The sequence below is a fragment of the Stegostoma tigrinum genome, chromosome 30 (assembly GCF_030684315.1).
Source record: "Stegostoma tigrinum isolate sSteTig4 chromosome 30, sSteTig4.hap1, whole genome shotgun sequence".
NCBI lineage: Eukaryota > Metazoa > Chordata > Chondrichthyes > Orectolobiformes > Stegostomatidae > Stegostoma > Stegostoma tigrinum.
The window spans coordinates 14,466,756-15,043,471 of record NC_081383.1 but is presented as its reverse complement, the minus strand read 5'-3'; the positions used below and the strand labels follow the sequence as shown (position 1 = coordinate 15,043,471).

Below are 576,716 nucleotides of genomic sequence, written 5' to 3'. Positions count from 1 at the left end.
CAACATTTTCCCAAAATCCATCGTAATGGCTGAAATTTTCATTGCATTGTATTCACATGTTGTGGCTTGGAATCTTCTCATTTATTCCTTTCTGGTTTTATTTTGTTCTGTTCTTTCCCTGTGTTGTTATTTGGAAGATTTTGTATTTTAAAGCTGCATTCTAAATGAAAACTCCAGTAATATCTTCTCCTAAGAATAATAATTATTAAGAGACAAAGTTTCAGTTTCCTACCCCAAGATGATGTTGGGTGTTTAATCTGTTCTTCACTTCCCCAAGTAGACTACATAACACCTCAGTGAAAGTTCTTGGTATGATCTAGATAAGACATTAAAACCTATGGCACAGACTAGATTAATGTAGTCCACATGTATGTGTGTATATCAATATACTGTAATGTCTTGCACTACAAATGATTACATGTGGATGTGTGCATACATGCGTGTGTGTGGTCAGAGAGAGGATAAAGCTGTTAAAGCTTTGTTGAAGTTCCACAGCAGCTTTTGTAACTCAAAATTTCAGCATGTGACTCCACTTTGAAACATTAGAATTCCTCCTTAAATCTCTTTGTCCATCTCAGCCTTTAAGGCATTCCTTACAACTCATCTCTTTGACCAAGCTTTTGGCCAGCTGTCCAACATTTCAATTTTTATTCGATAATGCTTCTATGAAGAACGTTGGTTATTTTACTCTGTTAAAGGCCCTTTATGAATTCAGTTTGCTTTTGTTGCTGTGAATTCATGTGCGTACGTATGTGTTTACATGTATTAACATGATCTGAGATACCAAAAAACCACCAACAAACTGTGATGGCTGAATGGTTCTCCTGTTCTGCAGAAATGCTGTCTCACAATACAGTGTTTTCAAATTAAAGAAAATCTTGTAGTAAATGTTCAAAGTGAATTTAATGGTTCTGAAATGTTTACGCCTAAAATTTAAAATCTCATGTTGTTCCTGGGAGAACAAATGCATTATGCTACTCAGATTCAATTTCTCCTCTGTACTAATGCAATATGAGGCCTTCCTAACACCACATGGACTGCAGCAGTTCTCAATGGACCGACAACAAATGCTGGCCTTGACATTGATGTCCATAGCCCATAAAAGGGTTTGTTTTTCTCTAAAATAGGTTCCAATTGCCTTTGTTCTTTGTTTATTTAACACCAATGAGAGTTTATGCCCTTAAAGGGCAAAGATTTGCTTTAGCAACAGAATGAATATTATGTATTTCATGGCATAGAGAAGGCAGATAAAGCAGCATAATATGAAACTTTTATTAAGAATATAGCCATGACTTCTGTAGTACTTTAATTGCAATACAGAAATGCTTAGATTTCAGAAAGCAAACTTTAGCCTGTCCAGAAACTCACCTTGAACAACATCATAAATAATCTGGTGATAATATGCTTAAAATATACATTTTCTCTTGTGTTGCAATTTAGTTTTACCCTTCATAGTTGACAACACCTTGATATCACGCCTTTTAGTTCATAAAAAAATTGATATTTGCAAAACAACAACAAATCTGAATCCAGTAGCAAATGAATATAAATACCAAAAGGCAGCAGTGTGTAGAAAATGAACCGCAACCAAGGTCCACTGATAAAACAAACATTTTTGTTCAGGAATTTGAATTTCAGTGTTCCAAGTGAGACTTATAAAATTCAGCAATATAAATAAATTGTTATTCTTAGATATCTTGCTGGGGCCTATTTATGAAATCATCCCTTGCACTTTTGAAGACTTTCATGAGCAGTTTTATTTTCAAGCTAAAGGCTTCAAATTCTTGCTAACACTTTTTGAGCCCACTAATCATATATTTCTTTTCTTGACATTACGTGGCAAAATACACAATGCATTAGTGTGACTTTTTCCATTTAATTTTTTTCATTTAATTTCTTCTCAATTGTTAGCTACCTTTTGTTTCTAAATGATTTCAGAATCATTAATTGCTACTTGGATAAGCTATTAAAAATAAACCATTTCCAGTTCAAATTTCATATCAACACTCTAAAATTAGTGGGCCTCTGCCTTAATAAGTTTGCCTGCCAAAATGCTGACCCCACCAGATTATGTAGAATCCATGAGAAGGCATTCCATTTATGGAGGGACACAAAGTACCTCTGTACATATATTTCTATGCTAATCCTTTGATGCTGTATACACAGGTGCACAAATGATGTCGAGTGGTTTTTTTCAATTGCTTTAACGTTAAACATCTTCTTTGTCAAACATTGCCTCCTTCCTGAGGAGACTCGTTATAATCCTTTTTCCAAAAATATTTTCCTCTTCCTTAGGGCATTACATTTTTTAGACATTCTCTGGCTAGGTCCTCTGAAAATGTCTGGAGAGCACTATGTCTCAATCTTAGTATGTATGTATGTCATCCAATACGCAGAAACAATCATCACATACACAAAGCCTGTGGGCTGCCTCTGGACATCTGTTTCTAATGGGCTTTTAATGAGATGGCTCAGGCATCCCACTGACTTCCCACTTGAAAGTTTAAGTTCTTCCTAGTGCCTCATAGTGTTATGGAAATAATGAGGACAGACGCAAATGGTGCACAAACATATGAAATTCTATAACCGTATTTTGTAGCCATAGAGGCTGATGTTTCATGCATTACCACACTCAGTATTTCAAAACATCTGCAAATTGTTTCTCCTAAAATTCACTTGCAAGCTAGTTTCTTCATAATATCCAACAGCTTATATGAAACATTCATTCCATTCGACATTAGTGGCATAATAGTACGTAAAGTTCATTTTTAACAAGCCAATATTTGGTTTATAACAATTGCGTAATTCCTTTACCCTCAGTAATATCCTTTACTGAGGCCAAAATCTGACCACTGCCTTCTAAATGTAACTGATTTATAACTTACAAGTTCATTCATTATATAATCCTGTTATGCATTAGATACTTCTGTCTGCTCCTTCATTAACAAGGGTAATATTGTTTCTTCATTTCCAAGAAGAATTTTGGCCACTATTAAACAGAGCTTCATTTTTAAGTCATATATTGATTATAAGACATTGAGAGAAGAAGGGTCAAATCTTACAGAGCCTCAACAACATGGGCTAGAGTGAGAAATTTGGGAGAATCACATGAGAAGTCTAACGAAATCTATCTTGATGTCAGGAGCAACAGACTGGAGAAACTCAGCAGGTCTGGAACATCTGAGGGGAGAGACGAGCAGAACCATTTCCTGTTACCACAGAGCAATGGTGTTGAAGAAATGTAGTGTGGTCATCTGTGACGAAGGCTGCAGATAGCTTGAGAAGGACGGGGAGGGATAATTTTCCACAGTCACAATCTCAAAAAGTGCCAGAGCACCTCTGATAATGACTGTTGAAGTGCTGTGGAAAGGGAAAAACCTGATTGGATGGATTAGGCCATGGAATTGAAGGAAAGATGGGCGCAAATTTGAAAGGTGGAATCACATTTACCAAAGGATGTTGGACAATTCTAATGTATAATCCAATGTGACATTGTGGACTGTACAGTTCTGGCTTGTATGTAAAGAATGAGTTTTAGTCTGGAGGCAACTCTCGGTGTGATTCACTGCTGGATGACAATCTTGATCTCAGTGTCAGCAGTGGTGAAGGAGGAAAATGAGACTTGGCATCTCCGTGTTCTGATTCCTGTGCCCCTTTCATGTTGAGCCTAACATAGCAGTTAATTCAGTATTCAAAAGATTTATGTTTTGTGTTAATTAATAAAATCTCTTTGCAAAACTCAGAGTATTTTCAAGATCTATTAAGAACATATTGAACTTCTTTCTTTTGAAGAGCAGTGCTAATCAACAGTCAAATAGTACTTGGCTTTCTGTAAAAACATAACCTCAGTTAAAACCAGATGCTAGTTATATACATTATTCAGAAACAGAAAAGCACATGCAAAATCATTTTAAACTAAAGAATGAGCTTCAGGATTCTTGCTAAGTCTTATCATTCAGATATTATAGACAAATGGATACACAACTGATGTTTTGAAATTTCCACTCCACTGCATCTATTAAAAAATAATTATAATTTCAAGCATACCTCTTCAGTTAAATAGAATAAAAATATTAGATCATAATTATTATTTATGCGTAAGAACTAAGAGCTCAAGAAAACTCAGCCATTCAATATGATAATGAATGGCTTTGTATTCAGCTCTACTTCCTGGCTTGCTACACTGACCCTTATTCCCTTAGAGACCAAATATTTGTCAATGTCAGTCTTAAATTTATTAAATAATCACATTTAAAAACTGTAGGGGCAGAGAATTCTGAAGATTCATAATTGTTTGAGTGAAGACATTTTTCATTGTTGTCAGTCTTCAACCATCAGTCCCTTATCCTGAAACTGTTCTATCTTGTTTCAGATTCTGCATCTAAAGGGAACACTGGGTAGAATCCTTCTAGCCTTTGAAAGATATGTCACTGTCAAGGCCATTGAGAAAATTGCTTAACATCAGCAGTGACGAGCTTCCTGCTGTTGAGAACAAAAATTCTAACCAAATATTGAATGGCGAGATGAAAGTCGTGTTGGTGAGCAATGAGAGGTCTGTTTGCATGTTTTGTCATCCTCATAACCATATCATCTGTCCTCAGAGGTATGCAGTTTCCAATTATCCCACTCACTGGAGAGATTTTATGCAGCAACAATTCTTGACATGAAAGTCAGAGCGATAATCAAGCAATTCCATTTCACTGCTTGTTCCTCCAGGCCTCCTTTAGTTCCCAACATCTCACAGTATGCTTCGCAGGCAGTTACCACATACAACTACCCATCTAGCAGGACCTCCAGGTCCTCATCAGTAAAGTGGAGTCTAACGTTTCTGAGGAAAGTCAAATTAACCATACAGGGCATCTTCAGACTTCCAGCTGGACGGGGCGCATGGCAGGGCTTAGAGATGGCACTGGTACTGGGACGTCCTGGCTTTAGGCAGTTCTTCCACCTGCGTCAAGTAGGAAAGTACAATGCACCACAACCCTATAGTGTCCTGTTCATTGTGAATGACATGAGTTTTCTAACATAGCACAAAAAGACTCTCTAACATCCACTAAATGAAACTCTCCATGAAGCTTACCCAAATTGACACTTAGAAAATTCAGCTCACTGGCACAGTGCTCATTCTGTCAAGTCCCATTGTAATCTTGACTGTTTCGTTAAATTTTCTGCTCATTCTTCAAAGCTTCAGAGGATATAGACGCAATTTAATCAGTGTCTCATAAATATCTCATCCCAGGAATGATTTTGTTTACTTTTACTGTGCTGCCTTTGATGGAAGTACGTCATATTTTAAATGTGGAGACCAAAATTGCACATGATTTTCCTGGTTTCATCCCACCAAAACTCAGGATAATTAAAACAAAACATCATTAATCTTGCACACCAATTGACTTGCAATAAAAGCTGAAATTTTTTTTTTCAAAATTGCTTTCTAAATTGCTTGCTGTACCTGCTTGCTCATGTGTTGTTAACTCCTTGCAGCCTCCTTGAGTCCTAGTATCTTGATTCCCACCAAATTTATACAGTATTGCTAACTTACAACAAACTATTTTTCTCAATGGGAATTATATTTGTTCCTCCATCTGACAATGTGTTAATGCAGAAGTTTTATGACTCAGGCCAGACGTAGTCTGTCTTTGCCAATCCACCAGGGACATCAGAAAATTGCCTGACCTCACATGCCCTGCTGAGAGAGTGGAATGTTAGCTTTTTAAAAATTAAGAACGAAGAGGCTTGGGTGATCTGTTGCACCACAAATAACTTTCGGATGGGGCAGTTTTATGAATTCATGCCTTGGGAATTTGGTCACCTTGTCCCACGGGATTTTGCTCTCATTAGCTTTACTGGATGGAATGCCTTTCGGGGCATGCTAGGTTTGTTGTCAGATGCTCAGTGTCTGACTTCATAAATATGCCTTTTCAAAAGCTTAAATGTGATTATATGTGTATTTGTATGCATGTGAGACAGTGTGCAGTGTCCATTTGTGTTATTCTGTGGTCACTCCTCTAGATAAAGATGATAGCAGCTATCATAACTTTGCAGATCTAAATGCACAGCATTTGGAGACTGGTATTGATATGACATTGTTAAGGTTTCATCCTGCAATTTTTACACTTTGAAAACTCAGCACAACTCACATCTGACTTTGCTTTGTTTATTAATCCTGTCTTCTCTGCATTGTTTTTAATCTTGCGCTATTAATTTTAGTCCTTTCTCTTTGCTTCCTGATTTTTCAATTATACCAGATGAAAAGCATCTGACATCAAAATACAAAATTAAATTGTTGCACATGTGCTGAAGGGTGAATCAAGTACACTTAAAATGAAGTATTTTGACAAGTAGCCTTTTAAGCTTTAAAGTGCGAATCCACAGACATTTGAAGCACAGTATTGTGTTAGTCTTCCCCCTTTCCACTAATTTTATCCACGCAAAACCAAAACCACTGCAGATTTAAATTAAGAACATCCATAAAACTTTTATCAGAGTATGTTGAATCTGCCATGTTGGCAATTATTTGGGATACAAAATAGAAAAACGGTCGATAATGAAAGGTTGGCTTTGCTAAATGGATGGAATGGTTCAGCTGCTATCTTCTGATGAAAACATTTTTTTTATTTGAGAGTGTTTCCATTTAATATTTGGAATGACTAAATAGGCACAGACTACGATGCAAAAGATACAAATAGCTAAAGAAGTTGGGGAAAATCTTTAAAGATATTTATCATTTGAATCATATAATTGTTAAGATGCTTTTCATCCTAGCAATCATAAGAAAATTGATATTTGACAACTGTAGGAAAGCTAAATTACATTCTTTCCTTAAAAATTGGATGCATTACTCAAAAAGGAGACGTTTGCCGACAAGTAAAATCTGCAAAATTGGAATTTTGTCACTTATCAAGCATTAATTCTAGATGTGTCTTAGACCTTCAGAAGTCAATAACTGTTTAATTTTAATAGTGCCATTATATCAGAATAAAACTGAGGTGTATTAACTATGGAATAATAACTTCATTTGTACACTTATACTATTATTGCTCCTCTTTAATATGTTTATTTTTCTAAATAATATTATTGGGCGGAGTCAATATATAATTATGAAAATAAAATCATGTTTGACAAATTTGTTAATGTTTCTGAGTTTCATGACATATGGAATAGACAGAATAACAGACTTTACTTCCTTTTGAACCTGCTGTACTTTATCTGGGGCAAAAATGGCAGTGTTGAAAATGTGGAATTTAAGTGCAAAACTTTTGCATAACAATTATATTTACATGATGGATTCCTTACCCATAACCCAGGGATGCCTGTAAGGGTTCAGTTTTAGACACAAAAACTGGAAATGAACCCACCTCCCAACTTGCAACTTTTCAGTGAAAATCCAACACAAAACTTTGCTTGTCATCTCTGCCATGGCCTAATTCCCTACGATAATTACTCTTTCCTGTGGCTCTAAGAGTCAATTTCCTTCACCTCCATTCTTCCTTTATAAAAACTTAAAAAGATCTTAAAATCTGTTTTGACACTTCTGGCTAGTTAACACTTATTCTGTTTTACTGAACGTCAGGATGGAATACAGTGTGGAAAACTATGAAGCTATTCGTTGAAAAAAAGCAATTGGTAATCAGAGGGACTTATTATGCAAAGAAAGTTTACTAGATGCTTCCTAGGTTGAGGTGATTGCCCTATGAGGAGAGATGAAACAGATTTTGTTTTATTTATCCTGTTATGGCCAGGCCATAGGTTAGGTCTCCCAAGTTATTACGATTCCAAATGGAGTTCTAATTCATGAACGTTCCAGGTAGGGAGCAATTTGCTGGCCCTTGTTCATTGTTTATCTGCCCTCTCAGGTCACAACAAGGTTAATTTAGAAATGATCCATTCCTTGCAGATGTATAGCTTGGAAGGAGCCAATTTAACCAGGCTTTCTTCAGAGTATTACTTGCTAAGCCCAAAAATAATGAATAATATGATGCATAGAGGCCTTGGTGAGATCACACCATGGAGTATTTAGTGCAGATTTGGTCTCCCCACCTAAGAAAGGACATACCTGTCACAGAAAGAGTGTAACAGAGATTCACTAAACGTATACCAGGGATAGCAGGACTGTTCTATGAGGAGAGATTGGTATGACTGGGCCTCTATTCACTGGACTTTAGAAGAATGAGAAAGGAAGCACTTGAAATGTATAAAATTCGAAAAGGGCTGGACATACTACATTCAAGGAGGATGCTTTCCATGGTTAGAAATCTGAAACCAAACAGGACAGTGTCAGGACACCTCTTTTTCACCATGGATGTCCAGTCCCTATACACCTGTATTCCGCATGCAGATGGCCTCAAGGCCCTCCGCTTCTTCCTGTCCCGCAGGCCCGACCTGTCCCCCTCCACCGACACCCTCATCCGCCTAGCCGAATTCGTCCTCACCCTCAACAACCTCTCTTTCGATTCCTCCCACTTCCTACAGACAAAGGGGGTGGCCATGGGCACCCGCATGGGCCCCAGCTATGCCTGCCTCTTTGTAGGTTATGTGGAACAGTCCCTCTTCCGCACCTACACAGACCCCAAACCCCACCTCTTCCTCTGTTACATTGATGACTGTATCGGCACCGCCTCTTGCTCCCCAGAGGAGCTCAAACAGTTCATCCACTTCACCAATACCTTCCACCCCAATCTTCAGTTCACCTGGGCCATCTCCAGTACATCCCTCACCTTCCTGGGCCTCTCAGTTTCCATCTCAGGCAACCAGCTTGTAACTGATGTCCATTTCAAGCCCACCGACTCCCACAGCTATCTAGAATACACCTCCTCCCACCCACCCTCCTACAAAAATTCCATCCCCCATTCCTAATTCCTCCGCCTCCGCCGCATCTGCTCCCAGGATGAGGCATTCCACTCCTGCACATCCCAGATGTCCAAGTTCTTCAAGAACCACAACTTTCCCCCCACAGTGGACGAGAACGCACTTGACCGCGTCTCCCGCATTTCCCGCAACACATCGCTCACACCCCGCCCCCGTCACAACCGCCCCCAGAGGATCCCCCTCGTTTTCACACACCACCCCACCAACCTCCGGATACAACGCATCATCCTCCGACACATTCGCCATCTACAATCCGACCCCACCATCCAAGACATTTTTCCATCCCCACTCTTGTCTGCTTTCCGGAGAGACCACTCTCTCCATGGATCCCTTGTTCGCTCCACACTGCCCTCCAACCCCACCACACCCGGCACCTTCCCCTGCAACCGCAGGAAATGCTACACTTGTCCCCACACCTCCTCCCTGACCCCTATCCCAGGCCCCAAGATGACTTTCCGTATTAAGCAGAGGTTCACCTGCACATCTGCCAATGTGGCATATTGCATCCACTGTACCCGGTGTGGCTTCCTCTACATTGGGGAAACCAAGCGGAGGCTCTGGGACCGCTTTGCAGAACACCTCCGCTCGGTTCGCAATAAACAACTGCACCTCCCAGTCGCAAACCATTTCAACTCCCCCTCCCATTCTTTAGATGACATGTCCATCATGCGCCTCCTGCAGTGCCACAATGATGCCACCCGAAGGTTGCAGGAACAGCAACTCATATTCCGCTTGGGAACCCTGCAGCCCAATGTTATCAATGTGGACTTCACCAGCTTCAAAATCTCCCCTTCCCCCACTGCATCCCAAAACCAGCCCAGTTCGTCCCCTCCCCCCACTGCACCACACAACCAGCCCAGCTCTTCCCCTCCACCCACTGCATCCCAAAACCAGTCCAACCTGTCTCTGCCTCCCTAACCTGTTCTTCCTCTCACCCATCCCTTCCTCCCACCCCAAGCCGCACCTCCATCTCCTACCTACTAACCTCATCCCACCTCCTTGACCTGTCCGTCTTCTCTGGACTGACCTATCCCCTCCCTACCTCCCCACCTATACTCTCCTCTCCACCTATCTTCTTTTCTCTCCATCTTCGGTCCACCTCCCCCTCTCTCCCTATTTATTCCAGTTCCCTCTCCCCATCCCCCTCTCTGATGAAGGGTCTGGGCCTGAAACGTCAGCTTTTGTGCTCCTGAAATGCTGCTTGGCCTGCTGTGTTCATCCAGCCTCACATTTTATTATCTAGGACAGTGTCAGGATCTGGGATAGACTATGAGGAAATGTTTCTTCACTGAAGGAATAAGGAATCTATGTTGTTCTCTACCTCAGAAGGTTGTGAAGGCCAAATCACTGCCTGTATTCAAGAAAGAGACTGATAAGTAGTCTAGGAAGAAAATGGGAGTATGGCATTAAGATAGAGGATCAGCCATGACCATGTTGAATGGTGAAGCAAGCTCAAAGGGTTGACTGACCTATTCCTGGCTCTAGTTTCTATGTTTCTTTGTTTTTTCTAACACAGAGACATAGATAAGGAATAGGAAGTGAGTGCATTAAATGACAAATATTAAGAAATATATAGACCGGATTGTCTGTGTGGCTCTTGTATATAAACAGTGGAATGTTTAGTTGAGTCATTGATTTTGTGATTCTTGGCTTTGCTAGTGAAAAATATAAGAAATAGGAGCAGGAGTACGCCATATGGCCCCTCTAACCTGCCTCACTATTCAATAAAATCATGACTGATTTGCTCCAGGCCTCATGTCCTCTTTCGTGCCAGATCATCATAGCCCTTTTACTTCTAAATCTCAAGTTCTCTGTAGTAATAGTGAGTGCTAAATAGAGGCTCAGGCTAATGTTGTCAGGGCAGTATAACTAATTATTAACCCTACATATATAGCATTCCTGTATTTAACTTAGTACTAGATGCAAATGTATAAACCAGGATGTTCCCTGTAAGGATTCAGCTCCACATTTCTTAAGCCCTCACTATGCGAAGAACCGTCACTCACCAACATCAAATTGACTGACTAATGATGAGGGGAGAGGGCAATAGCAGGACCTCTAGCTTGGGAGCAGTTACAGAATCTCTAATTTGCTATGTAAGTGAGGGAAGGATACACCAAAATGTGAGAAAGTCCCTCTCCAACTTATCTAAAGACCCTTATTCTGGAGATGTACTTCAGACCCTCTAAAGGATGGCCTGCAGCTACAGCTGAAGCCAGACAGGCAGGGGAGACTTCTCAGTTTGCTAGCACTAACCCTGCAGTCTGTTGATGGGAGACCATCTTGGCTTCAGGATCGTGGAGGTCAACTGGAATTTTCTGAGTGATCTCCAATGATCGGTTCTAAAAGGCCTTTACTTAATTGACCCAGCTATTTGATATTTGTGGGTGGGTGGAATGGCCACCCCTCACCTCATGTTTGTTAAAAGAATCCTGGGGTGTGGGATGAAGTCAGGGAAATAGCGTGCTGGCCAATGACATGAATTTACACATTTGTCCACCTCCGAGTTCTGCTACTAGGGACAAAAGTCTTCCACCAAAGTCCTGAAATGCGAAGAATTCCCTTCCTCACCACTACCTTTATTAGATTAGATCACAGTGTGGAAACAGGCCCTTCTGCCCAACAAGTCCACACCGCCCCTTGGAGCATCCCACCCAGACCCATCCCCCTATAACCCACACACCCCTGAACACTACGGGCACTTTAAAATAGCCGATTCATCCAGCCGGCAGCATCTTTGGACTGTGGGAGGAAACCAGAGCACCCAGAGGAAACCCATGCAGACACGGGGAGAATGTGCAAACTCTGCACAGACAGTTGCCCCAGGATCCCCTCTCAGCTTTATGAATGCACAAAAAAATGGAGAGGACAAAGGAATTTTGTACCCATTTCTTCAACTAATGTGGTCAGATTAGAGTTTCTAATCAAAGCCTATGAGAAAAATGGAATAGGCTTCTCAACTCTTGACCTATTCAGTGCAGCATATTTCAGAAATTATTCAATCTCTCTTTGAATAGTGGACTGTATAATTGAGTGTAGATATACGTTTCAGTTTTGTTATGGTTTCTATGCTGTCAGAATTCTTAGTTTTTTGCTTGCTTGAAATCTTAAAGTAATTTCTAGTCGCTGCTGGTTGACTGGTGTTTTATGACATTCCTGTTTCTTGTTAATTCGTGAAACATTCCAGTATAGAAAGGACATCTGCCTTCATTTATAGGTGTGACAGTCATGTTGGGATAGGAGCTAAGGGCTGTTATATTATCTCTGTACATTGGACACCTTAATGGCCTGAGGGGAAAAAAAAATCAGTACTCCCTAAATACCAAGAAAGAAAGTTCTAATGATTGCTGTGGCATGTGTGGCAGCTGGATTATCTATGGTCAGCTCGAGGTACACCTATGAACGTTGTAAATGAGCTACAGATGGAGCAGGTTAACCCCGTTAAATTCACTAGATTATGTGGTTTTAGATTATATGGTTTTAGCTTGAACAAAGTTGATTAAAAATATCTATGTAGATTTCAGCTCTGGAGTAAATGATGGATTTTCAATGCAGTCTGTTTCATATTTCATTAATCTGCTGGCAGTTTTCACTGGTCATTTTTTTCCATCTCCTTGTCCTGTGATAGAATTTACAAATTGGCCTGCCAGAAAGGAAATTTGTTTTCTTTTTGGGCAAAATATTCTGCAAAACAAAGTTTGCCCAGACTCTAAATATGCATACTTGGTACTCAGATATTTGCAAAAAGCAACATAAGACAAATGCTGGAAATCCAAACACACAGTAAACCAGCCAGTATCCAGGCAAAATGGATTCCAATCCAATACCATTGATGTTAAACATTAACCTACCTTTATCCCTCTACTTGAGTATTTCCAGGTGATTTGATATGTTAATTGTTTGGTCGTGTCTTTAACATTTCCAAGATATTCGTGGTATCAATACCCAAAAAAATCTTTGACAAGTTGTCCTAAAATTTCACTGAAAAAGTAGATTCTTATAAAATACCGTAATGGATGTGGAAAGACTGAGACACCTCGGAACGTCTGACTTATAGGTTCCATAAATCTTGGTTGGTGATGGTGGGGTCATAAAAGTGGAAGGGATCTTGGAGGAGAACTGTGATCTTGGAGATGCTCTATTGGAGATTCGTTAACTACATCTGGACAGATAGAAATGGGAATTGTTAAAGGCCAGTCCAAGAATAGAAGAAAATATGGATATTCTGGTCAACTGGGTCAAAAATTAGTAAGGCCAAGATGGATGAGGGAGGTTAGTAAGCATTAATTTTATTAGTTCATACCTAATTCTGTGAGAAAGGCTGATATGCGTTGTAGCATAAAGAATATAATCCCCATAACAATGACAAAAATTAACCCACCTCCCTTTACAAACTAAATGTTGTGCATTTTCATGTCAATTTTATAGGGATGAACATGGAAAATGTAAATTTCCTTTGTTATTTAGGAAATAAAGCTTGGAATTTAACAGTGAAAATTGGCAATAACTGGTTTCAAAGATTCCCTATCTGTGCAGAATCATCGTAAATTTCTGAAAAAGATGAAATGATAAATTAAACAAATCTGGAAAATAAAACAAAATGTGGTAAATAAAAGTAATTGGTAATTTATGGTAAAGATAACTGTTATAGGAAGGATACTATTAAACTGAAGAGAGTTCAGTAAATATTTATGGGGACATTGCTGGGAATGGAGGGTTTGAGATGTAAAAGTAGATTGGAAAGGCTGGGACTTTTTTCATTGGAGTGGAAGAGGTGGAGGGTGGCCTTATTGAAGTTTATAAAATCATAAGGGACATAGATAAGGTGAATGACAAAGGTCATTTCACTTGGGTGGGGAAATTCAAAACTAGGGGACATATTTTTAAGGCCAGAAGAGAAAGATTTATAAAGGGCATGAGGGGCAACATTTTTGACACAGAGTGATTCAGGTGTGGAATGAGCTGCCAGAGGAAGTGGTGGAAGCAGGTACAGTTACAACTTTTAAAAGACATTTGGATAAGTTCCCAAATAGCAAAGCACAGGGAGGTGGACCAGTTTAATTTGGGAACAGAACCAGCGTGGATTGTTGGACTGAAGAGTCTATTTCCATATTGTTTGACTCTGACTCTATAAACCAGCAGTGTGTCACAATTCAAACACATATTTCAAATTAATGAGTTTTGTCACGCGTGGCTAAGGAAACGTTGTGACACAATTGTAGCACACCTGTCTCTCAGCCAGAGGTTCTAGGTTCAAGTCCTAGTTTAGGATTTGCTGCCTGTGGAAGAAGCATTTGTGGCAAGGCTCAATGAATTGACCAGCAGCCTCCTAATTCTCCCAACTGTTCCTCAAATGAAATAAGTATGTGCAAATTTATGAAGGAAGTGAAAGTTTTCTCATCGAGCTCGCATGCCAAAAGATCAGAGAGTAGGAACTGCAGATGCTGGACAATCTAAGATAACAAGGTGTAGAGCTGGATGAGCAGCATCAGAAGAGCAGGGAAGCTGACGTTTCAGGTCTAGACCCTTCTTCAGAAATGGGGGAGGGGAAGGGGGTTCTGAAATAAATAGGGAAAGGGGGAGGCGGATAGGAGATGGATAGAGGAAAAGATAGGTGGAGAGGAGACAGACAGGTCAAAGAGGCAGGGATGAAAGCCAGTAAAGTTGAGTGGAGGTAGGGAGTTAGGGAGAAGATAGGTCAGTCCGGGGAGGACGGACACGTCAAGGGGGTGGGATGAGGTTAATAGGTAGGAGATGGGGGTGGGGCTTGAGGTGGGAGGAGTGGATAGGTGGGAGGAAGGACAGGTTAGGGAGTTGGGGACAAGTGGGCTAGTTTTAGAATGCGGTAAGGGGAGGGGAGATTTTGAAGCTTGTGAAGTCCACATTGATACCACTGGGCTGCAGGGTTCTCATGCAAAAGATGAGTTGCTGTTCCTGCAACCTTCAGGTGGCATCGTTGTGGCACTGCAGGAGGCCCAGGATGGACATGTCGCCGGATGAATGGGAGGAGTAAATGCTACACCTGCCCTTACACCTCCTCCCTTACTCTCATCCCAGGCCCCAAGAAGACTTTCCACATCAAGCAGGTGTTCACCTGTACATCTGCTAATGTGGTATACTGCATCTGCTGTTCCCATTGTGGCCTCCTCCATATCACGGAAACCAAGCAGAGGCTTGGGGATTGCTTTGCAGAACACCTGCGCTTGATTCGCACTAAACAACTGCACCTCCCAGTCGCGAACCATTTTAACTACTCCTCCCATTCTGCAGAAGACATGTCCATTCTGGGCCTCCTGCAGTGCCACAACGCTGCCACCCAAAGGTTGCAGGAACAGGAACTCAGATTTCGCTTGGGAACTCTGCAGCCCAATGGTATCAATGTGGGCTTCACAAGCTTCAAAAGCTCCCCTCCCCCAACCGCATTCCAAAACCAGCCCAGCTCGTCCCCTCTCCATCTATCTTCTCTTCTATCCATCTTCTATTTGTCTCCCCCTCTGTCCCTACTTATTTCAGAACCTGCTTCCCCTCCTCCATTTCTGAAGAAGGGTCTAGGCATGAAACGTCAGACTTCCTGCTTCTCTGATGCTGCTTGGCCTGCCGTGTTCATCCGGCTCTACACCTTGTTATCTCAGAAACATTGTCAAAACCTGTTTGTAGCAAGAACAACCTTCCAACATATGATGAGATAATGGTGTACTGTATTGTTATTAGAGTAGAAGTAATACACTACTAATCCTCTGGAGACAGGCGTTCAAATTTGAGGTCTTGTAAGACAAAGGTTATAACCCTGCATCTGAGCAAACAGCTCTGGGTTTGTCATCCAGATCAGGTATCCATAAAAGATACATTTGTAATATGGTCAAACAGGTCAGCCAACCTGTAGAGGGCAATAGCAGACCACTTCACGCACTTGCCCATAAGTGTAGACTATACAATGGGAGCCTTTGACCCAACCCTTGGAAATGAGGACAGAAGAAAAGAAAGATGGTTGTGGATTTGTTTTTTTTATTGAAACCACAAACTCTTATCATTTGTTCTTTACTGTTCCTGGGGCCACTAAAAGACTTAAAACCCAAATAGAGCAGTATCGTTTTGAACATTTCACTCCATAATACCTGTATCATATTGATGCAATATTATGATTTACCTGCTGTAATCTGTAAAAAAATCCATCACAATATTTACATGGTCCAGCAACAGGTTGCTTTAGTTTTGAATCTGTCCTACAATATCTGTACAGTGCCCTATGCTGTGTAATCGATTCAGCCCCAACTACAAAGCATTTTCAATTTTGTTTTGTTTAAGCAGAAAGTAACATTGAAAGATCAACTACAGTTTTAGAATTCTCCTGTTAAATACTTGGTATGCTTTGGATGTTGTGGGTCAGAAATTAATCTCAGGTGATGGCAGAAGATCAGCGGCATTTCATTGACTGTCCAATGTACACGGTTATGTATGATCAATGGTTGGTCTAGAACCATTGCTTCCTGCTACTGTCTAAGGCAAATTTCTAATTCTGTTTAACTAGCGTTTACATTTTTCAGCTTGTTATTTCCCTGTTTCGTTTACTGCGGGCTTTAATTTTAAAGTAATCTGTGTACTAACATTACCCATCCCTGCTTTTTATTTCATAGAAGTGTAACTTCAATGAATTTATGAATAATTATTGCAGAACCAGGAAAAATAAATGATTTATAACAGCGAAAAATTATTGCGTGTTTAATGAATCCAACAGAATGGAAGTCCAGATTAAAGCCCTCTGGGATAGGCTTTCTATTCAGCAAAGTATATGATACAAGTAGCAATATGTATACAAACAGCAAAGTTTTAACGCAATGAAAGTGAATGAGTTTTGAATGAGTTAAAATCCTGCAAAATCTCTTTGCACATGAGCGCAAAATATTATCTATAGACAGGGAGTGTCAAACTACTGAGGACTGTGCATACAGCCCAGTCCATCGTGCAAACCAGCCTTCCATCCATTGAATCTACCTATACTTCCTGCTGCCTCAAGAAAGCAACCAACGAGATCAAATACCCCTTCTACCCTGCTAATTTATTCTCTTCCACCCTCTTCTGTTTGGCAGAAGATACAAAAGTTTGTAAGCACATACAAATAGATTCAAGGCTTCTTCGCAGCTGTTATTAGACTTCTGAATGGACATCATGTATTTTAAATTTAATGCTGATTTTGCTCTCTGTGCACCTTCTCTGCAGCCGTAACATTGGATCCCTCGCTCTGTTCTATTACACTAATGAATTTGTACAGTATGTCATGCCTGTAGTGCATGCAAAACAAAACTTTTCATTGTACCTGAGTTCATGTGGCAATAATAACCCAAATCAAAATATATCCCCCAACAAAAGCAGAGACTATTTATAATGCTGAAAGCTTAAAAGATTTCAGCCTTTTATTTAAGGAAGCTGAACTCCATTTTTCTAAAACGAAATTAGTGTTGGTTGCAATTACAATTTATGGCAAAAACAAAAAATTACTTCTGATGACCCTGTGCCATGATGGAATACCCCAGGCTCTCCTCTGCAATTCTAACCATGTTGTTTATATGGCTTTCCCTGTGAATTTTCTGGTTAATAGTAACCCTCAAGGTGATGACACTGGGAGACGTGGTGCTGACAGTAACATTGGGGATCAAAGGGAAATGGTTCAATTTTCTAATGTTGAAGGGAGTCATTACATGTAGAATGGTTGCTTTTACTTATCAGCCCAAGCCTGGTTGGTACACAGATCCATCTGTAGGCTGGCATGGATTGTTCCATTATCAGATGAATTATGATAGAGTTTTGCGCTGTAATTCTTAATGAATAGCCTGACTTGCTAATGAAAAGAAGGTCATGGATGAAGATGGCTGAGATGAATTAGCTACGTTGGGGAATTCCCGCAATAAAGTCTTCAGGGTGGACTACCATCCTCCAGCATCTAGAACTATCCAATCTGTGAGCTGTTTGTCAGTTTCCTTTTGACCTTAGTGTTGATGTCAAGATTATCTACTTTGGCCTTTCTCTTTTGGTTGATTGATTTATTTATTCTTACGTATACCAAAATACAGTGAAAAGCTTTGTTTGTGAGCAGTACAGGCAGATCATAGTTACCAAAGGATGCATAGATTAAAAAAAAGGCTTAGACAGAGGCATACAGGTTACATTGCACAGGGCATGCATTAGGTGAGATCAACGTAGGCAAGGTCAATGTTATTTGAGGGTAGAAAGTCCATTCATCGGTCTGATAACAGCCAGAAAGAAGCTGTTCCTGAACCTGCTCGTGCATGTGTTCAGGCTTCTGTATCTTCTGCCTGACAGAAGAGGCTGTAGGAGATCATTACCAGGTCTTTGTGATGGGTCTTTGAGATGTTGGCAGTCTTTCCACTGTAACGAACCATGTAAATGGAGTCCATCACTGGAAGGTTGGCTTCCGTGATGGTCCATGAATCCCACCTTTTGTAGTTTCTTACAGTCCTGGACAGAGCAGTTGCCATGACAGGCTATTATGCGCCCGGACAGTATTTTCAATGCATCTGAGATTCAACTCTTGCATCCATGCCTTGATCAGGGCTCATCTGCAGTATTCTAATTTAAACCAAAATGAACATCAGTGAGCATCTCATTTCATCAGTTAATAGTTCCTTCCATCATGTTGCTGTGTTTGAGAAATGACATACTGAGTGACAATTTCTCAGATGTGTATTTATCCTCCAGTTTCTTCCAAATAGGATATACCTGGGATATCTTCCACAACGCAGGGGTAATGCCAGTATCACCAGAATACCTTGGTTAGTGTTGCAGTTCACTCTCTCACACATGAATCACCATTACTACAAAGCCTTTTCCATGGCCAGTGCACAATAATTTTATGAGGAATGAATAGAAGTAGCTGGATAGTGATGGGAAACTTCCCCCTAAACAATGGAGGCCATTAAGAAAGCAACATTTTTTGATTGTGGGAATGGTTTCATGTTATAGAAATGTATTTGGAAATCTTTTTAAAAGTTCATATCTTACAGTCGGTAGGGTGACCCAGAGTTTCGAAAGTTTCAAAGACAATTGCATACAGATAGTATTTATTTGTGATGACCAAAAGTATACAAAGTAAAACAACATCCGTTCTCCTCATACTGTTTCATAAACATAGATCTTTTCCATATGATGACACTTTACATTCATTGTGATGTACAATGTTGTTTTATTTTTGAAAAAATATTTTTAAGCATAAATCTTCATTAGTTGGGAAAAGAGGTAAAAAGGTACAATTGAAAATCTAAATTATACTCTTGCTTTTGGCAAACTTTACATTCTAACACATGTATGTGACAATTTTCATACAAAAAAATCATCTATTGAAAAGTTCTGTATTTGAACCTTAGTGTGTAAGATACGGGGACAACTCTCCAATTATATTATTAGTATGTTTACATTTTTGCATAAAAAATTCTCTCCAATAGTTTAGTGGAAGCATTAAGGTGTTACTTTGAACAAATTGTTAATACTGAACAAATTAGTGATCAAAGCAACTTCAGGTAAGCCCACAGCATCGTTTCATTCCAATGATATTTGACATAAAATTTCAGACAATAATTCTTACAAAGCAGAACCTGTTCTTTCACAAAATAAAAATAACATTGGCATATTAAAAAACAAAATTCATTGTTATGACAAAATATTTAAGTTGGTTTGGAGATTACTACAATGAAGTGTGTTAAAATTCACTGTGATATGAGCTGCAACACCATTTATTTAAATCTGCCCACAATTTCATGATCATATCGATCAATTTATAAAAGAATTTTGTCAAACATTTGCCACACAATGCAATTTCAACTTCAAAGTGTTCATTAGTATGTACACCTTTCACCTTACATGACTGATAATATATTCCAAACGTAGATAGTTTAAGGTTTGAAATGGCTTAACAATACTGTGGTGTAATATGAAACACATCGATTTTTACAGTTGGAAATGTGTTTGAAAAGTAGCAAACTTTGAGAAAAATAATTATAATTACATCAGATGGATATGGCAAACAATAATAGGGTATAAATAAAATGGAGTATTTTCTTCATTGTTTCTCTTACAATAAATATATGGTATGAGTATGTACAATATAAACATAGCATGGTTGAAATTCCTCAGTGCACTAAGAATGTGATAAATCTTCTATTTGTTATCCTGGATTCATGGGAAAGTACAGTCTTAGTCGAAAAAGGTAACGAAGGAATGAACCACTGGTAATGCACAGTCGAAAGTCTATCAGAAAACCAAACTTGCAATTATGATCCTGAGGCAATTGAGAATGATCTAAATTGGCATATAAGGAGAATAAATGGCACAAAGTGACAATCCAAACGTGATGCAAGTAGCATTTTTCATCTAGGTAGGGAGTTGAGATCTTAAAGTCCTATTGATGAGATTATAACAGATTGTTAATGGACACAGTAGACTGCAATTTCCTAGCCAGGTCCACAATTTACAAAAGTAAAATGGCACACCAGGCATGGAAGGCTGGATTTTTGCAAAGCCGAGCTGACACCAGAGACCATTACAAATGAAAAGTAGGACCTTGATGTGGAAGCTCACCCTCATTTCCAGCTGATCTCATTTTGTTTTCAGGGAGAAAAGGTCAAGGAATGGTGTCACTCACACAGTCAAAATGCTACCAGGGTCACTTGAAATTAGTGTTGAGTTCAAATAGACTTCATTTTCACTGTTCCATAGGTCTGAACCCACAGTGTCAAAGTCACAAATTTGTGGAGTGGAATCAACTCATCTCTAGAATGTCCAATAAGGGCTGTTATCATCTTAAGTTATTTACATGATTGCCTCTTTAAAGGTAAAAGAAAAACAAGGTGAAGCTGTCAGAGTTTAAAAATCAACAACAGCTCTGGATTGCTTTGATTAACAGGCTATCTGGTGTAGATTTGTAATAAGGAAACATTACCATCTGTTTCTGATGTTTCAATTGAGTTCAACTTTGCATTTTCCAAGGGGTGTTTTTTTTTGCAATAATCATTAAGAATACTTGGCTCTGTTTCAAAAGCTTCAGAAGCATTTCAAAGCCTAAATGTGATCATAGTTTTGGAGGGTTGAGAGGTTGAATAGATTAGGATTATTTTCATTAGTAAGACGGATATTGAGGGGGGACCTGATTGAGGTTTACAAAATCATGAGGGGTATAGACAGGGTGGATAGCAAAAAGCTTTTTTCCCCAGAGTGGGGGACTCAATTACTACGGGTCATGAGTTCAAAGTGAGAGGAGGAAAGTTTAAGGGAGATATGCATGGAAAGTTCTTTACACAGAGGGTGGTGGGTGCTTGGAACACGTTGCCAGCGGAGGTGGTAGACGCAGACACGTTAGCGTCTTTTAAGATATATTTGGACAGGTACATGGATGGGCAGGGAGCAAATGGACACAGACCGTTAGAAAATAGATGACAGGTTAGACAGAGGATCTTGATCGGCGCAGGCTTGGAGGGCCGAAGGGCCTGTTCCTGTGCTGTAGGTTTCTTTGTTTCGGGTGTGGGGGAGGTTGGGGACAGAGTTCACATTTTGACTTACAGTTCAAAAAGGCAATTTTAGAAATTGCTGTCTTTGCTGTGGTTACTGTTGAGAAGAAAAAACTTTTTATAACAAATTGAATGCGAGGATTTAGAATTTTTGAATAGCTTTCATGAATGAGAGTTATTTTTCTGTATCATACATATGATTGAGCAGTCTACATTGTTAGCTGTTTTTTTCCTCTTGTGATATGGTTTCCAAAGCCTATCTCTTATAGATACTGGGTGAATGCCTGTCATCATGGTAGTGTAACATGGCATGGGGATGCACTGATAAAGAAAAGGCCTGGGGAATAAGTGAGGGGCTGTGAGGTATGAGGGGTCAGATGGCTAACAGTTTCTAAAACAACTGAAGTACCGGAAAATTAATGTTTGCTTCTAACCAACCCACCTCAGCACTCTCTTACCCTGTGGCCATCTATAATTGACATCTCAGTTTGGCTGCATAAAAATCTTTCCACTGCACCTCCTTGGAGCAAAAATTGGACATTATGGGGGCCTTTAAAATCGAGGAGATCTGCCAAGCTGGGAAATTTCCTGTTTGGAGCTACCTGCATCAGTAATAAAATTACAACCCACTATGTCTATAGTTCCTCCAACCCATCACATGGGCTAATGCAAGAAATGCAACAATAATGTATGTGAGATGCCCAAATCTGAATACATGAAGCTGTATGTTGAATTAGTTTTATAAATACTACTTCAAATCCTCACAACAATTAAGGCATTGTGAAACTGGAACACACAGAAAATTAGTCAACAACATTGAAAATCAGCAACATTGATAGTAAAGCAGGAACAGTGGCATGGTGGTTAGCACTGCTGCCTGACAGTGCCAGGGACCTGGGTTCGATTCCAGCCTTGGGTGGCTGCCTGTCTGGCGTTTTCACATTCTGGGTGGTCTGGTTTCCTCCCACAGTCCAAAGATGTGCAGGTTAGGTGGATCAGCGGTGCTGAATTGCCCGTAGTGGTCAGGAAGGTAGAGGGTGTATATTAGGTGGGTCATAGGGGGATGGGTCTGGGTAGGATGCTCTGAGGTTTAGTGTGGACTTGTTGGGACGAAGGGCCTGCTTCCATCCTGTAGGGATTCTATGAATATTCAGGAATTGTATAAAAGTGAATGTAGGGAAAATAATGACCAGGGAAAATCTGTTGCTATGATATTAATTAAGAGATAAAGACAGGCCAACAACACAGGGAAGAATTAACTTGCCCTTCTTCAAAACAGTGCACCATGGGAACTTCCACTTCCACTAAGTGGGTGCACGTCAGTTTTACAATACATTGGAAGGATGGCAGATTTAACAATGCAGCAATATCCAAGAATTGCACTGGACTGTCAGCTTGGATAATATGCTCATGTTTCTGGAGTAGAACTTGAACCCACAGCTTCTAATTCTGCGGCACAAAACACTATCCACTGAGGAACAACACAACAATGATTAATGCATTAAGAACTGACAGAATTAATACTATAAGCCACATCATTGCAGTGCAGTCATTTAGTTAACGATTGCATAATGTTACATGTTATTGACTCTGGTGTATTGTATCTTCCAACTACACAAGGTCCATGCATTCAATGCGCATAGTGGTCCTATTTGCAAACAAAAGTAGCCTACAATGGTTAGCAGTATCTGTAGATTGGTTATGCTCGGTAACTAACTCTATTTTAAGGAAATCATCATAGGGATCACAGGATAGACGACCGAGGATCTAGTCAGTACCTAAATTGAAAAAGGTAAGCAAGTTCCATTATGTTTGATTATTTAAAATCCAGCTAAATATCTGATTTACAGACATGCTGAATTCTTCAGCATTTGCTGTTTCTATTTCAGCACGGAATATGAGTAAAGTAGGTGTATTTAATTCTCCCAAAAGTGGTTGATGGTTACTAGATGGATGTCCAACAGATAGATAGCAAATAATACAATTATGTTCCTCTGTGATTCTAATCTCACCAAGCTGGCTATAAAATATAAAGTGTTACAAAAGCAAGAAATCTGTACATTCTTGTCTCTTGCCTCCTTGCAAAACACTGTGGATGCTGAGTAGGCTATAGTTGATAAGTTTACCATTCTATTCCACACTGGAAATAAACTGCTAAGGATAGAAAGCAACTTTCCTAACAGCTGCGTGGAAATCCCCAAGTACAGTGGGATCATCTCTCATAAATGTTGTTGCTGCAATTTGTGTCCACAAGATTATCTTCAGCACATGAACCGCTACAATTCACACAACCATGCTGAAGGGATTAATTTTATGTAAATTTATTAACTTTAATTTTATATAAATTTGATGGTCTATTCTTTCAATAGTCAATGGATACCTGGGGAATTTGGAGTCCAAATGGCAAAGGCCATCTATCTGCGCATGTTTAGATGGGTAATTTGAGTTATGTTTGGTACTTTAGCATCATGGGCCTGTACAGCCCAGAAGTATATATTTGAGTTAGTTTCAGAGGTATCCAAAACCATGAGGAATGTGGAAAGCATGAGTAACCAAGGTCTCTTCCCAAGGGTAGAGGAGTCCAAAACTAGAGGGCAAAGGTTTAGGGTAAGAGGGAAAAGATTTAAAAGGGACCTAAGGGGCAACATTTTCACGCAGAGAATGTCACGCCTATGGAATGAGCCACCCGAGGAAGTGTGTGGGCTTGTACAATTATAACATTTAAAAGGCATCTGGATGGGTATATGAATAGGAAGGGTTTAGAGGGTTAAGGGCCAAGTTGCTGGCATATGGGATTAGATTAATTTAGGATATCTGGTCAGCACGGACAAGTTGGACCAAAGAATCTGTTTCTGTTCTGTACACCTCCATTCCCAACATCTACATGGAAATCCCCAAGTACTGAGGGATCATCTCTCATGAAAGTTGTTACTGCAAATTGGGCCCATAAGATTACCTTTAGTACACTAGCAGCTACAATTCACATAACCATGTTGAAGGGATTAATTTTACATAAATTTTGTAGCATTAGTTTTATGTAAATTTGATGGTCTGTTCTTAAATCAATTAATGGATACCTGGGAGACCTGGGCGGTGACATAGCAATACAAAGTTATGGTACCCTTGAACCTCCCAAGACATTTGCTCCTGCACTTCCTCCATTGTTATCTGTGTCACACTTTATGCAAACCCCATGTCATTGTGTGCACAGAAACATGCTTTATGACAACTCCTGCTGAATCATATCCAATACTCAGCTACTTTAGCACCAGTTCTTATAATTAAAAGGTTAAACATGAAATCTAACATGAATATTTTTGCACAAGCCACTTTAGTTGTGCCTCAGTGAGCCCTTGGTAGTGAAAAGTCTTCAGCCTTAATCTGTGCATTAACACATGATGACAAACCAGTCACATTAGTGAAAGGAAGAAATCAGTGGATATTTTGATAGCACTAACACGTCAAATAACTTATGCATTAATGCTGACACAGTAAAGGCACTACTCTAATGCCCAGAGGAATTTCTGCCCCAATGTCTTTTCCTTCTCTGATTATAACAACTTCTTGATTCACTATAAACTACCATCCAAGGAGAAGTTTCGAAAACACCGTATTTTCTTGATTGTCTCCTTTTTGCTTGACCCCTTCTGCGGAAGCTGTAAACAAAAACATTAAATTAGCACAAAGCTGAATTGCTTCGACAAAAACTTATTAACTCAAAGATATCAAAGCTCCTTCAACACCTTTCTATATAACATACAGGATTACAGCAATGAGCTAACGCAGGTCACAATTCACAGTAGATATGCAGACTGAAGTATACCAAAGAAGGTAACAAAGTGTTGAGCTGGATGAACACAGCAGGCCAAGCAGCATCTTAGGAGCACAAAAGCTGACATTTCGGGCCTAGGCCCTTCATCAGGTCTAGGCCCAAAACATCAGCTTTTGTGCTCCTAAGATGCTGCTTGGTCTGCTGTGTTCATCCAGCTCCACACTTGGTTATCTCAGATTCTCCAGCATCTGCAGTTCCCATTACCTCTATATCAAAGGAGGGATTATTTTAACTCTGTGCAATAGCATAAAATCAGCCAATATTGATCAGCTGTCCCTTACACATTTCTCTTGTTTTCCATTTCCAACTTCAATTCATTATAAGAGGTGTATAATTGGAAGGTTCCCCACTCTATAGTATTTGCATGTTTAATATTATCATTTATAGCAACTAGAGCAATAGTTTTCCTTGAGCACAAGAGCTGTCAGAACAGACAAAAATGGATCATCCTGAATTATGAATTCTGTTTCTCTCAGACTATGCTGGATTTACTGGGTATTTCCACTATTTTCTGCTTTCATTCTCATCTATTAATGATTGCTGTGCCAGAATAGCTTAAAATGCTATACATAGAAGCTTAAGATGCCCAGATTAAATTTTCTTGTTTCCCACTGATATCTGCAAGAGATAATTTTCTAACACTTTCTAATATTCATGACAGAGGAGAATAAAATAAATGTGAAAATAAAACATTCCAATAAAGAATTCCATAAGGTTAGAAATTAGCTGAGCTTCTTTCTCGTCATCTATCATGAAATGACCACTCATCTGAGAGTGTGGGATGGAAGTGAGTGTGATGAATTTGACAATTGCTGAAATAAATTAGGTACAGGATGAGCTTATGCTAAAGAATGTGCTTTCTAATCATTTTATACCTGACAAACAGGAACAACGTATACTGATTGCTATGTCATAATATCACCCAAAACGTGTAAAAAGTCAATACTGTAGTTAATTTTTAATGTACAAAACTGAAATACAATTTTCAAACACTGCTTTTGAGGTGGGTTAGTTTATAGCACATGTAACTTACCGTTGCATCTCCCATAGTGAGCAACACCAATGGATTTTCCCAGTAAGCAAGTGGCACGTCTCAGGTGGCACACACTATGATAGGTAATACCATTGTTCCCACAGAGAGCTTGCTCAAATGATAATGGTTCTGGACAAGGCATCACTCTGCACATCACGCAGTGTGCACTGTGAGTTTGGTCTACCACACACATGGAGGTACCCGGGCATGAAACCTGTGTGCACGACTCTGGAAGACATAAGGAATATGCAATGGTAAGTACCGCAAGCAGAAGACCAATGAGTTTGCTGAATTGCTTCAATAAATTGGAGAATACAATGGACACCGCTCAGTAAATATTAATGTTACCACAAAATGCTGACAATATTTTAAAGCATTTTTTCAATTAAACAGTAACATCATATATTATGTTCTTAATAAACATATTTGGTATCATGTTACTGTTTATTCGACACGGAACTGATCATTTTATTTCTATGAATTTCTAAATGTTTATTAGGACATTTTACAGCAATAGATTTTCATAATATTAGCAACAGGGAAAGATATAAAAATGACAGCAACATCAATTTATGAACATTTTTCATTGGCTTGGATTACATTTATTTTTAATGCAGTTGTATTAAACTAAATTTACCAAAAATATACTTCTAGTGTGCAATGCTGCAGAGAAACCAATCCAAATATGTTACACATCAACAAAGATTTCATCATTCAATTACACTATGTTTGCAAATGTTTCGCATTAAAATGACATTCATTTGGTTTTGAAAGCAAACACAAAATTTGCTGAACCTATTTTGACTAGCTACGCTCCTCATTTGCCACAAATCTGTCATAAATTGATCATTCAAAGTCATTTTCTCATGACAAATGAAAATTATCAGCCACACAAACTAAGAACTGAAATAACATAGGAAAATCATAAATTTGTGCAAACATTTGAGATATAAGATCTTATTAACATTGTCCATTATTCCATTTATTAATGAATATAATTCTATACTGATCTGTATAAGGCAGCAACAAGGTGGTAACGAAGACGGTGCAAAAATCACATTGGACAGCAATAGTACATATCTAATAGTTTCAAATTATTCTGCTCAACTATTAATTCAGAAACCCGTGCTTATGAGCACACTGTTTTTGCTACAATGAACCATAAATAAAAGTTCATAAAACACTGTAACCTCTCCAGTTGGTAATACTTAGGAGCAAGCCTGGCAATTTTCAGGATTATACAATGATGCTCTTTTGTCGAACCACAAATGTGTGAGACACAAATTGCTGGATCTCATCTAAGAGTTTTGGACAATTGGTGTTTCTAAACAGAATATCGCTGGACTAAATAAGGTTACAGTGTACTATATATTTTTACCATGCTGTAATTTAGAATTTTTGTTTGCCAGATCATTGGATGCCATCAATATAAACTGCATGGTTTATTCAGATTAATAATCAGGCTTTAATTATTTTGTCGCATCAACAAACAATATCTAGGGCCTTAAGTTAACAGGTCACTAAAAAACAAAAACCCAAATTTTAGATTGACTTTTAACACAGAAGAATATCTTTTCTGCAGATATATGCCTACATATGAATGATTTAAACATCAAATATTTCTGATCTGTTGACAAAAAGCAGAGTTAATGCATTGGGTCCAGTCACCCTCCTTCAAAAAAGAGGATTCAGAAGAAGGATCACTAGAACTGAAATATTAAATCTGCTTTCGCTCTAGCAGTATCTGTGGAGAGCAGTTTCTCCAGCAATTTCTGTTTTTGTTCCAAGCATTCACAGCTCTTTGTTTGGCCTGTTTGACCGCTTATGTTGCATATTAAGTGCTGACTACACAGTGAGAATGCCCCACATGAGGAGACAATCTAGGAACGCCTTGGTAAAAGTTCACTTTCTTCTCCTGGTAGCAAGGGTGTTGAGGTGGCTGCATCTGTCATGTCCATCTCTGATTCAGAGGACTTGTCAACACATTTTGGAGGGCATGAACCCATAGGTTCTGGCAGCTTTCTGACTGTTCTGAGGGGCAAGGCATGTTTTGCTCCTGTACCGTTTCCAAGTACATTACTTTCATATGGTCCACATGCTTGTTCAGCACTGTCACACCTACCTGAACTTTATATGCCACTGATCCTGACCTCACGTTGGCCATGCCTCTTATCCATGCAGGCCCATTTCCATGGTTCTTACACCAAACTTTGTTCCCTATATCAAACCGTCTCTCTCGCTTGGTGAAGTCTTATGTTTGGCATTGCCATTTCTGATGCCATTTCAATCTCCACATCCCCCAAGGTCTATGGCGATTAGACTTACCCTAGTGTGGAGTACTTTACCCTTTAGCAACACTGACCTGCTATTCCTGTAGTCACATGAAGGGTGGTCCTATAATCAAACAGATCCCATGACAATTTGATATCTAACGAAACTGTAGGCTGTTTCTCGAAGACTGCCTTCAAAGTTTGAACTACACTTTCTGCCAAGCCATTGAATGATGGATGGTATGGAGCTGTCCTTATATGTCAAATCCAATTCAAATTTAGGGAATACCCAAATTCCCTGCTGGTGAACAATGGCCCATTGTTTGTGACCAATATCTCTGGGACACCGTGTATTGAAAAAGACGCATGCAGTGTTTCTATCATAATCCCCATGATTGACAAATGGATTCCATGCACGTCCAACCAGTTTGAATGGACATCTACAATGACTATGAACATTGACCCCATGAAAAGGACCTGCACAGACAACATGCAACTGACATCAACCAAGGTTTACCCAGCCATTCCCGCTGCAGGAGGTGCAGCTGGCAATAATTTTTGTTCTTGTTGGCACTCTGGGCACTTCCCTAGCAACACAGCGATGTCTGCATCCAAGCCAGGCCACCAGACAAGCTTCTTACCAATACCTTCATTTTGGAGAGGCCTGGATGGCCCTTGTGGAGTTCAGCCAGTGTTTGGTGACAACTTTTTCTTGAGATAATCACTCTTGCTCCCCATAACAATATGCTGTCCTCTACAGTGAGCTGCTCTCCCCAGGTCCCAAAACATTTCAATTTTAGTTGTGACGACTCTTTGGTTTGTCTCCTCAACACCAGCTGTTTCAGTTTTGAAAGGACTGGATATTTCTGTGACCAAATTCTGATATTTTCAGCTGAGACTAGGAGTGTGTCCAAAAAATGTAATACAATTACAGAATCTTCCACTGGGGATACCATCAGTGGTGTATTGCTTATGGGAGGCAGCTCAACGCATCCCTGTTTGGTATTCGACTTCCCGGATGGTGTTTGTATTTATAATTATAAGCACTTAGTATTACAGTCCATCACTGAAAGCAGCCTGAAACTATGGGTGGCACTGCCTGTCCTCTTTAAGCTGACCAATCAGGGTTTGTGGTCTGTTATTGTCACAATTTTCATCCGTAAATGTTTTGGTGGAACTTCCTGATTTCAAATAGGACTGCCACCTTTCTTTCTCTATCTAGGCGTATTAATGCTCAGCATTAGAATCCTAGCATTAGAATATCTAGCTTCGTGAAAGACAGCACCTGTGCTAGCTTTGCAATATAAATCCTCTATCTAGGGAAGTTGCCATTTATCCACCTGCAAAGTGGTTTACTGTTTGTTTTATAAGCCCCATAAAGGTGAAACGATCTGTCGGGCTTCACAATCCGCGCAAGCAGTGCTGATCATTCTGCTAACTGGGCTGCTTTGATGATTCCAGCTTTCTGATTTCTGCCTCAACATTTGCCTATAAGGCAAAAGACACTGGGTGGGGCTTGCAGAGTCATTGAAATGTTCAATATGTACGGTGGCCTTAGCTTTTCTGATAGCCCCTAGACCTCCCTGTAAAACTTCCAGGTATTTAATTCGGAATTTAAAAATAATCATGAGGGGCATGGATAGAGTAAATAGCTAACGTCTTTTTACTAGGGTGGGGGGGGGGGGGGGGGTGGAGGAATCCAAAACTATAGGGCATAGGTTTAAGGTCAGAGGGGAAAGATTTGAAAAGGGCCTGAGGGGTAACTTTTTGTCACAGAGGGTGGTGTGTGTATGGAGTGAGCTGCCAGAGGAAGTGGTGGAGGGTGATACAATTACACCATTTAAAAGGCATCTGGATGGGTATATGAATGGGAAGAGTTCAGAGAGATATGGGTCAAATGCTGGAAAATGGGACTTGGTCAGGTTGAGATATCTGGGCAGTGTGAACAAATTGGACCAAAAGGTCTGTTTCCATGTAGTATGACTCTAACTCAAAAATGATTGTTGCAAGCGAGTTCCTTTAGGAACATACTTTACTCTTATCGCCAGTGAAATAACTTCCCATAGAGACCTGTCACCAAGTCACCCTTTATTTACGCATAGAAGTTCTTGACTCTAGCACTGCCTCATCAGTGTCAGTCCTCAGATTACCAGATACACCACATTTTATCTGTCAGCCAAGATTCCCTGATGGGGCCAGATTAAGAGCCCCAGGGAACTCATTCTATGAGGTCCAACTGGCTGATCCTGTTGCAATCACTACAGGTTGTCTGTGACCAGTGTGGATCCACTGCGATCAATGTTGGGACTGCAACTGTTTAGCATAGATATTAATGACTTTGAGGAAGGAAGTCAATGTTCTGCAACCAAATTTGCAGACAACACAAAAATAAATGGAAAGGCATGTTGTGTGAGGATACAAACAGCTTACAGAAAGACATGGAGTGGTTAAGAAAGTTGGCAAAAAATTAGAAAATTGACTATAATGTTGGAAAGTGTGAGAGCATTCATTTTAGATGGGAGAACAAAAGAACAGAATATTATTTAAGTAGAGAATAAATGCGGTTAGCTGCACCCATAAAGGGTCTTTGGGGCAACTATGTATCAAACACAGAAATCTAGCACGGAGGTTCAGCAGTAATCAGGAAGACCCATGGACTATTTGCCCTTATTTCAAGTGAATTGGAGTATGAAAATATGAAAGTCTTACTGCAACTGTGCAAGGTGCTGTTGAGGCCACATCTGGAGTACTGCAAGCAATTTTGGTCCCCTTCTTTAAGAAAGAGAAGCTTCACCGGGATTCTCCCTGGTATGGAGGGTTTGGCTTATGAGCAAAGCCTAAACAGGCTGGACGCTACACACTGGAGCTTAGAATCAGAGGTGATCTCACTGAAACATACAGGATTCTTAAGGGGCTTGACAGGATAAATGCTGACATGATGTCTCCCCTCTTGGGAGAGTACAGGACCAGAGGGCATATTTCAGAATAAAGGGGAGCCAGTTTAAGACTGAGGTGAGGAGGAATTTCTTCAGTGACTTTGGAACTCCTTGCCACAGAGAGCTGTTGGGTCCGAGCGCTTGACTACATGTAAGGCTGAGATAGATTGTTGATGGTCACGGAATTAAGGGTTACAAGAAAATGGCAGGAAAGTGGATGGGAGGAATGTCGGATCAGCCAAGGTACGATTGAATGGCAGAGTGTGCTAGAGAAGCTGAATGGTCTTTTCCTGTTCATATTTCATATGGTTTTATTACCCCAGAGTGTGGTGGATGTTGAATAAATTTAAGGAGGAGACAGACAGATTTTCAAATAGCAATAGGTTGAAGGGTTATAGAGCGTGGACAGGAAAGTGGAGTTGAGGTCAAGATGAGATCAGTCATGATCATATTAAATGGTAGAACAGGTCTGAGGGGCTAAATTGCCAATCCTGCACCTTGTTCCTGTGCTCTTATATTCTTTCTTATGTCTCTCGAGAACCCAGATCACAAAATACCATCATGAATGCTAAATTATTCCTCTTGCTATTTACACATTTCTTTTCTAAAATAGCATAGAATGAAGTTTTCCTGTGCACTAAATGTGAAGAAACTGTACAGATATTCTTTGCAAACATGTTTACTGTTTGTTACACTGAGAATTTTTTCCCCTTCATTTATTTCATCTTGTACATGGATGAAAAATAGTCCATGATACAAAATCAGTAAATCCTAATACATATTTGTATGTTTTTGTATGGTATACTGTAGGTAATTCATTTCAAGACACATTATTTATCTTATAAATAATATAGATTAAACCCAACCTTTCTCAGTCAATACAGAGGAAGCACAATGGCTATTGACTTCCCTGATCCTTCCATGCTGGCCGTGTGATAGGGGAATCGCATTAACAGAACATTACAGGGTCCAAGGAAATTACCTGAAGTAGTGGGAGAAAAATATCTAAAACCTGCAGGAGAATTAAATAAAAACTTACTTTTGCATTCTCCTTGATATTGCACTTCTAGCTCTGGCAGTCCTCTGCACTTTGCCAAAAGGAGAGCACATTCATCCTTGTAGACTTTACCATCAGTTCCACACACAGGGACTTTCTTTGTAACATTGGAACAGTCAGGTGCACAGATACACGTTGGCTTGTTATGCTTATTCATTTTGCAAATCTTCCCAGGTCCACAATCCACACCCTCACAAGATTCTAAAGAAACAAATGAAAATTAGACCATAATAAAGTAATAATACTGATCTACCAACTTGGCAATGGTGTAAAATTTCATTGGTAAAACATTCAAACTGAACAGCAACACTGTGCCCATTTTAAACTATTTGTAATTTCATGAACAAAAATAATTCAATTGTGTTTCTACTTCCTGAGATCCAATTTTGATAAATATAGATTATATCTTTCATTTGTTTCTTTCTTGCATAGAACAGGACAATCAGGATGATATTCTAAGACTTCCTAAAACATCCATCTAACAGTTAGACAGGTAGATCTGCATGCATGATATGTTCAAAACAGTGCTAGTTTTATCAGGTGATAACATCTGTGCGTGAATGGCTGGCTGATTACCTGCACATTTGTACATTAGTTGGGAACTTGAGAGCAGTATGATACTATTGGTATAGTAAGGCCAACCTTTTCACGGAACGGTTTTCAACGAGATATCTCACAGGATATAATATTGCTGCTGCTGCTGCCAAAGTTCTCTGTTCAAATTTCAGAAAAACACAAAAGGAATAAAGGACCTATTGTGTTCTGTTATGTAATTATGCTCATAATGATATCTTTACTTAACAAAAGGTGACTGCTTTCCTAATCAAAATGATGCATTTAATTCTAATACCATAAATCTTCATCACTCATAAATGCTCCCAAACTGTGACTATTTCTCAAATTGACATCATAAATAATTAAAATAATTCAACATTCCTTTATAAGGACGTAGCCCTTGCTTCATCACAAATCCATACTGTTGTTCAGAGTAACCTGTATTGACGTTGGCAGCACTTTTGAAAGCAGTCATTAGTCAGATTGAAATAAACGTGCCAGTGCTACAGCTAAACTTTGAAGCAATTCTGAAAGAAAACTGTACCTTGAAGTTACTGCCAATACTGGCAGCCTGAATATAGTGACATAATTTTGTTTCCAGTATAGCTCATTTTCCTGTACAGTTTGTTCTGGCAACTGAGAGCACTACAAGTGTCACTCATTTTCTGTACTGTAATATAGCACTCGCTGAAAGGACTTGATGTTTATTCCAATGCTTTACTGGCTGGCCTCCCAATATTCCACCCATTGTAAATTTGAGCATATCAAAATCTCAGCTGCCTGTACACTCACGCATATAAGCACCCAATCATCCATTATCCAGAATATCTAGGTTAGATGGATTAGCCATGGAAAATGAGGGGTTATGGGGATAATGTAGTGGTGTGGGTTTATTATGTTTATGGGATGCTCTTTGGAGGGTCAGTGCAGACCTCAATGGGCCGAATCGCCTGCTTCCAAGACTATAGGGCTTCTATGATTTTAACTACTAGGGTCCTAAGCTCTAGAATTCCGTCCCAAAACCTTCGTCTCCTTTAAGTTACTCCTGAAAACGTACCTGTTTGTCTAAGTGTTTCCTAGTAGTTCCTAGTCCAATTTTGCTGTTAATGCATCTGTGAAGAAATTCAAGTTGCTTGTCCCACACTAATGGTGCCATATAAATGTGAGTTTCTGTTGTTGAAAATAAATAATACAGAACCAAAGCTAAAATATATCTTGATTAAATATAAATGTGCCACTGTACACAGCAATAAGAGAAATACGTGGGAGTCATTACAGGTCAAAGTGGCAGGGTGGTAATGCCACTGGACCAGTAGCCCTGCAGAACAGAATTAGTGTTCAAATCCCAGTAGAATGGCAAGCTAATTTCAATAATGGTGACCACTGTAAAGATAAAATCTCCATAGTCCTTTTGGACCTTACAGTTGCTCTCTCGTTAGAGAGAGATGATTGCTGACGGTTGTAACCAGAGGGTGATCGCACTTTAGGTGAGGAGGGAGGTTGAGAAGGACAGTTGTCAGGGTAACCTCAACTGTGTGGGAATTAAACCCACACAGTTGGCATTGTGCTATATTTAAAACCAGCTGCCCAGCCAAGTGAGCTAACCAATGCCCCCCAAGCTATTGTCAAATGTCATAAAAACCAATCTTGCTCACAAATGGTCCATTTTTACATGGGTTGGCCTACTTGTGACTTCAGACCAAAAACAACATGTTTGATGCTTACTTGCTCTCTGCAAAGGTGTGGGAGGTCACTAAGTTTGAGGGCAGTAAAGAATGAGCAACAAAAGTGGTTTTGCCAGAGATGCCAACATCTCATTCTTAAGGGTTTTTAAAAGAAATCAACAAAATTGGGAGCAATTCAGTTAAGTTTTCAGTATGACCTGTTTGTACTGTTTAATATAATCAATAATAAATCATATTAATCCATGTCTTAAATAAAAATGGGTTCATCATCATACCCTAGGTAAACAGGTGAATATAGTTGTAAGAGAAGGCTTTGAAAGCAAACCAATTGTAATCTATATTCAGAGAGGAGGTAAGAAATAAATCAACGGTTTTTACTCCATCAAAAATCGCTTATTGATGGGTAGGGAGGTGGTGGAGAGGTACAATGGGTTGTGGGGTGTGTGTTCGGGAATGAGGTAGCATAGATTGGCATGGATGGGCATGGGGAGTGATGAGGGAATGAAGGGGAAGGAAGAGGTTAGAGCTGGAGGGCAGTTTTAGATTTTACATATTTAAAAACATCAATACAGTGCCAGAGCTTCCACCTAGCCAGCACTGTGCCTTGGTATCCTCTGTTGCCATCTTGGTGTTGTTTGGCCTGATTCCCAGGAAACCCCAGAATGAAGCTCTAATATGTTTGCAGACATTTTTATATGTCGTGAAATTTGGCACTGTGTACATCTGATGCACGGATAAAAATCCATGCCATAGATTTCTAACTACTGCAATTATTATTGATATTTATCTCTAATCATAGTCAAAGCATCAATGCTTTTTTTTGAAATTTGCAGAGCTAAAATTGCAAGGTTTCTTTGCTATCTTAATCTTCAGTGGCTACAAGCTCAAACCAGAGAATCAGGGTAATGACAGTCCTCTATCCCCGCTGTGCTCAAGTCTAATGAGAATTTAATGTGTGGAAATAAGTCATGTCTCTTGGCAACCCAATTTTAAATGGTTCTTAAGGTAACAAGGTTAAAATAATACGCAATAATTTGCAGCTCAATGCCTTTAGACTACACACCAGAGTGATTAATTGCTATTAATTTAACCACATAGATCAGTCTTCACCAAATTTATCTGGAAATTTATCTGCTGCTGACTTTTTTTTGTAGGTAACCATCTGCAAAATGCATGAGAAATGCACGAGAAGCATCCCATATCCCACAGCAAGTGCTGTGTTTGGCAGCAGGACTTCCTATTTTCAAACACTTTTACCGTAATGGAAAAAGTCAGAAGCCGCGTGAACCAGGGTATAGTCCAACAGGTTTATTTGAAATCACAAGCTCTCAGAGCACCTGATGAAGGAGCAGTGCTCCAAAAGCTTGTGATTTCAAATAAATCTGTTGGAATATAACTTGGCATTGTGTGACTTCTGACTTTATCCACCCCAATCTAATACCAGCATCTCCACATCAGGGAAAGTCTCTCTGTCATAGTGAAAATGTTTTGAGGAAACACTTTCAAGAGTGTTCCATTTGTTTCAATGGAGAAAAGTTTGTGGAGGGGAGCATCTTACTCATGACTCAGCATTTTTAAGCATGGCTTAATGCAACAGTAAGGAAGTTTTAAATGAGGCCTATCAGATATGGATGAAAATATGGGAGCACAAAATCAGCTTGCCACAAATAATATTCATCATGGAAGTTACCTTTTTCCCTAGAATACAAGCTGTGTAAAATAGTCACTGAGCGTAGTGAGCTGGTACTACACAGATCTGATATCTTTCACCTAGACAGATGTACAGTAAGCTTTTTAAGGACAATGAAATTTTTAGAAGAAAATAAGTAGTCATGAAATACTTTATGAATATGATTCCTCAGCACCTGTCACTGCAGAGGTATCATACGGTGGAGAATAAATCAGTGAAAGATGAATCCAGTGGCCCATAAAAGGCAGGTAGTGGTGCTGTGGTAACATCATTGAAAAAATCCAGAACTCAGGTTAATGTTCTGAGGTCATGGACTTGAATCCCACCAGGATGGATGGTCAAGTATGAATTCAATAAAACGTTGGTCTAATGACCACCATGTAACCTGTCAGTTGTTACTAAAAACCAATTTCCTCTCTGATGAAGGGTCTAGGCCCGAAACGTCAGCTTTTGTGCTCCTGAGATGCTGCTTGGCCTGCTGTGTTCATCCAGCCTCACATTTTATTATCTTGGTTCACCAAGTGTCCTTCAGAGAAGGAAATCTGTCACCTTTACCCTGGTCTGGCTTACGTGTGACTCCAGATCCTCAGCAAAGTCACTGACACTTGACTACACTCTGAATGTGGTCAGGTCAAGGGTCAATTAGGGATGGACAATAAATATTGGCCTACCAGTGATGTCCACATTCCAATGAATAAATAATAAAATCAGAAAGTAAGTGACCCTGGAAATCAGGATAAAGACAAAAACTTGGGAGAAATTTCCTTCCAGAGACCATACACATTTATGGTAAGGAAAACTGTACATAGAATTTTCAAGAAAAGGGCTTGAGGTGGGGTCAAGAATTATTTTTTGTTACTTATCTTGATTTGTTACTAGATATCTGGAATTTATCCAAGGATAAACAAGTTTTATTCTGTTTCCAATAGTATTAAGATACAAAGGATCTAATTTCTCAACTTTAAAATGCAAAGTAACCCTTAAATATTAATTTTCTCTGAAAATTTTGAAGTGTCACTTTGTCAAGACTTCTATAGTCAATCTGAGTGTACAGTATTAGAATTTTTTTGAGAAACATTCAGTTGCAAGTGTATAAATCAGGTTGTAATGTCTTACATTAAGGCAGTGGTTAGCGCTGTTTGAAACAGCAGTAAATTGTGAAAATTCATTTGTTAATTTCCTATTCTTCTTTTTGTTGGTGAAGGCAGCTCACCTTTTCCATTGCTTTCTAAATCCAGCAGAGCATGTTCTGAGTTACTTATGCAACTTTACATGTAGCTAGCTCATTAGTCTTAACAGTGGCGACCAGCTTGATCCATTGTGACTAGAGATATTACTGGAGAGCAGGAGGGTCACAACTCCACTCCCAATAGATCTAAATACTTTGTTGGTTGTCAGGCCAGTATTCAGTGATCAGACACTAGTATCATGCTCACTGGGGGTAGGTAAGGCTGTTTCATGTTACCATAATAACTTACATCATAATATAATGTATTTGCCTGCTCCTTTGAGCCCTTTGAAACTGTATTCAACTTTGCCTTTGAAATTAATTGTGTGGGCAAGTTCTCTGGTGGTCCACTGCCTTGGTGCTGATACTGCTACTCCTCAGGTTTACTTCTCAGGCAAGGATGAAATCTTCTCAATAAAATCTCTATTACTATATTTTACAAGAACCATATGACACCAGCAGCGTGCTATTACAGAACTTAACTCACTGCAGATGCAGACTCTGAGCAGTCCTTACATCAAACAACTTGCCCAATAGTCCTGATCAAGCAGCGCTTGATTCTAATATTTATTCAACTTTACTGTGCCTTAAGAAAAAACAACTTCAATAGAGTAAAAATATTGTAACAGCACTCCTAATGGCATATGCATCGAGGCAAATAAACCATTCATACACTTCACTGTAAAAACAAACTATAGCCCCATCTTGTCAGCAGGCAGTTCTTGAAGTGATAGAAATGGTAAATGGTTAATAATGTTCCAAGCTAAGCAATGTGCTGATGAGGTTATTGCAAAGAATTTTGTAAAGGATGGGATATGCCCTCAGAACTCCACACCAAATCTACGGACAACTATAGAAATGAGAAAGCAATCACAATTTCATTATGGGTCTGGGCTGGCCCCTGCAACAAAATACAAAGTTGTAGCAATTTCAGCCTTGGAACCTGTGGACTGGCTCCAAGAACAGTGTCTTATAACTAATGTTCCACTCAAAAATGATGCCAAAATGACAAACAAATTGAAACAATAACAGAAGACTAGAGCGAAGGATAGATGAAAGGAGATGATCTACTATCACAATATGTCATGTGTACACTGCTTTAAAAGTTTTGGCAAAAATACGTCTTACTCTTGCCACTTTATCTAAATGTTTGTGTACTCTTTTCTACTTGAAATACAAATAGGAGTGAAAAGCAGCTCTATAACATACAGAATGTCGAGAAAAATTGCAAATGTTTCTTATGGCTAAGCCACTACTCCATGCTACTAACCCAGAGAAGATGTTCCTATGTATACATTTTATTCATTAGACAGTGACTCAGGTCCAAAGGAGCATTTGGAACTAGATTGTTTGCTTTTCTGAGATAATTTTCTACACGTGTTGTCAGTTAGAGGGAAGACATTTTCAAAATTAATTTAGTTACCAGTACAATTTGGATTTTTTGTCAATAATGTTTATCAGACTTTTGTCTCTCAAGGCAAGGAGAGAAAGGCCAAAATTTACAGCTCACTGTCGACTACACTTTTAGTGAGTCATTGTGGTTCCCTTTTCAAATTTTTGATGGTTGGTGAAAACTAAACCTGTTATTACCTCAGCTATAACACAAATATTTGAAGCAAAATGTGAAAATAAATTTTCCACCTTTTGTAACCTTTAACATCTGTTCAGCCCGGCCACCCAGCCATCTCTAAATGTTTGTAAAATGTACCCTAATTTTTTCCTATGGCAATTGGAATAAATATAAACACTCAGTTTTTAATAGACTGAAAAGAAAGGAACATATAAATAAAGTAAAAATTCTAACCAAAAGCTGCCTGTAATACCAAGCTGTGGCTCTCGTGCGATGTTTGCTTGATTTAAATTTCAGCTCCCAGGCATGGGTCCTTTCTGTAACTGAGCTCAAGGTGGGAAGGTTAGCCAGGAAGAGATATACTTTTGAGGTTCCCTCTGAGCCACTTTGAAGGTACAGTATGAGCTATTCACAAATTGTTTCATGAGAGGTAACATAAGTGCATAGCTATACAAAAAAAAAGACGGTCAGGCTATCTGCAACAAAATCAAATTATAGGGAAAGCTATTGTCATTGCAATTAGACAAAGCTCAATTAACATAGGCATAGGTATGGAGACATTATGAATTGAAGCAGGCATATTATAGGTTCATATTGATCCATTTCTGAACATTGTTACTGCAACATGCTATTTCAGTGTACCTGATTTATCATGGTTGTTACACATCTTCATCCTTGCTTTAAAATTTCTCCATGGCCTCATCCCTCCCAATCTTTGTAATTTCTACCAGCCATAAACCTTCCATGGTATCTGTGTTTCTCCAATTCTAACCTTCGATGGAACCCTGTTTTAATTGCTCCATCATTGATGGCTATACCTTCAGTTGTCTCAATCCTAAGTGTGTGAATGTTCTTACTATGCCTCTTTGTTTCTCCTTCTCACTTTATTCATTTAAAGATACGCCGTAAAACTTAATCTTCAGAAGAAAAAAATCAGTAAAAAAAAACATGATATTTGGAAATGAACATACAGGTTGTACTGGAGCACTATTCTGAGAATACAAAACAAGTCAGGCCAATGTGTTATTTGCAGGTTTTACTTTTTTTTGTTCTGGTCATTCTTCTTGGCATCATACTCTGTTTTATTTGGTTTATGTGATTTTTCCTTGTCTAAAGTATGATGCATAAATATCAGTTATTATTATTGCTGTATACTTACTGTGGCATGGGAAACAATTAATTCCACCGAGAATTATAAGTTTTAAAATATCATTCTCTGGGATATCATGGCTTGTCCAAGCAGTTTGAGCACTTCCACTGCTGCAACACTCCTCTCGATCAATCCGTGTCATGGATAAAGCCTGGCATTTTCCATTTCTTCCTTGTTGGAGCCAACATACCCCAGCTGAAGGAACCATAACAAATAAAACATGAATGAGCAATTTCAAAGACATTTGTTTTCGCTGATTTTTTCAACATATAATTACATTCTTAAAATTCTAAAATTATAATACCTTCTTGAGCCCACCAAAATTCTCCCTTCTTTAATTAACAAATCTAAAAATCAAGAACAGCAGTTATGAATCTGAGTCACAACATCCCTTTACATTGTATACCAGAGCACCATTGTGCTGTGTCTTTGCACTGGCTGTTTAAAGCATGATTTTACTAATGTTCTTTATCATTCTCTAATAATCCAGCTCAGGTAGCATTTTATAAATACATCATAAATCGTGACAAAAAATTGAGATTATTTATTATTTAAAGTTTTATAATTTGAAAACAAAAGGATTTCAGACTTGTTAATTATGGCACAGTTAATTTATGTCGTCGTTTGATAATTGTGTCTTTCTGTTTCTTTGTGCTGTTACAACTTTCAATAAATGCGACAAAGTCATTTCAGTCTGTATGCACTTGTCTAGAAATAGATTTCCCCATTCATCTTTGGGAAGAAAGAAGAATGTGATAATACCATGTATCCCTTAATGATACACAATATCATTGAGAAAGTTATTATCCTAATGGTATGTAACTGCATTGTTAATCCACATAGCCAGGTAAGGTTTCAGGGACCCCATGTGAAATCACACCACAGCGGCTGGTAGAATTTAAATTCAATCTGGAATTCGGAGTCTAATGGTGATTGTGGGGAATAAATCATCCAGTTCACTAATGCCCTTTAGGGAATGACTCCAGACGCACAGCAGTGTGGCTTAATTGTATCTGAAACTACATAACACAACATTCAGTTGTAGTAATTGCTACAAAGTTAACTGTCTTCTGGGCTAACAAAGTGTGGGGCTGGATGAACACAGCAGGCCAAGCAGCATCTTAGCAGCACAAAAGCTGACGTTTCGGGCCTAGACCCTTCAGCACTTAGCGATAGGCAACAAAACTACTGGCCTAGCCAGCGATGCCTATAATCTGTGAATGAATAAAAAAAAGTCTCAAAGAAGAAGAAATGAAACCAGATGGACCATCTGCAACCTAGGCATCGGAAACAACAATGGCATAAACAAGCCTGCTGACTCTGCAAAGTCCTCCTCAATAATGTTTGGGGACTAGTGCTAAAATTTGGAGAACATTCTCACAGAATCTCTGACATAGTCATACTCATGGAATCGTATCATTTTAGAGACAGCATCCCAGACGTCACTATCAACAGTTCTGCATATTCCTGTCCCACCAGCAGAACAGGCTCAGCAGAGATGGTGACACTGTGGTAAACAATCAGGAAGGAATTTCCCAAGGAGTTTTGAACACTGACTCTGGGCATCAGGTGTCTCATGGTGTCAAGTCAAACCTGAGGATAGAAACTTCCTACTGCTCACCTCCTGCTGTCCTCCTTTGGCTGATGAATCAGTGTTCCTCTGTGTTGAGCAACGCTTGAAGAGGGTGGCATGGGCAGAGATTGTGCTCTTGGTGGGGGGATTTCAATGTCCACGATCAAGAGTGGCTTTACGCAACACTGCTGATTGATCTGGTGGGGCCCTAAAGGACATAGCTGCTAGACTGCGTCAGAGGCTGGTGGTGAGGTAACCAAGAAGAGGGAAAAAACATGATGCCCTCTGGGCTATCAGCAGCAGCAGAACCATAATCCAATATAACCTGCAACTTCAGGGCCCGACACTTCCCACACTTTACCAATATCTTCGAGCTACGGGATCAACTCTGATTCAATGAAGAGTGCAGGAGGGCATACCAGGAGTGCCCAACATGCCTAAAAATTAGCTGTCAACCTGGTGAAACTACGAAGTAGGTCTACTTGCATGCAAAACAACATAGTGTCGAGCGATGGGCAGATTTAAGTTCTGTAGTCCTGCCTAATCCAGTTGTGATTGTTGGTGACAATTTAACAACTCACTCGAGGAGAAGGGTCCCCAGATATTCCCATCTTCAATGATAGGGGGGCCTAGCACATCAATGCAAAAGATAATGCTGAAACATTCATAGCAATCTTCAGCCAGACGTGCTAAGTAGTTGATCCATCTCACGCCTCCTTCAGAGGTCCCCGCATCAAAGATGCTAGTGTTTAGTCAATTTGATTGACCCTTCATGATTAACAGAAATAGTTGAACACATTGGATTCTACAAAGGCTATGGGGCCTGACAACAGTCCAGCAATAGTACTGAAGACTTATGCTACATAGCTTGCTAATCACTAGCCAAATGATTCCACTAAAGCTACAACACTGGCATTAACCCAACAAGGTTAAAAATTGTCTCCAATGAAAGATAATCTAACTAGCACCCCTTGATGTTCAATAGCATTACTATCACTGTCAACCTTCTGGGAATACCATATACCAGAAACTGCTCTTTAACTAGTCATGTAAATACAATGGCTGCAAGGGCAGGTCAGAGGCTAGGCTAGAGTCTAACTCACCTCCTGACTCCCTAAAGCCTGTCCAATGTCTACAAAGCACAGATCAGAGTGATGAAGTGCTCCCCAATTGCACGAGTGCAGTTCCAACAACACTCATGAAGCTTGACATCATCCAGGACAAAGCAGCCTGATTGATTGGCATCACATCCACAAACTTCCACTCACTTCACCACCAATGCTCAATAGCGGCAATGTGTACCATCTACAAGATGAATTACAGAAATTCACCAAAGAACCTGGACAGCACCTTTCAAACCCACATCTACTACTGCCTAGAAGGACAACACTAGCAGGCATACAGGGACATCAGCACCTTCAATTTCTCCTTCAAGCCATTCACTATCCTGATTTAAGTATATTGCCATTGCCACACAGTTTCACTGGGTTAAAATCCTGGAATTCATTCCCTAATGGCACTGTGGATCCACCTACAACACAAGGACTGCAGTAGCTCAAGAAGGCAGCTCACTATCACCTTCAAGGGCAAATAGGGACAGACAATAAATGCTAATCCAACCAGCTCTGCTCACATCCCATGAGTGAATTAGAAAAAAGTATGGCTTAATACTGAACAAAGTAACTCATATGAACTTAAATTAAGAAAGTTGGGGAATTGACGTATATGAGAATTAGTCTGCTCATGAAAAGTGCATCTGTCTATGAAAGAAGGCTAAAATGACAGAAAATAAGTAAACAGTGCAATAGGCTTCGCTGACTGCATGCACAAGGATTTTGGTGAAGGTGACAAATGTGGATAAAGATCAAACTACATGACTGAAAGAATTTTGTCCAGGCCAATACTTCCACATAGGAAAGCCATACTGCTCATTCCATCTCAAACACTGATTTCCACAACTGGAAGGATAATTAATCACCTTTGATAATAATGATCTACTGTGCCACCTTACTGTGTACAATGCCTTGACTTAAATATAAACTTAGAACCTATGACATGTAAGCGATGACAGATTACCTGCAAAGAATAGCCTTACATTGATACACAATATTTACTTGGGTTCTGCATGAATTCATTATTTGATTGAACAGATAGGTTTTACTGTAAGGCCTGAAAATTCATTGCAATCTCTTAATTCCATACAACATTCAAAAACCCACTAGTCATTTTATCGAGCTGAGGCTGAGTTCTAATTCCAAGGCAGGTACACAACCAGAAAAGAAGCTAATGTTATAGCCAATGATTTAGCACATAATAAATAAAAGAAATATGAAAACACATTGAATCTCCTTCTCTGAAAGAGTACAAAGTTTGTTTTAAAGTTTGTATATAAAACAGCAGCGACAGCATTGTAATATAATCAACACTGTATTTTCCTCAATTGTTACTCATTCGAAGGATAATAGGGTTGGCTGAAATCAACTGCATTTTAATTGGTGGGTAGCTTATTTGTGGCTCTTCTAGTGGCTGTGTTGAGATAGCAAACCTTTAAACTGTACACTTGATTTAGAAACTTTTATTTTAGAAACATGTGAAAATCACACAGGATATTTAATTTTTTAATTTGTTTTCTGTAAAAGGCTAGGAATGCATTTCACAGTCTGTGTGAAAGAAGTCCAATAACTTTACTTAATTATCATTTCATCCAAATTTCGTCAAGTACTTCTTTGTAAGTATTGCTCATTAATGAGGTTAAACTGCAGCCTATATATTATTACTTTCAAGTGATATAGAGATTCAGAACTTTCCTTTCAAGGTGAATGTATTTGAATTAATCACGGGGACGCTCACCTTCACCAAAGGTCACTTCAACAAAGAAAACTCTCTCAGTATTTCTGAGGTATCAGCTGTATTTCTCAAACAAATGCCGACAACTTCTAATATATTGCTGATCCTTAGGATGTTGAATGTGGAACTGACACTCAGTTTGTAACACAGATATTTACAATTTGAACAATGTGGAGACCGGTGACTACTTATACTGTCCCAGTAACACTGCTCTCTGGCTAAGTGACCTGATCTCTGGGCAGAAGCAATTAACTTCATGCATCAAATTGGCAGGGCTTTTTCCATAGAATTTTCCAAGCTCACAGTCTCTATCGCCTTACAAGAACAAGGGACTTTGATCAGATGGGCTAATAGGTTCAGGACATCCAAGTTTAGGTTAGTGTAGGTGAGATGGGCTTCAGATCAGTATGACAGGTCGGCACAACATCGAGGGCCGAAGGGCCTGTACTGTGCTGTAATGTTCTATCTTCTATAAGTTTCCCTCCAAGGCATAACTTGACCTCACAGTAGTGTAGGATTACCTTCATCACATGGGTTATAACAGTTCAAGATGGTGGCTGCTACAAACTTCTCAAGTGTATCAATGACACCCAGATCCCATGAATGAATAAAATTAAAACAATACCACAATTAAACATATTCTATTTCTTCCTTTTAAACCTATTCATTTGAACGCTACCAAAAACACTGCTGTCAGTGCAACAGAAAGGGAAAAGTAAAACATAATTACTGACCAGATTCGGCAGCACTTGTGGAGGGAAAGCTGTTAACATTTTGAGTCAGGTGACCCTTCTTCAGAAGGGCATTCTAGTCATTGGACTCCATTAACTCTGATGCTGCCAAACATGCTGAGTTTCTTTTAGTAATTTCTGCTTTTGTTTCAGATCTTCAATGTCAGCAGTTTTTTTTTGTTTTATTTTAGTTAAGTTCTGATAAATTGATGGTGAGGACATAAACTTGAACCAGTGCCCTCTCTATGATCCAGGGACATTTTAGAAAGGGTGTTCCAAGATTTTGACATAGGCACAGTAAGGAATGAATGATATATTTCCAATATTATACAATGAAGGGACTTTTTCTTGAGGGGGTTGGAAACGTTAACTCTTATTCCTCTCCACAGATGTTGCTTGAACCTGTTGAGTTTCTGCAGCAATTTCTGATATATTTCCAAGTCAGTTTGATGAGAACTTGGAGGGAGGGGTCTTGCAAGCCGCAGCCCTCTCATGCTTCCCTGCCTTACTCCTCTGGGCACTCTAGTGAATAAATTTGTAAAGTGACAATTTAGTTGCGCAAAAATGTTTATACATGTATTCCTTTCATTGTAATCATTCACACTATTGGCATTAGGAGCTAATGTTTCTTAATGTACAATCCCATAAGGAATGGCATTATAGAGCACAAATGACGTAATTATATTTATATGTTCCATATGTGGGATCAACAAAATGTTTTATATCGGAGGCTGATGGTAAGTCAAAGAATGCTATTGTGCGTTTGCGGGAAATGCTCACTTTGCATGTGACGCTGCCAACTTGCATTTCAAAATGATTTTATTGCGGCGGAGATTCACGTTGCGAGAGAAGAGGTTCCACTGCCTGCTATCCATCTCGCTCTTTGCCCCTCATTCACCAAAAAAAAGCGCCCCACATTCTAGCAATGTTCCAGTCAATTTGTTCGGAGATATTATTACACATCTCTGGAGCAAGTGGGACTGACGCCCACATCTGCCGGTTTCAGAAGCAGGGATACCCATCACTGCGCCACAACAGTCCCCTAAAACTTCACTTTCTAATCCAAACAGGAATGCCCGTGAACGCTACATCTTGACCCCGTCTTACACTTTAGAGTGAAACAGTAAATCCAAACCTGCAGTCAAAACAGTATCATCTACAGCTTAATAAAATGTGAGGCTGGATGAACACAGCAGGCCAAGCAGCATCTCAGGAGCACAAAAGCCGACGTTTCGGGCCTAGACCCTTCATCAGAGAGGGGGATGGGGAGAGGGAGCTGGAATAAATAGGGAGAGAGGGGGAGGCGGACCGAAGACGGAGAAAAGAAGATAGGTGGAGAGGGTGTAGGTGGGGAGGTAGGGAGGGGATAGGTCAGTCCAGGGAAGACGGACAGGTCAAGGAGGTGGGATGAGGTTAGTAGGTAGCTCATCCCACCTCCTTGACCTGTCCGTCTTCCCTGGACTGACCTATCCCCTCCCTACCTCCCCACCTACACCCTCTCCACCTATCTTCTTTTCTCCGTCTTCGGTCCGCCTCCCCCTCTCTCCCTATTTATTCCAGCTCCCTCTCCCCATCCCCCTCTCTGATGAAGGGTCTAGGCCCGAAACGTCGGCTTTTGTGCTCCTGAGATGCTGCTTGGCCTGCTGTGTTCATCCAGCCTCACATTTTATTATCTTGGAATTCTCCAGCATCTGCAGTTCCCATCATCTACAGCTTATTGTGTACCGTTGCCTCTGTAGCCAGTTGATGGAGAAAGTGTTCGACTCTCACTACTTCCTCTCGGTGTAAACTTTATTAAAAGGGAAAAAAAATTCTGACGATTGAAATTTTTGGAAAACTTCAGTTATTCCGCTCGAGTGAAACAAGTTTTCCCTTCTGAGAGAGGGATAACCCGAGTGTCTCATTCATGTTTTTTGCTTCAGCCAAGACACAGCTCCGGGCAGTTTATTGAGGATGGTGACCCAGACAGTGACCGGGGAAATTCACTCTGACGCGCCGTGTTTGCTCGCCACCTTTACTAATCGCTTCACATTGTTACCTGAAATTGGAGGGTGCCCAGAGCTCATACAGATTGTCACCCACTCTGAAATGGTCCCAACCCTGGCAGACACAAGCTTTTATTATTTGCCCCCGTGTAACTTCCCAAGACAAACGGGATCCTGCTGGGTCCCTTTCGAACTCACAAGGAATGTGCTGTTAGAAAAATGAACGGGTGAGACGCTTTTAGCATTTCTCATTCGCTTCAGTCTCAGAGCCTAACCCTGAGCCTTCACTACCTTCTGCAAGCCCCCATTGATAGTATTTGATGTAAGATTCGGCAACCTTGCGAAATCTCCGCCAGTTTTCCAGAAGATTCCTTTCTCTTCTACATGCCGGACTCCATCCGCGCATCTATCCAACCTTACCAAACACCAGACAACCGACTGTCCCACCTGGTTCCATTCAACCAACAGCCTTCAACCTCAATACACATCAGCAGCGTCAGGACTTCATTCGGACACGTGCGCTTCCCTCCAAGTGCACAGTAATGGACTGGGTTTTGATTAAAAGTTACACGAGACTCCAAAAGTTGACTCTGTTTCTCTCTCCACAGCCAGAACTGCTGATCTTCTCCAGCATTTTTGTTTCAATTTACAGCATCCGAAGTATTTTGCTTTTATTTATGTTTTCACAAATATTTCTTTAAACCCTGCTATAGTCTCCGAGTGTTAATAATACCAAGTATAAATAATAAAAGAAAATGCCACTATGTGTTTTCATATAGAAAATAAAATCAGATTATGCCGAAAACGCACAGCAAGTCAGTCAGCATCTGAAACGAGGGACAGTATCCCGGAACGGGCTATCCTTAATAGGAATGGAGGGAGACTTTCATTGAAATAACGCCGGTAAGATGTCGCGCATTCGGATGCGCATTTTTGCTGTTTCTAATGCAACACTTTAGGGCCCATTTCACTGAAGAATATTTTTACAATTTCAACCCACGTGTTGCAAACGGAGCTGCTGTTTGACTGTGGTATCAAACTGACCGTAACACTAGTTGTCGCTGCACTCAGAGATGCATTGTGAACTTCTTTTAACCCGCCCAGTCCTAACGACTTTACACATTGCATTTTGTTGTTACAGCTGACTTTTCCAACTGCCCATTGGAGTTACACTGTTTCCAAATCAACCTTTTTACTGATTTCAGAGGTGAAAGTGAACTCCTCGTGATCGTTTTAGAGTTGTAACATATGTTTATGATCAGCCTGCTGTCGAAAGTGCTCTAAAAGGGAAAAATAAAATACCATTATTTACTTCTTACCGTAGGAGGGGTTGCCGCCGATGAAATGACACAGGATGGCTAACATGAAGGGGGTGGTGAACAGATTCTTCATTAACAGGCGCATGGTGACAGGGCACTTAGGGAAAACGAACACGCAAAACAACGAGGGGGGGGGGAAATGGTCAAAATTTTCTTCTGTAAGGTCAGACCTCACTTTTCACAATGAATGTGGGTTTCCGAACTGGTCCTTAAATATATCGATTGGATGGGCGGATAGAGCAGACGTGTTCCCGGGTGGGCGGGAAACAACAGCCAGTGAGGTGAGAGGCAAAACAATTTTTTTCTCTCCCTCTCTTGCCAACTTTTATCTTGTCTCAAACCACGCCCAGCGTCTTGGGTCTCAACCAGAACAAACGTAGCCTCCCGCCAGCATCCAACCCAGCAAGGTCACCTTTACTATGCTCTGAGTCTGAGTCAATATTTCCTACAAACTAAACTCCGAGGGTGTGATGTTCACTGTATGCCTACCCAAGGCGTACAAATGATTTCCCGATTTTCTCTCTGCTTGTATCTGAGGATTTTTTAAGGGTAGTTTAGCTCTCCGCTTTTAATTGTAAACGGAAAGGACGCCTTTCCAACGTCTTTGTTGAAATTTCAATCAGCAAAGCCCCAAGTAATAAGCTGCCGATCGTAAACATGCAATGTCGACAGGAATCTCTGCTTGCCTTTACCTCGGTGTTGAGTTGGTTGTGACAAGGATTTACTCTTAGAATTGGTTCCACATGGTTCCCGGTTTCGCAGCTCTGATGAAATACTATCCAAATAAGTGACTGGGATTCTGAGAATGGTGTTAACGCTGTTATTCTACATGGGCCATGCACTCTGTGTCCTCAGTATTCTCAGCAGCCCGTATGGCACAACGGTAACAATGAAATCCAAAACAGGATTTCATGAAAAATAAGCCTGACGATTTGTATTGTTTCACTTTCGTCCAAATCTGTGATCATAAAGCAAACAGTGCACGCCACTTTCTCTTAGCGCCTAAACGAATTGATTTAGCTTTCTCCTGGAACAACCGTGCTGACAGCAACAAAAGTTTATGAGCCAGTTGTACTGTATTAAGCACAGAGGAAATTGTTCAAATAGCGCAGAAATGAGCATTTCTGTTGTGCCAAACGCGTCCTCAGTTACATTGTTCAGTTATTCGAAGTCTGGAATGTCAGGACAAAGTTTTAAAATAGCAACCGGTCAAGTTAAAATGTGAGCGTTCTTCGTTATGGTCTTAGGGATAGCCCTGTCGCTATTACAGACACTTCAATTAGAAGAGTTTTCATGTAATTTTTGTAAATTACCAGGATTAAACATAAAATAGACTCGGAAGAACATATCTGCAAAGATTCATTGCCCTAAGTGTTCAATTTTATCAACTCTAAAACGGACTCAAACACATTAGCGTATATCGACTTAAAATCAATATATTGCGCCCGGTTGTCTGGAAATTAATGGTACTTCAACTGTGTGAAATTGAGGCATCAGTATATTTTTCCATAATTCTTATAATTAGTGCCTTTCACGGCGTTGTTTTATATGAAGGTAGTTGATTTGGCGTAACTCATCACCCCGAAGCAGTGTGCTAACCCCGACACCACCCAAACCCCTAGACTACTATATATCTGGTGAACACCTTACCTAATTCATATTAGACGAACTTACTGCCTCCCTCATCGACTTAACAAGATGGATCCCATGCTAACTGTCTCAACCAAGTAAAATTCTGTTAACGCCTTCCACAAATTTGGGTTTTCGGTTCCTCCCCTTCCCCATTAACTTGATACTTTATGAGCAGTGTCAGAAAAGAAGCAATAGTCCCAAAGTTATTTAAAACTTTCATGTAACATTACACAAATAAAATACAAGGAATGTATCAGAAGTAATCATTCAACACTGGCATTCATTTCACTGTTTTGAAGAGTTCGCAACTTGTCTTGCATCCTTCCATTAAGTTTCTGTGCTGTAACTCATTCGATTTTCTTTGCAAATTCTATACTAATGCAATGCATGCACAACTGCTACAGTTTTGCAGGGTCAGTAAACGGACGCAATTACAATGTAACAGACAGCGTATGTTGGCACCCAGACACTTTTCTCATTATGTAATTTGTGTCAATAAAGGTATTAAATAAATTTGTTGGAACAGATACTGTTTTTAAAGAACACTGAGCAAAACAAAGTGCATTCTTAGAATTAATAAGGTATGCACTTCTCCCAGAAACACCAGCAGCCTCACACTGTATGCAACTGTGTGCACCAGAGACAGTCTGCTATTCAACCTGTTATTTTAGGTTAAGGTCAGGTTTTTGCAGTTTGTTCTGAAACAAATTACCACATATGCAAGCAATTACAGCAGAAGGAAAATGAATTGGCGAGTATTCTGTTTCCAATGGTAGTGTTATGTTTTTAATACCAAACTTCTAAAGGACTGCCATCGACTCACCCTGGGGCCCATGTTTCCAAAGCTGGCCTTTCTTAATTGAGACCATCTTTAGGATGTCTGCAAAGTTATGGTGAGAAGCGCTGGGTGGGATAAAACAAAAGAGAGAAAGGGTTATAGTTACAGCTCTTTACCAGTCTACCTCTGCACTATGATGCTGCTTTAAATCAGGCTGAATTCACTTAGAAGGAGCCTTTTGAATGAAATATAACTTGATAAAAGGGAGAAAATAATTCCTGCAAATGTTGTTCATAATTCACAAGATGAGTCACAATTTTGACAAAAAAAGAGGTGAAAAAGAAAACTGAAGTGAAATTAAGGATAAATCCAGCAGCTCCAGGTGAGGCAACTCAGTGGTGGAAGAGCTTTTAGAAATAATAGATGAGAACAAAATGAACTTGGATAAGTGTTGGTTAATTAAAGTAAACTTCCTTATGGTGCATGTGTTAAAGGAAAATTGTGTTAAACTAACTTGATTTTCTTTATATGTTGTTCATGCAGTGGATTTCCAAATCAGAATTCATAAATTGCTACGTAATTGACTTGCCAGAAAGGTTGATGCTCTTGGAATAAGTGAAGTGGCAGCAAGGATACCAGCTGACTCACTGACAGGAAACAGAGATAGCGGTGAACAGTTATTTTTACAGCATTAAAGTAGATAGAGAATGGAGTTATTTGTTTCATTTCAAGTATATTACTGACACAAATGAGGATGTAAAGAGCACAATCACAACATTTCAAAAATTAGAAATATTGTGAACTGTTTTGGGGAGGATAATGATAGACCTCAAGAAGTCACAGGTGGGCTGGTGGAATGAGAGGACAAAAAACTATTAAAATTGATGTGTAAAATCTTTCATTTTGTTAGGAAGAACAAGGTGAGACAATATTCCATCAAGGATACAATTCTAAAGGAAATACAGAAACAGAGTAAACTATGGGTAAATGTGAACACATATTGATAGTGGTAAATATCACAGCCCACTGGAAAAGTGCACTGATACATGAGCTCTACTAATCCTAGAGTTGTCAGAAGAGTTGACTTTTTTGATCAAAATACTTAAATTCTGCAATTTATGTGTCTTACAGACTAAGAGCAGTAAACCAACCAGGGTTGTTATGTATAAAAAGAAGCCATTGTTTATAACAAAGAAATCAGTTCTAACCACAAGCAAACAAAAGAAAATCAAGAGTGTAACACTTAAACGCTACCCACCTTAAACTGTCACACCCATGTAGAGACAGACACAGATAAAAAAAATGTTCTGGGCGAAGAGACAGGAAAAGCTCGGTTCAGTAGCATCAGTCCATAGTATTCAATGAGATGGATGTTTGCTTCTTTTGAGTCCTTCTTAATCCTGATTTTCCTTTTACTAACTCACTTCAGTGCTTTATTGAGGACACAGGATGGTTTGCACCAATGTGCCTGCGCAACTGCTTCAGAAGCTCACTGACACTCTTGCTGATGCATTCAGTTCTGGTTTTCCCAGCTGCTGCCATGCATGAAGCTTGGAGATTCACACAGTGGCTGGAAAGATTAGGCAACATGCAGGTTGGCACAATAATTATTCAGTCTCCTAATCCTGGTTAGAAACAGTTTACTTATGGCAAATGGTGAGACAGATTGCTAACTGTCTGCCAATTCCTTGTTATTTTTCAGCAAGGAGAGAGACGATGCAGTCTTTTTAGAGTCTGGAAGCTTTCAGTTCTTGTGTTGTTCACACATAGGGTGACCGCTAGATTAGGAGCCTGTCAGAGAGTTTTTGTCATGCTGAACTCACTGGAACCATGTATCTAGTCTTGAGTGAAAAACCAATCAATAAGCCTACCACTGGAAATGCTGCCCTGAACACAGGCCCATTATGTGGATGAGTGCAGCAATCCTGCCCCACCACCAATCGGTGTGAGTGGACCTCTGAAGAAGTTGTGCAGGCACATTGGTGCAAACCGTTCTGTGTTTGCAGTCAATAACATTGTAAATACAACTCACAATGTGTTCCAGTAACTTGCTTTAAAACAGAAACATCTCCTTTCAGAGTTTCCTTGGTTTAAAGCAGTATCCTTTGCCAATTTTCATCCATAATCCAAAAATAAAGAAAAATAAAAAAAAACCTGTGGCCTTTATACAGGACTGGTTGAGAAAATGGTTCGAAATGCGTTGTTTAAATCTGTTTGATGCAATTCACCAACTTGAAACAACAATTCTATTCCTCTCTCCACAGATGCCTTACCTGAGCACTTACTCATCCTCTGTATTTAAGTTTTCCAGCATCCGCTGTATTTTATTTAACAACTTAATAAAAAGGCAAATGGAATTCAGAGCTTTTAAAATAGAGTACAAAACAAGGAAGTTATGTTGAACCTTCATAAACTACTCAACCTCAATTAGAGATTGTGTCCAATTCTGAGCAATAGTCTCAAGAATGGTCATGAAAGCTTTAGAGGTCCAGACGTCCGAAAAGTGTCCAATCCAGTATACTTCCATGCCATTCCTTTAGCCCTGCATGGGGTTTTTAACCATGGCTATCCCACTTAACCTCCACATCATTGCTCACTATGGGTTTTTTTTTAAAGCAGCATGGGCAATCCACCTAACTTTCACATCATTCAACTGTGGGAGGAAACTAGACCACCTGGCAGAAACCCACACTGACCTTGGGTGAAAGTGCAAACTCCACACAGACAGTCACCAAGGCTGGAATTGAAACCTTTTTCCTGGTGCTGTGAGGCAGCAGTGCTAACCACTGATATGCCATGCCTCCCTAATCAACACATCCTTAACAATCACACTGGATGTAATGCTCTCACACATTGTAGCACGCAGTTTTCCCAAGGAGGTCATTATCATGACTTAAGGCAGAACTTTAATTTATGTAACCCTACCAAATGAACAGTCAAAGCATCTACACTTCTTTTGGACTAAACTTCTGCCAATAAGCCACAATGAAGTGTATAATACATACTTATTCTTCTGTGTGAGGATCAAGTTTCCTTCCAAGAGATAGTAACAACTGCCGATGCTGGAGTCAGAGATAACACAGTGTAGATCTGAAGGAACACAGCAGGCCAGGTAGCATCAGACAAGCAGGAAAGTTGAGGTTGTGGGTCAGGACCTCTCACCTGACCCAAAACGACAACTTTTCTGCTCCCTGATGCTGTCCGGGCTGCTGTGTCCCTCCAGCTCCCCAACATTCCTTCTATGCTGTCTGTGCAGCCACTGAGAGGTTCTGCGCATGCTGTTTGGTGTGCTGCCACAGGAAGCTACTGCTCTGTGTGGACCTTGGAGATCTACACATTGAAATAAACTATTACAGGGAATCTTGACCAGGCTATGTCAGTTTCTGCGCATTGCCTATCGGTTCTTGCCATACAGGAATATCAGCTCAGTGTTTAATTTCCTTAATACAATAAAACTTTTGGAGCTTACTAATAAGGAGGCAATCAGTGGGATACGATAATAATGCTCGTGATTGCTCGAACACATAATTTGTTATCTACATTCTCTGGCAATTACTGCCTTCCAGAATAAGTGAAAATTGAAGACAGATGGGTAGCACTGTTTAATTAGTAAAGATATGATTATTGCAATTTCCTTGGCCTCAAAGTGAATGTTGCAAACTGTTCATGCAGAATAAAATAAGTACCTTACTCTTCCAATTTTGTATGCGGTTCCAGCTATTTTGGCTGGACTAATTGGCTTATTGAAAGTTGACTTTCAATTCGATATGGTGATGTTGTGACTTTGCGTTCGCATGTATGACTTTCAGGCTCCACCTATTACCCATTGATGTTTCCACCATTCTTCATGTTTCCGTTTCTGTTACTGCCCCTATGGCCCTGATGACCTTACAGCCTCCACCTGTTTCAGTGAGCCCCTTCACATCAAATTAATTTGTCTACATTACCCCGAGAGCCCATGATTCTAGAAGTTTCTACTTCCTTGCTGGCTTTACTTGTCCTCCATAAAGGCCAGCCCAACTGAAATCTGCTTGAAACCCACTTTGAGAGCTCCTAGTCCACACACATGAACAGCAAGAGCCCTCCCTACTATTTTGAATTGACCTTTAGCTCTACGACCATTCCATCAGCAACCCAGTACATTGAGATTAACACAGGCTTGATTTTACTGCTTCCCCCAGGGCAAGAAAAACTGCTTCCTGATAAGCACCAGACTATCAGCAACCAAACCTGCATAGTTAACTGTTGCCCATCCCTCTCAGATTGAGCTAACAAGACCACCCTGACTGATCAGCACATAATCCATGAACTGCTTGCACTAGACCTTGAGGACTCACTGTGGTCCAATCCCTGGACTGCAAGAGTACGGACCTCTGAATATGCTACCCAATCATTTGGGTGTTTTGCTCATGAGATTTATACATAATTTGGTAGGTCATAATTTATTACCCATCCCTAATTCCCTTTGAGACGGGGATGAATTGCTTTCTTGGACATATGAGTTTATGAGGTGTATACCCATAGAGCCATTGGAAAGGGAATTTCAGATGTTTGACCCAGTGACACTGAAGGGCAGTGATGTAATTTGATACATGCCATGTGATGTAAAGAAATAGCTGAAGATTTTGAATACAGCAAATCCTATGGGCACTAATAACGTCTTGGTTGCTGGCCTGAAGATTTGTGCTCCAGAACTAGCTGTGACCATAACCAAGCTGTTATATACTGCTTCAAGAATGACATTTGCCCAGCAATGCAATCAGCTTTTCTGATGAAGGGCCTAGTTCCGAAACGTCAGCTTTTGTGCTCCTAAGGTGCTGCTTGGCCTGCTGTGTTCATCCAGCTCCACACTTTGTTATCTTGGATCCTCCAGCATCTGCAGTTCCCACTATCTCTAGTTCACTAATGCTCATGTCCCACGTTACAACCTTAGTGTAAACATGGACAAAAGACCTGGATTTCAAAGATGAGGTGAGAGTGACTGCTCATTACATCAAGGCAGCATTTGACCAAAAGGAATACTAACAAAATCAAGATCATTGAAAATCAGGAGAGTTCAGCTCTGTACTCTCTACTTGTTGATATCTCTTACCTAGCACAAAGATGGGTTGAGTGTTGGAAGCCAATCTCAAGCCCCAGAACATTGCTGCAGGAGTTCCTTACAGTAGTGTCCTATATCTAGTTTGGTGAATCAGGTGGATTTTACAACAATCTAGTAATTTCATGGCCATACTTAGTGAATGTAAATTCCACATCTACTGCATTTGTTGGGGGGAGGGGTGGGGTTGGGATTGAAATATAGCACATAATCATTAGTCCAGGGCTATGGTTATTAGCTTTGTAATACAATCAACTTGTTACCATACACTTTATGTTTTCAAAACAGTGAATGTTTTAGGACAAGTTCCTATTTTCTGTCTGAATAGCATCCACCAACTGAAACAGTACAATGAAAAAATACAAGTACCATTTAAAGAACTACTCAGTATTGACGGATGTCTGTACCACAGTTTTGGTTGTGGGAAAAGACTTGATAATTTATGCTTCTTTCCTTACTGCCTGATTTCTCCTCTCCCACAAAGTGCACTGCAATCTGCTATGCTGACCACATTGTGGTATTAGGAACATTCTCAACTGCCTTCAGAAATGCTGATGATTCAAACAGTATTGGCAAAGAAACTTTCAACAATTATTACACAACTTTAATTTGCTCTGATACATAAGTGGGCATAAAAATACAAATCAGTATATAAGGTAGTGCAGCATATTGATGAACCTACACCGCGCAATAAAGTGTGCATCATCACAGTCTGAGTTCCATACCATGTTCTATTGATAAGGGAAGGCTTGGAAAAGAAACAAAACGTTAACTGCATACGTTCTCGTGTACATTCTCAGCAGGATGCTTGACCGGGAAATTAGGTATTCCTTGGCGAAACCTAAGGGAAAGTCACAAAAGTATTATGAAACAACTTTCTAGAAAGTATGTCTGGAAAAAGATGAGCAAGCAGGCATTATAGGTTTGGCTGCTGTTGTCAGAAATTCCTATCAGCCTAGTACCCCACTAATAACAGCCTGCCATCCTGAAAAATTATCTGTTTATTTCTACTCTCTGCTTTCTGCCTGTTCAACAATTCTCAGTCCATACTAACATATTCCCAACAAACCCATGTGCTCCAAATTTATTTGTGTATGGGACATTATCAAAAGTCTTCTGAAAATATTAATACACCACATCCACTTTATCAACACTACAAATAATATCCTCAAAAGGCTCCAACAAGTTTGTCAAACGTGGTATTCTTTCATAAATCCTTGATGGTTTTGCCATTCTTTTCTAAATCAAACCATCTTGTATCGTTGAGAATGGAACCTTCCTTTAATACCCCAGGATGAAGCTCATCTGGTCCAATGAATTAATCAATCTTCAACCCACTTTACAGAGCTCTCTTGTTACCGATACCAAATTCTTTTACTTTCTTAACATTTCCAGAACTGTTCTGTGTCTTCTTCTGTGGAAATAGACACAAACAACCTTTAGTTTCTCCACAATAAATTCTTCAGTCCCTATCATTTTGTCCCAGCCATTTTGTCTCCATTTTTTTTTCCTTTTCATATGTCTTTATTGATTCTCCTTTTGTACTTTTAATTCTGAAGCTCACAACTTTTTCTGGCATTCTTAAAAATCATTTGTTTTAATGCATTCTTTAACTTCTTTTGTCAACCATGTTTGATTTATTTTTAGCTGGGGCATTCGTGCTTTTGTGGAATTGACATATATTGTAAATCATGTCATATCTCATTAATAACTAGCACTGTTCCATACAGTATCTAAATGTGGTAATCAATACTCTTATATCCAGGCTATAAAGAAAGGCTGATTGTTTGTAAAATTCAGCCACCAGCCCATATTTTTGCATCCTGCAAGCAAAAACCTCCTATTGTCAAAACAGTGAAGTAGAAGTCACACTTCAGAAAAAATGACCTCAGAAGATTTTCAAAGACATTTTTAAAGAGAAGAAACTGCCTACTATTCCTTGATTGCTGGCTAGCCTATCAATCTATTTGCACACATGAATTTCAGATGGCAAACTCCAATTTTGGGCTTTTTGATTACATTTCTAAAGCAATAACAGTTATAAACTGGAATTCCTCGATTGTTGTCATACATAGTTCTTGTTGTTTGTTCATCATTATTTTACTTAGTTCTTAGAGCTAAAGTTTCAGAGGGTTTACGGGGCAAAGCAGGATTAGAGTACGGAGAAGGATCATCGCTGTGATCATATTGAATGGCAGAGCAGGCTCAAAGGGCAAATGGACAATTCCTATTCTTATTTTCGACATTTCTACTCAAGTTATAATTAATTCCATAATCTCTTTATTGTTCCAACTGCCTGTGTTGCAAGATTTCTCCATGCCTAGAATTCTAAATAAACCCTACCTCTAGTTTAACTTTACCATAGTGCGGCTTTGTTTAACTTTACCATAGTGTGGCTTTGTCCAAGCCTATAAGTAGACAGAATGGGAAAAACAGGCCTCAAATGTTTTTTCAAAAAAGAAATAATTAAATAACAATCTGCTTATGGACAGGTGGTGAGAATAGGGAGAGAGTGTTTTATTTTAAATCTTACTATCTGTCTGTTACAAATAATATCAAACTAGGAGGTGTTGTGGGTTTTGACAAAATGTCGAGATGAATTCAAAAAAACAAGATGCTTGCTGACGAACTTCAAATTATTGACAAAATGGCAATCTAACTGGACAATAAGAATCCTATGACACAGTACGCCCAAACTTCCAAAGGCTTTTGATAAAGTTGTGCAAGAGAAACTTGTTTTAGTTTCCAAAGATGCTGCCAAACCTGCTGAGTATTTCCACATGTCTTTAGTGAACTCAAATTTGGGAGTAGTGGGGGAATTCAGGTTAAATATGGGAATGGATAAGAAGTTAAATTCTGCCTGAGAGGCAGAAAACAACAGGTATTTATAGACTAACTGTGCCAGCTATGGGGAATGTATGGCTTCATTGCTGGAGCTAATACAGTTTCAGATTTACATTCATTAATTGCAGTTGGAAACAAATTGGTCGACCTAACCAAAATATGATACAAACAGTGGTCATAAAAGTGGAAGATGTTTACAGAATAAGTTGGAAAAAGTACACTCAATGTTGGAAAACCTAGAAAAATGAAATAAATGTAAATTTTTGAAAATAGAAGAAAGTAGTCAATGAGTTAAGCAATTCATAAATGGTGCTGAAGTAGCTCAGGATTAAGTTTAAAAAGTTGTGAGCTTGAGAATTAAAAGAATTAAAATTGTAGATCAGTGGTCTAAATGTCCAACCAATGGAGCGGAGCAGTCAATTAAGCCAATAGGCCAATAAACCCCCCAGCTTCAGAAATTAGAGGAAGTTACAATGAAAACCCATAGACTGAATCGTGTATGGACCTGAATGGTGAGAGAAATCTGGTGGAATTGTGCAGGAATTCCAACAAGGCCTTTCACAACATCGAATGCAGCTCATTGCATTTTGTATAGAGAGAGAGATAATGGGAATTGAAGATGCTGGAGAATCCAAGATAACAAAGTGTGAAGCTGGATGAACACAGCAGGCCAAGCAGCATCTCAGGAGCACAAAAGCTGATGTTTTGGGCCTAGACCCTTCATCAGAGAGCCATTGCATTTTGTAATTAAGTTCTGGACATGGAGGTGAGATTCTCACTAAACAGCGGTGAGTTGCCTATGAAGGGAGTTTATTGTTTCTAGTTCACCTTATTAACTGTTAATCTCACCTCATTGATATGCAGCTTTCTATCCTACTATCTGCAACAAGCAAACTTGACATCAACAATTGTTGACATGGACGTCAGAGCGGGTATCTAGCAACTTCAACTTTCCATTACTCCAAAGGACCTCTATGGTGGAAACTGTGCATCAACGTCTCATGCAACTGTCCACGGGAACTGGCAAAGTTTACTACATATCCATGGACACTGGTATCTAACTCTAAGAACTCCACTGGCACATCTCCAAACCTCTTATGGTATGTTTCTGCACCTCAGTGCTGCATTTTGGGGCACAACAGCAACTATCATTATCAAGTTACAGCAAGGACACATTATGTAAGCTACACACGCCCAGCTCATGGACTGGACCAGGTGCATCTCCAGCCTGCTCACTTGATCTATCAGCACTCACTGACTTTGAGCCTACCTAGATGCCCACAGCTTCCCTGTTTTGCCTTTTTGCAACTTGACCCATAGCCAGACACACCAAGCTCACAGTACAGCTGTATTGCCATGCTACTTAGCACAGGCACAAAGCCAGGAAGCTTGTTATGGTTATCAGCAGTCTTCAGTCAAGCCAAAAGAAAGAACCTTCAATCAGACAATCCCGAACAGTAAGCAAAGGTGGGCTCCAATACCTGTTCATTGTCTTTGATATGGCCAGTCAGCTGCTCAGAGTGGGCAGAGTCTGGATCCTCTCCTCCTAAGGGGTGAAGAATTGAATGTCAGACTGGTCTTGAGACTTTCTGCCTTACTGTGGCCTGTTTTCCTCCTGGAATTAGAGGGTGATGTAGTTCTTACTTCTGCTGCAAGTGGAGCGCATGTTTAATAGCTTTTAAGTCAATTAAACCCCTCTTAAAAGTTGGAGAGTCAAAAAGTGCTTGCTGTATACAAAGTTTGAAACATCTGAATCTTCCAGACCACCCATCTACAGTAAGCATAATTTTTATATAATCAGATATCAAATTTGCTCACAGAGGAAGAAAAAATGAAAATGAAATACATTAAAAGGCAATAAATGATTTTTCTAGTATTATAAACAATAAAAGTTACATTGAATTAAATAGATTGGCACATAATATGTACTACTGTATATGAATAATCTCTTATGAAAGAGTAAAAAAGTTATAAGCTACTGCTTCTCTTGAACATTCAGCCAATGATCCAGTCTTGCAAATTAGGCAATGTAAATGACGTGTCTAGTGGAATTTAGCTGTTGAACAAACTGAAATGTCAGAATTTACGTTAAGTAAATTTGCACTAAGTGCTCGTGCTTTTAAACAAAGTCAACCTTTGTGAAGCCAAACAGCATTTTCACATATTACAACACTCAATGCACAGACATGTGTAAACAAGGCTATTAAATGTTGACTCACAACAGGAAAGTGCTGGAAACAATCAGCAGATCTGGCAGCATCTGTGGAGGGAGAAAAGTGTTAACGTTTTCAGTTATATTTGACTCTTCCACAGAACTATAATTTTGAAGTTCTTTGGCTCTGAAGAAGCTGTATCAAACATGAATATATGTTAACATTGTTTCTCACTCCACAGATGCTGCAACACATGTGGAGTATTTCCATCACAGTCTAGTTTTACTTCAGAGTTCCAGCATCTGCAGTACTTTAGTTTGTTTATGTTGTTAAATTTTGGTCTGCTTCAATAATTTGCATGTTTCAGTTTGGTTGAAAGACAATACATAAAAGGAACTAATTGCTAAAGTTCTAAAGTTCAGCCAAACTTTGTAAAAAGAATGTTACTTTTATCAAGCCTGCAGGCCAAAACAAAAACAAATTGTTAACAGAACACTGACTTCCTTGAGGTTGCACACAACAGTGCATAATAACGTATTCTCGCTGCAATGTACCTTGATGTCCTTTCTACTCTGAGACCAGCAAATGGTTTGTTTCTTCCAATTCTTCAAAACTACAGCTTTGTCTACTTAATCAGATCATATCGCCCCCTAAATATAACGTATATAATGATTCTATTCTTAACTCTCTTCATTTATTAGCTTGGGAAATTTTGGCTAAGTGCCAATTTTGGGGAATTCCATGGAAGATTCCTCTCTGGGCTCACGTCATTAAGCATGTAGCATACCTCCACTGGAACCACTCTTAATGCTATCTTGTGCTCAGCCACAGAAGAAATGCTTGCCTGTGCCATACTTCAAGTTTAGCTGCACATCAGTTCAAATGTTTCAAACCAGGAATAAAAGAATTATACTCCACACACGCTTCTCTCACACCAACCTCCCACCCCACCCCAATATTGATTTCTCCTTTATGAAGCCTTCCCCCCAACTTAAATCTGTCAAGAAATCAACAACTCTGTGTTGATAGTAAATTCCACAGTGGAGAAACTTCTCTGAAAATCTTTATAGGTTTGAGTAGCAGTTGCTATGTTCCTATTCCCTTCTTCTGGGAATCATATATTATTTTTAATATTTTTTTTTAAAGAGTAGGCTAAGATCTTGGCAACAAAACCACTTTTAAAATACACACTGCAAATCAAAATTGTTGTTTATTAGCCGTCAAAATCCCATGAATTACAAAATGCTAATATTTAGTATTGAAGTGGAAAAATGCATCATTTGTTAGCATGTACATTGAAAACTTGTATGAACAGAAAACAAAAACCAGTAATGAGTAAGCTGCATGGTTAGGGTGAGGAAGATTTCATCTGAATGAGACTGAGACACAGCGAGGAACTGGGAATTTGGGTCAACATGTGAATTCTTGGCAAAAGGTTAAAAAAAAGTGTTTTAAATAAAGTTTATTCCAAGATGTAGACTATCCAGGAGAAGAGGTGAGTAGGAGAGGAAATAAGGTGCAGATCAAGATTCCTACCTGTACTGAGACCAACGATGATATGAATACAGTGAAAACAGTTGATTGGCAAGTGGTTTTAGTCAGGCTTTCCATACTGTAAAGTGGATGTTTGGTATTTTAGTTTGTGTTCAAGGCTGTACACTTTTTTCTTTCTTTCTTTCAGAAATAGTTTGTTAAGTTCTCATAGTACCTACTCTAAAGGTAACAAATAGTTTTTAGTGTTACGGAATGAGAGGTCAGAAGGGACAAGAACGTACATCCTGTGGTGTGAGTGAAGTCATGGAGGTACCATATTTCAGAAAAACACATCTGTAGGATGTGCTGCACAAGCTTGAGCTCGGGATTTTGGAACTTGAACAGCAGCTGGAGCCAGAGTTTTAATCCACAAGGCAGAGCACTATGTGGATGGCACATAAAGGGATGGTGACATACCACAAAGTGGGAGTATACGGGTATAGAGAGAATGAATGACTACCAGACAGTCTAAGAAAACCAAGAAAATAGTGTATGAGTCTCCTGAGTTTATTGTGATTTCTTATCAGTATTTTGTAAAATGGTGAGGACACTGATTGCTTAGAAAAGTGCAGCCACAGTCAAGCCCATCTTACCAGGAGCCATTTAGCTGTGTAGGGGAAGAGGAAGAAGAATATAAGACAAACATTAGAGAGAACTCCATATTCAGGGGATTCCATAGTCAGGAAATCAGACGGCCATTTCTGTGCTAGTGAACACATGACTCCAGAACTGTGTGCTGCCTGATCAGGGATATCATTGAGTGGTTGCATGACATTCTTCTGGAGTACAGGGTTCAGCCAGAAGTCATGGTTCACATAGGCATCAGTGTCATAGGTAGGAAGAGTAATAAGTTCCTGAAGATGAATTTCAGGGAATTAGGAAGAAAATCAAAAAGCGGGACCACAAGACCAGTTATCTCACATTCACTCCTAGTGTCATATGCTGGTGAGCATAAGAACAGGGCTACTGATCAATTGAATAAATGACTGGGGAAATCGTGTAGATGAGTGGGCACCAGATTTCTGAGGAATTGAAACTGGTTCCGGACAGTTAGAACCTGTACTAGCCTTACACCTTAACAGCACTGTGACTAATCACATCACAGGGAGACTTGCTAATGCTGTTGGGATGGGTTTAAACTAGTTCGTCACAGGGATAGAAATATGAGGAATACTTAAATTAAGAGAAAGTAAGGTTACTAGCAGAAAGTCCAAAATATGCTAGAGACACTAGGAGAGAAGAAACAAAAAGTTGAGCATTGCGTATGCTTCAAAAGCAGAATTATGTCAAAATTACAAAGTTAAAACTCGCATGCAGCTGCAACAAACTGTTAGGAAGGCTGATGGAATGTTGGCCTTTTTTGCAAGAGAATTTGTGTACAGGAGTAGTGAAGTCTTATTCAATTATGTAGGAGCTTGGTTAGATCATAACTGGAGCAGAGTGCAGTTTTGGGCTCCTTGCCTCAGGAAAGATAGTATTGCCATTGAGGGGGTGCAATTAAGGCTTACCAGGCTTGTACCGAGAATGGCAGGAACGGCCAAAGAACAGAGATTAGGAAAGTTTGCCTGTATTCTCCAGTTTCAAAGAATGAGAGGTGATCTAATTGAGACTTACAAAATAATTAAAGGGACATGTAAATGCAGGTAAGATGTTTCCCTGGTTGGGAAAAGTCTAGAATCAAGGAGCACAATTTAAAAGTAAGGAGGTTGCCAATAAAGTCTGAGATGAGATTTTTTTTTAAGACAGTTGTGAACCTTCGGAATTCTTTACTGCTGAGGATTTGTTGAAGCTCAGTATTTGAATATGTTATGATAGAAATCAATAGATTTCTGATTCTCAGTGGTGTACAGGGGATGGAGTGAGTGAAAGCCATTGAGATCTTTGATCAGTCAAAGACATATTTAATGTAGGACATGCTTGAAAGGCAGAACAGCCTACTTCTATTCCTATGTTCCTAAACTAAAGCTCAAAGCTCAACATGATCCATCTAACTTAAGATTTAAAAACTTATTTGAACCATCAAATATTTCAACCCAACAAAATTGAGGCATTTGGTAGTGCAGAACCCAGGTCTTGCTGAAAAAAAAGCCCAATTTGTTGACTCTTTTCATCTTACAAATCAATAAAAGGGAAAACACATACTGTTCGAGAACAGAGTGCTGATTGGTTGGCAAATGGATGTTGATTGGTACAGGCATTGTCATGGAGATTGCACCTGTTAATGATGACTGACAATTAACAGTCAAATTTTGGACAAATTTTAAACAAGGCAAGTTGACTTTAATTGTTCAAGGCATTGCCCTAAGAAATGAACAAGAGAATTATTATGATGTTTGCAAGATGAAAGCTTCGACAAAATGTGTATAAAATCAAACCTGTATTACAACAGCACAATAGAAGTCGAAAATCTGAAGTGGCAGAAAATTCTAGAAGTACTCAGCAAGTAGCATATGTGGACAAATATACAGTTAACATTTCAGTTTCAGAACCTACATTAGAATCGAAAAAGTTTTAGAGATATACAAGTTTCAAGCAAGCCCAGAGTTATGCGAAGGAGGGATGGGATGAGAGAACAAAATCTGTGATGGTTTGGAAGGCAGATGGGCAACAAATAGGGTACTGCTGCAAAATGAAACAGAGTATTAACAGAATATGCAGATAAACAAACAAACACAGACAAAGTGTAAACAGGTATAGAAAAATAATCATCCACTGCTACAGTCCTAAAACATGGGAGTATTGGTTATGATCTGAAATTGCTCAACTAAATGTTGAGCCCGCAAGGCTGTAAGGAAATTAATATAAAAATCAGGCATTGTTTCTTTAGCTTCCATTAGACTTTATTAAAACAGTGTGATTAGCCAAAGTAGGAGAAAAGTGAAGGACTAAACTGACAAGTGACTGGATGATTAGGGTTTCACTTGAAAACTGATTGACATTGAACATCAATTCTACATCTGAGCTCGCCAATATAGAGAAGACCACATCAATATGCTGCAGCTCTTGATAACGTAGACCATTCATCAGCCCAAGTTATGTTTCTCTTTAGTTCATTGCAAGATTTTCAAAATTATTCCTACCCCATTCCAACATCTGTCATCATGGATTGTCTTAAATATGCCATATACCTTTATCAATGAGGAAGTGTAGTAACAGTCATTGACTAGACACAAGCCAGATGTCATGAGCTCTCTGTATCTTAGATATCCTTGTTTGAATAAAGTTTTAGGTCTGAATCATTAACACTACATTTTTTCTTACACCTGACCTAATGTGGTGCAATACTCCCCATTTGCCTGGATGGATGCAGCTCCAACAATACTCCAAAAGCTTGTCATCATCCAGCATAAAGCATCCACTCTCTCCGCCACTGATGTTGAATTGTAATAGTGGGTACTACCTGCAAGATGCACTGCAGAAATTCACCAAAGATCCTTAGACAATACATTCCAAACCCACAACTACTTTCATCTAGAAGGACAAGGCCAGCAGATATAAGGAACTCTACCACTTGTACATTCTCCTCCAAGCCACTCAACATTCTCATTTGTAAATATATGGTCATTCCTTCTCTGTTACTGAGTCAAAATCCTTGCATTCTCTCTATAAGGTCATTGTGGGTTAACCTACAACATGTGAACTGCATTGGTTCAAGAAGGCAGCTCATCACCACCTTCTCAAGGGCAACCAGGGGCAGGCAATAATTGCTGGCCCAGCCAGCGATGTCCATGTCCCACGAGAAAAAAAACGCTCCTGAGTTTTTCCAATATTTCTGGTTATTAATGCAGATTAATCACCATTTTACTTAAAAAGAAACATTTTTAAAAAAATTTATCTGTATATGGTGCAGAGAACAAAACATCTATTTACAGACTTTCTTAATAGTTAAAACAAAGTCAACTTTGTTTTGTGCACACCACATATGAACCTCTATTTGAATATCCCCAGTTTCAGATTCAATCAGCATTGAAAACAGATTATGCATCTGTTTGATTGAAACAAAAGCTGAGAGGAATGCTTTATTATTTGAAGCACCTGATAGCAAAGTAATAATTGGCCTACTGTTCAACTCAATCGCTATAAGTTATCAGTATTAAATTCACATTACAATTTAGTACATCCAATCATTACAAGTATGATCGTAAATCTGAAAGTTCACATTTATTGTGAGGGTTTACCTTGGTCTTGAAATGAGGAAAAACCCATGGCTTCAGAGTGCTGCGAAACAGAACATTGCAAAATTCTGATGAACAATTAAAATAATAATCAGTTAGAGGAAGTCTTGGGCAGCACTGACATGATAAACATCTATCTCCCCAGGAGACACTGGACATATAAGTGCACAAGAATGAAAGCCAGTGATGAACTCTTGTGGTGCAGTGACAGAATCCCTACCAGTTAGGTTCAAGTCTCACCTGCTCCAGAGATGTGTCATTACACATCTGAAGGGGTTGATTGTAAAAAGCCAGTGAAGTATATTATGTTCAACCCAATGGATTGCAATACTCCTTAGAAAAAAAAGACATGCATTTATACAACCCCGTTCATGGTCACAATTTATTGGAAAGCCTTACAATCAAAGCAATACATTTAGAAGAGTCATCACTGTTGTGATACAGGAAGCATAAGTTGAATACTCCAAGTTTGCACAATCCACTGGCAAATGCCCCATTTCTCTTCACTTTGAGAAGGCACATTGAATTATGTGAATACCAAGCATTTTAAGGAGACGGAAGCATTGGGCCTTCCCTGGGATCAAGACCTGAGAGAGAAAATGCCACACCTGAAATCTGCCAGCCAATCAGATACTGGCAGGTGGGCACTATCATGAGGGCCATGTTGATAACTATCAGAGGCTGAGGGACTCAGGCAAATGCTAGTAATTGCTGGAATGGGTCAAATAATACAATTTTCACTTGAGCTTGGTTGTTGATAGCAAGGACACTGAGCACCTGATTGGAGATCCAACATTGAGAATAAGGGTGATGAAAACAGAAATTGCTCGAAAATCTCAGCAGGTCTGACAGCATCTGTGGAGAGAAGTCAGAGTTAATGTTTTAGGTCCATTGACCCTTCTTCAGAACCTAATGGGGTAATTAAGTGGGACAGTAGCAGTGTCATCACCTGCCCATTCAATTACACTTACCCACTCCAGGACAAGAGCATTTTACTAGCAGAATCATGATGACATGCTGCACTGAAAATAGTTGGACTTTTTTGATTCAAAGATGAATCTGGATGACCATTTTTTTCTTTTAGTATTGTAAGTGCTGTGTAGTCACTTTGCTACTTTGATAAGCCTGCGCAAATATATTAAATTCAATTCATAATCTTGCTCAGAGATTTTATTCCCCATGCTTAAAGCGCCCTCTGCAGGTAAGCTAAGAAATGCATGACAAACATTTTGCGCAAAATAAAAGGTGTTTCAGCATAATACATTTCAGCAACAATTTAAATGTTGCATTTAAGAGAATTATTAATCGCTTATCTAATTATCAGATGGAAATTTTCACTGCCTCATTTCTTTTTTAAAGCCTACTATATTCTAAATGTTTAATGAGTGATAAATTTTATCTGTATATTTCAAACGCGAAACAAAGCTTTTCAACAAAATGACATCTACATTAATATAAAGTCAACATCAGTAAAAACAATCTCCTTTGTTGTATAAAATAATTATTTTATTGGCGTGTTGAGAGATAGCCATAATAATACACAACTAGTTAAAATATAAATGTTAAATCTAATCTTCTTTGGAAGAAGCTATGGCTAGTATTATGAAGGTTGATTTGTGCGTTTTATGAGTTTTGGTTAATCACTGTTCTTCCTTTCCCAAAAAAAACACCTTCTCCAGGAAATTAAAGCTAACTTCTAAGACAACATTGTTGGATAGTCGCATTTGAACATTTTGATACATATTTGTTGGTCAGTGGTGAGGCAAGGGTGCTTGCTGTTGAACTTGAAGAAATACCCATAAAGTTCTAGCATCCATGAGGTATGGTTTGTGCTCTTTCCCATTAGCAGGTTAAATATGGCAGGTATGCCAAGGGGATGTCTTGAATGATGCCAGCTAGTGAGCAATTAGCTAATTACAATGAAGTATATGAAATCAAGACAGTAAAAGCATTGAACATGCTTCATTTTTCACTTAATTTTTCAGAAGGGGAATACATTTATTATAATAAAAGCTAAAATATTGTTTAAATCTGGAATTAAAAATATTTAGGGACAATTAGAGATGGGCAATAACGGCTGGCGTTGCTGTAACAGACTGAACTTGCTTCCAAACCTGCAACCTTCACCATCCAAAAGGATGTGTTGGAAAGATGGTCACCTCTTCTAACATGCTCCACTTCATTAAGTTACTGACCAATCTGATTGGGAACTATAATTAAAGCAAAATGCTTCGAACACTGGAAATCTGGAATGAAACCAAAGTGCTAGAGAAATTCAGCAGGACTGGGAACATCTGTGGAGAGAATGACCTGTTTCCACACTGCAGGGGTTCTATTCTATTCTACAAATATTATGTACAGGCCAGGCTTATACAATCCCGATGCAGAGTCTAGCCTTAATATTGTCCAGATCAAAGTGCCTTGCCTTGGCTGCAATCAGAAATAGTACAGTTCAAGAATTCATGATATCGGAAACCAACTGTAGCCAAGGAACTGGGAGCATGTATGAAATGAGCAAGATAATAAAATGTGAGGCTGGATGAACACAGCAGGCCAAGCAGCATCTCAGGAGCACAAAAGCTGATGTTTTGGGCCTAGACCCTTCATCAGAGAGGGGGATGGGGAGAGGGAACTGGAATAAATAGGGAGCGAGGGGGAGGCGGACCGAAGATAGAGAGTAAAGAAGATAGGTGGAGAGAGTATAGGTGGGGAGGTAGGGAGGGGATAGGTCAGTCCAGGGAAGACGGACAGGTCAAGGAGGTGGGATGAGGTTAGTAGGTAGATGGGGGTGCGGCTTGGGGTGGGAGGAAGGGATGGGTGAGAGGAAGAACCGGTTAGGGAGGCAGAGACAGGTTGGACTGGTTTTGGGATGCAGTGGGTGGGGGGGAAGAGCTGGGCTGGTTGTGTGGTGCAGTGGGGGGAGGGGACGAACTGGGCTGGTTTAGGGATGCAGTAGGGGAAGGGGAGATTTTGAAACTGGTGAAGTCCACATTGATACCATTAGGCTGCAGGGTTCCCAGGCGGAATATGAGTTGCTGTTCCTGCAACCTTCGGGTGGCATCATTGTGGCAGTGCAGGAGGCCCATGATGGACATGTCATCTAGAGAATGGGAGGAGGAGTGGAAATGGTTTGCGACTGGGAGGTGCAGATGTTTGTTGCGAACTGAGCGGAGGTGTTCTGCAAAGCGGTCTCCAAGCCTCCGCTTGGTTTCCCCAATGTAGAGGAAGCCGCACCGGGTACAATGGATGCAGTATACCACATTGGCAGATGTGCAGGTGAACCTCTGCTTAATGTGGAATGTCATCTTGGGGCCTGGGATAGGGGTGAGGGAGGAGGTGTGGGGGCAAGTGTAGCATTTCCTGCGGTTGCAGGGGAAGGTGCCGGGTGTGGTGGGGTTGGAGGGCAGTGTGGAGCGAACAAGGGAGTCACGGAGAGAGTGGTCTCTCCGGAAAGCAGACAGGGGTGGGGATGGAAAAATGTCTTGGGTGGTGGGGTCGGATTGTAGATGGCGGAAGTGTCGGAGGATGATGCGTTGTATCCGGAGGTTGGTAGGGTGGTGTGTGAGAACGAGGGGGATCCTCTTAGGGCGGTTGTGGTGGGGGCGGGGTGTGAGGGATGTGTTGCGGGAAATACGGAAGACGCGGTCAAGGGCGTTCTCGATCACTGTGTGTGGGAAATACGGGAGACGCGGTCTGCGGGAAATTCTCTAGATGACATGTCCATCATGGGCCTCCTGCACTGCCACAATGATGCCATCCGAAGGTTGCAGGAACAGCAACTCATATTCCGCCTGGGAACCCTGCAGCCTAATGGTATCAATGTGGACTTCACCAGTTTCAAAATCTCCCCTTCCCCCATTGCATCCCTAAACCAGCCCAGTTCGTCCCCTCCCCCCACTGCACCACACAACCAGTCCAGCTCTTCCCCCCCACCCACTGCATCCCAAAACCAGTCCAGCCTGTCTCTGCCTCCCTAACCGGTTCTTCCTCTCACCCATCCCTTCCTCCCACCCCAAGCCGCACCCCCATCTACCTACTAACCTCATCCCACCTCCTTGACCTGTCCGTCTTCCCTGGACTGACCTATCCCCTCCCTACCTCCCCACCTATACTCTCTCCACCTATCTTCTTTACTCTCCATCTTCGGTCCGCCTCCCCCTCTCTCCCTATTTATTCCAGTTCCCTCTCCCCATCCCCCTCTCTGATGAAGGGTCTAGGCCCGAAACGTCAGCTTTTGTGCTCCTGAGATGCTGCTTGGCCTGCTGTGTTCATCCAGCCTCACATTTTATTATCTTGGAATTCTCCAGCATCTGCAGTTCCCATTATCTATTATCTATGAAATGAGCAATGCTGTTTATTACAACTTCTTGTATTCTCAGAATCAGAGAGTCATTGAGTTGTGGTTGGCTGTCTTGCCAAGCTGGTTCATTGTTCTGCAGACACATAGATTAGCCAAGGAGTTACAAAGGAAACTAAAGTACCTCATCAGCAAATCAACCCACTCAATCCACTCAGTCCAAGAGTTCCTCAATTCTATCAAGAACATAAGAATAGACACTGATGAGACCATGGTATCATTTGACGTTACTGCCCTATTCACAATGATAGACATACCACTAGCAAGAGAAACACTGGCAACATTACTCAAACAAGAACAAGACCCAAGTGACACCATCTCCACAGGCAATATGCTGAAGCTGTTAGACCTAAGCCTCACTATTCACTTTACCTTTAACGCCCAATAATATATGAACAGATCAATGGGACACCCATGGCATCATCTATTTTCGGACTAATAGCTGAAGCGGTGATGCAGACAACAGCATGGCCCTTCTGCTAATCCTACCAAAACTATGGATATGATATGTGGATGACACTTTCGTAATTATTAAACGGACCTAAATAGAGACACACAAACTAATAAACAATACTCTCACCAGGATCAGATTCACCACAGTTGAGGAATAGAACAAACAGCTCCCATCCCTTGGCGTCATGGTATAACACAGGACCAACAGGGACCAAAAGCTTTTCTGATGAAGTGTCTAGGCCTGAAGCATCAGCTTTTGGGCTCCTAAGATGTTGCTTGGCCTGCTGTGTTGATCCAGCCCCACACTTTGTTATCTTGGATTCTCCAGCATCTGCAGTTCCAATTATCTCTGATCACAACCAATACTCACGCATCTTCATCCACATGGAAAAGGAAAACCACCTTTGTTTGATTGAGACAACACCAGGATCCTGGGACAGGCCAAGCAGGCACAAGCACGGGAATTCCTAGAAGCCTCGTTCTCCATGAAGAAGGCCATCAACAAACACATAGAGCTAGAACCCATATACACTCCACTGTGAAGGAAAACTGGAAGTGAGGTAACCCAACTCAACAGATACCAAAGCTTAAATAACAGACAGGAAAACACAACAATGCTTCAATGGAGGCTGCACTAATGATGTTACCCAGCAGGATAATGAAACGCCTGCGGAACAACAAACTTGGTCAGCAAGCCAACCAATCACAACATCTACAACCTGAGTTACAAATCTACTCAAATACCTTGGAGTCATAGAGTTGTACAGTATGGAAACAGACCCTTTGGTCCAACTCGTCCATGCCAACCAGGTATCCTAAAATTAAACTCATCCCATTTGCCGGCATTTGACCCATATACCTCTACACCCTTCCTATTCATATACCCATACAGATGCCTTTTAAATGTTGTTATTGCACCAGCCTTCACCACTTTGTCTGGAAGCTCATTCTATACGTGCACCGCTCTCTGTGTGAAACCATTAGGTCCCTTTTAAATCTTTCCCCTCTCACCTTAAACCTATGGCCCCTAGTTTTGGACTCCCCCACCCTGGGGAAAAGGCCTTGGCTATTCACCCTATCTCTACCCCCCATGATTTTATAAACCTCTATAAGGTCACCCCTCAGCCTCCGACACTCCAGGGAAAACAGCCCCAGCCTATTCAGCCTTTCCCTACAGCACAAACCCTCCAAACCTGGCAATATCCTCAAAAATATTTTCTGTATCCTTTCAAGTTTCACAACATCTGTCTTACAGCAGGGAGACCAGAATTGTACACAGTTTTCCAAAAGTGGTCAAACCAATGTCCAGTACAGCCGCAAGATGATCTCTCAACTCCTATACTCAACACACTAACAAATAGAGGCAAGCATACCAAACGCCTTCTTCACTATCCTAACTGCAACTCCGCTTTCAACGAACGATGAACTTGTACTCCAAGGTCTCTTTGTTCATCTCCCCAAGACCTTGCCATTAAGTGTATAAGTCCTGCTCTGATTTGCCTTTGCAAAATACAGCACGTTACATTTATCTGAATTAGACTCCATCTGCCACTCTTTGGCCCATCTGATTAAGATCCTGTGGTCCTCTGAGGTAACCTTCTTCTCTTTCCACAACATCTCCAATTTTGGTGTTATCTGAACACTTACTAACCATACCTCCTATATTCACATCCAAATCATTTATATTAGTGGCAAAAAGCAGTGGACCCAGCACTGACCCTTCTGGCACATCACGGTCACAGGCCTCCAGTCTGAAAAGCAACCCTCCACCAACACCCTGCCTTCTATCTTCGAGCCAATTCTATATCCAACTGGCTAGTTCTCCCTGTATTCCATGTGATCCAACTTTGCTAACTAGTGTACCATGAGGAACCTTGTTGAAAGCCTCACTGAAGTCCATTTAGATCATGTCCACACTCCGCATTCATCAATACTCTTCGTTACCTTTTCAAAAAACTCAGTCAAGTTAGGTGACATGATTCCACACATGCAAAGCCATATTGACTATCCCTAATCAGTCCTTGTTTTCCAAATACATGTGAATCCCGTCCATCAGGATTCCCTCCAACTTGCTCACAACCAATGTCAGGCTCACCAGTCTATAGTTCCCTGGCTTTTCCTTACCACCTTTCTTAAATAGTGACACCACTTTAGCCAACCTCCAGTTTTCTGGCTCCTCGCCTGTGGATATTGATGATACAAATATCTCAGCAAGGGTCCCAGCTATCACTTCCTGAGCTTCCCACAGAGTTCTAGGGTACACCTGATTAGGTCCCAGGGATTTATCCCGAAAAAGATGCTCATCATATCATCTAAACCTGAATGCAAAAATGATATTTTAAGAGCAGATTATTTGCAATGAAGTGTCATTATTTCACTAATGTGACCTCTGTACTTTTTTTCTTCCTCTCCAGCCACAATGTCTAAGTGCAGTCCTGACCTCTTGCAGTTGGGATTGAGGGATCCTCAACTGTAGCTGAGCTTGTGACGTAGAATTCTTTTGCAGTTGTCCTCAGGGCTACCTGCTGAGAGTCCCCAGCCCAAATGCAGGCTTGCCCTCCATAGCTTGGACCAAAGTGGAAATGGAGGGACCAGGCGCCTCTGCAGTGTCCTGAGAATAAATTTCAGCCTAAATGTGAGATAACAAAGTGTGGAACTGGATGACCCTTCATGAAGGGTCTAGGCCCGAGACGTCAGCTTTTGTGCTCCTAAGATGCTGCTTGGCCTGCTGTGTTCATCCAGCTCCACACTTTGTTATCTTGGATTCTCCAGCATCTGCAGTTCCCATTATCTCTGATCACAATTTCAGCCTAAATGTGGTTCCTTTGTCTTTGGGTGCCTGTAGCCTGTCTTCCTGGGAGAAAGGGGCAAATTAAATGAGGTCAGGGCTCACTCTTGCTGTGCCACTGATGTTGAGTACCTATGGCTAGAGTGTAGCTGCAGACCTGTCTGCACGTTCAGCAGACACTGCGAGTGCCATTCTTGGATGACCATGGTGATCACTAACCTCTCCATTCAGGCAGCCAGATGCATACATGCCAAAGCCAACATCGCAGTGATAATGTTGGTGCTCTCAATCCAGCTTATTAACTGCCTAAGATAAACCTGCCTGTTGCTCCTGTGCCTGTTTGTGCATTTTGACAAAGTATCAATGGCTGAGACCATTGGATCATCTCTTAGCTGGGACTGAGCAGGTTCCTGGTCTCTTGTAGTCCTCTGAATGCCACTGAGATGTGCCAATTCTTCCTTGACCAGGAGCAGAGATATTTCAGTGGTATGACTATAGAACTGTGCAACAAATCTAATCAAGTAAAAGTGTCCACTGACATCCACGTTTCTGAGCTGATGGAGGGTACAGCTGAGAGGCTTACCAATTCATCCCCTATGGTCCCTGTAAGAATGAGGTAGCAAAGAGATGGTGGCACTTATCCATGGTGCTTAGAAGATCACTAACCTTCTTCCTCCACTACTGTGCATTTAATTTACCTTGAAAGACACCATTGACCAGCACTGCAATGTGTATCCAGTCTGGTTGTGTCTTACCATGTTGCCTCCTTTGGTTGTCTGCAAGGAAAAAGGATGGCTCACCTCTCCACCTCACAGTCCATTAGTACCTCTAGGTTCCTGTCCGTTGAGAGGGATTAATGTGTATTTCGCGGCCATTTTATGATGATAATAGTGCAGCAGCATATTCACCTTTTTTTTGTCCTTCTTCACCAACCTAAGGTTCATGCATGGCAGCAACTTTTTAAAAGCATTAGTCAATGCTGGAAACGTCACTGACATGCTGAGCTTTGCGTGCAGACCCTTGGAGTGGCAGAGCCCTCATGAAGCTAAAAGGGATCACTGGTGAATGCCAGTTCCTGGCTTATAACACTTGAACGGGCGTGCAGCTTGGCTTTAAATAAACCACCTTCTTTCTGTCCTGCCATATGATTCCCAGACAAGGATGCCAAGGAGCCAGGTTGCATAATTAACGAGGTGAAGAGTGGAAGAATACAAGTGGAAAGTATCTGTGTGTCATGGCACACAGGACTCCAGTGAATCTCATTCGACAAAACACTTTTGACTAAACATTGAAAATTCCTGCCTGAAGTTGGCAATCCACACAGACAATGCAGCAACATAACAAATGAATTGAATAGTTTATTGAATTGAATCATTTATTGTCACATGTATTCAATGCAAAAATACAGTGAAAAGTGCGTAGCGTCACTATACATACATGGTGCCATTCACATTAAGTTAGAATAAGATTTTTAAAAAAAAGATAACAAGAGAGTTTAACAGTCCTTGCCAAAGCCCGTTCTGGGCTTTCCAACCGTCGCCATGCTTCTGCCAGCGTCCCGCTCCCAGTTGTCCGACTGGCCCGATCTTGCCACTGTTGCCTTATCACCCTGCTCTGGGCTGCCTCACCAGCCCACTCTTGATCCACTGCCTTCGCTCCAGTCTAGACTTGATCCACTGTTGCTGCAGGACACAACCTGCGCGTTCAGCTCCTGCCATGTGGTTCCCAGTCACAAGCCAGCTCCTTACAGACTCCTTCGGCAGGTAGTTAAAAGGGGTGGGGAAGAATTACTGCAGATGTAGAGAGAAAGGACAGGAAAAAAAAGGGCACAAAAAAAAGTCAACTGACAAACAGAGTGGAGGTCCAAATGGAGTGTCTTACCTAGTCACTATCTTGCCAGAAAGGAGAGGGAAGGGTATGGCTGATCAGAGAGTGTAGGATAAAGTCACAACCCACTTCACCTTCAATGACAACACATACGAACAAATCAACGGAACACCAATGGGATCCCCAATATCAGGACTGACTGCAGAAACAGTAGTGCAAAGGTTAGAGCGGACAGTGGTCCCCTCTATACAGCCCAAACTTTGGGTCCGATATGTAGATGATACCTTTGTGTTTATTAAACACGCTAACCTATAACAGACCCACCGGCACAAACAACATTCTAACCAGGATGAAATTCATGAAAAAAGAGAACATCAATCAACTACTCTTCCTGGACGTAACGGTGGAACGCAAAAAAAAAATGGGGAACTCCAGACTAGCATATAGAAAGACCACACATATGGACCAAATGCTCAATTACACTAGCAACCACCCCAACAGCCACAAATGGAGCTGCATCAAGATGCTAGTTAAATGAGCCACAACACATTGCAGCAACCTGGAGCCACACAAAATAGAACAGGAACACTTATACGGAGTCTTCAAAGGCAATGGATATCTGAAAAGCACAATCCGCCAAGACAGACCACAGAGGAAGTCACAACACAACCAGAATCACTTATCACCCTAACACACATTAAGGTCATTTCAGAGATGACCACAAGACTACTCAGATTCTTAGGTATCAGAGTAGCCCACAAACCGACAATCACCCTATGACAGCTACTGATGAACGTAAAGGATTCCATACCCAACACCAGCAAAACTCAGGTAATATACAAAATACCATGCAAGCACTGTGAGAAACTCTACATAGGCCAAACCGGAAGAAAACCGACTAAATGGATACATGAACACCAACTAGCCACCAAGAAACACGACCAATTCTCACTTATCTCACTATCCACGGACAAGGAGGGACATGAATTTGACTAGGACAACACATCGATAATCAACAAGCCAAACAGAGACACGACAGGAAATTCCTGGAGGCCTGGTGTTGCAACTGGAACTCCATCAACAAACACACTGGGGTAAAAATCTCTGAGAATCAAAATGGAAGTAATACCAATCACACTAGCAAACTGAAGCATATAAATAACAAGCGGGACAGAACACTGACGTTTCACCAAAGGCGCGGTAATGACGTTACCTAGCATGGTGACAAAATGTTTGCAGCCAAACCCACCAGCTCGGTGAGCGTGTCTACAACTCCTACTGTAAGTATAGCAAAAAAATCTTTTAATATAACAGGAGGCAGGCAAAGATGAGTTAAGTATGGGACCCAAACAGACTTTAAGCTACTGATGAGCATAAAATGCAAATATTCTGAATAAATACTTCTTACCAGTATTTACAAGGGAAGACAGGAGTAACGTTTCATCTCCAAACAAAATTTGATACCACAAGTACAATCAACTTTGTTACAAATGAGCTGGAAGCTTTAGCAGATTAACTGAACTCTATACAAAAAAATCCCCAAGTGTTGGAAGGTATTTAGCCTAGAGCACTGAAAATGAAGAAGGAGCATTTATGTGAAACAAGGTGTGGAGCTGGATGAACACAGCAGGCCAAGCAGCATCAGAGGAGCAGGAAAGCTGACGTTTCTAGTCTAAACCCTTCTTCAGTTATGTGAGACATTGTCTATCTTTATAGAGGTAATAATGGCACGTGGGGAAGTTTTAGTCAGTTGGAAAAAGACTAATGTGCTGCCCATATCGAAAAAGGATTGCAACCCAGAAAAGAACACCTATTTGGTTAGAAGCAAGAGTAAAACTCCTTTTTTTTATTATTAATTAATTATATACATTGCAAGAATGTACTGCTCAGTTTCGTAACTGAGTGGCTTACTACATCATTTAAAAAAGCAGTTAAGAATCAAACAGATTGAGCTTTTTGTCATAAATAGACTAGACTGTATTAGAACAGCATATTTTCTTCATTAAAGAACTTTAATAAATAGGATGGGCTTTTACAAAAATTCAGTTAGTTCAGTGTTCACCATTATAGAGACTAAATTTAGAGTCATTGAGTCCCTACAGTGTGGAAACAGACCATTCAGCTCAACAGGTCCACATTGCTCTGTTGAAGAGTATCCCACCCAGACCCATTCCCTTACCTTGGCATTTTCCACGTCTAACCCACCTAAATAACCCTGGACACTATGGGGCAATTTAGCACGGCCAATCTATCTAACCTGCACATCTTTGGAATATGGAGGGAAACCCACGCAGACACAGGGAGAATGTACAAACCCCACACAGACAGTCACCCAAGGGTGGAATTGAAACTGGGTCCCTGGTGTTGCAAGGCAGGAATGCCAACCACTGAGCTACCGTTCCAACCCAGTAGAATCACTGAATCCCTACAATGTGGAAACAGACCACTTGGCCCAACAAGTCCACACTGGTTCTCTGAACAGCAGCCCACCCAGCCTCACCCTCCTACCCCACCCTTGTAACCATTCTCATGGCTAATCGAGCTAACCTAAAAATCCTGTGTATTATGGGCAATTTAGCTTGGCCAATCCACCTAACATGCACATCTTTGGACTCTGGGAGGAACTCCACACAGACAGTAGCCCTAGGCTGAGATTGAACCCGGGTCGCTGGCACCATGAGGCAGCAGAGCTAACCACTGAGCTATTGAGTCTCCCCTTTTTAAAGGCAAGCACACCAAACACCATCACGACCCTTTCTATCTGTGACACCACTTTCAAGGAAGTATGCACCTGCATCCCAAGGTCATGTTGCTCGGCAACACTTCCCAGGGCCCTACCATTGACTGTATAAGTCCTGCCCTGCTTTGCGTAATGATTTCATGAGCCATTCGCAGTTTCACTGTACCAGCCGTTTGCACTCAGACATGCATGGCTTAATCTTTGAGACAAGCATAAGCTACTGGCAGGATCAATCAGGTAGCCGAACCGACACAAAGGCGAGTTCTATTAAACCGAGACGATACCCAGCAACACTTTCCTTGAGCAATGAGATTATAGATTAGTTACCTATATATAAGATAACAAGGTGTAGAACAGGATGAATACTGCAGGCCAAGCAGCATCAGAGGAGCAGCAAAGCTGATGTTTCGGATCTAGACTCTGCTTCAGAAAAGTTCTATGCCTTGTTATCTCAGATTCTCTAGCATCTGCAGTTCCTACTATGCCTATCCATATGCCTGTTTGTCAGCATTCCCCACATCCTGAGAATGATCAATTGGAGAACTCCTCAAGGAAAATGAAGTATGAAGAACATGAGGCCCTGATGACTTCTTCAAGAATGATAAATATGCAAAATGACCGTCAAGGTGGGCTAATTAGAGGCAAATATTTTACATGACATTCCTTCAGAATACATAACGTAGTGGAGGGATGATGAGCGCTGATTTGTTTTGCAATTAAAATATGTGCTATTTCAAGTCAGTGTTTTAAATGGCTCTTGAGTTGGAATGCAATGTTCTCTATTTCACTGCAATTTGATAACAAAAGCACCATATTAAATATCACAACAAGTTTAAATAAGTCACCATAGTCTTACCAGGCCATAGGGCTTTTCTCTCATTACAGAGAGACAACCGTTGGTGATCACTACACCTCAGGCAAGGGGAGAGATTAAGGACAAAATATGCTGGAGATCACAATGGGTCAGACAGCATCTATGGAGAGAGAGCAAGCTAAAGTTTCCAGTCTAGATGACTCTTCATCAGAGAGAGAGAGAGAGAGAGAGAGAGAGAGTGAACAGTTTGACTTTAAAATGACCCTTCTTCAGAATTATATTCATTCACAGTGGTCAGGTCAAAATCTCTCCCTAACAGCACTCCTGTAAAAAGACACAAGAGCAAATACTATAGTTGATAGAAATCTGAAACAAACACAGAAACTTCCAGAAAAACCCAGCAGGTCTGACAGCATCTGTGGAGAGAAAAACAGAGTTAATATGTCTCTCCTTTAGAAATAAAAGGGGTTGAGACTGATGGTTTTTCTACATTGGACTAAAGTGATGGATGAGCAAAGGGAGCAACAGATAGTTGCAGAGGGCCAGCAGAAAAGATAATGGGGTTGCTAATTGTCATTGAAAAGAAATGGAGACGTAAAAATTGATATGAATTGAGAACTGAAAGGGAGAAAAAGGGTCCTCCCTGCCGACAGTTAAGTGAATAAAACACAAACGAGACTTGACTGTGTTACTGGGGAGAAGGGGGAAGAATGTAAGGGAAACGGACAGCAGACAGCATGAGGTCGGGCGTCTGAAGTCGTGGAATTCAATAATGAGTCCTCGCAGTTGTAAACTGCCGAAGTGGAAAGTGAAGTGTGGTTCCTGGGATTGTACTTCATTGGAACACTGTACCAAGCCCAGGCCTGAAAGGCTAGCAGGAGTGCAAGGAGGGTTATTGAAACGGCAACTAGGAAGGTCGGGATCATTGCTAAATGAACAGTTTGATGTTGCCAATGTAAAACCACCTGCTGTTGGGAGCGTTCGAATACCACTGGTTAGACCGAATGAAGAGGGTGAAAGACCGCTGGGGATGCGCAGGAGGTTGAAATATAGCCAGCCTCCGATCTTATTGAATGGCAGGACCGGCTCGATGGTGTGGGGGGTGGAACGAGGGGCCTACAATGGTTCACACTTGGAGCCTGGGCCCAGCGAGGTTGAACAGGCCCCGGCGGCGGCCCGTGGAGGAAGACAAGCAGAAGGCGCCAAGCCGGTTGTCCCTGTCAGAGTCGGTAGTGGCGGCTCCTCACTGTCGCCATGACCAACGGGAGGGGAAGAAGGCGAATCGGGTAAGAAAGCCCAGGTCAGCGGTCATTATATAAAAACACACCCAGAGTTAAGACACACGAGTGGGTCGCGAATAACAACAGACCCTCCGCTCTCCGGTGATTGACAGATCCAAGTGCGTCACAATTGGCGTGTGAGGTCATATGTTGGATACGCCGGGGCACCCGTATTGTACGTCACTGTGGCGGCTTTACGTGAATATGGCGGAGGCTTCCTCACTCTCTCGCTATTTCTGTCACCGCTGCTCGGCCGAGATTCTCCCCAGGCTGCCCGTGAGTCCACAACTCTCGACCCTCACCCCACTCTCCTCTCCTCCCTGCGAATTACCGGTCGGTTTTGTTCCGTGGGTTAATTTTGTGTTTTTTTTAAAGAAAAATGCATTTTGTCGTTTGGACTCTGACGGTGAGGGTGACGGGCCCGGTCCGAGCTGACACGGCGAGTGATGTTGGTTGGGGGTTCGGGGGGGGTAGGGAGCCAGCAGCGGTTTCAGAGCCAATACAAGTTGGAGCCTTGGGCCTCTCTTTCAGTCTCTCCCACGAGCCGGGCTCCGGCTCTGCTTTGCGAAATATTGCCCCCCGCCACACTGGGCAACCCTTAGTGCGCAGGCGCGGAACCCCCATCAAAACCTCCAAGCCCGGCAACTTCAGATTCCTTCTTTTGGAATTTCAGGAACTTTTTTGGTGCTCCCTCTGACAACCAGCCCGCTCCACCCGATTTCAGCTCAGTCGAATTCCTTCCCCATCCTTTCTGCCTTACAGAAGCCACGTTAGCTTCTTTCACTTCCTCTGGTTTGTAGCTAGCTAATTTGCCACATTCCACAGTTGGCTATGACTAACTCTGGACACGTTTGGTGTTATGGAATGTTGCATGTGGCTATGCTATTCTATGCTTAACTGTGTCCATATCTGTCATGGTATGCCAAATTTGGTTGTGCTGTTCCATGACTAACTATGGACTGTGATATCTATGTGTAAGAGAGCACAAGTGAGAGGTACCCAGGCTCTTTACTGCTGTCTGGTAACTTGCCGTGAGTGCCATGACTGTGCTGTGTGTATGTCCACATGTATTCAACTGTGTTGTGACCCATTTGTCGTCCTGGTGTGTTCAGATCTGCCTGTTACGCTATACCTGTTCATTGTCAGTCTTTGTGCACCTTGAAGGAGTGGCATTCTTGCATCACGCCAGCTGTAGCTGATGGGTCCCTTTGCTTCGTTCTGCACAGTTGCCAAGTCGAGATTCCTGAAATGTAGCTGCTGGTGTGCATAGCTAGTGGTTGAAGTCAGAAGTGAGATGACAACTTGTTGGGCACTGGGTTCCTCTACCCCCACACCTTTTTAATGTGGATTTGTGGCTTGGCAGGGGTCAAGAATACAAGACCTCTCTAACATCTGTAATATGCTTCCATGGTGTCACTTATTTGATATAAATATCTTATAGACTTTTATTTCATTTAATTTCTTTCTCCTTAAGAGTTCTTCACCTATTTCTAGGCTAGCTTCTAAATGAATTAGTATGAAAGTTCATCTTGTACAATTTGAACTACCTGTTTAGGTGCTTGATGATTATCTTCAATTGCTGTAATTTAGTTCAGATTCTATGGTTCAATTGTGTAATACTGTTGATAGTGGAAATCTGATATGATAGCAGGAAATGCTGGAAACATTCAGCAGGTAAGGCAGACCTATGGGGGTGCGAGAGGATAGGTGACCCAACAAGCTTCTATTTTGTTTTGGTTTTTAATTATGAATATAGTTCAGTTTAAACCAGACTGCAGGGCAGTCTTGCATGACTATATCTGCTCACTTGCAACTGGGCAGAATTAAAGCATTAGATGATTTCATCTTACTTCACAATATTCGCTTATTTCACTACAAGTATGTAGTATTTTATTTGCTTACTGCTACAATGAACTGGGAAAATTGTAACTGAAACAAAAAGAAACAGTGTGACTTTTGAATTCAGTGGAAAGTCTCCAGTGTCATGACCCTCATGAGCTGCCTTTCTTTTGGTAATGCTATAGGCTTAATATGGAAAGATCTACAGCTTTCTCCATTCTTGGACATGGGTGACACCATGTGTCACTATGTAGTATGAGCAGAATCTGGGAAGCCTTTCACAATGCGCCACCTATAGATCACTGGAAATAAATCGAGGAAGTAAGAAAATGCTTATTTGCAGAAAAAAAGATTTTCTATATTATATTTTTGTTTTCTTCCAAGAGGATAAGTCCAATGTTGTCAATCATGTCTGATTTTAGGTGCTGATTATGTATTGGCTGACAATATATTGGTGTGTGTCAGTGGCAATGGGATGGTGGTTAGATCTTGATGATCTAAAACCACCTTGAGAATCAGTTTGTAATTCCTTTTCAAAAACTCAAAAGTACAATTTGCAAAATATAACTCAGACTACTTCTGAGATTTACTGTGAATGATCTGATTCCTGTTGTTGAATTTTATACCTGTAAAAATTGTAACTGCTCACCAAGTGGGTGATGAGTCATTTCCCTAGTTAGTTTTCTGTTTCGCCTTGCAGTTGTGTTTTTACTTTGTGCTCTAGAACATTCTGTCTTGGTGTTTCTCAAGCTTGAAATGATTAAATGAGAGTAGGTGCGGGTTAGCCATGTTCCACTGCCTCTGAGCCACAAGATTGTGGGATGAGTACCAGTTTGAGAGACCTGGTTGCTGAACCTAGGCTGACAGTCCAATGCAGCAGTGGACTATATGACGTGGTGACTCTGAAATGCAAAACCAAGCCATGCCCTTCTGCCCTATTAAAATGGGAGCAATTTAAAAAAGGATGGCAGTAGAGATTCTTATGTTGTGTTGACATTATATCTCTAAACTAATATCACTGAAACAAATCTGACCCTTTGTAGTAATTTAGCTGTATGTTTATGACAGAAAGTACCAGTTAGTTGCTTCAGTGCCTTTCTCTTTCTATTGTAAGGTGTACATGCAGTCTCAGGAGAGGTTGAATGCTAGTCCCTAGAAAGTACCAGATCAAAACATGTGACCACTTTCCCTGTTTTGCTTTTAGTTAATTATGCTTTGTTCCTGCAACTTGCACTACATTGCATTGAGTGTTCACTTGGCTTCCATTTTGTCCTTTTGAGTATGGATAACCACTCATACAACTTCTAATTCAGTTTATTTCAAGAGTATTAAAGCCTGAGGCCGTTCTTTTCCGCTGTAATAAATAGTGATCGTTTTAAGGTGAATCTGCATAAGCACATGGTGAGGTGCAGGTACAAATGTGGATATATGAAGTAGAGTAGGAGGCAGTTCCTTGAAACAAAAACTGGTACAGATCATTTGGATCAAATGACCTTAACATTCTGTGCTGTAAATTTTTAGGCAATGCCACGATGACTTGTGACAATTTTATTGTGCAAATACCTAGTCATGGAGCTGTATGGTGTGGAGAAACACACTTTTTGGTCCAACTTGTCCATGCCAACCAAATGTCCTAAATTAATCTAGTCCCATTTTCCAGCATTTGGTACATTTCCCTCTAAGCTCTTCCTATTCATGTACCCATCCAGATGCCTTTTAAATGTTGTAATTGTACCAGCCTCTCTTCTCCCCTCCCCCCCCCCCCCCCCCCCAACCCCTGACCACTCATTCCACATGAGCATCATTCTGCATGAAAATATTGCTTCGCGGGCCCCTTTAAATCTTTTCCCCTTTCTCCTTAAACCAATGCTTTTTAATTTTGGATGCCCCCACCCTGGGGAAAAGACCTTGGCTATTTACCCTATTCATGCCCGTCATTTTGTAAATCTGTATAAAGTCACCCCTCAGCCTCTAGTGCTCCAGGGATAAAAGGTCTTAGGCTGTTCAGCCTCTCCTGAAAACTAAAATCCTTTAACTCTGGCCTCATCCTTGTAAATCTTTGCTGAGCCCTTTCAAATTTCACAACATTCTTCTTATGGCACGGAGAACAGAACTGCATGCTGTATTCACATATCCTGTACAGCTGCAATATAGCCTTGCAGTGCCTCTGCTCAATGTACTGATCAATAAAGGCAAGCATACCAAACATCACTTTCACTATCCTATCTACCCGTGACTCCACGTACAAAGAACTGTGAACCTGCACACCAAGATCTTTGTTCGGCAACGCTCCCCAGGATCTTGCTGTTAAGTGTATAAGTCATGCCCTGTTTTGTATTTCCAAAATGCAACATCTTACATTTATCTAAGTTAAACTCCATCTGCCACTCCTCAGCCCATTGGCCCATCTGATCAAGGCCCCATTGTATTGAGTAGAAGCCTGTTCACTCTACCTCTGATTTTGGTGTCATCTGCAAAATTACTAATCATACCTCCTATGTTCACATCCAAATCACTTGCATAAATGATGAAAAGCAGTGGACCCAGTGCTGATTCTTTTGGTACAACATTGGTCACATGCCTCCAGTCTGGAAAGCAAACCTCCACCACACTTGTTTTCTACCTTCAATCTATTTCTGTATTCAAATGGCAAGTTCTCCCTGTACCATGAAGAACCTTGTCAGACACCTTACTGAAGCCCACGTAGATCGCACCCACTGCTCTGCCGCTATCAATCCTCTCCTTTACTTCAAAAAACTCGATTGAGTTAGTGAGATATGATTTCCCACACACACAGCCATGTTGACTGTCCCTAATCAGCCCTTGCTTTTTTAAATGCATTAAATCCTGTTCCTCAGGGTTCCCTCCAGTAACTTGCCCACCACTGATGTCAAACTCACCAGACTCTAGTTCCCTGGCTTTTCCTTACCACCTTTCTTAAATAGTGGCACCAAATTAGCCAATGTACAGTCTTCCAGTGCCCCTCATGTGGTTATCGATGATACAATATCTCAGCAAGGGGCGCAGCAATCAGTTTCCTAGCTTCCCATAGAGTTCTAGGGTACACCTGATCAGGTCCCTGTGATTTATCAACCGTTGTGTTTTAAGATAACCAGTACCACCACCTCTATAATATGGGCATTTTTCAAGATGACATTATTTATTTCCACATGTTGTCTATCCTCCATATCATTCTCCACAGTAAACACAGATGCAAAATACTCATTTAGTGTCTTCCCTCATCTCCTGCAGTTCCACACATAGGCAACCTTCCTTTTAATCTATTTGTGGAATTCCTGTGGATTCTCCTTAACCCTATTTGCCAAAGCTATCTACATATTGTCACTTCACTCAAAACCAGTGTTTTCGTGCATTTTTTTTCCCCTTTTCTAGACGACTAACTTCTGACCAGAGAATCAGCCTGTATAAATTTATAGACAATTATTTCTATAAGTTCCTAACTATATGTATAAACATCTGTGGGGAGTATCGCAGTGATGGTAGTATGAAGGAAAGAAAGATCTATAATTGGCAAACGCGGCAGATGTGACCTTCCCCTGGGTGAAATTAATCAGATAACACACTTGAACTAGTCAGATGTATGAATATTTTAAGTTTGGTGGAAAAAGGTTTGAAAATTTTTGTTTAAGTTGTAAATGTAGCTGTTTTTTCCTGTTCATTTATCTTATATACTAGTTTCCATGGTGGTCGGACTTTAGTATCCATTATGTTGTTGGTACTCCTTTTGTTCCAGTGATGTCTGTTTTGTGGATGGTTACTTTATTTTCTGATTTGAATAGTCACCCTGCTTTTACCATTACAGCTCGTGACTAGAACAGACATCATTGTTTTCTCTTTCAGTATAATGTTCACAGGTTATGAAAATAGCATTGTGTATAATAGAAAATAGCATTGTGTATAATAGTGACAGCACAAAATGTGACTACATATGTGTATGCTGTGGTTGTAAGCTATATCAGTTTGAAGATTGTATTTGTATTTGAATTGCTTTTTGATTCAAATAAACTATACATTTTGAGTTTGTGTATTTATTTCTACTGCTTGGGGCTGTGGGGGATTAGAATCTTTCTTTCCTTTTGGAACCTTGATTCAAATTAATTTCAAATGGAATTGTCTCCCTTCTGCTCCCTGGTAGCTATCACTATTTCACATGAGAAGTGTTTGGGCAGAATGCTGCCCCAAGAGACCCTGTGTATTTTTATTTGCTATAGTCATGAAATGTGACCATCACTGGCTAGACCAGCCATTTACTGTTCATCCGAAATTCCCCCTGAGAAGGTGACAGTGAGCTGCCGCCTTGAACTGCTGCAGTCCATATGAAGTAGCTGCACAAATTATTAAATCAAGGAGCTGGATCGCTCCTCCTAACAATGAAGGAACAATGAAATATTGCCAAATCAGGATGCTTTGTGCCTTGGGAGTAGAAGCTTGCAAATAGAGGCGTTCCCTTGTGCCTGCTGCCTTTTTTAAGAAGTGGAAATTGGGGATTTGTAAAGTTTTGAAGTAATGCTGCAGTTGTTGCAATGCACCTTGTAGGTGGTACGTACTGTGGTAGATAAGGTAGTGGAAAGAATGAATATTGGTTGGTGGTGTCCAATGTTGAGCTTGAGAGACCTAAACTCAGCATTAATAAGCAAATTAATGTCAATTAAATGCCACTTCTAGAACTATTGACGACCTCTTCCATCACTTTGAGGATGGATTGGAGCAGCAGTTGGGTTGGATTTGCCCTGCTTCTAGCGGACAGTGCATGCCTGGACAAATTGTTGCATTGTCTAATAGATGCTCGAGTTGTAGCTGTACTAGAACTAGACTACTGCCCAGTCTTGAGAACCAGTTAGAATGGTGGAGGGAGCAGTAATACAGCATGGGTACTTTTTTGAGCTGAGAGTTATCAGTCATTGCTATGACACATTGTAAAGAGTTTCATTACAAATTCATCCAACTCAGAAAATCTGCGTTAAAATTAGTCTGTTCAGGCTACTGTGTGTCAAATGTGTGTTGAAAATGTATTCTTCACATTGAGCATAATTTGCATTTATGTAACCACTTAACATAGTAGAGCAGCCTAAGTTGCTTAGCGAGTGCATTATTAAGAAAACCTTCTGACACCAAGCCATTATGGAAGATAATAGGATCTATAACCAGAAATCTTATAAAAGGGAAAAAAAAATTGAACAGCATCTTTAAAAGAGGAGAGATTGTGTATGATAGATTTGAGGATGGAATTCTCTAACTTAGGGCCAAGGCAGATTAAATTGGCAATGGTGTCAGTTGTGGCTTAGTTGATAGCGCTCTTGTACCTCTGAGTCTGAAGTTTGTGGATTAAAATCTTACCCCAGGTCTTGAGATGACAACTTTGGCTGATACACTGTGCAGTACTCTCTGACCACTACATGGTCAGCAGGGCTGCCTTTTCCCTTCATTCCTGTCAAGTAAATTTAAAAGATGGATGTTGATCATTTTGGAGGCAGTACCAACTATACTGTGTTTATTTGCATTAGCACCATTGACAAATATTCATATTCCACCAAGATTTCTATGCGTATCACTGGTCATCCTAGTAGATCTAATGATGATATTACTAGTTCCTCCTGTTTTGTGAGTCAGAGTGATACAGTCTGGAAACAAAGCCTTCAGTCCAACTAGTCCATGCTGACCTTGTTCCCAAACTAAATTATTCTCACTAGCCTGCATTATGGCCCATATCCCTCCACAGCTTTCCTACTCAAAAACTGTCTAAATGTCTTTTAAATATTCTAACTATACCTGCATTCACTTATTTCTCTGGCAGTTCATTCCACACATAAACCACTGTTTTTCAAAAAAAATTGCCCCTCCTGTCCTTTTAAATCTTTTTCCACTCGCCTCAAAAATATGTCCCCTAGTTTTGAACTACCCTACCCTTGGGAAATGACTCTTGCTATTAATCTTATCCATGCCCCTTGTGATTTTTATAAACCTGTATAAGGTAACCCCTCAACCTCCTACGCTCAAAGAAGTCCCAGCCTAGAGTAGTGTTTGGCCGATTATTTATTCATCAGTTGCCATTACTTAGCAACACAATAATGGCATTATTTGTTTTCTATTTGTGAAAGTTTTATTTTATTTACTACAGCCAGTTAGTACACTTTAAAAGTATTTTATTGGATACAAAGCATTGAGATGCTCAATGGTCATTATGGGCAAAATAGACAATTATTTCGTTCTTGTTTTAAATCTTCATTTGATTTTAGTCAGAATGATAATGCCTTCAGTGATGTTTAGCACTTTTTAAAAGTTTATGTATTAATTAGATAAATCTTTTTAGACTGATCTGATTTAAAGTTATCATTTACTTAATTTGAAGCTTCGGTCTGAAATCCAAGATTGCTGGTGCTAATAAAAACCAAAAACAGCAGTTTCTGTACAAGTTATGCAGAAGGATCACTGGACTCAAAATGTTAACTCTGATTTCTCTTTACAGATACTGCCAGATCTGCTGAGCAACTTCTGTTTTTGCTTACACTAGCGATGAGCTTACTGCAATGTTTTACTATTTTGGCTTATTAGGTGACTGTTGTATGTTTCTCTATTTTATGCAAAGCGTGATGTCAATATATTCAAACAATTTTGTTTATTTGATCATTGAATGTGGATATTACTGATTAAATCAGTATTTCTAAATGCCGTTGAGAAGCCAGTGGTGGGAATGGTAAGTGGCATCCTGAATTGTCACAGTCCTTGGGTGTTGGTGGTCTCTGTCCTGGTGAGAAGGGAGATCAAGGATTTTGGCCCAGCAACATTGAAGGATTGGCCAAGTTTGTCCTTTTAAGCACTTTACTAGCCTGCATGGCTTCCTCCATTTTTGTTTAAACTGGGGATGAAATCCAGTGCTAACAGGACCATTGAGTGTTATTGTCTGGTCTGATCTTTCAAAACTAGCTATATAGTTCCAAGCAAGGATGTGTGGGCTTGAAGGAAAACTTGCAGTGATGATGTCTCATCATATGCTGCCCCTGTCCTTCTAAGTAAGAGTTTACAGGTTTGGATAAGTTAACAATCTAGTTCGTGACTTTTCTGATGCAAATATGCTACACTTACCTTATTGGCCAGTACAGGCAACTTCTGCATAAAACTGATGTAAAGCACCACTGCCAAAAACATTTTTCCCTGCCCACCCTTATCTGCCTTCTGGAGCGACGACTCTGTCCATGACTCCCTTGTCCGTTACACACTCCCCACCAGCCCCAACACCCCCACCGGCACTTTTCTCTACAATCGCAGAAAGTGCTACGCCTGCCCCTACACCTTCCCACTCACACTTGTCCCAGGCCCCAAGAAAACTTTCCACATCAAACAGATGTTCACCTGCACATCTGCTAATGTGGTATACCGTATCCGCTGTTCCCAATGTGGCCGCCTCCTACATTGGGGAAACCAAGAAGAGGCTTGGAGACTGCTTTGAGGAACACTTATGCTCAGTTTGCGACTAATAACTCCATCTTCCAGTTGTGCACCACTTCCACCCCACCCTTTGAACGACATGTCCATCCTGGCCACAATGATGCCACTCGAAGATTGCAGGAACAGCACCTCATATTTCACTTGGGATCCCTGCAGCCCAATGGTATCAATGTCGTCTTCACAAGCTTAAATCCCCCTACCCTACCCTAACAACCCCCACCCCCCCCACCCCCCGACCGCATCCCAAAACCAGCCCAGCTCGTCCTCACCGATCCATCCTTTTTTTTTCCAACCTATTCGTCCTTTTTTTCTCCCCCCACCTCCTACCTACCAGCCTCATCCCCACCTCCTTGACCTGTCCATCTTCCCTGGACTGACCAACACCCATCTTTTTTACTGGCTCCATCCCAGCCTCCTTGACCTGTCAGCCTCCTTTCCACCGACCAACTCCTTTATCCATCTTCCTTCTGCTCTCCCCTCTCTCTCTTTTCCCCCCCCCCCCCTCCTCTTCCCCCCCCCCTCCTCTCTTCCCCCCCCCCCTCCTCTCTCCCCCCCCTCCTCTCTTCCCCCCCCCTCCACTCTCCCCCCCCCCTCCACTCTTCCCCCCCCCCCTCCTCTCTTCCCCCCCCCCTCCTCTCTTCCCCCCCCCTCCACTCTTCCCCCCCCCTCCTCTCAACCCCCCCCTCCTCTCTTCCCCCCCCTCCTCTCTTCCCCCCCCTCCTCTCTTCCCCCCCCTCCTCTCTTCCCCCCCCTCCACTCTTCCCCCCCCTCCTCTCTTCCCCCCCCCTCCTCTCTTCCCCCCCCCCTCCTCTCATCCCCCCCCCCCTCCTCTCTTCCCCCCCCCCCTCCTCTCTTCCCCCCCCCTCCTCTCTTCCCCCCCCCTCCTCTCTTCCCCCCCCCCTCCTCTCTTCCCCCCCCTCCTCTCTTCCCCCCCCTCCTCTCTTCCCCCCCCCTCCTCTCTTCCCCCCCCCTCCTCTCTTCCCCCCCCCTCCTCTCTTCCCCCCCCCTCCTCTCTTCCCCCCCCCTCCTCTCTTCCCCCCCCCTCCTCTCTTCCCCCCCCCTCCTCTCTTCCCCCCCCTCCTCTCTTCCCCCCCCCTCCTCTCTTCCCCCCCCCTCCTCTCTTCCCCCCCCCTCCTCTCTTCCCCCCCCCTCCTCTCTTCCCCCCCCCTCCTCTCTTCCCCCCCCCTCCTCTCTTCCCCCCCCCTCCTCTTCCCCCCCCACCTCTCTTCCCCCCCCACCACTCTTCCCCCCCCTCCTCTCTTCCCCCCCCCTCCTCTCTTCCCCCCCCCTCCTCTCTTCCCCCCCCTCCTCTCTTCCCCCCCCCACCTCTCTTCCCCCCCCCACCTCTCTCCCCCCCCCTCCTCTCTTCCCCCCCCCTCCTCTCTTCCCCCCCCCACCTCTCTTCCCCCCCCTCCTCACTTCCCCCCCCCCACCTCTCATCTCCCCCCCCCTCCTCTCTTCTCCCCCCCCCTCCTCTCTTCTCCCCCCCCCTCCTCTCTTCTCCCCCCCCCTCCTCTCTTCTCCCCCCCCCTCCTCTCTTCTCCCCCCCCTCCTCTCTTCTCCCCCCCCTCCTCTCTTCTCCCCCCCCTCCTCTCTTCTCCCCCCCCCTCCTCTCTTCTCCCCCCCCCTCCTCTCTTCTCCCCCCCCCTCCTCTCTTCTCCCCCCCCCTCCTCTCTTCTCCCCCCCCCTCCTCTCTTCTCCCCCCCCCTCCTCTCTTCTCCCCCCCCCTCCTCTCTTCTCCCCCCCCCTCCTCTCTTCTCCCCCCCCCTCCTCTCTTCTCCCCCCCCCTCCTCTCTTCTCCCCCCCCCTCCTCTCTTCTCCCCCCCCCTCCTCTCTTCTCCCCCCCCCTCCTCTCTTCTCCCCCCCCCTCCTCTCTTCTCCCCCCCCCTCCTCTCTTCTCCCCCCCCCTCCTCTCTTCTCCCCCCCCTCCTCTCTTCTCCCCCCCCCTCCTCTCTTCTCCCCCCCCCTCCTCTCTTCTCCCCCCCCCTCCTCTCTTCTCCCCCCCCCTCCTCTCTTCTCCCCCCCCCCTCCTCTCTTCTCCCCCCCCCTCCTCTCTTCTCCCCCCCCCTCCTCTCTTCTCCCCCCCCTCCTCTCTTCTCCCCCCCCCTCCTCTCTTCTCCCCCCCCCTCCTCTCTTCTCCCCCCCCCTCCTCTCTTCTCCCCCCCCCTCCTCTCTTCTCCCCCCCCTCCTCTCTTCTCCCCCCCCCTCCTCTCTTCTCCCCCCCCCTCCTCTCTTCTCCCCCCCCCTCCTCTCTTCTCCCCCCCCCTCCTCTCTTCTCCCCCCCCCTCCTCTCTTCTCCCCCCCCCTCCTCTCTTCTCCCCCCCCCTCCTCTCTTCTCCCCCCCCCTCCTCTCTTCTCCCCCCCCTCCTCTCTTCTCCCCCCCCCTCCTCTCTTCTCCCCCCCCCTCCTCTCTTCTCCCCCCCCCCTCCTCTCTTCTCCCCCCCCCTCCTCTCTTCTCCCCCCCCTCCTCTCTTCTCCCCCCCCTCCTCTCTTCTCCCCCCCCTCCTCTCTCTTCTCCCCCCCCTCCTCTCTCTTCTCCCCCCCCTCCTCTCTCTTCTCCCCCCCCTCCTCTCTCTTCTCCCCCCCCTCCTCTCTCTTCTTCCCCCCCCTCCTCTCTCTTCTTCCCCCCCCTCCTCTCTCTTCTTCCCCCCCCTCCTCTCTCTTCTTCCCCCCCCTCCTCTCTCTTCTTCCCCCCCCTCCTCTCTCTTCTTCCCCCCCCTCCTCTCTCTTCTTCCCCCCCCTCCTCTCTCTTCTTCCCCCCCCTCCTCTCTCTTCTTCCCCCCCCTCCTCTCTCTTCTTCCCCCCCCTCCTCTCTCTTCTTCCCCCCCCTCCTCTCTCTTCTTCCCCCCCCTCCTCTCTCTTCTTCCCCCCCCTCCTCTCTCTTCTTCCCCCCCCTCCTCTCTCTTCTTCCCCCCCCTCCTCTCTCTTCTTCCCCCCCCTCCTCTCTCTTCTTCCCCCCCCTCCTCTCTCTTCTTCCCCCCCCTCCTCTCTCTTCTTCCCCCCCCTCCTCTCTCTTCTTCCCCCCCCTCCTCTCTCTTCTTCCCCCCCCTCCTCTCTCTTCTTCCCCCCCCTCCTCTCTCTTCTTCCCCCCCCTCCTCTCTCTTCTTCCCCCCCCTCCTCTCTCTTCTTCCCCCCCCTCCTCTCTCTTCTTCCCCCCCCTCCTCTCTCTTCTTCCCCCCCCTCCTCTCTCTTCTTCCCCCCCCTCCTCTCTCTTCTTCCCCCCCCTCCTCTCTCTTCTTCCCCCCCCCCTCCTCTCTCTTCTTCCCCCCCCCCTCCTCTCTCTTCTTCCCCCCCCCCTCCTCTCTCTTCTTCCCCCCCCCCTCCTCTCTCTCCTTCCCCCCCCTCCTCTCTCTCCTTCCCCCCCCCCTCCTCTCTCTCCTTCCCCCCCCCTCCTCCCTGTTTATTTCAGAATCCCCTTCCCCTCCCCCATTTCTGAAGAAAGGTTCACACCTGAAACATCAGCTTTCCTGCTCCTCTGCTGCTTGGCCTGCTGTGTTCATCCAGCTCTACACTTTTGTTATCTCCAATTCTCTAGCATCGGCAATGCCTACTATCTCTGACATAATGGGCCATCACTTTGAATGACACAATGATTTAATTAAAACTTCACAGACAAAATCAAAGTTTCCTTTTTGGGTGAAATGAATTGGAGGTAGTTGCAACCTAATTTTAATAGGTGTTGTCCAAAATGCAGTATTGATGATAGTTTGGCAATCTTCCAACCATGCCAGATGTAGCAGTGGATACTTTTAGATGAAGACGCGATGACCAAGTTTCTCCATTTAAGCACTTTACTAGCCTGTGTTCATTCCTCCATTTGTTTTATTGGGAATGAAATCCAGCACTAGCAGGACTGTAAGCTTTATTGCGTTTGGTCTGACCTTTTGAATGTAGTGAATTTATAATCATGTAAATTCATCCTGCGGTAAGATGCAACTGCTACTGCATGGCAGTTCACTTTTGAATGAAATGAACAAAAAATCATTGTGTGTAAATAATTCATTCCAATTTTAGAAGTTAAATCTTTGAAATGTGTTTTTCCTCTTGATGTTTTAATTGTTCTTGTCTATACATATTCAAGTTCATAAAGATAAACTACAATGAGAAGTTGTTACCAAGTTTATTAGGTATAACTAAGCATCATCAAAAGATACTGAGAAACAGCTGTTTCTCATAGTACTTTCCTGAAAGCCTAATCATTAAAATGTTGTCATTTTCACTTCAGTGGAGAATCAAAAGCAAAGATTTTGTCCTTCGGTTTGAATTGCCAAGATGGTATTTTCTGTTGTGTAATACAACAGAATCCTGGTTACTTAAAATGACAGCAGCTTGATAGGTCAAAAGTAGAACAAATTTAGCTTAGTGATGGTTTTTCAGAGCAGTCACTGTTTATCCAGTTATACAATGTGGAAACAGGCCATTTGGCCCAACTCATCCATGGTTTCCTAAATTGAGCTAGTCCCATTTGCCTGCTTTTAAATCTTTCTCTTCTCGCCTTAAACCTACGCTCGCTAGTTTTGGACTCTCTGGCTCTGGGCTATTTACATTATCTATACCCTTCATGATTTTATAAATCTCTATAAAACAACCCCTTAGCCTTGGGTTCTGTTCAGCATCTCCTTTCTCGCTCAAACCTCCAGTCTCATAACATTGTTGTAAATCTTACACAGAATCCCCACCGCATAGAAACAGGCCATTTGGCTTGACAAGCCCACACATCGTCGGAAGAGCATCCCACCCATACCCAGCCCCCCTCTGTACAGCCCTGCATTTCCCATAGCTAATCACCTTCAGCAACATGTCCTTAGGCACAATGGGCAATTTAGCATGGCCAATCCATCTAACTTGCACCTCTTTGGACAGTGAGAAAACCGGAGCATTTGGAAGAAACCCATGCTGACATGAGGCAAATGTGCAAACTCCACACATAGTCCTGCAAGGCTGGAAGTGAACCCAGGTGCCTGGACTGTGCAACAGCCCTTTTGCTAACTTTCCCTGGATCCCAAGTGATTAAACTTTACTAACCAGTCTACCATGCAGAAGACTTTGCTACAACCTTGTAAACAACATCTACCACTCTGCCTTCAACTATCTTGGTCACTTCTACGATTTGTCAATACAAATGGCTTTGTTGATTTATTAGCACATTAGTTAGTGAATTTATTGTCATTGCCCAAAACAGTTGGTGCTTGTTAAGCGGTTTTGAATAGTCCTAATAAATAACCATACACTGCATGCTGGAGACAGCTACCCTGGAGTAAGCAAGGATGGCATGTGCTCTGTCTTGGGGGGAGCAAAAGCTGTTGTATAACTTTTTTTTAAAATAATGAATCAGAGACCATGCTAGTAAGGCTGGTAATAGCAATTCTTGGTTGCTGTTGAGAAGGGTGTCTTTTAGAATTGCTGCAGTTCATGCAGGAGAAGCAGCTCTGCTGATGGCAGAATTTTAAGCCAGCAACAGTGAAAGATTTTTATTCATTTATAGGGTGAGGTCAGTATCTATTGCCCATCCCTAATTGCCCAGAGGACTGTTAAGAGTCACCTGCATTATTGTGGGTCACAGGTAGACCAGACCAGGTAAGGATGGCAGTTCCTTCCATAAAGTACGTTAATGAACCAGGCAAATTTTTACAATAACTGATAATGGATTGATGGCCATTACTAGACTTTTTATTTCAGATTTTTTTAATTGTGTCGGGATTTGAACCTAGGTCTCCAGAACATTGCCTGGATCTCTGGATTAACAATCCAACGCTAATACCACCTTCCCATGCTTAACACATATACTGGAGGTTTTTAAGGATGTACCTAGTAGAATAAGTAAGGGGAAACCAGTGGTCATGGTGGTTTTCAAAAAGGTTTTTAAGAAGGTCTTCCATAAGTGGTTAATGGGCAAATTAACCTGGGCTAGGGAGTAATATATTGGCACGAATCAATAATTACTGACCCGCTGTAAACAAAGTGGGAGTAAATGGGTAAGAATCAGTGTTCGGACGCTAGCTATTCACACTTTCATTATAAATGACTTGGATGAGGGACCCAAATGCAGCATTCTCAGGTTTGCTGAGAACACAAAACTGGGTGGGGTTCTGAGGAGGATACAGGGGGGTTTTCAAGGTGATTTAGACAAGTTTTTAGTGAACGGGCAAACACATGGGCGATGCAGTATAATGTGACTAAATGTGAAGTTATATAATTCAGTATCAAAAAAAACAGGAAGGAAGTTATTTTTTAGCTAGTGGTATATTTAGAAGATTTGGATGTACAAAGGGATCTTTGTGATCTTGCACATCAGTCAATGAAAGTAGATGGGCATGTGTATTTTATATTCTCGGGTTGTATTTTATATTATAATGGTCATTTTAAGATGACAAATGGCTTATTGACCTTAATTGCAAGAGGATTTAAGTTCAGAAGTAGAGATGTCTTAGTGGAGTTATACAGGACTTTGGTAAGACGATACCTTAGGATATTGTACACAGTTTTGGTTTCCCTACCTAAGAAAAGAAAGAGCATACTTGCCACAGGGTGTGCAGTGAAGATACTAGGGGATGGCAGGGCATTCATTGGTTTGACTGGGCTGTATTCACTAGAGTTCAGAGGGTGGAGAGGGCAACATCGAAATGTATACAATTCTAATTTTGGATCAACACCAGCAAAATCAGTTGAGGAAAGTCAAACAGCTCAACTTGCACTTCATATGCAACACACTCCCACATGGATTTTCCACGTATGAAGTTTGCCCCCTTGCAACAGATGCTGTATTATGGTAAGATGACAGTGAAGTAGGATACTCCATCTGTTCTTTTTCTTCTTTTTTCTCCCTCTTCTCCTCCCTTCCTACAGCCCTGGACATCTGACTCCGGCCTCCAAAGCAGAGTCGCTGGTGACCAGTGGCCCAATGTGGAATGGGACATCAGCCAACTGTCAGACCATGCAGAAGCCCCCTGCACTGGTCTGCTGTTGACAGCCCTTGGAGAGAGACTGTGATGTTTATCTTCTTAACTTGTTTTCCTGACCTATAGTTATACTGTGTAAAGCTATGCTATAACTTTTCTTCATTTCTCTATTCTGTAATTTAAGGATTGTACCTAAGGTGGTGCTGTAAGTGGCAACTTAGAAACTTTCCACTATATTCATTTGAGTGCCTATGACATTTAAGCTTCTAAAAAAAAACAAAATTCTAACATTGTGCCCACACAAATTTAGTTTTGCTCCTTGGTATTGGCTGTCTAGACAAGGACTAACTTGGCAAAGAGCAAATTATGAGGGAATGAGTGGAGCTAAAGGTTAACTGAGAGAAAATTTGAAAAATAAAGATCAGAGAACAGTGACATATCTTTTAAAATATTAACTCAATTTTTAAAAATTTAATTCAAGAGAAATGTGCTTTTATTTAGCTGTTTACTGACTCACAATTGAATCAAAATGGATGTAGAAGTAGTAGTTTTCCAAAGGAAATCAGATAAACAAGGATATAAAAGTCTTACAGGCTAGAAGATGAGCTTGAAATGAATATTTAAGACAAGGTAATGGTGATGAAATAATTGACAAAGTAGTCAAAATAAAAGACACAATTTTAGGTCTGAGCTATGTATGTGTATCTGCCCACTAATGCCTTCCCCATATACGATAAAGGTGTGTTAGATAAAGTTGAAATAAAAAAATCAAGATGGATTCTGGCAGAAACCTGGAAAAACTGGTTGAAAGAGTAAATGGGCGTGTAGTCATTGAACATTAAAAGGCCATCGATAAAGGATAGTATGTTGGGCTCAGAACAAAGTCATATTAAGTTATGGGACAAATAACTGGATAACAAACTAGCTGAAGAGGTAGAAAGCAGAATATGAGGGGAAAGTGTAGTTATTTGTGTTTTTGAAGAGAGTTAGAAATCAATGATCCACAAAGATTAATGCAGGGACCACTGCTAAGTTGTAGCTTACTTGCATATTTTGGACTTGGCAGCAAGTAACATTTGTGTAATATTCTAAATTGGGGATTATAGCAAATGAATGCACCAAAATAAATTAAACCATCTGAAAACACTGGGCAGTGAAATGGCAAGCTAAGTTCAGCATCGATAAATAGGTACAGTATTAACGCACTTTAATAGGACAGATAGAAATGTCATTAGCATCTGACAAAAGAAACTGAAGTGCGTCAAAAAGTAAGGAGATCTTGGAAAGAAATGAACAAAACATTTCTGAACAGATTGTTTTTGTTTCTTTGAAGAGAAATGGTGTTAAGTTGATCTGAGAAAGGTTTTAAAACCTATGAAATGGACCAAAGAGGGTGAATGTGGAGAACATACTGCTACGCATGGGTAAATTGAAAACAGGATGTCCTCAATGAAGATATTTATGCATAAATCCAATTGGTAAATTAAGTGGATGGAATGTGGAATTCACCACCGGAAGTGGCAGGGCCAACCTATAAGAAAATTTTGAATAGAAAGAAATGCGGAAAGGCCAGGATGAGACAGAGAATGGAGTGGAAGGAGACTGGTGTGCTGTATAAACATCAGAGCAGTTGGGATGACTGAAACTGTTTCTATGCTGTGTATTTTAACTTGTAGTACTGCGAAGAAGCTTTAAGTAACTAGCATTTTAAATTTTGTTGTAATCATAACTGGCATTACTAATGATTTAAATTTATTTTGTCTTGGTTTTCTTGTGATACAATGAAGTGTATCCTCCTGCATGGTGTTTCAGGGAAAGAAAAGACTTTTAGATGAGTGAATGGGAGGAGAAAGCATAAACTTTATTGTTCGTATTTAAACAAAAACCCAATTTGAAAGGAATAACATGCAGTGTTTGTAAACTGCCTCTTATTCTTTGAACAAACATGTGCTCCCATCTCGTACTTCAATATGATTCATTGTAATCCAGAAAATGAACATGCTGCACTATTCACAAGTTTGAAAAAATGCAGAACAGATTCCCGGTGCAGGAATAGAATCTGTGTGTCTGTTGCAAAATAATGCAAGAATTATTTAGAATAAATTAATTCACTCCTTAGATTGCTGGAAACAACTGCAGAAAGTAAATTAACCAACATAATGAATCCACAGGGAAGCTAAGGACTGTCTATTTGTTTTGACACATCCCATGGGGAAGAGGGTGTAGTTGCTATTCCACCTATTTGCTGCATGAGTTTAGAGGCTTTGTCTGTCATTAGTAAAAAAGAAGGATATTATCAGAAATGCACGTAGGAAAGATGTTAGCAGGGGCTGCAGATGCTGGAGAATCTGAGATAACAAGGTATAGAGCTGGATGAACACAGCAGGTCGAGCAGGAAGGCTGATGTTTCGGACCTAGACCGGGAGTCTAAGCCCGAAACGTCAGCCTTCCTGTTCCTCTGCTGCTGGGCCTGCTGTGTTCATCCAGCTCTATACCTTGTTATCATCGGAAAGATGTTTTCTGTTCTGAGTCTTAGTTTTGAAATGTTTTCTTATTGTCAGAAATGTAATGTATTAATTGTAAACATCTGTACAGATTCAATTTTTAGAATTAATTAACCATCAACAAAATGTATTGCTGTTTAATTTTTTACCAGTTCTCCCTGTGAATATAGAGCACAGAAAAGTGATTCTAGGACTTTCTGGAAAAACTATCAAAACCAATTGCACGCAATCATTTGTTAGTTAAATATATGACTTGCATGATGTGTTTTCCAATTTATTCTGCTTTTTTGTAGAAGTAGTTTATTGAAATGTCTTCAGAGTGAAATGTGACTTAATTTGTGAAGACCTTGTGTGCATAGCGCACAAATATATATTACTTTTTAAATGAATTGGCAATTCTTATTTCATGGAACTAGACACTATTAGTACTTTGTACCATGACTGACGTGTTATATAAATTGCACTTACTACAGCTTGACTAATTAATGAAGGATGTGAAGATATTCCAGCTAATAAATCAGCAGTGTAATAATCAGGATTAGCGAAGCATCTGATTTTTATGCAAGTGCTGGTCATTCCTATTGCTGAGCTCTCTAATGGTATGTATTTTGAGTTGAAAGTGATGCAGGGTCAGTAAGTGAAATGAGGATGATTTGAGCACTGTTAATTTTTACTAACATTACCAATAGTTAATATTTTTGGTGCTTTTTGAGCTAGAATTTGTTCAAATTTCTATGTATCTAAATTAACAAGAACTCTCAAGCTGAAATAACATGTTGCAACTCATAGCATATAGGCTTCTTCACTTGCTGTTGCCCCAATCTTGACTAGAATAAAGCCATAACTGAGGCTTATGTCAAAACTTTTAGCTAGTGTTGGGAAATGTCAAACTTCAGCTGTAACTCTATATTTTGTTGTAATCTGACAGTCTGAATGGAACACCAACGACTGAACTTGTCCAGATTGACCCTCTACACCAGATAACTAGTTGGTGCACATTTTGCAATACAAGATACAGTAAAACAATTAGCTGATTAGTTCAGAAGTAGGGTTTTTACTTTGTTGAATAGGTGTTGCATCTGCCTTTCCTATTCGTCTTTCTAAAGTTATTTTTTAAATAACAAGTAATGAAGAAGGGTACTTAAATTTTATGAAGTACCATGTGGCTTTTTTAGCTGCAGTTTCTTTGCTATTACTTACAAGATAAATTACAAGTTAACTTTAAAACCTGAAGCTTTGGAACTGAAATCATGCTAGATTTTGGATTTTGCGGAATTTGGGGCTGGCATCTTATTTACTGAGCCACATGAGGTTAAGTGGTATTGAAGGAGGTTTTATGCACGTGGGTAATTGTATTGCTGCATAAAGAATGAAAACATAATTGTGGTACCATGTAGTACCACTTATCTGAATTGTTGAGTGTTGGTTACCTCAGCTGGTTTGTAAAACAGAACAATGTCACAGCACAGCTTCTGTTCCCATATTGATTGATGTTAGCATGAAGATCGCCTCTCCTTGCGTATGACACTTGGAGTAAACTACCACCAGTTGTCTGTCTAATGAGAGTGCAGGTCTGTGGTCCTCTGGACTTCATCTGAATTGTCTCGGTAGGTTGATGATGTTAAAAATATGCTGTGTTGGACATTCTAACAATGTTTCAAACAATTCCAGTTTTTGGACTGCAGTATTTGAGTGTGTTCCTGTATTTGACGTGAAGACTAAGTGACTGCTGGAAAAGTTCAATGAAAGTCCAAACATCTACCCATCTTCTAGCAGTTGGTTACATTGCATTTTTAGATAACTGTCTGCCAATCTCTAACTGGACATGATGAGCTTATGTGTCAACTTAAATAATAATTATCAAGTAGTTTGCGAAAGAAGTAGTTTATAGTGCATTTTTACCCTTGTCTGTTCCTGTTATTTTACTTCTGAGTGATGTCACCAGGGACAAATCTACATACTATTTAAAACAAAATTGTTAATTTTTTTGTTTGGTTCTGTGGCCGAATTTCAGATTTTTACCTTTTACTGTCTTCTGATGTTACGTTATTTTATCTTCAGGAATACACATGTCCAAGATGTGACTCTGGTTTCATAGAAGAACTACTCGATCAAGTACCAAGGTAAAACTATATCTTTGTACAGCAATGTCATCACCAGGATTTAATTATTTTAAAATGTAAGAATTTCAACAAACATCTGTAATATAATGTCCCATCTGCAATGATATTACAAGTGGATTGGCTGAAAGATGGTAATCTAATAGTAGAACTGTCATTGCGCCTCTGGGTGTCAGAATCAAATCTAGCCGTGTAATTGTGAATGACTGGCTGCAATTTGTTTGGCACCAAGCAAAGTTAAAGATTAAGCTATCTATTGCATGCAATAATGATATGTTATTAAGTGCTGAACTTTATTGAGAGTACTTGTTAAGAATGAGCACTATGTAGGTCTTTGAATCTGTTTTGACTTGGCATACTGCTATACTAGTTACAAACATGATCAATGTCCTTTTTAAAGTTTATGAATGCAACTCCTGACTCCTTTGCCATTTGTTTTCTACCTTCTGACCATTTTCTCAATTGTGCAGTTTTTACCTTGCTGCCTTGTGACTTTGAGCTTGCCTAGTAGACTTTTTATATGAAATTTTGATGTAGTTTTTGAAACTACAGCTACTTGTGGGGTTAATCACAGTACCTAGGACACTTGATAAGGTGGGTTGATTATGTTTCTGTCCACAGCGCTTCTAAATTCATGAACTGCATGTTTCCTCTTTCCACTCAGCTTCAACAAAAGTGCATAATGCCTCCATATTGTGCAGGGAAACTTCAAACCTTCCCAGCATCCTCAGCTCTTTCTTCATTGTAGCACCCTACACCAATAAATCTGTCTCCATTAATATGACTTAGTATAGTATCCTTGGTCTGGAAAATAAGTCTGACAGACTGAGTGACATCATGGGTCATTAATTAATACTTGTTTTGTGTATGGTTCTTCAAAGTACATTTTAAGTTTTGTTAACACTGTTTGACCCTTCAGCATATCCTCTGACCTTCCAATGAAATCTTTGAGATCATAATTATAGCATATGTATGGTTGCAGTATATAGTTTCAAAAATAAGTGACGTTCAATTGTGGAACATTTGCTGTTAGTGAGGGATATTTTTAAATTGAGCTGGAAATTTAAAGGCATCGTCCATGCACTCTACTCTCAAGCAATTAAGCCGTTCTAGGACCAGAGGGGACAGTCTCAGAACTAAGGACTGCCAATTTAAGACTGAAGTAAGGAGGAATTTCTTCTCCCTGAGCAACTTTGAAAGCCCTTGCTCCAGAAAGCTATGGGCAGAGTCTTTCTGTGTGATTAAGGATCTGATAGTACGAGGTAGGTAGGTAGATTGATTCTCTATTAATAGTGAAATCAAGGGCGATGGAAAAATACTAGGAAAATGTACGTGAAGAATCAGCTACAGTCCTATTAAATGACGGAACAAGTTCTGAGGGGCTGAATGACTTACTCCTATTCCTATTTCATGGTCTTATTGACGGATCTCTGGTTTGTGCTTATTTAAACACGTTGGTAAGTTTTGGAAGGATAAGCTGGATAATTTGTAGTTTTGATGTCTTACTAAATAACCCAACGTTGTTGTTCTAACATTTTAAAGCACATTGTTCACAGTAAGTTGGAACGATATTGGGGAGGTTGCTATTCTGGAAAAGATTTAGCCACTGTACCGGAACACATTTGCTAACTGCTTGAGAGAATACATTCACATTAATGTTTCTAGCTTATAATTAATTTTCAGCACATTTTCTGATGGAGCAAATTGAAGTATTTTTACTGAATTTTCATGTACCCATTGCAAATGATGCTTAACACCAGTGGGCTGGAAAGTTATTGCAAAACGTTTTCATCATACTGAATTTATCATAAGATTGTAAAACAGTTTCATTTCAAATGAATGACTTAGTTTTTTGAGAGGCCTTCTTTATTCTACAAGAAAAAGTCTTTGTGCTAATCTGGTCATTGGCTGCTGTTTTCAATCTTGCTATACTTTTGAATACCATAGAATATCCTAATGCAAGAATTCTCCAAGAAGGTACAGCATAATTTGATCACTTATTTTCTAGTAATTGTGATTGCATTTCATAAGTGACACGTTTCTGTTGTCTTTGCACAGGTACGTTGTAGCCAAGAAAGTAGTTAGATACTTTCAAAGCTGCTTCATAATTTCTGTTCAATCTGAGTCTAAGTTTTGTGTCTTAGTAAAGTTACGTTGTTTGTGGTATTACTGCATAATGGGCTAGATGCTATTGTGCTGAGAGTTGACAGAGAAAGCAACTTCTACATATATTGAAGGCTTTGCAGCCTTGTTCAGTGTTGTTCATGTCCTACTTGATTTTCTGCTTATCTTGCCTTTTCCACTCTCCAAAGATAAAAGTTCTTTCAAACCATGTCAAAAAATAGTCACTTGGGGTGAGATGCTGGAAGGCAGATATCACATCAAACTGTTCCTACCTTCAGGCTGGCAAGAGTACAGAAATTGGAGGATAGGTAACTGCTTTGTCATTGCATTGGCCCAGCAGTTGGATTAAAGCTGTCAGTATTTATGTATTAACTCAAATTATGTGGCTTAAGATCTAATAAGGCTCAAAAAGATTAGTCATTAATGCATTTTTCATTTTGCCTGTTGAATATTCAACTCCAGTGTTCATAGCTAGTAGAATGTGAAGATAAGAATGCCTAATGTGATGCAGCTCATCACCTTGAACTGACAAGATTGTCATTGCTGATTGTTCACGTAGTGGACTTTTGTCCTCCAACTGATTCCTCCGAGTCACCATTGAATGGTGGATCACAGCTGATTTGCATTGTTTACAATGCGCCGACTTAAAGTTTGTAACAGGTGTCAATTGATCAGCTTTCTGGTGAGTTGGGGAACCCCAAAAAAGCAGGTTTCTAAGTGTGTCTGTTATGACTGAAGGTCTTGGTCCCTGTTTTCCTGCTTTAAACAACACCTCAGGAACTGATAAAAATTAGCTAGATCATTTTGTCAGTTCCTCTTTGCAGAGTATGCTGATTGCATTGCATTCGAAATAAAATGAGCCATAAAACATTTTTGTTTTAGTGAATTGGTGACCACATTGAAGGATCCTGGAAGCAGCTGATCAGTCTTCCAATGATAGGTGAACATTGAATTTAGAGGTTTTTCATGAATCTTAAGGTTTTTGCACAATATATTTAGTTCTTCTTGGGAACTGTTGGGATTTTGAAATGAAAAAATGCACAATAATTTTTAACTAAAACTGATATTGCTAATTAGTTTTAGCCTGGGCTCTGACTTTAACCTTGAGCTGGTATGCATGAAATAGCCTGCTTTTCTTGCCTATTAATCTGTAATAACTAGTTGCAAATTCTCATGAGAATTATATATTATGACATTGTTCATTGTGCACTGTTTGGAATTCTTGTAGGAATACTGAAAATGGCTCCAGTTCAACAGCTTCCACAAGTGACCAGACTCGACAGTTATTTGAGGTTGGTAGCATGGTTTTCCAGGTTTTCAAGTTTAATCACGCTGCAGCACATAATTATCAGCTTATGAATGTGACATTTCAATTCCTGACTTTGGTTTTTTGATTTTTAAAAAAATCATTGAAGTGTTATTCTATTATAACCTTTTGATTAATACATAAAATCTTGCATCATCTTTTAGTTTTAGTCAATGCAATAATATTAGAAGTATCCTTTAAAATCACCTAGCTTAAATTATTACAGTCTCATTTTGGAAGGATTTTGATGTAGTTCTCTGAAATAAGCTTGTGGCAGCGTACCACCACTCTTGCATATATCTTTATTTCATTCACATCTTACCAATCATTCTGTAATGCAGCTATAGTTTTAACTCATTAATTGTAATAACTTGTTAATAGTTACCACCTACTTTTAAAAGCTTTTAATTTTGCCACAGCAAATCTGAGCAAGATTGTGAATAACAGCTTTTCTGACTAGGGCTATGGTACGTTATTTTTTCCCTTTCCTTATCAAATTTTCTCTTATCTTTTGACATGGCCAAATGTGCATCCGCCTCCAATATTCCTACTCCATTTCCCAGCCTGATTTAACTCCTCCTTATTCAGCTGTAGCTAAATACTTCCTAACAATAGCCTCTTGACCTGTCTGAGCATTGTTACCTTTGGAATCCTCTGAAGATCCTTCTATATCCTCCAACTTCAAGCTGATCCTTGATGATATCATCTGATTGGTGTCAGGATCTGCATTGTATACTGGCGCCTTCAACTCCATATCTTGTCACGTTTTATTCTAATCTCTCTGCTTCTGTTACCTGTTGTTTGACATTCATCTTGTTTTGAAGGTCAGTCGCATCATGCTCATCCCTTGCTGCAATTTCATTACATTGTCTCCAGGTTTCAAAGCATCAAATTTAAAATACACAGACATTTTCATTTTCATATTCATCTCCTTTCGTGTCCTTGTCCTTTTGTTAACTCGTAACAGTCTGCAATCATTCAACTTTCCATGAGCTCCATTCCATCAAGTCTGGTTCCATTTGCATGTATAATTGCAAAATGAAGAAACAGTTAATGTTTCAGGTCTGGTGACCCTTCCTCCGTTGAGGAAGGTTCACCGGTCCCGAAACGTTAACTGTGTTTTTTCCTTCACAGATGCTGCCAGGCCTGCTGAGCTTTTCTAGCAATTTCTGTTTTGCTAACCAGAATGGTATTAGGTCAACATCCTTTTCAATAATTTTAATTTCTGATTCAATTTTTTGATCTTTAACTAATGAAGGGTGTTTTAATTTTGATGTTGCCAAAGCTTGGCAACTAGTGCTTTGTAGATCTTCAAACTGAACCGTCATTTTACTGAATAAGTATGCATAAAGACTACATACCTTGATAAAACAAAAGTATTTTCCTTCATGAAATCTGGCTCCTTTGATTCACATGATGGAATGTGAAAAGTAGAACTACATTGACAAACTTACTTTTTATCTTAGGTATGTTTATTTTTAATTTTACTTTATATGCAAAAGTTACATTTGACTTTATAATTCAAGATATTTAACAAGTAATTTTGTTGTTTTTTAAACTTTAATGTTTTATATCTTTGATTTCTCTTTGCAGTCCAGTTACAAAGTTTCTGGCTCTTTTGTATGTTGTTTATTCACGTTGCAAGGTGCTGCTGTAGCAAGTTGAAATATTTGGTTATATGCTGTTAGCTGATGTGGATTTGCTCTCTTTGTATTACATGGATGATGTCTAACTTGAGCCATTTATTTTCTTTGTGTAGCTGTTACATTCTTCTATGTTTTAAAACTTAAGATTCCAAACCACTGCAAAATCTCATTATGCACGTTAGTGTTTGACCATAGGAGGTCGAAGCAGAAGTTGGCCTTTCAGCTCAGAGTCGGCACTGCCATTCAATGAAACCGTTACTGATCTGATAACCCTAAAGTTAAATTTTCTGCCTTTCTACATAACCCTTGATTTCCTTACTGATTTTTAAATGTCAGTCTCTCTCAGCCCTGTGTACCCTTTTACAGCTCAACCTGTATAGTCCTTGGTGTGGTCAAGAATTCTACAGGATCACTACCTTCTGACAAAAGAAATTTCTCTTCATTTCTATCTTAAATGTTTACCTTTATCTCAAATGTAAATCTCTATCTTGTTCTTCGACTATGTCCTCTGACCCTGGGCTACCTCACAAGGAAAACAATCTTTCTGTATCTGCCTTGTCAATTCACCTAAGGATCCTCTGTTTCAATAAGGTTACCTCTCATTGCTCTAAAATCCAGCAAATACAGACTTAACCTCTGCTCAAGACAGTCTGTCCATATCTGGGATCAGTGTAGTGAGCCTTCTCTGGATTTGATTCCAATACCAGTATATCTTCCCTTAGTAAGGTTTATAAAACTGTTAGTGTTATTGAGAACCAACAGTCCCAGTGTGGTCTGACTGGTCTCTTGTATAGCTTTAGCAAACCCTCCCTATTTTTATACTTCGTTTTCTTTGAAATAAAGGCCGGTATTCCAATTGTCTTCCCTATTCTCTGTTGAACTGGATGCTAGCTGCTTGTGATTCATGGATGAGAACTCTCAAATCTCACTGTTCTGCAGCTTTCTGCAGTCTTTTTCTCCACTTAAATCATATTCAGTTCCTCTATTCTCCCTGCCAAAGTGCATAACTTCACATCTTACCACATTATATTGGATCTGCCAAGTTTTTACCAATTCGCTTAACCTGTCTATATCCTTATACAGACACTGTTGTCAACAAACCTGGCTATAGTACATTCATTTCCCTCATCCAAATCATTGATGTATTTTATAAATAATTGTGGCCCCAGGGAATGATCCCTGTGACGCACCATCAATTACAGGTTGCAGTACTGAAAATACCTCTCTTCTCTCAACTCGGTCTTCTGTTAGTTAACCTGTCCTCTATCCACACTAACTTCCTCCTTCCAACACCATGGACCCTTATCTTATTAAGTAGACTAATATGTGATATGTTATCAAACACGTTCTGAAAATCCAAATATTCACAATTCCTTTTGTCCTATTTGTTGTCTCCTTAAAGAATTCTAGTAAACATTTTGTGCATGATTTTCCTTTATGAATCTGCTGACACTGCTTGATTGTGTGTTTCTAAAGCTCTGCTATTACAACCTTTATAATAGATGCTAACATTTTCCCAATAAACAGACATTAAGTTAACCATTCTATCATTACCTATTTCTCTCCTTCCTTTTTTAAATTTAAAAATGTGTATTTTTAGCAGTTTTCTAATCCTTTCAATTGTCTATAAAATTGAACCTAAAACAAGGCCAAATATTTTTGCTATTTGTAGACGTTAACCCAAGACAACTTGTATGTAATACTATTTGTTCAGAGTTTAAGTAAGTTGATTTGAATCAGAGTTGGTTATAAGAGTGCTTAAGTTAGTCTTGGTTGTTCTTTATTTGTTACTTAACCTTTGCTTGAAAGTATACCTGAGAGACCATCTGGTAAGGACAGTGAAGGACACTAACACAGACTTTTACTTCTGAGTAGCTTGCTGCCATATATTAAGATTCACAATTGAATTTTTGCTATTTGGGTAAAATGGAAAAAGGGGGCAAACATAGTGGTAATATCTGTAAAAGGTTTGTAAATTTACCATGTTTCACCTTGAGAATGCTAATAAAATTTGTAGAAAAGTTGTTTTCAAATAGTACTTTTTCTGAGTCTATTTAGAGCTGAAGATTGCTACCATACTAAACTTTGTCAAGACTAATCCCAGAAGAAAATTTTTTGCAGCTGTAAATGTAAGGAGGTGATTGTTTGTTGGCAGTGTTTTCAGCTAATTTTTCTAAATGTTACTAGTGGAAAGCATAGTCCTATGTGCTTTTCTCATACTGATGTTTGCATCATTTTTTAAAAAAGACTAATTAACCAAAGAATGAATGAAATTTAGGACTTTAAAGCTCAGACTATTTTGCATCCATTTTTATGTCTATAATGCATTATAACAGGTCATAGTTTGGTTATCACCCAGCTTTTCTTTGTCTTTACAGATTTATACCTTTCTCCTAAAGTAAATCAGATCAAGTCTCCTTTGATTTAAAATCTGCACCCATCTTCTGTACTCTAAGGATTAGTGTGCTCAGAATTGACAATTTAGCACTGACACTTCCATAATTTGCTAAAAGACATCCAGTTTTCCCGACATGCTTATGTCATTTTTCTGAGTTTAAGCACCAAAGATGACACAACACTGTATTAATATATATTTACGTACAATTGCTTGATCAAGAGTATTCAACAATAAATTAACCCAGAACCGACATAACAATATATTGAATCAAGTCCATAATTTAAAGAAAATAGAATTAGTGTGTAATAGGTGGAAATGCCTTGTTTTAGAATTTTGTTAATTTGGAGTTTCTAGTAAGCACAATTTTCTTTATCTAAAGATTCTCCTCTTTGCCACATATGATATTCTATATCGAGAACATAAATTTTACCATGTATTGTTGTGTTCAGATTTACTGGCAGAATGTGAATGATCGAAATTTGCTCTTGCACTTTCTCATCTTTTTGGGACTGCACGTTATCTGTAATCTGAGTGGGTGATTAATATATGCTGTTTTCTGGTTTGAGTGCTTACTCTTCTCCAAAACACATACAATTTAATTTCAGCTAGAACCAATTCTCCTATATTTTGACACACACTTTTGCACCAACAACCCAAGTGTTATGCCATAGGTATTAATCTCCTGGTCTTTAATTTGCAGTTGTGAGCAAAAGTCATGATTCATTGTTTGTAATGTGTGTTAGGGTAGGCAGAAACCAGCAACTTTTGGCAATAATCTAAAGTTCTATAGGAGTCTAGGAGTAAATTCCATAATTATATTTGGGAAATGTATCAGTGAGGACCAAATGAAAATTTGAAAATGTTTTGATGACCAGAAAATGTTTGTTCCTAATCTTCCTTTCAACAATTTCATTCATTCCAGGGTTTGGACCAGCACCTGCTTTCCTTACCGCAAGGTAGTTATGGACAGTTTACGTTTGGCATTCTGGATGACACCTTTGATCCTTTTTCGTTTGGAACTAACCAGACTTCAGAAGAGAATAGAGATTCTGAAAATAGGAGGGATCGCGAACACCAGTCACGGCCACGATATAGTTCTAGGCAACCCAGAGCACCCAGGTTCCCATCACGGCGTCCTACAACGCGAAATGAAGGAGTGCCAACTCTAGAAGGGTAGGTTTTTCTCTTGGAATTTTAGAATTAAACCAGTGGGGGGAAACCTTGAGAGATTGAATTTGATACCTGTATTACACCATAGCTTTCTTGTAATAAAGCTTGCTGCTGTGGAAACCAGGTAAAGTGGGTATGAGTTGTTGCATGGGTTTTACCCCAGCAGGTAGATATTGAATTAATTTAAAAACATACTCCAAATGCCGCAACTGCATTTTAGAATGTTTCTACTTTATAATAGAGGTGTGTTTTGATGCATGTGGTATTTATGAAGCGGCCATGGTATAATATGTTGAATTATGCTGGATTGGAGCCTACAGATGTATGTTTCCCTTGTTGTACTTTGAAACAAATCTCCATTCAGACTTTTCTGTTGTTTATTACAGAATTATTCAACAATTGGTTAATGGAATCATTGCACCTACAGCAGTGCCAAACTTGGGATTAGGTCCATGGTAAGCTGTATTGCAAAGAAACTGGAAAGGTTTATAATGAAGTATGAATGTCTAATTAGTCAGCATTGTGACCATCTGTTTGCATTATCTGAAATGAGAAATCAAACTGATTTGGAATTTATTGCTCATTTTGTGTCTTATGGCTAAGATTTCCTGGAAATTGCAAAGGTGCATCTATATTGGCTATTATTGGAACACATTATACAGAAAATTATAATCTCTCAATTTTCAGGAAGATTTGAAATTTGGACCTGGACGTTAACTGAGTTCTGAGAACCTAATAAATAATCATTCTTCCAGTTAATAGAAAGCTATTACTATTTTTTTGGGGAATACAGAATGTGTCTCCACAGAGTGGTTGAGCTCAGTCATTAAGCAATATAGTTAACTGACAGTTTTTGTCAGTTTCATCACTATTTATTTTCTGGTTTGTTGTTTCATTGAGTTTATATTTTAATGGCAATTGTCCCATTCACCTCAGTCCATTTTGAAGATCAGATGTGAGAAATTCTGATTTTGCATTTTAAAACTGCAGTGATGAAACCCATCATTGAATTCCAAAAGTCATTAGCTATTCTATTTCTAATTTTTCTCCCATGCTTGCTGCAGCATATTGTAATCAAAGTTATAAGAAAATGAGCAGGAAGATATCCTCAACAAAGCTGGAATGCTTGAAATTTGATGTATATTGTGATCGCCTCATGAGAAGATTCAAGTCAAGTATTTTCTTGACACATCTTTATCAAATACCTATTGGATATGAGATTCAGTTTATGTTGGCTGTTGTCTTTGTCAACATCTACAATCATCTTAACTGTTCTGGTCTTGACTGCATATGGACTATGCTGTAGACTTTTTCAGTCCGTTGTATCAGTTAACATCTACTGGGTTGGCTCAGTAGTGGGACCTCCTTGACTCTGTCCTTCAGGATGACTGTTGCTTTGATCCAGGTAGTTAACCTTTGACATGAATTGTTTTAAATGTACCCTTTAAAGTACTTCCTTTTAAAGAAGTAGCTTTTAAATCATGAATTGTCCAGTGTTTTGCTCAGTATATCTGGAAAGACATGCTGTGAACTGTGCAGGCCGGAGTTTCTCTGATTCAGTTAGTTGACCTAGCAGACCCTATATAAATTAGGGTGAAAGATTAGTGTTGAAAAATTCAGCTGTCCCTTGGCAAGATTCACGTTCTAAAGTATTTGTCAAACAACGGTACTGTCTTATCTAGATTGACTGATTGGGAATAAACACCTTTTGCTGAGTTGCAAATTCCATTATTGTAGCATTTGGGTGAGGAAATGGAGTGAAAGTTGTTTTCTATTTTAACTTGAAAGCTGACAAGACAGCCTTCATTATAATTGAAATTTAATTACTTTTTGCTTGTGTAATTCCTTAATGTAAACTTCTGTGTTTTATAGGGGTGTATTGCACTCAAATCCAATGGATTATGCATGGGGAGCCAATGGCTTGGACACAATCATTACACAGGTAGTTAATCTGGTTAGTGCAACTTGTTCATGTTGAAATTATAGTAAGATGATAGATATAAGCAAAGATGTGATTGTAGTTACTAGCAGAGAAATAAAAGTATTAAAGCTTTGTAAATGTAAGTTTCAATATTCAGCAAAGTCTCTACAGTTCAGTAACACAAGTTGTTGAGAAATAATTCAAACAGATCCAGCAACTTATGGCTATATTTTAAATGAAAATATGGAATGTCTTGTATGATGTATAAGACCATTTTATCTAACTGCTTTTATGATGTTTTTTCATTGTTTTGTACTTCAGATACATTATTCATAGCTTTAGTATTTTCTAGTTTATAAATTTATGGTTAGGCATTCTAATGTAATTCCATAATCTAGAAGTAACTTGATCCCAAGATAGTATGGTTGTGATTCATGAAAAAGGATACCCAGATCCCTTTGTACTGCACATCCCACAGTCTTTCTCCATTATAAATAATGTTCTGCATTTTTTTTGTTGGCAATGTGGACAAGCTCATATTTGTACTCCATCTGCCAATTTTTGTTTTTGTTTTGTTAATCCACTTAACCTATCTAGATCATTTTGTAGACTCTTTGTTTTCTCTTCACAATGAGCTTTCATACCTTTCTTCATATTGCCAGCAAATTTTGGCTTTGATACAATCAGTTCCTTCTTCTTGGTCATTCATTGTAAGTAGTTGGGACTTCAGCAAGGTCCCTACTCTAATAAAAAGTGTAGAGCTGGTGGTCTGATTCTGCCTGGCCTGCTGTGTTCCTCCAGCTGCACATTTTATCTCTGACTCTAGTATCTGCAATTCTTGCTACTTCCCTATTCGATGAGTTCATTTACTAAGCTAAAAATGACCAGTTGGCCATTCTGCAATCCACACTAATATATTTCCTTAAAGGTTCTACCTTGCGATATAGCATATACTTCAAAGGAATCTTATCAAATGCGTTCAGGAAAACTAAATACACCACATCTGCTGTTACCCCTTATTCAATCTGCTGATGCATCCTGAAAGAACTCTGATAAATTTGTCAAACACATTTGTCCTTTCATAGAATCATGTTAACTCTGCCTATTTCTATTTTAACTTTCTACTTGTCCTATTTACACCTCATTAATAATGGCTTCTAGCATCTTGCAAAGAAGACAGACTAACTGGCCTATAGTTTCTGCTTTCTATCTGCATGTGTATTGAGTAATTACATTTGTGATTTTTCCAGTTCAGTTGGATTTTTTTCAGAGAATGGGAATTTTGAGAGATTACAGTCAATGCATTTGATATCTCTGCAAACATGTCCTTTAATACCTTAGAATGCAGGCCTTTGGTCCAAGAGACTTGGGAGCCTTTAGTTTTCTCAGTACATTTTCTCTGTTTGATTTAACTTCCTCCCATCTCTCAACAGTTTGTTTTTCCACTAGCTTTGAGATGTTTTCTGGGTCTCCAAAGATAGATTAAAACCAGCTTGTTCAAAGCCTGTACCATTTCCTTGTTTCTCATAATTCCCACAAAACTCCCATCTTTAAGGGATAAGTACTCCTATTTTAGTTAATCTCTTCTGTTTTTATATGCATGATAAGGCTTTTACTTTTTAATTTTTTTGGGGGGTTTTGTCCCCTCATCAAATGTCTTTTTTTTTGTTTTAATCCTCTTTTACTGGTGTCTAAGTTTTCACAATCATCTTGAGTCAAATATTCCAAAAATATCACTTTAAAGATTGGGTTGATTAATCTTTTTCATTATATTGCCAAAACTGGCCTCAACTTGAGGGCTGCTTTAAGTAGTAAAACAAAAATCTCTACTGTTTTGAAAAAAGTATTGAGTCAACATCCATTCCAAATATTTCTTTTAGCTTTTTTGAGGTTTTATTCATGTGTTGGTGTGTAAGACACACTGTTAACCTGCCTTTGATTTGAAGATCTGCTGGTTTTACTGCTGAACAAATGCAGTGATAAATGTATGTTCTAAAGAAAATCACTTCTCTCAATTTGAGTGATCAGCTGAACAGATCATTGCAGTACCCACAGAACATTATTAGTTTTCACAATCGGTTTGGCAATTTTCTTTATTCTTGGAATATGGTTGTCACTCATTTAATGCGAGTCCCGGAGTATCTTGGAGGTGGTGTTAGCCTGCCACCTTAAATCTCTGCAGTCTGTGCTAGAGGTTGGCACTGTGTGGAGAACTCCAGGATTTTAACTCAACAATAAGTAGAGAATATTTGGTTTTGGGTTTGTGACTTTGGTAGGATCCCCGAAAATAGTGCCCTTTTTTCTTTCCATTTGTTGAAGGTTGCAACTTTGAAAGGTGCTCCCAAGAACCCTGAGGGTGTACTGCTGCAATTTGCTGTGCATGAGCGCCTAGTGCAGCTGTGGTACACAATGTTCCATTTGATCACTTTAAACTTGAAAAACTTTGGCACTTACTTTCTAATAAACTGCTTTCTTCCTCTAGCTTCTGAACCAGTTTGAAAATACTGGCCCACCTCCGGCAGACAAAGAGAAAATCAAGACACTTCCTACGGTAGAAATAACAGATGAACATGTAGGTAGGTGTACTTTGGACCAGTAACCAAACACTCAGTTAATTTTTCTTCCCCATCAAATACATCAACAAATCTGCTGCAGTTTCAATTTATGAAGCTTATATCATTGTGTGATCGAATGATATAACTTGGTCACATTACGATCTCGAGGTGGTTTTGTTCTTTCTGGGCTGATGCAAAATGTTATTTAAATTATGTTCTCTACAGTAAGTATGGACATCATATTTGAATAAAGTAGTTGAACACATGAAATATTTATCCTTTGGTAGAAATTGGTTTGAAATTTGAGTTTCTCCATTTTTAAAAATTTTGTATGACTTCTGCGTTCTGCTGGTTACCTTTCAGTAATGTTGAGGGTGGATGCAAAAGCAGCCTAATGTCTGCTATAGATACAAAACCATGCAGCCTTTACTCAACTGCACTTTTTCCAGCCCCCTAGCAGTGGGTTCGGTTTACAAACAACGTACTTAGCACAGAGAATTATCCATGATATGAAAATTTTTGATGCTGCAGCATAGTGTAGACTGAATTAATTTATATTGGCACTATGATCTCCTGTTTAAGCTTCCAGAACTGAATAGTTTCCAGTGAAGGCAAATCTGAGTCCAAATGACCTTAATCTAATTTCCACAAAAGAGTGTGTAACTTGGTGAAGATGAAGTGTTGAGAAAAATTAAAGTGCCATATACACATGCTTTAATTTGATACTGTAAGTGTATTTGCTTTTCTTGTCTGCTGTAAGTGTTGAGAAAGTGTTGTAATGCAAGTCATATTGATGAGCAGTCAATTAAGTAGAAAACAATACTAAAACAGGAAAGCCTTTCATTAATGCATACGATACAGTATTAAGTAACAGCGCAGAAAGTAGATTTGTGGTAGCTACTTTAGTTTTTATTGCAGTGACAATGAAAAAAGGTTAGTCAATAAATGTAATTTAAAAATGAAAGCTTGGGGCTAGCTTCCTGAGGTCCATGCATACTCCGTCTATCAATAAGTCAGCAGCATGCTTGTTTTTGAACACCATTCATTGTAATGAACTTCAGAAAGATTATGCAGCCTGAAATCTCTCTCCAGATTTTCAGTTGACTAGCAGTGGGAACATAGCATTGGCAACAAAGCATTCAACCAATTTTTCAGCCTGATAATCTGATAAATGAAGGAACTACTCCACGTGTGTGACAGAGAGACTTCATACTGGTAAAGAAATTTGAGGTTTTTGTTTTCTATCCCATTGGGCCCGTTGATGCAAGTGCATAAGTGATTGTTTTGAGTAAGAGATGGTGTCTATCTCCCTAATTGTAATGTTCTCTGCAGCCACAGCTAGAACTTTAAGTTGTATTGCTTGTGCAGTGTTGTGGATATGGATATCTGGCAGCTTGAAAGTAAAATGGATAGGAGGGAAATAATCTAGTTGCTATGTTCCACCCGCAAACCCAGTAAAATAGGTAGAACAAGAATGATGTTCAAGCAAGCGGTTTGAAGAGTTAGAGTTCAAGTTAGAATGTAAACTTAAAGGTTATTTTGTTTTGATTGTGAACAGAAATGGTAAAAGGACTGTTTTACACCAAAAGACTGAGGGAGAAATTGTTGTATTTCAAAAAACAAGTCACTGAAACTCATTGTAAGTCATATTACCACTCTACATTTTTTTTCAAGCAGTAGGGGAAACTGTTTCTAGACGAGTTGGCACCAGGCTGCTGATTAGTTTGTGGTGTACTGACTATTTGGGGATACTAGAGGCCACCAACTGGACAACAACTGTCTTGTTCCCGGGTAGCTGGAGTCATTGTGGGTGAGAACAAAACGACCAGCAGCAGCCTTCAAGCTGCTGGAATGTCTTTCACTCCAGTAAAGTACCTATGCCCTGAAGAAAGCCAGTCTATTTTCCTTCACCAATTGCTGAAAGTTGGTGCCTTTGATCATTAACTAAGGCCCTTTACAATAAATGTATTAATCTCCTCATGTGCCACTTGGCAAAGAGACTGAAGAACAGAAAATCTGGCAAGCAAAAAGTCATCTCAACAAACCTGATCAACTGGGGCCATTAAACTGCTTCCTAGTTTTTTCTCTCCCTGTGAGGAACATCAATGTTTTCCTGTGTGTATGAACAATTCATGGTTATTTACTTATGCTTAGAATCTATTTATAATAAATGATGAAGTATAGATGATGTGTGCTGTCACTCCAGTGAAATAACCTGGCTTTCTTCAAGCTTTAGTTATTTTTTTCCCCACCAGTTGCTGTAAACTGTTGATCTTCTCTAGTAAGTTAGAGACTTTATTATTCATGAACCAATCACTGTGTGCCTCTTGTGAAGAAGTGAGAGAAGGGAATGTGTGCTTAGAGTTTTAATTAATAGTTATATGTTAACTGTTCATACTTGTTTATCTGTATTTAGGATCTATTAGTACAATAAACAGTAACCCTTGTTGAGTATCGAAACTTCCATCCCTGTTTGCTGTTAATCTGAGTCTACCTGACATGTAATTTGAGCACTTTGGGTGCTTTTGATTTTTTTTAAACTGATTGACAAGTTGAGTGAGTGGGCAAATTTAAGATTGTCCACTTTCCTAGCAAATGTAGGAAGGCAGATTATTATCTGATTGGCAATAGATTGACAGATGGTGTGGTGCAGCAAAGCTGGATGTCCTCTTACACCAATCGCTAAAAGTAAGTAGGCAGGGAGAATGCAAGAGGTACATTTCTTTTCATAACAAACTCAAGTACAGGAGAAGGGATGTCTTCCTGCAGTTATACAGGACCTTGGTGAGACACATCTGGAGTATTGTGTGCATTTCCAACCTCCTAATCTGATGGAAGGTGTCCTGGCTATTGGAGGGAATGCATTGAATGTTTATCAGACTGACTTCTGTGATGACAGGACTAACACATAGAGAGACTGGATTGGTTTGGATTATATTCACTGGAGTTCAGAAGAATGAGGATGGTCCTCTTTATAAACCTATAAAAGTCAAACAAGACTAAACCGGGTAAACACGAGAGGGATAATCTGGACTCCCCCAGTCTGAAGTCACAGCCTATAGATAATGCGTTTGGCCATTTAGGACTGTAATGAGGAGACGTTTCTTCATCTAGACAGTAGTGAGCTTTTTGGATTCTTCTGCCACAGAAAGAGGTGTTGGTGAAAATGTTGAATGTTTTAAAGGAGTTTGGCGTAGTTGTTGGATCAAAAGGGTTCAAGTAGTATTGGGAGAAAGCAGTCAGAGTGTTGAAATGGATGGTCACTGATGATGATATTGAGAAGTGGAGCAGGTTCAAAGGGCTGACTGACCTGCTTTTGCTTCTAACATCTATGTTTCTTCGTAATTCTGGGGATAGTGGGGCTTGATTTCCAGTGTGTTTGACAATAAGCCGCCAAAAGCTAACATGCAGGTACATAGAATTCCTAAATTGTGGAAAGAAGCCACGTGGCCCATTTTGAGTCTGCACCGAATCTCCAAAGAGCATCTGACCCAGATTCATCCCCACCCTCTCCCCCAGACCTCAATTTTACCATGGCTAATCCACCTAACCTGCACATCCCTGGACACATTGGTCAATTTAGCATGGCTAATCCACCTAACTTAACACATCTTTGAACTGGAAAGCACCCATTGGAAACCCACACAAACATGAGAACGTGCAAACTCCACACAGTCATCCGAGGCTGGAATTGAACCTGGATCCCTAATGCTGAGGTATTGGTGGTCACCACTGAGCTACTGTGCTATGTCCTGCAAGCAACTGAAAAGGCAAATGGTATTTTGGCCTCTATGACACGAAGACTTGCATCTAGGAGCAAAGATATTTGCTGCAATTGTGTAATTTTAGTGAGAGCACAGCTGGAGTATTGTGTGCGGTTTTGTCTCCTCACTCACACAAGCATTTTTGTCCCAGGTAGAATGCAACGAAAGTTCACCAATTGAACTCCTGGAATGGTAGAATTTTCCTATGTAAACTGGGCTTGTATTTTCTGCATTTTAGCGTGCGATGTGATTTTATTCAAATGTACAAAATTTTGACAGGGTAATGCAGAATATATGTATGAATGTTCCCCCTTGCTGGAAGCCAGGGAACATTAGACTTTGCACAAGGGATTCGCAGTTTAAGACTAGGATGAGGAGGAACTTTTCTCAGTAGAGGGTGGAGAATTTTTGAGGTTCTTTGCCTTAGACAGTTGTGAAGGCTCAGTTGTTGAGTATTTTCAAGACCGAGACGAATGGAATTCTGCACATTAGAAGTATCAAGTATCAAGGAGTAAAGGGATAGTGCAGGAAGAAGGTATTGAATTAGAAGATCAGACATAATCTCATTGAATAGCAGAGCAAGCACAAAGGGTTGAATGGCTTATGCCACTTGTTTCTGACATTATTATATAATGCATTATCATTGCAATTGTAATTGCACCTTGACCAGAAGTAATTTGCTGCTTGAATGGTTGCCCAGACAAAATAGTTGGACTGCTTAATAATCATTTGATTTTTTTTATCATTTATGTCAAAGGGAAATGGCAAATCTTAATTAGACAGAGTGTAATGACACAATATCTGAGCAATACAGTCCTCATCACTTCTGTTAGCATCGGGCACTCTGACACCAACTATAGCCAATTCAGATATGGAAGATGGCTCTGTATTGTAGATTAACCCAACAATAACACCCCTGTGTTGTCACAGCGACCTTTTCCTCCCCTCCGCTGGCCATTTTACACACTAGCCCTTGTATGTCAGTCACCTAAGCTAAGCAACTTTCCTGCTCTTCTGATGCTGTTTGGCCTGCTGTGCTTCTCCAACTCCGTACTGTGTTATCTCAGTTATAATTAGGATCCTTACTTGTAGACTTTCTTTCACATACTTTGGTTCCAAGGGGCAAATGGTGATTGATTAAACAACTGTTTGCAGTATCACAGGCAGTAATTCAGTTGAAGAAACTGGTCCTTATCATTGCAGATAATTTAAAATATTTAAGTCCTCATCTGTTAGAACATGGAGTAAGAAGGTCAAATGATCCTTGAGCTTGTTTTGCCATAAGATTATGGCTAATTTGATCTTGGCCTTGACTGCTCTTTTCCTGCCTGTCCCTAATAACTGTTTATTCATCTATTGAAAAGAACATTTCATGTGTATGTTTTGTCATGGACTGTAAGCTGAGACAATCGAAAGTTGAGAGTGGTATAAAATGACAAAATAAAATTTCTGAACTAGGAATCATTCTAGTGATCAACCAATAATATGCACCCAGTGAAAAGATTTTAATTGGACGTTAAATGCAGCATTCAGATCACTGTCTGAAACTTATTTCTCAATGTTTGAAGAACTTTAGATCAAAATTAAGATGCTCCCACATAAATCACGTAATCCACTTAATATTTAACAGGTGTTGTGGAATTCTGCAACCACCGAGTTCATAGTATGTCCCTGGAATTAGAGAGTACACCATATCTGATTCCATTCCTGAAAACTTTCAGCACTCTGTGGTTCTACTCATAGATGAGTCCAGAGACGCATTTGATATCCCATTGGCAAGCTAAACCTCTGATGACTGTTTCGGTAATATCCCAGATGTTAATGCAGAACACTTAGAATGGTGCTTTGCCAATTTTGTACCTCCTTTTATCTCTGCAAGATATGATGGTTATTCATCTAAATTGTAATCATCTACACCTTTTGTAGATGTTGCAGCACGTCTTCATGGGTATGGATAATGGCCACAGGCTGTTTTAGTTTGAATTAGTCTGCATTGATTATGGTATATTTAATTTTGTATCAGGACTTTATATAGAGCATTTTATCAGTAACAATCTTGCCATGAGTACCAAAGTTAGTTGAAAGGGGGGTTGGTGTTGGGGTTGATATTAAGGCACCAAGCACACCTCTTAATAAAAAGCAAAATGTAGTGATTGTAATTTGCTGACAACTGATCTGTCAGAATAATCTTGAACTTGCAGATAAATTCCTACCCCTTCCTGTACAGTACTCCCACCACGACTGCCTGTGTTTTCCAGTTTAAACAAATAAATTTGAGAAGTTCACTGAAAGACTTTATTTTTGTGGCACGGTCTCATTTCTATTTTAGCTAAATGTGCATCATAAAGAGCTTTTGCAATGGACTTGTGGACTGTGACAAAGAATTTGTTTAAACAAAAAAAAAATCAATTGGTCAACTGATTTTTGATTCAGCTTGGTTGCTCTTCCTTCCAGGGCAATATTTCATGGAACAGATTAAAGAAATTGATTGTTTAACTTGTTAATTCTTGACAGGTTCTGGTGTAGAATGCCCTGTGTGTAAAGAAGATTACAGCATCGGAGAATCTGTTAGGCAGCTTCCATGCAACCATTTATTCCATAATGATTGTATAATACCTTGGCTAGAAATGGTAAGTAAACAATACTGCATTCAGCCCTATTCACCTGTTTCAATGCACAAATTTATAGAACTGCAGAGAATCGGAGCAGTTTTCTGGTAGAATCAAAATTTGTGTACCTGCTTTTATGATCCTGGTTGATACTTGAGTCAAAACCCGACTGAAATCAGGCTTGACAGATCGTATTTTGTACTTTTTTAAAAAAAAAATAAATACTGCAGTTTTTCATTGAAACATAAATACACCATGCTGTAGATAAAACTTTAACAATGCAACAGAGGATTACTGCAGAAAAGAAATGACCATTAAAAAGAACACATCAGGCTATTTGCATGTAACACAATTCAAAGGTTATTGTAACACTGTGCAGAATGAAATCCCATCTATCCAAAAACTTCCATTTTATGTGATGTGGAGGTTCAGTGTTGGACTAGGGTGGACAAGGACTAGGGTGTCACATGACACCTGGTAAGCCTGTTGGACTGAACTTTGTGTCATGTCACTTGTGAGTTTGTCCACTGTCGTCCGACACAGGCACCTCCACATCGTGGCTACCATAGACACCACAAACTGCTACCTCAAAGTGGAAAAGATCTCCAAGAAGATCGAGCATGGCTGCAGAGATCTAAGAAAGCTGAGACAATCCAAACTTTGAGCTGTAACCTGGCGTCATGTGACTTCTGACTTTCAGTTCACAGTACTCAAATGCCAGAGAGTTCCCTTTTCTGTCACATCAATAGGTTTGACTTAACTTTGTTTCTTTCAGTTTCCAGCCTTGAGAGCTTGTTAGCCTTTTCCTTGATTATTCAAAATTTCTTAGCTTCAAATAACCACTTCAGATTTCTTATGAAATGCTTCTGGTTTGGAATTTTCAAATGAAAACCTTTACACTGACGTAATCTACTCCTTAACAGTTCTGAACCCTCTCCTTTCGCTGGAAGAGACTAATCTTGCATCTAACCCCAGCCAGATCGTCCATGAACTGCCCAAAAGCTTTCCAATCTGTGTTTTCCTAAGCTAAAATCAATCCTTGATTATTTTCAACTGAAAGCAAGCTAATATGTTTGAACCATTGCTGTCTGATCATAAAGCTCTCCAAATAAAGCAAGTTCGCTCCAAGAGGGCCCCAGTCAGCAGCCCTTTGACACACGTTGGCTTGATGTCATTGCTCACTAAATCATCAAACCTATTCATATGCAGACCATAAGTTAAAAATCCAATCTATAAAATACATGCTTATATGCACCTCTTGCAACAGACCTCCTTTGTAGGCTACAATACCTTTTTGAAATTTCTTTTTTGTCTGTCAGTTGCTTTGTTTAAATTTTTAATTTACTATGATGTTGAAATTTTTTTAAAAAGGCAGTGGAGTTGGGCTTAGTCCTTGATTTTCCTGTAGAACTTGTTCAAAAACATGCTCATGTAGATTAAAAAATTTGATACATATTTCTTGTGTTTATAATGTACTAATTTACATAGAGTTTGAGTTCTTGCCCCCTCTTTATAGTAATTTGCTTCCTTTTTTTCTCTTGGTCTTTGGTTCCTTACCAGAAATCCACAAGAGGGGCTTTCTTCAGTACCTTGCTCATGTAAATAATCATGTTCAATAAAAGCTGTGTACATTTTCTTCCACTCTGTTCATTTCTCTTGAATTTGCCATCAAATGGTAACATAAGTAGTAGTGCTGTGACTTTTTAGGCAGAATCACATCTCTAGAGACATTGGAATTCAGGCAATCAAGTGATTGATAAAAAGGTTTGAATATTTTCATTAATACTAAGCTAAGCAAAATGCAATGGTAGTTTTCAGTATTTCAACATGATTCGAACCTTGCCTGTGATGGCCTGGCACTTTCCACACTCTCCAAGTGAAATACTGATGTACACTACCTTAGAAAATTACGGAGTATCTCTTCTAATCTGCACAGGTATGATTTATTGCAACAGTTTTCTCATTTTGTTAGGGTGTTGAAGTGCATAAATGCAGTTGCAGTTCTTAGTTTCAAAAGCAAATGGCCGTCTTTCAGAGACAATTGTACAGGTTTCTGTCAGCTTTTTAAAGAACTTGCCTATTCTAGTACTCTCAATGACTCAGATGGTGAAAGGGTTGTGAAACTCAAGCACAAGTTAGAAGGTCCCAACCTTGACTATGGTGTTTTTTGCATTATTTGTACCAAGAGTGGTACAGTTGCTGTATTGTTATTATCAAGAGGTAAACAACAGGATTTTTGTACTTTGGCCATATTAGCTTGTTAGCGAGTTTTGAGAAGATTTGTAGCTCAGGTTGAGGTTCTGGATGTAAGTTTGCTCCCTGAGCTTGAAGGTTAGCTTGTATCTGTGATGTGCCAAATTAAAGTAGGGGCAAATAGTCTGGTGTTTTGGCAGCTGAATTTCTGAACCTTAGATGAAATTTCGGTTCTATTTTAGTTCTATTTTAGTTCATTTTGAAATAGTAAACGTGTTTCCATTGTCTGGGAATATGGGTTTTGAGTAATACCTCTTCCACTATTTTCCACACCCCTGTTCCAAAAGGAGAAAAAGTCCTGGTTTTAATGTTTCAAATTTATACAGATACAATGATTGTCATGCCCTCTAAGCTCAACAAATCTGCAACTGCACAATTATCTGCTACATACCACTTGGGTTGTGCACTGCTGATGTTCCTGTTAACTTGCAAAAATGTAGCCATGCACCAAACTGAAATGTCTGAAATACAACTCACAAGCTATGTAACAAAGTAAAATTAGAGAATATTGAGGACAGCAGTTTTAGAGGAGTCAGCAGTGAGTGTGTTCAAAGTTTGGGGTAGAAAGAGACTTGGGATAAAGGCATGTTTCAAAAATATTTTTTCTGTTTTGCTCCTAGCATGATACCTGTCCAGTATGTCGGAAAAGCCTAAGTGGGCAAAACACAGCAACAAATCCTCCTGATTTATCAAGAATGAACTTCTCCTCCTCTTCCTCCTCCTCTGCCTCAAGTTCACCAAGTAATGAGAATTCAACAAACAATTCCTGAATATGAGCAAAGCATCTAAGGTTTACTGTTTTCATATGCAACAGTGTTTGATGACTACCATGAAACATTTTATAATTTAAATTATTGTATTATGCATGGCACAAAGAAAGCCAGAGTAAATGGAGTTTTTTAACAAAGAACTCTTTTCTAAATCTCAACTCGAACATGAATACCCACTTTTCTTTTCAAGATTTGTTTTATAGATTTAACTTCTGGGACCGATTTAAAACTTTACTTATCGACAAGCTGCTATGTTCAATTTATTTCATCTCACTTGGGTAGAAAAAGCCCTGTGTGCACATTGCTGTAATCATTCTGCTGTGAATTAGCTTAGGCAGTGGAAGATGTCTGCTGTTCATTATTTCACAAATATGTATAAATCTTTAACCATTGTAATGTGTTTTAAGATTAATGCAGCTGTTGAATTTTGGGTATTGTTCACTTTTATAGACCTGAATTTTTGTTCTCATACTAAAAGGGACTTTTTTCAAAATCTTTTTTTGATTGGCTGTTTTATAGATACTGTGGAAAGCTTAATGACAGTCAACATCCTCCCATTTTTGTTTAATAGTAAATGGGAGGCTGTTTGCTTCAAATCAAGGGACAGTAGATGGGACTGTGTTTGGATTGGGGTGGGAAAGAAAATATATCTAAAGATTTATATTAAAGCATTGAAGTGGTAATTGATTACATGCTGACTAAGAATTCTTTTTAACAACTATTCTTTGTGTTAAATCTGAAAACTTGTCAATCATGGAAGAAGTGCAATGCCTCTACTGACATATAAGGAGCAGTTTACGACAGTACAGTTGCCTTACTTTAGCAGCACCTGGACTGTCAGTCATCTGTCACTTCCTATTTTAAAAAAGCCAGATTGGCTCACTGTAAAGCATTTTGTATTAGTGGGTTTTCTGGCGAGTTGTCAAACCTCAGGGTATGCCCGAAGGTATGCTTGTCAGTAGGTAACATACGATGTATAGAAATGTGTTCCAGGTAAATAAGTAAATTTGTGGTATTTACTAAGTCTGTTAATACTGTAACAACCATCAATTGTATACAAGTTGGTGAATAATCATTTTTTTAAAAAAAGTGTTGTCGTCTTTGATTTTTGTTTGCATACAACCAGCAAATCTTCTCTAAAAGGCAAACCTAAATGATTAATGATGTGAAACGTGATTTCAACTTCAATAGTCATCATGATGGCAGTTTCTTATCCTGTAAACACCTAGATATTCCCCCCCCACCATTGACTTTTTAAGAAAATCTGTCTAACTATATTTTGGTAGTCCATAACCTGCAGGTGAGATGTCTGAATGTACCACGGTTATATGATGTGAATTGTCTTGTGCTTTTAACAGAAGCCAAGGGTATACTGTCAGTGTACAGTAAGGAATGAGTAAGAGGAAAATATGTTTATAGTTTACAATTCCATGTCTGTCTCTTACACTTGTCTTAAGCTTGCTGCTTTGTTTAGATCAATGAGAGTTTTCCTTTAATTTTACCATTCTGCCTGGAGAGTTGGAATCTAGCACTTGAAAGCATACAACAGGATCACCTTAGTTCATGTGGGTTATCAGTAAATGGCCTTCAACTAGCCCACACAGATCAGTTGACTGTGGGGTAACATTTTAAATCTGAAAGCCAGATGAGCTGAGTGACACATGGGAACTGAAGTGATGAGACTCAAATGAAGCTGCAGAATTTACATGAAGTTGCTTCTTAAAGAAGAGGCTCTTTTTTTAAAAAAAATCTTAGAGCAGTAATCTATGTATAACATTTTGTCATGAACTCCTTTTTCATTTTTATTAGAAGTGCAACATATGTACATACACAGCATTTGGTAATGCATATCTGTGAATATATCTGCATATTATTTTTGATTTTATGGTATATGTAAGAACTTGATTCCATATTTGAATTTTAAAAACTATCTGAGACTTAAATAAAAATACTACTTTGGTTTTGACTGTGGTAATTTGGAACTGGAGATAAATCTGCATTAGGACAATTTTGAGGATTTAGTTCTTGGTAACTGATGCAAGTATGAAGAGAAGATTCCATATTAATTTAACAGTTGGTTGTGATTTAGTATGTACTCACCTAAAGTAAACTCTCAAAAGTAGATTTTGCAGACAAATGACTGCAGTCATACAAGTATGTGAACACTGCCATTCAAACTTAGATAATTACTTTGTAATTTGATTTCTGGATTTTGTTGATCTCAGCTGTTGTAATACTCACTGACAAGTATATCAGTTATATTATTTCTGTTCTAGCTCATAATTGGTGCCCTGAATGGTGCAAGGCATCTGAAAACCTTTCTGACACCAATAAATCTTCAGAATTTAAATATATATAATATATTCTGTATTCAACACTCTTTATTTGAGCAATTTAGTAGATTAAAAACCAATTTTTCCCCCTTCATCTACTAGCCATGATTTTGAGGTCATTTTGAAGATGCATTGCACCATGTTAATAGGCTGGTTTGTTTTAGGTAATTATTAGTTTTTTTAAAAATAAAGATTTACTTACCACCTGTTGTGTTTTTAATTAGAAGATGGTCTTCTGTTTTCTTAAGACTAATGTTCAGTGAAACGTGGGGGTGATTGATTTATTTAATGTTAATTTACAAATCTTCCATCATTTTTCTTGTTTCACTTGTACTTTTCCTCTAAACTTCACTGCTGCTCAAGCAGTAGAATCTTGTCAAATGTGAGGCAACCTGTTCTGCTTAACACAACCTTATGTATGATCACCAGTGGAAATCAGAGGTTGTACCACATTACATAAAGAAACATGCTGGTTTTAACACTTCAAGATAGAGCCCTGCTTGCTCATTGGTTTTGATATGTATTTTAGATTAAGGTCTATTTAGAGGCAGTGGATTTTTTTAAAATAAAGACTGATGTGGATTTCTTTTGCATCAGTCATATCAGCCAGGGACATTATGTAACAACTGAACATTTGAGTAAAGGAGTTGGGATGTCACGTTGCAGCTGTACAAGACTTTGAAGAGGCCACTTGTACAATTCTGATTTCCCGTCACTGGCAAGGGTGTTATTAAACTTGAGAGGGTGCAGAAAAGGTTCGCAAGTCTATTGCCAGGACTGAAGGGTTTGAGTTGCAGGGGAAGGTTGAATAGGGTAGGAGCTTTCTTCCTTAGAGCCTAAGAGGCTGAGGGGTGACCTTGCATTATAAAATCATGAGGCATGAATAGGATTTAATAGCCAAGGGCTTTTTCTGAGGGTGGGGGAGACCAAAACTAGAAGGCATAGTTTTAAGATGAAAGTCGAAGATTCAAAAAGGACCTGTGAGGTAACTTTTTCACACAGAAGGTGGAGGCAGATGCAGTATCACCATTTAAAATACGTCTGGATGGGTGTGTGAAAAGGAGGTATTTGGAGAGCTATGAACCAAATGCTGGCAAATAGGACAAGATCAGGTTGACCAGGGTAGGTGAGTTGGAAAGATAGTCTGATTCTGTGTTGTATGTCTATAACTGAATCACTCCTGTTACCCGCTGTACCTTTTTTTTTAAAACAACACCTCGTGTGTTTAAATATAGTAGAAGCAAAATCCTGGATGTCAGAAATCTGAAATTAAAGTGCTGACAAATCTCAAGTTCTGGCAGCTTCTGTGGGAAGAGAACCTGATTAATACTTCAAACTAAATTCAATATCGGAATCAACCTTCTCTCTCTCTCGCGCGCGCTCTTTCTCTCTCTCTCTCTCAACACTGCATACATGACTGTGCTTCTTCATTCTTGACAGCTTGAACTTGCAACCCAAATCTTCGGAGATCTCCAATCGTTTTGCAAGACTGAAATGATCAATTGAAGGAACTTCTTTTAACTGTTCAGTGTTCATCAACAATTGCAACATTTGAAACGAGATTAAAACAAATAACAGGAATTTGATTGATCTGGATCTCTATTTATATTAACATCAGTGCATTTTCAGTTTTTAAATCTTCCCATTAAACCATGAAGTGTTCCTGTGGAAACGTTGCATTGCATTCTCCCTGATGCATGTCCAAATACAGTTTAATACAGCAATAGCTCTTCATTGGGAAACTAGAAGACACAGTTACTCTTGCACTTCTGTAATCTGCTAAATTGAATTTCCTTGCTAAAATGATTTTATTGTGTTTGAAGGCATTTATTTGGCTATATAAAGAACACAGCCGTGCACAAAAATGAATACCCAACTGGCAGCAAGTCCAGGTTTGATGCTCCTAGTGTGGAGAAGGTAATTTCATAACTTGTTCTATAAATGTAGCAATTTCAATAAATAAAATGGTTAAACATTGCAATTTATGGGACATGATTTTGCGTAAATCCATGTTGTGTTCTAACATGATTTAATATGTGCGATGCCACAGTAAACAGCATGATGTTTCATTCTGATCCAAACTATAGTCAAATGCTGTGCAACCTTCAACTCTCACCAACATTCCGATGCAGTTCCAGCAGTTGTCTCTGCGTAAAATGAAGCTTGTTTCCTCCTTTATTCATTTAACCCCCCGCACACACGCACACTAACACACTTTTCGGAATACTTTTGGCTAAGGTGGCCTTGTCTGAAATTGTTAAAGTTAGCAAATTAGGGAGCATTTGGGAGTTTTCACATGTTTGTCCTTAACAGTATTTACTCAGTGAGCCATGAAGGTACTAATTTTTTTCGGTCCCTTCTTTCTGTTCCATCACAAGGTATTGGAAATGCACCTTCCTGCAGGGTTTCTCCAATGCAGCAGTGTCACCTTGTGGAATCATGAGGTATATCATTCTAAACAATAATGGACTTTATTCCAGACCATTGTGTGATTTTATTTCAATGACCTGTAAATAAAAATACAGAGATCTTAGTTGGCTAGGTGGCCAGTTTGTGATGCAGAGTGATGGCAGAGTGATTGTACTAGGATAACAAGGTGTGAAGCTGGATGAACACCAGGCCAAGCAGCATCTTAGGAGCACGAAAGCTGATGTTTCAGGCCAAAATGACAGCTTTTGTGCTTCTGAGATGCTGCTTGGCCTGCTGTGTTCATCCACCCCTACACTTTGTTATCTTGGATTCTCCAGCATCTGCAGTTCCCATTATCTCTGATCGCAATTCTTGTACCCCAGTTGAGCTCACCATAAACATCCTGCCTCCTCTCCACTTGCTTGTCGTGTGATCACCCTCGGATTATACTTGCAATCCTTCTCTGATGAAAGACTATCCTGTGAACTCTGGGATATTGGCCAGTTTCACTTTTCACAATTAAATTCCGTTTCAGGATGTCCAAACATGCCAGCACCTAACATTCTAATTTCCAATTTCCCTCGCTCAATGCATTTATGATTGCACTGATTTCACATTTGGATAGCAAACATTTTTAAAATATTTACTTTAAGATTTGTGAGAAGTTAAACTTTGGCTTGAATTCATTTATTGGAAAACCCAAATTAACTTTAGGGAGGAAAAAAATCTTGCAGCATAGCTGTATTGTTAATTTGTTTATGTAGAGCAGGAAGTTCCTTGACCATATCTGCAGGAATGTAATAAAAGTACTCACTCAGGAAAAAAAAATCTTAGCCATTGTTTTGATACCGAAAGAAGTAGCAGCTCTTAGTCTAGAAAACTAGTCTCACTTGATAGGTTGCCAATCTTAACATACATTTTGAAAATGTTCTCAGTGTAAGCTATTTTCCACCATCATCTGGAGTCATATTCCTGCAAAGGATTAAGTGCGGCAACAAAAGCTTTACTCTATTGTTAAAAGACATTAATATTCTGACCTTAGTGATCACAGGTGAAGGCTGTCAGTTTAGCTTTGCAATGTCACGTGATAGAAATAAGGCATGCCCTATGAAGGAACTGATGGACTAAATGCACGGCATGAGACCTGCAAAAGTAATGATTGAGTGAATCAAGCAAATCTCTAGTGTTATGAACATTTGCAATTTATTATTGTTTGAGAACTTGAATTCTAATGTGGATGAAGAATGGATTTTAGTTGTTCATTGAGGAAGTAGCCTTTGTATTTCAAAGCTCAAAGCCATTTGAAACAGTGAGTTCAAAACTGAATTTACAACAAGTAATGTGATTTAAAGTAAATGACCAGCAAGACATGCAGAATGCTAAATGCTATGGCATTTGCTGGCTTGGTTTCATGACCACCAGAGAGAATACTGGAGCCAGGTTCATGCAGTAAGAAAGGCCCACAACAGTGTCCAAGGAGTCAGGGTTGTGGAGAAGTTCTGAGGTACTTAGAAATGAATGAGAAGGAAGCTCCAGAAGCAGAATGCTATGGTGGTGTCAGAGAGAAAGATATCCATCATGTCTTTTGACATCATGAGTTTGGAGAGCCCATGTTAAATAATAGTGATCTCAAATAACTGTTTATTTTAAGGGTCTTGGTGAGAGATATTAGCTGAAGAAAATAGCATTTCATGGGCACACAGACATTTGCCAAAAGCAAGCATAGTACTATTGTACTGTTAGAGTAAGAATCTTTTGTATGGAGATGACAGTAGGTTTTCAGTGGTTTGTGTCGGTAACTGTATTGTTTAGACAAAAGGGATGAATCTTTTTTACTGAGTTTTGTAATTGTATCATTCTAATAGTTGTTTAGTGTAACTTGGTTTGTGTTTTTCTCTTGTGCAATAAACTTTCATTTTTCTCCTCGTTCAAATACATTGCCAGCTCTTTGTGAATACATTCAATGATTGACTGCCATGATAATTTTTACTTTTGTTTTTGTTTATGGTCTATCAAACCGAGTTTTACTTTGGGATCTGACCTGTTCAATGTTGCCATGAGCTGGGGTTGCAGTATTTAATACAGTTATGAAAGTAAAATTTTACACTAGTTTGGACTTCTGTCAGCTCCCTAACTCTGTCTATTTGGTTATTGGAGGTTGTAAAATATTTTGATTTTCAAAGAAGTGATTTTGAATTGAGTAGTTGCAGCAAATTATATTTTGTTAATGTTCAGTTAAAGATTATAAATAGCAAAAGGAAGGATTTATTAGCAAGGATTTAGAGATGGTTGATCACTTGTCATTGCTGGAAGATGTGATGAAAACAGTGCATATTAAATAAAAATGATGTAATAAAAGATTATGTTGAAATTCAGTTATGTTCATTTGTAAATGGATATGTGGAAAAATTTTCTTGTATTGAGTAAAACACGTGGAAAATCGTTTGGGTGTTTTTTTTTGTGTGTAGCTAGTAATATCTGGCACTGAGCTATACTCATCTGAAAGAGCTCTACTTTTGCTCCAGTCAAAGGAGAGATAGTTGATTTCAACCTGTTGTGCTTGAGATTGGTACAGCTGTCTTTCTGGTTAGGGAAGGAGAGAAAAGTAACAATATTTGCACTTCCATCTGCTGTCCAGACTTAATTGCTTGAAATTGCATGGGTATTGATCAGTCACTTTCACTTGTGATGTTTTCCATTATGACATTGTCTCAAGACACTTGTTATCCTGGCAGATTCTGAAGAATGATCACTAGAGCGTACAGTTTGTAGTAATTACTCCCAGTGTGAGTCATTTACCTCAGAGAGAGAAAAAAATTCAAATGGTGTAGGGTAAAGAGATATACAGATTTTAAAATGTGCCCTCTTCAATGTTTGTGCAATTTCTTATTTATAAATAATTTCTTTTCTTTCTTCCTTCAAGAGATGGAACTACCACAGGCAAAGCCAGTATTTATTGCTCATCACTAATTGTCCTGTGAAGATGAAAGTCAATTACCTTCTTGAACGACTGCAATCCACAAGGTGAAGTTGCTATACAGTCATCTGGTTGAAATTTTGAGCCAGTGCCAATGAAGAACATGTCAAGATTGTAGGTGACTGAAAGAGGAGCTTGCAAATGATGATGCTTTTATACATCAACTGCCCATGCCAGCAGTGATAGAGATGTTAACTAAGAAGTATTGAGAAGTACTCCTTATAGAACTAGAAGTTAACTTTAAGTCAGGCCACTGTAGATTAATGGTTTGCTTTTGTGACCATGATAGGTGTTGTTTGGTTGTCTGCTGTCTCTCCAGAAATTTAAAAAAAAGGTCTAGTCTAAATATTTATATTCTACAATTGCACTTTTAAAAAAAATTCCTCAAGCGTCCAAGAATGTTCTTCAAATATTGCTCAAAGAAATTTGAAATGTAGTTAAATTGCTGTATTAATGCAAGATTTTTCTTGAGAAAAGAAGGGGTGGCACAGTGGCTCAGTGGTTAGCACTGCAGCCTCGCAGCACGAGGGACCCAGGTTCGATTCCCGCCTCGGGCGACTGTCTGTGTGGAGTTTGCACATTCTCCCCGTGTCTGCGTGGGTTTCCTCCTACAGTCCAAAGATGTGCAGGTTATGTGGATTGGCCATGCTAAATTGCCTGTAATGTTCAGGGGTGTGTGGGTTATAGGGGAATGGGTCTGGGTGAGATGCTGCAAGTGGCGGTGTAGACTTGTTGGGTCAAAGGGCCTGTTTCCACACTGTGGGGAATCTAATCTAATCTTTTGTTACAGCAGCTCTCTTGGCCTGCTTGTGACAATGCGATATTGTCAATTTTAATTTTGTATTTGCTGTAGCAGTGAGTATAATATTTGTTAGGCCTTCATGGAGTTTAATACAATAAAACTTGTTTTATTTTACTGTGATTAGAACAGCAAAAATTGGTTTCAGCACAAAGTTTAGACAATATTCACATTTGTCAGAAACCTAATTGTGATGATAAAAGTGAATGAGTAATTGGGCTGACTTTTGGTGGTGGTGCACAGACTTTGTGGGAATTTCAAGTCTGCTGAATTGAGATCAACAGACTTAACAGGGTCACATTGTGGGTATGTGAAAATGAAAGCATGCTTTGCAATTGCTACTGATCCTGCTACAGTCAGAGTGGAACCATTGTCACTTTTAGGTTGACCTACTTCAGGAATTGATTCAATTCAAAACCTGCTACTTACCACACAGTAGTTTCCTTCACATGACACTGATTGTATCTGTTCTGACAGATGGCCCTGACTGTATCATTGATGAAAGCACTTCTATGTGTGATGAGAGTCTGGTTTACTGCAATCTAAAATTGATCCAACAGATGGTGCTCAGGTTGCTGTTCATCTGACATCCACCTAGCATACAAAATAGGCCCTCAGGATTGCACTTTTTAGGCCCCTGTGATAGAGGGAATTGAACTAGAGATCATCATGATTGTGCCTGAATTAGTACCAGTAATATTTACCAAATGGCATGAACTGAAGTTTTCTGATGTCTTTGTATCGCTAAAAGTGTGAAAAGAATGTTAATGTATAACATTATATTCTCATCACTAACAATGCTACTAGATATTCTTAGTTTCTCATGAACCAGCATGGAACAAGAGTTCTCGATGTTGCTAGGTGACAATCAAGAATAAATAAAAATATTAATATGCATGAAGAAACCAATCAATGTTTTAGACGTAAGACCATTCTGCAACTCTATGAACAAAAACCTTTTGTGCTTAATTTCAGTTCTACCTGTACTCTGTATCCATGTGTACATTTGTAGGATAAGGATATGGACTCATTAGCAGTCCCACCCGCAAGCCTAGGACTCCTCATTCTCACACTCAGCATACATCATGTATATTTTGCATCTCATTTAAAATACTCTATTGGGAAAGTAAATGCATGGCTGTGGAACAAAGACAAGGGAGTGGCACTAATTGAAAATGACAAGTTCACTGGCCTCCTATATGAAACCATTTAATGAATATAGCTAAATTAAAATTACTAGGGTCCTTGTGGCACAGTGGTAGTTTTCCTCCCTCTGAACCCAGAAGGCCTGGGTTCCAACCCTACCTGCTCCAGAGGTGTGTAATAACATCTTAACAGGATTATTGGAAAATATTTAAGTTAAAAGTTGTGTGTTTATACTTACATGTGTATACTTATATTCAGTGCTAGTGCCCTGTCTTCCTAGTAAATGGGGTAAAAGTGGATCTTGGAAACAATATTAATTCTGGAGTACCTTTGCAAAAACATACTTTAAGAAACACATGTCAGCAATTGTGACTAAGTTAGTTTACTGTCAGAACCAGCTGAAGCGTGCAACTTTACGTTGCTAATTGTAAAATTGGTTGTCACGTGAATGAATAAAAAAGTCCTCTGTGTGAGCCACACACAGTTGATATTCAGTAGATTTAAATGTAGGTGACAAGTTTGGTTAATATCTGACATTACATCTTGGATCACCTGATTAGGGTCATACTATGGAGGAGAGATGTTAAGAAGCACTTCTACACAAATGGTGGTAGATTTTTGGAGTTTTCTTTGACAAATGGCAGTGGATGCTGGATCAGTTATTAATTTTAAATCTGAGAAAGCTTTGCTTACCAAAAACAAAATCTATTAAGGGATTTAGTCCAAAGGTAGGAAACTCGATTTAGGCCACAGATCAACCATTATTTCAATGAAAGGTGGAACAGGCTCAAGGTGTTGAATGGCCTTCTCCATTCCCATTTACCAGTTACCTGTCATGGATCATGCTGTCCAAATTAGAGTTGAAGTATTTGAATGAACAGACTGTTGGATATTGAGTGGTTTCCAAGATACAGTGACAAACTGATCATTTCCTCCTTTAATATGTGCCTTAATCATCTTCCATGTTGTAATACCTGTGACTAGTTTCAAACTCTTACTCAGCTGCTGTGCTTCTTAAAACAAAGTTGCCTGCTTTCTTAACGCGAAGAAAATTACTTTCTGTTGTCAATCCCACATGCATTTTCCCACAACGTTTTGATAAAAGCATGACTATACAATGTAATGGTGTGTTAGAATTCACTCGTGGTTTGTCACCATGATTCAATGGGCTTTTTAATATAAAAACAGAAATTGCTTGAAAACTCAGCAGGTCTGGCAGAATTTATGGAGAGAAAAAAACAATCTAAGGAAGGGTCACTGGACTCAAAATATTTAACTTTCTCTCTGCTGAGTTTTTCCAGCAATTTCTGTTTTTGTTTCAGATCTTCAGCATCCGCCTTTCTTTGTTTTATTTTAATGATGCACTTCTGACGTGTGTGTTGTCCTTGGGAGCTATAGATTGTGATGACAGAAGATCAAACGTTCTTTTCTTGGTATTGGTTTGTTTCTGTATTTTAGATTAAGGTCTAATTGGAGGCTGTGGGACCTGGCAGAGTTCAAATAAATGATTCCCCAAAAGGATAGACATAAGTTTCAAAAATAAGACAGAGATGTGGAGATAAATTCAAAACAAGGAGTTTCTTTTGCTTCAGAAATGTCACCGGCTGATATGAAAGTAACAACTGAACATGTGTGTATAGGATTTGAGATGTCATGTTGCAGCTGTAAAGGACATTGGTGAGATCACTTTTGGAATACTGCGTAAAATTTTGGTCACTCTTCTGAAGAAAAGATATTATGAAAGGATGCAGAAAAGATTCATAATTGCCAGGACCGAAAGGTTTGAGATGTAGGAAAAGGCTGAATAGGCTGGGGCATTTTTTAACCTCTGGACCATCGGAGGCCAAGGGGTGACATTATAAAGGCTTATAAAATCAAAGGGGCCTTGGACAGGGTGAATAGTTAAGGTTCTTTCCCATGCAAGGGGAGACCAAAACTAGAAAGCATAATTTTAAGGCAAGAAGGGAAAGATTTAAAAGTGACCTAAGGGGCAACTTTTTCATGCAGAGGGTGGTGCATGTATGGAACTAATGGGTGCAATTACAACATTTAAAAGACGCCTGGATGGATATATGAATAGGAAGGGTTTACAGGGATATGGTCCAAATGCTGGAAAATGGGATTTGGTCAGATTGGATTGTTTGGTGTGGATGAGTTGGAACGAAGGGTCTGTTTCCATGCTGTATAACTGACTATATGACAACCAGGAATCTCAGCTGCTCTGTTGCTTGCCATTGGCTTGTGTTGGAAGGATTTGCAGGTAGGCTGATAGTCAACCAGTTTGACTGAGTTAGGGATGCACTTTCTGTGACTGTCAAGTCCTAGAGTGGGACTTGAGACTAGAGCTTCTGACTAAGACACAGGAACACTACTCACTGCACCTCAAACCACATAATACAATGAAGGAGAGGAAAAAAAAAACCTCACCATAAAGTGCTTCACAATCAATGAAGTACATCTGACGTGTTGTCACTGTTGTGATGTAGGGAACACAGCAACGAATTTGCAAATAGCAAGGTCTTATAACAGCAGTAGGATAACCCGTTTGTATGATGTTCATCATCAAATGTTAGCCAGGATTCCATAGAGAATTCCTTTGCTCTTCAGATAGTTTAGTGGTATCTTTTTAGGCCTTGGTTTAATATTTCATAGCGACAATTGTGGTGCAGCATTCCCTCAACATTGCATTAGCAGCATTAGTGGGTCACTCAGGTCTCTGGACTGGGACTCAAATCAACAACCTTTTGACTTCTCAAACCAATCATTTAGAACTGAGATGAACAGAAATTACTTCACTCAATGGGTTTTGAATCGTTAGAATATTTTACCCTAGATGGTTGTAGATGCTTCTTTGTTGAATATTGAAGGCTGAAGTAGATAATTTTTTTACAGATTTTCAGGCGATCAACAAATGTGAGGAGAGAGTAGGTGGAGTTGAAGCCAAAGTTTAGCCAAATTGAATTGAATGACAGAGCATGCTCCATGGGTATTATGGTCCATTCACATTTTCAAGCAAAGGGGTAATGGCCTCATGTATGATCACTAAACTATTAATTCTGAAACTCAGCTAATACTCAGCATGGCAGATGGTGGAATTTGAATCAGATTTTTTTAAAATGTGGAATAGGAATCTACTAAAACCATTGTCAATTGTAAGAAAAGTCCATCTGGCTCACTAATGCCTTTTCAGGGAAGGAAGCTTGCGATCCTTACCTATTCTGGCCTCCACGTGACTCCAGACCCACAGCAAAATGGTTGACTCTTAACGCTCAATTTAAGGGCAGCCAGGGATGGGCAATAAATGCTGGCCAGCCAGCAATGCCCTTCTCAAACAAGTGAATAAAAAAAGGAAACCTACCTCTAAGTTAATAGTATTGATACTTTATTAATAAGAGGAGCAATGAAAAATGATGACTTGAAATAAATTTCTCAAATTAATCTTCACTTTGCTTAATAGGAACATTGGAATAGGAGTAGGCCATTCAGTCCTTTGAGTCTGGTCTGCTATTCAGTTAGATTGATTACTAACTTAATTCCATTTACTTGCTTTCATTCTGTAATGTGTTAGTACCTTTGCCTAATCACTTACTATGGTCAAAGAGTTGTGCACGAGTCTTTGGAATTCTGTACCTCTAGAGAGCTGTGAATACTCAGTCAATAAGTGTACTCAAAATTGAGATCTATGTGGTATGAAAGAATCCGGAGCGACAGTGACAGGGAAGGAAGTTAGGTTAGAAGTTCAGACTTTGTTTTAATGAATAGTGGAACAGTTTCTAATTTTACATGGCCTACTTGCATTTCTTGCACTCTAGGAAAAATCTTACCAAACACTGTTTTGAAATAATGAGTTGACCTCATCCCAAGCTTTTCTGGGAGATTGAATCTCTAAACAGAAGGAGCAATAGTACAGTTCTCACCATTTTTATGAATCTATATTTGACATTCATAAGGAAGTTTGGATATTTAAAATTCAAAATACTGCTCTTTATTGACTGTTGTGGGAAGCAAAGGGACACTGCAACTTTAAAATTGTATAAGCATAGTTATACCTGAACGGGATAAACTTTGTGGATTTGAAAGAATGTTCAGCATCTCGTTTTTTTGTCAGTGCCATGCACATTAATGGAGTGGGCACTGTCTCATTGACAGCTCCACACAGATATCTTAACAGAGTTGCTTGATGACACAGTCGAGCTTTTTGTAATAAACTTTTTTACTGGAATCAAAACCAGAAGAAAAAAAGAGAAAACAATTGATTCACTGATATGAAACTGATGGGATTTTGTGGCACGCATTGCTGGATTATTTGCCCTTTGACAGCTTTGGAAAGGAATATTCGCTTGATCTGAGCGTGGATCTCAGGAGTTGAAGTGTCCTTGTTGTTCGGGCCCAGCTGATCTTTCAGCAGTAATTAAGTCTGCATCTTGATTTTCAAGGCAGGAATCTCTTGAACAAGGATGTCTTTCCATCTGCCTTTGCAGTCAACATCACCACCCACAAGTGGGTGAACAAACTGTCCTTTCAGGCAGACGAAGGCCTCAGCATGAAGATGACTCTGAGAGATGCATGGTGAGAATCTTCAGATTAAATGATCCCCATGCTTAAACCTTGACACTCCCATAGGCCTGTTAGCTCACAGTAAGCTTTTATGTCCTTCTCATTTTCTCTTAAACTCTGAAGCTCCAGAATTCTTTGTTTTTTTACCCCTTATCTCTCTGAAGCTTAGATTTAAAAACTGAGACCAAAATAAAAGCACTAGTCGTGCTGAGGCAAGAAAAAAATCATATGGTATCTGAAATTGAAATGAAAAGACTGAACATTCACTTCCGATACAATGCAACCATGAAAGGAACAGAAGTGCACACATCAGGTGTTGCCCTTTATGAAAGGTCGAAACTGATATGCTAACCAATATTTCTCATTCGAATCCTGAGTCACACGCACACTTAAAATTTATGTTTCAGTCCATCATTTCCCTGTAAATTGGGGAATCTCAGTTCTCTGATCTCAGTTCTCAACTATTCTTGTCAAATAGAAGGTGTTGTGATTTATCTCAAAACTAGTATGTTGTATATCTTTAAAAGACATGCCCATCATAACACCATAACGTAGTGTATGCCCTCGTGATATGAAGCTTTCAGACTTCACCTTAGCTGATGGAAGTGAGTTACTGTTTGTAATGGAATATTTTAATTAAGCCAGACGGAAGCTCCTGTGACAGTAATATGTGTTAGGGGCTATAATAATTGTCTGTTAATGCTGATGTTGCAGGAGCTAATATGGTTTATCAGGTGCAAGTACCCTCTAGAGGCTAAAACTCACATCACAAAGTGGATCAGAAAAGATATAAAGGGAACAAAGAAGGCATAGCCCCTTTCATAAGAAGGCAGAGAGACTGGATGGCAAGACACTGCTTGTGTATATATATATTGGGGGCTAGTGACAGACCATCAGCAGAAATTAGTAAATATGTACTTGCTCCTTAGCTATCAAGGTACAGTGCAATGTCTGCTGATGTTCAAATTTGTTTATCTAATGATATGAAATAAAATATAACTTGTAAACTGAAGTGTGCCGTAGAATGTGATTGAAGCAAGCTGTACTGCTGAGTGCCATTTTAAATTCAGAACAGACAGTACTTGTGATGGATATCTCAAAGCTTAATTTGTCTGCCTCCATGTGTACTGTCGCAGGACACATGTAGACACTTCAATCTACTATAGAGCTGCAACCACAGATACAGGGCTAGCCCATTAGGTACCCTAAGCAAAACTTCATTTTTGTTCATGTCTCTGTCCAACCCAATGTTGAAAATTGACATTTTGCATTAATATGAACAAAAGTTCTGTACTTATAGTAAGATTTATTTCACACAAAAATGGAGAAGTTCCTGGTTGGACATTCTCGTTCTGCACTACATAGGATATATACATTACAATGGTTGAAGTAGTTACTAGGCTAAATTTTTTGATATGTTGCACAGTCAATGATCATTACAGTAGTAGAATGGGCATGATTAAATTCCATTCTTTTGATAGTATTTACTGATTCATAACTGTGGAGTAGTCTTGGAGGTAAGCAGATTTGTTAAACTGTTGCATAAACATAATGAAGAACATAATGTGAAATTTGCGAAAACTACGAATGTATTAGCATAAAGTTTTTTCATTCGCATTTTCACCATTTGCAAATTTCCCTGGGCAAATTATTATACAAAAGTCCAGCACAGGAGCAAACCCTTCAGCTCACCATTTCTGTGCCAACTGTGATGCTATTCTAAATGAGTTCCATTTGTTTGTATATGATCCGTAGCCTCGTCTTCCTGCCTGTTCATGTGTCTGTACAAATGCCTTTTAAATGTTGAAATCTTATCTATTTCTAGCAGTTTTTCACCCAGCAATATGTTCCAGACACTTACCACTTGTGTGTAAAAAAAAACGTGCATCGCACAGCTTTAAACTTTCTCCTGGACTCTTTAAACCTATGTCCCCTTGTGAAACACCAGTAGTTACAGATCTTCAGTCAGAAAAACACCCCTTCACAGCTATTCTGTCTTCTATGACCAAGACAATTTTGTTTCCAACTTGCCAACTCACCATGGATCAGCCTGCTGTGATGGATCTTGTCAAATACTTTAGTAAAGTCCATGTAGATAACATGCACTTGCTCTATCTTCACCATTTATCTTTGTCACATCCTCAAAAACCTCAATCAAATTTGTGAAAATAAAAGACCTTCCTCCCATAAAGCCATGCTGACTATCCTTAATAAGTCGATTCATTTCCAAATGTAAGTAAATCCTGTCCCCAAGAATCTTGTGCAATAATTTCCCTACTACTGCTATAAGGCTCACTGGTCTACAATTACACAGTGGCTCAGTGGTTAGCACCATTGCCTCACAACGCCAGGGACTGGAGTTTGATTCTACCCTCGAGACTGTGCAACTCCACACAGACATTCTCCCCATGTCTGCATGGGTTTCCTCTCGCAGTCCAAAGATGTGCAGGCTAGGTGGATTGGCCACGCTAAATTGCCCCTAGTGCTCAGGAATGTGTAGATTAGGTAGGCTATGGGGGGATGGGTCTGGGTGGGATGCTCAGAGGTGTGGACTTGTTGGGCTGAAAGACCAGTTTCCACACTGTAGGGATTCTATGATCTACCTGGATTATCCCTGTTACTTTTCTTAAATAAAGGAAAATCGTTGGCTATTCTCCAGTCTTCTGGGATTTTGTTGCTGAAGAAGATACAACAATCTCTGTCAGAGCCCTAGCAATCTCCTCCCTTGTCTCTCTCTGTATCCTGGGACAGATTCCAACAGGCCCTGGGGACTTATCTATCTTAATGTTTTTCAAGGCACACAACGTGTTCTTCTTAATATCAACATGCCCTAGAATATCAACATACCTGACTCTAATCTTATCATCATCCATATCCTTCACCTTGGTGAATACTGATGAGAAGTCCTTAGTAAGGACCTCACCCACTTCCTCTGGCTCCACATATAAATTCTGCTCAGTCTATTACCTATTGTGGTGTTAATGGTCAGTTATCAGTGGTCATCATGGGATATAACTTTACACAGTAGGAAGTTTCACCCAGCTACATCATTAATAGAAATCCCTAGCTCTGTTATTGTTTTAACTTTATGCATAATACCAATTGATCGTTGTCCTCCAGATTTGTCACACCTTACCCACCATTACATTACCATCACCTTGCAAATGACATGAGCTTGATGCTTGTCTCTGCCTAATCTTGATCTTGTTGTTCCAATCCACATCCTGCATTCAGCTATTACTTTCTGACTAAAATTAACATTTTCTGCCAAGATTCACCATTACTTTTTCACCAAAAAGGACCAGTTCATGTAAGAACAGGGTTTCTGAAACTGAACAATTCTGTGTTCCCACCGAATAGGTTTCAATCTCAAAGGAGAACTAGGAAAATAAACATTTGCTGTTAATTTTTACGATAAATGTTTCTGTTCAAACTGGCCCTATCCTGTCAGTCTGTTGATTAGCAGCAATTTTTGCATTCAGCCTATGGATCAGATTGTCTTTTTTTTGGAAGTTGGCAGTGTAATTCATTATATCATTTTTATTTACTGAAACAACTGTTGTCGATATTAAAATTTTGGATTGTAGGAATCCATCCAATTGATTCCAATTAGAAGACCTATTTGCTGTTCAGTTTTGCTGAGATTTATTCCCATGAACAGCAAGACCTTACTGAATGTGGATGTATAGCAGTAGACCCTTCATTCCATTTTGAAACCTGTTTTGTTTACTTGGCCTGCTGTGTTCATCCAGCCTCACATTTTATTATCTTGGAATTCTCCAGCATCTGCAGTTCCCATTATCTCTGATACTATTTTAACCTCACTGCGAAGCCTCTTCCAGGGATGCCTAACCTGAAGAAGTTACCCTCCTCCCTCCGGACCAACCTCAGGGAATCTCTCTCCCATTGCAACCCTCTTGTAATCTCTTCGGCCTTGAAACTGCTCGCCTCTCCACCTATCTTCTTTACTCTCCATCTTTGGTCCGCCTCCCCCTCTCTCCCTATTTATTCCAGAACCCTCACCCCATCCCCCTCTCTGATGAAGGGTCTAGGCCCGAAACGTCAGCTTTTGTGCTCCTGAGATGCTGCTTGGCCTGCTGTGTTCATCCAGCCTCACATTTTATTATCTTGGAATTCTCCAGCATCTGCAGTTCCCATTATCTCTTGTTTACTTAAGTAGTGTCATGAGTAATTCATACAGTATTTTGTTGCCCTCACCACCCTCCCCTCCTCCACAACTTGTAGGTCTATGCCAACATTGGGTTTGCATGGACCCTGCACATATGGTAAGTGACAAACTTCTCAATGTCTTATTTCAACATGTGGTGAATTGAGTCAGATCTCTGAGGTGTCAGCAGACCCCTTAAAACCCGAAAATGCCAGAATTGAATTCAGGAAATTAAGAACTCCATTTATAAAAGCTATAATGTAGAACACACAAAGTGGGAATATTATCGTGCTCCTGAGATGCTGCTGGGCCTGCTGTGTTCATCCAGCCTCACATTTTATTATCTTGGATTCTCCAGCATCTGCAATTCCCATTATCACTGGGAATATTATCGTTGGATTTATCGTTCAGCTCTGAAACTGCAATTAGGCCATTTCCACCCTGAGGTGCTATCGGAAGGCTGAAGTTCAACTCAGTATTCCCAAAGAGAGAAATGTAATTTTTAAGGTTTTAACTCATGAATCCCACTTCAAGTGCCAGGAGGCATTGTCTGATGAAGACAGGATTGTGCTCAGTTAAGATTCTTCCCATTTTGTTCAAATTGAATCTTGGTGTCCAAGGTCTCAAAATTGTGCTATGTTTGAGGTACAGGAGGATATCTGACACTCCTAGTGGTTCCTAATTGTCCATCCACAAGGAGCCAGGATATTGAGGGGGAATAAAGATAAGTGAATGAGCAGTGTTTGTGGTGAAAATTTCTTCCTTTCTCAAACTGGCTTGGTTTTTCCTGAAAGACTATCATTGTTTGATTGAGCTATCCCATCAATAATAATTCCATAACCTTGCACAAGAAGAATCAAAGATTAGGAGCAGATCATGTAACATGAAAGTCTAATACTATTATTAAATTTTGTTTTGTTTTGTGTGTGTTTTATTTGAAGCTTGAGATTCAAATCCAGAAAGGTTACATTGGACAATGTTGCAAGGAATTGCTTCTCCTATTAAGGGCCCTTTCTGTTCAGTGTTTGCTGCTTACTGGTGAATCTATCAGCAGAAATACAGGAGAGATTCTGTGATGATTCAGTGATAATGAAAACCAGGCTGTGATTGGAGGAGCCCTGAACAGCCCGTGGCCTGGGGCTTGGAGCTTTGAACAGCCCAGCACCCAGGACCATGAGCCTAAAACAGCCCAGGACCTGAAGCTACCTGGGTCCTGGAGCAGCGAGTCTCAAATAGTCCAGGTCTTTATCAGTGTAATAAAGTTATAGAGTCATACAGCACAAAAACAGACCCTTTAGTCCAAATAGTCCCCATCAACCATATTCCCAAATTAAATTAGTCACACCTGCCTGCGCTTGGCCCATATCCCTCCAAAACTTCCCTATTTGTGAACTTATCTGAATGTCATTTAAATATTGGTAACTGTAACTGCATCCACTACTTTCTCTGGTGGTTCATTTCACACACAAGCCACTCTCTGTATAAAAAGGTTGCTCCTCAGGACAATTTTAATTTTTCTCCTCTCACCTTCAAAATATGCCTCCTGAACTCCCTCATCCTAGGGGAAGGACCCTTATCGTTCATTTTATCTATGTTCTAAATGATTTTATAAACCTCAATATGGTCACCCCTCAACCTCCTATGCTCCAATGAAATAAGTCCCAGTCATCCCAGTCTAACGAATACAGCTTTTCCTAAGCTTGCAAGAGGTATAGTTCTATCGTAAATTCAGTGGGAATATTCACTTGATGCAATGCTACAGAAAGGCAGGGCAGATTTGATCGGTTAGTTAAGAAGGCACACTGGAGACTTGCCTTGATTGATCACAGCATAGATGGTAAGTGCAGGAAGGTTATGTTGGAGCTGTACAGAACGTTGGTTAGACCACAGCTGGAATACTGTATTACAGGTCTGATCATCATACTATAGGAAGAATTGCACTGGTGGGGGTGCAGACAAGATTCACCAGGACGTTGCCTGGGATGGAACATTTTGGCTATGAAGGGAGGCTGGATAGGCTCAGATTATTTTCTTTTGAACAAAGAAGGCTGTATGTGGCTATGGGTACCTGATTGAGATACATTAGATGATAAGGGGCAGTGTAGGTTGGGAGCAGCTGTTCCCCTTAGTTGAAGGGTCAATAATGAGGGTGCATAATTTTAAGGTGAAAGGGTGGAGGCTTAGAGAGAGGGGATTTGCGGAAGTATTTTTTCACTCAGAGGGTGGCTGCCTGGAGTGCACTGCCTGGGAGGGTAGTAGAGGCAGGAAACCTGACACCTTTTCAAAAAATACTTGGAGAGGTGCTTAAAGTATAACTATAATTGGCATCAGTTTTGGAACTGGAGCAATCTGTACCGTTGGGACGGTCTTCACCTGAACCGCTCTGGAGCCAGTGTTCTAGTGAAAAGGATAAATAGGGTGGTCAGTAGGACTTTAAACTTCTGAGTCGGGGGGAAGGGAAAGTGAAAGAGACAGGGAGTATGGAGTTAAATGGAAAGATAAACAACAGGATAGCATGTGTACAGGTGGATTTAAGCTCGAGGCAGACTAGGAATACAGCAAAAAGGAAGGATAGCTTAAGACATCTTGAGACTTCCAACCTCTCTAATAATGATAAGAAAGTTAGCATTAAGGCACTTTATCTAAAAGCTCGTAGTATTCACAACAAAGTAGATGAATTAACAGCAGAAATCCTCTTGAATGATTATGATGTGATAGGCATCACAGAGACATGGTTGCAGGGAGCTCAGGACCGGCAGTTAAACATCCAAGGATTCACAACATATCGAAAAGACAGGGAGGTGGGCAGAGGGGGTGGGGTTGCCTTGTTAGTTAAGAATGGAATTAAATCTACGGCACAGAATAACATAGGGTCATAAGATGTGGAGTCTGTGTGTTTGGAATTGAGGAACCACAAAGGCAAAAACACTATAATAGGAGTTATGTACAGACCTCCTAACAGTGATCAGGACCGGGGCGAAAGATGCACCAAGAAATAGATAGGGCATGTCAGAAAGGCAAGGTCATGGTGATCATGGGGGACTTCACTATGCAGGTGGACTGGGTGAATAATGTTGCCAGTGGATCCAAAGAAAGGGAATTCATGGAATATTTGCAGGATGGCTTTTTGGAAAAGCTTGGCATCAGTTTTGGAACCGGAGCGATCTGTACCACAAGGGAGCAGGCTATTCTGGACTTAGTGCTATGTAATGAGCCAGACTTTATAAAAGACCTTAAAGTAAGGGAGCACTTAGGAGGCAGCGATCATAATATGGTAGAGTTCAGTCTGCAGTTTGAAAGAGAGAAGGCAAAATCGGATGGAATGGTGTTACAGTTAAATAAAGGTAATTACAGGGGCATGAGAGAGGAATTGACGAAAATCAACTGGAAGCAGAGCCTAGCAGGGAAGACAGTAGACTAACAATGGCAGGAGTTTCTGGGTGTAATTGAGGACACAGTACAGAGGTTCATCCCAAAGAAAAGAAAGATTATCTGGGGTGGGATTAGACAGCCATGACTGACAAAGGAAATCAGGAAATATTTCAAAGAAAAAGCGACAGCCTATAAAGTAGCCAAGAGCACTGGGAAATCAGAAGATTGGGAATGCTACAAAAACAAACAGAGGATAACAAAGAGAGCAATAAGGAAGGAGAGGATCAAATATGAAGGTAGGCTAGCTAGTAATATTAGAAATGATAGTAAAAGCTTTCAATACATAAGAAACAAACGAGAAGCAAAAGTAGATATTGGGCCACTCCAAATTGATGCTGGAAGGCTAGTGATGGGAGTGAGCCGGGGGCAGAGTTGAGTATGGTAGGCATTACAAAAGAGAAAGTGCTAGAAAAGCTAAAGGGTCTAAAAATTGATAAATCTCCTGGCCCAGATGGGCTACATCGTAGAGTTCTGAGGGAGGTGGCTGAGGAATTAGCGAAGGCTTTGGTCTTGATCTTTCAAAAGTCACTGGAGTCAGGGAAAGTCCCAGATGATTGGAAAATTGTTGTTGTAACCCCCTTGTTTAAGAAAGGATCAAGACAAAAGATGGAAAATTATAGGCCAATTAGCCTAACCTCAGTAGTTGGTAAAATTCTAGAATCCGTTGTCAAGGATAAGATTTCTAAATCCCTGGAAGTGCAGGGTCGGATTAGAACAAATCAGCATGGATTTAGTAAGGGGATGTTAGAATTCTTTGAAGAGGTAACAAGTATGTTAGACCAGGGAAACCCAGTAGATGTTATCTATCTAGACTTCCAAAAGGCCTTTGATACGGTCCTCACGGGAGGCTGCTGAGCAAGGTGAGGGCCCATAGTGTTCGAGGTGAGCTACTGGCTTGGATTGAGGATTGGCTGTCTGACAGAAGGCAGAGAGTTGGGATAAAAGGCTCTTTTTCGGAATGGCAACCGGTGATGAGTGGTGTCCCGCAGGGTTCAGTGTTGGGGCCACAGCTGTTCACCTTATATATTAATGATCTGGATGAAGGGACTGGGGGCATTCTGGTGAAGTTTGCTGATGATACGAAGATAGCTGGACAGGCAGGTAGTACTGAGGAGGTGGGGAAGCTGCAGAAAGATTTAGATGGTTTAGGAGAGTGGTCCAGGAAATGGCTGATGAAATTCAATGTGAGTAAATGTGAGGTTTTGCACTTTGGAAAAAAGAATACAGGCATGGACTATTTTCTAAATGGTGAGAAAATTCGCAAAGCAGAAGTACAAAGGGATCTGGGAGTGTTGGTCTAGGATTCTCTAAAGGTTAACTTGCAGGTAGAGTCCGTAATTAAGAAAGCGAATGTAATGTTGTCGTTTATCTCAAGACGGTTGGGATATAAAAGCAGCGATGTGCTTCTGAGGCTTTATGAAGCTCTAGTTAGGCCCCATTTAGAATACTGTGTCCAATTTTGGGCCTCACACCTCAGGAAGGACATACTAGCCCTGGAGCGTGTCCAGCGGAGATTCACACGGATGATCCCTGTAATGGTAGGTTTAACGTATGATGAACGGCTAAGGATCCTGAGATTGTACTCATTAGAGTTTAGAAGGTTGGAGGGAGATCTAATAGAAACTTACAAGATAATGTATGGTTTAGAAGGGGTGGATGCTGGGAAGTTGTTTCCGTTAGGCGGGGAGACTAGGACCCGTGGGCACAGCCTTAAAATTAGAGGGGGTAAATTTAAAACTGAAATGAGATGACATTTCTTCAGCCAGAGAGTGGTGGGCTTGTGGAATTCATTGCCACAGAGTGTAATGGAAATTCTTGATCTCAGAAGGAATCAAGGGCTACGGGGAGAGTGCAGGGAAGTGGAGTTGAAATGCCCATCAGCCATGATTTAAATGGTGGAGTGGACTTGATGGGCCGAATGGCCTTACTTCCACTCCTGTGTCTTATGGTCTTATAATTCAAGGCTGTGGGCCAGGTGATGGAAAATGGGATTAGTCTAGATAGATAGGTGCAATTATGATAGGCCGAAGGGTCTCTTCTGTGCTGTGTGACACTATCACATTGAGGTGTCAAGTGAAGATAATAAAGTGTGGAGCTGGATGAACACAGCAGGCCAAACAGCATCTCAGGAGCACAAAAGCTGACGTTTTGGGCCTAGACCCTTCATCAGAGAGGGGGATGGGGAGGGGGTTCTGGAATAAATAGGGAGAGAGGGGGAGGCAGACAGAAGATGGAGAAAAGAAGATAAGTGGAGAGGAGAGTACAGGTGGGGAGGTAGGGAGGGGATAGGTCAGTCTGGGGAAGACAGACAAGTCAAGGAGGCGGGATGAGGTAGTAGGTAGGAAATGCAGGTGCGGCTTGAGGCGGGAGGAAGAGCAGGTTAGGGAAGCGGAGACAGGGTGGGCTGGTGACAAGTGAATTCAGTGAACCTGTTACAGCTGCTGTGACTTGTTGCCAGCAGGTGGCAGTATACCTCAAGCTGTGACTTATGCCTCCACTAGGCAGTCTCTTTAACATTGTTTCAGAAAAGTTTGTGATCTCAGTGTGAATCCATGCTGCTAAAAAAAATACAGTTTAGCTCACATTGTTTTCTAATAAGGAGCTATCCACTGCTGACTTTTTAAGTAGTATGTCTTTTGGAATAGAAGTTACTTTAGTATGAAATAGCTGGGGCTATTTTCCCTGAAGTGTTTGAGGCTGAGGGGTGACCTTATTGAACTTTATAAAATCATACAGACATGGAAAGGGGGAATAGCCAATGTCTTTTCCTCAGGATATGAAAGTCCAAAACTAGAGGGAATAGGTTTAAGGTGAGAGGGCCAACATTTAAAAGGGACCTAAGGGGTAACTTTTGCAGGTAGAGGGTGGTGTGTGTATGAAATGAGCTGCCAGAGGAAGTGCTGGAGGCTGGTACAATTCCAACATTTAAAAGGCATCTGGATGGGTGTATGAAAAGGAAGGATTGAGGGGGATATGGGCCAAGTGCTGGCAAATGGGAATAGATTAATTCAGGATACCTCGTCTGCATGAACGTGTTGGACTGAGGGGTCCGTCCCAATGCTGTACACCTCTATGACCCCATAAGTATCTTGAATGATTAGATTTGACCTTTCGAATCAAATCAACCAATATGCTTTTAAGGCGATTCCCTTTAATAGTGGAGTTTTTACTTCAAAATGTTCCTGGCGTAAAAGTATCGCTTCAAATCTTTGCATTTGGTCAAAGACCAGTTTTATCTCTACTCAGATTTTGTGAGCCCTGGCACACCAGGTTTGGTGATGAATTTGAGATAATGGGAACTGCAGAATCCAAGATAATAAAGTGTGAAGCTGGATGAACACAGCAGGCCAAGCAGCATCTCAGGAGCACAAAAGCTGACGTTTCAGATGATGAAGGGTCTAGGCCCGAAATGTCAGCTTTTGTGCTCCTGAGATGCTGCTTGGCCTGCTGTGTTTGTCCAGCTTCACACTTTATTATCTTGGTGATGAATTTGTTTTCGAGAGTGGTTTGAAGGGTCATTGTCATCAGGAATTTTCAATAAAGAGAAAAAAAATGCCACTTACATGCAAAAACATGTTCACACATTAACACCGTTGGAGTTAAATAGGTAAGTCATATGAACCAATACGTCTCTTCGATCAGTGAAGTGCTATTATTTTGAAGTCAACACTCTAGATACAGTAAATGAAAGTAAATAATGACCATTACAATGTTTTTCTTTTTGTTAAATGACACTACTGTATCATCCAATAAGTTGTTGGTTACGCGTTTAATAAAAAAAATGTGCATCTACAGTACTAGTGAGCGAGGGGAGTATAAGGGTGAAGAGCCTGAATTTTGCGTCCTGAAAAATAAAATGGGACCAGAAATTCCTACTCCTTTAACCTCTTCAGGTATATAATAGTGCAGTCGATTTCTCTCCATTAGCAGCATAAGTGTCTGCAGACATGTGCTGCCAGGTTAAAAGGCTGGAGCTAGTGGTTTCAGTTCTGAAAGGAGTTTCCAAACAGAGAGAGAGATTCATGTTTGAATGAACTAAATGGCCTGGGTCAAAAGAGCTCAGACCGTCTGACACAGCGGGTAATTATGCGTGAAAAAGGGGGAAGAAAAATAAGGTGAAATTTGTTGAGTGGGAACTGTTCAGAGGACTTTGAAAGGGAGTGGGGGGGAGGGACAAGAGGAAATGCCACGAGGTTTATGTTTAAAATGATTACGAATCTCTTTGAAGACTCGTTGTGAAATCTAATTCGGAAATCAAATCCTTAAGAAAAAACAGTGACTCACAGAGGGGTGGAATTAGGGAGTGTTTGGACGTTAGTGACAGGATAAATGGCTGCACACAATCATACACCAATGACACGTTATAACATCATAAAAATAATCTTTAACAGGGTCTCCTTGTTATTTTTGTTTCAACCGTTGAGTTTGGATGTGTTGCTGCTGGCTTACATTAGGTCAAAACGTTGCAAGTCACTCCTCCCCAGTGCTTGAGTCATACTGAGTGGTGTCCCTGAGGTTAATGATATCTGGGAGCTGGAATACCATGAGTTAGCAAAGTTCAATCAGAGCAGTAACACTCATAACTATAACTGTAAGGAGGAAGTGACAGTTTGATGGTGAGCATTCTACTATCACCATTCTGTCACTGAAAAGTGATGAGTGGGGTTTTTGGTGAGAAGACCATCTGGGTCGGCTCTGACTAGTGTCAATGGTATTAAGAATTGCTTAGACTACTCCCAGAATACTGAATGCGGCAAAGATATTATTGCAGTAGCGGTTTCACTGGATTTGTTCCTGGGAGGGTGGGATAGTCCCACCAACAGAGATTGGGCAAACTGGGCCTGTTTTCTCTAGAGTTCCCAACAATAAGGTGGTCCCATTGAAACTGACAAAACACTTCCCTGCCTGTCCCTTTAAGATGTTTCCCCTGGTTGGAGAGTTCAGAACTGGGGGTAACAATTTAAAACTAAGGGGGTGTCAATGAGGTCCAAGATGAGAAGAAATATTTTTACTCAGAGAATGGTGAATCTTTGGAATTCACTGCCACAGAGATCTGTTGAAGTTTAGACTTTGAGTATGTCTAAGGTAGAGATTGATAGATGAGATGAGTAAAAGGTAGTGAAGTGTTTGATCAGCCGTAAGGTGTACAAAATGATCAGAGGTATGGATAGAGTGGACAGCCAAAGCCTTTTTCCTAGGGTGGAGGTAGCTACTACGAGGGGGTATAGTTTTAAAGTGAGTAGAGGTAGGTATAGGGGAGATGTCAGAGGTAGGTTCTTTACTCAGAGAATGGTAGGGGTGTGGAATGCATTGCCAGAGAGGGTAGTGGAGTCATCCTCATTAGGGGCATTTAAGCGGCTATTAGATAGGCATATGGATAATAGTATAAGGTAGGGGTGGAGGTTAAATAGACCTTAGGATTAGGGTAAAAGTTCAGCACAGCATCATGGGCTGCCACCTTACCCCAAAGACTTTGAGGTGACATGCCAAATGACAAAGACCCTTTGGTCTGTCTTTATTTCACTCACGAAGCAAACTGTTTTCCATATCACTGTAACAATTTCTTAAATGATTTTGACATGTATATTTTCTCTGGGAATCATTCCAAGTATTGTTCATACTTTGTGTGAAGTTTAATTATGCGTAGTATTCCTCAAGTAACCTTTCACTAGCCTGAACTTAGTCCTTGCCTGTAATCTCATGAATGAAGGTAATATTCTGCATTTGCCTTCTGCATTTTCCCAGCTGTCTGCGTGTCTCTCCAAGATCATCTGTCAGATGCCTCTCTTCCACCTGAAAAGCCGAAGTATCTCCAATATTTGCTTATAATTCACTTAAGCGGAAACTACTGGATCAGATTAAGACCTTCCCCAATAGATTGTACTGCTGGTATTGAAAGCATGACAGCATATTATATTGTACAATATGAACAAAGTGATAACAGAATATTTTGAAGTACAGCCAAAGGACTTGCGTGTGATGCTAAACACAGATGTTTTGTGAACCTCATTTTTTTTTTATCTAGTGAAAACTGACTTGCAAAATTTAAGAGGTGGATCAAACAGGAGTGATGCACGATGGGGGCATACTGTGTAACTAAATGCTTTTATCATAAATGAATAGAAAATGATTTGCTACAATGAAAATATGCACTTGATTGGTGGGGATGGGGAGAAATACTGCTATCTGGAGGATTCATGTCATCTAGTAAATCAGTCATAGGTCACAGAAGGCCACTGATAGCTCTCTCCTCATTAGATAGAGACAATTAGTTAACTATAACTTGATGGGCATCACTGAACAAGAATGGGCAAAGTAATGAGGCTGTCAAGCATTAGGGACTATGTTGGTGTAGTGGTGGTATCACTGTGCTGTAATCCAGACTCCCCACCTAATATTCTGAAAGTGTGGGTTCAAATCCCTATGATGACAGATTCATTTAAAGGAAAAAATCTGGAATTAAAAATGTAATGGTGACACTGTACATAATAACCTAAGAGCCAGGAGCTGGAATAGGTCATTCAGTGTAATCACTGGTAATCCCATCTTGGTCTCAATTCCACTTCCCTGCGTACTCCCATGACCCTTCAACCCATTGCTAATTAAAAATCTGTCTAAGACTCTTAAATTTATATGGTGTCCCGGCATCCACTGCAGATTTGTGACCATTATGGTTAAAAACCCTTCTGGTTCAGTTTTATCATGTCAGGAAGGAAATCTACCACCCTTACATGATCCAGGCTACATGTGACTCCAGACCCACAAAATAGCCTAGTGGGTTATTCAGTTCAAGGGAATTTGGGGAAGGACAGCAAATGCTGGCTTTGCCAGTGACTATCACCTCCCAGGCAAGACTAAAACAAAACTACCACAGATTGTACAGGGATTAAACCCACACTCTTAGTGCTTTATCAGGTATCCCTGGCATCTGTTGTTACCATGGCACATACGTTGGAAGGTCTATTACTGGATGAATTTTTCAATGAATCAGTTTATGATGCAGTTTCCATTTATGGGCATTTATATCTGGACATACATATTATGCAGTCTTAGGGCCTGCTTTTGTGAAATTTGTAACAGAAAAACCAGAAAGAGATACAATAGGTTAGAATCTGTTCCAAAGTAAACTTCAATTCAGATATGACTGAATTGCATGAGAAAAATTGTCAAGCCCAGGTTAGAAACTGAACCACTGTCTCTTAAATGTGGAAAATATTTTGTTGCATGGTTTTATTCCCACATCCATGAGTTTGGGCTCAAAACAGACGGCTCTGGAGAAGGCAATGTTAAAAACTGTGACCAGGATTAGACATCTTTAAAACAGTGTTTATTAAATACTAAATGCTACCATACACATTGGGTTAAGAAGGCAGATCACCATCACCTTTTAAAGGGCAACAAGAGATGGGCAATAAATGCCCTGCCAGTGATGCCCATGTTCCATGGATAGGTTCAACAGGTCTGGCAGCATGTCTGGAGAGAGATTAGAGGTAACGTTTCAGGTTGATTGACCCTTCCTCAGTCACCCAACCCAAAACATTATCTCTGATTTCTCTCCACTGATTCTGTCAGACCTGCTGAGCCTATCCAGCAATTTCTGTTTTTATTTAAGATTTACAGCATCTAGAGTTCTTCCAGTTTTTATTCAATGAGCTGTACAACCTAATTCATGTTGGTCTATCCCATATACTTCTCTTCACCTGTTTCTCATTTTGTTTCCTCTCTCTAAACTCTGGCCACATTGTGCTATTTATGCACAGTAAAAAGTAAATTTCTCCAGTGTCCTAAAACCCTCGTACAACCAGAAAGAATGACAAAACATTTCTTAAAGTACAACAGTTCTCTCCCACTAGATTGTAAATTGGAATAGACATTATTTTCTTTTATTGGGGATCTAGAGACGACACTGACACGAGTCAGTTGTGTAGGAAGTACAGGAATTATGATTGCTTTTAGATTTAACACTGAATTAGGTCAGGGACTTTTTTCAGCCTTAGATTACATGCTTGACAGATTGAACATTTAGTTCAAGTGAGGTCTTGTGCAGTAATGAGAACTATCCAGACCCATCAGTCAGGAGTGCCACTCCAGAACTTGATGGCTACACAAGTTGAGCTTCAAGTTGTAAATCCTCCAAAGGTGGTAAGAGTGGGAGAGAGTTATGTTTCACCATGTGATGGAAAACACTTTGGAGTCTTTACTGCTGCTAACATGGTGTTATGATCCTAGTTATGAGAATGCTGGATTTGTATTATTATCTGGTTTGGTAGATCACAATTATTGAAAGAATGCATTGTATGAAAGGACCAAAATTAGGGCCTAGGATTAAATTGGAACATCAAAAGAATCTTTACAAACTTGACAAAACAACAAACCAGCAATAATGACCAAATAACTGAATAAACAAGACAATGGACTGAATCCCCTCTTGTTTTCGCAAGATGTCAGCAGCACCAAGTTTTTTGGAGGGCTTTTGCCATAAGATTACTCACTGTACCCTATCAAACTCACCTCATTAAGTATCCACCCCACTCTTCCTGGTGCCTATCTGCTTCTAACACCGTCTGACTACACGTTGTTCCCAGAGCAACTTGTCAGATATCCCCCCAAACCAGCCTCTCTGGCATGCGTGCCATATTTAAAAAGTGACAGAGCACCCAGGCAAACACTGGCATTCTGAAGCTTGGTGATGGGCAGTCATTATAATAATGGCGGAGTAGGAGAGGTGGCTCCATGATTCTTCAATGGGGACCTGGAGGTCCTGAAGCAGGGGGTGGTGTAGAGGAAGAGTGTCTTCGTCCTGGGGGAGCCATGACACAAGACCCTGTCTGAAGTGCCTCTTGGGTCAGTGTGGTCAGGGCAGTACAAAGGAATGACTAGCATCAACAATACCTGCTGGAATAGCCACTATAGAACGATAGGACTGACTGTGACCCACGCCCCAGCTGCAGTGAACTGGGTACATTCTGGTCAGAGGCCTGATCATGGCGAAACCCCTGGTCTGTTATTGGAAGCTGCCCATGGCCTGCTATGCCAGGGCCCCCTGGTTATTGGGTACGTCCATTAACTTTGGGAAGGACTACTCTAAAGACCACATCATTTTATCTTCTGTTTTTAATTGTAGATTAAATTTAAAACTAGAATTTTGTGAAAACAAAGGACTGTGAAATGAATTGGTGCAGTTTTATAAGCAAGTTACTCAAACACATTATGGTGTGGTGTTTACAGTGCTACTTAGTTTAAGCAGTGATGGGAGATGTCTAATCAGGGCCTGATACTGGATGTGTATGCAACAGAGTGCAGTTTAGCTGATAATGCAACTGATTGGTTTGATGCAATTATGACTAATTGTGGAGGGAGTGGTGTGTGGGTGTGGGAGTGTGTGTTTGAAGCCTGATAAAAGCCAGCTAATTTCTCCCACCAGTTACACACAGCTGATGCCTTTCACCAGTAAGTAAGAGACCTTGTAGTCTCTTGTGTTGAAGTGAAAGACCCTCGAGAAATGAGGTCACAGAACAAATAGTCTCATCAAGCAAAACAAGCATCTCAACAGATTCTTTAGACAGGTGCTATTGAACTGTGTCTCCCAGATTTTTTTTTTCCCTCCACTAATGAACTGTCTACATGTGGATGAAGAGCTTTTAAAAAATGGTGGTTAGACTGTAACTACTAAAGCCATAAGATGATAGTTAATAGCTGATTACTTGTTTGTTAGAAGTTACTTATCTGTAATAATCAGTAATCCTTGTTAAATACAGGAATCCGGTCAGTACTTTCCTGTTAACTTGATTCAAACAGATTGGGCATTTTGTATGCTTTAATTAAATCATTAGCTTATGTTGTAACCCTGAGAATAGTGGGGCTTGAGAATCAATGCACTTTTCCAAAGGGATTGTCACAAGAGGCTGATCTTTTTAAAACAGAAACAAGGAGGATTTGGGCAACACCAGGTTCTATACTGAAAATAAGGAATAACATTGAAAAATATGAAGGATTTCCTGCAGGTGGCAGATTTATTCCTTATAGTCTAAAGAGATCTTCTGAAAACTAGGTTCTCTGATTTGCCAAGTAATTTGCCTGCTCAATATAAGAAGGTGAAGATTTCTGAAATATTAGCACATTATTTGAGTTTAGCATGTAGACAAGGAAGACCAGTATTCTAGGTAGTGAAACATTGGAATCAGGTGATGTTGTTACAATTAAAGCAACATGAGCACGCAGGACAGATGGAAAAAAAGCTGAAGACAGAGTTCAAAAACAAGAAGAAAGGCAAAGAAAGGAAATAGAAATAGAAGTTAAAATAATGGGAATGAGATGACAATGATTGGAATTGTAGAGGAACAAGGAAGAGAGTGATAAGGAATGTAAGTTTAAAATGCTACAGTTGAGAGAAGAGATGTTAGATGCTGGTTTTGATGAGGAAAAGCCAAGTCATAGTCTAAAACCTTCTAAAGTAATATTTAATTTTGTACAGGCTCTGCTAAAAAATAAAGGAAGTAGAATGAAAGCATTCTTTCCTTCCTTTTAGAAAATAGTGAGATAAATGAATTGGCCTAAAGGAACTTGGATGTTGCCCATGCAGAGTAAGTTGACAGGCAAAGTACAGGAAATTTATGCTTCATTTTCAGAAGAGGTTTCTAAGGATAATGATGCCATGAAATCAGTTATTTTGCCTGTATAGAAGTTAATGCTTGAGATATATATTCCAAAACCTTTGCCTATAAGATCATGGCCCTAGCAAATGTACATAGGTTTGTGAAAACAATTCAATGTCAAAGAGTTAAGCAAAGTAATTTTGACAGTTGGATACAAGCAGCAGAAACTGAAACTATGTATAATGTCTTCAAAGACAGTATTAAATTTTTTTTCAAGTCACTGTGATCCATGCTGAGGACCAAATGTTTGCAACTGCATGACACAGTGATTAGCACCATTGACGTACAGTGCCAACATCCTGGGTTCAATTCCAGTCTCAGGTGACTGTCTATGTGGAATTTAGATGTTCTTCTTCTGGGTTTCTGCCAGATGCTGTGGTTTCCTCCCAAAGTCCAAAGATGTGTGGGGTAGGTGGATTGATTTTTTTTTTTTTTAAATTAAATTACCCTGTAGTGTCCAGGGATATATAGGGTAGGTGGGATAGCCATGGTAAATGTGGAGTTATGGAGAAAGGGCAGGATGCTCTTTGGACGTTGATGGAAACCTAATGGGCCTCTTGGCCTTTTTCAGCTCTATTGGGATTCTATGATAAACTGCTAGACAGGCAGCAATAATATTTACTGATCCATAAAACTAAACCTTTTTTCTGTTACCCTCAAGTTTTAAGTGGGCAGGAAATGGGAGACTGAAAGGAAGGCCAATATCCAGAGTAAAGAAAGGGTGCTTGGGAATGCCTCAAGGTGTCCTCAATAGAAAGGAAAGTATTGAGTATAGAAATGAAAATTGAAGACTGAACTATTTCAATTGTTACAAAGAGAGAGGCATATTTATTCAGAAAATTGGAAGTTGCGAGGGAAAGCCCATCATATTTATTGGAGTATATAGCGACAAGTCTGAAAATTGAATTTAACAGGAAAACGCCACAGACCAAGTTTTAGTTGTAAGCTATTGGAGGGGAAAAACACAACTGTGAAATGATTTTGGGATGAGTAACAGAGATAAAACATTTTGCCTAAATGAAGATGACCCCTTTAACTTTAAATGATGGAACAAAGCCCACACAATACTTTTGACTGAAGGCAAAGTTACCATATTCTCACCAGACCATCTGGATATTTCTCAGAAGAGAGAAACAATCGGTGATGGTTTAATCTGAGGTTCACAATGCCTCATGCAAAGGAAGAGGTTGAGAAGGAGAGTCCTTCATGGTAACTTTAGCTGGTGAAGGAATTGAACCCACACAGTTATCATCACTCGGAATCACAAGCCAGCTATCCAGCCAACTGAACTAACAATATACAAGACTACTCAAACACTATTGCTGGAGAAGGATTTAGTTTTTTTTCTCTCTCGGGAGTTCAATGAAATCCAAAGTGTTCATAGATTGAATATGTGGAGAGCATAGCCCAGTTCCATTGTACAAAAGCCAGTTGGTGTGTAATTTGTTATCTTGACTAGTGGTAGATAGGAAATTGGCCATGTCCACAATTTTATTCTTGGGGAATGATTTGGTTGGGATGAAGCATATAGCTTTGCCAAAGTTCGTAGAACATCAATAGGAGGCTAAAGAAATGGAACAGTTGCAAGAATAGATTTTGGGTATTTTCCCATTGTGTGTAGTGACCAGAGTAAAGAATAAACAAAGTCCATCACCAGAGGGCACAGTACTATTGCAAGCAAATGTTAGGGTAGCTGAAGATCTGTTTGAGAACAAAGATAATTAAAAAGATGTGTTTCCATGCAGTTGTTAATTAAAGCTCAGGAAGCAGAGTCTGAGTTAAATAATTTAGCACAGACAGCTCAAACTGAAGCTGAGGCTGAAGGAGTTCCAGAGTGCAATTATATTAAAAACAGAGTTCTGACGAGGAAGTGGAGACACACTCACTGACCTGCAGATGAAGAATGAACAGTTGTTCATCAAATAGTGTTACCACTTCAATATTGTAAGGAGATATTGTGAGTAGCAGATGAAATTCGCATGGTAGGACATAGAGAAATACGAAAAATGCAGGCATCAGAAAGCTGGTATTTTACATGACCAAGACTCCAGAAACGCACAATGCTGTGCTGTTAAATGTGTCATATACTTCATGTAGGTGGACAACATCAACATGTAATTAAACCAGCACCAAGTTTTGAGAAAGCATTTTTGTCAAAGTCATTTGGCAGATTGCATAGCAACACCACTGAAAATGGAAGCAGGATATTGTTGCATCCTTACTATCATGGATATGACCATCTGATTTCCAGATGTGATTCCTTTAAGAATCATTACAACACAGGAGTAGCGGAAAGGTTAACTCCAGTTTTTTTTCTCAGTTCGGACTATCGATTAAGATACAAGCTGATCAAGGTTCTAAGTATATGTCTAAACTTTTCCAGGAAATCGTCAGCATCTTTCATTTGAAGTTAACTGTGTATCATCCAAAAACACAGGGACTTTTGGAGAGATACCATCAGACTTTCAAAATCATGATTAAGGCATACTGTCATGAATACTCACAAAGATAGGACAGAGGATTAGATTTATTATTATTTGCTACCAGAAATTCTCCAAATGAATCTACATGCTTGAGTCCATCTGAATTGATTTATGATCATGAGATTAAAGGTCCATTAAAGGGGCACTTGTGGTACTGTCTGTATCCCTAGTCTGAGAGATCTGGATTCAAGCCCCACCTGTTCCAGAGGTGTGTAATAACATCTCTGAACAGGTTGATTAGTAAAATAGATTAAATTTAAAAGAAAAAGTTCATTAAAATTGATTAGGGAAGAATGCTTGAATCAAAAAGATGAATTCTCAACGTTGGCTTTTTGGTGTCCAAGTTTCTAGAAAGTCTCATAGGAACATGTAAGGATGTGGAAGCAGATTCCGGAAGCAGATTCCAGAAGCAGATGTACCAAATCAAGATTGTAGGTCTGGCCGAGCAAAATCTATTTCCACTGTAATTAATTCATCTACACATGTTTCTTGCTCTCATACTACACTGACAACTTCACTCATATCCCATTACATCCCAAAATATACACCTGCATATGGCAATATATTGTGGTGAAGAAAAATACATAAGAAATGATGACTCTAAATTTTAGGAATGTCTGAACTCTATTTAATAGAGCTTAATTTAATAACATCATTGCTAATTTGATTCTAACTGTGAACCCATGTTCCTACCGATCTCGGATAATCTTTCAGACCCTTGACTTTGTTGCTATAGGCAAAACATCCCTAGCAAAGGAGACCCAGCTAACAGAGCTAATAGTAGGCTATGCATGCTTTGATTAAGCAAGACAAAAATGATCAGGAAGCATGGCAGGAATGGAAGTTAATTGTAAACCTAAGAATGCACAAGCAGGTAAAGCTAGAAGTTATAAACATAGTAAAAAAAACAGAACTGAACTCATGCATGTAGCATTCATAACAAGAACTGATAGCACAAAAAATTTATGTATGATTTGGTAGCCATGACAGGGACATGTGCACAAGATGGCAAAACTAGGGTTCTGAACATTCAGGGCATCATGACATTTATTTAAATTGGGAAGGCAATAAATGGTGGAGGTTTAGCTCTGTTAATTAAGGATGGCAGTGGTACTATTGAGAGAAATGACCTTAGTTTTGGACGTCAGGATGTAGAAAAGGTTTGGGTGGATAAGATAAATAGTGGAGGTAAAAATTGTTTGTGGGAGTATTATGTAGCCTACCCACTCCACAACAGTAATTACACTACAGGATGTGGCATACAGGAAGAAACAATGAGGGCTTGAGAGCAAGGTAAGATAATAACATTGGGCAATGTTAATCTACATATAGTTTAGATGAATCAGATTGACAAAGGTAGTCTGGATGATGAGTTATGGAAGGTAAATATAAAGCTCAGGTGTAAGAGATACATGTAATAGAACATAGAACATTACAGCACAGTACAGGCCCTTCGGCCCTCGATGTTGTGCCGACCTGTCATACCGATGTGAAGCCCATCTAAACTACTTTATTCCATGTACGTCCATATGCTTATCCAATGACGACTTAAATGTACCTAAAGTTGGCGAATCTACTACCGTTGCAGGCAAAGCGTTCCATTCCCTTACTACTCTCTGAGTAAAGAAACTACCTCTGACATCTGTCCTATATATTTCACCCCTCAATTTAAAGCTATGCCCCCTCGTGCTCGCCGTTCACCATCGTAGGAAAAAGGCTCTCCCTATCTATCCTATCTAACCCTCTGATTATTTTATATGTTCCAATTAAGTCACCTCGCAACCTTCTTCTCTCTAACAAAAACAGCCTCAAGTCCCTCAGCCTTTCCTCGTAAGATCTTCCCTCCATACCAGGCAATATCCTAGTAAATCTCCTCGGCACCCTCTCCAAAGCTTCCACATCCTCCTTATAATGCAGTGACCAGAGCTATACGCAATACTTCAAGTGCGGCCGCACCAGAATTTTGTACAGCTTCACCATAACCTCTTGGTTCCGGAACTCGATCCCTGTATTAATAAAAGCTAAAACACTGTATGCCTTCTTAACAGCCCTGTCAACCTGGGTAGCAACTTTCAAGGACCTGTGTACATGGACACCGAGATCTCTCTGCTCATCTACACTACCAAGAATCTTACCATTAGCCCAGTACTTTGCATTCCGGTTACTCCTACCAAAGTGCATCACCTCACACTTGTCTGCATTAAACTCCATTTGCCACCTCTCAGCCCAGCTCTGCAGCTTATCTATGTCTCTCTGCAACCTACAGCATCCTTCATCACTATCCACAACTCCACCAACTTTAGTGTCGTCTGCAAATTTACTAACCCATCCTTCTATGCCCTCATCCAGGTCATTTATAAAAATGACAAACAGCAGTGGACCCAACACTGACCCTTGCGGTACACCACTAGTAACTGGTCTCCAGGATGGACATTTCCAACAACTACCACCCTCTGTCTTCTTTCAGCAAGCCAATTTCTGATCCAAACTGCTATATCTCCCACAATTCCATTCCTCCACATTTTGTACAATAACCTACTGTGGGGAACCTTATCAAATGCCTTGCTGAAATCCATATAGACCACATCAACCAGTTTACTCTCATCTACCTGTTTGGTCACCTTCTCAAAGAACTCAATTAGGTTTGTGAGGCACGACATTCCCTTCACAAAACCATTCTGACTATCCCTAATCAATTTATTCTTTTCTAGATGATTATAAATCCTATCCCTTATAACCTTTTCCAACACTTTACCAACAACTGAAGTAAGGCTCACTGGTCTATGATTCCCAGGGTTGTCTCTACTCCCCTTCTTGAACAGGGGAACCACATTTGCTATCCTCCAGTCCTCTGGCACGGATAGCATGGATACAGAATTTTTTAGATAGCAGGAAACAGTTCTTAGGAATAAATGTATAATTTTCTGGTTGGCAAGTTGTGATGAGTAGAGTGTCACAGGGATTAATGCTGGTGCCACAAATATTTACAATTTAAATTAATGACTTGGATGAGGGGACCAAAGGTATGGTTGCAAAATTTGCTGATAACACCAAGGTAGGTAGGAATTTATGTTGTGAAGTGAGCTTAAGGAGTCTGAAAATGGATATATGTAGGTTAAGTGAGTGTTCAAAAAAGCATATGGAGTGTACTATTGGTACACAGTATACCATGTGACCTTGTCCACTTGCATAGAAAGAACAGAACAGTAGCATTTTAATGACATGGAAAGAGGTTGGTGAATCTTGAGATACAGAAGGATCTGAGCTTCCTAGTAAGTGAATCAAGATAAGTCAATATGCAGGTTTAGCAAGAAATTAGAAAGAAAGATGGAATGTTGTTGTTTATTACAAGGAGAATAGAACGTTCAAGTGGGAATGCTAAAGAAGAGTCATTGGACTCAAAATGGCAACTCTGTTTCTCTCTCCACAGATACTCCCAGATCTGCTGAGATTCTCCATCACTTTCTGTTTTGCTACAGTTGTACAGAGCATTGATGTGGGCAAGTCTAGAGTATTGTGATCAGTTTTCTGACCTAAGTTAGGAAAAAGTAGAAATGTATCAGAAGCAGTGCGTGAAAGATTCACTCAGCTGACACCTAAAATGGATGTGGCGGGTGTGCAGTGGAGGTCAGAGGGTGTTAACTTATGGAGGAGGGTTGGGCGGGTCAGTCCTTCAATTTAGAGTAATGAGGGTTGAACTTATGGAGTCATACGAGACTCTGAGTGAGGGGACACTGAAAGGATGTTTCCCTTTGTGGGACAGACTAGAATTGGGAGATAGAGTTTAAATATAAGGGGTTTTCTATTCAAGAAAGATTAGACTTTTTTTTCCTCAGATAGTTCTGAGTCTATAATTCTCTTCACAAAGAGCAGTGGAGTCAAAATCAGAGAATACCTTTTAAGGCAGGTATATTCTTGACTAACAAGGCAGTCAAAGGTTACAGGAAGGAGGTAGCAATGTGGAGATGAGTCCACAATCTTATTGTCAATGATCTTATTGACTGGCAGCATAGGTTTGAGGGGCTAAATTGTCTGCTCCTGCTTCTAGATTGTGTGTATTTTTGAAATAAATTGGAGTACACTGTAAACAGCAGAGGTATTTCAGTTAATACATTGTCATCATCCTCTGAGATTGTATACAACAAACATACTTTGCAGGAAATTGGACTCCAAAACTCTTGATTGCTAATGGTTTAGGCCATATACCTATTATCATGGCACATATTTTAACTCATGCTGCTGACAGCTGATCACCACAAAAACTGTCAAGCATCAAACGTCTCTTGGATCCCTGTATAAGATCATGCAAAGGAAAAATCAGGCAAAATCTAAGTCACAACTGGTGACATCAAACAAAAAGAGAACACCCATTGACTGTAGTATTGAAAATATTGTGACATCCTCTCTCAGCCTTTTGTATCCCATGTTCATACGTGAAGAATGACAGCTTGAGGTTTAACAAAAGCAACCAAGACAGACATATCAACCTGAACATGACAAAAGATCTTAGGGCCCCTCACAAGTAAATTAAAAGGTCAAAATCTGCCGTTGAGTCACAAAAAGAGACACAGATCCAATGTCCAAACGCAACACCCAAGCGAGCATGCTATGCTGTACTTGAGATTTTTCTGGATTTTAGATTACCCATTACACGATAACTTGAAAAATTATGTGAACACACAACAAATTTTTGGTTTTCCCACCAGTCTGTGTGTGGTTCCCAAGTTTTTACAGTTGCAGAGGGGATCGGTAAGCTTTGCAGAGGAATGAACTGGCTCCTCTATATCAATCAAGCACCTTCTCAACTGGTTGCAGAAAACCTTCTTTTCCAGACCACATGAAGTTATGTTTAAAAAAGAACCACTTTAAGCAGGCTTTCGAGACTAAACAAAAGAGTGAGTTTTTTAGTTACTAAGCATGAGCGGAAATAATAACACAGCATGCACACAGGTTAGGATTAAGAAGTGAGTATATTAAAAAAATTAAGAAAATATTTACAGATCAGTCACTGGGTTGTTTGTGAAGAATAGAGAGCACAGTATTGCAGCCATTACAGTGGATGTCACCAGCAGAATTGACGTAGTTGAGCAGTCAGTTCTGAGGTTTTTGCCTTTGTATGTTCTTTTTGTCAAGGATGGTTGGCAATACACAGAGTGAGAAAGTGTTTTTTTTCCTTTCTTTTACCAGCAGTGCAGGGCTGTTTAATAGCTGTTCTCAAAATGTGCCTTTCACAGCACATACTAGGACATAAGGAGCTCCAGTATTTAAAAACTGACCAAACAAGGTCCCCCAGTTTATTATGGTTCCAGGCAGGATACACAAACTGTGAAGCTCCCAAATGATGTGGGATGAATGGCTCACTTTATTTATGGCTGATCTTTCAGTTAGTTGAAATAGGTTTTTATTTAAAGAAATCATCCCTTCCCATGTGGATACTGTTCTCTCAGAGGGAAAAGAACATGTTTTAAAGGAACAAATTTAACTTGGCTTTTCTTGAATTAACAAAACAGAGTTTGTTTATTAATTACTACACTTAAGAAGAAGTGAATGTTACTTACAGATTAGATATAAGAGGTGAATAGTAAAGATAAATTTAAGAACTTGCAGATCAATTTCTGAATTGTTCATGAAAGAGGATAGTTGAATTATGAGGCATTTGCAGTAGATCCTGCTAATAATGTTAATGTTAGTAATTGACCAGTCGACATTCACAATCCTTAGCTTTGCATGTTGGTTGAGATTCTGCAGTTTTGATTCTTTTTGACCATGATTGAATTTTAACATTCAAAGTTGGAGAAAGTTACTTTGTTCTAGCTGCACCCCCACCCCTTGCACCCATAAGTATGACTTTCCATTGATCTGTCTCTCCCAGAAAGCTACTTAATTTACTGCCACAACCATTTTTGGCTATATCTCCCGTCTTTTGCTCTGTCAGACACTCAGCTGCACCAAAATAAATTGTGTTGCTCCAGAACTCAATTTTCATCCCGGGGATCTTCAGAACTTGTTTCCCCTCACACTGCTCAGGGCTTATTCTCCTCACTGCTCTGGGACACACTTCCCCTCACTGCTCTGGGACACAGTTCCCCACGCTGCCCTGGGACACACTTCCCCTCGCTGCTCTGAGACACAGTTCCCCTCGCTGCTCTGGGACACACTTCCCCTCGCTGCCCAGGGACACACTTCTCCTCGCTGCTCTGGGACACAGTTCCCCTCGCTGCCCTGGGACACAGTTCCCCTCGCTGCCCTGGGACACACTTCCCCTTGCTGCCCAGGGACACAGTTTCCCTCGCTGCCCTGGGACACACTTCCCCTCGCTGCCCAGGGACACAGTTCCCCTTGCTGCTCTGGGACACACTTTCCCTCGCTGCCCTGGGACACAGTTCCCCTCTCTGCTCTGGTACACACTTCCCCTCGCTGCCCAGGGACACACTTTCCCTCGCTGCCCTGGGACACAGTTCCCCTCGCTGCCCAGGGACACACTTCCCCTTGCTGCCCTGGGACACACCTCCCCTCGCTGCCCAGGGACACAGTTCCCCTCGCTGCCCAGGGACACACTTCCCCTCGCTGCCCTGGGACACACTTCCCCTCGCTGCCCAGGGACACACTTCCCCTCGCTGCCCTGGGACACACTTCCCCTCGCTGCCCTGGGACACACTTCCCCTCGCTGCCCTGGGACACACTTCCCCTCGCTGCCCTGGGACACACTTCCCCTCACTGCCCAGGGACACACTTCCCCTCACTGCCCAGGGACACACTTCCCCTCGCTTCCCTGGGACACAGTTCCCCTTGCTGCTCTGGGACACAGTTCCCCTCGCTGCCCTGGGACACAGTTCCCCTCGCTGCTCTGGGACACAGTTCCCCTCGCTGCTCTGGGACACAGTTCCCCTCGCTGCCCTGGGACACAATTCCCCTTGCTGCTCTGGTACACACTTCTCCTCGCTGCTCTGGGACACACTTCTCGTCACTGCTCTGGGACACACTTCCCCTCGCTGCCCTGGGACACACTTCCCCTCGCTGCTCTGGGACACAGTTCCCCTCGCTGCTCTGGGACACAGTTCCCCTCGCTGCTCTGGGACACAGTTCCCCTCGCTGCTCTGGGACACAGTTCCCCTCGCTGCTCTAGTACACACTTCTCCTCGCTGCTCTGGGACACACTTCTCGTCGCTGCTCTGGGACACACTTCCCCTCGCTGCTCTGGGACACAGTTCCCCTCGCTGCTCTGGGACACAGTTCCCCTCGCTGCTCTGGGACACAGTTCCCCTCGCTGCTCTGGGACACAGTTCCCCTCGCTGCTCTGGGACACAGTTCCCCTCGCTGCTCTGGGACACAGTTCCCCTCGCTGCTCTGGGACACAGTTCCCCTCGCTGCTCTGGGACACAGTTCCCCTCGCTGCTCTGGGACACAGTTCCCCTCGCTGCTCTGGGACACACTTCCCTCACTGCTCTGGGACACAGTTCCCCTCGGTGCCCTGGGACACAGTTCCCCTTGCTGCTCTGGTACACACTTCCCCTCGCTGCCCTGGGACACACTTCTCCTCGCTGCTCTGGTACACACTTCCCCTCGCTGCCCTGGTACACAGTTCCCCTCGCTGCCCTGGGACACAGTTCCCCTCGCTGCCCTGGGACACAGTTCCCCTCTCTGCCCTGGGACACACTTCCCCTCTCTGCTCTGGGACACAGTTCCCCTCTCTGCTCTGGTACACAGTTCTTCTCGCTGCCCTGGGACACACTTCCCCTCTCTGCTCTGGTACACACTTCCCCTCGCTGCCCAGGGACACAGTTCCCCTCGCTGCCCAGGGACACAGTTCCCCTCTCTGCTCTGGGACACACTTCCCCTCCAAGCTCTGGGACACACTTCTCCTCACTGCTCTGGGACACACTTCTCCTCACTGCTCTGGGACACACTTCCCCTCGCTGCCCAGGGACACACTTCCCCTCGCTGCCCTGGGACACAGTTCTCCTCACTGCTCTGGGACACACTTCCCCTCTCTGCTCTGGTACACACTTCCCCTCGCTGCCCTGGGACACACTTCCCCTCGCTGCCCAGGGACACACTTCTCCTCACTGCTCCAGGACATCCTTCCCCTCACTGCTCCAGGACATCCTTCCCCTTGCTGCTGGAATGCTTTCCCTTGTGCTGCTCTGGCACAGGCGTCGTCTTGCGCTGCTTCAAGACATGCTTCTTTCGCCAAATTCCACCAAATTTACAATTGCAGTGACCTTGGTTGTATTGTTGCAAAGTTGAGTAGGGTACTTGTGGATTGGAAGGCAGGACATTAGAAGTTACTTGTAAAATGGTAGGAGGAAGAGTATGTGGTCCCTTTAAAAGATGATGTGCTTTTTCTAGGTTCGAAGATTTAAAAAATTGCCTACCTGAAATTGAAACATTTGTGTCAAAGGTTGTGTGGTTGGCAACCCAGGCAGCAGGGTTTTTTTGTGAGCAAGGCACCAGTTTGAATATCAGCTAATTAATTTAAACAAGGCAAATCAAGACTAAAAACCAATTAAATTTAAATCTGATGGTTTGACCACCTAGGACCAATCCTATTGTAAGAAATTGATAGGTCATCAAGGGTATAAAGGAAGACGGTATTTGAAAACCGGCGTGAGAGCAACTGACATCTGTTAGAATCAACAACCAGCAGCCCTCAAGAGAAAATCACTGGTTCTCACAGAATTCTCGAAGCTCTCAGAAAACCATCATCTGACTAAAAGTACAGCGGCACTCTTAGTTAATATTCCTGATACAAGAATTTGATGGAGAAGGGCATTTGTGACTGAAGAGCAGCAAAGAAGGCACAGAACATTCTGGAAGATGTTTCCTGGCTGCAATTTCGAGAGACTAAATTTAAGCCTTTTTTTGATTAATTTGGTTTATATAAGTGGGATTTATGTTTATTGGAACAGCATACCACTAGAATTTTGTTTCTTTTGGATATAGTCATAAGTTACATCATAGAATCCCTATAGTGTGGAAACAGGTCCTTCAGCCCAACCAGTCCACACTGACTCTGAAAGAATCCTATCCAGACCCACCCCCCTATAACCCACCCAATCTATACATTCCTGAACACTACAGATAATTTAGCACAGCCAATCCACCCAGCCTGCACATCTTTGGACTATGGGGGGAAACTGCAGCACTCAAAGGAAACTCAGACAGACATGGGGAGAATGTGGAAACTCCACACAGATAGTCGCTTGTGGATAGAATTGAACCTGAGTTCCTGGTGCTGTGAATCAACAGTGCTAACCACTGAGCAACCATGCTCAGTTGTTTGGTTTGTAGTAATTTAGTTAATTTGTTCACTGTTAAGAGTTATATAAAAAAACTTGCTACTTGTTGATTATCGTGTGACTATCAGGAGTTCATTTCCCCTTTATAACATAGTGCAGGGTGAGAGGCACGTTATATCACTTTTCACACTTCCTTTAACAGATTATGAGGCAAGGCGAGCTTCTATGAGTATTTCGGTTTTAGTTATCAGAGGGAGTCATTCTTCACTTCATAACAATATCAATCCTCTTTTAAAAATCTCATGTTGACTTAAAAGTTCAAAATGTCCATAGATGACCTGGGGTTATGATCTGTAGTCATGATACCGATGTTGTGTTTAAATCAACAGGCTGGATCATGAAAAGTGAAGTACAGGACACCTGCTAAACACAAGCACTTGAGGCACTTTACTTGATGTCACAACATGTAAATGAACAGGGCAAATAATATAATGTTTGGATATGTTGAGTGGCACCCAGAGAGAACAATGTCTAGTTTTTAGACAATTCTAATGTTTGGACAGCCAGGTTTGAGGTACTGTACCTGTATAGGTGACGAAAAATTTGCTCAAAATAATAGGTATGGAGGCAAATCCTAAAAGGGTAAGCATGATAGAGAGGCAGAGAGTTTTGTCGACAAGGAGTTCCATAGTTTAGAGTTTAGACACACTAAAGTGCAGCCACCAACTAAAGTCACAAATTTTTCAGTAGTCAGAATTAGATGCATGCAGCTACAACACTGGCATCTACCTAGGAACAGAGTAAGTTGCCTGGGTAGGTCCTGGACACATAAGAAGTATAAATCCAACTTGGTCAATTACTACCTCATCCGTCTACACTTGATCTATGCTACCAATCAGCTTTTGTTTAGCAATTAACAGGTTACTGATGCTTAGTTTGGAAGAAGACTCTCCATTGAATGGAATCCTTCCTGGCTTAGAGTTCATTCATTTCAACTCCAGGACATCCCTGCAGGAGCTCCTAAGAGCAGTGTCCTAAGCCCAACCACCTTCAGCTGTTCCACCATAACCCATCCATTATAAGGTCAGAAGAGAGGATGTTCACTGATGATTATACAATGTTCAGAGCCATTTTCAACTGTTCAGCTCACAAAACAGTTAATGCCAAAATGCAGCAAGCTTGGACAATATCCAATCATGGACCGACATATGGCAAGTACCAATCTTGCTACACAAGTGGCAGACAATGATCATCTCCAACTAGAGAGAATCTAACCATCAGCCTTGATTTTAAATGACATTATCACCACTGATTCCCCCACCATCAACATCTTAGAAGTTGTCATTAACCAGAAGCTCAGCATGATTGGCCATATAAATACCGTGGCTATAAGAGCAGATCAGAAATCAGAAGTCCTGCAATAAATACTTCATTGCTAGAGTCCACAAACCTGCCCACCATCTATAAGGCATGAGCCAGGAATGTGAGGGGAAACTCCTTACTTGCCTGGATGGGTACAGCTCCAACACTCAAGAAGCCTGACACTTTGCGGGATAAAGCAGCCTGTTTTACTGGCACCATACCCTAAAAGATTTGTTCCCTCTATCACCGATGCTCAATAGCAGCAGTGTACACTTGAATTCTGAAGAAGAGTTGTGCTGGGCTTGAAATATTAATTCTGTTTCTGTCTCTCCACAACTACTGCCACACCATCTGACATTCTCCAGCATCCTCCATGTTTGTTTCAGTATTTGGAACATCCTGGGCCTTCATGTTTTCCTTTCAGCAATAACATTTTTTGTGACAATGAATCAAAGCCTCAAAGTACTATAGACATTTTTAAACGTAGCTCGTTGCCAGGAGGACTGCAGTGGGTCAAGAAGGCAGCTCACCACCACCTTATCACGGGAAACTATGAATGGGCAACAATTACTGGCCCAGTCAATGTCGCCCACATCCCTCAAAGTGAATAGAAAACAAACCTTATAATTCCTTTTGTAAGTATTCAATCACTCTTAGTGCTGTATTGGCTCATAAATTAGAGTGGTGATGATTCTGTTTGCTCCTTCATTCCACAGTTTGTGGTGGCAAAGGTAGAAGGCTTCTTTATCTCTTTCAAACAGGTAACTCAGCAGTTAAAGTGATCATCTAGTTTTGGTCCTTATTACTGCAGAGTAAGCCATTGTGGAAAGTGCATAATGTTTACTTCCTCTTGCCTGAAGGAAGTGTCATTGATCACAAGGCAGTAAAATTGATTATCATAGGTGCATACCAGTTAGTGCGGGAGACATGCCATCAGAAATCCTGTACTGTCAGGAAATAGCCTGACCAGACATACCTGGAATTTGAAAGACTTCAGTACTTTGCTTTTGAGCTCAAAGTCACAAGTTTGCCCATGTTACATACATCAAAGATAAACACTTTCTGTTGAGTCAGACAATTTGAAGTTTATTTACAATGCTACTTACAAGGCTATGATTATCCCAGATTTACACACTTAGTCTGGGTTTTATACTTACTGATGCCCCTGCACATCACATACACTTAACCAACTGACTTCACTGGCTCTGTCACACAATCAGAGTGACTACCGGTGAACCTTTGTACTAGAACATCGCTTCTCATTATGTCATGTAACTGTCTTATCTAGGCCCGAAACGTCAGCTTTTGTGCTCCTGAGATGCAGCTTGGCCTGCTGTGTCTATCCAGCTCCACACTTTGTTATCTTGGTTTCTCCAGCATCTGCAGTTCCCATTATCACTGTCTTATGGACCTGTCTGGTTTGGAATCCAAGACATAGTTCAACATACTATAAGTATGATCTCTGTTGACCTGCGACTGAAAAAGCCATTGCTTCTGAGTTGCAGTTACTGTTATTTTTGAAGAAAAATATGCCAAGACTACGCATGCCATTTATTGATTATCTTTTGGAATCTTGACCAATATGTGTTGATTATCAGTTCTCTCCCTTTCGTTTTTACATCAAAAATTTGATAGTGTAAATGAGAACAATATTACTGTTGCTCAAACTGACAACTAAAATAAATATAGGTCCTGTATTTCTGGAAACATATTCCTGGTGAACCTTTAAAATGACTTTTGGTGTGATCTCGCCTGTAGCGTGTCACAAGCAATCTGATTTTGAAATGCAAAGAATAAAACCAATGGACTTTTTAATAATATAGGAATTCCACCACTCCAACATAACCCATGACCAATTATAGTAGAATTTTCTCATCTTTATAGAGCAAGAATCAGCTCAATTTAAGCTACGTTGAACACATTTGTACTGACACTCTTCCTTGTCAGCTTAAGCAAAATAGAACTATACCCTGCATCTGATAATTGCTGGGTTGAGGCTCTGAATTTGCAGGAAGTTGGAGATTATATACTGGATGTTTCTACTAACAGTATAGAACATTTACGCAAAAACAGTAGCAATTTGAAAACCACCTCCAGGCCTCCTACCCTCCCTCGACCTCTTCATCTCCAACGGCTGTCGGGACATCAACCGCCTCAACTTCTCCACCCCCCCTCACCCACTCCAACCTCTCCCCCGCAGAACGGGCAGCCCTCCGCTGATTCCGCTCCACCCCCAACCTCACCATCAAACCCGCAGACGAGGGAGGCGCAGTTGTAGTATGGAGCGCTGACGCCGACATTGCCGAGGCCAAACACCAACTCTCCGATATCTCCTCCTACCGCCCCCTGGATCACGACCCCACCCCTGAGCACCAAACCATCATCTCCCAAACCATTCACAACCTCATCACCTCAGGTGACCTCCTACCCACAGCCTCCAACTTTATTGTTCCCCAACCCCTCACTGCCCACTTATATCTCCTTCCCAAAATCCACAAACCCACCTGCCCTGGTCGATCCATTGTCTCCGCCTGGTCCTGCCCCACCGAACTCATCTCCACCTATCTGGACTCCGTTTTCTCCTCTTTGGTCCAGGAGCTCCCCACCTACGTCCGTGACACCACCCACACCCTCCACCTCCTCCAGAACTTCCAATTCCCCAATCCCCAACACCTCCTTTTCACCATGGACGTCCAGTCCCTAAACACCTGCGTTCCTCATGCAGATGGCCTCAAGTCTCTCCACTTCTTCCTGTCCTGCAGGCCCGACCAGTCCCCCTCCACCGACACCCTCATCCGCCTAGCTGAACTTGTCTTCACCCTCAACAACCTCTCTTTCGATTCCTCCCACTTCCTACAGACAAAGGGGGTGGCCATGGGTACCCGCATGGACCCAAGCTATGCCTGCCTCTTTGTAAGTTACATGGAACAGTCCCTCTTCTGCACCGACACTGGCCCCAAACCCCACCTCTTCCTCCGCTACATTGATGACTGTATCGGCACCGCCTCTTGCTCCCAAGAGGAATTCGAACAGTTCATCCACTTCACCAACACCTTCCACCTCAACCTCAAGTTCACCTGGGCCATCTCCAACATATTCCTCACCTTCCTGGACCTCTCTATCTCCATCTCAGGCAACCAGCTAGAAAATGATGTCCATTTCAAGCCCACCGACTCCCACAGCTACCTAGACTACATCTCCTCCCACCCACCCTCCTGCAAAAATTCCATCCCCTATTCCCAATTCCTTTGTCTCCGCCGTATCTGCTCCCAGGGTGAGGCATTCCACTCCCACACATTCCAGATGTCCGCGTGTTTCAAGGGCCGCAACTTCCCTATCGCAGTGGTCAAGAATGCCCTCGACCATGGCTCCCGCATTTCCCACAACACATCCTTCATGCCCCACCCCCACAATAACCGCCAAAACAGAATCCCCCTCGTCCTCACATACCACCCCACCAACCACTGGATACAACACATCATCCTCCGACACTTCCGCCGTCTACAATCCGACCCTACCACCCAAGATGTTTTTCCAACCCCACCCTTGTCTGCCTTCCGGAGAGACCACTCTCTCCGGGACTTCCATGTCTGCTCCACACCCCTCCAACCCCACCACACCCGGCACCTTCCCCTGCAACTGCAGGAAGCGATACACTTGCTCCCACACGTTCTCCCTTACCCCCATCCCAGGCCCCAAGATGACTTTCCATATTAAGCAGATGTTCACCTGCACATCTGCCAATGTGGTATACCGTATCCACTGTACCCGTAGTGGGTTCCTCTACATTGGGGAAACCAAGCGGAGGCTTGGGGACCACTTTGCAGAACACCTCTGCTCGGTTTGCAATAAACAACTGCACCTCCCAGTTGTGAACATTTTAACTCCCCCTCCCATTCCTTAGACGACATGTCCATCCTGGGCCTCCTGCAGTGCCATAATGATGCCACCTAAAGGTTGCAGGAACAGCAACTCATATTCCGCTTGGGAACCCTGCAGCCCAATGGTACCAATGTGGACCTCACAAGCTTCAAAATCTCCCCTCCCCCCACTGCATCACAAAACCAGCCCAGCTTGTCCCTGCCTTCCTAACCTGTTCTTCCTCTCACCTATCCCCTTCTCTCACCTCAAGCCGCACCTCCATTTCCCACCTACTAACCTCATCCTGCCTCCTTGACCTGTCCGTCCTCCCTGGACTGACCTATCTCCTCCCTACCTCCCCACCTATACCCTCCTCTCCACCTATCTTCCCCTCTATCCATCTTCGGTCCGCTTCCCCCTCTCTCCCTATTTATTTTAGAACCCTCTCCCCATCCCCCTCTCTGATGAAGGGTCTAGGCCCGAAACATCAGCTTTTGTGCTCCTAAGATGCTGCTTGGCCTGCTGTGTTCATCCAGCTTCACACTTTGTTATCTCGGATTCTCCAGCATCAGTTCCCATTATCTTTGATAGCAATTTGAACATTGCTGGGGAAGCTATTGTTTTCGAAATATTCTGCGAAGGTTCAGTTTGAATATGTGCAAAGTTTTCTAATTTCTCCCACTGGAGAAAGGCTTTGCTTTTCTTCTTCATCGCTCTATGATAGCCTCCGAAGACCAAGTGCTCATTTTGATCTGATTTTATGTATGTTCGCAGTCAGTCAGCTGTAAGGCTGCCTGCACCAGCAGCTGTAGTATTGTGCAGTCTACATTCATGTTATAATTGAAGTATAAGGCAAAAGGTACAGCTCAGCGCTACTTTTCCTTAGACAATATTATCTTATGATTACAGGTAATTGATAACTGCAATTAAATACTGTGCTCTGAATTACATCCACTTTCATACTTACATTGAATAACAGAGGAGGAAAACAACACTTCGACTTAATGTTTAATGTCTTCCAATACTTCCATTGCAGAAAGTTTAACATGCAATCTTTTACTCATTTAAAAAAGAAAGTATTTGAAAATAACTGGAACAAAATCTTTGGGCTCTGTCTTCAACATGCTGTGCCTGCCCAGGTTCAGGTTCACCTGAAACACATGTCCTTGTCCTGGGAAACTTAACCTGATAAGGCTTCTTCCCACGCCAGAGGGTAAAAAAACAGCAAATGTAAAGTAACACGTAGACATAAATGTATTGATCATACTGGAGCATTGTTCTGAGGGATACAAAACAAGACAGACTTGTACACATTATTCACAAGTTTTCCTGATCTTTTCTTCTGGGGCTATAAACCTGGAAATGAAACAGCATGCAGGCCTATTTTTAACACTATGTAAGTGACTGGTGTTGAGTGGATTAAAATTAAGCCTATAGCAACCTTGGGAGGTTCCAGATAATGCTGGAAAGAAGATCGTGGTATCGTAATGGGATCAATACAAAGAGGGCAGACTCCATGTAAATAGGGCTCTGACTCAGCTGTTATAAACCGGAAATGTAAGGCCACAGATTTAGAAATTAACAACATTAATCAGTTGGGAATAAATGAGAGTGGGATCTCACTCCTGTTAAAATAGTATGCAGAAGAATGACTGATGTTAAACAGTTTCTGACATTACTTTTCAGTAGTAATTTCTTTACATTTCATTCGTAATAGTTCACATCAGAGCAGAGGAACAAGAAGAGGCAAGACCCTCAAGCTGGTAGCTCCATCTGGGATCAACTCCATTACTCATCTTTGATCCAAGTCTATTGCTATTCTTCACAAATGAACATCTCACAGTGTCAAAGTTGCAAATTTCAATTGACCCAGCATATTTCAGCTTCTTTCTTTTCCCCATCTTATGGCAAGTTACATGGTTTCACTTCCTGCTTTTCTGCAATTAGTCTCTGTGAGGATAGGTGATATGAATTACCCAATAGTTGAATGAGTCTCTCTGACCTACATGAATATGATTTTCTTTTCTCACGAAGTATTTCCAAAAATATTTTTTGCCTCATTTGTTTAAAAAAAGGCTCAGGTTAAATATTGATAAGTGAAAACCAAGTTTATTTTGGAGGGAGGAGGAGATGTTTAAATATCTGTATGCAATGGTTAGTCGGAAAAAAAGTCCAAATAATTTGACTGTGAAGATAATCTTTAAGGGATGTACAAGTGTATTTGGACACATGTTCCACACAAGGAAAAATCCTGCCTGATATCAAATTTTGGTTACCCAGTAATCATAAATGTGTAAAGCGTTCAGTTGGAAAATATACCTTTAGTTTGAAATATGACATCCCAGTTCCTTCCACAAAGTGACAGCACTGGCTACAGAACAGTGATTTGTACATTTTATAGGAAAAAGAACACTGCGGGTAAGAAGTGTTTTATACTCATGAGCCCAAAGGTTCATTCACAAAGTACCATAGAACTTTTTTAAACAAAACAAGCCTAATCCCAAGTTCTTGTGCTTTGAAAAGCAGGAACAACTGCAGACCATAGAAGAGGGATTTAAAATGTTATTGTGCTTGTGATGGCTGGGGAATTAAATTTGTGGCACTCTGTCACTCTTGTGGACTCTGTGGGTATAGAGTGATTCAACCCTTCAGTTCTCCTTGAAAAAGAATTTGACATTTAGGGGATTGTCCAATTTATTCATTCAATCAAGTCGTGAAAATAAACATCTGATTTAGGAAACAAAACAGAAGAAACATTACAGTTTGCTAAATGTCTGAGTTGCAATTCCAACACAGGCACATCTTAGTCATAAACACATTTCATCAAGAGTAATAATGATCACTTAATTCACAGAAGACAGAACATCCTATTATAATGGTCTTGTGTTTATGCCTATGTAAAATTGCAAAAAAGCACCTGCACTTGTTTTGTGTCTGTTAAGTTGTGTGTGTTTGGTTGAGCATAGCATCTGAATGTTCCTTTTGATTAAGAATGGCGTGTCTACTGAAGGTTTTTTTTCAACTGAGATCAAAAGAATCACTTTGATCTTGCTCTAAGTCTTACCACAGATTCTGTTTGTGTGCTGCTGATTGAATCACAAAATCATTAAAAACAAAATAATTACACCTTATCAACGGCTGTGTGGCTTTATCAAAACTTGCCCACTGAGGTGGTTACATTTTCAGAAATATGATAAATGTTGTGGCCAGGTCAGTAGGTGCTCTGTGAGGATAATGAACCTCAGGACTTCAAAACGAAAAGCAGAGCATGATAACACTTATTACCGGTCTATTTCTTTTTTGGGGTTTTGTAATATGTTTTGAAGGGGTGTACGGTGAACTGCTTTGATAATTGCATGAACAATGTATCCTTGAAGATTTCCTTTAGTTGATGCTTCAAACATGATCAAAAGAGGATACAGAGAACTTGGGACCATATGAAGCTTTATTGGATCCCAAGCATTTCACATTCTGTTGTTCTCTACACACATGGCCACAGACCCAAAATGATAAATGATCATTTTTCTTAAGTGATGTTGATTGAAGGAGGAACAGCTCCTCTTTTTTTCCAATACACCAGGGAATTTTTTTAATATTCATCTGAACTATTGGGACAGGTAGTTTGCACTTATCTGAAAGGTAACATCTCTAAAATAGTCACCTCAACATTGCTCTGATGTGCTAGTCTAAATTATGCTCTCAGGTCTTGGACAGAGACTCAGCCCCATGTCCTTTTGACTTGGAAGTGGACATGTTACTAACTGCAGCAAGCAGCTACTTTTACTAAAAGAATGAAATTGCAATTATCCTCCTGCTATGTGTGGAATCTTGTAGGAGCCTGATGATGTGGGCTAAGGGGACATTTGTGGCAGAGTTGAACAAGTGGTCGAATAAGGCTGATATTGACAATAGGAGCACCACACTGCTTCTTTTATGTTTCTCACAAACATCCTGTTGAACTTTCCGCTAGACAGCAGCAAGTTGTAAATTAAGGGGGATTGTTGCTTGTTGATGGCACAATTCATTTTGTTCATGGCACAATTCATTTTGTTAATATTCAAATTTCTATCTCACAAAACTCAACAAGCAAGTTAGACATGGAGAAAACTCAAAATGGAAACCAGAGAAGGTGCAAGACAAATTCAGCTCGCACCTTGTTCCATACAGCCTCCATGTTGGACAGTAGGTACCGACATTTCAAAGCACACTTCATGGGCAACAGCAATTCATGCCCCAAATTCATGGATGTTTTCATCTGGTATGTACCAACCTCTAAGAGCCCTATGGCTCATTTACGATACTGGATACTTCTGGACTTCATGCTTCACGTTGGGCCAAACTGGCAACTATCATTGCAATGCTGCTGAAAGGACACTATATATTTATGGACGCACATCCAGCTAATGAATTGACTTATCTCTGCACTCTTTGACTGCTATCATATTACACAATCATTCTGAGCTCATGTGTATGCTGACAGCACCCCTGCCTTGCATTGGCTTGTCATGTCTTTTTGCATTTGATCTCTCAGTCAGTGATGCCAGGCTCATATTTCTCTTTTCATGCCTATCTGTTTAGCACAGACACAAAGGAAAGTAACTTGTCAGCTGGCCTCAATTAAGTCAAGGGGAGATAGCATTTGGTCAAGCGGTTCCAGGTACAGTCAGTCAAGGGCAGTCTCCAATACTAGTTTAGGGACTCAAAAATGTTCAGTTAGACACTCAGGGTGGTCAGAATCAGGAAGATCTCCACCTATGGGATGAGGAGCTGAATGTTGGGTAGCCCACCAGCCAAATAAAATCCAAATGAGCTGGAGATGCTGTAAATCAGCAAAAAAAAACACAGAAGTTGCAGGAATAGCTCAGCAGGTCTGGCAACATCTGTGAAGAAAAAATCAGAGTTAATGTTTCATGTCTGGTGACCCTTCATCAGAATCCCAGCCAATCTTGACTCTTTCTGCCCTATTAGGGTCTGTTTTCCTCCTGGGATGAGAGAGAGTGGCAGCTATTAAGAAAATGAATATGCCTGATGCAGCTGCTATTTTCGATGAGGAGGTGTCCCCAGCAGTTGAAGAGGTAGTGCTGAGGGTGAGCAGGTTTAGTGGTGTTGGGATTGGGATGGATGATGGCGAGCAAGGGAACGTGTTGCAGGATTTGTAATATGAGCTATGAGGGAGAAAATGATGGCAGAAAGGAGAACATCATTGACCTTCTTCCAACATGGCTGTGCATTCCTCCACATAGATGAGACTGCTTTAATCAGGGTGGCAACTTCAGGCCAAACTGGCATGGTCAAGTGTCATGGCCTCCACTGCTGATTCTGAGGGAACTGTGTCATGACTACCATGACCTTCCTGTAAATGGTGTGTGATGGTTCAGGTGTAGATGTCCCCCTGTCTGCCATGTTCTGGGCAAGTATCAGGAAACATGCAGGACAACTCCAGACTGTCAGTAACAAAAACAGAAGCTGCTAGAAAAGCTCAGCAAGTCTGGCAGCATCTGTGAGGAAAAAAATTGGAGTTAATGTTTCGGGGCCGGTAACCCTTCCACAGAACTGATGGTAACTGAAAAAACGCAGACAATAGGAAGGGTAGTGGGGTAGGGAGGAAATGATGGGATAGAGCCCAAAGAGAGAGACAGAAAAGCAGTTGGATAGACAAATGAATTGAGAATGATTGGGCTAGGAGGGTGAATAGTTGTTAATGGGGACTGTCAGTGATTAACAAGAGGTAGTGTGTAATGGCAGGCTATGCGGTAACAAGGCCTGGTGTGTGGGGTGGGGGCGATGGGACAGGGGAGAGTTCAGGGCTTAAAATTATTGAACTCGATATTGAGTCTGGAGGGCTGCAGGGTCCCCAGGTGGAAAATGAGGTGTTGTTCTTCTAGCTTGCATTGAGCTTCGCTAGAACACTGCAGCAAGCCAGAGACAGAGATGTTGGTCAGGGAACTAGGTGGTGCATTAAAGTGGTAAGCAACAGGTAGCTCAGGGTCTTTTTTGCGAGTAGAACGTAGATGTCTGTGAATTGGTTGCCAAGTCTATGCTTTGTTTCCCCAATGTAGAGAAGACCACATTGTGAGCAGCGAATGCAATAGACTAGATTTTAGGAATTGCAGGTGAAGTGTTGCATCACCTGGAAGGTATGTTTGGGCCCTTGGATTCTGGGGATGGAGGAGGTAAGTGGGCAGGTATTGCACCTTTGCTGGTTGCAGGGGAATGAGTCTTAGGGCTGTGAGGCGGTGTTGGATGTGAAGGAAGTGTGTACCATGGTGCCCTGGAGGAAATGGTTCCTGCAGAAGGTGGACAGGGGAGAGGAGGGAAATATGTGTCTGGTGGCGGCATCTTGCTGGAGGTGGTGGAACTGGTATCTGTTGATCCTCTGGATGTGGACGCTGGTGGTATGGTAGGTAAGGACAAGGGGAATTCTATTGGGCATGTGGGAGGGAAGAGAAGGTGTGAGGGCGGAAGTACGGGAGATGGGTTGGATCTGGTTGAGGGCCCTGTCAACAACGATGCTGGGGAATCCTCAGTTGATGAAGAGGTGGACATTTTGGAGGCTCCCTTGTCGAACTTGGCCTCATCTGAACATACATGATGGAGACAGAGGAACTGAATGAATGAGATGGAGTCTTTACAGGAAGTGAGGATGTATAGCCCAGGTTGCTGTGGGAGCTAGTGGGTTTTTAGTGGATTTATAGTGGATATAGTGGAAATCCCCAAAAATGGAAACAGATGTCAAGGAAGGGAAGGGAGGAGTCAGAGAAAGACCAGGCGAAACTGAGGGCAGGTTGAAAATTGGAAGTGAAATTGGTGAACTTTTCCAATTCCCAATGACAGAGGAAAGCAGCACTAATGATATCATCAATATATCCGAGAAAGAGTTGTGGGTGGGGGTGGTAGTAGGACTGGAACGAGAAATGTTCCACATATCACACAAAGAGACTGTGGCCCATGCGAGTACCCATGGCCACCCTCTAACTTGAGGGAGCTAGGAAAAAGTTTTGGAGTGGGCAAATTAAGGGAGCAAGAAAAATTTTGGAAGTACAATTTGTACAGTAAGGCAGAGTGCCAAATATGCCATCTGTTGAACAATCCAATACAGTCTGCTATTTATTACTAAAACTGGGGAGAGCACGAATGCAGTCCAGACTTTCAGCACCTACCCTGGCACATGATGGGCTTTTAAAGATGGAGCAAGTACAAGGACTGCCAGGGAATTCAAGGATATCCAGCAGAATGGCAAGTGGTGCTCAAAATGATGGGTTGTATATTGGGGCTAGAAGTGAGCGAATTTAGTACGTTAGTACTAAAACTAACTAGGCCTTCATAGCAGAAACAGCTCGACACACTTCAGACTTAGCCCACCTATGTAAAACTCAGCCCACTGTTAGAGAAGGTCTTTAATGATGGTAATAAATTCAGTGTAGGTCCTCTCCTTAAACAGGGATGATAGACAATCAGTGTTGCATGAAAGGTTATGAAATGGTAGCATGTTGCAATCTGAAAACAAATCCTATTTTTCACAATATGCCTGACATACCTTTAAAACGTATACTTTTACACATACTAAATAAATGCCATAATATAGTAGTAATAAATTCAAGAATGTGTTTCCCATAAAGCATAGCTATAAACTAGGCAAAGTGATTTTCCCTTAAATATGCTTATCCCAATTGGCAAATGAAACACCATTCACCTGTTCTAAAATTGATAAAATTAAAGCATGCAATATTTTCACAGAGAAAGGAAATATCAAGGGTTTCTGCAACCCCTCCCAAATGGTCTAACATGCTTTATTTTGTTTGGATTTGTATGTGAAGATTTCCTATCGTTTTAATTATAATTGATAAATAACACAGATATTGTGGGATTAAAGAATGGAGAAGTGTTGAAAGAGGATTTCAAATGATAACCTTGAATGTCATAAGTTAAGGTTATTTGTTATCTTTGTAATAAAATATCATAATATTCAAAGTGTTGTTTGTTTGTTTCATGTAAGAATTACCATGGTTAACCTTTAATTAAGTTGGTTCAGATAAAAATTATTGAATATAATTTAAATTGCTTCCAGACTGAATCTTCTAATCTTTCTAAGGCTAAGAATAGAATTAGTGATATGAATAACATTTGGAAACTTGTTAAAAAAATTCAAATATACATGTTGAAATACCATTGATGTCAATACCATTGATGTCAGGTGTAAGTTCACCTTTAAGCCCTCAAAATCCCTCCAAAAACAAGGTTTGACTTATAACCAAGTACAAATGTGAACCACTGATTTGGGTGGAAGTTGTCACCATTTTAAAATATTGTCAGTAAGCAACGCAAAGAGGGGACATGTCTTTCTTAATTCATTCACGGAATGAGAGGCATAACTGGCCAGGCAGCATTTATTGCCCATTCCTAATTGCCCAGAGAGCAGTTAAGAGTCAACCACATTGCTGTGGGTCTGGAGTCACATGTAGGTCAGACCAGGTGAGGATGGCAGTTTCCTTCCCCAAAGGCCGTTAGTGAACCAGATGGATTTTTCCAACAATCGACAATAGGTTCATGGTTATCATCAGACTCTTAATTCCAGATATTGAATTCAAATTCCACCATCTGCTGTGGCGGGATTTGAACCCAGGTCCCCAGAACATTATCTGGGTCTCTGGGTTAACAGGTCCAGTGACAATACCACTAGGCCATTGCCTTCCCATTTCTTAAATTCTCAGACATCTTTACACTACCAGTATCTCCTGTTTGATCTTTTGCATCTATTTAAAAGGTATTGATAAGTGAGTCATATATACATATGCATATGTGGTGAAAAGTTAGGAAAATGCATGTATATCATGCTGTATTTGAAAAGGAATTACTGGTATAGTTCCAAGTCAGGATAATATGTGACTTGAAAGGGACGTTATAGGTGGCAGTATTCTCATGTATTTGCTGACCTTGTCCTTCTAGATGTTAGAGGTTGTGGTTTTGGAAGGTGCTGTCGAAGGACCCTTAGTGAGACACTGCTGTGCATCTTGTAGATGGTACACACCGTTGCCAGCATGCATAGCTGAACATTGAAGGTGGTGATGGCTTGCCAATCAAGCAGGCTGCTTTGTCCTGGATACTGTGACCTTGTTGAGTGTTGTTGGAACTGCATCCAGTCAACCAGTTTAAAGTCTCACCTGAAATATTATACATGCAACTGTGCAGCGTTCCCTCAGAACTGTATTGGAGTGACATTCTAGACTTAATGCTCAATGCTCTCATGGGACTGACCCCACAACACGAGAGAGTTACCTAATGAGCCATGTCTGTTATGGCCAAGATGATTAATGTTGCTATACAAATTACAGTCTTCTTTTATCTTTCTTTACTGTCAACAGGTATTCAACTATTTTGTTCAAAGCTATACTTAAATTTAGATTTATCTGGTTGGCAGTATCAGAGCTGTGGGTATCATTGTATAATTAACCCCACATTTCCTTTGGCATTAATCAGACAAGTTATAAGTAGAGCTCTGATACTTGAAAATATGTTGCTTGAAGTTAAACGGTTAGTGAAGATTAATAATTGATTAACCTAACCACACTAGGAGACTGTGCTGAATATTTGCTTGCAACTGCCTTTGATTTTAGACAATATTTATTGCATTAATTCACCAATATGTTGAATACACAATGAAGGGGTTCAGATAATGTCATAAACTGCGAGATTAATTAGTAATTAGTAAGATACCACTTTATTCACTATATTGTAAAAGAGTTTTAACACTTGAAGAAACACATCAAAAGCTTTAGAAATTCATCTCTTGACTGGGCTTTCTAAGAAAGAAAGAGATTTATTGAGTTGTTACATTACATGAAAGCCAGCTTCCCCTGTTCTGATGTGATATTGGTAGTTTGGCAAATCCATTCCATTCCAATGAAATGTCTGATTGTATTAACCTACAAATAACACCATGATTTATATTTGCATAAATACGACCATTTCCTACAGCATCATCAACCTGTCCAACATTTGCTGTGCAGCACAACTGAGCTGTAACAAAAACAGTCACAAATCCATCTTTTCAGTGCTCACAATAAATCAGTTTGGACATCCCATGTGTGGATCTTCCGTGGTGTATACAAAATTGTCATGCAGTCAGGAACTTACGGAAGATGCCTATTAATGGTTTGCTTGTACATTGTCTCCCTAAACCAGGTGCAAATTACAAATGCAGTCTTTCTTGGACTAGAGCATAGTCTTCTGTGCATTACAACAATTTCGAACTTTGGTATTGATGCTCAATAGTTATTCTGTCCTTTCTATCCTTGCCCCTCGGCCAAACCCAGACACACATATAGCATTGTCAGTGTTATTGTTCATGCTCTAAGCCAAAAAAAAGCTTCTTTCAGGTTTCCTTATTTCAAAAAGAAACAAATTGTTATATTAAATGCTACTGCTTTTTTTCTCTTCTGTCTATTGTGGCTGAAGGTTTTCTTATTCTCTACAGAAGTCCTACAGTTATATTGATGAAGAGGTGCTGCAAATGGTCCCAAGAAAACATATATTTACAACAGTAAATGCTCTGTTGCTTGCGCAAGCTTTATGCAGAGAAAATAGCTCTGTATGTGAGATCCATGATTAATAAAAAAAGGAAATGTGCACTTTTTTCTTTGCAGCGTCAAATGGCAAGACTTGGTAATGATGCACAATTCAGGGCATGTGGGCACAAGCTGGTGTCTAGGGCACCATCATGGGTAGAAAGTGGGCTGAGAGATGTTTTCTCCTTGTTTTATGTCCCCGGCGAGGGGATCCTTTCCCATTTAATGAGATGAACATTTGCCGCCCTTTATGCTTCCACTTCAGAGAGGCGTAAGTATTGTAACCATTCTCTTCTATCCTTTCTTTAAACTTACAATTGTTGTTGTACTCTTCCTAGAAAAGGAACAAAAAGACAATCAATAGTTGGAGGATGTTATCAAACAGTGATTTTTATCTCTTTTTTTCACTTTTCCTAATTTATGATTTTTTAAATTTACCACTATTTCCTGAATGTGCATCTGCACTACCCAGAGGGAGAGGCTTTCCAACCTCTTCCCAGCATGGTACCAATGGAGCTCAAAGGTGACCACTAGAAATTGCAATGCAGTAGCCCAATGTGACTGTAATGAGGAAAATCTTTCCAGTAATTAGCCAGCAGGAATTTAATAGTGGGGCTCAAATAACAGGGCTGCCTTAGAGATAATTCATTTACACAGAAAGTGCTTGATTGTGGAATTCTTTGCCATAAACAAACTTCAGGGCAGAATCTATAACTTCTTTAAAAAAGGAATTTAGACATGCAGCTTAGAAATGCAAATGTGTGTATGCATGGGCAAGGGAGTGAGAAAAGACTCAGTGTTTTATGAACATTCATGGAGAAAAACACCAGATAAATCTGATGTGTTTTAACTGCCTACAATTTGAAAAGCATTCACATTTTCCCCTGTGTGAGTAGATTGATAAATATGCCATTTTAACAGCGGGTGGATAAAGAGGTAGGGGTATGTATGAGAAGTTGTTTTTCCGCACTCATTCTTCTATACCTCCAGTCAGACTATGATTCTATGCATTCAAGTATTCAATGAAAGAATAGGCCCTTTAGGCCTGATATGCCATTCAATATGACCATGGTTTATCATCCAACTCAGTACTCTGTTCCAGCTTCCTCCCCATAGTCTTCTATCCCCTTAGCTCTAAGAACTGTATCTAACCTCTTCTTGAAAATGCTTATTATTCTGGCCTCAACCATTTTCTGTGGCAGAGAATTCCACAATGTCACCACTTTTTGGTGAAGAATTTCTCCTCACCTCAGTCCTAAGTGACCTGTCCCTATAGTTTGTAAGCAAAATTATTTCAATCCCAGCTAAGTTCCAAAGATAAATCACTAGACTCTACTTCTCTCTCCACAGTTGTTGCCAGACCTGCTGAGTTTTTCCAGCATTTCCTGTTCTTATCTCAGCACCTGCAGTATTTTGCTGTTATCTCAATCCCAACCAGAGACAGCATACATATAATAGAAAGGATTGCTGGAAGTTTCTTTCCTTATGTGTAAAAGAAACACTTTGTTATTTAAATGCAGCATGTTATTGTGAATTACTATAAGAAATTTCTGGCCTTCGTCTCTACTGCCAACATTTCTTTTCCCACTAATTTCCACAAAAGGAGTTTCCAACCACCTTGGAAGGGAAGCTTAACACAGATTTTTAGAAAATAACAAGCAAGTCAATCGAATATGGATTGTACCATCTCACCCTCTCATTTACATGATGAGATTCACTCTATCTATCCATCCTACTTCAAGTCCCTTCTCCCACTAGCAAAACAGAAAAATAAAAATTGGAATGCCTGCCCAGTTCTCCAGGTCTGTGGTGTAGCCTTTGGCAAAACTTTTAGTCTATAAATCATTAGTAACGACTGATTCATTTCAGTGTAGCTCATTGACAGAATTTTCCATTCCTAACATTTAAGCGATGTCGATGTGCCTGCTCCATCATTTTTCATTGTATTTCAGCCAAGAGGCACTGAACTTCAGTCGACCTGGCTGATAAAAGGTCAATGACCTGAAGATTTCAGCCAATTATGATACAGTTGACATCATTGTCTGGAGCAAAGTGCAAGATAGTGATGCAAGAAAAGATGCAACTTCGTAATTTGAGGATTACAGGGATTGAAATTCAAAGTGTTGAGTTATCGAACTCATCTTTGCAGGTTCCGTAAGGTCAGCTCACAGTGGTGCAGATTGTAAGGAGCTCAGAATGGCAAGTAGTTTACATCAAAATTACAATTGCTACATTCCATTGGTCTGGCTGGGACAGCACTGCAAGGCAGTGAGGAGGCCATGTTCTTTACCACATTATAACTCCCTAATTCACTGTCTAAGACAGTAAAACATTTAATTGATGATGCCAGCAATCAGCAAGAATATCTATGCCCAGGGTGTCTATTTATAACTGTGGCTGAAATGTTTTCCCTTCAAATTCATGATATTCCATTCTGAGTCATGATATAACATTTGAATAACATATTGTTTGTTTATATACTTAAAAACCTCAAATGTTTAATAATCCTGCAAAGTATAATTTAAGTTAAAGAATTGACCAACTCAGAGTGTGAGGAACTTTTGAGTTATTTCACTTAGGAAATTAATACTAACTTCTAGTGTGCTGATACTGCAATCAAATATTTGTGTTACAGACAATTGCTCGTAAAATCTTCCGAAAAGGTTTAAGACTGTTGTGCCTAAAGGTATTCAATCAGGAAGGTACACAGATGTTTACAATGCAAAAAGAGAAACTCCGCACAACACTCAAAAGAGATGTTGTCTGGAGGATGGCGTTCAATCATTTTGTTGAAAGACAGTGAAAGAAGCATTTCAAAAGAAGGTGGCAGCCCTGCTGGCGATATATTTAACTTTGATGGGACTGTAATTTGTTCAGAGCAGTCCCTTGTAACTGGGAATAGTTCACTTTGTAGCTGGCTAAGTAATCGCTGGTTTGGCCACTGAAGTTGGTCACCTGAGATGGGAAGCATTCTATTTTGTCAGTGACGAGCACAGAAAATGTTGACATCCTGCTGGCTCTGCATTACCCGCGCCCCCCCAGCAGCCCCCTCCCACCCCATCCATCCACCTATTCCCAGCCCAAAATAAAGATAAACCAATTCACTGGGTAATTAGTGTGGTAAAACAAGTGCTTGTAAAATGTTTCTAGGATGTCTCCAGGATAGTCTGGTGTATTGTGCTCCAGACCAAAAGCCGTAACCATGATATGGAAGCATGTGGTGAAATAGGAATTTACTGTGTGTCAGGTTATGAAAGATGATCCAGTTGATGCATTTCCTTTGTGTTTTGTTCTTTTGTTGCCCTTATCAAGGATGCAATTCATGACACTTAACATTGTATCAGTGGCAGGTATCAGAATCCACTCAAATGCAGCTTCGAGTGCGAGGTTCAGCAGAATGCATTATTTTAACAGCTGCTATGTACTTAGTAAATAAATAATGTGGGCTAGGATTGGCTGATATCCCTGTCCTTTTCAGTTAATAAGTCCACAAAACTTGGGGCACACCATTTAAGCAAAGTTACCAGCCCAAAAATGACAGAATCATGATCATATTTCCAATTTCAAAGCAAAAGTTGAACATATTTCAGAGAAAGGTAACACTTTAGCAATAACTGGCCTATGAAAAGTGAGAACGTAAGGCAGGGTTTGTGCCTTTATGCTGGGGGAGAGCGAGTTTCCATCTGCCAATTCAGGTGAATGTACAATGTTCAGGTGCCTGAGCCAATATTCATCTCTCAGCAGAAACAACAAATATTGACTTTGTTTGTGGGATTGTTTTAGTTACACTTCATAAACAATTCAGTGCCTGTGAAGACTTTGTGATGTTCTTTGAATATGGATAGTGCAGAGAAATGCAATGTATTTCTTTCCAATCACTAGTCAATGAAACATAATGGAAATTGATGCATTTTTACTAATTTATGGAAGGTGGGCATTGCTGTTACTGCCCATTTGTACGTGCCCTGGTGAAGATGGCAATGAGTTGCCTTCCTGAACTGCTGCACCCCATGATTGTATAGGTTCACTCACAATACTGTTAGGAAGGGAGTTTTGGGATTTTCAGCCAGCACCAGTAAAGAAATGGTGATATAGTTATAGTCAGGACGATGTGTCGTTTGCAGGGGAAACTGCAGCTCATGGTGTTCCCATGAGGTGCCCTTGTCTGTCTTGGTGGTATAGATTGAGAGTTTGGAAGGTGCTATCAGAGGAGCCTTAGTGAGATGTTGCAGTGCATCTTGTAGATGGTACACACTGCTGCCATGGAGCATTGGTGGTGAAGTGACTGAACATTGAAGGTGGTGGATGGGATGTCAATCAAGCAAGTTGTATTGCCCTGGATAGTTTTGACCTTGTGAAGTGTTGTTGGAGTGGTACCATTCACTCATTGGAGTGTGTATTCCAAAGCATTCTGATTTGTGTCTTGTAGAGAGGCATTGGAGGGATAGTCACCACAGAATTCTTAGCCACTGATCAACTGCTATAGACAAAATATTTATATCACTGGCCCAATTCAATCTCGGGTCTGTAGTAATCCAGGATATTGATAGTGGGGAATTCAGCAATAGAAATCTAGTTGCTTATAAGGGTGAATGGTTAGAATCAGTACCTGAGAACTCACAGATATTGCTGAACCTTGTTCGATCAAGAGTGAGCATCCTCTCGACCTTATATTGAAAAGAAGTTCATTAATGAATCAGCAAACGATGGGTTAGCCAAGGATATTACCCTGAGGAATTCCTGCAATAATGTCTTGGAGCTGAGATGTTGGATGCTCAACAAGTCCAACTACCTTCATTTGTTCCAGGTAATATTCCAATCAATGGAGAGTTATTGCCCCGATTCTCATTGGCTCCAGTAATGCTAGAACTCCTTGATGTCAGGCTCATCAAAAAGCTGCCTCGATGTCGAGGGCAATTATTCTCCTCTCATCTCAGGAGATCAAATATTTTGTCCATGTTTGGATGAAGGCTATGATAGGAGTCCACAGCTGAGGGGGTCCTGGTGAAACCCAACTGAAAGCAAGCACGTTATTGCTAAACAAGTAACACTTGAGAGCACTACCGATGACCACTTCTACCACTTTGCTGATGATTAATAGAAGTCTGCAGAAGCAACAATTGTCTTAGCAATTTCAATATTTGCCCTATTCTTTGTGCACAAGGCATACCTGGGGAATTTTATACACTATTGCTAGTGCAGTAACTACACTGGAACTTCCTGGATAAAAATGGGGTTAATGCTGGAGCACAGCCTTCGTTACTGCGGCTGAAGTGTTGTGTTCAGCTGCTCTTGATAGCCCATGGAGTGAACCAAATTAGCTGAGAAATGGCAGCTGTAGACAGATGATACAATCAGTACATGTGTCTGAAGATGGAGAAAAATATCTTACACTGATGTACTATGCTCCTCATTGTTGAGTGATCCCATATTGGGAGTATTGGAGGAGGTGTCCTCTTAATTATTTAATTATTGACTCATAGAATCATACAGCACAGAAACAGACCCTTCAGTCCAACCAGTCCATGCCGAACATAATTCTAAACTAAACCACCAGCTTGCTCCTGGCCCATATCCCTCCAAACATTTGCTATTCCTACACTTCTTCAAATGTTTTTGTTGTAATTGTACCCACATCCACCACTTCATCAGGAAGCTCATTCCACACGTGAACCATTCTCTGTGTAAAACATTTACCTCTTATATCTTTTTTCAGTCTCTCTCCTCTCACCTTAAAAATGTGACCCCTAGTCTTGAAATCCGTCATCTTAGGGAAAAGACAACTATCATTATCTCGATCTATACCTTTCATTATTTTATAAATTTCTATCATTTTGCCTCTTAACCTCCTACGCTCCAGTGAAAAAAGTCCCAGCCTATTCAGCTTTTCTTTATAACTCAAACATTCTGTACCCAGCGACATCCTGGTAAATCTCTTCTGAACCCCCTCCACCTTGATAATATCCTTCCTAGAACTGGGAGACCAGAACTGGACACAGTTTTCCAGAAGAGGCCTCACCAATGGCCTGTACAACCTCAACATGACTTCCAAACACCTGTACGCAAAGGACTGAGCAATGAAGGCAAGGGTGTCGAACATCTTTTTAACTATGCTGTTGATTTGTGTTGCAAACACCAAAGAATTATGTACATACACCCCAAGGTCCCTCTGTTCTCCAACACTGCCCATGACCCTACTATTAATTGTGTAAATCCTACCCTTGTTTGTTGCACCAAAACGCAATATCTCCCATTTATCCAGATTGAATTCCATCTGCCATTTTTCAGTATGGCAGGATCGCAGAGCTGCAGTCTGTTGGTTATGGGATCACTTAGTCCTCTATATTACATGTTAATTATGTAGTTTGGTATGCAAGATGCCAGGTGCTGTAGCTTCACCAGGTTGATACACCTCAATTTTAGGTACAGCCTGCTGCTGTTCCGGGAATGCCTTTCTGGAACCAAGATTTACCCGCCGGTCCCAAAGAAATGTCACTAGATCCCAAGTGTTAACTCTGCTTCCTCTCCAGAGATGCTGGACCTGCTGAGCTTTTCTAGCAATTTCTGTTTTTATTTTTGATCTCCTGGCTTGATGTTAATTGATTAGTAGGGGGTTATGCCAGGCCATGAATTTATAGATTGTGCTTGAGTACAATTCTGATGCTGCTGAAAATCTACAGTGCCTTATTGATGTCCCGTTTTGATTTGGTTGCTAGGTTTGTTTGAGATCCATCCTATTTAGCTTGATGGTAGTGCCATGCAACACAGTGGAGGATATTCTCAGTGTTTCCACATTGACTGTGCAGTGGTCATTCCTACTGATGCTATCTTGAACGGGTGAATCTGTGACAGATTGGTGAGGCTGTATTTGGGTAGGGTTTATGTTTCTTGGTGGTTGTTTCACCACCTGCTAAACACCTAGGTTTCTAAATATGTCCGTGAAGACTTGGCCAATTCTGACAGTGGGGGTTCTGCCAAACACTAACTAGTGTTCAATATGGAGGAGTGCTGATTGGGTGGGAGTTTCCAGGAGGTTTCCTCATACAAGCTTGAAATGATGCCATGAAATTTCAAGGTGTTTGGAAACAATGCAGTGGACTTCCAAGCCAATTCTCTCCCAACTGCATACCACAATGCCACCATTGAACATTGGATGGCCAGTCTGACCCTGAACAAAAGTCCTTCATTTATTCAAGCTCAATGATGTTCCTCCACCTGGAGTATACTGCAGTATCAACAGTGTCCTCTGTTCCTGGTGGTGCTGCAGGTTCTGAAGAGCTGCTGATCTCTGATTGACCGGAAGTTCTTAGAGATGGGATTATTTTCTTGAAAACTTTGTGAACCCCAACACCAGGCAACAGATTGCCAAATTACAATTTAAATCACATCAGATGAGAAATGCCTTTGGCAGGATCACCACTAGCACACTACTCAGTGGTTGGGCCTAAGTAGCTGTTATGTTAAATCTGATGTTTCTAAAGAGAAATTATAGGATTTAGTCTTTTAAATAAGATGTGAAATTGTGTTAAATGTATAATCTTACCGTGCCGTATAGCTTTCCCTTCTTGTTCATGGCTAAATAAAAGCCAGTGTTGACTGCTTTGATTGCGACTACTCCAACATTGACTGACCTGATTTCCATTATACCTGCAAATGCAAAAGAAAATGTCTTGTAGTATTTTTTTTTCTCCCCACATCCAATAATCTCAAATTGTTGCATGGTGATGATTCTATGTACTTTTACATTCATGATCGAAACAATTTTGCAACAGTATGTGTTGCATTTTCTTAATTTCTTGTATAACGTACAGAGTTTCCTAATTCCATACTTTACACAGTGAAGTAACAATGTGGGCTTTGCCAGTTGCTCTTAAACATGCCACACTGCACTGAGATTGTCCTTTCTTAAATTTTGCATACGTTGTTCTGTCAGTTTTCAGGGTCCAATTAATCCAAACATTGCCTGTTCAGAAAAATCTGTAAATTTAAACCTTAATTCTCTGACTAAAAGGGAATATAGAAACCTTGCTTTCATACTTTTTGACTGGCATCCCAAGCATGACTATGAAAATCAATGGAAATAATTTATGTGGCAAAGAGTAGAGTAAGATGTGGCATTTTTCTATAGATCGCCTGCATGTTTGGTAACACAGATTCTGAGTGTTTTCAGATGTGCATTGTTAGCTACAGAAACACTAAATGCTCCATCTTGATTTGATTAACCCAGGCTCTGTATTGAAAGATTGTTTTTCATTTTAACAAAGGTTTAAGGCCAATTGAAAATGCACGAAGGAAAACTAGCTCGGAAGTGCGTGTACTGGTCCAAACTGGAGCTCCCTTTATGGGTATACAAGTCAAGTAAGATCAGGTTGATTATTTAAAAGTTTTACTGTTTTTTTACCTCCTAGAAATTCAGTAGGAACGCTCAAACAAAATTTTAACCAAAGTGATATCTGGGCAAAGTATTGAGAGCCTGTAAGAACGGATGGAAATGGTCTCTGCACATTCATTGTTGATGCTGCAAAGGGCATTTGGCAGTTAACTTTAACATGGAGTAGAGACAAGATGGGCTGAAAAGTTCATAGGCTCATTGTGAAGCTCTGGGAAGCACCCCTGCTCTTCCTAGCTTGGAATAATTCTGAAAATTACTTTTTTAAACATACCTTGACCTCTACTGGCCACTCCATGACTTTGCCACGGTTTAGCCACTGGTGTGCCCCAGAACTTCAGCCATTACAGGACTATCATTTCCATGTAAAGTAAAACCAAATTGCAGGGAATACAAGAGATAACAAGGTGTGGAGCTAGATGAGCACAACAGGACAAACAGCATCGGAGGAACAGGAAAGCTGATGTTTCAGGCCTAGATCCTTCTTCATTAGAAGGGTCTAGACACGAAATGTCAGCTTTCTGACCCCTCTGATGCTGCTTGGCTTGTTGTGCTCATCCAGCTCCACACCTTGTTATCTCAGATTCTCCAGCATCAGCAGTTCCTACTATCTCTGCAGAGTATACAGTTCTCTTAGACAAATTAAAATGTTGTCGCTGGAACACTGTAGGAATGGTGCAAGATTCCCCACTCACTCTCAACTCACTCTCACCCTTAAATCCCTCCTCAGTCTCAACTGCACCATTCCCACCTTGCACAGGAGCGTATGGTGGGGGGGGGGGGGGGTAAATCTCATTGAGTGGAACTCAATTTGTTTCTACAATAACCTCTCAGGCAATTATTTCAAAAAAGATAAATTTGCCTCTTCAATCAAATTGTTTCAAATTCAATGACTGAAAGATGGCAGATGTGAGATCCACACACCAGTTTTCATGTAGTATGGAAAACATTCTTGGCCATTTGTAGATGGATGTGTCAGTGAAGCTTTCAGCATAAGTTTAACCTATGATATTGTTCTGGTTGATGCTGAATCAGACAGTAGTTACAATTTAATTTGATAATACAACAATCCTCAGCTTTAAAGTATCCAAGTAGTTGATATCCTTAAGTATCACCAACAGTGACACAGCGTTCCATGAAAAAAAGGAAAAAAAAATTGGGTGAAAAATATATTATTAACAACAAATCCTGTTATCCATTATAAAGTCTGCAGGGATAAAGATGTGGCTATCCAGTCCTCTGAGAACTGTGATCAAAATCACAGAACACATTTTCTAAAACAACCAGCATCTTGCTTCAGCATTAACAGTGGCTCCAAAGCAAACATTGCAAACTTAACAAATTGTTTCTATTCTATAAAATCACTCCAAATTGTAGTTTGAGGGGTTCAATCTGATTGTGTTATAAAAGGAGACATGGTATACATCACCTTAAGAAGCAATGCAATATGATATGATTTTACTCTCTCTTGCATCCCTGTGGCAAGACAAATCCACAGTAAGATATTTCTGAAATAAAGTTAATGTTTCCCTCATTCCTCAGCAGACTCTGTAAGTATTCTTTGGCAATACAACCAGAACAAGAATATTACACAATACAGTGGAAAATGCCAGTAAAAAAGACATTAATATTTGGGAAGGAACATATTAGATGAACCGTACCTCCTCTTGAAATATACAAGATGAGTCAGACTAATATGTGCCATTTTCTAATTTTATTGTTTTTTTGTTCCGGGCAAACATTCAAGTAAAAGGTCACTGACACTGTTTGACCTGCTGAGTCTTTTTTTTATTGTTCTTATTTCAGATTTCCAGCACCTATTTTTGTATTAGTTATTCCTTTCAATTCATTTCCAGGTTAGAGTGTACCCAGGGAAAGTAATTCTACATTAGCCTTGTAGCTATTTTTTGCATGTGCGCATATGTGGGAGCTTTAAAAAAACAACTTATTCTTTTGGAGAAGCCACTACAATGTAGAAATTACAGAACTGATTTGAAGTTATCTTGCATCTTTTAATGTGGATCTTTAGTTTCAACCAATACCGTTATTTCCAAGTTTCACTTTTGTTTTCTGGCATTGCTGGCATGGCCAACATTGATTGTTCATCTCTAATTGCCCTTAAATTGAATGGCTTCCCAGGCAATTTCAGAGACCAATGAAGAGGAAACAACATTGCTTTGGATTTGAAGGTATCTATGTCAGCCACATTGGTAAAAGCAATAGATTTCTTTTTCTAAAAAGGCATTAGTGAAACACATAGGTTATTACATTAATCAATGACAGTTTAATGGTCACCATTACTGAGACAAGCTTTTAATCTAAGATAACAAAGTGTGGAGCTGGATGAACACAGCAGGCCAAGCAGCATCTCAAGAGCACAAAAGTTGACGTTTCGGGCCTAGACCCTTCATCAGAGAGGGGGATGGGGAGAGGGAACTGGAATAAATAGGGAGAGAGGGGGAGGCGGACCGAAGATGGAGAGAAAAGAAGATAGGTAGAGAGGACAGCATAGGTGAGGAGGTAGGGAGGGGATAGGTCAATCCAGGGAAGGCGGACAGGTCAAGGAGGCGGGATGAGTTGGTAGGTAGGAAATGGAGGTGTGGCTTGAGGTGGGAGGAAGGGATGGGTGAGAGGAAGAACAGGTTAGGGAAGCGGAGACAGGCTGGGCTGGTTTTGGGATGCAGTGGGGGGAGGGGTCGAGCTGGGCTGGTTTTGTGATACAGTGGGGGGAGGGGAAGAACTGGGCTGGTTTTGGGATGCAGTGGGGGAAGGGGAGATTTTCAAGTTTGTGAAGTCCACATTGATACACTTTTAATTTCAGGTTTCATTTATTCAATTTAAATGGTAGAGCTGGGCTTTAGTCCATGTCCACAGAACGTTAGTCTGAATTTCCCAATTGCTAGTCCTGAGGTTTACCGCTATGCTCCCATCTCCCTCTAGTTGATGGGCAAGGATGTGATTTGTATTTGATATTTCAACCTCCATCACTGGCCACCCTAGTGGCAGTTAACAATGACTCCTTGATAAAGCACAGCTCGCTGTTGTTTCAATGGATATCAGCCAGCCACTGCTGCCTGGACTGAATGGCCATTAGTCATGTGGAAACACTGATCATGAATGCTAACAGCCTATTTGAAGACAGGAGCAGCCCACACAAATCCGACCTCACCAGGCATCCATATACTGCACTCCTAGCAGAGGCCTCTAGATTAGAAATACAACCTTAGCTGATCTTGTCCTGTGTAATCCAGCAATGAGGAGGACAGTTGTAGCTACCTTACAGCTACCTGTTGAGATGGAGGAGCTCAATACAGACCCAGGGTTAACACCAGAAAATTTCTGCTCCATAAAGCTGCCACACATGCTCTGTCTGATATTTCTGAGCTACTGAGAGAATCTACAGTTTTTACGTGTGAAATATCATTGGATTACACAGCAGAGCAACAGAAACATATCATTTGATCCAAACACCATGACAGTAGCAACGAGGGTATGCAAAAGTGCCCATGGAAGCTCCCCAGAATGAAGGATTGAATGGATAAAGCTCTGACATTTGCATTTATGCAGCTCATTCATGGAGGAAGGAAATGGTTGGTGTCCGATATTTTGGACTACCACGATAGGCAGCCTGTAGTTGCAGTGTACATGGCTCCTTGATGATGTACAGATCTTAATTGTTGTGATGGATGTCAACCACTTACTGGTACCCTGGCAGAATAGCTATTGGTCATGAAAATCTAGGCAACCTCCTTACCTGTCCCCAAATGGCCTGCCTAGCACCATTGGGCAGGAAACCATCCTCACTGAGAATTGACCTGCAGAAACATCCTGCTGAGGTAACATGTCAGGCAACACTCCTGCAAGAATTTTCCCAGCTGCCCATCTTCTAACCAAAGCAAACCTCCAGTCCAGTGGTTCAATAGCCACCTTGGATTCAAAGTCAGAATTCACATGATTAAAGTTTTTTTTTGGATTTAAACAATGCAATGCACAACCATAGCAAAATTGATCAGAGACATCAGTTGCTACGGGTGCACCAGTCAGGATGGTGTCAGGCTCAATGTGAAATGTTAAAATCAGATAATCACTTTTACAAAGAGTGCAATCGATTTGCAAAAAGATGTGTTTGTTAATTTCAATGTATCATTAAGTCAAAAAATCATCAGAACATTTTATCTTAGCTGTAAAGGACAATTATCTACCAGCTGATATCTTACTATTGAAAACATGAGGGCTACAGGAGCTTAAGTTGCTACGCCCATGGAAGTAACTCTAGGGGAAGTTACATGTATTTATATACAAAATAACTGACAGTTTGTCATATAATAGAACCAGCATCAAAACAAACTTGGTTTCCAAAACGAACTGGGGGTGAAGACATGCCACTTGCATAATCTGATGACCTATCATCACCTTGTTATGCATTTTTAAGTTGTATCTCCCTGCAACTGTCAATGTGTTGAGTCTTTTGGTATCTACAATCTTGTTGCCACAGGTTAGATGATGCTATTTTATATGGCACTTTCCTAAAGCAATCAAATCTGAAAAGGTTCGCGTGTCAGGCTGGGACATTATTCATCACTCATCATCTCCAATAAATTCCAATAATATAACTTGAATCAAGATCTTTAAAGTGTAAAATCAGATACTCTGTAACCGAGATTGGGGTTCATGGTACTTCTCAGACAGGTGTGGAAGAATTCTATTCTGAATATAACTCATACTAAATTTAACCATTTTGTAGCAATGTGACATTGTCTCAGAGCATTCAATTATGGGTTTACGGGTGCTCATAGTTTATAACTTGAAACAAAGTTTTCAGGAAAGTTTTGAGAAGCTAGGTGCTCCCATCTATATAACCAGGAGAAAGATTGTTCACTCTCTTTGCATTGGGAGTATAAATTTACAGCAATAGGGCTAGCGCCAGGGTTAACATCTCACGTTAAGGAGAAGCCAGCAATCTTAGGGTGGCAATATATTTATAAAAGCTGCCTTCACACATTGAATAGATCCAACATGAGAAGATTTGAAATTTTCAGGTTTTGATCAGTTCACAAATGAGGCAAAAGACCATTGATTTTAAGCAGATGTAACACAGTGTGGAGCTGGGGGGACACGGCAGCCCAGGCAGCATCAGAGGAGCAGGAAAGTTGACATTTCGGGTTGGGACCTGAAACGTTAACTTTCTTGCCCCTCTGATGCTGCCTGGGCTGCTGTGTTCCTTCAGCTCCACACCGTGATATTTCTGACTCCAGCACTTTCAGTTCCTACTATCTCTGATTGATTCCAAGCATTTTTTTGCACCTTTGCAAGAGTCTACAGCACTACTTTGTGGATTGGTGTTGTGCATCAGTACAATAAAGGGAAAATGGAGACAATATGAAGTCAAACACTGCTGTCTGGAGCTCACTTTGCAGCCCTTGGAGTCACAGAGACAAAAACAGGTGAAATAATATGATTATTTTTATAAGTATCATATTGAAAAAAAGAACCATGAAAAAGCTTCCACTTGACAGTGGCAAGATAGGGAACTGAGTGAAATAGTCCGAATTTTTAATAATTTGTAAATCAATGTGAAGGATACCATTTTATTGGCCTTCACCTTATTTCAAAGGCTGCCTGTTGACATGAGCTGCTTGCAGCAGTTCTTACAATCGGGTAACTAAAATTAAGCACATGAACTATGTTAGCAATTGGCAAAAATAAATACTGAGGGACATTGTTTAAATGATTTGAATTGAGTAAGAGTTTTTATTGTGAGCATAGCAGAGCAAGAAGTTTTGTACGATCCCAAGGCCAAGCCTTCAGCTTTGAATGCTGCCTTTCAGCCCTCTGAAAAATTGAGATGAGCTCCATGTATTCGGACGGGGAGAGAGAACAGAACACTGCAGTGATAGAACTGTTCTTGCCACACTGATACAGTAATAATTTTGTAAATGGATGTAAAAAAAAATTGTGACTGATGAAAGCAGGACTCTAGGTAATTTTAATATTCCTCTCCAGTTTCTGTTACTGTTTCTCAGAAGAATCATTGAAAAAATTAATCATTGATTTACATTACTCATTACTGGAAAGATAGAATTTCAATTCATGAAATTATATATTTTGTCTCAGCAATTTAAGTAAAGGCCTGGGTTCAATGAGTGTAGTTGAAGTAATAGTGATGATACACCAGCTTTTAACTATTTTTATCATTTTTTTCTCCTTTCTCTTTGCCATCTGGAAGCATTGCTTGTTCCTGGAGAACTATTAGAAGTTGGTATCAACTGATATCATGGCCAAGTAGTTATTCTTCTTAGATGACAATTGTTAGAGGCTATTCAGATGCTGCAGATTTGTTAAGGATGTTCCAACCATGTTTAATTTGCCCTCCTGTAATGTACATACACAGCCACACATGTATACTTTCCAGCAAGCATTGTTACTTAGCAATCAGCAATAGGGAAATTAGTTTACTTTCCACGTTATTATCCAGTGGGATCTGCAAATGGAATCCAGACTAGGAGCCTAGAGTCTTGAGTTATCCAGTCTGGCTGGCTTATTTATGTCTTACCAACACTTTTTATGCTGGAGTAAAGACAGTGTGCTAACAGAATTGCTCTTGAGCTTCCAGTTTTGTTCACAGTCTAAGAATAATTACCAGGCACCAACTGCCCACAGAGAGGAGTAGAACAAAAGTTGTTCAGTGAATGTTAGTTAGTGCAGATTGCCCAGTTGGTGGAGTTTCGATGCTCAGCAGTGTCCACTGGAGGCTTTGTTTGGATAATTATAAGTCTTCAGTGACTGATTCTCAAACTATTTTAGTGAATAGTTGCCAAAAGGGGTACTGTAAGCCCATGACTTCCCCACAAACGTCACTGCTGGTTGGAAATCAGTTCAATATTTCATCTGCAACTGCGTGACTGCAATGAAATTTAACATGTCTTGTGCAAACACAGGGGACATAGAGTTAAGGTGAAGGCCCATGCTCTTACCTTGTTCCTTCATTAATTGTTTTTGTCAATCCTATTCTAACGTATACCTCACGAGAACCCTAGAACTCTTTGTTGCATAGCAACAATGCATTGTAAATTAATGATTTTGGCTACAAAGTAAGATGACCTTGATAAAGTTATTGCACACAATTCAAAACATATTTTCCTAAATTATATTAGGATAACAACCTGATATATTCATAACAGTTTAGCATTTGCATTCTGTTTATTGTCTTTCTTTTGCCTATAAGCACTGCTTCCACCAAACTCCATAGCTCTATCACCTAATATAAATAAAAGAAAAAAGGATTTCCTCTTGTCACTCTATTTTAGTACCATAAACATAGTGGGTAAATTTCCTCTGCACCTCATTTCCACCCAAACTCATGATAGCAATCTGAAAGAACATGTTTACAATCCCATTAGAAATAATGATTAGAGCAATTACACTTGCTGTTTTTTTTGATATTGATAACACAAAGGAACTGGAGGAAATCCTTCTGCAATAAAGAAGTCTGTACAGTAACTTAATTGCTGCCAGCCATCTGTCTCTGGTGCATGTTACACTTCCATTATTGCCAGGGCCACTCTCTGACCGCAAATGAATAGGTTTAATTCCATTTTATTGCCTGGGATTCCAGGATTTCATCTTGTGGTTTCAGGAATCACATTTTGTGATTCTGTCCGTCTGTAATTACGCTCAATCATTTACAGCAGCTGAAAATAAGTCAAATTCTGTTTGTGTTATGATAGACCATGGATATTGTGTAGTTTTTTCCTGATATCCTTGCAATTGTACACCATGATCCTTTTCTGATAGATCAGTGATGGTAATAATGTAATTAAGTAGAGCTATCAGCCACATTTTGTTCAAAGATTTTCCAAATTTCAAAGCTTTATTCAGAAATAGCTATCTCACTCCTGTATAATTTAATTTAAATTCTAAGCTGTATTTAGCCTCAAAATAAAATGTTTAAAATATTTGAAACCTTGTCTTCTAGTTACTGTATATGTGGAATATTTAAGTCTTTCAACTCCATTTCTCTCTGATGCTCTTCAGCTGTTTAATGATGGAATACAAAGACACTTCAGGACACTTTGTCAGGATGCATTTAGGCTTGTGTGTGCTGAGAAGAAACTAGTTAAATGTTCTGGGCTTTGAAATAAAAGCTGTAACATGTTCGAAACATAAGAGTGACTCCGCTTCAACCAAAAGGAAACAGGCCTTGTTGAAAAAAAAGACTGGGTATAAGATCAATCAACCATCCCTGACCTGATGGCCTGACAGAGCCTTTTGTCAGCTTTAAAATACTGTGTGGTCTATAGAATAAAGCTCTGACAAGGCTCCTTTTTGACCCCAAAGTGCTCACCTGAGAGTGGCTTCAACAATAGCTCCCAGTTATATTCAATGAGTGTACAAAAAAGAGTAAAAGGCTTATTAATTGTACAGATTAAAGGGTAGACCCAAAGTCTTCTAAGGCTTTAGTAAGCTTTTCCTGTGCCGGCCCCATCACCACAGCCCGGCTAGTACAATACTGCATGGGAACTCATCAAATCCCACCATGGCCTTCCTCTGATTGACATACCTTTTCAATTATTTCACAGTTTGCTCAGTTATAAATGGAGAGGGCCTGCTTCTAAGACATCTTTTCATGTTGACTCTGCATTTGCAGCTAATGACCGTGACTAGCACCTTTGATCTGAGACTCTGTGCCCCATGCTGGCTGCACTTGTGTAGGCTTAAGGTCTACCTTCCCATTTCAACACGCCTTTCTCATTCTAGCCCTGTAGTGGTGATCTGTCACAGTTAAATGTGAACAAAAGCTTCTCTTCACCCCTTGGATTTTTCTTTGGGTTGGGTTGGGGGGTTGGGGAGGTGAGCAGCATGGGGAGAAGAAGCTGTCTGCTACAGCAAACCTAACTTTGTAACCCTTTCTGCACTAGCCCGCCCTTTGGAAGATAAAGTAAGCAATTGCAGCAGAAAAATATTCCTAACTACTTTACACTAGTGATCATCAAACGGAACTCTCGTTTCACATTTTGGCACACAAAAATGACGTTAATCTTTATTTCACTAAACCTTCACAGTAGAGCAAAGTGGATAATGCCACTGCAGTCTTTTAAAATGTGTTTGAACATAATGTGGGAAACAACAGCACTTCAAAATTGTACCAATTTACTTACATAACACAAAGTTGAATAAGAATTTGCAGCTGCTTTTATTACCAGTTCTGAAGCTATTTTGAGGTGCAATATCAGAGCAAAGAACAAATGGATACTGCCCCCTTCCCGTGATCTCTTCCGCAGATGTCGCTTTTATCATTTAGGTTTCAGTCCTTAGTGTCAGCACGAAGCTCTCAGTGCTTGGAAAAGCTTTGCCTTTAATTCTAAGACATGTTGTGATGTATCACTCTGACTGCCTCACCAAGTCCATGGTATTACATAGTGATTTGCGTTTTTTTTAGAAAATCAGGCACCAAAGAACAATTAGTTACATATCTACAAGGGTTACTTTGAATAAGTACTTCATTGTGCCTGCTCCTGGCATATGCCAAAGATATATCATTGCAAAATGCATAATCCTAGTCTATAAACTTCCATGTGAGAAACCAGGAGCTGAATTTCACAATTTTATACCTCTGGCATGTGCCAAGGGGTGGTGCTGTGGAAGTGGTGCACCTTTGCTTCAAATTGCCTACCTGGGAGGTCACTATTGTGAACTAACTAGTGAAAGAATTATCTTGGTTATTAAGTGTATTGATATTATAAATGCCTATATGCAGATTTCCTCCAATTCTTAGTCTCAGGAAGATCGTAAATTTTGAGTAACTCTTTTTCACAGCATTGGAATTTAGGCTATTGTAAATTTAATGCAGCTATACTACTGGAGAAGATTGGAACCTGACCAAATTTCATCTCATAGTTAGTAATGAAATCTAGTCACAAAACTGCTGTAACAGTTCATCCAGCACTCAGTTTGAGGAAGGAACCTGAAGAAGATTGCGGGGATAGATTTGTTACAGATGGTATCGATAGCTGAGAAATTAAACTGAAGTCACTTACCAGAATCAGCTGAACCAGACATGTGGTTACAGATCTAACCTCATTTCTATGTACTTGTTTTTTTTAATATGTTAATATGGCTTTATGCCAGATGCTTATCATTGTGGATATTCTGGAAAATACAGGACACTTTAAACTCTGTTGTAAAGGCAAAAAGAGCACTGGAAGCTTTTCTTGAAAATGCAATTATTTTCACGCTTAGGGAATGATGAATGATGTAGTGAAAATGGCATTTAATGTACATTTATTTTTGGAATATCCAAGCATTTATCATCACGATTAAACTACGTGGGAACCATCTGTAAAATTGTTATTTACCCAATATTGGAACATATTTCAGACTACAGACAAGAAGAGATTTTCATGTTTTAATTTAGAATTCATCTGCCAATGAAAAAACAGCACTGAAAAATACCTTTCCTAAACTTTATAAACATGAAATTTAAACAGCATGAAACTTAAAGGCAAACAGAATTGAATTTACATGGGCCTCATGAGCTAGAATGTCTAGATTCATAAGTTACATTTGATCTAAAAGGCAATGATTTAAATAGCATTGATCAATGTATTTGTACTGAGGTCCTATTTTCTCCAACGCTGTGCAGCTAATGAGCATGATTAGTGCCCACAGTGATTTAGAGGAATTTTTATTGAACACACTATCACTTTTAACTCCTCCCCTCTCCGAACTGCTGCCCACTGTGCTTTAAAGCCTTTAGTCCACCTTTCTTCTCCAAGCATTTTTGTTGTTGCCCCTCAAATCTGTGTCTATCATTGCAGCAGCTCCCTGTTTGACACTCACAAACAGATTTGCAGCCGCTGCCACTGTTCTGAAACAACCCAAACTGAGCTCACAGATGAAAGCCAGTGATTCTGACCAAATTTTACTATCCTGTTCATCCCCTTCAAACTTTCTAGAGTCTTAAATACTTTTTATATCATTGTTTTACAACAAAATCTCTCGTCCTGTGACCAGTTTGATGGTAACCTGACTTACATGCATTCTTTCCTATCCGATCGTGCATGCAGTTTAAAAACACATTATTTTCATTCAGTATTTACATATTATTTCTTTAGCAATGGTTGCTCTTTCCAAGAATTCATTTGGGAATCTATCCTTGGCTTATCGTACCCAGCTCAATGCAGTCCTGATCCGGCATCTTCTGCAGAAATCTGATGAACTGACAACACTCAGCTCCATGTCTTCACCAATTTCTGACTCCGTTATAGTCTCTGTGATTTCTATTTTTATTTATTCTTTCATCCAATGACATTTTCTTCTTTGTAAGCAGTCCCACAGGATTGAGGGTGATTTTGGTGCTCAGGTAGAGTCATAGAGTTGCACAACATGCAAAGAAACCCTATGGCCCAACTTTTTCATGCTGACCAGATATTCTAAATAAATCTAGTCCCATTTGTCAGCCTTTGGCCCATATCTCTGTAAACCCTTCCTATACATGTACACATTCAAATGCCTTTAAATGTTGTAATTGTACCAATCTCCACCACTTTGGAAGCTCATTTCATACATACACCATCCTCTGCATGAAAAAGTTACCCCTTGGGTCTTTCCCCTCTCACCTTAAACCAACACCCTATAGTTCTGGACTCCCCTACCCTGGGAAAAAGACCTTGGCTATTCATTCTGTTCATGTTCCTCATGATTTCTAACTAAATTTGTCGACCCACAGAACTCTGGGGTGGAGTGAATGCCAAGGTTTAAACCCAGCAACACAGAAGGGATGGAAATAGGGTTTCAAGTCAGGATGATGTGTGGTTTAGAGGGGAACCAGCAAATGGCTATGTTTCCATATATATGCGGTCCTTGCCCTTCTTTTAATAACTAATTTATAGATGTTGCTGAACAGTTACTTTTATTCCAAAGATCCCCAGTGCCAGAATGTCTCACATAAATATCAACAGAATAAAACTCAGCTCCACTTTTCCTTATAATTAAGGCGTTTGTATACTGATGTCTCATTATATTATTAAGATCATTTTCTGCAGCGTGATTTGTATTTCACTGATGATTTCCTTGGGCATCCTTCTGCTTCATTTTAGAAACTGGCATTACATTTGACTTTCTCCAGGTTCTTTTTACAATTCCTATATTAAATACTTATCTGGGCATCGTCAATTTTCTTTGCCACTACCTTTAATACTTTTTGATTAAATCATTAACAGTTACATGGCAGTTTCCCAATAATTCTCAAAGGAATTTTTTTTTGCTTGGACATCTTATGGTGAAGGATGAAAAGTTTCAATGTATTTCATTGCATTGACTGGCTTTGCAACAATATTTTTCGATTTGTTTGGTAAGGACTTCAGATATTTATTTGGAAATATATACTCAGCTTTTGAATTAGTAGCTTCTTTTTTACAACTTAAAGAAAAATGGAACTGTGTGGAGAATACATTTGCTGTAAGTAGACCCATGATGCTGTTAGAGAGTGAGTTCCAAGATTTTGACTCAGTCAGGATTGTATGAGCTTGGAGGGGAACTTGCAAATGCTGATATTCTGATACATCTCCAATCCTGGTCCTTCTAGGTGGTCGAGCTTATGGCTTTGTAAGATGTTGTCAAAGGATTCTAGGTGAGTTACTGAAGTGCATCTTGTAGATGGTGCATATTGCTGTAACGGAGTATCTAGTGTTTAAAAGAGTGACTGTTTGTAGATGTATTAACAACCAGATTGTTTTGTGCTGAATGTTGTTGAAGCTGCACTCATCCAGGCAAGTGTAGTTTATTTCAATAAACTCCTGACTTGTACCTAGTGAATGCTGAAAAGGCACTGGGGATACAGGTGAGATAACTGTTGCAGAATTCCTAGCCTCTGACAGCTGATCCAGTTCATGTTCTGATCAATTATCACCCCAGGATGTTAACATTGGGGGATTCAGTGATGGTATTGCCATTCAATGTCAATAGTCAATGGTTAGATTCTCTTGCTTGGCTCTTATGTGTGGCACATATGTTATTTGCCACTTGTCAGCCCAAGCCTAGATATTGCCCAGGTCTTTCTGCTTATGGACATGGACTGCTTCAGTATCTGAGGAGTTGCAAATAGTGCCAAATATTGTGCAATCATCAGCAACTCTCTGAATTGATGACAGAGGGAAGGTCATTGATGAAGCAGCTAAAGACAGTTGCACCTCAGAGATGACTCGAACAATTCCTGTCCTGATGTCCTGGAGCTAGTATAATTGCTTTCCAACAACTGCTATAATCTTTCTTCATGCAAAGTATGACTCTAACCAATGAATACTTTGCCCAATAATTCTCATTGATGCCAAATTTGCTCAGGTTTCTTGCTGCCATAAGCACTCAAATATTGTCTTGATGTCAAGGACGGCTTTAGCTCACTTTAGCTCACTTCTGCACTTCACCTCCTTTATCCATGTTTAACCAAAGCTGAATTGTGGTCAAGAAATGTGCCAATTCTGTTGGAAACCAAACCGAGTATCAGTGATCTGGTTACTTGTTTTGCAAATGCTGCAAGGCTGATGATTCTCTCCATTACTTTGGTGATGTAATGACAAGGGGTTATAAAAACCAAAAGGAAATGCGGAGATGATGTATGGTATGGGAAAATATCACGAGGCTCATGCACTGATTCAAAGCAAGGCATGGAGAAATACTTAAAGTGAAGCTTGTTGATGGAAGGGAGCAGTGAGTAATGGACTTCAAGGTTCATCTAGGCAACAAACTACTCACAAGATCTAAAAGTGTGGGAGAAAGTCCATAGCAGAGTATGTGGAAAATGCAGCTACTGTAAGTAAGACATTTCAGAAACAAAAAGTACTTTCAGAGATAGAGCAGACATGAGGAATTCAGAAAATCCATCAATGGCAAGCATGTGAAGAAAGAGGCATGGACCACATCAAGAAAGAATATTTGGGATTACAAAGAGAGCATCCAGGGCACAGCTAAAGTGGGAACACAGAGCAATAAATCCACCACAGAAGGTCTGTGCTAGCCCTGGAAGTAAGGGAAGTAACGGGGCAGGATGAACTCTTCCTCAGGGATGTTACAGACACACAGCAAGATTTTCACTCCTCTGTAGAATAATTTCAGGTAGGAAGAGATTATATTAAGTGGCAGAATAACTAGTATTAAATTGGATGCTGGGGAGGATTTTTTGGTCTTTTGAGATGCTATGCCATAGTTGAGGTCAAGAATCCTCAGACTATCTTGCATTCAGCTTTAGGGCTTTGGAAGTACTAAACTCGGTGTCAAAAGCTAAATGGATGCTACATTTCACTACAATGGAAGGGTGATTACACATACATCATACCTAATCTATATGGTTCTTTATAAAACGTAGAGATTTATTGAGCTTAAGATTTTCTTGCAAAGCACTGATGTCTATGAATTTGACTTAGTTCACCAAGGTCACTGTTTAGTGTGAACACCCCAACACGAGTATTATAAGAAGGGAATGCAGACCTCTTATTTTTCTCAAAACTGGAACTGAAACCGAAACTGAAAACGGCAGGAAAAGGATGAAACCAAAGAAGAAGGGTAACAACAAATAGAGGCATTCTGGCCCACATTTTATTCCTTCAGCATATAGTCACAAAGAAGGAAACCATCCCTTAAGTTATTCATTTATTGGAATCTGAGACTTAGAGCTCCCTACACCTTTGATTTCAGATGCACCGTTTCTGAGAACGCTGTTAACTCTTTTGAGGTGCGTCAGTCATTTCAGGATAATCAGTTTTGATGAAGGGAAAGAAAAAAATAAAGCTGTCTCCTTATTTTACAGCCCTGCTAAGGAGATGCAGCAGCACTCACATATACATAAAGAATTTCCTCCCAGAGTAAAAGATTGGATGATTGCTTGGAAGGAAGATCAAAATCTTGCACTAGTTCACTTGCAAATGCAGTTTCAAAATTTCTACAGCTAGTAAAGTAATCACAGAATCTGAGATTTCTGGGATTATGCGGTTAGAACAAAGATACAGGAAATTGATCTCAGAATTTCAAAACAGATTCAGGATCATTAAAGCTTCAGGCAGAGTAGATGATTGACCACCTTGAGATCATGCACAGTTTGATGCCAACTTGATGTGTTTAGAGAATAATTCCGATCCTTGTAAAAAGCCTATTAAGAACAGGTACAACTCCTCTAAATGGCTGTTTAAATACTATCGAGAGAAGAAAAGTGATCCCTCAGTTCAAATTGAATCATGCCAATATTCAATGTGCAGAAGTTGTCAATCAACAGAGATGGTGTTGAAGGCTGGGAAACCCATGAACAAAACATAATAACTCCTGGGCAAAGCCTACAAGATCAAACTATTGAGCTTACAGAGAACTGGGATACCTTGGCAAAACTTAAAGTTGAGCACATACAAATTAAAACTCCACAAGAATTAGTACATACTACGATCTGAGTGAAATCACAAAACTAAAAGTGCAGCTGTTACTCATCAAACAACACAATCAAGCCTTGCAGACTGAAAATGAAAAGTGTATAGAATATTCAAAAAAATCTTACACAAAGACTAATAGTGCTGTCACACTGGTCACACAACTGAAATATATATTATTTGAGAAAAACACCTCTCTGTTACAGAAATATTCAGAGCTTCATGATCACAATGAATGATTAGCTGAAGATAACAGTCAATGATTGATGACCTTGATTTTCAAAAAGGAAAGAGGCCAAGAATCATCTTTCCCCAGTTAATGAAAGAGATCACCTGCAGGATGGAGTTGATCTTTCAAGTAGTTTGCAACTCAGAGTACAACACAGGAATTTCTGATAAAGCCAACCCAACATTTGTTCTCTGATGAAGGGTCTAGGCCCGAAACGTCAGCTCTTGTGCTCCTGAAATGCTGCTTGGCCTGCTGTGTTCATCCAGCTTTACACTTTATTATCTTGGATTCTCCAGCATCTGCAGTTCCCATTATCTCTCCCCAACATTTGTTCTGATGTCCATCACATCTGATTTCTCATGGAGTCTCCAAGATATTATCATCTACACTTTTCCAACAACACCATTGTGGGGGAAAGATTATAAATAGTTGCCAATGAGTCAACTAAGTGCAGGATAGCACAAGAGGTCAGCCAACATTTGTAGATCAAAGAAACAAAATATGATTGATTGCATGAAACAAGTTGAATTTATTTCCCCCGAATGCTTTCATGCCCATTTTGTCAATTTTGAGGAACGAGAAAGTAGGACAGTTAAGTCATAGAGATTAGAATAATCTGCTGTAGCAGGTAAATTGGAAATTCCTGTTTTGTACTTTGAGTAACAGACTTACTTGGAAGGTCAACTCCCCCTGCAGATGATCTTTGTCTTTTAATCAGGGAAATATGATTCTTCCTGTGGGGTCCCTTCTTCATTCCTGCTCCTCTGATGCTGCTTGGCCTGCTGTGTTCCTTCAGCTCCACGCGGTGTTATCTCTGGCTCCAATTTCTGCAGTTCTTGCTATGCCCAAATATGATTCTTGGCCTTTTTCTTTTATGAAAGTCTAGATCATCAGTCTTTAACTGTTTACTTTAGCTAATTGGGCACAGTGACCTTTATGTGCCAAAAGATTCTGCAATAGAGAGACTTTTTTCTTCAATCAATATACACATCAGTAGTGTGAAGAATATGAGAACATTATTAGTCATTGAGCAATACTTTTTTAAGTCTTATGCAAATGTTTGTGCAATTTGAACAAAAATATTTAATTTAACTAAAAGTCATCATAATCCGACCAGGCCATAACGCTGCTCTCACATTAGAGAGAGATGGTTGTGGTTTTAACTTGACGGTCAGATGAGGGGATCGGTTGAGAATGAAATTCTTCATGGAAACCTCAGCTGGTTAAAGAATTCACCTCCACCGTTGGTGTTACTCTGCAGAGCAATCTAGCCATCAACTACTAACTGTTTCAAATAACCAGTGTAAGCAACTTGTTAATAATTCAACTGGCCAAGAATAAATTTCATTTTCATTTTAAAGTTTGAGAATGATACTCATGTAGGCAGATCACTGATGACTGATCGCTTGTTGTTTCATCTCTCCAAAATGGAAGGCAGCAAGGAGTAGTGCTGCCAAATGACATCAATGTATACACAGTACATTGAGGACAGAATTAGTAGAAAATAAGCCAAAGAGGACATTGGTTCAGCCACTTTTGGAGTATTGCATGAAATTCTGGCCTCTCTCCTATAGGAAGGATGCTGTGAAATTAGAAAGGGTTCAGAAAAGATTTACAATGATGTTGCCAGTGTTTGAGGGTTATAGCGAGAGGCTGAATAGGCAGGGGCTATTTTGCCATGAATGCCGGAGACTGAGGGATACAGAGGTTAGTAGAATCATAAGGAGCATGGGTAGGGTAAATAGGCAAGGTCTTTTCCCCAGGGCTGGGGGAGTCCACAACCAGAGGGCATAGGTTTAAGGTGAGTGGGGATAGATATAAAAGGGACAACTTTTTCACACAGGCAGTGGTGCATGTAGGGAATGAGCTGTTAGAGAAAGTGGTGGAGGCTGGTACAGCTGCAACATCTAAAATGCATCTGTATGGATATAAGAATAGGAAGGGTTTAGAGGGATATGGGCTAAATGCTGGCAAATGGGACTAGATTTATGTATGATATCTGGTCAGTATGGATGAGTTGGACTGAAGGGTCTGTTTTTGTGCTGTATATCTCTGTGACTCTATGACTCCATGAGTGACTATAACTACATAATACAAAGTCTTAACTATAACCAAGTTACAATATCAGGATCAATTTGAACAGCCACATGCACTTAAAATGCTAATGCAAAAGTGATGCCATTTAATGGTCTATAGTTATGCCACTGAAACATTTCTGAAGTGAAAACAAAATTGTCTGAAAGCAATCCAATGGTTAAATCAGGGAGTGCTTAATTTACCTATCTTGAGGAGACGTCCAAAGGAATGGAGTTAAAAGCAGTCAGGCAATCCATCCTGGAATTCCAACACAAACCATAACAGGCCCCCATGGACAGACTAAACACAATGTGAGACTTTTTTTCATTGTCATAGCCAGAGTATCCAACCACTGATTAAATTTACAAAAAACATCTGAGTGTAAAGTAGAATAGCAGCTCAGAGTAATTGTTGACAATAATACACATACTTAGTGAGCTGGTAGATCTGATAAGTACTTTCATCTGGCATCTTTGACTGATAAGGGATATCTCCAATTGGGTAGAATCAATTTTACTGCTGGCCCATTATCAATGGCTCAGTAATAATTAAAGTTATCACGCAATGGGAACACAAAATGTTTTACCCTGGGGTAATAAGAAAACAGTTAGAATGCCTAATCAGGCAAATCAGCCCACAGAGATATCCTCAGAGACTTCAGTGATGTGGGAACAGCATATGAAGGTCAAAGATTAGAAAGGAGTTATAACACTGGAGGATCTCTTTGGTGAAATGCAGTGAAAATCAATGGTATGTCGTAAGATGAATCTGGATTTGAACTGATAGCTTCTTTATTACTTTTCGGTTTCCATGTGTGAGGTTTAATGCATCAGGTAATAAAAATATTCTCAATTAACAGTCACACATCACTTTTAGTCAATTTTAGTTCTTAATTGTTTGCCCTTCTTGCATTATAACATCTTATTGATGAAGCCCTGTATCTGATTTATTTACTGATATATTAAGCAAAGAATTTCCTGATTTGAAGAAAATCCATAGCAGGATATGGGCACCACTGACATTTATCCCCTATCCCTAAATGTGCTGAATGGATTGGTGGGCCTGCAGGTGCAGTTTGTTACAAGTGCGTCGCTTACAAGCCTTCTTTAAAGGGCAGTTGATGTTGATTGGAGGCATGAAGAGATTGGATTAAGAGCTCTGAGTGCCAACAGCATCATGGTCACAAATATTAATTCTAGATTTTAATTTTCCAGATTCTTTAAACTGAATTCAAATTTTTATACTTATTAGACCAGATTATTGAATCTTGGCTATTAATATACCCATTTGTTCTACTGCATCTTATAATCGCAATTTACTCTGAAGCACTATTTGAATTGTGCACTACTCATATTTTAACTTGCCAATGCTTTCCTGGAGAGTTCTATCAAATGTTGCTGTCTCAAAACTGAGACCAGAACTCACCTTTCCATTATCTCACATAGTTACAAAACAATTATGGGCGTTATTTGTAAAATACATGCAAAAATGATGGGTGTGAAAAGATAGATGGTCCATCAAAACTGCCCTATCCGGGAGCAGTGTGATTAGTTCCTGTCCTTGCTCCATTCATCTTCACTCCCACGCCAGTTTACATTTAGCTGTCAAGTCTACAATTAGACTCAAACCTTCTGACACAAAGGCATGAGTACAATCAACCGAGCCAATTCACACAGAATGTTTCCTTGAATGGTTTGCTGCTCTGATTCAGATCCTCTAAGATACAATAATGTAGAGTCAAGGTCTGTTACATTCTCCTGAAGAACATTGCAAAATAATTTGGATGTGTGGTCTGGCATGGCCCACACATTACCAGATGTGTTGAGTTTGATTACCATAGTGTGTTTTGAATTCATAACCTCTTGTTTTCTGGTACAGATGGAGGCCAAGTCATGAAGTGAATTTAAGACAGAGAGATAGGCTCTTGATTAGACAAGGGACAAAGGCTACAGGAAGAAGGCAGGAAAATGGGGTTGAGAAATATATCAGCCATGATCAAATGCAGACCAGGTTCAATGGGTTGAATAGTGGAGTTCTGCTCCTATATTTTACGGTCAACACGGTCAGAGGTTCTGACTTTTATGTGAAGTGGTAAATCAAAGGCCCAGCCATTTGCTGGTTCAAAATCTTGGAATTGTCTCCCTAAGGGCATTGTGGGTTTAACAACTGCACGCGGACTGCAGCCGTTCAAGAAAGCAACTCATTGCCACCTTCTCCAAGGCAACTAGGGATAGGCAAGAAATACTGGCTAGCTAACGATGCCTACATCCCATGAATTAAAGAATAAAAGGTGTACTGAGGACCATTTATCTTGAAGAAGTAATTGTTTTGGTGTATTAGTCAATGCATCAACTGACATTCAGTTTAACCAGCTATTTCCTCTGGTCTCTCTTTAGAGAATCTAGAAACATATGTATAGCCTGTTGTATTTGTCTGCATTACAGGATGGACTACATTGCAAAAGTAATTCATTTGTTGTAAAAGGCACGGGGACACCTTGAGGATTGGATGGATGCTTCATATATTGAACTAATTTCTTTCTGGACCAGCAACCTGGAGTTCACTCAACAGCAATACTGAAATGTAGCCAGATTAACAGCATTCACTACTTCTATACTAGTCTGCTTGTTTTCGTTTCCTACTGCATTTCTCACGAGCTCATCCTCCTGCAGATATTGGAAGCTAAAGTCAATAATTGTGGAGCTGGAAAAGCACAGCCGGTCAGGCAGCATCCAAGGAGCAGGAAAGTCAACATTTCGAGCTGAAAACCTTCACCTTGGGCTTTTTGCCTGACAAGGAATATATGAACTTCAGGAGTTTTGAAATTTGATTGAAACACTTCAAACAGAGCAAGATGCACAGAAAAAAACATCTATTACACTTCCTGTAATTTACAGTTTGAAATGTTTTGGCCCTGGGCTGCATGCCTGACAAAGAATGAATATTATAAGTACTGCAATCATATTGAGATACACAACACTGGAACATGCTATGCGGGGACAAGTTGAATTTTCTTGCACCTTCTGTAATTTTCAAGCTGAAATGTTTTGCAACATACTTTTTACAAATTGTTAGAAAAAAAGACTTTTTTAAACTGTCTTATTCAGCCTTAAGCTGTACGTGACTGCTTTTCACAATACTGCATTTTTGGGCGTTGAATTGTCTGTTTACAAGTAAAATCCTGGCTTGACTTTCAGATGTTTAAAATCCCAATTCAAAGCTTGCAGTTTCTTAATGCATTTGCACCCTTTTCCCCCTCTCCATCACCATCTTCCACCATTAGAACTCAGCCTCAAGCATAATCATTTGCACAGCACAGAAACATCCTTCGGTGGAATATTTCATACACAAAAGCAGGTAACATTACTATATTGTAAATATAATGCAAAACACCTGTGTTCTGCACATTGTGTTTCACCAAAGGACCTGTCATTATTGTAGAAAGATTCAATTTAAATTTTGCATGAAACACTCAAGAAGATTAAATCAGTTCAAAAACAATTCCTTTTCACATGGTATTGTATAATTTGCCTGAAATCCAATAATTGTTTGATGGTGACCGTTAAAGCATGCAGATTGATTGAACACTTGATTGAAATTGTTCTTTGACTTAATAAAATGATTTGTCATGAAATATCAGAAAAGGGTTTCTAACTTATCATTCCAATTTTCTCCTCTTTCCAGATTGACATTTCCCAATTATGATGCTACAGGTATCAGCATTCTCTTGTATTTCAGCTAAGTACAGATTTTGCTTTCTCAGGGTCCAAGATCAATAGTATATTCGATCCTGTAATCTACAGATGTCCACACATCAGCACTTTTCTGCAGGGAAGAGAAATGTTAGAAACATTGGCTGATATTCATTCGCCTGGTTGAATTCTGCTGAAGCCAACTGTAGTACATCAATTGTCACCCTAGGTATGATGTGCAAACTCAGTACAAAGACCACAAATTGAACTGAGAATTTGCTCTGTCTTGGTGAATGAAAATCAAAGTAATAATAATTCAACTGAAGTTTTGCTACTATGAGAGTAAAATTTAAACTATTCTGAACCTTGAAACTGGAGTACCAATGAAATGTACTGAGATACTGAGTGTTATTCATAATACAGCATGCACATTAATTTCTGCCACAGCTGGCCATGGGAGGTATATACATTTTTCAGGGATCTGAATGTCATCGATTGGACACATGACATCTGGCTTCAAGAGTGATGGAGCTTGTGACCTATGACATACGGTATTGCCAGGTTTTGGATGAAAATAAAATCACTATTGTTTACTGCCTTTCTTTATTCAACAAATAGATGTTGAAATATGGAGGTGAGTGCTTTGTATTCCAGAGCAGTGGCATCATTTCACTGTGGAGGTTGTTCAATCTAAAACATTTTCCACATGTTTGGTTTCGCTATCAGAAAAATGCTTCTGATTTTCACTCACTAATAAATACAAAAATGCCAGTGAGTCCAGTAACATGCATAATCTGAAACAAAAACAGAAATTGCTGGAAAGGCTCAGCAGGTTTGGCAGCATCAGTGGAGAGAAATCAGAGTTAACGTTTTGGGTTCAATCACCCTTCCTCAGAGATATGAAGAAGGGTCCCTGGACCTGAGAAGTTAACTCTGATTTCTCTCCACAGATGTTGCCAGACCTGCTGAGCCTTTCCAGTAATTTCAATGCTTTTTTTGTTTCTGATTTACAGCATCCACAGTTCTTTGAGTTTTTATGTATGAACTGAAATTTGTCCTTCTTTACTTTAACAAAGCAACCTATTTAATCTAGTTTAAACTATTTAATTCAGCGCCTTCACCTACTCAGTGGAGGCAGAAATTTTAGTCAAATGTTGTAGCATCATAAGTTATCATTTCACAACACAATAATTTCAAGTTTCTTTGTGATTATTCCCACAGATCATGAGATGTTTATTTTCTCCTTCACTCACAAGAGTGATCACTATTTGCAAAGCTGCTTATTTCAGGTAAAATATGTATTTGATACAAGTAGATATTTAAGGGTTCTGAATTGTGTGGAGAAATGAGTGCACTTATTTTCAGTGCTGGGACATCAGCTTTAACTTGTTTTTTGGAGCCTTTTTAAAAGTATATAGCACCTTTAATCTTATTTAGATGTGCCAACCTGTCTCTGTGCACAGACTGCTTTGGAACTTGTAGGTCATTGTATGCACAGCTTAGTGAAACATTGGTAAAAAAGCCTAATTTTAGGTGACATAGTGGGAAACTACCAGTATGACAAGGCTAGTGCAACCATGAGGAAACTAAATAGTCAGCAAGAGTGGCCAGAGTTTGGTGGGGGCAGCGACAGTCAAAAAAAAACAGAATAAATTATTTGTGAAACTGTGTAAATAATCAAAAAAGCTGCGGCAGTGGGGATGGAAGGTCTCAGTATACAGATAGGCTTCTAAATGTGCTGACATATGTATGGATTTTCACGTATCAAGATTGCAGCCTTTCCCAAAATTAACTGTTACATTCCTCATTCTAATTATGCAAGTGTTTTACAAGTTTATACACCTACATGATTATTCCAAAACACCGCGCCAATAAATAGTATCAAATGACAAATTTAATCCAGCCCAATCTATCATAGTGATTACCGATTGTGTAATTTGTGCATAAAATCTTTGAGTAACTTCTTCAGCTCCAATAATAATATTTGAACAGTTGCCTCCAGATCATTAGTCTATACCTTATTGGTCCAGTAATATAACCTCTTTCAATAATACTCTTAATTGTTGTGAGTAATGGTGTGGAGTCAGGTCTCTAGCAATTAGCATCTTGCTATAGCACACCAGAAACTTTTAGATCATGAATAGTTAGCGGTTCACTTCCTTCATACTATAAATCTTGGTAAAACATGAAGATGTCATCAGCACTATCCAACAGTGAATACTGATGTTTTGAGTTGTTTCAGAGGGATATGATGAGATGCTATATCAATGTGTGTCTTCCTGTTGTCTCCATCACAACCTTCTCCTCCTGAGCCATGCTAGCTATTGCTTGCTCAGTAGATTAAGCATTAGTATGTTGCTTGGAGGTGCCATCATGTCAGCTTGAACAATGATTGGTGTCATGCTTGAGACTTTCGATAGCCATGTTGGTCTTATTCTTGTCTGGGGCAGAATTTAATGCCCTTGGCAGCAGAGACATTTAATCAGACAGGAGGGTGTTGGAACATGATCCTATTGCCTTTTCACCTCTGCTCGAAACAAGTCTATGAGTGGAAGGCTCTTGGATGGTCTGCTTCATCCACCATCAATTGAGGACATTAAATGGGCAACAATGGCCTCCTCTCACCCCCGCCTCCACTGCTATTCATTCAGTTGTGGACAGAGAGCTTGCTTTCCCGGAAGGCCAAAGAGTAAAATTGTCGAGTTCTTCTCAGGCTTCCTGGAGGGTTTCTGCAGTCAAGGGTCAGATTGATCATCCACTGAGAGGTGACCCCCTGTCATTATCTCTGATGCCTCCCCAACCTCCAACACCACAGTTCCTCCTCAACCTCTCTAACTCTTAATTCCACTTGTTCCATCACTCACCCCTGCCCTGGGTGTCTTGGTGATCCTGAGCCTCAGGTTGGTGCATTACCAACAGGAGACATCACCACAGTAGCACTGACTTTCAATGCCCAGCTACTGGCCTCTCATTGCCTGGCAGTTCTTGGCAGATGGGACTTTCAGTCCTAGCATCCTTGATCCTGGGGTAGGCCTGCCTCTGCCTAATTGGTAATTAACGTAGCATCTCTTCCCCACAATGATGCACCCTAGAAGCCTGGGAACATCCTAAGCTCTCATTGTCTACTTAAACTCTGCCCATAGTGTGACCACGAGAAAAAGCTCCTTGTTCTAACTTTGTTACCTCCTGCCTTACAATGGAACAATAAGTTGTAGAGAACATCTACTGTTGCCCCATTTGAGATAATTTATACAGACAGTTCTATTCTACATCTAAATAAAAATTATTTGCACTCACTTTCAAAATTGTGCATTATTTTATAGATTTAGAGAAATACTCAGAGAAATGCTAGAGACCTGACTCCACACCATTACTCACAACAATTAAGAGTATTATTGAAAGAGGTTATATTACTGGACCAATAAGGTATAGACTAATGATCTGGAGGCAACTGTTCAAATATTATTATTGGAGCTGAAGAAGTTACTCAAAGATTTTATGCACAAATTACACAATCGGTAATCACTATGATAGATTGGGCTGGATTAAAGTGTATGTATGCATAATTGGGCTGGATTGAGTGTATGTATGCATAATTGGGCTGGATTGAGTGTATGTATGCATAAATCTATCATAATCATGAAAAGAGATTACCAATTTTGAAATACCTTCCTATACTGCATTTCAGACTACAAATTTTCTACATATTATATCCTGGATGAAAGAAAAAGGTAATCAATACAATATATAATTGAAATAATTTTTTCACATGTGAATCATTTTTGTGTTCTTTGTAGTTGATGTTGCAAAGTTGCAAAAACAGACCCTGGAACGCTAGCTGGTCCTCTTTCAACCAATTCCGTTGCTGATTGGACCTATATCAATGAGTTTTCTTTGTAATTCAAGCCCTTTAAAGTGCTGAGCTGAAGCAGGAGAAAGGGAGAAATAGACTGCATAAAAATCTCTCAATTTAACAGACCACGAATACAGTATTCTTACGTGGAAGGAATTTAGGCCTTGAACAACAGTCAGCAGTGTAGAGAAAGGAGCCTGAGAAACCTTATGAAAGGGAAAATGCCCAGCCAGCTTGAAATAGCCCTCCAGAATGAGTGAATCTTTACATCAGGGCAATAAAGTAGTGAAGCTCAGAATTGCATCATCCGTGTGCCTACACTTGGGATAAATTTCCTGTGTAAAGGTTTCTTCAATAAGTTTCTAATGGCAAGGTCATTACACCTTCAGAGAAAAATTATATGAAGCTTTAAGTGGCCGCCATGTGTCATTACCACTTTTGGAAGAAAAGCCTGGTAAGCAGAGCAGACTCAGTAGTGACAATTTTCCAACAGCTGCTTTTGTTTTAGTTTAAATTGTGCTTGGTCTAAGTGGGAAGTTCAAAAGAAATTTGTATTCTTAATTTTTTTCCCTCACTGCAAATGACTAGATAAAAATCACTTGCTTCTGAAATGTAGCTATTCAGTGTGTACTTAAGGGAATTAGCTAGGATGTTCTCCGGCTATTAAGTGAATTAGAAGTATCCGATTTCCTCAATAGCGTGACTCGTTCTGTTCAAGAGTAGTGTGAGAAGGTTATTTAGGCAATCATGCAGTGGAAAGGGTCAAAGCTACTAGACCAGTGAGCAGTCTAAACCACTGGAGGTGTGGGATAAATTCTGAGATAGATGAAAATGATCAGCTTAGTAGTGGTTGCCATGTGCCCTTGGTCACACCATCCTTGCTTAAACATATGCAATGCATTATCAAAGGAATAATTAGCAGGCAATTCACTCTAGTGTGACTGACAGTTTATGTGTCTAGATGTCATGCTGGTCTGATCTTGTTCTTGTCAGTTTTCGGCAACACTGTCTGACAGACCCTGCTCTGCGTCAGGCCACTGGGGTGAGTGATACGATCAAAGGAGAAGTAACACATCTGATTTCCTCAAGCCGACTTTCTGCTTGGACACTTTCCCCCCCTCCTCTAACCAATAGTCCATCTCCCAACCCCCAACAGATTCCTATCGCTGCCACCCACTGCCAAGCTTCCTCTTCAGTCAGGAGGATAGTCCGCCAGAGACCATGGTCATTGTCAATGCCACTCTCTGATCAGCCGACGAGACGTGCATGTCTCTGTAGTGGTGTTGAGCCTCCTTGCTAGTCTTTATCCTCGACATGCAGTGCTTGCTACTATCATCAAGCATTATTCACTGACACAGTCTTTCGAGAGCTTTCTATACCCATACACTGTAGGATAGTGTTCAATTAGAGGACACGTTAAGGAACCTAAAATGAAGCCCAATTGAGAGTCCCTGCTATTGTAAAAACTAAGCTGCCTTTCAGAAGCAATTTTACTACCAGATGTTGACTCTTAGAGTTTTGAAATTAAGTTTTATTATTAAATATTCGGAGATTTTTACTGTCCTTTGCTGATAATAATTGTGATTTGTCTGTTTACTTCAAGGATGTTGCTATTACTAAATTGTCAGACAGCACATAGCTTTATTTGCATTAGGCTATTAGATTTAGAGCATATTCTTGCAAGTATCAAAGAGTAGAAAATAGAAGTTGTTATTAATGAAGTAAATAGTTTAACTCCACTCAAACTTTCTTGGAAGCATGTCTGAACAACAGATATCTAGCTGTTTGGCATTCAACTTAAATGATTTTCCAAACTAAGTCAGTGAACTTTGCTCAATTGTAACTCTCATTTTGTTAGGTGCTAAACAGAAGCTTAACGCAGCCCTTCGCATTGTATTGCTTCATATGCCATAAGGTTATGTCCTCATTACCAACAATGACTCTTGTCCACTCTTTAAACAAAAGAATGCCCACAAGAAGTACAAATTCATGAGAAAGAAAGGATACATGTTTTGCTAAAGTACCTGCCTGCAGTTTTTTCAAAAGAAGAAAAGCTTACCAATAGACATTTAAAATAAAAGGAGACCATAATCCATTACCCAGGACAAAGCAGCTCGATTGTTTTATCAGCATCCTGCCTGTACTTAAAACAATTATTCTTTTCACTGCAGGCGCATTGGATTAGCAGTATATACCATCTACAAGGTCCACTGCAGCAAATCATTAAATCTCCTTTGACGGCATCTTTGCGACCCTGTGACTTCTAACACATAGAAGGACAAGCATAGCAGATAAACAGGGACACCAACAAGTCAGACACTACCCTCATGTGAAACACTTTCATCATTTCTTCACTAAAACTGCATGAACTTCTATCAGCACTATGGGTGTACCGACACCATATGGAGTACAGTGACCAAGGCAGCTGACCAAATATTCTAAAGGGCAATTAGGGATGGGTATCAAATGTTGGACTTGACAGAGGCAGCCACATCCCATGAGAACATAAAGGGAAAAGAAAACTCCTACATTATTGTTTTGAACTTTTTATGTGGTCTAGGATAACTCATTTGTTGTTAATTATATTATTCTCTTAACCAACCGGGCAGAAATAATTTATTAATAATTCAATTTATAGCCATTTGTCAGCTAGTATGATTCCAGCTTTTGTCTACACAGCAGGTACTGCATTTAAAGTCATCTGAAGCTCTCGGGATGCCAATGAGGAAATGACAAGCTGCTGTATGTTTAAAAGAGAGCCAACGAAGGAACAGAAATAAGTCAATATGAGAGTCACAAAGGAGTACATACAGTAATCAGGAGAGTGGATGTTGATGGCAAAGACATTGGATGCAATAAAAAAAAGTATTGCAAATAAGTGAAGAAGCCAGTGCAATTGACAGGAAAGAGCAGTTGCGCTGATACAATTGTCATTCTATGAACAAGCTGCAAGGGGATTGAGCCCCTTACCATTCCAAAGATCTGAAGCTTTCACACATGCTTTTCAGGACGGGGTCCTGTTAATGTAAATAAGAACATAATAAGTAAAACACACACAATTGAAGCATCACTCAGTACCTGCTATTTCTCTCGATCACAATAATTGTTTATCAATTTTTGTAGTTGATGTTTAATTAGAGTTTGGCTTCGTACATACATGTTTATACCTTGAATTGTATCTGTCCTAACTGATTGAGATGAAACATTAAATTTAGTAAACTGTTTTCACACCTGATGGCAGTAACCTACACTTGAACATTTCAATGGCATCTGGATTTTTTACTTTGCAGCTTCAGTTATTTAAGCTGACATATTTTAGCGTATTAACATTCAATCAAAGTTCAGGATTTAATTCATCACTTTTCCATTCTCTTTCTGGTTTGGTGCTGGGGACCAGTAGCAAACCCATTTCTAGGATTAGATGGACAGATAAAAATGCTTTGGAAGACAACTGTGTTGGAAGGAGCCCTTTTTGTTTTTGAGATAACGAACAAGAAGTATGATGATTAGGTGAATGAGAGTGGAGCACACATCAAATTACTGGATGATGCATTTGACGCCAAAACTTGCAGTCTGCCAGCACATTGCGAAAATGTAAATTTATCTCTCTTGACCAGGCCTTTTTCAGGCGTTTGGCGAAGCCTGCCTAAGATTTCAGATTTCTGAAAGTTTTAAGCAGTTCATTCAAATCAGGTATTCATGTGTCAGCTAATTATCAAAGTTGATAACAAGAGCTCGTGTGGTTCTGTGGTAGAGTCCTTATCTCTGTGCCAGGAGGCCCAAGTTCAAGTCCCACCTGCTCCAGATGCATGTGATAACATCTCTAAGCGATATGTAAGGGATGATATCTCCATAGTTAGGAACGACCAATAGAAGAGTTCCTACTATCTCATACTGTGATGTTTGTTTTGTTTCCCAATACATTTGTATTAACAGGACCTTGTTTGCCATAGTGTCCTGAAAAAAAGCAACAAATTTCAAGCATTGAAAGGCAAGTGGATGAATCCCTTGTGCCTTCTCCATATATCAATGACACTGGCCTTTTCTATCAACTGTGTTGGCTTCTTGCATTATTCTGTGTCTCTTTTTTTCTTATGCATTGCATCAATTATTTTTTTCATCTACTCTGCTGCCTGCTGTGTGAGCTCTTTGAAACCTTTATTGACTCCTTTCTGGTTCATAGCTCTAGCTTTCTCACTTTCCCTCCTGTACCCATCAATCTCTCTACGTTCATCTCATCAGATGTACTCACATACTGCTGCTCTAGGTTTGATTGACAATAAAATAACTTCTTAAAAGTTTTCTTTTAAATTATTCTATATTACATTCTTAATTCAACTTACAGATTTACACGAATTTTCAAAGCAAATTTACCTACATTCTGTTTTAACTCTTCAAATAGTCGACAAAGCAATTCATTCAAATGTATAATTTGTTTTTGTCTAATTTTCCTAAGTTTTAATTTGAAGCTCGTGGTTAGTTGGGTAAAATCAGAGGGATGGGCTTGAGCCATTCAATAGTTTTCTCAGTTTCCAATGTTCACACAACGCCTTGAAAGAATCAGGAACATCACTCTTTGAGCAGCCTCATGAAATTGTTGCAATATGAGCCACCAGTGTAAAAAGCCCTGTTCTACCTTATCCAACACTGTAGGCTTCACGGACTGATTTTAAGATAAGGTGCCAGGACTAGATATAAATTCATAAGATTATGTGAAACAGCGGATCTCTTCAAGACCAACCTTGATCTGTAAGAGTTTGTACTACAACTGGATATAAACCAAAGGGACATGTTATGGAATTTAAAGAAAAAGTTCAGTTTGAATAAGAAGGTTAATAAAGTTGATGATTTTATCCAATATATATTAATACTATCAATACTGTTTCCTGTACCCTGCACATATTTAGATCTGCACCATTTTGCCACAATTTTTGCCACATTTTTGGAATGATCATACATGCAGTCAGTTAAAAAAGTTACACTGGAATGGGGGCTTGGTTAGCTCAGTTGACTGGTTGGCTATAGTGGAGCTCAGAGCAAAACCCATAGCACAGTTTTCAATCTCGGTTCCAGTGGATTCATTGCCCGTCTCATTTTTCTAACTCTAATAAAAAATATTTGTCATGTGTTTTCCAAAAAATCTCCAAATCCCTGCCTTCAATTAGAAATATGAAGGTGAAAGATAGTGAAGCTTCAAGCTATACAGCAACAATGCCAACCACACTTCAAACAGTCCATTGGGATTGTTTCAAATTAGGGGTTAAATTTCCATCTTCTGAACTTTCAATTTAGAGTTTCACACCCAGAAATGTACTTCAAACTTCACTGATAAATTCCTCTCCACTATATTCAGTCAATGAACCTTTTTGGATATGACGTGAATTCGTAATATGTGTTTTGTGTCACAAAGATAAAAACCTAACATTTCATTTCACTTCTTTAACACAAGCAGACAGATAACAGTCTTTTCGGATCATTGTTAACTGTAGAAACTTGCATTTTGATGTAATTCCAGGGCAAAGAGCAATTTAGTGTGATTCGAGTCTGATTTTATTGCATTTACATATACTGAGCTTGAGCCATACGATAGCTATATATACTTATACCTTAAATGTCAGAACATAATGTTGAAAAGTGATCCCTGATTTGCAAAGCAACTAGAGATGCTTACATTTTGACACAAAAACTGGGGTGGTCAATGTACTAAACAGTTCATAAATATGACAACATTACTGAGCCCTAACAATGTAAAGTGAACACATTTCCCATGACTCTTGTGCACTATTCAACAGTATCTTCCTGCTAACTGTAATTGTTTGATAACATGTTTTCAGAGCTACAGAATCAAGAAAAGTTCATGTTCTACAAAATCAAATAGCTTTGCAAAATAATTATTGTAATACATTTGCAGCATCGACTATTGGTTCAAGTACAATGGTTGCATTGGCGCGTCTCTGCTAGATGAATGATTAAAGCAATTTTTTACTTACAAAGGGAGAATGGGGGCATGGACCGCAAGACTAAACACTTGAAAGAACACATTGCCATGGTGACCATCAGGGAAACATTCTGGTTTAAAAACAAGTGACACTTACAAAGGTTGTATACTTGAGTGCATAAAGTAGCATAGCAGACTGCTACAGTAGACTAAACGTCAGAATTGTCAAATCTCACAAATGTTTTAGAATTTAATTTGATGGAATTTGTAAATATCCTGTCTCTGTAGAACAGGTAAATACTCTTAGCACGGCATTTTTTAATACTGATGTTGCAACCCTTCGAAACAGATTGTGCTCAGCATGCTCTTGGCCATTATTATGGGTATTGTTGACCATGAGCTGTCTGCCAAGTAAGGAAAAATGTTAATCTATACAACTAGCAAAATTACTTATCCCCTTGCCCTAGAAAGATAGGAACAGAAGAAGTCATGTTGCCCCTTGTGCTTGTTCTGAAATCATTGAGATCATATCTGATCGTGACAACTATCTATCAATCTTAGTTGTAAAACTAAAAAATGAACTAGCATCAGTCACCATTTCTGGAAGACAGTTCCAAATGCTACCACTCTGTGCATGTAGAAGTGTTTCATTTATGTGTAGAAATATTTTCTAATTTCACTGCTGGAAGTGCTAGTTTAATCTTAGATTGTGCCCTCCTTGTCCTCGACATTCTAACAAGTACAGAAAGTTCACTTCTACATATTCCATTTGTTATCCTCTTTATCTTGAAAACTTGGATCAAATCACACGCTGAACTTCTAATTTCTGGTGAGTACAACTATCATTTGTACAACTGCTCCTTGTAATTTAACCTTTAGAGTTCAGGTATCACTCAATGCCTTATTTGCTCCAAGGCTAATATGTACTCCTTTAGTGTGGCACCCAGAGTTGTTCATAATACTCCTGCTGTGCTCTAAGTAGGGTTTTGTACTGGTGAAGCATGAAATCTGTCCCCTAGCATTCCAGTCTTTTATTTAAAAAACACCAGTTTCTTATTAGCCTTTTTGATTATTTTGTGACTGTTTAATCATCCACATAACTGGTATCTTTAAAAAAAAACTCACTATTTGTAGATAACAAAGTGTGAAGCTCGATGAACACAGCAGGCCAAGCAGCATCTCAGGAGGACAAAAGCTGACGATTGTAGCTTTCCACCATTTAGAAATTTCCGTGTTCTATCCTTCTTAGGTCCAAAGTGGATGACCTCATATTTGCCTACGCTGAAATCCACTTATCACTGTTTTGCCATGTCAACTAAACGACCAATGTCTTTTTATTACATTGCCTTCATTTACATTGTCTTATAAGGCATCCATAATTCATCATTGGTGTATTTGATTATGCAGCTTTCTATCCCATCATCCAGGTTGGTATGGTTAATAGTTGAGGTTCTGACACAGACATGTCTGGGAGACCACTACTTATATTATAGTGCTGAGAATTCCTGTCCATCATCCCTAGATTTTGTTTTCTACATTCAGCCAGTTTTCTAACTAGGTCACTAATTGTTTTTCAGACTAACTTTACTTGACGTGTGCATGGTTGACTTAATACGTAGGATGAAGCTTATTTAGAGCTAAGCTAAACCATTCAGAGCTCCCATTTGGTATCTGGTATTCACCAGAAAGAAATTCAACACATAGTCGAGCCTTAATAATCAATTTGTGTGCCTGGAATTTGCCCTTTGTTTAACCAAAACATTCTCTTTTGCAAACTAGCCTACATGTAAATTCATAAACATAACTATTCAATAAGCATGAGGATGTTTGTCCACAGAAACATTGGCTTTAGACATAATTACATTAGTATTATTATGTGCTGTATGAGAAATAGGAAATAATAGAGGTGCTCTTTGAGATTGATCACTCTGTGACTTGTCTCATTCAATATTCCAACCTCCTGGTTTAATAATGCAAAAGATTTCACTGAAGCTTAAACTTGAGATACTTGTAATCAGATTAAGTGTATAGAATTACAACCACTTCCTATTACATCCACTTTAAGCAGCATTATTGTTGCTATGTACTTAGTTCAGCTATATTGTTATTTGAAGATAATAAAAATGAGCATTTGAATGATGTAACCTCGGTATCGTTCTTTCCAAACTAATCCACAGAAATTAATTGTTATAGATTTAAATTGCTTGCAGAACATAAACAAAATACAAAAACATCACTATCTCTGAACAATTAGTCCTTGAACAATTACCAAATTACTATTTACCACATTGACTTATGATATTCGTGCTTTTGTTCAAAATCCTTCTGTCATTTTCACAAAGATTTTCTTTCTAAATAGATAAATTTCTGTGATTAGAGAAACAGCATATAGTGAAGTGTCCACACACTATTACTGCAAATATTAATAGCCTTGCTTTTATGTTATTTTGATGTGTTAACTTCTATTATCTGTAGAACATGTAGGTAGTAGAACACACAATTTTATATTACTTTCTTTTTCAGACTAGTTTAGGTTAAAAAATTGTAACTGCACTTATCAAAAGAGGAGAAAGGAACTCAATCTTTACCAAGATGAAAATTTAGTTGCTTTAAAACTTCCAATCATTTAGTACTGGTTGGCAGAATGATTAGTACACTGTTGTGAGGTTAGCTACTTTATGTACAGACTTAATGCGTGTCTCTGTTCTTCTATGGGTTGACTGAGTCTTGGACTCAACAAACTGAGAAATGTTAATATTAAGAAAGACAATAACTGAACAAATCAGGCAATTCTAAGCAATATTAGACGTAACAATGAGCTGTGCAATTGATAAACCCTAGAAAATCATCCACAGTAGCGGAATGCACCCCTTTCCTGCACCATTCACCCTCATGGTTTATCAGTGACATTTTCTGGCTAAAACCAATTCCTGCTTGGATTATGTTCAACTTTACATGTGAACTTAAATCCACGGGGTCCCCAATTGACACTTGCTGTGAGACCCAGAACTATTATCAAAAATTAATGTTGATGACATTTGGAAAATGCTTACTTAACAGTTAATAAAATGGATCTGAACATTTTTTCGCTCTTTCTTTCAAAAAAATTGCAAAGGGACTACAGCAAAGGTCAGAGGAAAACTGGGTTGGAGGAGTTGACAACTTCTATTCAAGGTCCCCGAAATTCAAGGGTCATGATTCTGCTAATATGGTTGCTTCCAGCATTGACGCCAAAGAGATTTGCTGACTAAGGAAGAAAAGCATCTAATGTGCTTGGGGGCTGTGATGAAGTTTCTTGTTATGTTATTATGATATTATTATTGATATTAGTATTATCAGGAAATTTGGGTTCTACATGTTTAAGTTTGATTTGCATTTCTTCATTATGTGGGTTAAGAAGTGATGGACTTAATTACATTTCTGAGTTCTGTGAATTGTACCAGACTGTATGGAAATGTGTTTACATGCATTTAAAGGAGCTTTCTTTATTTCAAAAAATGGGGTAGTCAATGATTCAATTAAAACAAATGTAGAAGAGGTAAAATAAAAGCTCCTGTCAGTATCAATGTGTTCTGTCACAGACGGAGGCAGAGTCAGAACCACTTTCATATTTGAAAAGAGAGAATCATCCTGAAGGTTATTGAGTGAGCAATGTGTAGGTTTCAGTCAGTTTATGGGAGCAAAAGTGCTTTTGGCTTAGCAGTCTCCAAAGCAGCTCAGCTGAATGGAAATCCTGAGTGGTTTAATGTCAGTAGGCAAAAGTTCCAAAATCAGATAGCCAAGGAAGAATCTAAGGAATCTAAAAATTAAATATTAGCAATTTGTTTAAGGCTTCAGGGAGAAACATTAATGAAAGGAGAATGTATCATCAAGTGAATGCAGACACTCACCAGAACGAAACCAGGTACAGTTATAGCAATTGAACAAGGAACATTAAAGTGGAAACTGAGTGATTCTTCACTGAGCTTTAAATATCTATAAGGAGGTTGATGAAGTTAAAAGGGTTGAATTGTTGTTTCTGATGCTTGTAATAAAAATTGTTTCAATTAATTGTTGTATCGGGTGAAATAATTTGTGTTTTTCTGCTTTAATATAACAAGCATTGATGTTCTCTTCTAACAAGTAAATTGACAATCTCTTGTGATGTGTTCTGTGTTTGAATACTACAGAAGCCAAACTGCAAAAAGGGAAAAGAAAACTGACCCATCAAACAAGATTTGGCATGTGACTTGTCCTGTATTGCTGTCAGCTGAAAACATAACATGGGCGTACACATTGTTTCTAATATGTATCCCTCCAACTGCAAACATGACCCAGTGCTTGGTGAGATTTGGAAGCTTACCCACAGCTACCCTGTATGTCAGTTGAATTAAATGATGCCGCGTCCAGAAATCTAGGTTAATTCCTCTCCTTGTTTTTCCTGATTGGGTCCAGTTCCATTATCTGAAGAGAAGTATGTCTCATTTTGTTCTGCATTTTATTGTCCAGTCCTATTCCACGACATGACTGAGCAAATGAATCAGGTACTTTCAGATTAAGTGCCTGCCCTGCTAGCACTTCCTATTGTCAGTACTTGCATCCTAAAAGTGCAGACAGAGAATGATACCTTATAATGCAGTCTGTATAACCTGAACAATGGCAAGATTTCACTTCCTCTTTCTATTATGCCCGGTCTCTGAGGTTTTCCAGTGGACCCTGGCACATCCATGCTTTGCCAATGCTTCTTCCTTTCTCCCCATGAAATCTGGCCCCAAGTCTAGAAACTACTTTTGAGGAATATCATCATATCAATTTGAAAATTTAAATTCTGTTTTAAAAACATTTTCAAAACAAATTAATAAAAGCTGAAGGCAGTAAAAGTGACCTTGGAGCTATTTAATTGTCACAAAAATCTATTTGTCACAAAGGTCATTTTGGTAAGGAATCATATGACATAGTCGGTGACAATGGTTGGCGGTAGCGTGCTATTGCCTTTTGAGTTGACCTAAGGTGTTACAGGGACTGGCCTTAGAAGAGGCATATGTAACCCATAAAGCAGAGCCCAGAAGTCAGTACTATATTGGCAGTGTGGACCAAATCCTGATTGTTTAGTTCAACATAAGCTGTTGATTAAATTGTAAATTGTTGGGGCTCGAGGGTCAAACCCCGTGTCACCCCACAAGTTGCAACTTGCCAATCAGTAAAAGATGCATTTAACTCAACTCTCTGCTTTCTGGTTGTTAGCCAATCCTCTATGTAAGCTAATAAATTACCAATAGACCCAACTATTCTTACCTTGTGTCTTAACATTTTGTGCAGCACTTTCTCAAGTGCCTCAGTTGTGTTAATTTAAACGATGAGTGAATATTCAAAATAAGGCAGAAAACAACCATATTTCAAGTTGGACAGAAATTGAAATAAACAAACAAGCAGTGATTATGTGACAATATAGTACAGTAAAGCAAGAGTTAAGGTTAAAACAGAGAAAGAATGGTTGGAAGTCAAGTGGTACGTGAATAGTTACTTAGTAGACAACATTTTTTGGCTCCATCTAAAACTGTGTGAGAGTGGAGGAAATGTTGACATGGAAGAGTATAATAAGCTTCTTCACGGCATTATTGGCACAGGATAAGAACTGTAAAATATATTTTCTGTAAAGACATCGGAGCCAATTTTCAGATTGCACTCAACCAGCTGAAAAGTTAGAAAGCTGGCCTATAAAAATTCTTGTGATTAATTTTTCGAAATGCAATTTCTGAGTAGATGCATGTAACCATTACTAGTTCAGCTGCTGTATCATCATTCATATACAGACAAAACAACAAATTTGGAGTATGGACAATGAGACTTTAAGAGCACCTTGAACTTTGCTCACACACAGTAGCTGCAAACAACCATTGCTCAGTTTCATTAAGGGATGCAAACGGGGATCAATTGTCACGGAGATTTTGTTTTCTAATTCCTGAAAACAATTTTCTCAGTTTCCTCTTTCATTATTATCCCGCAGTCTATATAAAAACACGCCAAAATAACTGGCTTGAGAGATTTTCTGTACAACTGATGCTAATGGTGATACATTAACTGATCACAAGTCCATCCCAAATCAGGCATGAGTTCTTTAAGTGCTTCACATTCAAGTAATGCACAGTGAACAGTGATGACTTGCTGAAATGATTTTTTTGAAGTGATGTTAGATGAAAGATGTATACTAAGTGAGACACAGGGCATTCTGCTGCCTTTCTTCGTAAGTAAGTTGATGAGTTTTTTTAGTGAACTTTAGAAGACAGACATGACCTCAGGTTTAACATATCAGTTGAAAAAAAGCACTTCCAACAGTGCAGCACTCTCTCAGCATTGCTAGATATTGTGCTCAAGTCACTGGAATAGGACTTAAACCCAGGACTTAAACTGTGCCATGGCTGTTTCATACTTACAGACAACAGTATGAGGAAGAATATAGAGAATTACCAATTCTGAACACAATTTCCATAATTTTAAATTTAAAGACAAGACATTTTACTTTTATTTTTTCCTAAAGTGTGTTCCAGCTGATGTGCTCTCACTGAAGCAGAACTCTGGTTCTGCAGTTTCACAAGATGTCCATTTAAACTTGAAGAATATCTTATCAGAAATAATAACCCTTCTCATTCTGAAGGGAAAAGCAACTGATCACACTCATTTCGCTCAGTTCGCAACAAACAACTGCACCTCCCAGTCGCAAACCATTTCCACTCCCCCTCCCATTCTCTAGATGACATGTCCGTCATGGGCCTCCTGCACTGCCACAATGATGCCACCCGAAGGTTGCAGGAACAGCAACTCATATTCCGCCTGGGAACCCTGCAGCCTAATGGTATCAATGTGGACTTCACCAGTTTCAAAATCTCCCCTTCCCCTACTGCATCCCTAAACCAGCCCAGTTCGTCCCCTCCCCCCACTGCACCACACAACCAGTTCTTCCCCCCCACCCACTGCATCCCAATACCAGTCCAACCTGTCTCTGCCTCCCTAACCGGTTCTTCCTCTCACCCATCCCTTCCTCCCACCCCAAGCCGCACCCCCATCTACCTACTAACCTCATCCCACCTCCTTGACCTGTCCATCTTCCCTGGACTGACCTATCCCCTCCCTACCTCCCCACCTATACTCTCTCCACCTATCTTCTTTACTCTCCATCTTCGGTCCGCCTCCCCCTCTCTCCCTATTTATTCCAGTTCCCTCTCCCCATCCCCCTCTCTGATGAAGGGTCCAGGCCCGAAACGTCAACTTTTGTGCTCCTGGGATGCTGCTTGGCCTGCTGTGTTCATCCAGCCTCACATTTTATTATCTTGGAATTCTCCAGCATCTGCAGTTCCCATTATCTCTGATCACACTCATTGGTGAGTTTGTAACTGGAGAGAATAAATGTGAAATTAAGAAAGAGGAGAGATGTTAGGAGAATTTTCTTCGTACAGATTTTGTTTTACATATGGTGGTGGAACTATCACCCAAATAGCTTTCAAAGGTGAAGTGAATGTATCATTGGAAAGTAAAAACAAAATTATAGGCAAGTAGGGAAAGATGATAAAAATTCAACCAGTTGAATAGGCCATACATAATGCTTGATGTTTACTTCTGTGTGTAAAATTCAGATTTGTTGGTATCATTAGAACTATACCTTGTTGAGATCATAACATATCAAAATACAGGCAGCATTATATTTTCAATATGATATTTCTTACTGCCAACAAAGCAAAAACATCTATGGTGGAAAACTAAATGATTTAGCACTAGACCATAGTCACCACTGAATTCTCTATCAACAACCCAAGTTTTTGTTATCAACTGGTAATATTTCTCAGCAAATGAACACATATGATTATATAGACCAATTCTAATTGTGATGGTAATCTATTTAAAGCAGTGTGTCTGCCTAAAAAAGGCAGACAGAGGAATCTAATATGAACACAATAATTATTTTGCCTCAGTGCTTTTATTTATATATCTGCATGAAACAGTCTCAATTTGTTAATGTCTCTATGGCTGTATAAATCAAGTTGACCTCTGCAATGTTATTCTTCAAATAAAGTCAAGAATGCGATCTGGCATGTATCTTATGATTAAATGAAGAAACACAGAAGATAGCATTCCAATTCCTTGTACATTTCTTACACAGTATCGCAAAACAAAACTGGAAATTCTGTAATAATCTCTGAACAACTGAGCGTAAAGCACTTCTTCCCTTGTATTATATAAAGACAATAAAATCCTCCATTTATTTTCACTTGAGCATATCTCTAATTTTCATTTGACATACCTGTTATTAAATATGACTACAACATAAAACAGATCTGTTCACAAGAAGGAAACATTTAATTAGGCAATTACTGATATAAAGCAGATAAAAGGAGTGTGTCCATAGAAAAGAGTCAAAGGTCTCCAATTATACTATTTGCACAAATTACAGGGCAGTCTCATTATTGAGAGACTGAAGCTGAAAGAAAATGGACCAGAACTTGGGTCTGTGAAGTGAGGCATGTGCTTTGTTGTTAAACAGAATGGGGGCTTCTCTACTGAGATGCATTGTGCTCTCTGATGTGGCAGAAATCTGGGATTATGTGTAATATCCTGTGCCCAACACACCCTATAGTCATGTGCTAACACCAATTTCCAAAGGTTTTAATATAGTTCTAAAACAGATCACGAAACATTTTCTTTTTTATAATTTCTTTAAGCGTAGATAGTATTTTCTAATTGCTTCTGCTGCCTAGGTTTGTCATAGTTATAAAAATATTAAAAAAAGAAGCCATTATGCAGCCTGATTACAAATATATTGCAATTCTGCTGCAACATCCTGCTTGTAGTTGGTCCTGTATTTTTATTTAGTAGAACTTTCTACAATATTTTGTTGTGATGTGTTTGTTTTCCATTTGTTTGCCTGCACAATTGTTGCTAAATGCAGATCCACGATGTAAAAACATCAGACTTTCCTCACAGATTTAAGTAAAGAGAGGAGCTGGAAGAAACAACACGGAAATCTGTATCAGAGAAAAGATAGACTAATGCTTCAGGTGGAGCCCTTTCACCAGAGCATCTTCTGAAGAAGTGTCTAAAAGATTAACTGATGTTCTTCAATTCAAAGATAGAATACTTCCAACTGGTGCAACTCTTTTTGTAGATTTCTCTATTGTTTTCACCAAGAGAAGCTGCTTTCAGTTCCAGATGTTAAAGTGCAATGGGAACAGACTTCTCTATTCACAGGCATACTACGCATGTGTAAGTTTTGTTTCACCTATCCATGCTACATTGTATCCTTAATAGCTGCTAGGAAAGCTTCTTGCAGCAGCATTGGGTCACAATGTAACTGATTCAATCTGATCAGGATTTTTGACCTTCTAACTGCAATGTTCACCACACCCCTAAACCTTAACAATTCAAGTATAGAACTGAGATTGACAGCGACATTAGCTGAGTTCAGCAAAAAACGAACACTGCATTTTGCCACCACGTCCTGTTTTTCTTGCTGTACCTTCTCTATGAGCATAAGTATGATCCCAACAAAAAACATCAGAACTAAAAATAATACTTAATCTGATGTCCACTCCTACTGCTTTCAAGTGCATGATTTCAAGCAAGAACCTCGAAGGTAGTTGTCAGATGATACTAAGATGACTGTCTTGTAAGGGTTAGGGTGGTTAAGGCAGAGTGCAGTCACCAATCCTCCTTTCAATGTTAAATCAGGATGGTCTAATTATCAATACCAGACAATAGATATCTGGTGAGTCTTATCAAGAAGAGGCGCTTGCATTCGATTAGATTAGATTCCCCACAGTGTAGAAACAGGCCCTTTGGCCCAACAAGTCCACACCACCCCTTGAAGCATCCCACATTGTTGATTGCAGAATATCGGTAAGGACAAGTTACATTGACTAACTAGACATAATTACCTAAGACTTCTGGAGCCAGGAACATCAATTCTGACCTCCTCAGGATTTGTACAAAAGTAAACTAAAACAAAGAATTGCAGATGCTAGAGATCTTAAGTAGTTCTGAAGGAGGGTCACTAGACTTGAAACATTAACAGTGTTTTCTCTCCACACACGAGGCCAGGCTTGCTGAGTTTCTCCAGAAACTTTTGGTTTTGTCGGTTGCTTGTGCAAAATCACCTGATTCTCCATCCAAAAACTGAATGAAGTGTCATGCAACTTCAACATGTCTTTCAGAACTATTCACTTATATAGTAAAGGTTATACGTAATTCTTCAAACATGTTAAGAACTAAAGACTCCAGATTTGTAACTGTAGTCAGAATACTGTTACAATGTAATTACAGGCAAGAAAAATATCAGAACATTAGAAACAGAAATAGAGCAATCTGAACCATGGCCCTACATCACCATTTAATTAGGTCACAGCTGACCTGCATTAAAGGTTCTGTATGTAGCATTTCAGCTATCTCATACAGTTCTACCAATATAACATCTAAATTTTCCTTAAATGCATTCAGGTTTTTCACTGTGACCATTTTCCCCAGAAGTCCAGCCCAAGTGTCAATTGTTTTGGATGAGGGAAAACCTTCTGACATCACTTATTAGTTTGAATTTGCCTCCCTTTCTCCTGTAAAAACAAGATATTGTGGATGCTGCAAATCTGAAGCAAACTAAGAGGATGCTGGAGGAACTCTGCAGGTCTGACGGCATCTGTAGAGAAACAAACAGTTAACATTTCGAGCCCATATGATGGACAAAGAGTCACACTGGATTCAAAATGTTAACTCTGTTTCTCTCTCCACAGATGCTTCTATGACTGCTGAACTTCTCAAGCATTCTCTATGTTGTTCCCTTGTCCTGTTCTCAGAATCTAAATTAAAACAATATTCAATTAGTAACTTTGAGGTAAGAAGGAGTCTTTGATTTTTCTCACCTCTCTTCAATGATAACCACATTAAATGCATGAGGCATGAGTCTAAACCATTCTGCTTTATCAGTCAAAATTCCCAAGCATGAAATTGAAGAAACAGTTCATTTGTGTGAATCAGGAGAAATTATAAGTCAAAATTGTGGTAGCGACAGACAATGACAGGCTGGGTTAACATTGATGCCTGGGGTGTTGTGCAGAAAGATAACAATAGCATGGGTTCAATACCAGCTGTGGTAGCTCATGGATGCTTGCCTTCTTGCCTTGCTCCATGCTTAATATGGATTGGCATCTTTCAAACAAGTTGACCCCAGTCTTCTCCAATGAAGAAAGATGCTTAGGGCTCTTAATGGACCGTGGCCAGTCAGGTAGCAATGAGGCTTTAACCTATATCAGTTTTGTTAAACAATTTGGAGGCAGATTCAGCTTCATAGTGGGCTAATTCCTAGCAGAAATGTCTCATGGAGGAACATTGATTAAGTGAACATGACGTATCTCAGTGGTATTGGAGACAAAAAAAAATCATCATGTTTGGCTTTTTATACCTGCTGTGGGCAGGACTTTTCACTGTGGAAATGCTTGAGGAAAATCTGTGACTTCAGAATGGAAGTAAATCTCTGCGATGGTATTTGTTAACCTTGCACCTGAATGAGGAAGATCTACATCAATCCAGACTGTTGCAATGCTGTGGCTCAATGAATTCTTTAGACAACCACCAAACGTTCAATAAAGTTAGCCTGACTCTTGGTCACCCTAAGGTAAATTTGCTGCATCATCTCCTTTCTCAGTTAAAATCTACAGGGCCTGCTTAGTCTAGCTTGATAGAGGAAAGCCATAAAGTGGCCTAATGAGAAGAAGCTCTTGCCTTAAACAAACAGTAGTTAATTGCATGATAGCAATGAAATGCAAGTTACATTGGTAAACATTATTACAAAGATCATGAGGAGACCTGAACAGTAAGTCTGACTGCTATGTGATCCAGAGCTATTCTGTATTTTGTCAACTAAATCCTTACAACATCATCAAATTAGGTGAAGTTTAATGCAGTCTTCTGCATTAACCCCTTTAGTACCCTTACCTTATACAACATAGCCCATCCTGATACTGCAGCATATAGCTCAAAAAATTAATGAGATTCAAGTGGGTAGATTTTAACAAGGAGGAGACTGGAATTCATTACACTTCGCTCCATATAACCCTGCAGCCCAAAGCCCAAAGTGGCTCTGATGGCCCTGGCTCAATGAGCAGGAACAAACCCACCAGTACAGTACTTAATGCTGAATTTGATCGCAAGCTGGTCAATAACATGCTAGAATACAAAACTAGTCGGTGCAGGAGCATCATTTGTAAGTTTTAATGATTTCCTTCTGGAGTGATAGTTCATCTTACTTCATCACTGAACAATAAGAAATTCTGAAAATGTTAACAGAGAAGATGATGAAATTGATTCCACCAATGTCAAAACTATCAGTTAAATTTATCCTATGTAAAACAGAAGCTGTTTTCTTAGTCACATGGACATTTGGTTGCAGAAATGGTGAGGATGGTGGCAAAAGATATATTCAGTTTGTAATGACGTATTGCTCTCTGTTAACATGTTAAAAATCAAACAACTCTTACCACACAAATATCCAAGAATTTTAGAATCACTGATAAATAATTTCTATTTTCTAACATTGTTAGCACTGTGATGTAAGTCCAGAGTAGGATCTTAACCTATATCCAGAAAGGCAGGTTATTAAACGTTTGAAAGAAATAGTTTCATGCAGCTTGAATTTGACACCACTTCAAATGTAGTTCCAGTTTGCTATCACATCTTATTTAAAAATGCATTTTGTGAGTTCCTTGAACTACCTTTACATTCTTAAAGTTAATTTAAACATTGCTTGCTGACACAAGGTGTATTAGCAACAATATCACTCACAAATATTGCGACAAAATGATATAACAAACAACTAATGGTGTATTTGTTCATTAAAATTGTATCAGGTCATCAAGTAAACTGTTAAGTAAAGTTGAACATATATTAATTTTTGTTTAAAATTGTTGGTTTAAGATTGTATGCATTGCAGTCGGTAATAATCAGCAGTGCACATGCTGACTCAACAAATATCATTGATGCATTGGTGTAAGCAAACAGACCCTTTTTTAAGAGCTGAGAAAGTGCAGCTATTCTTACCTGGGTGCTTCAAATTTTAACTAGAGGAGGAGACCCATACATGTTTGTAAGCAAGCATTTGCACAACTTATTCAATGGGTGAAATCCGATTGGAGCCCGACAATATTGACTAGCTATTGGCAGTCTGGAGCACTTGGTACTATTATCTGCACTATAAGTACACCCTTCTTCCATTCAGATTGCTCACCCAGAGTTTTCCTGATTGTGTGTATATAAAGTGGATTTCTTAAAGTATATTTAAGTCTAAACATAAATTATGACAGCTGTCTGGGAGTCTTAGAAAATGCACCTTCTTGATTTGAGTTTTATTAGATAATTCATTTTACTGTGAAAAGCCCCTTTTAAGACATTTTTCCTTCTTTATTAATGACTGTTGACATGAAAACCACTAGTGCTGGGGAATGGAGTACTATTTTCATCCAATTTTACCACAAAATTGTTAAAGAATACTATGCTACCTGTAGGTTGTCCATTGCTTTGATTATGTGCTTCATTCTCAAATTTAGAAGCATGCCTCTGACAGAAATATCAAAATTAATAATACTCTTTCTTTTGTTCTGAAATGCAGCAATGTTGCATTGATTTCAAATCTCTAGTTATCCTGAGCAAGTCAGCTTTTCATTTTAAATAGTAAGCTTGTTTTGGTGATGTTAGTTCCATAATAATACTAAATAGTAAATGCCAGGATAGTGACCCAGTGATATTGAAGAGTGGTTTTATATGTCCAAGTCAGGATCATCTGTGATCATCAGGCAATGATGTTTTCATGACATTACTAATTTTGTCCTTTTGAGTGAAAGACCTCCCAGGAGACGGAGGTGCAGTTGAAGTAACATGAGTTGCTCTGGTGAATTCTGTAGGTTGCACATACAGCAACTATGGTATACTGGTGCTGGACTGGGTGGGGTATTAATCAATGTAACATGTTTTGTCCTGCGTGGTATTGAGCCACTTGATGGAAACAGCTGCAATAACCATCAGGGAACCAATAAATTTTTTTCATGACTCAGGGAGAAGACAGAGGAGAGGCTTTGTAGGTTTGGGAAGTGACATTCATTGCGACCTCTGTTCTATTCTGATAAGCAACTGTTTATATGGCAACTGTGTGGCAATTAAATGACAGTCTTTATAGCAGACTCGAATATAAGGAGTTAGATGTCATAATACATCCCTACAAAGTCTGGCTGGATTGGAGAGCAGTTTTGGTGTCTCACATGATGGAAAATATATTGACTTTGGCAGGGATGCAACATAGATTTTCTAGAAAGGTGCTTGTGCTCTGTAGGTTAGATTATAAGAAGGGACAACATGAATTAAGACTGTGCTTCCAGGAAGTTTGAATCAGTGGTGACAGGTGATTTAATCAACGTTTCCAAGATTTTACTTGGAATTAACAAGGTAGATGTAAACCATTTTTATTGTTTTGGAAATCTGAAAATCATCAACATAGCCTTTCAGAAGTGAAGTCAGGGAACTCTTCTGGATGTAAATAATGATAGAAGTTTGGAATTCTCTTAAGCCAAAGTTGATGCCGGGTCGATTGTTAGTTTAAAATCTGAGATTGCTAATATTCTGCCATTTAAAGATGTTAAAGGATTATGGGACAAACATGAGTATATGGAAATACATCATGCTATCAATGCATGGCTAAATGACCGACTCACATTCCTATGACTCAGTAAATAGAATAGTGTGGCATTATTGTCACCAACTCAAAGTTAATCATCCCAAAATCTTACAAGTTAATCATTAAACTCCTTCATAGACTCGAACCAAAGCCACATGCCACAAGTTCAAAATCCAAACAAAAAAATAAATTATATATGTATAAATCACACACCTTAAATTGCAACTGTATAGGCCCATCAGGCTACGGGTATACCATATGCTTTGCTTTATGTAAATGTCCGTTTGCAAGCTCCAGCATACACATTGCATCACAGGGAACAACTCTCTTTGGTGGCTGCCTTTATTTTGAACTTATTTGAAATTTCAGCCTAAAACTGGATGTTATCTAGAGGTTGCTGTTGGTTTACTGGAGTTGCAACATTACTAGGAGAGTTGTGAATGAAGCTGGACATTGAGGTCTACAGATCATTGTATCACTGACCTTATCGTGGAGGAAAGAACACAGTTGTGGCAGTGTAACAATTGTTGGATAAATGAAGTTTCAATGAGCAATAGCTACATTGCTACCTTTTGAGTAGATTTGCCTTCTTGAATATCTTTTCTATGAAAGTTTGCATTGATACAGAGTCTATTTGATATTCAATTTACATGCAATAGATTATTATAAATGTAGTTAATAGACTGTTGCTTTACATCTCACTAGTTACTTTGGTCTTACACAGAGCTATGGCAAACTTGAACAAATCCAACAATACAGCACATTTCACATCCGCAAGCTTTCCTTACACGATGGCAATCCATGATAAGGGTTTTCTTTTTGCACATATGTGTAATATTTTGAAAGTTCTCCATCTTCAATGTTGTAGCCCATACTAATTTTTACTGGAAAATGTGACAGTCCACAGGTAATTTATGTTTAATTTTCTGATTGCCTTTATCACAGTCTTAACAGTGGTAGCAATGACCCTCCAATAAAGAACTAGACAATAAAATGGGCAGTTTTTGTGTAGCAAATTACGCTAATTTAGAACTGGTAGCAAAATATTTCATGTTCAAAACCACTTCAGTTGATCCCATAATGGTGGTTTGAGCACAAAACCATAAATTAGATTTGCTACAGGATTTTAAGTTCTCCCATTTATAAGGGAATCTTAGAAATTTATGACATTTGGACATGCCAATGAGATGACAGGTTTGTTGAATTTGCAATCTTACTGAAGATTAAATTGATCTCATTAAAATTAGTGACTAATGCAATAATTTCAAAATAAAGGCAGCTATGGAAGAAAGCTGAATGCTCCCCAAGATGCATTGTACATGTTGGAGCATGCAAATGGGCAATTAAGTAAAACATAGCATATAGTAGACTCACAGCATGCTGGGCCTAATACTGTTGTGATTTGATGTGTGTGATATGTGTATTTATGGTATGGATTTTAAACTCATGGCATATGGGTTTGGTCTGTGTCTATGAAGGAGTTTAATGATGTGTTTGTGTAGTTGTAGTGATCTATTTCAACAGTATGAGGGAGAAACTTCCTGGACAGTAACAGGATTTTGTTTAATTGAATGTGTTTTACAAGTGAACAAAATAAACAGTTATGAATTAACTTCATAATGGAAATTATTGATTTTTGGCTTGGGGAAAACACTCACGTTTCTTGTGCTCGGGTATTACTGGATTCTTTTACTATTGTTTGTCTCCAGGGAATAAAGTTGACAAGCTCATTCAGTGACAGTACCACTGCAAAGAATAAAAAGTTGCCTGAATGCGATAGGAAGCTCTTTTATGAGATTGATGCCAAGGTACATTTTTGCTCCAGAGTAATTATCCCAGAAACCCTAACAGTCAAGTCCCACTGCACCTACAGAAAGTGAGAAAGAGCTTTCTTCATCCTCTGTATGTCTGACGGCTGTGAATCAGACAATACAGCATTATAATGGGATCTGGAGTCATACATGAGTCACAAGATATTAGCAACATAGCTATAGTAATTAACAAGGAAGACTAATTAAATGTTGACTCAATTGCAAGTAGGGTGAAGTATTAAAGGAGGGCAGTTGTGCCACAATTATACAGGGTATTAGTGAGATCATATGTGGAATATATTACCATTCTAGTTTCCCTACTTAAGGTGTGATACATTTGCACTAGAGCAGGTTAAAGAATGTACACTGTGCTAAATCTTGGGATAAAGGGCTGTTTATGATGAAAAGTAGAACTGTTTTGGTCTACATTTTACAAGAATAAGAGATGATATTACTGAAAGGTGTAAGATTCTGAAGGGGCTTGTCAGGATAAATGCAGCAAGGATGTTGGGGGCTGCAATTTCAAAGTAATTGGTCTTCTATTTAAGATATAGGTGAGGAGGAATTTCTTCTCTAAGAGGGTTGTTAAATTTCAGCATTCTCTATCTCACAGAGCAGCGAATGCATTCAAGGTTGATTGAGGCAAAAATTTGAACCACAAAAGAGTCAAGGGTAATTGAAAGAAGGTAGAAAAATGTTATGAAGTCCAAAATCAGAACAGCCATGATCTTATTGATTGGCAGAGCAAAGTCAAGGGACCAAATGTCCAACTCTTAGTTTTGTTTCTTCTGTTCTTCTCCAAGAAATTCTAAGTCTTAAAAGTAGATTTTGTTAAATTACGTTTGTGTATTCCTTGAATAAACAGTAATATCTGGCACCAGTTATTTGTAAATAGGAAGAAAATTAGATACACAGCAACTTTTTAATTGGCGCGACAGTTAAGCACGCTATGAAGAGCTGTCCTTTAAAACTTTTATTGCCCTTGGAGCCAATTGAACAGCAATGTTCAGCTAAATTGTCTGAAACTCTTTTTGTGCAATTGTTTAAAATATTTTGAAAGTAACTTTAAATATATATTAGTGGGAGGCCCAGACAGTCGATGGCAGCTGACTGGGAGGCCCTTGTGGATTTATAAGGAACGAATTGACATTCTTCTTTGTATTGTCGACGTTTACATGATTTAGCTACTGGTACAGCTCTTCAGACTTACAATACAGCCTCAGTGGTATGAAAGGTCCTGATAGAATCACAATGACTTGCTATGTTAGGAATAGGGTGAACAGGACAGAGAAACAGAAGAATATGAATGGACAGTTGTTGCTCAAGCCCATTACAGGTGTCCAATGAAACCCACAGAAATTCATGTGTCATCCTATGCAGATGGCCTGAAAAAGGCCCTGCTAATGCATGGTTAGCTCTGGGACATTCCTAATTATTCAATCATGGGAAGTAGACAGTACGGGCTAAGGCAACTTTATTGCAAATTACTGTTATCCTTGAGAAGATGATAATAAATTCTCTTCTTGAACCATTGCCATTTTTATTGTGTAGGTACACCTCAATTGTTCTCAGAAAGTGAGTTCTGGATTTTTGACCCAGCAAAAATGAAGGAAGAATGATTAGATCTGTATTAGGATGCTATAACACCTGAAGGGGAACTTGCAAATGATATTCTGACACATCCTTTACCTTGTCATAGAGTTATCAAGTTCTACAGCATGGAAACAGACCCTTCAATTCAACTTGCCCATTGCCAACCAGATATTCTACTAGGAAGTAGAGGTTAAAGGTTGGAAGGTGTTGTCAAAGGAGTCTAGGTTAGTTGCTGCAGTGAATCTTGCACTCTATAGCTACCGTGTGTCAGTGGAGAAGGGAGTAGAGTCTTGAATATGTTAGGTAGGGTGTCAATCAAGCAGCTTGCTTTGTTCTGGATGGTGTTGAGCTCTTGGGTGTTCTTGGAGCTACATTTAAAATAAAATTTCTAACTTATAGCCTGCTTAAGTAGCTATTGCCCTTAAGTGGCTAGGCAGTGGTAAACGCACAGGATGTTGATAATGCTGGACTCAGCAATGGTAATGCCATTGAACATCAATGTGAGATGGTTAGATTCTGTCTCATGTGACATAATAATTTCCTGGCACTTGTGTGACACAAATGGTACTTGCCACATGTCAGCCAAAGCCTTGATGATTAAGTAAATTCAACCTTGTTACAGGAAGACATACTGTTTTGAAGGGATGTCTATGTGGGAGCAAGTTGTTTGAAGTATTTGAGGATGGGATGATAATGTTTATATTTTTGTGTAATTAAATGTATTTACATGTTTTGCTCTATATTTAATCTTTAGAGATTTATTATTTCATACTTGGTTGAAGCATGACTACTGATGAGTATTATGAATATTCTGGTATTTATTTTGGATGTAAGTAGCTATTTTATTGTGAATGCAATTTTTTTGAGAGAAAGAGACACGTATGTAAATATTTTTGCCTAATTTTATCTCCACTACAGATAAAGTCAAGTAACCAGCCAAATGCCAACTTTTAAGTGTATCATTCATATTGATAGTTTGAGAGCCCGACAACATGCTCAAGTTTCTTAAATCTATGCAGGAACCTGTCTACATGGTTTCCATTTAGCTGTTAGTAGAGTGTACATTCCCTTCACCTATGTACAAGGACAACAAATATCTATGAAAACACTTACTAGCAATCTCCACAACAGTGAGCTGTGCATTGTTTCTAAAGATGCTTTCAATAACTAGCATATCATAAGCATAAATAAAACTTAAATAAAATCTCTGTTGGAGGGTTGGTGGAGGATAGTGGTTAGATGGTAAAATTTCTATATGGATTGAGTTCTGACTGCTTTGACAAGACTTTGCTCTGTCTTACTTACTATTGATGTGATCAATATGCTTACACAATATTGGTGAGCATAACTTAAGATATTTTAAATAGAAGAGTTACATTTGCTGTTTTACCTTTCTAGAATCCAGAAAAATACAGAAAATTGGAACTGTTGCAGCCACTTTTCCAGCAGCTACTTTTAGGACTCAAGGTTCAAGTCCATCAGAACTTGGGAAATTGTTATCTTTTAGTCCTAATAATTTTCCCAGAACTCTTTGCACAGTGATTGTGGTTATTTCATCTCTTGATTTGCAATTAATTCTGGAATGTTTGTTTTTACTTAATAAATTTACCATTCTTCTACACTGGCAGGAAAAAGTGTGCAAACCTTCTAGAAGCAAAGCCTTTCTGGATGTTTTGCAAAGAAATTAGCTTTAGTAATTGTTTTATATTGTAGCCTATGAGCCATAAACTATTTGCACTTCTTAAAAATAGAAGTTTCATTAATCTGCTTAAAAATCCACAAAAAATGCAATTTTCAAGGTAACTTTCACTTTCTGCAGTACTGAGCTGCACATTTCAATACTTTAGATACATGCACATAAAGACACACACACTTCAATGAAGGTATTATGAGGCTATGCAGCACTTAGTCATCTTAGCTAATATAAATTAAGTCTACCAGTGTTAAGATTATTGTTCACGACATTCACAGATGATGTTGTACTCACAAACCATGTAGATCTGGTTGCGTGTTAATTGTGTCTCCCACATCCTGTGTTCGTTTCTTGGGTTTATAGGTTGGCACGACAGGGGACATTATTGAAAAACAACTTTGCATTTCATAGTTTACATTGCTCACCACAAAATTAACCAGAGGCATAGCATAACACGCCATTAGGACAAGGCAGCCCTTTGGATCCAAGTCAAATACAGCTACCGCCACCCCCAAGGTCTTCTGACCAGACTTGAACCCTAATTGTAAATATATTCCAACAAGCCCTGCAATTAATTGTTCATGAGAAGGTTTCAGTATGAGTTTCAGCAAGTCTCATTGTTATGTATGAACTCCTCAAGGATTATAAACAAATAAAGAAGTGAATTAATCTTCAAAATAGTTCAACTTAGGTTTTTTTTAAATTTCAAGCATCAACAACAAAATAAAGAACTTAGTTATATGATAACTTTCATGGATTTACAATTCCTTAAAGCACTTTAAAATCTGAGAAGAGCTAACACAATGTAGTCATTGCTGTGCTAGAGGAACATCAATAGTCAATTTTTGCACAGCAAAGCTCTACAGACAGCAATGGGATGAATGACCAGATAATCTGTATTAGCGATGTTAGGTGAGGGATGAGTATTGGCTAGGACATCATAGAGAACTTCTCTGCTCTACTTGGAATAAAGCCACGGGATCTTTTACATCCAACTGACAGAGCAGACAGGGCTGCAGGTAAGTGTCAGCTAAAAGACAGCACCAACAGTACAGCACTTTTTCAGCCTAAATTATGTGCTGATTTGTGTGGAGGACGGCTCAAACCAACAACATTCCAACTCCAAGGCAAGAATGCTATTATTGATCAACAGCTGACACATAAAATGGACTAAGGTACCAAAAGAAACACTAGCAGGATGATTTGATAAATTACATACTAATTGTAATCTAACCTGTCTGCTTTTGTATGGATCGGATTCAATCTTCCAAATATTTTACACCTTTTCTAATTTCAGCTTTCATTGATATCAAAGTCAGGAAGGCTTACACCTGATCTGATCTCAAAAGTTTTCTGCTAGGGGTTTAGGTTAATATAATTCTTTTTGCTTACAAAATATTCACTGCGATTTGTTTTATAGGCTTTGGAATATTTTCATTAGTCCAACTATCCCTAGGCCAGGAATTGCTGCCCATTAAGCTTTGCTGAAAGTGCATACCCAAGGATACTGGAAGAGGACAAATTTAACCTCCAATGTGTTATGCTCCATAGTGGCTGATCAGGTCCGTTCAGCTCCCAGTGTCAAAATGGAGCATGACTTGACACTGTAGAACCATATTTTGCCAATAGATAGGATGGACAGGAAGAAACTTTACCCCTTGATTGAAGGATCAATGACCAGGGAGGTATGGATTTAAATGAAGGCTGTAGAAAGTTTACAGGATTTGTGAGAAAAAAAACATTTCACCCAGAGTGTGGTGGGAATCTGGAACTCACTGCCTGTAAGGGTTGTAGAGGCAGAAATCCTTATAATATTTAAAAAGTATTTTGTTGGGCACTTGTGATGCCAATGTAGTATGGGGGTCTAGGCCAAGTAGTGGAAAATAGAATTAGAATAGTTCGGAGGTTGAATTTGAGCAACGTGGGCATATTAAACAGAAGGGCCTTTTTTTTACTGTACATCTCTATGACTATGAACCCATAATTGTCCATGGAGTGTGGCTTTTCCTTCTGTTGGTTTCCATCTGCCTCCCCTATACCAATCCCCTATACCCTTAACGTCCCTGTTGACCAAGAATAGAAGTCTACTGCATATGTGTTTGGAGATTGAAGTTCCTTACATACTCCAGTTATCACACATGGTCACCTGCTGAATCCCTGTGGCATTTTTTTATAGGTAGATCATTTAAATACATACCATCATCTATATAAAGATGCAATGCATGTATAATTTGTTAAGTGCTCACTAAGAAAGAAAAATATATTTATAGATTATGCAGGTGGTACAGTGGTTCAGGTATTGGCATTTTGCAATATCCTGAACAGTGAACTGTTTGCATTCAACACCATAACCTCTCTGAATCTGACTGCAGATTCATGACTTAGTGCAAGTGCGGATTAATGTGTGAATCCTGAAGTTGGGGCTCTGTCATTAATTGCTGTGCCACAGGTTTCACTCAACAGCCAACAGATCCAGCAATCCAGGAGGTTAGATACGGTGGACAGTAAGAGTCTTTTTCCGAGGATGATGATGTCAGCTTGTACAAGGGGACATAGCTACAAAGTGAGGATTTAAGACAGATGTCAGAGGCAGGCTCTTTACTCAGAGAGTGGTAAGGGTGTGAAACGACCTGCCTGCCAATGTAGTTAACTCAGCCACATTAGGAACATTTAAACAGTCCTTGGATAAGCATATGGATGATGATGGGATAGTGTAGGGGGAGGGGCTTAGATTAGTTCACAGGTCGGCGCAACATCGATGGCTGAAGGGCCTGTTCTGCGCTTTATTGTTCTATGTTCTATGTCCAGTCAGTAAAGTCAATTGAGAAGATGTCATTTTCCATTCTCATCGCTGTTTGTACTTGCATAAAAAGATAAGTCTTTCTCAACAAGGTACAAATAGATTTTTAACAGTGATCTAGATAATAATTACTACTGAATAACTGTTCTGGCCCTGCAACGTAATTTCATCAAAAATTTTATTAAATATCGCCATTCAGGTTATTTATGAGATGTTTTAAACTTAATGGTGTCAATTTTTAAAAAGTTGGACTTAATTGTGTCATATATTCCAATATTCAGTCTGCACTTTTAACAAATGATATGATTATCACTGCATTTCATTTCTTGCTTTGTTGCACAAAATCTTTGGTGTAACTAGTTACAAAGACAGCTCGATGGCATCACTGCAGTTTGACACTGGGAATTCCTCTTAAACTTCATTGCAATCAATGGCATATCAAATGAAGTATATTGTTTGCCAATAGATTGCTAGATGACATTGCTTTCTTCAAGGTCAATAGGGAATGCATGGCTTCACTGCTGATCCTAAAATTCCAACTTTTTAAATCAAACATCGACATTCTAAGATAAAAATTTCTTTCCTCTTGTTCTTGTAAATCACAAATGCTGGAAGCCTCAACCCTGCTTCTTGTGGACAAATGGCAAGTAGTAAATTTGCAATCTCACTATGGATTGGAATGAAGGAGGAAACATTGAATCCTGGTGAAACAGAAGGCAATATTTTGAGGTTGGGACTAAAAACCATGATTAACTCCAAGGAAAAACTGGTTTGCTCCACATTTGGGTATGTTGTACATGAGCTATAAATGTTTCATACAGAAGCTGAGGAGCAGACCCATCAAAAAGCCTTCAAAGCCTTCACAAAATGTCACCTTCACCTTGATAGATACAAAATTCCTTGTAATAGTAAATAGTAGATTACACACCATTCCCCAAGATCCATGGCCTACGGAACCATTCCTTTTTCAGAAATTGCATGTTTGAATGTAGTATGTTGCTCTGATTTTGTTGTTATGCTTGTGTTTTTTGGTTAAAACAAAGTTTTAATCCCTGATTAAGAAAAAGGAAAATAACAACAGTTGCATTTCAAATTCATCATTCATGTCTTCACAGTATCCTATGTCAGCAAATTGATTTTTATTTGTGAGCAAATATAGCAGCCAATTTCTTCGCAGCAAGACCTCAAAAAATGCAATGGAAGTAATAACCAATTAATTTATCTTGAAGATTTGGGTTAGGGATGAAGATTAAACAGGATGCTTAGTCTGCCCTCTAGTCTTCTTTGAAAACATATTTCAGAATCTTTTTTGTTGCCCTGAAAGGCAGCTGTTACCTAGCTCTAAAGTAGCAGTGAATAAGCAGTACCTCTGACAATGAGGCACTCCCCCTGTAAAATTAAAGTATTGTCCGATATTACATTTTTGAAGTCCTCAAACAGCGCCTTCTAGGTTGTAAGTAGAAACACTGCCATTGACCAAAACTGACAAAATACCATTATAAAAGCTTGTACATATGACAGCCTTCCGATGTTATATTGTACAAGTCATTGAAGATCATTTTATCTAACCTGTCATGAAAGAAACCTATGTCTCTGGCTTCATTGCAAAACTGGAGTTTCACTCAAATCTGTGAATTCTGAAAACGCAATTTAGTTTAAAGGTGATTGCTTACATCTGTTGCAGCAGAGCTTGGAGGAAATTCTCTCCAGAACATGATACTGTCCAACAGTGAGATATTGATCCTTTAATTGCTAGTAGTCGATTAAAACTTTCTTTTAAATCAATCTCTTTGGATGTGTACAAAACATTTCTGTAGCTATCACATCTTGAGAAGGGACTGTAACTCCTCTGTTGGCCCAGAAGATACTGCCACTGCAGATTTTCTTTTCTTGGTGAATCTCAGGTGAAAGATGAAGGCCCACAGATTATGATATACCAAGAATGAAAGACAGAGCAGGTATAAGCATCGCTGGCAAGGACAGCATTTGTTGCCTCTTCGTAATTGTTACAACTAACTAGCTAACTAGGCCATTTCTGAACGTAGTTTAGAGTCAATTACATTGACCTGGGTCTGGAGTCACCTGCAGGCCAAACAAGGTAAGACTGGAAGATTTCTTCATCTGAAGGACAGTAATGAATTCATTGGCTTTTTATAATACCAGTTAGTGAGACTGGACTTCAATTCTATAAATATTAATTATTTATTATTAAGATTTTGAATTCAAGTTACACCAGCTGCCAGGGTGAGATTTGAAGCTACATCTGCAGAACATTAACCTGAGCCTCTGCTTTGCTGATTTACTTGACATTATCACTATGTAACATCAAAGAGTTAAATCAAATTAGGTGGCAATTGTTGCACTTAAATACCAGCACAGTGTAGAACGGATGAAGTTTTGACGGAGTTCCAAAGTGCTGGGAAAGAATAACTGTGAAATGATAAATGGGTCAAACATTTTCTCCACAACTTAATGAGCAAAGAGTGAAAATAGCACCCTTCTAAGTTCTATCTAATTCATAGGGACCGCTCAATTTAAAGTATTATTTTCAGTTATTGTGCTCTTGCCATTTCTATTGCATATAGAGAGGATTCAGCAGCCATAAAGCACACCTTCCCTGGGGTGATACATTTTGCATTTTCTAATATTTCTGTCCTTCAGGGATGTTTTAATGTAAATGTATAGAGGGGAGGCGATGGACTAGTGGTATATTGCTGGACTGTTAACCCAGAGACCCAGATAATGTTCAGGGCAATGCTCTTATCCTATGAATAAATAAAGGATCTGATTCAAAATTCCTTTTACATGCCTAATTAAATGATGCAAGACTGCACATTGTGGAAGTGGACATTGCTTGGCAAATCATTAAATGTCAATCTCCCCTTCGGTAGATGACAGTAAAAGGTTGACCCCTCCTTCTCCAGATTGAATCACTTACTTAGTCAGTTTAAACCTGACATTAAACAATGAACAAGCTTGTGTTTTCACCTTCCACCTGACAAGTTAAAACCACTTTGCAAACACAAATTGCTGTTGAAGTAAAGCAGCTAAGAAATACATTTTCATAGAAGTCTCAAAATGTTCTCAACCACCCTTTAATGGTATTTCTGAAGTTCATTGCATCACATGTACAAAAATCACAGAATGACATAACTGTTGTGGTGCAGAAGGAGGCCATTCAGGCTATTGTGTCTGCACTGAATCTCTGATCATTTTGACTAGAATTAATCTCCTGCCTTTCTCCCAAAACCCTGCACATTGTTTCAATTTTAATAATCTTTTCTGAAAGCCTCAATAGAGCCTAGCTGCTTCCACCACACTTTCAGGCAGAACATTGTATTTATTCAGCTCTACACCTTGTTATCTCAGATTCTCCAGCATCTGCATTTCCTACTAGCTCATACCTCAGCTACTTTCTATTTGAAAATGTTTTTTTTCCTGCAGTACACTCGGAAAAAAGAAATGTATTGTGAATTAAGGTACTGGAGGAAGATCGATGTCCTCTATTTCACTGTTAAACATATGTAAAGTAGCCTTTTTTACTAGAGTTATGTGGCTTAGCCAGAGGCTATTTTCTGTTCTGTCCAACTTTGTATTATCATCCCACCTCATTAGTATCTGGTAAATAGATCATTTCCTTCTTTTTCCCCAAGTTATGACATATTTAAAGCTGTTTGGAGTGCTAAATCTATCAGTAAAAGCAAACTACATCGTGCAATACATCCACATATAAAAATTTCTCCTTCCCAATGTAATTGATTAGCAGAAAAATCAGTTATAAAAATCAATTCAAGAATCAATGACAATATTCAATATTTAAATCTGAATTGTCTTTTTATTTACTCAGCTAATAATTCTCTTTGATTTCCGTAAACATCTTTTAAAGAAAACATTTCCCTCATTGCTTTTGTTTCTTAGATTAGTTTATCTGTGCCTGGGTCCCACTGCAGTAGAATTCCTGACCCAGTGACTCTTGTGACAATAGTGTTAGTTCAAATGATTCAAAAAGATTTCAAGTGACAGCCAGGAGTTCTGGTACAAACAGTGCGTCTCTTTATTCAGGGATTTTAGCTTCAGGCAGCTGAGGTTGCAAACTCGTGATTTAGTGAATTTGATGTGAGAATTCAAAGCGGTTGTCAGCATTCTTCCATCCTTATATTTTCATAGAACTTGCATTCTTAGTTACATTGTAAGCTTAATGCAGATTCCATTATTGCCCTTTTTTTTTTATCAATTCACTGTTACTTTTCCCCAGCACTTTTAAAACACTAGAAGATATATGTTGTGATTTGTGAATTCCCACACATTTCAGTCCAGCTTGCACTGTCAGTCTTTAGTTTCACAAAATTGGAACATTGCAGGAATTCTGCAGTTGATTAAATTAAACACACTGGAGAAATTTAAGTCTGTTACTTAATGATGTAAGAACCCTTCGAATGAGAAGATTGATGTTTCTGCAATGGCACTTAGTCCCAACAAGGGACTCATTCCTAGAGTTAGTAAATTGGTCTCAGAGGTATGCAGAAATCAAAAGATATTTTCTGTTCCTTTCTGACTCTTCCTTTTATTCTTGGATGCTGCATTATTGTTCGCTAACATCATAAAATGCTCAATATTCAGCAGCATGACACCACCATGATTTTCCAAAATTTTTCAAACTGTTGGGGCCAGAAGTGTGAGGTAGCAACTACTTACAGCTCTGCTATCATAACCCATCCTATCACATGCCAAGAAGCCCATTAAGAGTTGTCAGGCAAAACATGGGTAAGCTTCTCAGTGACTTACAGATCTCAGAGGTTGGTAGCTTCTGAGTCTCAAAGATCGTTGATTGAGGCCTCTCCTCAAGCAGGGAACCAAGCTGTTAGCAGAGTGTTCTTTTAGTTTTCTTGTTGTTGGGGAGAGGGATGTGAGAAGTGGGTGTTAGGGGGTTTGGAGGCAACCAAATTCTTAGGGGCCAACCCCTGACTCCCCAGCCTCTGACTGGCCTAGACTTAGGCATTTGGAGACCACTTCCCCAATCTGGTAGGCAGGCCGCCTTTGGGAAGCTGATCACCTTTCCTACTTTCCACCAAGATATGGAATTGGGGAGGTGGCAAGATGAGACCCTTAAGTAGCAATAAATTAGCCACTTAACTGTCCTAATTCGTGGTAGTAGAAAAGTCCTGAAAGGACCTTCTCATTCCAAAACCTAATTTGGGCAAGTGGCAAGAAGGGCAAATAATTAGGCAAATTGGCACTGGAGAGATACTCACATCCTTCTTGCCACCTCCAGGGAGGGAATGATTCTGCTGAAGTCTCAATGTAGCTGGTCTGTTTTCATTCTTTCAGTGGTAATGTGCTAAGGCAAATTACTTTAATTTTGTGTTATCCCTCTAAATTTCAAATCAATTGACACTTTGAACCTACTTTCTTAAGTATTCTCTTACTTATTCCCTTAAATGGACAATTAGGGATGAGAAACAAATATTGGTGTTGCCTACATCCCATGAACAAATTTTAAAAGTGCATGTTAATATTTTGAACAATGAATTTTGGTTACTTGCCTTGCTTTCATGAGAAGAAAAGACTTTTTTCAATGGTCTTCTTTATCTTAAAGTTTAGACAAAATTCCCCAGTGTACCAGGTCGCATTGAATGCAAATTTTGATGTTCAGAGTCATAGCTTTTTAAAATTACTGTAGTCAGTATTCTTTCTCAAAGATATGATGCAAAGTAACCTGCAGAGTATTTATGGGAAGATATCATCACTAGTATATGTCTTCATTATATCTAGATTTTTGTGTCTATCTTATTTGTCCAAAGTCTCATGTAATGGCATTCTGACCAGTTACTGACCAGTAAACTCTGGTTTATAATTTCAGCTGTTTGTGATTGATGCCAATATGATTTCCTTTCATTCATATTGATTTAGCAGCAAAATCACTGCACATACTATATCAATGGAAATTTAAATGAGACAGCAGCCATAAGATTTTGTAGCAAGTCAACATTGCTGAAGTTAATGATGTATATAATGTTTTTCAGATCTATCATATTACTGTACATAAGGTTGGAATTGGTAGTGCGCACATTGCAGAAGCTTATCACCTTGCCTAACGGGGACAAATGCAAGAATGCTAAATTTCATTTAATCATTTGGCACTCTTGCATTTCTCCTAATGGTGATGTTCCGCAGGGATCGGTGCTGAGTCTGCTTTTGCTTGTCATTTTTATTTTAGATGAGAATATGGAAGGCATGGTTAGTAAGTTTGTGGATGACACCAAAATTGATGGTAGAGTGGGCAATGAAGAAGGTTATCTAAGATTACAAAGCAATCTGGATCAAAGGGATGAATGGGCTGAGGAGTGGCAGCTGGAGTTTAATTTGGATAAATGCAAGGTATGCATTTGGTACAACAAACAAAGGCAGGACTTATACAATTGAAAATAGGGCTTTGGGGAGTGTTGTAGAACAGAGAGACCTAAGGGCTCAGGTACATAATTCTTTGAAGTTTGCATCACCTGTGTGTGGTAAAGGAGGCATTTAGCATGCTTGCCTTCATTGCTCAGACGTTGAATATAGGAGTTGGAATGTTATATTGAAGTTGTACAGGACTTAATGAGGCCTATTCTGGAGTACTATGTCCAGTTCTGGTCACCCTGTAATAGGAAGGATATTATTAAGCTGGTAAGCATTCATAGAAGATTTACCAAAATGTTGCCAGGAATGGCGGGTTTGAATTATAAAGATAGGCAGACACTTTTTTCACTGGAGCCTTGGGAGGTTGAGGGGTGACCTTGTAGAAGTTTATAAAATCATGAGGGGTATAGATAACCTGAATGGCAGGTATCTATTCCCTAGGGCAGGGAATTTCAATACTAGCAGGAATATTTTTAAGGTGAGAGGAGAAAGATTTAGAAAACACATGAGGGGCATTTTTTGTTTTACACAGAATGGTTTGTGTGTGGAATGAACATCCCAAGGAAATGGTGAATGCAGGTACAGTTACAACATTTAAAAGACATTTGGATAAGTACATGAATAGAAAATGTTTGGAGGGATGTGGGTAAGATGCAGGCAGGTGGGACTAGGTTAGTTTGGGATTATGGTTGACGTGAGCTTGTTGGGCTGAAGAGTCTGTTTTTATGATGTATGACTGTCTTCATGAGTGCAAATTGAAAAGCTTCAGCAAAATGTCTCTCTTTTCAGCAGTACATATAAACTAGTCAGTCTAACCAAATTATTGCATTTAATTTTCAAATAACTGCCCGTATATCAACAGGCAATGTGGTTTCATCCTGATGAGCCAATGTTCCCGCTCCATTCAGCTCTTGCATACTTTTTCTCATAGCATCATTTACTGCTTCTGAATTCTGCCAATTATTCTTCCCTTCCTGTTCCCAACACTGACTCACTAGGTACAGTTCCTTCACCTTCCATAGCCTTCTGATTGCCAATTGACTACCATGACTGTTGTACCTCTCACATTGTGAGCGAATCACAGGAAATGTACATCATTAAATAATGAGGGAGATTTATTATTGTTGTAAATTATTTCTGTTTCAATCACTTGCGCCCACTTATTTTTAAACAATTCAACGTCTCAGCCAAAGAACTTTACAGGAGCTTTGCCTTCAGGACAAAAACCTTTGTGGATGGTTGACTGAGAGTTAATAGAGCAAACAGTCACTTTTGTTATGATCACATGACACAGATTCATTGTTTTTCATTCACAGGATGTGGGTATCACTGGCTAGATCAGCAGTTAAGACTCAACCACAATGTTGTATATTTGGAGAAACATGACGGGTGAGATATTTGAGGACCTGGATTTCCTTACCTACAGGATATCAGTGAACCAGGTGGGCTTTTATGACAACTGGCAATGGTTACATGGTCACCATTAGATGACTTTTGATTCAATATTTTTATTGAAGTCAAGTTTCCCCTTCTGCCATGGTGGGATTTGAACTCCTGTCTCCAGGCCATGGGTATTGAGTTCTGAAATGTTAAGTCCATTACACCATCTATGATGCATGACATTATTTATATCATTTCGTTGTGCAGTTAGAAACTAAAATGAACTTTATTCTCTTCTTTTTCTCAAATATAGTCCCCTTTAAAGAACTATTTCATTCATCTAATGCTATTAACCTCCAGATGCACTGTCAAATGAAAAGACTTTTCGTAACATTGAAAATAAGCTGCAAGTCAAAAATTCCATTGCTAGAATAATGCAGCTGAAAAGGTTTGTTTGGGAACATTACCAGCAGAACTGGACAAAGCAAATTCTAATGAGCAAATTCACCTGAGAAAGCTAATTGATACATTCCAATAAATCTCATTTGTAATTGCAAATGATTTCAGGTTTGATCAGCAAACTATCACATTGAAGTTGAGTTTGTATGCAATGGGTTGACTCTAGCGTAATGTGTACTGTTTATTTGTTAGCCAGAGCTGCCATTTGATCTGAACAGAGTCCGCTGGAAAAGCCACATCAGTTTCAGGCTAGATATTAAAGAGACCAATTATAATACAACCACATCAAAATATATGAAAGATTAAAAAAAAGCACAAGATTTGTTCCAACCCACAAAGCAAACCTGAATACCTGTGTGGCCTCTATTCCCCAGAAATATCGTGTTTCCTTTCCCATTTGTGATGAATGCTGGAGATCCACAAGCAGGCCAAAGTCCATACTGTAGTGCCAACTGTGCCAATGAATACCGAGTTCCTTCTTCACATTGATGAAAAATCATATAGTATATCCCATTTCTGCCAATCCCCAGCATCTTCCCATTCACCCATAACAACTGCCAAATTCTAATGGGCAGCTAGTCCTCAGATACTGCCAATCCTCTGAACCCTTCCCTGTTTGTCAAAGTCCAGAACAACTACACTAATGCTGCCAAACTCCAAAACTGTGCCTGTTCTGCCAAGCTCGCTTGATTTATAGTGATTACAGAACCATAAATATTTATGGACTTCAATTCCCAAAACACTAATTGACAATTTAAAAACACCAAGTATAAAAGGCTCATTCCACTGCTGTAAATCAGAGGTGCTGCAAAAACACATTCAGCAAGATATACCATTTCAGATGGGAAACTGAGGTCAGGTCTGCTTCTAAATTCTAGGTCCTCCCCATTAGGGAAAACCAGTCGATTACTGGAATTCTTTTTTTTTCATTTTTTTCTATCTAATTTAGGACAGTGAGTGCACTTTTCAAGTTATCAGAAGTCTTCCAGCTTTTGAGGAACAGTGAGCTGCAATGGAAGGGAGGAAGGAAAAGAGTGTTACCAAATGAAAGTGACCTCACTCCAACGTCTTTGTATCATTTACTAAAAGAAATGGATTTAAAAGCCAACACAGGGGGAAGCCTGGGGCTACTTATGCTCCCAAGCCAGTACTTATCTCATTGCCAACGCACCACACACTCATAGAGTCCTGATCATTGCGCCTTCCAACTATCTAAAATGGAATTATTGACCACTGCTGGGACTCCTGGTGCCACTTTGGAGACCTGCTCATGCATTTGCTTGAATGCTGACAGACTGTAGCCCTGCATGAGTTGTTTTATTTGTCATAGACCTGTCAGGGTACTGAGAGGGAAATCAGTACCTCATTTTGCTGAAGGGGATTTGGAGGTCCTGCTGAATGGCCTGAGGTGTGGGGACATACAGACAGGGTGGAGATGAATGTGGCTGCTTCGCATGGAGCGTGTCTTGTGACGTTGATGGCTGATGGAGATCTAGAGGAGTGGATGTCGATTTTGAGTCACCAGATTACCACTTTGATTTTCATGTCAGGAATTGTCATCAACTAGTTTCTATGTAGCTTGTGGAAGAATGGGAAACCACAAAACAATGAGGTGAGACAATGTAATAATGCAGATATTACAGTAATCTAATAGGCCTCTCACTTTTCACAAGCAAGAATCTCGTCTTGCTGTTGAACATTTGGTTGGACAATGGGACCACTTCCTCTCAACAATGGGAAGGCCCTCACTGATAATTTCATGCAATTCTCGCAGCTTTCTCACTGATACCCATGTCATTGAGGTTATGGGAACATTTCGTATGTTACATGTTCCAGAAAACTGAATAGAGCTCCAGACTGTGTTCATAACTCAAGCAATCTTCTGCAAGTGCTAATGTTCATTATAATGTAAGGATCTGAAGGTCAATTTTGTTACTTGATACAGATGGCACAAGCTAGTTGCTGTTCTACTACCTAGATTCCTCATTAGCCATTTCCCTCTGTGTTTTCAAACTGCTTTTCCAGGAAATTTTGGATTAAATTTGAGGTACCAAATGGCTGAACTTGCAGACAAATTCAGAGATCACGTCTTTAAGGAAACTCAAAGTCATCAGCTCTTGTTTTCTTGAAGCTCTTGCCTAATCTTTTTCCGGGAACTTCTGCTTCATCCTTCATTATATTAATTTTACTTCACGGTGAATATACATGCAATTGAGGGTAAGTTATAAAGTTAATTGGGGGGGGAGGGAAGGAATAGAAGCTTTTATTAATCAGTTCAGATGAAGTGGCAGGTGGTGTGTCCCAGACCATGTAGGCTAAAGGGCTTTTTTTGAGCTGTGAAGTCTGTGTAACATATTCACTACATAACAACATGTCACTCTTCCCGAGTTCCATCTTTGTAATTGCAATTCTATCAATTATCACCAAAAAGCTCAGTGTAACGTCTCATTATTCCTTATCTGACAACATCTATCCAGAGTACATGCAATACTCAAGTACAATTGTTACATTACAGTGCAATTACAAATTCATAAAAACACTATTCAATCCTCTTCGGCACATCTCCAAGAGCCACCCGACTTGAATCATGGTGTTAAGAGATGGCACTGTTACACGTGCTCACATCGCTCAGCAGCAAGCCAACTGGTCTGGCCTCCTTTTGCTGGTTCCTAGGAAAGAGGATGCCCCAACTCCACATCACCCTGTCCAGCAGGATCTCCAGGTCCCCACCTCTAAAGCAGCCCCGTTGGCCATTTCCAAGGCATATGCCAGGAATCCTGCAAGGCAGTTCTGGATTGACAGTACTTGGTGAGATGCACAATGGCCTTTTCAAAGTTGGTGTTGTGTCTAGAGGCGTTAGTCATTTTTGAGATCACCAGGCAGTGGTGGGTTGTTCCAGGAACGGTGCATGGTAAGGTGGGGATAGAATCAGACAAGGGGAGTGCCATAGGGGTGGGGCAAGTGACTAACCAGGCCAGTTTGGTCAGATATAGCAAGAAAACTTGCTAAAGCTCATGGCGAAAAGCCTTCTATGAAAGCTAATGCAACTGTCATTTAGCCAAATAAAAAGCATAAAATTCAGCCCAAAGTGTCTGTCAATTTCTAAGGCTTATGAAAGTTATGAAAACAGAGAGAAAAAAGCTTTTGAGAGTTTCTAAAGTTAAGGTCTGTAGTGTTCAATTGTTCTATGCTTTGCCATTTGGGTCTGTTTTGTATTGATGTTCACTGATGTTTAAGGCTGAGTGTGGACTCAGAAAAAGTGAACAAAGCTGTAGCTAGAGTCTTAAGACTGAGCTGAATCATGGGTTAGATACCTTAATACAGGATATGAGTAAAACATGCTACACACATAGAAATGTGTCATCTCTACACAGCTTTGAGAATGTAACATCTACAACAAGGATGTAGGCATTATAAGGTAAAATAAAATCAGCAAGTTAACCAGTGACAAGACATCCAAAGTACAGTCCTGAAAGGAGAGACTGTGGTCAAGATGAAGAAAGAAAAGAACACAAATGCTGAAAGTTGAAATAAAGTTGAAAAGAAATTGCTAAAAATATAACAGACTCATTACCATCTGATCAAAGAACAAATTTTTTTTTCGCTGTGGTAAGTGTTGCTGGATCTGCTGAGTATTTTCTGTTATCCTGAACAGGGCTACTTTAATTTTTACAATAATTTCACTTTGCTCAATAAACTTTTGCCACTTAAGATGTGTCAGTTTGGCAAATGTAAAGGAGGTATCTGTTTGAAATCAATAACATTTTTTGTGCAAATTGCTGTCAGTATTGTAGGATGATTTTTGTGGATTCCCAAAACAGCGTACAAAATTATAAAGATCAGCTATATCCTTTGGAGTTGATCTGTACCGAAAATTTTTCTTCTTAATATTATGTTCTAATTTTCTGCAAGTTTCCCACCACAATGAATGATATTCTGGGTAACGTTTGACCGTGAGTTGTTTGATCAAGCATCCCCCTCTACAACATTAAAGGTCAATTATACCAATGTATCAGGACTCTAAACAATACAATTGAAGTATCTCAGTTGTATCACACACATCACTTGTTAACCAAAAACCATTTTGAGTTTAACGGTGACAAGTCCAGATGAGATTATATGAAAGGAATGCCTTTTCCAAGGATAGCGAAAACCTTATCACTCACTCTTTCATTTCTGTAGGAACAAAGGGGGCTTTTGAACCGGATCTTTTCTTGCTCTTTGTGAACAGTGGGTCAATTCAGATAAATTCAGTAAAAGCCTAACAGCTACATTTAGTGATATGAATCCCTTCCAGACTGCAGGAGATCAATCTGAAATAGAGATTTGGTTAAAAACTTGAATCGATCTGCTCAGATCCTTAGAGTCAGTCACAGACATTTTCAACATACTGCAAATGCTTGCTCTTAAAATGAGTTCAGTGAAAATCTTTTCTCAAATATCTTAAAGGGGGGCTCTTTCTATTGTAGCCATTGTCTTGCCATGCAATGCATTACCAAAAAAAATACAAAACCTGGGGTGTTTGAGTTGTTTTACTCAAGATGTTCTCAAAAAGGTAGAGTATGACACAAATCCTTAGTTCCAACACCAGCTGGGAAATCTTGTCCTGGCACTTCTTAGTTTCTGCTTTCTGAATATAAAACATTGTAAAGGTTATTGTTTATACTGATCATCCTTTATTTCTCCCTGACATTACCGAGCAAATGAGATATTATGAAACAATGTGAAAAAGTCTGTATAATTTTAGAATAAACCTAATAAGGGAAAGTATATTTTCTGGGTCATCATGACCCCATATAGTACTGTGTCTGCCTTCAATTGCCTCAGTGAGACAGCTGATAAATGATTGAGCCAGTAAAGTCAATGAAGCAGAAACAAAACTGGGATGAACAAAACAGATACATTGGAATTGTTGGACATCACACAAAAGTTAGCTTAGACCACAAGAGAAGGATTACTGCCACAAAAATAATTGGGGACCATGATTATAAATTGGGGCTGGAGGACCAAATTTATCCTCTGGCATTATAATAATATGCTACATGCATATTCATGGCATGGAACTATTTTCTAGTGGATGTCCTCTTTATTGGTTAGTTGTTTGACAACCACATTTACACAACTGACTCAACATTTTATTTGGCTGAAGTCTGCTTTGACTTATTGTTATATTTAGTTTTCTTGGGGGAAAAGTGTGAAGATTTTAGGATTTTTTTTATCCTCAGACCTATGTCAGTTTCAAATGGTTTGGGACTGTTGTTAAACCTTCTGTTCTATTTCAGCGTTTTGTAATGTTACATTTTCAAGCCTTTGAATTCTCTTGTTTCATCCCAGACTGATTAACTAAGATGGTAGTGAAGCAATTTATCAGTTCACCAAAAGCAAGGAAATAAGTGTTCACATCCACCAAGGTAGGGATGACTCTATTCATATTGACATAGCACCAAAAGGGGAGAAATTCAACTTGCACATTGTTTTTGGCGTGAACCGTCCAATGGTATTGTCCTAAGGCCCATGTGGAATTGGGCTGCATGCGTCATTTGCATTGAGCTGGTAACCTGTGGATACTAGTCTGGCCATTCTGTTGCTGACCAGTTGCATTCAGTTCTGATAAGCAGACAGCCTCCATGTAGTTCCCAGGAAGGGTGAGTGGTGTGAGAGGCTGAAGCTGTGAACCTACATGGCTCAAAAAATTTCTGACAAATTTTGGTCATATCCCACAATATGAGTTAGGACTCTGAGTTACATATGTGTGAGACATCCTGCATGCCTAGAAGTCATTGGCTTCCAATATAGCTGCCGGTTGTAACATAGTGAGGTGACATCATGACCTTTATTATATTTCTCCAAACAGTGATTTAGAACACAGAGAGAAATGGGTGCAATCATAGAACATAGAACATAGAACATTACAGCACAGTACAGGCCCTTCGGCCCTCGATGTTGTGCCGACCTGTCATACCGATCTCAAGCCCATCTAACCTACACTATTCCATGTACACCCATATGCTTGTCCAATGATGACTTAAATGTACCTAAAGTTGGCGAATCTACTACCGTTGCAGGAAAAGTGTTCCATTCCCTTACTACTCTCTGAGTAAAGAAACTACCTCTGACATCTGTCCTATATCTTTCACTCCTCAATTTAAAGCTATGCCCCCTCGTGCTCGCTGTTACCATCCTAGGAAAAAGGCTCTCCCTATCCACCCTATCTAACCCTCTGATTATTTTATATGTCTCAATTAAGTCACCTCTCAACATCCTTCTCTCTAACGAAAACAGCCTCAAGTCTCTCAGCCTTTCTGCGTAAGACCTTTCCTCCATACCAGTAATGTTCAATTCCTCTTCTATAGTATTTAAAATTTGAGAAGTTTGGTGTGGTGGTTTCATTGAAATGTCTTAAGGTGAACACCTCCATGCGTAGGCACTGAAATTGTTGTGCCATTGTTTCCTTAGGCTGAAATTAACAGAGAAGAATGTTAAACCAAAAGATGGGCAGTCATGGCCTATTGCCTTTTTGCCGGATGCTAAGGATGCAGAAGGTCAGTACTTGCAATTAAATGTCTGGAGAGAAAGATCTGCCAAAAATAAGTATGCTGACCCACAAAACAAAATGGACCTTGTGATTTTTCACATTTTTCTATTGACTTCTGAGGAAAGAAATAAAATTGAGTAAAGCGATTGAAATGGCCTTTGACTGTGACTCTGCATGTTCACATGCTGTCTGTGAAACAAGGCAGATAAATAATTGATATCAGACCTTGTCTCAAAGTGTTTCAGTGTACCTTTAAAAAGATCAGAGACCCAGATGTTAGGGCATGTAAAATACATGGATATCTAGTTCATTTCACTAGGGAGACCAATTGTTGAACCACAGAACATGGTATTGTACAGTTTGATACTGAATCATATGGGTGAGTTTCTCAAGCCACTTATGAGATTGGCGAGCCATCCAAGTGAATATCTAAGGCACACTTCAAATTTGCCATATCATCCTGAAGGGTTGGATGTAAATAGCACTCAGTTCTCCATTCCAAGTTAATCTGAGTAATTCTAAGCATGAACTCAAAATAGTCAAGAGGGCACTAACTCACGGTCCTAAGTCAGGCAGACCAGGACCGTAGCAATCTATCCAGTCCCCCACACAATGAGTCCTTTGGGATTTTAACTCCTGGTGTAGGCACCATTAATCTTGTATCTGAACCAGAATACGCTTACTGCTCCTGGGTAATAAGTTAACTTACTTCATCTGGTCAGGAGTCTCCCTGTCACGAGGCTTTGTGGAGAAGTGACAATGGTCTCCCACTGCAAGCATCTGGTTCAGACTGCAGTTGGGCCTAAGCGTCATTATCAGTAATATCTCTATTTTCAGAAATGTGCCCATTGCCTGGTTGAAATAGAGCTGCAGCCATAGTCTGCTTGTTAGACTGATAGGATTAATAGCATGAGAACAAAAATGTAAATAAGGACATTTTACAGTCCTAGAGCCAATAGGCACAAAACTTAACTTAATCATCTCTGCTCAATATTAAATACTATAATACATGATGCATACTAAAATAAATTCATGCTGTTGGCGACTGAGTAATTGACCTTCTGCACTGCTGAGTTCAAGATTGCTCTTGAGCTTTTATTTGCAGTCCAGCACAACAATTATCAATCATAAATCTGTAGAATTCACTACCCCAGAGGGTGGTGGGGTGGCAAGTGCCTAGTGGCATTATCGCTGGGCTATTATTCCAGAGACCTAGATCATGTTCTGGTGACCCAGGTTCAAATCCTGCCATAGCAGATGGGGAATTTGAATTCAATAAATATCTGGAATCAAGAATCTAATGATGACCAGGAATTCGTTGTTAATTGTTGGGAAAACCCACTTGGTTCACTAATGTCCTTTAGGGAAGGAAACTGCCATCCTTACCTCATCTGGCCTATCTGTGACTCCAGACATGCAGCAAAGTGTTTGACTCTTAACTGCCGTCTGGGCGATTAGGGATGGGCAATAAATGCTGCCTGGCTGGTGACGCCCTCATCCCATGAATGAATAAAGAAAAAAAAATGTTGGAACACTGAATAAATGTAAGGAGGACGTAGATCGATTTTTAATTAGTAACTGGTTAAAGAGTTATGGAGATTGGCACGAAACTAGAGTTGAGGATGAGATGTGATCAGCCATGATCATGTTCAATGGAGGAGCACGCTCGAGGGGTTGAATGACCTATTCCTGCTCCAGGTTCTTACAGTCTTATGACTACCATTGACTTGATTCTCCAGTTACAGAAAGTAATCATCTTCCAAGGGGAAGGAAAAGACACAACTCCTCTTTAATAATGCGGCATCAGGAAAAGAAGAGACATGCATAAGCAACAAATCAATAACTGTGATAACGAAGTGTGGAGCTGGATGAACACAGCAGGCCAAGCAGCATCTCAGGAGAACAAAAGCTGATGCATCGGGCCTAGACCCTTCATCAGATTCACCCCAAATCAATAACTGTGTTGTGTCAAATTCAGGATATTGGCGCGGGAAAGATGATGGGTCTGTGTTCTTGTAACTCAATTTGCTGTAAAATTGCAAATTGGCAAATATTAAGGAATGCCAGAGAAACCTTTATTTCCAGTGGGACAAATGAACTTGATTTTTTACCAAGCATGTTTAGACAGAACTGTGAAACCAAGCCTTTGTATAAACCTTCAATTCATGTATAACATTCATCTTCTTAATTTGACATAAAAGCACAAATAGCATTTACATAATAACACATTGGAACAGATTTTCAAAACTCCTTCAGAACTGGGAGCCATGCTGCCCAGATTTTATTGAGCTATTCCTATTAAGTTACTAGTATGCTTATAAAAATACTTTTACATTCTCGATGATTGCACTGAGCATTTCTGCATCATTGGACATGCTGCCAATTTGTACTCATAGGAGTCTTCTCTTTCTTTTTGTCAGTAAGAAGAAAATGACTTGTTCTTTGTTTCCAAATAAAGCATATCTTTAAGATGACACACAGTACAAAATTAAACTTGGTCCATTTATAAAACATGTTACTTCATTCTCAAGCGTTGTTAGAAGTTGACAATGCCCTAGTATAAGCTAACAAGACTCTCTGTGGAGTGATGAATTGGAAACTATTCAATCAGACAGTTAAAATATCATACACGTTCATCACAACTGGGCTTTATTCTTGCAAAGATTGAGAGACAGAAAAAGAAGAGGATAAAGGCCAGCCTTCGCCCACTGGTAATACTCTCAAAGTGCACCATCAGCTGTCAACATTGCAGACAAATCAGGGATCAAGTTACTAACAAGAAGGAAAGGTGAGGAAAGATAGTTGCAACCGAGCCACTAAATCGGCTGAGAAAAATCCGCCCACCTAATTTGACATGTGGTTAGCTTAAAAGCTTGCCAAAACAGAAAACATTTGTGCCTGTAATAACAATTATTCTTTTTGTTAAAAGGCATTTTGTGTCAGGAACTTCAGCTATATCTGTTTACACATCAAAGGCTACTTGCAACTTTTTAAATTGTCCTTTATTATATTTTAAACCCCTTATGTTACAGCTACCTTAGCACTTGTTCTTAGCTTTAAGCAGAATCTCGCTACATTCTTTATTTTCCAGAGCTGCCAAACTGTGTTAAAATGTCAGTTTTGCCCATTAGGCAGACTTTTATAACACGGATAAATTTTTATTGGCTGAGATCTGTCCATTGTGTGCCTCATTGATTAAAGATGGTGCATATGTGTGACTTCCTTAATTGCCTCGATGCATGAAATCAGCATTACGTGCAAAATTACCAGTTTAAACTATTTGGAAGAGATTGTGGTATTGTATACTGGAGCAAAGGTAAGTTTCACATGGAACTTTTCTTCTCCATCATTTTATTTTTCTTTTCCCTCTCCAGGTGGGTCTGGCTCATTTGGTATTATGACCAATACCCATGCAAGATCCCCTTGTTTATCATGGTTCCAGTCAGGTTATCCCAAGCTGTCAAACTCTCTGGTGAGGAAGGAATAAACTTGTTCCTTTTCTTTATTCATCCAGCCCATCTGTTACTTGCAACAAAAAAGATCCCTTCTCATGTGGAGGACTTTCTCCCTGATCAAATCAATAATTTATTTTAAAAGAGCCAATTTAATTAGGCTTTCTTGAGTTAGTGAAAGAGTGAGTTTATTTGATGCCAATTGCAAGAAGAATTAATAACACCACACACATACATAAATTAGGAATGGGAGCAAGTTCAACAAAGATAGATGTTAAAAGATATACAGATCAATGTTTGAGTTATTTGTGAAGAGTAGATAGAGGAACATTGCTGCTGTTACAATGGGCAACATTGGTAGTTGTGCCATTGATTTCAACAGTCTTAACTTTGCAGGTTAGTTAAAATTCATTTGTCCTGTTTTTCCTTCTTGCTAGGTTACAGCACTCAGTGCAGGAGGTCCTCAAATTTTGACCTGCAGTGCTGGGCTGTTTAATGGCTGCCCCCAAGCTGTGACCTTCACAGCATCCAAATAGAGCAGGATTTTCAGTTGATTTTTTTTTCAAATTTATGTTTTGTATATTACAGGAAGGATAAACACAAACGTATCTTTTAATTCACGCTCGTAGTTTGGAGACGAACCCAAGGATTTGTTTTCCTAATAAGTGGAGGTAATTAGATTGCCTTGTACTTCTGCCATCTGAAGTCTGTCTCTCTGACAACTGTCATATGTGATATTCCAGGGTCTCTCTCAAGGCCAAGAATAATCCACAGTGGTCTTAAAGACAGTCAATAAATTGCATTCTGCAGAATTACATTTTTAGTCTTTTTATGGCTCTTTGCCCTCTATAAGAAAGTAAAACATATTGCAATTAAAAATTCAGAAGATCCGTAAGTGATGCATGGTTATGACCCATCATCATGACAGTTGAATTCGTTAAAGTCATCATTATTCATGGTTAACATTGTGCGTCGGCAGGTGTTTGGTCATGGAGGTTGAGGGTATTGAAGGCAACCTCAAGCCTGTGTTCATTTGAAAAGATTATTATTGGTTATAATGTTAATTGTAATTAGGGGAGGTAACTTTTGATTATTTTAAGCCTAATTCCTATTCCAAGGAGAATATGATCAATTGTATAGGCCTCCATCTCAAATGCGGTTAGCTAACTGACATAAACTTATTAGGAGCTGAATTTGGGATCCCTCTGATCAGCTGATACAATTTCAAAAATGCTAACTTATTCAATGAAAAATAGCTGCAAAGTTGTAAAATCCACCAACATACAAATATTAGGAGTCATGTAAATTCACGTTATGGAGTCTTGGGGTCCCCTCACGACACTTTTCACTGTATCTCGGTTCATGTGGCAATAATAAATCAAAACAAACGTCAAATCAAACACATAAAGATTGAATTGTATTCCACGGACTTGCATGTACCTCAAGACAGTAAAGCTAATAATCATTTCTCATGCTTCGATTTAAGATTTATCCATCACCATTGCCAAAATAGATTTTTCAACACCTCAAACACATTAAAACACAAACAGAATGAAACAAATACCATAAGAAGTATAAGTGCAATTCAGACTGAACTTCCATAAAGGTTTTCCGAACCTTTGCTGCAACATTGGTGGAATTCAAAAGTAACACCTGCCAAAGTATTCAAATATTGTGAAGTATCAGCTACTTTTCCATCTCCTTACTCATTATAACTTTGTAAGTTTAAAGGAAGGCATCTCTGATTGGTGCACTGCTGTAATTTGCAAAGGCAATGGCAACTTCCAGACCTCTGCTGTCTAAAAGGCACATGGGAGCACGACTGCTGGAAAATTTCCCTTCAAATAACATACCATCCTGACTTGGAAATACATTGCTATTCCCTCAACATCACTGAGCCAAAGACCTTGAGCTGTCTTCATTACGGCATGCACACATACCACATTTACATGGGGTAATTATTGACAAGCAACAAACATTAGTCTTGCCAACACATCCAAATCATATTAATAAATATTTTTTAAAAATTAATGAGGAGTTTTTCACTCTTACTAATGAAATTATTTCCTATATTATGCAGTGTTTCTGTTGATTCCTTGCTGTAGCTGACATTTCATAGTAGCTGTGCTTTTTAGGTCATCCTATTCAGAAAGCAGTTTTCACTGAAAGCAAGTATTTTTTGGTAGGCAGAAGATACAAAGATACAAAAATTTGAAAACACGTACCAACAGATTCAAGACAACTTCTCCCCTACTGTTATCAGACTTATGAATGGACCTCTCATGCATTAGAGTCGATCTTCCTCTGCACCTTCTCTGTAGCTGCAACACTGTATTCTGTGTTCTGCTTTATTACCCTGATGTACTAAGGTGAGGGATAAGTTGTCTGGATAGCACACAAAACAATACTTTCACTGTATCTCAGTCCAGTGACAAGAATAAATCAAATCACATTGTATATTTATACCTTTAAACATATTTTAAAGGTGATTTGTTAAATTATAAATTTGTAAAATTAAAATTAGGTTCTAAATATAACTAATATAACTACAATTCTATTTTACTTTTAAATACCATTTCTCCAAACAACCTAATCTCTGACTAATTGCCCACCTACTAAAAATCACAAAAGAAAGCATATAATTAGGAATTTGAACTTCGTTGAGCGGTCTGCACGGTAGTGTTTTTTTCTGTTCTACTGATGATAGTTCTACTATTATGTTTTTCTTTGTCTATCATCTTTTTCTCTTTCTAACCTCATTTTAGCTATATACTTCTGCTTGTAGACTTACAGCTGATGGTGTGTAGAATATCTTCTCCCAAATCATAGATAGTAAGAACCACTTATACAGGAGTCAGAGATAACATAGTGTGGAGCTGGAGGAACACAGCAGGCCAGGCAGTATCAGAGGAGCAGGAAAGCTGACGTTTCGGGTCGGGCATCTTTGAAGGGTCCCGAACTGAAACGTCAACTTTCCTGCCCCTCTGATGCTGCCTGGCCTGCTGTGTTCCTCCAGCTCCCCACTGTGTTATTTGTGTTCCCAAATCATGTTCTTTGATATTAAATGATAGTGGGGTGTGGGTGACTAGGGGTGTAGTTATGACAAAGCTATCATCTTTCCTGTTTGTAAGGTTTTTGTAGATGTTTTCAGACAATATCTGATCTAGATGCTGGTTACTTGATCATTGATGTTCAGATCAGTGATATGTCACTGTGTTGTGACACTCTCTTGGTCCCTGACCTATCTTTCCGGTGCCCACCTTTCCCAAAAGAGCGAAGGGACTACGGAGTCAGGAAAATTCCGTCCTCCTTGTTCAGACAGGTGGATGGGCAAACACTAATTGGTTCAGAAGTAAACCATCAGCTCCAGTCATGAAAGTGAAAGAGAGGAGCAGTGAAACCTTTCTTCTAGCTGTGAATTTGACAGGGTGAACAAGCAGAAAATAAAACTCCAAATACAGCACATGATGAAGCTGGATGGTCCACAGGCTTGGAATGATGAGCTGCAGTTTCAGCTGTCCCGCACAATGCACTCCAAGCCCATCTGTCCTGAGCATAGTTAGCCAGGCAGGGAGTCATGTTCCAGCAGCTCTCGCAGATTCACTATGATCTGGGTCAGGTCTGACCAACTGATTTGAAAGCAGAACACATCAACACCTTTTTGTGGTTATAATTAACACAACAATTATTTAATCCTATCTTAAATAATTTACATTAAACAGACAGCCCAATCTGAATATTAGAAAAAACATTAAAGTAAGGGGATAATAAAATGTGAGGCTGGATGAACACAGCAGGCCAAGCAGCATCTCAGGAGCACAAAAGCTGACGTTTCGGGCCTAGACCCAAAGTAAGGGGATATTTGTTTACAAAATTGAATATTTTGCATGAGTCATTTTAAAAAGATGTCAACCTGACAATATTTTGTTCCCATTTTAAATCCTTCCTTCCCATAGAAATTATATGTTTATACATTTTCAAACAAATGCCACAATCAGATCCATTGTAATAGCAACCTACTCACTGTAACTGGGCTTTGCGGAACACCATTGATGATGGTTTACACAGTGGCAGAATTTGTTAGCTAGCTAGTACCTAATTCTCCAAAATGGACACCAGCGTGGCAAGCAGGGCTGAAGTGAATATTCTTATGCAGGCTTCTTGTTGAAGATAATGACCTTTGTTCCTGATGTGTGCAAGCCAAATTTTAACTCTGTGGAACTAAGATTAAAGGATAATCCTTACTAACGCCACTCATACTTGCAACAAGGATAATGGTCAGATGTGAATAGCCACTGTAGCTTATTGCTTTGTAACACTGGTGGTTGCCTACATTTGTAACAGACCAACAGCAAGAAATCAACCCAAACTGAATATCAAACCTGGGATTTAAGGAGTCGGTGTTGCTCTACTTCTCACCGACTGGACGAACTATCCAGGAATGGGGGTCTGAAAATATTCGGCATAATGTACCTAATTGAAAATAGCAATATCTTCTTTAAATTGTTCTCTGTTAGATAATGCTGCAGGGTGTCATTTAGAAATGGCAGAATACTACATTGCAAATGTTTACTGAATTTATAATAGTATTAGTTAAATAATCTGAAAATTAAGACTTTACTCTGAAAGATACTAGTCCTCTAAAGCATGTATAGTCTTCACAACATACTGTCAGAAATTTAAATCATTAAATTATTAGAATTCAGTATGAAACAGGCTCAATGGTCAAAAATGTACTTTATTGTTCTAACACATTTAATTGGGAACTGAATCATTGTTCCCAATGTCTTAGCTGACATTTGGCTCCTATCTAAGATAACTAAAACTATTAGACACTTATTTCATTTGCTGTTTATAGCACCTTGATGTATGCAAACTGACTACTATATTTGACTACATGGCTATAGTGTAAGCACAATTTAAAAGGAAGCAATGACACTAACATTTCCGAACTCCTTGAAACCTTGAACAGTGACATATAAATCTATCTTTCAGCCAGCGCATTCAAATTTCAGAGTATCCATTGAAAGGAGGTTTTTCATGATGTTAAGTACATCTACCTACTATTCTCAGTTCCTGCAGCTCCCAGAAATAATACACTCTAAATTTCAGTGAAAAGGAATGTATTTGGTTCAAGCATAGAGATGATCAAACTGTACTTTCGTACGATTGTAATTTTTGTACCTTTTTATCCCCCACTCAAAACTTTAAAATCACCTTGTAACCTATTTTAATGAAACTTCGATCATTTTTAGGCTGCCTGTTTTTTGGTAGGAATTTCGTACCCATCAAACTCCGAACAAAAACCTATGCTTGTCCCTCTCTACAGAGCTCAAACTGTTCAAAGACCTTAACAGCTGCAGTTTGCCAAAGCTCAGACTCATTTGTTGGCGGTGTTGACAAACACAATCAAAGTGGTATTTTAATGAGAAATAAACAAAACAAACTGTTGAATAAAATAGGCTACTTGTTTTTTTCCAATGAACATGATTTTTATGAGAAAAATGTTTTCAATTCTTAGCTTTGGGAAACATCACTAACCATTTGAATGCATTGTATATTTGAAAATCAAGAATTCAAAAAACTCCAGTATCACAATGAGTCACATATAAACTGGAGCAACAATACCTCATATTCTGCCTTGGAAGCTTACAGCCCGAAAGCCTCAACATAGAATTCACCAGTTTCAAAATCTCCCCAAGCCCTTCGGCCTCATCCCATGTCCAACCCTCCCTCTCACATCTGCCTCTTTGACCTGACACAACTTGTCCATCTTCTTTCCCACCTGCCCATTCCACCCTTCCAACTGACCAATCATCGCCACTCCTTATCTGCATCCACCTATCACCATTCCACCTATCTCTCCCAAGCCCCTCTGCTCTATCTCTATTTATTTTTGAGCTCCCTTCCTCCTCCCCAGTCCTGATGAAGATCGTAAACCTGAAACATTCACTTTCCTGCTCCTCTGATGCTGCCTGGCCTGCTGTGTTCCTCCAGCTCCACACCGTATTGACTTTGTCTTGTTCTTTTTCTTGTTCGCCTTAATATTCAGATTGCCATCATATTTGCTGCACTTAAAGGGCTTATAAAGTCTACCTTACTTGAGACCATGCTCCTCAGGGGTTTGTTGAGTTATAAGACACTCTCTAGTCCTCAGCTGGAGCATTGGATACAGTTCTGGGCATATACATTAGGAAGAATGTGAATGTACTAAAAACAGAGCAGAAGTCGTTTACAAGAATAGATCCAAAGATGAGAAATTTCAGTTTTGAAGTTAGATTGGAGAAGTTGGAACTATTTTTCTTGGAAAGGAGGAGGTTAAGAGAAGATTTGATCTTCTAATCATCATCCTGCTTCTAATCATCATCCAGATGTATTATTCTCTTTCTTCCATTTTGATATAGGCGTTATTCATTTATAAAAACTTGCTCATGTCTCCGCTAAAGAAGCAAATGAGAGTTTGATAGGAGAACATTCAGCCTTTGAATGGTATTGTTTAATAATTTCTGTAACTGCACAAAAAGAATACGTACCAACATTCTGACTCACTTACTTTAACATTCTTGAAAACCTGAATACGCTTTGTACGAAGGTAAATGATCCTCAATGTAATTTTTGACATGGTACTGTTCCTGTTTTGAGTTCCTTTGTGTGTTTAAATCTGTACAGCACCAACAAAAGGAATGGCCACTGAGTTCACAATGAATCTGTGGTCATTAGTCAGTTATGAGTCAGCATTCGATAATTAAACTATAGTTAATGAATTATCTAATAATAGGTAGTGCTTTAGTCAATATTATGCTGGCATGGTACAAAGAGAAATAATAAGATGATTAGGACAACAATTATTCAGAGGAATTCTGAAGGCCTCTTAGTAAATACATTGGGAAGATTTGACTCAGATTCTCAGTCACAGACAAAAGCACAAATTGCTGGAAAATCTCAGCAGGTCTGGCAGCATCTGTGGAGAGAATTCAGAATTTTGGGTCTAGTTACCCTTCTTCAGAACTGCAGTATAATGGTCAAGTAACTGATCAGAACCTGACACTTGTACATGCACTGCTGTGATGCACTTTCTCCCTGAATTATGTGTTATACTGTATCTGCCCACGATTTTGTTACCAATTTTGATCTTTTATTTAACTGGAAGACACAGTTTGTAAACATCCTGACTTTTAACCCATTTCATACTTCCGGATTAAAACGTTTCTGTGCTTTAATAGAGCAACACCATTTTATTAGTGGGCCTGAGGATTTGCACTGACCCATTTCATAAGCCTTTCTGCTCACATAGCTGCAAGGGACTGACTGTCACGGAGATGGTATCTATTTTATTTATCTCTGTTGTTCATCTGTTCCAATTACAGCAGTAGTCTACGCTCCTTCCTTGCAAGATTTCCCCAAAGACGTAATCTGAGTTCCACAGCAGTCTGATGGCTTAGTTTTCCCTGGTGGCTCAGTTGGTTTACACATCTGACTGAACTGCCGATAGTCAAAGGAACTATCTTTTCCTAATGTCTAATGGTTCAGGTGCTGCAAAATTCTGACTCTGCGTTAGGGGACCAAAGCCTGTAGTTCTCTTAAATGTTTGGCATTAATAACTATCCGAAAATATCCTTTTTATGATACCCTAAAATATCCTTTGCAATGGGGACAATTTTAAACACCTGTGCCCACAAAACTGAGGAGGATGAAGTCAGGTAGGAAGATAAAGTTTAAAAATTTTCAAAGCTGACATCAACTAGCCTCGAACCTTTGTACTTCTGCTTTCAATGGGTGCAGAGAAGTGGTTAAATCCACTGCTGAAGCGGATGTGAAAGCACAGCATTTTTTCCCCCTTTATTCATCCATAGGCTGAGGGTGTTGTTGGCTAAGCCAGCATTTATTGCCCAGAAGGCCGTTCAGAGGCAGCCACATTGCTGTGGGTCTAGAGTCACATGTAGGCCAGACCAGGTAAGGATGGCAATTTCCCTCCCTAAAGGACATTAATAAACCAGATGGGGTTTTCCCCCAACAATCATCAATAGGTTCATGGTCATCACTAGATTCTTAATTCCAGATATTTTATTGAATTCAAATTCCACCATCTGCCATGATGGGATTTGAACCCGGGTCCCCAGAATGTTATTTGGGTCTCTGGATTAACAGTCCAGCAATAATACCATGAGGCCACAGCATGCCCCCACATCTGATATGCTAGCCAATACTTCTACAACCGAGAGCAAAAAATCCCAGTTAGTTGCAATTGAGGATGTCTTGCCCAGTGTGATAAATTGCAAGCTTCCCTACACAGTAATGATGCATTAGTACAATATCAATTTATTTGTTTTCTATTTTTTATGGTATTGATTTGAAGTCATTTTCATATTAATTACAAATATCCTAATAGTTCAACATTTTTGTTCAAACAATGAACACATTTCACATTGTTATAAAAATGGTAAATAAAGACTATTGCATTTTCCATTAGTTGAATGTAATACCAGAGTCTTTCATTGACTAAAATGGTTCTTAAAAAGGAATATAACATGGACGTAAAATGGCTGCAGTTGTTATCACCACAGCTTGAGGCAAGATTCATGTGGAATAAATAAAACTGTTTGTGCTGAAATTACAATTTTTGTCCATTGAAATTAGGATATTGCATCAGTATCATGAATTTTGCATCTGGTTGATTCACACAGCTGTAATAATTTCATTTATCAGAAGATTAAAAAGCTTGCCTGCTTGGAAAGACGATGGAGCTGGACACTGGAATACACACTGACTTATACTTCAACAGCTGCCTTTGAGTAGTAGACCTGAGAAAGGAACATGTATTTCTAACAGTAGAAATTAGAAGGCTTGCACCGTGTCTTCATCCCTTTCTCCCATATCTCTCTCTCCCAGCTTTCTCATCAGCTCAGAGAAATAGTACCTAGTGAAAAAGTATCTTAGGAAAACAAACATTCATCGATAACTCAAGATAACTCCAGTTTCTCTGCTGCTATAGAAAGAAGTCAATAATTTTTCAATTATTTCTCTGGTCTTTAAGATCTAACAGTTCATAGACTTCAAGAATTTCTAAATGGCATAGCCTTATATACTCAGTCTTTTAAACTTATCACTTGTGTATGCTTGACAAAGCATTTTTCGTATTTCATATCAGGGTTGGTAGGCAATAAAATTCTTTCAATCAAGAAAACCTTGATAATTGCCCCCATCATTTTTCACTAGAACTACCTTTAATTGAAGTGTATTGGGTATATACTAAAATGAAAATAACAATCTTTGTTAAGCCTAGTGGAGGGGGGACTAAAAAGAAGGGGGCCAATTCTCATTTATCTTTTGGATGTAACAAGCTGAACATGTTGCAATACTTACACTGTACAAATACACATATAGCATTCTTCCTAAATAACCAGAGAATGCAATAACGATAATTATGATTTACTGTGGAAAATGTCATCTAATAGAGAATTGCTCAGATTGTAAACCTGGAAGTGTTCCCCTTTCAATATTTCCTTACTTCTGGGTACCTTTTTAAACTTATACAATGTTTAATCTTCTGAAAACTCCCCCCACCTTTATACATATTACTAACTTACAAAAACATTTCCTATTAAGTTGATATTTCACTTCTTGCATGTTGGCAATACCATCGCTTAGTTTTCTGTCAGTGTAGAACTGAATGTCTTCGACCTTCAATCCACAGTGGAGGGAAAATCAATGCTCCCAGTTTTTTAGGCTGAAGAGAGTTCGCTAATGCTTAAGGTTAGTACTCAAAGCTAAAACTTTAAAAGTTTTTAAAAGTTTATACAGTGAAAAAATTACCTCCAGTACTTGGCTTCAACCCCAACATAAACTGATCGGATGAAATTTCCATCCCTGCTGGCTTTACATCTCATGCAAAAAGAATTTGGAAAGTCTCAATCCAGATTGTAGGTCGTAGGGCTACGTCAGAAAGTTGGCACTGACATTACAGATCAGGGAGGCTGTGCAAGGGGGAGAAGGGAAAATGCTGCACTGATGTAGCTCTTCTGATCTTGGGACCACTGAATCTTTTCGGGGGTGAGTGACATTAGGGCAGCACGGTGGCTCAGTGGCTAGTACTGCTGCCTTGCAGCACCAGGGACCCAGGTTTGATTCCACGCATTGGGCGATTGTCTTTGTGGAGTTTGCGCATTCTCCCTGTGTCTGTTTTGGCTTCTGCTGGGTGCTCCAGTTACCTCCCACAGTCCAAAGATGTGCAGATTAGGTGGAGTGGCCATGCTAAATTGCTTGTAGTGTCTAGGGGCGTATAGGTTGAGTAGATTAACCATGGGAAGTGCAGGGTTGCAAGGAGAGGTTGAGGAAATGGGTCTGGGTGGGATGCTCTGCAGAGGGGTGGTGTGGGCTTGTTGGGCTATTTGGCCTGTTTTGACATTGTAGGGACTCTATGAAGTGAGTAGGGCTATCGCAACATTGGGTCACACATAAGAACAAAAGAAATCACACTATTCCATAAGATCTTGGCTGAATTTCAACAGAAACTCCACATTTCCCTTAATTTCCCCTAGTGCCAAAATTCTATCAATTTTTGTCTTGAACATACATAATTACTGAGATTCCACAACCCTCCAGGATAAAAAAAATTCATAACCAGAATTATGGAACTGTTGTGTCACAGACCATTGTGCTTGCATCTCTGAATGAACAATTTACTTGTGCCATTCTCCCAAATGGCCAATTCTTCCCTTTCAGATAATAATGCTAAATTCCTCAACTGAACCAAGAGTCATAGAGCAGTACAGTACAGAAACAGGCCCTTCAGCCCAAACTGATCGATGTTGACCATGAAGACCACTCAGTTAGTTCCAATTGCCAGCATTTGGTTCGTATCCCTCTAAACCCTTGTCATCCATGTACCTATCTGAATTTTTTTTAAAATTCGCTTTTATGCCTGCCTCAACAACTTTCTCTGGCAGCCCATTTCATAGACGTTGCTTGCTGAAATTGTCCCTCTGGTCCTTCTTAAAGCTTTCCCCTTTCATTTAAAACTATGCCCTCTATTTTTCAATTCCCCGTCCTGGGGAAAAAGACTAAATGCTTTCAATCTATTTATGCCTTTCATGATTTTATACACCTCAATAAGGTCACCCCTTATTCTCCTTCACTCCATGGAATAAATTTCTGTCCTGGCCAACCTCTCCCTATAACTTCGGCCTACTAGACCTGGCAACATCCTCGTAAATCTTCTTTGTACAATTTTCCAGTTTAACTGTATTTCCTATAACAGTGACCAAAACTGAACACAATACTCCAAGTGCGGCCTTACCAATGACTTATACAACTATGACATAATTTCCCAACTCCAATACTCAATGCCTCAACAAATGAAGGCCAGCATGCTAAATGCCTCTTCAACATGTGTCGACCTGGGTCCTTTTGTTCCACAACACTCCTCAGGACCTTACCATTTACCATATAAGTTCTAGCTTGGTTTGACTTTCAAAAGTGCAACACCTCACACTTGCATTTGCCAATCCTCAGCCCACTTCTCTATCTGATCAAGATTCCTCTGTAATTTTTGATAACCTTCCTCACTGCCAATGATCTCCCTAATTTAGTATCATCCACAAATTTAGTAATCATGCCTTGTACGTTCACATCCAGTTCAATCATGTAAATAACAAATAACAAAGGCCCCAACACCACCCCTGTGGCACACCACTAGTCATAGGCCTTCAGTCCAAGAAACAACTGCTGTGTTCATCCAGCTCTATGCCTTGTTATCTCAGGTTCAACCATCACCCTTTGCTTCCTACCATTGAGCCAATTTTGGATCCAGTTAGCTAGCTATCCCTGGATCCCATGCGACCTAACCTTCATGACGAGCCTGCCATGTGGGATCTTGTCAAAGGCCTTATTAAAGTCTAAGTAGACAACATTCACCCTCATCTATCCTCTTGGTTACCTCTTCAAAATACTCTAAAAGATTTGTCAGACGTGACTTCCCACACACATATCCAAGCTGATTATCCTTAATCAGGCTTTGACTATCCAAATATTGGTCGAAACTGTCCCTCAGTATGTTAGCCAATAACTTCCCTACCACTGATGTCAGGCTCACTGGCCTTTTGTTCCATGGCTTGTCTTTGCTACTTTTCTTAAATAGTGAAACAACATTTGCCACCCTCCAGTCTTCCGGAACTTTACCAGTGGCTAAAGATGAAGCAAAAATCTCTGCAAGGACATTTATAATTTGCCAGTCCTCAGCCCATAACCTCCCTCTTCCACACAATCAAGGTAGTGCATTTTAAATCCTACTGTATGAAAGTATATTTCCTAATTTCACTTTTACTTCTTTTGCCAATTTAAATCTGTGATATCTCACTGCTGATCCTTTCATGAGTTTGAAGGAACACAGACATACAAGGTCTCCTTATGAATAGATATGGCTAGGTTGTATACAAAGGAAACATGGTGTTTGAAAGTCCAACATTTATGGCTTCCCTCTTTAACTCAAGCACATTAATTTCTGTTTATGTGTCCTATGAAAGGAAGCGATTGTTCATGATTAATCAGGAGCAACATCATTCATTTTTTCTACCGAAACACAAGCTTTAGTCACTTTTAAGCGAATATCCTAATGAATGGTATCATTAGGAAAGAATTTGTGTAATTTAAAAGAAGGCAACCATGAGCTGACATCATAAAGGCATGCAAGATTCAGAAAATTACTTCAAGTTAAAGTATGAAAATAGGACATGCTAAATCATATGCAGACCAGTGAAAGAGAACATTTTGGATGGATGTGAGGAGGACAAATGTGATTCTTCTACAGGTAAAGCAATGGAAATCTAAATACAGGAGGGAGAGACCATTCAACTGTTCTATATCTGCACCAAAAGGGAAAATCTGGAATAATTTAAGGAACCTCCAGATGATATGAAGGAAATTGAGAAGTTTTATAGGAAGGTTCAGAATTGGAAGAATTGTCTTTCTCATTTGTTGGAAAAGAGAATGTATAAAAGCAATAGAGTCTTTAAATTTATGAATGGGCCATACAGGGTGGTGGTGGAGACAATGTTGTCATGTATGGTAGCTAAAATTAGGGGCTATAAATACAGGACGGTTACTATTCATTCGGACGAGGAAATAAGAGGACATACTTAGAGAGTGGTTAGATGGTGTGAAAATGTTATCACAGGAAGTGGTTGAACTGATTTACAAAAGTATATGAGAGAAAAGTGTACTTTTCTCAAAGCACTGCTCAATATGATGATGTCGCATGGACTTAGATGGTGGAACAACTCAGGATCTTGATGAATTCATAATTTCTGTAACATTGTTTATCCTACAAACTGAACCTACCTGCTATTGTACAATGAAGTTTAACCTGAGAGTCTATTCTAATTTGATTTCCAGCTGTTTTACCCCTATGACACTAAACTAAGCAGGTCCTACAGATCTTTGACAGGATAGAGAATAGAACAATATGCTGAAAATCTGAGATGAGATATAGAATAGGAGGAGACTCATGTAGAGTTTAAACACTAGCAGCAGCTGGTTGTGTTTCTGTGCTGCCTTCTTCTTCAATCCTCTGTCTGAAAGCTGACCAAACCCACAGCAACATGAGCTCCATGACAGATAAGGCAAGGATTCAGAACCCAAGTCCACCCAACCTAAACAGAAATCAGACTCATAACAGAATAGGCCATTCATCCTATCGAGCTTACTCTGTCTTTTAATTAGATTATGGCTGATCAACTGTCTCAATGCTGCTTTCCTGTGCTATTCCATACATCTCAATGTAACTAGTATCCGGAAATCTAACCAATCCTGCCTTGAGCCTTCTGGGGTTGGGCAATCCAAAGATTTTCTACCATTGGAATAAAAAAAGTTCCTCCACACCTCTGTTCCAAATTGCCTATTCTTCATTCTAAGACTATATCCCTTGGTTCTAGAATCATGAGCCTGGGGAAGCATCTTATCTACATGTACCTTGTCACAAACTGGGAGAATCCTGTAATCTACAATGAGCTCCCATCTTTTTCTGCAAAATTCTACAAGCCAATTTCTTAAAACTATCCTCAGTCTTACCATCTAAGGGATTACTCCAGTGAATCTCTGTTGCACACGCCCCATAGAATGTCCTTCCTTAGATTTGACAACCCAAGTTGTCTGAAATACTCAAGGTGGTGTCTCACCAAGGCTATATAACTGTTGGAAGGCACCTTTACTTTGACACTCAAATCGCTTTCTGATGAAGCTCAACATCCTATTTGCTTTGTGACTTATGTGGATCCCTTTGGACACGAGCATTTCCCAACCTCCTATCATTTAAGAAGGTTTCTGTCTCTTTGCTTTTTTTCTACCAAAGTGGATGATTTCACACTTATTCACATGTTGTAGCATCTGTCATTTTCACGCCCATTCAGTTAAAACTGCCAAATACCTTTGTGGCTTCCATGCATAGTACTCTCATAGTTTAATTCCTACTTACGTTTTAGCTCCCATCTCAGCTGACGGCATCAACCTGATCAATGCCTGCCCTTCAAGCAACTGAGCTAACCAGGCCCCAGAGTGGTCGGTGCTGCTGTGATACCATGCACTTTTATATGTGTGTTGTAGTCCAAAACTCTGGGTAGTGTTGGCAAAGGCTCCAATTTTCTCTCCATCACATGGGTGTCTCTCTCACCCCTACTGCCCATCATCGGTGTATGTTGGGAGAATTTATAAGTTGATGGTTAACTCGTTTAGCCTTTTTTTATTCACTTGTGGGGTATGGGGTTGCTAGCTGGCCAGCATTTATTGCCCATCCCTCGCTCCCTTTGAACTGAGTGGCTTGGTAGGCCATTTCAGAGCATAATTAAGAGTCAACCACATTGCTGTGTGCCTGGAGTCACATACAGGCCAGACTAAGTGAGGATGGCAGATTTCCTTCCCTGAAGGACATTAGTGAGTCTTTCTGTACCAAGTGTACCTTTCTGAGCTGTATGGTCCACAAATACTACTTATTCTCTTATTTTGTTTCTAGTTAAATTATGTCTGTATTTACCGATATCTGCCAAAGAATACTAGATAAATATATCTCTGATGCCACAGAATCAGAATTGCTGTTGGTATTATTGAAAAGGGTTCAGAAATGCTGAGTGGTATCATTTTCTGTCACAAAAAAAGTTTTAACAAATATCTCCTATCTTTAATTCCAATGTTTACACATCATTCACATACAAAAGTTTAATCAAATCACAGAAGTACAGAAGATTAATCGTGCAGCAGGAGGTCATTTGAGCCATCATGCCTGCACCAAATACAAAAGTTTTACAAACTTAAAAAGAAAAGTGCTGCCTGAATTTTCCAGCTTCAGCCCCGCATTCTTGCCTCCGGAGAAAGTGCCCGCAGAGACAGAATCTTCATTGCTAGTGAGCAGGTCCGAGCTACAGCAGGGTCACCCAACCAGGGAAAGAGGTTGGAGGAAACCCATTGGAGATTCTGAGTGCTGAGGCACTCTGCTTGGGGGCCCATTTTGATGCTTTGGGGCTTCATCCAGTGGTTAAAAAAAGCTGCAACACCGAAAACAACTCTCAAGCACTCACTCCCCATGCCCTTTCACTGCCCAAATACTCCATCAATCACGCTACCTCATACGATGCATGCTTAGCTATGCTTCTTCACTCATCCTCCATGAACCCCTCTTGCTCTGCTGGCACATCAAAGAAAGTCATGATTGTGGCCTATTTCCCCCATTCCCATATTCTGGGCACTCATCCGCGAGGCAGCCTGGCGTCCCTGGTGTGAAATCCCAATATCTTTTGATTTGCCCAGTTGTCAGGTTATTAATGAAGGCAAATAATGTTATTGCTTTCCTGCTACTACATTTAACAAGACCTTCATTATTCCAGCCTTACTAGATTGTTTAGCCATTTTAGCATCGCTATCCGGACCCCGGTATCGGAACAGGGACATGCCTTGGAAGTTGTTCTGGAAAAGATGTGTTCAAAGGGGCTGAAGGAACTTTTCACCTAAACCTATGTGTGAACACAATGGCTCACATCTATGAGCTGCTCCCTCCCAACAAGAAGCTTGCATGTTTTTACACCTCCAGGCCTGCTCATCACTCAAGCTCACTTTTCTAGTTTAGTTTGGGATACACCACTGTGCAGAATATCAAGGTTTCACCTGGTCATGTGTCATATAAGGCAGTGAAGATCTGAAAGCGTGAACTGAGGAGTGTATTAAGTGCTGCCCTATATGATGATGCCATAGGGACTTGGGCTGGGGGAACAGCTTTGGATCTTGAAGGAAGATATTCTAACATTGACAGCTCCTTCATAATGTCTATAACAATATCTTATCAGCTTTATTAGTTTAACTGGTATCTAGTTGCTATTTCACACAGTAAATAGAGGCTAAATTTGACCAGAAATCAGCTTAGCGCCAATTTTGATGAGTTTCATGGAGAGTTTCGCTCCATGAATCCTAGGGAGATTCCTCACAATATTCTCTAAAATCTGCCTCATTAACTATATATCATACTTCTATAGCACCCTGCTCATTCTATCTTTCCTGTCACCAGAAACAGAAATACTGACCACTGGCTGTTCCTCTGGGATTCTCAGCACTGGTATCATCTTTAAAGCCTAATCATGTGCCAGGTCAACTATTTCCAATCAACCTCACAGTTCACATAGCAGGAGGGAAACCAGAAAAAAATTATTCTCAGAGCACATTGGTGGCACGACTGACACTTCATTGCAAATACAAGTATACATTCATATATGTACCCATATCTAAAAATTAAGCTACGCGGGTTATCTGTCCTTAGCCTCAACCCATCGTAGAAGCCTGAGTAAGGGAGTGCTAATGTTGCCCCAGTGTCTCACGTAACCTACGACTTAGTCATGCCAAACATTCTGCTGCAGTATCCTTTCCTCATTGAAGACAAGTTGGTTATCACCTTCCCTCCCACAATACAGTAACTAGAGTCTGCCAATGCGCTATTGTCTCCCCTGTCATATGTTGAACTTCCTTCTATCACATGGTAATTTAGGTGAAGCAGATGAAGTGTGTTTGCCATAGACTTTGTTGGCACATGCCGCAGGTGTGAGGTTAACATGGTAGTGCTGTACTGCATCATCAGCCACATGACTGATCATTGCTGAAAACTCAACAAGGTACCAGACTTTGTGTCTGCACTATGCAAGGCAAAAACAGGTGCATTTGAGTCTTTAACTTTGGCAGGGGAGGCAAAACTCAAAAAGGCAGGGCAGAGATGCTATGAGCATTGAAGGAAGTGCTAAGTGAGTGTGTCCTAAGAAGCACCCTTGTCCAATCCAGGAGGTGGCTGCCTATACCAGTGTGCAAAATGACTGGGCATCAGTGCTGCAATGATACTGCTGCTGCATTCCAAAATGCAGATTTGAAACACAGAACTGTATTGTAAATGTTTCGGAGATGCAATACTCCATGAGGGTGTGGAGAAGTTGGTAAATGTCCAATGCCAACATTGTGGCCAGGATGATGGTGGTGGGAAGGTTTGTACACTTGTTGCCCATGGAACATTCTGTGAGATGTTGGTGACTACTGTTCAATATGGAGGCCTAGAGGAACAGGCAGAATAGCCAGGTCCCGATCCTGACTTTCATGTTGGGAATTATTGCCATCTAGTTTCTACCTAATTGGATAGAATGGGAAACTCCATCTCAATAAGATGAAATTAGGTAACAACAGCAAGTTTATATATTGGACATTAGATAAAAGCCCTCATGGTGCTCGCTGGTGAAATTCTTCTCTTGCTGTTTTGAATGACAGTTGAAGAATTAGACTCTTTCATCTCAGCATTGAGAATTTCATTTCTGCTAATCTCATCCTACTTTCCTAATTAATTCACCAACTTCATTTAGCAGCTGGGAGCATTCCACCGTACATCTAGTTTAACACCAGGAGTTCTTGCGATATGGTAGAGACTTTGTTAGATTACCAAATGGGCTTCCTTTACTAAAAGTGGGCCTTGTAAACCCCAACCAGGAAAGAGGACAGTGCGGACAATTTACCTGAAAGATCTTACACCACAATCTGCAGTTTTAAAGCTCAGACAACAGTATAAAGATAAAATGTATTGGTTCCTCTGATTTTGCTAATTATTCCCACGTTAGAAAACCATGACAATGATTGGATCCAAAGCAGTGGAGAGCAAGCCTCCAATTTCCCAACATGCATTCCTGGCTGCAAGGCTTCGAAGCATAAAATTACCTTCATTGAATAGATAATTGGCTGATTTTTCATCTCATGTTAAGAATTGTCTTGGAGTTATTTGTAAACCAAATCAGCCCTCTCCAGCCAACTGGAGGTAGGGTAATATAGATGGTTTTAAAAAATGGTGTTAAGGTAAAATCATAATTATACTTTGGATTAATTTTCTTTTTCAGCACGGTTCATATTAGAAATTCCATAATCCCTTAAGCAAATCCATTATCTCCAGCTAGGTGTTCTTGCTTCTATATCCAAATTCATTATACAGGTCATGATGCCAAAAGTCCTTCAGAGGAATTGCGATTAAAAGTTTTACAAAGAACATATTTTACATAAGTAAAAGCAAAAGCTTGGCATTTCTGTTGATTTTCAAGAAATGTTGAGAGAAGTGTTGAATTTCTGATAGTTTATTCCAAGAAAATCCCTACAGGATCATAAAATGTAAAGACACTTCATAATTTAGAGTTAGTTAAATGAAAAAGTTAGACTTCCCCACATGTCCTACACGATCTTCATAAGACTGTGCCGGAACTTGAACAGCAAAATCACAAAAAGCTAATTCATGTTTAGCAAGTAATAGGGAAGGGAAATGGAATGTTGTCTGTATTTTAAAGGGAATAGAATACATAAGATAGGGAAGTCTTACTAAAACTAGACGAGGCACTAATCAGAGCACACCTAGAATACTGCAGGTAGTTTTGGTTTTATTATCTAAATATAGACATACTGGCATTGGAGACAGTCTAGAGAGGGCTCACTAGGTTGATCCTCAGCATGGAAAGATTTTCTCATGGAGGAGAGATTAAGTAGGTTGAGCCTGTATTTATTGGAGTTTCAAAAAATTAGAGGCAACCTAATTGAAACATAAAATTATTAGGGAACAACAGGATAGATGCAGAGAGGTTTTTTTCTCTTTGTCTAGTACCATATGGTAAAATCTCAGAGTAAGATGTTGTCTCAGTTAAGATAGAAATGAGAAGGAGCTCCGTCTCTCAGAGGGTAGCCAACCTGTGGAAGTCTTTACTGCAAAGAGTTTTCAAGTCTGGTTTGTTAAATATGTTCAAGGCTGAGTTAGGCAGATATTTCATCAGTACGGGAATCAAGCATTATAGATAGGATTGCGAAGTGAGGGCTACCAGATCAGCCATGACCTCATTGAATGGCGGAGTAAACTCAATGGGATGACTGCCTTACATCAACCCTTACACCTTATCGGTTTGTAAAATGAGAAAAGGCTGAAAATATCTGTACCATTGCTACCATGCTCTAACAAAAATAGATTTCAGTGTTTTTACACTGAAGAATGCAAAAGAGCCTACATCCCAAAAAAATCGGCAAAACTGTAAAGTAAAAGCACCTTTAATGCATTTGAGGTGTCATTGGCTTTCTGTCAAAATAATCATAACTCTTAGAAATTAAAATATGAAATGCTTTAATGTAAAGGCCCTTTGAAACAGCATCACGGGGATTTTGTTTTGTTTGTCCAAATATGCAATGTGGTCTGTCTTTATTCAGAGTAGATACAATGGTATTCATTTACTACAGGTAATCTGGAAAGATACTACTGGTATATTATGGATTTTAACCCCTCGTCATCACCTGCTTCTAAGTGTGCTTTGTTTCTTTTTCCTGAGGGACAATGCTCTCAACAGCTTTTCTTTTCCTTTCCTTTCCTGTCAACAAAGAAAATCATCCCAAATATTTGAGGTGATTTTTATTTACTTAAAAAATGCTGTTGGCATTAGGGCCGCACTATAGAGGCCACACACATTGCCCGCCTGATATAACAAGGTGTACAGCAGGCCAAGCAGCATCAGAGGAGCAGGAAAGCTGATGTTTCAGGCCTAGACACTTCTTCAGAAATTTCAGAGCTTCCCTGCTCCTCTGATGCTGCTTGGCCCGCAGTGTTCATCCAGCTCTACACCTTGTTATCTCAGATTCTCCAGCATCTGCAGTTCCTACTATCTCTGAAGCTACATCGCCCAGCTGTTGTTGCTTTTACAATAATGAATCGCAAAGGCGACTAAAAGTAGAGATGTTTAATCCTCTATGCTGAAGGATATTCATGAACAAATTGGGATTTAAATGACAAGGTATAAGTGTTGGTCGTATTTTTTCAGGTGGCAGCCCACAAAAGGATCATGATTATTGAATACAACTGTACAATTTGCGATGATGAGTTTCACTATTATTATCCCTTGGATTTCTGGCTAAGTATCACAATCATAATGTTACAATGGTATCAATTCACTTCATTCAGACTTCACCATCCATCTTATTGAAATCCACTGGTACAGTAAACCACTGCCAGCCATTAATACTAGACTTCTAATCTCAGAACTTTTTACTGATATTTTGTTTCAGTTTCAGGAAAAAAGAAGAGGAACTTTGAGGTTTACTTTGAGGAATCTGGTATATTCTAGACCTTGCTATTCATACACAGATCTCTGTGCTCATCTTACATACACTTATTCAACATATAAAACAAACAGCATCAATAGCCATCGATACACAGCAAGTCCATTTACAAATAACAAATTAGGATTTCATCCTTTTGACCTTCCATACCTATTTAGGACAAGTTATTCACATTACTTTCAATCAAGGATCATGGTGATTTATATTGTCACCAATTTGTATTGCCAATTTTCAAACTACGTTTCTGTCTAATTGTTCGTACAAAGCACAAATTGTTATGGTCTTTTTTTTCATAATTTCATTCTGTCTCAGAGTTAACTCCGGTTATTTACAGAGTAAAGCGACATTTAAAATTCACATCTTGGAACTCACAATTTGAATCATGCAAAATAACCAGCATAAATAGTAGCATTTTATTTCTGTGTACTTTTGCAAGTAATTCAAGACAGCAGCTGCAGGAAGGTTAATTTAGTATTGTAAGCTTTATAGTTCTCTGACTTGATATTTATGCATTTCACATTTCAGTCTACTCTCCTTCTAACCCAAGACCCTCCCCATATGTGTTGTTTTCAATGCTAGAACAGCACAATAACAGCAGAAAATGCGTGCTTCTGACCCAACAGGAGGCTCACTCAAGTTGTGTGTGAGAAGCTCCTCCCAGTTAAATTTTTTCTGTCTCACAAACGCTGCAGACAACAGCTCCTTCAAGCCATGTTGCCACTTCTATGTATTTTACCTCAGCATCAGGTATTTGGAGTAGATGCACAACAGGATATCACAGCTCAGTCCTTTGCAAACCACCAAGTGTTGTCATGTCTCTGGATTACACCACAAATTGGCTTATTTTACAACATCAGTTTTTTTTTAAAAATGCCTTTTACCCACACTCTCACGACAACCTCAACGACCACAGCTTCTGCGTATAGATGGTAGAGGTTCCTCCATGAATGTAATAAGTTTTTCAAGAACAGAAATGGATAGTTTGGCTGAAAGTGTAACTGTATGTTCCTGAAACCACTGTATGTACAGAGTCCATAGTGATTGAATAGTTAGTGTGCATTTTTTTTTAACTTAAGCGCCAAAAAACATGGCAACTATTTCTATGAAGTGGTCATCTAAAAGAAAATGTCTATATTTCTGAGAATAATTGGGCAATATGTCTCGGCCTGGGATAATTGCTTTTGTCCTACTTTAGTGCCATGATGAAACCCCCAGTTAACTGGCTAAGATTTCCATTGAGAATTGCGTGCTCTGGACTGAGTATTAAACAGAGGACAAAAATGCTCACCACTAATTTTTACTGCAGTAATAGTAAGCAAGTAAAGGATATTATGAAGATTATATGTTTCTCTAACTGTTGGAAATAGTTGCTACAAGAAAGAGCCACATGTAAAACTTCCTACACTAAACACATAAATGTATTTTACATGAGAAACTTTATGATTATAGTTTCAGAGATAATCCAAAATAAATAAAGATATTAATGATGTGTGCAAACAATGCCATCATTTTGATGCTCCGAATTAAGAAAAATAGCTTACTATGGTGTGACATCCCTTGAATTTCTGCATTTGGTACAATTTTCTGTTTAGGGATTGCAACTTCAGATATAAGATCCCAGAAACTAGTTTCCACATATATCTAAATAATAATAAGCCACCTGTGGAAAAAAAATCACTTGCCTAAGTATTATAAATGGCAATTCTTTAATATTATTAGAGAGCTAATTAGTATCTTTGTACTTATGATTTATATTTATAATGATAATGTCTTGCTGCATTTATTAAAATGGCAACAATGTTTGATGAATTATAACAATGATATTCCTAGACAGTAAACCTCAATTCAATGCTGAGCAGTATATCTGCAAACTGATATATTGCAAAAGCTCATGTATCAGATGTGGTTAAGTTAGTAGCACTCTTCTGCTGAGTTAGAAGTTTGTGGCGTTCATGTCGAACATTAAAAGGAACATCTAGTGTTCTAGCGGAGTACTGGGTGAGTGTTTTCATAGAATCATAGAACACTATGGGGAAATTTAGCATGGCTAATCCACCTAACCTGCACATCTTTGGACCGTGGGAGGAAACAGGAGCATCCGGAGGAAACCCATGCAGGCACGGCAAAAATGTGCGTGATACAGAAGGTGCTGTATTTCTGATGGGATGTTTTAATGAGATTCTTTCTTAGTACTGTTGTGAATTTGAGAAAGGTGCTCTATAAATGCAGCCCTTCATTCTCATTTGCGTTTAATTTAACGGTGAAAATTTTGAGGAGTCCTGGGTTCTGTTCCACAAAAATCTGTGTGCTAAGTCTGAAGCATGAGGACTTTTGAAATCTCAACATCTGAGTAGTCTTAGAGCAGGAAATCATAGAGGTTATTATCAGTAAATATGACAACACAATCAGCCTCAGCAGACACAACTGTAGCTTTTATTCTTGGTCAAAAGATTGTTGTCTCTTTAGTCAGGTAGCCGGAAGCTCGAGCTCTTGACAAATTGGGTGCTGAGCCAAATTCAAGGTCACAGAGATAGATTCACTTTGATTAGCTGAGTGTCAGTTTAGAATAAATACTTGCAAATAATATCCAAACTGAAAGAGGTTGTTTCTCTCCAGTCTGTGGTGTCAGGGCTAAAACTGGGAGGATTTAAGGCTCAACTTTCATTTAAATATGTGTGCAACCTCTGGATATTTTTCTCTATTACCAGTGAAGCTTTGCATAAGAGAAGATAGAATTCATTGTTTCATTCACATTTCATTTCTATTACTCAAAAACAACACAACGAAATTGAACAAATGAACAGACTCATTTTCAGTTATGTTTCAATGACAGACAGTGAAAGAAAAGTACTAATAGTGAACAGCTATTGTATAGTTGTGGCTTTATTCTCGTTCTTTGCATAGCCCTATCCACAGAGATTTCCTTCAAGCTGTGAAGTTGATTTCTCCATTACAGCTGCCAATGCCCCTTTACAGCATTGGTTTTAAGGTTTCCCCCTTCACGCTCCTTCCCTATCATGAAATGCAAAACCCCTCTGTAAGTTACATATGAACAAAGAACATGAGGAGGCCATTCAGCCACACAACCTTGCTCCACCATTCAATAAGATGATGGCTGACCTCGAATATACGTTTCCGACTAACCGGGGCATTCCCCCAAAACCAAGAATCTATCTACATCTGCCTTAAAAATATTCAAGGGACATACTTCCACTATCATTTCAGGAAGACAGTTCCAAAGACGCATAATCTTCTGAGAGAGAAAATAAAATCGCTCTGTCTCTGTTTTAAATGAGTGACCATTGATTTTAAACAGTGACCCCTGTTAAGTTGAGGTGCTTTCTGTAGTGAATCAGTTCAGAATTGGTTAAATTCTGTCTCAGAATGAGTAAAGCATCAGTTTGATCTGTCAAATGCCCTGCACAGTCTAACAGCAAAGTCCATGAGTTCCTGCCTTACTATTTCTGTGTGTAATGAAGGGCAGAGTCTTAGCTTGAGTCAGCAGGAGGAGACATCCAACAGAGAGCAGGCGCTTCCCTACAGGATGTGAAAATTGGCAGGTGATGCATTCAGGCCACTCTTCCACACCTCTGAGCCGCTAGCTACTGAGCTTAATAGAGACTGAGAGAAGTGCGTACACTGGGGGAGGGAAGAGGGAGAAACAAACAGGGAACTAGGGACATTTTAAAAAGACTGTTAAAATTGTGCAAGAAAAATAAACATTCACACTCCTAAATCCAGTGTCTGTGTGAAAAGGGAATCCATCACTCAACTACTGAAAACACCAGACAATTTCATACAATTACCCGTCTTTAAAGGAACATGTGTAATTGGACATTTTTGCTCATGTTCATTTAAAACTATTGCATCAGTGCCCTGAAATCCTTATCTCTGCATTTTTCATGAGCATCCCTGTCTAGTGTCTTTTTTTGTGCAGTCAATAACATGTAACATCTGTGCACTGACCTATGCTGGGAAGTAGACATAAAGCAGAGATTCATTTAAAAATGTTCCAAACAAGTTTTTAAACTGAAACGTACCTGCACGCTAAAGGCCTAATATCAAAATAAGGCTAATAACTGATGGCAAATTGAACTCACTATTGTAATGAACATTTCTGCACAATCACCTCCCTGTGTGGATGGGAGTTAAAGAGTATTATTAGCGTCACTGCGCTGTATCACTTAACACAGGAGGGAAACGTGCTTGTGTCTTTAAAACCTGGAACTTACTCCTGCAAAATAAAATGTATGTGGTAGCTCCAGCTAATAAGCCATGTACTGCATATGTCAGTTTATTCTCTTATTGTCCAATGAATCAGAAATAATAAAAGAGGCCTGAACAGATCAGATGATCAATTCATTTTAGTGACCATCAACATTTTAGTGAGAATCTTAATGTGTCTGCAGTGCAGTGCTGAAAAGATATCAACCTGTTATTGAGCTTTTTTTTAATGATCACTGGATTAGTTGAATTTGCTGAGATCAGGGAAGGGTTCATCCATTGATGGGCATGAGCAAATTTCCTCTCTTATATGCAACTACTTCTCCAAAATGAAATCTTCTTTGCAATAATTATAACCTAACCAAGAAATATCCGATTACTAGTTAGTTTGCCTGAAGTTCCAAGGCACCTCAAACAAAATTGCAAATGCACTATTCTCATACCTGCAATATGGAAGAAATGGTACATTCAAAAGGCATTTAACATTTGAAGAGAAAGTTCAAGGGGAGCTTTAAAGTTACTTTCTCACTGCCCAACCACCTCCCCGCACTGAACCACACAGCCACCCACAACACAGTAACTGTTGGGAACATTTGCAGTGGCTGAAACTGATTTTTAAAACAGGACATTGACTACTTACTGTTCAGGCAGTTCTTCTTTCTTGTGCCATTTACCTTCCCAGCTTTATCGATCTTGAGGAAGTACTTGGTGGCCGAGTAGAGTCTTCGCCACCGCACATCGCCCTGCAGATGGTTGTAGCTGCGTGTGTGGCGCTCCAGGCTTGAAGAACAGTTTGTAGCATCCAGCGTCAGCGCATCTTCGGGCTCGCCGCGACAACTGGCGGAGGCTGAGCAGGCCAGGGAGAACAGAAGAAAGCAAGCGAAGTGGGGCAAGCGTGAGACACCGCTGGTCAGCATCCATTTCCACATTGTAGTAAAATTCCTGGAGTGGGATCTAGGAAAAGACGCATACTGAAGCAGCAATGAATTCACCTGGACAAAGCGAGAGTTCCATGCACGGACTTCTCTTCACAACAATCTTTCTGTTAACGTCTCCAAATTGTCCCGAAGTTGTTGTATCCATGACCCAGTCACACCTGAAGCATTAGTCCAATTACCTTTAAGAATTCCTCAAAAACCACTGCAGAATTCAAATGGGCATGAAGTTCCCTCTTTCACTGGAGCTAGCTGAAATTTGTACAGGAAGGATGAAATTAAGCAAAAAAAAATACGAACAAACTTCAGTCTTGAGTTTCTCTGCACATCTAAATTTGCCTCATTAAAATGAGAGTCTTGAGAGACTGAAACATGTGGGAAGGAATGGTTGTGTTTTTATCAATGCCTCAGACACTACAAACTGCAGGCAGCTTGTCATCTGCTTACCATTCAACTGACAGCTGAGAAAGGGCTGGCCCTTTTCAGATAGGAGGATGTTTTTTTTGTCCTAAGCCAGTAGTTTGTCGCCTGATGAAATGTCATAGGAGGGTTGGGCATTCAGTTAAGCGACTTACTAGCTAAAGCTATCTGGGAGAAAGCTTGTAGTGGTTATAGTTAACAGCTTACCTTTGTGTTATTGACTTTAATGGCATATTATATTTTTTTAATTCCTTTTCTATGTCTGAAAAATACTTCTTAACATTTCTAATCAGGGATTAAACAGTGAATAAAAATGCATCTCATCCTACGGCTAAATATTTGACAAAGGGTATGAACATTTAAAATAACTTAGAATTTAAGTTAATGAATTTACCTATTGGGAACTAGTTCATAAACATGAATACATTCATGTGAAGTCTCTCTGTCTCTGGTATCTTAAAAGCATTGTTATCCCATTTATAGTAAATTGACAAATGGGACTGCTAAAATATGGAGGGAAAAATTCAGGCAAAATGTGTTGATAGTCATATGTTGATACTTCAGAATGCAGATGCAGAAGCAAATAATAAGTCTCTCAGTATTGTGAATTTTTCTTGGAAACGCAGATTTAAGAATAGCGGGTTGATGTCTGTTATTTTTTTTCCTCACTCTGTCATCCAAAGATCTCCAAAGGATTGAAGTTGGTTTAATAAGAGGCTGATTTTGGACAGCTCTCTAGGGAGTCTCAAGACAGTGCTTTGCTGTTGATGTGTGTGAGAGTCATTGCAAATCTATCAGTCCTGTTACACTTACTCAAAGAAAAAAAAGCAGCTGGCTTCTCGAAAAACCTTCATTCTACTTTTGTTGCTAGGAGCACAACCTAAAAGTGGAGGAGCAAATAAATTTTCTTTTCACCTGTATCATCCATTAAAATGATTTTTAATCTCGGCTTGAGTGCTTTGTAAACTGGATCTCAACTGTACATCACAGCTTGTTATTATGTTTTCTTTTTTATAACCTGGGGCTTTGATTTCTTTTTGGTGGTGTGCCCGCTTTAAAATAAACAAATTAATGACTGTGTTAAAATAACACACATAAAGAATTTTGCATGAGCATGTTAACCATTGCGTTACCAGGAGAAGTTTAACCACCGAGTCTCAGTAAATATTACCTCTGTTTTTCATGCATACAGGTGATTCATTAACTAATTTGTGTATTTAACTCTTTTGTTGAGCCTTCATTTGGATCAACCGAATAAGAGCTTCAATCCCGGGGCTGACTGAGACTCAGGACAGTTCATTTCTGCTGGGAGAATATGATCAGTTGGCAGACGGAAACCCGAAATGAGCCGAACTACCCATGCCAAGAAGGTTTTATCAAGGCAAATAATGCCTTTTACCGGTCTGGTCTAAAAGTGATATCAGAGAGCAGGGGATATTATACTGAACCTTGCTCACTTTGAGTATTTTACTTTGGTTAGTTCCCCTCCCCCACAGTTCCCATATAACCACTTAAGTTTTCTGCGATTGCTATCAGTATGTGGTGGGGAAAGCCTAGACCTTTTTTTTATGTTTTATAGTCCCTTTGACGCTGTGGTTTTTCAAGGGAAGACACACCCATCAAATAGCCTGGCTAAGAAGTGATGAACCTCATCAAACATATTGGTTGACAGGCTCAAGTGTCATCCACAGCTGGGGCTCTGACTTTCAGCCACACTAACATGAAGGGGCTTACTTAGCTATGCACTACTGGACAGCTCTACTGCCAGCTCTTGTATACTGAAAGGGACCAATGCCCTTTTACTTGCAACCAATTACATCCATGTCACATTCACTTGCAATATCAAAGCCTTCATTCAGTTAGAAAAAGTCCACAAGCCTCCAGTTTGTCAGTCAATTTTGTCAGATACCAATGCATGAACAAAGTAAATTATCACTTTTAATGTTTAAAATCTGTCCATTACAGTTTTGCACTTCGACTGAAGATGTCAGATTGTCCTAACTCCTATCTAATAAGTGGCTTGTGATCCATTTATTAACCAGGATTGTTTGCTGGTGGCTAGAGTATTACACCTGGATTGGGATTGTTTTTGGAGCACAGGCATATATAGATTGAAAGTGTAATGTAATAAAGTAGTTTTCAATTCTTTCTCTTAAATTGTTTAATGTTAGAGTTTGTTCTCCAAACCCTCACAGTCTAGAAATTACTAATCAATGCACTAACATTTTAATGGTTTTAAGCCTTCATTGAAATAACAGGTGGAAAACTGTTGACACAAATGTACCAGGCATTCCTGACACATCACTCTAAGCTTATAGGTCAGAATTGGTTCCTAGGAACCAGATATTAAACACATGAGAGTTACTTATGATTACCATGTTTTAGTAATCTGGCTTCATTTAAGCAGCCTTCATACAGTCAGGGTTGATGTATAGCACCATGCCTGTGTAAATGCAACTTGTTTATATATGTGACAACTTAATGTTCACTAAAGATTTATGTTTTAGCAGTAGGAGATAGAGAAGAAAATGTGAGTGTGTGTTTTCCCTGCTGAGATGTTACAAGCTCAGCTATTTTCCAGAATGAACAAGCAGCAGGATCATTGTTGTGATTTGAATGCCTGATGACAGTGTGTTACAAGAACATTACAGTTCTCATGCCATAGAACACAGAAGCATCATTTGAATGGGTTGATGTCTGAAGCAGATCCTGGGGTTGTGTTACAAGGCTTTAGACACAGAATGGGTCATTGGGGGGCAAATTTCTGGGAGGCTTTAGGCCAGGAGCACTGTTTCACAGAAGCACAAATAGGAGACTCAGGATTACTGTGCATTTCCACAATCCACCATCAAGCCCCACTCCAGAAGTGGTCTCTATGACATTCTCCACTGGAGCATTTTTTGAGTATGAATATATAGAATTCATATTTTGTTAAAAAATATTAAAACTGAGAAGAAATGAGAAGAAGAGTGTGATACCTAATCTACAATGAGGAAGTTTTCACACTTCATAAATAATTATTGTAAGCCACAAATGAATACTGGACAGAGTCTGCTGAATGGCACAGAATATTCTTCAAACTGTGTTAAGTTGTGCCACTTGTGAAGGTTCATATTGTGATCAAGTCCTGAATTTACGTTGTTTATGCTCCGAGCTTCTCCTATTTAACACAGGCAGATCTCAGACTTTTGTTACTTCAGTAAAACATTTACTTCCAAGAGTAAATCAAATCTGTTTTTTGTGGCCACCACGTTTTGCTAATAAAAGAAAGTTTGTACCATCAAGTCTGTACAATAGCACTGAAATCTGAACATAGCCAAGGCTGGAACATGATGTCAGTCCAAATGGTCTAGCACCCCTCCTGCCATTTGTTTACATGTACTGCTAATGGCCTTACAATTACATCAATAGGGGGAGAGTAGCCGTATTTAAGTCGGTTTCTGTGGTATTAGATGCAGTGCCACTCTGTTGTCTTTAGACATCCAAAGCCAGCACTGTCTTTGGTAGGCAATAGCAAATAACATTTGAGACATTTAAATTGTTGCAGTAATTGTAACAATGTCAGCCAGTTGGACCTCATAGAAGATGAGTCCCCTGATCCAGGCTGTTAATCTGGCCTAATCAAGGAGCCCTGGCTGACATAAAACGAATCAGTGTTCGGATACTGCTACTCAGGTGCCTGACTCTATATGAGATAGTACTGAAGTCAAGGACTGTCCATTTGTTAATAAAGGGTGACTTGGTGACGGGATAATGGCCTCCCTAGAGTTATTCTAGTTGTAATTGTTAGTTCAATGTTGTAACATTTCTGCAGAAGTTCTTAAGCACTATAAACAGCTTTCTCCAAACTTCTAATTTGAATTGCTATAATGACAATTGATTAAAGCAAGATCAACATAACTTTCATAATAACATTTTTATCAGGTAATTTAATAATATTACATACAATATATTGCACAGAAGTAAACCATTTGGCCAACTGCTCAATCTTTTCTTTTTTCTTGCTCAGGGGATATAAACATTGCAAACAAAACCAGCATTTATTGAGAAGATGTTGCTGAACTATCTTCTTGAAGAACTGCAGTCCATGTGATAAAATTACATCTACACTGCTGTTAAGGAAAGAGTTCCAGTTTTATGATTGAAGCATTTGACAATAGTAAATCAATAAACAATAATTAGTCAAATCAAATCATGACTTCCTACTTTTTCATTCAGTTCACCTCACAATAAAATATAATATTCTGTTAGCTTTCCCGATTACTCGCTTTATCTTCATACTAACTTTCTGCGATTTATGCACTGGGAAACCCAGATCTCTCTGCATCTCAGAGCTCTGCACCTCCTCACTATTTAGCTCAATATACTTCCTTTTTTGTTGTATCTTGGTGGTTACCCCAAGTTTTGTGCATTATAAGGAACTGAACCTTGGAACGTGCCAACCTCTAAATCTTGGTCAAGTCTCGATATCTTGACATCACTATGTTGCAAGACCACTGGATTTTGGGCAGATCAAAGAGTGTCTTTAACCAAGCTGATGGTCCTCCAGCTGCAGTTGACATTTATGTTGAAGTTTGTGTTTGCAAACAGTCCACAGAGCATGGAATCTTTCATCAGGGAGCTGCTTAGCATGGACCTTGAGCCATAAGCACAACATCTCTCTGAAGGTCATCTTTGCTAAGGCACATTCCACAAGGACGTGGACAACAGTCTCTTCCCTCAAAGGCAATGTGTAGAGAGAGCGTTGAGACACCAGCCAAGCTACATCTTGGTGTTTGTTTGTACATCCTGGCAATGAGACATTCTGCGGGCCTGAATTTGGCAGCACACTCAGGGAACCATTCAAGAGGTTCTACTATCTCCTTTATACAGGACCTTGATGATGTCATGTTTCTGTATTGAGTTTCCTAAGAGGGGCAGAAAGCGATCCATGTTGATCCCTGCTTGATAGTGAGTGATTCAGCAATGGTACAGATGTTGAATATCATGGTGAGGTGGTTAGATTCTCTTTTTGGCTTTTGACACTCCATGCAAACTTCCTCTTCCACCTTTCAATCTAAACCCCGTCATCTTCACCTTTTCTTCCTTTTTTATCACATGTTTATCTAGCTTTCCTTTAAATGCAACAAATGTAGTCATCTCAGCTATTCTTTGTGATAGTGAGTTCCACATAGTAACCATTCTCTAGGGTAGGGAATTTGCCCCAAATTCACAACTGGATTTCTTCAAGACTATTTTCTTCTACTTCTGAATGTTTCTAGATGTTTGAGCACTAGTTACCCTGTAACAACTTCTTCAAAGTGGATTTTTTTTTCTTTCTGAGCTAATGAAGTGTTGAAACTTGGAGAGCATTGCAGTAGAGCTTGATCCAGTACCCACCCAATAACCAAATTAAGTTATGTGGTAGTGATTAGGAATAGAAAACCTGCGTGGTTTAGTTTCTGCCTCTCTAATCCAGCATAACAAAGCCAATATTATGTTTTCAAGAAGGGAGTAGATATAGATCTTAGGGCTAAAGGTATCACTGGGTTTGGGGAGAAAGAAGGAACAGGGTGCTGAGTTGGATGATCAACAATGATCGTATAGAATGGCAGAGCAGGCTTGAAGGGGCTGAATGGCCCACTACTGCTCCTATTTTCTATGTTTCTATATGGCTAGATTGTCTATCCAGGAAGGCTCTCTGCTCAGTTTCCTATTCTGGTCAATTAACTGATATTAACTTATTAAAAAATGACGTAGAGAGGTCAATTGTAATTTCAGTGCAAGTTGATAGGCTAATGAATAATGAACCTTCCAACACAGAGGAGACCAGTCAGCCCAATGAAACTATGAGTGGATGCACCAGCTCTTGCTGAGGGAGGTGAAAATAATTTACAATTCTTTCTTCTGATGGAAGTGCATGTCCACAGACTTTGGAAACAGGATCAGATTCAGAATGTATATTTCACCACGCTGTCACAATCAATGGTAAGTTTGGTGATAGGCAACGTACCTAAGTAATCCACATCAAAGAGAAAGGTCAAGAACATTGAAAAATAAATTGAAAAAGTTTGAGTTGTTGCATTACCAAAATCAATGTGTGATCATTAAAGTAAAAGATAAGTTTACAGTTCAGTGTATAACATATTGGTGGTTACCATTTCCTGGGAATATCTTTGAAATATTTTGAGCTCCATTAATTATTCTTGGTTGAAATTAATTTACATTTTTTTCAGAGGATTCATAACCTTCATTATCATGAATAATAATGATATTAGAGACTTGTGAGCCCCAGGTTCTTGGAGAGGGGTTGACTGAAAGCCCATTGTTAGCCAACGAAGTGGAAGAGTCAATTTTATTGGGATATCTGAGCTAAAGGAATCTTGCTATTAATTGCTGATCCCACCTTCTAAACTCAGACTGGTAGAAGGTGGAAAAGGGACTACACTAATTGATACTGAGACCATTGCTGTTTACCATTTATATTAATTACTTGGATTTGGAAATAGTAAACACCATTTCAGATTTGTGGAATATGTCAAAAGGTTTCGCATTCTCTAGAATAAGTAAATAATCTTTAAAAAAAAACAGGATTCTAGATTGTTTAGAGGGGCTGAGGTGAGGATGCACAAATCACTAAGCATTTAATTCAGTTTGATAAGGCCTTAATACTCAAATAACCTCATAGGCTAATTTTTAAAGGAAAAGAATAACTGAGTTGTTGTGTTAAATTTGTACAGATTCTATGTTCAATCACATTTGAGATTCTGGGCTCTATTCTGGTCTTCATATCACAAAAATGATATATAAATGCAACAGAGAAATTGCAAAAAAGATTTACAAGGATGATGTCAGAACTGAAATTATAAACAATCAGAAATATTGAATAAGCTGAGGACATTTTCTTTAGAAAGTGATAACCTGATAGAAGTGTTTAAAATTAAGAATGGTTAGGGTAGGATAAATGTAGAATCGTTGTTTTCCACATGAGAGAGACATCAAAACCAGAGGTCAGTCAGGTGAGGGTCACGAAAAAAATCCAATTAGGAATTCAGAAACAGCTTTTAAATGTAGTGGTTAGCATGTGGGATGTTCTGACAAATGAATAGTAGAAACAAATAGCATAGTTGTATTTCATAGGAGCTAACAGAAAAAGGGAAACCGAAGTCCATGTGATATAATTCATTGCAGTAAGTGGAAAGAACGTTATGTGAAATTTGATTACAGGCACAGAATTATTGGGCTAATGGCCTGTTTTACTGCTCAAAATTTGATGTAAACGATGCCATTAAAATACAGCATATTATTGTTAAATCATTGAGATTAATTCAAATTAATTTAAATATCACACAGCATCCTTACATGGTCAAGCTAATAAAGCCTGCAAACTATTTATTCCAACATTACTGGAACTCATTGTTTGACAGAGAATATTAATAGTGTTAAAAAATCAACAAGAGTGTACTAATATATGCTTAAGTCAACAGCAATTCTTTGAAAATTTTATTTCACAGATGTATTACTGCACGGATTTCAGAAATGCACTTTATCATTAAGATAGTTACATGACATCGTGACATGTGATACTGCATTACAAGATTGTGGCTGGGTGGCACAGTGGTTAGCACTGCTGTGTCCCGCTATCAGTGACTCAAGCTCAATCCTAGCCTTAGGTGATTGTCTGTGTGGAGTTTGCATGTTCTCCCTGTGACTGTGCCACCTTCCTCCAGGTGCTCTGGTTTCCTCCCACAGTCCAAAGCTGTGGATATTAGAAGGGTTGACCATGTAGTGGCCAGGAATGTGTAGGTCATGTGGGCTAGCCATAGTGAATGTGGGGATAAAGTGTGGTGTAAGTGGGATGTTCTCCAGAGGATCAGGATGAGCCAAATAGCCTCTGTAGGGGTTCTATGATCTTACTCTCTGCACATTTCTTTAGTTGGCAGCTGGCCTGTTAACAAGCAGGCAGCTAGTCAGTTAGTTAGCTAGTTGACTATCTGTTAAAATGTCTGTGCTTTAGGCAAACATTTAACCCAGGCTGTACATGTAATCCTGAGATGTCATATAATACTCAGTTGGTACTGATAATGGTTTTAATGCGATTGAAGAATTATAGAATGCTAGTTGCAGAACACAGACTTTTGCTATCTGTATTGGCTATAATGCAGTTCTGTTCTCATCACTTTAAATGTCACAGTTATTGTGCAATTTTCCTATAATGCAAGATCATTCAAGAATGGAACTTATGCATTATATCAGAACTGACTGTACATAATTAGTCATTAATAAACTTCCAGATATCTGATTCAGTGCAAACCCAATTCACAGTGGTATATGTTATGTGCCCTACCATGTAGAAAGCCACAAATCATTATGCTGTAATTGCATGATTCCCCATTTTTCTTTTCAATCAAAATATTTTCAATTAACTACGAGCTAAATTACCATGAGTCTCTTTCTAAATGACAAAGGTAGTTAAGCATCTGTTTAGTATTTTGTATTTTTATATTTCTAGTATTCAGTAAAATTCCCTGAAATCCTTACACCTGACAAAAGTGATAGCATGATAATAAAATGTGAGGCTGGATGAACACAGCAGGCCAAGCAGCATCTCAGGAGCACAAAAGCTGACGTTTCGGGCCTAGACCCTTCATCAGAGACTCTCTGATGAAGGGTCTAGGCCCGAAACGTCAGCTTTTGTGCTCCTGAGATGCTGCTTGGCCTGTTGTGTTCATCCAGCCTCACATTTTATTATCTTGGAATTCTCCAGCATCTGCAGTTCCCATTATCTCTGAAAAGTGATAGCATAATGTTTTCTCCCTCACCTTCTAGAAAGTAGCAATTCACTGCTAGGATCCAGCTCCATTTTTGGTTGCCTTAGTACCTCAATCAATTGACCCAAGCTCAGATGATAGCATAGTCAGTGTCAGTTGGCAGTTGAACATTGGTAGCATCACATAATCCTGCTCTTTCGTGTCCAAACTTTTCAGCATGTATGAGCAGGTTGGCAGAACTCTGAAATTTCCTTCTTGAGCTTGAGCTACTGAAGCCAACGGTATTTTGTGTTTTGAGCCAATACCGCTACCTGCATATTGAGATACCAGTCTAGAAGATTGAGCCGTGTGTATTGGCACATATATTGTCCCTGATGCTTCTTATCTCTAAGCAAGGTTCTTCGACTATTTACTCGGCTGTTTTTATTAATATCTGTTCATGGCAGGTTATCAAATACAACTCACTAGTGCATTGTCTAAGACTTCTCTCTTCATGTGCTCATTCTAGAAATTCTGTCTTATTAATGTCAGAGCCATGTGATCAGTTATACCTTAGTGGTGATGATGTGGAGGTGCCAATGTTGGACTGAGGTAGATAAAGTCAAAAATCACGTGACACCAGATTATAGTTTTATTTGAAATCACAAGCTGTCAGATCTACAAGACACACACACACACAAACACACGCACACACACACACACACACACACACACACGTCTACTCTCTCTCTCTCTCTCTCTCACACACACACACACACACACACACACACACACACACACACACGTCTACTCTCTCTCTCTCTCTCACACACACACACACACACACACACACACACACACACACACACAAACACACACACACACACACACACACACACGTTTACCATCTCTCATACACACACGTATACTCTCTCACACATACACACACACACACACACACACACGTCTACTCTCTCTCTCTCTCACACACACACACACACACACACACACACACACACACACACACACACGTATACTCTCTCTCACACACACACACACACACACACACACACACACACACACACACACACACACACGTATACTTATTTGTAGCTCAGGTTCAGGTTCTGGATGTGAGTTTGCTCGCTGAGCTGGAAGGTTCGTTTTCAGACGTTTCATCACCATTCTAGGTAACATCATCAGTGAGCCTCCGACGAAGCGCTGGTGTTATGTCCCGCTTTCTATTTATCTGGTTAGGTTTCCTTGGGTTGGTGATGTCATTTCCTGTTCTTTTTCTCAGGGGATGGTAGATTGGTACCATAACCACTCTCCCCTACATTTCCGAAACGACTGCCAGACTACTCGGACCTCTTGGCATCAGGGTAGCCCACAAACCCACCAACACACTAAAACAGCAGCTAATGAACTTAAAAGACCCTATACAGACAACAAATAAAACGAACGTCATCTACAAAATACCTTGTAAGAACTGTGACAAACACTACATTGGACAAACTGGCAGGAAGCTAGCCACCAGGATACATGAACATCAACTAGCCACAAAACGACATGACCCACTATCACTCGTATCCTTACATACAGATGAGGAAGGACACCACTTTGATTGGGACAACACATCCATCCTAGGACAAGCCAAACAGAGACATGCACGAGACTTCCTAGAAGAATGGCATTCCAACCGGAACTCCATCAACAAACACATTGATTTGGAGCCAATCTACCATCCCCTGAGAAAAAGAACAGGAAATGACATCACCAACCCAAGGAAACCTAACCAGATAAATAGAAAGCGGGACATAACACCAGCGCTTCGTCAGAGGCTCACTGATGATGTTACCTAGAATGGTGACGAAACATCTGAAAACTAACCTTCCAGCTCAGCGAGCAAACTCACATCCAGAACGTATACGCTCTCACACCTGAACACAGTCTCTCAAGCAAACACACACACACACACACACACACACACACACACACACACACACACACACCTGTGGGATGAATCATTTTATTCAAAATGTTTGTTTTTTTGCAGATACTTTCTGCTTTGTTCAAGAAACTCACAATTTGTAGTTACAGTCAGTCAGTGCAGCATTTTATAATTCCTGCCTTTGGAACAAAACCAGCCTGATTCCAGGTTAAAACCGATTCTGGGCAAGGCCTCACACCTACAATTCAGTGTCTGACCTGAGATGCACCTATTTAATATTCTTATCGCTCTGCCTATTTGAAGTTTGGAAAGTTAGGCAAACATTGATGAAACCTTTAATTATCGCGGGGCAGTGACTTGAAAGACATTGTGGAAATTGCATCGTAATTAATCAAAACTTGCATTTTCTTTCTAACAGAGTTCTCCATACCCTGCTTCTGCAATTTCTAGAATACAGGAATGTATGAATCATTAAAGATTCAACAGGAGGCAGTCAGTCAGCCATTTTAGTGATAATGGGAACTGCAGATGCTGGAGAATCCAAGATAATAAAATGTGAGGCTGGATGAACACAGCAGGCCCAGCAGCATCTCAGGAGCACAAAGCCTGACATTTCGGGCCTGGACCCTTCATCAGAGAGGGGGATGGGGAGAGGGTTCTGGAATAAATAGGGAGAGAGGGGAAGGCGGACTGAAGATGGAGAGAGAAGAAGATAGGTGGAGAGGAGAGTATAGGTGGGGAGGTAGGGAGGGGATAGGTCAGTCCAGGGAAGACGGACAGGTCAAGGAGGTGGGATGAGGTTAGTAGGTAGCTGGGGGTGCGGCTTGGGGTGGGAGGAAGGGATGGGTGAGAGGAAGAACAGGTTAGGGAGGCAGAGACAGGTTGGACTGGTTTTGGGATGCAGTGGGTGGAGGGGACGAACTGGGCTGGTTTTGGGATGCGGTGGGGGAAGGGGAGATTTTGAAGCTGGTGAAGTCCACATTGATACCATTGTGCTACAGGGTTCCCAAGCGGAATATGAGTTGCTGTTCCTGCAACCTTCGGGTGGCAGCATTGTGGCACTGCAGGAGGCCCATGATGGACATGTCATCTAAAGAATTGGAGGGGGAGTGGAAATGGTTTGCAAATGCGAACCGAGCGGAGGTGTTCTGCAAAGCGGTATCCCTCACACCCCGCTCCCGCCACAACCGCCCAAAGAGGATCCCCCTCGTTCTCACACACCACCCCACCAACCTCCGGATACAACGCATCATCCTCCGACACTTCCGCCATCTACAATCCGACCCCACCACCCAAGATATTTTTCCATCCCCACCCTTGTCTGCTTTCCGGAGAGACCACTCTCTCCGTGACTCCCTTGTTCGCTTCACACTGCCCTCCAACCCCACCACACCCGGCACCTTCCCCTGCAACCGCAGGAAATGCTACACTTGCCCCCATACCTCCTCCCTCACCCCTATCCCAGGCCCCAAGATGACTTTCCATATTAAGCAGAGGTTCATCTGCACATCTGCCAATGTGGTATACTGCATCCACTGTACCCGGTGTGGCTACCTCTACATTGGGGAAACCAAGTGGAGGCTTGGGGACCGCTTTGCAGAACACCTCTGCTCGGTTCACAATAAACAACTGCACCTCCCAGTCGCGAACCATTTCCACTCCCCCTCCCATTCTTTAGATGACATGTCCATCATGGGCCTCCTGCAGTGCCACAATGATGCCACCCGAAGGTTGCAGGAGCAGCAACTCATATTCCGCTTGGGAACCCTGTAGCGCAATGGTATCAATGTGGACTTCACCAGCTTCAAAATCTCCCCTTCCCCCACCACATCCCAAAACCAGCCCAGTTCGTCCCCTCCCCCCACTGCACCACACAACCAGCCCAGCTCTTCCCCTCCACCCGCTGCATCCCAAAACCAATCCAACCTGTCTCTGCCTCCCTAAACTGTTCTTCCTCTCACCCATCCCTTCCTCCCACCCCAAGCCGCACCTCCATCTCCTACCTACTAACCTCATCCCACCTCCTTGACCTGTCCGTCTTCCCTGGACTGACCTATCCCCTACCTACCTCCCCACCTATACTCTCCTCTCCACCTATCTTCTTCTCTCTCCATCTTCAGTCCGCCTCCCCCTCTCTCCCTATTTATTCCAGAATCCTCACCCCATCCCCCTCTCTGATGAACGGTCCAGGCCTGAAACGTCAGCTTTTGTGCTCCTGAGATGCTGCTGGGCCTGCTGTGTTCATCCAGCCTCACATTTTATTATCTATAGTCAGCCATTTTAGTTTTGTTCACTCACACTAGTTGTATAATCCTTCAATCTCTCTGCCCTTCATCTCTATACCTATAAACTCTGTGTCTGTGTTCTTTTGTTTAACTGCACTTGACGAAGGGGCTGCGCTTCCAGAATTTGTCGTGTGACACCATCATGGTTTACTTGAATCTCAGTAAATCACAGATGGAGCAACAACATTGTTTTACTGGTCTTGCTGAGACCCTTATAAGCAAGAAACTAGATCAAGGCCCTCACTGTTTGAATGGTACTGTCCCACCCTGTGCGCAGAGGGCACAACATGAGATATTATGTTTAACACATAACCTGTTTGCATTTCTTATTTCTTCAGTTGTAATTAACAGAGAATGAGACAATTAAAACACAGGGAAAGGGGAAGTAAGTTGGGAAATGAGGATGAGGGGCCAAAGGCTCAGTTAAAGAAGGCTTTTGGAAAATGTGAAGAGCTAGGTACAGGGAACTGGGTAGAGAATTCCTGATGATGCCATGTACTAGCAGAAAATTTTATTTAGGGATTGATGCTGTTTAGAATGCCAAAATATGTATTTTGATATCACAAATATTGGATAATCCATAACTCATTTCATAATATATCCCTCAACAGTTACATTCACCTGCAGAAATGTGTCAGTTTTATTTTCAAGTCACTTCAAATCAGTGAATTTGGGAACTGGAAAACACATTTCAGTGAATTCCCCAAGGGGGCGCAATTAGACTTGTATTAATTCAATTGGGGCAAGCACATTACAATTATTCTGATCTATGGAAGCTATAGCAGCTACATTGTACTGAAATGGGATATTATAGATGGTACTGTATTATAGTAAATGGCTGTTGTTTCTCGCGTAAGGAGGGGAGTGCTCTGTTGCCTGGAATGTTTTTTTGTCTAAACAGGTACTTTGACATATTATGCTCCAATGGTTTTTATGTGGCAAGAGCAATAATCATCAGGTAAAATAACTTTCCTAGACTGAAGCTCACAAAAGTGGAAACGGTTTATTCACTATTTTGTGCAAGAAGAACAAAAGACAATGCTCAATATTCTATTCTTTAATAGTAAGGAGACAGGACTATTAACTTTACTGTGAACTGATGTGATGTGTGCATACATTTTTAAAGTTCTCTGTTCATTGACAAAGTCTGCTCCTCTATGTCCAAACAATCTCTAACCTCTAGCTGCCTCTTCTTTCCATCAAGGCCTTGACTCCTTCTCAAGGACTCTTGTATAAGCAACGGTTCAGCAGTCGACAAAAGTGGTCTAGCGTTTCTTCTTTAAACATAATAAAAACAAAAGCATTGTCTCTCTAATATCAGAATTGCATCTCAGTCAAGTTCTATCCTTTCTTCGCTTTCTTTACTTCATGTTAAGATCAATGGTAGTGTCACCATTCTTTCCTTGGTTGAGACCAACAGAGATGGGGATACAACTTCAAACATTTCTGATGTGCGTGGCTCAATACCACAACATTTACTTAATGAGCTCTTGGAAGAGCTTCCATAGGAGCACATCTACATTTTCCATTGTTGCCCACAATTGGTTACCAAGCCATGTGTCCCCACCTCCCTCCCCACTGCTTCTCTCATTCTCTGTTTGCTTTCTGCTTTGGCTATTCATTATTTTAAGCATTAGAAATGCTTAATGAGGCAAATTTTACATTGTCTAAAAATGAGGCTTACTTCCTGTAGTAAATAATAGCTGCAGTGGAAACTTTACTGTTCTCTGCTGGCAGTAAGCTCTTATTTCCCACCCACCGAAAAATCCAGCCCCTTAAATTCTTTGTTACTTGTGTTTCTGGTTGGAGAGGGATATAACCAATGCACTCCTGAGAACACCTGCTTCTCTTGCATTGTCTGATTTCTGTCCCTTAGCACTTCCCAGGGGAACAAACAAGCTCATTACAGTCAGATCATGATATTAGCAATGGTTTTCTTAATCAGATGCATTGAAGTGAACAAAAAAATTTATACTTTATTTAACGCTGTATTCAATCTCCCCTGGAATCCATTTACTCTGGAGAAGTGCCCACCATTAGTTACAGGATGATTATTTCTATTGCTACATTTTAGCACTGGTTTCACCAAGTTCACTGGTGTCAAAAAAACGCAAGACATGGAGAGGCAATAACTTAACTTCAGCATAGTAAGGCAGTATACAATCCCTATCCCTGGTTCATTCCTGCTGAAAGCCTCCAAACAGTGAAACTTTTCTTCTTTTCCTCTTCCTATTCTTTATCTGAAAACTATACATTAGAGGAATTTGGGAGTCCTGGTCTATGAATCACAAAAAAGCACCTAAGTTCAGTGATAATAGAGAAGGCAAATGAAATGTTGGCTATTATTTCAAAGGGGATCAAGTATAAACTAAGGAGGTTTTGCTAAAACTATAAAAGGCATCCGTCATGCCTCAGCTGGAATCCTGTGAACATTTTCAGGTCCCTTACCTATGGAAAGATGTATTGGCATTAGGAGATATTTTCATAGGTGAGTTTAAGTAGGTTGGGTCTGTGTTCATTGGAAATTAGAAGAACGAGAGGTAACTTATTGAAACAAATAAGATTCCTAGGGGGCTTGACAGGGTAGATGTGCAAAAGGTTGTGTTTCCTCTTGTTAGACTGCCTAGGACCAGAAGGCAGCTGCTCATTTAAAACAGAGGTGAAGAGGAAATTTTTCATTCGAAAGGTAGAGAACCTGCGGAATTCATTACTGCAAAGGGCTATTGGGCTGGATCATTAAGAATATTAAAAGCTGAGGCAGACAGATTTTGAAGCAGTTGGGGAATCAAGGATTATCAGAATAAAAAGCAGCAAATTGGAGTCGAGGATTATCAAATCAGCTATGGTGTCATCGAATAGTGGACTGAATCGCCTATGCCTGTTCCAATATCTGAGGTCTTCTAACCATTGGAGATAAGCTTTGTGTTGACAATTATTTCGGTTTGATTCAATATGAAACAACAAGTGACTTCAGTATTATTCAATCCATGTCCTTTGTTATAGGAGCAGACACTACAAAAATAGAATAGTGGCATTGCCACTGGACCAGTAAAGCAGGCATTGCAACCTCATAACCTGACATGTGCCCCACTCTAACACTACAAGCATGCGATAGTATCAACCTTGGTTCAATGAAGAATGCAGGAGGGCATGCCAGAGACGCAAGCCTTACCTAAAAATGAGATATAAATCTAACAAAGCTACAAAGCAGGACTACTTGCATGCCGTAACAGTAGCAAGTGATAGTCAAGGCAAAATAATCTGACAACCAAAAATATTAAGTTCTACCACATCCAGTTGTGAATGGTTATTAACAATTAAACTGCTCACTGGAAGAGGAGCCTCCATTAAGATCTGCATCCTCAATAATAGGGGAGCCTAGGACATCATTGCAAAAGATAAGGCTGAAACATTCACAACAATCTTTTGCCAAAAATGATGGGAAAATGGTTCATTTCAGCTTCCCCTAGAGATCCGCCACATCATAGATGTCAGTCTTCAGTTTGATTCACTCAATTCACTCCATGTAACATCAAGAAATGGCTGGAGGCACTAGATGCTGCAAAGGATTTGGGCCCTGACAATATTCTGGTGAGATGTGCTCCAGAACTTGCCTATGCACTGTTTTACAGAACTGGCACCTAGTTTACAATGTAGGAAGTTGAACAGGTCTGTCCTCTAAGCACAAAAACAATCACAATTTCTTCCATCGTAATGTCAGAAGTGGAAATGGTTACTGAACACAATGTTCAACACTATTCTTGACTCTATGGGTAGCGAAGCAGTTCATGTCGTAATGCAACAATACCAGGATAATCCAGGTTTTGGCTGACAAGTAGCAGGTAACATTCATGCCACACAAGTGTCAGAAAATAGCTACCTCCAACAAGAGATAAACTAACCATTACCCTTTGGCATTCAATAGCATTATCATTGCTGAATCCACCACAATCAAAATCATGGGGTTACCATTGACCACAAACTGAACTGGATCAGTCATATACATACCATAGCTACAAAAGCAGGTCAGAGGCAAGGAATACAGCAGTGAGTAATTTAAAGCCTATCCACCATCTACAAGATGCAAATTAGAAATGAGTTGGAATATTCCCCACTTGCCAGGGTAACTGCTGATCCAACAATACTCAAGAATCTTGACACCATCCAGGTCAAAGCAGCCCACTTGACTGGCACCACATCCATAAACATTCAATCCCTTCGATAGCAGCAGTGTGTACTATCTGAAAACAACAAATGCTGGACGTCACAGGAGGTCAGGCAGCATCCATGGACAAAGACCAAGCTAATGTTTCGAGTCTAGATGATTCTTCATCAGACCTGAATTGTGTACTATCGACAGAATGCACTGCAGCAATTCACTAAGTCCCTTTGCACAGCGCTTTCCAAAACCACAACCACGAGCATCTAGAAGGACAACAGTAACAGACGCACAGGAATACCACTACCTACTATCTACCCCCCACATCACACTTCATCCTGGTTTGGAATTAAATCACCATTTCTTCAAAGTCACTGGTCAAAACTCTGGAACTCAGTCCCTAGTGGCTTCTTTAGTCAATGTACACCAAATGGACTGCAGTGGTTCAACCTATTAATTCTGGCCCAGCCAGTGACACCTAAACCTGTAAACAAAGGAAAATGTGTACCATGCGTCTGGAGAGCATCCTGAATCTGCAACGTTCTAATTCAGAAGCTGACACCGAGTCAAATTTAACTCAAACTTCAGCACAACTGTCAAGGAATATTGCCTCTCGAGCAAGTGGAGGGTTAGTGTTTAAATATAATGAACTAAAGCCATGTGGTTTTTCTGCACAGAGTATATAAACGTACAAATTTGGGGCAGAAGATGCTATTCAGCCCTTCAAGAGTGCTCTGATATTCAACAAAATCATGACTGATCTCTGTGGTGTTTTACTTTCCACATTCCCATCTTCTGCTGCTAATCTTTGGTACCCTTACCTAAACAGGATACATGGATCTCTGCCTTCAAAAGATTCACTAAATCCATTTTCGCATCCTTCAGAGACAGTTTCAAAGTTGCAAAGCCGTCTGAAAGAATAAATTTCTCCTCATCTTTCCCACAAGAGAGCAACCTTGAATTCTTAAACAGTAGCCCATAGTTGTGAAGTCACCTACAAGAGGAAACTTCCATTCTGTGTCCACCTAGTCAGGACCGTTCAGGATCCTATGTATTGGTATGTTGGTAAGCTTTCTACTGCATATGCAATCAGCTCCATCTTCTCAATTAACTTTACTTGCAGAGGGACCCAAGGATGATAAGAAAACTACCAACCACCAATGGCACATATACCCAAGCACTGTCTATGAATAAGCATGACTGATTGGTCAATTATGAAAAGCACCTTTGAAATGACACATACAGCTGAATTTTACCTTTTTTGGTGAAGAATTAGTGCATTGAGGTTTTGGATGGCTTTTGAGGCCAGGTAAAATTTCTCACCATAATTATCAAACTCAACTCATTAACTATATATCCTGCCCCAATATTATCATCCTTGTCCAAATCTATTCTCAACTTACCACACACCATTCCTGGAACAACTGTCCACACAGTGGATACTTGCCAGAAGATCAGCATCCATGCCATCTTTAAAATGCTGCTGTGCACCCAGACAGCACTGGTATTCCAAAGTTGCCCTACTCAGTTACAGACATACAGTATAAAGATGTGGAGAAGGGGAAGATTGGGCACTGTGATCCTCCAACCAGACTTCAGTACCTCACTGTAAAGTCTACGTCTGCTGAGCTCCTTTCCGTTGTGAAGGCTGCCTCAAAGTATTCATTGGGGATGATGCCCACTTGTTCCAGGTCTACACACAGATTCTGTCAGTAGTGCTTAGTGAGCCCTACTATTTCTCTATTGATTCTAATGCTCTTTACCTATTTTAAAAAAAAACAAAAATCTTTTGAAATTTCCTTTAATCTACCTACCAATATTTTCTCGTGTATTCACTTAGTTTTCTTAATTTTCTTCTTTAAGATTCACCCTGCACTTCTTATCCTGCTCTGAGAGCTCTGTTGTGTTGAGCCCTTGGTGTCTCCACAAGTTTCTCCTTTTTGCTTATTCCCAACCTCTATGTCCCTCCACATCCAACACTTTGTCTTTTCCAAAACTAATTTGCCCTGCTGTCTCGTTATTTCCTCCTTGAATGACTCCCATTGCTACGACACTGTTGTCTGCAAGTTGTTGCTTTTAGTCCACTTGGGCAAACTTGTAACTTATCTCAGTAAAATTAACTTTTCCCCAGTTTAGAATTTTTATTACCAACTATCCTTATCCTTTTCCACAACTATTGTAAGACTAGCCAAGTTGTGGTTCCTGTCTCTGAAATGCTCCCCTACTGTTCTGCCTTCCACCAGTCTGGGCTCATTTCCAACTATAACGCCCTGAACTGCCCACTCCCTTGTTGGGCTTTCTACCTACTGGCCAACAAATCTCTCCTGGACGCACACTAAGTTTCCTTCATAGCTACTGTGTCATGCTCCCGCATGCTTATTTGTGCCATCAGATGGTCTGTCTTATTCCTCAAGCTCCATCATGCATGTTTCAGGTATCAGATTACTGGGTCTGCCCTACAGCATTGACCCTGTCCAATCTTACACCCTGAGTGCTACCTTGGAGCTAATTCATCTCAAAGAGATTATGCATACCTTTCCTAAATAAAGCACATCTAGCATTTACAATCAAAAGAAAAATCATCAAGCACTGTGAAAGATTGTTCTGTATCTCTGCCAGTGCCAGCTACTACCTCAAAACAATGTTTATTTGCTGGCAGCTTAATATGACACCTCAGATGGACATGAATTTTCTTGGCTTACCTCAATAGCGAAGCATTCAAAATAAACTTTATTATGACAAGATAATATAACTTTTTTTGAACACCAATGCAAAATTAGGTGAACAATCATAATATAGATGCAATGATTGTGATGAGGTCAGCCAGCTGGATCTCATAGAATATAAGTTCCCTCATTGGAGCTGCTAATCTGGTCCAATCAGGGAGCCCAATTGACAGATACAAACAGGAATGTCAGACATCCCGTTGTCTCTGAGAGCCAGTTCTGAAGGAGCTAGATCAGTGTCAAGGACTCTCCATGTGTAAATCAAGGGTGGCTTGGTGACAGAATACCTCTACGGAATTATTTCACAAAGCACAGTTACAGAAACAGAAAACGAGCAGTAAAAATGTTTCACCATCATCAACAGAGTAACGATCAAATTTAGTTCAAAGGATCTCTAATAAAACTGAGATCAATGGAAGTCATACCTGATATAAAGCAATGTTATATTGATTTTAAGAGACAAATGATGATAGTGTCAATGATCTCTTCAAGGGTTTACAGAGAAGTGGCCTCAGTTCAACTCTCTTCAGTTGCTTCATCAATGATCTTCACTCCACCCACACGGCTCAATGCCATTCAGATCTCCTTTAGTAACGAAGAAGACAGAGAGGGGTAGGATGTTCATAATGTCGAGTTTCAGGCAGAACAGCTTGAACAAAGGAAAACTAAGCAAACTGTCTCTGCACCTCCATTCCCATTACCAACATCTCTGGTGTCAACATTTACGACAGCCCTAGCTTGATTAGTTATATCAACACTGTGATTAAAATGGCAGTGTAAGTACTAAGCATTCTGTCATGAGTGACTCGCCTGACCCCTCAAAGCCCCTACATCATCTATGAAACGCCAGTTTGGATTCTAATTAAATAACCTTTATTGCCCTGGATGAGTGTGAAGGCATTCAAAAATACATAAAACAGAGTAGTTCACTTGACTGTTACCTCTACTATTCAATTTAATATCCCATCCAGCAACAGCAAGTTTTTTTTTCCATTTGCACTACCTACAGGATATATTGCAGCAATTTACTAATTTAAATATCATTCCTTCCCATCAATTTCTGCATTGGATAAGAACAACAGCAAAATGGGGGTTGCCATCATTTCCATCTTTCCCTCCCATTCAAACATCATCCTGAATTGGAAAAATGTTGTTGACCCTTCATTACAATTTAATCAAAACACCAGAATTGTTTACTCATCAAAATGTCAAAGCCCTATGTCCACTGTCACTGCTGTGGTTTAAGAAGAACAATCATTACATTTTCATGGCATCTAGAAATGGACAATAACTATGTTTTTGCCCCAATCCAAGAACATATTAAAGGCCTCTATTCCTGCAATGGAAAAAATACTCTCATCCTTGAAGGCTTTAATCATTAAATTTCCAGCTCAGTTTTTCAAAGTAAAATGGTGCTGTATCTTTGAAAATTAGAGAGAGTGAATGAAATGTGTGTTGAGATGCTAGCATTTTGTTACCATAGGATACGACACGTTCCTGCAGTCTCATTGTTAATTACACTGTGCAGAAAAAAAACACAATTTTTAGCATGCTTTACTCTAAAGTTGTGAGCCACTTTTCATTGAAAGAAAGGAAAAAGAAAGCTTTGCAGAACATCTCCGCTCGGTCCGCAATAAACAACTGCACCTCCCAGTAGCAAACCATTTCCACTCCCCCTCCCATTCTTTAGATGACATGTCCATCATGGGCCTCCTGCACTGCCACAATGATGCCACCCGAAGGTTGCAGGAACAGCAACTCATATTCCGCTTGGGAACTCTGCAGCCCAATGGTATCAATGTGGACTTCACCAGCTTCAAAATCTCCCCTTCCCCCACCGCATCCCAAAACCAGCCCAGTTCGTCCCCTCCCCCCACTGCACCACACAACCAGCCCAGCTCTTCCCCTCCACCCACTGCATCCCAAAACCAGTCCAACCTGTCTCTGCCTCCCTAACCTGTTCTTCCTCTCACCCATCCCTTCCTCCCAACCCAAGCCGCACCTCCATCTACCTACTAACCTCATCCCACCTCCTTGACCTGTCCGTCTTCCCTGGACTGACCTATCCCCTCCCTACCTCACCACCTACACTCTCTCCACCTATCTTCTTTACTCTCCATCTTCAGTCCGCCTCCCCCTCTCTCCCTATTTATTCCAGTTCCCTCTCCCCATCCCCCTCTCTGATGAAGAGTCTAGGCCCGAAACGTCAGCTTTTGTGCTCCTGAGATGCTGCTGGGCCTGCTGTGTTCATCCAGCCTCACATTTTATTAAAAAGAAAGATAGTCAAGTATTTAACTATCACTTTTCATGACCACTGAATATCTCAAAGCCTCAAAGCACTGTATAGCCAATGAAATACATTTTCATGTGCAGGCACCCCTTTGTAAGAAATGCAGCAGATATCCATCCAGGAAGCCTCTTTTCCTTTCGTTATTCATTCATTGGACAAAGGCATCCCTGGCTAGGCAGCATTTGTTGCCCTTTCCTAATTCACCAGAGGGCAGTTCAGAATCAGCCACATTTCTCTATAAGCATCAGTGGAGTAGTGGCCAGATATTCCGTTTGTATGATGTTCATTGATAGATAAATATTGGCCACTACACCATGAATACCTCCCCTTCTCCTCTTAAATATTGCCATTCTTTCCATTAATCTAAACAAAAGGGCAAGAAATAACAAGGTGTAGAGCTGGATGAACACAGCAGCCAAGCAGCATCAGAGGAGCTGGAAGGCTGACATTTCGGGCCTAGACCCTTCTTCTGAAAAAGTGTCTAGGCCCGAAACATCAGCCTTCCTGCTCCTCTGATGATGCTTGGCCTGCTGTATTCATCCAGCTCCACACATTGACAATTTAGTCTTTTTAGGACGAAGGAGTTTTTTTATTCATTCATAAAGTGGTGACTAAAATCTAAACCCTATTTTTAGTTTCTAGGAACATAGGAAATAGGAACAGTAGTAGGCCATTCAGCCTATCATGTCCTTCCTGCTATTCAATATGAACATGGTCGATTGTATACTTCAATGTCTTTTGCCCAGCACATCCCCATAACCTTGCATGTTATGAGTAATTATTACTTTTTCTGGCATAATGCAGGCAAAAGATTTATAAATAGCCCTCTCTAATTATCCCAGGAAAGTCATGATGGACTTTCTTTCAAAAACACTGACTACAAGAGCTAATGAAGTCAATTTAATTCACAGGATTCTTTGCTATGTGGTAAGACTTGTTGGCACAGAAACTAGGAGACCAGTTGATTTACGGAAGCGTCAAAGTCAGTTCATTATGTAATTGTTTCTGAAGATCGTTTTCCTGCTCACACGATCTGTGTCAACTTAGGAAATCTTCATTTTACTCTAGCTGCATGAGCTACAAAGAATCCAGACATGCAACTTTGCAAACAGATGACACATACTATGTATTTCTGGAAGTGGAATCTCAATAAGCAAGCAGCTCTAGTACCTTTTCTTCACCTTGGAAACTATTATTCGACCATTGCATCTCTTTCTGTTGCTTGAGAAGCAGGGGAAAAAAAAGGCCTCTGAAGCAAACGATGCAGTATGGGGATGTGCAATTCAATATGTCCCAATAGATCCAGCTAACCAACATAAATGTATGAATGTAGATTATATCTCTGTAATGAGGCCTGATTCATACCCAGTTACATCAAAGGACTGTAACTCTACCTCCCTCTTAGTGGCGACAATCAGCCTTTAATAGGTTCCATTATTAATTGTTTCTCTGCCTCACTGCAAAGCGAACTGACCACACCTCAAGGACTACAGCTTCTGTTTGGTGGGGAAAATCTTTTGCCAATATTTTGAGCAACCGCCAGCTTTTCACATCCATTTCTGCTTTTATTTACTTTAGGAAAATAACATTACAAAAGTTGTTTGACTGTAATTGCTTCACGAACTGGATAAGATCAATACCATTGAACTGAGAAATTTGGAGCAGAGTTCTGAAGCATATCTGAATAAATTTGACAAAGTATCTTGAATGGAATTTGTCTTTTTTTAAACTGTAAATTGTCCCTTCCCAACTGGCAAAATTTATAAATACACAGTTATATGTGTTTTTTGTTATTGCTGTTATATATATTATCTCTCTCGCAAATAAATAGCCATGCACCTCAACATTGTCTTGTCCCATCATGGGAATGGGAGAGTAAGCGGTGAGTTCCCAAGTGGGTTTCTGAAATTGAGTATTATCTGATTGCAGGAATAAGATGGATAGAGTGTCAGGTTGTCTTCCCTTCCCCCATAAAAAAGAAACTACTTATCCCTGTATAGCTACTTAGGATATAGACAAAGCTCAGTGCAAGCAAGCAAGCTACCAATTTCAAGGACATTTGCCAGGCTATGAGAAAACCAATCTGATTTGTTAACAGCGCAAATGTATAACATGGAAAACATACATTCCTCAACTTCCATTTCACCCCTGTCCTCTCTGAATTGAGACATTTATACTAAATTAGAGTAGTTCAGACTAACAACATCAGTGTTGGAGTGATATTAAAAACTGTAAGGATATTAGTAGTGAATTAAATAATGTTTTCCCTAGGCAGGTGAGGAACTTAGACGTAAGTTTTCATAAAAACATAGAAGATCTCTACCTTAGCTGAAACATTGCCAGAGAACTAAATCCTACTCCTAAACCTGACACCCACTATTTACATCAGGGGACAGGTTGTGGGGAATGTGGGCAGCTGTACGTTTCACGGACATGATTCACAGAGGCAGCTTCACGGTCTTTAGGCATAGCCGCCTTCAAATAAATCCACATTTTGAATTTGGATGTTCAAAACATGATTAGAGGGCCAATAACCTTTCAGGAGAAGGTTGAAAGCTTACAGGGTTTTTGGAGAAGTAGGATACCTCTTTGGAGAGGTCCAGGTACACCTTTTGAAGATGTAATTTGCCCTTTGAGATTGTTAGAAGTAGATATGAATATGCATAAAAAGTGGATAAACGCATTTGAACGATCAAGTTGATTGAACATGACAAGCTACCAACAAAACTGTCAAGCTGTCAAGATGTTTAACTCTCCTGCTGATGGTGTAACAAAACTTTAAAGTTTGCTTTCTTACCTCAGTATTTTGTTATAAGCTTGAGGGTTATAATTATTACATTTGAGTGACATGACTAATCTCACAAACTATCATTCATACTATGGGAATTCTGTCAGTTCATAGTTTGATTGATCACTGTAAATGCTTGTAAAGTCTTTGCATTGGATCCAGGAAGACAAGTGCTTGTTTTTCTAAAAGATTAAATAGTTGAATTCAGTTAAATAAAGTGAATGTGTTTTTACTAAAGAATGAGTTTAAATGTTATAATGAACTTGTCATTAGATACATAAAAGCATGTTTTTATTTCATATCGTTGTGGCCTGAGACCTGTCCATGGTGGATAATGGGTGAGTTGGTAAAAATCATGTATTGGGAAGTTGTGAGGGGCTGGGGGAAAATATGTTTGTGTGAGTTGTTTCTAACTTGCAATGGGCCTGAAAAGTTCAATGGGTAGGATGAGCCATGGGGACTGGTAGGACAAGGTTTGGCATGTGCTGGAATGTCTGTGGCCAGCAAAGAGTGCGGGTTTACAGCAGTGTGAAGGATGAGGGCTGTTATTTTCTCAAACTGGACTGAGACTATCCTTTCCCACAACCTGCCCTTGCATCAGAACTCTTCCTGGGTCCCACCCAAAATGAAAATCTGGCTGTGTGGGTATTTTCCACCCAAATCAGGCTTATAGAGCTGGGAATTTTCATAATTCAGCACACCCAATGTCAGGGCAAATATTTAGGAAATTGTGTTTTTTTTAAGTAGGAGATGATGAATTTGAAAGGGGTTGGTAGTCAGGTCTCCCTGTGGCCTTAATAGATCTGGGTAAAGGCTTTCCCATTTGAGAGGTCAGTCCACGGAGTGGCCTGGTCAGCCCTCTCCATCCTGCGTGCTTAAAGCCTGTAGCAGTACAAGCTGAAGAGGCTTAGCCAGCAACTGGGCTGGAGATTCTGAGCAGACCTGGCCCCTCAAAGCTGCAAGGCACCAGGGGATGACCAAATCAACAGGGCTAACCTCAGAGTAGGCTGTCTCCGTCTTCCCTGAGGTAGCTAAAATTGCATCAAGAATTAGTGGGATGGAAAGAAGGCACATAGAAGGCACGTGTGCTACATCATTGCAAATAACCTATCATTTTTATCACTATATTTTTGCCTGCACTGTTACAATGTCAGCTGGAGTGTTATTTTTGCTGCAGAACCTGGTTGCGTCACACTTATTTGAGAGATGAAAGGCCTGTTCATACAATATAAGTCAATGCAATTGCCAAGCGTAGCTCATCTCTCACTAGGAATTGTGCTCTTTGACCAAAGGTAGCCTCTATGCCAGGTGTCCTTGGACCTGAACTTTAGAGATCTGCAGCCAAAAAATTTGCACATTAATGTAGAGCATGTTGAAGCCAAAGTCAATGTCCAGGGAATGTGCCAGAACCTGTCCTACATGCATACTTCACCACTTACAATTACTGTACATGTAATAGCATGCAACCAGTGATAGTCCCACACATCTCAGTAGGGAAAAGCCGTTCCTATGAAGGTGCATTTGCAGAGACACTCAAGGTTGGGAGATGTTCATAGATTAAACATTCACAGATAATATTCTACCATGCAAGATAATGTTATAGTCTCTGTGCATCCTGAAGCATTGAAGATCTCTTGAAGACATGGAGAAAGAGTAAAAAGGACCTTTCTCAGGATTCTTGACAACCTGCTGACTCTCATGAGAGTTTGGACTACAGATGTATCTTGTCCTGTTTTTCCCATTTTTTTCTAATCTACCAGTTCAGAGATGGTATTCTTGATGGACTGTCATAATCACAAACTTTTAACTCCATTGATTTAATTTTTTTACTGATGGTGATGGAGCATGGGTTATGTGTAGTTAATAGAACTTTGGTTCAACTGAAGTTACCAGTCACACATTAACATAGGAATCATGATATTTAATCTACAATACAAAAGGTAATTAACAGCAAACTAAGAAGTAAACCTGTCCTTTAAGCAAATCATGGAGTAGATTAGATGCAGAAACAATCAAACAAATGATCAAATAAGAGATAACACAGTGTGGAGCTGGATGAACATAGCAGGTCAAGGAGCAGCAGAGGAGCAGGAAAGCTTGATGTTTCAGGTTGGGACCCTTCTTCAGAAAACAAATTCTCAACGCCACTTTGTCATCCACAAAGCGACCCATAATAAGATTATTCTGACACCTCAGACTCTCCAAAACATTGCACTGTCTTCCTTTCATTGAATTTTCTCTTGGTTAATGTCCTGGTCCTCAGCCTTATTTTCATCCTCAGAGGTAAGCTGTTTCTCCTCCATTTCATTTACATTCAGACATCATCTCTTTGCCTGTGCAATTTCCAAAGGGGGCAACATACCACAATGAGAAGCCCAGACTAAGCTATACTGTAAAGCCCGTCTGGAGTAGTTCAGGCATCAAACTCTAGTCTCAGGAGGCCTAGTGTCTGTTCCACTGTGGCCCTGATGATAGCATGAACAGTATTGTACCTTAGGCCCATGATCTTCTGGGCATTTCCTAGAAGTGTCATGATCCAAGTTTTGAGGAACTGCTTGTCTCTTAACAGTTATCTCTCTATGAGCCTAGATATGGAAGCACCAGTGTTAGAGAGGGGTTTACAAAGTCGCGAAGTCACATGACACCAGGTTATAGTCCAAGATAATAAAATGTGAGGCTGGATGAACACAGCAGGCCAAGCAGCATCTCAGGAGCACAAAAGCTGACGTTTCGGGCCTAGACCCTTCATCAGAGGGGGGGATGGGGAAAGGGAACTGGAATAAATAGGGAGAGAGGGGGAGGCGGACCGAAGATGGAGAGTAAAGAAGATAGGTGGAGAGAGTATAGGTGGGGAGGTAGGGAGGGGATAGGTCAGTCCAGGGAAGACGGGCACGTCAAGGAGGTGGGATGAGGTTAGTAGGTAGCTGGGGGTGCGGCTTGGGGTGGGAGGAAGGGATGGGTGAGAGGAAGAACCGGTTAGGGAGGCAGAGACAGGTTGGACTGGTTTTGGGATGCAGTGGGTGGGGGGGAAGAGCTGGGCTGGTTGTGTGGTGCAGTGGGGGGAGGGGACGAACTGGGCTGGTTTAGGGATGCAGTAGGGGAAGGGGAGATTTTGAAACTGGTGAAGTCCACATTGATACCATATGGCTGCAGGGTTCCCAGGCGGAATATGAGTTGCTGTTCCTGCAACCTTCGGGTGGCATCATTGTGGCACTGCAGGAGGCCCATGATGGACATGTCATCTAGAGAATGGGAGGGGGAGTGGAAATGGTTTGCGACTGGGAGGTGCAGTTGTTTGTTGCGAACTGAGCGGAGGTGTTCTGCAAAGCGGTCCCCAAGCCTCCGCTTGGTTTCCCCAATGTAGATGAAGCCGCACCGGGTACAGTGGATGCAGTATACCACATTGGCAGGTGTGCAGGTGAACCTCTGCTTAATGTGGAATGTCATCTTGGGGCCTGGGATAGGGGTGAGGGAGGAGGTGCGGGGCAAGTGTAGCATTTCCTGCGGTTGCAGGGGAAGGTGCCAGGTGTGGTGGGGTTGGAGGGCAGTGTGGAGCGAACAAGGGAGTCACGGAGAGAGTGGTCTCAACAAACAACTGCACCTCCCAGTCGCAAACCATTTCCACTCCCCCTCCCATTCTTTAGATGACATGTCCATCATGGGCCTCCTGCACTGCCACAATGATGCCACCCGAAGGTTGCAGGAACAGCAACTCACATTCCGCCTGGGAACCCTGCAGCCATATGGTATCAATGTGGACTTCACCAGTTTCAAAATCTCCCCTTCCCCTACTGCATCCCTAAACCAGCCCAGTTCGTCCCCTCCCCTCACTGCACCACACAACCAGCCCAGCTCTTCCTCCCCACCCACTGCATCCCAAAACCAGTCCAACCTGTCTCTGCCTCCCTAACCGGTTCTTCCTCTCACCCATCCCTTCCTCCCACCCCAAGCCGCACCCCCATCTACCCACTAACCTCATCCCACCTCCTTGACCTGTCCGTCTTCCCTGGACTGACCTATCCCCTCCCTACCTCCCCACCTATACTCTCTCCACCTATCTTCTTTACTCTCCATCTTCGGTCCGCCTCCCCCTCTCTCCCTACTTATTCCAGTTCCCTCTCCCCATCCCCCTCTCTGATGAAGGGTCTAGGCCCGAAACGTCAGCTTTTGTGCTCCTGAGATGCTGCTTGGCCTGCTGTGTTCATCCAGCCTCACATTTTATTATCTTGGAATTCTCCAGCATCTGCAGTTCCCATTATCTCTGATACCAGGTTATAGTCCAACAGGTTTACTTGAAATCACAAGCTTTGGGACCACTGCTCCCCCGTCAGGTAAAGTCAGGTTCACCTGACGAAGGAGCAGCGGTCAAAAAGCTTGTGATTTCAAATAAACCTGTTGGACTATAACCTGGTGTTGTGTGACTTCTGAGATAACCTGGCTGGATGAACACAGCAGGCCAAGCAGCATCAGAGGAGCAGGAAGGCTAATGTTTTGGGCCTACACCCTTCTTCAGAAAATTTACAATAGACCTTCCTCTTGTCTGCCTGCTTGAAAATATTGAATTAACTGGAAATTACATAATTCATTAACATGTACTCATGTTCAATTTTAGAGTCTGTCTGTGAGCCTAAGACATTGGAAAAAGGCAGGCACTTGTGAGTCCCTCTATATACTTGAATCATGTGTTCTGATAGCAGATCAGAACCCTGAATTACTGTAGTCATTGTTAAATTTAACAATGTGTGTTTAAGACAAAATGATTGCAGATGTAATTTCAGTCATTGTCTTGCAAAGTGCTGTGTAGGACTTTTGGAATGTCGCACACATGTAGATTGTCAGCAAATTTTCAGAGAGAGAAGTGTAATAGGAACTGATAATGAAAGTTAAATATCTTCCCTTTTAGTACAAAACCAATGAAAACCAAAAGAACTGCAGATGCTGTAAATCAGAAACAAAAATAGAAATGGCTGGAAAAGCTCAGCAGGTCTGGCAGCATCTGTGGAGAGAAATCAGAGTTAATGATTTGGGTCAAGTGACCCTTCCTCAGAACTGATGGTAGTTAGGAAAATGTTGGGAATCAATTTTAACACTGCTGGTAACATCGACCACAACTTTCAACTATCTGCTCTCCACAAGAGGTTCAGAAGCCATTCATATAACTTTTACTGGAAGTATTTTTAAATTTTTGAACTTATCTCTTATTTGCAATCTTTGTGTGTGTTCATTGTAATACAACATCTTCCTGTGACTTTTAATTCTCAGTCGACAGAATTTTATACGCATCTAATTGATATGGGCTGTGGCAAGATGTGTGGCAAAATTGTGTGAGATATCTAACGAGGATTAAATTGACATTGAGAGCAATTTATTGCATCTTTTATGTATCTGTCAAGTGCACCAACAACAAACATGGAAAGATTGCACCAGTGACAGGCATCCAATTCACGGTATGAAACAGGCTGCATCTCAGGGCTGCTTGCTCATTCTCTTCGGGCTCATTCCCTTAGCACATACCTGCATGCTCACAGTATCCATGTCTTGCCTTGTCACTCTTGTTAGGTCATTGGTGCTTCAACTAGAATCAAAGGCCAACAACACTACTGTGTTGATGTGCTCCTTGCACACAGACTGCTTGTCAGGAGGCCTCTGTCCATGGCAGTCTTGATATGCGAAACAATAAATTCACCAAATATCCTCAGACAGCATCTTCCAAACCCACCAAGTAAGAACCAAAAGAACTGCGGATGCTGTAAATCAGGAATAAAAACAACGTTGCTGGAAAAGCTCAGCTGGTCTGGCAGCATCCGTGGAGGAGGAAAAAGAGTTAACGTTTCGGGTCCGGTGACCTTCTTCAGAACTGTTCTGAGGAAGGGTCATTGGACCCGAAACGTTAACTTTTTTTTCTCCTCTATTGATGATGCCAGACCTGCTGAGCTTTCCCAGCAACTTTGTTTTAGTTTCCTTCCAAACCCGTGGCTGCTTCCATCTAGAAGGATAAAGACCAGCAGATACATAGGAATATCATCATCCGCAATTTCCCCTCCAAGCCACTCACCGTACTGACTTGGAAATATGTCGCCGTTCCTTCACTGTCGCTGGGTCAAAATCCAGGAATTCCCTCCTGAACTGCACATGGGTCTACCTTCAGCACAAGGGCTGCAGCAGTTTAAGAAGACAGCTCACCACCACCTTCTCAAGGGCAGCTAGGAACTGGCAATAAATGCTGGCCCAGTCAGTGATCCCCATGTCCCACAAATGAATAAAAATAAGTCAAACTAATACTTGAACCGCAGCCTCCAGACTGAGAGGCAGGGACACTACCACAGTGCCACAAGAGCCCTTATTACTTGTTATACATGTTCAGTTTTGTTATAATAATCAGGTCCAGCTTTTAAGTTAAATAAGATTTGTTGATTTCTGTTTAAAACCTAATAACCTCCACCAGAAATTAAACACTCTTGCATTCAATTGAGCAAAGCAATCTAACCCTCATAATTGGCAAGTGACCCACTCCCTAGACTGCTTTGGCAGGGCAGACCAGAATCACCACTCTCAACCCCAAGACTGTTTACTCAACATTAACCCAAAGGAGCTATATGTCATTCTCAGACCGTCTACATTCCAACTCAGAGAGGCCCAACGCCGAGACCAATGGGACCAATGGCCCAAAAACTGTGGCCAAACTCTTGGGCTGGAATCGACCAGCCTTTTGACTGACTGAATGTGGCAGTTCCCCAACTGATCAGAGTGCATTGTTACCCACTGTTCCCCACACTCACACAGCTCACTTTAACCCCCTTTCTCCCCTCACTCGGACAATTCACTTTAACCCCCTTTCTTCCCACACTCACACAGTTCACTTTAACCCCCTTTCTCCCCTCACTCGGACAATTCACTTTAATCCCCTTTCTCCCCACACTCACACAGCTCACTTTAACCCCTTTCTCCCCACACTCACACAGTTCACTTTAACCCCCTTTCACCCCTCACTCACACAGTTCACTTTAACCCCTTTCTTCCCACACTCACACAGTTCACTTTAACCCCCTTTCTCACCTCACTCACACAGTTCACTTTAACCCCTTTCTTCCCACACTCACACAGCTCACTTTAACTCCCTTTCTCCCCTCACTCACACAGTTCACTTTAACCCCCTTTCTCCCCATACTCACACAGCTCACTTTAACCCCCTTTCTCCCCATACTCACACAGTTCACTTTAACCCCCTTTCTCCCCACACTCACACAGTTCACTTTAACCCCCTTTCTCCCCACACTCACACAGCTCACTTTAACCCCCTTTCTTCCCACACTCACACAGTTCACTTTAACCCCATTTATCCTCACACTCACACAGTTCACTTTAACCCCCTTTCTTCCCACACTCACACAGCTCACTTTAACCCCCTTTCTTCCCACACTCACACAGTTCACTTTAACCCCATTTATCCTCACACTCACACAGTTCACTTTAACCCCATTTCTTCCCACACTGATACAGTGCACTTTAACCCCCTTTCTCCCCATGCTCACACAGTTCATCTTAACCCTTTTTCTCCCCACACTCACACAGTTCACCTTAACCACCTTTCTCCCCACACTCACACAGTTCCCTTCACCCCTTCATCTCACTACACTCACCTGGTGCATCCTCAACCTTCACCCTCTGCACCCACACACAGTGTACCCTCATCCTTCATCCCCTTCACTTATACAGTTCATTCTCACCCTTCATCCTCTACATTTATACACTACACTCTTTATCTTCAATATGTATACAGTACACTCTCATCTCTTTTCACCTGCACTCTTTGCCACTTTGTCTTTCACATATCACCCTTTACTTGAAGCAAATTCCATCTGTTTGTCACATAAGCTACTGGCATATGTTGTGCCTCTGGTATTGATGTAGGACTATCCAGTAAAATGACAAGTGCAGCCTTTCCTTGACTGATATTCATTCTTCAAAACTCCCCACTAACATAAATTGTCTGTTTATCCTGTTGCACTAAAAATATTAACTATAGCACTGAGGATTCTTGCCTGTAAAGTGGCAGTAAAAACCTTTTGAGCCAAAAGCTAGCTACAATACAGATGATACCTGACTCCACATTGGAAATCCCGTATTGGTGCAATAGATGTTTGGCTGTCCTACAGTGCAAATCATCCAGCTGGCATCATGCAAGTCACTCAGCTCCATATTAAATGCTTGAAGATATGATGTTGCAGCTGGGTCGAGCTGAGACCAAGCATGACGATCTTATGAGGCTGGTACCTTACTGATGCCTAGTTGTGTAGATGATGGGCCCAGTTAGAAGGTGGTCATTGACCAAGGAGGCACATTGTGCAGAAGTAAAGACTCCATGTAAAGAGGAGCTAGCCAGCCAGTGCAACCATCTACAAGTGCGACAAATGCTGTCAATCTGCTCACCACTGAATCACAGGGAAGAAACTGGAAGTGCAATGTTAATATGGTGAATTGGGCTCCTATTGAGATGGATATTAATTAATTTAAGCTTCTCAACACCTGACAGAGGACTTCATTGGGTTAATTTTTCTCGACATTGAGAATCTGATTTTATGGAATTCATCCAAAAAGGTCATCTCATCTGCCATGTTTCTCACCATTTCCAAGAAGGGAAAACTTTACCCACAAGTCCAATTTACTTTCAAAGGTGAACATAGCAGCCCATCAAAAACACCAGCCTATAAGATGATCCAGTGTTCTTAACTCTGTTGAGATTTCTTGTGTTAGGGCAAAAGCAGATAATTGAATCCACGACATCCTATCTGTTAGCCTGATTCAGATGAATAGTAACCTAGTAATGGTGTTCACTGCACTTAACAACTGCAATCCATGCTCAAGCCTGCATGATCAATATTCTGAAGGAACATTATGTCCCTACATGGTGTTAGAAGCCTGCATCACGATTGAATCATCAGAAAATCAAAATGGCAGTGAAAGCAAAGCTGAAAACTATCTTAGTAAGTAAAACTGGAATGGTGCCAAGAGTGCAACAAATCTTCTGTTACACCCTGTGGACCTCAAGCTTTCTGGGTGAGGCCTTCCAACACATGCTCTCAAAGTGAATTATCTTTACAAGCAGCCTATATAGTTAATCACCTCCCACAGCACAGCAACCATTGGATCTGAACACCTGATTTTACGGCATGCATTTTCAACACCGAATTTTGACACAAATTTTCTTTGAATTCACAATCCAAGTTATTCGAGTTAATGTTTCCAACTGATAACACATTTATCTTTCTAGACGAAATTCTGGCCTTGTTATCAGTTCTGATTACAGATCATACACTTGCCGCTAGGAATGAGCAGGGACATGGTGGTTATAAGAATTTATCAGCCTTCCTGAAAGCTAAAGCAGCTGCCCAGGTGTGCTCATACTGCAATTACAAATGAGTGACTGCCGCATTTCCTTTCCACCAAGATGTATAAATGTTTGACAATCTTTGTGATCGAGTGCTGAGTATTATCCATGATAGAGCTAGTGATACATTCCTGAAAGTGAATCTATGGAAAATAAATAATTAACACATCTCTTACATGTCTAAATGACAGGCAAAACATTTACCTGGAAGTCCGTGCGGGCTGAAGAGCTGAACTCTGGATATGTAACAAACTGCAGCTCGAGAGGAATTGAGTGAACATGTTCAATGGAACCAACCGATCGACAGCTTTCTGTTAACTCTGATACCTAAAGCCACCTAGAACAAGATTAAGGTGGAGTCTTTATCAGGTATCCCGCATGAGGCCAACACCTTGTTTGTGAGAAAGGAAGCCAAATCAATTAAAATAGCAAGGTACCATTCTTAACTTCATCTGAATTCACACCAGAGTCTGTAATGTCTTGTTTGTATGATACTTCATTGCAAAGAAATCACATGATAATTGCTGAAGTATCAACTGTACAGTTATTTATTACAATCAAAGTTCAGAGTAAAATCTCCCACCTCCGAGTTTCAGTAAATCCTAACTGCTGAGCAAGAGATTCATAGCATGTATGTATAGAGACTGGACATAAATCTTAGACCACTATTTTGCGAAAAAGACAAAAACCCAATGTGAGCATTGGGCTGGTAATTTAACGCAGTGCTATCAGTTCCTTGAACAGAATTAGTACAGCCATAAATTTGAACAGTGGCTGATCGTACACAGTTCAAATCATGACAATCCAGGATGAGCCTCTAAGGGCCTGTATGACTAAATATTAACTACATTTGTGGTGCAGGAATGTCTTACTCAAGAATCTTGAGTTGTTTCAAGTAGCTATGTCGTAAGGGGCTCTTGGTGGGCCCCACCCATGCAAACGTCATTCAGAAATATGACATCATTATTGCAAAACTGTTTTCAGTTTATAACTATGTATTGACATTAAGAATGTCAAAATCCCTGCATAAATTAAATGTTTCCCATTTAAATTGCAACCTGTATCATATAATTGATATCAATTATGTTGCCTTAATAAATCCATTCAAAGTAAACAGGAGCAGATGGCTTTCCCTGGTCACCATGTGTTATTGATATCATAAAATCATATAATGCAAAGTGAGGCTATCCAGCCCATTGTTACTGCTATATCAACTCTTGGAAAATGTACAGGAAAGCCCACTTTCTTGCTCTTTCCCCATAGCACTGCAATTTTTGAAGTATCAATCCAACATCCTTTTGAAACTATTAACACCATCTTTTCAGACCATTCATTCTACATCAAACAACTTCAACAAAAGGAAAAGGGGCAAGGCCACATCATTGAGTCCCTGTCTCATCATTCTATGAAACCACAGCCCTACACTTCAACTCTTCTTTAACACCAGTTCCTCATAGGCCTCAACTTTGCAATGTTTCAAACAAAACTACCTCCGTTTTACATATTTTCACTAATTTCCTGCCCATAAGCAAGGTCAATCTCTTTTTTCTCTGCTGTATTTTTTTAGAATTTTATATTCAATCCGTGCCCACTTTTTTAATTTCATTCATGGAATGTGGGCATCATTGACTATTTGTCCGTCCCCAAATGCTCAGAGAGCAGTTAAGAGCCAGCCACATTGCTGTTGGTCTGGGGTCCAATTGAGGCCAGGCTTGTGAAGGACTTCAATTTTCTTCCCTGAAGGACAAAAGTGAACTGTAGTGATTGGAAACTTGGCCAAATGGGTCTCGTTGATTATGTGATTCTTGATTGGGGTTGTTAACCTGGGCCAATCAGGGAGCCCTGACTGACAGATATAAACAGGAGATTCAGATGGTCTCCTCAGACTAGGAGCTGGCTGGGTAGGGCTCATGTTTTTTCTTAAAAAAAGGTGTCTTGGTGATGGACTATCAGCCACTGTGTGGTTATTTCATGAATCAAATGGATTTTTCCTGGCAATTGTTTTGTGGCCATCATTAGTCTCTTAAATCCAGATTTGAGATTGAATTCAAGTTCCACCATCTTGTCATGGTGATATTCAAACCCAGGTTCTCCAGAACATTAACTGGGTCCCCAGATTAGTAGTCTACCAATTGTAACACTAAGTCATTGCCTTGCTATCCCCTTCCTAAAAGCTTTTATCGACTTTAGGTACATTTAAGTTGTCATTGGACAAGCATATAGATGTACAAGGAATAGTGTAGGTTAGATGGGCTTCAGATTGGTGTGACAGGTGGGCACAACATCGAAGGCTGAAGGGCCGGTACTGTGCTGTAATGTTCTGTGTTTCACTACCCTGAATACCTTTTTTAAAATCTCCTTTTAACCTACGCTGCTCCAAAGTGAACAATTGCAGTTCAGTAATCTCTCCATATAAATGATATCCTTCAACCTTAGATATCATTCTTGCACATTGTCTCCACACCCTTTCAAAGGATAAATATCGCAATATGATTTTCTTGATCGTGCGATAGTTGTAAGATTGTAAAAACATGCTCAATGCTTTAACAGCTTTGCCATAAATAGTGAACAAAGGAAATTTCCATGTGTTATGTGTTCAAAGTTGATGATACATAGGAATTAGATGGTAAAAGCATTTTTAAAAATGCATATGAATCATATCCTTGATTGTATCAGTGATAATGGGAACTACAGATGCTGGAGAATCCAAGATAACAAAGTGTGAAGCTGAATGAACACAGCAGGCCAAGCAGCATCTCATGAGCACAAAAGCTGATGTTTCAGACCTAGACCCTTCATCAGAGAGGGGGATGGGGAAAGGGTTCTGGAATAAATAGGGAGAGAGGGGGAGGCAGACTGAAGATGGAGAGAAAAGAAGATAGGTGGAGAGGAGAGTATAGGTCAGTACAGGGAAGACAGACGGGTCAAGGAGGCGGGATGAGGTAGTAGGTAGGAAATGGAGGTGCAGCTTGAGGTGGGAGGAAGAGATGGGTGAGAGGAAGAAGTGGTTAAGGAAGCAGAGACAGGCTGGGCTGGTTTTGTGATGCAGCGGGTGGAGGGGAAGAACTGGGCTGGTTTTGGGATGCAGTGGGGTAGGGGAGATTTTGAAGCTTGTGAAGTCCACATTGATACCATTGGGCTGCAGGGTTCCCAAGCGGAATATGAGTTGCCGTTCTTGCAACCTTTGGGTGGCATCATTGTGGCATTGCAGGAGGCCCATGATGGACATGTCATCTAAAGAATGGGAGGGGGAATTAAAATGGTTCGCGACTGGGAGGTGCAGTTGTTTATTGCAAACCGAGTGGAGGTGTTCTGCAAAGCGGTCCCCAAGCCTCCGCTTGGTTTCCCCGATGTAGAGGAAGCCACACCGGGTACAGTGGATACAGTATACCACATTGACAGACGTGCAGGTGAACATCTGCTTAATATGGAAGGTCATCCTGGGGCCTGGGATGGGGGTGAGGAAGGAGGTGTGGGGGCAAGTGTAGCACTTCCTGCGGTTGCAGGGGAAGGTGCCGGGTGTGGTGGGGTTGGAGGGGAGCGTGGAGCGGACAAGGGAGTCACAGAGAGAGTGGTCTCTCCAGAAGGCAGACAAGGGTGGGGTTGGAAAAATGGCTGGTTATCATCACCACTTCTTTAGAAACATGTTGACGTGAAAATAGCAGAAGGTTGTCAGAAATGATTCAGACTTAGAGTCCAGAGCATCCAACTCTCCGTTTTCTTCATGATCGGGGATGAGGATATTCCTACCAGCTGAATTAATCAAAAAGCTAAGTATATTTAAGAATTGTTAATTTGTGGACGATTTTTTTTCCATTTTGGATGATAAAAATTTTCTTTAACTATTGAAAATGTAACCAGCTAAAAACATTGGTTTTCTGAATGTACAACTGTAATTTAATCAATTATTTTTATTAAAGGGTGGATATTGGTGCAATGTTGGCATGCGTCCTCAGCAAATTTAAAGTGTTTGCTGTTTCTGCTTCAGGAGGTTTTTTTTGGATCAACCTGTTCAGTCATGCACCTCTGATACAGAAAGGCCTTGAACCGGGGCTCTCTGTCCCAGAGATTGTTCATCAGGTCGAGTCAAATTAAGTTTTCGGGGACTTGTAGTAGTATCCCTCTCCTTAGGCCAGAAAATCCTGGTTTAAGTCCTATCTGCCACAAAGGTACAGTTATAATACTTCAAACAGGTTCATTGAAAATATCAAAAACAAAAATTGCTGTAAAAGCTCAGCAGATCTGGCAAGATCTGTGGAAAGAAGTCAGAATTAATGTTTCGGGTCATGTGACTCTTCTGCAGAACCCATCAAAAATATTTTTTTAGCCTATTGACACTTGTTCGGGTTGCTATTGGGAGGCAGTGACCATGTCAGTTCAAACGAATCTAACATGGCAAGCTTTGGGGAAAATGCAGTCAGTTTCAACACTTTTAATAAACAAGGAAATTTTAGTGAATGTTCAGACAAAATTATTTCTTCTTTGTAAGTCTTTCTTTGCTGCTCCAAATCACAGCTTATTAATGTACATTCTGTCTACTTTAGAAGCTGAGTTTATTAAAATGTTCCCTTTAGAAAGAGTGTAGAAATCGCAATATGCATAGCATAGTTCATTACAATTTGTAACCCTATGTCACAGGAGTAAGGTATACTATTTTTGAAGGGTCATGACACTGTGTCCAGAATGGTAACCATCGAAACTGGTAATGGAGCATAACATCCAAGCATAGTTAAGTTATTGCCATTACAGTATTATCTGTCTTTGTCAATCAGCTACATAAGGTCAGTGCCTTGTTATATTAGGTATAACTGAAACTAACTACACTATCTATGACATCACTGATTGACTATATCATGGATCAGTGAGTCTCCCACATGTCAGAGTATTTTAGTAACTAGCTCAAGTAACTCTTTCCAATTCGCCTGTTCTCAACATGCACGTTTGATTGGCTGATTGGGCTTATTTAAATTAAATACTAGCTCTAGAATATTACATAAATATTTAATCCAGATTGCCATTAAGGTAGACCACATGTAGCAAATGGATTAGACTGGATTTTGTCAACAGTGTGTCATTCCAGACGTCATCACTAGAACCGAGCAACACTTCCACTCTCCCTCCTTCTGGCTTTTCCCACACAATTGCAATTAACATTCCAAGTGCCAGTGCATGCAAAGCACATTCCGTTTAATGGTTATGAAGACTTTCGTTAATGAAACCTGCTATAAGCTGACAATATACATATACAGGCAGCCTACTAAACAGGTTCTGGTCAAACGGGGAGGTTCTGAAGCACAGCCACAAATTTACTGCCCAACTCCACTCCATTAACATAAGACTTGAGGGCATGGCCTTTTCCAAAGATAAATTTTGCTTGTAAATATTTCACTTTTTTTCACTTTATTCATTTTGGCATCATTTCTATTTGTAGAGGCTAGCTCACTTAGAGCATTACATGTACTGACCTAATGATAGGATGTATTAATATTTACAGGAATACTTCTTTTAGTGTGGAAGAAACAATACAGTGTTTCTGCATTTGCTCTTTATTGAATGTTCATGTCTGTGTCCAGTGTTGTACTTAGCAGTCTGTGGGACATGGCTGAACTTGTAGGCTGGGCTGGTCCTGCCCTTTTGTGTGTTAGAAGAAGCATTGTCCAAGAGCAATCTCAATGTGAGAGATTTTAATGGTATAAGTAAACTGAAATTCCTGTGAGTTGCTGCCAGTCTGAGATATAGACACATTCAGACAGCAAGACACTGTTTCTTAAGTCGGTCAGTTTCTTATCTTGGCTGACTGCCCTCTTCATCATCCTCTGTCACACACTCAGAATGTCAGGTCTTACCTACTTCACTCACCCATACCCAACCCCACTGTCATCGTCTATGTCCCTGATTCTACTCCACAACATGCCCCATCACTGATTCATCCTTGCTGGCTGCATGTGCACGAGTCGATTCTTCTGTTTCATTCACTGTTGTACAATTAAACAAGGAAAACTGCTGACCTTACACCCATCTGCACAAAGCCAACTCGACATGGCCCCTTTAAACAATTGTGAGCCGATTGCCAGGGCAATGTCGTGCGCTATTAACATTATCCTTAAATTAGGCCTGGCTCAGTTTGATGAGATTTATAGTAATCAAATGTACTGTAGGTATGAGCCGCAAACATGTCATTGACTTTATCACTCAACAAGCCATTGTAAAATTAAAATTTCACACCCCGCCTAATCACACACCATGTGTCATTTGGGATGAAAGAAAGTTAAGGACATTCTAAGAGTAAGTGCCAACATTTTATATTTGCTAGATCATGCTCAGTAGGCCATCCCTACTCACTCTAACTTGGTCACTGCACACACCTCTCACCAAGCCTCATGGACTACAACGCTCGCTATTGCTTGCAGTATTAATATTGAAAAATAACATTGGAAAACAATGTCTTTTACAAAATCTCAGAAGTATTTTAAAATTTCTTAACATGTTGAATATTCTTAGAGGTTAATGCTAGTTGAGTAAAGGAAATTGCTGAATGATGTAAATGATTGAATCACCCATAACATTGCTCATCAACGGAATAATTAAAACATACATAAATAAATTTTTGAACCATGTCCCTATATTCCAATTAAACGAAAAATTAATAAATATAAGCTGTGACCATCTCAAAAATTCAAAGATTTATTTGAAAGTCAGTTATGCAAATTTTCGTATTATTGTTCTACCTTTAGCTTTTTTAGTTATGAATTGAAATGCAGTATTTTAACATTCATTGTCAAGTACAATGCTCACAGTATTATGTTTGATAATTTCCAGACTCAATAAAGTACATAGTTAGAACATGACAAAATGTGAAACTTTAAGTTTGAGGAGGGAACCTAATCTTCCCATGAACAATAATATTCAGTACTAGGTTCCCAACAGCATTGAGATCCCTATGCTACTTGAGGGTTTTATCCCCAGAAAGATTTTGCTCAATCACTCATCCTGGGGTTTTGTAATTTCTTGCAGTTCTTTTGGCCCAGCACCAACACCAAAATGGGCCACTGCCAGTTTCCAATTGAATGGTCAAATAAAATGTGTCACGAGGAAGCTCAGAGGGATGGAACTGGAGGCCCTCTGATAACTATCAGCAAGTTTTGCACCACTTGTTTTCTCTAATGGCAGATGGGATAGTGTAGCAGGATAGTGTAGTGTAGTGGAGCAGCAGGCTACAGCCACTTTCCATTGAAAACATTGGGTGAAAGCCCAGAGAGAAAGAACTGCAGCCAAATTAACAAGAGCAATGTAAAATTTTACAGTAGTCATGCAACATACAACATACAACAGCTAATAGGCAATGAACAAAATGGAGAAAGATAAAAATTAAGAAACCAGGGTCAGGATGAAGCAAAAAGCACAATCAAAAAGAAGATTTCTTTTAAAAAATCTGCACCTCAGTGGAGCAGTGCATAAACTTCCCTTTAAGACTAAAAATTCTAATTGATGTAAATATTCTTAGAGTCAGTCAAAATCACATCTGAGATGAATTAGTAGATAATTGCTTCTATAGTTTGGCAGGAGCTTATAAATCCCTGGTTCCCTAACCCACAAGACAGACAGAGCAGCACAACATAACTTAATCCCTTTCCCTCTCCCTCTCCCTCTGTCTGTCTCTCTCTCTCCACCCCACTTTCTCCCTCTCTTTCCTTTTTTCTTTCTTTTTCTTTCTTCCTCTCTTTCTTTCTTTACTTCCTTTCTCTCCTCCTCTTTCTTTCTCTATCTCTCTGCTTTCATTTTTTCTGTCCCTATTTCTCCCCTCTTCTCTCTTTCTTTCTCTGTTTGTCTCTTTGTTTGTCCCTTTCTCGACTTGATTCTTCCTTTCTCTCCATCTTTTTCTCTTTTCTTTCTCTTGCTAACTCTCAGCCTCTCTCTGCCAAAAGTAATATTTAAAAATAATTCGCATCCTGACAAATATAACCTCTGAAGTATGTGCCTGCAAAGTGTGGTGGATGCATTTCAAAACAGTTAGAAATTGTAATTGCATCATTGTATTAAACATGTATACATTCAAGAACGATTTGCATGCAAACTAAGTCGTAATGTTGAGGTTTCATCTGTGGAAGGTTTTGATCAAATGCTGTATAAGTTAGATGGTTTCACATTTTATTTTAATTCATGCATAAGTTCACTATTTCCTGCTGTGGTCCATTAGGTTTTATATTTAGGCAATTAATTTACTTTAGCAAAAAGGGTGTTCGCTCTACACCCTGGGATACAAAATAATGTTATTTGATCATCAGGACAATATAAATAAATGATTAACACAGTGAAGAATTTCCTTGTCTTAACGAAGCTCCAATCACATTTTAATCAGTGTGCTGGAATTTTCTATGAAACTTTATTTACAATGTCTCGACCACACTCCCCTCAGTTGATTTGTAATTCCATTGTTCATATATCTGGAGAGCATCTGTGTTATTTAGCAGACTGCTCATCTGCTGAAGGAGAGGCAACTGGAAATTGACACACCCAGAAGGAGCCTGACCTGCAGTGATCACGGATTGCAGCGGGAATTCTGCCCCTCATTAGGAGGGTGACCTCCTCAGGCCAGGAGTGCCAGCCTTCTTTTGGGACAGTAGCAATGAGCAAAAAGAAGATAGATAGCTGCTGCATAAAGGTAAATATTAGGTCAGGTCAGGGAGGAGGGATGCTGGAGTCTGTGGAGAGTGAGGGTAACGGTTTTGGAGGGCAGGCATCAGAGAAAGCGGGTTGTCATTCTGGGGTGTAGTGACCCCAAACTGTGGTATGCCCCTTCCTTTCCACATTTTCTCATCTAGGCCATAAAGAAAACCTGCCTATTCCTGCCTGCCTACAGATGACAATCATACCATGACATGGTTAGTGTACTATTCTTGCTAAGAATACTATTTGATGTTTTCATATTACATATTTACATATGACAGGCCACCAGTTTGTCACCCACCCACTTGACTGTAAAAGGGACAGCTGAGGGGTTGGCAAGAAGCTGGTGAGCTAGTTATTTTATGTGTGCCCCTGCCAAACTTCAGGTGGGTGGGGGGGATGCGGTGTGGGGGTTGTGCAAAATCCAAACCCATATGTTTAAACTGCCTTGTCCTTTTAAGACCACAAAATGAATAGATCCTGTAAGAAGTTGTTTAAATAGTAGGCAGCTCTTGGATGAATTAGAAGGCAAGTTTGAACAAGGGTTTTGTAGATTGGTAGCTGCTTATAAACATCCTGGGTCCTACCAATAAACAGAAATCAGGTTAACAAGGTCAGAGAAGTCATACAGAAATGGTAAGTTTTCTTTGTACTCAGTGTGACATTTGAAAAGTGATACCGAAAGTGTGGTGCCTGAAGCAAGATTAGTGCATGCTACATGCTAACCTGATAGTGCCAATTTCTATTGTAGAAGGGTCACAAATGCTGAGGCTGTTTGAAGCTCCCAGTGCTGTTGCTTCTGGAGGTCATGCCCAATGCAGCAGAATTAACACCACACATCTCTCTTCATACGGTAATGATATGTTGTCTAATTTTAGAGGTTGCTGGTTGCAGGAATTGCTCAGCTGAGAGAATTCAAGAACCTGCAAGCAACCATTAGACCTATGTGAGGAAATTCCAAGACGAATTCCAAGTGTGTTGTTGAAGGGTCAAAAACCTACAACGTTAACTTTGCTCTTTGCTCCATAGATGCTACCTAGTCCTGCTGCATATTTCCAGCATTTATCATTTTTATTTGGGCTAAATCAAAACCACCAATGCATGATAATCTTTGACCAGCAATGGGCCCTCTGTGCTACCAATGGGGGTCTGGGCCCGAAACGTCAGCTTTTGTGCTCCTAAGATGCTGCTTGGCCTGCTGTGTTCACCCAGCTCTACACTTTGTTATCTTGGATTCTCCAGCATCTGCAGTTCCCATTATGTCTCCCATCACCAAGCCTTTTTACTAAATGAAACACAATTGAATGCTAAGTTATCCACTTATTGCGTTTTGGACCAATTTTTGGTTTTAGGTCTTACATTCCAGAGAGAAAATCGGGCAGTACTTGGAAATGGACTTACTCGCCACCTAGCATTTCAGATCAGTATGTGAGATAACAAGGTGGAGAGCTGGATGAACACAGCAGGCCAGGCAGCATCAGAGGAGCAAGAAACTGACGTTTCGGGTCTGGACCCTCCTGCAGAATTTTTGTTTGAAACATCAGCTCTCCTGCTCCTCTGATGCTACTTGGTCTGCTGTGTTCATCCAGCTCTAACCTTGTTATTCTCAAATTCTCCAGCATCAGCAGTTCCTGCTATCTCTCAGATCAGTATGTATCTGTTTTACTGTTTCTTCCTTCTCACTAGGAATAATACCAGGATCTTGCCATACATTGCTGATTTCTCTCATTATCAGGCTTGAAAAACGACTAATTGATTTTAGCAACAATTAAGATTAACCAAGGTAGACGTTAAAAACAAAATGAATGGCTGGTGAATAGATAACATTTTAACTTACATTGTCTATTCAGAACGCTTTAACTGTTATTAACTCTTGCAAGGTAAAGGTAAAGTTACCATTGTCCCAATCTCTTATTAGATAGAGCTAGATGGTGATGAGTTTGACATGAGGGTGCTATCTCATGTTAACATTGGCTGATATTGAACCTGTATTGTAGACATCACTCTGCATTGCAAACTTGCCAACTGAGCTAACCAACCCACATTACCTCATGCAGTATCAACCAATTGGTCCATGCAGAGAAGTTTTATGTTTTCAGAACTTTAGGTTGGTATTTGTTTATAACACTCATCACAACATATCTTTTGCATATCAACTATCGTTGAGGAGTCAACTTTATATAGTAGATAAGAAATCTCCCTGTGTTAGTTACCTCTGAGATTTATCGCTATTACCACATTCTGCCTCCCAGGTTTACAGATAGTAGTGTAGATATTCCGCTTCGTTGCCATGTTATTGACTAGGATCTTTTGACTTGGATAGTGTGCTCAAAGCTATGCACCTGCAATTTATGCACAATATTGTGCTGCTGCATGGCTCAAAGGGGTTATTGTGAAAGCATGTAAGCCATAACATTGGGAAGCATCCAGTTTTGATTGTTGCTATGTTGTTAAATAACTTCAGCACCGTGCCCAAAGCATTGCAATGGTCTGAACAGAAAGCTCAGTTAATTAGTTTCTCAGGGCAATTAGGGAAGGACAATTAACATGATACTGGCAAAGGAACTCAGCTGTCAATGACATTTTATATTTTTATGATGAATGTTAGTAATATGTTAAATATAACAATTAATAATGTAAGATAACAAAGTGTAGAGCTGGATGAACACAGCAGGCCAGGCAGCATCAGAGGAGCAGGAAAGCTAACATTTCAGATCTGAGCTCTTCTTCAGAAATGGGGGGGGCGGGGAAGGAGACTCTGGAATAAATAGGAGGGGGGGAGGCGATGATGGAAGGTGGATGAAGGAGCAGATAGGTGGAGAGAAGACGGACACGTCTAGGAGGCGGGGATGGAGCCATTAAAGGTGAATGTAGGTAGGGAGTTGGGATGGGATTTGGTCAATTGAGGGAAAACAGACACGTCTAGGAAGGTCAAAGTCATCTTCCAGAAGACAGATAGGGTGGGGAAGGAAAAATGTCCAGGAAGGAGAGAGAGGTAATGGAGCTGGTCCAGGCGAATTTAAGGTTGGAGTGGAAAGTATTAATGAAATGGATGAACTGTTCGAGCTCCTTGTGGGAGCAGGAGGCTGTGCCAATACAATCATCAATATAATGGAGGAAAAGTTGGGGATGGGGCCAGTGGAGGAAGTGAGAGGAATTGAAGGAGAAGTTGTTAAGGGTGAGGACGAGTTCGGCTAAGCGGATAAGCATGTCGATGAAGGGGGACTGGTTGGGCTTGCGGGAGAGGAAGAAGCGAAGGGCCTTTAGGCCATCTTCATGGGGAATGCAAGTATAATGGGATTGGATGTCCATGATGAAGAGGAGGTGTTGAGGACCAGGGAATCAGAAGTCATCCACTTCACTAACGCCTAACCTTAAGTTCACCTGAACCATTTCCTTCCTGGACAGTTTTCCCTCCCTTCCTTTATCTGCCTTCCGGAGGGACTGTTCTCTCCATGACTCCCTTGTACGGCATGTCCATCCTGGGCCTTCTCCAGTGCCACAATGATGCCACCTGAAGGCTGCAAGAACAGCACCTCATATTTCGCTTGGGAACCCTGCAGCCCAATGGTCTCAATGTGGACTTCACATGCTTCAAAATCTCCCCACCCCCAACCTCATCCAAAAACCAGCCCAGCTTGTCCTCGCCTCCTTGACCTCTCTGTCTTTTCTCCCACCTATCTGCTCCTCCCACCTCACTGACCAACCCCCACGCCCACCTCCTATCTACCAGCCTCATCCCTGTCTCCTTGACCTGTCCATCTTCCCTCAATTGACCAACCCCTATCCCAACTCCCTACCTACACTCACCTTTACGGGCTCCAGACCCGCCTCCTTGACCTGTCCGTGTTCTCTCCACCCATCTGCTCCTTTTTCCACCTTCCATCATCACCTCCCCCCCCTCTCTATTTATTCCAGAGTCTTCCTCCCCTCCCCCATTTCTGAAGAAGAGCCCAGACCTGAAATGTCAGCTTTCCTGCTCCTCTGATGCTGCCTGGCCTGCTGCGTTCATCCAGCTCTACATCTTGTTATCTCAGATTCCCCAACATCAGTAGTTCCTACTATCTCTGAATTAATAATGTTATATTGCTTATTGGTGAAATTACATATTTTGACTAAACATTTTTGTCTTGTTTTGGTCAGGACAATTTGCAAATAATATCAGTTTAAAGGGAAAAGACAATGTTTATACTGTCAGAGTGGACAGTGTAGATGAGATGGCATGTAGATTTGATTGGTTGAGGCATTGCCATGGAGAATGTGGCAGTCACTGATGATTGAGATACAACAGGGCCCTGTATTTTCATATGAACAGTGTTCAAAAGAATACATAGTGAATGTGCAAAGAGTTACATTGACAAGCAATTCAGGATTGCCAGTCAGGATTGCAATGTGGAGTACTTGAGTGTATTGGAAGCTACACATACTAGTAGACAAGCTGTATTCTTTGCAGATGAAAAAGAACATGCAGAATTGGAATCACGTTTTATTGTCATGTGTACTCAAGGACAAAATTACGGAAGTATAGTGAAAAGTGTGCAATGTCGCCCCACAAGACACCATCTTAAGTATAAAGTACCTAGTTACAAATCTTAGGTACTAAAATAGATTAGGTACAAAAATAGAGAAATAAAGCTAAAGGTTCTACATTACAGTTCTTTATAGTATAAATAAAGAAAAGACAGAAATAAAGTTAGAAGATAAACGTTACAGTACTTCTATAGCCTGCAGTCATTCCTTACTGGGGGATTTCCACATGTGGTCTCGCTCTCCCCCATGCTGGGCTGACCCTAGCAGGGACACAAGATGCTGACTGCCATGTATGAAAGACTGACCGCACTGGACCCCCGTCCACTGAATGCCCGCTAGCCACCTCACTCCAGGACCCCAGACCCCGGCTGCTCCACTCCACCATTGGCCTACCAACCACTGGCTGCTCACTCCACTCTGGGCCCTCAGTTGCTGCAACACTCCACTGCCATCACAGTCATTCTTTCCATAAGGTAACATGTGGACATGCACTCAGTAAAATATTGGATAGCCACTTGCTGGTTGAATTTTCAGGGCAATGCCCTGAAAAATCAGAGTCAACTTAGGGTCATAGAGTCATAGCAATGTACAACATGAAAACAGACCCTTCAATCTAACTCACCCGTGCCAACCAAATATCCTAAAAAACTAGCCCATTTTCCAGAGTTTCGTCCATATCCCTCTAAATACCTACTATTCATACACACATCCAGATGCCTTATAAATGTTGTAATTGTACCACTTCCTCTGGCAGTTCATTCCATTCACACACCACTCTGTGTGAAAAAGTTGCCCCTTAGGCTGTTTTTAAATCTGTCCTCTCTCACCTTAAACACATGCTCTCTAGTTTTGGACTCCCCCTCCGCAGGGAAAATGCCTTGTCCAGTTATCCTATCCAAGCCCCTCATGAATTTATAAACCTCTGTAAGGTGACTCCTCAACCTCTGATGCTCCAGGGGAAAATAGCCCCAGCCTATTCATCCTATCCCTATAGCTCAACCTCCTATCCTGGCAATACCCTTATAGATCTTTTCTGAACACTTTCAAGTTTCTCAACATCCTGCCCATAGCAGGGAGACCAGAATTGCAAGTATTATTCCAATAGTAGCCTAACCAATGTCCTGTACAGCCTCATCATGACCACCCAATTCCAATATTCAGTACACTGACAAATAAAGCCAAGCATACGAAACATCTTCTTCACTATCCTATCTACCTGCGACTCCACATTTGAGGAACTATGTAATGTAGGAACATAAAAATATAGAAGGTAGGAGTGAGAGGAGGCCATTCGACCCTTTGAGCCTGATCTGCCATTCATCACAATCATGGATGATCATCCAACTCAATAACCTAATCCTGCTTTCTCCTCATAACATTTGATCCCATTCACTCCAAGTGCAAAATCTAGCCGTCTTTTGAAAACAATCTAGCGGCCTCCAGGATATCTGCACTCCAAGGTCTCCTTGTTCAGTAACATTCCCCAGGAAAGTACCATTAGGTGTATAAGTCCTGTCCTGATTTGCCTTTCCAAAATGCAGCACCTTACATTTATCTAAACTAAACTCCATCTGCCACTCCTCTGCCCATTGATCCATCTGATCAAGATCCTGTTGTACTCTGAGGTAACCTTCTTCGCTGTCTCCTACAACTCCAATTTTGATATAATCTGCAAGCTTACTAATCATAACTCCTATCTTCACATCCAAATAATTTACATAAATGGCAAAAAGCAGTGGAGCCAGCACTGACCCTTGTGGCACACCACTGCTCACAGGCCTCCAGTTTGAAAAGCAACCCTCCACCACCACCCTCTGTCTTCTACCTTTGAGCCAGTTCTATATCCAAATGGCTAGTTAGCCCTTTATTCTGTGTGATTTAACTTTGTTAACCAGTCGAACTCCTTACTGAAGTCCATTTAGATCGTGCCCTCCACTCTGCCCTCATCAATCGACTTTGTTACTTCTTCAAAAAACTCAAAAGTTCATGAGACACAATTTCCCACACATGTAAATCCTGTGTCTCAGGAATCCCCCCAACAACTTGCCCATTACCAATGTCAGGCTCACTGGTCTATAGTTCCCTTGCTTTTCCTTAACACCTTTCTTGAATAGATGCACATGTTAACCTCCAGACTTCCAGCTCCTTGCCTATGGCTATTGATGATATCTCAGCAAGAGGCCCAGCAATCACTTCCCTTGTTCCACACAGGTTTCTAGTGTACCTGTCAGCAGGTCCCAGGGATTTATCCACACTTATATGTTTTAAAATGGCTAGCACCTCCTCCTGTGTAATATGGACATTTTTCAACATGTTGCTATTTATTTCTCCACATTATTGATCTTCCATATCCTTCTCCACAGTAAGCAATAATACAAAATACGCATTTAATATCTTCCCATCTCCTGAGGTTCCACATATTGGCAGACTTGCTGATCTTTAAGGGGCCCTGTTCTTTCCCTTGTTACCCTTTTGTCCTTAATATATTTGTAGAATCCCTTTGGATTCTCCTTAATCCTATTTGCCAAAGTTATCTCATGTCTCCTTTTTGCCCCCCGATTCCTCCCTTAGACATACTCCTACTGCCTTTATAGTCTTCTGGGAATCACTCAATTTCTGCTGTCTATATCTGACATATACTTCCTTCTTATTCCTGATCAAAACCTCAATTTCCCTCATCATCCATCATTCCCTACACCTACCAGCCTTGCCCTTTACCCTAACAGGAACATGCTGTCTCTGAACTGTCATTATCTCATTTTTGAATGCTTCCCATTTCCAACTCTCTCTTTACGTGCGAACATCTGCACTCCCCACCCAAACAAATCAACTTTGAAAGTTATTGCCTAATAACTTTAAAATTGGCCTTCCTCCAAATTTTAACTTTAACTTTTAGATCCAATCTATCCTTTTCCATCACTATTTTAAGACTAATAAAATTAAAGCCACTGGCCCCAGAGTGCTCCCCCATTGACACTTCAGTCACCTCTCTGCCTTATTTCCAAAGTGTAGGTCAGGTTTTGCACATTCGTTAGATTAGATTAGATTACCTACAGTGTGGAAACAGGCCCTTTGGCCCAACAAGTCCACACCTCCCCTTGAAACATCCCACCCAAACCCATCCCCATTCCCCTATAACCCATGTACCCCCTGAACACTATGGGCAATTTAGCATGGCCAATCCACCTAGTCTGCACCTGTTTGGACTGTGGGAGGAAACCAGAGCACCCAGAGGAAACCCACGCAGACACAGGGAGAATGTGCAAACTCCACACAGACAGTCACCCGAGCCTGGCATCGAACCCAGGTCCCTGGTGCTGTGAGGCTGCAGTGCTAACCACTGAGCCACTGTGCCATCCCAATTAGTTGGTACATCCACAAACTGAATCAGAAAACTTTCTTGTACACACTTAACATGTTCCTGTTCTTCCAAGCCCTTAACACTATGGCAGTCCCAGTCTATGTTTGGAAAGTTAAAATCCTTTACCATAACCACCCTATTATTCATACATATAACTGAGCTTTCCTTATAAATTTGTTTTTCAATTTCCTGATGGCAATTGAGGGGCCTAAAGTACAAACCCAATAAGATGATCACCCTTTCATATTTCTCAGTTGAACCCAAGTAACATCCCTAAAGTATTCCCAGGAAAATCCTCCCTAATTATAGCCATAATGTTACCCCTAATCAAAAATGCCACTCCCCCTCCTTTCTTGCTACCCTTTTGATTCTTCATCAATACACTGGAATATTAAGCTGCCAGTCCTGTCCATCCCTGAACCACGTCTCTGTCATTGCGATGATATCCCAGTCTCATGTTCCTCACTATGCCCCGAGCTCATCTGCCTTACCTCTTAGGCCTTTTGCATTGTAATAAATGCAGTTTAATTGATCAGCCCTACCTGGTTCACTATTTTGTTCCTGCCTGCTCTGTCTGTTTAATTTACTCCTTTTCTCAGCCTCAGACTGATCTCTTTTCTCACTATCTCTGTGGGTCCCAACTCCCTTACCCCCTAAATCCTCCTGAGCAGCTCTAGCAAATCTTGCTGCCAGCATATTAATCTCCTTCTAATTCAGGTGCAATCTGTCCTTCTTCTAAAGGTCACTTCTACTCCAGAAGAGATTCCAATGGTCCAAAAATGTGAATCCTTCTCCTCTGCACCAGATCCTCACCAACACATTTGTCTACTCAATCCTCCAATTCTTACTCACAATAGCTTGTGGCACTGGGAGTAATCCAGATATAACTACCCTTGGGGGCCTACTTTTTAAATTCCTGCCTAACCCCTTTTGTTCTCTCCTTGGAATCTCATCCTCATCTCTTCCTATGTCATTAGTTCCAATGTTTACAATGACCTCCTATTGGTTCGTCTTCCCTTTGATAATATTCTGCACCCTCCCCAAGATATCTTTGATCCTAGCTCCAGGGAGGCAATTCACCATTCTGATGTCTCGCTGTTGGCCACAGAATCGTCTGTGTGTGCCTCTGACTAGAGAGCCCTCCATCACAATCAATTACTTGGAACCTGGGGTACTCCTCATTACATTAGGGCCAGTATCAGCACCAAGGAAATGTACTGACCAATCAGAATCAACCCATTTACGTTAAAATTTGAAAAAGCCCTGGCAGCTTTGTTGAAAGAACACAAATGGTTCAAAGAAAAGCTAACAGAGGATTCTCAAGATTATGATTATAATGAAGGAAAAGTTATTTCTAAATGTCATTAAACTGACAATCAAAAGACATAAATTTAAGATTGTTGTCAAAACAATTAAGAGAAAGGTTAGAATATTTGTTTTAAAGCAGCAGGTTTTTGAGCTTATGTGGGCAAAATACAAAGGTGTGTGCTTGATTTGATGGGCTGGATGGCCTCATTCAGTTTGTACAATTCTACTGACAAACACAGAGAATGTTGGAGAACTTCAGCGGGTCTAGAAGCATCTGTGAATAGAAAAACAGAGTTAAGTTTTCGAGACCAGTATGACTCTTCTTTAGAACTGTTTTATTCTAAACAAATAAGGCATATCCTGCAAAATTTTCAAGCAACAAAATGGAAAATCTACCAATAGGCTAGCAATCATTGTAGTTTGTAGTTAATTTGACAAGTCAACGAATTCAGCAAATACAAAATTAAGAAGAGCTAGAGTTGTTAAATCTGTTAGATGTAAGTGCTCTAAACTCAAACAATATGACATTACTCAAATGCACCAGTTGCTGAAATTTGTTTTCTTATTAGAACAGCGATAATTGGTGGTTTCATTCCATGTTATTACATCTCCAGTTTTACTCAGTCATTGGGTATGACTTCCATTCACAACTCAAATGCCTCCCTAGAGCTTGCTCCAGCCTTCTATTCAGCTAAGGTGTTGCATTACATCTGGGAAAATTACAGGCAGTATTCTTGGGGGAAATGCTTTATTATCATTACATATAGAATGACAAGACATGTTGGAGTTTATTACAAGGTTGTTGTGTTGTCAAGGGGTTCGGATGTCTTTGGCAAATATGAAACTTGAACGATTTATGAACATCATCTAAATTTGATACTGTACTACAGTCTGAGCCTCACAACTTAATTACAGTAATGTAGTTTGATTAGGTTATTTTTGCTAACGGTGAATGATTATGATGCTGTAAAGCCCACTGCAGTTGTGGTGTGTTGCATTGTTTACAATGAACTATATGATCATATGTTCTCCTGTGACAGGAAAAATATATTGAGTGTCAGGAAGAGGATCATCATGGATATCATTAAACTTGATAAGTTAGACTAATGAGACAGGGAATTATATTGTATTGTATTGTGTAACTGTACTGTTAAAATATAACATAGTGACTGCATATTATGTAAAAACCCATTACATGTTGCTTACCAAAGGACTAAAATAGCAATTGATTGACCCTATGTAAAGCAGCTACTTTGGATAATGGCCTTTCAGACATTACCTCGAGCTTCAGCAGAACAGACAATATCAAAATGCATTATAATTCTTCTAAATACATATTGATTATAGAGAAATGGATTGAGTACACTACACAACCATTTACCCAGAGGCAATGTCTTTAAGTCACACTGTGGCAAATTGTGAACATAAATTTAATAAATTCAAAATTGCTGGACTAGCATTGGAAAAAGTATCATCAAAGCTGCAAGTTGGAGCAAATGTATGGAGTAGATTAATGTTTACATGAAATGTTGAGTAGCAACAAAGTACAAACAAAATAATTTAAAGTATATAAATAGCAAGAAGCATCAGCCATTTTTGATTCCTAATAACTATTCTATATAGAGTAATAGAATCATACAGGATGGTTTTCAAGACATTTCTTTTTTTCCCCTGAGTTCATTAGCTTCCATGTCTTTCTCCACAGTAAATACTGACGCAAAACATTCATTTAGCATCTCTCCGATCACCTGTGGTTTCACACATAGTTGGCCTCATTGATCTTTAAAGAGCCCTATTCTCTCCCGAGTTGCTCTTTTCCCTTTATTATGCTTATTGAATCTCCTTGGATTCTTCTTAACCTATCTACCTTATCTCATATATCCCGTTTTTACATTCCTGATTTCCTTCTTTGTATGTTCCTGCTTCCCTTACACTCAAGGAATTTACTTGACCCCAGCTATCTATATCTGACACATGCTTCCTTCATTTTCATGACCAGAGCCTCAAGATCTCTAGTGATCCAGTGTTCCCTACTCCTACTAGCCTTGCCCTTCACACTGACAGGAACATACTGTCTCTGAACTTTCAGTATCTCACTTTTGAAAGCCTCTCAATTGCCAATCGTCACTTTGCTTCCAAACAAGTTACTGCCTCAATCAACTTTTGAAAGTTCCTGCATAATATCATCAAAAATTGACCTTGATCTATTTCAGAGCTTTAACTTTTATATAAGGCTATTTTAACACTAATAGATTTATGATCACTGGCCGAAAAGTGCACCCGAACTAAGACTGCATTTAATTGACCTGTTTTATTTCCTTAAAAGAAGGTCAGGTTTTGCTCTTTGTCTCATAGGTACATCTATATATTGATAAAGAAAATGTTCTTGAATACATTTAACAAATTTCTCCACATCTAAACCCTTAACACTATGGCAGTCCCAAACTATGTTTGGAAAGTTAAAATCTCCTACTATTACAAGTCTATAATTCTTACAGATATCTGAGATCTCCACACATAATTGCTCCTCAGATTCCCGCTGACTGTTGGGCTTCACTGGAGAATCCCCCAGGAACATCCTCTCTAAATACAGCAGTGACGTATATATAGGGCTGAAACCTGTAGCATTGTAATCATGACCAAATTTTAATAATCTAATTCCGCTTCCCATGGAGGTTTTCTGACTTCAAAGAGATTTGTCATTTCTGTGAAGGTATGTTTAGCAAGTGTGGCCTACTTCTTGATGTCTTGATCACTTTCCTATCGAACATGTTTACACTAGCTAAGTAAGTGACTGCATTCCATTTATTTCTTTCAATTCCTGATTGGATCTTTCAAGAGCCATAAAATCTTCACATTACAAATTATGGCACCTGTGCTGGAACAGCTTGGCTAGGAGTGTGTCTAGTTCAAGCTGCAAGTATTCAATATTATTGCTGGATTTTCGTCAGGGGTCACATTATCCATTGGCTTCAGCTGTTCCTTGAAATCACATTAAGTGATTCATATTGGCTGATGACTGGTTTGTGTGATAATACGGACCTCTTTTAAAATCACAATAATCATTAATTTCAAGATAACGAAGTGTGAAGCTGGATGAACACAGCAGGCCAAGCAGCATCTCAGGAACACAAAAGCTGACGTTTCGGGCCTAGACCCTTCATAGAGAGGGTTCTGAAATAAATAGGGAGAGAGGGGGAGGCGGACCAAAGATGGATAGAGGAGAAGATAGGTGGAGAAGAGAATATAGGTGGGGAGGTGGGGAGGGGATAGGTCCATCTGGGGAGTATGGGCAGGTCAAGGAGGCGGGATGAGGTTAGTAGGTGGGAAATGGAGGTGCGGCTTGAGGTGGGAGGAGGGGATAGGTGAGAAGAAGAACAGGTTAGGGAGGCAGGGATGAGCTGGGCTGGTTTTGGGATGCAATGGGGGAAGAGGAGATTTCGAAGCTTCTGAAGTCCACACTGATACCATTGGGCTGCAGGGTTCCCAAGAAGAATATGAGTTGCTGTTCTTGCAACCTTCAGGTGGTATCATTGTGACACTTCAGGAGGCCCATGATGGATATGTTGTCTAAGGAATGGGAGGGGAAGTTAAAATGGCTCAGAACTGGGAGGTGCAGTTATTTATTGCGAACCGAGTGTAGGCGTTCTGCAAAGCGGCCCCCAAGCCTCTGCTTGGTTTCTCCAATGTAGAAAAAGCCACAACAGGTACAGTGGATACAGTATACCACATTGGCAGATGTGCAGGTGAACATCTGCTTAAAATGGAAAGTCATTTTGGGGCCTGGGATGGGGGTGAGGGAGGAGGTGTGGGGGCAAGTGTAGCACTTCCTGCAGTTGCAGGGGAAGGTGCCGTGTGTGGTGGGGTTGGAGGGGAGTGTGGAACGTCAGCTTTTGTGCTCCTGAGATGTTGCGTGGCCTGCTGTGTTCATCCAGCTTCACACTTTGTTATCTTGGATTCTCATTCCCCATTATCTCTAATCATTAATTTCAACTTTATTGTGGTAGGGCCTTTCCAGCATCAGGAATGAATCATAATGGCCTTGATTAAGGCACAAAGTTTCTTCATGAACCCAGTTTCTGATTATTCCAGTTATATTTACCAAAGCATCAGGCTACACAGCAGTATTGCTATGTCATTGATGGCCTTACCCAATTGCAGGGTATAGGGCCAAGATACAATCTGCTGACATGTTTCAATTATCATTTCCTCAATGTGGAAGTCATGATGGTAATGTCTTTGAATACCCCAACTTATACAATATTACATAGCTGATTTATTTTAATGGGATATCTGTCCCATTTAGTTTAACCCATGCCTCTAATTCCTACCCATCACCCACTATGTCAACAACTCCTAGATACAAAGCAATATGGCCTATTATAATCAGCACAATCATTTGTTTGAACATTACTCTAAGTGTCTGACCACTCTGAAGTGGTTTCAAATACATTGAGATTCATAATCTCATGTTTCAAATCAAAATCCGCACCCCGAGAATAGACATAAATGGGTAATTTTCTGCTTAGCAAGAGGTAATGAATGGTGTACCATTGGGATAAATTCTGGGCCTTTAACATTTTACAGTTTATGTAAAAGACTTGGATGATGAAATCAAAGGTATACTTGTTAAATTTGTTTCTTCTTTAACAATATTCTCTATTTTTAGTACAAATTATAGCCACCTGGTCTGTTTATGTTTTCTCTTAATATAATTTCAAATTTTAAAAAATACATTTCCCTGTCCCCTCAGGCTTCAATTAAAGATAGGTAGGAAACTAAGTTGAGAAAAGATATAAGGAGGCTATAATGGGATATAGATAAGTTAAGTGAGTGGGATAAGATCTGGCAACTGCAGTGTAATGTGAGAAAAATTGGAATTGTTAATTTTGACAGGAAGAATAAAAAAAGAAGAGACTGCCTAAGTGGTGCGAGATTTCAAATCTCCAAAGTACAGACAGATCTGGGTGTGCATAAATTGTGAAAGATTATATGTAGGCTCAGGAAATAATTAGGAAAGCTAATGGAATGTTCTTACTTATTGTGAGGGAGTCGAACACAAATGTGAGAATGTTAGGCTTCAGTTATTTTTGGGAGCAGGGGTATTGTTTGCAGTGTTGGTGTCCTTATTAATGGAAGGATGCAGACCTTTTTGAATCAGTTCAGGAAAATCTTTTGGACTAATATGTGGAATGTGTGGGTTGTCTTGCAGGGAAAGATTGGACATCATAGGTTTGTATCACCTGGAATTTAGAGGAGACTTGCTTAAAGCATATAAGATCCTGAAGGTTCTTGACAGAGTGCATTTTATGGGAGAATGCAGGGCTAGGAGCTGCTGTTTAAAAATAAGAGATTGGCCATTTAAGACAAAGATAAGGAGGTTTTTTTTCCACAGATGGTCAAAGGTCTACCCCTCAAAAATCAGTAAAAGCAGAGACCTTGATACCTTTAAAGCAGAGGAAGATGAATTTTTGATAAGCAAGGGGCAGAAAGATAGCGGGTGTCGCAGTATTGTGAAAGGCCATGATTGTATTCAATGTCGGAACAGGCTCAAGACGCTGAATAGCTTTCTCTTGCTCTAAGTTTATATTTTGTACATTTGTAAGTTGTAGCTTTTTTATTTCCCAGATGGTTTGCCAGAGGTTTACCAGGGTGCTGCCTGGATTAGAGGCAGAAATTCTGTGCCTGTGTGCTTCCTTCCACTTCACCTGATGAAGAAGCATCGTTCAGAAAGCTTGGGATTTCAAATAAATCAGATGTTGTGTGACTCCTAGTTTTGTCAACCCAAATCCAACATCGGGACCTCCACATCATGGATTAGAGGGTATAAGCTATAAGGCGAGGCTAGAAAAACTATAGTTGTTTTCTTTAGAGCAGTGGTAGCTCAGGGGAGACTTGAGAGCAGTCAATGAAATCATGAGAAACATAGATAGACAGAATCTTTTTTCCCCAGAGTTGAAATGTCTAATATTAGAAGGCATCTAAGGTGAGAAGGAAAAGTTAAAAGGAGATGTGAGGGGTAATCTTATTACATAGAGGGGCAGGTGTTTGGAACACATAGCTAGGTGTGGTGGTGGAGGCAGGTATGATAGGGGCATTTAATGGGCTTCTAGGTAAACATATGGATATGCAAGAAATGGAGGGATTTGGATCAAGGGCAGACAGAAAGGATTAGTTTAATTTGGCATGTTCAGTATAACATTGTATGCTGAAGGACCCCTTCCTGTGCTGTACTGTTCTACATTCTATCCAGTCATGGTAGTTCTCCTTTACCATTGCTCTCTAAACTGGCCTAGTATCGAAAGGAGGACTAGTTGCAGCAGTGAAATTCTTAAAACTAGAAAATATTACTTAACAATATGTTTGAAACAAAATTGTAATTTTTGTTAGTACTAAATATTATTATTGTAACTGTATATGACTTTTTGTAGTTAACCTGAAATATATTGGCTGCATTTCCATAAAAAGACTCAATCCTCCAGGCACCAAATTTCACATTGAATCTCTATTAAAATTGTCAGAGATTCCATTCATTCCTTCTGTTGCCCTAGCACATTGAACAGATAATTTTAATATCTTCTTTATCAGAGATCTGACTTTTAAAGGACAATTTGCTCTGAAAACCCCTATGTTGTGCTCAAGTGTAATTTTGTAGCATCCTTCATGTAACATTTAAAAGCTTGCTTTGTGCCCTGGTTTTCAGCAATGAATAACTATCTTCAAAAGGGTTGAAATAGTCACACAGAGAGAATAAGTTGTGATCAAAGATTCACCACAGACATCTTAAGGTTTTCAAGCCCCATTATCTTAGCACTCATCAAAATATAGATGCAATAAAAGACAAAAGCCTGGCCAACTTAGAATGCTCTGTCAAAGTAGGGAAGATATTTAAATCCTCCTTGCGTAGAAGCACATTGCTTGTTTTTAAATTTTTGTAATTCTTAGCATTACCAATCAACTGCTGTGTGGTCTTTGATGTGTAAATGGTCCCATATAAGTCAGGGCTATCTTACAAACTTTTATTCAAGGAGTGAAAACGATCAGCAGATAACATCAACACTTCAGCAGATGGGCACGGTTTTTCTTTTTTTTTGTATACTTGACTTTTGAAAGAAGCATATTGACTGATGTAGGATTTTGAAGTTAATGCTGGGCACTTATGGTCTGAACAGCAGCAGTATAATGTACATAATACAACACCTCACCTGTACCAATTTGTCACCCTTTGGACCCCTGTAATTAAAATGCTTTCCTTTTATCAATTCCTGGGACCTTTGAAAGAGAAAGTCGACAAATCTTGTAATGGGAGAGGTCCAATAATTCTCACTGGCCCTAATCGTCACATGGATCAATTTCAACGTGACTACATTTGAAAGTTTGTTCTAAAGTGCACCTTCTGTAAGTGAGGGATTCTGTAGGATTTGACAAGTCGAACACTCATGGAAACTTAGGATCTTGTGTGTTAATTGGTCTGGCTCTCTACCTAATGGTAACTTAGCACAGTCTGTGACCATAAGGAATAAAATCCATTTTTCTGGTTTGCTGCTTTGTTGATTACATTTTTAATTCAAAACACTTCAACTTTTTATTATACTAAGATTTTCATACAGTTCACATTATTAGGCTTTTGCTATTTCAGTGCAGTATTTACAGCATATTGGTCAATTTATCATTTCTAAACTGCACCACTTTAATGAAGTCAACCTCAGAGAAACGTCAGAGACAGAATTTTAATAAGAACCTATTAAGCAGAACATTATTAATAGTTTAATGATGTTGTATTTCCATTTTTAAATTTATGCAATCTTATAAAATGTAATTTTACCGTAATTGTCACGAGCATGTCAGTTGATTTTTAACATACCATTTTATGTGTCAGTATTCAAGTGATCATGGGGTGTTAGTGTTGGATCTTGTGTCTAATTTTGTATTTAGTAGAATTTGAGTTTGTGTAGTCCTTTATCACATACCTGGAAAGTCCTGAAGGACTGCACAGCCAATTTTCTTGATGTAGGTGCCTGCAAAAGCTACAAGCAACTGGAGCAAGTCCCAAAATGAACAGCCAATGATCGAGGAAGCAATGATCAATTAATCTGATTTGATGATATTGGTTGAAGAAAGAATGCTGGCGAACAAATTCTTTTTCCAAAAAAAAGAACATCAGTTTAATGTCCCATCCAAAAAGTATTGGCTCTGTCAATAAAGCAGTCCCTTGGTACTGATGTGAATTTGGCTCCAGTGGGTTATCCTAGCTGATGCTGCAAAGCCAGTGCAACTTCTCAAAATACAACAAACTTGTGATAATGAAGAATCCAATAGATCATTATTACAGTTAACTATTATATGCAAGCCTTAGATTCAACACATCAGAATTGATCAGCATACTTCCGGCATGTGTTTTAAAGGTATACTGATGTGCTGATCATGAAAAATAACACACCGTTCTCTTTTTTTTCCAAAAATAAAATAAAATCTAAAGCAGATGTACATGGTTATACATAGCCTGCGATGTTAATTCAATAATTGTACAAACAGATGAAATCAAGTTAACAAGACTAACATTTCAAACTTGAACAGAATGCTTTGAAGTGTTGACACTTCATCCTGATCTGGTGATTTTATACCCTTCTGGAGAGTTATCCATTATTCTCTGGTGCATTGTTCTCTCTTAGTTTGATGACTTGCTTGTTTTGCTGCTGGTTGCTGTCACCGAACATCATCACACAATCATTATCATCAGATTATTGTTCCTCACTTTCTTCGTGCATGATTGGTGTCCCATGCATTGGTGTGAGCTAGTTTCTGGGCTTTTTTTTCCGCACTGTATCACCATGATCAGCTATGGCTTTGTAGAATTTTGGATGGTTTTATGTTTTAGAAATCTGTCTTAGTACTGACAGGCCATCCCCAGATAATAGAACAGAGAACAGTACAGCACAGTACAGGCCCTTCGGCCCACAATGTTGTGCTGAAATTTTACCCTAAACCTAAGGTCTATCTAACCTCCAACCCTACCTTATTCTATAATCCAGATGCCTATCGAATAGCTGCTTAAATGCCCCTAATGAGGCCAATTCCACTACCCTCTCCGACAATGCATTCCACGCCCCGACCACTCTCTGAGTAAAGAAACTACCTCTGACGTCTCCACTTTATCTACCTCCACTCACTTTAAAACTACGCCCCCTCATAATAGCTACCTCTGCCCTAGGAAAAAGTCTCTGGCTGTCCACTCTACCTACACCTCTGATCATTTTGTACACCTCAATCAAGTCACCTCTCATCTTTCATCGTTCTAAAGAGAAAAGCCCTAGCTCCCTCAGCCTTTCCTCATAAGACCTTCTCTCCATTCCAGGCAACAGCCTGGTAAATCTCCTCTGCACCTTTTCTAATGCTTCAACATCTTTCCTGTAATGAGGTGACCAGAACTGGTCACAATCCTCCAGATGTGGCCGAACCAGGCTTTTGTATAGCTGGAGCATAACTTCATGGCTCTTGAACTCAATTCTTCTATTAATGAAAACTAACCATACTCCTTCTTTACAACTCTACCCACCTGGGTGGCAGCTCTCAGGGAACTGTGGACATGAACCCTAAGATCCCTCTGCTCCTCCACACGGCCAAGAATCTTTCCATTAACCCTGTATTCTGCTTTCAAGTTTGTCCTTCCAAGATGAATCACTTCACACTTTTCAGGATTAAACTCCATCTGCCACTTCTCAGGCCAGCTCTGCATTCTATCAATGTCCCTTTGTAAACTAGAACAGCCCTCTGCACTGTCCACAACGTGACCCACCTTCGTATCGTCTGCAAACTTGCTAATCCACCCTTCCACTCCTTCATCCAAGTCATTTACAATTTTGATTTTATCGTCACGTGTACTCAAGTACAGAAGTACAAGACTGCAATGCAAAGTACATAATGTCACCACACATGGCACCATCTTAGGTACAAAGGTAGCTAGGTACAAAAAACCTGAGGTACAAAGTACGAGAAGAAACAAAATTAAAAATTTAAGCATTACCTTCATAGAATACATCAAAAAATAAAGAAATAAAGTTAAAAGTTAAACAGTCTTTGTTGAGTCCCCCGCTTAGCTCGCTCTCGTGGAGATTGCAGCTGCCGATTCTTGACGCCAATGCCGCAGATACCAGGGGACAACCTTCACCATTCGCTCTTCCCATGTTTGGCTGTGATGCCATCATTTCTTCCTTTCCTGAAGCCGCAGCCTTCCCGATCTCCTCATGCTGCCTCCGGAACACGCCAAGGCAGGACCCACTTGCAGGCTGAAATACTGTCATACCAGGCTGAGACACTGCCATGCAAGGCTGAGAGATTTCCATGCGCTGCTGAAAGACTACCATGGGCTGGTCTGGGAGGATGTCTCACTGGGTCCACACTAGCTTCCTGAGCTTTTCCATCACCATTAAACATGCACTCCTTGACGACACGACCCTCATGTAGGCATACCCTCTTTCCCCTTATTTTGATCTTGATCTTTTGATAATGATCTTTTGGAACTCTTAGAGTTACTCATTTTCAGCAGTTCTCACTGGCTCTGGCCAAAATGTAACAGATCAACCTTGAGAATGCCTTCAACCTCATTGTCAAATATCAGTGTAAAGGTCAAGAGTAATACCTTAGCCTTTGTATGGGTTGGGCAATCTGCTTAGCACATCAAACGTAGTCATCTTCGTACTTGACTTATATTTGATTTCAAATGCAATTTATAATATGAGGTCTGTTCCACCAAGTGGATTTGGTTTGAATCTCAAGAATTGAGACTATGAGAAAATATCTGCATATACTGGTAGCCCTGTCATTTACTAATTCATTTGATATCTACCCAGCAAAAGATTTAAAGAAGCCAAGATGAACTTAAATGTTGGCACTCGGTGTAATTCTGACCATGCATGGACTTGGTGATCTATTATACACTTTGTAGCAGACTACTATGAAGCAACAATTGTACATGTCTTTAGGATGAGTAATGGCCATATATTGGCACTAGCTCCCATAGTGATTTTAGCTTTTCATGTGTATGATCTTGCCTTTTCAGAACGTATGATATTGATGGTTGTAAGAGCTTCACATCATTATGCTATCAACAGGGGGTTAATAATATGGAAAATTTTGTCACCTTCTGTACCTCATTGACATGTTTGCATGTGTGCACCTTCTAATTTCTTTTGATGAAAGGGAAATCTAATTCTTAACTTGAACTAGTCTTTAAGAACTGTTCAGAACTTTTCTAGATCTTTCTTATTTTCATCGGAAACACCGGGTGTGTTAATAATGCAAAGTAACTGTTTGTTAATGGCAAGCAAGAAATTTGGAACTCTTTTCTGGGGATTACCTATTGCTTCATCTATAAAATAGAACAGCAGTCATTGTTTGAACAATTATAATTCAGTGAAAGTGTCACTGAATGACCTATCCATAATGAGATTGCTGTTTTCCATGAATCGCTTAAAATCTAGTTGGGAATATGCTACATCTAGATTTCTCCTTTATTACCATTATCACAGCCGTTGTCTTTTGTTTTGGGCAACCTCACCATCTAATCAACTTGCCCCTTCTTCCTTGTGTACATCATCAGAAGAGTAGGTACCAAAATGGAGAAGTAAAGAGAAGAACTAAACATTCTACATCGCTGTTCTTAATCGCATAAAATAGGAAGATGAAATAAAGTCAAAAGATAAATGTTACAGTCTTCTATAGCCTGCAGTTTCTCCAGGCTGTGGTCTTTCCACACGTGGCCTCGTTCTCCCAGCACCAGTGGGATCGAGATCTATGACAGATTGACTACACAGTCTGCCAGCCAACCCCTCTGGGTCCCCAGCTCCACTGCAGCCCTGTGATTGTTGGCTGCCCACTTGGCTCAGGCCTACTGACCGCTGGCCGTTCCACTCCACATCATACCCTCAGTTGCTACAGCACTACGACTGTCTTCACAAACCAAGGCAGGCTGAAAAAAGCATTAATAAATTAAAAAAGAAACAGAAGAAAGGAGAAAAAAAAGAGGAGTGGATGGAACGGACAAGCCCTGGGCTCAGCCCAGACCATACCTACTCCACAGCCACCATCTTGTTACTAATTATGTATTGTAGTTCAGTGGCAGGATTTGCACAAAGGCTTGCCACAATCTCTTAACTCAAAAGTAAGTGCACTAACATTAAGACTAGTGCACTCAGGACTAACATAAAGTTGGTTAGATGCATAAGCCTTGATAACGTCCTAAGAAGATAAGTAGCTTCTCTGCCTGTTTGACACAGTAACGTTCTGTATTATTTGGAAGCCATTCTGAATAACATTCACATTGACAGTTCATTATTCTGACCACTGTTCATAGAGAAATATAGTTTACAATTTTTCTGAAAATTCCAATGTTTGTGAACATATTTATGAGGTCACTCCTAATTACAGCATTATAGCTTTTCTACCACTGAATTTATCTCCTCTACATCTTCCATTGACTGTTAGAGACTCGGATTTATTTTTCATTCCTATTTGAAAAGGTACTAAAAGTCTTAATCATCTATTTTTAGGCTACCTTAACCTTGAAATATAACAATATTGCAGCAAAAGCTATAGCACTTCGGCCCGTTTAACCCAACACCTCTCCCTGTCACCACTCCCACCTCGTTAAAAAATGTTCTGTTTGCAAGTAAGAAATGTACCTGCAAAAATAACATTTTTTTGTAACCTCAAGCTGTGTTAAAGCTGCCTGCTTGTGGGGATCAATATCAGTAATGCACTGTGTGTGTATTGTTAACCACTGACCTCTGCACTGTGTCCCTTGCTTCCTGCCTTGTCACAGACTCCAGGAACATTCAGTGGTATCTCCAAACAAGTCATGCATTTCTGATATTGATTTCTAAGCTGAAATATAAAAATAATAAACAGATCGACTTTGGAAAACAAACTTTTGTAGGAACACATTGATTAGGGTGCAATAATGGAGTTTCATTGACACAGCATACATCATTTTTATTTTAGAATCTTCAGTTAATTTCCACATGGCATTTCCAAATATATAAATTGTGGGTCACAAGTTCCTTGCCATTATTCAATCAAAATAATTCTGTTCCGCTCTCCATTGTGGATGAAACCCAAATAGAACAGGAAGATATTGAGTGTAATCTCCAGTCTGTTGAGTTCAAGCAGCAATCACAGCATTAGTTTGAGTCAATGCCCTTGAGCAAGTCTGGGAGAGGGAAATAGTCAGTGTTTTGATATCTGGGTAGAAGGAAGAAGCCCTCTTCTCAATTAAATGTGGGAGAATGTCATTTTTTTCTGGAAATAGTAACACATTGAATAAATTGTTCTCTCAAAGCATGAATCTTAAAGCTGTACATTCACAGAATTTCACCAGCGAGTTGTTCAATATTAATGTACACAAATGTTCTCCTACTACTTTTAAATTTAAAGAAGAATTTAGGATTTCTGTCCGGTAACTTCTGTGGGAAAATGCCCCAGACATGTACGTGGGACAAGAATATAATCGGGCTCTGCATTTGAACACTTTGCCAATACTCAGATACTGGAATTTGATAACAATTTAACTGTGAGTCAGGCATAGGCTGGTTGCCCAATTGTCCACTATCGTGGATGCCCCAATATTTTGTAAGTGCCTATCTCTCTGTGTTTGGTAAATAGGCTCCAAGTGAATTTTGGGCTTGTCAGACCTATTTAAATCACTAGTTAAAACTTTTCACTAAAGAATCTAGTCTTTGTCCCTTTTGTGATCCCTATCTATCTCAATGCCTGAGACACCACATGATAAAACAACCCAGCATTGTGTGACTCAAGTAGGTAGTCTGTACTCCACAGCAGTGCGGTTTTAAAAGGTTTAAGTATACACATGTTCACTATTAATTTGATCATTGAGACTGTTGGTGACTTCTGGACAGTTTATGGTTTTCCTTCTGATTAAGGAAACTGAATTATGATTCATCATTACAGTAATGAAAATGGCCTAGTGCCTGTTCTTTGAAAGCATAGTCAGGTTTTGTTGTCCCAGAACCCAGGCTGCATTTTCCCTCTGTGGGCAGAAAGCAGGAGTTGAGACTATTTCTGGATCCTGACCTACGCCCAAAGGGAAGCAGTCACGTTTTGAGACTTTTACAGAGGCTTACTTGGTAAGGAAACAGATCCCCTGTTAAATCAAGGGTAGCAAGTGGATCGAATGGGAAACGCAGATGCCTTTAAATAAATAAAAAGCAGTTTCATCAATTCAGTCTGTTGGAGGATGTGTGAGGGGTTGGCATGGGATTTCCTCCACAAGGTGGTTTTTGATAGCACCAATACCCATGATCTGGGAAGGCCTCCAGGCCTGTTTGGAACATTGTCCCTTGCCACCCTCCGCCCTCCCCAGCCTACTGTATATTGCCTTCTGGAAAATCCCCATCAGACTATATTATGTGTGGTTATCAATGCCCTTAAATGAGTATAATGTCCAGTAGCAGCTTAGCAGAAAGTGGGAAATACTGGAAACTTAGTCAGGAAACCAGATCTCTGGTAAACACTGCTGTTTTTAAGTCTGTCCAGCTCCACCTGCATTATCTGGCAGGACTCAAAAATTCAGGCTCCTTTTTTGATCTGGAGTCCTGTAACTTCCTCATACTCAACATCTTTTAAGCTACATATTTTGGGACTAGCTTTCATCATCTTGTCAGGTAGAGTGTTCCAGATCCCAACAGCTCTCTCAATGAAATTGACTTTCCTTATGCATCCTTTAGAACATTTTAAATCTATGAACACAAGTTATTTATTCATTTGCCAGAAGAAATCACTTTTCTCAAATGAATTAAACTTCTCACCACTTTGAAAATGTCATTTTGGACACCAGTTTACCTATTCTGTTTCAAGGGGACTAGTCCTTATTTTTTCCCAACCTGTGCTGAGATGGTTTTTCTGAGATTGCAGAGTTTTTAGCTACGTTCTAAATGTTTTACTGCTGCCATGAGAGATCTGGTAGTGGCTATAGGAGGATTGCAAGGCAGAAGGAAGAAAGGAGAGAGCAGGAGGCAAGGCAAGAAGAGGATCCAGTGTGGCAGCTTTGTATCACAGTGGAGACAGCCACGGAGCTACTTCACTTATTGTAAGCTTATCCTGCACTCAGCCATGAACAAATTGGCCCATGAATGTCAAAGTCTACCTGGTCTGTAGCTATTAAGCACAGGCTCCTTTCAAATTCTAGCAAATGGTGTCTGCCATATCTCCCATATTTCTACCCACAGTAATATCAGAGTTGTCACCCAGATCTCCACCTCAGGAGGAATATCTGCACCGTGCTCCCCTTGGATAGAATTGAGCATGCTGACAATAGTAGGCTCTGGGTAGACTACAGACTTCTCCAGGATCCAAGGTACTGGAGACTGCACTTGCACTTTTGTTGATATCTTCATCACTTTCTTGGCACCATTCTAAATGGAAATTATGTCAGCATTCAAATGCATTCTGATCACTAGTAGCATCTGTGCCTGGTTTCCTGGCAACAACTAGTCCTATTCCGGTTCTCTGCCTTGTCTTTATCTTGATTGAGCTTTTTAATCAGTGTCTAGGCAGGCAGGGGATCTGGCAGCAGTGGTGGAGGGGAAGCCTCCACTCCCTCAACCACCCAATCCCTGTACCATACATCTGCAGTCCCTACCCTGATTTCCACATCCCACTGCCTTCCCTCATCTTTGGTAAGGGGTCCTACAAGGTTCCTGGTGGAAGCATTGTTGCCAGCTGTTCTAGTCCAACTGGCACAGGAGGCACTAACCTCTAATAATCTGGTAGGTCACAGAAAATGGGCTTTCTCAACCCAGGACGTGAGGTGCAGAAAAGGCCTAACAGTGTCATGTAAGTGTCAGGAGGGCACTGCAGTGATTCCATCAGGCCTGCTGGAGGTTCTCTGCCATTTATCTCAATGATGGGCAAGACCCCTGTTAGCCCTGACAGGCCCAGACTCCATTTTCTTCAAGAGTCCCACTACTGCATTAAACCATGAAAACTAGTCGAGGTGAAAGTGAAATCCTTCACAACTTTTCACTGAAATGTCTTACTCTTGCCATTGTATTTTGTACGCATAAATGTAACAGGATGCGGCTAATCTTCTGATTTATGTCTTTCCTTGTAGGACTAACTATACACAAGTGCTGATTTCAGTAAAGGGTCAAATGTCCTTATTCAGTGGCTGGTTTGGGCTTTCTGCTTTGGTTAGCTGGCAAAACTCAGACCTTGGTTTTGTACTTTTGACCTAGGCTAGTAACTTGAGAAAAAAAAATTTCGATTTCCCTCCCTTAGCCTTTCATAGGCCCACATGTTCTTTTTATTTCACTTCAACTGTTCTGCTATCATGTTAACATGCCTGAAAGAATTTCCATAGTGCATTGACAACAGAATAAAACAGGAATTGGATTTCAACGCTATAGAATGACTCCCTGCTGGAATTCAAATTCAAGTTCTCTGGGGTGTTTTTTTCTTGTGCGGTTTAAGGGATCTATCAGGTAAAGTAGCAAGCACAACGCTGCTGGAGAATGAGCTCGGGGGACTAAGCGTGTTTTAAAATGGGTATGACAAAAGGGGACCAAGATGTCATTATTCAAAAACCTTTTTAGATGTTCATTCATTGTTTCTGGAAATGTATTGGTCTTGGTTTTTTTCCCCCAAAATGGAGCAGGTGCAAAAGCAGGTGCAAAGTCAAACATAATGCCATCCAATTTTGTGCCCGTGGTTTGAATCAATATTTTTTTCTCCTTTCCTGAGAGGAAAAATGGATATTCAAATGGGTTTGTTTGGTGCGATCATACTGCCTCGGTGGCCGGTTTATAATTGTGAATGGGAGTGGCGGACACAAGCAGGGCTTTTCTTCCCAACTTCTTTTTCCTTAAAAAAATCTTCTGCACTACAAATGAATAAAATGCAGCTCTTCGATAGTGTATGTGTGAAGTAGGATTATAATTCACCTCCTGGCACATGCCCCCATTGAAAGCCGCAGGAGGGTAAGAGGGCAGAATAACATTTTGCACGTGGGAAAGTAATTGGTGGGAAAGGAAAGCACCTCAAAAAGCCACCTGATCAAGTAGCCTCAGCCAGTGACCACCCTAAGACAGAGGGGAACGTTAGCATCTGTGCTGGCATAGCTTATAAAAAAGCAGTACTGATGCAAAATTAATGGTGAGCAATAATGGGAAAATTAAAATCAGGCTGAAGAAGTACAAGATTGCAGCACTAAGGAAAAGCCTTAAACACCTAAAAAAATTAAGTGGAGTGCAATAACAACATGTTTGGATGAGGAGGGTAATCATAAATTTAGTTCTCTTCCCCTGCAAGGACTGTAAAAGAACTGGAAACTCAATGTCAGTCCACATATGACACACCAATTTTTAGTTCTAATGGACACAGCGTAGGGGGACATACAACTAAGCAACTCCTCAGCAAGGAGGCCCTGAGTTTACATATTGCTGTATACCTGTGCGTTTCATGTTTTAAATGCACTTCAAATTTTATGACCGCCAACTGGACTTCTGCAAAATTAAAACCTGCAGGGTGGTCTGAATAGTTAGATAGGATACATAGAGGTCTGCCCAGCACTGCTTGTGGATTGAAGCACCTATAGGTTCTTCCCCTTCGGCCTTTCAAACTTACCTGGAAGCCGGCCTGTGATTGACTGCTTGTCTCCCAGTTGCTTGATCTTCCCAGCAGTCAATCCTCTTCCAATGTCCAGTTCCTGTGTTTCAAAAACTGACTGCTCCTCAAGTTGTCCCAGTAAACCCTTTCCCTACTGATACCAGTTGTTTCTCTGACCAGCCTCTCAATTTAGCTATTTACCAGATTTAGGAGAAAATTCTCCGTTGGCTAGAATCATACCTAGCACATAGGAATGTGTTTGTGGTTGTTGGAGTTCAGTCAGTTCAGTAGGACTTCACTGCAGGAGCTCCTCAGGGCAGTGCTTTCAGCAAAACCATCTCCAGTTCCTTCATCAATGGCTTTCCCTAGATCATGAGGTTAGAAGTGGTGATGTTCACTGATGATTGCAAAATGTTCAGCAGCATTCCTGGCTTCCATAGATACTGAAGCAGTCCATGTCCAAATACAGCAGGTCCCAGACAATTTCCAGGCTTGGAACAAAAAGTGGCAGTACCATTCGTGCTTCACAAATGCCACCCAATGAACATCTCCAGTTAGAGACAATCTAACCACTGTCCCTTGATTGTCAATGGCGTTAACATCCTGAATCTTCCACTTTCAACATCCTGGGGGCTAGCATTAACCAGAAACCGAACTGGGCTGGCCATATAAATTCAAGAGCAAGTCAGGCTTTAGGAGTCGTACAGCAAATAACTTACCTCCTGACTCCCCCATTCGAGTACACCATCTACAAGGCACAGTCAGGTGTTTGCTAGAATACTGCCCACTTAACTGGATGAGGACAGCTCGAATAACAGTCAAGAAACTTGTCACCATCCAGGCCAAGGCAGCCTACATGATTGGCACCACATCCACAAACATTTCAGTCATTTACCATTAATATTCAGTAGCAGCTGCATGTATCATCTAAGATGCACTGCACTAATTTGCTGAAGATCCTTAGATGGCACCTTCCATCTAAAACTATGACCAAATCCATCCAGAAAGACAAGGGCACCAGATAACTGGGAGCATCACTACTTGCAGGTTCCCCTCCAAGCCACTCACGATCCTGACTTGGAAATATATTGCTGTTCCTTCACTGTCACTGGGTCAGAATCCTGGAAGTTCCTCCCTAAGAGCATTATGTGCCTATCCTATAGCACAAGGACTGCACAGTGCAAGAAGGCATCTCACAACCACTTCCTCAACTCTTTATGGGGCCAATATCCAAGAGTTAAGATAGCCTTGGTTAGCCAAGGAAAATAATCTGAGGAAACATAGATTAAATAAACCCCTCATCCCACGAAACAAGTCTCTACCCAAGAATTTTCTGTTCTTTGAGAGACTTTGCTTAACCTTCTCAAGCTAATCTGTGTACATAAAACTTTTGTTTCTTAGGCATTCCAGCTATTCCAATAAAAGCAGTTAGTGTGCACATTCCGACAGCATGACATGTTTGGCTGCCCTCCATATTTCATGTCCCTGTTAACATATTACATCATATTTATCATACCTAGTCTAGATATTTGCAGTCTACTCTTATAGCTAAGGCATAGCTTTCCACAGTCTCAAGAGAATCATCATCAAACGGGTTCCTTGATACACCTGTCTTGTGACTGTTGTTATGGACTAACTTCATTTCTGTCATTTCCACACTGCCTTCCCAGGGAAATCCTTGTATCCCATTGGGCTTTTGTTTATCCTGATCTATACATGCAATTACAGATCTTAATTATTTCATTTTTGATCAGATACTTATGCATTTCTTTTTCTTTTCAAGCTGGTAGGCCACACAGAAACCAACTTTTCTAATCTAAAGCCAATAGCTGACACACCAAAATTGAATACAGTGTTCTGAATAGGCCACATGTAGCTGAGGGGCCCTCTGAGGATGGTGTATTAGGAGAATTTCAGCAGCAATGCATACCCCCTAACAAATCAAATCCCGGTAACATCCTCATCCTGTCTCCATGCAGTTGAGAAGCAACTATAGACCAAACATAAACAGCAGACAGTGCATGAAGAATAGACAGCATCATTGAGAACATTCTACTCAGTAATGAAAACTGACATATATAGAGGGAGAACTGTAGCAGTGAGGAACATCTGCATTGTAGAATCTTAATTAAATAGTTTATCCAATGGTCGGTATAATTCAACAGCACCTTTCAAATCCATGACCTCTAACATTAGGCAAGGGTCAACAAATATTAGGAACACATCTGTCAATCCTCAGTGAAGTCCCACACCAAGCTGGCTTAAAAAAAATGATGTTCCTTCTTTGTCACTGGGTATAAGTCCTGGTAGTCTCTATGTAGCAACATTGTGGATGTTCATAAAACATACGAAATAGGAGCAGAAATAGACTATTCCACCCCTTGAGCCTGTTCCATCATTTGATAAATTCAAGGCTGATCTGTTAGTGTTTCAAATCCCACAGTCCCAGAGACTCCCATAAACAATTGATTCTACAGCCTAACAAGAATCTATCCACTTCTGTCTTAATTCAATGAACCTGTCTCCATTACCTTCTGAGGCAGTGAGTGTCTAAGTCACATAACTGTCTGAGAGAAAATAAATCTTCTCCTGTCTCTCCTTAAAGAGTGAAGCCGAATCATAAATCATTGCCCCCAAGATCTGGACTGAGTCACAAGAGGAAATATCTTTCCTATATCCACCCTGTCATGATCATTCAGGATCTGATAAACCTCAAGTAAATCACCATTCACTATTAAATTCCCATGTAAATAAGATCAACTTCTTCACCCTATTTTTATAAGGTAACATTCAAGGTATCAATCTAGTATATCTCTGTGGAACTGCATCCAATGTATTTTCAAACTTCCTTAAACAAGTAGACAAAACTGCGCACAGTATTTGAGATATGAGCTCACCAATACCCTGTACATTTGAAGAACAACAGCCATACTTTTATATTCAATTCCTAATGCAATAGGAGACAGTATCCTACTAGCCTTCTTGATTTTGTGCTGGACCTGCTTACTAATTTTTTATGACATATGCAGCAGAATACCTAATTCCCCTGTACCTTGGAATTCTATAAGCATTCTGTGTTTAAATAATGCTCTACTTTTTTTATTCTTATTATCAAAGTTACCAAGTTAACATTTATCAACATTACATTCCATCTGCCAGATATTTGTGGACTCACTCAACATATCTACATCTGTTTGTAACTTCCTTATGTATTCCTCAAACATACAGTCTGACCTATCATGTCTGAATTTAGCTACAATGACCTCACTCCCTCATCTAAGTAATTGACATAAATTATAAAATGGTGAGGCCCAGCACTGATCCCTGTGAGATTCTACTCATCTCACCCTGTCTATCAAAGGTTCATTTATGCATTTTCTCTGTTTTCTGCCAGCCAGCCAATCTTCTATCTGTACTGGTATATGATCATGCACACCATGAACTTTTCTGTAATAATCTTTGAAATGGCATCTTATCAAAAGTCATCAGAAAATGAAAATATAGTGCATCTGTAGGCTCTTTTATCACAAATGACTCCTTCAAAAATCTCCACTAAATTGGTCTATATGACTCTTCACAATTACCTAGATTCACAACTATGATCGTTTTCTATTCAATTCTAGATGTCAAGCTAATTTGCCTCAGTTTCCTGTTTCCTGCCTTCCTCTATTCTTGAATGGTAGAGTTATATTTGCTACATTCCTGAGTCAAGGGAATTTTGGAAGTTTAATATCAACACATCTATTATCTCATTAGGAACCGTGTTTAAGACAATTGGCTGAAAGCCATCTGGACATGAAGACTTGCCAATCATAGATCCACCAGGTTGTATAATTTCCTTTATGATTATTGTTTTATTAATTTCCCCCCTCACTTCCTCCTCCTCATTTATAGCTATTACTGGTCAATTTGTTCCTAAAATTGAGGAGAAAATTGCTCAAAAACAAGCAAAGAACTGCAGATGCTGAAGACCTGAAACAAAATTAGAAATTTCTTGAAAAACTGAAGTTCACAGCTTCAGTTCTGAAGCAGGGTCACTGGCTTTGAAATGTTCACTCTGATTCCTCTCCACAAATGCTGCCAGACCTGCTGAGTTTGACAGGCAATTTATTTCTGTTCCACTAAATTGCTGTAAGCTTGAATATTGAGAAAATTTTCATTGAAACCCTTGACACAAAGCCCTCCCCAAACATTTGATCCGAACTTTGGCCTATCCATGATGAATCCCTTCCAGCTACCCTTTGTCTGTCCCTGTCATGGAATTTCCAGTTGCTGGATCCCACAGCATTTGAGGGAAATATCAAATAGTGGGTTTTTCATATTTTTCTGAACAAGCTGCCTTCTATGGGTCAGATAATAAATATACCTGTGAAATTATCTGTTCCGTGCTTCTGTCATTTTCTTTTTTGCCATTATAATACACATCTCTGCCTTTATTAGACACAAGTTTACTTTCAACTAACCTGTTTCTTTTTATATCCTTAAGATAACTTTAACAATCTAATTGAATGCCTCTTACTAGTTTACACACATTGAACATTCTTGCTCCCTCATCAAGATCATGGTCATCATTTATCATTACTCCAAAGTTAATCAAATCCTCAAGTTTTCAGCTGTCTGGAAGAAAGGAAGGAATGATATTTAGTCAAGTTCTCCATAAACTGGATTAATAGTTTCCTATTGGAAATTAATTTACTGAGTGTACCTTTTAAAGCAAGGTTTTTATAATCATTTAAGATAGCCACGTTGTGAAACTGGATGAACACAGCAGGTCAAGCAGCAGCTTAGGACCACAAAAGCTGACGTTTCGGGCCTAGACCCTTCATCAGAGAGGGGGATGGGGAGAGGGTTCTGAAATAAATAGGGAGAGAGGGGGAGGTGGACTGAAGATGGATAGAGGGGAAGATACGTGGAGAGGAGAGTATAGGTGGGGAGGTAGGGAGGGGATAGGTCAGTCTGGGGAGGACGGACAGGCCAAGGAGGCAGGATGAGGTTGGTAGGTGGGAAATGGAGGTGCGGCTTGAGGTGGGAGGAGGGGATAGGTGAGAGGAAGGACAGGTTAGGGAGGCGGGGACGAGCTGGGTTGGTTTTGTGATGCACTGGGGGAAGGGGAGATTTTGAAGTTGTGAAATCCACATTCATACCATTGGGCTGCAGGGTTCCCAAGCAGAATATGAAGTGCTGTTCCTGCAACCTTCGGGTGGCATCATTGTGGCACTGCAGGAGGCCCAGGATGGATATGTCGTCTAAGGAATGGGAGGGGGACTTGAAATGCTTCGCGACTGGGAGGTGCAGTTGTTTATTGCGAACCGAGCGGAGGTGTTCTGCAAAGCGGTCCCCAAGCCTCCGCTTGGTTTCCCCAATGTAGAGGAAGCCACACCGGGTACAGTGGATACAGTATACCACATTGGCAGATGTACAGGTGAATATCTGCTTAATATGGAAAGTCATCTTGGGGCCTGGGATAGGGGTGAGGGAGGAGGTGTGGGGGCAAGTGTAGGAATTGCACTACAATATGTGTAAGCACCTCCAGGAGAGAAAGGAAGAAAACAGCATTTTTTTTGTTTTCCTAACTGAGACTCTATAGGTTGAGTTTTTCTTGTTGTTGAGGTAAAGATGGATCAGGAAGCCTGCCCACCTCTCTGAGTCTGCTTTGTACAGGATTCATTATTATTAGATGGAGATTCTTCTAAGTGGGATCCTGCCTCTGGAAGGCAGGAAATCTCCAAGGGTGTCATGACAAGACAACACCAGAAAGAGGTGGTGAACAAATCAAAAGGCCAGGAGAGCATCAGATCAGTTGATCAGTTGAGCCGTTAAAAGCAAATCCATTGAAATAAAAAAGAAAGCCTTGTATTTGTACATCACTTTTCACAACCACCAGATGTTTCTGCCAATGACACTCTTTTGAAGTTTATGCTATTGTAACATAGAAATGTAGCTGCTAATTTCCACTTGTAAAGCTCTCATAAACAGTAATGTGATAATGACATCTGCTTTTCTGATATAGATTGAAAAACATTGACCAGAGCATAAATCCCTGGTTTTCTTTGGAAAAGTGCCATGGGATCTTTTAAATCCACTTAAATATGTAGCTGGAGCCTCAATTTAAGATCAAACCCAAAAAATGGCACCTCAGCCAGTGTAATGCTTCTTCAGTTGTGCACTGGAGTACCAGTCTTGATTTTTGCACTAAAGCCTTGGATTAGATCTATACACTGGACTTTGTAGTTCAGGAGTGAGTGAGTTAAAAAGGGGGACTATTCTGGACCCTCTCCAATAATCAAGAAATCTCACAGAAATATTACACTGTTACAACTTTGTACCACTTTAAATAAGATGGAAAGTCCTCAGAAGAAGCAGTAAGTGTTGAACAAAATAAAATGGCACTTTCATGCGCAATTTTTCATGGTCCATTTTCTCATTGTTTCTACTGAATGTAGCTCTGGAAGGATTACTACTGGTTGAATTCCCTATGTATTACTTCTGTAATGACAGCGTGAGGACTGTTGGGGGAGAGCAACCAAGGATCTTGAAGGAGTCAGAGATCATATAAAGACCTCGTCCCAATCTCTGTAATCATGCATACCATATCCTTGTAATGTGTAAACAGTTGCAGAGATGCAATAAACTATCATGTTTGGTGCAAAAGGCTCAAAAAGTCTCTTCTCATTAGAGCAGAGGAGGCTATCCTCATCTGCACCAAACCATACAGGCCCTTAAGGAACATTCAGCCAGAAGGTATTAGTGGCAGCAAATGCAATTGCTTCACTTGTGATATCATCCATTCTCAAGCAGGATCACAGAAGAAAATCTAACTTCTAATCTCATTGTTGTACACAGAACTCCAGATTACTTTCACCATCCATCCCTAAATGTTAAAGGAACAAACAGAATGTAAATCACCTTGACGTGACGATATTAAAATTTGATCACACACAGGAGAGACCCTTACAGCTCACTTGAGGATGCTTATGGGTCATTTCCCCTTGTGGCGTATGATATGTTCATAATTAAATATAACAACCATTGATAAATGTGTATAGCAACTCTGTTATTTTATCTACATGAGAAGAATCCTATTGAACACAGTTACTTTGAAACAATTGTAATCTTGATGCTTTTAAATTCCTGCTTTTGTAGTTTTGTAGGATAACATCTTAGCTTGTCAATTGCTAATCAAATCTGATAAGGGGAAAGAAAGTGGCTGACAAGAAGAAGGCAAATAAGGTTCACACATTTCAGTGGAGTACACAATAGATTGAAAAATGCTGCTGTTCTGGCTCCAATGCCAGTGGCCACATTATGATTGGAATGAAGTTGAGAATGGTGATAGTGATACTAGCCACATCAAACAAGTGTATGCACTCAGCTACTGTGGCTAGCCTTTGCAGTGACCCAAAGTAAATGACTTTTCCTAACAGCCCTGGACTCAAGCCATAAATGTCATGCTTCAAATATATCACCAATGATGGGCGAAAGTGAGACACTGCTAGGAACCTGAGGGAACGGATCCAATTAACGTGAGGTGCTAATTGAAAACATAGGATGCACCATGAAAAGAAAACTGAAGGAAATACTTTCTTGAACACGCACATAAACTGGTAAAGATTCCAAAGTCTTTTTGTAAACATGTAAATGTGTCATCATTCAAACCTGTCCTCAGTCCTCAGGAATTATTGTCCGTTACTGTCACCTACAAGTCAAAGTTCAATATTTTTAGCAGAAGTGCAGAAAGTTGGGCACTATAAGAAGACACGTAATTCCTCTTTACTTTACTATGCACAGTGACCCCTAAACAGCAGGAATTCATTTTTAAATCTTTAGAAAGGTAATTAACATACTAATGGATCAGAGATGAAACAAATGGATCTTTTCAAGGTATTTTATTAACTGAATACCTGGTGAGTGAATATTTCTGTTAAGTGAATAGAAGATGATATTGTTTTTTCATTTTTTTTGCCCAAAGAATTCCATCCTATTAGATCATTGCTTTACATGAAATACATGATACTTCCAGGGGTCGATAAAGGACAAAACCTTGAGCCGTATTTGAGCAATATGACTGTCTATTAGTTCCAATATTGTCGATGAGAAGTTACCATTGGCTTCCCAATAAGATAACATTTTTTTTCCTATTTTGCTAAAGCTAATGATTCCCATCCCTACTTTTCTCATAGTTTTTCAATAACTGTAACAGCAAACACTTGTCACCAATATTTTTATAATTGCATTCCCATTCTAGCTTTACACCTTCCACACACTGACTGTAAAGTTTTGACTTTAAATAGACTAAAATTCCCACTTTACAGAACCAAACAGAGTGCTTTGTCAAGGACAACAATGCATAAGACACATAAAATGGATTTCCTGCCTGTTTTACACTACTTTTAAGGACCTGAGGCAAGACTATGAAAAACCTTCAGTATTCATCATTAACTTTCTCTTGGAATTTCTTAACCATTCAATTCTGAAAATATTTCCTGATAATCATTGGAAGGCATCCAACATAAATTGCCTTTATTTACGCAACAACCTGATCAGATGATTCTATTTTGAGCAAAATTTTGATGGAAGTTCTCTTAAAAAGAAACTTTGTAACACAGATGATTGTTATTAGTGACAAATCAGTATTTCAATATCATGAATTGCAATTAAATATTGGTCACAAGTACATTTAAAATATTGCTTCTGTTCTGGCTTCCATCACCTTAGAGTTTATTCAGTAACAAATGTAAGAGCTCATTTTGTACTCTTGCAATTTAATTCACAAGCAAGCTAAATCTGGTATAGGCCTTGAAATGATTATTCCTCATGTTATTCTTGAACACACATCACTTTGCTTAAGAACAGGATTGGCAACATGGGAGATAATGAATACAAACAGACAGGGATCAGCTTAGCGTAAACACCTTTAAAATTTTGTCAAAACTTTTACAGAAAACTTACATTGACACTAATGTAGTAATGAGACTAATGCATTGTGAGTGCCTCCACCTTTCAGGAGAGGCATCAAATTGAGGCCTTAGCTAGCTTCTCAAGTGGAAGTGAAAGATCAGTAGCACAATTTCAAAGCTAGTATGTAGATGCAGCACATAATCAAGGAGGCTATTGGGACTCTGTCTTTTATTACGTTAGGAATTGAAAATAAAAGGAATAGAATAGAATAGAAATTTATTGTCATGTGTACTTTTACATGAAAAATGCAGTGAAATTTTTTTTAAGTCATCCCACCACACTGCTTACAGAGTAAGGAAGTTACACTTCAGTTTCTCTCTCAGATCCTGCTCAATATTTATCTGTTTGACAGAAATAGTCAAGCAGCTATCTTGTCTTTATTTCATTATGGTCACTGGGATTTTGCTGTGTTCAAATTGGATTTTTCTAATTTTGAAACAATAACACTATTTCAAAAATACTTAATTAACTGAAAAGCACAGTTCAGGCAGGCCCAGATTGCAAAAGGGTTCTGTTCTTGAGTTCTTTCTTAAGTCGGCCTGTACATAAGTCAGAATGCAGTACAGAACAATATAAACTACCTGCTCCTAAGTTCAGGGGGACATACTTCAAAATTTTTGAAAATACACCCATTGTGGGATCATTAAGTACAAGCTTTTGTCAGTCAAACATGCATAAATTGGGAACACCTTCCCGACTGCCCTAAGGTTGTGAAAGTCTGGAATTTGCTTAAGTTGAATAGTAATGCAAAGCATGTATCTAGTTATAATTAAAGTGTCATATCTAATCTTGGCTGCAAAACTAGGGAAGGACTGTTCTTGGAGATTCAATATTCTCAACCTCGTGGATACATTCCCTCTGTAATACAATTCTCGGCAAGGGAAAAGCATGTTAGTAAAGGAATGCTGGCCTTGGGAGAACTGCAACATGGGTTTACCAGAATGTTACCTGAACGGCAAGGGTTAAATTAAGAGGAGAGATTGTACAAATTGGGTTACTTTCCCTGGAATTAAGATGGTTACGATCTGATTTGATCAGCATTTTCAAGGTATCAAGGGGAAACAGATAGGTAGTGAGAATATATTTCTGCTAGTTGGCAAGTTGAAAACTAGCAGGAACAATTTAAAAAATAAAGCTAGACCTTTTAGAAGTGTTTATGGTAACATTTGCATACTCAAAAGGTAGCAGAATTTTGGAATTCTCTTAAATAAGCAGCAATTTATGCTGGATCAATTGGGGAGCTTAATTTCAGAGTTTGAAAGAGTTTTGGTAAACAAAGATATTAAATGTTATCAGGCAAATTCAGATCTATGAAGTTAGGTTGCATATTAACCATGACCTTATTAAATAATAGAGCAACCATGCAGGTTTAAATTACTTCCATTTGTTTCTATATTTTTATTATTGATTAGCAGTAAAAGCAGGTTATCCATTTTCAATTTCCATCAACCAATTTTGATACCTGGGACTTTTCATGGACCAAAATGATTGAAGAAAGGATAATCACTGAGTTATGATGGCCACAGTGGTCACCTGGTCAAATTGAGCCAAAGACATGAAACCATGAATAAACAAGAATCAGTATGAACTGAAATTAACATTGCTATTAAAAGGCACTTAAAATCAGTTCTGCAACTCCTGTTTGATTCTTATCTTCTCTGGAAATTTTATATACAATGTTGCAATGAAATTTCCCTGCAGATTTGGGAGTCTTTTAGACAACCATTTTTGTGTAGAGTGACTGAAATGGAAATGAGATAGTAACAAAAGGTTTGGAAATCTTGCTATCTCTCTCTCTTCCCCCCTATCCCCGACTTTCGCTTTCTCTCCCACACGCATATTTTCTCTCTGCCCCTTGAAGAGATTGTTTAGTGAAAATCAGAGAAATATCCATTCACCAAAGGGTGTGCAAAATTATGAGGGGCATAGGATAGATAAGAAGAAATCTTTCCCCTCAGTAGGTGGATCAATAAGCACAGATATAGATATAAGGTTAAGAACAGGAGTTTTAGAAGGGAATTAACGAAGTTTTTTTTCATCCAAAGGGTGATAGGCATCTGGAACTCATTGCTTGAAAGGGCAGTGGGAATGATTACAATGTTAAAAAGTATTTAGATGACCACCTGAAGCATTACAACATACAAGGCTATAGTCTAAGTTCTGGTAAATAAGACTAGAGTAGATCGAAGCCTAATGGCTGATGTAACCTTGATGGGCCGAAGGGCCCCTTTCTGTGCTGTAAAACTCTATGACTCTATTACAAAATGAAACCTGTGAATTTCACTACTTCTGAGAACATAACTTATCAATTAAACAGAGTTGCCTCAGGTTAAAATTGAAAACTTGAAGGACTAAGAAGATTCTTTAAACTACATTTATTTGATCTTTCTTTGGATGCCAGACTCTTTCCTCTTTTTAAAATTTAGTCCTGTGTTTGTGTGTGCATTTGATGTCATATTTTGTTACCTTGCTTTAGAGTCAGTAAGTAATGAAATTCTTCTTTTCCTCAAGAAAACTTTGTATTTGACTCTGCATTTTGATGTAGTGAACGATGCTTTAATTGAAACATTAAACAACTGGATGCTAATAAGAATGTAAAATATTTGGTGCGGTCAATTAAGGGATTAAAAGAGGTAAGCTGTTTCACTTCCCTCACCTTGTCAGGATACAGTGTCCTAATTTTCAGACAAATAATTTACCTCAGGTGACAATAAGATCATCATTGAGAACATTCCAAATGAACACCAGTCCAGTAGTAGATAAGGTCAGAAGCCACAGGATACAAGGTCTAGCAGGTTTATTTGAAATCACAAGCTTTCACAGCACTGCTCCTTCATCAGGTGGAGTCACCTGACGAAGGACCAGCGGACTGAAGGTTTAGTCTATAAACTGGTGTCGTGTGACTTCTGACCTTGTCCACCCCAGTTCAACACAACACCTCCACATCATATCAGCTGATAGTTCAGGAAGGCAATACTTCTGAAAATTTTTTTAGCAAAGATTTGTAGCTCGGGTTGTGGGTGAGGTTGTTACTTTGCTCGCTGAGCTAGCTTGCTTTCATTCAGACATTTCATCACCATGCTAGATATTATCATCAGCGAGGCCTCCGACAAAGCGATGTTGTTCTCCTCTGCTTGGAATTTAGGCTGTCCAGTACATTTTGGTAAGTAGTGTCATTTCCAGATTTGTTCTGAATGGGTTTGTACATGAGGTCCAATTCTATATGTTTGTTCATTGTATTATGGGTTGACAACCATGCCTCTTGAAATTCCCATTGTGTCTATGCTTGGCTTTGGGCTACTATATTTCCAATTTAAACTGTACATGAAGAACAATTTGGGACAAAAGCAGTGCTGCAGATGTGCTCAACTCTTCAAACATGTTTGATCATTCCTTGTCTAAACCATTGATTTGTTCAAATGCATCAAAAAGCAAAAGTATGGCTTAAAAACCCTTTATATTTGCTATTTCTTTTCCACTTGACTGAGAGGTAAAAGGATGACCAGGACACATCTATATGAATGTAGCTAATCATATTTTAGGTCCAAATCACATAAGTTGAGACATAGCCTAATCTGTTTAGCACCATGTTTGGCTGAAAATCACATCGGCTGTGCAACTGTCATGGTTTCTGAGAGCTGTTTTTGACTTACCGAAACATCAGTGGCTACTTATGTTAACTTACTATTAGAGAGAAAGCAAACAATCTTTGTGGGTCTGCTCTATGCCTGTGAGTGAAGGACAAGTTAAAAATCCTGGGTGATCTTTTAGAAAATATGTGCATCAGATTCCAGGGGATGTATCTAAATTATAGTTTGGCTTCATGTAAGTTTACATTTTGGTTTTTCAAAAACCAGACTTTTAAGTTATTCCAGAAAGGAATAAATACCCATGTTCAAACTGTTGAGTACATGATTGAGGAAGTGTCTCATTTTCTATTACACACAATTAACAACTATTAATTTTCATATGAAGAGAACATTCAGTTTTATTTACTCATAATGAATAGTTATTTTTAATTATAGTTAATTTATATTTAATCTTTTATAAGAAAACCAACTTAGTTACTGAGATAATAGTAACTGCAGATGTTGGAGAATCCGAGATGACAAGGTGTGTAGCTGACTGAACACAGCAGGCCAAGCAGCATCTTAGGAGCAGGAAAGCTGACGTTTCGGGCCTAGACCCTTATTTCTGATGAAGGGTCTAGGCCCGAAACGTCAGCTTTCCTTCTCCTAAGATGCTGCTTGGCCTGCTGTGTTCATCCAGCTCCACACCTTGTTATCCAACTTAGTTACCGCCTGGCTTGTTATAGCTAAAAGTTTCATGTGTTGAATATAGGATGCTAGATCTTGAACCTTTGACTTGTGGCTGGCTGACAGATATAAACAGCACCTTCAGAGGTTGTGTTCACACCCAGCAGCCAGTTCTGAGCTAGCTGGGTCAGTGTCATGTACTATGCACGTGTAAGTAAAGGGTAATTTGGTGATGGATACTGGCCTTCCTGGAGTTATTTCATTAGCGACAAGAGAAAAACACACTTCTGAAGAGATTCGCCTGCAACAGTCTTTGAGTTGGCTTGAGCATTCTGGCATCATGCCACTATTTGAGGAGCCTGCCTTGCTGAATCCTATTGAACTTTAACTGGTGTTAAAACAAGGCGCTGAAATTACCCACGTTAACAAACATTTAGCTGACAATAGTAAGCATGGATATCAGAAGATTGTCACCTCTTGACCATTTTGCAACTGATCAACAGATGATCAACAATTGAACATCGACAGGGAAAAGTGGGGTGCTGGTTGAAGTACTTTGAATGTGATTGTTGGGGCAGGGCACCTCAACCTCTCTCTTTGATGGTCAAGGCTTCACTGTTGTCATATTACAAAAGGCTTTTTAATGGATGAGGACCCCATTTGGCTTAAACAGGGACTACTGTCATTCAAGATCCCGATTTAGAGCACTGCTACAAATGGGATGAACATGTGCTATGCATGCTCCACCTGGTGGCCTAGGAAGCGTAGAAGTACTCTGAACCCACATCCTGATGAAGCTCTCTCTAGTTTTCTTTTGGAGTGCACCGTGGATTGTGTAAACGTGCTGCTCCTCTGCCCAGCTGAGCATGTGCCATAATGAAAGGGGTCATGCCCTCAAAGTGACACATCAAGGCGTCACTGACTGTAATCTATTACCAATGCCCTCTTGGGCACCCTGCCCATTCCTTCCCCCAGTTGCCACCCTGCCTGAAGATAACTTGCCATCTGGTCGATTTCTGAGCTGCCTTGACTGGCTAAAGCAAGAATGATGTCTGACGTTGCTCACAAGTAGTGACACTTTCACAAAGTTTGGAGCCAAGTTTCACTCAGGCCTGGACAAGATGCCATTGCTCCACTGTTTCTGCGTCTAGTTTGGGCATATTTTTCAGCCTTCATGTCTAATCAGCAATTGTGCTTTTGATACGTTTTTAACAACTCCCATTATAGGTTATGCACCTAATTTAAATTCAGTAGAAATCAATATGTAGCCAATGCACTAATCCATGTTTTCAAGCTCAGATAGCAAGTTAAAGCCTAAGCAGACAGTCTCAGTAGGGCATACTTAATGCCTTAAACATAAAACTTAGAAAATGTGACTTTTCCAAATAAAGATGTAAAATTACTATTTATGTTTCAAATGAAACAAGTGTTACTTTCAATTCAACTCTAATCTACTCTGTTACATCAAGGGTAAGATTAACGGTTTCCAAGTCACTCATAAAATGCTGGCTGAGAACAGAATTCTATTACTTTTATCAAATGGTTAACATCAATAATTGGCAAATTATCTAATCACCATCCTCAAACAACTTGTATTTCTTTTTAATAAATAATAAACCTGTAATGATTGGAGCGAGGTCAGCCAGGTGGGCCTCATAGAATATGAGCTCCCAGATGGGAGTTGTTCTCCTGGTCTAATCGGGCTGACAGATATAAACAGTACCTTCAGAGGTTGTGAGAGATAATGGGAACTGTAGATGCAGGAGAATTCCAAGATAATAAAATGTGAGGCTGGATGAACACAGCAGGCCAAGCAGCATCTCAGGAGCACAAAAGCTGACGTTTCGGGCCTCTGATGAAGGGTCTAGGCCCGAAACGTCAGCTTTTGTGCTCCTGAGATGCTGCTTGGCCTGCTGTGTTCATCCAGCCTCACATTTTATTACCTTCAGAGGTTGTGTTCACTCCCAGCAGCCAGTTCTGAGCTAGCTGGGTCAGTGTCAGGTACTCTGCATGTGTAAGTAAAGGGTAATTTGGTGATGGATACTGGCCTTCCTGGAGTTATTTCAATAGTGACAAGAGAAAAACACACTTCTGAAGAGATTTGCTTGCAACAGTCTTTGAGTTGGGATGAGCATTCTGGCATCATGCCACTATTTGAGGAGCCTTCCTTGCTGAATCCTATTGACAAAAATTTGGTTCAGTTTGTGGAAAGAATGCATTTTCTTTCCTGGGCAAATGACATCGGGACAGATGGAAAGTAATGAGTAAGTCTCCTGACAGCTTGTGGACCTACAGCTTTTTCTGGTAATTTGGACCCTAACTTCCCCTGAAGCACCAGATGCTAAAACCTTTGAAGTGTTGACAGGTTTAGTTAAGGAATATTATGACCCAAAACCTTCTCTAATTCTGAGATCCTAACAGTCTTACTCAGCAGTTCAAGAACTGGTGAATTGATGTCAGGTTATTTGAGCTTAAGACAGCTAGTAGAAGCATGTGATTTTGATTTAACCCGAAGTGAGATGCTGAGAGGCCATTTGGTATGTGGGATTAATAATGTGACCATGCAAAAGTGACAACTCACTGCTCAATTGGTTTTGTCATTAAACAATGCAGCAGGTGGAGCTTATGGGTCAGTGTATTCCAACAGAAAAGGATGCCCTCAACTGAGCTTGGGGAACATCACTTGAGTGAAGGCAATTGCTAGGCCTTACACAGGACATATCCTGAACAAAGGGACCCTAAGTCAGCCCAAGCAAAACCCAAAAACAAAGTCAAACCTTGGTTGAAAAGTTAACGTTTTCTTGAGGATCCCAGACAGTAGATCATTGTATTTTCTGTCAGCATGCGGGCTTGAATTGATTAAGAGAACTCATAGGCTGACTATCTAGGAGAGTACATACCCTAGAAAGTCCAGAGCTGGATAAATAGCCAATAATTGGCAAATTATCTAATCACTATCCTCAAACAACTTGTATTTTTCAGAGCTGATTTAGAACTATTAAATTGCTTAGCAATATCCAAATCAGAACCAAACAAAATAAATGCCTGGTTAAATGGTCACCCAATTCTAACAGATAATGGCACTGGCACAATCATTTCAGTCTCACCAGAAACTCGTCTTTAACAGAATTCAGTCTGGACTCCAACCCTCAAGTCTGTGCAAGATCTCAGCTAGACTGAGAACCTATATCAGGAACCTTTACAGATTGAGGGCTTGAGGGTACAACTTCATATGAGAAGCAGTTGGTTGAGTTACCACTGATTGCAGCAAAAGGCTCCAGCCTAAGCTTGAAGGTTGGAAAGTGAAAGAAGTATCAAGCCCATCCAGTTGGTGGAATGGACTTCACTGGTCATACTGATTATGAAGCCCAACAGGTCGATTCACCTTTTGGGGATTTTATACAAATGGTAAAGTGCTTTTTGCAGCTGGATAAATACCCAAACCCACGCATGGAGGATTTTTATGCAAAGTTGGCATGGGCGGGGGGGCGCTGTACTTTGTGAAGCTGGACGTGAGTCATTCGTACTTGCAGTTAGATGGGGATTCCCAGAAGGATTTGTACCAATATACGAGACTGCCATTGGGTTATCTTCAATCTGATTTTTTTCAGCAGATGATGGACAACATTTTACAAGGTCTACCCCAGGTTGCCATTTATCTAGATGACATGTTAATAATAGGGAAGTCCAATAAGGAATACTTAGAGAACTTAGTCATAGACCTTAGCCCTTTCTCCCAGGCAAATGTCTTAGAAGGGAAAAACGTGTGTTCCCGATTTCCAAAGTAACCTACATAGGCTACAGAGTCAACAAGGCTGGGTTACACCCATTGGAAGATAAAGTGAGGGTGATGAAAAGTGCCCCAGCTCCCACATCTGTACCGAAGCTTAGGTCTTTCCTTGGGCTGGCGAATTATTATAGAAAGTTTATACATCCAGGCCTTCACCCTGGCACCTTTGTATCACCTCTTAAAAAAGGGCTAGCCTTGGAAACTGTCATGAAGCCAAGCCATAGCTTTCAAGGAATTGAAGAAACAGCTAGTCACCCTCTAAGGTGTTGGCACATAATGATCCACAGTGAGATCTGGTATTGACATACGATGCCTCCCCATACACCATCGTGGTAGTATTAATTAATAGTTGGCCTAATGGATGGCAATGCCCAATAACACATACATCCAGGACTTTGGCTAAAGCAGAGTATAAAATAGTTCCTCACATTGCTGCAGCTGTGTTAGCAGAGATTTCAGTCATTTGGACTGGATTTTGCCATTGCCACTAACACCAGGAATGTGGTGCCTGCAAGTGAAATATATAAATTGTTCTGCCTCCTTCCTTCCCAACTAACCCCTGAACTTGACCCCACAACATAGGCAGGTGGGCACCAAAACTACAATTTTAAATATAAAATTAATGGACAATTGAGGTTGTTGCCCAGCCAAGCGACCCAAACATTACACTGCCCACACTGTAATGTGGTTGTCATGCACAGGTGTTTCCTGACTCCTCCCAAGTAAGTCTATATCAGAAATTGACTTCCCAAGAACTTCCCTGGAACCTTATGATTCAAAAGCGCATATGTTAGTAACTGAACCATGGGTGATAAATTCATTATCTCATTTAGTTTGTCTTTTTAAAATCATATAAACTTGCCAACCATCAGTGAAGTGCTAATAGAAATAATAAAATCATAGAATTTTACCATACAGAAGAATATAGAAATATTTCCACTGATGCCATTCTTTCCCTCCACACACCTATATTCTTAGCCCATGACAAAACTGAAGTAAAAATGAAAATATGTGACATAAGTTTTATGATTGTTGAGTGATTCCAAATGTGAAAAACAACAGGACTGCATGTAGCTAATGTTGCAAAATATTAAAATGACCAATTGACCATAAACGTTCTAAATATAATAATTTCCATTTTCCAAAACATGGCAAGCTTGGGTTTGGCTGGAAGGGGTCACACAGATAAAGCTTAAACTGAAGATAAGTGAAACGATCATTAGAAGGTGAGATAACAAGGTGTACAGCTGGATGAACATAGCAGGCCAAGCAGCATCAGAGGAGCAGGAAGGCCGATGCTTCGGGCCTAGACCCTTCTTCAGACCCTTCTTTCCACTATTGCTGAATCATTAGAAGGTGTCAGGAACATTTCTCAGGTTACCAGCTGTCTAAAACAATCAAAACCCAAGGTAACGCAGAAGAGAACAGCACAAGGTAAGAGAATGTCACTTAGCCATTCTATTAAGAGTTCAATTGGTAAATAAGTGGGTTAGCATCTTATTAAAATTGTTACAAAACACTGGGAACAGTGCATTAACAGAAATATTCGTCTCAGGTACAAGGCTAAATTCTTATCTCTCTCACTGTAAACTATCGCTAAACAACCAATGAAATTTACTTCCTGGGCAATTTCTCGGAGATAATAATACCTAAATTTGACTTGTGAATTTCCTGACAAAGCCAGTTTGAATTTTATTAGCATTTACAACACTAACTCCAATTAGGATGAATGTAACCTATTGTGTAAGTGGATTTATTACCTATTAGTAATTGCCAATAAGTCAATTTGTAATGACATAATTTAGTTACTGTATTGGCCATAGAGTTTTTGTTTACTTATTCTAAGGATAAGGGCATTCTTCACAAGACCAGCATTTATTTCCCAACCCTGTTTGCCCTTGTGAAGGTAATTGTATGCTATCTCCATGGTAACTGAGTGGCTGGCTAGCTCACTTCAGAAGGCACTTAAAAGTCAATCACAATGTTGTGGGTCTGAAATCATATGTAAGCCAGACACTGTAAGGACTGCAGATTTTCTTTCCTGAGGGCATACGTATATTAGATGGTTTTTTTATAGCAATCTGGTCAATATACAGTCACTAAAAACTCAGCACAATTGGGCAGAACAAACATGTTTGCATGCCTGTCAGCAAATTCCAGACAGCACTGCTCTACCCAGTGCTCATTTGTTGCAACAGACTTCCAGGAGAACATTGGAAATGCCTTAGGGATGTCCTCAAGAATCTCTGAAGAGTTCAAACATCCCGAATAACTACTCTAGCATGTGATCTACCAAAATGGAGAAGGTTCATTCAGGAAGGCATCAGAATACATTGAGAGATTTTTTGATGGACATGCAGAAGTTTGGTTAAAGCACAGAGAAACAGCACACCAAGCTCCAAAAAACTTATCTACATGACCCTCAAAGCACCACCTGCCCCAAGTTTATCATCCTTCTGAATCCATCAAAGCTGGTTGGAAACAAGTTATCATCGATCTGTAGAGACTCCCTCAGAAGAAGAAAATGTCTATTATTGATACCAGCATATTTGAAATCATTCTATATTTACTAAATTAAATTTCCAAATGCTGTGGTAAGGCTTGAACTCATTTTTCCAGATCATGAATCCACACCTTTGGATAACTAGCCCAGTAAGACAAACAGACCACCCAGGTTGACAGGGCTGTTAAGAAGGCATACAGTGTTTTAGTTTTTATTAATAGAGGCTTCGAGTTCTGGAACCAAGAGGCTATGCTGCAGCTGTACAAAACTCTGGTTCGGCCGCACTTGGAGTATTGCGTACAGTTCTGGTCATCACATTATAAGAAGGGTGTGGAAGCTTTGGAAAGGGTGCAGAGGAGAATTACTAGGATGTTGCCTGGTATGGAGGGAAGGCCTTACGAGGAAAGGCTGAGGGACTTGAGGCTGTTTCTGTTAGAGACAAGAAGGTTGAGAGGTGACTTAATTGAGACATATAAAATAATCAGAGGGTTAGATATGGTGGATAGGGAGAGCCTTTTTCCTAGGATGGTGACGGCAAGCATGAGGGGGCATAGCTTTAAATTGAGGGGTGAAAGATATAGGACAGATGTCAGAGGTAGTTTCTTTACTCAGAGAGTAGTAAGGGAATGGAACGCTTTGCCTGCAATGGTAGTAGATTCGCCAACTTTAAGTACATTTAAGCCATCATTGGACAAGCATATGGGTGTACATGGAATAGTGTAGGTTAGATGGGCTTCAGATCAGTATGACAGGTCGGCACAACATCGAGGGCCTAAGGGCCTGTACTGTTCTGTAATGTAATGTAATGTTCTGATAACACTCCAATCCTGGGGAAACTGTAGAATTGTAACTGATAGCACATATATGTGAATGTATGTGAAAATTACTTGACAATATAAATATGAGAGCTTACAAAGACTTTTCCATTATATTAATATAACATTAACTGTTTTCTTTTTGCGTATTTATAGTTTATATTAACATTTGTGTCAGATCTAAATTGAAGAGTACAACTTAATGCTAACTTCTCTGGATAACTGCCAATTTAGCCAAAGCTTATATTGCATTTCCAGAATCTATTCAATGTTTTCTAATCGGCTATCATTAAATCACCATGTTAAGGTGGGTGAAGTCAACCTGTTTGGCCACGTTAGCACCCACCTCTAGGACCTGGACCTTCTGGCCCAGAAGTTAGGTTTGCTGCTCCTGTGCCTCAGGAGACCTCATTCATAGCCTGGGGGATCTAAACCTGCATGGAAAAATACCACAGCAATTCAAATTCATTGCCTTTTCTTTATTCATTCAAGGGATGTGGGCGTCATTGGCCTGGCAGCATTTATTGCCCATTCCTAATTGCCCAGAGGGCAATTGAGAGTCAACCACATTGCAGTGGGTCTGGAATCATATGTAGGCCAGACCAGGTAAGGATGGCAGTTTCCTTCCCTAAGGGACATTAGTGAATCAGATGGGTATTTTTTTCTGACAGTAGTCAATGGATTCACGGCCATCTTTAGATTCTTAATTCTAGATGCTTTATTGAATTCAAATTCCACCATCTGCTGTGGTAGGATTTGAACCTGGGTCCCCAGAACACTATCTGGATCACTGGATGAATAGTCCAGTCATAATACCACAAGGCCATCGCCTCCTCTTAACCATTTGATCATGATGATAGGATGCCAAAACCTACACAAGTCGTGAAAATGAGCTTACGTGGATGAGCTTGTTGTCCTGTCTTTCGCTGAGAGGGTGATGATAATCTTTTGAGAAATCAGAGTGATAACTCCATGTGTTTTATTGCATTCCTGTCTTTTTGGAACTTCTGCTGTTTTATTCTATTGAACAATATGCGTAGCATGCAAGAGAAGAGATCAGCCCTTTTCGTGTCAATCTCTTCATACATGTTGACAACTTAACAACTTCCATTTCAATGAAATACTCATATCTGCTCATGACAATCTGTTTATTTGATCACTATTTTCTCAGACTGTTGCTCACAATCGATCGTACATGAATTCACATAAGGCAAGGCATTATTATGTCCCCATAATAATCATTTTCTGAGGCTCGATTTTGATGACTAGTTCTGTGTCACCCTTAAGAAATGATTTACTTGAATGTCTTCATGTTAGTTAATATTAGCCCTTTCCCAGCATTCAGCTGGAATGTTGTTCTCATTTTGAAGTCAATTTTAACACAACTTGCATGCACTTCCCAGTTTTCTGCAAGCAAGCGCACTGCCGGGGTAAATAATGACTTTAACATTTTAAATTAATTGTTTTTTAACTTTTCTTTATTTGAGTAATGATACTTTCTATTGCATTTCAATATTTGTTCTGCCATTGGTCAACTTCAGATTTTGTGAAGTTAGCTTACAAAGAAAGACTGTTGTGTTTTGTTGTTAAATATTTGCAGCAAGTGGCAAGTGCAGTGAGCCATGACCATTGTGAACAAAATGTTTTATCATCATTGTGTTCTCTATTGTGAAATGATGGTGGCCGTGAAATCAAAATTAAATGTTGAAAATATTTGAAAGTATAAATTGCATTAGTCTGGTAAGACGTATCATCAATCTTAATACGTAAAACATTCACGTTAAATTTCATTCTCTCCCTGATATGTGCACAGAAAACATGACAAAGAATTCTTCCAGATTTGGTATCAGTGTATAAAAGTTTGCACTTGATTGCACAGTGTCAATGAGATTGTCAATGACTTTACAACAAGGCTCTTATAAGTTAATGAGGATGTAGTGTAGACATTTTCTTTTGATATTATTGAAATACAGTCTACATACATCAGCAAAGAAGGCTACCACAGCTTTAATCACTAAACACAAAATATGGGTTTCACCCACTTTCTTTGAAAAAGCAAAAACCCCACCATCTGGGCACTTTGACAAGTAGCAAAGGTTGACCATTAACAAGCCTGGTGCTAATTGACTAGGGCCTGCAAACTGCTCTGACTCAAATGGGATTGCGAATTAAACTTTTGAACTCTAGCCAACCAATGCATGTTTATTACTTTTATTTCTCAAAGAAGGGGAAGTGGAAACCTCTCTGCAGTTACACTTTCTCAGAACATTGGGAGTTGACTTAATCGCTTCAATTACAGTGATTTCATCCAGAGAGGATCAAACAAAAGTTAGGACTGGCTGGAGTGAAGTCATTAAATGGATGAGTTCTTTTTATGGGGCTGAGCAGTCAGCACAAAGGGGTCTTTAATAACCGCAGGCACCACACAGCCAGTGATGTTGCAGTACTCCAGAGGATGCCACCTCCAGTTATGGTGTGAAACAGGAATAAATATTATTGGCAGAGCATAGTGTCCATATTTAGAGTGTAAAAGCTCCTTATTGACTAAAGTATGAATGTCTGCATATATTAAGTGTTCCTTTACATCAGAAATATTTACACAGGTTTATGCCTTTACCTGAACTGATCCTAACTGTTCATGATGGCTGCCGATTCAACCTGCAACATTACAGAGTATCCCAGATCTTTCAAGCACTGATGACAAATCAAATCGCAGGCATATTTTTAATTCCATAACCCTACACATTCCTAATTATGTCAATGCCAAGCCCAGGTCACCCACTAATCCTATATTTGCCATCTAAAAATGTAAATGTGTAGACAGTATCCCTTCTGTAATCCTTCAGGCTTGTTTGACGAGATGTTTCTAATGGTAACGAACAATGGGCTTGCTTGTCAGAAAAACTTCATACTAGTGACTCAATGCCACATGCAGAATAAAAGTATTTTACAAATGGGCAATTTATAAATCCAAGTAACAAAGCCAAATTGCAACTAGTTAAATCTTACTGACGATTCAAAATATGTTTTGTTTTTGAGGTAAGTTCAAAACTACATGAATTTTTTTTCAGGTCTCCTGAGCTTATGAAATTTATATTGAAGTGCTTTATTGAATTTTGGTTGAGTCAGAATCAAAATCATGGATGGCAGTTGTCTCAATTTTCTTTACTTCAAAAGCTAAATTTCTGGGTAGCGTGACTTTTATTTTCATCCTGACCACTTCTCCATAACAATTGTTAAAGTAATCTTGCAGTTTGCTTCTGGTCTGGAAGAGATAGGTTTATGACAGTAATATCTCCAAAAACACAAGATTATACTTGACATTTGTGCTGGCAGAGACTAAATTGCAGATACAGAAGCTCTCCTTATCAGTCTTAAAACTATTCATCAACTCTTAAATTGGGGTTAGAAAGTCGTGATGCCCATAGTGTTATGCTTCACTGATATAATTTCAGTGTGCCTGCTTCAGGAATGGATGTATTCTGACTTCTACCATGGGGCCATGTTGGCACTGATTTATGTATTAAATAAAGATATTGTTAACAGTTACAATGCACACTGTTATACTGCATGTTGGTTATTAAAAATTATGAATACCATGCAATAATGCAATTATACTTGATAATCTGTTCCATTTACTGTTGCTTAATGTAGAAGCATTTTCTGGATGGCAGATCCACTCCCCCTGATGCAAGGTGAGGGCACCAGCTTAATGGAGCCAACTGCCCAGCAACAGCCCAGGGATGGAGAGGCCTGGGAAATCCCAGGGCCCCGGTGATTTCTCGGATATTTATATTATCCCTTGTATCACAAAGAAGACGAGAACATGAGATGTAATCTTATTGAGGCCTGGGTGACAATGGGTTATGGCTAGATTTGTGGCAGATTCAGATGAGACGTTTGGCGAATCCATTTTGACATTGGAGCATCTTGCTCCAGCTTTTATACTTTTCAAAAGTGGTGCGGTGAGTTTCTTATGAGGCAGCAGCAAGTTGCCAGTTAAGGGAGATTATAGCTTGTTAAATGCTTTATTGATGTCCCAACTTGCCTTCAGCTTTCTGTCTTCCCAACTGCGCCAAACACGCTGGACATTGTGGCAACTTGGAGGCAATCAGAGTGGGGTCCTGGTAAATTCAGCTGGTCATACGATCTCCAAGCTGAGTAAAACAAACGTGCATTGCAGGCACATAATCCAATGCACCAGACACATGCACCCCTCACATAAAGATACTTATTAATGTTTCCTCTGGATCCCCAGTACTCTAGTCATTGGAAGGCAAGCTTCTGGGGATCTGGCCATTTAACTGCAGGAACGGTGGAGATGCTGGCGATACCTGCAAGACACAAGAGAGAGAAGGTATCACAGCCAATCATTACAAGTGGTGTGCACTGAATGACACAGACAGTAGGGTTGCCGTGGAACGAAGAACGCCATTTATTTGGTTAATGGGACATTGATATCTTGTTATCTCTGCAGGACCAGCTGCAGTTTCCCCTGCATGAGTCACAATTCTCTCCTCATAGGAGTCTAATGTCTGGCACCACACCACCTGTATAGCCTCTGTCTGCCCTGCCATGACCTGTCTTCCACGGTGATGAGAAAAGAGAAGGGATTGAGTGAGATGAATGTGGTTTGCAGGGCTGTTAGTGCAGGTGGCTGAAAGGTGGTGAGATATTCCAAGGTAATGAGGAGACAGCGCAGAAGCCATGTACGTTTCAATGGTATGTGAGATTGAATGGGGTGGGAGTTGAGAGCAAGTGAGGGAAGATGTTTTAGGAAATAGTATGAATGGCAGACCATGATTCTTGGTGGGTAGGTGGGTGCTAAAGCAGAGACAGAATGAATGTGAGATGGCAGAAAAAGGAGTGTGGTACTTAAATTGATAAGGCAGAGAAGGACGTTGAGCTTCCTATAACGTTGCTGCTGTTCTTCCAGACTTTGGTGACAGCACTGACCCAAGCTGTGATCACGAAACAGGTTGGCACGATCTGACACCATAGCTTCCTTTCTTTTCTCCTCTCTTTTCAGGCACCCCTTTTGACCAGGACTTTAGAGAATCACAGTGTCAAGTTCCCCACACTCCACTGAATAGGACAATTTCAGAATGCCAGTGCTTGTCAGGGTGCCCAATAGCTTTTTAATGATGGTGTGGGCACCAGCCACACACACCCAATATCGACAGACATTGAAATCCAAAATGTGCCACCCTCTAAGAATCTTCATGGCACATCTCAAATTCTCTTGAAGGACACTTCTACTCTTCAAAGCTGCACCTCAGACTTCTACAGCAACTATCACTGTAATGGTGCAGCAAGGACACTGTGTGCTCAGGGGCATGAACCCAGCTCATGGACTGGACCAGGCTGTATCTCCTCATAAAATGTGAGGACCCAAATGGCAGGCAGCAAACTAATTATTCTGACACTTTCTTCTTTGATTTGATTTGATATATTATTGTCACATGTACCTAGGTAGAGTGAAAAGTTTTGTTTTCCATGCAGTGTGAACTGATCATACCATAAAAAGATCATAGGGTGATAGAATAGTGCAAGGAATACAAAGTTACAAAGAAGGTACACAAAAAGCAAGATTGACATTAGATTTGAAATTTGAGAGGATCATTCAGAAGTCTAATTACAGCCGGGAAGAAGCTGTTCCTGAACCTGTTGGTATGTGTGCTTAAACTTTTGTATTTTCTGCCTGACAGAAGAGGTTGGAGTCAATGGATGGAAGGTTGACTTGTGCGATGGACTGGGCAAGTGAGTAAGTAGGCAGTACAGAGGACACGCAGGGTTCACAATGTTGGGGATTTGGTAGGTAGGACGAAGACGTTGAGAGCAGTAGTGAGAATGGTAGAGCATGACCCTGGGAGGTAAGTTCAATAGCAGAGATAGAGTGAGTTGAATGTATCAAAGAAAAGATCGTGGATCTTATCCTGGCACAGTGGATCAATGGAATTTGGACTTAGCCAAAAAAAAAGCTAGATTCAGCCTTAAAATACATTTTCATTATTTTTGCACTTACTGATAATCTCATTAGGTTACTATTGAGAAAATAAAAAAGGAAAATCATATTAAAGTATTTATATAACGATCGAGATACATTTTTTAACAGTGCTATAGAATCCTTGCTTTGTGTTTAATTTGGCCCAGAGGCAGTGGTCCTGGCACTTAATGTCCAAAATGTTCCAAAATTAATATTTCTTAACTACTGAAAGCAAAAAAAAGGCACTTTTTTTTTATTCAAGACTCAATGGCCACACTACCATTAAGTGCATAAAAGCACTCAGAGTGAGAAAAGGCCAATCATCCTAACTATCACAACTTGCTCACAGTGCATGCTTGACAATTCTGCACATGCATCTCTTGCTCTCTCATTGGATACAGAAAAAGGTTAAAATAAGCCTACAATACAGCTTGGTGCGTGCCAGCATTACATGCTGTGAAACGGTGCATTCCTATCTGTGATTTTCCAGCCCATTTAAACTAGTATGGGTTGCTGGCATATTCCAAGAGCTCATCAACAATGTTTGTGCCTTAGACTTACTTCCATATCTGACTTTGTGTTTTTACACATGTCTATGTTTCAAATCTTTGCAAATGATGTAAATTACTATTACATTAAATAGTATTAGAGGCGCATTATTGAGTATCATAGATTTAAAGTCTTGCCAATTTATTTTTCTTGTGAGGTGCTAAACTCTGGAATTTCCTCCCAAAACCTTTCAATCTCTCCAATTTCCACTCTCCCTTTCTCTCACTCTCTCTGTCCATTTTTAAGATGCTTCATAGCTCACATCCTCGTCTATGCTTTCAACACCTGTACAAATATCTCCTATTTGATATTAAATTAAGTCTGATAATGCTCCTGCGAAGCACCCTGAGACACTTTACGATGCAGTAGAGGCTATATAAATGCATTAAGGGAAAGAATTACTCATGTCACCATGCCATTAATAGCAGCATTTCACATTTACCTTGAGATATCATTTGCAGATTGCCATCTTTCCTTTTGATAGGTTATTTCTATATGAATACAGATTCACAAACATAAAAAAACACCTTTTAGAAAGCAATATTTATCATTCAACAAGATTTTTATAACATAAATTCTAAGTAGCATAAACTGTGAATCAAAACAGTTTCATGGTGAGAAGATTACATTATGAGAGTGAACCATAACCCTACTGCTTTAACATAAATCAGATTAACAACCACAGTTTTATTTTGTTCTCATGCAGGTTTTAACTACACAAAGAAAACAGATTGCCCTTTGTTTATTTTTGACTATTCTCCATGAAGTGCTTTTTGGTTTAATAATGCTACAATGAAGTGTCTTAAGGCATTTTACCCTGTTAAAAATACTATGTGAAATTACATCAGAGTTTTTTCAATGTGTAAGGAACTATATTGATACAAGCTCTTGTTTTTTTTTAAACTAAATGGAAATTTATCAATAAAATGATAAATGTTTCATTCTTTCAAAGCTTTTTTTTATACTTTCTGTTGTTGTTATAGGGTTCATTGGGCTGTACAATGTATGTTGGTGAATGTGCAAGTAAGTACCATATCCTGGCATGGATATTATGAAAGGTTGCCAGTGGTAGAGTTTGGCATGCATGGATTGTGAGGCAGAGATGAGGGGAGTGGAACTGAGAGTGAGGAGTTGGACATGGAGATAATGGATAAGATTTTTTGAACTAACTTTTCAAACTTTCCTCTCATCTCACAACTGGTGTGAATTACAAATAATTGAAAAGCTGTCCCACCTCCAAGATCATTGTGCAGAACTAGGACATGCCTGTCCCTGCAATGGGGGTAGCAGTTCAGTCATGGAGAGTGCCAGTTTGCTATTCCAACAAGCCCACACACACTGCTGAAAAGCATTGGTGAAAATCAGAACACCATGGAAAGGATCAGTAATCCTAGAATCAGGACCTGGCCTCCATTTCCACCACTTCTCAGACAACAGAGTCTCCACTATTTCCATGAAAATGCAGCCCTTTACGTTTGGAAGTACATAGTGGCGTTTGAACATGAACTTAAACAGAATATTTAAGTGCAATTTGCACCAAGTTCCAATGTGGCCAAAGTGGATATGCTTGAAATATATACAAACTTTTCTTTTAGTCCATGTAAAGGAAATTTGTAACTTCTATCACTTACGAAAAAAAGTAAAACTTTTACTGAATTGGACGACTGTTGAAAACATTTTCCAACAAAGAAAAAGTAAAAGTGACATGATGGAAAGGATTTCTGCCAAAATTGAATCAAGCTTGAGTTATACTAGGAACTCAACTGTATAATTTCGAACAGTAAATCTAAAGGTCACATTATTTGAGTTCCTGAGCTACAAGAGCAATTTGCAATCTGTTTCTCCTTGACCAAGCTTAGTTAGCTAGACTCTTCATTGCTCTTTGGCACATAGTGTATGTGTTCCATGACACGTACACTTCAGTAAGGATACTTTTATTGGTGTCCAACTTGTATTTTGTTTTTGTGAATGTTGTGGCACAAAACTTCTTTTGTACTTGAAAATTCAATAATCAGATTAGATTAGTACAGCTCTAATAACATACCATGATTCACTGTGGTCAAAGGCTGCTTTCAAATCTGTACTAGTAAATATACAACTTGGTTATGGAAAAAATGTTATTGTGAATGATTGTGATACCAATTACTCTGACAATAAGATAGCCCCTTTACTAATTAGTTACCCATTGCCAGTTAGGAAGGTATAGAGTCATAGAATTATACAGCACACAAACAGACCCTTTGGCCTAACTCGGCCGTGCTGACCAAGTATCCTAACTAAGACAAAAATACAAAATGCCCTGGAAAACTCAGCAGGTCTGGCAGCATCAGTGTAGATAAATCAGAGTTAATGTTTGGGGTTGAATGACCATTCCTCAGAACTCCTAAATCCTAAACTGATCTTGTTCCATTTGCCAGCATTTGGCCCCATATCCTTCTAAAGCCTTCCGATTCATGTACCCATTCAGATATCTTTTAAATGTTGTAATTGTACCAGCCTCTACCACTTCCTCCGGCTCGTTCCATAACCTTCTGCGTGAAAAACTGTCCCCTCAGGTCCAGTTTAAATATTTCCCCATGGACTTAAACCCATGCCCTCTAGTTTTGGATTGCCCTGCCCTGGGAAAAAGAATTTGACATTAACCCTTTCCACATTCCTGATGATTTCCTAAAACCCTAAAAGGACATACCAAGGCCTCTGACTCTCCAGGGAAAATAAATTCCCAGTTTATCTGGCCTTTCCCTGTAGCTCAAACCCTCCAATCTCAGCAACATTCTTGTAAACCTTTTCTGAACACTTTCAACCTAGCAACATCTTTCCTAAAGCAGGGAGACCAGAACTGAACACAATATTCTAAAAGTGATCTAACCAATGTCCTGTACAGCCACACATTGACCTCCCAACTCCTATGCTCAATGCACTGACAATGAAGGCAAGCATACCATACGCCCTCTTCACCACCCTGTCTACTTGTGACTCCACTTTCAAGGACTTACACCCCTTAGTCCCTTTGTTCAGCAATACTTCCCAGGGCTCTATCAATAATTGTATAAGTCCTGCCCTGGTCTGCCTTACCAAAATGCAACAACATCTCCCACTTATTTAAACAAATTCCATTGTCACTCCTCGGTCCATTGGCCCAAATGATCAAGATCCCATTGAACTTTCTTCACTGTCTGCTACACCTCCAATTTTTGTGTCACCTGCAAACTTACTAACCACACCTCCTATATTCACATCCAAATAATTTATTCGAATGGCAAAAAGCAGTGAACCCAATATCGATTCTTACAGCACACCACTGGTCACAGGCCTCCAGTCTGAAAAACAACACTCTGTGTCCTATCTTCAAGCTAATTGTGTATCCAATTGGCTGGCAACCCCTAGATCCCATGTGAAGTAACCTTGCTAACCAGTCTACCACAACTGAACTTCCAGGGCCTATTCTATCCTAACGAATTGTTTTTCAACCGAAAGAGACTAATCCCTAGAATACAATGAACATTCAAGGAACTTATCAGTGGAATAATAAACAGCTGCAAAAGACCATAAAGAAGGAAATTCACCAAGAGAGTAATAAATGATGAATGGATGAGTTGTCGAGGTAAGGGATTTTTATAGTTCTATTATTTGTCTGGAATGTTGCTTTGTTTCACACACTCTTGTGAAAAAAACGAAGGCAGCATCACTGGAGAAATGCTCTTATAGTTGATTGGTAGTTCAAAATCCTGAGCCCTGGCAAAAACAAAGACATGCTGTTGAAGCATTTCATTTTACACTCATCAGGTCTGAGCTGCAAGAAAATCAAGTTCTGAAGATGATAACAATTTATACTAAATGATAAAAAGGTGTGATTGATTGGCAAGTGGACTTCCTTGGTTAAGGCAATGCCTTGAAGAATGCACATGGGAAACAGATACTCCAAGTCTCTCTTTAATTTCAAATCAGGCAAATAGGCTCTGACTGGCCTGAACTCTGAAGTGTTGCATTGAGGAATACAGAGCCCTGAAGCTTTTGGTTAGCTGAATAAGGCACTGTGTCTAGACATGTATAACTACATGTAGAATCTAACAAGCATAAGTGAGCCACATTGTGACCCTGGCAGAGAATCTTAAATTGGTTGTTAATGTAATATCTCCACCAATCAGAGTCTGCTTATTAACCAGTCTACTATCTTTTCTCATACATTGTAAATTTATTGCTCCCTTTGAGATTTGGTATTCTTGCAATTCCATTCAGATCATTGCAAGATGAAAAGCTTTAAGTTTTTTACTTTTTCAGAAACATTCAAGAAATATCTTTGCCCCAACATACATACACAACATTGGCAGCTTAATTGGTGGTATATTCAATGTGTGACTCATCTTATAATGTATGATAGATTGCAGAGATATAATTTTTATCAAGGCTTATGAATAGCCTATTCGTTCCAGAAAGTGCCCAGTGTCATAACCAAGGCTGGAGGAGAGCACTGTTGTTCTAGTTTTATTTACTCCATGGATCTAAATATAAAACAATAATGTTCTTTCAAGTTACCGAGGTAACCAATCAAATAGCATTTCTGTAACAGGTTTTAAACAATATGATATATTGACCAGATTTCTTAACAAACATAATTTTAGTTTATTATCAAATCTAAGCATATTCAATAAAGATGCGATAATTAGTTAACATACAGAATCAATAATATAGAAGCATAAATGCTTATTCCTGTGAATATCCCCAAAACACAGACACACAAATGCACATAAGCACACTCTTTAGGAAAGGGAAACAAGCACAGATTTATTTGTAGTGGTTGACCTGAAAAAATAATCTTTGGCCAGTGAGATATTCTTGAAGGCAAATGGATAAATGTTCTGGAATCTGCTGCTCCAATATTCTGGCAGATGTTGTCAAGTCACAGATCACATAATTACCTCTGAAGTCTTGTGGAACTAATTTCCTCAGGAACGACAATTGTCAGATATTTCTTCAATTGCTCTTTTGAAAGAATAAATAGGTTCACCCTGAACTCAACAAGAAGACTTTCTTTTATGATGTGGGAGATATCATCCAGGCAGCTTGTTCTTAGTAAGTTTTCCTCAACTCATCTTGTGTTTTTGCAAGCATTCCTCAAACTCAGCTTGTTCTCAGCAGGCTTTCCTCCAACAGACCCAGATAAACAAAGAACAATTCAGGCCAGTCATTGTTCATGTGCTTGAGAGGAAGACCTAGTTTGAAAAGAAATGATATTCATAAGACCATAAGACATAGGAGTGGAAGTAAGGCCATTTGGCCCATCAAGTCCACTCCGCCATTTAAATCATGGCTGATGGGCATTTCAACACCACTTCCCTGCACTCTCCCCATAGCCCTTGATTCCTTTTGAGATCAAGAATTTGTCGATCTCTGCCTTGAAGGCATCCAACGTCCTGGCCTCCACTGCACTCTGCGGCAATGAATTCCACAAGCCCATCACTCTCTGGCTGAAGAAATGTCGTCTCATTTCAGTTTTAAATTTACGCCCTCTAATTTTAAGGCTGTGCCCACGGGTCCTAGTCTCCCAGCCTAACAGAAACAACTTCCTAGCGTCCACCCCTTCTAAACCATACATTATCTTGTAAGTTTCTATTAGATCTCCCCTCAACCTTCTAAACTCTAATGAGTACAATCCCAGGATCCTTAGCTGTTCATCATACGCTAAACCTTCCATTCCAGGGATCATCCATGTGAATCTACGCTGGACATGCTCCAGGGCTAGTATGTCCTTCCTGAGGTGTGGGGTCCAAAATTGGACACATATCGTGCTAAGCATCCTATAGTGTATTTTAAAGAAAGTATTCCAGGTATTTGCACAAAATGTAAAATGAATTCATTTTCCACCATTTTTCAAAATTTAAATTCTTCATGCAATATTTAACATAAAGTGCCTTTATAACACTTGAGAGTTTCTAGAACAGCGTCAGGTTTTGGAAACTTAAAACTACTGTTCTCTCTGATGGAATTTAATTGAGTGATGAACCAGGAGATTTCTGTTACATTGATATAAGTAGGCAAGCATAAATCATCCAGCAATTTTTGATGCCCTCTTAAGTGATGAGACACAAGCATCCCAACAAGTATATCAACAATAAAACTACCAAGATCATATGTACATTTCCATGTGAGCAAGTAAATACATCTCATATGCGGCAAGTTATTTCATATATTAAGGGGGACAATTAACTTCATCTTCTGTCTGATACTGAATCAGTGCAGAGGATAACTTAAATAATGCAAGGTAGGATTCACTTCAAATAATCAAATATGAAGATGAAATCTAATGATGATCATTCTCCTGTATGAGATGGTATAATTACTGATGTATGATTCTGAAGTGTGTCTCAGTCTGGCCTTAGAAGTCTTACTTAATAGGCAGCAGAAATATATCCTTTTAACAATTAAAAATTTCAAGTGGTTTATATCTTGATAGAATTTAAAGTCAACACCATGTAACCAAAGATGAAACTGAAGATCCAGCTGAAAGCTTTTAACAATGCTTGTGAGATCTGGCAAGAATTTCACCAACATCAGTGGGCAACTGATTGGAAAACTTTTAATGGGAATTTCTAATAGGGGCTTGGCAGCATATATGGAGAGGAAAATAAAGTTGATATTTCAAGTCTACTACTTTATTCCAAAGCTCCAGGATCAGCAATATCTTTTTTTGATTCTGAAACCAGCTGGAACAATGTGGTCAGGTTGTTACAACTGCTAATCACATTAAATAGTTTACATCGAGATCCAACCAGAATTGAAAACAAAATGAAATAAAAATTACTTCTATATATGTTTAGGTAGAGAAAGAAAATCTTGCACTGTAGGATACCTTTCACCAATATTGCATGTCCCAAAACATTTTATGTCAATTTATGAAGTTATGAAGTGTTGTAATGTAGGAATAGATTGAACACTGGAATGTACAAATGGTGTAAAGATGGAAGCTAAACTAGACCGGAAAATAATATTGCAGTAAGAATTTGTTTTTAAATTTTTTAAAATGTATTAATTAACGATTTAACAATACATCATAGATATGACATCAATATTTTCAGGGTCAGTTCTGTTGTTCTTCAAACTGTATTAATTGGACTGCCACCAACAACAAAAAAAATGACTGATTGAACAAGGAAGGTGTAACATTTTACAGATTGCTGACAATGATATAGGATGGGAAAGTTGAAGTTCACAAGGATTTCACAATTGCTGCTCTCTGGTGTGGACAGCAGGGTTGAGGGAGCGTCACAGAGGAGATGATGGGTGTATAATGTAGACTGAATTGGAAAACTGAGTAGCAGACCACAATTTAGGATTTTCATATTAATTAATGCACACCCAGTATCCTGAAGTTGCCATCAGTGGATGGTCAATGTACAGCAAACATTTGCTGTCAACCCCAATCCCACTCCCACAATCGCTGTAAAAATCCAACTCAAAGTGTTGCCCTGTCCCAAATATGTTTTTTTTGCTGCTACAATTTTCTCCAAACAAATTCTTGATATACTTTGTATAATTGAGGGAAGTAGCTGGTGAAACATTTTCCTAGAAATTAATTAGTGAGTCAAAGTACTCATACCCATGTTCACATACTAGAATATGGCTCAAAAGTGCACACTTTAAGTGTAGGAATAAATACTTGTGAGGAGTTGGATTGTTTTATCTTCAATGGGAAAAGTTTTGGTACTAATTGCATGTGAATGTTCCACATTATGTAGCAAAGGCAGTTCGCTGTTTCAGTAAAGCAAACATATCAATGTTATTGTTCATTCCATTGTTTAGAATTATTGACTTTTGCACTAATATCAACCTACTTGGTACATATCAAATATCAACATTTGATTAAATACCTTAACAATTTTCTTGGGGATAATAAGTTTGAAACCCTGTAGGCAGCAATGATTTGAATGACAGAAACTTTTCACTTAGGCAATTTTTCCACCCTGTTTCCATTTGGCACTCTCCTTACTTAAAATAGGCATTAATGATCAGCATATTCATGTTCATGGGAAGGTATCCCATAGAATCCCTACAATGTGGAAGCTGGCCATTCAACCCACTGAGTCCACACCAACTCTTTGAACAACACCCCACCCCCCCAACCCCCAGACACACCACCTACCCTATCCCTGTTTTTTCCATGGCTAAGCTACACAGCCCTGGACACAATGAGGAATTCACCATGGCCTATCCACCTAACCTGCACACCTTTGGACTGCAGGAGGAAACCGGAGCACCCAGCAGAAACCCACACAAACACAAGGAGAACTCTGCACAGACAGTCACCCAAGGATGGAATTGAACCTGGGCCCGTGGCACTGTGAGGCAACAGTGCTAACTGCCAAGCCACCATGTTGCTGCATCTGAAAAAGATGTGGCACTGCCCTTGTCTGTTAAGAAGTGAAAAAGAAAGTGGGCCTTTGCAAAGTATATCTTGTGACCTCAGGACATCACGACTTTACAAAATACTTCATGTGTACTTTGAGTGTAGACCATCTTGTAACATCAGGAGTGTAGCAGCCATATTGCACAAAGCAAAGCCCCAGAATTATTATTAAACAGGTGATCTGTTTCCTGAGATGTAGGTTGAAGGATAAATATCAGTCAGGACACTGGGGAGAGTTCTGCTGCTCATCTATGGAATATTTTATATTTAACTGAGAGGCAGATAGGTCCTTGATTAACATATGATTTCTAAAGGACAACGCTTCCACAAGAGCAGAGTATTGCAACATAATGGCCATTTTATTTTCAAGTCAAATTTCCAGATTTGAACTTACAACCTGCTGGCTCCAAGCTGAGAATGCTGCCGCTGAGCTAAGTATTAGACCTAAGTGAGCATTTAAAACTGTATCATTCCTGCTGGTTTTCAAACCATTACATTTAAGGCTGGTGGGATTGCATTGAATGCTTCTCTTTGACTGGCTTTAGTTCAAGAGGATGAAGAACAAAAAGGGTCACAGCTAGGTTACATGTTAAATATGGGTAAGTACAATTATTAGCAAAAAACAAAGCTGATTTGCGCACAATTATGTTGGCTTTGATCTGAGCTCTCTGTGTTAAATCTCCCATCTCTAAGCCAGCCAATCGAAAAGTTAGACCCATATCAACTTCAACTGAAAACTGACTTTTGAGGCTTAGGCTCTGAAAGTAATACTGGGAACTTCAGAATCCAGTAACATTACTGTAAAGATTGGGAGTTTCATTCTGGAAATTCAGCCACACATCGGAGATCATTTTGTAGAAAGCAGTCAGTCATTACTGTCCCAGGTGTAGCTTACTCATGTTGAGATTAAGTAACAGTTCGCAGTCCAAGGTGTTGTGGGCATTCAGACTCCCATGTGGTTTAAGTTACAAAGGTGGTAAATAATTTATGAACCACTTAAACTTAGAATAAGACTCCTGATCCAGAACAATTGCATTCACACACATTAAAGAAGACAAGCTGGCAGAGCTGGCAAGGTAAGCAGCATTTGGGCTCATGGGCTCCATCTTCTCCAGACCAGCTACTTCCTCCTTTCTTTCCTTATCCTTTTTGTCTTCTTTCTTTTTCTTTTTCTTTCTCTTCATCTTCTTCCTGTCCCTGGCAGGGAGAAGGTGACATTGCAGATGAGGGCTGGCCTACTGGCGAGGCAGCGGCCTGGTTTGGCAACAAAGCCAGGGTCTCCTGGTTGTGGTAGGCTCTGAGTGGAGACAATTGGTTATCAGTGAGGCGACGGTGGCAGTGGAACCGGGGGCTCCCGGTCACGGGGCGTGAGTGGGTCCAGCACAGGACGTGGCATCCGCAGCCCATTGGTGAAGTGGGCCCAGCAACAGTGCGATGGTACCTGAAGAGTAGTGACTCCAATGTTAGTGGGTCCAATGCAGATGGAAAAGGGGTGGCAGTGCAGATGTTATTGTTGAGCCAGCTCAGGGCTCATGGTGGAGCAGCAGAACAAAGATGGATTCAGTTTCAGCTATTATTTTTTATTCTCGAACTATTCAAAATGGCACCAGATTGTGGCAACAGTTGAAGCTATCTCACTGTAATTTACTGTTGTTCACTGAAGAGTACAAGTGACAATAAATCATAAAAGAAGTTAAGTATCATGTGTCATTGGGATAATACACTGGAAATCAACTCTGCTATTACAGGAATCAAAATTTAAAAATTTCATCAGAGTGCAAATTCTCTAATATTCCTGTTGGATAGACCCAGGCTAACATATGGCATGGGTCAAGTTTATGTACTTAGCAAGAACTACTATTCATGGCAAACAAATAGATTCTAACCACAGGTGAACAATAATGAACTGTCAACAGGCAACTTTATTCAATAAAACTCTAACCTCCTTTTAAAGTCCCCCTACTTATATATACAAAGAGGTGAAAAAATATTGTTTTCACGAACTGGAATTGAAACATTATTTCTGCTTTCTCTCCACAGTTGCTGCCAGATCCGCAGAGTTTTGCCATCAATTTCTATTTTTGTTTCAGGCCTTTAACATCTGCTGTTGTTTGTTTTACTAAAAAAGCTGTGTTATGGGTGGAAGGAAAACAAAGCAAGAAAACAGTTCAATGACATGAGTCCTCAGTGTTTGCTGGAGTATTCCTTTTGCTTTCCAAATCTTTCAGTTTTCTGATTGTTTCTTTCACTTTTTCATAAGACTCCCAGAACAACTGAATTAAAGTCTATGACTTATTGGTCAAAAGCGACAGGTTACAACAATTTATCAAAAATAAAACTGCCTCTCTTCGGGTATTTTACTAAGGAGTGAGAGAGACAGAGACACATACACTTCATCTGGCCTTTTAGCAGTACAAATGCTTCTGCCAGTATTGCTCACAGCCACAAGCTGTTAATCTACCTAGGAGTCAACCAGATAGTTGTTGTCAAGATGATGGCCTTTGGCATTTACAACAGGTAAAACATGTGCAAAGCAGTCCGGCACTCTCTGAATCTCACTTTGTACACAAACCCCCAGAGCTGTGTCGTCCACAAAATCCTCTTCCATTTTTGGAATAAAGCAACGGTGTAAACACCACCAGCAATGAGTTTCAGTAACTTGCTTATTTTAAGAATAGCAATTTCTTCCTCGGTATTTGTCATAAAATGACCCTTTTCCCAGTTCACTCCACAATCAAACTGAAGTGAAATACAAGGGTACATCTTTACAATAGGAAGATCAGCAGAGGAATTGTGCAATTGTATAAAATTCCCCATCCTCAGTGACCACTGTACCTTAAAGGTAATATTACAGCAAGAATGTATATGTTCTCTTTCTAGCTAAAATTAGTATGTTTGTATGGAAAGATGTTTTGATATTCTTACCTCTTTAATTACCTAACCTAATTAAACAATTTAGCATTAAGCTTTTATGACTTTAAAATTATAGAAAGTTATTTATTCTAAAACATTTACTCTAAATTAAAAGCAATGTCACCCATATACACAGTTACTGTAGGGCAACCACAGGAACAAAGATCGGTTACAGATAAAGGTAGTGTGTTTTTGTAGGTTAAAATCTTTGCCTCTGGTTAATGAAATCTGTTGCCCCACATTGCAGGTCACTGGTTTCTTCATTAGATTTGGTCTTTTAATTTGAAGTGAAGATCATAAGAAATACAGAGTCTACAGCAACTTTTGGGGTATCTTGCAGTGCAGTGCATAGAGTTGGGCTTTACTAAGGGTAGTGGGGATACAAAGACTTATTGAAACTTGAAAAAATATTGACCACCAGCTGAAATACTTGAAAGAAACCGTAATGTGCCATTCAGGGGTTAATTGAGGAGATATTGAGATAAAGGCCACCAAGCTGATTAGCCAACAGCTCAAATGGTCCCAATAGCACCAAGCAGGCTCAAATAGAAGTGATGATAAATGCCAGAACAGGTCAGCAGGGGTTTTTTGAATTGCAAGCAACCAGCAGATTTTGGCCGACAGGTGGTTTAGAACAAATGGGGTTAGCATTCCCTTGATGTCTGACAAAATGATATGCCCCTACTTTCTTCAACTTGAATTGAAAATATGGAGGGCCCACTCCCTACTGTGTTATGAAGTGGGGACATAATATCCTGATCAATTCGCTTGGTAACATGTTCAATTTACCACTGACAGTTTATTTTAAAGTAAACTCATTTTCAGCATTATCCAGCTATTATACTCTGGAAGATAGCTTGGGATGGACAGGAATACTTTTGACTGGGATCCCACATTTTTGTATGCCACTGTCCTCAATGAAAACATGCAGAGATGGAAGTGGGTGGTGCTATAAAACACAGACCTTGGCAACAGTCTGGAAATGTCATAGTCCTTTTGTGTCAGCTCACCCTTGAACAAAGGAATGTGTGAAATCCTTGCAAGTATGTGAATATCGGTATTTAATTTGGTGTTCACCCAACACATAATACTGACTGTTGCTCAAATGCCAAAGGTCACATGATTCACAGCAGTCATTTTAATAACTTGCTTTTGCCCAACGTATGTGATACATGGCACATGGCAGGTGCATGGGTGCAGGAACTGCTGGGGTTGAGGGATTGCTGAATTTACTGTTGCATACACAGACATATTCGTCAACTGTGACTTCTTTGGCAACATGGTGAAATGCAACTGTTGCAGGAACAATGTAACTTTCTCCTCAGTGTGACAACAGTAACAGCAAATCTAGTCAGCAAGTCTGGCATGCAGCATATATTTAAAAATGTGTTGTTTTATTCCTATGACACTACTGGATGTTTCCTGAATGCATCAGGAATTCCCACCTCCTCTTGTGTTTCAGAATACTTGCTGATGTTGTGTAGAGTGCGCCGTCTGTGCTCACAAAGGTAATTGTTGTGCCATTCTAGTATGTCCTTCAAGTATCCTTATAAGTGCTTAAGGCTGAATACAGACTTCCATCTATTTTTAAAACATTAATGTACAATATCAAATATTCCAAATGAAACCTAATCAAAGATCATTACATCGATTTTCCACTTCTCCTGAGAGATCATATCCTGAATCTTCTTAATTGTTACTGAAATTGAAGGCTGGTTGCTTGGCAATTGACTAAAAAGTTAGATCAGATGTCACTGGATATGTGCAGGATATAGGAAGAGCTGAATCATTTTGTTTCTGCAGCAACAATCTTTTATTGCCATTATTCAATTCATTTACTGGTGGTTTCTATGCTAACACTTTAGTTTATTGCTTAGCGATTATTTAAGGCAAATACATGAGAAAGGGCAAGAAAAGCTTCCATTCATCTTTCAGTACACAGTGTCATTGCGTGCATTAAGAAACACTATGCTTTTGAAGCTTGGCTATCATTTTCTGGACTGGTATTCACTGACTAAGCATGCATACAATAAGTAATAAAGTACTGCATTTTTTAAAGAGTGGAAAATTTTATGGAGTATACTTACAGTGTTGTAATGGGCCATGCTGTTTTATAGAAGCAGACAAGCCTAAATATTGAATAGAACTTTAATTCACACTACAGCCTGTGGTTACTCAATTAATTGGATGTCATTTATACCATTCATAACCATACATTTTAATAGGGAATTCAGTGCCACTGAGACAACTCACAGCTCTGTTGGACAATCCGATCTGACATATTACATGTTTGAGGTGTACATGGATCGAGTTCCAACTGAATTTTGACAGAATACATAGACCGTAGTGCACAACGAAGCCTCAGACTGAGGAGGATGAAAAAGCAGCTTAGATTGGAAGAAGAAAACCATCTGCATTTGTTTTACTGACTAGGAATTGTACATGAATACCCTGGTAAGATTTCAGAGGCTGATCTGGATGTGGGCTGGGTGAAAGGCATTACTGCACTGGTATTTTTTTGAAACTTTGAAGAAACACTGAAGCAGAGCACCTATCCAGCTACCACCCCTTACACCCCTAAATGCTCCTCCACGCTCTATCCATTGCCAACCCATGCCATCTCATGTCCCTTCTTTTCTATTATGAAGAAAATCTGCAACCTCATAATAACTAAGCAATTCTGAAAAATATTCATACTATCAATCCATAGTTTTATTACACTATAAAACCATAAGAAATTGGAATAGTTTTGGCCATTCAGCCCCTGGAGCCAATTCCACCATTCAACAGGATCTTGGCTGTCGTCCTCACGTCCACTTTCCCCATAACCCTTGGTTCTCCTCCTCACCAAGAATCTACCCATCTCAGCCTTAAATATATATAAGGACTGAGTTCCAAAGACTCTCAAAATCCTGAGAAAAGAAATTACTCCCCATCTCAATCTTAAAATTGTCTCTTTATTCTGAGACAATGCCGCCTGGTCCTAGACACTTACATGAGGGGAAACGCCCTCCCAGCATTTACTCTGTCAAGTAGCTCAAGAATCCAATACATTTCGATGAGATCACTTCTCAACTAAAATCAGGGTACATGCTAATCTGCTTAGCCTTTGCTCATAAGGCAAGGTCTCCATACAGGGAATCATCATAATGAAACTTTTCTCAACAACCTCGAATGAAATTATATCTTTCCTAAAGGAAGGGCACAGAATTGTTCACAGTACTCCAGATGTGGTCTAACCAGCACCTTGTTCAGTTGCAATAAGGCTTCCCTTCTTTTGTACTCCAATTCCCTTGAAATAAGGGTAAACATTTTATTAGCCTTCCTGATTATCTGCTGCATCTGTGCACTAGCTTTCTGAGTTTTGTGCAAAAGGTCCCCAAGTCCCTTCGTGTTGCAGCTTTCTGCAGTTCTTTTTTTCCATTTAAATAGTAGTCTGTTCTTTTTGTTCTCCCTTCCAAAATGAACACCTTTGCATTTTTCCACATTATATTTCTTTTGCTACTCACTTGACTTATCAATCTCTCTCTGCAAACTGTTTGTATCCCTCTCACAACCTCATTTTCCAAATATTTAAGTGTTGTCTGCAAATTTAGCAACGGAGCATTCACTTCCTTCCTCCAAGTCATTAATAAATATTGTAAACAGTTGCAGTCCTAGCACTGATCCCTGTGGAACCCCACTGGTCATGGCTTACCAGTCGGAAAAATAACTCCTTATCACCACTTGCACTTTCTTGTGCATGAGCCAAATATCTGCCTATGCCAACATAATATCTCTTAAATGTGGGCTCTTATCTTATGACTTTATTAAATCTGGAATTAAAAGTATGATGATCATAAAATCATTGCTATTTGTCAGGTGAAAGGATATCGGCTTCTGTGGAGTTATTCCATGGACTGTTTGTCTTGAAAATGAATCAATCCCGTAAACAATTGTTGGTTTTTAAAATAGTCCTTTTCTCATTTCAGTTCACAATCAAAAATACAGAAATCTAAAAAGATACAAGGTGACAAAGGAATGCTTTGTGATGATCCCTGTTGATAGTACTATTGGATAAGTCAGATCCTGGAATGGAAGTCTCAAACAGGGTGGATAATGGGGAACCAGCAGATGTATTGTATTTGAATTTCTAGAAGGCATTCAACAAGGTTCCTCATAGAAATTTTTTAAACATTTGTTCATGGAATGTAGGCATCATTAGCTAGGCCAGCATTTATTGCTCATCCCTAATTACCCAGAGGCAAGTTAAGAGTCAACCACATTGCTGTGGGTCTGGAGCCACGTATAGGCCAGATTAAGTAAGGATAACAGTTTTCTTTCCTAAACAAAGTTAGTGAACTCAATGGTGTTTTCCTGACAAATAACTCCGAAATGTCCACATTCTTCCTCAACCGAGGATTCCTCAGATCCATTGTCGACAGGGCCCTCAATCGGGTCTGACCCATGTCCCGCACTTCAGACCTCACCCCTTCTCTTCCCTCCTGCAACAGCGACAGGGTTCCCCTTAACCTGACCTACCATCCCACCAGCATCCATATCCAGAAGAAAAGGTTCCACCACCAGACACATATTCCCCTCCCCTCCCTTGTCCACATTCCGCAGGGACCGTTCCCTCTGGGACACTTTGGTCCACACTTCCATCACCCCCAACACCTCCCCACAGCCCTACAGCACCTTCCCCTGTAACCGGTGAAGGTGCAACACCTGCCCATTTACCTCTTCCCTCCCCACTGCCCAAGGACCCAAACACGCCTTCCGGGTGAAGCAACACTTCACCTGCACTTCCAAGAATGTAGTCGACTGCATTTGCTGCTCACAATGAGGTCTCCTCTATATTGGGGAAACGAAGCGTAGACTTGGTGACCGCTTCGCAGAACATCTACTTTCTGCTGCAAAAAAGACCCTGAACTACCTGTTGCCTGCCACTTCAAAGCACTATCCTGCTCCCTGGCCAACATCTCTGTCTCTGGCTTGCTACAGTGTTCCAGTGAAGCCCAGCGCAAGCTGAAGGAACAACACCTCATTTTCCACTTGGGGACCCTACAGCTCTCCAGACTCAATATAGAGTTCAATAATTTTAGGGCCTAAAGTCTCCCATGTCCCAGCCCCCACCCCACACACCAGGCCTTGTTACCACATAGCCTGCCACTGCACATCCTCTGTTGTTAGTCGCTAACAGTCCCCATTAACAACTATTCACCCACCCAGCCTGATAGTTAGCAACTCCTTCACCCAACTGTCTTTCTCTCTCTTTGGGCTCCATCTTATCATTTACTCCCCACCCCACCCACCCCCCTATTTTCTGCATTTAAACTGGCATTTTACCAGCCACCATCAGTTCTGAAAATGGGTCACTGGACCTGAAACATTAACTCTGTTTTCTTCTTCACTGATGCTGCCAGATTTGCTGAGCTTTTCCAGCAACTTTGTTGTTGTTCCTGATTTACAGCATCCGCAGTTCTTTTGGTTTTTACCTATTGTTAATGCTTTTTTTACACTGCTGTTTGTTCAAGCACTGGAGCAAGCTTACTTATGGATGTGTTGGAACCAGGGCTATGCATGAAGGGAGATTCAGCTAGCAACAAATAGCTGAGACTGTGAAATCTTGACCATTTGTCTTCTGCATGTTAACAACTATGTCATTGCCTCCCAGGTAACTAAACAGATTGGGGATATGAGCAAGATAGCCAGAAGTCTTCAGGCATCTGAAAGGCTGGGTGATATCCTTTTCTCTACAGTAAAACACACCGAAAGCCTGATGATAGCCAGTTGATACTCCTGTAAGCTGTTGTTTTCAGAGGCTTTATAATTTGTGAGCTCGTCACTCTGTGGTCCTGCAAGCAAGCGAAACCTCCAAAAGTCTAGAAATTGAGGTGTAGCAAGCCCTGGTAAGCTAAAAGGATTGTATCAGCAAACCATGAAGACAACTACCATTGAACTGTCTTCCAAGCTTTTCCCACAATCCGTAACACCAATTCTTTTTTGTCTGTATGTGTGTGGAAAAGGGAAGTTCTATAAAGGGGCTAGGGTTCCAACTCATTGAGTTATGTATTGCCGACTTATAAATGTTCACCTGTAGCTGGAATCTGTTTATTTGTAATGAAGAGCAGTTCTTGCAATGTACAGAAACTTGGTCTGTGCATTCTGGCAACTTGGGTCGAAAAGACATCACCTGGGGAAATTTGCATACTTTTATAAAATCATCAGCTTTGGTGATGGCTCCAGGAACAGCAAAGTTTGATTTCTAGTGCACCATCACAATGAGATGCAACAACCTTAAAAATGGAATTCAGTTGCGGTGATGACTCAAGGGTGTTCAGTTGTACTTTGGTTAAAAGTGAATCAAGCAATTCAACCATTGTACTTATCTAACAACCAGATAATGAGGATAATGTTGTGGCTCAGTGTGTAGATTGTTGAAAAGGAACAGTGTTACATCTTTATTCAGGACAACTTGGATTAAGTAATTGTACATTTTTAACTTGTTTATGATGGCAGTTACTTAGTAATTCACCAGGATGTTTTCCCATTCCCAGTCAGTATGGACACAGTAATTCATCAGGAAGGCAGTCATGGGAATTTTTTTCTCATCAATGCCCTGGCTGATGTAACCGGATGAGTATTGTTTGTTGCATATCTGCATGCTCTGTACCTGGACAATCACTGTCAAACTGCTTAGAAGAATGTATAAACAATAGCATGAGAAGGATAAACATGTTTGTAGTTTATCCCAATTCCACAAGAAAATAAAGCAGTAATGAATTGTTTGGGAGTTGCTGCGTCCATGAAAATTCCACCATTTACTTAATTAAGGGCAGTTGTCTTCTGTTCATAGCTGGCCAGTTACTTCAAACTCCTAAAAAAGTAAATACTTACAATTATATAGTGTAATTCATGACATCAGGATGTCCTAAAAGAGCCTTGTGGCCAGTAAAGTTGTATTTAATTGTAGTTACTGTTTTAATGTGGGAAACACGGCAGCACAGCAGGCTCCCACACACAGCAATATGGTAATGACCAAATAATCAGTTTTTGAAATGTCAGGGGATAAATGTTAACTGGGACACTGAAGATAACTCCATTGCTCTTCTTTGCAATAGTGCCGTCCACCCAAGAGCACAAACTAAGCTAAGTTTAATGCCTCATCCAAAAGCATTTCCAACAATATCACATCCCCTCAGCCATGCTTGGAGTGATGATCTAGATTTTTGTGCTGAAGGTAACAGGTTATAATCGCTAACTGCTTTCACTGTGAGCTTACTTCACATACAGAGCACTCCACAAGGAATGTGGCTGCTGTCTGATTGAGTCATTGAAGGAAAACTAGAACTGCCTGGATTTGTCACGCAAACAACAAGCCAAACACAACATCACAATTTGCAAATAAATAACTGGCAGTCTCTCTATGCTTTTCACAACTGATGAGAGGCACTGAAGGGAGAGAATAACAATATAAAACAACAATCAGGTGCTCACTGATTGCAAACAGGTCTTGTCACGAAACAGTATTTTTTAAATTAAAATATTTACTGGCATTCCATTGGGTTGACATTAAGTTTGCATTTTGTGCAGGGATTTAACAACAATGGATCTGACTAAGAAAAATCTTCTTGTTATTGCAGGTGAAAATGTATCTAGACTGCCTTGCATGTCTGGTGTGTGTATTGTGAGTCACAATGGCCAGCAGCTGCTCTATGATTAAAGGTATACAAGATTGCTACTTACTCACACATGCAACTCGTGGAAATCTGCTTTCCAAGCAGGCATGACCTGCTCTTACTGTGCTTTACTTGAACTTGGTCTGAGTTGTGGAAAAGGGTACTGAATCATTATATATATGAGATTCAATTTGAAATGGTAGTTCCACCCCTAGCAAATAAAATGCTAAATCTAAGTTTTTATTTATTGTTTTATCAGATAATGAGCATCATTTCAAGGGGAACATTGGTTGTTCATCCCCAATTTATACTGAGGCCAGTTCAGCAACTTTAGAGAACATTTAAGAGTTAATCACATTGTTGTGGGCCTGGAGTCATAAGTAGACCAAAACAGGTAAGGATGGCAGTTTCTTTCCCTCAAGGGCATCAGAGAACTAGATGTTTTTTTTTAGTAACATTCAATGACAGGTGCTATGGCTACCATTGCTGAAACTAGTTATATATTCTTGATTTATTAATTGAATTCAAGATCACCCTTCCAGTGAAACATTGTCCCTGACCTCTGAATTAATAGACAGGTTAGGGAAGTTGGGACAAGCTGGGCTGGTTTGGGATGCAGTTGGGGGAGGGCAGATTTTGAAGCTTGTGAAGTCCACATGTATATCATTGGACTGCAGGGTTTCCAAGCGAAATATGAGTTACTGTTCCTGCAACCTTCAGGTTGCATTGTTGTGGCACTGCAAGAGGCCCAGGATGGACATGTCGTCTGAGGAATGGGAGGGGGAGTTGAAATGGTTCGTGACTGGGAGGTGCAGTTGTTTATTATGAACCGAGCATAGGTGTTCCGCAAAGCTGTCCCCAAGCCTCCGCTTGGTTTCCCCAATGTAGAGGAAGCCACATCTGGAACAATGGATACAGTCTACCACATTAGCAAATGTGCAGGTGAACACCTGTTTGATGTGGAAGGTCTTCTTGGGGCCTGGGATGGGGGTGAGGGGGGAGGTGTGGGGGCAGGTGTAGCACTTCCTGCGGTTGCAAGGAAACGTTCCGGGGGTGGTGGGGCTGGAAGGGAGTGTGGAGCAGACGAGGGAGTCATGGAGAGAGTGGTCCCTTCAGAAAACAAATAAGAGTGGGGAGGGAAAAATGTCTTTGGTGGTGGGGTTGGATTGCAGATGGCGGAAGTGTCGGAGGATGATCTGGAGATTGGTGGGGTGGTATGTTTGGTTGTTATTGCTGGGAGGGATTGTGAGCAATGAGTTGTGGGAAATGCGGGAGACACAGTTGAGGGTGTTTTAAACCACTGAGGGGGTATGTTGCAGTCCTTGAAAAACGAGGACATCTGCACTGTCCAGCAAGGTCTCTGTTTCCATCCCTGGCAACCACCTGGAAACCGATATCCATTTCAAGCCTACCAACTCCCACAGCTACCTACAATACACTTCCTCCCACCCACCTTCCTGCAAAAATGCCATCCCCTATTCCCAATTCTTTCGTCTCTGCCACATCTGCTCCCAGGATGAGGCATTCCACTCCTGAATATCACAGATGGCCTTATTTTTCAAGGAACGCAACTTCCCCCCCCTCAGTAGTCGAGAACACCCTCAACGTGTCTCCCGCATTTCCTGCAACTCATCCCTCACACCCCCTACCCACAATAACTTCCCTAAGAGAATCCTCCTTGTCCTCACATATCACCCCACCAACCTCCGGATCCAATGCATCATCCTCTGACACTTCCACCACCACTTCCAAACCCACAACCAAAGACATTTCTCCCTCCCCACCATCATCTGCTTTCCAGAGGGACCACTCCCTCCATGACTCCCTTGTTCGCTCCACAGTCCTCTCGAGTCCCACCACCCCTGGCACTTTTCCCTGCAACCGCAGGAAGTGCTACATCTACCCCTACACCTCCCCCCTCAACCCCATCCCAGGCCCCAAGAAGACCTTCCACATCAAACAGGTGTTCACCTGCACATCTGTGGTGTGCTGCATCTGTTGTTCCAGACGTGGCTTCCTCTACATTGGGGAAACCAATGCGGCTTGGGGACCGCTTTGCAGAACACCTATGTTCAGTTCACAACAAACAACTGCACTTCCCATTCGCGAACCATTTCAACACCCCCTCCCACTTCTTAGACGACATGCCCATCCTGGACCTCCTGTAGTGCCACAACAATGCCACCTGAAGCTTGCAGGAACAGTAACTCCTATTTTGCTTGGGAACCCTTCACCCCAATGGTATGAATGTGGACTTCACAAGCTTCAAAATCCCCCAACTGCATCCCAAACCAACCCAGCCTGTCTCCACCTCCCTAACCTGCCCTTCCTCCCACCTATCCCCTCTACCCACCTCAAGCCTCACTCCCATCTCCTAGTTACCAGCCTCATCCTGCCCCCTTGACCTGTCTGTCCTCTCTGGACTGACCTATCCCCTCCCTAACTCCCCACCTACACGCCTCCTTTACTGTCTCCACCCCCGCCTCTTTGACCTGTCTGTCTCCTCTCCACCTATCTTCTCTTTTATCCATCTTCTATCCGCTTCCCCCTCTCTCCCTATTTATTTCAGAATCCCCTTGCCCTCCCTCATTTCTGAAGAAGGGTCCAAGCCCGAAATATCAGCTTTACTGATCCTGTGATGCTGCTTGGCCTGCTCTGTTCATCCAGCTCTACACCTTTGTTATCTCAGAAATTAATGCTCTGTTTAAGTATTAATGGATACCTCTGCTTGACTGAATGGTTTGAATCACAGAAATTCATGTGGTGAACTGGTGATCTACTTCCCACTGCAACAGCTTATGCTCCAAGAATTGCTGCCAATTTACAGGATGGACAGAGCAACCTACTTTCTTAATACTGTGTATCGCTGCTCAAGTGGATTAATATATAGTGCTAGCCCACACACCTTGTCTTAACAATCTTTATCAAATAGGCCTGTAAACTCCTGGCTGTTTGTTGGTTTGATCATCATTTCCATTGTAGTGAAAAATATTCCATTGAAGGTTTGAAAATCTCCAAGTTGGCGAGAGATACATCCTCTTCCAGCGGAACTTCAGCTTACAAAACTACGGCCACCGTGGGTGACATACAGAACATGGTTCTCTACATTAATAGAGAGGCTGGGAAGGCAGTTGAGAATGAGTAGGATAAAGGGGGTGGTTCAAGCCGAGAAAAGTGAATTGAAATTAGGAAAATTCTTCAATACCAAAACAACAGAACAAATAAAGCTTGAATTCTCTAAAGGATACAACTTTAACAGATTTATTTGTAGGAATGCAGTCCTAAGACCTAGACAGATTATGTGTTCATTGTGGTATTTTATTGCCTTTATGAATGCATCACATTCAAAAAGTGTTTGGGTTTAAATTGTAGCTGAGGTGAAAGGGCAATTATTGTTATGGTGGGGTTTCTGCTTTTGTCTGGCTCTGTAATGCTCCCATTCCCAAATATTGGCCTCTGTTTCCTTTGGTGCACTTTTATAAATGCTATTTTAAACTAGTACAAAGAAATTCTCACCACCAAGCATGCTATTTTTCCGCTTTGTTTCAGCACTTGCAACAGCATGTCATTGTTGGTTCTCAGGGGAGGCAGAATGATGCTGGGCAGAGCAGAGGATTGTACAGCTTCATTTCTGAATTTCCCTTCTGATAGTAAGTAGAATTGAATGTGGATCATTGCTGAATGCAAATAAAAATTTGGAAAATGAATCATTAGGAGCTTCTAGACATGTGAGAGATACAAAGACTGAACACAAGACAAACTATTAACATTTATTGCCTATAAACTTATACAGAAGCAATTTATAGCAAGGTTTCAGGAATGACTTCTGCCATCAGATGTTAGTCCCATGTGATCTGACTTTCATGACATAGATGTTGTTCAATTATTACACCTCAACTGCATCAGTGAGATGGCAGATATTATTGTTCTCTCTTGAGCTTGGAATAATTAATGTCCCATCTGAGCTGTTTGCGTATTTTCAAACATGGATAGTCAGGCTTCGCAGTCCATCACCTTTCCATTAACAGAGCAGGATTCCTCAGTCATTCTTTCCAATACCATATGGGGACCATACTTATCTTTGTGTGGCAAAGTTCAGATTTTTCGTCCTCCAAGGTTGAATGAAAAGACATATTATGGAGAAAATAAAAGTCTATAAGACATCAAGCGGAATTGAAAAGGTTAATGTGGAGTGCAATTTCAAGTTAAACAATGATCGCACAGTCTGTCAAATAGTAATTTAGTCAGGGTACGTTTCTTCATGATTACGTTTAAGTATAATCATCAACTTGGATATTGGAGGTAAAAACTCAGATGTTATTCAGGAGACTAATGCTGTGACGTAGTGGTGGGAGAGATGGTGATGGACAAGGAAGGGCTGGTTTCCATGCAAGGATAAACTGGATGAGTTGCATTACTTCTTCCTCCTCTCCCCTTCTTTCTATTAAATGCATTGGTGTCTCGTATCATAGGTGATATCACTTTAAAGTCATTGATTATTGTGACTAAGGAATTGATTGCCATTAATAACAGAGTCAATGGATATTGCTTCTATAGGTATAGGTGTCCTATCTTACAGTCATCAATCAAAACTCTGTTCTAGTTCTGCAAGCTTTCAATCTGCCATAATCTTTCATTATGTGTCACCAGGAAAGAAAATCCTCAGAAGCAGAATGTTTTCAGTATTTCTAATTTTTGCTCCTTTTCTAAAGGTGGTGACATTATGAATCCTTTGGTGTTACAGCCCAAGCAACTTTAGGCAATTGTGTTGAAAAGGCTATTTAATCACAGTGAATGAACAGGATCCTATTCTCAGCCAATAGCCAATACATTCCAGCAGGGGACACAGTTAGTAAGAGGAAGCTTCATTCATTCATTCCTCCAGACCTGTGGTTTCTCCTTCACCACCCTAGCTGTTAACAGCTGATAGTGCTGGGTTTTAATCTTGGAGCTTACCTGGTCTGTAAAACCTAATAACACAGCTACCATATGTTCACTGTGTCAGCAGGGCAGCTGAATCTGTACATTTTCATCCAGCTATTGCCATTTCATCTGAAAAAGCAGCCTTAATATCTGTGTTCTAGTCTCTCAAATTTGTGTCGTCCAGGCAAAGTTCAGATTTCCAGCAAATTGAGCACAAAATCTGAATATAACAGTGGATAGACTTCTAATCTGAGTTTGAAAATTCAGTTTAGGTAATTCGTTATACAGCAAACATACAATTATTAGAAACATGAAGCAATTATGGGAGAAATATGGGGAAATGAGGCAAATATATTTTGTGCCTCTGCTTGTGTTGGTAAAAGCCTAGACAGATGCAATTGCCAGAAAAAAAAGGCCCAGACTGAAAAGAGAGATTAGATGGATGTGTTTCATCTGCAATCCCAGTTACAACAGGTAAAATTCTGTCAAACCTGTTCCGTGGCCTGCCCTTCGCATCAACATAAGGTTTGACTAATGGGCCAAGTCTTTGAAGATAATGATCTGATTTATATATTGCTATGCAATGGGATTTACTCTTTGAATTGCAGATGAGAGAATGAAAATAATTTGAAGTCTAGAAAACCAGATCACAAGCCTATTTATGGGGCATGACAAAGGTTATCTGGCTTCTAATGCTGCTTTTAGGCACCTGTCCAGACACCCAGTCTACTCCTGCCTTACAAGCTATAGGAAAACATTTGTAACTTGTTACATGTCAGATATCTAATATTGGAACTCTACTTTGCAAGGAAAAATTATCACCTGTGAAATGCTTGACGTTCTTTTCAGATATCAATAGTTGATATTGAACATATCATTTCTGAAATCTAATGTCAACAAATATATAAAGATCTCACCAGCTGTGATTATATCTTCTGCGTAGAGGATAGTTCCAAAGTTTCATCTTGAAGTGATCTGAGTGATAACATTGTTTGTGTGTATCATAGTGATTGAAGTTGTTCATTATCCCTGTGCACATTCTCCTCGTGTCTGCGTAGGTTTCCTCCGGGTGTTCTGGTTTCCTCCCATAGTCCAAAGATGTGCAGTCTAGGTGGATCAGCCATGCTAAATTGCCCGTAGTGTTCAGGGGTGTGTGGGTTATAGGGGGATGGGTCTGGGTGGGATGCTTCAAGTGACGGTATGGACTTGTTGGGCCAAAGAACCTGTTTCCACACTGTAGGGAATCTAATCTAATCTAATCTAAAAATTATTTTCTAGTGAGTGCTTTCATGATCAAAATAAAAAGTGGGACCTGAGATAACAGGGTGTAGAGCTGGAAGAACACAGCAAACCAAGCAGCATCAGAGGAGCAGGGAGGCTGACGTTTTGGGCCTAGACCCTTCTTCAGAAATGAAGAAGGGTCTAGGTCCGAAACATCAGCCTTCCTGCACCTCTGTTGCTGCTTGACCTGCTCTGTTCATCCAGCTCTACACCTTGTTTTCTCAGATTCTCCAGCATCTGCAGTTCCTACTATCTCTAAAAAGTGGGCCTGCTGATTTTCAAATTCCATCATCTGATTTTAATAACTGTGACTGTCATGAACTGAAATGGTTTGAAAAATGAAAACATTGACTTAAAATAGTCACAGCAAACAGATGACTCCACAGGTTAGCCAAACTTCATGAAACCAAATTGGAATAAACAATCATCTGAACTGAAATTAACATTTTTCTTAAAGGACACTGAAAACTAATCAACGCCATCAGGATTGAAGAAACACTTATTCTCATACTTTGCATGGTAAATCTCAAATATTGAAGATGAAAGAACTCACCTACAATTTCCAAGTTTGGAAGCAAACCAGCTGTATTTCAGGTTTTGGCAGAATGAGGAGGTGGATTTGTAGCTGGAACCTAGCTAGAGAAAATGCTATTTCACGGCCTTACAAGAAGTAAAGGTGTCCAGTCATAGAGATAATTATAAGGAAACATCAAGGCACCAAAATTCAAAGGATAGCTGAAATATTCACCACAGCTGAATATACAAGACACCAATTAAACCACTGTGGTTGTTGGTTTAAAACTATATGCCCAAGGACACTCTAAGGACTGTACACTGTAAATTCCTTTCTTCTTCCTTATCAACTGGACGCTAGCACTTATCAATTTTGTACCTGTGTGTACATATATGCTTGACATTGTGACTTTATTGTTTTTCTTGTGGTTAACAAATAATAAAATTGCTTTCTCTTTCACTGAAGAGAACTTTGCGCAGTTTTTTTTAAATGATGGATGAGTTAAGTATCTTTTAACTTGAGAGAGTTGTAGCATCATGCCATAAAGAACATGAATCTTTCTTTCAGCCAACCACGTAGGTTGAAAAGAGGGGAGCTGATTTAACTTCCCTCAATTGGACGTGACGTTATGTCAGTAACTCAATGCCAAATTCCACCACTTAGCGTTTATGCAAAAATCACCTATATTAAAACCAATGCACATCATCATGCACATTTTGCCTGAATGATATTATGAGAGCACTAAGGGAGCCAAGATGGATAACTCCTGAAATTAGGGATTGGAATTGCAAATCATGATTAATCTGTACCCATTGCTTGAAATCCAGGCAGTATGCAAATATTTTGCTGGTTCCTCATTACAATTATTTCTGTATATAGCAGAATCATGCTGCTCTTATCAGCACAGTACTACATTTGTAACTTCCTGAGATATTTCCACATAAAGTGAGGCTGCACTGCTTAAAGAAGAAACGAATTTTGTTACAGCAGATGCAGGAAGTCATGCACAAAATGAATCTGTACTGGGAAAAATTTAGTAAAGCACAAGTTGGGTGAGTGTAGGCTCTAAGATTTTTAGAAAGTATCTGACCTTAGATTGTCCCAATAAATGTAGAGCACTGAAACATACTGTCTGTATCACAAGACAAATCTGGTGCAATTTTTGGAATATTTTTCTATGATATAGGTGCTACATTAAAAACTGATCATTATGAGTCACGTATTGTTTTGGTATTTAAGTTAAAGTATCACAACATGGTGAAGAGTTCACATAACTTTCAATAATACTATTGTATTAAATCTCAATGACTTTTTGTTTAGTTCCTCTTGTTCATTAATTCCTCAGGCAGATAACCTACAATTGTAGCTTTACAAAAGAAAATAAAATCTTTTGCTAGTCTTATTTATTTAAAGGTCGAAACAGTTCTTGACAATGTTTCTTTTAGAATGAATGAATGAATGAATGTATTGCCATGTTTAAGTAAAAATGCTCAGATTTATTTAATATGATTGTTTATGCATTTTATTGTGTTCTGAGTATTACTAAAAGTTTTTTTCAATCTTATTCATTTATAGCACATTGGCATCGCTGGTACGGCCAACATCAGTTGCCCATCCCTAATTACCTGCGAAAATGATGATGAGTTGCCTTCTTTAACCATTGCTGTGCGGGATATCAGAAAATTGTAGTTTGCAACCTGTACTATCGTATGGATGACCAGTCTATTGACGTTTTGATCTCAACATTCAGAAAACAGTGGCCCTCAATGTGGAGATAATGAAAGATTTGGGAGGGTGAACATTTGAACCTTAGCTCAAAGTTGCAGGGTGGCCATATTGAGAATGTAGCATCTGCTTAGTCTCCTGAGTTTGATCTGCCCCTTACAGCCTGCTCCTCAGGATCTGTCAAGCAATATGTTTCTCAGTGAGACTACAGCCACTGATAACCCCAAGGGAAAGGGAGCAAGAGGTTTCTCAGAGGCAGGTGATAATGACCATTCTTCTACATTGACTGACTGCTAGCCTCCTCCATAAAATCTGTTGCCTGGCTCCACTTAATTCCATTTCTGGGAAAACTGGCATCTTCAGTTGAGCTGAGGTTACGTAATGCAATTTTGCTCTTTTATCCTTCGATATACTATCTACATGTCCTGCAGAAGTGGAGGATATAGCCTCTTAATATGTTGATAATACAGTTAGTTACAAAATTATTGGGTGGCAAGTGTTATGATACTAAATGTATTATACACTCCAATTGACTCAGAATGAGTAAAGACTTCTAATTCTGTTTGCGATTTTGAAAGGAGGTCCTTTGATTTCAAGTCTTTGATCTCATTTTGCTTACTTTCTAACCTGGATATAGTAATGTTTTCACCAAGAATACTGTTACTCCATAGAGAACTGTGAACAGATTTTCAAAAGGAATGAAAGTTGCAACATCTCAATAGAAATGAAAGAGTTAAGGCAGAGGATTATCAAAGTTCTGTATTTTGCTAAGCATTTTTACCAATAGCAACTGTTTTAAGTTCCAATTCAATAAAACACATTTCACTTACAATGCTTTAGTATTTCACAGACTTCTACAAAAAGAGTGTTAAACAATGTCAACCATACATTCAGGAAACGTCCACAGCAGCAAATTATAAATGCAGCTTATGTATGGATTCATACATTATTACAGATCAGGGAAAAGGAAAATCTCCTCCTCCACCATTCACTTTAATTCATAGCCATATCTCGATGAATTCTACTGATGAACTATTACAAGAAGCTTGATTCTGAGAGAGATAGAGATTTAACTGTAATATCACTGGACTAATAATTCAGAAGCCCAGGTTTGTACAATGGAGATGAGGATTTATATACTAGGGTGACAGCTGGTGGAAATTAAATGCAATTAATAGAATCTAGGATTAAAAACCTAGTCTCATTGATGGTGACCATGGAACCATCACTGATTGTTGAAAAAACCCTTACCTAGGCCACTAAAGTCCTTAATGAAAGACTTGCAAAAGTTTACTGTCCTGAAATTGTTAATGTTGGAGATGCCATTAAGCTCCACCCATTCTGATGATGTCATACACTCTTGGTGGACAAGGAAAAGTCAAGCTTGAAGTCCTGATGGGGTCAGACATATCACCCTGTCTCCTGACAACCGTAGTAATTACCAACATCCAGTATGCATCCAGAGCCTTGTAATTCTCTTTGTCATTCCTGAGACTGCATTAGGGTGGTGAGTTTCCAGATGTACTGAACCCTGTCCATCCAGAATTTGACTTTGGCCCTAGAAACCCCTTGGTATTCAGCACCCCATAATTTAAGCCATCTTGAGGACACTGCCTTTGTGCCCTTTAAAATGGTTGAGCCGCTGTTGCACATTCTCGACTACTTTACCTTTATCCACTGACCAGATATACCTTGTTGTAATAGCCTATCTTTTGGCAATAGAAATTCCTGTTTATAAAGGAGTCTTCTCTCTTTTTCAGGGGGAACAGAGGAGGAGGGTTTTGCAAACTTGAGTGCCATGCAACAAACGTTGAAGTAGGTTCACCAGTTGCAAGGCTGTACGCGTTTTTTGAAAATGCTTTTCATCCTTATTTTGAATGTATTTAATTGCATACCCACTTTAGCAATTTCAAGTTTTTGGGGAATATCCCATCACACTCCTGAGTTTTGCTTTCTAGATGATAGACAGGCTTTGGGGAGTCAGGAGATGAGTATTTGCCGCAGGATTCCAAATCTCTGGTGTGATCTTGTAGCCATTATATTTATATGGCTAGCCCTGTTCATTTTCTGGGAAATAGTTACCATCAGGATGTTGGTAGAGGGAGATTCTGAAATGGTGATGCCACTGAATGTCAAGGAGCGATGTTTAAATTTTCGTTTGTTGGAGATGGTCATTGTCTGGCATTTGTGTGGCATGAATGTCGCTTGCCACATGAACTGCTTCTGTACCTGAGTAATCTTGAGTGGTACTGAACATTGTGCAACCTCTAATGAACATCCCCACTTCTAGCCTTACAATGGAGCAAAGGTCAATGATGAAGCAGCTGCAGATGGTTGAGTTAAGACATACCTATGTGGGATGTATTTGGATTTGTCATTTCCAGTGCCTAAGTCAATGTCATGTGGTCCATTCAGTTTCACTCCTTTAATAGACTTTGTAGCCGTTGATAAAACAGGGTGACTCGCTAGGTCATTTCAAAGGGATTTAAGAGTCTACACCATTGCTGTGGGTCCGGAGTCACATGTAGGCGAGACTAGATATAGGTGGTAGCTTCCCTCCCCAGAGAACTTTAATGAACCATGTAGGTGTTTATGACAATTGACTATGGCTTTATGGTCATAAATGGACTCTGAAATGACAGAGTGAGTGATGGAACTTGGGCTTTATTACCACTTTTATATTTTTACCTTTATTCCCAAAGATGGTTTGTTTTTCAAAAAAGAGCAGCTAAATGAAAAAGAAAACGACAGGTGTAAATTCAGCAAGTGTTTGGAGAATTCCTGTTTGAAGCTAATGGAATGTTGATCCTGTACAGAGTAAGGGAAACTTCAACCAGGAAGAGAATTAACAAGGAGAGATAATGAGGGAGGGAGACCATCCATTCTCAACAGAAAACCATCTCTTGAAGACATGTCTGTTTTGTCCACCAAAAAAGTACAAGGAAAGGATTAAAAACTGACTGCAACGCCAGTCTGTATGCAATTGATTGGATGTCCTAGTGTGTGGGCTGGAGCACTTCTTTGTGAACAATCATTTAAATACACCTTCACTGCCGGTAAAACAGAAGGAAAATTATCTCTCTCTCTCTCTGAGTCCTGCCAGTCTGTTCAAAAGGAATCAGGAATTTAAATCAAGAATCTTTAGACTGACTGCTCAACCCCAGCATCAATAGTACTAGTGAATTCAATAATGGCCCCAACGTATCTGCTCTTTACAAACTCCTCAAAAACAAATCTATATCTTTTATTTTTGCTCTGTATCTTTACAGACTTGTATCTTATTTCCATTCTGTGAGTGTGTGTGTGTGTGTGTGTGTGTGTGTGTGTGCTTGTTGCAATGCTAATTCTTCTCTCTTTTAATAATAAGTAAACTCATTCATATTCTTAGTTCAAGAAAGCTCGGTTCAGCTGTGGTGGGAACTGCAGATGCTGGAGAATCTGAGATAACAAAAAAAAGGTATGTCTCTTAACTTTCTTTTTTCTGAAGAAGGATCTAGGCCCAAAACGCCAGCTTTTCTGCTCCTCTGATGCTGCTTGGCCTGCTGTGTTCCTCCAGCTCTACACCTTGTTATCTCTTGGTTCAGTTGACTCCTTTTAAAACATCATTTAATTTGGGCCTAGGTGAAAGATACTTACCAGCAAAGGGGTTCTCGTAAAATTAATCTTGCTGCAACGAATAGATAAATAATCAAGAGGAGTTAGTTTATCCATCTTCACCTGGAAACTTAGCAATTAAAATCCTGGGGATTTTTCTCCATAAAACATTTTCTTTTCTACTCACTATTTTCACTTTATGTACATGTGCTGCACACATTTCATTCCAGGATCCTTCCATCTGTGAAAGATGAGGACACACAGCGAAAAAATCACATAACTGGCTTATAAAATCTCCTCAGACATGTGAAATATGTGTTCACTCATTTTGTTTCTAATTAACAGCATCTCAAGAAGCTGCATGAAAATATAATGAAACGTATAGCCCTCAGGTGACATTTTTGGAGGAGCTTTGACCTGGGTGTAGGTTCACAATTAAATCTGACAAAAATGTGAGCTTGCCAGGCAACTGGCTTTAACTCACCATTTCTTGGTCAGAACTCAGTTGCAGTAGCCTGCAAAGAGAGACAGGTAGCCGAGCACTGAGCGGTACTCATTCATTTGAAGAAGTCTTTTAACGAAGTTTTCAAGTTTGACATTTCATCTACAAACTTCCCAGGCTTTCAAAAATGTACTCTTGCAAAGAAGAGCAACAAGGGTGCTATTTAATCTGGTACTGGTACTCAGTACCTACAGCTGCTTTCTGCCAACTCATGGGAAATGGTTTTAACGTTTAGACTTTGGCTCAGAGACTCATGGATGTTTACACCACAGAAGGAGGCTATTCAGCTTGTTGTGGCTGTGCCAACCAACATAGATCTGATTACACAAATCCAATTTTACAGCTCTTGGGCCAAAGTCTTGGAGCCTATGGCAATGCAAGTAAATATCTAAATATTTGTTTATCTGTTATAGGAGTATCTGATTCAACCACTTTTCAGGCAGTGAGTTCCATGCTTCCACCACCATTTGGGTGAAAATACTCCCCTGTCCTGCCATCTTAACCTTCAAACTCTTCCCTTAAATCTATGCCCCCTGGTTATTGACCTCTCTACTAATTGAAAAATGTGCCTTCCCATCCGCCTTATCCACACGCCTCATAAGCTTCTACACCTCTGTCAGGTTTCTTCTCAATCTTCACTGTTCCAAGGGACAAAACTCCAGTCTATTCAATTTCTCCTCATAGCTCAGGCTCCCAGTCTAAGCCTCACAAGTTTTCCAAGTTAAAGTTCCAAGTTGAATTCCATTTTCTACTGCTGTACCCAGCTGACCAGACTATTCATTACCTTCTGCAGATTACGTCCACCCTTCTCACTCCTCCCCACACTGTCAAAAGCATAGAAAACATCATTTCCCAGCCCATTTTTGTTATTTAAAGGAGTCACATGGGGTTGAAAATGTTAACTCAGTTTCTTCCCCACTGTTACTGCCAGCCCTGCTGAGTGTTTCCAGCGTTTTCTGTTTCTTTTCAGATTACCAACATTCACAGCTTTTTAAAAAAAACTTAACTGTGCTAAAAATGTTGTGTTAATCAAGGTTGTTGAACTTGTTTTTCAATTTTAAAATTACTAAAAACCACTGAATTAAACATTTCAATTCATCCATGTTCTTGTGCGGCCCTGCTTAAGGACTGCACCCTTCGAAAATGCTGCATTTTTTAGACGATTTGCATAAATCGATCAAAGTAAACGAATGAAATACTTGAACAATCTTTTTCAGATGAAGTATCTCCTGGGACCTATAGCCTTTGCACATGTAGCTCACAAAAGGATTCTGAGTGAGAAGGCATTTACTGTAACTGGAAATGTTTTCAGTCAGTGAATATGCAGGTGGTCTGTTATGCGAGGTATAGAATTACCAGCATGGCCCTGAATCTCCAGGGTCTTGTCACAACTTCGATATATTCTGGTTAATTACAGCCTGGCAGACAGGCAGCAGATTGCAGAGCTCTTGCTTCTGAACCTTGTGCAGCCTGGACTTTTTGAGGACATTTGGTAATCTGTTGTCCTCAGTTTATAATATTTGCTTATGACATAACTTTCTTACAATTGCTTCAGTTCAAGAAGTCAATTTCAAATAAATAGAATTCAGACTCCATGATATGAGTAATATACCTGTACTTTTATGAATATAATTTGCAAAGTTTCTGAGCTTGAATTGATCATTTCTGAAGTTAATATACAATAACCCATGTGCAGGACTACATAATACCTCGATAAAAAGCTAATTTTTTTTGCATGCTGTATTTTTTATATTTCACTTCAGCCTTATCAATAGGTACCTGTGTGGGATTCTGCATTTTTACTTGAATTTCCCCACGAAGCACCCATCTAAATATAGAGCCAATTTTTTGGCACCCTTTCACAGGAAAAATCGTGGAGCCAGTGAAAGTGTCAGGTGCTGAGCTGAATCAACCAGCTGATCCTCAAATAAAATCAAAATACTGTAGATGCTGGAAATCTGAAATAAAAACAGAGAGTACTAGAGAAACCCAGCAGTGTCTGAAGATGAGACAAACTAGATTTGAAGCATTCACTCTGTGTCTCTCTCCACAGATGCAGTCAATCCTGCTGAGGTTCACCAGCATCTGACTAAAAGCAAAATATGCAGATGCAAATCTGAAATGAGCACAGAGAATACTGGAGAATATCAGCAGGCCTGGCAGCATCTGTGGAGGGAGAAAAAGAGTTAATATTTCAAGTCCAGTACTATTCTGAAGAAGATCCTATTGGGCACGAAACATTAACCCTGTTTCTCTGTCCACTGATGGTGCCAGACTTGCAGAGTTTCTCCAACATGCTTTGCACTTGTTTCAGCAGCACTTGCTGTTATTTTATCGAATAATCACCCTCTGCCCTGCTGTGTCGATGTACATGATTCCACACTTCACAGGAGAACAGAAAAGAACATCGAGTGACCTGGCCAAAATTTAACAAGAATCCGTTTATCTCCATCTTAAAAATATCCAAGGACTCAGCTCTTGAGAAAAAGTTCCAAAGACTCAAACTCTCTGAGGGAACAATATTGTCCTCATCTCTGTCTAAAGTATGTGATCCCTTATTTGTAAACAGTGACCCCCAGTTCTAGATTCTCTCACAAGAGGAAACATCCTCTCCATACTCACTCTGTCAAGACCTGTCGGGATCTTATTATGTTTCAATTAAGCCACCTCATAAAACGCTTCTCAGTTCCAAAAATACAAGTCTAGCCCATCCTTATAAGACAGCATGCCGGTTTCATGTGTTAATTTGTTGGTCAGAGGTTAGAATGAGACGAGGAAAATTATGTTATACCCAGCGAATTATGACGATCTGGAATGTACTGTCTGAAGGGGTGGCGGAAGGGATTCGATTAAAACTCAAACACAAGAAAAATTGCAGGACAATTTTTGTGAATGGGCAGTGAGGTAGATTTAATGGATTTGAAAGAGTCAGTATTGTGGATAAAGTGGACCAAATGGTCTCCTTCTATTCTGTATATGCCTCCTATCTGACAAGCAGGGTGAACAGAAGGGGAGATTCTGCTCCATGTTGCTTTCTCCAGTTACTGAGACAGGTGGATTCATGTATTACTGAGCTATTTAAAGCATCTTACAATGGTGTCCATTTACATTTTGAACAATCAGAACTTTTCTCTCAAGCCCCTTGGTGTGCTGGAACACTTTGAACTTGCCCGCAGAAAGGCCAGAATTAAACAAAAGAGTACAAAAGGCTTTTAGCCTTACAGAGCTAACAAGAAACTTAGCCAGCTGCTATATATGTCGGTGTTTCAATTTTTAATGATTCATGTACTGAAAAATAAAAACCTTTTTCTAAATGTTAAACAGGTATGTTTGAAGTTGAATCATTTGTCCATTAACTACCTTTCATACTGTGTCTGTAAGATATGTTAACATTTTTGGCTTAACAAGGTGTTGTTTATCTTTCAATTTATAATTTTAGAATGTAAATAAACTTTACACACTAACAACCTGTCCTCCCAGTGGTGCCATAATAGTTCTACAGCTCATCTGCTCAAAACCCTAGATTCCCATTCTGACTTTCTACTTCTCAATTGGTCATCAGATTTTCTATTCATTTAATAATGATTTCAAATAAAAATGTTAGTGAGTAATAGGCACACAATATGGAAACTTTAACTTTGGGGATGAATGCCTGATATGCAGCCTGGACCAACTATCACCTATTCTTTTAACCAGCTTCACCTGACTGATTTTATTGTCAGGTGTACCAAAATACAGTGAAAAGTTTTGTTTACGAGCGGTATAGGCAGATCACAGTAAGCAAAGGATGTACTGATCAAAAAGACTTAGAGGCATACAAGTTACACTATTTGAGGCTAGAGTCCATTCAACACTCTGATAACAGCCAGAAAGAAGCTGTTCCTGAACCTGCTCGTGTGTGTGCTCGGGCTTCTATATCTTCTGCCTGAGGGAAGAGGTCAAGAACCTAAATAGCACATTTTCAAACACCATTTCAGTTGCAGCGAGAGGTTGGTGGTTTTATCAGTGTGGGAAGTCTACTTTATTAAAAATCAGACTATTTTAGTTCAAACCAGCGTTTTTATGATTTTCAGTATTTATTAACTTTAATTGCTGAAGTCATGGGCTTAATGTTGTTGATAATGATAAATAATAATTGAAGCCCAATGTTATGTGCTTTCAGCCCTTGGCAGTAGCACTATTAATATTCAGGGAGAAGCCAAGCTGAGACATCTATTAACTACATGCAGTCAGGAAACGGGGGGATGTTATGTTTAGACGCGGAACACTTTAAGATCACAATAAATGGAGTTTCTAGCTGTACAACGACTGCGTCTCCTACTGGCAACATCATAAAACCATTTACTCAATGTCATCATGAATGGACCGTAGTATCAGGTCAACTGTTTGCAGAATAAACAGCATTGAAACGCTCAATGAAGCTGGTAAGCAGAAAACAGACAAAAGTGTGCGTTCTAGAATTTGATCATCATCCAAGAGTGATTTAAATTATGTAACATGGAGGCAAAGGGTCATTGTTCAAAAATCAGAGTCAGATCTTTCAGCAGTGAAATTAGGAATTGTTCTTACACTCCAAGGGTGCTCGAATAAATGTATTCTTCAGCTTGAGTGCATTTCCAGTGAGATATCCCAGCTGCAAACAACACTGCCACCTGGTGCTCACTACAGACTGACATTTAACAGCCACAGGTTAGAGTTGGATTTTATGAGAGGTGCACACTATTACCACTCTGAAAGACAGCTAATGCATACAGCAGAAGCCCATCCCATGGCCATGACACAAATGGACGTGGGTTGGACATCCGTCCCTCAGTGTCCTAGCCTGGCCAAGTCCTGCTGCAGCCTCCCCAGTTCCTTAACACAACCTGTCCCTCCGCTTATATTTACTGATTGACTATCAATTATTTATGAAAAATGGAGGGCAGGCTGTGGATTTCACTAGTCAACCACCTGCCATATTGTTGGGTCAGCACGTAGGTGGGTAGGATGCTACTAACCTAGGATTCTCTCACGTTTACGCTCCGCTGCATATCACCCCCCCAACCAAACTCATGTCTACCAAGTGGTCTCTTTAATATTTATGTTGAGCAATCAATTTTTATGTCACATAGCTCAAAATGTAGTCATTATTCTCCAGACTTAAAATGAGACCTATCCTCTCCCTCAGGGCAGTATTTTGTACATTATTGATCGATCTTGTTCACAATGGAATGAACAGGCTCTTTTATAATCCAGATCATCTTTGTACAAGGATGGAGTTTTTCGTGTCAATAGTTTTATCGACAATTTTGCTGAATAGATAGCTATCTTATCAAAAGAGTGGGAAGAAACATGAGGAAATATTTCTTCTGGAGTTATTGATGCTTGAAATACTATTGTCACAGGTAATATTGAGAGGCACAGTACATTGCAATGTTTAAAGGAAAAGTAGATAAACATTTGAAGCAGTGAAAGATGGTGAAGGGTGCAGCGGACAGTGCTACAGAGAAAGAAAGGACAGTAAGATAAGATTTGATCACTCTCACAAAGATTTAGGGGAGGCAATAGCCTATTGGTACTGTCGCAGGCCTGTTTATCCAGGATTCCCAGATAAAGTTCTGGCAACTGAGGTTCCCATCCTGCCCAGACAGATAGTGGAACTTGAATTTAAGCAAAATCTAGAATTAAGAATCAAATAATGGCCAGGAATCCATTGTCAGAAAAATCCTATTTGGTTTACTAATGTGCTTTAGGGAAGGAAACTGCCACCCTTACCTGGTCTGGCCTACATGTGACTCCAGGCTCACAGGAATACAGTTGGAAATTACAGATGGGCAATAAATGCTGGCCTAGACAGTGACATCCTCTTTCTGTGAATGAATTTTTTAAAAAAACCTGGGACAAAGGATTTCTTACTGTGCTCTGGTTATGTACTTCAATGGCTATCTTTGGTTGGGCTGATGTATTCAGGGTAGGTTCTAGCACATCCATGAACTATTTATAGCTGGATACTTTCAAAAGGAAACTAGATGAATATAAAAGAAAATGGGAAATAGAAAGACATGCTGAAAGGCTGAACTGAAATTGATGGATTGGGAGGTGACTGCAGCACATACTGACTGATTCAAAGGCTTCCACACTTCTGTCTCATCCTGTTTGACAGACAGCATTGGTTAGAGTGATGACAAGGACAGATATTGTTTGAATAGGTATAAATAAGAAAGTAAAGACTTGCATTAATATAACACTATTCACAATATTAAGATACCCCTCTGGAAGTGGAGTCACTGTTACAATATTGGAGGTGTTTTCATCCATCATCAGCCAGTATTGCTAACTTGATGATCCATTTTTATGATGTTCCAGGGTAAAAGACAGCAGGCTTCAGCTAATTCGATTTGTACTATGGAGGTAAACGGACCCCTTTACACAGTTCTATTATGAAATGAGTTCCAGGATTTTGACCCAGCAACATTAAAGGAATACAGACGCAGTTCCAAGTCAAGATGGTATGGACTTGGAGGGGAACTTGCTGGAGGTGGTGCCTTCACACAGCTCGTACCTTTATTTTTCTAGGTAGTTGAAGTCATGATTTTGGAATATCCTGTTGAAGGAGCCTTGGTGCTGAGATGAATCTTGTAGATGGTACACATTACAGTCACTTTGCTGAATGGAGGTAGTGAAGGTAGTAAGTAGTGAAGTTGGTGGATGTGGTGCCAATCCTTTGCCTTGGATGATGCCAAGCTCCCGGAATGTTGCTGAAGTTGCTTTTATCCAAGCAAGTGGAGAGTATTCGATCACATTATTGATTTGTGCACTGTAGATGGTAGAGAAGCTTTGGGGAAACTGGAGGTAAGTTACTTGCTAAAGAATTCCCAGTCCTTAACTTACTCTTGTAGCCATAGCCTTTACATGCCCAGCCCATTCAGCTTTTGGCCAATAGTAATCCCAAGGATTTTGATAGTCAGGGATTCAGCAATGACAACACCATTGAATTTCAAAGTGCTATGTTCAGAATATCTCTTATTGGAGACGGTTATTGCCACCCACGTGTATATTACTTACTACTTATCCACATCAGCTTTGATGTTGTTCAGATCTTTTTACATAGAACATGGGCTGCTTCAATAACTGAAGAAGCTTGAATGGTGCTGAACATTGTGCAATCAGCAGTAAACTTTCCAACTTGTGACTTTGCAACTGAGGGAAGGTCATTGATGAAGTAACTGAAGATGGTTGGGCCAAAACACTATCCTGAGGAACTCCTGCAGAAATGTGCTGAAATTGTAAATATTGACCTTCAACAAACACAACAACTTTTCTTTGGGCTAGACAGGACTTCAAACACCAAAGATCTTTCCACCTACAAACTAAGTCAAACAGGCAAAAGGCAGTTCATAATATCTTCTTGAGAATTTTAAAAAGATGTTAAAAAAGATGAATCAAAAACACAAATTGCTAGAGAAACTCGGCAGATTTAGCAGTATCTGTAGAGAGAAAAGACAGTGAATGTTTTGAATCCAGTGACTTTCTTGAAATCAAAACGTTATCTCTGCTTTCTCTCCACAGAAGCTGCAAGACCTGTTGAGCTTCTCCAACAATTTTTGTTTTCATTTCAGATTCCCAGCATCCACGGTAGTTGCTGTATTAACAATGGTGCATGTTCATGTGATAAAGCTGAAACTTACTTTTGGCAGAAGCAAGAGTTTAACAATCTGGCAATTTTTGAAGGAGTAGTAGAAGGGGCTAGAACGTCCTAAGTCTGCATCATTTTCTGATCGCAAATTAAAACACATTTTGGCAATATTTTATGGAAAAGAGGATACAGAAAACAGGAAGCTGCAGGTGAGTTAGCTAAGTATCTATCATTGAAGAAATGTCAGCAACAGGGCATTTAGATAAATTCAAGAAAATCAGGTGGTATCAACATGGTTTTGTGAAAAATCAATCATGTTTTACCAATATATTGGGGAGGTAACACATGCTGTGAATAAAAGGGAAGTAGTGGATACATTGTACTTAAATTTCCAGACGCTAATTGATGAGGTGTCACGTCAAAGGTTATTACAGAAATTAAAAACTCATGATGTAAGGGGTGGCATATTGGCAGGGGTATAGAACACTGGCTGGCTAACAGGAATCAGACAGTAGGAGTGAATGAGTCGTTTTCACATTGACAAGCTGTGACAAGCTGTGACAAATGGTGTGCCATAAACCAACCATTTATAAGGTGACTTAGACAAAGGGACAAAAGGTATTGTTGCCAAATTTTCTGAATGTACAAAGATAGGTAGAAAAGTTGTGAGGAGACACAAGGAGATTACAAAAAGATATTGACAGGTTAAGTGAGTGGGTAAAGATATGGTAAATGGAACATCATGTGGTAAGGTGTCCATTTTGGCAGAAAGAATAAAAAAGAAACAAATAATCTTTGATTTGATTTGATGTGATTTGAGTTATTGTTATCAAATGTGCTGAGATACAGTGAAAAGTATTGTTTTGCATGCTATCCAAGCAATTCATACCTTACACAAGTACATCAGGGTAATACAACAGAATACAGAATATAGTGTTTCAGTTACAGAAAAGATAGAGAGAAAGATCAACTCTAATATATGAAAGGTCCTTTCATAAGTCTGGTACAGCTGGGAAGAAGCTGTTCTTGAATCTGTTGGCACGTGTTTTCAATTTTTTGGATCTTTTGCCCAAAAGAAGAGGGTGGAAGAGAGTACAACCAGGGTGGGAGAGGTCTTTGATTATGTTGGCTGCTTTCCTGAAGCAGTGGGAAGGATAGACACAGTGAATGGATAGAAGGCCAGTTTTCATGATGGACTGGGCTGTGTTCACAACTCTCTGTAATTACTTGTGATCTTGGGTGCAGCAATTGTCATATCACACTGTGATGCATCCAGATAGGATATTTTCCATGATGCATCTATAAAAATTAGTAAGGGTCATTGTGAACATATCAAATTTCCTTAACCCTCTGAGGATGTGGAAGTGTTTGTGTGCTTTCTTGGCTGTAGCATCAATGTGGATAGGCCAGGACAGATTGTTGATGATATTTTCTCCGAGGAACTTGAAGCTCTTGGCGAGTTCCACCTCAGCACCATTGATATATTCAGAGGGTGTCCTCCACTCTGCTTCCCAAAGCCAATGCCCAGCTCCTTTGTTTCGCTGATATTGATTAGATTAGATTCCCTACAGTGTGGAAACAGGCCCTTCAGCCCAACAAGTCCACACCACCCCTTGGACCATCCCACCCAGGCCCATCCCCCAATAATCCACACACCCCTGAACACTACAGGCAATTTATCACGGCCAATCCACCTAGCCTGCACACCTTTGGACTGTGGGAGGAAACCGAAGCACCCGGTGGAAACCCACACAGACACGGGGAGAATGTGCCATCTCCGCACAGACAGTTACCCGAGGCTGGAATCGAACCTGGGTCCCTGGTGCTGTGAGGGTGCAGTGCTAACCACTGAGCCACCGTGCCACCCCATCTGAAAATATAAATCTGAGGGACAGATTGTTGTCTTAACACCGTGCCTCTAAGCTTTCTACATCTTTTCTGTACTCCATTTCGTCTATCTAAACGGACAGAGGTAGGCGAACAATGAGATAAATAGGAATATTGGTGTCCTTGTGCATGAATTGCAAAAGGCTAATATGGAGGTATAGCAAGCAATTAGGAAAGCTAATAAAATGCTATCATTTATTGCAAGGGGAATCAAACACAAAAGTGGGAAGCAATCATAGAAAATGATAGAAAAACTCAGCAGATCTGGTAGTAATCTACGGACAGAAAGAGTTAATGTTTCGAGTCCAGTCCAACTCTTTTTTAGAATCTTTTAGTTACAAAAGTTGAAAGGTTATGCTTCAGTTGTACAAGGGACAAGTGAGACTATATCTGCAAATTGTGGCCAATACTGGTCTCCTCATTTAAGGAAAGATGTAAATCTGTTGGAGGAAGTTCAGAAAAGGTTTACTGGGCTAATACCTAAAATGGGCAGGTTGTCTTATGAGGAAAGATCGCACATCATGGGCCTGTATTTGCTGGACTTAAGAAAAGCAATGGTGACTTGATTGAAACATATAGGGTTTTGACAGGTTAAATGTGGAGCGGGTGTTTCTTCCACGGGAGGATCTAGAACTAGGGGTCACTATTTAAGAATTAGTGGTTGCCCTGAGACTAGGTGAATTATTTTTCTCTCAGAGAATCATGAGTCTTTGGAACTCTCTTCCTGAAAAGGCAATGCAAGAAGAGGCTTTGAATATTTTTAAGATAGAGCTATACAGATTATTGGTAAGCAAGAGGTAGAAAGATTATCAGCGTTGGACAGGAAGGCGGAATTGAGGATATAACAGATCAGCTGTGATCTTATTGAGTCATAAAGCTATTCAACAATCATTGCTGGCTGATGACAAAATTAAGTTCAAGGTTGTCATTTCTAAATAACGCTGCCTTCCATTTCTAGCTCTCTCGCTTCTGAGTCAGACAGTTATAAAATCAATTAGAGATAGTAGGAACTGCCAATGGTGGAGAATATGAGGTAACACGGTGTGAAGCTGGATGAACACAGCAGTTCAAGCAACATCAGAGGAGCAGGAAAGTTTGACGTTTCGGGTCGAGACCCTTCTTCAGAAGTGGGGGAGGGGAAGGCGATTCTGAAATAAATAGGGAGACAGGCAAGGTGGATAGAAGATGGATAAAGGAGAAGATAGGGTGAGAGGAGACAGACGGGCGAAAGAGGCAAGGTTAGAGCCAGTGAAGGTGAATGCAGGTGGGGAGTTAGGGAGGGGATAGGTCAGTCCAGGGAGGGCAGACAGGTCAAGGAGGTGGGATGAGGTTAGTGGGTAGGAGATGGGGGTGGGGCTTGAGGTGAGAGGAATAGTTCGGGAGGCAGGGACTAGCTGGGCTGGTTTTGGGATGTGGTCGGAGGAGGGGAGATTTTGAAGCTTGTGAAGTCCACATTGATACCATTAGGCTGTAGGGTTCCTAAGGGAAATATGAGATGCTGTTCCTGCATCTTTCAGGTGGCGTCATTGTGGCAATGCAGGAGGCCCAGGTTTGACATGCCATCTGAGGAGTTGGGGGGGGGGGGTGAAGGGGGTGAGTTGAAATGGTTTGTGACTGGGAGGTGTAGTTGTTTGTTGCGAACTAAGCGTAGGTGTTCCGCAAAGCGGTCCGCTTGGTTTCCCCAATGTAGAGGAGCAGTGGATCCAGTATATCACATTAACAGATGTGCAGGTGAACATCTGTTTGATGTAAAAAGTCTTCTCGGGGCCTGGGATGGGGTGAGGGGGGAGATATAGGGGCAGGTGTAGCACTTGCTTCAGTTGCAGGGAAAAGTTTCGGGGGTGGTGGAGCTGGAGGGGAGTGTGGAGCGGACAAGGGGGTCACAGAGGGAGTGGTCCCTCCGGAAAATACATAAGGTTGGGGAGGGAAAAATGTCTTTGGTAGTGGGGTCAGATTGGAGATGGCGGAAATGTCAGAGGATGATGTGTTGGAGTTGGAGGTTGGTGGGGTGGTACGTAAGGACGAGGAGGATTCTGTTTTGGTTATTATTGTGGATGGGGGTGTGAGGGATGAGTTGTGGGAAATGTGGGAGACATGGTCGAGGGCAGTTTCGATCACTGTGGAGGGGAGGTCGCGGTTCTTGAAAAAAAAGGACATCTGGGATGTTCGGGAGTGGAATGCCTGATGTCAGGAGCAGATGCGGTGGAGGCGAAGGAATTGGGAGTAGGGCATGGCCTTTTTACAGGAAGGTGGGCCAGAGGAGGAATATTCTAGGTAGTTGAGGGAGTTGGTAGGCTTAAAATGGTTATCGGTTTCCAGGTGTTTGAGATGTTGGGGACTGGGGAATTGGAAGTTCTGGAGGAGGTGGAGAGTGTGGGTGGTGTCACGGACGTAGGTAGGGAGTTCCTGGAACAAGGGGGAGAAAATGAAGTCCAGATAGGTGGAGATGAGTCCAGTGGGGTAAGAGTAGGCAGAGAGAATGGGTCGACCAGGTCAGTCAGGTTTGTGATCCAGAACTTCCAAGTCCCCGGTCCCCAACACCTCATTTTTACTATGGGCATCCGATCCCTATACACCTGCATTTCCCGTGTAGATGGCCTAAAGGCCCTCCGCTTCTTCCAGTCCCACAGGCCCGACTAGGCCCCTCCACTGACACCCTCATCCGCTTATCCGAACTCGTCCTCACCCTCAATAATTTCTCCTTTAATTCCTCCCACTTCTTATAGACAAAGAGGGTGGCCATGGGTATCTACATGGGCCCAAGCTATGCCTGCCTCTTTGTAAGGTGCATGGAACAATCCCTCTTCCAAAGCTACACTGGCCCTGTCCCCCATCTCTTCCTCTGTTACATTGATGACTGTTTCGGCACCACCTCGCATTCCCATGAGGAGCTCGAACAGTTCACCCACTTCACTAACAACTCCCACACCAACCTTAAGTTTCCCAGTACCTCTCTGTCACCATCTCCGGCATCCACCTGGAAACTGATATCCATTTTAAGCCCACCAACTCACACAACTACCAGAATATTCCTCCTTCCACCCACTTTCCTGTAAAAAGGCCGTCCCCTATTCCCAATTCCTTCGCCTCCGCCGCATCCTCTCCCGAGATGAGGCATTCCACTCCCGAACATCCAGAATGTCCTGTTTTTTTCAAGAACCGCAACTTCCCTTCCACAGTGATTGAAACTGCCCTCGACCGCGTCTCCCACATTTCCCGTAACTCATCCCTCACACCCTCATCCGCAGTAATATCCAAAACAGAATCCCACTCGTCCAAACATACCACCCCACCAACCTCCAAATCCAATGCATCATCCTCCAACATTTCTGCCATCTGCAATCTGACCCCACTACCAAAGACATTTTTCCCTCCCCACCCTTATGTATGTTCCAGAGGGACCACTCCCTCTGTGACTCCCTTGTCCGCTCCACACTCCCCTAGCTCCACCATCAGGCTTTTCCCTGCAACTGAAGCAAGTGTTACACCTGCCCCTATATCTCTCCCCTCACCCCCATCCCAGGCCCCAAGAAGACGTTTCACATCTGTTTGATGCACCTGCACATCTGCTAACGTGATGTACTGTATCCGCTGTTCCCATTGTAGCCTCCTCTACATCGGGAAAACCAAGCGGATGCTTGTGGACCGCTTTGCAGAATACCTACACGCAGTTCGCAACAAAACAACTACACCTCTCAGTCATGAAGCATTTCAACTCTTTCCCCCCCACCGTGCCCCACTCCTCGGACGACATGTCCATCCAGGGCCTCCTGCATTGCCACAATGACGTCATCCGTAAGATGCAGGAACAGCATCTCATATTTCACTTGGGAACCCTGCAGCCCAACGGTATCAATGTGGATTTCACAAGCTTCAAAATCTCCCCTCCCTCAATCACATCCCAAAACCAGCCCAGCTAGTCCTTGCCTCCCCAACCATTCCTCCCACCTCAAGCCCCACCCCCATCTCCTACCCACCAACCTCATCCCGCCTCCTTGGCCTGTCCGCCGTCCCTGGACTGACCGATCCCCTCTCTAACTCCCCACCTACATTCACCTTCACTGGTTATAAAATCAAGTTCCATTGAAGAGATTTAAACACAAAACTTAGGCTAAAACCCAGTGCAGTGCTGTACTGTTAGAGGTTTGGCTTTTGATCGAGATGTTAAACTGAAGATCTGTCTGCCCTCAGGAAGCAAAAGATTTCCTGAAACATTTTCTCAGTCATTATAACTTAACAAACAATAAAAGAAAATAAGCTAATAAAATGTGAGGCTGGATGTACACAGCAGGCCCAGCAGCATCTCAGGAGCACAAAAGCTCTCTGATGAAGGGTCTAGGCCCGAAATGTCAGCTTTTGTGCTCCTGAGATGCTGCTTGGCCTGCTGTGTTCATCCAGCCTCACATTTTATTATATTGGATTCTCCAGCATCTGCAGTTCCCATTATCAAAGAAAATAAGCTGTTCATTTTCTCACTGCTGTTTCTGCTTTGTGTGTTATACTGTGCAAATTGGTTGTTGCCTTTCCTGCACTATTAGAGTGACTTTCCAAGGCTCTTTTTGTTCTATGAACATAATTTATCCCAGGCCAGTTTCCCTTACTGATATTCTTCCTTAAGTTTCACCTAAATTAGATTCAAAAATCTTATAATGGGACGCTAGAACGAAAAAACAAAAACGTTCAAAATATTCAGCAGATAAGCCAGCATTTCTGGACCAGAAGCATTGTTGTAACTTTTAAGATTGACAATTTTTCAGCAAATCTTCATACCTCCGAATCTTTCTGAATGCTTCTTGTCTTGAAACATTAATTCTGTTTCTGTGTGGGCACTACCAAACCTGCTGAATACAACCAATGTCTTCTGCTATACCTACAAATAAACGATCAGTTCATTATCTTATATGCTGTGCATTAATTTGCTATCTTGTTTCCATAAATTACAACAGTGACAACAACTGAATGTTACACACTTTGGTTTAACCCTGGAAGTTACTGTATAAAATACAAGTATTTCTTCCTTCTCTGGAGGGAAGAGACTGAAAACAGAAAGCAATATGATGGTAGTGTTTCAATTGTGGTATTTTATTCAATAAACACATTCACAGCCCAAAGGCTGAAGTTTACTGTAATTCACATGAAAATTTCATTAAAAAATTAATCAAGGGTGACACGGTGGCTCAGTGGTTAGCACTGCTGCCTCACAGCATCAGGAACTTGGGTTCGCTTCCAGCCTTGGGTGATTGTCTGTGTGGAGTTTGCACATTCTCCCCATGTCTGCGTGGGTTTCCTCCCACAGTCCAAAGATGTGCAGGCTAAGTGGATTGGCCATGCTAAATTGCCCATAATGCCCAGGGATTTTTAGGTTATGTGGTTTAGACATGGGAAATCAGGCATAGGATAATGGGTCTGGGTGCAATACTCTTCGGAGGGGCTTTGTGGACTTGTTGGGCCGAATAGCCTGTTTCAACACTGCAGGGATTCTATAATTCTAAGTTAAAAATATGAAAAGTTATAATCATGTACTGACAAAACTAGATATTGTGCAGGTAGGAGGAGTTGAATTGAATTAGCTTTATTATCACGTGCACTCAAAAGTTTGTACTGTTGTTTCTTAAGGTGCCATCTTAGGAACAAGACACCTAGGTACAGACAATTAAATATTTGGTAGAAAATTGAAAGAATAATAAGTAAATGTCTGGTATAAGAATTAAAAGAAAAAAAAGTACTTGAATTACACTCCTTTTCACCTGGGCCTGTGCCAACACCTACCCTCCACACTACACCAGGCTTCAAAAACTCGATGCCTCTCCTCCCCTCTGCTGCCACCCAGTCTGGAACTCGCCTCCCACGTCCGCCTCTGATCCAGGACTCGCCTCCCACACTGGCCTGGTCTCGGACTTGCCTGCAATGGCCTCCACTCCGGGAGTTGCCTCCTCCATTCCCGTCTGAGCGAGAAAATCACTCCAGAAGTGAGAGAAAAAAAAGAGAGAAAGGAAAAGAAAGAGTGGAGTAGAGGAGCTCCGGCTGGAGCGTCCTACTTTGCTGCTATCGTTAGGTGTGGAAGAGATTACATAGACAGGGACAGCCAAAAAGACTGAAGAATTTTTCACTGGTAATGAAGTTTGGAGAAGATTACACTGATAAGGACAGATGTACAGATATTAACGCTAATAGGCAGAATGTTCCAGGAACACATATTGAATGAAAATTATATTAAAATTACAATTCAACGCACTATTTGTCTTTAGGACAGTCATATTATATATAAACATTAACTTTGTTCCTATTCCCACAAAACTACCAGCTGAGTTTCCCCAACACATTCTGCTTTTTTTTCAGATCTACAGCACTTTATTTGTTTTACAAAAATAAGTTGCTGGAAAAGCTCAGCAGGTCTGGCAGCATCTGTGAAGGAAAAAAAACAGAATTAAGTTTTCAGCTCCAGTGACCCTTCCTCAAGGTCGTCTTCAAGGTAGACAAACAGGATGCTGAAAGAACACAACAAGACAGGCAGAATCTGGAGAAAAGAAGTCAATGTTTCAGGTATTACACTTCTTCAGGACTGGATGTAGGGCTAGAGGGGAAGGTAGTGGAGTGGTGGTGATAGGTGGACACCGGTAGTAGGTACGACCTGATTGGTTGATGGGAGGGATGAATCCAGTTGGTAGCTGGAAGAGAGGGTCAGCAGGTGGAACGGAAGGGAGGAGGCACAGCTAGAAAGGGAGATGGGGAATGGGGGGAAAAGTTTTTGAAGTTAGAGAACTCAATGTTCAGTTGTGTGGCTTGTAGGGTGCCTAGGCAGAAGATCAAGTGTTATTCCTCAAATTTGCGATCTGATTCACTGTGACACTGGAATAGGCCAAGGATGGACATGTCTGAGGGTGAGTGGGGGGTGGCGTTTGAAATGGGTGGTGACCAGAAGGTTAGGCTGGCTATTTTGGGCTAGACGAAGACGGTCACCCAGTCTACATTTGGTCTGATCAATGTAGAGAAGACCCTATCGGGAGCACCGGATGCAGTAGACTAGGTTGGAGGAGACACAGGTGAAACTCTGTCTCACCTGGATGGAGGTGGTGTGCAGGCAGGTGTTGGACCTTTTATGGTTCTGGGGGAAGTTACCGGGAGTTGGGAAGGAGGGATGGGTGGAATGGTTGGTGGGGAGTGTGGTGTGAACTAAGGTGTGGTGAAGGGAACGGTCATTGGAGAAGACAGAGAGGAGTAGAGAGTGGAAGATGTTCAGGATGGTGGCATCTAATTAGAGTTGTCCAAAATGTTTGAGGATGATATGCTGGATTCGGTGGCTGGTGGGGTGAAAAGTGAGGACAAGAGGGGGCCTATCTTCATTATGTTTGGAGGGGTGGGGGGTGCTGGTTAAGAGCTGTGGAGTGGCGAATGGAGGCTGTGCAGTAGAAGGCTGTCTGGATGATGCAGACGGCGGGGGGGGGGGAGAAAATTGAATTGAGAGGACATCTGGGAGAGCAGATGCAACGGAGATGGAGGAATTGGCAAAACTGAATGGAGTTTTTCCAGGATACAGGGTGGGAGGAGATGTAGTCCGGGTAGTTATGGGAGTCTGAGAGTTTATGGTAAATGTTCGTCTGTAAACTGTCGCCAGAAATGGAAACAGAGATGTCAAGAAAGGGGAGGGAGGTGTCTGAGATAAATCAAGTGAATTTGAGGGGGGGATGAAAGATTTTAGAGATGTGGATGAACTGATCCAGATCAGTCTGGGTGCAGGGTGCAGTAGTATCGATGCAGACATTGATGCGGAAGAGTTGGCTAACAGGACCACTGTACTTGTCTTCAAATGGCTTTGAGATCTTCATTGCAACAGCTGGCTCGGACGCCTGGTGCCAGGTACCACATGGGCCGAATGGCCGCTTGGCGTTCTGGGAATTGTAGTTCGACCCACCGACAGGCCTCTGTTCCCGTGGGACAGTCTGGGAGGCGCGCGCATGCGCGTTGGCCCCGGCGGGGCCGCCTGACCCTAACAACCAAGATGGCGCCGTAGGAGGTAGAGCGATGTCGTTTCTGAGGCTCTTTTCTTCGCAGAGTTCCCGTCCCTCTACTTTGCGGGAACTGCTGCTCCTCTCTTCTGTTTGTCACCGTTGTCTGCAGCTCAAGAGATACCCCGCTAGGAGCTCAGGTAAGTAAAGATTTTGCGGCAGGACTAAGCCCTTTCTGGCTGAGAATCGGCGGAACCGCAGAGGCTCCATGTGCCACTCGTGCTTCCCTTCACTGAGTTTGAAAAATTTAAGGCTTTGTAAGCCCAAAAACAAACACAAATAGTCTTTTGACGAAGAATCGTTCTGGACTCTGTTTCTCTTTCCGCGGAAGCTGTCAGTTTTTCCCGCATTTTCTGTGTTTGTTTCAGATTTGCATCATTCACGTTATTTTACCTTTCTACGTTATGAGCCTACCATGTTTGTCAAAACTTGTGTGCTCTTGAATGCAAAAGCATTTTCTTTTGTACTCCGCTGGAAACGTCACAACCCTTTATAAACAGGGTAAACTGTCTGACAACTATAGTACTGCCTTAACAAAAATGTCCTCCAGTGGGAAGACATTGGTCCAGATCTTCTGGAAAAATTATGAAAGAACAATTACCGTTGTATGTTTCTGCACTGGAAATTGCTGGACAGGAGCCCCCTGTTATGAACCTAATCCATGAATTCAGTGAAGATCTTCAGCAAAACGGCACACTTTTTTGCAGTATTGTTGTGTGATTTAAATGTCCAGCAGTATATCTACATTTTCACAGCTGCTGTGAAAAGTTAGGGATGTAATTCAAGTATGGGGTTATGGCACATGGCAAATGACTGAGGACATTAGGTGGCTTTCAGGCCTGATAGTTCTGACATCTCCCAAAACTCCACCCCACTCCCTAAGGTGATTCAGGCCAGCTGGGATGGGTGTCAGACCTTTTGAGCATTGGTTTGGATTGACTGGTGCATTTGATCTAATTGGTGGGAGGAGTTATTGAGTGTACAGGCTGTCAGGTGAGTAGTTTGGGGGGTGGGGGGAAAGAGGGTGGTGAGGCCTGCAGGGTCAAATATGCAGTCTATTCAGAAGGTGATAGGAATTGTTACAGGTGGGGTGGGGGTCAGTCCAGGGTTTGAGCTGGTTTGTTTGATTTCAGTCTGGGAGTGTGGTCTCTGGTCCAGCAGGGTCAGGTTAGGGGTGATGGAGACTGATTTTGGTGATGGTGGTGCTCCTGCTAATCCTGCTCCTAAGATGCTGTTTGGCCTGCTGTGTTCATCCAGCTCTACACCTTGTTATCTCGGGTTCTCCAGCATCTGCAGTTCCTGTTTTCTCGGGTTTTCCAGCATCTGTAGTTCCTATTATCTCTGATCCTGATGGTGGTCGGAGAAGGTAGGTGTCAGGTGTGGTTGGGATGCTAAATTGATTGTTGAGGTCTGGCAGTGTCAGACATTGTGGTCATTGAGTTGAAACTGTCAGCTTAATAGTTATCCAGACGTTTGAGTGTTTTTAATCCTCTAGCTTCACCTAGGTAACTGTTAGGTTTAAGTAAATCAGAACCCTTTGAATTCTCCAGAGTTAATGGACTGTTTCAAAGTGTTCGAGTATGGGGAATTGCCCATTGGAAAATTTATTTTCCTGGGCAGTTCCCATGGAATCATCTATGTTGGCCTTTCCACATTGTTCCAACACTGAAATTCTAATCTCTGTTGTCCCAAAAACCCTCTAGTCACTGGAATATCAGGGCTGTTGACTTCAGTCGCCCACTGAAAGCATTACCTTGTATAATCACGCTCACATTGGTGTCGCATTTCACCCAAGATGAATTTTCGTTATGCCTGATGATTGGAGGATGGCTAATATCGTACCTTTGTTTATGAAAGGCTGTAAGGAGGAACATTGGAACTATAGACCTATGAGCCTGACCTTTGGAGGTGATTATAAAAGATAGGATTTATGGACATTTAGTGAGGCAAAAATTGATTAAGGATAGACAGCATGGTTTTGTGCAATGAAAATCATGTCTCAAAAACTTGATTGAGTTTTTTGAGGAAGTTACCAAAAAGATTGGTGGCAGAGCAGTAGATGTTTATTTGGACTTTACTAAAGCCTTTGACGAGGTTCTGCATGATAGAGTAATTAGTAAAGTTAGGTCACATGGGATTCAAGGTGACCTTGCCAATTGGATACATAATTGGCTTAACGGCAGGAAACAGAACGATGGTGGAGGGTTGCTTTTCAGACTGGAGGCTTGTTGTAGCGGTGTTCCGCGGATTGGTTTTGGGCCCTGTTTTGTTTGTCATTTATATAAATGATTTGGATGAGCATAAAGAAGGCCCGGTTAGTAAATTTGTGGATGATGCCGAAACTGGTGGCATAGTAGACAGTGAAGAAAGGTTTTTTTAAGATTACAAAGGGATCTTGATCAAATTGGTCAATGGGCTGAAAAATGGTAGATGGAGTTCAATCTAGATAAATACAAGTTATTTAATTTTGGTACAACAATCAAGGATAAGGCTTATACTATTAATGGTAGGATATTAGGTAGTGTTGCAGCACAGAGAGTCCTAAGGATCATGTATCGACAAGATGCTTAAAAAGGCATTTGACATGTTTGCCTTCATTGCTCAGACCTTTGAGTGTAGGAGCTGGGAAGTCACGTTAAGGTTGTACAAAACATTGGCAAGGCTTCTTCCGGAGTGCTGTGTCCAGTTCTGGTTGCCCAGTTATAGGAAGGATATTATGAAGCTGGAGAGGGTTTAAAAGATATTTACCAGGATGTTGCCAGGTATGGAAGTTTTGAGGTATAAAGAAAGGCTGGATAGGCTGTGAATTTTTTTTCACTGGAGTGTGGGAGGTTGAGATGACCTGATTGAAGTTTATAAAATAATGAGAAAGATAAATAAGGTTAATGGTAGTTGTCTTTTTTCCTAGGATGGGGGATTCCAAGACTAGGGGACACATTTTTAAAGTGAGAGGAGAGAGATTTAAAAAAAAAGTGAGGGGAAAGAGGTTGGTTCGTGTGTGAAATGAACTTCATGAGGATGTGGCAGGTGCAAGTACAATTACAAAATTTGAAAGACATTTGGGTAGGTACGTAACCAGGAGGGGTTTGGAGGGATACGGGCTAGGAACAGGCAGGTAATTTGGGATTATGGCTGGCATGGACTAGTTGGACCAAAGGATCAATTTCCATACTGTATGACTCTGACTTATGATACTGCTAAGACAGCCTATTTCACCACTGGAAGGACCAGTCTACTACGCTCATGGCTCAGCTCATTTGCTGCTCAAATCCTTGTCCTTGCCGTTGTTGGTTTACCTCTACAAAACTCTTGATTATTCCAGTACTCCGGTGGACACTTTTATCATCTTCCACAATCCACAACTTGAGTTCACAAAAGCTCTGCAATCTCTGTTGTATTAGTATACCTTGCAACTGGTCCCTTTCGTCAGCCCTGTTCACAGATAGTGATTATTTCCTGATTTAACAATGTGTCAATTTTGAAATTCTCAACTAAGCTTATTAATCATTCTACGGCCTCACTTTTTCATTTTTTGTTTTTTTTATTATTCCAGCCCAGTAAAGTGTTGTGATCTTTGTGCACCTCAAATTTAGACCTTTTGGATGTCTCTGGCTTCAATTGCTCCTACACTGGTGGCTGTGTCTAGCTTTAAACATCATCCTTAAGTCTTTCCACCCTTCTGTACTTGTTAAGATACTCTTGAAACCCAACTGTGTCAATCATCTGTCTTACTATTCTATCAAATAATTCACTGTTTAAATTTTGTTTCATGATCTTTCAGTAAAGTGTCTTAGAGTGTATTTTTGGTTCTTGTCATGACACAAATACAATTTGGTTGTAAGAGGAGCAGTTTTTATTTTAACTGAAGTAGTGTTGATGAAAATTTGGTTTTATTTTGTACTTTGTTGATAGTCTGTTTTACTTTTATTCAATATGTTTCTTTAAATTCGTCCTTTTCTGTGTCCATCCAACCAACAGTACCCATGTTCAATGAATACCTAAAAAAGGGCAGCATAACTGGATGATGCACAGATGCTACAAACCCAGAACAATATTAAAACAAAATAAATAATGAATTCTAACAAAAAGGATAATAACTTGACATCTCTGATAATGGGAAGTGCAGATGCTGGAGAATCCAAGATAACAGTGTGAAGCTGGATGAACACAGCAGGCCAAGCAGCATCTCAGGAGCACAAAAGTTGATGTTTCGGGCCTAGAGCCGCCTTCAGAGAGGGGGATGGGGAGAGGGAACTGGAATAAATAGGGAGAGAGGGGGAAGCGGACTGAAGATGGAGAGAAAAGAAGATAGGTGGAGAGGAGAGTATAGGTGGGGAGGTAGGGTGGGGTTAGGTCAGTCCAGGGAAGACAGACAGGTCAAGGAGGCGGAATGAGGTTAGTACGTAGGAAATGGAGGTGCGGCTTGAGGTGGGAGGAGGGGATGGGTGAGAGGAAGAACAGGTTAGGGAGGCGGAGACAGGCTGGGCTGGTTTTGGGATGCAGTGGGGGGAGGGGACGAGCTCAGCTGGTTTTGGGATGCAGTGGGGGAAGGGGAGATTTTGAAGCTTGTGAAGTCCACATTGATACCATTGGGCTACAGGGTTCCAAAGCAGAACATGAGTTGCTGTTTCTGCAAACTTTAGGTGGCATCATTGTGGCACTGCAGGAGGCCCATGATGGACATGTCGTCTGAGGAATGGGAGGGGGAGTTAAAATGGTTCGCGACTGGGAGGTGCAGTTGTTTATTGCGAACCGAGCGGAGATGTTCTGCAAAGTGGTCCCCAAGCCTCCGCTTGGTTTCCCCAATGTAGAGGAAGCCACACCGGGTACAAGGGATACAGTATACCACATTGGCAGATGTGCAGGTGGACATCTGCTTAATATGGAAGGTCATCCTGGGGCCTGGGATTGGGGTGAGGGAGGAGGTGTGGGGGCAAGTGTAGCACATCCTGCGGTTGCAGGGGAAGGTGCCGGGTGTGGTGGGGTTGGAGGGGAGTGTGGAGCTGACAAGGGAGTCGTGGAGAGAGTGGTCTCTCCAGAAGGCAGACAAGGGTGGGGATGGAAAAATGTTTTGGGTGGTGAGGTCGGATTGTAGATGGCGGAAGTGTCGGAGGATGATGCGTTGTATCTGGAGGTTGGTGGAGTGGTATTTGAGAACGAGGTGGATTCTCTTGGGGCGGTTGTGGTGGGGCGGGGTGTGAGGGATGTGTTGGGGGAAATGTGGGAGACGCAGTCAAGGGCGTTCTCGACCACTGCGGGGGGATGTTGCGGTCGGGTCCCCATCCCCCTCCCTGATGAAGGGTCGAAGCCCGAAACGTCAACTTTTGTGCTCCTGAGATGCTGCTTGGCCTGCTGTGTTCATCCAGCTTCACACTTTGTTATAACTTGACATCTGGCATTTTTGGGTACGTGTCATTCTGTGGCAGAGGGGCAGATGAGACCCGTTTAAAAGTTATGAGATATAAACTTTGGAAGTATCTGTGAAAATAATTCCTGGCTGTCATTGTTTCAACGGGTGGAATATGTAGTATGCAGTTATAATCAATTTATCGGATTTGCTGGTAAATTGGACAACAAAGAAATAAAAACTATTCCTACTCTATCATGAAGTTGGATCTGTTGGTACCACAACATCAATTTTTTTAAAAATTTAAAATACTATTGAGTAGAAAGTGCAATCTTCCACCTCGGAATCTCATCAACAATGTTGAAATATCACAAGTGGTGATGGTTAACAGTAATATCACCAGACCAGTGATGCAAAAGCACAGGCTAATGTTATGGAGGCACAGGTTCATGGGTACAAATCCCATCAAGGTAGTTGGTGAAATTTAAATTAAACTAAATAAATAGATATTGAATTAAAAACCAGCCTGCAAAACCACTGCTGATTGTTGTTAAAATCCTGCCTGGTTCACCGGCATTCTTTAGAGAGGGAAATCTGCTGTCCTTAGTCTGATCCACAGATGGCTCAAGGCCCACAGCAATGTGGCTATTTCCTAAACACCTATGAAATAGCTCGGTTAGCCACCGTTGCATCAAACTGCTATGAAATCCAAAGAAGGATTGAAATCAGATAACCCATTGTCGAGGACAGCAGAAATGACAACAACAAACCTAGCACTGTCAAACCCTGCAAACTCCTCCTTACTAAAATCTGGGAAAGAGAACTGAATGCATTATATGACATCTAATGGATTGGTTGCATAGAAGCACCATCACCTTCAGGTTCTCTCCAAACAATACAAGAAGCTAACTTGGAACTATGTTGTATTTCCTTACTGTTGCTGAGCCAAATTCCAGGAATTTCATACAAACAGCACTGTGAGTGTACCTTCATCACACTGATTTCATTGGTTGCGAGGTGGCATGGATCATCATCACCTTCACAAGGATAACTAAGGGTCGACAATTAAAGCTGGCCTGACGTCCTGGAAGTCTGGTGTCAAAGTTCCAGACGTGCACTGAAATCTCTGCTCAGAGATCAATGCACATTACTTTGTCTTTACTTTTCCCATTGTGGACAATATGTGGGCAGTGCTTTTATTTTAAATATCTTAGGAAATTGGAAACATTAGTATTTTAAAGAAGTTAAAAGTAAACACATGAAATATAACTGCTACAAAGTAATTTAGTAAGCCAGGACATAAACTAATGTGCAATGGAGATCAGAATTATCAAAGAATGACAGTAAATTTGATAGTTCCCAAAAACAATCACATGATCTGAAACAAGGAAATCAAACATTTTCCCAAAACAGCCAATATGCTGTTGTCAGCAGTGTTGCAATTGTTTTGTGAAGCCTTAAGACTCCTTCAAATGACTGATGGAAGTTTGAAATATAAATAAGAAAAGCAGAGAATGTAAATACTGAATGGGTGGAGAACAGATAAGACAAATGGTTTACTTCTGTGGTTTTAAATTCTGGTGTACTATGAATTTCAAAACTAACCCAGTAAATTTAGTGATAGTAGGAACTGCAGATGTTGGAGAATCTGAGGTAACAAGGTGTAGAGCTGGTTGAACACAGCAAGCTAAGCTGCATCAGAGAAGCAGGAAAGCTGACGTTTTGGGCCTAGACCCTTTCTTTATTTTGTTTTAATATTGTTCTGGGTTTGTGGCATTTGTGCATTTATCCAGTTAGCTGCCCTTTTTTAGGCAGTCGTTGAAAGTAGTTGGGATTTATTGCTCACCTCTAATTGACTATGAGAAGATAATATGCTGCCTTCTTGAACTGCTGCAGTTGTAGGGATGTCAGCAGACCCATTGTTAGAAAGGAAGTTTAAAGATTTTGACCCAGTGCCATTCTGCTGCTGTGAATGTAGTTTTAGTCAGGATTTTGTGTGGCTTGCAGGGGGACTTGTAACAGGTGACATTCCTAAGCACCTGCTAACCACCACCTCTCAGTAGTAGGGATCCTGAGTTTGGAAGGTGATGTTGAAGGATCAATAGTAGTCAAATCTAAATCCAAGTCGACTTTTCCCAAAGACAGAAATTGCGAGAAAAGCCATGTTTGAACACATGATCCCGTCTGTTTTCAATCGCAAATTACAGTCATTTGATTAAAACACATGCCTCAGTTTCAGAAGTTATGGGTTCAACTATCATTTGAGGGCCGTAAGCACAAATACTTAAGGCTAACATTCCATTGCAGTGTTGAATGACAGCTACACTCTTCAACTGCCATCGTTTGATTAAGAGGCCCTCTCTGTTTGCTCTTCAGATTGAATGCAAAAATCCTGTAGCATGACATTGAAGAAAAGAGTGTTATCCTTGGTAATTTGGTCAATATTTATCCCTCAACCAACATCACAAAGTCTAGTTGTTATTACATTGCTATTTGTAGGAGTTTGTCCCTAAATTAGCTGCAACATTTCATGTAATATAACAGTGACTACAATTCAAAAGAACCTCAATGACTCTGTGATGTCAGGAAACGCATGTGGATATGAATCTTTTCTAGGCATTTAGATGCAGATTCCGTTATTTATTGTGAAGGCACAGACAAAAATGACATTATTTTAAAAGCAAAATACTGTGATTCTGGAAATCTTAAACAAACTCAATGCTGCGAAACTCACCATCTGTGGAGAGAAAAACAGTTAATGTTTTGAGCCTGGTATGACTCTTCTTCAGAACTGTTACATATATTAAATCAATGGCTAATTTGGTTTGTGAATACCCAGCCACTTGTCTTCCAATTCAGCTGCATTATCAATTACACACAGGAGAAAACTGAATTAATGTCACAAATGAAAACTTCATGTTAGGTATGCTCATGTTCCATAGAGCTGTAACCAATGGAAAGATATGATTGACACTTTGATATTCCTGTTGTATAGAGAACCTAACTAAAGACACCGCATTTTTTTTTATTAGAGCTGTCTTGGGGTTTCTTCAGAAGAAATTACTCTTCTATTATCCCTAAGAAAGATGTTGGAAAGGATCAAACCTGTGAGAAAGCTCGTTTGTTACAGGGTATGTATGGATAATAAAAATAAAAGGATAAGGAAATGCATATTTTTCAGGAGTTTATTTTGATTTGTCAATAATTGGAACTAACTTGCATGCACCTGTGCGAAAATCAAAATTTTTTACTCTCAAAAATAATTCAAATACTTGAGAGCCTCATAGGATAATAACTAAATCTATTTTGTATGGTTTTTGAAAGATCTGTAGTTAGCTATAGCTAGACATTTTATGTCGTAACTAGATATTTTATTATAAACAGGAAAAGATTTGTAAATTATCAGACTTTTCTGCTCCTATTTGTGAAATAAACAGAAATACCAGCTTGTGATAGGAATCTAGGAATTAGGAATGGAGTAGTTAATTCACCCTTTTGAGTCTGCAATTTCATGTGATCATAGCTGATCTTTTCCTGGTCTCGCAACTCCGCTTGCTTCCCAGAGCTGTTTATTCTGTTTTTCATTAGAAAACTATCTATTTCTTTCTTGAATCTGTTGATTTTGCCTACATCGCACTCTGGGGCAGAGAGTTCCACAGATACTCAACCCTCAGAGAGAAATAATTTCTCCTCATCTCAGTTTTGAAACTACATCCTCTAACTCTCTAGCTATGATCTCTTGTTTGAATTGTTCGCACAAGGGAGAACATCTATTCAATGTCCACTTTATCAATCCCATTATAGCATTTCAAATATCTCAATCATACTCCCCCATGCCACACCATTCTTCTGAACTCCAGCAAGTACAAGTCCAAGCTATTCAACCACTCGTACAACAGCCCTTTCATCCCTGGAATCAATCTGGTGATCCTCCACTGCAACCATATCCTTCCTTAAGTGAATAGACCAAAACTGGACACTGTATTCTAGGTCTGGTCTCACCAATGCCTTATAGAATTGTAACAATACTTCTTTACTACTTACAATCCAGTCCTTTTGCAATAAATGCTGGGATTCCATTTGCTTTTCTTATTTTATGCTGCACCTGCATACCCAGTTACTACGATTCATGCGCTAAGATGCCCAGGTCCCTTCATACAGATGCACTTTTGAGTCTGCTTCCTTTTTAGTTATTATTTTTCCATTTCTTTTTCTGGCTAAAATGGACAACTTTGCACTTAACCACATTAAACTACATCTGCCAGATTCTGTCCCATTCTCCTAGCCTACCAATATTCATCTGTAAACTTTTTCTCTCCAGATCACAACCTGCTTTCCCATGTATTTTAGTATCATTGATGAATTTTGCTAAGTTACACTTTGTCCCTGCTTACATTTCATTCATAGAGATTGTAAATAGCTGAGGCCCAAGAACTGAACCCTGTGGCACTCCACTAGTTACAGTCCACCATTCAAAGAAGGTCCCATTTATCCTGACCACTTGCTTTCTGTCAGTCTGCCAGTCCTCTATCTAAGCCAACAGTCTACCATTGAGCCCCTAGGATCTAACTTTCTGGTTCAGTCTTTTATGTAGCACTTTCTCAAATGCAACCTGGAAGTCTAGATATACTACATCTAGCAAAACCCCATTATCTACCTTCCTGGTTACATCTTCAAAGAACTCCACGTTTTTCAAGAATGCCTTGTCCTTCATGAAACTGTGCTGACACTGATGCTTTATTTTAAAGTAGGTAATAGGTTAAAAAAAAAACTCTTTGTCTGTAGGTTTTGTATAAGTCTAGATGTTTGAGTTGCAGGGTTTGAGCAATAGAGAGAGGCTGAACAGACTGGGGCTATTTTCCTGGAATGTCGGAGACTGCTGGTGACCTTTTATAGAGGTTTATAAAGTCATGAGCAGCATGGACAGGGTAAATAGACAAGGTAGTTTCCCTGGGGTGGGGGATTCCAAAACTAGAGGACATAGGTTTAAGGTGAGAAGGGAAAGATTTAAAAGGGATCTAAGGGGAAATTTCTTCACACAGGGTGGTACTTGTATGGAATGAGCTGCTGGAGGCAGTGGTGGAGGCTCGTACAATTACAAGATTTAAAAAGCATCTGGATGGTTACATGAATAGGAAGAGTTTAGAGGGGTGTAAGCCAAATGTTGGCAAACGGAACTAGATTTATGTAAGATATCTGGACGGCATGGATGAGTTGGGCTGAAGCGCCTGTTTGTGTGCTATCTATCTCTATGACTCTAAGTAACAGATTGTGTGAAGGTTTCTTGTAAGTATTCAATTATGCTTATTTAGTTATAACTCTGGAAAGGCACACACTTCCTTGGATAGTCTTTCTTACCTATCTCTTTTGGCGTGCCCTGCATAAGTTAATCCTCTGACTACCAGTCTTCTACTCTTTCTGCTGAACCACTCCTTTCTTCTGCTTTCTTATGAAGCAGGTCTGCTTATACCCTCTTAAGCTCCAGCCTCATGTCCTCCTTTCTCGTGCAACTGGTTTCTTTTTCCTTGTACACAGTTGTCACACTACCAGAGTAGTTTGTGTCAGAATTGCAATTCCTCACTGGCAAGCTGTGCTATTGATTGGGGCATTGTACTTGGGGTCAAGGTAATTTTTGCTTGGCAAGTATTGGAATCGTCACTTTGTAAGTGTCTTATGTGGTATTCTGTTCGATCATATCAACTATTTTGTTTGCTTGTTTTTTCTTGAGGTATCTGATCAAAGTTTCGAATTAGATTTTTAAATTTTCAATTTCCTTGCTTCACATGGCAGTTCTTGAAGCTCGAATACAACAGCTACAGGCAGATAACATCACTGAAGTGAAATGTACAGAGGTGCAGTTTGTGAACCGACTAAATGTAACTCATGATGAAAGTCGCAATGATGCAAATAATCTTACTTTTCTGCCAGATCAAGAATTTAATAAATCTCTTAACGTGAACACGGACACACTTGTAAAAGAAAAAGTAGCCAGAGAACAGATGGGTAAAACATGTCACATTAAACCAGTAATTCCAAAAACTACCTCAACTCCAAGCAAATGGATAGAAAAATTAAACAAAGAAAAACATAACAAAACCAGGAGACAGCTTAATGTTGTGAAAAAAATGAAAGAATCGAAAGAGCCTCTGCCATTGTCAAGCACTACATGTGTTACTGATGCTAAAACCACTGCAAAAGGCAGAAAAAGTACATCCAAAGATAATATTGTGAAGGCATCAATGACACATAGAGCCAGACATTCAGTACTGAATAATCCAGAAGCAAAGCCCAATGCATTAAATGACTTTTCTGTGGAAGCTGTTCTTGCTGAAGTGGAAAACCTCGACCAACAGCTCAATAATTGGGAGCCTTCTGCTAAACTGCTTGAAGATGAAGAAGGCAACAAATATGGTGACGCTCAGCGAAATATTTTAAGCTATGTTGAGGCATGTGCGTTCATTAATGATCTGGACAGAGCTCATCAGTGTGTCATGTTTCATCATCGAAATCTTACTCGCCGGAAGCAGTTGAATATTAAGATTTATAGTGTTTTAATGCATCTGTGGGCTAAAAAGGTTAGTAAATTTGTAAATACCGTTTGAAAGAAAAGTTGTGCTATTTAAAACATTTGCTCTGAAGTACTCTTTCTGTGTCCGTTTTTTATTAACTTCAAATTTATTAATAGCATTGCTACTTACGTGAAAGCAGGCTGGCTTCCTCTTCATGGGAATAGCTATAGAGATAGTGGGTGGACTGGTAATAATTGTCAAAAAATTCTTGGATTCTGGAAAAGTCCCAGAGGATTGGAAAACTGCTAATATTGCCTTTTTTATTTTAAAGGGAAGGAGAAAATGAACATGCTACTACAGACCAGTTACCTTAATGTCTGTTATTGGGAAAATGTTAGAAAGAATGTAATAGCAGAGTGTTTAGAATCATATGATCAAGCATAGTCAGCATGGCTTTGTGAAAAGAGATAATGCCTGACAAATCTATTGTTGCTCTTTGAGGAGGTAACAAGCAGAATAGATAAAGCAGAAGCTGTGGGTGTAATGTATTTGGATTTGCAGAAGGTATTAAATAGTTTCCACCTATGAGGTTACTTAATAAGATAAGAGCGCATGTATTGGAATTAGTATATTAGCATGTAGAGGATTAGCTAACTAGTAGAAGGCAGTGTGTGGATAAGGGGACCATTTTCAGGATGGTAACCTGTAACTACTGCAGTTATGTACTTTACAAGAAGAATAAGCCAAACATGGACAAAGACTATAGAAAGCTACAGAAGAGAGTGTTTTGGGAGTCTTCATGAATCAGCCATTTTCCAAATTCAGCAGGTGATTGAAAAGCTGATTGAATGTTGCCCTTCCTTGGAAAGGGAATGGAATATAAAAGTAGGGAAATTTTGCTAGAATTGCACAAGACGCTGTTTAGGCCACAGCTGGAATACTTATCTAAGGAATTCTTGGTTCAGCGACGGGAGTCGGGAGAGACCGTGGGTGGACTGCTGGCTGTCGGAGGAGCAGCAGAGCAGAGGTGAGAAGAGGAGTACCAGAACTCGCGGCATGAACTGCTAAAAAAACTTGTGATGTCACAGGGAGGCTGTGACCTGATTGGCTGGCTAGTAGGAAATCTGCACTAAATTTGAAAAAGAACCCAGGAAAGAAGTATCAACAAATTTAATTAACTTGTTATACTAAATTATATAAATTAATAAAGTAATTAACTAAGTAGAAATGGCTGGACAGATGATGCGTTGTAGTTGTATGATGTTGGAGCCGGCTGATCCCATTGTGAACTGCGGTGACCACATCTGCAGCAAGTGTTGGATGCTAAAGGAACTTTGGCTCAGGGGTTGATGAGCTGGATTCGGAGCTTCAAACACTGCGGCACACCCGGGTGAGGGAGACGCACCTGGATGTTTTGTTTCAGGAGACAGTCACACTTGGTAGATTAAGTAATTCAAATTTGGTCAGTAGCCAGGGACAGCAAGGTGTGACTGTAAGCGAGGCAGGAGAGGGAAGCTGCAGTCAGGAACAGAGGAGCTTTGGCTTTTGACTTTGCCCAACAAGTACAAGGTACTTGCTCCCTGTATGGGCTAAATGGCCTTGCTTCCACTATTGTGTCTTATGGTCTTATGGTATGGATGAGAAAAAGGGCTGCTGGGAGGATGAGCCCACTGACCACTGCACGGTGGTACAGGAGGCCATTCAAGAGGCGAGTGGTGATTCTATATCTTTGTAAGCAGGGTTGAGAGTCTCACATGGTGTGTTGCTTGCCCGGTGTCAGGGTAAGGGATATCTCTGACTGACTTGAAAGGATATTGAATCGGGAAGGGGAGGATCCAGTTGTTCTGGCCCACGCCAGAACAAACAACATAGGCAAGATGAAGAAAGAGGACTTATTCAGAGATTATCAGGAGCTAGGAACCAAATTAAAGAACAGGCCTGCAAGGGTTATAATCTCCGGATTACTGCCCAAGTGATGTGCTAATTGGCAGAGGGCCATGAGAATAAGGGAAATAAACACATGCTAAAAGAGTGCTTTGAGAAAGGGAGGTTCCTTTTCATGGGGCACTAGCATCAGTATTGAAACAGGAGGGAGCTGGACCATTGGGACAGTCTCCACCTGAATCGAACTGGGACCGGTGTTCTACCGAAAAGGATAAATAGGCTGATCAACAGGACTTTAAACAAGAAAGAGGGGTGGGAAGGGAATGGTGAAACTTGCCCCAGTGAGAAACAAAGCAGCAGGCTAACATCAGTAGTGGTGGATTCAACTATGCGGAAAAATATGAAAGAATTGGCAGGGAAGAAGATCTCAGGAGAGGTTATTAAAGTCTCCAGCACAGACAAATAGGATAGAGTGTTCGGAAAGGACTTGCAATCAAACACTGGAAAAACTAATGACAATGAGAAGAGGGACAGTTAATACAGGACTGAAGGTATTATATCTGAATGTGCGCAGTATAAGGAATAAGGTAAATGAGCTTGTGGCGCAGATCGAAATTGGCAGGTACGATGTGGTGGGCATCACTGAGAAGTGGCTGCAAAGGGATCAGGATTGGGAACTGAATATCCAAGGATATACATCCTATCGCAAAGATAGGCAGGTTGGCCGAGGGGGTGGGGTTGCCTTATTAGCAAGAAATAAAATTAAATCGATAGGAAGAAATGAAGTAGGGTTGGATGGTGTCGAATCTGTGTGGGTAGAAATGAGGAACGGCAAAGGTTTTTAAAAAAAACTATAGTTGGGGTTGTGTACTGGCCTCCTAACAGTAGTCAGGAGCTGGGGCGCAAGATACTTAAGGAAATAGAAAAGGTGTGTAAGAAATGCGAAGTTACAGTGATCATGGGGGATTTCAATATGCAGGTGAACTGAGAAAATCATGTTGGTAGTGGATTGCAAGAAAAGGAGTTTGTGGAATGTCTACAAGATGGCCTTTTGGAGCAGCTCATTGTGGAGCCTACAAGGGAACAGGCAATACTGGATTTAGTGTTGTGCAATGAGACAGCCTTTATAAGGGAGCTTAAGGTAAAGGACTCCTTAGGAGGCAGTGGTCATAAGATGATGGAATCGGAGGTAATGGTATTACAGCTGAATAAAGGCAACTGTAGAGGTATGAGGGAGGAGCTGGGAAGCATTGACTGGAAGAGGACCCTAGCTGGAAAGACAGTGGAACAGCAATGGCAGGAGTTTCTGGGAGTAATTCAGGAGATACAGCAAAAATTCATCCCTAGGAAAAAGAAGCATGGTACAGGGAGGATGACGCAACCATGGTTGACTAAGGAAGTCAGGGATAGCATAAACATAAAAGAGAAGGTATATAATGTGACGATGGGCAGTGAGAAACCAGAGGACTGGGAAGCTAACAAAGACAAACAGAGGGCAACCAAAAAAAAGAGGGAGAAGATTAAATGAGGGTAAGTTAACCAGTAATATAAACAAAGACTGTAAGAGTTGATTTAGATATATAAAGAGCAAAAGAGAGGCAAAAGTGGACATTGGACCACTGGAAAATGGTGGAGAGATAGTATTGGGAACAAGGAAATGGCTGAAGAACTGAATTAATTACTTTGTGTCGGTCTTCACAGTGGAAGACACAAGTTAATATGCCCAGAGTTAGGGCAGAGCTGAGTATGGTGGCCATCGCCAAGGAAGCGGTGCTAGTAAAACTGATGGGCCTAAAAGTGGATAAGTCACCTGGACCAAATGGACTACAACCCAGAGTTTTATATGAGATAGATGAAGAGATAGTGGAAGCGTTAGTGGTGATCTTTCAGGAATCACTAGAGTCAGGGAGGGTCCCAGAGGACTGGAAAATCGCTAACGTGACACCCCTGTTTGAAAATGGAGTAAGACAAATGATGGAAAATTGCAGGCCCATTAACTTAACCTTGGTCAGATTTTGGAGTCCAATGTAAAGGATGTGATTTCTGAATATTTGAAGTGTATGGTAAAATAGGGCAAAGTCTAGGCCCGAAATGTCAGCTTTTGTGCTCCTAAGATGCTGCTTGGCCTGCTGTGCTCATCCAGCCCCACGCTTTGTTACCAAAGTCCGTATGGCTTTTTCAAAGGGATGTCATGCCTGACAAATCTGCTAGAAGCCCTTGAGCAAGTAACAAGCAGAGCCATTGGATGTTATCTACCTGACTTCAAGAAGGTCTTTGATAAGGTATTACAAAGGAAGCTGCTGAGTAAGGTAAGGGCCTGCAGTGTTAGAGACAAGGTGCTAGAATGGATAGAAGATTAGCTGTTGGGCAGAAAGCAGAGTGTGTGGATAAAAGGATCTATTTTCAGGATGGCAGCTGGTGACAAGCTGTGTTCCGCAAGGGTCAGTGTTGGGACAACAGCTTTTTACTTCACACACCAGTGATCTGGATGAAGGAACTGTGGGCATTCTGGCTAAGTTTGCAGATGTTGCAAAGATGGGTAGAGGGGCAGGTAATATTGAAGACGTGGGGTGGCTGCAGAAGGATTTGGACACGTTAGGAGAGTGGGCAAAGAAGTAGCAGATGGAGTACAACGTGGGAAAGTGAGAGGTCATGCACTTTCGTAAAAAGAATAAAAGCGTTGACTGTTTTCTAAATGGGGAGAAAATTCAGAAGCCTGAAGTGCAAAGAGACTTGGGAGTTCTACTCCAGGATTCTTGCAAGGTAAACTTGTAGGTTGAGTCAATAGTCAGGAAGGCAAATGCAATGTTGGCATTTCTTCTGAGAGGACTTGAATATAAAAGCAGGGATGCACTACTGAGGCTTTATAAGGCAGTGGTCAAGCCACATTTGGAGTATTGTGTGCAGTTTTGGGTTCCATGTCTCAGGAAGGATGCACTGGCTGTGGAGTGGGCCCAGAGGAGTTTCACAAGAATTGCCTCACGAATGAAAAGCTTAACATAGGAGAACCTTTTTAGGATTCTGGGACTATACTCATTGGAATTTAGAAGGATGAGGGGCAATCTAATTGAAACTTTCAGAAAACTGAATGGCCTGGACAGTGTGGATGTTGGGAAGATGTTTTCATCTGTAGGAGAGACTAGGTCCCAAGGGTACAGCCCTAAAATAAAGTGAAGACCTATTTGAACAGAGATAAGAAGAAACGTCTTCAGCCAGAGAGTGGTAAAACAATGGAATTCACTGCCACAGAAGGCTGTGGAGGGCAGGTCATTGAGTACATTTAAGACAGAGATAGACAGGTTTTTGATCAAGGGCTATGGGGAGAACGTGGCAGAATGGGGTTGAGGAACTTATCAGCCGTGATTGAATATCGCAGCAGACTCAATGGGCTGATGGCCTAATTTCTGCTCCTGTATCTTATGGCCTTATGAAAGGTATACTGACATTGGAGGCAGTTCAGGAGAGGTTCATTTGACTGTTGCCTGATTTGGAGGGATTATTTTCTGAAGAGACATTGAGACATTGGTTGGCCCTGTACCCATTGGAATATAGAAAAGTGTGATGTGATTTTATTGAAACATACAAGATTTGTAGAGGATGTAACAGGGTAGATGTGGAGCAGTAATTTTCTCTTGTAGGAGAGTCTCAGTAGCAGAGGGAGTAATCTCTGAATAAGGAGTCACACACATAAGACAGGGATTTCTCTTAGTAGTAAATCTGCAGAAGATTATCGAGGCTCAGTCATTAAATATATTCACAGCTGAGATGGACAGATTTCTAATCGATAAGAAAACCAGGGACTCTGGGAAAAAGAGAGGAAAATAGAGTTAAGAATTATCAATTAACAGTGATCTCATTGGTTGAGCAGATCTGATGAGTTGAATGGCCTACCTCTGCTCCTACATCTTATGGTCTTATAAAGTGTTTTTCTGACTGCTCCAGACTTTCTATGGGCACTTCATTCTGTTAACCACAATCTAGGTCTTAGTGGCAGGAATTCACATAGTGCACTTAGTATGCCATTAATCAATTATTTTACAAACAGCTCACAATATGACTGATCTGGAAAATGGACCTGCCCTGCAGAGGATTTTGGGATACCTTGTTGGGATAAAGTACAGACGGGTTCATTTGGTACTGGACTTTGCCATACCTGACATTGGGGTTCATTGTACTGATGGGTATTGTAAGGAGAAACTGTTCCATTTTGCGACACTAACATTTCTTGACTTCATGAGTACAACATTTCATGACAAAACAGTGATCAGTTGCGTTTTCTATGATGTTTTGTATCAGTATTTAGCAAGAGCAATTTGGAGCATAGGGTCAGAGTTTAAGATCATTGAGGGAAAATCGATATTTTTCTACACTCGACAGCTCAACAACCCACATTCCTAGACTATTTCTGTTCTGAATCAATTTGAAGGAAACTATTCTTTTTCTTAATTAGTTGTAAGTTGTATCTGCTTATTTTTGCCCTTTTTTGTTACACATTTTATATTTCCTGTTTTAATTTTCTCTTTTGGCATTTTGGTCCTCCTCCTCTTGTTTATTTTCCAACTATTTAACTTAGATTGGCAATGTTTCTGTATTTTTTTAAACTTGAAGTCCAGCAGTCAAGAAAGTAACCTCATGCTTTGCTTGCAGGGTTCATTAAGTCAAATCGGCAACCTATTCGATCTGGTGGAAGAAGCAGGGTTGAAGCCAAATTTAGGATGCTATGTGGCAGCATTGGAATGTATGGGGCGCATGGAAAACTGCTCCCCCTCTGTGATTGAGAGGTAAGCAGTGAAAATTGGGGGAAAATGTCACAAAGATGCAGCTCTCAATTGTTCAAACTCTTTCTATTAGCACACTTGGAGCAAATTATATCTATATGAAAAATGTTGTTTGACTGCGGCAGAATGGATGACACCAGTGTCGTTCATCTATTCCTTGTAAAACATTGAGGCCTTTGATAACCTGGATGTTTTTCTGTCGGTACTTGAAGATAGCAAAATTGTAACAATTGATAAAATTCACTCAATAGATTATTGGATTTACAAGCTCATTTGGATATATTTTTGTTACCTTTTTACTTTCTCCCAAGAATCTCAAACACCTATTTGAGTGGAGCGCATGGATAGATTATTTCCTTCTAGAAATTGTGTTAAAAATGAAATGAGGTGTATGCTCAAAAAATACAACTTGAATGGAATTTAAGCATAACTGCAGTTTATTTGATGTTTTATTTCCTTCCAGGCTAAAACATTTTTGACTTGGCAATGACTGTGTTGAATATCACACGTTTGAGTACAGCACAACAACTTTGTGTACTCATATCAAATTCTCTGCTTGTTCAGTGGAGATTTTAGCTACTTTTTTTTAAAAGAGGAAACATTGATACAAATATATGAAGCATTTGTTTGATCGCATTAACTAGAATAAAAATTTAGTTTCATCTTAAAAATAATTAGACATGTTTATTTAACAGCTTTGAGAGAAAGTTCAGTGTGAATATGCCAAGATCATTAGTTAATGTTGGCATCTGCATGTGATAACCCAAAACTAGCCTTGAAATCTGTTGTATATACTTCCTTTTGTATACTATGTATCACTGTACTGGTAGGGAAGTTCAGTGCATTTCTTACGGCTGTGTGTTTTTCCTGATTTTTCCCATCAGTTATGTAACTGACCAGGACTTTCATAGAATTGTAGAATTCCTACAGTGTGGAAACAGGCCCTTCAGCTCAACAAGTCCACACCGACCCTTGGAGCATCCCACCCAGATCGATCCTCCTTTTAACCTACCAAATCTAGACATCCCTGCATACTACAGGGTAATTTAGCACAGCCAATCCAACTAGCCTGCACATCTTTGGACTGTGGGAGGAAACCTACGCAGACACTGGGAGAATGTGCACACTCCACACACAGTCGTCCAAGACCAGAATTGAACCCGAGACCTTGGCGCTGTGAGGCAGCAGTGCTAGCCACTGTGGTTCATGCTCATATCTCTGTTCAGAGATTTACTTTCTGGCATACCCTTGAACTCAAAAAATGGCCTCTTTATGTGCATAATTACGTAGTCTCTCTTGACATCTCTCTTGGTGTAAGTGTGAGGTCGGTTTCTGCACTTTAAAAATTCATTCACAGAGAGTGAGCATATTTGGCAAGACCAACATTTCATGCTACCTCTTATTCCCCTAATAAGGTACATTCACGGTGCTATAAGGATTGCTAATACAAGTTTTTGACTCAGTAGCAGTAAAAGAAATGGAAATTTGGTTCCAAGCTGGGTTGATATCTCACTTAAAGAGGAACATGCAAGTATTGGCTTTCACTTGCACCTGGTGCCCTTGTTTTAGCTAGTGGAGGTCTTGGGTTTGGAATGTACTGTCAAAGGAATCTTGACAAGTTGCTGCGATGCATCTTCTTTAGGGTGTACAAAGGTACTGATCAAGATGAACTGCACAGGGTTGATGGTCAATGGAGAGTGTTCCTTCACACTGCTGACTGAAAGATGGTGAACAGGCTTTAGGGAGTATGGAGGAGAACTATTCGCTGCAGAGTCCCCAGTCTCTGACCTACTCTTGTATCCACAGTATTTATATGTGACTGATCCAGTTATGCTTCTGGTCAGTGGTAACAGCAAGGTCCTGATTGTGGGGAATTTAGTGATGGTAATGCTGTTAAATGTCTGAGAAATGCTTCAGTTAATGTTTACGGAGGATAGTCATTTCCAGGCACTTGTGCAGCGTGAATTACAAGCCACTTTTCAGTCCAAATTTGGATGTTGACCGTGTCGTCTTTTTTCTTGCGGGCATTGACTGCTTCAGTAGCTGAAAAGTTGCAAATTGTACTGACTGGAGAACAAATTACGCTAATAACATCTATGTTTCTGCATTCTCCACTAATACAAAGGCTGGTGCACTCTGTGGTAGCCTTATTGACATGTGAATGGAGAAGCTAAATTTTATGACAACAAACCTATCCTCAACCTTCTGGACTCCTGCAGAATCTTAACTTTAACAACCTCCCCAGCTGCCATCTGAGATGAAATGGAGGATATGGAATTTCATTGTATTCCTGGTATGCTGAGCTGAGGTCTTTTCTTGAATCGACTCCATGATCAAGATGATTTCTCTTAACCTTTGCAGTGCTACAATTTATCTCCTCCTTCTGTTTACACTTATAGAAGCTTTAATCTATTGCTTCTTTATTACTTTTCTGAATGCTCCCACAGCTCAACAGTTCACAGATTGTAGCATATTTGTCTTAATGTTCATGTTCATGTTCATGTTTGTGTTCTTGTCTGCACAGAGTCTGATATCCGGGTCACACCTGCATTCTCCCAAATCTCACTGCCTTCTCACTGTGGTGAGTTAACTCTAGAGTTCTTGCCTTATTTTCAAATTCCTGCACATCCTCAATTAACCTTTTGTTATGGAATTGGTCCACTCTTGTATGTCTACACTGCACCCCATCCCTTTGGCTACTTTAACTGCTCGTAGAACCACTTTACTTCCTGCCCCCTGGGTCTCACTGGATAATGCTTCTTGTCACACTTTATATGATTTCTGAAAATGTTGAGAAAAAAAATTGTTTTTTTTTGCAATGTAAATACAGCAAGCTGCTGAATCTCTGTCTCAAAATTAGATATTGCTGGAAAGGCTCAGCAGGTCTGGCAGCCTCACAAGTTAGAGCAAAGGGAGATTCTTATTTTAAGGATAATTTTACTAAAATATTTAACAATTTGCATCACTTAGTAAAATTATCCTTAATCCACCAAGTTGTGAAACATTGCTTATTTAGGTGTGAAACAGTCTGTTTATGTAAGAGTTGCAGTATCGTAGCAAAGTGACGCTTAAATTGTAATAGAAATCTAGGTTCAGAAAATTAACTACTTCAGAACAGTATTTTTTGAAAGTAGGAATCTATCTTTGCTATAACTTGAGTAAAACTCTGTTTCCACATTTATACTGTAATGCTGTTGGCCTCCAACAGTACTATTATAATTGCAAGGTATCAGTGGCTGCTGACTCCAGCTAATGTAGAAATAAGTACTTGTTTATTCCACTAGATGGCTCCTGTGATCTTTACATAGATGAAAAATTGTGTGTCAGTACCCGGTGTAATCATTACCTTCTTTTAATAATTCTTTATTGAAGATCCCCTTAAAACCAATTTCACACACCATGGGTCACGATTCCCAATAGAGTGGCAAGGTGAAATTTTGTGGTCACAAGCTCTCTGCCAACAATGGTTGCGTGGAGCTCCAGCTGATTTCTGGCAACAGGGAAACCCTTACATTCTCACTTGTTTGTTGGTGCGCACAGCCTAATGTTCTGATCCCTGAGACTCCAATATTGCTGCAAAAAATGTGGAGTTTTTTTTGTGGCAGGCGCATTTCTTCAATAGAGAGGGATTATCTTCTGTCAATAATCAGGATCAAAATGCATTTATAATTTTAATCCTGTTGCATCAATGATAAAGATCCTTTTACATCAATGCTGAGCCCTATTGCACTAATATTATAGTTCCCATTACATTCATTATCAGAGTCCCATTAACATTTAAGATTTGCAATGCTACTACCTTAATAATCAGGATACAGTTACACGAGGAGTACTATAAAACTCCAGCCTGACCTCAGATTGAAAGGGCCGTTCAATAACTGACAACCAACAAGGCTGCTGGCACAAGAGGGTTCCCTGCTAAAATACTAAGTTACAATGGCAAGTCACTCTTGGCTCATTCATGTGAGCTCAAATCCCACATCTGGAAGGAGGAGAGCATGCCACTGATGGTTGAGACTCCGTAATAGCGAATATCTTCAAAAAAAATGTTGAGACTAATTATGTCAACTCCAGAGGGGTGTCCATGCTCACTGCCAGAGGTAAAGTCATTGCAAACCTCTTCCTCGACAGCCTCTTCAAACTGGCTGAAGAGATTCTCCAAGTCAAATGCGGATTCCATCCATCAATAGACATAATCTTTAAGGATAGTAAATACCGGAAAAGTGCAGAAAGTGGCAGAAACATGTTTTGAACTTTCAGTGGCATTTTATTCTATCAGGACAAGCCATAGAGCATCCTTCTCAAGTTTAGTTGCCAGGAGAAATTCATTACCACCCTCCACCTGCTTCATTATGACTTGCCAACTGTGATCCTCAATCAATGGATTCATCAAAGAGCCATCGTGTGCGCAAGCTGAGTGTCTCATCTCACCAGTGTTCATTTTCATCTTCCTCTTTGCAACACTCCACTCCCATAACTATGAATCTTCCCTCTACTATGGAGCTACTCACTCCAGGATAAGCAGGGAACATGCATTGCCCCCAGTTCAGAACCAAGTCCACCCCAACCTCTAGCTCTAGTATTGAGGTCCACGGTAAGCCACCGGATGATGTGGATTAGTTCCTACGTCATGGGAGCCTCCTTCACAGTGAGGACATAAATGAAGAAAATTGGCTTTATTCCAGTCTGCTGGTGCAGGATTTCGCCATCTGAGCGTGTGTTACGGGGCACTAGTATTCCTCTGACTCTTTACGCCAGTTTCACAACTTCTAATTTGCAGGTTCCAGCCGCTGCCTCTTTACAGCAGACATGCAATCCCTTTACATGTCCATTCCCCACCCGAAGGGCCTTGGCTGTCTGCTTCTTCCAGGTGCAAAGACCTGAAACGTCCCCACCTGCCACCACACTCCTACGCTTGGCCAAGCTCGCACTCGCCCTCACCCTCACCCTCAACAACTTCTCTTTTAACTCCTCTCATTCTCTTCAGGTCACAGGTGTAGCCATGGGTGCACTTCTCAAAACTCGCTGGGTTCCATTTATGCCTGTCTGTTTGTGGGGTACGTGGAACGTTCCTTGTTCCGGTCCCCACCCACAACTCTTCTGATATATTGATGATCTCATCGGTACTCCTTCCTGCTTTTGTCCAGAATTGGAAAAATTCATCGATTTTGCTTTCAGTTTCCACCCTGCCCCCTCTTTCACCTAGTCCGTCTCTGACTCCTCCCTTTCCTTCCTTGACATCTGTTTCCATCTCTGGGGATAGACTGGCCGCTAAGATGCACTATAAACCCGCTGACTTCCACAGTTACCTGGTTGCATCCTGCTTTCTGTAAAGACTCCATTCAATTCACTCAATTCCTCCATCCCCATTGCATATGTTCAGGTGAGGCCACCTTCAACAAGGGAGCCTCCGCAATGTCCGGGCCCATCCCATCTACATACTTCCACCCTCACCCCTTCTCTTCCCTCCCGCAACAGCAATAGTGTTCCCCTTGTCCTTATCTGCCATCCCACCAGCATCCACATCCAGGAGATCATTAGATGCCATTTCCCTCACCTCCAGTGAGATATCACCTCCAGACACATGCCCCTCCCCTCCCTAGTCCACTTTCCGCAGGGACCATTCCCTCCAGGACACCCTGGTCCATGCTTTCTTCACCGCCAACAACCGTCCCCTGCAACTGGCGAATGTGCAACGCCTGCCCATTTACCTCCCTTGCCACTATCCAAGGGCCCAAACATACCTTCCAGGTAAAGCAACTCTTCACCTGCACTTTCCAGAACCTAGTCAACTGCATTTGCTGCTACAGTGTTGTCTTCTCTACACTGTAGAAATGAAGCATAGACTGGATGACCACTTCGCAGAACATGTACATTCTGCACGCATAAATGACCCTGAGTTACCTGTTGCCTGCCACTTTAACACACAACCCTGTTCCCTAGCCAACGTCTCTCCCTCTGGTTTGCTGCAGTGTTCCAGCAAAGCTCAGTATAAGCTGGAAGAACAACACCTTGTTTTTCGCTTGGGGTCCCTGCAACCCTCCGGACTCAGTATCAAGTTCAACAATCTTAGGGCTTAAACTCTCCCAAGTCCTAGATCTGCACCCCACACACCAGGCCTTGTAACCACATAGCTTGCCACCACACATTACCTATTGTTAGTCACTAACAGTCCCCATTAACAACTATTCATCCTCTTATTCAGATTGCTATCAACTCCTTTGTCTATCCACCTGCTCTTCTCTCTCTTCGGGCTCTAACCTATCGTTTTCTCCCTACTCCATCCCACTTTCTATCTTCTGCATATAAACCAACATTTTTCCAGCTACCATCAGTTCTGAGGAAGGGTCACTGGACCCAAAACATTAACTGTCTGATTTTTGTTTTCTCCACAGATGCTGCCAGACCTGCTGAGCTTTTCCTGATCGATCAGATTTTTAAAAATTTAACAAGGTGGTCTTTTATTGAAACACAAGCATACAATGTTGCCGACTGAACAATAAAACAGGAGTTTATTACCTAATGCGTTCACACATTGAGTTATATCAGATGACTTATTCTAGTAAGTTGGTAGTTTGTAACGTTCAAAGCTAACTGGGAGTTGTCCTTTTGAACATCTTGCCAGAAACGCAAATGATTAGTAATTTGCAGATGACTCAACAGACTTCATATTTTAGACATTGATGTATAGTTTTTCAGGCTGGTGCTGAAATGTTGGGATTGGCGTGCCCAAACTTTGTTCACTGACATTATACAAGGATGAGCTTATTTTGTTGGTAAAGCCAGCTGTCAGTCTGTGATCTTAGTGTCAGCTTACTGTCAATTGACAAATGTTGTCACATTATTTAAAAGCTCGGGATAGACCATAGATGTACTTAATTTTGGGAGAGTCATGAAGGAATTGAGTTTAATATACTTGGCTTCTCTATTCCAGATGCCTTGAACATGCAGCTCTAAGACATTCTGGCAAAAAGGATGATCTGTTTAGCACACCAGCGGATCCTATTAGGAGAACCATATACGCTATTTAAAAGGAGCGTAAGGTTAGATTTTAGACCATATCAAGATTACACCTTTGCACATGACTGTAGTGGGCCACCAGGCATTAGTTACATCTGCAGTTCACTTACAGCATATTTACATTAAACTTTCTTCCAATTGTTCCAGAATGCACTCATTATAAATTAAGGTATTAGCTAATCTTGGTACTGGAATTTATAGTAAATGAATATATATGTCACTGAAGGTCATTTTATTGCGTTGTGCATAACAACATACATTTATATGGTGTCTTCTTTACCACCTTAAAATGTTCCAAGGTCCCTCACAAGCATCATCAAATGAAATCTGACTGTGCAGCACAAAGTGAGATATTAGGGCAATTGATCTGGATGTGAGTTTGCTTGCTGAGCTGGAAGGTTAGTTTTCAGATGTTTCGTCACCATTCTAGGTAACATCATCAGTGAGCATCCAACAAAGTGCTGGTGTTATGTCGCGCTTGCTATTTATCTGGTTAGGTTTCCTTGGGTTGGTGATGTCATTTCCTGCGTTTGGTGATGTCATTTCCTGTTCTTTTTCTCAGGGGATGGTAGATTGATTTGGAGCCAGTGTGTTTGTTGGAGTTCTGGTTGGAATGCCCTGCTTCTGGGAATTCTCGTGCATGTCTCTGTTTGGCTTGTCCTAGGATGCATGTGTTGTCCCAGTCAAAGTGGTGTCCTTCCTTATCTGTATGTAAGGATACGAATGATAGTGGGTCATGTCGTTTTGTGGCTAGTTGATGTTCATGTATCCTGGTGGCTAGCTTTCTGCCAGTTTGTCCAATGTAGTGTTTGTCACAGTTCTTGCAAGGTATTTTGTAGATAACGTTTGTTTTATTTATTGTCTGTATAGGGTCTTTTAAGTTCATTAGCTGCTGTTTGTGTGTTGGTGGGTTTGTGGGCTACCCTGATGCCAAGAGGTCCGAGTAGTCTGGCAGTCATTTCAGAAATGTCTTTGATGTAGGGGAGAGTGGTTAATGTTTCTGAGCCCGCAGGACAAGCAAAACAGAGACGTGCACGAGAATTCCTAGAAGCATGGCATTCCAACCGGAACTCCATCAACAAACACATTGATTTGGAGCCAATCTACCATCCCCTGAGAAAAAGAACAGGAAATGGCATCACCAACGCAGGAAACCTAACCAGATAAATAGAAAGCGGGACATAACACCAGCGCTTTGTTGGAGGCTCACTGATGATGTTACCTAGAATGGTGACGAAACTTCTGAAAACGAACCTTCCAGCTCAGCGAGCAAACTCACATCCAGAACCTCAACCTGAGCTACAAATCTTCTCAAAACTCGCTAGGGCAATTGATCAAATGCTTGGTCAAGAGCTAGGCTTTAAGAATTTCTTAGAGCGCGAGAGAATTAGAACACAAGAAATAAATATGAAAGAAACGGACACCATTTTGTATAGAATGAGAAGAGGGTGCTGATTAGTCTGGCCAGTTGCTGCACCTACATGCCAAATATGGCTCACCCAGTCAGCAGCATCCTCATCCTGTGCCATAGTGTGTCTCTTTCTCATGAGGAAGGGTTACCGGACCAGAAACGTTAACTCTGCTTTCTCCACAGATGCTGCCAGACCTACTGAGCTTTTCCAGCAGCTTTGTTTTTTTTGTTGTTGTTGTCTCTTTTTCATGTCTGTTTCTAGTGTACTCCTGACAAGGCAAAAAGCTTCTATTTTTAATCTCCTTTTAGCAATGTTTAATTTTTGTATCACCAGATGTTTATTGTTTTGCTCAATGAAGGCATTTTGCGGAGTGTGTTATGTCTTAACATTTTAAAATTATATACTTGTAAATTTACTGTCTTTTTTTTCCCCTGGACAGTGTCCCTGCACACCTTCATAGTTGTCTTTTGGTTGATGCAGTTGTTATAACGATTTATGTTTTACCCTTCCAAAGGCTGGAGTATTCTTTTGTCATGTTGTACTCCATATAACATTGCAGCTGGAAAGCTGAAAACTAAAAACTCAAGTACCACATCTGGATGCACCCACAAGACTGGCATTTTCCAAGATTCTTTTTTGTCTCCATAGGTTTGAGGCAGATTTATTTTGCATGCATGTCACTAGGTCACAAATATTTTTTGGTCAAATTTCACTTTTTGAAAAGGAATCTAGGAACAGGAATTCAATATCTTGAATTGTGCCATTCAGTGGTATGATAGCTGAAAATGTATCAGCATTAGCAAGGAAATGGTGTTGGGGAAATTCATGAGGTTTAAGGCTGATAGATCACCAGACCATAATAATATGCATTCCGGCGTACATCCGGAAGAGGCGCTAGGAATAGTGGATGCATTAATGATCATCTTCTAAGATTCTATGGACTCTGGAACAGCTCCTACAAACTGGAGAATACCTAATGTAACCCCTCAATTTGAAAAGGGAGGTAGAGGGAAAACTGGGAATTATAGACCTGACATCAGTCTTGGAGAAATGCTTGAGTCTATTATAAAAGGTCTAATAGTTATGCACTTGCAGAGACAGCATGGATTTCAGAAAGGGTATTCATGCTTGATCAACTCATGAAGATTTTCATTAGATTTATGAGAGGGATCCAGTGAATGTGGTTTATTTTGATGAGGGGGAATCCAGTGAATGTGGTTTATTTGGACTGTGACAAGGCTTTTGATTAGGTCCCATATAAGAAACGTGTGTAACATTGCAGCACAGAATCAGCTTGGACAGAAAACTGTTTGGCAGATAGGAAATAGTCAGAATAAATCTGTCTTTTTCTGAATGGCAGGCAATGCCTATAAATTGAGAAAGGAGGACATGCAAGGAGACTATCCTTGTATCCCAGTAACTGACAGTAAGTGTGCAGGTGCAGCAGAAGGTGAAGAATGCAAATGATATTGACCCTTTATAATGAGAATATTCAAGCACAGGAACAAGCATACGTGAGCCCACGCCTGGAATATTGTGTACAGTTTTGGTCTCTTGCTATATAGAGAGTGCAGCAAAGATTTATCAAGACTGATTCAGCAAGGTGATAGCATATGGTATTATCATTAGAAGTTCAGCAAATGTTCTGGAACCAGCAATTGAATCCCGCCACAGGAGATGATATTTTACTTTCAATTGAAATTGTCTGGAGTTGAGAATCTATTGATGACCATGAAACCATTGTCAGTTGTCAGGAAAAAAAAAACGATCTGATTTACTAATGTTGCTCGGAGAAGGAAATCTGTTATACTCACCTGGACTGGCCTAAATGTGTCTCCAGAATCACAGCAATGTGGTTGACTCTTATTTGCCCTCTGAAATGGTCCAACATGCCACTCGGTTGTATCAGTCACTCTGAAGTCTCAAATGAAACTGGACAGGCCACCCGGCATTGATGTAGGCACTGGAAAAGACAGTGTCAGAAGCAGCTCTGGCAATCCTGCAAAGTCGTCCTCACTAACATCTGGGAACTAGTGCCAAAGTTGAGAGACCTGTCTCACAGAAACTAGTCAAGCAACAGCCTGACACAGTCATACTCACAGAATCACACCTTGTAGACAATGTTCCAGACCCCCATATCACCATCTCTGGACATGTCCTGTCCCATCAACCGGACAGACCAAGCAGCAGTGGCGGAGCAGTTAATTATAGTTGGGAGGGAGTTGCCCTGGGAGTCCTCAACATTGGCTGTGGACCCCATGAAGTGTTACGGCTTCAGGTTAAACATGGGCAAGGAAACCTCCTGGTTACTACATCTCCCTCTGCTGATGAATCTGTACTCCTCCATGTTGAGTAATGCTTGGAGGAAACACAGTACATTTTCCACCTTTCCTCCTACAATGGGGGGTGGTGGGAATTAATGCCCACCACCAAGAGTGGCTTGGCTGCAGCAATACTGATCAAGCTATTTGGGGCCTAAAGGACATAACTGCTTGACTTTTCCATACTTCCTTACCAGTCTGTTTTCATCATGGTACCTTCAGCTACTTTAATACTGAAAGCTAATACTAGCTTTTATATAACAGTGTGCTTCATGATTGACCCACTGTGTATTCATTTTCACTTCAAGCATCATGAAGGAGATATCAAAATAGATACCTATGTTTGCTGAATTATTCGAACTCTTATAAATCAATAAAGACAGGTTAGATTAAAATGAAATTTAAAGCCAATCAAGGAAAAAAATCATTTTTTTATTGGCTTAAATTTCTTGGAATGGTGAGTAAATCAGTGTCTTCAAATTTGTTGTTCAAAGTCATACAGCCAATAATGTGCCTTATTGATCATGAATGTATGTAGTGAACAGTAGACTCTTCAGACGTTTAGTTAACATTTTATTTTCTGATATTCATAAAGTTGTTCTTCTCATACACGGTTAATTATGTAATATACAGTAGGGAGAGAGTGATCAATGCTAGTTACTTGCATACATGGTTAACACTAAAAATCATTGTGTCATCAGATTTGATGGTTGAATAAAGAATGATTACTGATTGGAATGCCCACGATTAAAGTATTGCTTTTCTAAATGAGCTATTTTGCGGGTGAAAGCATTCTGGCTCCCAAATATGTGTGAACAAATCAATCCTTTTCTCTGTGGATTGATTATTATATTTTGGTCACAGGTTATTTCAGTGATGATGTATTTTATACTTTCAACAGACTAAATAGATTGGGCCTGAGTATGCTGGACTTCAGATGAGTCGGTGTTTTGTAAATGAAGCATAGAAGATTCTGAAAGGGTTTGACAGTGTTGTTAATGAGAGGCTGCTACCTCTTGCTGGACCATCCAGAACTCAGGATGAATAGCCTTAGGCATGTTGACTAAGATGAGTAGGTTTTTCACTGAGTTGAGAATTTTTATGATCTTCCACCTTGGCGTTGTGGATACTCAGTTGATCAATAATCGTGGCTGTGATTTTATAGCATTTTGGATACTAAAGAAATTGAGAGGTATGATGATCAAGCATGCAGGTGCAGGTTGAAATAGAAGATCAGTCTTAAGCACCTTGATTGACGGTGCAGGCTGGAGCGCTGCATGATCTACACTTGTTCTTATTTCATGTGTTTTTAAAACTTGGTATTTGAGACCATTTGCTCATCGGCTTAAGTAGAGTCTTTTGATCAAGCAGATTTAGATGTTAGAAAAGAAAAGGTGAAGTGAGATTGACTGTCCTTAAAATGAAGGCCATATTTGATCAAGTGTGGCATCAAGGAGCTATAGCAAAACTGGGGTCAGCAATCAAGGGGAAAGCTCCCTCCTGGTTGGATTCACACCTGGAATGTAGCAAGATGGTTGAGATTGTTGGGCATCAATCATATCAGCTCAGGACATTGCTGCAGAAGTTCTTCAGGGGAGTGACGTAGGTTCAATCACCTTCAGCTGCTTCTTCAATGACCTTGCCTCCACCATAAGGTTAAAAGTAGGAATGTTCGGTACCAGTTGCAACTCTTCAGATACATACTGCAGCCCATGTCCAAAAGCAGCAAGATGTGGACAATTTCTAGTCTTGGGCTAACAATGGCAAGTAACGTTTGTACCAGTCAAATACGAGACAATGTTGGCATTACCATTACTGAATCCGTAGTAATCCTGGGGTTTACGGTTGACTGGAAGCTGAGCAGGACCAGCCATCTAAATATGATCCCTACAAGAGCAGGTTAAACGCTAGGAATGGTGCAGCAAGTAACTCATGTCCTGACTCCAGTGTATGTCCACCATCCACAAAAGCACAAGTCAGGAATGTGGTGGAAGGCCCCCCATTTGCCTAGATGAGTAAAAGCCCAACAGCAGTTAAGAAGCTTGATATCATCCAGTACAAACTGTCCCATACCATCTACAAGATGCACTGTAACAATTCATAAGATCCTTAGAAAGCACCTTTCAAATGCTTGACCGCAAGGTAAGAGCAGCAGCTACATGGGAACACCAGTACTTACAAGTTTCTTACCAAACCACTCACCGTCCTGACATTAAAATATATCATTAAATGTAATTGAGTCAAAATCCTGGAACTTGCTCCCTTTTAACATTGTGGGTCTACCTAAATCAAATGGACTGCAATGATCAAGGAGGCAGCTCACCACCACCTTCTCTAAGACACCAAGGAATGGACAATAAATGCTAGCCCAGCCAGTTAACACCCCTGTTTCATTCATGAGTGAAATAAAATTGCTGCTTAGGAGTACTGACCCAGAATTGAAAAATAATTGGCGATCAACCTTAAATAATTTGGCTGCTGAATGCATTATTTAGAACATGAAAGAAGAGGTTCATTATATTTTCAATATAATTTCTGCTAAATTCTATATTGTCTTCAAGATATATTTTCCAGTAACTGTGAAGTACAATGGCTTGATGTGGGGTATTTGAAATTCATTAATGACGTTAAGCAAATGTCCTACTGGGTGAATTTTGTTTTGTGGTATATTTTTTCTTTTTCTTCCCTTAGACACATTGGAGAAAAGTCAGCAAAGCCTTGTTGACATCTAACTATTAATTAAAACAACCATTGTGCAATTAGCAGCCAATTTGATTTTAAATTGTGTCAAATTTAGCCACAACCTAACAACCCACATGTGCCTTTGCAATGTGAAGCCCTATGTAATAATTGAGGACCCCACCTGATCTATTGCACTCCAGCCAAGGCGTTCCAAGCTCAGTTGAAGTTCTTGTACTAACCAGCAAGTCCAACAAATGCTAGGAATTGAATCAGGGATTTCTGACATGATAGGCATTGAAGGCTCACACCCAGAGTACATTTCGCACCTTGGATATATGATATCAACAAAATATCAATTTTGGATGATGTCAATATCAGTTGTTACCTTTTAATTCCTTCTCTTTGCAGGCATTCACAATTCAAGAGCCTAAAAAAAACTTAATAGAAGAGCCTCAGCTGTTAAAATCATTCTCTATAATAGACTAGACTAGATCCTGTCTGAGTGAACCCATTAGTGGATCCATTCTTGAGTACAGCATTGAGTTATTTACATATGTTTGAAGTACTCCATAAGAGTACTCCCTATTAGCCGTGAAGGCACAGCAGCATGGATTTACCAGAAAGTTACCTGGAATCCAATGGTTAAATTGCAAGAGGAAATCTCTCAAACCAAGGATGTATTCCTCAGAATTGGAAAGATCAGAACGTAATTTGATCACAGGTATCAAATTATTAAACGAAATGGATAGGGTAAATAGAAATTATTTCTCCTAGTTGAGGACTCCAAGACTAGGTACATGGTTTAGGTATTAGAGCCAGACTCTTCAGTTGTGAAATGAGGAAATAATTCTAGTGCCAAGAGTAGTAGAAGTTTCAAGTTCTATTCCACAATCAGCAAATGATTGTAGCCCAATTGGAAATTTTAAATTTGAGGTCGATGTACTCTTTATCCAGGTATAGATGGAACTTTCAAGCAGGGTGTATAAAGTTATGACTCGGATGAGCCTTGATCTGTGAATGACTGAATATATCCAAAGGCAAATGGCCTTGTTAATATGATACATACTATATCATTAATGTGACAATGTCCCCTGATGCTAAAGAAAGCCCATGAGATGTTGATCCTACTTAGTTTTCTGGAGGTGTTCCAAATCTGCCATGTGAGCAACAATTAGAAATATTGGGTGCCATGATTTTCATAGGTTGATGTGCAGCATAAGCAGTTGTGCATGCATTAGCTGAAGCTGAAACTGAAGAGTGTAAAAGATGAAGGATAGCATCTTTTTGCATAATATTGACACTTAATCTGTAGCTGACTACATTTTTCCAACTAATTATCGTGCATTGTGGCCCTTGGATTTCAGCATGCCACCGTCAATTAAAACTCATGCACAATACATCATGGAGAGTTAATTCCTGTATCATTCTGTTGTCTTATTTCTAGTTCAAGGATAACTCACTATTGTAACGTGCTGATCAGAAGGATAGAAATTTATATTTTTGATATGTTATTATGTAAAATCAATTTTATAACAGACTTTATTTAAGACTCATTTTGCACATTAAACACCCAATAAATCAATGCTGAGAATTGCAGAAAATGTCATCATTATTAACCCTGGAGCCATAATTTTGACAATCAAATGGTAGTTTCGAAGCTGAATTCATCTTGAGCTTGATCCAAAGGCTTCATAACTGTCACTGCTGCTAGTTTCTTGGCACTGTTGCTTGCTCATCACTTTGCTGTACCCCCTGGAGCCGTGACACTTTTGTGACTCACTGGCACAGCATATTGGTATACCAGCTGGATGGCAAACATTGTTCAACTTTCTCAAAAGAATAATTTCAACATTGACAACCTGCATTTATAATGCCCCCTTTAATGGAGTAAATTCTCCCAAAATATTTTAAGGAGTATTATTCATCAAAACTTGACAATGGAATTGATTGTAGGTGAAAGTAGATAAAAATTAATGGAATGGATGCTGTGGTTTTTGTTCTGTCAATCTAGCAGGTTTGAAATTAGATCAATTACTAATTTTGTATGCATCCATCTCCTATTATATAATTGTGAAATGTTCGGCCAAATTATTTTAGATTTAACCATCTGTGGCTGCTGCTGCTGCTCAACAAATACAGTGCGTACACAGCAGTAGCAATTGGATGTTTATAATTAACATGCTGGTCAGTGACTCAAAATTAACAATGATTATTTAAATTTCCTTGATTGTACTATGTAAATTGTGGAATAGAAAAATTGTTTTAATTCCCCTAGTAATTACTCCAAGAATGCAAAATTTAATTTGTGTTGTATGATTCAAAGATAACGTGTTGATGCTTAGTTTAATCCATAAATATTTCTGCAAAATTAATTTTAGCAAACTTGATTTGTGCATTAACACTAAAGTCTAGAGAAAAATGCTTTCCGTCTTAGACGATTTCTACCAGGGGATAATAAGCACAGTGTAGTGGGCCTCGGCATATTTTGACTAAGACAGCAGAAGTATAATTTGGAATTTCCTTTACTGATTGGCATTCATGGTACCTGCTGAAAAGGATGTCTAGGACAGGATAATGCTCAGTTATGATTAGTTGTGAAACCTCATGGCTTCAGATAAATAATGGAAAGGAAACCTGGTTAGCAAATACCACATTCTCTCTATTGTTGAGTACCCTTTGAATAAAACATTTCTCTTTGTGAAGGCTTGAAAATGTACTCTGGATGTGAATCTGCAGTGCTTACTGTCAAGCATGTTTTGTACCAGTATTGACTGAGGTTAATGTAGGTATGCCTAGGCTTATGGCAGGTGGTGAGAGAACTAGTGCTAACCACAAAACTATACATGAGCAAGTCAGGGAGCATCTACTCAATGTTCGATGAAATATTTTGTTCATTATGAATGCTGTATTACTCCAAAAAATGAGAATAAGCATGATGTTGGGTGAGCTTAACTGGTGAAAACAACATAAAATACATTTCTTAATGTAGATGGTGCATTTTATATTTATTTTACATAAAACTGATGGCTTTCGAAGAGGCTGCACCGTGGCTATTTCTGCTGCCTCTCAGTGCCAGAGTCCAGAGTTCGATTCAAGCCTTGCGTGACTGTCTTGTGTGGAGTTTTCACATTTTCCCATGTCTGCATGCATTGCCTCTGGGTGCTCTGGTTTCTTCCCGCAGTCTAAAGATGTACAGCCTAGGTGGATTGGCCATGATAAATTGCCCACAGTGACCAGGGATTTGCAGGCTAGGTGGATTTAGTTATGGGAAGTGCAGGGTTACAGAGATTGTGTAGGGGTGTAGGTTTGGGTGGAATGCTCTTCAGGGAGTGGTGTGGAGTCGATGGGCCAGATGGCCTGCTTCCACAATGTGGGGATTCTGTGAACAATGGTTGTAATGTTGCAGAACTGTGGCAACTGTTTGGTATACAACAACCAATAAATCTCAATACCTGAGTCCACTTCCAGTACCAAAGAGTTTCTTGATGTTTGTAATATTGTTGTGGCTTTAAGAGGTATTTTGTTCTGGTTTCTTTGAGAGAGAGTTGAGGGGTCAGATGATCTGTTTATGAAAAGATAGACAATGATGAATTTTGAAGACTTAGTTTTTCTTGGATAAATAGAAGCAGCCTGAATGGGTATCGTAAAGTTCCCACCCACAGAATCAAGGATTTTATTTTAGCATTCTGCATTTGCTGTTGCAGTCTTGAAGAAATGAAAGCTATTCTTTCCCCCTCTTGGTTACAGTCTTGAACTAGGGGGTTTTCTGCCCGCTGTTGGAGAGCTGCACGTGAAATAATCTGTTTTGTGTTTGTCTTTTGCTGAGGATAAATTTTTGGGATGTTGCAATACTGGAACAGTTAATTAGTAATAGTTACTTTGGATAGTATTCCTTTAAGTTTTCCAAGAGAGTCATTATTCTAATTGTTCTCGCTTTTGTATTTTAACTGTACTATTTGCATATAAATATGTTTTGCTTAATGTCAAGTGGTTTGACCAATTGAATTGCATCTGCAACACAGCACCTTGTATTTACTTTTTTAAAGAAGGAAACTGTTGGGGCCTAGGCTACCTTGTCAATATATCTTGAGGTGGTCTGGTCTGGTCCGTAACCTGTTACACCAGTGGGGGGGGAAAAAATTTCTGGGGGTCCAGAAGCTTTTTGACTGAGCTAAGGAAAGATGTAAATTTTTATACATTTGTTTTCAGCCCACCTTTGACTATTACAAATCAAGTGTATTATTAATTGATTATATTCTAATCCAATCAGGGCAATTGTAACTGCATGTTCAATAGTGGACAACTTCATGGTCTTCCCATGATCTAATGATACTTACTAAACATCCTTATATATTGTGACAGCCCAAAGATACAACTTATTCAATCATACTCCAGTACTGCTGACTGCTGCATCTGTTATTCAGTCCCTCCTGGCATCAGCGGGCAGGGGAGCTTCTCCCTATTGTTTAAGGCGCTCTGTCCATAGGAATTCAGTTAAATTCCTTCATGTTAGTTTGGTTGTATTTAGAACTTCTGTGTCTGTATAGGTTATATAATATGTCATGACAGTTACCTAAAGAGCCTCAATTATTGTGGGATTAGGGTTTTTCTTCTAATATTTACTAACTAACAAACGTTGAATTAGCTGGTAACAGGAGCCTCTATCAAGGTTTTCCAAGGATGTTCCTAATTAAGACAGTCTGTGTCTGAAGTGGACTCCACAGGAATTAAATCCCTTGAAGTCAAATCTGTTAAAACTTCTCTTATATCATACATGTGTACCTGTGTGTGATTGCAATTACCTAAAGAACTTTTCCCTTCTATATTAAATTAGCATGTAAGAAGGGCTTCTGTCAGTCCTTCCCATATCAAAACTGTTTTGATGCAAACAGTGGCTTCATTTTTGCTTCTTAACATTCTCTATTGCGAGATTTCTGTGAAATACTTTTTTTGGTTGTGTATACAAAGACCACAATTCTGACTGTGTAAATTACTGCTTCAGCTAACAGTCTTCTTTGGCCCTTTCTATGTTAACTGAACACCACGGACAGCCATTTTATGTTGACTAAGAACCATGGGCAGCCTCAACTCTTATAAAGGGAAGAGAAGAATAAGAGTGCCAGCAATGAGCGAAATGTTTGTCTGGGGAGAAATGTGAAGTGGTTGTTATAAACTTTCAGAAGTCTCTGTGTTTAAATTTATTCCTCCATGATTTTTATTTCATTTTTGACCTAACACCACAAGTAGCTATAAAATGAATGATTATTTATGTGGTTGTACTGGCAATGGGAGCAGTCTTGCCAGGGCAAATGGGCAAATGCCTTGCTCTTTTATATTAGCCCACATTTTGCAGTCAACAGCAAAGTGATGGTGCTCACCACACAAAGTCCCTGGCATGAACTTCACCTATCATTTCAATCATAATTTGATTCTCCTGCCAACTATAGGGATTCCTGGCATCTGGCATGTGTACTATCATCAAGCAAATTAAGCAGCCAGTCACATTTAAAAAGTTCTAAAAGCTAGCAAACACAAGTGAAATGCACTGATTATCCTTTGCATTTTAATTCCATAGGGAGAACAATAAAGCTTTGGACAATACACCGGGATTAAGGCAGATGTCAATATAATCAAAATAATCAAACATTTTTTAAGTGGTGACATCTGTGGACAAGAGAAACAGAGCTAACAGTTCAAAAATGTGATCAACTTGGACCCTGTGTCCCAATCTAATTTCAATTTCAGGTGTGTAGGATCTGCAACAGTTCAGTCTATTTTTAAAAATTCTATTGCATTAAAAGGAAAGAAAATTTTTATCAAAATGGCAAAATTAGGGCAAAATGCATTATCTAAAATAAAATCTTTGCAACAAAAGGCAACATTTTCCCAGGGTTTTTGCCCTGAAATCAAAGCATAATATTAAAAAGTGGAAGTGCATGCCTGTTCAAGTGATTTTAGTGTCTTCCAACTTTAGTGACTTTGACAGCGCACAGTACAGATGAGCTTTGAATTACTGACAACGATCAGGGATTTTACGATTAATTGCACATTGGTGAACACTTGGCAGGTTGACAGTTTTAATGATGGTGAATGCTGGTGCTTTCTGCAAAAACTGGACCTTAAACTTAGTCATTCCTAAAGGAAAGCAACTGTAATAATGAGCATTCCTTCAACATTGCAGGGGATTGACTGTCTGCATTATGAATTGAACCCTTTGCTGTGGGTTTAAATTCACAAGCTATCAACCTACATGTGACAGTGTTAAGAAGTGAGGCTAGCGAGCAAGGAGAGGCATATAAATTTAAAATTGCATTTCCATGTGGATGACTTTCCTAGATTTCTGTGGCACCACAGATTGATGCTTTCGTCAGCGCAAAGTCATTTCTGAAATCTTTTGTTGAATGTCTTCTACTCGTTGACCTTAGAGTGTAATAGAGACAATGATTTTGATCATTCCCAAAAACAGGAGTTTGAATAAAAATGGTTGTGTTTGTTTTCTTAATCTCCTCCCCCACACCCCCACACAAAATGAGTTTGTTTATGAATTCCGATGAGTGAGTAAGTACCGTATTATCTCCAGGGTTTGAAGGTTGGATAGCATTATACATGCAAAGGAAATCGCCTAAGGTTTGGGAAGATTAAACATTTGTGCAACAGCTTTTAACATTGATGTTTATGAAATTTATTTTCCTAGATGCCTTCAACAGTTAAAGGAAGATGGCTTCACAATACAAGACATGTTTAAGAATTGTGTGTTCCAGAAAGATGAAAGGGAGATGGTATTGAAAGCCATTTGTGCTGTAGATCCTGAATTCCAGCTCCAACCTGAACCTGAAGGGGAGATTTGCCAGTTGCCTTTAATAAAGCACTTTTATTCAAAGGTATGAAGGGCAGAATTACATTTTAGGTACAGTGCTTTGTGGAAAGTAATTTATGCCAAATCAAAAGACACACTCTGTCCTTTGAATAGATTTGTTATTTAATGACCATTTGAATGTTTTATTCATATTATAGGGGCGGCATGGTGGTTCAGTGGTTAGCACTGCAGCCTCAGCACCAGGGACCCAGGTTCGATTCCAGTCGTGGGTAACTGTCTGTGCGAAGTTTGCACGTTCTCCCCGTGTCTGCATGGGTTTTCTCCCACAGTCCAAAGATGTACAGGCCAGGTGGATTGGCGATGATAAATTACTTGTAATATTCAGGGGTGTGTGGGTTATAGGGGGATCGGTCTGGGTGGATGCTCCAAGGGGCGGTGTGGACCCGTTGGGCCAACGGGCCTGTTTCCACACTGTAGGGAATCTAATCTAATCATATTTACTGATGAACAGAGAAAATTGAGGCTCCCAATTGGTGGCTCCTCTACTCTACTCTCAAATCTGAAATTTATATTATATTTATATCACATATTATATTTAAGTCTTCTGCAAATTTTTTTTCTGTTCAGGTGTGGGGTACCACCTCAGTAGCAATGTTTTATAGACAGTGAAACTTCCAAGCTAGGAAAATTTGCATAGAAGTCTTCAAATTATTAGAAATGAGAAAGTTTAAAGCCCTCAGAATTGTGAATTATCCGTTCTAGTAGACGCAAAAAAAATTTTTTAAAAATTCAAAAAATTGTCACAGCAGTCCATGGAAAAGAAACTAGACTTTGCCAGTCAATTAAAAACATGGAGTTGAAATGGAGAATAATTTCTTTGGATTTGAGTCTCTGTAATGGATAATGTTTAGAAACAAGATATAACTTTCTTTGCTGTTTGGGATCTTGCTGAACACACTTTTTTCTATACCCTCAGACTTGGTTTGTTTTATTTATTTTGTGTATAAACTTCTGTTCTGTTGTAAAGGAACATCTGCAGCCTTGTATGAATATGTTTGTGGCTAATCACCATATGGACTACCTAAAATAAGAATTAAACATACAATCTAGCAAGTCAAGTTTCATTCTGAGATCTGACTTTTGATGTACAAAAATGTCAGTTCTATACTGTGTATGTTGCATTAGTTGGTACAATTATTTTATGAATTATTTGCCCTAAAGTTGTTGCAGGATGTGAACTATATCTACAGTTTGTAATTATAAAGATAGATAGTACTGGTCACGTTAAAGAATAGCATCGATGCCAAAATATAAGATAGTAGATTAACTTTTAAAATTTACAGTCCACAATACTGAACAGTAGTGATGGCAATGTTTTGACAGAGGTTGGTTTGACAAATTTATTTCTGCGTGATATTCCAGTTGGATATAACCATCACATCAGCAATCAAAGGAATATTATTCTTTTGTCATTGTTGGACAGAATGTTGTTGTTTTTTGACTAGAGTGCCCTTATTTCTGTGAATGAGATGTAGGCCGAAGCAGCCATGGAACTGGCTTGTGGTGGCAGGGTCTAGAAACTCGGTGGAAAAAGTTGGAGATTGTCAGTCAGTTGTAGTAGAGAAGGGGACAAGACTCTTCTTTTGAAGAACTTTGGTAACTATGGAAGGCTTGTAAAAGGACAAAGTATTCAATTGAGCAATATATTGGTAAGCATTAGACCAACAAATTCTGTAGTCAAGGCCAGAGGAGTTTTGGATGTGGACAAAGTCTGAGACTATTTATTTCCCAACCACAGATGACTTGACAATACTGAGAGTCACTCGCCTAGTGTGGAGCCACATATAGCTCAGGTTCTATTCCAGAGGTGCATTACTGAACTAGTTGGGTTTTTACAATTCTGTTACTTTGAGTAAGTTTCTGTTCTACCCCACAAATTGTCAGGTTATTTGAATTCAGTTTAGCAATTTAGCATGGAGAGATTTGAACTTACTACCTCTGAGTCAGCAATATAGCAATCACTAGCTTATCATATTCCAACAAATTAACACTAGTTATGTGAATGAAGCATCTTATTTTATTTCAGGCTGAACCTATCAAATATCCCAAATTGCATCTCTGTGTGGAAGAACTGAAGGAGAGATTTGATCGACAGCTAAGCAGGGAGCAAGCAGATACCATTTCTATTAATTCTGTTGAAGCAACAAATCCCATTACAGAGAAGATGAAAAAAGTGGTACTTGTCTTCTACTAAGTATGCACATGGTATAAAGCAGTAAAATTGAAGCCATTTTGTGTACCTTTTTAACTCTGATCATGGCCTCTTCTGGTAAAATTGAGGGCAAAATGTCCGAAGTACCTCTACTATTTGTTATTAATGATTATCATAAACATTTTAGTCTGTCAGGTACTGTTAGCTGCCTTTGACAAAGATGCTTTACCTGGTTTTCCAGTCCTGATTTCTGCTTGGTACTTGTGTTTAAGATAGCATGGAATCGCAACATATTACATGAAGAAATATCAGAAATAGTTACAATTACTGATGCTGGAGTCAGAGATAACAGTGTGGTGCTGGAGGAACACAGCAGGCCAGGCAGCATCAGAGGAACAGGAAAGCTGGCGTTTTCTGAAGAAGGGTCCCGACCTGAAACATCAGCTTTCCTGCTCCTCTGCTGCTTGGCCTGCTGTGTTCCTCCAGCTCCACACTGTGTTGTAAATGAAGAAATGTGTTGTCTCCAGTATCCGTGAATGTTTCCCACATATTAAAAATGTCGTATTTGTTATGTATAATCCTAATATTCTGTATTAATTTGTACATTCTATTGTAGAGTGATTTCTAATTATTACTTTAAGATAATTATTTTGTTTATTCTAATTAATACTTTTTAGCCTTATGTAATATTTTTAATTGTATTTTATAGGCTATTAAATAGTGTTCTGTCTATTTTATGATTCGGGAAAGATTAGTGAAATTTTCCTAAGGGCTTTAAATCTGTGTGTGGTATCTAGTACAAATGCATCAGATACTTTTTTTTTAAATAATGCGACATACATTCAACCATTATTTATTATATTTGATTATCACTAACAGAATGTATGTTGTTTTGATTCAGCGCAACCGTCTGGCAGGTTTACGTGCCAAGTGGGAAAAATCTTTACTGCAGGCATTTCGTGAGTGCAAGTTTCACTTGGCTGGTGATCGAAGTTGTTCCTGGAAAATGAATCTCTATCCTTATCTCTGCCTGCTGGATGATAAGGAATATGTAGATATTATGGTACAGGTATGGACGACTGAAGTGTGATCAGTTTCATAAACTGTTCATGTATTGAATTCATTTTAGTGTTTCGAAGGAGTTAAAGGCCATTAATGGCTTTGGCATATATATGTCCCAAGTCAGAATTTAGTCCAGAAACTGGATAATGAGTGTTACCTGGCTTATTTTTCATTATCCTTTGTATTTACAAAACTAGAGGTTAGCTTGAAAAGCATTAGCTGCAATTAAAAGTAAGCTTTGGTATAGATCCAGCAGTGCAGCCAAAGATTCTCATTGACTGTTTAAATTGAGCAAACATTTCAGCAAATAATCCAGGCATTTAAAGCTCTTGCGTGAATTGCTTAGAGATCCAGAGTAACTGACCAAACTGTTTTATTAAATAACAAAACAGGAGATCTGTACTGGGTTGATGGGAAGGGTACAAGTGTTGGAAGAAAGATGAAACTATGTATCACCACAGGAAGGTAAGTCTACATTTGTCAAAAATGTCACCACAAGGGAGCAAGGAATTGGAGGAGTCTTGGGTTAATTTGTGTTGTTTTGAATGTGATTATACAGAAGCAGAAGGTGTTATTAAGGATGAGTTTTTTAAAAATGTCTATCAAGAGAAGATGGTATCCTGGAGGTGGTGCATATTGGAAGATATATTCATCCTTGTTGGATTACTGTGATCTCGAAGGTGCACTCGAAGAAAATGAGATTCAGCTTCTTGCAGAATGTTATTAGTTGAATAATTCAGAAACTCTGCCCAAATTTTGGGCTTGTAACACGAAAACCCAAGCTTGACAAAGGGTTTGATGGGATCCAAACTGAATTCCTAATATGAGCTTTTTCTCAGCATTGTCCTTACATCCTGTATTAACGAATTCTTCAGCAAAAATTTTCAAATGTACCAAGCTAGTTTGAAAAAAACATGTAATTGCATTTGAAAAAATTCATAGAAGGCTTACCTGACTCATTCCTGGGATGAAAGCTTTTCTTAAGAAAAGGCGAATAGGTTGGAGCTATGCCCATGGAGTTCAGAAGAATGAGAGAGTTATAGAATGGATATTGGGAGGATGGTCCCTCTTGAAGTGGAGACTTGAACAAAGGGACATCTCTTATTCCAAAGCTAAGAGAGTAACTAATAAGTTATTTTTCTCAGAGCGTGTGTGGTTTTCGGTTCCCAGAAAACAGTGGGGACTGAGTTATGTAGACTTCTGGTAGACCAGGAAGTCAAAGGTTATGGGGTTGACAGCAATGCGGAATTAAGACTACAACGAGATCAGTTATCGTCTCATCAAACGATGGAGTAAGCACAAAGGGACAAATGGCTGACTCTCACTCTTGAGACCTGTGTTCCCGCAAGCCATTTCCTTTTATCCCCAATGTGAACCTTGAGAATAATTGTGATCTAAATGACCGCGTTACAAATGTTTGTGTTTGTCTAGCAGCAAAAATGGTGCGTAGACAATCATTTTAAACTTGGCTTTAAACTTGTCCCGCAGTGTGCCTAAAAAGGGCTAGACTGCTCTCAGAAGGTAGTTTTTACTTCCCTGTTAATGATCCATTTTCTGATACAACTTTGTGGCCATCGTGTCCTGATGTGGAACTTGAGTCTAGACCTTCTGGCCCAGGCATAGGGATGCTGCCATTGTGCCGCAAGGTCCTTTCTTTTTGATAAACTTGTGAATTCAACACACTGCTGAGCTTGACAGCTTCCTCATCAGTGCACATCCAAAACTGCTTCATATTGAAGGAAAAGAGCCGTTTGTCATATTCTACTCCTTGTTTTCCTCCCCATAAATTATGAATGTTCTTATGTTCTGGAAATGTACCAGATGGCCACTTAAGCTAGCTTCACACTAACAGACATGGCTAAAATATGATGGAACTGTGGGATGGGTGATGAGGGATCAACCAAGAGTTGTGGATTTTTCTATTGTTCCAGAATATCATGAATAACATGTTTGCAATATTATGAATGAATCCAATAAAAATAGTATTGTTTAAGATAGTCATTTTGAACTTTAATCAAAATACAACAGATGCTGATGTAAATCAGCCATCAAAACGGGAAGTACTAGGTTCTGATGACCTGAAACAGTCAGTCATCCTTTACCTGCTGCCAAACCTGCAGAATACTTGCACTGTTTTCTGTCTGTTTTTGAACTTTAACCTATAAGAAGATAATTCTCAATCAATGCGCAGTATGTATAATATTAAAACTGATTTAATATCTTCCATTCTGCTTACCAGTGTATTCCAAATATCCCGCCAAATGGTGAAGCATTACTGACAATTGCTAGGGAATTGGGTAACAGAGTCTACAACAAGTATTCCATACGAAAGAAGATCAAAAATGAAATGGTAGATAAGATTAAAGAAATTTACTATGCCTACATTGAACTGTTGGCAAAGGATGCAGAGGTAATGCCAATTTGATATTTTATTTAAATGAGAGCAAATAAAAATGTTACTTTTCTAATTTTGTAAACAGCACTGTATTTGGGACCAAGCTGGTTCATTTATGATTACACACTAGTAACCTTCATCCATGCAAATTTTGCATTGGCTCTCGGATCCGAATGCAAAAAATGTTTTGAAATACTGTCTGGATATTTTCCACAATTTAAGTTGAAAGCACAGTTGAAAAATGTCACTCCTGAGTTTGTAACAAATTACCTTCAGATTTTGTCCAGCAGTTATTCTTGTAGATTTCTCAATAAGCCTAATTAAGAACAGATTTAATATTTGCATCAGTATGGTCTATCACTGTTCAGATTTCTTGTTATCATCTCTTTGTAACATTCAAGCACTTGCATATATAACAAGCAGAATATTTTAAAAACTTTGAAAAACTAATATGTAACAATTGTTAGAGACAGGACTAACAAATAGACCCATAACAGCAATGCCAAAATTGTGTATAAAAACTCAAACAAAAACAGTATTAGTGTTGTTTGCATGAGTAAACCTAAAGTGTAAAGTATTCCTATTATATTGCAAAGATTTGGGAACCTAAGAGAAAATGCATGATTAATAAGTTGGTTGATACTTGTGAAAGAAATGGTCAAGGCTAATGAAAGTTCTTTGAATTAGGGAAGGCTTGGGCTGCACTTGTGTGCCAGTGATAAGTCCATTTTTTCCCTTGAGATATTTCTACAATGTCAACTCTGGATCAAATAGACCTTTTCTGATGATGAAAGTAGTGGTTTGGAAAAGAATAAGGCAAGCTGTAAAAGACTTTTCAAGGACACAGGTTGGTGGCAAACACAATTTAGTGCAGATGTATATGAAATAATTTTTCTTTGGGGGGGGGAAACAAAAGAAATAGGGAATATAATATCAAATCAAGATGCTGAAGTACAGTGGAGGAACAAAGAGCAGCATACAAATACATAATGTCTTGAAATTGCAATAATGCATAGACAGTTGTTAATGGCAAAGGCATCAGAGGGCACGCTCGTCATTCTTCTGATCTGACCTTGATTTAATATGAATTCACAACAAAGGTTGAACACTTAGGAAAAACATTTATCACAAGCCTCTCATTGTGGTATATGTGGGAAGACGGACAGGGCAAGCAGTGGGGGATGAAGCTGGTAAGTAGGAGGTGGGGATGGGGATTGAGGTGGGAGAAAAGACAGACAGGTCAGGGAGTTGGGGACGAGCTGGGCTGGTTTTTGAGATGAGGTCAGGGGCAGAGAGATTTTGAAGCTTGTGAAGTCCACATTGATACCATTGGGCTGCAGGGTTATCTCAGAGCGGTTTTCATTCAATTGTATTGATTGTTCGGATGTCATATGTGGTAATAGCATTTAATTTTAAACTGTGTTTCGATTCCAGCTGAACAACTTCCTGCCTCGCGAGTACGTGATGAAACTAGAAAAAGAGATGAATTTAGGTCTATCACTTTTAAGTGAAGATTCTCCCTGGCCACATTTTCTGATTGTACATTTGGGAACTCATCTAGTGGATATAATGGTTCGTGAAATTAAAATCCCCATAAACACCCAAAGCCCAAGTCACGAGAAGAAATTTATCCCAGTCTTGTATCACATGTACAGCTTTCGTAGTAACAAGCAGGTGAGACATAAGGTCATGATCTTTCTTTTATGTCTGGGTAAATTTTGTATTATTATTTTCAACAGTGTGCATTAACTTGTACCTATCTAGACAGGTGCTGGCTACAACCAAATTCTCTTGCATTTGTATTTTTTCATGAAGTGGGTGTGTGGATGCTTATGGGAAAGGAAGGAAGGCAGGCTTGCAGTTATATATACGTGATAACAGGATTTTCCAAAGTCATTTATAGCTAATTAAGTATTTTTGAAGTTGTAGTATAGGAAATGTCAGAAATATAGTGGCAAATTTGCATACAATATGTCTTTACAGAATGCAATAGGATAAATCGTTTTTCTCAGTGATTTAACTGAGTGAGAAATATTTACTATTTTGCCCGAGATCAGTTTGTTCCTCTTCTTTGAAATAGTATTGCAGGATATCACAGATGCACCTGGAAGTGTAGATGGTTTTGATTCAATGTCCAGTTTGAAAGACACACCTTTGGCAGTGCAAGTATTACAGTGGAGTGTCAGCATAAATTTTTGCTCAAGTCTGTGGAGCCTCCCTTAAACCCACAACCACCTGGATATGTGAATGTGCCATCACCTGAACCATAGGTGATAGAACTACTGAAACATACATTAACAGAGCTAAGCAGCTATAACTAAGTAAAGAGATAACAAGATGTAGAGCTGGATAAACACAGCAGGCCAAACAACATCAGAGGAGCAGGAAAGCTGACGTTTCAGGTCTGGATCCTTCTTTAGAAATGGGGGAGGGGAAGGCGATTCTGAAATATATAGGAAGTGGGGGCGGCGGATGGAAGATGGATAAAGGAGCAGATAGGTGAAGAGCAGATGGACGGGTCAAGGAGGCGGAATGGAGTCAGTATAGGTGGGGAGTTAGAATGGCCGTTGGTCAGTCAAGGGAAGACGGTCTGGGCAAGGAGGGGGGGGAATGAGGCTGGTAAGTAGGAGGTGGGGCTGGGAATTGAGGTGGGAGGAGCAGATGGGTGGGAGAAAAGACAGACAGGTCAGTGAGTTGGGGACGAGCTGGGCTGGTTTTTAAGATGAGCTCGGGGGCAGAGAGATTTTGAAGCTTGTGAAGTCCACATTGATACTATTGGGCTGCAGGGTTATCTCAGTAGTGGTTTTCATTCAATTGTTCGGATGTCAATAGGCAATTGTTCATCTCTACGCTAGGACAGAACTAAAAAGAAGTTATGGAAGAATCTATTTATGCAGGCATTCTGTAAGTCAAATTTTATCTGTTTTTGGGCCTGAGTAATCTAGCAGGTAAATGGAATAAAAGCATTTCACGTAATGGTGTTAGCCGTTATTCTTTTTGTAAGAAGTGCTGTTCTGCTCATTAAGATGCGTAAGAGAAATTTTAATGATACCAGTATGGTTAGAAGCCAACAAATACAAAGTTTTGGATGGCTCTTAAGGCTATAATGTTATATGTTTAAAAGGGTTTTGAATGACAGGAATTGACATTGGTTTGATTTTTTTTCCAATTTACTAATTGTGTTTCGCTGCATATAAAGGTTCCTAATTATAGATTTATGACCTATTGTTTGTTTCATTTACACTTTATTGGAGGGCAATTCTTGTAACCTAAAAGAACATACATTGGTACTTTCATATTTCTTCAGTTTTTTTTTGTTAATTTAAATGGACATTAAGAAGTAACATCCTGCATGCAGTCTAGTAAAATCAAAGTGAACTACTACAATCTCACAAAACTGTTACAGTGCACAAAGAGACCATCTGGCCCATTGTGTCTGAAGTGACAATCAATGCATTTTAACTTTGTATCAAATGTTTGCTTTTCCCCATGTTTCTCTTTAAATATAAAGTCCACTTGAATGTCTCAACTGAATGTTCCCCTACCTCACTCACAGGCAGTGCATTCCATATCGTAACAACTTGTGGTGTAGTAGTTTTTTTCTCACTTGCATTTCCTCCTTTAGGAAAGAATTTACAAACCTCTGGCCCTTGTTCAGTTTTGTAATGGAAATAGTTTTTCCCTATCCACCGTGCCCACGCCCCTCATGATTTTGAAAACTTCAATCAAATATCATCTGAGATGTATCCTGTCCAAGGAAATGTTATCTTTTCCCAATATTGTAATGCTCTCCATAACTAAAACTGCCAACCCTCTTTTGTTTTCCTTTTCGATCTTAATTGGATGACTAGTGACCGGTAATATTTAACATCCAGATTAGCCCGCCCTTAAGACATATCACTTACAAAGGTCAAGTAAGAAAACTTAAAAGACCGAAACAAAGTTTGATCATTAATAAATTGCCCATTTTTAAACTTCATTTGTGAATGAGTTATTGACTTATACTAACAGAATTAATATAACAGTGTCAGTCTGCTTAAATGGTTAAAGCGTTTAAGTATACTACATATTGTAATGGCTAATGAAGAGTTGCGTTTTTCCTGCAAATTGAAGGAGTAACACAAGAAAGAGAGGTTTCTAGAAATTTGCACTTTCATTCAGCATCTGAAAGTAAGACTAGTCATTCATCAGATTTCTGTTTAGTCTTTCATCTGCTTTACTTTCAAAAGTGCAGAATGCCACTAGCCCATTGTTACAATTTATTCTTCTGTTAATTGCATATTAATCATGTTTAATTGTGTACAGGCAGTGGGCCTTAACAAGAGATTCATTTGAACTCGTGTAAATAGGCCCAGATGAAAAATTAGTTGTTGGGTTAAGATGTCTAAACGTGAAATGCATAACTGTTAATAAAAGTGTGCAAAGATTGGCTTTAGTTCCATTTTTCGTCAGCTGGAATTGTGGAGTAAGTCCATTATAGTTTTTTTGTTTCACACAATCATACCTAAAACGAGTTAGAGAATTATTTTGCCAAAAATTACTTAAATATTCTTCAAATGTGTGTTTTTGTCACAGTACCAACATTTCAGTCCCATCCATAGTTGCTCTTGCATGGTGATTACTTTCTTGAACTGTTGAAATCTACGTGACAAAGGTATACTCCTGCACTATTAAGTTGAGAATTCTGGGATTTTGTCATCATTGAAGGAATAGTGATTTACAATTGATATGAAGGTACCTAGCCTACATTTGTATCTTTTTGGCCTTTCATTGATTGGAAGTGGCAGTCCATGGGGTGAAACCTCTTGCTATCTTGTATCTATTACAACGGAAAACAAACATAATGTCCTGTCCAGTGTAACTAGTTCTGAATGATTAGCTGGATGCTGGGCAGCTTAGACTTGAGATGGTGCTGCTGTTGGATTGTTTTTATTGCCATCAAATTTAAAGGATCTTTTAAAGGTATTGCTGGTAATACTTGTCTGTGGTTTAAGGTGCCTGCTGTGGCTTGTCCAAGTCTCTGAAGTATGTAGAGGCGTGAGTTACCTGAAACCAGAATCCCAAAGCAACCGTTCTACCTGAAATTTGTTCATCGTAGTATACTCCAAGTAGCATAGTGGAAATGTGTTAATGTCCTCGTAGAATCCCTGAAAAGGTCAGAAAAACTAATCACCTCATAGCTTGGCTTGCGACCAGCCAAAATGGTGACGGCTTATGCAGGAAGGCACCAAACGTATCAAGGAGCTTTTGTTGGGCATTTGCAGAATTGAAGTTAAGGTATTGGAGGGAAGGAGTAAACCGCAAAACAACTCATTTATCCAGATCTTTCAAATACAACCCATTCTACTTGGTAGAATCTGCAGATCCCAATTAAACCTGAGTGAAAGCAAGTTGCCCTCAGTGCCAAAGAACCGTCTAAGAAGATGACAGTGGAATATTTTACTTTATAGCTGTGTTTTGTATGCAGTTCCTTCCTTTCCCATTATCTATTTTGTGCCTCTGAAACTTTTTTGGTCATCCCTTGTTCACCATAGTTCTTTGGGATCTTAGAGATAAGTAGTGTTCTTGCTCTTGGCAACTTAGATTTGCAGAAGTTGAAAATCTGTTTGCAGATTAGGAATGTTTTAAGTGACAGCATGTTTATTAAACAACTTTAGCTTCTCAAACAGGGTCTTTCCTTAGCAGAACTTGTGCCAATATTCATTTGAATGTTATCTTCCATTAGTTGAGCACGTAAGGTGACGTGGTGAATGTTGTGGGTTGCTGAATAGTTATTCTCCATACCAAATGCATAATTTCTTCATAATCCAGAACATTTAGGGTTTCTTTTACTGAATTTAAAACTCTGTTTGGTTGGTCTCATGGTCAATGTCAAGTAAAAGACATGAATTTGTGCTATTCAGAATGATAATCAGATAAAATTAAAATCTGAATCTTAACATTGATAAGGCAGGATCCTTATCTGCAGCCTCCATTTCAGCCATCAACGTTTGTCATCTGTGGATGTGATGATGTCCTTCAGTGTTCAATTGGTTGCTCAGACAAAATAGGTGAACTATTTCAGGGTGTGAGTTTGGAGTGGGAGGGAAAAAAAACTGTGTATCCACATCTTTACAAAAGGCACTTTGCTATCATACTGCAATAAAATGCAATAGAAGTAAAGAGGAATCTTCAAGATGTATAAAATTAATTGGTTCAGGAGAGGGAAACTTTCAGGGAAATCAGATACATATGATTTTCAATGTTTGAAAAATATACATCGAGTAGAGACTTTTTTTTAAAAGGTATATAAATGGTAGAAATTTGAAATAAAATCAAAATGTTGGGAAGTACTCTCCAACTCATCAAATTGGGTGGGGGAGTGCAGCAGGTTGGTTTATTGTTTTCAGTATAAGCTATTTGTTATATTTTTGCAGATTGGATTCATCAAGCCACATCCTATTCTAACTGAGCTCCTTTCAGAAGCTGCTGAGACAACTTTAATCTTTGACTCCTGTGTCATGCCAATGGTCTGTGCTCCTGTCCCGTGGACTTCGCCTCGGTTTGGAGCCTATGTTCTGGCACCCACCAAATTAATGCGGTGCATGGAAGGGGCTCTTCAACATCAGTTACTCTTGGAGAAATGCAAGAGTAGTGACTTGCATCCAGTGCTGGATTCTTTAAATCAACTTGGTAACTGTGCTTGGAAGGTTAACAAACCAATGCTTGATTTAATTATTTCTATTTTTAATGATAAAGGAAATGAGAAGCTGGAGATTCCACCTCCACTTTCAGAAGCACCACACATGCCCAAGTATGACCCAAAAGCTGACATTAGTCCAGCAGCCAAGTCTGTATTGAAAAAGAAGATAGCTTGGGTCAAGAAAAGGGCAGCTGAAATGCACAGTCTTCGAATGGATGCCCTTTACAAGCTTTCCATTGCCAATCATGTCAGAGATGACATATTTTGGTTTCCTCACAACATGGATTTTCGAGGAAGGACATACCCCTGCCCACCATATTTTAACCACCTGGGCAGTGATGTCACTCGTGCTGTATTATTATTTGCAGAAGGAAAGCCCTTGGGAGAACATGGATTAAATTGGTTGAAAGTTCATCTTGTTAACTTAACTGGCTTTAAGAAAAAGTGTTCCCTGAAAGAGAGAATTGATTATGCTGACGAAGTAATGGACAACATCTTGGATTCAGCAGATAATCCTTTAACAGTAAGTGAATATTATTTCAACGATGCCAGTCAATCAAATAAATGTTATTATCTGCACTTTCAAGTTTTTGCACCAAAAACAGAAATTGCTGATGAAACTGAACAAGTCTGGCAGTATTTATGGAGAGAAAGCAGAGTCAACATGTCAGAGTCAACATGTCAGATACAATGACCCATCAGAACGGTGAGAGTTCTGATAAAAGGTCACTGGATCCAAAACATTGACTGTGATTTCCGTCCACACATGCTGCTATACTTGCTGAGTTTCTCCAGCAATTTCTGTTTTTGTTTCAGATTTCCTGTATCTGCTGTTTTTTAACAGTTGTTATTGCATCTTGTTTGAAAATTGCAACTAAAATTGACAGTGAAATGTGCTTCTTGATATTCTACGGATATAAAGCAATGGAGTAGTTAAAAGGGATTGCTATTTTTATATCAGCTGTATTCCATTATAAGTTTTATAGAATCCTTAGATTTGCTGTTACTTTTATTCACCACTGTTTGAGAAAATGATTCATGATTATCAAACTTTTGCTAACGTGAATGAATTAATAATCCCAGAGTCAGCCAAAAGGTTGTAGAATAAATGGACAGTACCCATATTCAATTATGGCGTTGTAAGATAGTCACGTAGCAGACATGAAACCTTGCCCACCAGGAGACAAATAAGGAATTTGAAAGATGATAAAAGCAAGCATGTAGATGAAATAATGAAGAAAGTAAAGCTGGAATAAAACTAATTCATTAAGTATGGATTAAAAGTAGGCATGTCGACTTATTCTGTGAAATAACGTTCTTATTCGAAAAGTTGAGGTCCGATGTGTACTTTCAATGAAGATCTGTGACTGCAAATTAAAAAGGGTCTTACATTTTATTAAAAACTGTGGTGATCCAAAGCATTCAGTTAGAATTATGTGGAAAGCTTAAATTATGTAAACCCTCATTCGTGAAAGTTGCATTTACATATAAGCCACTCATTTATATTTCTAGCATTTCAAAACTTTTATTTCATAAATACTATGCTAAAATCCTTGCGACTTAAAATGAAAAGTAAAATCCATGTTTCAGTGTAACACAGTTTGTTGTAGAAATTGTTTTTGTCTTGAATGTTTGAAAGCATCCAAGTGCCAAAAGATCAAGGAACGAGAGTAAGTGCAGATCGTTTGCCCTTGATTAATGATGTTTACACAAAATAATGTGTCTGTGTATCTAAGATACTTTTGCTCTTCCCAGGGGAGGAAGTGGTGGATGAATGCAGACGAGCCTTGGCAGACATTGGCCTGCTGCGAAGAGATAGCACATGCTATTAGATCACCTGATCCAACCAAATACATTTCTTATTTCCCAGTCCATCAGGTACGTTCTGAAATACTTAGGAATTATCAACATCTTTTTTCTATCCCGTTATACATCAGACAAAAATTAATCTAAGCAATAGTGTGATCTGCTTTAAGCGATTACAACAACAAATTTCACTTATAGAATTTTTACTGCAATAAAATTTCCCACAGAACTCAATAGGAGTGGTATGGAACAAAATTTGACACCAAACCAAGTAAACAGGTGTTAGGCAAGAGCTGGATTAGAGAGTTAGGTTTTAATGGGTGTTTTAAAGAAGGAAAGACAAAGGATTTGATAAATGCAAAGAAGGGAGCTTTGGAACTAAAATCTTTGGCAACCACCAACAGAAGAGTAATTCCAGTCAGAAATGCTGAAGGTATCAGAATTAGTGAAACAGATCTGAAAGGTGTCGTAGGACTGAAGGAGATCATGGTGTTGAAGACATGAAAAAGAACTGATGGCCTTCTAACTGCTTTAATAATTTACAACAGTGAACATTTTTAGGAAGAACTTGCATTTAATTGAAGATCAGTACTCTTAGCAGCATTTGTCAGTACATGTGCTGATTTTCTTTCAGCTTCCTAAATTGATACTGTAGGTGGGTGGCATATATAAGTCAACTGCGAGTATAAGGAAACACCATTTTCTGAGCCCAACTAGTTGTATTGGTTTCATTAAATTGGCCTATAAATTGGCTGACTCCACCTTGCAGCTATTCAAACACTAATAATCAACCTCAATTCTTCTTTACACTGACGTTTAATTTATCATTACCTTTTATGATTGGTTGTGAAGGATCGAGCAAATGCTATGGGCTGTGTTGTAAAAACACATGGGAGATTAAGAATAGAATTGAATAGAATTCCTTCAGTGTGAAAACAGGCCATTTGGCCCAACAAGTCCACATTGACTGTGCGAAGAGCATCCCACCCAAACTCCCCATCACCACCCTCCCCCGATTCCGGTGCCCCATCCCCCAGGATTTGGTCAAATTCTTTTCAATTTACAACACTTTTTGGGCAGCTGCCACTCTGGCTCAGTTTTTGCACGTGCTCGTTTAACACAGCATTTTTCTTTTTGGTTATGTGTTGTGTTCTGTAAGCAACCTCGGGTGCATTGTTTAGTATCATCAACCATGTAAAAATGTTAATGAGTCTCTCAATACTGAAGTAAGAACACATTATTCTACCAATAGACTTAATGAAGAAAACTGAGAAGTACCTTTCTTGTAAAGGAAAGCATGGTGTTCTGTATAATTGGAATTGACTGCTGAACAGTACGAAAAAAATTACATGGGATTTAGCATCTTTAAAGAGGAGTAGAATTCCTCTTTGACTGCATCTACATTTTTGTCTCTTTTTCCTAATTTATTTTCAGATCTCCAGTAATTGCAAGATTTTTTTCTCTCTGATGTCAGTTGTTGGGAATTGTGTTTCAAATTAGCAACATAGGTGAAGAGCTAGTTGAGGTACAGGACATCATCTACGTAGTTTAAAAATTTAAAACTAGCAGTTTGGTGAATTCAAGATTAAATTCTAAAAGACTATAGAATAGAATAGCAATTTATTGTCACATGTATTTTTACAAAAAAGTACGGTAAAAAGTTTTATCATCCCTCATATCACTATAAGTATTGGGGGGGTGGGGGTAAGCGGTGAGATGCTCTGAGGGAGCATCTGCCAACTTGAGGCTCTTGAAAAGACAATTGGAAATCAGACAATATGCTTTTTTGACTTTGATAGTTTTCTTCTAGTTATATGTAATAAAGTATTTGGTCTAATTTTATGATTCAGCACAAACTTAACACCTGATGTTATAACAGTAGCATTGTGGTCAGAACTACCTCCTATCACTGGAGAGTTGTTGATGTCCAATTTCATTTTTCCATTCAGTTAGTGACGGGTGACATATAATGAGTGCAGATTTTTTTCAACATCTATTTTGCTTTGTAGAGAATTAGTAAAAGTGCAATGAAATTTTATTCAGTTGTTTAGTAGCAGTATTTAAATGGTGAGTGGGCTATCTCTGATTGTAAATGGTCTGTTAGGAATATGAAATTCCCTTTACATCTCCAGGACCAACGCTTCAAAAGCTAGTGTTTTCAGATAAACGTGTTGGACTGTGCTGTGATTTTTGACCTCTTCCAACCCAGTCCAACATCGGCACTTCCATGTCATCACTTGGAAATATACCACCTAAGTGTTTAAATATTAAGGGGTTGATTTTTGTTTAAAGTTCCATTATAAGTTGTCAGGAATTGTTCAATACTGCAGTTGGAAATTGTGACTGTTTTAAATCTAGAGCATGTTTGCACATAGTATATGCATCATTCTTTCTCCACAAATAAGATATTATTTATAAGAGAAATATTACTAATTATGTATGACACAGCAGCAAAAGCCACCTAATTACCTTGTGAAACATATAACGGAAATCCCTGAAAGGACGTTCTGATTTTTTATAGGTAATTGGGCATGTGGCCTTTTGATGGTAATGATTAAATTTTCAAAATTAGTATAGGAATGTTATATAACTTCAACAAAAATATTTTATTCTGTTTTAAGTAGAAATGCCAGGAGTGTTTGGATGCAGACAAATGACTAATTGTCATTTTGGTGATTATGTATGAAAATGTCAGATAATTCTTACAAGTTTGATCTTTTTGTTATTATGAAAATCCTGATAACCGAATAAAGCATAATGCTTAACCTGCAGCACATTTCCTGATATGCAATTTTTGAATAAATTATTGCTTGTCTTCGTACATGGAAGACCTGGAAAATTGCACGAGTTCTTAATACTGATTTGCATTGTAGGAATCAGTGTTGGAGGTCCAACTAATACTCAAAACGTTGCTTTTAGATCCCAAACAAGATAAGAAACTGGACAGCTATGAAAATAGGAGCAGTAAATTTATGTCTGAATAATTGTTCACATGAAGGAGACTTTTGACATCAACAGAGAAATTAGCTAAAGAGACTGTTTCCACATTTTGTCTATAATATGAAGTGGTTTATACGTGGTTCAGCTTTTAAAAAAAATTCATTATTTATTTATTGAGAGTTCCAATGATAGTCAATACCAAAGAATGTGCAGATTTGTGGGTAATCTGACGCGATTTAAAGCACATCATTTTCTACCTTGTTCTGTGACTCAGCACCGTGAAGTGCTTCTTTACAGCTTTCTTTGCCTATAAGCCTCTTGCCCCAGAAATCTAAAAAAGGTTTGAACACGTGCCCACTTGAGTAGCTAAGCCCACTTGCTAAAATACAGATAGCAAATAGTTATGCCAACATTTGATGTATTTCTTTCTAATAAAATGGAAAGGGCTAGTAATCTATATTACATGCACTGATATATTTAAGTAGTTATGACAACTTTATTTGTCCACTTGCATGCATAAAGGAAGCTTTATTGTCTTTCTACAAACCATTCAAGGGGCGGTATGAACTTGTTGGGCCGAAGGGCCTGTTTCCACGCTGTAGGAATCTAAAAAAATTCAGATTTTTAACTACCTGTGGTTAGGTAAATGGTTGCATTCACATCTATGAGAAAGCACAATGTAATTAAAAGCCATGGCCACTAGATGGTACTGGAATTTTCTGAAAAAAAATTAAATCACATTGTTTCTTTCTAACTGAAGTTGCTATCCTTCAAAGTAAGGACCTTAACCTAATAAATTAAACAAATATCCATTCCATGACAGCATGGTTAGTCCATCATGCTGTCTTCTACCTTTTCTAATGCCTTAATTGAAGTTTATCTTGACGGGTTGAAACTCCGAGGAAACCCCAGAGAAAATTTTCAGAATTATGACATTGATGGATAATTTCAGATTTTGTAGTCTGAGGAGTCTGCATGCATTGTGTATAATATTCCAGTTGCATTGTTGGTATTAAGAATCTGAACTGCTGGAATATTTACTTTAGATTCTAGCTGTGCCTGCACAGCGTTTGTCAAAATAATAATGTCCTTTCAGGAAGGAAACTGACGTTCTTATCCAGTCTGGCCTATATGTGACTCCAGACCCACAGCAATGTGCTTGACCCTTAACAGCCCTCTGGGCAATTTAGGGGTGGGCAATAAATTTTGCCTAGCCAGTGATGCCACCATCCCATGAATGAATAAAGAAGTGAAAGAGGACAAACTTCAAGGAATAATCGACTGAAATTTAGAGTTGATTGTAAAAGAAACACAGTAATAGCTTGGGGTTTACAGTAGAAACAATAGTGAAGATTTCAGGGCTTTTTATTATTAAAGAATAAAAAGCACTGCAGATTTTGGTGTCTGCATGGATGTAGTTAAATGCAAATCAGGAAGCTGCTCTGCATTATGCCCACCTCCTCAAGCCTTCATTCTAAATGTATCTCTCTCATTGACTTAACACGCAAAAGGGTCTGAATTTGCACTAGATACCCACAAAACACAGCAGAAAATGTTACAGTTCTCAGTTCAAGTGTATGTGAAATTTTAGTGGTGATATTTGTAAATTACTGCTGTCATTTTGACTTGACTGAGAAATGTAAATGTACAGGAGATGCATAATAGATATTGCTTTAGTTAAATCAAATTAACTACACTCATTGTAAATCAGTCAATTTGGTGTCTTATTACAGTGGGGAAGACCTCCCTCTGTCATTTTGTAACTAGTTGGAAATATAAAGTTTTTGAAAATCTTTTTTGTAATGACTGTTTTATCTCTATCTTAATTTCATCTTTCTTTCTCATTAACTTTTTATGCATAACTTAACATTGAATCGAACGCTCTAGCACCTCCTGGTTTTAACTGTACATGCTTCGTTAACAGTTCAGTCTGACTGGTTGAGGAGGTATGCCATTGCGCTCTCAAGATCCAAAATCAGAAGCATGGTGAAGTTGCCAGTCTGTTTTGACTCCCTATTCATTGCCACAGAATCAGGGCTTGTATGTTTGTAAGACAGAAGAAAATGACACATTGAATGACATTAGAAAATAAAGGACTGTCCCCTAATTTTTACAAAATTCAAAATTTTTCCTACAACTATCAAAATACAGGACTGCCTTCGAGTGCAACTCCCATCCTCTTCCTCGTACTACAGAATATCTGATTTCTATTCCAATTAATGCATCTTGCTTGAAATTTTGTTTCTTTGTTATTTTTAGAGTGGTAGGGAGACAATTTAAAGATAGACTCCTCATTTCTACTTTTCACACAAGGCCATGGAATTCAATTACTGTGCCACAAGTAAAATCACATTTAATTTAAAAAAAACAATTTGGCTTGTTGGTCTCTTTGATTCATGCCATCTTCCCCATTGTAATAAAACACCAAATTGTCTGATTTACTATGAGTGTGGTTAATTTAATTTAACTAAAGCAATATCTATTATGCATCTCCTGTGCATTTACATTTCTGTCCAGTTTCACATTGACTCAAATTTTTTTATTTTTTTTGGGTTAAATATCAAACAAAACAACATCATTAATTGATCTTTGTTGTATACTTTCTCTCTGAAGTTTACTATATGTGCATTGTAGCGTTGATGTATCTACACTCGTACTTAAGGCAAATTTACAAAACTACAGGGAAAAGCATTGTCTTGAGCAAAGTATGATAATAAATTAGTAGTGTTGCAGTGAACTTAACAATGAACAGAATCATTTGGTTAGATCTAATTTAGACAACCAGTCAGACTTTATTTGGAATTAAGGCAGGTGCCATGTTGGCATAGTTGTTCCACACACAGATAATTCAAGTCAAAATGAATCAAATCATTATGCACGTTTACTCGGAAATGCTCTATTTTAAAATATCGGCCTAAAATTTCTAACTGGCTAAGTAAGGGAGTTAATGTGGCATTGGTGAATTGCCACACTTTTTATCTCTTCCCTTGGTTAAAAGTACATAAACCAAAGTTAAAATAAAAATATGTTGATCCATTGACTTTATTATTGGTGCACTAGCAAACTGGTTTTTAAAAAAAATCAGTTGTTTGTGCAGATTCAAGACAGACCAAACCCTTAAAACTATTTTACCTGTTATTTAACAGGATGGCTCTTGTAATGGTTTGCAACACTATGCTGCTCTAGGACGTGATGTGATTGGTGCAACCTCTGTGAACTTAATGCCATGTGATGTACCGCAGGATGTTTACAGTGGGGTGGCACAACAGGTAAGTGATCTGAGATAAATGAACTAGAAACAGTCTAAGCGGCAGTAGTCGCAAGTTTTAGCAAAGATTTGTAGCTCGGGTTGTGAGTGAGGTTGTTGCCTTGCTCGCTAAGTGGCTGCCTGTGTGGCATTTTCATATTCTCCCCATGCCTGCGTGGGCTTCCACCGGGTGCTCCAGTTTCCTCCCACAGTCAAAAGATGTGCAGGTTAGGTGGATTGTCTGTAGTGGCCAGGATATGGAAGGTAAATGGATGAGCCATGGTAAATGTGGGCTTATATTTAGGGTAGGGTTAAATTTGTTGTAAGAAATATCACTGACAAAGACATTAACGGTATAAATCAAGTTAATTCTTTGCACCTTACAGCAAACAAATATTGATTTATTTTGACATTTGCTTTTTTGCTGAATGCATAATCTGGGTTCATTATTGCAATTGCCTTGTGTTTTCTTCACAGGTTGAAGAGTTTAGAAAAAGAGATGCCGAAAAAGGTGTAAAAATTGCTCAAATCTTGGAAGGCTTCATTAATCGGAAGGTTGTGAAACAGACGGTGATGACTGTCGTGTATGGTGTGACGCGATTTGGTGGGCGTCTCCAAATTGAAAAAAGATTGAAAGAAGTTGAGGATTTTCCAAAGGTACTAAAATTGCAGTGGCTTTTGCATTCATTTGCATTCATAATCCAGCATTTATTCCATATTTTTCTTGACCACTCAGTTTGGACAGATTGACAGAATTTCCAGACAACCATTTTGACACTGAAAGAATCTACTCATCGGCCGTTATTATTTTTGTTTTGATGCCCATTTATAAACTTGAATATGCAGCAAATTGGAAATGTTCCAGTTCACTCATGAAAGTACTGCATAAACAAGGTATTTCTTTTGCATTACTTTGTCACTGTGATTTCAATAAGCTGCTAAGATTTAGCACAGTTGTAAGTTGAAAAAAAATACTGTAAATTCTGATACTTCGACTGAAAATCCAAGTAATGCTAACCAAATTAATAAACATCTAAAAGTGAAAGTTAAAATTCCCAAACTTGTCAAAAAAGCTTGTGTTGAACGAAAAGTTATTCAGCAAAAGTATCCAATTTTGGACATGCTAACAGTTTTTTGCCTTTTGAGTAAGTGTTTTGCTTCAGTTTCAAAGTCAAACTTTTATAGAGCATTTGTTGGCTTATTGGGCAGCACAGTGGTTCAGTGATTAGCACTGCTTCCTCACAGCACCAAGGACCTGGGTTCGATTCTAGCCTTGGGTGTCTGTCTGAGTGGAATTTGCACATTTTGCCCGTGTCTGCGTGGGTTTCCACCGGGTGCTCCAGCTTCCTCCCACGGTCCAAAGATATGCAGGCTAGGTGGATTGACTATGCTAAATTGTCTGTAGTGGTCAGCGATATGCAAGCTAAATGGATGAGCCATGGTAAATGTGGGCTTACATTTAGGGTAGTGTGATGGGGCTGGGTCTTGGTCTGCATAGGATGCTGTTGGGAGGGTCGATGGTAGCTCTGGACCAAATGGCCACTCTTTGCACTGTGAGCATTCTGTGATTCTATTCTACGACTCAAATGGCTAAGAAGATAAATCAGGTGCTTTGAACTGGTAACTGCAACAAGACGCAATTAACATATATGCATTAATGGCAAATTCCAAATGATAAAAGTAACAATTTAGCAAAATTTTACAGCGAATGTTTTTTCATTAATTGACTGCAATGAGCATAGACCATATAATTTTCAATTGCAAGTTGTTTTGAATTATTCTAAAGTTTACCAAATGTTTTGAACATAACAAAAGATAATGATATGAAAAAAATTGAGCTGAGCAGCTCTACATGTGCTTTATTTTAGTGAAATCGATATTTTTCAAATGGCCAATGCAGGAATATTTGTATTTTTTTCTAGTCAAGTAGCAATGTTTCCCCTCTCCTACATGGCTACAGAGTCGCTCCAAGGGTCGGCACACATATTTTGGCGAGCCAGTGCGAGTGCCATTCCCAGCTGTTGACTTTTGAAAGTCATTGTTAGTAGGGCTGCTAGTGATCCGCACAAAACGAAACAAAATTAGAGGAAATGCAGTTAATTTGCCTTATTCACTGGGAGTGGTGCAGCTTTTTTTTTGTAGAACGCTTTTATGTTACGTAAAAGACCATAAGACATAGGAGTGGAAGTAAGGCCATTCGGCCCATCAAGTCCACTCTGCCATTTAATCATGGCTGATGGGCATCTCAACTCCACTTCGCTGCACTCTCCCCGTAGCCCTTGATTCCTTGTGAGATCAAGAATCTATCGATCTCTGCCTTGAACACATATAACATCCCGGCCTCCACTGCGCTCCGTGGCAATGAATTCCACAGGCCCACCACTCTCTGGCTGAAGAAATGTCTCCTCGTTTCTGTTTTAAATTTACCCCCCACTAATTCTAAGGCTGTGCCCACGGGTCCTAGTCTCCCCGCCTAACGGAAACAACTTCCCAGCGTCCACCCTTTCTAAGCCATACATTATTTTGTAAGTTTCTATTAGATCTCCCCTCAACCTTGTAAACTCTACTGAATGCAATCCCAAAAGGGTAGTGTTCTTTATTTTGCACGAAAGTTTCAGGTGTAACACAGTTTTAAAACAAAAGAAAACTTAAACAAAGGCAAAGAGGCCTCACGTTTCCAAAAATGCCTTTGATGACATTGGAACATGATGTGGAGATGCCGCTGTTGGACTGGAGAGGACGAGTTCAGAAATCATGCAACACCAGGCTATAGTCCAACAGTATTATTCTAAAACATAAGCTTTCAAAGCAAGGTTTGTGCTTGCAAATTAACCTGTGATTTCTGACCTCAGAACAGGCAACACACCTTAACACCAAAGAAATACTGTTCAGTTGTAGTTATTTCGGTAAGTATTTCTTGAAACTTGATTCACTTTTGACCCAGAAGCAGTGCAGTAAGGAATATTTGTAGTTGTTTGTGGAAATCTCCGAAATCTCTCAAATTTAAGAGGACTATTGAAAATTTGCATCGGTTGTGAAAGAACCGTTTACACCACTGTTAGTTAATGACGAATACTGGTACAGATGACACTTCACAATTGAAGCAGTATTGCACAAGGTAAGCTATGATTGGAGTCCGTATGGCCAGACACACTGGAGAACTACTTGGAGAAGATCTGTTAGATGAGGAACAGATGAAGCCACAAAAGTGGAGCAGATGGATACAGAGCACACACCAAATTCTTGAGAAAAAGGAAGCACAACTCTCTCTGGAAGAACGCATTTCTTTGGCATAAAAGGAAGTTGGGACTATCTGAGGAACTGTCCAAGTGAAGAAGGCCTAAAATCTGAAGTTTGGAGAAATCAATAAGGTAGATATTTTCTTAAAAGTGGCTAAACCGTGAAACCATGTCAGCTCATAAAGAAACTGTGGAAAGCCTTTCCATGTAGACTATCCTGACCTGAGGGGGAAAGGATTAATAAAATTGTCCTTTGCTGATAACTATACTGTGAAATGTAAGGAAGAAACGTGTTTTCAAATAGGACCCCTGACCTACCATGCATAAACAAGGAATGGCATGTTGTGGAACTGGGCATCTACATAATGCCATTCATGCTGAAGAAGATTCGTGTAAAATATATCTTTTGTCATATTTTGGATTGAAAAAGAGTTTATTTCTAGATGGCATGGAGTTAAATACAGTTGATGTCCAAAGAGTTTTGGATGTTCAGGTGCATAATCTTTAAAATGCTTAGAACAGGTGCAGAAAATAATCAAGAAAGCAGATGGAATTCTAGCCCTTATCTCGTGGACTAGAATATAATGATGCAGTAGTTTTGCAGCTTTACATTTCTGGGCACCACACCTTGGGAAGGATATATTGGCTTTGGAGGGAGTACGATGTATTTTTTGCAAGAATGATGACTTAATCCCTGAAGTCCAGGTATGAGGAAAGATGATACAAATTATGCCCGTTTTCTCTAGAATTTGAGATTGAGGTGGTCTGATAAAAGTCTTCAAGACATTAACAGGACAAGCTGGGTCGATAATAAACTATTTCCATCGGTTGGGGATTCTAGAATTTGGGGGCACAGTTTTAAAATTGATGGCATTTCTAGCAACAAATCTCCTAACATCTCTGGGGTTATCAGTGACCAGAAGCTGAACTGAACCAATCAAATGAGCACTGTGCCCGTAAGAACAGGTCAAAGGCTGGGAATTCTGAGGTGAGTAACTCTCCTAATTCTCTAAAGGCACAACTCAGAAGCACGATATAATATTCTTCTCTTGACTGGATGACTCCAACTCCAACAATGCTCAGGAGATTTTCAACCATTCAGGTCAAAGCAATCCACTTGATTGGCACCTTATTCTCAACACTACTCCCTCTGCCATAGTTGTGACACAGCAACTCATCAAGGCTGTTATGATGTAGCTTCCAGACTCATCTGTACCAACTAGAAGGAAAAAAGCATTAATGGCATGGGAATGCCACCAATTGTAAAAATCCTCTCCAAACCATACCGTCTAAAACAGCATTGTCATCTCTTCATGTGGGATCCAATCCTGTTCACCGGATGTTCAAAACGCATTTTCCAGCATGAAAATGCTTGAAAACTGATTTCTGTTTTCAACATGGAAGTACTTAAACCAGCTATAAGAGTTGTAGCAGTCTCCTGACTGAAATCGATGAATAGAGCCATCGACGTAGTCTGAACAGAGGATAATTAAGTAAACAAGAATTTAAGAGCTGCAGGATAGGATGAAAATAAATAACAGAACTAGAAAAGAAAGCATATCTACACACACTTAAGCTACTTATTTTGATATCCTACAGAGCCACCATATGTTTGTATTTAATTTTTGCTTTTCCAGCATTTTGCAGTAGCCATGATTCAATATACTATGCAGCTGAAGGTTGACCAGCTTTCAACACCCCTTGAATGTTTTTCAGCATACCATTTTTCTTTGCAAGGTCATCTAGAGGAAATTGTTGTATCTGCTTCTCATTCACTTTAAACTGCAAGAACCAATGTGATAAAACATAAACTAAAACAGGAAAAAACAGTAAATATTGATAAATGTAAATGGTAATACCGGCTCTAATTGCTTACGTGGAAATCAATTTTGCATCGAAAAGAGGCAGAATTATTTCATTGCAGAACACAAATGCTTTGATTCTGTCATTAACCTTGGATGTACCAAGACAGGTAAAAATATAGCATTTTATATTTGCCTGTAACAGCTATAATGAATAAAGCATAATTAGGTTTTATTGACTCTTACATTTTCAAAACAAGGCAAGTTTCTGGTGATTTGTTACAGCAACTTCAAATAAGGTCTGAAGTAAAAATGACCACGTCTTGCAGATATACATTCCATGTGGACTGAGGTGGTATAGACGTGCAAGAACATATGTAACAGAAAATTACAGGTTAACTTTTTTGCACTGATCTTAGTGGAAGTAGAAAACTTAATATAACTAGCTAATTTTACTTAATTTTCAGGACCATGTGTGGGATGCTTCTCATTACTTGGTGCAGCAGGTCTTCAGCAGCTTGACAGAAATGTTTACCGGAACCAGGGAAATTCAGGTAATTTCATTAACTGCAGTAATACTATTGAAGAGTAGATGCCTGAATGGCCCAAGCTTAAAAAGCTGTTTAAGCGATAACAAATTGTGGAGCTGGATGAACACAGCAGGCCAAGCAGCATCTCAGGAGCACAAAAGCTTACTCAGATTGCTGTTTGTTTTTTTTATTGCAATATGTAGAAACAATACAGATTTTTTAAAAAAATCTAAACATGCAAAACATGTACCTAATAGTCTGAATTATTTGCTATAAAGACTTTTCTGCATGTATACTTTATAAGTTTAAAGCAACAGCAGGGCAAATGTATTCCTCTCTGCCAGCTGCAGTCCTAAATGTGAACTATGTTGGCGATAATCTTTATTTTCAGTAACAGATCCAAAAAATTAATGGATGTCATGGGTCTTGGAATTGATGGTGTGTGTTTTGCACCAACATTTAAGCCATTGCTGTATATGCAGTCCCGCATCTGGAGAAACACAAGTTCCTGGAACTGAGATTGTTCCCTATCCAGACCTGTTTCATGGTGCTGTTGCTTGAAAATAGTTGATGTTGGATGGCAGTCCCCCTTCTTTAGTGCAATCTTTAAATGATTGCAGGGTCCCTTTATGGTCCATTAATTTATACCTGAAACATGCCCAATTCCACATATACTGGATGTACCATTACCTAATTCTTCAACAAATTGAGGTAAAGTAAGCTGGTTCCTCACCAAGCCATGCTGCTGTTTCTGTCAGATAAGCTGCACTTGCCATTCAATTTGATAGCCTGGTGTTCACCTTCAGCTAATTTTAGTCTTTTCAAGCTATATAAAGCACTGGCTGCTAATTCTGAGACCAGACTGGCTCACCTCCACACTAACAGTACACATTTCACCTGACCCATTTGGAATAAAATCTTAACTATTTTGTAGTATGACGTAAAATTGATCTCGTTATTTTTAAGTTTACAGTTGTAGGCTCCTAGAGAGGTGTGGAGTGGCATGTAACCAACAGGTCACTTGTGATGAACATGTTGCAAAACTCTGTTAGCTGGTTCAAGATTGCTCGTATTAAAATCAGGGTGAATATGAAACTAGGAAATACTGAATTTTCAGATGGCTAAGACTCTAGTTGCAGTTTTAATGTAAATCTTTCCATTCTGCTTACATTTCTCAGTTTTAGTGTATAGCTCTAAAAGTGAAGTTGTCCCTATTTGAATAGAAATCCAGTTTTTCTTTCTCTATGTATACTTTAAATGTCCCTTACTATTTTTGCTTTGAAAAAATTGTTAATTTTCGCAAACTCAAAGCTGCGGTTAAAATCATAACTACTTTAACAACTTAATTTCAGACTCTACATGCAGTATCTAGGAAAGTGTAATTGCTTACAATTCTTGTGCAATAAATCCAGTATGCTATTTTCCATCCTTTGTGAAACCTGTCATTTATATATCAGGAATCCAGACAGAGAACCTTTTGCATCACAAAATCACTTTTGCAATATATTCTGTATTTAAGATTATGATTTATGAATTATTGTAAATGGTTTTTACATCTTTAAGATACACATAGTAAAGGTTTCAGTTCTAATGTAGTGTTGAGCTTTACATATGGTTTTAAAGTCACAGTATTTCTGAGGTTTGGTGTGGACTTGTTGAGCTGAAGAGCCTGTTTCCACGCTGCAGGGATTCTGTGACCCTATGATAATGAGCAAAACTGGCATATTGAACCTCAAGGATAAATATCTGACATTATCTCAAATGCTTTTAATTTATTTCCATCACAAATAATCTTTAATTGGTTAACTAAGTTATTAACAATCATGCGCTACAAGTGAATTGTTGTTTTAATCCTGTCACTTGAGTTTTTTTTTATCTTTTAGGACTGGCTGACACAAAGTGCACGATTGATTTCAAAATCAGGAAGTTCTGTGGAGTGGGTGACGCCACTTGGGCTACCAATTGTACAGCCATACCACAGGACCAGGACTACATTAGTAAGTACTGAGCAAACATATGACTACTGGTTAGTAAGTTACTTGTATGTCTGACAAACTGATCTGCCACTCAGTTGAATCATAGCTGCTGTGTATCTCAACTCCATTCACCTGTGTTGTTTCTGTATCCCTTATTTAACAAAAATCTTTCAGTTTTGAATTTTCAATTGGCCCAGCCTTGATGGCTTTCTTTGGGAAAGAAAGCATTACAGATTTCCCTTTCTCTTTCTATGAAGAATTATTTCATAATATCACCCTGAATTTCAGGTATTGTCTTCATTTCAAGATTGTGTTTTTTTTCTGCACTCCCAAAATCTGTGGAAGTAGCCTCTCTCTATCTAGCCAGTCAAAGTCTTTTAATTTTAAGCAGGTCAATTTGATCATCCCTTGATCTTTTAAATCCAGTGGAATAAAGAATTATTGGATCAAACCTCCCCTCATAGTTTACCCCTTGGATAGAGTTGTTGATGTGAAACAAGTTCCAGTATTATTGAATGAAGTTTTCATCTTTCAACCATGTCTAGTGGGATCCCATTAAGGCCATTTTGCCCTTTTAGGGAAGGCAACCTACTGTCCTTATCAGTTCTAGCCTACATTTGATTATAGAAATGTGATTGACTCTTAACTATCCTCTGAATAGAATCAAGGAGCAGAGCTAAGCCATTCAACTTTGGTTGCTCCATTAGTGCATAAGATTATGACTGATCTAATTGTAACCTCCACATTCCCATCTATCCCTGACTGACTTAAGAATCTATCTACTTCTGCCTTAAAAGATTTTAGGTTTCTGCTTCTGCCATCTTTCAGATAATAATATATTCAGTCACTTGTATCAAGGGAAATTAGAGATGAGCAACAAATGCTGGCTTTGCCATTTACACTCATTTCTCCTTAAGTTCCAAGTCAGATTAGGAGTGCTGTCTCTTTGCACAAATGAAGCTGAGGTTTTTATTTAAATAAAGAACGGCAATTGTGTAAATCTGAAAAATTGACCTACGGGTCAGTAGCTCTCATTTTTCAAATTGATCTGCTCTTCTCCAGTCCTCAAAATATTCTGTTCTTGCTATACAATCACTGATTAAGGTTTTTTGATGCTTTAGCATTTTCCAAAGCATTTGTCCATTTTCAAATCACAGTGGACAGCTCTATTATTGCTACTTTAATACCAAATATAAGAAATAAGAGCAAGAGTAGACCACTTTGCCTTTCAAGCCTGCTGCAGTAATATCTTTGTTGATCTTCTCCCTCAATGTCCCCTTTCCTGCAGTAGGCCCATATCCTCTCAATATTCTTTCACTACAGAAAAATGACCAATGGCTTCCTTAAGTATACACCAATAAACATCTCTGGCTCACTGAGGTAGAAAACCCTTTGCGAAAGAAAGTTCACCTCATCTCACTCCTAAATGGTCGACCCCTTATTCTGAGATTGTAATCCCATGTGTTAGATCTCCTAGACAAGGGAAATGTTTTCTCAGCAGCTATTCTGTAAAGCTGCTTTAGAATCTCTTATGCTTCAATTTGATCATCTCATTCGTTTAACCTTCAGGAAATGTAGACCTAGTCTGTTTGATTTATTGTAGTCACATGAACCGAAGTACAGTGAAAAGCTTTGTTTTGCGAGCAGTACAGGCAGATCATAGCAAACGAGGGCATACAGATCAAAGGATCTTTGGACTGAGTGAGACACACAAGGTTACACCTGCACAGTAGATTCACAAAACAAGATCAACGTTATTTGAAGTTAGAGAATCCATTCAGCAGTCAAATAACAGTAATGAAGCTGTTCTTGAACCTGTTGGTGTGTGTGTTCAAGCTTCTGTATCTTCTGCCTTATGGAAGAGAGCATTACTGGGGTGGGAGCGGTCTTTGATGGCAGCCTTTCCACAATCAGAAGTGTAAATGGAATCCATAAATGGGAGGTTGGTGTCTGTGATGCTCTGGGCTGTGCATTCAACTTTCTGTAGCTTCTTATGGTCCTGGGCAGAGAAGTTGCCATACCAGGCCATTATGCACCCAGGTAGAATGCTTTATATGATGCACCTGTAAGTTGGTAAGGGTCCTTATGGACATGCCAAATTTCGTAAGCCATCTGAGGAAGAAGTGGCGATGTTTTGCCGCCTTGACTGTCACATCTACGTTGGAGGTCCAGTGGTCCAGAACACGTTATTAGTTGTTGTTACTTCCAGAAACTTGATGCTTTTGATCACCTCCACCTCAGTTCCGTTGATGTAGATAGGGGCATGTTCTCCTGTTTTCTTCCTGATGTCAATGACCAGTTCTTTTGTTTTTCCGACATTTGAGAGAGAATTTGTTCGAATTGTACTATGACATCAAGCACACTATCTCTTTCCTGTATTCTGACTCATCGTTGTTTAAATCCGTCCTACCTTGGTGGCATCGTCAGCAAACTTGTAGAATGCATTTGTACAGAATTTGGCTACAAAGTTGTGAATACACAGTCAGTACAGTAGGGAACTGAGAATGCATCCTTGTGAGTTGCCAGTGTTGAGGATTAGCGTGGAGGAGGTGCTGTTATCGGTCTTCACTGAGTCTACTTAGTTTGTCCTCAAAAGATGATCCCCATACACTTCAGTGCTTCATGATCTTATCAATCAAGATCTAACAAAAATCTAGAAATAAACTTGTTTTCAGACTGAGCAACTCATATCTATTTATTGAAAATATTAAATACAATTGTAATTTGATTGGTATTGGACTCAAATAGTTGGTAATCTCTGACGTACTTTGTTTCACGTGAGCTTGCTTCTGAAGCTATTAGGTTAAAATTATTCTTTCTGATCTTTCTTGAGTGACGTTGTTATTCTGTAAATTACAGTTAATGAAAAGAACATTTCTTTCACACATTGCTTGCCTTCAATGGTGTCTGTATAATCTAATGATTACAACATAATCATTGATAGTTTAATTTGAGAAGTGCAGAAGGTCTCAGACATGATTTTAATATTTGTAAAATGCTCCATTTATAAACATGGTTCTGCTGAGATACGCTGGGAAATATCAGCAGTTCTCAAGAGTTGCTCACAATTGTCTGGAATCATCAGCTCTGAAAACGTAATCGTTTTATTTAGTTAGAAATTTGCAAACATTAGTTGTGGACTGAAATATAATAACTGTAATCTTTTTCCTCTGTATTATGCATATTAGAGGGAGAGGAAGAAAAACAAGGTTTAAACCAGTGGGCTTTAATTCTACTACAACACTGTACAAAAATGAATCTGTATTTTACTGAGCATTCAATTGTATTTACAGCTTGCAGCGTAAAATGTGTCAATTGATGCTTGAGATTTGTAATCTTTATAATACTCTTGTGCTGCCACTGGAAGAGTGGAAACTTATTTAGTTACTTGACCCATGTCATTTTAGTAATTTAGAAAATCACACATTAAAAATTAATCTAATGGCATCACAAGAAATTAAACTTGCTAAAGGATAAGCCATAATTTTTTATCCTGGATGTATTTTGCCTTAGGAGGCAAGAAACAGGCTTGAAAACTGGGAGACTATAGCCTGAAAAGTATGTGTTGTTTGGTAGGAACTTCATTAGAAGCTGCGCGCAGGATTAACTGGCAGTTTTGTGGGCTGTTGGTGGTGCAGTGGTAGTGTCGATACCACTGAGCCAGGAAGCCTGGGTTCATGTCACACCTACTGTAAAGATGTGTAATAATGTCTTTGAACAGGTTGATTAGAAAAAATCTTAACTGTTATTATTGGTTCTCAGACCAAGCATGTTGACTGTTTGGTCAGAGTGTTCAGCAGTAGTTAGCAGATTCCATGAGCCTTTTTCTCCTCAGTGACAAAAGTGCAATCTTTGTGTTCCTTTCACCAACATGAAAAAGGGTTCACGTATGTAGCTTCCAGCATCCACAAATCTATTGCATGTTCAACTTTTCACTTAAATTGGTTTCCAGTGCATTTCTTGGCACAGTCCATGCTATTTAATATGATGTCCAGTAGCAGAATCACATCTAACGGTGGACACACTGTTCAGAGGCATGCTCTTGTTCAGCATTATTGGCATGCTGCTTGCTGTGAATGATCAATGGGATGTGTTATTTTCTACGGTCTGCAGGTTGTTTTTTGAAAGTGCAAGACAGAATAATCATCAGTGGGCGGGGTCAGGCTTGCAGATACCCAGAGGACTTTGTTTTTGCTTTCAGTTCTTTTTGTTAGTTGCTACAGCAGACAGCTAGAGTTCTGTCTGCTGTTAGGCTGAAGACTTAGAGTTTTCCTGTTAGAAATCAGAAGGGGCAGATTGCTTCTACGTGTTTCTTTCCACTGGACTGGAGAGAAACAGTATGTTAGAATAATAGCTGTTTTGTTGCATGCATTTTGCCAAAGGGTGTGTTTATGAGATGCTGCCTGTATTAAAACAGTTGGTGATTACTGCTTAAATAAGACATTGTCTTGTTAAGTATGTCAATAGAGTTGAGTTGTACCAGTTCTTCACTTTGCATTTTCATTGCAATGCAATAATCAAGTGTATTTTGATTAAAAGTTTAGTGGTAGATTAATTAAATCGTGTCTGGAAAACAGTGCCTTACACTTAACTTGCCTTTAAAATTAAAGTTGGGGTCTAGGCTATCCCCATAATATATTTTGGAGAGGCTGGTCTGGTGGCTGACAGGTGGTGAGGAAATGGCTCGGGTTTAAGTAGCCAATAATGTTCACCTTAGTGAGTAGAACTGAAGGAATCCCAGCAGGTATATAGACTATTGAATGTAGACTTCCAATAAATAATAATGCAGCGCGTTTGGCAGATTTTTCAATTAATACATTGAGGAAACTTGCATCAATAGATTTTATCACCACCCGTTAATCTTTGCTCTCCAGGAATCTTATGTGAATTTGAATTTTTTTTAATTCATTCAAGGGATGGGGGTGTTGCTAGCTAGGCCCAGATTGATTGCAGTTCCCTAATTTCCTAGGGGGCAGTTAAGAGTCAGTCACAATGCAGTGGGCCTGGAGTCACATGTAGACCAAACTTAGTGAATCAGATAGGTTATTCTGATAATTAACAATAAATGCATGGTTGTTAAACTCTTAATTCCAGATTTTTATTAAATTCAAACTCCTCCATCTGCCATGCAGGGCTTGAACCCAGGTTCCCAGAACATTACCTGAGTCTCTGGATTAACAGTTCAGCGATAATACCACTAAACCGTCACCTCCCCATGAGTTCAAATGCCTGGACTACTTTAAATTAAAATTAAGTATTAGCAGAGGTTTACCAAACATATGGAAGTCCGAACAGCAAACCTTTTGACTTTAAAGAAGTCTGTCCAAGTAGCAGGTTGCATTTGACCATGTAAATATGCACAAACTCTACTTGAATTTATCACCTCAAAATTATCACCAATGTTAAATTGCCTTTCTCCGGCGAGTTACAATCATTCTGGATTATTCAAGATGCTATATTGTTTTATCCAATAAACTGCAATACCACAAGCTGTGTGCACTCATTAAGGCTGATGTGGAGTTCCGTCACACTTGAATTATGATTATCGCTTTAGGGAGTCAGGAAATGAGTTGTTCACTCCAGAATTCCTAGCCTTTGAACTGCCTTTGTGGCTTCAGTACTTGTGACTGATCTGTTTAAGGTTTTGGTCAATGGTGACCCCTTAGGGCAGCAATGCCAGGTGCATTGAATATTAAGCAAAGATATTTCTTGGTGAAAATCACTTGTGTGGTATGGACATTGGTGCTTACTTATCCACCCAAGCAATGGTATTGTATGCAGTGACTTATTGTTTCTGTGTCTGATCTGCAAATTATACTAAACACTGCAGTAATCAGTATGCAAACTCATATTTGACATAATGATGGAGGGAAAGTCATTGATAAAACAGCTGAAGATGTTAGGTTGTGGACTGCCCTGATGGACACTGTCAGTGATTGCCTGCGGCTGAGATGATTAGCTTCCAACGACCACAGTTGATGTTTAAAAAAATCTGAACTTATCTGCTTTATATGTGGTTCAGTTTATAATAGCAATATATTCATCATCCATGCTGATTAGACAAGCCCAGGTTCATTTCTTGATCTATGAAGAGTTGAATGATCTCATCCAGTGTAAGATGAGAGCGTGTAATTGGCTTGGGGTAAGAAGAAAATTAGCAAATATTTCTAGCCCTGATTATATATTTTTGTTGTTTATCCAAACTGAAGACTTCTCCTGATCTGGCAGTATTTCCCCTTACGGTGGAGTGGCTTATGTTAGTAGGCTTACATGAAAAGGAAGCATCACCTTTTCTCAATGAAGTGCTCCGTATCCATGGAATTAAAGAATTTAAGAAAGAGCAGAGATTCAGCCAACCTTCACTCAACTCACCAGAAAACCAGTTCTTCACTCTCACATAGGATATGGGGTGGGTATGTGTATTTGCCCACACGTGCCCGTCTGTATCTAAGGGCTGTTGAACTTCCTCAGATTTTGGTCAATACCATTCATGCTGACAGATTAGCCAGTTCCAATTAGTCTGTCTTTAGAGATAATGGGAACTGCAGATGCTGGAGAATCCAAGATATCGAAGTGTGGGGCTGGATGAACGCAGCAGGCCAAGCAGCATCTTAGGAGCACAAAAGCTGACGTTTCGGGCCTAGTCCCTTCAGGGGGGGAAAAAAAAGGGTTTAGGCCCGAAACGTCGGTTTTTGTGGTCCTAAGATGCTGTCTGTCTTTAGAATTTGCTTGGAGCAGCTGACAAACTGAAGACTGAATTTTTATACAGTAATGGCTCGAATATTTTTAATAACCTTACTTTCATCTTTAAGAAAGCTAAAGTGATACATATATACGATTGGCTTTTTCTTCCTTGCCTTAGGTAAGTGCTTTAAAAATCTCCATAGGGTTGGATGAGGCTTAGTTCTATCTAGTCTATATCCTGATATCAAGGCAATTCAATAATATTGACTAGATTTCAAGGACACATGAATGTGAAAGATAGAAATGTAGTCAGTTCATAAGGGCAAGTGTTGAGAATAATGTGAATGGGAAAGCAGTCACCAGTCTAGCTTTTCATAATGCTGGAGATGATGTGACCGATCAATATATGTGCACTGAGTTTCGGTATAAGTGTATATTTTTGCCCTGCTAGATCCATGGGGTAGTTATTTAATGCTTTTATTAGAAAAAAGTGTTCAAAATAGCTGCAGTATTAAATATCAAAGCAGAAAAATTAAAGGTTGAAACATAGTTCAATTTATTAAACTGTTTCAACTCTGCTATATTGCAAGTTGTCAGTATGTCTCTTGAAAATCCTCCTCTGACCCTATTACAGTTTTTGTCTATTGTCACATGACCCAGATTTTTCTATGCCATTAAAAATTCACTTACTCCTGTATAGACACGCCTAACCCTTTTCTGACCAACTTTGTAGGGAACTAGTTGGAAAGTACTCCGTGTTAAACCATTATAGAGGTTTCATTGTTGAGTCAATTGGCAAAAGCTATTTCAGTGCAACCCAAATTCAGAACAGCTTATCTGGTATTTAATTGCATATATTCCCAATCCAAATCCCCTTATTTAGGTAAGTGCTGTTCATCTTGTAACATTCCTTTTGCAAAATTTGGTCTAATGTAAGTTATTTCCTCCGGTTAAGGAGCAATGTTTTAGTTTTCTTCCACTGTGATTTTCCTCATCGCTAAATGCAAGTACTGTACATAAGTGCTTGGATTTTTATCAAGCCAAAGTGGATTGAACAAATTAACAAAACCTACTCCATGAATTTCATGTTGGCTTCTCACAAATATCTTGTGGTTGGTTGTAAGTCTAATCTGATTTTTTTTGTGTATGAGATAAATGATTGTTAACATTTAACTTTATACTCGTTATGGTATTACTTGTGGGCCACTGCAGTGACATTTATAGTTATGATAAATATGAAAAGAATGCAAACATAGTAGAACGTAGAACAGTACAGCACAGAACAGGCCCTTCAGCCCATGATGTTGTGCCGACCATTGATCCTCATGTATGCACCCTCAAATTTCTGTGACCATATGCATGTCCAGCAGTCTCTTAAATGCCCCCAATGACCTTGCTCCCACAATTGCTGCTGGCAACACATTCCATGCTGTCACAACTCTCTCTATGTAAAGAACCCGCCTCTGACATCCCCTCTATACTTTCCTCCAACCAGCTTAAAACTATGACCCCTCGTGTTAGCCTTTTCTGCCCTGGGAAATAGTCTCTGGCTATCAACTCTAACTATGCCTCTCATTATCTTGTATACCTGAATTAGGTCCCCTCTCCTCCTCCTTTTCTCCAATGAAGAGAGTCCGAGTTCAGTCAACCTCTCTTCATGAGATAAGCCCTCCAGTCCAGGCAGCATCCTGGTAAACCTCCTCTGAACCCTCTCCAAGCATCCACATCTTTCCTATAATAGGGCGACCAGAACTGGACGCAATATTCCAAGTGCGGTCTAACCAAAGTTTTATAGAGCTGCAACAAGATCTCACAACTCTTAAACTCAATCCCCCTGTTAATGAAAGCCAAAACACCATATGCTTTCTTAACAACCCTGTCCACTTGGGTGGCCATTTTAAGGGATCTATATATCTGCACGCCAAGATCCCTCTGTTCCTCCACACTGCCAAGAATCCTATCCTTAATCCGGTACTCAGCTTTCAAATTCGACCTTCCAAAATGCATCACCTCGCATTTATTCAGGTTGAACTCCATCTGCCACCTCTCAGCCCATCTCTGCATCCTGTCAATGTCCCACTGCAGCCTACAACAGCCCTCTATACTGTCATCTCGTATTGACTCGTGATTCCTGTCCTCATCAGTTAGTCGCTTAAGAGCGACGCCTGGACGCATAGCCCAGAAGAGCACAGATCATATATGTGTCGAGAATGATATCTTGATTGATCGGTTGAGTTATGTTATGAGCATTGGAAGCTGCACAAGTATGATCTGCACAGGGAGATCTGTAAATGGTAGATTCCTAAGGGACTGACAGCCACTGACTTTTTTTTTGCTAGTATACTTCCAGAATGGTCATTTTGTGCATTGTAAATATTTTTTACCAGCAATCTAAAAGCCAGCTGTAGTTATGATCAACACCTATTCAACTGCAGCAAAGCTAGGAGTGCACCTATCATGCATCAGTTCACTTCAGTTCAGCAATCTAAATTCCTGTTTCATTTCAAACTCTTCTCACTTGGAAGGGACTGCCATGTCTGTAAACAACGCCTATTTTCAGTTCTACTTGCTAGCATTATGGAAGGACAATGAAAGGGAGGGTTGTGATGGTATATTGAAGCTTGCAAAGGCCATTCTCTGACTAGTAAAGAACGTTTAGAAGGGAGAGCATATCTGGGTAAGTTATGTGCAACAATGAAATTTTGCAGTGATTTTGTTAGAAAATTGACTGATAGTTGGGAACAACGTGGAGAGCCCAGGACGGCATTCTTACCTTAACATTCCAAATCCAAAGCTTCTCGAGGAAGCTGATCCATCATCCGAAAGCAAGGAAAAGAAGGCTGCAGTAGCATTATGAAGGAAAGGATACCCTGTTTTCATGGCCTTTGTTGCCACAAAACGCTGGTCGGATTGTGCATGCAGGTTAGTGCAAAGCAGCCACCAGCTTTACAAAAGAAGCAGTTCTCATCAACAGGGAATTCTTCAAACAGTATCCAAAGCAGCATTTGTTTTAAGTGATAGAAAAGTTTCTTTGTTGTTAAGGATTCTAGCTAAAAATCTTCTCTGGACATAAAAACCATTCCTTAACACAGTGCACTAAGCTGCATATACTGACTTTACTAAAGTGAATGAAAATGTTGGGGCAAAAGCAAGCTGTAACAGGAAGTTGTGATCCTGAATCCATGAAAATTGCATTACCATCTGTTTTGTGACAATCTGTGTGTTATGTTTTAAATGTAAAATATTTTGTTGTGCTGAAGGCTATCCATAGATGTAATTTTAGTTCCTCATAACTTTGTACTGTATTGTATGTTTTAGCATGCAAGTTATTGGGAAATCTCAAAAGTTGTTTTTTGCAGGTCTGTAATTTCATGAATTTCTCCTTCTCAAAATTCTGTTTTAGTACCAGTATGGTACTTTGCTGAATAAACTAATCCCGAACTCAAACAGTAAATCTAAATTCATAGCTGGGATTTTTTTGTAATGCCTGATGCTGTGTTTTTGGCATTAGTGCGTCATTGTTGTATAATTGTTCACACTTCTGTTGGCAGAAAGTTAGTATCTCCGTTCATTCAGGTCCAAGTATTTTATACTGACATTTTCAGGAGGTCCTGATCCTCTAAGCAGTCTAAATCCGGCATTTTACCTGCTGTTATGTAATGTGTTCAAAAACATTGAGCAGTTAATTTATGGAAGTGATTCAACTAGTCAAAATTTTTTTTTAAAGAAGCTGCTAATTACAGTAAATTCTTGCCAGCAGAAGGTGCATGGACAAGAATTTCTATCACGTAGATGGCATTTTAAGAACATACTAAACAGTGCTCCGCTTATTAAATATTCTTTGTGTTTATGTATTAGTCAATTTTGTAAGGGTAGCTTTTTTAGCAAAAGTAGGGGTTTGGCTTTTATATGAGAAACACTTTTAGAGAGCTTAAAGTCCACCCTGTCCCATAATCTCACTATTACCACTGCATGTCGGAGACTTCCAGCCAATTCTGTAATGCTAACAGAGCCAAATATCCATTACTTATAAATAAAAATATAACTTTTATGCCACCGTATGTTAACACTTTTCACTGAGTTCTGAATTAGTTCATCAAAAGCCAAGGTCATATACACAGTTTCACGGTTTTTTAAACAACAGAAAATAATACTATTTAGCAACACCGCATACACTGAACCTGTATTAAAATCCAAAATATCACCATCCTTCTAATGTTCAGAACCAAATAACTCATTCCAGTCTGCTGCTTGAATTATATCATAATATGAATCATCAAATGCCATCTTAATTAGCATCCACAACATCATCATCTGTGCCATTGAGTATATTGGATAAACTCTTTGTTGTCCAATCAATCTCCATTCTGATTACATGATAATCCTGAAAACCCACCCTCTTGAGTTTGCTAATATTGGAACCCGTAGTTGTCTTGAATATCTGCTTTGTGTTAGAGTGAGCTGTGATGTTGAACCATTGAGCTTTGTGTGAATTGTAGTACATGGTTTTAAGTTAAGGATTATATGAAAAGAGAGTAAATGAATGGTTACATTGCTGTCCATAGTAATCTTAACACACAATTTAAAAAGTCTGCCTTTCTTTGGAATTTTAAAACATAACAATGGAGTATCAGTATGAATTATATTTTCTGTTTTATTGAGCATTTCACTTTTTATGACTATTCTATGACTATATGACTAGTCACATAGGGGAAGAAAAATAACAAAAAATATGGCCAAATCGGTTGGATAGTGCAATGATTATTTGCTGTTTGAACGTTATCCTTAGTCACTAGAGAGAGCAATAAAACACTTCAAGATTGTGCTGTTTTGACATTGCCATCAGAATTTGATACAAAATCAACTGATGACCTATTTTAAAATAAAATCTTTATTTATGTTTGTAATTTAAGTACACCTATTTTAAGAAAATGGCTGGATTATAAATATGCCCTCTTGAAGGTGACTTCTGTTATGTGGAATAGATTAGAATAAACTTAAAACTTGCCTTACTGCTGAGAATATGAAACCAATTCCAAATATCCTTATTGCTACTGTTTTTCAGGAATTAGTAATGCAAAGTGATAAAATATTTTGACAATCATATTGTTATAAATAAAAGATGGAATATGTATTTTTGTAAAATCTAGTGAAATCAGAGAAATAAAGATTTCTTTCCTGCTGCAATTTGGATACAAAGAAAGTGTTGTTAATGTTTGTGCTACCACATAGGAACCGTTAATTTTTTGACCATTTAGCCTTCCATTCAAACCTCCCTCACCCACTTCCTCCTTTCTTGTAAATTCATTGATTTTATTTAGGTACAGTTTCTCTCCAGTACTTCACTCATATTACCATATTTATGAGACCAGACGGTCACTGCCAGTTTGAGAGATGTTCATTGTTCCTGACTTTTCGATAATGAAGTTTTGCCCTTTTAATTCATTTCCTGACCTCTATTGCTTCTCGTCTGTTTCTGCCTTCAATTTGGCTAAAGCCAGGAAGAAAGAGAATCTCAGCCTGAAAAATCCAGTCAGTCACAAGGCTAGGACCAGGACCCAAAGGAACCATCGCTCACCCTTGTGCCAGCCGAGAGCCCACTGCTGTTGCTCATCCCACCAGAGGGGTGCACTCTGCCTCTTGCCACTTGTTGGTGTTTAAGAAGCATGCGGGCAAGGTGGGAGGTGTGCAGAGCCCAACTTCCTGCAGGATATGGCAGGCCTGATACATAAGTGGGGAGATTGATGAGAATATAGAACAATGAAGCCCAATTTTCCAGAAGGGTTTGCAGGAAGAGAAGTAAGGTGGTCGGAAATAGGGTTTGCTATGTAAGAAAGGGGAGTTGCAAAGAGGGCTAGCTCATTTGTGTGAGGGGAGGGATGGAAAGAGGGACTATTGAGTGAGTAAGTTTGGGGAATATGTTGGGAAGAGCTGCTGTTGCTTTAACTAAAGGAGGCAGAGGAATATTGGGAGGGGGGCTTGATTGATTCTTCAGTCATCAGGGAAGATGAAGAACTTGACTAAAACTTCTGTATGAAGCAATAGCTTTTTTTGAAAGATATTTTAAAACAAAGGTTTTCATATTTATATTTTATTTATGTTAGGGAATGTGACTTGTTTTTCTTGGTTTTTCTGGTGACAAGGGTTATGTTCATTTTCAAAAATGTTTTCTGTATTAATTTGTGGAATGTGGATGTCACTGCGTAAGTCACCACTCGTTGCCTATCTTTTTATTGGCCTTGTGAAAGCGATGGTGGATTAAAATGTGGTCAGAAGATAGCCTGCAAAGCACTGTTGTTTTCCTTTGCAATGCTTTGTATGTATGTAATCCAGCAAGGTCATATTCTCTTGTTAGCAGGAACTTCATTCTCTATTGCTTGCACAGGTGCTGAAATACTGAGGTGACTTTGGAGATTTGATACAAATGCATTGGTCTACAATCTTTATGGTAATAGAAAGTAAACAGAGAAAACTAATGTTTTGAACAACGTGAAGTCTAATAATTCCATCTACTCATGTAGTGGCCTAGAAGCATTTGCTTTAATGAAAGATTATGAAAAGGTTGTACAATAAACTTCCCATTCTCTCAGCATATACAGGAAATGGGAGGTGCCAGTTATATGAACCTATTGATAGCATGAGAAATACTATGAACATATGTGCAAAAGAACTTGACACATCAAGTTCAGACAGATGTTTTTGAATAAACTTCATAAAAATGGTATTTTTGCTTGAAATTTTTGCATGAGAATTCCAGATATTGGATAATGGGGAGTTTTATAATTCCATAATTCCTTGTCAGAAAATAAATCTCAAACCTCTTTTGTCTTTGACTACTCTCATCCTTGTCACTGCATCTAACAGTTGGGAACTGGGACTGCGATTAATTTTTTATCATATGGCCCAACAATGTGTGACTGTTGCCATGGATGATGTCAATCTGTTAGCACATACCAGAAATCACATCTAAATTCTTATGTTCTGTATAGCATTGTGAAGCACAGAATGGAGAATTAAATATATGCAGAAGGCAGACCAACTTCTCACATGCAGATTAAATTTGGAGTTGCACATGATAAATAAAAATTGCAAGGTTGCTGTATGAAATTTAGCAATTCACAATTTAATGTACGCATTAAATACCATATTTGGGAATTTTTAAATGCAAGCAGATATTAATGGAATATATGAAACGTTGAAATTCACATTAATAGAATATAATTGTCATCTTTATTTCATCAAAAATAAGTGAAATTACTTATTCTTTTACAGCTCAGAAGCAATCTTCAAAATTTAAATTTGCAAATAAGTCATGATGCAACTCAGTAAGTATTTCACCAACTTTGTTTTTAAGAGGAACAGCATTGTAGTTATGAATTAAGAGGTCTTGTGATTGGTTAAGATTAAGTTGGAAATTGAGGCTGACGTCATAGTATATTAAATTACATTGCAACCTTTGCAAGTATTACAGAAGTTAGTACTTTTAATCAAAGGTTAGCCGGAATTGTTTTCCATCCCGTTTTAGAAATGTGTTAGTATTTAATTTGAAGAAAGATAAAACTACCCATTCATTTTGCTGAGCATTTCAGTGATTTGCAACAGTACTGGGCAAAGAAGGAAAATTCAGAATCACCTCCCTAATTTGTTAACAAATGACTATAATGTAGTAATATATACAATTTTTGGTTTACCCTTTTGGTTATATAATAAATAACACAATTCTTGGTGTCTCGCTTTTTGGCTTTCATTCCAAGGACTTTTACCGAGTTAATTTTATTAGATTTATGTACATAATGCTATTAGCTTTTTACACTTATCCTAACTTATTTTAAACAAAATGCTGAATGCTTCTGCCAATTCAGTGCTTGCTGTAGCTGCTTTTAAACTAATCCACAGACATACTCAATGTCATTTGATAAGCAACAAAAAGTTATTGAAGACCTTCAATAAGTAACTGTTATTCAGGGCCTTTAATGTTGTGAAACTTTCCAATACACATCATGGGAACATTTTAAAACTAAGTATAGAATCAAATCACGTAGGCCATATGGTCAAAGAATGTGAAAGTGAATGAGATTTTTTTAAAGGAATGAATATATTAAACACTTTTTTAATATTTTGTCTAATTCTGTCTAATGTTAGTCAAAGTAAAAGTGATTTCTCTTCCTTAAAATAGTATTCTGTCATTATCACAAATTTCGAGAAAATCTTTACCTTCTGAACAAACATCAGCTGAGAAAGGTTAATAAACCTTCACTACTTGCTTGTGTGTGATAGAACGTGCAATACATAAATGGCATTACAATGAATGGAGTTCTCCTTGTTTCTAGTCAAGTGTTAGATAATTTTGGCTAAAAGAGAACTGTGGTAAAATAACGAGTATGCTCAGCAAAAGCAATCTGTGCAGATTCTACAAGCGTATAAATCGGTTGTTAAGGCTCCAGGACAGTATGATTAGTAAAAGAAGGAGATGCTTACAGAATCACTTCATTTAGACTCTGGAAGCATCTCCTCCTTTCACTAACCGTACTGTCCTGGAGCCTTAACAGCAGAATTGTATCATTTGCACAATCTGTGTTCAACGACTGTGTAGCTTAATGTTCTCCATATGTGTTGAATTTTAAACAGTCACCTTTAAAGATATTGTGTCAGCACAAGGTTAAACTGGAATACTTGGTCTTATTTATTACAAGTGTTATTCATCAGTCAAATGATAGAGGTGACGAATGGGAAACCCAAAACATTTTCTATTTCTTCATGTCTTTCTGTAGTCAGTGCCTCTGCTTTGGTTACCCTCTCGATGCTCAGTTATACAAATGAAGCAGTGATTTCACATCCTGTTTTACCTTAAATTGGACTTGTATTCTCAAACTGGTGAGGAAAAAATCACCTTCTGACAGAAGAAGAAAACAGCCTTTAGATTAGATTAGACTCCCTACAGTGTGGAAACAGGCCCTTTGGGCCAACAAGTCCACACCACCCCTTGAAGCATCCCACCCGGACCCAACCCCATCCCCCTATAACCCACATACCCCAGAACACTACAGGCAATTTAGCATGGCCAATCCACCTAGCCTGCACATCTTTGGACCGTGGGAGGAAACCCACGCAGACACGGGGAGAATGTGCAAACTCCACCTAGACAGTCGCCTGAGGCTGGAATCGAACCCGGGTCCCTGGCACTGAGAGACTGCAGTGCTAACCACTGAGCCACCGTGTTAATTGACTACAGATTTGCTAGTCATAATGTATGCTGTTGTAGAACTGGAAAGTGCACTGTAGTTTGTTTTTTTCCTAATCAAACTTCTCAGTGATGTTTGTAGACTTGCTGAGCCACCCACTTCATCAGTTTCTATCATGATCTTTGCATTTACTGCCAGGTTTGCAGTCTGCATTTCTTTGTGCAGTTTATTATTGGTGTGAAACAGTTTTATGTTGAGATCTGAACTAATCCTCATAAGAACCAAAGCAAGACTACATCCTCCAAGCTATGTCGTATCCAACCAATGTTAGTTGTGGTTCAGCAACTGTATTCAAGCTACATTTGTTTCATAATTGCTATATTGATACAAAACTACTTCAAGCTAATGTTAGTACTTTATTGATGTTACAGCACCAATTTTATTTTGTTGCAAAGTAGATTCTGCTCTGCATCCAAAGGGAATCAGTCAGGAACTGCATTTCTTTCTCGTGTCCAAGAAAGTCTGAAATGGAACTTCATAGTGTATCATACTCAGTCTGGAAAATGTTCAACGATTCTCCTGGGCTTCCTGGACACTTTAGCAAGACTTACTTAAATATTAGAACATTGCTTCTCCCATCCAAAATACTTAACATTGTCTGACCATATATAATTGTCAATAAATCTCCTATCCTTAAACCAAAATTATAGACAGACAGTGCACATAAGATACTGCAGGCTATATGCGTAGAAATTAATAACTACAGGGGTGAGTGGATTAGGTGTGTTACAGGGGAAAAGGGTAAGGGGATGGATTTGGATGGGATGTTCTTCGCAGGGTTATTGTGGACTTGCAGGGCCGAAGGGACTGTTTCCACACTGTAGGGGATTCTATGATCCTATGATTTTGAGATTAATAATGAGGACGTGCAACCTTACTGAAATTGCTCCACAGGTGGAAGGGAAGCATTGTCACAAAGTTCAGTATAGAAAGGTGCAACGTTAGGATTTCTGGAGGAAAAGTTAGACTAAAGTTTAACAATCAAAATAGGTTGAAGATCTACTGTGCAGATACACTTGCAATGGGAAGATCATATTAATCATCTTTGCTAACGTGGCATGGCTCAGTTTGTTCTATTGAACTGTACAGTATGGGCCCTTCGGCCCACAATGTTGTGCCAACCTATTATCCTAGTCTAAGATCAAACTAACCTGCATACCCTTCATTTTATTATCATCCATGTGCCTATCCAAGAGTCACTTAAACGTCCTTAATGTATCTGACTCTACTTCCACCAGTGGCACTGCATTCCACACACCCACCATACTCTATGTAAAGAACCTATCTCTGACTTCTCCCCTATACCTTCCTCCAGTCACCTTAAAATCATGCCTATTTGTGATAGCCATTTCTGCCCTGGGTAAAAGTCTCTGGCTGTCCACTCTATCAATGCCTGTCATCATCTTGTACACCTCTGTCAAGTCATCCCTCATCCTACTTTGCGCAAATGAGAAAAGCCCTCGCGCTGTCAACCTTTTCTCATAAGTCCTGCTCTAGGCAGCACCCTGGTAAACCTCCGCTGCACCCTCTCAAAAGCTTCCAGATCCTTCCTTTAATGAGGTGACCAGAACGGAACACAATATTCCAAGTGTGATCTAATCAGGGTTTTATAGAGCTGCAGCATAACCTTGCAACTCTTAAACTCAATCCCACTGCCAATGAAAGCCAACACACCGTATGCCGCCTTAACAACCCTATCAACTCGGGTGGCAACTTCCAAGGATCTATGAACGTGGACCCCAAGATCCCTCTGTTCCTTCACACTGCCAAGAATCCTGCCATTAACCCTGTATTCTGCATTCAAATTTAAACTTCCAAAATTAAATCACTTTACGCTTTTCCGGGTTGAATTCCATTTGCCACTTCTTTCCTCCTCTGCATCCTTTCAGTGTGCTGTTGCAACCTACGTCAGCCCTCCACGCTATCCACAATTCTACGTCATCTGCAAACTTACTAACCTACCCTTCCACTTCTTCATCCAAGTCATTTATAAATATCACAGACAGCGGAGTTCCCAGAACAGATCCCTGCAGTCTCCAAGCTCCAGGCTGAATACTCCCCACCTACTACTGCCCTCAGTCTTCTTTTGGACAGCCAATTCTGTATCCCGACAGCCAAATTTCCCTGAATCCCATGCCTCCCCCAATTAAATATTTTCCCATACCGTCTGCCCCTCTCTCCATAGCTATAGTTAAGATCAGGGAGTTGTGATCACATCACCGAAATGCTTTCCCACTGAGAGTTTTGACACTTGGCCTGGCTTGTTGCCAAACATCAAATCCAATATGGCCTCCCCTTTAGTCAGCCCGTACACACGTTGAGTCAGGAATCCTTTTTGGACACACCTGACAAAATCTGTTCCCTCCAAACTATTTGCACTAAGGAGGCTCCAGTCGATATTGGGGAAGTTGAAGTCACCTGTACAGCAACCCTATTACTTCTGCACCTTTCCAAAATCTGCCTCTCAGTCTGATCCTCAGTGTCACTGTTGCTATTGGGAGTTCTGTAGGAAACTCCCAATAAAGTGACTGCTCCTTTCCTGTTTCTGACTTCCACCCATACTGTTGGGTAGTCACTAGACAAACCCTCCTCGACAACCTCCCTTCCTGCAGCTGTGATACCATCCCTGATTAGCAATGCCACTCCCCACCTCTTTTACCTCCCTCGCTATTTCTTTCGAAACATCTAAACCCTGGAACATCCAACAACCATTCCTGTCCATGTGATATCCAGGTCTCTACTGGCCACAATATCGTAGCTCCAAGTACTGATTCATGACACTTACGATAAAACAGACACACTTTAACCCATCACACTGACTGCAGTTTTGCCCCATCCAACTGTCTTTCCTTCCTCACAGACTCTGCCTGCTGTATCTGCCTGTACACCAACTACCCCACCCCCCTGCCAAACTAGTTTAAACCCTTCCAAAGAACTCTCTCAAACCTCCGGCTCAGGATATCTGTGCCCCTCCAGTTCAGTGCAACCCGCCTTTCTTGTACAGGTCCCACGTTCCCCAGAGGGTATCCCAATGATTGACATACCTCAAGCCCTTCCTCCTAAACCAGTTCTGTAATCATGTGTTCAGCTGTACTTGCTCTCTATTCCTAGCCACAATAGCCTGTGGCATTGGTAGTAATCCTGAGATTACTACTCTGCTTGTCCTGGCTTTTAGATTCCATCCTAACTCCCCATATTCACTTTTCAGGTCCTCATCCCTTTTGCCAGCTATGTCATTGGTGCCGATATATACTACAACTTCTGGGTGCTCACTCTCCCCCTTAAGAATCCTCTAGACTGGATCTGAGACATCTCTGACCCTGGCTCCCAGGAGGCAGTATACCATCTGGAAGTCTTGTTCGTGACCACAGAATCTCCTGTTTGTTCCTCTAACCATTGAATCTCCTATCACTATCACCCTCCTAATCTGCCCCATTCCCTTCTGAACCACAGAGCCAGGCCTACTGTCAGTGACCTGGTTCTTACGGCTTTCCCCTGATTAGATTGTGCCCTCCAACAGTTTCTAAAGCAGTATACTTATTAAGCGGAACGGTAACTAGGAGATCCCTGCACCGTCTGCCTATTCCCTTTCCAGACAGTTACCCAGCTACCTTTATCCTGTAACTCGGGTGTGGTAACCTCCCTATAACTGACAAAAGGAAGGAAAATATTCTGCCTGGAAGTCAGTGGTGAGTGGGGTTCCACAGGGCTCTGTCCTTGGGCCTCTACTGTTTGTAATTTTTATTAATGACTTGGACGAGGGAATTGAAGGATGGGTCAGCAAGTTTGCAGACGACACAAAGGTCGGAGGTGTCGTTGACAGTGTAGAGGGCTGTTGTAGGCTGCAGCGGGACATTGACAGGATGCAGAGATGGGCTGAGAGGTGGCAGATGGAGTTCAACCTGGATAAATGCGAGGTGATGCATTTTGGAAGGTCGAATTTGAAAGCTGAGTACAGGATTAAGGATAGGATTCTTGGCAGCGTGGAGGAACAGAGGGATCTTGGTGTGCAGATACATAGATCCCTTAAAATGGCCACCCAAGTGGACAGGGTTGTTAAGAAAGCATATGGTGTTTTGGCTTTCATTAACAGGGGGATTGAGTTTAAGAGTCGTGAGATCTTGTTGCAGCTCTATAAAACTTTGGTTAGACCGCACTTGGAATACTGCGTCCAGTTCTGGGCGCCCTATTATAGGAAAGATGTGGATGCTTTGGAGAGGGTTCAGAGGAGGTTTACCAGGATGCTGCCTGGACTGGAGGGCTTATCTTATGAAGAGAGGTTGACTGAGCTCGGTCTCTTTTCATTGGAGAAAAGGAGGAGGAGAGGGGACCTAATTGAGGTATACAAGATAATGAGAGGCATAGATAGAGTCGATAGCCAGAGACTATTTCCCAGGGCAGAAATGGCTAGCACGAGGGGTCATAGTTTTAAGCTGGTTGGTGGAAAGTATAGAGGGGATGTCAGAGGCAGGTTCTTTACGCAGAGAGTTGTGAGAGCATGGAATGCGTTGCCAGCAGCAGTTGTGGAAGCAAGGTCATTGGGGTCATTTAAGAGACTGCTGGACATGCATATGGTCACAGAAATTTGAGGGTGCATCCATGAGGATCAATGGTCGGCACAACATTGTGGGCTGAAGGGCCTGTTCTGTGCTGTACTGTTCTATGTTCTATGTTCTATGTTCTAACTCCTATGTATCACTCCCTCAGCCTCCAGAATGATCCGGGATTCATCCAGCCACAGCTCCAGTTCCTTAGTGCAGTCTGTGAAGATCTGGAATTGGGTGCACTTCCTGCAGGTGAAGTCAGCAGGGATAGTAGCGGTGACCCTTATGTCCCACATCCATACAGCTACCATAACTTCCATCCCCTCTGCTCTAAATTGCCAAATAAGATAAAGAGAAAGGGGGGGAAAGAAGTCCTCTTACCGAGCCCCCACACTGTCGTCTTTTTTGGTTAGAGGAGGAGGATGGGTGGGAGACACTACACGTTTTGGGTTTAGCCACTGCCCAAATATATCAGTTCTCTTACCCAGCTGTCCCCATGTCCGCATTTGCTCCTGCTCGGCCTTTGCTCCACCTATTCACGAGGCAAGTTTTTTTTTATACACAAACTTACCTTCCTGGCTGCCTCCTGACTTGTGCTGACGATTCCCACTGCTGGAATAGAATTCTGTACTGAGAAATGGAGAAGCCAAGGGTTGTATCCCAGGCACTACAAGCAAGGGTTCTGGAGATAATCAGTGAGAAGCAGGAAGAGCAGCTTTATCAATCTTTGTAAGAAAAAAACATGTATTATAATGGCCTCCAGTTCAGCACTTCTGCAACGTTGGGACCTACACTTTGACATCCCCAGAGCTCCAACATTAGTTGGATTGAGTCTGGACCTTGAGAGGGAAGCAGTGAGATTTAGTGTATCAGGGAATGAGAGGTTCAGCTAGGAGGTGGACTGGGCGCAATGAGAAAACTGCAAGTCACAGTTCAGAGTCCCTGCAGTGTAGAGGGTCAGGGATGAGGACAAGCAACAAGTTGGAGAGCTGTGAGAGATGTTGTACCAAAATGACATGAAATTGGATTGGAAACAGTGTTAAAATGAACCTCACAAAACTCATTAAGATAACATCTTGTTAGATGTGCTGATAACATGTCAAAGTTTAAGCAAGATATTCAAATTGTATTGACACGGATGATTCAGAAAATGTGGTATTTTGCAACAATGTGGCAGTTTTGATATGTAATGCACAATATTTAATTGAAGCTATGGACCTACATTGATTTAGTAAGGCTTTATTCATTTGTGTCCTCTTGAGTGTCAGTGATTTTTGAGTGCATCAAAATGGTGACAGTACTACTTGCCATGCCCCTAATTTCAAGAAATCTCTCTCTGCACGTTTCCTCCTTTCTGTCTCAATTGCCTTCATTGTTCTTTAATATCTACCTCTCACCAAACTTTCAGTTATCTAACCTAACATATCCTTAGGTGGCTTGGTATTGTGTTTTACTGTATGATGACCTGTGAAGTGCTTTATGGTGATTTTAGTACATTAACGATCTTGTATAAATATGTGGTTGCTGTTAAATTTTTTTGGAAAATATGCAAAGTTTTGAAGATTACTTTTCAAGAATGTAGTAATCTGTGAAAGCTCGTATGTCATATTAAGTTGTATGCTCCCAAGTATTCATTTAACCTTTATTCCTCAATTTTTAAATCTGAAAGTGAACATCAATGTTGTATCCAGTCGAATGCACGTAACTGATAATATTGCGAAGAACATGTATTTGGGTGGAATCAGTCTTGGGTTTTGGGAGTTGGGTGATAATTCTGGAGTTTGGCTGTACTTTTTTGTAGTGCCCAGACTCAACTACATCAAGATGACTTTTTGGTCTCATTCATGAGCACCAAACCACTTAAGATGGTTTCTTGGGGTTTGCTAAGACTAAAGGTAAAATAAGGTCGTTTGACTCACTGTTGGAGTGTGACATTGAAATGTTGGCATGGGTTTGCTATTGCCAGATATTGAAATGCAATTATTTTATTTAAAAAATTAATGTGGCTGATGTGCACCACTGTAAAAACATCATAACAATATGATCCAGGAAGGTAAGCTTATTATGGACAGGAAAATCATATGCATGACTTTTTTAATACTTTGGATAGATGTAAGATTCTCACTGAAGTTATTATAATGTTTGAATACTTTGTGACGCAAAACCACTATTATATTAATTACCAGTTCATCTGCAAGTTTCAAAATTAAAGAAATGGTGCTCCAGAAAAATTTGACCTTGTGTTTTCTTGTTTACTGCAGACGACCTGACACAGTCAAACAGAAAAATGCTTTTCCTCCAAATTTCATTCATTCTCTTGATTCAACACACATGATGCTAACAGCATTGTATTGTTATAGGTAAGCTATTGATTCAGTAACCAGACTGCAACTTCAACTGCCCAAAGCTAAAATGTTTGTACGTATTATTTTTAAGTGTAAGACTCTGTGACTTCGGATATTGTGCTTTATTTATACATACTTCGTTTAAAGTACGTTTTGAATCTCCATCAGCTCTTGTATCCTTAAGTTACTGAACTAACTTTTCAAATCTATACCTGTTTCACAAAGTTGCTGTAATTTACTCAGTTTTATTTGTGTTCTTAGCCTAGCATAAATCCAAGTATTAAAACAGATGTATTTGATAGTTACAAATTTTAATTGCTTAGTTGGGAATGGTGACCATAGTGGCTACATGGGGAAACAATTAACGGGACAACCTACTTAAATATTCGAGACCATTTCCTTGTTCCATGTTTTAATCAACATGGTCCATCTGGAGCTTGTACATAAGTTGACATGGAGATATTGTTACAAACTAAGTTTGGAGCTTGTAGTTACTCAGTTCCCTGAGAAGAATTTTGTGCATGTAGGAGATGTTAGCTTACATGAAACAGTACAAAAATAACTCTGTTATAAACAAATTGCTACAAAATCTTATTGAGGCTGAAGTTATTGGTGATTGTACCAACAGTAAGGAGACACAAATCAGTTGAAAGAGAGTGGCTACATTATTCCCCTCTGTGGCCCTTTCCCTTCCATTCCTGCTAGCGGATTTAAGCACATGCAATAAATTAGATATATTTCACAATCAGTCAGAGTGTACTGTTGCTTGTGAATGTTCAAATTTAGTTTCTAGAAGACAGTATTGAGATTAAATAAGATCACACTGCAAACTGAAAATTATTTTCTGACATGTAATTTTTCCAACTAACTTGTTCCCAGGGCACTTTCATAAAATAACTTGTGACACCTGTTCATGATATATCTCTTAATGGAGGCTAATTGCTTAGAAACAATTTTGTGATGTATTCAAGTCTGTACTAATGAGTTTTTTTTTGCCACCAGGCCATCTCCATTAGCATGCATTAACTGCTTTTATATGCAACCTTGTTTGAGACTTTTAAAAAGTACTCTTCAGTTAATTGTCTGTTACCATGTTGAAATATTTAGGCTGTAAGTGTGGTTTCCAAGATCTTTAAATAATATCTCAGCATTTTAATTGGAAAAAGCAATTTCTGAGATTTTGAGTGGCGCATGCTTAATCCTTCAGAGTAAAATCACCGTGTGGGGCTACATTTCTGAGCAGATAATGTTGAAGTATTTTTTTTGTTCCATTACATTAGTTGCTAATATGATGGAAGTTAAATGTGTTTTTAGGCAATTACAATATGCAATTCAATATATCATTGCATCATTGAAATAGAGGTTGGTTCATATGACTGTATTATCAGACTCATGAAGCCTGATTTGTCTATTTGATTGTGAAATCACTCAGACGATCTAGACATTCCTACTGACAACTTTACTGGAACAGGGAAAATGAAAATAGAGGAAAAAAATCCTTAGAATAACTCTCAAAAATTGTTTCTATCTATTAAGCAATTGAACAACTCTTAGAGTCCCCAGTTATCTAAGATGGAAATGATCACTTTCAGAATCATATTACTATATTAAAGGATTATGTAGAGTCCATAATTAAACACACTTCAGACTGTTTTTAGCATCTTCAAGCCAAAATTGCATTCTGATGTCAGACCTAACGCTGTCCATGTGTTTGACAAGTTTGGGCTTCTACAACCCATCCCTATTTGGAAGAAAAGCTTTATTATCTCCTTTGACCTTGCATTTCTACAAAATAATGGCACAAGTTCTTGGAGTATTGTCCATAATTAAGAGTTGCAACAATTGCTGTTATCCTGGAATCTCCTATGCACACTCTCTAACACTTCAGTGTCTTTCACCAGGCAGCACAGTGGCACAATGGTTGGCGCCAGGGTCCTGGGTTCATTTCCACCCTTGGGCATCTGCCTGTGGGGAGTATGCACATTCTCACTGTGTCTGAGTGAGTTTCCTCCCACAATTCAAAGATGGATTGCCTGTGCTAAATTGCCCGTAGTGTTCATGGATGTGCACGCTAAGTGGATTAGCCAAGGGAAATGCAGGGTTACAGGGATAGGATAGGCTCGGCTCTTTGGAGGTTCGATGTGGACTTGATGGGGCTAATGACCTGCTTCTACACTGTAGGGATTCTATGATGCACAGGTCCAGAAACCAACCATGAAAATACGTCAAGTTCCAGCACAACAGAGCCCTGTACAGTTTTAAGTGTTTTCTACCAGGTCAGGTCCATGTTTTTGAATGCGATGTCATTTCATCCTATTACTCACATTACATTGGGTAATGTCAAAATAGAATAAGGTTTGAAAAATGTTCTTTTTACGGAAGAAAGGAAATGAGATGAAATTTGTACATTTGCCTGGGTACTGTTGGTGGCAGTTTAGTCCATGCAAGGACTGTTAAGTCTGATGGATTAGTTTGTAATGCGTCCATATTTTTAAGTCGATTGATTGCTATTCAACTAATAGATAAATGGTAATGGTAGCTATGTTGTGGTCATCTCTCATATCTAGCAACTGTTGAAAAGGAAAGGCCTCTTGCTTAAATATTTTATCTAAATTGCAGCTTCCTACTCCTGGTTCCACTGTCAAATCTGTTTATGTTCATTATATGGCTAAGGTAAACAAGTTGTCTTTATATAACAATTCTTACATAGAAGAGCAAGGAAAAAGTGAAGATGCAACCATCTAACAGTAAAATAAAAAGGCAACACTAAAGAAACAGTGAAAAAGAGGATTTTTAAAAGGCTCAATCCAATGCACAAGGTAGTAAGACTCAGACACATTGTGGAGAGAATCACAGGGCAGTAGCACCCTGAGTGACAATGGAATAGTCATTAATCAATAATCCAGAGCAAATAGAACACTCATTTCATGAAAGGAAAATTGCTTGAGTGAGATGAGTAGGATGGTTTGAAGGTAATGCTCTTGATGCAAGTTCACTGGAAAAAAGGAGACAGTGGAGCTTGGCAAGGACAGAGTTGTTAGTAAAAATATACCATGTGACAGAGAATGGATGGTAAGGGGTTTAAAATATCTAATGTTTTTGATGAGTGGAGGAAATAAGGCTTTTGAGAGAATTCATAAGGTACTGATTTCAGCTGAAGCTGTGGAATATGTACGGTTTTAAAGTCTGTATTCTTGATCTCAGATTAAATACACAGGAAAAAATACTGATGGACTTTGGCACCAGATTCATCCTATATCTCTGCATTGAATGAAAATATAATTGTCATAACTTTGTGTCTCTGCAGTGCTGGGGTAACATTTGTTTCTGTCCATGACTGCTTCTGGACACACGCTTTCACAGTTGATGTCATGAACAAGGTAACTATTTCCTTTACATTATTCGTGCTGTTCAAAAATGATCAGAAATGGGGAATTGTGTAAGGAAAATCACTTTGCAGCAATTGTTTCACTGCATTATTTATTATATATACTTTGTGAAAATGAATGCCCATGAGTGTTTTCATTTTCAGTACTGGTTTTGCAATACTGTAAGTTTTCCCTCCAGGTCTTTCTACAAATATCTGACCTTTAATCATTAAACAGAACTTAAAAAGATCTCATTTGCAGAATGCCTTGTTATAACAACACGTTCCCTTTCTCAAAGAGTGCATTGGATTAGGAGTTTTGGTTGTTATTTTTAATGGAAAACAATGGCATGGGTAAGATGCTCAAAACACCCTAAGATTTGAAAACCCACATAACGTATATGGTGTATCATTACCACACAACTGGCAGGAGTGAATATGTTTGAAAAATAGTATGTGGGGTGGAGTGGATTGAAAATTGTATACCAAAACATAACCTTCCTGCATATGGCCACTGATAAAATTCAACAAATATAAAAATATAAATAGGAGCAGAAATATGCCATTCAGGTTCAACAAGGTCATGAGCAATGTGCCCCAGTCCTCAACCCTTTTGTGCCAGTTCGTCATAGCCCTTAACTCCTTGATATTTCAAAAATCTACTTCCTCTCTCAGTACTTCCAGTGATCTAGCCTCCACATCTCTCTGGGGTTGAAGAAAAAATATAGTATTTTTTGGAGTAGATGGACCAATAGTTGCAAGCAGTATTGTACTTCGAAGAAAATGTGCAAGATTTTTTCTGGCCTTCCCACAAAACAAACAAATAATTTTGTACCATCAGCTGAATGAAAAATAATGACAAAAGTAATACGAGAGAAATAATTAGTCTACAATTCTGTTTCAAAATTCCACTTATGGGTGTTTTAAAATAGTTTGCTTTTAAAATTATTGTTGGGGTTCCTTGATAACATAGTAGATCCTGATGAACATTTGTATCATCTGAAAGTCAGCCAGCAGACAACAGTAATAAATACCAATGGGACTGCCACCAGTTGTAAGTGTTAAAATTTCTTGACTGTCCTCTTCCAAATTCTGTCCAACCCTACAGCTTTACTCATTTGAACTCCACCTTCAAGTAATCTTTCCACCATTTTTCCAATCTCCTTTCCTAATTCTCTCATTATAACTCATTAGTTTTCCTTGACCCCTTTTATCATATATTTTTCTCTCATTCTGTAAAGTACCTTAGCTTGTTGTCCACAAACAACTGTTGTATAGATGCAAATTGATGTTACCTGTTAAATCAATGAGCTAATGCTCTTATTACACAACTGCTTCTATGTTGGTCAGCATCTAAAGAGCTGCCAATCACTGTAAAGCTTGTTGGTGTCATAGCACCACTGTAGCACTGTGCTTTTGATAAGCCTTTTATTTGTAAAGTTTAAAGATTCCATGATATTTTGTATGAATTCAATTAACTGAGTAGCATTTTTCCTCCTAGCTATGAGACTTTGAAAATATCTGTCAAAAACTTGCAGTAAACTAGGAAAGTTTTCTCTTAGTGACCTGATTAATGGAATGCATACACTGAATTAATGACTGAAGAGTAGCCTTGTATTGTAATTCAGATTTAATTGACTTTTTCTATACTTCCAAACTAATGAAATTTGCTAACCAATCATTCTCCTTGCTATTGGAATCTCAGCTTAAATTGTATCAAAGTAAAATATTTGAGTGACATACAGCACTGTCAGTACTATGTCAGAATAATAAAATCAAAATGATTGAAACACTTGAGATCTTTTCTCCTCTTATTTGAAAATACAGTTAAAGAGGACAAATGTATTTCAACTAAAATGCAGCTTTATTACAATAAGTGTTTAAGTTATTGTTCACAAAGCCTCTAGGTTCTAATTGGACATTATAGCCAGCTTCCAAACTAATTTCAGTTAACCCGTGAGGCAATGCAGCGATCTGTATGTACTGTTAGTAAGCAGTATGCACTTGTGTTGCAGGTTTGCCGTGAGCAGTTTGTTGCCCTGCACAGTCAACCTATTCTTCAAAATCTTTCCAAATTCCTCGTCAACAAATACCGCTATAACATTCCGTGAGTATTGAGCTATTTTCAGTCCATACAACAACATTATCTAGTCAAATGTATGACATGTAGCAGAGACAAGAAATAGAAGTGCTTTGATATGTCTGAACTTTTCTTTTTAATTTACACAACAGTTTCAGCCAAACATTTGTCTTTTGCAGTGTTGATCGAAAAAGCAAAAAGCTTCAGGACTACCAAAGAATGATGGAGCTACTGTCTAAAGAACTGAAGACAGGTGCTGAACAAGCTGTTTTAGCAAAAAAGCAGCAAACTATGTCTGACATTACATTAGTAGGACATATCTAGTCTAAGTCAAATTAGTTAATTTAGCTGTGTGCGTTTTAAATAAAGTACGATGGCTTTTAGAGTGCTTTCATGGAAGGAACAGTATGTCCTGAAGGAGAGAGCAATAATGATGAGTTCTGAGGCAGCTGGATGAAAAAGTAATAGCTGCAAATTAATCACAGTAATTTCTTGATTGGAATTGACTATAATTTTTCTTCACTTTATTTAATCAGGGAGGCCACTTCTTGATGTGATTTGTTTGTTCTTAATATTTTTTGCCAGTTATTTCATTATTCCATCACCCTTTTCTGTAGCCAATGATACCAGTCTTTGGTGCATTGTCCAGGCATTTGTTATTTTTGTTAACTGTCTTGGATATATGTTGGCTGTATGCAATTTTTCATGGGAGTTAGCACACCCAAACCCAAAACTGCACTCATTTAATACATGTTATCTTCCAGCAGGGGTCACTGTAGCCATTGCCACTGTTTCATTTTCTGAAACTGTGGGCAGCTGACCCACGGTGTACACCTACCATTATTTGTGATAAGATCTGTTGGCTTAATACCAGATGTGGATCTTGCTGGATCTACTGCCTTGAAATAAGGATTCCTACAATAGGGATATGGTGTAGTGGTAAAATACTGAGCTAGTAAACTAGTGGCCAAGGTTAATGATCTGAGGACATGGATTCAAATGCCATCACAACAGCTGGTGGAATTTAATTTTAATTAATACATCTGGAACTGAAAATTACTTCCATTAATGGTCCCATGAAACTATTCAGATTATCAAAATTTTTCCCAGGGCGGAAGTGACTCGCAAGGGATATAATTTTAAGGTGATCGGAGGAAGGTAGAGGGGAGATGTCCGACGTAGATTCTTTACCCAGAGTGGTGGGTACATGGAATGTACTGCCAGCAGTGATAGAGTCAAATACATCAGAGACATTAAAGTGACTGTTGGATAGGCACATGGATGATAATAAAATGAAGGATATGCAGGTTAATTTTGATCTTAGAGTAGGATAATAGGTTGACACAACATCGTTGTCCGAGGCCTGTACTGTGCTGTTCTGTGTTCTAAAAAGACCCATTTAGTAAGACCTACAACAATGTGACTGATGCTGTGACCTTTGAAATGGTGTTGCAATCCATTTGATTCAGGAACGATAACTTTCAATGTCTTTTCTAAATTTATGGTATGTGAGCAATGTGTGAGTAATTTGTATTAATAAGTTGAAGATGTAGCTTGCCTAACTATTTTTGGGAAGTAGAATGGATAGGAAGTGGAAAGATCTTTTGTAACCTGGTGTAATCTGCAGTACGTTAATTGTAGTGAATTTAATTCCTTCCCATTGTTCCCCACTATTTATATAGGTGAAGTAATATTGAATCTTTGCTCATGATAAACCTGATTTGTACAGTGCATGTTCTTCACTCTCTCTCCGTAACTGCCATATCACAGCAGCGGAATATCTAGCCGAGTCAAGATTCTGACATTCCAGATAAGGAAAAGTACCTTGACTTGGAAAATCAAAATTTGTGAAGCAATTCTCAATGTGTCAACAGTGACAGACGATATAATGCGTGCAACAGTTGTTTTCCATGTAAGCTGAAATTTGAGGTTTTTTAAATAATTTTGGATTTGCATTGATTATGCTTCTGAAACAGTGGTACCTTTACTTGAAGGTGTAACTGCACTCATTGCACAATTCCGGAAATTAAGGAAAAGTCTTTGTTGGGCAATGACCACTTCAAATACTAATTAGTTCAGTAAAGTGATCTTTCATGCCTCAGTGAATTCATTCATTTATTAATCATTCCTCATTCATCACTCAGCTTATTCGATGCAAAGCACAGTTGAACTGTTAAAAAGTTTGGAATGCCTTTTCAAACAATCTGCATTTCAAACATTCTAACATTTTCAAATGTTTTGTTTTTGCTTTATAAATTTGGATTAATTAAGATTTAACAGACAATATGAAACACACAAATTGTCCTCTTCCACCAAGAACTTGACTTGATATCAGTCTGTTCTTCCTTTCCAATTCACTTGTTTATGCGAGACTGATTATGTTTTTATATCCTTTTCAGGTGAATTTGATCTAGAGAAGGTTAAAGAATCCACTTATTTCTTTAGCTGAAGATATCAGAATGATGGGATGATCATCTACAAGTATCTGCCCTTCGAACACAAAAGTCCTCTAACCAAAAGCAAAGTACTGCAAATACTGGAGATCTGAAATAAGAACAGTGTGCTGCAGAAAACCAGCAAGTTTGGCAGCATCTGGGAAGAGACAACAACAAGTGTTATATTTCTAGTCCTTTTCAGATATCTTTCAGTTGGTTTATTGGATCCATGAAAGGCCTAAGCTGGGAAAGGAATTTGTTGTTCCAGTGAAATAGCTGATGAGTTTTTTGTACAATTGGCTTGTGTAAATCTTTCCCATTTACGATAGATTCAATGAAAACTTGAACAGTTGTCTGGTAGTTTTTTCATCTCTCATTTAATCTGAAGGTTAAATTGATCATCATTGATGAAATAATACCATCTGGAGGAATTAAGTGAAATCTCATGCCTTGATACGTATATGGTGGAGAAAGCCAAAAAAAATGTTTTTGCACAATTCAGCTATTTGCCATCCTTACATTGGGGTTTACAGAACCCAGTTCTGCAAATGTTTGTTCTTAAGGGCAGAGGACACACATCAGTGCAGGATGATAAGTGAAAAATAAGGTCGTAGCATCATGAATTGATGAATTGCAGCCTCACTTATATCCCCATTGTTGCTTCCCACTAAATGCAATCCCATCTCAATTTTTAAATTTGAGAAATTTCAGTGTGAACATTTCCAACAAGTAAAATGTTTCAAACTAATTTTCAACCCAATTTTTGCATTTACTTTTGGGCCAATTTTAAAACATGTCAGTTACTAAGAACTTCAGTAACATTGTATTTTGCTAACCTAATGGATAAAAAGTAATAGAATCCATAAATGAAAGAAATACTCTACAACAGATAAATGGGAATTGGGAGGGACTTGTATCCCACTTTCTAGCTTGCTGACTCTCCCTATTTAAGGAAAACTGGCCTTTGTTTTGAAACCTCTTTGCAATAGTGTTTTATGATATGTTGATGAAAATCCCAGGATTTATCTTGGTTGAAGAATACTACTGCAGTTTTCATTGCTTTGTAAATTTAGTAAAGGGATTATGATCCCAACCCTGCGTCCCCCCCGGCCAATGCTTGTCTCGGAGGGGAATCTTGAATTTCCTATTACTTGTTAGTGAACACTTCACCTTGTTAAACTGCATTGGGTTTCTGATTACAAAAAATTTGATATGATTGTATTTTTTTATAATAAATTGTTGGAACTGAAAAAATGGCTGCTAACCTGTACTATTTGGTTAATATTCTGTGGGTGTTCGCAATGGTAAAAAGGTTTATATCCACACGTCATTACTGGTTGTTGATGGAATAAACTAATGTTTTACCAGTTCATTTAAGAAATTATTCAGATTTGAGCGTTTCCAAGTACCTTTGTCCTTACTGACTTTTACAGTAAGTAGATTAAGTGTATAAATGGAGACTTATGTTGAGTTTGAATAGATCAGGGTGTGATTTCAGCAATTGTGTCAGATATCCATTATGTTGTCTATTACCTTGATAGAAAACATTACATTATTATACTTCTCTACGTAGGTTAAAATGCTGTTTTTTTAATGCAAATAAATGGTGTATGGAATTAGAAACACTGGCAAAATCCTAAATAGCTCAACGGTTTAAGGGATTTAGTATATAAGGGGGTTTGTAAAAAATTTCCAAAAAGTTGCCTTTTTTTTGCAATCTCTTGCCAGGGAATAAGACCTTTGAATAAATCAACTAATTTATTCCTTGACACAGTGTAGCCAGGCTTGAAATGTACTTAGTCATCAAGTCGTACACAACAGAAACAGATCCTTTGGTCCAACTTGTCCATGCCAACCAAATATCCCAAATTAATCCAGTCCCATTTGCTAGCGTTTTGCCCATATCCCTCCAAGCCCTTCCTATTCATGTGCCCATCCTTTTAAATGTTGTAATTGTACCAGCTTCCACCACTTTGTCTGGCAGTTCATTCCATACACCCTCTCAAAATTTACCCAGTCAGAATTTCCTTCCGCCATCAGGAAGATACATACAAGAAGATACTAGTAGCATAATACTTATTTTTTACGATATATGACCAATTTCCAACAGGAATGGCAGTTAGTGCAGCCCTATCAGTAGATTTTAGCAGAGCATCTTAAGTGAGTAGTTTAGCAATTAATTGGAAATGTGTGTATTCTGAGTCTTTGTTCTCACAAGCTCTTGATTAACCTTGCAGTTAAATCTTCAATAGACAGTGACTCTCTGCAGCTGCTTTTAGCCTTACTCAATATAGGTGATGTGAAGCAGCAAATTCAGAATCCAGTCCAGCTTTTCACTACTTGGGTGCATGTAACAATAAATGAAATCACTTGTAAGATTGCATTTTCTTTTAAAGTTGAAACATTGCATAGAATTTACAGCATTTGAAAAAGACTCTTCAACAATGCCTCAACACCAGAACTTATATTCCTGCCACCCATTTAACCCATCAACATATCCTTGTGCACCTTTCTCAGTATATGGTCATCTAGTTTCCTACTGAACGCATGTAGTCAGATGGGAAGAAACAGCCAGAGTGTTAAAGGGGAGGAACCTTGGGTAGAATAATGAGGTCAATTGGATTTTCTCTTATTCTTCACCCCAGCCCTGCCCAATTGAGGAAGGATAGTGAGGGAATTTTCCTGTCTCCTAACCAAAACCAATTTTTAATGCATTTTGTTCTGTCAACTTAAGTTTACAGTATAATGATGTAACATTTTTTCTCTGACAGGACCAAACATCATAGTCATTTCTACATTAACGTTAAAGAGAGTAAATGTTGAATATGTAGTTGGTGCCAGCTGAACCACTGAAATCACTCTAAATTTTGTGTTCTCATTAAGCAAGTGGTAAAACTGCATCCAAAGTCAAAGCTGATACTCTCAGTTCTTTCCTAAATCTGAATCACCAAAGTTACATTGCACAGTTTGTATTGGTGCAAAGCTGAAACTACATTGACTGTGTAGAAAACTTCCCTAGGGAGTTTTCTTTATATTGAATCAGGAGACTCGAGTATGTAGAGCCATGTCTACAGCTCACCTCTCTACCTTTCATATTGTGATTCAGCACAAGCTGTGGACCTTCATTGCTGAAGTATATCACAGCAAATAAGTTTGATGTTGGAGCAATCTCTCCTGCCAGGAAGATGCCCACAGTCAATGTGTTCGGTTTTCCATATTAGTCCATGGTTTGTTTAGTAAACCTGGACCTCCAGAGTTCTGAAATTAACTGGAAGATCAGTTGTCTGGATTTTATTGGTTGTTATTCCCAGGAACAGTTCAGAGCAGTTTGTGTGTACTGAACACCATGGTGTGAACAGTAATGACTGAATTGTTTTCAAAGATGTACCATTGGATAGTATTTGAACCCCACTGATCTATCATTTCTACCAGTAAATTGATCTGAAATTTTGCTTTTAGTTTAACCCAGGGGGAACATTACAGCTTCCAACAGGTCGACACTCTCACTAAGTGAGAGATTTTCTCCAGAAACACATTGCAATTCACGCCAAGTCAAATATAAGCTATAATACTGAATATTTTTAAGTAACTGCATAACCTCTTGTTTACTTTTCAGCAGTGGATGATGCTTTGAGGTGACTTTCATCAAAGCTGTGTGCTAGCTTTATTTTAGTTGTACTTAAAGGAACTAAGGATGCAGCACGTGACTCTTGTTTTATAAATGAATACAGTTTTTTTTTAGCTTTTCCAGTCAAACCATTTATGAACTTTGGGATTTATTTTGCCATGTGGTGGGTGTAGTCTGCACATCTTGCAATGTTACATTAATGAATATTTATTTCCTCTTCCAAAAAAATCTAATCTGATCTGCTCTCCCACTTTAATTCTTGCTGCTTTTCTAAATACTCTTTACTTTGATTTTTGTTTGCCCGCACAGAAGCTGTAACACAAGCAACTTTTTTTCTCTCTAAATATTAAATGCTGTCAACATATCGGTGTTAGCAAGTCACTGCACCCCCCCCCCCCCCACCCTGAAAGTTGTCACTATTTATCAAAAAGCACCAAAAGAGAACCCACCACCACCACCATTGTGTTGAAATATGTGATCTGTTCCACTTCATTAACTCACTCCATTTGGGTTATTTTTCACAACAGTATGGCTTTTAAAATCAACCTCCCCTTTTTGGGTACATTTTTCAACAATTCAGTGGTTGACACACGCCATTATCTTATGTATGGCCTAAAACAAAGAATGTATATGGACTCTAGAACTGAAAAGGGTTGGGACTACTGATCGCAGAGGGTAAATGGCAATGGGATTTAACTTGGTCCAAAATATCTATCTACTATTTGCCTGCAGCAAATTGTAGAGGTTATGAAGCAAAGAGCACATTGGAAAAGAAGAATTAATGTGTGGTCAGAAATTGGGAGAGGGATTAAGACTAGGCAAGAGCTGAAGGTAATGTTCTGACGATGGTGTCAGCTTATTTTAAAATGGGGGAAATAAAACAATTATACATTTGTCAAAAAAAACAGGCCATAACTACCACACAACACATGAAGCCATTTGTGAAATTTGGGATTTTTGTACTGTGGGGGGAAAAAAAACTTTTTTTGTTTCCCATGATAAAACACTACTGACAAATTAATTCAGCCATGTAATACATTCAGTTTCTTGAAGGGCATGTGTAATTAGAACAAAGTTAGCAGGGAGCCTTGATGAAAGTGACCTCAAAGTGTCATCCCCTGTTGCAATTTTGACAGTGTGTGGTTAGTTAAAAATATTTTGAATAAAATTAGAGAATGTATCACCTGCCAAAAAATAGTTTTGCATTTAAAAGCATACGGGGATAAAATGGGGTGGTAGTGGTAATATAGACTGGAAATCCAAAGATCTGAAATTTTTAAAAAAAACAAATTTAATGGTGACCATAAAACGACTTTTGTAAAAACCCATCTGGTTCGCTGATCTAATTTAGAGAAGGAGGTCTGCCACCCATACATGGTCTGACCCGCATCTGATTCCAAAACCACAGCAGTGATTATTAAATGCTTTTTGAAATGGTCTAGCAAAGCCTTTGGCCTTGTTTAAAAGTTGGAGAAGGACTGAAACCAGATAGATTATCTGCCCTTGACTTGTGCTCTGGAAGCAAAAATAACAAATCAAGCCCTGCTGACCATCCAAAGTCCTCCTCATTAACACCTTGGGAAGGGAGAAGAGTGATGAATCTGGTGCTGAAATTGGGAAAGCTGTCCCAGAGACTAATCCAGTCACATTTGTACAATTAAGCTAGGGCCCTGGGTGGTGTTGCGCTTCAGAGAGACCTAGGGGCTCAGGTACATAATTTTTTGAAATTTGTGTCACAGATAGATAGGATGATTAAGAGGGTGTTTTCCACATTTGCCTTCTTTGCTCAGACCTTTGAGTGTAGATGTTGGAGTGTCGTTTGAGGCTGAATAGGATGTTAGTGAGGCTTTTTCAGAAGTACTGTCGCTGCCAAGTACTGGTCACCCTGTTGTAGGAAGGATATTATTAAACTGGAAAGAGTTCAGAAAATATTTACCAGGGTGTTGCTGGGAGTGGAAGGTTTGAGATTTAAAATGTACTGGAAAGGCTGTGACTTTTTTCACTGGATCATAGGAGGTTGAGGAGTGACCTTGGGTTTATAAAATCATGATGGCCTTTTCCCTGAGGTGGGGAATTTCGAAACTAGGGGGTATAATTTTAAGGTGAGAGGAAAAAGATTTAAAAAGGACATGAGGGGCAACTTTTTTTTTGCTCAGAATGGTTTGTGTGGAATGGACTGCCAGAGAAAGTGGTGGATCCAGGTATAGTTACAACGTTTAAAAGATTTTTGGATAAGTTCACGAATCAGAAAGGTTTGAAGGAATATGAACCAAATGTAGACTGTTGGGACTAGTTTAGTTTGAGAACATGGTCAGCGTGGACTGGTTGGGTTGAAGGGTCTGACTCCATACTGTATGACTGACAGCCTGATGTAGACATACAGAATCATACCTAGACACCCATCACCTCTGGGTATGACTTTTCCCACCTGTAGGACACACCCACTAGGGGTGGCAGTGCTGTGGTACACAGTCAGAAGGGAGTTTTTGAGGGTGTGGACCCCATAGTGTCTCAGCGTTAGGTCAAGCAGGATAAGGAAACCTGCTGCTGATTACGATCTACTGCGCAGCCATTGCTGCCACCCTTAATGTTTCTTCAAAGTAGTGTTGAACATGAGGGGTGGCTGAAGCACAAATCTAGAATGGATGGGTTTTCAAAGTCCATCACCAATGGTAATTCAGTAGCATTAGAACTGAACGAGCTATCTGAGTTCTGAAGAAGGTGGCTGCTAGTTTAATTCTGCAGAGTGATCTATTTATAGCAACTTACTCACTTTACCCTCATCAGTCGAACAGTAGCAAATGCATCTGATTATGATTGTGTTGGAAGATTGACCACTCAAAAGTCTTTGTGAAGATAAAGGCCACTTGATGGTTCCCTCCATCTTGAGTGGTATTAACACTATATTAAATGGGTTAGCAGCTCAATGCTGAGCATGAGACGTTGCGGGCTATTAGCAGCAGTAGAATTGTATTTCACTAAAATTTGAAACCTCGTGACTACCATTATCAAGCAGGAGTCCATTCCTTCAATGAAACCCTGTTTCAATGATAAGTGCAGAAGGGCATACAAGGAAAAACATAAGGTATGCCTAAAAATGAAGTGACAAATTGTTGAAGGTACACCACAGGACTGACTTGTGAATAATGGGAACAACCTACAATAGACCAATCCTAAAGATTCCAGAATCAACAACAGTGCAAAAGACAGGACTGAAGCATTTCAGTCAGCCGTTTTGAGTGAATGATCCACCTTAGCCTCCTGCTGAAATACTCAATATCACTGATACCAGTCTTAAGCCAATTCAATTATCTTCAGGTGACATCCAGAACTGGCTGAAGACATTGGATACTGCAAAGGTTATGGGCACTGATAACATTTCAACTAGTATTGAAGACATGCTCAAGAACTATTCACAACCCCCCCCTAAGATGTTCCAACACAATTGCAACATGACCAGCAATGTGGAAAATTATCTAGGCCTGTCCTATACTCAAAAAGCAGGACTAATCCAATCAGTCAATTATTACACACTTGGTCTTCCAATGATCAGAAATGTAATGGAAATGGGTCATTGGTAATGGCTCTTGTGGCAACATGATAGTGTCTGTACTTCTACGCCAGAAGGCCTGGGTTCAAGTTCCATCTACTCCAGAGGTGTATAATAAGATATAGGAACCAGTTGATTAGAAAATATCTGAAGGGGGTCGTTGGCAGTGCTATCTAAGGACATTGGCTCAGCAATAACCTTAACATTGGTGCTCATTTTGGGTTCTATCAGAACCACTTAACTCCTGACTTCATTATAACCTTGGTCCAAAATGGTTAAAGAGCAAAACAAATTGTCATACCATAAAGGTGATCCTACCATAATGTTAGTACAATTTGTTCAATTGCCCACTCAGAGTCTCAAATGTGTCGGGGTCATGTGACCCACACAACGACTCTCCCACCAAGTATAAAACTGTGGCTGGGGTTGCCACTGAATGCAAGGTGCTGTAACTTACAAATCCTTCATCCATCTGTTTACCTGCTTGTGTGTTGCCATAACACTCAGCCCAGTATCATTTTTAGATTCGCTAACAAAAATGGCACAGTAGAAACAGCATATTGTGTATGCGCTTTCAGACCCTGGAGCAACCTCTCAATGATATCACAGAGACACTCCTCATTGGGCATAAATAGCACAGTGTGGGTGAGGTTAGTGTGGGATAGTTTATGAAATGAGAAACACGTAGAGAAAAATGTGAAAGAGACCAATTAACCTTAGACAATCAAATTTATGGAATAATCTTTTGAGAGTATGATGGTAATTTTAGTGTGTGTGTCTAATTACCATGTACTATAATATTCAATCTTAATATGCAATAAGCTGTCAACTTGAATGTGAACTCGGTTGTGGATGAGGAGAGATTTTTTTTTCTCAGAAGGTAATGGCATTAAGAAATTCTTTACCACAGAGGGTTGTTGAGAATGGGTTGTTAAATATATTCAAGGCTGAGACAGACAGATTTTCAATCAGTAAGTGGATCAAGAGTTCTGGGAAAAAGGAACATGAGTAAAGTTGAAGATCACCAGATCAGCCATGATGTCGTTGAATAACAGAGCAGATTAAACAGGCCAAATGGGCTACTTCTGCTCCAACATCTTGAGTCTAAGTCATAGACAGTCATTCAGCAGCTGAAAGCATGTAAGCAAATAAGCTGAAGGCAACACTCGTTGAAACTGCAGCACAGCAAAAGAAAACACTCCAGAAAAATATCTTCAACTCAGAACTGGTAAAAGCTATAGGAAAACCTAAATACGCTTGGGGATATTACAGTATTCTTAGGCAAGGGGGAGAAATTCAGAGTTCTATGAGTAAGAATGGAAAACCCTACAGGCAAGGCGGGGTGGGGGGAAGTTTTAAAATAACAATTCAGAAGATTGTCCTTTAAAACAATCCTTGCTAGCATTTGATGCAGGACCCACAAGGCACAGCTAGAGTAGACAGAACAAAGGCTAGAGAATTAATTTGTACGGAGGCCATAATGTTGGGGAAAGATGTGAGGACAGAGGCTTTCAGAAAAAGATAGTTTGAAGAATTCAAAGCTTGTGATAGATTGGGACATTCATCACTTTAACCACAATTTAAGCGGGAAGATGTCTTATGACTCCAGCCACAAAGGTTTATTTAAATAAAACACCAAAAGAACTGTGGATGCTGTAAATCAGGAACAAAATCAAAGTTTCTGGAAAAGCTCAGCAGGTTTGGCAGCATCTGTGAAGGAAAAAAGAGTAAACGTTTCAGCTGCGGTGACACTTCCTTAGAAGGTTCTGAGGAACGGTCACCAGACCCGAAACATTAACTCATTTTTGTCCTTCACAGATGCTGGCAGACCTGCTGAGTGTTTCAGGCTGGTAATGGTGAGAAAATGTAATTATCCAGAAAAAAACAAATCTCCTTTTTAACTGAAAAAGGGGTAAACTTCGTGAAGGTGGGAAACCACCATTTGATAGGAGAACATGTGGGAAAAGCCCCAGTTATCTATGCAGAGATACATTAATTTAGCAGGATTAAAGTTTAAAAGAAGGAAAATAATATGGCATTGTCAGAATGCGAGTTAAAGATTTGTTGGAAGAATATATTACAGCATTATTATAATAGAGTTCGAAAGACTTACAAACAAAAAAAAACAGAATTTAAAAGTTTCAGGAGACTTTAAGACAAGACACTGTAAACCGCATTGCTTTACTGCAAGATTACAGGCTGTAAAGTTTCATCCAATACTGAATAATTATTTTTTGAGATAAATAGAACAAATAGGTTACAGACTTGAATCAATACTAAATTAAGAAGGAACTGCTTTCTCTCCACAGATGCTGCCAGATCTGCTGAGCTAACCTTTCAAGTCCAGTGATCCTTCTTCAGAAGCAGTTCTGATGTTGAGGCTGCTACATGTTCCAGCCAATCTGACAAGGATACAAAGTCTTCAGGCGGAGAAGAAACTGTCTAACACAAGGTACTTACTAATATAGAAGATGTGCCATCTCTGACTGTTGATGCTATTTGCAGTCATGACTAACTGGTCAATAAAGTATTCACTCGTAGCATGCAGCAAACTACTTGTTGTTTTGAGGACAAATGCAGCTGCTTGTTATGACTCAATAGTGATTTATCCGTGACCACCACCACGGCTCGTTAGGCAGGCCCTTGGGCTCAGCATAGAACAATTGGCTGGGTTCTTGTAGGACAGTGGTAATATCCCTACCTCTGAACTAGGATATCTCAGTTCAAGAATAGAAGTTGCTGGAACAGCTCAGCAAGTCTCGCAGCATCTGTGAAGAGAAAATCAGAATTAATGTTTCGGGTCTGGTGACCCTTCCTCACCGCTGACCCGAAATGTTAACCGATTTTCTCATCACAGATTCTGCCAGACCTGCAGAGCTTTTCCAGCAACTTCTGTTTTTGTTCCTGATTTACAACATCCACTGTTCTTTCGATTTTTTGTTTTTAAATTTGGCCTAGGTTCAAGTCCCACTTACCTTGGATGTATGTTGTAACATGTCTGAACTGGTTGATTAGAGTAACTAGAAGGACTGGCTGGCCATTGATGAGTCTAGATGGTGGCCTATCATTGTACCAGACTGTCTCCCCGACTTCCGTGGTTGGTCTGTGGTCAGGTGTCCATTGAGAGGAAGCGTGTAGTATCCAGGGGCTGTTCTGACCAACTTAAAGTTTTTTTGTTTAAAAGTAGAAGGGAGAATTTGTGGCAATACTGTACCCCAGCCACGAGTTAACAATGGTTGATAACGTAATGTACACCAGTGACTTTTCCTGAAATTGTTGTCATGACTGGGTTGTTTGATGGTCCTATGGTTGAACAGCGCATATAAAAATTGTGACTAGTCGGTGGTTGATCCTAAATCTCACAAAGGCAAGAAATCACAATCTTTGAGAAAGCAGAAGAGAAATTTGGAAACTAAAAATAAAAAAAATTTTAAAAAAAATAGATTCTAATTCTTTTTCCTTCAGACCCCATGAAAAATAATACAATGCAACTTTAGCCTCTTTGGTGTGGAACCCTAAAATGGTAAACAAAATTACATTGAAGAATTCTGATTTCCATATTTAGACAATCGCTTGAAATGATAGGGGGTATAGCACCCTTTGATAGGTCTTTTCAAAATGGAGCTGGTTCCACATTGCCAGTATGATTGGGACAAAGGTGTTGACTTTGTTTTGATATCCCATTAACATGGACGAAGTGAGGCAAAATTAATCTCTTTCACTTTGTACCTATAAATTAAACAAACATTTTGTGTCCACACAAAAACAGAGATTTCATGAGAAAGTGAAATTGCTGAGACCTTAAATTGTTCATCTTTAGCACCACAAAGTGTTCCAGACAATAACAATTGGTATAATGTGGATTGACAAATCAATATTGAATGTTGGCCAGGACATTGGGACAGCTCTCGTGATTTGCATTAAATACGACCGTGGAATCTCTCACATCCACCTAAAAAACAGAGGACCAGCTTTGACCATGTTTATCTAAAAGTAGTTGTTTTCTGATGATAAAACGTGTTCTCAGTAATTTTACAGCTGGGTTATTGATGACTGAAAGATTCATGTGAATGACAATAAAAGGGGATCATCATGGGAAGTGAAAAAAATAGCATTATGGACTCACCAAAAAATGAATTCTGCATTACTGTACTTTGTATGTAACATTGAGTCACAGAGTCATACAGCACAGAAACAGACCCTTCCGACCAACGATCCGAACATAATCCCAAACTAAACTAATCCTATCTGCCTAGTCCTGGCCCATTTCACTCCAAACGTTCCCTATTCATGTATTTATGTAAGTTTTCTTTAAATGTTCTAACTGTGACCACATCCACCACTTCCTTAGAAAGTTCATTCCAAGCACGAATCATCCACTGTGGGAAAAGTTTGCCCCCGTGGTCTTTTATAAACCTCTCTTCTCGCACCTTAAAGATAATTCCTCTAGTCTTGAAATCCCCTGCCATAGGGAAAAGACACCTCCCACTAACCCTATCTATACTGCTCATGATTTTATAAACCTTTATATGGTCACTTCTCAATCTCTTACACTCCAGTGAAAAATGTCTCAGCTGTCCAGCCTTTCTTTATACCTCAAACCTTCTATACCTGGCAAAACCTGGTAAATCTCTTCTAAACTCTCTTGAGTTTAATAATAGCCTTCATATAACAGGGCAACCAGAACTGGTCACCATGCTCCAGAGGAGGCCTCGCCAACATCCTGAACAACCTCAACATGACTTTTCAACTCATAATCTCAAAACACTAAGCCATAAAGGCAACTGTGCTAAACACCTTTTTAACCACCCTATCCATATGTGATGCAGTTTTGTTCAGGCCTAATTAAATTAAAAACATATGGAAAGTAATCATTTATTTCATTTTCTTTATGTTCCTTCATCTTCCTGACATTTAAATTGATTGAAATATGTAAAGGGTAACCCTTGTTAAAATCAGGTTAGTAATGTGAGGGATTGTGACAATGAAATTAAGCTACTAAAGTATCTGGTGGCCAACCAGATGCATCAATGTGAAATCTGGGCATTGAGGGCTTAAGAAACATGACAGCTGAAGGCACTTGAGAATTATATTGCCAGTTTATGCAGAAAATTGGTTGGACAAGAGGAGTGATTGATGAGAAAGTCCATGAAGGAACACAAAACAAGATAGATGGAGCAGGTTTAATTGCATTGAGAATGATGGCATATGGGAATTATTAGAGGATTGTAAAGAAAGTTGAAGCTGTTTGGGTCAGCAAATATTAAAGATACTAATCAAGAGGTAGATAAAGAAGATTGTGGTGAATGACATAATGGAATGGACAGGATCAGTCTGTCAACACAAATATTAAGGGCATGGAGTGCGCTGGTTTCCAGTCTTCACATTGCAGAAGGTACCTCAGGGAGCATTTTATGAATCTGTGTTGCTGATGGAAATTATAGGCGTGGAGTGCATAATTTGCATTACCAGAGAGTAAGATGAACTCTCTCTCTAGCAACTATAAAGAAAAATAATACCAAGAAGATAATAAAATGTGAGGCTGGATGAACACAGCAGGCCCAGCAGCATCTCGGGAGCATCCAGCCTCACGTTTTATTATCTTGGATTCTCCAGCATCTGCAGTTCCCATTATCACTAATACCAAGAAGAATTTATTTTGACCATCTACCTATGTGGAATTAAAATAGTTTTTGGCAAAATTACATGTATTCAGTTCCACATCTTCCCATCATTGATGGCACTGGAAGTTGAGGTTTTCATATTCAATGTTCATTAAAATTGGCTTGCACACTGATTTGACCTTATTTATATGGTGTTAGATAACTGGTTGAGCAAAGACCATTCAATCTTGCTGTGTGAACATCAGCATACAGAATTCTTCTGTCTGGTATTTCACTGAAGCGATTTAACCCTATTTTTTGCAAATATTGAAAAGTATTCTATAACAGAACACACAGGTGAACTTTGTACCATTGTGTCAAATTTTAAGATATACAGCAATAATATCAGAACCTGATATTTATCGAAATATCTGCAATCCTCTTTCCATGTACTTTCTGTGAGCCTGCTGCCCTTTCCTACATGTCTGTCTGTTCTTAAGCCAAACTCTTTATGTATACTTCACCCACCTTATATTTCAACACTATCCCTTACTTCATTCCCCTGTTTTCTATGCTGATTTGCTAACACAAAACAACTCACAAACATTGAAAAGGATATTAACAGTGAATCTCCTATATCCTTCAAGACTTATCGCATGCACAGTACTGTATATACTTCCTGTCCTTCATTTGACCTTGCAGTGCAGGCAAACATTTCCTGCCTGTGACAGCCTTCTCATCACACATGCGGATGGAGTTATGTCTGCAGAGGAACTGTTGAAGCTGGAAATGACTGCACGATACAAACCTGCATTTCACAAATGCCATATTAAATCGCTATTAGCAAGAAGTAATGAAAAAGGAAATCGTTCTGCGGTTTGGTAATTCCAAGTGAAATGAAGAATTATGTCATGTTGCATGTTCCCTTACTTTGTGGCAGCTTTATTTTCTGAGAAGTAACTTGCAATTTGCGTGAATATTTGCAGAAATTGCTTAGGGGAAATGGTACAGTGATCCAATCAAAATATTGAGACAATTCAACAAAGCATAGGGTTGAACATCAAGAACCCCGCAGTTCATCTCCTGCGACCAGCAATTTGTATTAAACAATTATTACCAAACAGTGTTCAGGGATCTGTGGTGTTGAGATACAGGACAAAAGGGTAGCAGAGCTGATATTGATGTTCATTCATTATACTAAGTTCTTCGAGTCCCAATACAAGCTGAGGCCAGTTTTCTTAGTAGCTCTTAAACCAAGTGTATTATTACACTGTAAACCTACAGAGCAACATATTCTATCTACACAGAGTCGAACGTCTTTGAATACTATCTCATGATTACTGGAATCACAGTGACAACCCAGCTTACCTCAAAGACTGAACTACATTTTTATTGAGCCCCATCTTGACATCATTTCAAAGAATGCGTCATGCGGCAGTTAATGTCAAATGAAAAAGTGTGCTGTATTGTAAGCCAGTTAAAGTATTTAATATATAGAGTAATAGAAGGAGTTAAAATTAAAGGATACAGTTAAATAGAATTGACAAATTGTTCAAGTTACTGTAAACTGATATTCTGTCATTGTGTTTGGCAGATTTCAGTGTTTGATGAAAATCGAAAGACATGCCGACTGCTAGGCTGACCTTGCAAACAGCAACCTCAGCTAATCTTGTTCCCATATTCCAGAATTTTAAATGGTGTAAACAATGAGAAGTTATATTAAATGGCTAGCTGGAGCCCAAAGAAAGCTCAGTACTTGCTCCACATTTCTTCCCTAAAATTGAAGTTCATTAAGCCATCGCTATGTTCAATACAATTCAACTACAGAAGAATTTTAAAAGTTCAATAATTATTGGCTTCAGTTCATTCTGTATCTAATCCTCTTGGTTTAAGTCTACATCTGTTGCAATCAAGCATAAATTCAGGAAATTTGCAACAATTTCACTTCTTCCTGGATCAGGCAGGTTGGAAGAATGCCACTGTTTTAGTAGATGCAGGGAATTCAGATGTTGGGTAAAGAATAGCATGAGTCACTAAAAAAAAAATTGGCCTTTACTTAAGTCACTCTTCTGCCGCAGATTTCCAGGAATATGAGAGTTAAAATATACTTTCTCTGAAAATATTAAATACTAAATAGGGTTCATTTTTTCACTCAACTACAGCCTCTGTATTCATTGACTGAAGCATCTTGAGATGTGTTAGTGTCAAATGAGGGGAGGTTATTTGGCTGTCATCTGTTCCCTATCCCAGATTTGACTGCAACAAGATGACTGAGAAGGGTATGCTTGCCCAATCAATGAATGGGTTACTGTTCATGTGTTGTGACTTTGAAGGACAGAATCGGTGAGTATTAAAGGAAAAGGATAAATTTTCGTGTACATAATCCATTTAACATTACAGAGTAGGGAATGATATACTAAACAATCTGGCATACGGTAAACTTAACAGGGTATATAGTTCCTGGAGGTTTGTGGCTCTAGGCTGAATTCATTGGGTCCTGCAATTTTCATTCAGTGGTTCTGATTCTTCCAGCATTGAGATAATTGAATGATGCAAATGGACAATATGTGTTTTCCTGAAGACAGTAGTCCTGATTAAATTCTTGCAGAAAGCGTTTGGATTAATCACAACGAACAGACAGTTCAAAACTGAAATTTGGGAGGAAATTAGGAAGACTCCTATTCCTACAGTTTCTTGCTACATGTCCTGTTGTACCGACAAAGCAAGTGCTAGAAGGTGCTACAGAATATTGGGTTGTCACATGACCTTTCTCAGAATCCAGAAATCCAATAAAATTATGGCCAGTGTATTCAGATTTTAGGCTGACCACATCATATCTAGGAATTCCTCTGTCTCTTGAGTCCTGGCAACATCCTTGTAAATTTCTTCTACATTCTTTCCAGTTTAATAGCATCCTTTCTCTAAGCAAGGTGACCAAAACTGAAGGCAATACTCCAAGTGCGGTCTCACCAATGTCCTGTACAACTGCAACATAACTTCCCAACATCTACACTCAGTGCCCTGATTGAAGGCCAGTGTGTCAAAAGCCTTCTTCACCGCCTTGTCTACCTGTGACTCTACTTTCAGAGGGCCGTGCCCCTGACCTCCAAGGTCCCTCTGTTCCACTGCATGCATTAAGGCCCTGCCATTTACCATGAAACTCCTACCTTGAGATTATAGGAACTGCAGATGCTCGAGAATCCGAGATCACAAGGTATGGAGCTGGATGAACACAGCAGGCCAAGCAGCATCTTAGGAGAGGAAAACTGACGTTTTGGGCCTAGACCTTACCTTGATTAGACTTTCCAAAATGCAACACCTTACACTTATCTATATTAAACACCATTTGCCATTTCTCAACCCACATCCCCAGGTGATCATGATCCCGCTGCAATTTCTGATAACCTTCCTCATTGTCCACGATACCATCTACTTCAGTGTCATCAGCAAACTCATTAATCATGCTTTGCACATTCTCATCCAAATCATTGATATAGATAACAAACAGCATTGGGGCCAGCACAGACTGCTGAGGCACACCATTGTTCACAAGTGACTTGGAATAAAGATTTATTTTGTTGCAGGAATGTTCATGTGTCTTCTGTGACATTGCTGAAGACGGTCAGATGTTTATCTGTTAACCTGACCTGTCCCTTTGGAGCACCTTGCACAAGAGCTCCTCTGACAAAATGCAAATTTAGTTAATTTTAACTGTTGCAAATTCCACACGTCGCTCAGCAGGCAACTAAAATTTGGCTTCAGGCCAGAATTTCAGAATCACGGAATTGTTACAGTGCAGAAGGAGGCTATACACCCATCATGTCTGCATCCATTCCCAGGGCATTTGTGCCAGTCTCCTGCCTTTTCTCTGTAAGGTAAACATCCTCAAATACAAATGCATGAAATATATATCATCAATTAATCTGCCACACCATCGTTTATTAACTATGTCTATTCAATTTGCTCTGACCATTAGATCCATGTATTTTCTTAACGGCTTTTAGTATTTGCATTTCTCAAATATCCTTTGTTTCCATTTATATGCTTTCGTCGACATTGGCTCAGTGGCCTTCTGGCATGTACCATTTGCTTGAAACTCACTGTGTGAATATTGTTAAAATTTGGATGTATCTTTAATAGGCTTAAAATGAATAATAATGTTCTCATTTGGTGCACTCCTTTTTTTTCTGTCCTCATTTCCAATTCCCTTCATTATTTTTAACATTTCAACCATAAGAAGCTGTAGCCTCATCTCCTGGCAATACAGTTGGGTTTTCTCATAACAGTCCCTTTGTGCCATGTTCTATCCTGATGAATCATCAGCTGGGCTAGTACATGCTTCAATACTTGTGCAGTTTCTTTACTATAGGAAAATACTTCAATGTTCTTAACAAAGATGCCATCAAGGGGAAATAGATACAGAGCTAAAGGATGAGATTTTGGCTAAGAAATTCAGCAAAGGCAGAGATAACACTGTGTGGAGCTGGAGGAACACAGCAGGCCAGGCAGCATCGGAGGAGCAGGAAGGTTGACGTTTCGAATCAGGACCCTTCTTCAGAATTAGGAGAAGGGGAATGGAGCTCCAAGATAAACAGAGAGAAGGGGTGGGGCTGGACAAGGTAGGTGGGATGGTGATCGGTGAGTGCAGGTAGGCAGTGGTGGGGATTAGTCAGTGAGGTAGGAGGAGCAGATAGGTGGGAGAGAAGACAGACAGTCAAGAAGGCAGCATGAGAGGGAGGGTTGGTCATGGGATGAGGCCAGGGGCTTCATCCTCAACCTCATCCCGTGACCAACCCGCCCCCTTGACTTGACACAAACTGACCATCTTCTCTCCCACCTATCTATTCCACCCACCTCAATGACCAAACCCCACCACTGCCAACCTACACTCATCTATCACTATCCCACTTAACTTCCCCAGCCCCATCCCTCCCCTCTGTATTTATTTCTGAGCTCCCTTCCTCCTCCCCATTTCTGTAGAAGGTCCTGATCCAAAATGTCAACCTTCCTGTTCCTCTGATGCTGCCTGGCCTGCTGTGTTCCTCCAGCTCCGCACTGTGTTATCTCTGACTCCAGCATCAGCAGTTTTTGCTATCCCCAATTCAGCAAAGGCCTTTTTTTTATGTAGTTACAGAAGATTCATTATCCCTTTTGCCCCATTAACAGAGGATTCAAAGTGGAACAGCCTTTCTAAACCCTTTTGCCTTCCATTTCTGTCAAGTCAATAAAAATCCAACTCTTTAATCAACCTTGTAGATGCCTTCATTGCATTTCTTACGTTAGTATGTTCCCATGTTAATACCATGTACTATTCATGAATAGTAACAAAACTGTTTTCAAAGCTTATGATGTTTTACTTGGGATTTAAGCAACTTTAAGGAAGATATAGATTGTTGGGAAAAGTTCATACCAAAGTAAATTTGATATGGACTAATTTAGTTATGTAATGCTAAATTATTCCAATCACATTTTAACACAGGTAAAAATATTTTTCACACTCTTAATTATAGCAATTAACACATTAGCACCTTGAATAAAAAATCTCACAGGATCTGTGAGATGTTTCTGAAAATAAACATCAACATTACAGTTCCCATCAATAACTAGAGATTAATTTTAGCATTTTCATCTTCTTTGGCACGTGTAAAATTACACTTCAGGAATGAACTTTTCAGTTTTCACTAAAATTTCCTTACCACGGTACATCTACTCTGTTTTAATTCAACTTGCTTCAAGGCTTCAATAAAAATCAGATAATCTCTCAGTTTATGCCATGTTTTGTTGACCTTCATTTCATGAATGCAAGATAGTCAAACATGCTTTGAAAAGTCATTAATAATGTTGTGTAATGTGTCCTTTAGTGTAGGAAGGTAGGAAAGTATTTTGGATATTAATGAATTATAGATGTGGGTTATAGGGGAATGGGTCTGGGTGGGATGCTTCAAAGGGCGGTGTGGACTTGTTGGGCTGAAGGGCCTGTTTCCACACTGGAGGGAATCTAATCTAATCTAATCCAAATCTGAAGCTGGAACACCAATGAACAAGACATGCAAGAAAAAAGAGCTGGTTAACGTTTCAGAAACAGATCCTTTGACCATTTTAATCCTCACTAATATTCTTTGAAATACCTTGCATGGTTTGGGAAGTGATTGATGAAATAAATATCCAACTCATGCTGCGGTTTGAGTTATCCCAATTAAAAGATACTAACTGCATCTTGTGCCCTTTAAGAGTTCACTATACTGAGCACCACAACGTGTTCAGAAATGTGTATTAGACATCACAAAAATGAGATCAGGAGGCAAAGCAAGGGAGAAAAGGAAGTAAAAATTGCTTCATTGTTGGATAATGAGAGTGTGGAATATCCTAATCCTGCTAACCTATGCCCAATTATTTGTAGAATCATGCAGCAAAGAAGAGGCCTTTCTGCCCAATGAGTCTGTATGATCTATCTACACTAAATCTCACTTCCCAGTATTTTGTCCACAGCCTATGACATTTCAAGAACTTATCCATGTATCTTTTGAAAGTTGAGAGATTTCCCACCTCTGCTGTTCTCCCAGGCAGTACATCCCAGAGTCCCACTGCACTCCGGGTGAAATCACATTCTTCAAATCCCCCGTTCTCCATATCCCTCACCAAAAAATGATATCCCCTCGTTAGTATTCACTGTGGAAAAAATGGCAGAAGTGACCTGAAATTATAAATCCAACCCATGAACATGCTCTTTCCAACTGTGTAGGTGGGTTAGTGTGAAGTCGGCAGGGTTTTGTATCTCTATGCTTTTCATAGGTGGCAGGCCGTTTCAATCACCAGGTGTCTCCTGTGAAATGGGATTTTGATATTCCTGTAGCACGGAACTACAATGTACACATTAGATCTGCTGAGAGCAGGTCTGAACGTTGCATATTTGCTTGGGTGGCCAGAGTATGACACTGAAAATGTAAAGTGCCCTGGTACAGCTTTGGCAGGAGTCAGATACCCTTAGGAGTAGTCAGGTCACATAGAAGGACACAGGTACATAGGGGCTTAGGTATCTTTTACAATCATCAATACTGTTAACAATTGTATCTTAAAGATGCATAAGCCCCCGAAATTGTAAAATTGTCAAATAAATATGAATCTTGTCAAAAAGTGTCAGGGAATATCAAATTTGTCAAGAAGTGTCAAACTTGTCAAGCATGTTAATAAAAAAACTATCCACTGTCAGGACGTGTCTAACCTGGCAAGAGCTGTTAAAATATATGTCCTTGTGAACAAGATTGTATTCGGTTAAGAAAAGCAATCTGTAGTTTAGAACTTGCAGTAATCAAACTTTTTTTTCTATCTTTGTGTGCTTGGGTACTAGTTGCTGCTAATTGAGTTATGTGAAAGGAAGAGGGTAGAATTATGTCTTGGCACTTGGGGCATTCAGGTCTGAAGATCATGAGGTTTTGGTAATTGAGTATTTGGCAGATGATATTTCAAGCATTCCATTAATACTAAAGAAAACAGAGCAGGATTTAAGTACTACCACCTCACTAAAGAGCTAGTATTAGACAAACTAATGGGGCTGAAGGAAGACATGTCCCCTGGCCCTGATGGATTGCATCCTAGGATCCTAAAGGAGATAACTACTAATGGAGAGGTACTAGAGCATTGGAAAACTGCTAACGCAGCACCCCTATTCAAAAATGGAAGGAAAGTTTTAAAAAGTAGGTAACTTTAGGCTGATTAGCCCAGAATTTATTGTTGGAAAAGTATTGGAATTGATTATTAAGGAAATAATAGCAGAACATTTGGAAAACTATAATCTCATCAAGCAGAGTCAACATGGCTTCATGAAAGGAGAATCATGCCTGGCTAATTTATTAGAGATCCTCAAGAATGTCTCCACCAGATTAGATAGAGGGAAACCAGTGATGCATTATATTTAGAATTGCAAAAGGTGTTTTTCAAGATACTTCAAAAGAAAGTAAAGTCATGATATAAGAGCTATGCTGTTGGAGGTAGTATATTGGCATAGATAGAGAATTGGCTCATGGGAGTAAACAGTGAGGTGGGGATAAGGGATTCCTTTTCACATTGGTGACCTTGGCTTATGGGGTTCCACAGGGAACAGTACTGAGACTGCAACTCTTTACAATGTATGTTAGGGACTTGGATGAAGGAAGTGAATGTACTGCAGCCAGATTTGCAGACCATATAAAAATAGATGGAAAGGCAAGTTGTCAGAGGAAAACAAACACTTTATTGAGAAATACTGATAGTTTAAGTAAATGGGCAAAAAGCTGGCAAATGAAATATAATGTAGTAAAATGCAAAGCTGTTCACTTTGGAAGGGAGAACAAAAGAGCAGAATATTAATTAAATAGAAAAAAAACTGCAAAATGCTGAAATGCAAAGGGCCTTGGGGTACATGTGCATGAAACAGAAAGTTAGCACACAGGAGCAGCCATATTTAGTAAGGTTAATGGAATGTTGGCCCTTATTTCAAGGGGACTGGAGTATAAGAGTTGAGAAGCCTCAGGAACTGTTCAAGGTCCTAGTGAGATCACATCTGGAGTACTGAGAGCAATTTTGGCCCCCTTATTTAAAGAAAGATAATGTTCATCCGAGAATGTTCACTAGATGATCCCTGGTATGGAGGGATTGTCTTATGAACAAAGATTAAACATGTTGGGACTCTACCCACTGGAAAGTAGAAGAAAGAAATGCGACCTCATTGACAGATGTAGGATGCATAAGAGGTTTGACTGGGAAAATGTTGAGAGGATGTTTCTCTCATGGGAGAGTCTATGATCAGAGGACATAGTCTCAGATTAAAAAAACACCGATTTAAGACTGAGTTGAAAAGGAATTTCTTCTCTGAGGATTGAGAGTCTTGGGAACTATTTGCTTCAGAGAGCTGTGGAGGCAGAGTCCTTTTAAGGCTGAGGTAGATAGATTCTTCATCAGTGAGGGAATTGGGGATGTTGGGGGAATGGGCAGAAAAGTATACATTGATCCTATTGAATAGAGGAGCAGGCTTGAAGGGCTGAATGGCCTGCTCCTGTTCCTATTTCTAATGGCCTTATGGTGGTATAGGAGAACGTTTGTGGTTAGAGGAGACTGGTGGGGGTCATCAGTTGGTTTGGGATGATATAATATGACATGAGGCAAGTGTAGGATCAAGGGTGAGAGACAGTGTATGAAGAGTGAGGAATGGAGGAATGTTTTATACTTTATTCTGTTATTTTAATTTTTGAGCATGGTGCTCAAGTTTCAAGGCAGGCTTTGCACCAGAGATAATGGGAACTGCAGATGCTGGAGAATCCATGATAACAAAGTGTGAAGCTGGTGAGCACAGCAGGCCAAGCAGTGTCTCAGGAACACAAAAGCTGGCGTTTCGGGCCTAGACCCTTCATCAGAGAGCCACTTTGCACCAGTCCACTTTGGCAGTGATCCCAACCTGACTTCCATTCCAACCCACTTCTATCTTCCAACCCCAGATCAAAAAGGGAGAGTATGGGCAGCTATTTTTAAATTCCAGGTTCATGGAGCTCCTGACCCAGGAATGAAAATCGGGAGATATTCTTTCTTTTATGTACCTCTTAAATGTAAGCAAAATGGGAGCAGTTGAAAGAAGTAAAAAGGAGAAATTCAAGCTTTAACTTTCACCAGAACAAAGAAAACAAAGAATGATGCAGTACGAGAACATGCTTTTTGGCCCTCTAAGCCTGTACCAACTCAGTTTGTGCTTCGATACTGAAACTGTTTTCACTCCATTCCTTTCCTATTCATGTATTCCAGGTGTTTCTCGAATGCTGCTATTATGTCTGCTTCCACAACATCCTCTGGCAGTATGTAGCAGGCACTCACCACCCTTTGTGTGGAAAAACCTGCCTCGCTCTTCTCTTTTAAACATTTTCCCTCCACCTTGAACCTGTGTCTCCAGTAGATGCATGGCAGAGACTGTTTTGCTTCGGGTCCCTGTCGTTTGTTTCTCCATCTCCTCCTATTAGTCACACAATCCTGTTCTGATTCCATTACGTTTAAGTCTCTCACTCCCAAAACATTACATTCAATTTTTGACCTATCTTGTCTCTTCCCTCCCGAAAGTCCATTTCCATAATTCATCTTATCACATGGTCTTTCTCTTTCTGAAACAGATGACACTACAATTTCAATTTCTTCTTAGATACTTTTTTCAAAGCTCCCACACATTTATTTGAATCTTGAAATAGTGGTTCCAGATTTTGCAGCTCCTCATTACTCCGTATATTTTTCACAACATCTGTATCACATTCATAACCAGGGATTGTTCTTTTCTTCTTGATGCTGATGTTTCTACCTGTAACAAGACTTGTCGTACAATCATGTCCCAGATTCTTCCTTTCAATGTCAGTGAAAATTGTTCATCACTTAACATTCTGCTGCACTTTGTACAATTACTCCAATTTGGTTACTCCAATCAGATCTAATTGTTGCTTCATTTCTATTCCCATACTTCCATCTCCGGCTACCACTGACACTGGTACTTGAAGTAATGTATTTTTCTGTGTCTTTACTCATTAACTCTGCAGCTTGACTCCCCAGCTACTTGGTCACCTTCACTTCCTACTCATAACATAGTTCAATTTCATCTGCAAACGTCATTGACCATAGAACTTCTTGTTTCACTTTGAGTTAGAACATCCACAACTATGGGGAGATGGAAGCAGGAAGCAGGCTCAGTGCTGAACTTCAGAATAATCCAACTTTGGCTTCAAAACTTTCAAGCTCTTCCACACTGCTGCTTAGTCTTCCCTGGCACTCCATGTACATGGAGGGTAACAACCAGGGGACCCTCTCAAGAATGATAAAATGTGGAGCCGGAGGAGCAGGGATGTTTCTACCTTTCCTTTCTACCTTTTGGAGAGAAGGGGAGGAAGGAGGAGGAGCACAGTAGAACAGATTGTAAAGGTGATAGGAGGTGATGAAGGTGGTAAAGGAGAGAATCACAGATTTAAGTTGCAGAAGGAGACCATTCAGCAGAATGTGCTTGCTCCAGTTCTATTACTTACAGCCTTTCTCATGCCATTTCCCTGCACACCAATTTTATCCAAATAATCATTCAGTACCCTCTTGAAAGCTTCAATAGGATATACCTCCACCACACATTCAGGCTGTGAATTCCACACCCTAACTATTTGCTGTGTGAAAATATCTTTCTTGTCATGACTCTTGCTTTGCTTACATAATACCTTAAATCTTTCACAAGCAGGAACAACAACTCCCTATTTACTATATCCAGCCAACTGATGAATTTGAGAACTTATCAAATCTCAGCCTTCTTTCCAAGGAGAGTAGATACTTATGGTGTAACGATGGCATTGACCAGCTTTTATTCTTTTTGCCAACCCTTTGCCCAAGAGCATTCATTTCAATTTGGTAATTTTCTATGCTTTGCATAACTGCTGATCACCCAGCTCTTAAACTGTTATAGTGTTTTGTGTATCTCATGTGTGCCTCTTTATTTCTCCCATTGCGTCTTGCACTGTCGGATGCTAATATAAGTTTTCCCAATTAACATAGAAAATTGGAGCAGAAGTAGGCCATTTGGCTCCTCAAGCCTGCTCTGACATTTGAGATGATCATGGGTGATCATCTAAATTAAACATTTTATAGGTATTCTATTTATTCCTGTTGTGTTTGTGTATGCATATGTGGCATATGACCGAATTGAATTGCGTGGTATTCAGTAATATTGTAGCATGACATTTCAATACATGATTACTGGCCTCTAACCACCATGCTTAATCTATAATCTCCACCAGTTTTTTTTTGAAAAATAGTCAAAGAAAATGAAAATAAGCACTACCTTTTGTTAAATGTCCCCATGGGTTTCTTGTAGCTGTGTTCTTTAATTTTTGGAGAATTATCAACTCAGACTTGCACTGAATTGTAACTGTTCAACAATCTACAGTTGGCCTTGTGTTTTCTCAAATGAATTGATTCTTTCCAGTCAACACAGCCAATCTAAAAATTGGTACTTGTGTAAAGACTGCCGCAGTGTTCTAATGCACAAAATTACTTCCCATCAATAAAAGTGTGCTTGTTTTCCTGTTTAAGCCTATTTCTATTTTTGAAAAGCAATGAGAATATTGACACTCCTCCTATATTTTTAATGATTATTTCTCCTCAGTGTTTACTGATTAGAGAATCATTTTGTTCAGGAAATAAGAGAAACAAGTGGAGATGTTTCGGGCCACATACGTATTATCTGAGAGGAGGTGTATGCAGTCTTAGAGCATATTAAGGTGGACGAATACCTTGGGCCTGATCAATTCCATTCCTCAGATGTTGTGGGAAACTAGAGAAGAAATTGCAAAGGCCCTTGCAGAGACTTTTCCTTCATCTTTAGCCACTGGTGAAGTTCTAGAAGACTGGGGGGCGGCTAATGTTGTTCCATTGTTTAAGAAAGGATGCAAAGACAAGCCAAGGATCTACAAGCCAATGAGCCTGACATCAGTGGTAGGCAAGTTATTGGAGAGGATACTGAGGGACAGAATCAACCAACATTTGGATAGTCAGCATGGATTTGTGCATTGGAAGTCATGTCTGACAAATCTTAAGAGTTTTTTGAGAAGGTAACCAAGGGGATAGATGAGGTCAGGTCAGTAGATGTTGTCAATATGAACTTCAGTAAGGCCTTTGATAAGGTCCCACATGGCAGACTATTCATGAAGATTAGGTTGCGCAGGATCCAGGGAGAGCTAACTAATTGGATTCAAAACTGCCTTGATGGTAGGAAGCAGAGGGTGATGGTTGGAGGTTGTTTCTCGGACTGGAGGTCTGTGACAAGTGGTGTGCTACAGGAATCGGTGCTGGGACCTTTGTTATTTACATAAATGATCTGGATGTGAATGTACAAGACATGATTAATGAGTTTATGGATGATACAAAATTAGGTGCTATTGTTGATAGTGAGGAAGGTTATCAAAAATTACAGAGGAATCTTGATCAGATGGGGAAGTATGCTAAGGATTGGCAAAGGCAATTCAATACAGACAAGTGTGCAATTAAGATTTGAGGATATTGCCAGAACTAGTAGGCCTGAGTTATAGAGAGAAGTTGGCCAGGATAGGACTTCATTGCTTGGAATGTAGAAGAATGAGGGGTGACTTTATTGAGGTATATAAAATCATGAGGGCATAGATAGGTTGAATGCATATAGTGTTTTTCCCAGGGATGTGGAATTGAAAACTAGATGAGAGAGGAAAGCCTTAAGAATGACCTGAGGGGCAATTTCACCAAGCAGCATGTGTGGAATGGGCTGCCAGAGAAAGTGGTTGAAGCAGTACAATAGCAACATTTAAAAAACATTTGTATAGGTACATGGATGGAAATTGTTTAGAGGGGTACTGACCAAATGTGGGCAATTGGAGCTAGCTGAGTGGGCACCATGGTGGCCATAGACCAGTTTGGGCCAAAGAGCATGTTTCCATGCTATATTACACTATGACACTATGACTGTATGATTCTGTGTATTTCAAACCATTAAGATTAATGTCTCTTTGAATAATTTCTCCTAACAATGTGTTTTTCAAATGCCAACTTAATGTTTGTGAAGTGTAGAAATGAATCATCTGTCACCTAGACATGCAGACTTTCTGGCAACCTAAAATTTAAGTAATGCCAGTTTCTTATTTAGAAAAAAGAATCAGAGGACCATACAGCACAGAAAGGAGCCATTTGGCTTGTTTGGTCTATATTATTTCTTTGGGTTTTTGTGCTTATTCACACACTGCCAATCTTTGTTATTATTGCTCTCATCATCCCATCCTCAAGCATTTATTCAATGCTTTATGGAATATAGTTCAAAATTTTTACTGCTATGTAAACTTTCTATATGGAATCAGCTTCCACCAATTTTCAGATAAAGCATTCCAAATCTTGACAACTTTCCGAGGACGAGAAGTTCTCACTTTCTCTCCAGATCTTTTTCAATGATTTTGAATCCATTACCTCTCATTTATGGCCCATTCACCAGTAGGAAAAGTTTATTTTTCTATTTACTCTGAAGAACACTCATTATCTTGAAATCCCCTTTTCAGCCACATTTTAACCATATAAGGTTATAATTATAAGGGGAGATGTCTTAACTTTTCCAACTTCTCATACTGAAACTCTTTACCCCTGGTAATGCCCTTTTGACCCTTTTCTCATGTTTTCATATTTATCCTGAAGGGAGATGCCCAGGATTGTGTGCAATATTCCAGCTGAAGTCGAAGCAGAGATTTACAAACTTCTAACGTGATTTCTTTGCCTTTATATTCTATTCCTTTCGAAACTTAAGTTATACAAATAAAATACGAATTTTGGGTGGCACGGTGGCTCAGTGGTTAGCACTGCTGCCTCACAGTGCCAGGCACCCAGGTTTGATTCCAGGCTTGGGCGACTGTCTGTGTGGAGTTTGCACATTCTCCCCGTGTCTGCGTGGGTTTCCTCCAGGTGCTCTGATTTCCTCCCACAGTCCAAAGATGTGCGGGCTAGGTGGATTGGCCTTGCTAAATTGCCCGTAGGGTGTGTAGGTTAGGTGGGTTACAGGGGGATGGGTCTGGGTGAGATGCTATGAGGTTCTGAGAGATGCTGTTGGGCCGAAGGGCCTGTTTCCACACTGTAGGCATTCTATGAAATAATCATTTTATCAATTTAACCTGCCACTTCTCAGGATTTGTGCAAATGGGCATGAAGAGATCTCTGTTGATTTACGTCTTTCAGAATTGTTGCACTTATACCATGTTTCCATAGTCGTTCTGTGAAAGTGCACAACATCACATTTCTCCGTGTTGAACTTTACTATGTTTTGATCATTTTCACTGTCCTGGTGTTGTTAACTATTTTCATTGTGATTTGCTACTTTGCCATTTTTTTGTATCAGCTACAGACTTTACAATTCTGCTCCTTACAATTCATTGCCATGGAGTGGCAGTGGAGGCTGGGACATTAAATGCCTTCAAGGCAGAGATCGATAAATTCTTGATCTCACAAGGAATGAAGGACTACGGGGAGAGTGCAGGGAAGTGGAATTGAAATGCCCATCAGCCATGATTAAATGGCAGAGTGGACTCGATGGACTGAATGGCTTTACTTCTACTCCTATGTCTTATGGGTCTTACACCTAACCATGTGGCATTTATAAAGATTGCAAGGAGAAATGCACTCACTACTGGCCCTTGAAGGACATCCATGCAATGACCTCCCAGTCAGGGGGAAAAAGGTATCACCACAGTTTTCTACCTGTCGTTAAGCAACTTTCACATCCATACTGTCACATCTGATTGAATTTCTTAGGTGTCAAACTTCTAAATAAACCTCTTCTGTCACAATTTGACACCCACCTTCCAAAATTTAAATATGATATATCTTCTACACTACCTTTAGCAACCTTCTATTTTTCCTCATGAATTCATTCAATTGAGATAACCAAGGCGAGTGATCTACTTGGTGATGGTGAATGATAATGCTATGACTTTAGGGCATTTCTGGAGCATACGCTTTATTTTGGTTCTTACTAAATCCGCAAAGAGTTATCCTTTACTATAATCTGTAATCCTTCCTCTGCAAAGATTTCACTGCTGTCTTCTGCACATACACTTTAGATGGATACTGCACCATACTTCACTTTAATTTACCGTTCTGTCCATTTTACATAGCAATATGGACATTGAAAAAATCAGAAATTGTTCTCCGAGCTATTTCCTTGCTAAGTGGACAGTTGAACTATCTGTTCAAACCACAATAAAGGTCCTGCAACCTTAAATAATTGAGGATCTCAGATTGACCCTTGTTAGGGTCCAATGGGCTCTAATCATATTTAAGTGTACAGAAAGTGACAGGAGATTTTCCATAGCATGTGTCACTATGATGCATACTTAAAATAATATGGCTCCATTAAAAGAAGTATCAATTATCATACAAATGAGCCCATCAGAAAAATGTAAGTAATGATAATTTCACTTTTGAAAAGGAGTGGAGCTACATACAAAACCAGAAATCTAAAGAATAACAACAATGAAATTTCTGACAAGAATAACTCTGGCAAAGGATTGCTTTATAAGATGTTACTAACCTGGTAAATTATAACGTATGCTGTTGGCTTATCACATTTCTCAGTAATGGAGAGTGAAACACTGATGGAATGTGATGGAGCATTTCAGGCAAGCAGAACTGCACAATGTGATTGTTAGCTAATGAAAAGAGAAAGTAATGAATTACAGAAGAGGGTATGTAAACAAGAAACAGAAAAAGAAATGTGTTCCATGGTTACAACAAACGTAAAAATTTTTATAATGGTTGTGTTCGTAGAATTTTTCCTATGGCCCCCTAGGGATGTATGGAGCAAAAAGCACTGTTTCTTCTGTACCCCATACTCGAAGAGTGCTTAAAAATGGATGCTAATTCATCATTCTGATTCTGTCTGAAGCTGCATTTAAATTTGCAGTATGACCTTTCTGATTCCTTCAGTTGACTATCCCTGATGAGGGCACAGCCATATAAGTTAACTGCAAATGACTGTCAGGCGGCTACGTGCATACATTTCCTCCAGTAATGCTGAGTTGAATCAGGGGCTGTGTGGCCCCAGAATAACCTCTTAACATTTGAAACATGAAGTGCAGATTACACGCTATCTATCTTAGAAGACAAATTGATAGTATCAATGGTTCTTTATTCAGGGCTTTCTAAACAGACAATAATTGTGCTGCCGTAGGACTCATCACAGAAAAATCTCAGTCAGGCTATCTTTTTCTGGCGGCTAAAGCTATCAGACACACATTTTGGTTATAGTATTTGAAGCTGATTGATGTTGCAGATTCTACTGTTTAAACAGCCAAGTAGTTTGAAAAAATGAAATTTCTCTTGATTCCTCTATGATGCATTTTACATCTAAAAGAACATGAAGAGTAGAAATATGTCGATCGCCGCTTAGAAATTATCAGTGTGTTATTTGTTATTTGAAAGCATATAAAAACTATTTGAAATGCTTAGGTTTTTATTAATTATTCCTAATAAAAATCTGGTAGCAGCCTGGGGGTTGTACTTTTGAATTTGCATGTGCAAATCCATTAATGGTATGCTCCAAGTAGAGAATTGTGTTAAGAGATTTGGATCTCTTAGTACTCAGGCTGCATGCCATTCAATACTGCTCCAGATATATATACATACATGCACAAATACACACACAAAAAAATACACATTATTATGATCCATGCTGAAATTACTAATGTATCTGCCATTGCTTCATCAGCAGGGAAGAGCATTATGTTTAAACAAATGGCAAAAGTTGACCAGTAATGAGGTTAGTAACTGGGAATTGGTTCCAGCAAATCTGGAAAAGAACTCGTGCCCAAGCAGATAGAATCATACAATCCCTACAGTGTGGAAAGAAGCCATTTGGCCCATCAAGTCTATACCGACTCTTTGAAAGGCATCCTACCCAGACACAAACCCCACCCTCTTCCCCAAAACCCCACATTTACCATGGCTAACCCCCCCTAGCCTGCATATTCCTCAACTCTACAGACAATTCAACATGGCCAATCCTAACCTGAACATCTTTGGACTGTGGGAGGAAACTGGAATGCCCAGGGGAAACCTACACAGATAGTTGCCTGAGGTTGGCATCTGTTGAATGGTAACTGGGATCTTATGGGGAAGACAGTCAGTCAGTCTTTCCGGGAGTGGTCAGAGTTTGAATTGGGTTTTGGACTGTACTTTCGTAGAATCCTTATAATGGTGGTGGTCAGCCGTATGGCACATCAAGTCCACACTGACCCTCCGAAGAGGATCCCACCCAGACCCAACCCACACCCTATCCCTGCATTTCCCACCTTCGACACTACGGGCAACTTAGCACAGCCAATTCACCTAATCTGCAAACTCTACACAGAGTGCCATCCAAGGCTGAGATCGAACCCAGGTCTCTGATGCTGTGAGGCAGTAGTGCTAACCACAGTGCCACCATGTTTAACCTACAGCATGAAGATTTGAAAGCCCACTGTCCAACCTCCCATGAGTAGCCTTTGGAAGTTGAAAATGGAGAACTAAGTTAGAAGTATTACTGCCTTTATCTGAGTGAACTGTAAAGGTGAACCTGATCAACATCTTTAGAAAATCAACCAAAAAACCATCATCTATGCCTATGGAACAACACACCATGGAAACCACTGAAGTAATCTGGTCAGTTTTGTTGTATTCTTTTATTTATCTTTTAATTGTGTTTGTTTGTCAGTTTGCCTTTTGTGTGAATGAGACTGAAAACAGGTTTTTGGGATTACAACAAAGCGCAATCAGATATTTTTTTAAATTTGCTCTATTATCGTTATTACATTGGTAATAAATTGCTAAGTCTTTTGTTTAAGGTACAAACCAGTGTCTAAAATTGTTTATTTGCAAAGTCTGGGATTGGTTATTGGTCTGGTTACGAACCATTGGGGTCAATTTTAAGGGTCTTTGCAGGTTTTAATGTTATTGTGTTGCGAATAGAGAGGTAGAAAGACTGACTTGGTTTGACCGTTCCCCCTCCATGTTGTAATGATGACTGATCAACATTCTTCTGAAACACTGAAACTGGCTGGCTCAAGTAAGCCTTTGGAAGGTGATTAATGGTTTCTGCTGGAAATCAGTTTTATTTTAAGTAAAGATTTTATGATGTTTAATCATCCCTTGCCATTAGTTAGTTCAAAAGGGTAATCGTTATGATTCTGCAAATTTTTTTCCCATAATCAATATTTTATACTACTATTGGTTGTAGCTGGTTTTGTAATATTCTCCAGAGATGAGACTGGTTATTCCTTTGGGGGTTTTGAATTTATGATGCAGTTGGCATAAGGAAGTAGTATTCATAGGGTAAATGAGAATATGAGTTGCTGAATACAAACTATTATGTATCTAGGACCTGAATTAATAGACATCTCCATGCCTCCCTGGAAAGGAGAATTGCCAGATCGACAGCTGCACCGCTGGGGAGCATTATAATCTGCACAAACAAAATTGAAAATGTGAAGAAAATTATGATCATGGAAGCATTCAGAAATAACATTCCGGCAAAATTAAAAGCTTATTTAGATAAGCAGCAAGTATTAAAAATAAGCAGCATTTCTGGCAGATACCCACGATATCTCTCATAGATAATTTCAGAAGGTAAATCGCAAGGTAATGGCCTAGTGGTATTATCACTTGAATGTTAATCCAGATATTTAGATCCAGGTTTGAAACCTGCCATGGCAGATGGTAGAGCTTCAATTCAATAAAATTCTGGAATTAAGAATTTATTGATGATCATGAAGCCATTGCCCAATTGTTTGGGGAGAAAAAAAAATCTCATTTGCTAAGAGATAGTCAGAACTGCTGACGCTGGAGTCTAAGATAACAAGATGTAGAGCTGAATGAACACAGCTGGCCAGGCGGCATCAGAGGAGCAGGAAAGCTGACATTTTGGGTCTGACCCTTCCTCTGATGCTGCGTGGCCTACTGTGTTCATCCAGCTCCACACCTTGATATCTCATTTGTTAGTGTTCTTCAGGGAAGGAAATTTGCCATCCTGCCTCATCTGGCCTACATGTGACTCCAGACCAACATCAAAGTGGTTGACTCTGGGCAAATAGGCATTGACAAATAATGCTTACTGAGCCAGTGATGCCCTCATCCTGTGAATGAATAAATAAAATAAAAATGTTCACTTGGAAATCCACAAGGGAAATAAAGGAATGGAAATCTGCAGGTGCCAGTTTTAGGGATCAAACAGAAGGATGCCAAAGTGAAAAAGAACAAAGGCTAGAATCATAAAGATATAAAGAAATTAATTTGCTTCCATTGTAACATGACCACGCATCCCAAAACTAATTGTTAGAAGTTAAGTGGAATACTGATTACAGTAGTAGGATTGTCTAATGAATCTTTTTTAAAAAACGGGACAGCATTGAAAGGAAATATTCCTAAGGGCAGATGTTAAGATAAAAAGCCTACAGATTCCTTCTCTGGATGTGAACAACAACAACTGGATCTGTCCTCTCCCACTCCATGTTCCTTTCCAGCCTGAGGAGAGGCCCCTAACCCTGACACTGGGCAGGCAACACAACCTTTGGGAGCCCTACTTAGAGCTGTATCTGTCCTTCTGATTGAATTGTTCCCTACTGCGGATGTATTCCTCATTCCGCTTCCCACTTGAATGGTTCCTTGTGCAACTGTACCATGATCAGTTCACTCATCCTTCCTGGACAAAGATTCCTGTCTCTGGTTCATATAGCTCATTAAAACTTTGCAACTGTTGGACAATTGCTGAGGCTCAGCCTCCTCAAATTCTAGATATTTTCTTTGAAATCACAAGCTTCCGCAGCGCAGGTAAAGTGACTTCACCTGGCAAAGGAGCAGTGCTCCAAAACTTGGGATTTCAAGTATCCCTGTTCGACTATAACCTGGTGTCGTGTGACTTCTGACTTTGTCCACCCAGTTCAACACCGGCACCTCCACGGCATAGATATTTTCTAATCAACTTATCCCCAAGTATTATCATACACCCCAGAAGCAGGCGAGTCTTGAACGCAACTCTCCAAAGTAGGGACAGTACCATTGTGCCATAAGAGCCCTCTCCTCAAATGTCATCCCTGGGTCCTATACCTGTCTCCCCTGCAGTCACACACCCTTATCCCTGATCAAAAACCAAATTTGAATTTGTATTTGTATTTGAATTACCTAGTCTGGGGAGTATGACCTCTTCTTGGAGCAAAGTGGCCAGGGCAACTTGTCCCCTTCCTGGTGTGATTGAATATCCAGAGCTCAGATTTCAGCTTCTAATTGTGAATCCGAAATTTTTCAAGCTGCAATGATCTTAATGTCCAGCAGCTTCTATATGTTGTAGCAGCAGCATATCATTTGTTCTGGCATCATTATAGCATTTTATTAAATGTATTCATTAGTTACTCTAGCATCTTTGCTCTTTAAACTTTATTGTAATAATTTTTCTAAACACCAGCATCCATCTTACACCAGACAAGCTATTATTAGAAAAGGAAAAAGGAAAGGAGTGGAGAGCCAAACAAAAATCAAAGACCTTCCTTTTACTTTAAAGATGGAAGTATTCACAAATCCTACTCACTAATCAATTGTTTTCTCTGCTCTAATGTCACATTTGGTTCTTGACATCTGCAGCTGATCCTATTGCGGATGGGCCACTCGATCCACATCTGTTATCCTTGTTGAATCTTTGAAGATGATAGGACAGATTAACAAAGCAGTTCATGATCTGGGCTTCATTAGTAGAAGCACAGCATGAAAAACCCAGGAGGTTTATGAAGGACAGCCTCCATGCTGAACATATGTAGAATTATAGCCACTGTTGGAACAGTATGTCCAGTTCCAGCAGCTGTATTTCAGAGAGGGTGTGACTACTTTGGGGAGTGTACAAAAGAAATATACCAAAACCGTTCAAGGGATGAGGAATTACATTTGTATGGATAGAGTTGAGAAACTTGAATTTTCTTCTTAGAGTATGAGGGCCTCTGAAGAGATTTGACAGGGATGTTTAAAATTATGAAGAGCAGCATAGTGTAAATGAGGAGAAAAGTTTCTAGTGGCCAAAGTGTAAATAACCACAGGGCACATTTAAGGTGAATGACAAAATAATCAGATGAAAATGAGGAAGAGCCTTTTAATACAATTAGTGATGAGGATTTGGATTGTACTTAATGAAAGCACAGTACATCATTTTAAAAATTGAATTGGATATGTACTTGAAGGAGAAAACAATTACAGGAATACAGGAAGGAATGGAGCATGAGATTAGCTGTAATATCTTTGAAAAGCAGCACAGACTCAATGGATCAATCAACCTCTTTCTATGCTGCCTTATCCTGTGATTTTGAGGAGTAGTTATGGAATATATTGATCTTAAATTTCACAATTTAATTCTTACTTCACAGTTTGTCTTCTATAAAATCTAAATGGGTTTTAGGAGTCTGTCATTAACTAACTCCGATACGACAGTGTGGGGCTGGATGAACACAGCAGGCCAAGCAGCATCTTAGGAGCACAAAAGCTGACGTTTCAGGCTGTCTGTGCATATATTCCATATATGTATTTTACATATAAACAAACATTATTAACCTTGCAGATTTATTCTCAGCCTCTTTTCAATGTGCCATTCTAACATATCTGAGGAGGCTGAGTCATAATTGACTCAACTGAAGTGTGATTAGAAGCATTTTCATTGTTGGGATGGTAAACCTCATCACCCACCTGCGATTAGGTGGTCTTGTGGTGCAGTGCTAGTGCCCTGTGTTTGAGTCCCATTCAAGGATTTGATAGCCAGTTGGTGAAAAGTGCATTCATAATGTGGCCAAACAGATTAACTATCAGTCTATAATCCATCTCACTAATGTTGGGCGGTAAAAGTAAGAAAGATTTCTGGTCAGACGTCCTGCAGAAAGCAATGGCCAAATTGTCAAACATGAACATGGAACAATATAAATACAATGAATGTCTGCGGTGACCAATGCCCTAAATGGACCATGGTAACCGAAGAGCTAGAAACAAAGAGATCTCTTATTTCATATTGAAAGCAATTAAGTATTTGTTAGGAACAGAGGAGATACAACTTGTACTGTTAAAATCAACCAGAAATATCCATGTTTGCTCTTATTGTTGTAATGCTCACACCAATACCAATTAGAAATTCACGCTACAGTCCGTATTCCAATGTGAAAGCAGATTATTTTGCTGATCTTTGCATTGTATCAGTTAGTTGAAGTTGGAGAATTGCAATACTTTGAACTTTCTGCCTCTGGGATTCTATCATTACACTCAAAAAATCACAGAAAATGATTTCTTTTTCAGAATTTGATATTTGACTGAATACTGATTGTGAAGTGATTCAATTGCCCAAAAGATGCTTAACATATGTCCTTGTCATGAAAAATGTTAATGATGTGTGTCTTTAAATAAGCAGCGTTCTTAAAATAGTTTGAAAAGTAATATTTTTAAGTCTCCTGCACCTGATGTAAGGGGAAACCAGAATGCTTTTACACAAGCTCAAATGAGAATGAAATGCATCATCTAACAAATGTTCCTGATTCATTCATTCATGCTCTAAAACATGGCATCAAGGCATCCCAATGCATCTTGAGAAGCTGACCCTATCCCCTAGCCAACTACAAACTGAAGTAGGCCATTCAGCCCTACAATCAAGTTTTGCTATTGTATGATGACCAACTTGCACTTCCACTGCATTTGGTCAGTTTCACATGATTTCCCTACATAACAAAAATCTAATCATTTTAAAGCTTGCAAATTTCTTGGAAAATCTTGGAAAGAGTGTTTACATTCTTTGAGGAAGAGAATGCCAAATCTTTACTGTATCAGTCCCACGTACACCAACACAATCAAGCACTGTTAACATGTTAAAACCTCAATTAGATGGTCCCTCAGTTAGATGGAGAATCTGTGTCATGTCTGAAATGTGCCTTCATAATTTAACTTTTCACGTGTCATCAGTGAAAATGGTGATTGAAAACTGCATACTGATAATATAACTTCTAAAAAAGTGCAAGAAAACTTTAAAGTCATGTACAGCAACTTGAATGTCATTATTCAGATCAATTTCTGATCCATAAATCCATGCCAATTTGGTGCATTTGCAGTTTACAATTATGAGTCCCGAATTGTACTACACTGAGGGAGATGTTTTGGCCCAATTGTCCTTGTGCTGGCTGTTTGAAAGAGTTACCCATTTAGTCTGACTCCCCTGCCTTTGCTGTAAGGCCCTGCAACTTTCTGCCTTCAAATTTTCTCTAATTCACTTTTGAAAGTTTCTATTTAATTGTGTTTCTACCAATCTTGCAAATAGTTCATTCCAGATCAGAATTTGCTGCATTTAAAAAAAATTAAATCATCTTCATTCTAGGTCTTTTGCCAACTGTTTCAATATGTGTCGTTTGGTTAGGATTCTTGTGGTCCAGTGATATTGTCCCTAACTCTGAGTTGATTTGGAAAATATCTGTTTCGCCTTCAGTTAACTGACCCTACTGTCAGTGGAGGGAAAAAAATGTTGTCTTTACTCCATTAAGATTGCACTTAATTTTGAATATCTCCAAAATCTAAGTATCCAATTTCTCTAGTTCCTCCAATGTATCTTTTCTGAAACACATTGCCCAAAAATCACCCAGAGAGATGATCATTATGCAGATATATCATCCAAAGAGAGCCTGTGCAGATGTTGAATAATATTATAGTGATCTGAGCTGTGATTCTGACTGTGATTCTGACTGTGATTGAACAGTCAACCCAAGGACTGATATGTGGAGAACTGACAGGTTGCTGCCTGTGCAGATTTGCCCGGCATGAGCCATCACTTACAGGAGAACAAAGTAAATTTGGAAGGGGGTGAACCATGTTTACTAATGAAAAATATAGGAAATGCTCAGTCACATGGAACTTTGATCATAATTGTTTTGTTTATTACCATATTACTAAATTCCTACTCATTCTCCTGAGTTAAATTGTCACATTTTGTGTTAGACATTTGCTTTCTCATTCCCTACAGAATGAAATCACATTGTTGGAGCTTAGCATGCTCTTTTATTTTAAATCACTTGCAGGCTGGTATCAATGTCATTTTGCCCCATTAGTTTGTCATAATAGACATTAATTGAAGGAATGAAATCGCAGTTTAATGTTTGGCTAGGAAAAATTGAACACTAATAATGCATACATTGTGCACATTGTTACACTTTATTTTTCTTTGGAATTCTTAACAGGCTTTTAATGAGTGGTTTTATCCATTACTATTATATCTGTAACACCATAGACACACTTCAGGCACAAATCTAACAGCAGCAGTGTTCTGCACCAATGCATAAAAGGCAAGCATTGTATTATGGAGGGATATGGTATGTTTTTTGATTCAAACAACAGTTAGAAAATAAATAAACATAGGAAATATTTATTTCTTCATGAACTCAAACTGTGAAGAGACAAATGGTAAACCAAGAAGAAACCACATTACGATTTATGATGATTAAATAATTTAGGAATTGAACTTTGACCCAAAGTTGTATGCATATTTCATAGGCAGATATATTTTTGTCATTATTTCGAAGGGAAACAGGAAAAGAGCATGAGTGGAGAGAAACTTATGCATTTGAAGCTTCTTTTATATCTGAAGCAGTTTATCTGGTTATTATCACATTGCTGGCAGTAGGACCTTATTGTGTGAAAAATGGCTGCTGTATTCCTTACATTAGAAGCAGTGGCTATATGTCAAAAGTACTTCATTGGCTGTGAATCACTTTAGGATGTCCTGAGGTCAAGAAAGATGCTATACAAATGCAAATATTTCATTCTTTATTGCATTAATATAAATTTCCACCACGTTTTATCATGTTACTTTATTTACCAGATACTAAAATTCCCTTTCTTACCCGTGCACATGTGACATCAGGAGGCAAAAAAGAGGCTTCAAAAATGTTAAGCAAGTAGGCAACAAGGTGGCAGATGAAGTAAAATGTGGGAAGGTACGAGGTTAATTACTTTGATAAAATGAGAAAAGCAGAATTTTTTTGTAAAGACGTGAAACTTCTAAATGTTGGTGTTTAATTACACTTGCAAGCGCTGTTGCAAAGAACATAAGTTCATTGTTGTACTTGCAAGCTAAAAAGTTAAATTGCATGGTGCCCTTCATTGGAAGGGTATTAGAGCAGAAGGATAGGTTATTTGGTGAAACCACATCTGGACTATTGTGTGCTTTGGACTCCATATTTAAGTAAGTTTACACTGGCATGGTACAACAAACATTCTTTAGATTGGATTCTGGGCTGCTCTCCTTATCTAAGAGATGATATACTTGCCATAGCGAAAATGCAGCAGAAGTTCAATAGGCTGATATCAGGGATGTCAGGACAGTCCAATGAGTAGAAGTAGTTCAACTGAGTCTGTATTCACTAGAATTGAGAAGGATAGAGAGGATCTGATTGAAATATATAAAATTCTAATGGGGCAGGACAGATTAGGAAGAGGATGTTTTCCCTGATTGGGAAGACTAGAACCAGGTGACAGTCTCAGGATATGGGGTAGACCATTTAGGACGAAGGTGAGGAAAAATATTTTCAAAGAGTATGAACCTGTGAAATTTGCTATCACAGAATGCTGTAGAGGCCAACTCACTGAATAAATTCAAAAAAGAGATGGATACATTTTTAGTTCTAAAGGCATCAAGGGTTATGGGGAGAATGTAAGAATATGACATTGAGACACAGGATCAGCCAGGGCCATTTTGAATTGCAGACCAGGCTCAAAGGGCAGGATGGCCTACTCCTGCACCTAATTCCTATGTAATGAGACAGTGGTTCCTTTGACCAGAAGTAAATTGGTCCTGTATTCTCTGGAGTTTAGAAAAATGAGAGCTGATCCTGTTGATGCATACAAGATGGGCTTGAAGGGCTTAACGGAGTAGATATTGAGAGGATATTTTTCTTGCTGGGTAATCATAGGCACACAGACTTAGGATAAGGGGAGATGAGAATATTCAGGACTGAAATGCGGAATAATTCCTTTATTTAGAGGGTTGTGAACCTTTTGAATTGTCTACGCCTGAGGGTTATTGTTTCTCCATTGAGTAGGTTTAAGGCTGAGATAGACAAACTCTTGATCTCTTTTATGGAAGACATATACAAAGGAGTTGGAAAAGTGAAGTTGGGGCAGAAAATCAGCCATATTTGTAGTCTCGAGGGAATCAAATGGTCTACTTTCTTACTTTCTTACTTCTCATTGTAGTTATTCATTGCTAAAAGACACATTATATTCAAATCAAAAATTGAGAAATAGAAAGCAAAACATTTTATTCAAAGAAGACAGTTTATCTTCAAAAATCAGTTATATGATGTAATTGGTCTTCAGATAGATAGTCAACTGCAGACCGTTTACATCAAATTCATTTCTGAAATGGTTTATTTGTCACAGTTATATTTTTCTCTCCCACTGAGATTTCCATATTACATTAACTTTTTCAGCTAAGAAGGCAGAATTGATTGAGGAGAAGACCTACTGGGTTTGCTGTCAATCCTACAGTCAGCAGGTAATGTGGATTTGTAAAGTACAGAGTAGCCTTATTAGTTCTCTCTTTGCGATGTTTACTGCTATACAGAGCTGTCCACTTAGCAGTGCAATCAGAAATAAGCTAAATTAACTAATAAGCAGATATACTTTATGTTTAAGATCTAAAGAAAGATTTCAGACATTCCAGGACTGAAAGTTAAACATCCTATTACTAAAATCATGACATCTTTGAAAAGGTAGTTTTTTTTTACAGTTTCAAATGAGTGTCACTTTCTTATTTTAAACCGTAGCGACTTTGACAGCATTCTCCATAAACAACCCAGCTTATTTATTAAAGGTCTGTTTAATGAGAAGCTCTGATTGCCAGGTCCTTTTCGTCCAGAATTCTGCCAACAATATTATTCGAGAATAATTTTTTAAAATTATCTCTTCTTTTATTATTGTTTTAATGTAAAAGTCTGAAATGAGCAAAGTGTGGTCCATTACTTTTGATAACTGATGAGATTAAGGAGTAATAGAAATGTGAAATTGGCTGAATGACAAAAAGCAGTAGTAGTGTTTCATTTTTGTTTATCAGATAGAGAGAGAGTTCCCTCCGGGGCTTTGTACAGCATGAGGGTCAGTTTTTGCACATGTAAATGACTGAGATTTGGATCAAAAGGACAACAGTTCAAACTTTGCTAATGGAACAAAATTTGGAAATGTCGTGAACAAATGACAAGGCTAGTAGCAGACATCAGGAGTACATGGGCAAATTGGAGATAGTCAAAGAGTATTGAATTTAAGAAGACTAAATGACTTTATAAAGATAGAGAGTGAACTATTTGCTCTGGTGAGAAGAGTGTGAGGACACAGCCTTAAATGTCAATCTAATTCATTCAGTGGTAATATCAGAAATCACTTCATCATTCTAAAGGCTCAGCACATCCAATATAATTAGAACATAGATCAATTAAGATTGTCAAAACTGAGATTGACAGATTTTGTTGCACAAGCATTTTAAGGGTTGCAGAACCAAGGTCAGTGGATAGGTTAAGATGCAGATCAGCTATGATCAAATTGAGAGACTGAACGAGTTTGATGGGCTGACTGACCTTTTTTTTCATTTCCTTAATTGCTGTGGGGAAGTGCAGTTCAGTGTGACTAATGAGGAGGCATTTGCAAAGAGGTGGCACATATACATTTTCACCAACCCCAATGTTAGTTAATTCCTGCTCATTAAATTAGTATTCAATAATATTGACTGATTTTTATAATTGTTCATATTTACCAAGTTCCAAAAGATCATGATTTTAGATTTGCACTTTATAAAAATAAAAGTGCAGTCCACTCCAAATGCAAAAAGTAATATTTGTTACAATCTCTTCATCATCAGAATGCAACTCGAAAAGCCAGCAGGAATATAAATGAGGTTGAAATATGGCTGTCCATGAATGCCATACTGTTGGATTGGACTTACTTTCTCAGAGGCTGATAGTGGAGTGACTCTCAATGGTAAATCTGTAATTTTGACAATAGAGTCAATAAACCCCATGACACATTTAATTTTATGATTGGGTAGAAGTTATTGTAATGAGATGGATGTTATTGAAGTCCACTAAGATTTGTTTTGAGTCAGTATTGTTGTACTTTTATTGTTTGGTAATTTATTTACAATGAAATATGCCTAAAAATTACTTTTTCTCTTACATTTTAAAAATCATGAAACTTATTAGCTGAGGAAATGTTGATCCAATTCCATGGGCAAGATTGTGTACATTTTTTCTTGAAATTAGACCACCACCTAGAAGATCCCTTCCATCCTGTCTTGGGAGCTACATCTCCATTCCTTCACTGTTGTTGGATCAAAATCCTAGAATTCCCTTCTTAACAGCACTATGGGTGTTCCTAGACTCCAAAGATTGCAGCAGTTCAAGGAGATAGCTCACCACCAACTTCAAGGGAAACTATGGATGGGCAACAAATACTCGGCTAGCTAGAAATTCCTTCATCCTATCAATGAATAAAAATTAAATAAAACAATTCCCTTGAAGCTATAAAACTTAAAACCGAGTAATTCTTTGCTAAAGTGCATATTTTCAAGTAATTGCTTCCATTTGGATGAGGAAAGTGTTACTGTTTTCATTAATTCTAGTTAAGTCTACAAAAGCAAAGCCTCAGTAAAGTTTTTTTTTCTGTTGATCCAAACACCAAATGGGCTTGCTTCAAGTTTTCCTCTGGACTCTTAATTGGAGAGTTGTTAGTCTGTTTATATATTAATATCTCCACTGAAATAAAATCTTCATACAATATACTTCTATGGCCCTTTATTTTAATTGTTCATACTAAATAGAAGATATGTTATGAAGCATGCAGGTATGGTTTACTTGCTTGAAACAAGCTACCCTGAAGATTCACAAGGAACAAGTTTGACTTAATGCGAAAATGGGATAGAATTCATCATTTATTCTGCATTTACATCACACAAAGGTACTTAAAATTTCAATTGGAAAAGTTAAAAGTAAACGTATTCCATTTAAATATGAGACCACTACAGTAATAGCTCTCAATTTCAATGATTATGAAGCAAAATATGCAATTGTTTTTAATAT

At 39.8% G+C, this 576,716-nt stretch overlaps 4 protein-coding genes and 2 long non-coding RNA genes across 12 annotated transcripts; 3 read left to right on the top strand and 3 right to left on the bottom strand.

Annotated features, from left to right (window-relative positions):
* Positions 1-17,953: 17,953 nt before the first annotated feature.
* Positions 17,954-49,023, bottom strand: fstl3 (follistatin-like 3 (secreted glycoprotein)). The gene is made up of 5 exons (XM_048559416.2): positions 48,845-49,023; positions 40,399-40,584; positions 32,494-32,712; positions 26,249-26,476; positions 17,954-25,039 (listed from the first exon to the last, which is right to left on the bottom strand). Exons 1-5 carry the CDS (start codon positions 48,927-48,929, stop codon positions 24,963-24,965), a joined length of 795 nt encoding a protein of 264 aa, XP_048415373.1. The 5' UTR covers positions 48,930-49,023; the 3' UTR covers positions 17,954-24,962.
* Positions 49,024-75,995: 26,972 nt separating this feature from the next.
* On the bottom strand, positions 75,996-81,874 carry LOC125465897 (uncharacterized). Of its 2 annotated transcripts, none has more exons than XR_009442794.1 (3): positions 81,364-81,874; positions 80,079-80,238; positions 75,996-76,445 (listed from the first exon to the last, which is right to left on the bottom strand). It is a non-coding gene; the product is annotated as an uncharacterized LOC125465897 (long non-coding RNA). The 2 variants fall into 2 exon arrangements; XR_009442795.1 differs by having other exon boundaries at positions 80,079-80,196; positions 81,364-81,870.
* On the top strand, positions 81,478-125,348 carry rnf126 (ring finger protein 126). Of its 2 annotated transcripts, none has more exons than XM_048559868.2 (9): positions 81,478-81,592; positions 102,087-102,148; positions 105,498-105,561; positions 110,542-110,792; positions 111,176-111,244; positions 112,662-112,731; positions 115,193-115,286; positions 121,544-121,659; positions 124,512-125,348. In XM_048559868.2, the coding sequence occupies exons 1-9, from the start codon at positions 81,521-81,523 to the stop codon at positions 124,659-124,661; spliced, it is 948 nt and encodes a 315-aa protein (XP_048415825.1). In that variant the 5' UTR covers positions 81,478-81,520; the 3' UTR covers positions 124,662-125,348. The 2 variants fall into 2 exon arrangements, with proteins under 2 accessions (XP_048415825.1, XP_048415824.1); XM_048559867.2 differs by having other exon boundaries at positions 112,662-112,743.
* A 58,485-nt stretch (positions 125,349-183,833) lies between these two features.
* Positions 183,834-326,060, bottom strand: fgf22 (fibroblast growth factor 22). Its single transcript, XM_048559446.1, has 5 exons — positions 326,006-326,060; positions 325,773-325,905; positions 290,538-290,851; positions 192,191-192,294; positions 183,834-184,981 (listed from the first exon to the last, which is right to left on the bottom strand). Exons 2-5 carry the CDS (start codon positions 325,847-325,849, stop codon positions 184,787-184,789), a joined length of 690 nt encoding a protein of 229 aa, XP_048415403.1. The 5' UTR covers positions 325,850-325,905; positions 326,006-326,060; the 3' UTR covers positions 183,834-184,786.
* LOC125465706 (uncharacterized) lies at positions 325,789-421,415 on the top strand. 4 transcript variants are annotated; one of them, XR_007250300.2, is made up of 5 exons: positions 325,789-326,001; positions 406,853-406,934; positions 407,148-407,282; positions 410,438-410,538; positions 415,182-421,415. It is a non-coding gene; the product is annotated as an uncharacterized LOC125465706 (long non-coding RNA). The 4 variants fall into 4 exon arrangements; XR_007250299.2 differs by lacking the exon at positions 325,789-326,001 and adding an exon at positions 382,745-382,805; XR_007250302.2 differs by lacking the exon at positions 325,789-326,001 and adding an exon at positions 382,745-382,805 and having other exon boundaries at positions 406,853-407,048.
* A 15,492-nt stretch (positions 421,416-436,907) lies between these two features.
* Positions 436,908-534,787, top strand: polrmt (polymerase (RNA) mitochondrial (DNA directed)). Of its 2 annotated transcripts, XM_048559887.2 has the most exons (21): positions 436,908-437,075; positions 445,315-445,413; positions 448,073-448,857; positions 455,323-455,456; positions 475,583-475,769; positions 477,792-477,941; positions 478,819-478,986; positions 481,219-481,389; positions 482,809-483,048; positions 487,791-488,579; positions 489,812-489,934; positions 495,949-496,071; positions 496,527-496,706; positions 501,558-501,644; positions 503,504-503,617; positions 517,553-517,605; positions 526,328-526,426; positions 529,719-529,791; positions 531,794-531,885; positions 532,038-532,111; positions 534,258-534,787. In XM_048559887.2, the coding sequence occupies exons 1-21, from the start codon at positions 436,952-436,954 to the stop codon at positions 534,305-534,307; spliced, it is 3,915 nt and encodes a 1,304-aa protein (XP_048415844.1). In that variant the 5' UTR covers positions 436,908-436,951; the 3' UTR covers positions 534,308-534,787. The 2 variants fall into 2 exon arrangements, with proteins under 2 accessions (XP_048415844.1, XP_048415846.1); XM_048559889.2 differs by lacking the exons at positions 501,558-501,644; positions 503,504-503,617; positions 517,553-517,605; ... (3 more) ...; positions 532,038-532,111; positions 534,258-534,787 and adding an exon at positions 496,786-496,933.
* The last annotated feature ends 41,929 nt before the right edge of the window (positions 534,788-576,716 follow it).

Bases quoted from the DNA above. Each gene is read 5' to 3' on its own strand.
- fstl3 (XM_048559416.2), bottom strand. From the start codon at position 48,929: ATGCGCCTGTTAATGAAGAATCTGTTCACCACCCCCTTCATGTTAGCC. The intron at 32,713-40,398 runs GTAAGTATACAG...TTGTTTCTTTAG, and splicing joins TAATTGTTTCCCATGCCACA to AATCTTGTGAGGGTGTGGAT. The intron at 26,477-32,493 runs GTAAGTTTTTAT...TATGTCTTCCAG, and splicing joins ATATCAAGGAGAATGCAAAA to AGTCGTGCACACAGGTTTCA.
- rnf126 (XM_048559867.2), top strand. From the start codon at position 81,521: ATGGCGGAGGCTTCCTCACTCTCTCGCTATTTCTGTCACCGCTGCTCG. The intron at 81,593-102,086 runs GTGAGTCCACAA...TTTTATCTTCAG, and splicing joins AGATTCTCCCCAGGCTGCCC to GAATACACATGTCCAAGATG. The intron at 115,287-121,543 runs GTAGGTGTACTT...AATTCTTGACAG, and splicing joins AATAACAGATGAACATGTAG to GTTCTGGTGTAGAATGCCCT.
- fgf22 (XM_048559446.1), bottom strand. From the start codon at position 325,849: ATGTTCACTCAATTCCTCTCGAGCTGCAGTTTGTTACATATCCAGAGT. The intron at 290,852-325,772 runs GTAAATGTTTTG...GTCTTTTCCTAG, and splicing joins CAGCCCGCACGGACTTCCAG to ATCCCACTCCAGGAATTTTA. The intron at 192,295-290,537 runs GTAAGTAGTCAA...TTGCATTTGCAG, and splicing joins AAAGAAGAACTGCCTGAACA to GTATAATGGAAATCAGGTCA.
- polrmt (XM_048559887.2), top strand. From the start codon at position 436,952: ATGTCGTTTCTGAGGCTCTTTTCTTCGCAGAGTTCCCGTCCCTCTACT. The intron at 477,942-478,818 runs GTACTTGTCTTC...GTTTTGATTCAG, and splicing joins CAGAGAAGATGAAAAAAGTG to CGCAACCGTCTGGCAGGTTT. The intron at 526,427-529,718 runs GTAAGCTATTGA...GTGTCTCTGCAG, and splicing joins ACAGCATTGTATTGTTATAG to TGCTGGGGTAACATTTGTTT.